The sequence below is a fragment of the Lissotriton helveticus genome, chromosome 1_1, assembly GCF_964261635.1.
Source record: "Lissotriton helveticus chromosome 1_1, aLisHel1.1, whole genome shotgun sequence".
Classification (NCBI taxonomy): Eukaryota; Metazoa; Chordata; class Amphibia; order Caudata; family Salamandridae; genus Lissotriton; species Lissotriton helveticus.
In genome coordinates, this window is record NC_136057.1 from 1,663,193,651 (window position 1) to 1,663,770,366 (window position 576,716).

Below are 576,716 nucleotides of genomic sequence, written 5' to 3' on the forward strand. Positions count from 1 at the left end.
GATATCCCATGTGATCCTAACAGAATATGCAATATTTCCTTTATCTAATGTTACCTAAAACAGATCTGTGGTGTCCAATCTTGTTCCAAGAAGGCTTAATCAAGGCCATAAGTTCATTGAACAACTAAGTAAATTCTTCCATTTCTTAAATGTAGTTAAATTACTAATGACGATATCCTAAATATTATTAGCATGAATTGAGAATTCATTTTGACCCTCATTTTCCTAGGCACATTATATCCTCAGACATCATTAGAGCAACATTTACATTACCTGTAGTGTTTTACCCTACAATGTTAGAATCAGGAAATGTAATTAATGCAAATAAATCAGTTTATTAAACTACTCTTCAACATTACAAGCTTTTGTAGTGTAATTTAGAAATCACACACTGTCACAGTGGCTCCCTGCGTGGACATTTTACGTTCAGTAGTGCTGGTCAGTTCTAACTTGGCCTCTGACCCTTAAACCTGTTGTCCCCTGTCTGAGCAAGGCTATTCCATGCAGCCTTTACAATTCAAAGTAACTCTGGAGAAGCACAGCTGAAAAGCAGTCCTCCTCCGTGCCTGTGTGCTGATAATTTAAAGGTAGGATGCACTTTTGCTGTCTTATTTTTGTTTTTATTCCTGTGAAATGTGCGTTCTAGCTCCTAAAGAACTTGCTCAAAATGTCAGTTTTCTGAATGCCATAGTGCACCCAGAATTCTTGTGCATAAAAGATTGCATAAAGGCGTGCAATGTAATTTACATGCTTGTACAGCTACTCTTTGCATAACTTGTAAGTGCATTTCAGACTGCAGCCAGTAGACCATACTAGGAATCATATTTTAAGTTTGTCCCTAAGATTCAGTAATATTGTCATTGCTGAAGAAACTAATATTCACCTTTTTAATTTGGTGCAACAACATATTTTAACTAGTTGGAGTATAGCTTGTGAGCCATGTGTTATTTACTCAGCTGTGTTTCACAACCAGCAGGCATCAACTTCTAACCTTTTTCAGGAGTAAACCCTTTGCTGTATTCAAAAGTCCTCAAAAAGTTTGTAAACCATTAATTACCTCCGTCTGTTCTGACAGACAGCTTCCTTCAGACAGACAGCTTTGAACAGTAGTTTAAAAGCTCTCTTTCTAGCGCCGGGAATGAGCACAGTTCAGTCTATTTAAAACCCAGGCATTCTAAGCCAGTCAAAATCTATCATTTTGCAATGTGATAAAAGAGGCGCTTTTATTTTAGCAGCAACTAATTAGTCAGATAATGTGAATGCCTTTTAATATTTAATATAATGTATCTAAGGATAATGCTGTAACATTTTGTATTGAGTCCTAGTTGTGTAAAGCACACAAGTTAGTTTTTTTTTCTCACTGTGAGGCCTATTTTTTTTCCCTATTGAGTGTTAATTCTAATGTTTCTTTGCCATTGTGGCAACATTCACACATCTATACTTTGTTACTGCTTTACTTTTAATGGTAGCGTGCAGCTACTTAGCATATGTTACATAATTCATTCTTTGAATTTTAAGGTGTAATTCTTCCAATGACATATGTAGAACACAACGATGACAACAAACCAAATTGAGCTCATTCCAGACAGTTTCAAGAAGGGGCCACACACTCACAACACATAACACTGCTTGCTAAGGCAAGCCATTCTTACACAAAAAAACACAGTTGCTACTCACTCAAACAAGTACTTCACAAGCTTCACCCCCGGTGTCAGTCCACAAACCACATAGACACTCAAAAAAAACAATCAACCCACAAATCAACACTTAGGACAAAAGCAAATCAAACCATTTGTAAATACCAATTGTAAATCATATTTACAAATGAAAGGACTCTCAAAAAATAGTACAGAGACTACACCAAGACAAGTAGACAGCCGAAAGACAGTGCCAAGTTCAAAAAGACAGGCTGTAGCCTCAGACCTTTTCCAAAATACACCAAATTACCAATTGAGCTGATGGAACACTCAAAACCGCTCCATATCACCATTTAAGAATTTTACTAAGTGCGTAGATCAGGATTCTCCTTATTGTATTTGTTCCACAGTGTACTATACATTATGGAAGAAATACCATATTTAATGTACATAAACCTATTAGGTATCCCCTCTAGGGGAGTCAGCTGAGTACTTTCTAAATCCATATTGGTACCATCAAGACAGCAACATTTTCTACGAAGTGTGCTAGGAGCAGGTATGCCAAAAATATTACATTGCGATGTAATATTATAATCAAAGTGCATTTATCCTTAGAATTATCCAAAAGTAGAGAAAAATCTCCCATTACCTGCCTTTATTTGCTGCAGGAAATAAACCAAAATCTTGGCCAAGCTATTCTGAAACAAGAGTCTCGCATCGCGACCTTACCAAACAAAAGTCTCCAGCTTCCAACTGCCAAGTTCTGAATCGACCTCATGGTCACTTTGAGACGAACGCCATAGGGATCTCAGTCAGGGACCGGTCACCACCTGGAGGGTGAAATCGGGAAAATCGGTAAAGCACTTTGGTCTGTAAGGACAAGGGTCTCATCGTGCAGCGTACATCCTCAGCGAGATTCCAATCCTCCGTCGAGAAAACTCTTTTGGGCGACTGCGTCTCCTGATGAACCCCACGACGGGCGCCAATTTGTGGGGGTGAGTCTTTTCAGGGGCACACTAGTGCAGGGGTTTGCCCTTCTTTGTGCACTGGTCCTTTATACTGACAAAATAGAGATTGGCACGGAACTGTAATATTAAAGAGAATACATTTATTAACCTCTCTTGAGGGAGACCACATCAAAACAGTACCCTCAGGCCACTCTATGAGGTAGTCCAAGGAGTACAGAAACCATGGGCCTTTTATGGCCAGTTTATAGCTAAGTAAGCATGAAGACTCAAAAAGAGGCGTACAAGTATACACATGAATAGCTATTTCACATATACGGACAACTGGAAACTACTTAGTCAACCGAGTATGAGGAGTAACAAAAACCCTTACATCAGTTGGAATAGCCTGACAGTTATACACTAAGACAGATGCATTCTGGCAGCTACAGGCCTTTCTGATCATACATTGCTCTGGCTCAGTTCTGAAGGAGTTAATTATAGTTGATGACTCAAGCGAAATACAAGGGCAAGCAACAGTGAAGAGGGAGAAGCACATGGCGAGCACATGACTAACTAAAATGGCTGCCACAAACAAAATGGCTTCTGCTTATGCTAACGGTAATTTCTGTGATTTCCACTGAGTCTCTACCCTGCATTCGCAGGTACCACAATGCAACTGACCAGTCTGCTGATCCTGAGCTCCTGCGGACTCCGAAGACTCCAGCAACACAGGAGGTGGGTTCTGAAAGTCCCTGAGGTTTATGTGCGTTCTCAGCAAGTTTGAGGCCAGTATCCCTCGTGGGGACTGCTTAACCCAAACCTATGTGCACTGTGTCTATTTTCAATTGCATATGCTTGTTGGCGATTCCCGAGCTTGTACATTAAACTCTGTGTAGTACTTACTCAGAGCAGTATTTCCACCAAAGAACCCCGGGGTCCTCACACCGAGTGCCCCGTGGGCTTGTACTTTGTGATCTTGCTTGAGATCCCCTCGCGACACCTGATCATTCAGCCTGTGGGTCGTCCTGAGGGTCATCTTGCATTCTGTTGGGCTTTCCTGGGTGCTCCAGACATGCCCTGACTCCCCAAATCTTGGTGAATCCTCTGGACCGTGCTGGTCCACACCGTAACCTGCTTGACCTTCCTGCGTATGTTGCTTTTGCCAAGGCTTGTTGGTGCTCCAGCCAGACACCGACCCCTCAGTACTCGACATCCTTTGTGGGACAGCTCGCGTCTGGCTCCTGGTTGTCGTCGACGTCTCCTGGTCCTCGTGGCTGCAGAATCAAGCATCCCTTCTTCGTACCTGAAGCACCCGACATCGGTGGGCATCCGTCTCCCGAGCCCCTGGTCACTCTGAACTGACCCATACTCCGTCCCCTCTGCTTTCAGGTTTTAAGCCTTGGATTCCACCAGACCCTTTTCACCTTCATGGCAGCATCACTTCTTCAAACCCTTTAACAGAGAACGACTGCGGTTTCCGATGCCACTTCAACCCTATGCACCCGGCTCCTCTGGGATAGTTGTTCGAGGCATTGGCTCAGGAATTTGCCACTGTAGCACCCATATGAAATTTCCAGAATACATGTGCCTTTTAGTATTGCTAACTTCATGTCTGTAGCTGGGCTCTGTAAATTAAAATATAGTTTCCTTAATTAATGTTAAAGGGAGGTCGATTTTATTTGTATTGTATTATGATGTATTTTGGATCTGATTTGACATTTTTGTCACAGTCCCAAATAATTATGGGGCTGATTACGATGGCGGTCGGACTTACGTCCGATCGCCATCATATTGAGGATGGGACCGCCCGACAAGCAGTCTGCAGTCCCGCACCCCGAATTACAATGCAATCGCCTTCAAGGCGGTCGCCAAGTGTATTTTTTGTATTGCGGCGTGCGCTGCTGGCTGCAGCACACACCGCAGTTCACAAACCGCACATTGTCCTTATTCCTGCACTATGTGGCAGGCACCATGGTGTGCCTTGCAAACATGAAAAAAATGTTCCAGTGCACACCAGTATTTTTTAGCTTCTCTTTACCATGTTCAAGCATCGTTCATTCTTTTAACTTGTTTGGCGTGCAGCCAGGCCGACGGGACCCACCCTGGCATCCCACATTGGTATGAACATCACAACAATGAGCGCAGTATCCACTCCGGTCCGGTGCACAGCCTGTAGAGTTATTCACCATGTATGGTGAGGGGTGGAGTCACTACGTTCCAATTTAAAGAGTGGGAAGCAGTAGCAATGTTTTTGAAACACTGCTCCCAGCTGTGAAGAGTGTGCTGGGAAATAGATCACATCGGTTGAAATGACTAAGGTACAAGGGGAGACTCTATGCACATTTCGCTGAAGCAGTGTATATTACGAGGGCAATGGCATAAAGGAAACTGAGGGTGTACATGCGTGGGTGGATATCTGTTGATGTGATAGCGGGGTGTGGGCAGGTTACGTATTATCAGAGAGGTTGGCGCAGACAGTTTTGTTGCTGGAACAGAATCATGCTAGAGGGAGAACGCTGAATAAGGGGTTTTCAGAAATACGACATGACATGGCATTTGTAGAAATTGTTGAAATGGTTCTTTCTCAAGATGGCATTTTAACACCACATTCACAGTGAACCCCTGAAGAAGGGCCAATTTCGGCCCGAAATGCATTCGGTACTATAGGATGTACGTTGTATTTATTGCGTACACAGAAACAGGCCAGAATGGGCATATCTGTAGCATAAGAAGCTGTTTAAATGCCACGTATCGTACGTGTGAGTGTTTATGAGCAATAAAATCTACTTATGAAATTCATTTGGAACTTTCTGGAATCATCATTTTGCCTAAATTGATTTTTTGACAAACATACATGGTGAATAACTCTACAGGTTGTGCACCTGACCGGAGTGGATACTGCACTCCTTGTTGTGATGTTCATACCATGTGGTGCCTGCCACATGGTGCAGGGATATTTAGGGGGGCACCATATGTGCCTTCCAAATTCCCCAACATTGAGGGCTATGGGGAAAAGGTGGGTCTGCTACGGGCCCCCAATGTACCTTTCCGCCAACCTTTTCATGGCGGGTAACCCGCCATGAAACAGCTTGCGGGGAGGGACATTATAATCCCTACGGCGGTGCCTGGTCGGCACCGCCACCATTGTAGGGATCAGAGTGCCATCCGACAGTCCGACGGACCAGTGGCAGTTGGTCTCTCCAACCACCACCCCTCCGCCCGCCATCCCAATGTGGCAGGCGGAAAACATGCTTAGGATAGTGGTGAGACCACCACCGACAGGTTGTCGGTGGTGGTCTCATCATCAACCTAATCAGGCCCTTCATTTGGTGACAGTGTTGATTTAAGCTCCTTCCAGCATGCAGTTGAAGTTGCACTTAGATTGACCATATACAGTTGATTTGGTTATGTTTCTGTTATACTGTAGATACTCTAATTGTTTGAAATCTTCCCCTTTCTTCAATTCTTTAAAATTGGTATAGGCCCATTATTGTTGGGTCAAGGATCACCGTATTATTAGCATACTGAAGGATGGGAATGTCCTAAACACCCAGCTTTGCGGAAAACATTCTAGCCCCTTGCAATCTTGCTTCCATATCAGCAGTAGATAATTAAAAAAGAGGTGGGGCCAGCACACGTCCCTGCTTCAAGCCTTGGTTAATCCAAATCTGAAGAAGCAAACATGAATTATCACCCATCCTGATGCACACCCGGTATTCCATTTAAGTAATCTGATAGCTCTAAGGATGGTGGGAGACATCTCACCTTCAGGTATTGTTATCCAAGACTGGCTCAATGTACCCTTGCAAAAAACATCAGTTGATGGACAGAATGCAGAACAATGTCATACATTCACCACAGTACAGAGATCTGTGCCTAAATCCATAGTGTTTTTGCACACCATGCCATTCCAGTTTGACCCTGCGCTCAGTGGGAACAGTCAAGCACGAACTGCCAGGCCAGGTCCTCCCTGTACTGGAAACAAGCATCCTAGGACCAGTTGTGGGGTTTCACCCCTCATCGGCAAGGTTAGCTTGACTCCAGTGACATGGAGAGCACGGGACCCACGTCTGGGCATACCTGTCCCATTCTGGATGACAAATGCAAACAGAACAGTTGATGGACAGAATGCAGAACAATGCCATACATTCACCTCAGTACAGAGATCTGGGTTTAATCCATCGTTCTTTTGCTCTCCAATCCACCCCAGTTTGGACCCAGCCATATGCAAATCAGTCTCGACCCGGTGCCTCATGGGAACCGTCCAGCCCGAACTGCCAAGCCAGGTCCTCTGTGGATCGGAAAAAAGCATTCCTGGGACCAGTTTCGGGCATCACCCCTCATCAGCCAGGCTAGCTTGAATCCATTTGTGCAGTTCCCATGAGGCACAAGGCCAAGACTGATTTGCATATGGCTGGGTCCAAACTGGAATGGCGTGGTGAGCAAAGGAACAATGGTTTAAACCCAGATCTTTTTGACTGGGGGTGAATGGTTGCATTGTTCAGCATTCCGTCCATCATTTGTTCCTTTTGCTTTTGTTGCCCTAAGTGGGTAGGGTATGCCCAGACGTGGGTCCCGTGCTCACTGCGCCACTGGATTCAAGGTTGCCTCGCTGATATGGGGTGATGCCCCGAAACCTGTCCCAGGATGCTTGTTTCCGGTCCAGAGAGGACCTAGCTTGGCAGTTCGGGCTAGACTATTCCCATGAGGCACAGGGTCAATACTGATTTGCATATGGCTGGATTTGGATCCACTGGTACAAAACCCTTACAAATCCACTGATGGTTCTCCAATGTGTAGATTTAGTTTGTGATGTTCCAGGTGAGCTCTTTTAACCTGTAGCTTTCAGGGAGTCCACTCTTTAGTTCTTTTCCAGCAAGATAATCCACAGGGTTGTAGTTTCAGATGGTGCAGTCTTCAGAGGTCAGGCCCTAGAAATCTTTGCACAGCAAAACTTCTCAACAGGACACTCTTGATTCTGTAAGTTTCAAGCAGCAGATCTGGAGGGCTCTGCCCCTCTCAGATACTTATTACAAGTTCTCTGGGTCATGCAGGAGGTCACTTGTGTCCAATGGGAGCAGGGTAACTTCTCAAAGTTATAAGCACATCCTGTAGAGTGTGGCATTATATTGTCCCCGAGTGCATCACATCTTCCAAATCCATAATGGCTGATTTTCCAGCAAGGATGTAAGAACTGGCTAAACACACCCCTAGGATGGCTAATTTACTTAGACTCTCCCCCTGCATCTGCTCATACCTTCCTTAATTCTACCATCTGCCTACGGTGGTAAGTTCATAGCTGTAAATGACAATGGTCTCAATTCTCCCCTCTGAAGAGCATAGTTTAGGACCCCTCCCCTAGCCTGGCATTCCTATGGAACATCACACTGCCCTGCCAGCAGAGCTGGTTAACCACAGGGGTTCTTTATCACCCTTCAAGCCAGCCTGGCTATTCCACTTAAGTCTGACCAATCAGGGCAGACCACTGGAAGGCTGCATTTGGACCTACAAAAAAGAAAGTCTTATAACTTCTTGTATGTACACTTTAGGAGAAAATCAACAATATAATATTGTTGGATTTATAAATACCACTCTGGGAAGTCTTGGAATGGCATTTCTATCCCTCTCCTATCAATAGTTATTAATCAATAACTTTCTACCATGTTAACCTATATAACAGGGGATTTGCAATGGGAAAAATGACTTGGGCCATTTTTGCAGCACCAAGACTTACAAAAACATATTTTAAAAGTACTTGCCTTATATCTACAGGAACCCCACCCCATGTGCAACTAGGGGAGCCTTTAGGGGTTCTGAATCTGTAGAAACATTACAGATTCTCCCTCTACAGTGCTCTTAGCATCGAAGTTGAATCTGAGCAGCACTTTACCACAATGTAGAGAGTGAAATGTGACATCTCACTTTACCCAGGCATATAAAAACTCATTTTATAAGGGTGTACCTTATAAATACCTGACCTTCCCCCCCTCCCCCCCCCCCCCCTCACCCCTGGGATACCTAGGGGAGACCCTGGGGGTCCCTAATATGCCAAAACATTGTAGGTTATCCATTTTTAAGTGCCCCAAACCCCAAAGTCGAGTTTGGGCACAATTTACTTTTTAAAAGCAGTCCTGGGACCCAGTGCTGCTTTTAAACTGACCTCAGCTTCAACAATGCACACATGCAAGTGCAGAGAAAGGCTGCTGGCCTCTAAACTGCCATGCCCCAGGATACCGGGGACTTCTGGGTAGTTTCACTCCCCCTGCCCTATTATATACTAGGGACCTATAGGGTAGGTGATGCCAATCACAGGGGTACCCCACCATACCATTGTGTACCCTGGTGTATGTAGGTGTTTTAACTGTATTTTAATGTGTCTCTTTCAGCATAGCACTGGCCATGGGCCTGGATAGGCTGCATGAGCCATCTGAGAGGTCTGTGGTCAATTTGAAAGTGAGTTCCAAACAAATATGGTCTCAACTTTTTCAGGGACCACACCACAGCAAAAGCCTCTCTCTTAATGGCACTCCACCTCTGCTGTCTGGGAAGAAGCCTCCTGCTAATAAAAACAATTGCCCGATCAAGGCCCCCTTCATTTAGCTGTGACAACACTGCCCCAATCCCTTGCTCTGAAGCGTCTGTCTGAACCAAAAATTCACTTGTGTAGTCAGGGGCCAGTAGCACTGGGGCTGAACACATAACAGTTTTCAGAGTGTCAAAAGCCTTCTGACACTCTGGGGTCCAAATCACCTTCTTGGGCCTCTTTTTAGAAGTTAGTTCTGTTAGGGGCTCCACAATGGTCCCATAATTTTGAACAAACCTTCTATAGTACCCTGTCAGTCCAAGGAATACCCTGACAGGAGCTGCCCAATCCAAAATAGTTTGGATTTTAGCTTGGAGAGGCTGCACATGGTCCCCACCTACCAGGTGGCCCAGGTACACCACAGAACTCTGCCCTACTTGCTTGCCTTAATAGTCAGGCCTGCCCGCTGCAGGGCCTGAAGCACTTCCCTTAGGTGGCTTAAGTGATCCCCCAGGTAGAACTGTATACAGCTATATCATCCATGTAAGCTGCACTGAACTGTTCCAACCCAGATAAGACCCTGTCCACCAACTTTTGGAAGTTGGCAGGTGCATTCTTTAAGCCAAAGGGCTTCACCTTGAACTGATAATGTCCCTCTGGGGTGGAGAATGCTGACCTCTCCTTGGCTCCATCAGTGAGGGCAATCTGCCAGTAACCTGAAGTCAAATCAAATATACTCAGGTACTTAGCATCCCCTAACCTATCAATTAGCTCATCAGCTCTAGGTATAGGGTGAGCGTCAGTCTTTGTGACTGCATTCAATCCTCTGTAGTCCACACAGAACCATAACTCCTTGGGTCTCCCCTCCCATGGGGATTAGGTTTAGGTACCAGCACCACTGGACTGGCCCAAGGACTCTCAGACTGTTCAATTACCCCGAATTCCAGCATCTTAGCAACCTCAGCTTTATTGCTGCCTCTGACATGGTCAGACAACCTGTACAGTTTATTTTTGACAGGTAAGCTGTCACCAGTGTCAATGTGGTGCACACACCGCTTAGTGATGCCTGGGGTCAAAGAGAACAGGCCAGCAAACTGCTCCAGCACTTGCTTACAGTCTCTGTGCTGCTGGTCTGTCAATGTGGGAGAAAGCACAACTCCCTCCACTGACCCATCTTGCACATTAGTGGAGAGGAGGTCGGGCGCAGGCTCAGTTTCCTCCTCCACACCCTCATCAGTGACCAGTAACATGGTCATGTCTGCCCTGTCATGGTGGGGTTTCAATCTATTCACATGCAGGACCCTATGAGGGTTCCTGAGGGTGCCAAGGTCAACCAAATAGGTAACCTCACCCTTCTTTTCTAAGATTGGATAGGCCCACTCAACTTGTCATGAAGGGCCCTGTGAGCCACAGGCTCCAACACCCACACCAATTGTCCTGGAGTACACTCAGGCATAGTAGCCTTTTGATCATACCAGTGCTTCATGAGCTCCTGCCTAACCTCCAGTTTCCTGTTTGCCTTGTACATGTACTCTGCCATTTTAGAGCTCGGGCCTAGCACATAATCAAGCACATTGTCCTTAGCTTCTTTAAGCGGCTTCTCCAAAGACTCTCTCAGCAGGCTCAATGCCCCCTCACAGGGTGTCCAAACACCAACTCAAAGGGACTGTAACCAACCCCTTTCTGTGGCACCTCCCTGTAGGCAAACAGTAAGCATGGGAGGAGAACATCCCATCTCCTCCTTAGTTTCTCTGACAACCCATTTATTATGCCCTTTGGGTTTTGTTGAATCTCTCAACAAGACTGTTTGCTTGTGGGTGATAGGGGTGGTGAACTTGTAGTTAACACCACACTCATCCCACATAGCAGTCAGATAGTTGGACAGGAGGTTTGTGCCCCTATCTGACACCACCTCTTTTGGAAACCCCACTCTGGTGAACACACCAAGCAGTGCTCTAGTCACCTCAGGAGCATCAATGGTTCTAAGAGGTATGGCTTCGGGGTACCTAGTGGCATTGTCCACTACCACTAACACATACCTATTACCTGATGTAGTAGGTGGGTCCAGGGGACCAACAATGTCCATCCCCACCCTTTCAAAAGGAACCCCAACCACTGGCAGTGGCATTAGGGGAGCCGTTGCCCCCTGCCTTGCCACTGGCCTGACAGATGACACAGGAGCTGCAAAACTCCTTTACCTTTTCAGAAATATGGGGCCAGTAGAAATGGTTCACCAACCGGTTCCATGTCTTTGTCCCAAATGTCCTGCCAAGGGTATATCATGACCCAAAGTCAGGATGAACCCTGTACTTCTGGGGCACCACCAACCTCCTGGTGGCCCCCTCATTGAGGTTTCTGGCCTCAGTATGAAGCAGTCCATCTTCACAGCAGAGTTTGTGAAACCCACTGTCACCCCCCTCCTCTTGCTTAGAAGCAATACACCTCAAGCTCTCAAGGGTGGGACAGTCACGCTGTCCCTGACTGAACTCCTCTCTGGAGGGTCCACCTGCACCTGTCAGTTCTGCCAAATCTGACAGCTCTGGTGGGAATGGCGTCCCTTCCTCAGAGGCCAGATCCTCCCCATCAGGGTTAGATTCTTCCTGCACCTCTGGACTTCCCTGTGCTGGCTCACCAGGCCCAGTACCCTTGTCATTGGATGCTTGGCCCTTTATCCCAGGGTCCAAGTGTCCAGCCCCTTCCTTCTGGCTAGTCTGTGGCATAGTCACAGCACATACCCACTCAGGGAGCTCCAATATTTTCATATGGAGTCCTCTTTCCACCTCTGACCACACAGAGGCTTCAAGATCATTGCCCAGTAAACACTGGACTGGGAGCACATTAGACACAGCTTCCTTCATAGGGCCTGTCACACCTCCCCATTCCAAATCCACCACAGCCATAGGATGGAGTTTGGTAGTGCTGTCAGCTTAAGTCACCTGGTGAAACTCACCAGGTAACAACTTCTCTGGAGGCACCAGTTCATCCAGGACCATAGTTACACTAGCCTCAGTGTCTCTGATAGACTCAACCTCAGTCTCATTCACTTTAGACCTCTGCCTGTGCTTGTCGATGTTTGGAGGTAAGGCAGCAAGGGTGGTGATATTCACCCCAAACAGGGATACTAATGTTGCTTTCACCACTTGACTATCCCGCTCTGGGGCACCCCTCTCTACCTCTGCACTGACACTGGAAATCCCTGTGGATGGCCCCTTAGGGAGGAGCTTCTTGGCGCAGACAGCATCTCCCTGCTTATGCCCTGACTGGTTACAGTCAAAGCACTTACCCACCTTTGAAGGATCAAAGGTGGGACCTACCAGGCTTTCCCTGAAACCGCCTCCCTTTGAATTTGGGTTGACTTGGGCCCCCCCTCCCTGTGCAAGTTTTTGTGTGTCTTTGGAGGACTCCTTAGGTTTTTGACATTCATTTCCCGGGGCTTTCCCTTGGGAAGGGACCTGTCCTCCTTTCTTCTGGTCACCCCCCGGTGCTGAATGGAAACCCGGGTTCTCACCCACTCATCAGCTGATTCCCTCAACTCTCTGGGGTCTGTCAGCTTAGAGTCCACTAGATACTGGTGTAACTTCTCCTCTGCACAATTAGTCAAAATATGTTATTTCAAAAACAAATTATAAAATCCCTCATATGTGTCAACTTTGTTACCAATAATCCAGCCTTCTAGTGCCTTCACTGAAACGTCCACAACGTCTACCCAAGACTTTGAACTCAATTTCTGGGTGCCTCTAAACTTCACTCTGTACTGTTCTGGAGTTAGACCAAATCTCTTGACTAGGCATGCCTTCATCTGCTGGTATGATTCTACATCCTTTCCCTTCAGGGTCAGGAGCCTATCCCTCCCAGCTACTGGGATAAACTCCCACAGGAGTACACCTCAATAACTAGAGTGGACCCTACTCATTTTAAGGGCCCTCTCAAAAGTTGCTAGCCACCTGTCAATGTCATCCCCCTCTGTGTACTTGGGCACTATGCCCTTGGGAAGTTTAGGTTCAAATCTACCATCGCTGGACATCTCAGCATCTTCTTCACTTTCGCTGCCACCAACATGTTCCCACTCCCTTGGGTTCTCCTCAGCTGCCCTGGCCCAGGCCTGTAGGGACTCGAGCAACCCTTCCTTCCTCATCTTCTTGGCAGCAGGCAGCCCCCTAAGCCTACACTGTGCCCTAAGATCAGCTATCTTAAACTGGGCCAGTTTAGCCTGGTCCAGCTCCATGGTTCCTTAGTTTTGGGTCACAAAAACTAGGCACAACAGACTTAGAACAATTTGGAAAAAATCTAAACAATGGATTAAAAACAGTTTAGTCCAAATTCTAAAAATCCAACTCAAAAGTTTTGTTCTAAGGAAATTTGGAGGATTTTTATAATCTTAAATCATTCACTGAAAGGTGTACTTTTTAAACACAATTCCTCATCCACACCGCTGAGCACCAAATGTTAGAAAGTGGGTTATTGGTAGGACCACTGGCAATAAGGCCACTAATCTCGAAGAAAGAGCAGGGGACCCAACAGCCAAAGGGGAAGGGTACCAGCAGAGACCAAAGTCACAAAAAGAATCCCCTTCGGGTAAATTCACACTCACAACACCACTTTGCCACGTGCAGCCTATATACACCAGTAGGATGAAAATGAACAAGGAGGAAATGTAATCAAACATTGGTTAAAAAGATGCAAATGTATTCAAAAAGTCGTAGGAACCATGTAAATCACAGTGTACAATATATTTCATGAAAATTTAACAGTCCCTACCTAGCCTGTGTAAAAATATTAAAAACATCAACAATAAAAAACAGACCAAAAGTCTAGTCACATTTATACACCAAAGTTTTTTTTTAAAAAGGCAACTAATTGACTACACAGAATTGGGAACACAAGAAGGAAAAATAATTCCTATTTGCAGAGAAAGACTACTAAATCAAGCATGCTATGTATGGTCTGCCTAAGGTTCACAAAAGTAACACTGATCCACCTATGAGAACGATAGTGAGCAGTATTGACTCTCTTTTGGAGCCCATTAGTAAATACGTTGACCATTTTTTGCGGCCTATTGTGTGCGGTCTTAAGTCATATGTGAGAGATTCTGCACACATTATCTCCCTCATTGAGGGGAAGCTGTTCGGTAGAGAGACTCATTGTCTGGTCACCCGGGACATTGAGTCTCTTTATATGAACATCCCGCAGGAAGATACGGTCAATGTGATACGTGATATCCTTGAAGATCAAGATCTAGGAAGCGCCAATAAGGATTTTATTGTTAGGTGTGTCAGACTGATTTTGAAAAACAACATTTTCCTATTCAAGGAGGAATACTTTAAGCAGATGAAGGGGACCAGAATGGGGGCTACTTGTGCCCCAAGTCTGGCCTGTTTGTATGTGGGGCAATGTGAGGCCAAACATATTTATAACAAAGTAGCCCCTTTTTATGAAAATGTAGCGTGCTGGTAACGCTACATTGATGACATCTTCTTCTTATGGGAAGGTGCTACCGAAGAACTTGAAGAGTTTTTATATTGGCTGAACCTGGGGGACCCCAATCTTAGATTTACGTCATACCACAGCAAAACGAAGATGGGTTTTCATGATATATCTATTAAAGAAACAAATGGAGCCTTGGAGTTGGAGCTTTTCACAACGCCCATGGCTAAGAATACCCTTCCTCAAATAAGAAGAGGGTCTCTTCGAACCAAAGAGAATAGAGCACCCAAATACTATGTAGTAAAAGAAAAAGGTTTCCCTTTGGTATTATTTAACTAAAAGGCCAATCACGCCACACCAGTGCTCTCATATCAAACACACTTTTTGAACCAACAACACAATATAAAGCACTTACAAGGAAAAGTTATAATCAAAATAGATCACACATTTTTATTTATCATTTAAAATTTTAAAACATTGCCCCTAAAGTGCAAGTACATTAAAATAAATCGCATGAGAGCTCTGTTCTCCTAGTTGAGCCTAGCCGTGCCGTGCCTAACCACGCCCCCGCAGACCAAGCACAGCGATCGTCGAGAGTTTGAGTAATTGACTGGAGACGTGAGAAGCAGAGCGGCGTCTCGGAGTTGGAACCTACGGAGGTTTTTTACTAATACAGGTTGCTGGCGGCAAACGCGCAATCCGCTAAGACCTTTCTCCCAGCCTCCGCCCCAGCCGCGGACATCAGCAGCGTCCTTGGAGAAGTAAGCCCTCGCCTTGTGGTAGAGGCAGGAGCAAGCAGAGTCAAACGCCAAGCCCTCCCCCCCCCCCCCCCCCGCCTCGGACAGCTGCGGAGCACACGGAGCAGCGAGAGCCGGGGGTGCGGGTGTGAACGCGGGTGCAGCGCGTGTGGAAGGCTTGTGGGACACAGGAAAATGCAGCTGTGGCAAAAAAATAGCCGCGTTTGAGAACGCAATTGCCCCAAAGCTTACTCAGTCACCGGTATTAAGAGGCGAAGGCAAGCAGGCTAAGCAGAGCCGATAAGACTGTTTAAGGCAAAACGCTGAGAACGGAAGCTGATTCCAGGGCAGCGCAACAGACACCACAGGCAGCACAAGGAGCATAAAGTCCAAACCCCACAGGGAAGTGGGTGAAAACAAAACAGATAGAGTTATAAGTGGGGCAAGGCAGCAGGCAGCAGGCAGAAGGCACCTAAGGCAGAACAGAGGTAAGTGAGATTCTTTTTAATATAAGTAAAAATTAAGTTACCACCGTCAGCATAGCAACAGTTTGGCGCCAAGAAATGGCACCTAAAAGAGGCCAAAAATTACCAGACGAGATAGGAAAGAGTAATTCACTGGAGGGCTCAAAATCTCCGGACGAAAGCCAGGAAAGCCAGGCCACATCCGTGGAAAATAGTAAAGGGAGACGTACGAAAGGAAAAGCCAAGAGAGTAACGAAGAACCACGTGAAGGCAAAAAGAGGATGCAATCAAATATCCAGTAAATTGAAGGAGAACACGGCAGCATCAAAGTCTGTAAAAGAATTTGTAGGTAAACACTACAAATCATTAAACCCAGCAATATCATCGGACCTAGATGAAGACATAGTGGAAATTGGCACAGATAGTGGCGAAATTGTAAGGCTATCCAACGAAAAGAAGAGTCGGGCTAATAAAGGTGAATGCCAGGAAGAAGCCAACCCCAATAACGAGGAGATAGGGACGTACCGCAATTCTTTGAACCAGACATTGCAGAGCCAAAACCACCAATTCTCGGCGCCACGTCTATCATCTTCACCTAAAATGTTCTCACTACTGTCACCTGGGATCGAGGATCTTAGGGGTAATGTAGATCAAAATCAGAGCGCAATCTGGGGGGGTGCACCAGATCAATTCCATCAGCATCCTCCTCTGCAAAAATCCCCAACTCAGCGAGATAGCCTAAAGGCAAGCTATCCAGCAATCCCAGTAAGAAATACGACACAGGATTCGGAGATCTCCGAAACTCCCACAACCTCACTGATGGAGCTAATTTTGTTAATGCAGAAAGCACTCCAGGGAATCCTGGAAGTATCCCTCGCAAATAACGGAGTGTTAAAAGCACAGAAACATCACTTAAAGAAAATTGAGGATGAACTTGGAGAAATAAAAAGCCATTTACCAAGTAGGGTGATGTTAACTGATACAGCCCAACCAACGGAGGAAAACAACAGGATAGTACTGGAAGAAGAAAGTGTGATATCTCTGGAAACCAAAACGAACTTCGTAGTACATACTGCAAAGGACTCAGCAATCACTATGGACAACGTGTATATTTCAAGAAGACCAATGCTGATAAAAAGTTGTAGAGGGTATACCACAATCGGGCCCAGGTACAGGGCAGGAAGAACCAGGCAAAAGAAAATAGCAGGATTAAGGAAAGTGAAAGAAACAAGGAAGGGGAGGAAGAAGCCAGTACTCAAAGCAACAGCCCCAACATTGATATCACATAGACCTGCCCAGACAAAGGCAAAATCTCCTATGCCACTTAAAACCCCGAGAGTGCCAAGGAAAAAGAAGACGCATCGGGAGGCAACAGAGATCCCTCCCCCCACCTGCATGACAAGCCAAAGAGCAAGGCCAAGGGAGGAGCGGTCTATTAATCAAAGGATGATAAGATCACAGATACATGGTGAACCCAATAGGAGAAACAAAGGGCGGAGAGGAGGAAGAAGAAGCATCAACCAAGGGAACGAAATGAATAAGAATCTATGTGTGAGTGAAGAGAACAAATGGTTATTCCTGGATCTGATAATAGCAGGGAGAAAAAGGAAGTCGTCAAGAGTCATAAACCCCCCGAATAGAGCACAGATTCTAGCCGCATTTGCGAATTGCGGCAGCCTGAGAGGAATCGGCACTAAAGACCTTCAGCAGGTTGGCTTTGAAGAAAATAAGCAGGGAAAGGAAATAACAAAAATCACCCTATATTCCGACTTGGTAAAAAGGGCAATCCTGAATGCCTCAAACGAAATAATGCAACAGGGAATAAGGATTATCCCCGAGTGTGAGACAAAATCTGCGAAAGAACATAACTTTTTAAAACATCATGCGGGGCTCCAGAAGAGACAAGTGACCGTTTATAAAGAATCAAAAGGCGACCGAAGCGCGCTGAATATTGTAATCAATAACTCAGGCAATGACTCTTCATGGGGTAACTGGTCGTTATATAATACCCCCGAGGGGGAATGCATTGAAAGAAATACCATGGATACAGAGGATGAAGGCGGTATGAGCGACGTCGAATAGGATGGAGGGGGTTCGCAAGAACTAGGTCTCTTATCTTGGAATGTAAATGGGCTAGGCAATGATCAAAAATGGGAATATATAAAGGAAACCATAAGTAAGGTAGACATTGCCTGCCTACAAGAGACCTGGTTATGCGACGATACCCCAACTTTGGTTGGTTATGCCCAGATTAATCATCCCGCCATAAAGAAAAACCGCGGGAGGCCGTCTGGGGGCCTGCTGACATTGGTATCAACAAAAGTATTGAGGGAAATAAAACTGTTGAAAACAAATTGCAAATGGGTCCAAGCAAGTAGGATCGAACTCATGACGGTGGATCAAAGTTACAAAATGGTGATTTTATTAAACGTATACATGCAGTGGGAAAATGGGGAGGAGTATGTAAGGGAAATGAGATTTTTTAAAAAAGATATAGATAGTATTCTAGAAAATCATCCAGCAGATACAGTAATGATTCTGGGGGACTTCAACCACAAACTGAACCCAAAAAAGGTTGACATTTGGAATAGGGAACAGCTAGAGGCATACGGTATAAACCCAGCAAGGTTCCCATCTGGGGAAATAGCGAGACAAGACCGTGACCTAATAAATATCCTAGGAGGCAGGGGCTTCCATTGTGTAAACGGAAGAACTGAGTCTGATACACCGGCGGGAAAAACATTTATTCCAGGGCAACAGAAGTGCCCAATTGACTATAATTTTCTACAGGCTTGGAACTTCCACCAGATTAGGCATTTCAAGGTAGAACAGAAAGACGTGAGCGACCACAAAACCCTACACATAGTAATAGCGGGGGGCAAGAAATTACAGCGAGAAACAGTGTCTACCCAGGAGGTTGAGTATCCTAAACGAGTGACGACACGTTTAACAGAGGAATTCGTAGAAAAATTGAAGGCCTTGCAAATAAAAATGGCCCCCGAAAACTATGAGAATAAAAAACTGGAATGGTTTATGGTAAAACTAGAAGAACTAGTTCAATGCCTGGAGATAAAATTAAAAGGGGATAAGCCGATAAGGGCAAAACAATCAAATCGTGGTAAAAGGTTCTCTGTGGAGTGCCAAAATAAAAAAAGGGAGATAAGAGCCGAACAAAGGAATCAAAAAAAGAAGTTTACACAAGAGAGATATGAGTACCTAACTAAGCTGAAAAAAGAATTCAAGCAAATGGCTCTTGAAGCAAAAAGGTCACACAAAGAAAAATGCTGGCAAGAACTCTTAATTGCCATAGAGAATAACAATCTAAGGCAATTCTGGCAGCTAGTAAAGGCAGCAGCTGGATCATCAGAGGGCGAATTAAGCTGTGTGGTGAGCGAGGCAGCATGGGACTCCTATATAAGAGAATTGTACGGGGTGAGGGGTCCTAGAGAGGAGATGAAGGCCAAAACCTGGCAAGGAATCTCAGAAGATCTTCTAGTTAACTTTAATGAAGAACAAGTCGAGTACATAATAAAAGATCTTAAGTTAACCCGGGCAGCAGGCCCAGACAATTTACCTGCAATAATCTTGAAGACCGAGGTCAAATGGTGGGCAAGATTCCTTGCAAAGATGTTCCAGGTAGTGCTAAAAGAAGGAGTAATACCCCCAACCTGGAAAGGGGCCATAATCAGGCCGATCCATAAAAAGGGGAGCAAAGATGCTCCAGGAAATTATCGGCTGATTAATCTCCTAGACATTGGAGAAAAAGTATTCGCTAAGATTGTCCTAAAACAACTGAATACGTGGGTTGAGGCGCACCAAATAATCCCCATAGAACAGGGCGGCTTTAGACCGGGCCACTCGACAATAGACCACGGGTTTGCCCTATGGGCGATGGCGAGGAAGTCGACGGAACAAAATGGCAAGTTATGCTGTTGTTTCGTCGACTTTAAAGCAGCCTTTGACTCTGTGGATCGAGTTAGCCTATGGGATACATTAAAGAGGCTAAATATCCCAAAAGACCTTCTCACTATAATAATAGAACTCCATAGGGAAAATTGGGGGCAAGTAATTAAAGACACTGGGGGCTCCCTAACTCCCAAAATACCCATCGTCAACGGGCTAAGACAGGGTTGTGTGCTGGCCCCCCAGTTATTTTCGATTTTCCTGTCAGACCTTCCGGCACACCTTGAGGTGGAGGGTAGTGCCAGCCCCAAAATGGACGGAAACAAGATACCCTGCCTATTGTACGCGGATGACCTGGTGATAGTAGACCAGACCGAGAGAGGCCTCCAAAGGAAGCTAAATGCTTTCAATACCTACTGTGCCAACAAATTCTTAACCATCAATCTGGACAAAACCAAAACCCTATGCTTTGGGAAAAAGCCAAGCAGATTTAGATGGTTCATAGGGAACCTTAAACTTGAGTCAGTAGATGAGTACCGATATTTGGGTATCTGGTTCGACAGGGCCTTAAACTGGTCTACCCACATGGAAACGCAAAAAGCAAAGGCACTCTCCTCCATATGCGGCCTAAAAAGGTTCAATGGGGACTATGGCGAGAAATCACACCGACCATTACTCAGAGCCTTTGACGCAATGATCCCCCCGCAAGCTTTATATGGCGCAGAGATCCTTTATTTGAGCGGTAAGGGATCTTGGGACACGATGGAGGGTAACTGCATAAAAAGGCTCCTATCTCTTCCTCAATCTGCAATGATACAAGCCATCAGAATTGATTTAGGTACAAAGTCTTGGGTGTCTTTAACCCAGATGGCTGTGATCAGATTTTGGAAGAGACTAGACGACCCCGAAAGTAAAAAAGTAGCATATTGGTGTCGTAAAGAAATTCAGAAAAGCGAGTTAAAATGGGCAAAGTCCAGTAGGGAAAAATTGAAGGGAATCTGCAACGCACTTGAGATCGATTTGGATTTGAGTTCATATCAAATACTTATCTCCAAAGGCGATCTGAAGCAAAGGGGGAAAGAGGTCTCGAAATCAACTGATATGGAAAAAATCTGTGGCACACATGCTAAATGCGTGGCCCCAGGATAACTGGTTCCCATATCTCGATAGATTACCCAATCGTGGCCTCAGGCAAGAGATACTGAGGCTTCGAATTGGTATCAACCCATGGGTAACAAACAGAGACCTCAATATAAGAATGCTAGATGAGGAAGGTCACTGTAGGTGTAACTTGGGAACCAAGGGGGACCTGATGCATTTCCTTCTAGACTGTGCGGTACTCTTAGAATATAGGAAAAGGTGGCTGCGCCCAGTATTTTTAAAATATGAGGTAAAAACAAGGTTTCAGGCGGCCAGACTCCTAACTGAAATCCCATACTTGGATATTGTAATAGCCCTCGGGAAGTTCTTAAAGGAGGCCCTGGGGGTGCTGAGGGCCAAAGAATAACCTGCATTACTGTATTTTTATCTTAGCAGAAGAGACTCTTGGAGGGATAAGAATGTGTATAGGTTTTAACATTTGTATATAAATTATGTAGTTTTATAATGGTGTGTATGATATTTTAATGGACACGTTTCTAAAAATAATAAGTGTACAATTTTATGTTGCATACTCAAATCAGCGTTTTACTCACTGTATTGTTTAAAGACTAAGGTCATAATAAACATATATTTTGACTTGGAATAGAGCACCCAAATACTATGTAGTAAAAGAAAAAGGTTTCCCTTTGGTATTATTTAACTAAAAGGCCAATCACGCCACACCAGTGCTCTCATATCAAACACACTTTTTGAACCAACAACACAATATAAAGCACTTACAAGGAAAAGTTATAATCAAAATAGATCACAAATTTTTATTTATCATTTAAAATTTTAAAACATTGCCCCTAAAGTGCAAGTACATTAAAATAAATCGCATGAGAAAATTTAATTTAAAAAACATAATGCATTTTCACAAAAGCTAGCAGGAGAAAACCAGACAATTGACTTTGTCTTGCTGATGTTAATTCAGATTAATTCGGTACAACAGAGGGCATGAATTTTTCATTCCCTGTCACCACAATACTGTTGACCCTTCCAAATTTAACTGGAAATAGAGCGTTGACGCGTTTCAGTGGTGTTAAAATCGATAAAACCACCTTCATCAGGACAGATTAAATATATTTCTCCTTATCACTGGTGTCACCTCAATCAATCAATCAATCAATCAGAGCATTTATAGAGCGCGCTACTCACCCGTGAGGGTCTCAAGTCGCTGAGAGGGGAGGGGGGGGGGCTGCTACTGTTCCAGAGCCAGGACTTGCTGCTGCTACTGCTCGAAGAGCCAGGTCTTGAGGTGTTTCCTGAGGGTGAGATGGTCCTGGGTCGTTCGTAGGTGTGTGGGGAGGGAGATCCATGTTTTGGCTGCTAGGTAGGAGAACGATCTTCCTCCGGTGGTGGTTCTGCGAGTCCGTGGGACGGTGGTGAGGGCGAGGCTGGAGGAGCGGAGTTGGCGTGTGGGAGTGTAGAACGAGAGGCGGTTGTTGAGGTATTCGGGTCCTATGTCGTGGAGTGCTTTGTGTGCGTGGGTGAGGAGCCTGAACGTGATCCTCTTGTTGACAGGGAGCCAGTGCAGTTTTCTCAGGTGGGCGGATATGTGGCTGTGGCGGGGGATGTCGAGGATGAGTCGTGTGGAGGCGTTTTGTATGCGTTGTAGTCGCTTCTGAAGTTTGGCGGTGGTTCCTGCGTATAGGGCGCTTCCGTAGTCCAGTCGGCTGGTAACGAGGGCCTGGGTGACGGTCTTTCTGGTCTCGGTGGGGATCCATCTGAAGATTTTTCAGAGCATGCGCAGGGTGTTGAAGCAGGAGGACGAGACGGCGTTGACTTTCTTGGTCATCGTGAGGGATGTGTCTAGGATGAATCCCAGGTTGCGTGCGTGGTCTGCTGATGCTGGGGTGGAGCCCAGTGCTGTGGGCCACCAGGAGTCGTCCCAGGCAGAGGGGGATTGTCCGAGGATGAGGACCTCCGTTTTGTCTGAGTTCAGTTTCAGGCGGCTGAGTCTCATCCATTCTGCGACGTCTTTCATTCCTTCCTGGAGGTTGGTTTTGCCGGTCGTTGGGTCTTTGGTGAGGGAGAGTATCAGCTGGGTGTCGTCGGCATAGGAGATGATGTTGATGTTGTGTTTGCATGCGATGGCGGCGAGGGGGCTCATGGAGATGTTGAAGAGGGTTGGGCTGAGCGAGGAGCCCTGGGGTACGCCGCAGATGATCCTGGTGGCTTCTGATCGGAAGGGAGGGAGGCGAACTCTCTGGGTTCTGTTGGACAGGAACGAGGTGATCCAGTCCAGGGCCTTTCCTTGGACCCCGGTGTTGGAGAGGCGGGTTATTAGGGTGCGGTGGCAGACGGTATTGAAGGCTACCGAGAGGTCCAGGAGGATGAGGGCGGTTGTTTCCCCATTGTCCATCATGGTCCTGATGTCGTGGGTGGCTGCGATGAGGGCAGTCTCGGTGCTGTGTTGGCTCGAAATCCGGACTGGGACGGGTCGAGCAGGTTGTTAGCCTCGAGGAAAGCAGTCAGCTGTTTGTTTACGGTCTTCTCGATGACTTTGGCCGGGAAGGGTAGTAGAGAGATGGGGCGGAAGTTCTTGAGGTCTTTGGGGTCCACCGTGGGTTTCTTCAGAAGGGCGTTGATGTCTGCGTGTTTCCAGCTCTTGGCGAAGGCGGCTGACGTGAACGAGCTGTTTATGACGTTCCGGAGATGGGGTGCGATGATGGTGTCGGCTTTGTTGAAGATATGATGGGGACACGGGTCGGAGGGGGAGCCGGAGTGGATGGAGTTCATGACGCTGGTGGTGTCTTCAGTGCTGGTGGGGGTCCAGTTGCTGAGGATGGAGGTGGGGGTCGTTGGTTTGGTGGCTGCAGGCGGCGTCTGGGGTCCAAAGCTGTCGTGTATATCTGCGATCTTGCGGTGGAAGAACGTGGCGAGGGAGTTGCAGAGTTCTTGTGATGGTGTGACGTCGTTGTTGCTGGCGCTGGGGTTGGAGAGCTCTTTGACGATGCTGAAGAGCTCTTTGCTGTTGCGGGTGTCGTCTAGTCGCTCTTTGAATGAAGACCTTTTGGTGGTTCGGATAAGCTGGTGGTGCTCGCGGGTGGTGTTCCTTACGGCTGTCATGTTCTCTGTGGTTCGTTCGTGGCGCCAGGTTTTTTCAAGGGTTCAACAGGATTTCTTGGATTCTTTAAGTGCGTCTGTGAACCATGGGGTTTTCCTGTAGCCGGTCAGGCCTGGGGGGTTCTTCAGTGGTGCGAGGTCATCGGCGCAGTTGGTGATCCACTGTGTGAGGTTGCGGGCTGCGTCGTTGGCGTCGGTGGTGTTGGCTGGCGGGTTCTGGCTTAGTGATGAGAGCAGTTGGTCTGTAGTGATTTTGCTCCAGCATCTGCGGGGGATCTGTCGTGTGCGGTGGTGGGATGTGTTCTTTTTGAAGGTGAAGTGGATACATCTGTGGTCGGTCCAGTGTAGTTCTGTGGAGTGGCTGAAGGAGACGTGGTTGCTGGCGGAGAAGATGGGGTCGAGCATGTGGCCGGCGAGGTGGGTGGGTGTGTCAACCAGTTTTTTCAGTCCGAGGTTGGCCAGGTTGTCGAGCAGGGTGGTGGTATTGTTGTCGCTGTTTTTCTCCAGGTGGAAGTTCAGGTCCCCTAGGAGAATGTATTCTGGTGAGGCTAGGGCGTGCGGGCTGATGAAGTCGGTGATGGTTTCACTGAATTGTGTGCGTGGTCCCGGGGGTCTATAGATGAGCGTTCCTCTGAGGGTGGTCTTGGGGTCGGTGTGAATCTGGAAGTGTAGGTGTTCGGCGGCGAGGAGCGTGTCTTCGGTGGCGGTTGTGATGTCAATGGTGTTCTTGTGGACGATGGCGATTCCTCCTCCGGTTGGGTTGACGCGGTCCTTCCGGGTGATCTTGTAGCCGTCCGGGATGGCTGTGGCAATGTCGGGGGCCAAGGATGCATTCATCCAGGTTTCCGTGAAGAAGGCGACGTCTGGTGCTGTTGTGTCGAGGAGGTCCCACAGTTCGATGGCGTGCTTGTGGACGGAGCGGGTGTTGAGGAGGATGCACTTGAGGTGGTTGTTGTTGCGGGATTTGGAGGGTGTGGGGCGGGTTCGGAGGCAGGTGAATTTGCTGGCTTGACAGGTGAAGGGTCCGTGGGTGCGCTTCGGGGTGGCTCGGTAGCAGGCGGGTGGTCGTTCGGTATTGAGTGCATGGAGGTCCACGGAGTCGTATCTCAGTCGCGTCCTCTGGATCTGGTGGGGGCCAGGGTTTCTGGTGCTGGGCGCGGTCCAAGCGCGGACGGGCGCAGACGGGCTTGCCTTTGGTGCGCCTTCGGCGCGCCCGCTGCGTGCGGCCGCCATTAAGTGGGAGGGGGAGGAGGGGTCAGCTGGGAGGCGGTAGGGCAGGACAGCCAATGGGCACAGGGGGCGGGACCGCACGGGAGTCAGCGGCTGGAAACGGGGGAGTAGTGGAGTAAGGGGTAAAGAGTAAAGGGAAACAGGGGCGACAGGCACACGGGGGTACAGAAATGAAAAGGGCAGCAAGCACTGGCACACGGGGGTACAGAAATGAAAAGGGCAGCAGGCACTGGCACACAGGGGTACAAAAATGAAAAGGGCAGCAGACACACCGGGAGGGTCTCCCAGGAGGGGACCCGGAGCGGAGCAAGTCGGGAAGTCAGCGCAGGTCAGCAGAGGAGCGAGGCAGCAGATCAGGCGGCTGGCAGGAGGAAGTCACAGGCACAGGTGGCGCTGCAGCGGTGGAGAAGCGACCTACCCGGAGGGTCAAGTATCGCCACTCGATAATGGAGCTCTCCATCATCGAGTGGCGATACACAGTATGCAGCAAGTCGACTAAGGGGAAACTAGGTCGTTGGATTCAAAAGCCACGGCCACAACATACCCAGAGTCTAAGAACTAATATCATATGTAGGTCCTGGTGACTTTATAAAGGTGAATCGATCGAGAACATTGGGAAAGTAATAGCCCATCTAGTGGTAAATAGATTATTACCATGTACCAATGAATATGGGTGGGCCCGAAGGTTATATCATTGACTGATCAAGGGAACCACTTTAAAGAACAAACACAGGGCTTATAAAAGGTTTTTTAACTGTGACATTTTAACAAAACCAAGGAGGATCCTCACACATGTGCGATCGCACAGATGACACCAGTGATAAGGAGAAATATATTTAATCTGTCCTGATGAAGGTGGTTTTATCAATTTAACACCACTGAAACGCGTCAACGCTCTATTTCCTGTTAAATTTGGAAGGGCAGCAGTATTGTGGTGACAGGGAATGAAAAACTCATGCCCTCTGTTGTACCGAGTTAATCTGAATTAACATCAGCAAGACAAAGTCAATTGTCTGGTTTTCTCCTGCTAGCTTTTGTGAACATGCATTATGTTTTTTTAATTACATTTTCTCATGCGATTTATTTTAATGTACATGCACTTTAGGGGCAATGTTTTTACATTTTAAATGATAAATAAAATTTTTTGATTATAACTTTTCCTTGTAAGTGCTTTATATTGTGTTGTTGGTTCAAAAAGTGTGTTTGATATGAGTGCACTGTTGTGGCGTGATTGGCCTTTAAGTTAAATAATACCAAAGGGAAAACTTTTTCTTTTACTACATAAGAATACCCTTATCCATTTTTCTAGCTTTCATCCCAAATCCCAAAGAGACAGCATTCCTTTCAGCCAGTTTCTCCGGTTGAGGAGAAACTGTTCTGATCTGAATGATTTTTATAAACATGCTGATGAGTTGAAACGGAAATTTAGCGATAGGGCGTACCCCAAAAACTCCTATCACACTGTCTAAAAAGAGCTAGGTTCTTTGATCGAGATGCATGATCAACAAACCTGAACGCAAAAAAGAACCACCAAGCAAGGTGGTGTTCGTGAGTAAATTCTCTAATCTTAGCAATCAGATAAAAAATTTAGTTAATAAGAACTGGCATATACATAACTATGATGAGGAAGTTAAATTAGAGAGATCGTTGTATGCATTTAAAAAGAATAAAAATTTGAGGGACATGTTAGTGCATATCTACCAGGAAGACAGTCAAGACACTCAGAGGACGATTTTAAACACCCCGGCGATTGGTAATGTTAGATGTGGCACATGTAACATATGTCCACAATGTGTACAAACGAAAGAGATCACACATAATGGCTGCCTTATTAAAGCAAGCACTCTTAACAACTGTAGGAGCAAAAATGTGATCTACCTCCTACTGTGCCCATGTGGCTTGGGCTACATGGGAGAGACTGGTAGAGAGGCACGGATCAGGTTTCAAGAACACAGGTCAGCTATTAAAACTAAGAAAATTACTGTGCCCCTTGTGGCCCTTTTTTTAGAACATGGCCATGGGGAGAATGACTTCCTTTGGTTTATTTTGGAAAAGGTCAGAATAGGAAGAAGAGGTGGAAATGTCCACTCGAAACGCAAAGCGCGCGAACAGTGGTATATGTCTCACCTCAACATTGTACGTAATGGTCTGAACTCTAAGGAGGAATGGGAGCGACTCATAGGGGCTATGTAGATGGTAGCCTATGTTGCTGCTTTCTATTTAGATCAAGAACCATGTACTAGGGGCCCTTTTATTAGTTAGTAAATCTGCAGGGCATTTTCTGAATATGTAGCTAGATCATAAATCGAACAGTTCGGGTCGCTGCAGTGACGGTGTATAAGATAGATAGTGTGTTCGGATGTTACTATAAGTCCTCAAATGAGGGAGGGGCATCTTGTTGCGTGTTCATAGAATGCAGCATCATTGGGATTAACACACGCTGGTAGGAGCCTCATCTAACTTTGTTGTTTGCACTTACCATTGCTATCTCGTTCGGTTAGGAACTGTCTTGTGTGACACTATTATCTTTGAAAGTGCACATATTTTTTGGGAACACCATGATATGGTTGCCGATATTCGTTGTCCATCTCAAACGAGGGTTTGTTTGATATCATATGACCGGAAAGGGATGTTAGTTTCTGGGTGTTTAGCCACGGAGCGGGCCTATCTAAAAGCCTTTCGCCGGCAGGCAGCGTGATAATCACGGATTACCGGAGGCGCAGGCCCCGCGGGATATTTTCACTTGGATACAGGTCTGTGGCACTGGATGTTTTTGGGGTGGAAATAATATCTCTCTCAGGCTCCTTCCCTTGTGGTTAAAGTATTTACTCACAAGGCACAATTAAGTCCTTGTGTCTGTGTTGTTTTACAGATCCTTCGTCAGGACTGTTTTCATCTAGGCGCGGGATTTTAACAGACTGCGTTGTTTGGTGACACGAAATCTAAAGGTAAATCCTGGAATCTGAGACTCTGGCATAAGATACTCTATGGGAGGCAAGGTATGGGTTGAATTACGGTAGGTGGTTGATTAAATCACCATGCCCACGTTTACAGATAGCATAGGAGGGTTTGGAATCTCCCGGATTTAGGCACATAAATATGGGTGTCGCATGCAAATAAATAGGGCTGCTGAGTCTTACGCTCATTATGGGTGCCGCATATTTATAAAAGAGCACCTTAGAATTTTAGGGTATATGTTGCTATGCCCTTTGTTTGGGTACTGAGATGCGGATAGTGTTTACAAGGATTATATTGTTTCAGATTTAATATCCCCTATGGTTCCGGGGAACATATTCGCATGATAAGTGCGGCTAAGCTTGCCACAGACAGCGCAGGAAAGTGTTGTCTCGTGCCATACTGGAGGTAATTATATGCAGGAGGAATTACCTTGAGTATAGGCAGCAGGATTAGTGTATATTCGCTTTGATTAATTAGGACGTCGTTTTTTTCCTATCTTGAATGTAGGTATTGGTAATTCCAGTACCAGTTGGCAGTTACTCCTGGAGGCTTTTTGTGCCCTGGATATTCAGGTACACTAGTATGGCCTGCTCTAGTGTATACTTCAACCTTAAGAAGAAAGTAGAAAGATTGGTTGTTGATAATATGAGATTGGTATGGAAGGCCTTTTGTACCCCCTTTCTCTTGTAAATAGGACTGTTGAGCCCGCTAAGTTCTATCAACAGTATGGAGTGCATGTGTGATCTTGGATATATGAGTGATGTATCAGTGTGATTTTTGATCTATGAGTGATGCATTAGTGTGGGTGTGGAGACTTTCAATGGAGGCTTTATGCCCCTTTGCCTCAAAGATGGCATCTTTCTAGCCCGCTATTTGTATCAGATGTGTGTGATGCATGGCTATGTGTTGATGAATGCATTGTTAGTATTGAGGTGGGTACTTCAATATATCACCAGTGTGTTGAAATTCTTTGGACAATGAGGTTATATGTCAAAGAATATTGGGATCTATACAATGTTTTCATACTCTTATGTGTTTGTTTTTTTTACTTGTTTTTTATGTTTATCTGTTACAGATTATAATATTGTTATTGGGAATTTATGCTGTTTTCCTGCAGAAGGTGATGGCCATATACTAGTGGCCACCGAAACGCGTCGATGCTCTTAGAAGAGAAAACTACGTAAAATCTGAGGGGACAATTGTATTGGATGAAATACCTGGAATAACAACAACAGTGATTACAATTGATTTGTGCTTGATTTGTAAATGTAAATGTAAATGTAGGTGTACTTATATAGCGCAAACCTGTCACCCAAAGGGCATCCTGGCGCTTGCTTAGGGAACCCGTCCTGGTATTCCCCTGTGAGAAACCCCGGCAGGGTGTCCACAAGGTGAAAGCCAGGCATCCCGCCGCGAGGGGCCGTAGTGGAGATTAAGCAAGCTATTGCCCAGAGTTGCAGAGTGTGACCCCGTGATTCGAGTAGGCACCGGAGCGAGAATTGTCGAGTCAGTGGAATTTTTGAGCCCGAGACCCGCCGAGGCGGGGAATCGAACCCTGGTCCACGGTCGATCTCAGCTTCCGGGTCTGCCGCCTCTAACCACTGAGCCACGCTTCTCCATTTAGTAGTGTTTCTCTGTAAATAGGAATTATTTTTCCTTCTTGTGTTCCCAATTCTGTGTAGTCAATTAGTTGCCTTTTTTTAAAAAACTTTGGTGTATAAATGTGACTAGACTTTTGGTCTGTTTTGTATTAGGTAGGGACTGTTAAATTTTCATGAAATATATTGTACACTGTGATTTACATGGTTCCTATGACTTTTTGAATAAATTTGCATCTTTTTAACCTATGTTTATATTTGTTTGATTACATTTCCTCTTTGTTCATTTTCATCTTACTGGTGTATATAGGCTGCACGTGGCAAAGTGGTGTGGTGAGTGTGAATTTACCCGAAGGGGATTCTTTTTGTGAAAAAGGCCACTAACACATGATAGCACTCAGCATAGGTCTTAGAAAATTATTCCTATGCTCAACCCCTGGTAAGGTGGCTGTGAGCAGACAGGCTTAACTTCAAAGACAGGTCTGTAAAGCATTTAAAGACACAGTTTCAGTAAATAATTAAGACACAACACATAATAAAAATCCAACACCAATTTATTAAAATAGGAAATATTTGTTATCTTTAAAATGACACCAAAACGACAGAAATCCAATGTAGGGAACCGGAGATATGAATTTTCAAAGATTTAATAAAATATAGCACTTAGAAGATTATAGCACCATATTGTGATGCCTGCTCATGATAGACCGGACCAAAGTCAAAGTTTCAGGCCGGGTGAGATGGAGCCCTGAGCGGCTACAGCTCGTGGCAGGTCCCGGTCTCAACTTCTACCTTCACACTTAGAAACTTTTCTGGAGCTTTTCTCCTCGAGGCCCCTCGAAGCTCCCAGCCAGTCCAGATTCGGTGAGGATTCGCCGGCTTGACTTGTAACAATGTCCCGGTCAACTTCCCGGGAGCGGACTTAGAAAATATTTCAAGATTGCTTCAGCGGGACAACCCAGGAATCCAGGCCGACATGCGATGGATGGCAGGCGACTTGGCTCTCGCGGTTGCTCCCGGTCACCTTTACTACGAGCGGACTTAGAAACTTTTCTGGAGCTTTTTCTTGCGGGATCTCTCGATGCTCCTCGTGTTGCCGGATCCGGTGAGGGTTCTCCGGCTTCAGATTTTCTCTAGTCCCGGTCGATCTCTGGAAGTTGGAGCGATGGAGCTTTTAACGGGACAAACCTGGTTGGCTTGGCCGGCTTGCGGTCGAAGGCAGGCGGTCTGGCTGGCCTGGTTGAGTCGGTCCCTCTATGGGGCTATTTTTCAAAGCTGGTCCAAACTTCTCCAAACTTCTTGAACTTCTTCCTGAAGTTCCTCAATGGGTCCCAAAGTGTCTCAAACTCACTCCAAGGGTCTGTAAGCTCCAAGATGGTCCTTGAAAGTTGAGAACTTCAGTTACCACAATCCACTTGTTCAAAACCCTTACAAATCCACTGATGGTTCTCCAAGGTGTAGATTTAGTTGGTGATGTTCCAGATGAGCTCTTTTAACCTGTAGCTTTCAGTGAGTCCACTCTTTAGGTCTTTTCCAGCAAGATAATCCACAGGGCTGTAGTTTTAGATGGTGCCGTCTTCAGAGGTCAGGCCTTAGGAATCTTTGCACAGCAAAACGTCTCAACAGGGCACTCTTGCTTCAGTAAGTTTCAAGCAGCAGATCTGGAGGGCTGTGCCCCTCTCTGATACTTATTCCAAGTTCTCTGGGTCATGCAGGAGGTCACTTCTGACCAATGGGAGCAAGGAGGTAAGAGTTGGCAAAACACACCCCTAGGCTGGCTAATTTACTTAGACTCTCCCCCTGCATCTGCTCATACCTTCCTTGATCATACCATCTTCCTAAGGTGGGAAGTTCATAGCTATAAATGACAATGGTCTCTGCTCTCCCCTTTGAAGATCATAGTTTACAACCCCTCCCCCTGGCCAGGCATTCCTATGGAACAGCAAACTGCCCTGTCAGCAGAGCTGGTTAACCCCAGGGGCTCTTTATCACCTCTTCAAGGCAGCCTGGCTAATCCACTTAACTCTGACCAATCAGGGCAGACCACTGGAAGGCTGAATTTGGACCTACAAACAAGAAAGTCTTATAACTTCTTGCATGTACACTTTAGGAGAAATTCAACAACATGATATTTCTGGATTTATTAATACCATTATGGGAAGTCTTGGAGTAGCATTTCTATGCCTCTCCTATCAATAGTTATTAATCAATACATTTCTACCATGTTAACCTATGTAACAGGGGATTTGTAATAGGAAAAATGACTTGGGCGATTTTTCCAGCACCAGGACTTACAAAAACATATTTTATAAGTAATTGCCTTACATCTACAGGAACTCTACCCCATGTGCAACTAGGGGAGACTTTAGGGTTTTTGAATCAGTAGAAATATTGCAGATTCTCCCTCTACAGTGCTCCTAGCATCAGAGTCGAATTTGAGCAGCACTTTACCACAATTTGGAGAGTGAAATGTGACACTTCACTTTACCCAGGCATATAAAAACTTATTTTATAAGGGTGTACCTTATAAATACCGGACCCCCCACCCCTGAGATACCTAGGGGAGACCCTGCAGTTCCTAATATGTCAAAACATTGTAGGTTATCCATTTTTAAGTGCCACAAACCCCAAAGTTGTGTTTGGGTACCATTTACCCTTTAAAAGCAGTCCTGGGACCCAGTGCTGCTTTTAAACTGGCCTCAGGCTTCAGCAGTGCACACATGCAAGTGCAGAAAAAGGCTGCTCGCCTCTAACTGCCATACCCCAGGGTACTGGGGATTTCTAGGTAGTTTCAATCCCCCTGCCCTATTATATACTAGGGGCCTATAGGGTAGGCCAATCACGGGGTACCACACCATACCATTGTGTACCCTAGTGTATGTAGGTGTTTTAACTGTGTTCTAATGTGTCTCTTTCAACATAGCACTGGCCCTGGGCCTGGTTAGGCAGAGCCCAGAGTCAGTCAAAATCTGTTACCACCAGTACCATTCAGCAAAAAGTTGTGGGGTACCCAGGGCACAGGATGACTTCGCAACATATGGATATGCGGCAGTCTTCTGACTCCTTCTCGACATCTCTTGTGGTTTCCCATACAATCTCCCTGAAACCAAGAAAAGAAACTGTCAGTAAGACGATAACAGCGTTTCATGCTGTATATAAGTATTTATGTTAATAATAGATTTATACTTATCTGTTGGGAACCAGGTCCCTTGAGATCCGTTTTTTCTGTTTGCCCCATTGTATTCCTGCAAGTAAAAGGAAAACAACATTATTGCCATCTAATTAATTAGAGGATTTAAGGTCTGTTCCAGAATAAGAAAACTTGTACATACATTGGGTAAACCAGATATTGAGGCACTAAGAAGATCCTATCTTAAAAGATCCTATCTTACAAGATTCCTATCTTAAAAGTCATTAGTGGTCTTAGGTGGGTGTTAAATGACTTCTCTATTGTGACTGCTATTCTCTAACAGCAAGGATACCTTGTTTTAATCCTTCCCTTTCTTTTGTTCTAGACCAAGACTTTTGCACTCTGCAAGACCACTTTATTATCATTTAGCGGAAGAAGGGAACAACTAGGCACTTAATAATTGTGCACTGTTTATATAATCATTAGCATTTCACTTTGAACATTTTCACTTAAACTTTCTATCTTTTTTCAGGTAGGGTTTTTTCCTGGTTGCCTGGTACTGTCCTTGAGTGTGGTACGACGTAGGAAATATTTTCTTTTCATCCCTACTTTCCCTTATTCCCCAGGTTTACTGTCGTTGCTTTGACTTGGTTGGGTATAGCAGTGACCTAAGGAAGTCGGGACCTCTCATCCTTGCATGAAATTCCTGCAGAAATGTGAGTAACTTGACAGGCTGGATTTCTTTCTTGAAAGTGGGAAAGGATTTGCCATATTGAGCGGTGGCGACCGCTGAACCAGCCCCGACCCGTGAGGCGAGGCTAACTCATCACGCATCGTCATTTGTTTTATATATATAAAATAGAGATCACAAATGTACTTTACACTTATTGATAAGTGAAAACTGTCAGGTTGTCAGCAGCGCAAGAAGAAGTAATTTCGCCACTAACCTCTACCTAGCAGCCAGCAGAGAAGCCTCCCTCCTCGTCTGAGCACTACTCCCCAAAGTATGTTCAAACACAGCTATGGAAGATAGCACCCCGGGGAAAAGAGAAGGGAAAAAAATAATAAAATCCTGCCGGGAATCCTTGCTTCCTAGGTCTGGTCTATGTGTTGTGCACAGATGTACTGCATGGAAAACAAAAGAAGACAAACATGAATTGTACAATGCAAATGGCACAGCACAAGTAGTCTCAGTCAATATGCTCTCTTTCTATCATTCATAAATTACCGGTGGTCAGAAACATAGCTTTCACAAAACAGACCAGGAAAGGTATTCCTCCAAAGTCACGGTTGGACTAACAATAGTTAACTATCCCAAAAGGACCAGAGTCAAGGCAGGAATCTGTCACTCCAATCGATGGTAATTCACAGCAGGTAAGAGGGAATGTACAAAAGGTTCTTTAGCTGTACTTGCCAGCAGAGTGTGAAGAAGTTGCAGCCCCAGCCGGTTCAGGAAGCCACCGGGGGTCTGCTCATTTAATGCGCAGTATGTGAGTAGTGCGCCCAACACATACAGGAAACCTAAAAATAATACGCAGTAAGTACTTGGGAGGAGTGCTTCCACACTTCCCTGCATTTCAGAACAGACACAGTACCTGCACGTCGCCCAGCAGTGAGACGTGAAACGCCGTCGGGCAGGGTACTCACCACACGCAAGGTTTTCTGGTTCTTTGATGTCCACGGTTATTTTCAAGTACAGCTCAGCGGGTGACGGTCGAAAGGCACGGCAGCATGCGAAGGCTACTGAATCCGTCCATATGGAAGGAAAGCGCCCGCTATTCTCGAAACACCGGACGAGATTGTCAAGCGCCTTCCCCTTGAACCAAAGTGCTTAAATAGTAGATGTGTCTCTGAGGACGGTTCCGTTTTACTCTGTGATGCCCAGCTGCTTTCTGGGTAATGTAGTGCAGCGGGCTACCATACCTTTCATACCCCTGCCCATGCATACATGGAAGGAGCCTTGGGTGTATGTATCTCTGCCTTGCCGCTTTTGCGTGTAGGATCACGACAGAACCCCCTCTCAAGGATTGCCGACTCTGCAGTCGTCCAGGCTTTCCTGGATTATTTGAATGAAAGCGTTCAATAGACCAGGGCAGTGGAGATTCTGTACTGGTTCCCATGTTCTGTCTTCCACCCCAAAACCTTTCCATTCCACTAGATACTGTACCCGCCCCCTCACTAGACGTGAATCTAGGAGCTCCTGCACTTCGTACTTGTCCTGTCCATCATCCTCCATCGGGAGAGGACGTTCTGGTAACCACATGCTTACAGGGCATGGCTGGAGTAGGGACATGTGAAAAACTGGGTGAATGCGCCATGACTGGGGCAAGGATAGCTTCATAGCCACGGGGTTAATGATTTCCTCGATACTGTAGAGACTTATGTATTTGGGTTTTAACTTATCCACTCAGGTTTTTTGTTGCTAGCCACACTTTGTCCCCCACTTCGTAGACAGGTTCCTCGGTTCTCTTTGCGGTCCGCAAAGCATTTATGTGCCGATTGCGCTATGGCAAGATGTTGTTTTGCATTCAGTAACACTGCCCTCAGATGCGCATGATATTCGTGAACACTTGGGAGCTTGGAGTCGACGGGCCACTCAAATGGGAGCATGTTGGGATAGTGCCCGTACAAACAGAAAAAGGAACACCCTAGTGTAGAGTGTTCCGCGTTGTTGTAGGCAAACTCAGCCATCCATAGCAGCGTGACCCAGTCCATGGTGTTTTGTAGTGTAAAACACCGTAGATATTGTTCCAGTGTTTGGTTCAGGTGTTCCGTCTTCCCATCCGTTTGGGGGTGACAGCTGGTGGATAGCCTGGCATCGATGTCCATCATTTTACATAACGCCTTCCAAAACCAAGAGGTGAACTGTGTTCCTTGGTCCGTAATGAAAATGCTGGTTATTCCGTGGGCTCTAACCACATGTTGAAGAAATATGAGGGCCAATTCAGAGGATGTAGGTAATCCTTCCAATGGTATAAATTGTCCCATCTTGGTTAAGTGATCCACGATCACCAACACTACTGTGTAACCCTCACAGGGCGGCATTTTGACAATGAAATCCATTGACACGGTGTGCCAGGGTCGAGGAGGGATAGGTAAGGATATTAGCAGACCTGTTGGTTTGGAATGATTGGCTTTTCCTTGTGCACACACAGAGCAATTCCTAAGGTATTCTTTTGTGTCTTTCCGTAACGTAGGCCACCAGAAGGCACGCTCAATATAGGCAATCATTTTGTACATACCCAGGTGTCCACCTAACGTAGTATTATGAGCCCATGACAGTACTTGCAGCTGCAGATCAGAGGTTGGTACATATAATGCATGATAATGGTATAGTAGTTCTTCGTTCTCCACTCAATGTTCGGGATCTTCTTGGATCCAGGTAATGACATCGACGTTGGTTAATGATATCCTGATGTCCTCTAGAAAATCCTTTGAGGTGAGTAATGTGATGGATGTGTTTTGGAAAACCCCCTCAGCGAGGATTGAAGGTGGATCCGGATCCGCTGATAGCATACTATACTCTGGGTCTTCAATGCGTGATAGGGCATCCGCCTTCCCGTTCTGTGGTCCTGGTCGGTACTTGTTGATGAAGTCGTAATCAGAAAAGAACAGTGTCCAATGCAGTTGTCGTGGTGTGAGGGCCTTTGCTGTCTTTAGGAACAGTAGGTTTCGGTGGTCCGTGTAAATCTCAATGGTATGGCGTGCACCCAAGAGGTAGTGTCGCCATTCCTCGCAAGCCCTTTTTATCGCCAGTAATTCCTTGTCGGAAATAGAATATTTCTCTTCACTAGGGGTGAGTTTTTTACAGAAATATGCTACAGGGTGTAGCTGTCCTGTCTTGGGGTGTCGCTGTGACAGCACTCCCCCTAGCATCCGTTTCAACAATAAAAGGGAGAAGAGGGTCTGGATGCCGCAAAATGGGGGCTTGGGTGAATCTGCTTTTCAGGACTTGAAAGGATTGTTCAGCCTCCTCCCTCCAAATGAAAGGGGTGTTTTTCCTCAGTAACCGTGAAATGGGGTGGATGATCCTTGAGAAGTCTTTTATAAACCGCCTGTAATAGTTGGCAAACCCCAGGAAGCTCTGAACAGATTTCACGTGATGTTGGGTTTTCCAATGAGTGATCGCCTCAACCTTGCCAGTGTCCATCTGGAACCTGTGAGCGTTGATTACGTAGCCCAGAAAGGCTACCTCTTGGATGTGGAATAAACATTTTTCCAGCTTGGCATACAGTGAATGTCGTTGCAGCCGGTCCAACACTGCCTTGACATGTGTGACATGTTCTTGTAGGCTGGGCGAATAGATGAGAATGTTGTCAATGTATACCACACAGAACATGTCCAGAAAGCCCCGCAGAACCTCATCCATAAAGTATTGGAAGGCCGCCGGGGCGTTGCAGAGCTCAAAGGGCATCACCCTGTATTCAAAGAGCCCAAATTTTGTCCGGAAAACGGTCTTCCATTTGTCTCTGCTTTTCACTCTTACCAGATGATATGCGCCCCTCTAATCCAGCTTGGTAAAATAACGAGCTCCCTTGAGTTGGTCCTGGAGTACAGGAATCAAGGGTAGAGGGTAGCGATTCTTTACGGTCACACGGTTGATCGCTCTATAGTCAATACAAGTCCGTAGCTCGTCACAGTCTTTCTTTGGAATGAAAAAAAGAGGGGATGAGGCTGGTGACGAGGAATGCGTGATGAATCCGGATGCCAGGTTCTCCTCAAGGTAGTTTTTCAGATAACGTGTTTCGGGCTCTATCAAGGCGTACACTCAACTGTAGGGAATGTCAGCTCCAGGTATCAACTCGATGTGGCAGTCATATACTCGGTGGGGAGGTAGTTGGGTTGCTTTCTGTTTGTCAAAGACTGATTGATATTCTCTGTAGTCTTCGGGTAATGAGGTTGGACTACTACACGGTTCTGCAGTACAGGCGTTTGCCAATAGACACGCCTGTGTCTCTGAGGTCTTTTCTGGTATGGTTGTCTTCCTGGTGCAGTGTTCCTTACAATAGTTAGAACTTAAGGAGACAGTACAAGCAGCCCAGCTAACCACAGGGTCATGCAAGGTCAGCCATGGCATGCCTAGGATGAGACCAAACTGGGGGGCATCAATAAGGTCAAACTGTATGTACTCGTAGTGATCTGTACCAAACAGCATTAAATGGGGTATGGTATGACACGTGACGGGTCCAGATGTCAACGTTGATCCGTCCACTGCCTTCACGATTTCGGGGTTCTTCTTCTTTTCCCAGGAAATACCAATGTTCACTGCGTATTTTTGATCCATGTAGTTTCCCGTCGCACCTGAGTCTAGTAAGGCCTCTACCTAAGGTACGGTGGTCTCCTCAACCCACAGAGAGACGCCTACATTCAAATGTGCCACAGCGGGCTGGATAGTGTTTGCAATGACGGAAGAGATCGATGCACGTCGTCCGCCCGAACCAGTGATCCCAGTCTGATCCGGGCTCTTCAGTTTTCCGAAGACCCTCTGGTTCCCAGTGTTGCTTGTGCCCTCGGAGAGGTAAGTCGTTCCGGGAGCTGCGCCCTGGCACGGCACCCGCAAATAAAATGTCCTCCTTTTCCGCAATACAAGCATAGTTTCATTTTCCTTCTCTTTTCTCGTTCTTCCGTGGTGAGGGGACCTCGGATACCCCCTATCTGCATTGGTTCGGATTCATCTGTATTTTTGGGGTGATCTTCAACTGGAGGTCTAGTTCTGGAATATAGAAGACGTGTTTCTCCTCTATTCCTATCCCTTCTTCTTTCCTGTAATTGGTGGTCTAATTGTACCGTGAGATCTATCATTTCTTTGCAAGTTGAGGGCAGCTGCACCACCTGAGACAGAACATCTTTTAGCTCTCCCGTAGCCCCTGGTAAAATAAAGTAGTTCTCTTCTCTTGAGGCCAATCGGTTTCCACGACTAGGTGATTAAACGTGGTGATGTAGGTCAACAGGTCCTGAGACCCCTGTCGCAGAGTGAGGAGTTCGTGATCCAGGGACATCATATGGGACTTTAGGTCGAACAACTTCCTCATCTCCAAGCAGAAGTCCGAAAACCTGTGTAACAAGGGGTCGTTTCTTTCCATCAATGGAATGGTCCATCTTGCTGCGTTTCCCCCCAAATAAAACATCATGAAAGCCGTTTTAGCAGCTTCATCCTGAAAAACTGCAGGCTTACACAAGAAATGCAGCCGACATTGGTTGAGGAATATCTCGAATTTTTTGGGGTCACCGTAGAAACGTTCCGGAGGTGTCAATGGGATACCAGTATTTTGGATCACATGGACGGTAGGAGAGGAATCGGAAGTCGGTGGGGGACCAGGAGAGGCTGCAAAGAACCCACCCCCGTGTGTGGTAACTGGTAAGGGAGTGTGCACTTTTTGAACTGGAGGAGGAAGAGTTGCCTCCTTAATGTAGGGACTGGACCCGTGACCCTTGCGTGATAGACCCGCTACTTCCCTGCGTAACATGCCCATTTCTTTTCTAAGGTCTTGGTTCTCAAACGTGAGGTTTGTACCTCCTGTTGCAGATCCGTTAAGCTCTCCAGCAGCAAGGTCAACACAACATCTTCCGGGCTGGGCGTCAACAATCTGTCAGGTTGTCAGCAGCGCAAGAAGGAGTAATTTCGCCACTAATCTCTGCCTAGCAGCCAGCGGGGACGATGTTGTGCAGAGAAGCCTCCCTCCTCGCCTGAGCACTACTCCCCACAGTATATTCAAATACAGCTATGGAAGATAGCACCCCGGGGAAAAGGGAAGGGGACAAAATAATAAAATCCTGCCGGGAATCCTTGCTTCCTAGGTCTGGTGTATGTGTTGTACACAGATGTACTGCATGGAAAACAAAAGACAAACATGAATTGTACAATGCAAATGGCACAGCACATGCAGTCTCAGTCAATATGCTCTCTTTCTATAATTCATAAATTACCGGTAGTCAGAAACATAGCTTTCACAAAACAGACCAGGAAAGGTATCCCTCCAAAGTCACGGTTGGACTAACAATAGTTAACTATCTCGAAAGGACCAGAGTCAAGGCAGGAACCTGTCACTCCAACCGCTGTTAATTCACAGCAGGTAAGAGGGAATGTACAAAAGGTTCTTTGGCTGTACTTGCCAGCAGAGCGTGAAGGAGTTGCAGCCCCAGCCGGTTCAGGAAGCCACCGGGGGTCTGCTCATTTAATGCGCAGTATGTGAGTAGTGCGGCCAACACATCAGGAAACCTAAAAATAATACGCCGCAAGTACTTGAGAGGAGTGCTCCGCCACTATTTCAGAACAGACACGGTATCTGCACGCCGCCCAGCAGGGAGACGTGAAACGCCGTTGGGCAGGGTAATCACCACACACGAGGGTTCCTGGTTCTTTGATGTCTGCGGTCGAAAGGCACGGCAGCACATGAAGGTATCACAACTCTTTTGAAGTCCTCGCCGTGCAATCCTCTGAGATATCGGCTGCTGAATCCGTCCAGCGGGAAGGAAAGCGTCCGCTCTTCTCGAAACACCAGACGAGATTCTATGGCAGGACCGGTGGCTTCTGATTATGCTTTCTCATTTCTTTACTGCACAAACAGCAGCCAATGAAAGTAAAACTACAATGATAAAAAACAACATTTCCCATGAGGCTTTGAACCACGCCTCCAGTAACAGTAACCAATCACAGCAGTCACAATCATATAAGGAATAGAGACACTAATCTGGCCTCCTCTTTCTTTGCTACTCCGCAGTACAGATAAGTGCTCCTTATTCTTATATGTTTATATGACTCATTGTACCTATTTCGCCTCTGGCGCGATGCTTTACATATTCTATCTGTGATTGCTGAGCATTACTTTGTATCTGATTTCGCTTGGTTTTGCATTTATGCATGATTACTTATAGCGCGCTGCAGCGCTCTGCTTGCCGAGTGCTCACGCCGCTGTCAGGCGCTCCTTTCCCCGAGTCTCCGGTGCGGTGCTGTTTGGCCCGCTCCTCTCGCCTGCCCCCCTCCCTCCCTTCCGATCGCGGAGAGCGGCGGTTTTCGGCCCGCTCCGTGTGCCTATAGATATCGATGGAGCGCGTGTTGCGTTCGTAGGCTTACCTGTTCCCCCCTTTGCTGCTCGCGGCGCCTGCCGCCGTTCGATCGCGGTCGCGATCTAGAGGGACTTGGCCCCCCCCTCGGGGAAGAGGACGCACGCGGGAGCCCGGCTGAGGCCCGGCGTGCGTCTGCAGGGGCTCGCGCACGCAGTGTGCGCGCGCAGCCTCGATTGTGCCATGCATGACGCTCTAGCCCCGGCTGAAAGGGGAATACACGCAGTTTGGCCAGGAGCCGAGGGCCGTTCTTTTGATCTAAAGGGCAGCGTTTTTCACCCCGTTTAACTACCGGAGGTCTGGTGCATTAACCCCTGGCTTCCCAGTGACAGAGGAAGCAGGGTAATTTTTGGCAACCCTTTTCACTTGTGAGTTGGGTAGTTTTCCCTCCATTAGTCCTAGATTTGGACTCTACTCTATTCTAACCTTGGTATTTCCGGCTCCTGCGCCAGGCACTTCCCCTGATTGACGCCCTTGCTTGGGCTGGCGATTTTGGCTTCCCTCTGGGGATTTGGAGTGGGATTTACAATCCTTGGTGAAGATGGCAGATACTGAGTACTGCGAAGAGGAGGGTGCTGCGTGCGACTACCAGGGCAATGATGAATATTACGAGGAGGAGTCTATGGAGGATATCATTGACAAAAAGCTGGACGCCAAGCTTGATAAAGCTCTCTCCTCAGCCCTGCTTCCACTAGCCAAAAAATTGGAGATGTTGGTCCCTGGTAAGCCTCTTCCCATTCCTGGACAGGATCACTCACGCCGCCCCCCCGCCCCCTCCTAAGAAAGTGGCTCTTGACCCATCCTGGCCCCACGCCCAGTCCTATGAGAAGATTTATAAATCCAAGGAGTCTTCCACTGGTGACAAATCCTTACCGTCCCGGCCCCCCCCCTCCTCCACCCCCTTGAAAGACACCACCACTGACACTGATACGGACACTGATTCCTCTGACGCGGCTCCTCGCAAGCGCTCTAAGAAACGCAAGCATGCCTCCCCGGCTGTCACCCCTTCGCCCTTTTCCTTTGACCCATCGGACATTGTGCACCCCAGATCCTCGGATTGGCTTCCCCCCCCGGCTGTGGCCGAGTACCTGGAAACTCACCTCCGTAAAGGCTTCGATAAAGAGGTGAGAGCTCGCCTTAAATCTGAGTGCCCACGTCCCGACCTGGCCCACAAGGTGGCTGTTACCCCCGACATTGACCCTTCTATGACCACGTTCCTCAAAAAATATAAAAAAGACCCCAAGAAAGGGATTGATCGCGCGCTCAGAGCGTGCCAAGATAAGGTCCTTGACCTTTCAGGGCCGTTGGCCAAGATCCTAGAACTTGCCCTTCAAGCTCAAGAGACTGGTGATGCCATCCATCCGGAAGTCCTTGCGGGCTGGGCACAACGCGCCATCTGCATGCTGGGGAACGCCAACTGCGCGTTGGCCTCTGAAAGGCGGAAGTCGGTCTTACTCCGGATTGACCCTCAATTAGTTGAATTGGCTTCTTCTGAACCGGGTCCTTTGGCGGAGGGACAGTTGTTTGGGGACAACTTTGTAAAAGACATTGCCAAGTTCGTTAATACTTTTGCGTCCCTTGATAAGTCGCAGGCCTCCTTGAAGAGAGTGTTGCACCAGGTCTCTAACAGGGCGTGGCGTGGCAGAGGACGCTCGATCGGCCGATATTCGAATACCAGTCCTCAGAGGGGATATGCCCCTAGACGGGGCAGAGGCTACACACAAGAACCGGACCAGGCCGGTTTCTACCCATCAAGATCACGCGGCTTTCGAGGCCGGTATAACCGAGGTGTCAGCAGAGGTTATAAAAACTTCGATAATCAATCCTCTGGTAAGTCATATGTGTCCTTTGGTCCCTCTGGGGGGAAGACTGCGTCATTTTGTAATGAATTGGTCGATTCTCACTGCGGATGCTTGGGTCCTACAGACCGTCCAGGGCTACGAGATAGAGTTAGTGGAATGCCCCCTGCAACCCTCCCCCCCCCAGCCTCTCCGTTTTTCCCATCTCGAACAGAGTTTTATCGACTCAGAGCTGGAAGAGCTTTTGACAAAAAGGGCTATTGCAGTAGGACCCTTCATACAAGAAGGCTTCTGCAGCAATGTTTTTCTAGTTCAAAAGAAGGGTGGCGGTCAACGCCTGGTATTAAATTTGAGAGACTTCAACCCCTTTGTAACATATCGCCATTTCAAGATGGAGGGCATCCATCTTTTGCGAGACCTTCTGTTGGAAAACGACTGGATGGTCCGTTTAGACCTGAAAGATGCATATCTTACAGTCCCCGTCTGCCCCTCTCATCAGAAGTACTTACAATTCCCTTGGAAAGGGCGTTGGTATCGCTACAAGGTACTTCCCTTCGGACTGTCCTCAGCCCCTTGGGTGTTCACCAAGCTTCTCAAACCGGTGATCTCCCGCCTTCGGGAGATGGGAGTGCGTCTCATTGTTTATCTAGACGACATGCTCCTTCTAGCCCAGGACCGGTCCCTTCTCCTCTCTCACTTGGAATGGACGACGTCCTTACTAGAGAATCTGGAATTCGTGATCAATACCAAGAAATCGGTGTTGATACCGAATCAGCAGATGCAATTCCTGGGTTTTCTGATCGATTCTGTTTCAGCTCAACTGCTTCTTCCCCTTCCCAAGATCAGGTCAATCAAGAGGGAAATAACATCCACTTTGACCAAGGAGAAAATATCCTTGCGTGTGCTGGCAAGGATCGTGGGCCTTCTGGCCTCGTCGATCCAGGCCATTTTTCCCGGCCCTTTGCACTACAGGGCCCTGCAGAGACTAAAAATATTTTACTTGCAGAGGAAGTTTCATTACGATCACCTGATCCCTCTTTCCCCCCAGGCTCGGGAGGAACTCCAGTGGTGGCTGGAGCACATGTCGGCCTGGAATGGCCGAGCCGTCTTCGGCGCAGCCCCGGATGTGGTCGTTGAATCAGACGCCAGCCAATGGGGCTGGGGCGCTCGCTGTGGGGAGTTTACTACAGCAGGACGATGGTCAGCAGACGAGCTATCTTTACACACAAATTGTCTAGAGTTGTTGGCAGGGTCTTTTGCCATCAGGTCTATCTCACCGCTGAAGAGCAATTGCTGTATTCTCCTTCGGATGGACAATGTCTCAGCGGTGAGATACATCAACAGATTGGGGGGGACGAAGTCTCGAATGCTAGTCCACATCGCGAAGGAATTCTGGCACTTCTGCCTGGATCGCAAGATCTCTGTGGTGGCGGAATACCTTCTGGGCAAGTTCAATCAGGTGGCAGACTGGAATTCCCGTTTTCTCCGAGAATTCAGCGATTGGAGACTTCACCCATCGCTGTTCTCTCAGATCATGACTATGCGAGGCCCCTGTCAGGTAGACCTTTTTGCCTCTAGCCTCAACACCCATCTTCCTCTGTTCTACAGCTGGAGACCGGACCCAATGGCGTTGGGGACGGACGCGTTCCTTCACCATTGGGGGCATCGGAGGAATTATGCGTTTCCACCGTTTGCAATGATTCCGAGAGTAGCGGCGTTGGTGCGCCGGCAGAGGACGTCAATAGTGTTGGTGACTCCGTTCTGGTCGACTCAGTCGTGGTTTCCCACACTGTTGGAGTTATCTGTGGATCTTCCCTTCCGGCTCCCAGTCTTCCCGACGCTTCTGCAGGACCCAGTGGGAGCGTGCCATCCCTTAATCCTGCAGAACCAGTTGACCTTAATGGTGTGGACGCTCTCAGGCGACATGAATGCCTTGCAGGCCTTTCACGATAGGCTTCCAGCTTTATGCAGCAAGCGTGGGCTCCTTCCACCCGAAAACGATACTCTGCATCTTGGAAGAAGTGGGTGGGTTGGTGCCTTTCAAAACAGGTGGATCCCGTGGGATCAAATGTAACTGAGGTTCTGAATTCTTTATCCGAGCGTGCGGCCTTAGGCCTGGCTTACAGGTCGGTTACTAACTTCAGGTCTGAAATTTCTGCTGGTCACGACCACATCGACGGTAAGCCTGTGGGGGTGCATCCCTTGGTTTGTAAGTTGCTTAAAGGTGTGTGTGTGGCCAATCCTCCTCGGCCCAGGTATTCCACAATGTGGGATGTTACTAAGGTGCTTAATTTGTTGGAAACCTGGCCCAATAATGGTGATTTGTCGTTGAAACAGCTCTCTGCCAAGCTCACTATGCTCTTGTGCCTCATTTCATGTCGCAGAGTTTCAGATGTTAGAGCATTAGATTTAGCTGGTAGGATGTTTTCTCCTCAGGGTGTCTCCTTTGTTATCACACGGCGGACTAAGACCATGTCACGATCAGTTGAGTACCCTGCCTTTCCTCATAACAACAAATTATGTGTGTTGCAGTGTCTCAAATGTTATGAAGAACGCACTATTGCATACAGGGTTGATCCATTAGGTCAGCTGTTGATCAGTGTTCAAAGTCCCTTCAAGCCAGTTGCTGCTGCTACTTTAGCCAGGTGGGTTCAATGGATCATGTCTGAGGCGGGCATTGATATATCTGCATATGGTGCTCATTCAGCTAGAGGTGCGATGGCTTCTAAAGCCTATTTATTGGGTTCTCGCTTGAAGGATATCCTAAAAGCAGCTGATTGGTCTTCGGATTCAATGTTTAAAGTGTTTTACTATAAACCTATTCCTCATGTTTCTGATGCTGTGATTGATGAGCTTAATTGATGAGCTTTGAACCAGCATAATCAGAAGCCTCCGGTCCTGCCATAGAATACAAACTTTTCTAGCTATCGCAACAAGAATGTTAGATTCTATTAAGGACATGGAGGCGAGGATTATCCCACCCGTTGGGACAGTTCAATGACTGTAAGTTGTTTGAGATGGTATTGTTTAACAACTTTGTACCCGCCCTCTGAGAAATGTGGTTCGTGGGTTTCTTTTCTCAAACCTTCTTTTCTGTTTCAGGAAATGACTCCAACAAGAGTTAATTGCCCTCTGTGGATGGTGCTGTTTTGCCTTCCTGGTGGAAGAAGATACCTCGTGGTTCTGGATCTTTTCTCCATTGAGAATCCCTAAGGAACTGTTCTCTCCATTGAGAGTTAAAGACTGTGTTTCAATTGACAAGACTGTTCGCACAAAGAAAGAGGAGGCCAGATTAGTGTCTCTATTCCTTATATGATTGTGACTGCTGTGATTGGTTACTGTTACTGGAGGCGTGGTTCAAAGCCTCATGGGAAATGTTGTTTTTTATCATTGTAGTTTTACTTTCATTGGCTGCTGTTTGTGCAGTAAAGAAATGCGAAAGCATAATCCTCGCCTCCGCGTCCTTAATAGAATCTAAAATTCTTGTCGCGATAGCTAGAAAATTTTGTATTGTCAAGCGCCTTCCCCTTGAACCGGAAGTGCTTAAATAGCATGCATGTCTCTGAGGAAAGTTCAGTTTTGCTCTGTGATGCCCAGCTGCTTTCTGGGTAATGTAGTACAGCAGGCTACTATACCTTTCATACCACTGACCATGCATACAGGGAAGGAGCCTAAGGTGTATGTATCCCTGCCTTGCCGTTTTTGCGTGTAGGATTGCGACAAAACATGGGAAATTAAGTGTTTACACTCTTTTTACTCTATTTATAATTGACAGCATTGTTTTGCACTAGCACCTTGATTACAAATAATGTACTTGTATGTTATGACCAGATTGTGCCCCAAAATTGTGTATAAGAATTATCAATGTACTTTACATTTAAATGAAAGGTGAAAATGGCAGAAAAACGAAGCTATCTAGTAGGAACAGTGGGTTAGCAGTCTAGAAACACGCACAAGGGTAGAAACAAAGAAGGGATCGTAATGAGCACCTAGCACTTTAAATAGCGATCTAGACAGCCGGACTCTATGGTCCAGTTGAAGTCAAAGCGCCGAAACGCGTAGACCGTCTATATCTCTGCTCAATTGGTGAAAGGAAATAAATATTGAAAAAGAATAACTGTCCAGACCTGACTTTCTTCATGGTGCCGTGGTAGCCTTGCTGTGGAAGGTGAAAGTGTTGGTGATTACGAAGATATATATATATATATATATATATATATATATATATATATATATATATATATATATAATATATATAATATATATATTTTATTTTTTCCAAAATGCATCACTGGAACATGATTTAATACAAAAATGGATATGAGGTCTTACCCCAAACTCTTCTGAAGAAGGGGTTTCTCAGGTTTGCTGAAATCACTGGTATCAACACCTATATTTTCAGAGGCTTTGTGATTTTAGTAAACGGATGCCACAGGCCAGCACCCTTCTTTGAAAGTGTTCAGCACCAAACTCCAGTGCAGTTCACCATCTTTCATTTTGTTGGGCAGGTCAATAGCTTGGCCACAGTCCAATAGCAAAGGGTATGGTCAAGAATATGACGTTTACATAATTGCGGTTATTAGATTAACCCCTTCCATTGGCCGACGCAAACACTACCTCCCTGGTGCTGCGCACGACCGTTGGCCGGCACAGCCCCTCCCGCCCTTTAGAACGATTCCGCCACGGTAAACGGGTTAAAAAAATCACACCCTCGTAACCTTTCAATTTCATTTTGTTGCGAAAGTTTGTTGTTCTAAAAATGGAGTTGTGTTTGAAAAATGTGGGATGCAGTGCATTAGGCGTTATAATACCGTTTGAGGTCAGAACTCAGTCTTAGAGGATTTTAGAGACTTCTGGTTTTCACTGTGTATTTTAGATTTATGTGGAGATTATTTTTCTTGTGAGTATTAAATAGTTTTCTTTTATAAAGTAGTGCACTGACTAGACATTGATCCTATTAGATGGTATTATGGTGTAAAGTGTATTCTGAATGTTTAACCCACCTCACCTCTCACCTCTTTGAGTCAGCCTTGGACTGCTCTGTCTCACTACCCTGAAAGAGTCAAGTGCTGTAGAGGAGGACTTGGTGATCCACTTGTACTGTGGCCCTAGGACACCAGCGCTAAACAACTCCAATTGGATCCCATTGACTCTTGACTGCCCTGGTACCCCAGGAAACCAGTCATCACACTAAGTAAAAAGGCAGAAAATGTCTTTCTTGAAAAAGCAAAACCATAGCAACCATGTGTTACCCAGAGGTCTCTCTACACCCAAGGAAGCCGGCTAGGTAATAGTGTACAGTCAACACAATCAACAAGAATACTGAAGAACCCCTGCCCAGGGAAATACATGCATCTAAGGATTCCTTATTTTCCCTCATCTTCCTGGTTGGCCTCAAACAAGAGAAGTGCCTTACACACTTGAATAATAAATCATCATCTTAGGCCCACAAATCACAGTACTCCTTAATTGGCATGTCTGTCTCATAGATTTCATGGCTGGGTGAGCGGTCTTGTAAGCTAAAACCCTGATCACAGATGTGTTACACAATAACCAAATTGTTGCTTGCAGTGATCTGAAAGGGGTACAACCTCGTGGGAGTTTTTCATGTGTCAGTAATATCACTTTCAAACATCGTTCCTGTGGGAGAAACTATCATGCTCAATTAAAGTCCAAGCTCAAGAGACCACAAATGAGTGCTAGTTTGTAATGGGAGCTGACATAGAGAAAGACTGCTGTTAGGTGCATAACACAAAGTATGTGTTACATTAAGAGATTCCTCTGCATTGGAATGTCTACCATGAGTTTCATTCAAACTCTGTCCCCTTTGTAACCTTCTAAAACATTGTGCAGAATGGCCCAGCATACTCAACAATGGCATATTTCTGTACTGGGAGAAAAAAGTAGAACTAGTCATTTTTTACGGCCCTCATGGTCTGAAACCAGTACTAATAAGTGTTAACTTAAATTACTCCATCAAACAAAGATAATTATTGTTAGAAATTGGGTTCCTGGTTGACTGGGGTATGAGTCCTGGTCAAGCAGTAACCACAATCCAAGTCAGGGTAAGGTATAAGTACACCCTAAATTAGCCTGTGCTCACCTTCTGGTAGCTTGGCACAGAGCAGTCAGGCCACACAAAAAGATTTCACACAAGATTACAAAATAGCTCCTAATTTAATAAACAAAACAAGACCAAATGGACAAAAATCCAATTAGTAGAATTTGAGATATTGAATGTTAACGTTTATGGGGAGAAATTGCACCTAGAAGTAAAAAGCGCTATTTGGGCTATCTGGTCGCGCCTGACAAGGACAAAGTCAAAACATTAGGCTGACTGCGATGGAGTGTGGGCCATCTACAGGGCTCAGTTAGGCCCGCTGAACAAAGTACCTTAATCCTGGTTGCTTAGCGCTTGCATGGATCTGCATTGAAGATGCGTCGCCCAGCCGAGGCGATGCTTTGGTACCGAACTACGGTGAGGCTGCGGTTGCGCGGTCCTGATGTATTGATGATCTTGTCAATGGTGCTTGTGCTACGGAGTCCGGGTTTTGGGATGTGATGCACTGCAGGGCGATGTGTCAGTTCCAATGAGTGGTGAAGCTGCAATGCGGAGATACGTCGTCGAGGCTGCTGCCGACAAGGGATGTAAGGAGCTTGCGCCGGGTAAAGGGTAGCACAGCGGAGGTTGCGAAGGTGATGCATTGGTCCAAGATGAAGGAGGCTGCGGCAATGCAATCCTTTTGCGAGTAATCCAATCAATCCTTTTGCGACTGATCCAATCCATGTAACAGGGGCGATACGTCAGTTCTATTCGAAGATGGACTGCGCAGCCGAGGAGATGTGTTGGTTCTGTTTATGGATGCGTTGCTCAGCAGATGCGTAGGTTCCCCTGGAGATACACCTTAGGCCTACTACCAAGGGTCAAGGACTAGGGTGACACCACTTGGCAGGGCAAACTCATGAAAGAGTCTAGGTGCAGAAGCACGTTGTTTGGAAGTCTTTTCTGTCTCTGAGACTTCAGATCAGGAGGCCAGCCAGCTAGCCCTTGGAGTTACTCTGGGTTCAAGTGATGCAGGCCCAGTCCCCTCATCCAGGCAAGAGGGGAGCAGGCCGTAGGTCAGCACAGCAAGGCAGGAGCACAGCAAAACAGCAGAATAGCTGTCGGGCTTGCCGCACTGCGTACAGCAGCGAGGTATAAAACAGCCTCGCTCCCCACACTGAACGCTTTGCGTTCTAGTTTACCAAGGGTCCGTCCGTGCTTGCTTCCTGTTGACGCGTTGTCCTCTTCCATTTCACATTGGCTGAGTCCTCCTGGTTTAATAGCATTGTATGGTTCTCTCGTCTCTCCTACATACTTACTTCTAGTTTGGATCCTGCGTAGCAGCGATGATTTCCTGGCGATCCTGGCAGCGGTGGTGACTTCCTGGCGATCCTGGCAGTGGCGGTGTCTTCCTGGCGATCCTGATGATAGCGGTACCTCTCTGGCATTTCTTCTTTGACCTTGGGTTGCGGCGGTGATTCGGACTTCCCGCATTGATTTCTGGTAGCAAGTGGTAACTTCCTTGTGCCCCTGCATTGTCTATGGGTTGCGGCGGTGATTCCTGGCATACCACATTGACTCCTAAAAGTGGCTACGTGTTCCAGACATAAAACAAACATCTAGTTTCCCAGCTTTATGGTAATTGTGTATGCTCGCCTTCTAAGCCTTGTCTTGGAACATATTAAGGTGTTATACTTCTCTAAGATTGTTGCCCTCCTCTGTGGAAATCTGCTTCTTTTGTCTTTTAACCTCAGTTCCTGCAAATGAAAGGGGCAGCATTACATTTTCTTTATTCCAAGACTTAAGGGAAGTCTATAAATAGTTTTAGTTCTAGTTCTCTATTTTCAATTAGTTTAAGCGGATGTTAGGAGGATGGTTTCTACACTGAGCTGAAGCTTTTTAAGAAAATATCCCCAGAAAGATATAGGTGGGTGTCCTTAATTTCATTATTACCTCTTTTTATTCTTTACAGCTTTGTTTTGTTTGGTCTCTAATATCACTGCACTATTTCTCCTGTTAAACAGACATACAAGTTTCATCTACCACCCAGTTGTGCGAGGAATAATTGGAAGAAGGGAAATTACGAGGTAGTTTGTAAGAGATCTCATACTTGCATGGTTATACATGCTTCTGTCTTTACACTCTGTTAGATATCTACACTCTTTATATTTCCTTTTAGGGTATCCTCTTACTACTGTGTCCGGGGCTTGAGCTGGGAATATTGGTAGACACTCGCCCTCTGTTTTCTTCCCTTCTTCCCCTGGTTTACTGCTGGCACTTTGACATTGTTGGTGCGGTGAGTGACTAGTGGGGCATAGGGATGTTTCATCCACATATTGCTCCTGCGGAACTGGAAGCAGCATTGACACCTGCAGAGAGGCAGTCCCTTCAGCAGCAGTCATTCTTCCTGGCAGAGTCCTTACAGGTCCAGAAGTGGTGGTGTCAGAGGGCAAGTACTTATACCCAGTTGTGCCTTTGAAATGGGGGAGACTTCAAAGACAAGCCTTTGAAGTGCAGAGAGGTCCTCTCGGCATCTCCTGGCTCCAGACTCATGCAGCCCTATGTGTGGGGACAGGACCCAGCCTATTTAGGTGTAGGTGAGAATGGGCCCTGCTCCCCCCATCCTGCCAGGATGGCCAATCAAGTCACACCTAAGCTCCCATTGTGTATGGCGGTCTAGGAGGAATACACAAAGTCCAACTGTCACCCACCCCAGACATGTGATCAGAGACGGGCAGGAAACACCGAATGGCTAAAGCAAGAAAATTCTAACTTTGTAAAAGTGTCATTTTCAGAATTGCAATTTTATAACCTGACCTCACCATAAGTTTGGATTTTAAATTGTGTTTTTTGAGACACCAAACTCGAAAAGTCTCTCTCTTCACAATTGCGAATTATGTGTAAAACAAATTAATAAGGTAATCCCACTGTTATCCTATGGGTTAGATAGGCCTTGCTGTAGTGAAAAACTAATGTACTTTTTTTTCACTACCAGGACATGCAAAACATAAACGTACATGTCCTACCTTTTAAATACATTGAACCGTGCTCTCTGGATTGGCCAGGGCCTACCTTTGGGGTGACTTGTATGTATAAAAAGGGAAGGTTTCAGCCTGGCAAAAAGTTTATTTGGCAAGTCAACACAGCAGTGTAAAACTACACCCACAGGCTGTACAGTGGCATGCCTGAGACATGATTTAAAGGGCTACTTAAGCGGGTGGCACAATCAGTGCTGCAGGCTGACTCGTAGCATTTAATTTACAGGCCCTTGGTACAGGGGGTACCTACCACTTACTAAGGACTTATAAGTAAATTAAATATGCCAATTGTTATGTTATGTTATGTTATGTCCACTTGTAGCGCGCACAGATACTGGGGATCCACAATTGGGGATGAACCAATGTTACAATGTTTAGGGGAGAGAGCACAAGCACTTTAGCACTGGTTAGCAGTGGTAAAGTGCACAGAGCCTTAATACTAGCAAAAACAAGGTTAGAAAAAGTGGAGGAGGAAGGCAAAAAGTTAACACGTTTCAAATTGATTAAGCGGAAATAAACATTTGTTGAGCATACCAACACTTACATGTATATCCAATGAGTGTGGGCATGGAGCACAAACCGCTGTCACAGATGTTTTGTGGAATTGCTTGCCATTTACCTCAGCTTTTTGAGAATTAAAGCCACCAAATTACAGTGCCCCAGTTCATGGTGGAATACCGTGCTGAAACTGATAACCCCACTAACTACAGGTCAACCCTGCAGAAAAAGGAAAAGCACCAAATAAAGACAAGGATATGTAGCAGACGTGGAATGCTCTAAAAGGACCTCAACCTTGAGAACATGATTTTAGCCATCACTGAGAACAAGTGCTTCCAGATAATAATGTCTATTTATCAGCATAATAGATGGAACTTGCTCTCAGCTAGTCGCTTTGCATAAGCTTATAAAATGAAAAGCTCTACTTTACGCGGCATAAATCAGTACTTTTCCGAGAGTGCAGGGTCTGTAGCAGAGATTTCAAATTGGGGAAGAAAGAAATAAGGGCCATATATACAAACCATTGTTGTGGTCAGAAAGGGCCGATCGGGTCATTTCCGACTGAAAAAATGCTTTTACATATGTACAAAACACAAATTGCAATTCTGTAACATGTTACCGAATCACAATTTGTGTTTGGGATTCGGTATTTTGAATGGGAGTGTTTAGGGTGTCCCTTCCAAATACCGAATCTGAATGGGATGTATGAATGTATTGCGACAGAATTACGGTCGCAAAACAATCCTATTTTACCAACTCCATGAAGGAGGCAGGAACCATTCGCAAATGGGAACGTGTCCCTGAGTGATCCTCCTCCTTTGAGAATGTAAAAAAGGAAAATTAAAAGTTTCTTTTTTTCCTTTTAAATGCATCCTGTATTCTTTTAAGGAAAATGGCCTGCTTTAAAAAAAAAGATTACTTTATTAAAAAGCAATCACAGACATGGTGGTCTGCTAACCCCAGCAGGCCACAATCCATGTCATGGCTTCTGTTCCCAATGGGATGAAAACTGCGACCTACCTCATTAATATTCATGAAGTAGGGCAATTTGCGACCCACTAAGAATCTCTAAATGAAACTATAAGAGTATCATACATTAGTGATAGCTATTTCGTAATTGCAATTTACAAAGAATCACAATTAAGAAATCGTTGAGCCCATGATCTAAATGATTATACTGTCTGTCGGCTGCATACATGATAGAAATCTTAAAAACTATGGATTGGCTCTGTCAGCTATTCTGTAAATTAATGAACATCTGAGACTACCTGTGGCTGACCCAAAACACATGCAGACATCAAGCCACAGAGGAAATTAAGCTAGAGGCACAATAGATGGCATCCGAGAACAGAAAAATTTCACACAAAAACACACAGGTCTAAATAAACTCAGAAAAGAGCCACAAAATGTCAGCAGAACAAAAACAACAGATGACAGCCAAGTGTGGGAGTCATGCCGCAAATGAGAGGTAACAATGCACAAATAAGTATCACACTACAATAGGAAGAGGTAGGTAAGTAGCAATGAAATGTACAGTATTCTGCTGGTTCTTTGCTGGGTTTGTGGTTAATTTGGTTTACTAAGTTTAAGAGTTTTTTGGTTTTCGGGTAGTGGGAGGGAAGTGTATTTTAACTATGTTTCATTATAGTAGAAGTGTGTGAGTGTATGTGTATGTGTGGTATATATATATTTTATTTATTTATTTTAAGGTTTTATAGAGCGCGTAGTAACCCTAGAGCATCCCAGCGCTAGAACCAGAACTCAGGAGAGGTCAGAATCGAAGGGGGGGGATTTAAGGAAAGAGAAAGGTTTTCAAGGCCTTCCTGAATTGGAGAAGATTAGGTTCAGTTCTCAGTCTCCGAGGAAGGTTGTTCCAGTGTTTGGCCGTGTGGACCGAGAAGCGGCGTCCTCCGGACCGGGCCTTTTTGACTCTGGGAACAGTGATGAAGTTCTCTCCGCCTGAGCGGAGGACCCTATTCGCATTGTAAGGGATGATGAAATCCTTGAGGATGGGTGGGCCTTTGTCATGGAGGGTCTTATGGGCCAAACAGAGGGCCTTGAAAGCCACCCTTTCTCTGACTGGGAGCCAATGCAGAGCTTCAAGGCTGGCTTTGCCGAGGATCTGGCGGGGGTGTCGGTAAGTAGGCGGGCCGCGGCGTTTTGGACTTTCTGCAGGGTATTGAGGGTGGCTTCGGGGGCACCCAGGTAGATTGCGTTGCAGTAGTCCAGCCTCGCCATAATGAGGCCCTGAATCAGAAGTTTCTTGGAGGTAGCGGGGAGCAGGGGGAAGACCTTTCTGCAGGCCCTTTCCTGCCATTTTTTTGGCCTGTGATCTGAAGCTCAGGTCCTTTTCGAGCCATACGCCCAGGCTCTTGACCTCCTCCTTCGGTGTAGGGGGGTCACCTAGACAGACGGGCCAGATGTCAGGCTGCAGGGAGGGCTCTTTATGTCCGAGCAGCAGGATCTGGGTCTTGGACCCGTTCAGTTTCAGTGCCGAGGAGTTCATCCAGTTATGAATTTCCGAGAGACAGCTGTGAAGGTCGGGTGGGGATTGGTGCGGGTGTGAGAGGGTTACCACCAGCTGGGTGTCGTCGGCGTAGTTGATAATCGAGACGCCGAACGGGTTGACCAGTTTCTCCAGCGGGGACATATACACGTTAAATAACGTAGGGCTAAGGGATGAGCCCTGCGGTACTCCACAACGGAGGGGGATTGCGGGGGAGTGGCTGTCATTCTCCCAGACTTGGAAGGAGCGTCCGTCTAGGAAAGATTTTAGCCACTTCAAGGCCGTGCCCCTTACTCCGATGTCTCCCAGTCGTTGGATTAGGGTGTGGTGGCTCACAGTGTCGAAGGCCGCACTGAGGTCCAGGAGGATCACTGCCACTGATCCTCCCGTGTCCAGAATGCTTCTGGCCTTCTCCACTGCTACCAGGAGGGCGGTGTCAGTGCCCTGTCCTGGACGAAACCCTGTCTGGGAGGTCCCGAGTAGGTTGTTGCTCGCAAGGAATAGTGATAGTTTTTTATTCACTAGCTTCTCCGTGATCTTGCTATTTCCTGGGAGGAGGGAGATAGGTCTGTAGTTGGCTAGGTCCAGGGGGTCTAGAGAGGGTTTCTTTAAAAGGCCTTTGACCACTGCCGCCTTCCAGCTATGAGGGACTAGACCCTGCGAGAGGGAGGAATTAATGAGGGACGTGAGGGGGGGAGGATGGTGCTGGACACTTTTTTCAGAAAACGGAGGGGGGCGGGATCGCGAGGAGAGCCACTTTTAATTGTAGCCAATGTCGCGGCTACCTCTTCCGTAGACACTGGGCCAAAGGAGTCCAGAAAGGGTAGGTTGCCATCAGGGGAGTGAGGGCAGTAAATGGGAGATTTAGAAGGATATATATATATATATATATATATATATATATATATATATATATATATATATATATATATATATATATATATATATATATATATATATATATATATACATATATATATATATATATATATATATATATATATATATATATATATATATATATATTACAACAACCCCCTCCACTCGAGAGAGGAATGAGTCGCCACTCCATCCGGTTAATCAAGTTTTTATTTGCAAATCAGCACGTTCTAAAAGTATTTTGTCCAATGCATTTCGGTCACCTCTGTGACCTTCATCAGAGACGAGGCAAAAACTCCGCAGGTTGAGGTAGCAAACAATTTCTCCACACAGCAAGAATGATTTATATCCGTTTTTTAATGCCCCCTACTGGGCGTCACGTTCTCAGTTCAGTTCAAGTTTTGTGGGATATGTAGTTCGCTATTTACCTCACAATTCTTTCCCTCCAGTGGGTACTGCGTCTGTGAGCTCACCACTCCAGTGCTCTGCCGGAAGCCTGTTACAATGTCTTTTTAAACATTGATGGGACCCGTTGCCACAGTCCAGTCCGTGGCGTCACCTTGCACCCTTCGTGTTGCCACTTCATTCACATGGTCCGTAGTTCGGGGGCTTTTAGGCGCTCTTTACTGGGCGGTGCATGTCTCTATGAAATATATGCATATATTTTATACGTAATATAACATTTGCATCTATAGAATTTAATTAAATTTTATTTCTTTTTAATGAATATATTTTTTCTTCTAAATGTTTTTCTTTTGTTTTATATTTAAATGTGCTAAAAAAGTAAAATACTATACGCAATAGTAAATCTGACCCCTCCCAAGTCTACCACTTTCCCTACTGTTGTTTAGATTGCACTGGGAATAGTAAATCTGTTCGGTCCAAGGTCCAACATTTTGCCTACTTTTACTTACTTTGAAGTGGGACTAGTAAATTTGACCCCTCCAAAGTTCAACACCTTCCCTACTGTTGCTCAAATTGGAGTGGGAATAGTAAATCTCACCCCTCCACTGTCCAACACTTTCTCTAATTTTGTTTAAGTTGGAGTGGGAATGGTAAATTTTAACCCTTCAAAGTCCTACACTTTTTCTACTGTTGCTCAGATTGGAGGGGGTATAGTAAATCTAACCCTTCAAAAGTCCTTGTCCAATACTTTCACTGATTTTGCTTATATTACATTGGATTGGGAACAGTAACACTGATTCCGACATTGTACAACTCTTTCCCTACTTTTGTATAGTTAGGATTATTCATATTTTTTTATTTTTTGTAACCCATTGTTAAATTATGTGTAAAAATAATTTGTATTTTTTTTATTATTATGTCATTTTGTTGGTTTATATGTATTTTATTTTTAATACAATCTGATATATGATTTTGTTATATATATATGTTTGTTATTTTTGTATTACAATTAATAATTGTAATGGATATTAATTATTTTTATATCATTTTAATGTTTAAGGTGTCTATATACATTTTCTATTAATTATTTAAATGTTTATTTTTTATTATAATATAATTTCTAATACATTTCTAATATATATATACATATATATACTTACATAAATACACCCATACAGTATTACAATATACTTACCTTTTTTTGATGATATTCTGATCCACAATATTTTTGCTGCAATATTTGTATAGCACAATATTTTGGTGCACGATATTTTGTCACCTTACCGGTACTGAAACTGCATATTGGCCGTAGAAGGGCCAGGACAAAAGAGAAGATTTCTCAAGCACAGGGGACAGGCCGACTGAGCTAAGCAGAAGACTCAGATTGTCTAGTAGGACCAAATTGGTTATAAATGACAATTATAAAAAAGTTAAATGAAGGCCATTGGAAATAAAATTTAAGAGACTATCATATTTTCACATAATGTTTGTTGCATGATTTAGATGCCAGCTATTTTTGTGGCTCGGCTCATACACTGGCCCTTAGAGTCCTGTAAGACAATTGGCTTGGCTGTGATCTCCCTGTTAATTTGTTGGTTTGCTCACCCCTATTTGGGAGCCAATAGTTGCGTGCAGGTTTGATTGGCGATCCTGTGTTTGAGTAACAGCACTATCATGCTGTAAAATAAATAATGCTGTGGTAACAAATGATGGACAGAATGCTGAATAAATCAAACATTCACCCCCAGTCACAGATCTGGGTTAAATCCATCATTATTTTGCTCACTATGCCACCCAGCCATATGCAGGGCCGGACTGAGAACCAAAACCGGCCCTGGCAAAGTGCTCGGCCGGCCCCCTGGGGGTGCGACAGAGCTCTTTGCCAGGGCCGGTTTTCTGTCGATTTGCTTACAGGGCCTATTTTGCAGCTATGCTGCAAAAACGGCCCTGTAACAAGAACGGCCCCCAGGGCCCAAAACCGGCCCCCACCCTTGCGGCGCACCGGGGGATTGCCCGGTGCCCGCAACAGGCAGTCCGGGCCTGGCCATATGCAAATTAGTCTTGACCCTGTTCCTAATGGGAACAGCCCAGCCTGAACTGCCAAGCAGGGTCCTCCCTGGACCAGAAACAAGCATCCTGGGACTGGTTTTGGGGTATCACCCCTCAGTCAGGCTAGCTTGAATCAAGTGGCACATCGAGCAAGGGTCCCACATCTGTGCCTACCCATCCCACTTAGGGTGAAAAGATGGACGAATGCTAAATAAATCAAATATTCACCCTCAGTCAAGAGATCTGGGTTAAATACATCATTCTTTTGCTCACTATGCCACCCCAGTTTGGACCCAGCCATATGCAAATCAGTCTTGACTCTGCTCCTCATGGGAACAGTCCAGCCCGAACTGTGAAGCCGGATCCTTCCTGAACCGGTAACAAGCATCCTGGGACTGGTTTCGGGGTATCACCCCATATCAGTCAGACTAGCTTGAATCAAGTGGCACAGCGAGCAAGAGACCCACGTCTGGTCATACCCATCCCACTTAGGGCAAAAAATGCTGTGGTGACAAATGATGGACGGAATACTGAATAAGTCAAACATTCACCCCCCAAGCAAAATATCTGGTATAAATCCATTGTTCTTTTGATCACTACCCCATTCCAGTTTGGACCCAGCCATATGCAAATCAGTCTTGACCCTGCTCCTCAAGGGAACAGTCCAGTCCGGATTTCACCCAGATCTCTTGATTGGGGTGAATGTTTGATTTATTCAGCGTTCGAGCCATAATTTGTTGCCACAGCATAAATTAAATAATAGCATGCTTAATTTATTGCTAAAAAAGATGGGCCCTCGCTATCTCTTTCTCTTGCTCGGCCTGTGGTTGTGTTTGTTGAAACTATGAAGCATGTTATAAATATTGTACAATGAAGATTATGCTTTTTAGACTTTTTAAATGGGAAATTGTGCTGGGAAGTGCACGCTGTTGTCATTTTCTCATTTCTTTTTTAAGGCAAACGATTGTGCAATGTTCCTAGTGAGGGTCAGGCTTAGCTCGTACACTATGAAAGTGATGAATTATTACATGAGTTCTTTTTCAGAGTTTAATAGTTTTTTTATCATAATGTATGTCAAAAATGTGCTTCAAAATGTACCATTTTAGGGACATTTTTCTTAGGGAAGAACCCACCCCAAAACCCTTGTGAAGCCAGTAGGGCTCGCTTGGTTTACTCCATCCAGTTTACGCCCCACCACTTTCAAAGATCCACTTGCCACTGCTATATATTTTAGGTTTTGTGAAAAAATGAAGCTGAAATGTGTTAATTTTTTGCCTTTATTTAACTATTTAATGTACACTCATGCCTGAACTCCTGACAGGTTTCAGCGATATATATACACACTTAGGTGGTAAAATATGCACTTGTAAGAAAATATATAAATGTTATTATCAAGGTTGTGGAAATCTACTGCTGTTTAAGGTACTTTGCTAAAATCCCTATATTTTCTTTAATTTCCCTTGGCTGTCAATCCGCACAGTACTTGCCTGGCAGTCATGATTGACAGCATTTAGAATCACTCAAAAACAACCCAATTTGTGTTTTTATCCACAGTTAAAAATAAATACAGACAGGAAAATAAATGTTTTTCAGTCTGTATTTATCTGAAAAAATCTGTGAAAAGAGAAAACAGGGAGACTTAATTATAATGAAACACAACAGTTTCCAACCTAACCCAAAGTACCACCAGCCCCCGGCAACAGACATCTGCGCAAACCCTCACACTAGCTGGCTGTTGTGCATGTTGCTATGTCTGCAGGGTGGTTGGTGGTGTTCGCAGCGCTGCAATACAGCACCTTAGTTGCATCGCACATAAATAAAATATTCACCTCAGGCAGCAATAAAAGACAGCTCGCTTACTTCAGCCTGCTAACTCCCCAGACTAGCCCCTCCCGACTGAGCCACTTCCTGCCTGGCTGTGCCTCGTCTCTCGTGACACCATTGTGTGTCAGCGCGAGCCTGACGCAACCCAACAATGACTTTCATCGAGTTCGTGGAAAACTGAAATAAAACCCATGTTTTCGTGCCAAGAGAAACGTCTGTGATATTCATGATCAGAATTACTGTTTGAATTAATACAGGGGTTGTTTTTTTCTACTGACCAACACAGAGAATAATTTAGCCTCCTTTTTTGATACAGCAAAAGACAAAAAAATGACCACTGCATAGTTAACCGTCTGACTTGGGTATATATGTCTCACCCTTTGGCCAGTGCTTGAAATGGAAAAATAAAAGTGCAGGTACTGTGTAGCAGAGTACCTGCTTGCTTCTGAGAAGTGCCTGTACTCTCCTTTGGTTAATCTAAGGTGTCTGTCTAAATGGGATTGCCTTACCATGTATGTAGAGTGCACACGGTAAAACCGGATGTATGACGTTACAACGCATACTTTTACAACGCCTATCTTTACATCGCAAGTTTTACAACGCATACCATTACAACGCATAATGCTTTTGGGTGCTGAATAGTGAATAGTTTAATTTACTATTCCAACTCCAGTCCCCGTGGATAGTAGGGAAGGTGTTGGATAGTACATTAAACCTATTCCCTATCCTAGAGCGCCCCCCAGCGCAATGGTTTGCGTTGTAAAAGTTGCGTTGTAATGGTAGTTCGTTGTAAAAGTTTCGTTGTAAAGGCTGTATACCGGTAAAACCTGCTGACTGCCATAGTACATTGCACCCCCTATTAAACCAATAGTAAGTTCCTCTTTGCTGAGGTAATGCGAAACTCTGGGAGAATAGGATGGCCATTTCGACTATACCCCAAGCCCCATCAGACAGGAAGTCATATTTTAAATATCTGAGGTCAGAGGCCAGCGTGTATTGTTCATTCTCTGCGGTCAGCCGATATGTAATTTGGTCAACATAACGAAGCCTCTGTCTGCTGGTAACTCGGAGGAGAAAGGGCCAATTCATTTTTGTACCCGGAGCTTGGCCTCGCACTCCATACAAACGCTGGCATTTATTCAGAAACCAATTATTGTATCTTTTGCAGAGGCGCAGTGACACGGGCAGAGAATCACACTACTGTGTCTAAAATTCCAACTGGGCTGGTGAAGAGTCAGTTATGAAGGTGCCGGTGATTTGAATGAGAAGGTACTGAGCACGGGCATATCCTTTATTTTTATTTATTTAAACATTTTACGGTAGAGGAGCCGCACTTTTTCAGCAAGAGTGTCGAACTTTTAGCGGACGAGTACTGTACGTCTTACGAGCAAACCAGTTACTCTTGGGTAGATTTCCATTTCAGGCAGGGCGAAGCGCGACATGGCTGGTTCGGTCACGCCAGCAGGCCCTCTGAAAGTACAGTGCGACGAGGGCAGAGACGGTCACGCGGCAGGCCAGTGCCGGCCAAGTATGTGCCTCTGAAGGGCCAGTGGGACCAGCAGAATCCGTTCTGTGTGTCGGCCTCATATTGAAACTGCCTGCTGGGCCGGGAGGAGTCAGGTTCACGGAGTGGTGTTTTTTTTTTAAAAAAGCCATTTGCATTAGGGCAGATTCCGTCACATCAGCTTTGACTGAGTCTCTGAAACGTCAGAGCAGTGCTCTTCAGACATTTTAATGCCGCGACCCTCCCCATACGTGACAAAAAAAACATCGCGCCCCCTTCAAAAATGTTCACAATTATTCTATTAAATTGGCTATTATCATAAAAAACGCATTCAAATGCACGATTGCCAAACATACTGTTCTGGCCAGGCCTAGCAGGCCTTATTAACGTGTAAAAGTATCCAGAGTCATGTGATTATTAGAAATGGGGATGGGGATTTGAAGTCCCTTCCCTTTTGACATCTTCCCCAACCCCGGATATAAATGATGTTAGTGATGGCCATTTACAGAGTGGCTTAGTGCCGTTCATCTTTTTCAGCTGAAAACAACACCCTGTTATCAGCAAAAATACTTGTTTTGGCCAGAGCCCAGGTCCCCCCTCCCCCTCCAGGTTCACGTGAGGCCCTTCTAGGGGGCCGCCCTCGGCGTCAGTCATCGGTGCAGAGTTGGTGACACACAAACCAGCGTTTCTAAACGTGGCGTGGGGCTTTGGCAGAATAATTTGTTCGCCAGGCTCTACTTAGGTCTGGAGCAGGGTCAGCTGCTTGGCAGAGTTTAGCCAGTGAACCTACCACCACAAGCCCTGCCTGCCGGGCTTTCCTGCTGAAGAACAACGCCTCGTCATGGGCAATTAGCGCTAAATAGAGTTTTTTTTTCAAAAGTCTAGTTCCTGTGTGCCTTATACGGCCGCGCCCAGGTGAGGTGTTGGGCCTGTGAACACTTTCTTGCGCAAGCTCATCAGGGTTACATCACTTTCTTATCTCACGCTGCCTGCGGCCAAAATACAACTCCTACAGTCGCGCGTCCGCCTGCGGGAGGGGTAAGGGGCGGAGGCCCAGCCCAACGGACAGGCCAATGCAGAGATCCAACTTCCTGTCTACTGGCAGCTCCCTGCTATTTCATTTTCCCTGAATCTCTATTGCTTCACCGGAGGCCCTGTACAAATGACGCGACCTTCCCACAGCTCAGAAGTCCGCCTGTCAGCTATTCATAATCACGTAGCCCCTCCCGGTTTTATCTTTACATTCTGGTAATTGTATCCACAGATAAGATCCATCCCTTGTCAGGAGTACAGAAGTTTAGCGCACTCCCGGTTTTCACTGTTCTCTTTGGGTGTTTTGAGCTGCGATTTGTAATGACAAAAGTAAAACGGAGGATTAAAAAAAAAACGAATCAGCGCAGGATAAGCTGCTCACGCCAGAGGAGGGATACATTGTACTCAGGGCACAAGTCCTAAAAAAAGAAGTGGGGGGACTCTCCAAGTTAGGCGTGGTCACAGGAAGTGACATCACAACAGGAAGTGACATCACAACAGGGAGTGACATCACGACAGGAAGTGACATCACGACAGGAAGTGACATCACGACAGGTGTGAGCAGGACAAATGCAAGGCAGGGAGATCTGTTGAATAGGATGGCTCCCAAGATACTGTAGCTGTAGTGTAAATAAAAGATTCCACATTAGGCAACTGTCAGCATTTTCATAGTTGAAGGAATGGTGGCATCCTGCTGTCACCGTCATTCATTCCTTAGAAACGATTCTGAGGCATTCCATAGATGTCCATCAATCTTGAGCACCCAAATGTTTATATTTGAAGAGGTTAAAGCGCTTTTGGATGTTGGCGACACAGCAGTTTGCCTTTAATGAATACATGGAGACCTTTCAAATTGATCATTTTTAACCCTAAACTTAGAAACATCCATGCTTCCTTGCCCTAACAACAATTCCACAAGGGAACTAAGAGGAAAGTCAATTGGAAAGGCCATGTATGATGTGCAGAGGAGCATTGGTCAAGAGAAAAGAAAAAGATACAGTTCCTCAAGCTTTGTTACGCGCTTGTAAAGGATGCTTATGTGTAAGGCTCCCAGTTTTTACAGATAAATACAGACAGAAAACAATGTGTTTACGGTCTACATTTATTTGTAAAAGTGGATAAATACAGAAAACTGTCGTACTTTTAAGTGACTCTCTGTGCTGTCTTTCATAAATTATAGGCCAACAGTTGGACAGCATGTAAATAAAAAAACAGGAGGACATTTCTTTAAATAAAGGCATATATCAACATACATTTATGGTATAATGCTAGTATTTACAGTGGATGTATTGTTATGTAATATTTGCCAGCTTAATAGCTAAAACTCGCCAAACAGCAAAGTATGAGTGCTCGCCTATCAGATAAATAAATATGGAAATGTACAGTTTGACAACCTCATTTATATGCAAAGCACAAAATAAAAATGGATAAATACAGATAAAATGGGCACAAGAAAATACAGCCATCGTTGATCTGAAAAATCATTGAGAAAGCAGTGTGCACCAACTCCAAAACCAGAATTATCTCTTCCAGGACGACCACACTGGTGCCACAATATTGCTAGTGAGAATCTCCTGATTACCAACAAGGACAAAGCCAACCCCCTGGCCCAAAGTAACCCCTCTACAGCCTTTGTCACGGTTAACAACTAAACAATAATCTGCCCAGTGGGGAGGCTCTTGCACTTCTCAATGGTTCACTTTCCAAGGCACCATCACCAACATTCCTGTGTTTCCTTGTCGCATAACTTAGCCCTGCCGCATAATTTGGTCACCATCGCATAATTTCAGTTGCTCTCTCACATTGCTTCTGTTGAAGTTTACTTCGATACTACTGTAGAAACCCCAACCCCCCCCACCCCCTGTAACAGCACTGCTCCCGCTGGACACTGCATAGCACTGGAGCAAACATACCAACAAGGGGCGCTATATCTGAGGCAAGAGCCCTGTATCTTCAAGGGGCCCACACAGATAGCTGTCGACCCCTTTAGAAATATCGCCTCTGTGAGCATCAAGGTGATGAGTGAATTATTTTAAAATTAACATGCGTTTTGAGATTTTCTTTGTTTACAGACTAAGCTGCATTTAAATGCTCACATTTTTACAAACAAGGGAATGGACCCTCTTATGCCCAAATGTACACACTATGGGGAGAAGCTGGTGTTACGCCCTGGTTCTGCCCACAATCACATACTTTGGTCAAACGGAATAGCTGGAATTATGGCTCTGGCCCCCTGCATTCTAAACCACGCCACCCCATCACCTATAAAATTAAATGGGATAGAGGACTTTCCCCCCAACACTACTTCTAGCTGAATAGAGGGCCGCATATGCGACGGCAGAAAATAACAATCCTGCTGCATTGTTACTCTAAAACACGTCTGATACTTTTCACAATATTTTTCTTTTTCTTTTTCTGAAAGCGGAGTTTATTTTCTGGGTGTTAAAGATGTAAAATTAAAAATGTAATTCTTGGAAATACTCGACCTTTGGTGGCGATGTCGAAATAGATGCAGTACTGCTCCTTTTATTGTCTGGCGAGGCACACATTAAATCAGTTAGCAGATGGCTGTGGCAAAAGAATAAGGAACATGGATGTGATCACGTTTTAGTTTCGGAAGGTCACCTGCGAGACTTGTCAACAGTGATCGCTAATTTTTCTGAAACTGCTTTCTCACTGAGAGCACATCCCCCTCCCCCCCTCCTCCCCCGTTTGACTTCCAGGTACCCGCTAATCTTTTCTCATTAGGGGATGATGGGCCATTTGGGGCATGGTGACCGGCGGCAGTCCGAGAAGATTCAGCCAGACACCCGGAAATGCATTCTTTGTGGACTTTGTGCGCGCTCCTATTTGGGAAGGGTAGACGGCGTTTTGATTGAGCAGGGTGGACGGCGTCCACCCTGGAAAACCCTGGAAAATAAGTGGGGGGATGCCGTCCACCCGCGTGGTACCCCGACTTGTGCCCTGATTGTACTCTGGTTTCTCTTTCGCATTCTTAAGAGCCCTTTCTTAAAATAAGAAATTATTGGCTGTGTAAAGCAACAACCTGTTTTTCCAAAATACATTAAGAACGTGATTTCTAAATGCACCAGATATTAATTGTTTGAAAAAGTTTGAAATTCCTAAATTCACCATCATCCCACTTTAATTATTTCATTTCAAATGTGTTAGGCCTATATTTAAAATAGGAAAGTTATGGCAAGGTCAGTATTGCAAAAAATTGTTTAACTTCTTTATTATTTTAAAATCTTTCAAAGGAAATAATATCAAACTAGAAGCATGAGATGTAAACATATATTAATTGTAAACAAAAGGTTTCTCACTTAGACCCATATTACGAGTTGGCCACTCTCAGATGAAAGATTAAAAGGTGTTTGATTTTTACTGAATACGATAACTATCGCCTGGCAAAAGTTTTGGGAATAACAAGCAGATTTTAGTAGTTATTGCACCAAAATGCGAATGTTGCAAACTGGTAAATACCGGGCATTTATCTCTATAAATACCAGGCATTTATCTCTATAAATACCGGCTGATATTTATCACAAAATTCAGAATTCCAGTACGTGCAGTGAGAATGTGAATTCATTTACCTATATGCATTAATTATTGCTTATATGCTTTGATCGCCACCGCCCGTATGGTGGTGGCGATCCGCCCGACATTATACCCCGCCCGCTACCCATTTCCCCCGCCATATTACTATGGCAGGGGGGACCCCGGCGGACGGAAAGACAGTCTGCCAGTTTTCCGCCGGTCGACCAGTCGACAGGGCGGAAAGGGGCTGGATATGGTGGTGGTGTCTGGAAGACACCGCCATCCATATTAACATACAGGCGGATTAGTGCCTTTCCATGACGGCGTTGCCGCCATGGAAAGGCATGCAGTGCATGACTGTGGGGGCCCGTTGCGGGCCCTCAGGGTGTTGGAGGGGTGGGGGGTGCACATGGGGGGTACCTATGGTACCCCCCTGCATATGCATGCACTAGGTGCATCCATGGCATTGTGGCGGGGGGTGAGCATCGCCCGCCACAATGTTGTGGGTGGGGCATGCCACCACCACCATGGCGGTGGCATCCTGATTGCTAGTGCGGGACCGCCGCACCACTGGCGGCCGGTCCCAGCACCAAAAGTTATAAAACAATTGTTTCATGACATGTTTTATCTTTTGGATCATGTATTCGGTTCTCCCACTTGGGACTACATTTCTCATGACTGTGTCGGAATCACGTGATCACGCGATAACGGCGTGGCCACAACATTTTTTGTAATCTGCATGCAGTTTGACCATGACATGATGCAGTCACACTGCAACCTAAAATACACACTGGTTCCAACTTAGCGTGAAGCGGGACCAGTACTTAAACAACACCCGATTGAGACGTTCTTCCCCTCTCGATGTGCCTATAGAGGCTTGGTCACCCATGAACAGGTAACAAGATCAAACCCCAACCCCCTCACAAACTTAATGGGTGAGCAATATGTATGCTCTTTAGCCCTTCCTTTCTTTATCTAACATGGGCGGGTGCAGTTATGGGCTTCTTCTAAATCCGGAGACTAGCCCTTATACAGATTTAACCATAATGGGGGCGGGTGGTGTAATTATGGACTTCTTGTAAATCCAAAGACTAGCCCATACACAGGATTAACCATAACCTTGACAGGTGGTGTAGTTATGGGCTTCTTGTAAATCCAGAGACTAGTCCATACACAGACTTAACCATAATACCAAACTTTTTTTTTACGCTGTAACCAATCAACATATTCATTCTGGTTCTCGGCAGCACCAGACTGTTTCATGTTAGGACAGCTGAAATAGCCGGTTTCCCCTACCCATGTGGACAGCATGTCTTGCCATGTCCACAACTATGTAAAATCGTTTATCTATTCCTAACCGCACAATTGATATATATGGTATACAGTATAATACATGGGCTACATAGGAGTTCTCTCCCCCTCTCAAACACTTGTCCTTATTTAAACACTCGATACACCGTCTGCCATTGGTACTATTTTACACACTTGACTGATATACCATGGTTTGAATCCATGTGTATCCCAGTGTTTTACTTGACAGTAATTGACATATAACACCAGGGACCTGCGCCTTCCTTTTTATAAAGTTCAGCAGGCTGGTTATCTCAGTTTGTCCTTCCTTCTCTATTTTATTAGATAAGGTTCCAGTATGCAGACTGCGTTGATAACTTCATGCAAGTGCATACACTGGATCTCCTTGTTTAGTTTCTCCTGTAAATATTGAATGCCTAGATGAGCATGTAAGGGACTACTAATTACCTCTCACCTCCAATGCATCTGTCAGGGCGGGGATTTTCCCTGAGCCACATGCCAGGTTGAGGTGAGGCTTCTTTTTCGAGGATCACTAATACAACATCGACTCTCATAACATCGAACTACAGAATTATCGAGTCAACAATATCGTAAACAAAAATATTGCCACACATTACACAAAATAGAAAAAACACATATCGATAAAAAATTATGATTTAAATAAATCTCAATGACAAAAATATAGAGCACAAAAAAATCGATAACAATCAAAATAAAATGAAACACATCAAAAATATCGATACAAAGAATATCGACAACACAAACATCTATAAAATGCATATAAACTATATCGAAAATAAAATGTAAACATAAAAAAATACTACTAACGATAATACAATAAAATAACATACCAAATTTTAAATAAACAATAAAATTCATTACGAATTAACCACATTAATTTAAACAAATAAATTAAATATACAAAAACAAATTAATAAACAAACAATATAACATGAAAAAATAAATAAAAAATAACGAGAATAAACAAACATAAATATATATAATATAAAAAAAATAAAACATTTATCTAGACATTACATTAAATAACAATAAACAATAAAAACAAACATTAAATAAATTACAAGGTAATAGCTAAAACATTAAAAAAGCTGTCTCAACCAATACATTTAAAACACACAAACACAAACCAATAGAAAACTCTAACTAATTAAACAAACACTATAAAAACAATCAAATAATTAACATAAAATTTACGGTATAAGGAACGACCACAGAGGAAGAGCGAACCTTTGAGAGAGAGAAGAAAAAACGAAAAACAACTACACCAAAAACTATTCCACACATCCCACAATGAAATTAAGCACAAAACTTTGTAACTAAATAAATTTTAAAAACTTGTAAAATATTATACCATAATTTCTTTTATATATAACAGATTCAACATCACTAAAATTGCATTTAGAAAATTCAACACAAAGATTTAAGTACACAACAGCAATAAAATATAACACTAAGGGGCCGATTCCCATCTCGCTCAGAAGGTCCCCAAACGCGATCTGGCCGTAAAAATGTACGAGCGTACGCGTGTTCCCCACAGCTGTATGAACGAGCAAGTACGATGCGAAAAACGCGAAATCGCAGACCAAATCGTTTCTGGGTCCAAACCGCTCCGTACACCTCGTCCGTAAGCAAACCGTGCTGTGCAATGGAGACGAATTCCAACCGAGCCAGTATGATGTATGCGTCGGACAGCCGGATCGAGCCGAAGTTTCCGGCTCGCAAAACGTCTGGGAAACTGCCATTGGGGGTCCACGTCGGACCCCCATCACCCGCAGCCTTACGACTCGGACAAAGGGGGAGACCCTGGGGGAGACCCAAGGGTCTCCCCAACACAGGCATGTACGGTGCAGATGGCACCGATACGTACCCACTGTAGGGGCGCCCTTGTGCGAGACGTCCCCATTCAGTCAATAGGAGCCTATGTACGAGTCGTACGACCGGCTCCCATTGACTTCCATGGGAGTCCGACCAAATCGAGTCCGGCAGCATGCTTCTGCATCGTACTCGCTCGGTCAGACTGCAGGAGTCCGGCTTTGTTGGAAAACACTCCGGATCCGGCTCAGATGGAGAGCTTTCCGACCCAGATCGGAATCATCCCCAAAGTAAGTATATGACTTCACCAACAACTAACATAAATTATTAAAAATAACTAAACTGAATAAAATAGCAAAACTTAGCTAACAAATGTTCTTTTATTTTTAACAGCTTATACAAAAATCAACAAAACCAGAACATCTACCAAGGACACTACATCAACTAAAAAGAGTAAGTATATTTATTTAATTACAAATAAATACAAATAAACACTTAATAATATAAATAATCAAATTAACTAAAATTACAACATAATATTTTATTTTTCACAGATTAGAATTCACAACTCCACCCAAAAACCCCAAAACAAACATTACATTTGAAAAAAAATGCAAAATCAAGATAATAGAAAATTATAGTACAAAGTATATAAAACAACCTACAATTAGACCTAACTATTAAAAAAACGATAAATTTAATAAAAAACAAATTATTACTAACAAATACATTTCTCTTAACAACTCCTACAAAATTCAACAAAAAACTTCAACAAACGAAACTTCACCAACTGCATATAGTAAGAATTTTTATTTCTTCAATAAAATAAATACACAAAAAACAAAAAAAACAAATAAACTAAAACTATAACCTTCTATTTTATATTTCACAGATTACACTACAATAAAAGTCCACCTTGAAACAACAAAGCAAGAATTAACTTTGAAAACAGAGACCAAAACAACATCATAGAAAAAGATAACATTATGTAAGTATATAAATTAACCAACAAATACACCAAACTAATAAAAAAGTTAAAATAAATAAAAAAGCAAATATAACTAACAAATATTTTTCTCTTGCCAGCTTCTACAAATTACAACCTACAACAAAATAATTGAAAAAAACATCAACGAAAAATATTAAGGGGCCCATTAGGATGTTGAGCGGATCGCCACCGCCATGCGGGCGGTGGCGATCTGCCCGCCACCCATTTCTCCCCCGCCATATTAGTATGGCGGGGGGGGACCGCGGTGGACGGAAAGACCGTCTGCCGCTTTTCCGCCCCGGTCGCCTTGCGGCCGGGGCGGAAAATGTTTAATATGGTGGCGGTGTCTATTAGACACCGCCAGCCATATTATGATGAGCTTTGGGGAATTCCTTTCCGGCATGCAGAGACTCCTTGTGGGGGCCGTTGCGGACCCCCTGGGACTCCGGGGGGGTGGGGGGTGCACATGGGGGGTACCTGTGGTACCCCCCGCATTTCAAAGTGCAACATGGCAGGCACCGCGCGGTGCCTGTCATGTTGTGCTTTGAAATGCACAACGTGCATTTTTACCATTGCGGCAGACGGCGCTTTCAGCACCGCCCGCCGCAATGGTAAAAATACAGGATGCGCCCGCCAGTGTGGCGGGCGCATCCTAATGGCCAAGGCGGGACCGCCGCTCTGATGGCGGGCGATCCCGTTTTGCACGGGGATGGCAGGCGAGCAAAGTCCGCCCGCCATCCTAATGGACTCTCAAGTTTTTTTATTTCTCAACAAAATAAAAATAGAAGCTAAATAAATAAAATAACACAATAAAATGTAACACTTTAATAACAATAATATTGTGCTTTTAAACCAACAGAAAAAAACAAGTGGATAAACATCAACAATCGAAATAAAATCCATCAAGAAAATCAAATCAAAATACATGTACGTTTTTTCAAACATATTAATTATACAAAATGTTTATTGTTCAAAATTGTATAATTAATAAATATATATATACATATTTCACAGATCAACCAACAAATGGCAGAGGGAGCAAAATTCATTACTTCACAAAAGGGGAAACTACTTCTCTGCTACATGGGATACACTTATACTCAATGGAGTGGAAACAAAACACATTGGAAATGCAGTAAATATTACTCTAACTCTTGTTATGGTAGCACCACTACAATAGTAACCAATGTAGTAAATGTCAAAGAACATAACGCCCCCCCCAATGTAACCAAAATTGAGGTTAGAGATGCCCTCGAGACAATACGAGAAGCGAGTACCAGCTCACAACAAACAAGTACCCAAATACTTAAGCATTGGCATAGCCAATAGGTCTCACTTTGGGGAACTTATAAGTGTTTAGTTATTCAGCACAATATGCTTGGTGCAACAACATCAACTGTTGCATGACTAAACCCTTATAAGGTCCCAAAGGCGAGACCTATTGGCTATGCCAATGTTTGTTTGTATACTGCCATGAGTCTTGTATTATTATACATGTTACGCACACTTTTGTATGGCACTACTTTGGAGTATTAATATATCTTATTAAGTAAGTTGATTTTTTTGTGTCAGTACTAAGGGGCGATCCGCCTGACATCCATGCCCGCCCGCCACCCATTTCCCTGCCCCCGCCATATTGTTATGTTATGTTATGTTATGTTATGTTTAGGGCTCTTTTATAGCGCACGGCTACCCCAAGGGGTGTCCCGGCGCTTTGGCAAAGAGACATGCGGAAAAATAAACACAACACAGCAGCTCACGGCGGTCCCACCAACAAATCATACTGAGAAGAGCCAAGTTTTCAGCTCCTTTCTAAAAGCAAGGAGACTGTTTAACTTTCTTAAAGAAACAGGAAGCTCATTCCAGCAGCGCGGGACCAGATATCGGAAGGAACGCCCTCCGATCCGGGCAAGTTTAATTGAGGGGACGACGGCTTTGGCCAGCAAGGCCGACCGAAGCGACCTCCTCGGGACATAAAAAGCCAGACGCTTCTCCAAATACTTTGGGCCAATAGAGTGGAGGGCCTTAAATGCCAGGGTCAGCACCTTAAAGGTGATTCTTTTGGCAATGGGCAGCCAGTGCAGTCTCCTTAAAAGTTCAGAGGCTTTGGCCCTGCGAGGGAGACCAAAAATGGCTCTTGCAGCCGAATTCTGCACAATCTGCAACCGGGCCAGCAGATATTTAGGCAGCCCGATATACAGGGCATTCGCATAGTCTAAACGCGAGCCAATCAGAGACTGCACAATGATTTTTTTATGCTGAAGAGACAGCAAGGGAAGAAATTTCCGGAGCATTTTCAAAATGCCGAAACATTTCCCCGATAGACCAATGATCTGGGGTCCAAACGAAAGGCTGTCGTCACATTGCACACCAAGATTTTTTGCCTTCACAGAGGTCACTTCAGGCGGAGACATGTCCTGGGGCCACCAGGTCCTCCAGTTGGAATCCGGCTGACATCCAAAAAAAGCAGCTCCGACTTGTCGGAGTTGCATTTAAGACTATGCCGACTGAACCAGTCGAAAACCGCTCCCAAGCACTCTCGGATCAGGCCGCCATCAAAAGTCTCTCCCTTTTTAAATGAAAAAAGGAGCTGGGTGTCATCAGCATAGGATATGATCCGGGCACCGAAGGACTCCGCAACCGCCGCCAGAGGGGCCATATAGATATTAAAAAGGGTGGGGCTCAGGATAGACCCCTGAGGGACCCCCACCTCGAGCGGCGGCATTTCCGCGGAGAACGGAGGTGCCCAGACCACTTGTCGACGGCCGGTCAGAAAGGATTTAAACCAGTTCCACACCGTCCCGCGAAAACCGATCTCCCAGAGTCTAGAAAGGAGACCGGCGTGCGGGACGGTGTCAAACGCCGCCGACAGGTCCAGCATAACCAGAATTGCCTCCCCCCCCAGATCAAGCGTCTCCCTGATGGCATCGGTGATCTCGAGCAAAGCTGTCTCCGTGCTATAATTAGCACGGAAGCCCGATTGGGAGTCATGTAAGATGTTATTGCTCTCTATGAAGTTGGAAATAGAGAGCTGTACATGTTTCTCGATCACCTTAGCCAGAGCAGGGAGAAGGGAGATTGGCCTGTAGTTAGCATGGACAAAAGGATCCAGAGTGGGCTTTTTGAGTAGTGGCAAGATCAGCGCATGCTTCCAGGCCGGCGGGACTTCGCCCGTAGTCAAGGAAAGATTAAGCAGCGGATTAAGCAGACTGTTCAGTGCAGGCGCAATCTTGCCTAGACATTTCGCTGGGCACGGATCCAGCGGCGAGCCAGATTGGAGCCGGGAAAGAAGGTTGAGGGAAGAAGTTACTGATAGGGAAGGAAAGTCCGCAAGGACAATACTCCTATCCTCAGGTAACGAGCAGAGACTGGCCGGATGGCTAGCAGAAGAACTGCATTCGGCATCAGGGAAGGAGTCTTGAATGGACTTAATCTTGTTAGTAAAAAAGTCCCCCAGCTGGCTGATCCAGGCATCAGAATGAGAATGGAGGGGAGAGCTTACAAGAGGGGAAGTAAACTCCTTTACAATCCTAAAGAGCTCTTTACTCCTATTTTCCGCCTCGTCAATTCTGCGCTCCAGGAAGACTTTTTTACCCTCAAGAATGAGCTTACGGTAGCTCTTAATTACCTCCCGATATTTGGATTTGTCATCCGGGTCGTACTTACGCCGCCACCTTCTTTCTGCTATCTTGCAATCCTGGCGCATTTTCCCCATAGAAGGAGTAAACCACGGGGCCGAGAGAAATCTGGCCACTGATTTATCTGGTTTCCTCGGGGCCAGCTCATCAAATCTAGCTACCAGCCACTTCTGGACAGAATCTAACTTGTTACTATGGCGGGGGGGACCGCGGCGGACGGAAAGACCGTCCGACGCTTTTCCGCCCCGGTCGCCTTGCGACCGGGGCGGAAAAGGTTTAATATGGTGGCGGTGTCTATCAGACACCGCCATCCATATTAGTATGGGCTTTGGGAGATGCCTTTCCGTGACGGTCCCGTGACGGTCCCGTAATCCGATAGGATGGCGGGCGGACTAAGTCCGCCCGTCATCCTAATGACCCCCTATGTATTTTCTTGTGTTTGTCAAGATATATATGTCACTGTATACATTGGTATTTCCTAGGTTACCAGGATATAAAAGATTTAAAAGACATTTCACACTTCCACACAGTACCAATTGTTGTTATATAATAGTAGCTCCCCAGGTTCCGTGGGTCATGTGTCACCCATCCATTTTGATGTTGTGAAATAAGCGCTGGTGCCAAGCACTGGCAAACACCCGCACAAATTAAGTACTGCTATCTACACTAGAATTCGTACTGCAAGCATATCCTTCTAAGGCAAACTCCTACTCAAGGACAAACTCAGAAGGATCCCACTCTCTAATTGTGTGCTTTGAACTTTAGCACACACTTTAGCCTGTTTCTTTTTAGAAATTCAAACATTTTGTTTTCTTAACACCTGCTTCAAAGAAGTGCTGTTTTTTATTTACACAAAACCTAGTGTGGATATATTAATAAATCAGTCTTTGCGGCTAAGATGGGTATTTGCACTGACTCCTCCGAGTTACACCTCCTTGATGTAAAGCAACACAAAGCTGAGCAAAGTGCTTTTTATGTGCATAAAAGGGTGCCTTTTCAGCACAAAACCCCTTTTGCGCTAGAAAATAAATACCTATGCGTCGCCTTTGCAGAAAGCCTTATTACATTTGGGGCCTAGGGTCACATTCCATACCCACAGTCCTCTTCCTCTGCCAAGACTGTCATTCAAGCACACATCCCCTAACGTCTTTTGAAAGCAGCACATCCCATTGACATTCCAATTTGTTTGAAGAAAAGGCCAAGGCTGCTTGACCGCCTGCCTAAAAGCAAAGGACTTTTATTTTGCAGTCCACACTAGCTCTTAATGTCAAAGTTTCTTTATTCTGTTAAAATTTAAAACCATCAAAGCACAAATCACATCACAACTACTTATTATAAATTATACATTGTAAATACTACAAACATTAACACATAGATCAGATTTAAAAGACCATTTGCCAACCATCTGTACGCCCCCAACCAAAAACACCCTTGGCTTTCACATAAATACATTACAAAGTTTGTCACATACAAAAGTACTTAAATTTAAAAATCAAATTTTTCATAAAAATTTAAAAAGGAAGAAGAGAAAACGGTACTATAATTGGAGTCTATTTCTTCGCCTAAGTGCCCAAGAGATGTAGCTAGCAACCCCAAAACACACGACCGTGGAGCCAAGCATTTGCAAATAAGCTAATGCTGGTCTGACTTGCACAAAGTTAGCCCCTCTTAACAATGGCAAAATAAAATTCCTGCGCAATGTTACATAAAAATCACAGAAAAAAATCATGTGGAGGGTATTCTGCTCTGAAAAGTTATCGCAGGGGCATTGACCCAGAGACCCCTCTTTCGAAAAGCCTTTTGGGAATGACAGCAACCAGGGGAGCATATTAGACTTGAACCTAGTTAACACAAACAGGTGATAAGGTTTGTTTATGTAAGTTAGGTATGGCTGTATTTTCCTACTCAAACTCAACATGACAAAACTCCTCACCGAGGGTTTTACTAGTTCCGCCTCCTCTCTTGCTGATATTGCCCTGTTTAGGAACTGGGTCTTCAGGTTTCTAATAGCTGATTTGCTAAGAGCTCTAGGTTTAGAAAATAACCCAGAACAGCCCATTAAATCCAGTTGTGTCTTAATATAGCGAATCCAAGGAATATCAGGTCCTCTATCTAAAGACACACAATCCTGGATAATCAGCTGATTCAGGTTTGGTGGTTGCTATGCCCAAATTCTTAACCAGCATAGTAATGGGGCAACCGCATTCTGATCTGAGACATATCCGGCACCTAGGTCCTCATGAAGGTTATGAACAGGAGTAGAGGCTGGGAGCAATGGCAGCCTACGAAAAAAATCTTTTTCTGCTTTCTGTATTTCACCTGTCTCCATATAACCCCATATATCACTCCCATATGTGACCATTGTGAGACACTTAGCATTTTTCATCAAAAAGTACACCTAGATATGGGAAAGTAGGGACTTTTGTAAGTTCGGTGCCCTTACAGTAAAACTTTGTTTTTTTAGCCCGTCCCTTTCCGATAGTCATAGAGTGTGACTTCTTGAGATTAGTGATTAGATCTAAGGAGTCCATAAAATCAATAAAACAATCTAAGAGGGATTTCAACCCCTGCGACGTCCTAGCCACCAAAACAGCATCGTCTGCATACAATAATGCCGGGATCATTTTGGAACCTGCCCTACGGATGTCCTTGCAGGAAGAGATCAATGCGTCACCCAATTTATTAATATAGAGTGTAAACAGCAGGGGTGCAAGTATGCACCACTGTCGTACTCCTCGTTTCACTAGCCATTCCTCAGTTAAACTTCCATTTTCATCATAGCGAACGGCCGCCGATGTGTTTTCATGGATGACTTCCAGAAAGGAAATCAACGCTGGTTCAAGTCCAATGCAGTGAATGAAAGCCCAAAGTTTGTGTCTATTTACAAGGTCAAAAGCGGTGGATAAATCCATAAAGGCTAAATGGATATCCCCCTGCTTAGCGACCATGTACTTCCCTATAACTAGATGTAAATTAAGGCATTGTCCCATCGTGCCCTTTCCCTGCCTAAACCCATACTGCAGGTCCGATAAAATGCTGTTTTTGTCCAACCAATCTGTTAAGCGGGTGAGTACGGCCTTCCCCATTATCTTAGCTGCAGAGTCCAGAAGAGAGATAACAGGCCGGATCGACTTTTGTACCCTTTTTAAAAATTGGAATTATAACAGCTTTAGCCTAGGACTTGGGGAAGCCGACCTTGGTCCCGGCATTAAAAACAAGTGTCAAAATTCTGGCCCAAACACTGGGGTCGGCCCTGTAAAGGTCTGCCGGTACGCCATCTGGGCCTGGCACTTTGCCCTTTCATATCGACATAATCGCCTCAGTCACTTCCTCCTCTGTAAAACGCACACTTAAAACCTGAATATTATCCCCTTGAACAGTTCTGACCTCCTGACTCACTTTAGTATATATACCACTAAAATGTTCAACCCACTTTTCTGGGGGAATAAGACAGTCCATAACTGAATTAGATGTTTCACTGAACATTGGGCTATTAACCACTTTGCAGAATCTGGAGCTGTTAGACAGGACACTTGCTTGACTAAATTCTTCCCAGGCCAATTGACTAAGTTCTTCCCAGGCCATTTAATGGAATGTTTGTATATATGTGTGGGTTTTATAGAATGCTAACTAACCTAGCTACAAAGCAAAAGAAGGTTGTACAAAAAAAACCCAGAAAACAACAAAAACAAGCATTGGCCGCGAAAGTGATCACGATCATATAGGCGGCTGCGCGCGTGCACGCAAGCTTGAGGCCACCAAAAGCCTCTGGTGGCACTTTCTACAGCCGCATACTAAATGTCTCGCAGAGCAGCGCATGCGCTGTCTCAGCGAGACCTAAAAATGTGTTAACCAGGGTACCTGAGCATGTTACAGGACAATTACTGTCTATCCCCACTCTGAAGAGATTAATTTCCTGAACTAAAAGAGTGACAGCTTAAACACCACCCACACCTCAAACCTTTGCTGAAATAAAAATATTACATGAATACACCATCACTCACAAAGATGAAAAACTCCTTCTCTATGATAACAAAAGTCATGAAAAACAAATTCTCATCTTTACAACAAATAAAAAATGACAAAAACTTAAAAACTGCGAAACGTGGATAATGGATGGCACATTCAAAGTTTGCCCAAAGTCTTTTCATCAATGATGCACAATCCATGGCGAATATGAATATACTAACATACCCTTCATTTACAAACTACTCCAAATTAAACAGAACACCATATACATAGAGCTCCTAACAATATTAAAACAATACATTGGCAACTACTGTCTGCAAAAAATCATCATTGATTTTGAACAATTATTCAATAAATTTTAAAATTATACCCTCACACTGCAATACATGGTTGCTACTACCACATTATATCAAAGTACCTGGAGGCACCTACAAAAATCTACTTTAAGTAGAGATTCCGCCACCAATAGCAACTTTGCCTACCAAATAAAAAAATGTATAGCCCTGTGCTATGTACCAACAACTGAAGTAGGAAACCATTACAACCTACTTCTTGAAAGTCCCTTCTATCAGGCAAATTAAACTAAACTAACACCCTTCCTAGACTACTTTGAAGATACTTAGGGGGGAGGTTACATAGTTCAGGACTCTGCAGGCAACCCAAATTCCCAATACCTGACTGGAATGTATACGACAGTACTCTAGCTCAAAAAGCAAAAACAAGCAATGCAGTGGAAGGATGGCACAATTCCTTCCTAGCCACAATTGGAAGAGGACAACCAACCCTTCCTAAACGTATAGAATAGAAGCTATTAAAAACAAGCATTGGAAATGCAATAGGTCTCGCAATAGAAAAGTTTGAGTTTTTGGTGTTGAAAATGTTTGTTTATTTTTTGCTAAAATAGAAAAGTTTGAGCTTTTGGTGTGGAAAATGTAAATATTTTTTAATTTTTGTTTATGTTTCTCAAAATATAAAAGTATTAATTTTGTTATTAGAAATGGCAATAGTTATAAAATTAGCAAATGTTACATCTATAGCATTAGTAAAGGTACATGTTTAGTTTTCCCCTGTAAGTAAGCGTTGCCTAATATGTTCCATTCTGTTCCTAAAGTCAATGTCCCTCGCATAGAATTGAGCCAAACGACTCTGTCTACTTTGCAAGTTCACTGCCGAGCCGGCTTATCATGTTGAAGGTACAAGAGAACAAATGTTTGGAGTCTAATTTACTAAGCGAGAGTGGCAGTTCCCAGTTCAGAATCTTAAATCATGCCGGCTACAATGCTGCAATTTTACATCAAAGCTCATACGTGAGCTGGCTATTTTCAGAAAGGGAATGCCAGGGAAGCATTGTGTATTGGAAACTCGCTTGAAGCCCCCATACAAATGACAGAATGCTACAATGTTTAAAAGCTCATACGCGAGCAGATTGTTCAAACAACCCATGGAAGCATTTATCTTTTCTAACTCGCTGAAATGTGCACACTCCTAGCTCTGTCTGAAAAAAAGTAAAAAAGAAAATCCTCGTTTTGTTTATTTGACAGATCCAAATAAGTGTCCGTGAAAATGTCACTGTTGTAATGTAATTATCTATTTACCATAGGTGTGCTCCCACCTGTAGTCCTGAAAAGCGGTTAATGCAGCATTGAACATTAACGCCCAAAATGAATACTCCCACGACATATCGGTGAAAATTTAGCGGGTTAGAGGTAAACGCAGTAGAACCGCTGTTTCCCCGAGAAAAAAAAACAGTAGACACATCCTCCAGTGTATATGTTAAAAGAGGCAGTTATTGTGTTAGAGTGAGGACTAGGTGGCCGCTCCTCACGCGCGAACTAACTACAAGTCGACACACGAAGGACACTTGTGCCGCTGGTTGCAGGTGCACTTGTAAGACGACGTGTTTGGTTGCTCATTGAAAAATTCCATTTTAAAACACAAAAATGATTTCTTTCGGCACAGGTTTACCACCAATGACCCAAAAAAACGTGGAGAAGATTTAGAACAGCGTAAACCACATCATGTACCTGTAATGCCTTGAAAGACTTCCAACTGCTCTTGAACCAGTGTGTGGATTATAGGCTGCATTTGCACAAGATCACGCGTGTGAGCTATGCGGTGCGGTGTTGTGCAAGTCAATCCCGCTACAGCACCCCGTTTTTCAGCATTGGCAAGTTGACAGTGCACCTGCATTTAGTGCAAAATACTGGAATGAATGAAAACACGTCTAAAGCGCACAGCTAGTACACGAGTGTCCATTCCCAGAACACAAGAAGCGCACGAGCACAACTTAAGTTCCATGCTACCTTATGCAACCAAAGAAAAGGGTAACACTTGCCCATCATGTGGGTACTAGAATGCAGCAAGGACGGTGCTGCAGCGGGAGTTGCTAACCACTCGGCGTCGGTGCCACTGCACCTGCTGCACTAGTGATAGCAACAACACTCGCTGCTGGCGGGACTCTGTCTCCTCATGTGTCCCCCTGGGGAGTTTCTGTGGCGTTCGTATTCCGGTGTGTGTCTGATTGTGGCCCACTGGTTCTTTTGGTATCGACTTTTTGGTATATCACTTGCCGGGTCATGTTGTTCTGTTTTGTCTCCTGGGGGTGCGTGATTTGGTGGGAGTCCCTCTTTTGTCCCCCCTTTTTTCCCCCTCCCCTTCCTCCTTTATGGGGGTCTCCTTTTTTCCGTTGGGGTGCGTATCGTATTGTATTTTGCAATGGGGGCCTTTTTGGTTCTGTCTCTACGATTTGGGTGGGGGCGGTGAAGGGTGAGCGCGGTTTGACTGATGCCATTGTAGCTTCTTTGTACGCCGATTATGTGTATATTCTTTGGTAGCTATGTTTGTATGGCTTTTTGTTTCATCCTGTGTTCATAAAATGGCGGCTTGCCGCGGCCCCTCCCCTGCTGTTCCTTCCACGGCCCGTTATTCTTCTGTTCCCCCGCCCCGTATTAGAAAATTAACCTTTTGTTTTCCTGTTTTTGCTGATTGCTCGATGGCCTTTGTTGTTTCTCCTGTGCTCCTGGTGTCATATCCTGTGAGGAACTTATTCTCCTTTGCCAAATTTTTTTACCGTGTGGTGGCCAGCCCGTGGGGTTGTAGGCCCGTATTTGTGAGCTTTCTTGTACAATAAAGGTTTTTATAAAAAAAAAAAAAAAAAAAAAAAAAAACACTCGCTGCTGCGCTTCAAAGGGAAGGATTGTGATTCGGGTACGAGAAACGAGCAGTAACTTCAAACACAGATGCTGGCCAAGAACCCTGGGAATCAGTACTTTCATACGCAAACTGAGAATTTGGCATTTTTAGCGCACTTGCAGTCTTATTAAGAAGCAATAATTGAGCTGGTGCCCCATCCTGTGATTGTGAGTAAAAAGGGGACCGGGACATAAAATGGGTGTGATCTTTTAAGGCCAAAGCAGGTGTGTTAAGGGTCTCTTGTACGTCAGCGAGATGATTGATTTTACATGCAGGCACAAGTGCGTGGGATGTTAGGACACAATGACAGAGCAGAGGAAACTGCGGTATGTTCACCTTATATCGTTTTTTTTTTATTCCAGTTCCTAAAAACGGTATACTTAAAAAGGGGATGGGGTAAAAGATCGTAAGAAAAAGGTAAACGGTGAGATGCTGAAAGATAGGAGGACCAGAAGAAAATGAGAACGGGAGACAATAATAATAGAAGAAAAAGTAAATCAGCGGATGGATAATAGAAACGGATGATAATCAAAAATATACATATTAAAAGGATAATGAGAGAGTAACATGGCTAACAGAAAACTCGGGGGAAATCGCTTAATGAATAAGGAGAACAGAAAGGGAAAGACTGGAAGAAATGTGTTGAAAACAAAAAAATAGGTAAAGTAGGGTATAAGAAACCACGGACATGTCAAAGACATACCAGCAAGAGCGGGGAGGATGGGAGGAGGGTGGGAGGAGTCCATGAAGAAGTAAAAAAAAAAACAAGACACGGCCTACCGGCCGTGAATAATTAGGGGAGGAGAAATCCTTTGAAGAGCTGCTGATGGCACCAAGCTGGGGAGACACGGCCTGGCGGCCGTGAAACGGAAAGTTGAGGAGAAATGGCTGAGTCAGAGCGCACGCTTTGATGCAGCAGGGGGCGGAGCGGAGCGGAGCGGGAAGAGCTGCTGGCGGCACCAAGCTGGGCAACAGATGGCTGGCGATGTAAGCAGGAACAACATGGTTACCATAACACTTTCCGACTGGGCCAGCAGTGCAAGAATCTGATGCTGATACATGTAAACATAAAATGCGGTGTGCCGCGCTGATATGCAGAACCAAACAAAAGTGTGCAGCTGCCATATTCATGCAAGGACAGGGTATATGTCGAACCAAACAAAAGTGGGCCACTGCCATATTCTTGCAAGGACGGGGTGGAGGTGGGGCAATAATGAGGCCAGCATTGTAGTATGTCTGTAGCCCTCTGCGTCCGCGTGGACTGCTTAAGGTAAAGCATGTGAAATGTAAGCAGGAACAACATGTTTACCATAACACTTTCCGACCGGGCCAGCAGTGCAAGAATCCGATGCCGATACATGTAAACATAAAATGCGGTGTGCCGCGCTGATATGCAGAACCAAACAAAATTGTGCAGCTGCCATATTCATGCAAGGACAGGGTTTATGCCGAACCAAACAAAAGTGGGCCACTGCCATATTCTTGCAAGGACGGGGAAGAGGTGGGGCAATAATGAGGCCAGCATTGTAGTGTGTCTGTAGCCCTCTGGGTCCGCATGGACTGCTTAAGGTAAAGCATGTGAAATGTAAGCAGGAACAACATGTTTACCATAACACTTTCCGACCGGGCCAGCAGTGCAAGAATCCGATGCCGATACATGTAAACATAAAATGCGGTGTGCCGCGCTGATATGCAGAACCAAACAAAATTGTGCAGCTGCCATATTCATGCAAGGACAGGGTATATGCCGAACCAAACAAAAGTGGGCCACTGCCATATTCTTGCAAGGACGGGGTGGAGGTGGGGCAATAATGAGGCCAGCATTGTAGTGTGTCTGTAGCCCTATGGGTCCGCGTGGACTGCTTAAGGTAAAGCATGTGAAATGTAAGCAGGAACAACATGTTTACCATAACACTTTCCGACCGGGCCAGAAGTGCAAGAATCCGATGCCGATACATGTAAACATAAAATGCGGTGTGCCGCGCTGATATGCAGAACCAAACAAAATTGTGCAGCTGCCATATTCATGCAAGGACAGGGTATATGCCGAACCAAACAAAAGTGGGCCACTGCCATATTCTTGCAAGGACGGGGTGGAGGTGGGGCAATAATGAGGCCAGCATTGTAGTGTGTCTGTAGCCCTATGGGTCCGCGTGGACTGCTTAAGGTAAAGCATGTGAAATGTAAGCAGGAACAACATGTTTACCATAACACTTTCCGACCGGGCCAGAAGTGCAAGAATCCGATGCCGATACATGTAAACATAAAATGCGGTGTGCCGCGCTGATATGCAGAACCAAACAAAAGTGTGCAGCTGCCATATTCATGCAAGGACAGGGTAAAGGATTGTAGCATGTCTGAAGCCCTCATTTCCAACCGGGCCAGCAGTGCAAGAATCCGATGCCAATACATGTAAACATAAAATGCGGTGTGCCGCGCTGATATGCAGAACCAAACAAAAGTGTGCAGCTGCCATATTCATGCAAGGACAGGGTAAGGGATTGGGCGATGATAAGCTAAGAATTGTAGCATGTCTGAAACCCTCAGTTGCCGCACGGACTGCTGTGTTAACAAGAGAAACAAGAGGAAGAGGACGAGAGAGTAAACAAGTAGGGGAAAAAAGTTTTAAAAAACAGGAGACACGGCCTGGCGGCCGTGAAACTGAAAGGGGAGGAGAAATGGCTGAGTCAGAGCGCACGCTTTGATGCAGCAGGGGGCGGAGCGGGAAGAGCTGCTGGCGGCACCAAGCTGGGGAACAGATGGCTGGCGATTTGATGCTGTGCACGCGCATTTTAACTCATTGCGCTTGCGCATTGACCTAAAAGTGCACGTGCACTGCATCAAATCGCCACTTTGGTTAAACTCTGGATAAGCCCCTATATCTCTCGCCAGCTCGAATGCGCAAGCGCATCGGCAGGCGAGACCTAAAGAACAAGGCTATCAAGAGCTCAGACTAGAGCAATCACTAACACAAATCAGCCCTAAACTGAGTATACAAACTAAAACGATGTATGTATATCAACAACATAAAACTAGACTATTTGCAAACACCACAGGTCTAGAATACTTAGACATGCTAGCTAAATCAATACTAAACACCATAAACATTTTAAACTTCAAAATATTTAAATAACATAATTCTACTCTTTTTTAAAATTAATAATTATAACTATGTTATTTAAATTTTAAAAATAACACAAATATATATGACATATAATAAATGAATAAAAAAAACAATAAATAAAAAACATTTCCCACCCATAATAATAAAAAATAAGTTACATTTATGTAGCAGTAGACGTTCCGGGAAATCCAATAAATCCATAGAAGATAAATCAAAAAACAAATCTATTTTAAAAGGGAACCCCAACAAAAAATGCAAAAATGCAACTGTAGAAAAAAGGATCCAACGACGCAATCCTTTCAATAACGAAACCCTCAAAAACCCGAAAATTCTTGTAAAAAAAACTGCAAAAACTAAACTGTAGAAAAAAGGCTCCAACAACGCAATCCTCTCAATAACAAAACCATCAAAAACCCGAAAAATAGCTTAAAAAAACGTTCCAACAAACCCGAAAAATAAAAGGAAATATAAAAAGTCTTCTTTTAAAAAAGCAAAATACATTTTCCTTTTTTGTATAAAAAAAGGGTTGAGACCACCACCCGTTCACTATCGGGAAAATCTGTAAAAAAAATAATAGAACACCCACCCACTATAACACGTACAAACCCACAAATACTAACATTAACGATAAACACAAAATAACACAATTAAACAACACATAACTAACACTGCATAACACTCAACTCTAATCCAGCACTACGGCAAACACATCAAACACCAAACTACCAAAACAACACCTAACTGCATCAAAAACGAACAAACACGGTTCTCACAAACCTAACTACACTACTACTATCTCGCCCCTACCCTAAAGCTACCTTAAAAGTTCATTAAAACAAACTTACCTTAAGCAACAAAACCACAAGTTTCCGTCTTCCAAAATGACTTAAAAACAAAGCCAGATAGAAACGTGAGGACACTAGAAAAGAAATGGCCGCATAATAAAAATGAAAAAGACTTACTCCCCATAAAAAGGAATGGAGAAATAATATTAAAATGCAAAAAAAAATATTATTTTTATATATGGTTTTGTTTTTACAAATGTTCCAAAAATATGAAAAATTTTAAAATATATAATAAATATTATATTATCAAAAAACAACAAATGTAATATCTAATATTTATTGAAATATATATTTATTACAGGTACTGTAAGTTAACCAAAAATATTAAAATGTATAATGAATATATATATATATATATATATATATTTGTAAATTATTTAATAATTCATTATTATTTGAATAAAGATAATATTCAATATACTATATAATACAATATACAAAAATATGTAAAATACATATTATATAATTGTATTAAAAATATAATTATATATATGTATTAAAAAGTGTTACAAAATATATACAAGTGTTTACTTTTTGTCATAAAAAAACAGTGAAAGTCAAATTGTTTAAAATAAATAAACTACTAATATATTTACTTTACTATTACATAGCTATACTTCGAAAAAATATAAAAATGTTCAATTATGTTTTAAAAAAGATATATGTTAAAAATATTGTTAATTTTCTAATACTACATTACAAATGTATGTTAAAAAACATTGTTAATTTTACAATTCTACATGAAAAATGTATGTTAAAAATATATTATTCTTCATAATAAATTTTGAACAACATCAAAATACCTGGATAATGTTTTTAATATTCTTAGAAAATGTATAACAAATGCAAATGAGAACAAATAAACTGTAAAATAAAAAAACATGTGTAAACAATAAAAAGGTTTACAAGAATAGCTAACATACATCTCCTTTCTTATTTAAATGTACATACAAAATAAAAAATAAAATAACTACTAAAGAATGACAATGTAATATACCTAACTCCAAAACCAACAAAAATCAGGGAATGTGCTGGATAGTAAAGCAAATTAAATTACTATTCCAACTCCAAAGCAAACTAAACTCAGGGAAAGGGCTGGATAATAAAACATAATGAATTACTATTCCACCTCCAAAACCAACAAAAGTCAGGGAAAGTGCTGGATAATACACCGAATTAAATTACTATTCCAACTCCAAAAGAAAATAAACCCAGGGAAAGTGCTGGATAATAAACCTAATTCAATTACTATTCCAACATAAAAACCAACAGAACTAAGGGAAAGTGCTGGATAATAAACCTAATTAAATTCCAATTCCAACTCCAAAACCAACTAAACTCGGGGAACGTGCCGGATAATTCATTTATTTATTTATAATAAACCTAATTAAATTACTATTCCAACTCCAAAAGGAAATAAATTCAGGGAAAGTGCTGGATAATAAAACATAAATTACTTACTATTCCAACTCCCAAACCAACAAAACTAAGGGAAAGTGCTGGATAATAAACCTAATTTGGGGGCCGATTAGGATTGCGGTTTTTCTGCATCCTCCGGGCAGGCGGAAGTGTCCGCCGGCCCGGAGGATGCGGAAAAACCGCTGCGGAGCCTTCAAAGACCCCCCGCCAGATTAGAATGGCTGGGGGGTCAGGAAGACCATCCGCAGCTTTTCCGCCGCGGTCGCCTTCCGACCGCGGCGGAAAAGCTCTAACATGGCTGGCGGTGTCTATCACACACCGCCAGGCATATTAGGATGTAGGCGGTCCTATGCCTTTCCACGGCGACATTTCCACCGTGGAAAGGCATATTGTCTTTTCTTTGGGGGCCGTTGCGGGCCCCCAGAGGTGAAGGGGGCGTGGGGGGTGCACATGGGGGGTACCTATGGTACCCCCCTTTGCGTGCACGAAGCAGCAGGCACCGCGCGGTGCCTGCCGCTTCGTGCATGCAAATGCACTGCTTACATTTTTAACATTGCGGCGGGTGCTGCTTCGAGCAGCACCCGCCGCAATGTTAAAAATACAGGATGTGACCTCCAGGGTTGCGGACGGTCCCTCCTACTCTGGGGTGGCGGACGGACGCAGGTCCGTCCGCCATCCTAATCGGCCCCTAAATTACTATTCCAACTCCAAAACCAACTTAACGCAGGGAAAGTGCTGGATAATAAACCTAATTAAATTACTATTCCAACTCCAAAAGAAAATAAGCTCAGGGAAAGTGCTGGATAATAACACATAATAAATTACTATTCCAACTCCAAAACCAACTAAACTCAGGGAAAGTGCTGGATGATAAACATAATTAAATTACTATTCCAACTCTTAAAGAAAATAAACCCAGGGAAAGTGCTGGATATTAAAGCATAATAAATTACTTACTATTCCAACTCCAACACCAACTAAACTCAGGGAAAGTGCTGGATAATAAACCTAATTAAATTACTTTTCCAACTCCAAAAGAGAATAAACTCAGGGAAAGTGCTGGATAATAAAACATGATAAATGACTATTTTAACCCCAAAACCAACTAAAGACAGGAACAATTTTGAATAACATCAAAATACCTGGGTAATGTTTTTAATATTCTCAGAAAATGTATAACAAATGCAAATCAGGGATAATAATACATAATAAATTACTATTCCAACTCCAAAACCAACTAAACTCAGGGAAGGGCTGGATAATAAGCCTAATTAAATTACTATCCCAACTCCAAAACAAACTAAGCTCAGGAAAAGTGCTGGATTATAAGCCTAATTAAATTAATATTCCAACTCCAAAACCAACAAAACTAAGTGAAAATGCTGTATAATAAACCTAATTAAATTACTACTCCAACTCCAAAACAAAATAAAGTCAGAGAGTGCTGGATAATAAAACATAATAAATTACTATTCCAACTCCAAAACTAAAAAAACCTCAAAGAAAGTGCTGGAGAATAAAATATAATAAATAACTATTACAACTTCAAATTTATAATCGATAAAATAATTTGTTAATCACATTTATCTTTATAATACATTTGTACATTATAAAATGTATTATATTTTTGAAAAAAATTAATTTTTTTGTAAGTAAATTACAAAAAAAGATAGAAAAATGTACTCAAAAATAAAAATAACCTAAATATTTTTTGTCAAATTTAAATTGACAAATTATTTTTGTGTGTACATTTTCAAATTCTACTTAAAAATATATATATATTTTAAACAACATGAAAAAACTACTCCCTAACCTTATCCCCTATAAAATCAACATTACACTACTAAATTCACTTAAATTTACAAATAATATTGTCAAATTACTCCCCACCCTAATTCACTACAAACACAACCCACTACAAAACTTTACATATTTTAAAAAATATTTCTATTTTAATTAAAAAAAAGTAAATACTCCACATACTTATCCCCTGTGAGTACAAAATCCCACAAATAAATATTTGAAATATTTAAAAAAAAATGAATGACTCCCCACCCTTATCCCCTATGAACCCCATATCCCACTCCTAGAACTTTACGAATTGTTGTAAAATATTAAAGTTTCATACCAAAGTTTTTAAATTACTCCCACCCTTATCCCCTATAAACCCGACATCCTGCTCCTAACATTTAACAACATTTTTGAAAATATTTAAATTTTAATCCTACATTTTTAAATTACTCCCCACACGTGTCTCCTATTAACCTATACATAAAAAAAGAAAACAAACTTTTTAACATATATTTTTTAATCTATTAAACATATAATAATTAATACTAAATTAATAATAAAATACTAACATTAAAGAAAAAAAATTGATATAATTTACAATATTTTTGACTTAGAAATTTACAAAATCAATAGTTTTACATTCAATAAAATGTGATATTTTTAACTACGAAAAAACGTACCTCGATATTTTACACCATCGATATTCTTTTTAAAAAAATAAATATTTTTATTGATTTTCTGTGTACATCGTATATTAAACCGTGAACAATCGAGGTATATCATAAAGTCAATCATTTGAGCTAGATACACAACAGCGCCATCAGATCCTTCTTGTGATTCAACCGTTATATAGCACATATTCCATGGGAAACCCGATCCCGCCTCCCTCCATGTGTTATTTGTGCCTCGGCCCCTCCGGTCCCACCATCGATATTCTTGACTCGATATTAATGCAATTCGATATTTCCACGTCAATAATCTGTCTCTGCACCCTTTCCAACCTTAACGGGTCAGCCCTATTCACTACAAACTCTCTAAGCATGAAGCTCTAATGCATTGATGGTTACGGAAACTTATGATCTATAACTTGGCATAATGAAAGTTCATCTGTTGCTTTGTTTTTATCAGTTGCTTTCATAATGAAGCCACTATCACCTGTCTGTGCTGTGAACTAGATCTGCACAACTGTGATTAAATATTTTCTTTATGTACACTTTTTTAGGGACAACCAGTGAATCCCCCAAACTAAGAAGAATCAAGGATCAGTGGATGGTTTTGTATAATTCACAATCCTTTTTGCATTTGATAATCTATTTGTTACATATTTTTGAGCAGCAGCTCTAGTTGGCCCTGAGGAAAGCCACTACACTTCTTCAAGAGGGTGACTAGGCTGATACATGTTAACCACATTTTGACACTAACTACGGGTATATGCTCCTGCCGCAAGTGCCCTGTTTTTAATCCTGGCCCAGGGACGCACAAATAAAGGGATATTACATACCTTGGAGATAGTTTTACTTTCATATATCTTTCTTTTGTGCTGCTGACCCCACTGACCTTGAGCTCATCATTGTGGTATTTAGTATATATTCCTCCACACAAAACACCCCTGAGCTCCTCCCTCTCAGTGAGGGAGTTGAAGCCCATGCTGTGACTCAGGAGAATCACAATGATGAAGCATGCCACCTTTGGTGGGAGATGAATTTCGTCCTTTTAAAGGAATACTTCTGTGCAGCTAGGTCACTCCTCGTGACAGTTCCTTTTTTTTCTCAAACCTGAGTGTTTCTTGTTTGTGATATATAACTCCTCTGTAGTGCCTATCTGTAGGTTTCAATTGCATAACACACTCTTGCTAAAAGTATGGATTTTAGCATTACATGCTCCAACTGATTGAGGGTGAAGCTGTAGTCTGTTGACTAAGAAGTTACATCAATTACTTTGAATGCCTGCTGGCTATTTGTGCATTAAATGCATTTAGACTTCTATGCATTATCCCACCTGTCACGTTTACAGAACCTGGTGTAATTTGTGCTGAGAAACTTCTCCAGTCAATGAGCCGGGCAGATGCTGGATCAGACTCCAGGAGATGAACTCAGGTGGTACAGGTAAGAGATAGATTTTTCCATTTGAACTACTGGGGTGGAGTGGAGTATGGGTAAGTGCTGGACCTTATGATTCGGCCAAATCTAGGTGAAGTCCAACTGTGGTTACCATATTTTCCTTGCTTGTTGAGCGTGTATTGTCTTGTAATGTATTAAAAGTGCACTAAAGTGTTGTCTAAATAGGTGACAGTATGAATTAGATGGGTTGGGTAGATAGGAATGGGGTTAGTCCAGAGGCAAGGATCGTGTGTGTATATCCATTTTAGGTCTTGGCTAGACAGAGACATGCTGTATATACTTTGTGGGCTTCAGCCGCCCATAGGCTTCCCATTTGCTGTTTCAATTGTAGCTCTCATATTCTTTCTCCCCATTTGTCCATGGTATGCATTTGTCATGCCTCTTCCTGTGTTTAGCCCTCCCCAAGAGCATGGACCAATGACACTATCCCTCCACTGCTTCCATTTTAGGATCTATTTCAGGAACTACTTTTTTCTTGGTTAAAGAGCACTTAACATGAGCGCTCATGTTTTCACTCTCTGCTCCAAGCTCCTCTGTAAACAAGCCTGTAAATCTTGCTCTTATCTCGTCACATTTGCTGTGCTTTTTACGAGGGCGTCTGTTTAGCTATTTTACACATGATTGGTGTGGGTCAATAATCATGTCTGGCATCGGTATGATATACTTTTATTCTGAGTGCCTGTGATTGACTTTCAAAACACATGGCTAAATCGCACTTCTATCACTTCAATTTAAAGCAGGGGCAGCTCTTCCATTAGGGCGGAGGAACGTCGTCCTACTGCTTTCTCACAGTATGAGAAGCAGAAACATAAAATGGTATTTTAAATACTATTTTATGTTTCTGCTTCTCACGCTGCGAGAAAGCAGAATGGTATGACTGGTTGGGGGCGGGCAGGTAGGCGGGTCGGGGAGGAGTGGCTTGCCCAATGCTGTGGGCCCTGACTGTTTGGTCGGCCCTCTGGGGCCGACCAAACCAGTCATGAGCACATAGCATTTTCTCTATGTAGGCTGAATGCAGCCTATATAGAGAAAATGGGCTCCTTACAGGCAGAGCTTAATTTTAGCTGGTGATTTCCGGGGCTCAGCGCTGGCCCTTAATTGGGGGCACTGGCACTTATGACAGTCTGCCACATGGTGGTGCTGTTTGTTTGATTTAGAGTGAGCGTAACAACAGTTGTTTACTAATTCAATATACTTTAAAAATGACTAATACCTGCAATCCATGCTAATCTTATAGCTTTGGGGACCTGGTATAGTCTGAACTGTCACACTAGTAGGAGTGTGACAGCTAGTAGCTGGTTTGGTACTGCCATTGGTAGAACTAGCAGGGGCAATGGGTGGTGTAGGCTGCTTTGGCTTACTGGTGAGGGCCCTGGCACTTACATTTTTACAAATTAAGCACTGCTTACAGGCGCCAGACCGTCTGCACCAATCTCAACGCTGCAATTGCAGCATTGTGATTGGATTTAGGGAGGGGAGGGAGGATGCCTCCCCTCACCATAGCCAATGCAGGAGGAAAGCAGCAGGAAAACGGAGGCGGCGCAGGACCCAGTCAGGTAATTGTTATTATTATTTTTTTATTCCACACCCCACGCGAATCCCAGCACAACCCCCCCACCCGCGAATCATGCGAGCTGTGACTGATTTAAAGAATTTATTTCGGTGCGAGTTTACAAACAAAATAAAAAGATGCAAAGCCTTTATTTCAGTGGATGTTGTAAAAGTAATTCACAAACATTCATAACTAAATGTAATGTTGTACCGGCAAATCAAAGTTAAATACTTTCCACATACTGCATTTTTTTCATTTTAATTTACTGGTGCAACATTACTTTTGATTCTGAGTGCATCTGATTTGATTGCAAAACATAGGCATAAGTGAAGGCTTTTAATCAAATGATTTTCTTAGTAAATACATACCTAAGTAAACTCTTTCCATTGCTATGATAGAAGTGTGATTTAAAAGTGTGTGTTTTGTGCGCAATTACAAAAATGTTTCACCAGCAAATCAGGGTACAAACAAACGCAATGATTTGCAAGTGCGTTACTTTTAATTCTGATTTACTTTCAAAATACTTGCTTGAAACGCTTTACATCTGTTTTACGTTTCAGGTTTCAGACATGCATTCACATAAAGCCTCTATGAAATACACAGAAGGCCAAGTTTATATTTACATTTACCCATGACGTATTATTTTATCATGCATGTGCGCTTGATTTTCAATTGTCACATCCATCAAAGTAAAGGCGGACCATCGTACGTAAACAACAGTGACTATGTAATATTTACCTTTTATTAATCTCTTTCAAGTGATGGAACAAGAAATATATAGTAGAAACAAACATACTCAGTAGGAACATATACGTTGTTCAATGCATGCAGGGAGACCACAATAATAAAAACAATTGCTTACATTATGCCAACTACTGTAAATAACATTATTATATTGTTATTACATGATGCCGTTTGTAAGCGGAGAACTGCTGTGAAGATGTTGTTTCTGAATGTTGACACGTCTGCTGCTCTGCTTTCAGTGCTCTGGCCCACGGAGGGCGAGGGCACATTACACGCTCTGCTAGTGATGCTGCAGGGAGGTCAGGCCTCACCTGGCACTGAGTGCACATGGCTGCACTGGTATGCCATTAGTATTGGCAACGCATTGACAACTCTTATAGGCATTAACATTGACAATGCCTATAGCTCTTGGATTGTGAGACCTATTGGCTTTGCCAATGCTTGCTCTAAGTGAATGTACTCTAGAAATAGGGTCGAAAATGTGAAGATGGGCAGAAGCACCACATCCCGAAGCACAGAACCACAAAGAATAGATGAGTGTGAAAAAGAATTCCTTTGGTCATTACACCCGATCTCTTCGCTGTCCCCTCATGGTGTACAACTGAAGGTCAGCCGAATGCAAGTGGATTTTTGGGTATGAGTGCAAAATACCTTTTCATCCTTCCTCAAAGGAATCCGTTTGAATTTTAACTGAAAGAGCCTTCACCCTGCTTTTCCCAATTCCTAACTTCCCCTCCACAAGATGAGCTGTAGACACTAGGGATGCAGACATCTGTACTAATTATATCATGTGTGTAAATAAAAGAGCAGTGACAGGGACTGAGATATCTAAAGATAGCGATCCCCCACCAAATGCAGAATATTTTATTTATTTATTTTTTTAATTTTTTTTTCAGTTTATAGAGCGCGACAGCTACCCAAGTAGGGTTTCCCGGCGCTAATGGAGACAGGAGCAACATACAGTGGGTAATAGGTTTTAACTGCTTTTCGAAAACGGCCGTAGCAGCTCTCCGCACGAATGGCAAGCGGGAGGGAATTCCAGAGCCTAGGACCCATGGCGGCAAAGGACCTCCCGCCCATCCTAGCAAGTCTGACCTTAGGTACACAGAAGAGTTCTTGGGTAGACGACCGCAGTGTGCGTGTTGGGGAGTACGTCGTCACCAGGGATTTCAAATATCTTGGAGCCGTGCCTGCTTTTATTTTGTATATGTAGTTTAGAGCTTTAAACTTCACACGGCTCTCCACTCGGCCCCAGTGAAGTTCCCTAAGATGTCCTGTAATGGGTTCATTCCTTTTGCAACCACTGCGCCCTCACCGGCCTGGTCGCCCCACGATCCTCGCTCCTGCTCCTGCGCCCTCCTGCTGCCTGTGCCGCTCGTTCTCCATCGTCGCCTGCTCCCGGCGCCCCAGCCGCCGCAGGGCCGCCAGAGAAGCCCGCACCCAGTTTTCCCGCCGCCGCTGCCTGCAGACCCGCCCCCCCGCCAGCCGATTGGCTAAGACGCTCCCGCCTCCCAGCTGACCCGCCCCCTCTGCTCCCTTCTTAAGGGGACCCTCTACTCCCGTCCAGGAGCAACCACTGCGCCCTCACCGGCCTGGTCGCCCCACGATCCTCGCTCCTGCTCCTGCGCCCTCCTGCTGCCTGTGCCGCCCGTTCTCCATCGTCGCCTGCTCCCGGCGCCCCAGCCGCCGCAGGGCCGCCAGAGAAGCCCGCACCCGGTTTTCCCGCCGCCGCTGCCTGCAGACCCGCCCCCCCGCCAGCCGATTGGCTAAGACGCTCCCGCCTCCCAGCTGACCCGCCCTCACTGCTCCCTTCTTAAGGGGACCCTCTACTCCCGTCCAGGAGCAACCACTGCTCCCGCACCGGCCTGGTCGCCCCACGATCCTCGCTCCTGCTCCTGCGCCCTCCTGCTGCCTGTGCCGCCCGTTCTCCATCGTCGCCTGCTCCCGGCGCCCCAGCCGCCGCAGGGCCGCCAGAGAAGCCCGCACCCCGTTTTCCCGCCGCCGCTGCCTGCAGACCCGCCCCCCCGCCAGCCGATTGGCTAAGACGCTCCCGCCTCCCAGCTGACCCGCCCTCACTGCTCCCTTCTTAAGGGGACCCTCTACTCCCGTCCAGGAGCAACCACTGTGCCCTCACCGGCCTGGTCGCCCCACGATCCTCGCTCCTGCTCCTGCGCCCTCCTGCTGCCTGTGCCGCCCGTTCTCCATCGTCGCCTGCTCCCGGCGCCCCAGCTGCCGCAGGGCCGCCAGAGAAGCCCGCACCCGGTTTTCCTGCCGCCGCTGCCTGCAGACCCGCCCCCCCCGCCAGCCGATTGGCTAAGACGCTCCCGCCTCCCAGCTGACCCGCCCTCACTGCTCCCTTCTTATGACGCCCCCTCAGCGACTGCGCAGCGGACGCGCGCAGCGGGAGCACCGAATGAGCGCCGAAGGTGCGCCAAAGGTAAGCCCGTCTGCGCCCGTCCGCGCCTGGACCGCGCCCAGCGCCAGAATCCCTGGCCCCCGCAGACACCAGCCCACCCGCCGGACCTACGACGCCGCCACCCTCAACGCGCTCAACACCGGCCGAGTCCCGGGATGCTACCGTGCCACCCCTAGACGCACCCACGGACCCTTCAGCTGCCACGCCTGCAAGTTCACCTGCATCCGGACCTGCCTCGCACCAGCACCCGTCAAGCCGAACACCAGCAGCGTCCACCTCAAGTGCATCCTGCTCAACACCCGCTCCGTCCACAGACATGCCATCGAACTCTGGAACCTCCTCGACACCACAGCTCCTGACGTTGTCTTCCTCACGGAAACCTGGATGAACGACTCCTCAGCGCCCGACATCGCCATCGCCATCCCAGAGGGATACAAGATCACCCGGAGAGATCGCGTCAACCAGACTGGAGGAGGCATCGCCATCATCCACAGGGACACCATCCACATCACGACCAACACCGACGACACCCTGACTACCGCCGAACACCTACACTTCCAGATCCGCACCGACCCGAAGACCACCCTCAGAGGCACCCTGATCTACCGACCCCCGGGACCACGCACACAATTCAGCGAGGACATCGCCGACTTCGTCAGCCCGCATGCCCTCCCCTCCGCTGACTACATCCTCCTGGGGGCCATCAACTTCCACCTGGAGAACAACAACGACCGCAACACCATCACCCTGCTCGACAACCTCGCCAACCTCGGACTCAAGCAGCTGGTGTCCACCCCCACCCACCTCGCCGGACACACGCTCGACGCCATCTTCTCATCCAGCGAAGACATCGCCTTCAGCCACGCCACTGGACTCCACTGGACAGACCACAGCTGCGTCCACTTCACCTTCAGAAGAACGACGATCCACCGCCACCAGCAACAGGTTGCTCGAAGAAGCTGGAACAAGATCACAGCCGACCAGCTCGCCGCTTCCCTGAGCCAGCACCCTCCCGCCAGCTCAGCGAACCCAAGCCAGGCCGCCGACAACCTCACGAAGTGGATCAGCAACTGCGCGGACGAACTCGCCCCACTGAGGACCCCGCCCAGCAGACCCGGCAGCAAGAAGGCCCCATGGTTCACCGACGAACTCAAGAGCTCCAAGAAGAACTGCCGAGCCCTCGAGAAAGCCTGGAGAAGGGAACCAACACCGGACAACATGACCACCCTCAAGCTTGCCACCCGGAAGCACCACCAACTAATCCGCGCCACCAAGAAAACTGCATTCAAGGACCGGCTGGACAACAACGCGCACAACTGCAAGGAACTCTTCAACATCGTGAAAGAGCTCTCCAACCCCAACGCCGGAAACAACGACATCACCCCATCGCAAGACCTCTGCAACTCCCTCGCCTCCTACTTCCACAACAAGATCGCGGACATACACAACAGCTTCAGCACTCAACCGACGCATGCCACGAACGAACCACCGCCCCCCACCACCACCCTCCGCGCCTGGACCCCGATCAGCACCGAAGACACCGTCCGCATGATGAACTCCATCCACTCCGGATCTCCGACCGACCCCTGCCCTCACCACGTCTTCAACAAGGCCGACGATGTCATCGCACCCCACCTACGGGACATCATCAACACCTCCTTCAACACCGCCACATTCCCGGAGAGCTGGAAGCACGCCAAACTCAGCGCCCTACTAAAGAAACCTACAGCGGACCCCATCGAACTCAAGAATTACCGCCCCATCTCGCTCCTCCCGTTTCCAGCCAAAGTCATCGAGAAGACCGTCAACAAACAGCTGGCCGCCTTCCTCGAGACGAATGGATCCCTCGACCCCTCACAGTCTGGCTTCCGAGCCAACCACAGCACCAAGACCGCCCTCATCGCTGCCACCGATGACATCCGAGCCCTGATGGACAACGGAGAAACAGCGGCCCTCATCCTCCTAGACCTCTCTGCGGCATTCAACACTGTCTGCCACCGCACCCTAGTGCAGAGCCTCAGCAACGTCAGAATCCAGGAGAAGGCACTGGAATGGATCATCTCCTTCCTAGACGGAAGAACACAGAGAGTCCGTCTACCACCGTACAAGTCAGAGGCCACCGAAGTCATCTGCGCCGTCCCTCAAGGATCCTCGCTGAGCCCCACCCTCTTCAACGTCTACATGAGCCCCCTTGCGGCCATCGCACGCCAACACAACCTCAACATCATCTCCTACGCTGACGACACCCAGCTGATCCTCTCCCTGACCAACGACCCCGCCGCCGCCAGAGCCAACCTTCACGAAGGGATGAAAGACGTAGCCGAGTGGATGACGACCAGCCGCCTGAAACTGAACTCAGACAAGACGGAAGTCCTCATCCTGGGCTCCTCGCCCTCCGCCTGGGACGACTCCTGGTGGCCCCCCGCCCTGGGCACCGCACCCAAACCGACAGACCACGCACGCAACCTGGGCTTCATACTGGACTCCTCCCTCTCCATGACCAGACAAGTCAACGCCGTCTCCTCGTCATGCTTCAACATCCTGCGCATGCTACGGAAGATCTTCCGGTGGATCCCCACCGAGACCAGGAAGATGGTCACCCAGGCCCTCGTCACCAGCCGACTGGACTACGGCAACGCCCTCTACGCCGGAACCACCGCCAAGCTCCAGAAGAGACTCCAGCGGATCCAGAACACCTCAACCAGACTCATCCTCGACATCCCACGACACAGCCACATCTCCGGACATCTGAGAGACCTGCATTGGCTCCCCGTCAACAAAAGAATCACCTTCCGTCTCCTCACCCACGCACACAAAGCCCTACACGATCAAGGCCCGAGCTACCTCTACAACCGCATCAACTTCTACGCTCCCAAACGCCATCTCCGATCAGCCAGACACGCCCTCGCCGCCGTCCCCCGCATCCAAAGAACGACAACAGGAGGAAGGTCCTTCTCCTACCTGGCCGCCAAGACCTGGAACTCCCTCCCGACCGACCTGCGCCTGACCCAAGACCACCTCTCCTTCAGGAAGAAGCTCAAGACCTGGCTGTTCGAGCAGTAGCAGCACCCCCCCCCCCCAAGCGCCTTGAGACCCTCCGGGTAAGTAGTGCGCTCTATAAATGTCTTTGATTGATTGATTTGCAGCCGCAAAGTAAGCGCGCTGCAGCATTTTGGACCATTTGGAGGCGACGGGTAACCGTCTTTGTAGCCCCCAAGTAGAGTACATTGCCGTAGTCCAACCGGGAGGTCACCAAGGCTTTGACCACAGACCTCTGGGTGTCGGTCGGCAACATCCACAGTATTTTCCTCAACCAGCGCAGGATGGCAAAACAGGTGGCCGTCACTTTCATCGCTTGCGACTGCATTGTAAGGCCCTGATCTATGGTCACCCCCAGGTTGCGGACGTGCGCAGATGCAGGTGTAATGGGGCCCATTTCCGCCGGCCAGTGTTTGGAGCACCACAGATCAGGCCTATTCCCAAGGATAAGGATCTCCGTTTTCCCCCATTGAGCTTCAGCAAATTTTGGTTCATCCAAGTGGCTATTTCGCTGAGCCCCGACTGAAGGAGGGAAGTGGGGGACTGATCCGATTGAGAGAGGGAGAAGACAATCTGCGAGTCGTCCGCATAAGTAAACAACGTGAGCCCAGCACGCTTCGCAATGAGAGCTAGCGGAGGAACATATAAATTGAAAAGAAGAGGGCTGAGGATTGAGCCCTGGGGAACTCCAAATGGGGAAGCATGGACCTTAGATGTCGAGGAGTGGGAGAAAACTTGGAAAGTCCTATTAGCCAGGAAAGATTCAAGCCATTTCAGGGCTTTGCCACCAATACCTAAAGAGCCCAGTGCTCTAAGTAGGATGGCGTGGGAGATAGTATCAAAGGCCGCACTGAGGTCTAATAGAATCAGTGCGGCGGTGTCCCCTCTGTCGAGCATACGACGAAGATTCTCGGTGACTCCCAAGAGTGTAGTCTCTGTCGAGAATCCTGGGCGAAACCCTGACTGGGAGTCATGCAACAAATTATTGGTCGAGACGAACAGGGCCAAATGCTGGTAGATGTGTCTTTCCAATACTTTGGAAAAGATAGGTAGTAATGAAATCGGCCTGAAGTTAGCAGGGATTTTAGGATCCGCCGTAGGTTTCTTCAGCAGAGGAGAAACCATGGCGTCCTTGCAACATGCAGGAACACTGGCCTGATGTAGTGAGGCATTGAGCGTAGAGCAAATCCTGGCGAGCTGAGGCTCATCCAGTAGTCTGAGGACAGAGACAGGGAGAGGATCGTTAGGTGAGCCTGATTTGATCTTAGCCAGATGTGCTGATATATCGAAGACAAGTTAAGGTCTGGCCATTCATCCAGGAGGGCATATGAAACAGGCTGGATGCTCGTGAGACTGGGGCTGTTGTCTATGATCGGGGACGTTTTACCCTCATTAGTACCACAGAGTATCTAGACAGTTATAAGGATGTTTTTGAGAGATACTCTGACATTGCCTGTCTAACGGATATGACTCAGGAAGCTATATGTGCTACTTTTATGCACAGATAGGTTACTAAATGTGAGAAGTCAGTTGATGACAAATATGCACTGGAATGCAGTCTAGGAAACAAGCAGAATTAGTGACTGTTAAAATCACTGTTTAGCTTCATAGGAGAGAAACAGAATGTTGAATCCAAATGAATGTCTTTGAAATTGCAGAACATGCAGCAGTGTGCAAATGGGAGAAGCGGGAAGTGGACAGGGCGGAGTATGGGCAGGGAGAGGTAATGGAAAGGAAAGAGTAGTAGCTCTGGGTAGGGGAGAATCATATTGTGCCAGGGCTCAACTGGGACAATCTAAAAGAGATGCCCTAATGCTTTTCCATATGTGCCAGATCTTGAAGACCCATCCGAACCAAAACACACAGAACTCTTATCCTGAATTTTAGGACAGCCTAAGAAATTCCAACTGCATCCTAAATACCCTCATTGTAGTAGATAAGAAGTTCACTATGTTGATTGCATGATAAATGGTAAATGCACTACCTGTCTTATATACATCAGTGCTAACCACTCTTCTTTGAAAACCAGGGTGCTTTCTTCACTACCTCTCCTTCACTTGGGATTGTCTATAGACTCTGTCAATAGTTCTAATCAGCATATTTTCCACCACTTTTCTGACCCTGTCTCTATCTCCTTTGGACTTATAACCGATAAGTATTTTTTCTTACTCAGTCCTAGTCTTTCCCCAGTTCCACTCTAATTGAATATGTTAATGATTTATTATTGGCACCTGTTACAGTGGATCACTGCAAGGTTGAATCTCTCCATATTCTCACCATATTGGCTAAGAAAGGCTTGAGGCTGGAAAAGAAAAACAACAGTTCTCCCTTAGGGGATCTCCATTATAGTCATAAGCTTAGAATAGTCCCAACCATGTTGTGGGATCCCAGAGCACTTTCCATATAATATCTTCTTAAGTGTAGATGTCCATCCTTCTTCAGGAAGGTCTGCAAGAGACTTAAGAAAGAACATAATTTACAGCCTATAACTGAAAATTAATTCTTCAGATTATACTTAGTGTAATAGGCTGGCTTAGCATATGGTGCGCACTCATTTAAATGATGCACTTTGCACTAATCCAGGCAACCCTTATGGTGATTTTAGTGGTCTGCTCTCAGAGTGGTAGCTGTGGACAATAGCCTTCAGGCTTATCTTGAAGGAGTGTTAAGCAACTTGTTTTACCGGTTTAATCATGTAGTGTTGGTTTAACGAAAAAGAACCACACGGTGTTACACAATACTCACTAACATATTGGTATTTCTACTTCCAGGAGATATCAGCACAATACACCAAAATACTTCAAATGCAATAAGGTATGTAGCACAAAATACAGTGGTCTCCAGGGCGAGACCAAGTCATATATCAAGAAAGTGGAATGTGAACTGCAAAGGAGGATGGGACTTGGACCAGAAGACCCAGTGGAGCCGGGTATACAAGGAACCATCCAAGGTAAGTACCCAGGAACCCCTTGGAGGCTGTGGGCAGACTGGGAACAGAGCCACGCAACCAATGGAAGTCAATGTAAAAGTTGCGGTTGCAGTTTTGCAGAAGAAAGACCCTTCCCAGAGGACCCTGAAGAATTCCCTTGGAGGACAGAAGGTTGGAGAGCCACCCCACCTGTGCATGCCCTGGGAACCAGGTTACCTACACATTTTCCTATTTGTTTTATGTATAAATCTGTTTTGTTGTTTCCAGATCTTTGTGTTCCACTGATGGCCCCTTGATTCCTCTCACCATAGTCGGATTATTATTTTATCATATGAGGACACCTGTGCTATGAATTCCGCCCTGAGAGCCTAGAGCTCCATCTCTTCCATCAGGATTGGAGATTCGCATTCCATATCTCATTATCTCTGAGGTAACTTGGCCTTATCGTTTTATCCTCAGTTCAGTTTCTGGTAACGCCCCATCAGCGTTTTTATTAATCTTTTATGCTCCTACTTATCTCCTTTCTAGAGTATCTTCTCCTCTGTTGGATTCTTTATACCGTATCAGTCTCTATTGCCAGCAGTTGTTGGGCGATCCATTATAACTGACTACAGGTACCAGGTATATAGCCTAGGTCTATTTTTTGACATCCTTCACTTTATTTGTATCACGTTACTAATTCACAGCCTTGCTCACCTTCACCCTTGTTTTCACCTCACAACTCTAGGGTGGTGTTTGGACACTCCCCTGCCATCGGGTGTGGGCACTTCATTTTAAGTTGTCAACTACCACGCAGCATGCGATTTTCAGTTGTGGGTTATAAGGTTAAACCATCTGGTAAAATGGCATGACTCGTGTTCTTTTTACTTAGTTTTGTGAGGATTTATTCCCCTCTTTTTTGAGTTCCAGTGTGCATGGCTTTTACTATGGGCATATTATTGAAACTAGTGTACTCAGGATGTGTCTGTATCATATTTTAGACTCTCCAGACTTGTGATGCCCCTCTCGCTACCAGTATAGTGCCCTCATGAAGTGTGACCTGTGTACTGGGGTCCCCGCACCAAATGGGGTATGAGTGTGGTCACTATTTGAAATTATGATTTTGTGGGGTTTTCATGAATATTAGTTTCATTTATGTGTTGGTCTGGGAGCTGTTCCTGTAGCAATACTAACTGTTTTGTACATCTATTTAATTGAATATTTATTATCTATGTATATCCCTTGCTAAGATTGTAGAATTATTTATTTGTACTATAAATCATTATTGTATTTCTTCAATAAAATGAAAAATCATTTATTACTTAGGAGGTTATTTTGGCCCTTTTGTCCACACACTGTGCTTGCTCGATAATGAGGAGGCTAGTTCTTTCCCCATTTTTCAAATCAAGAGGCAGGCAATGGGTTGGGCTGGTTGATTATTGACCTACACCAAGGAAGCCAGTTGCATAGGGGTGAAGAGATGTCGGAAACCTCTGTAGATGGCAATGGAACACTTGGAAGAAAATGCCTCTGGAGAAGAAGGGGAAGAAGTCTGATGGAATCCAAGGATGGATTCTGGAAGTGAAGAACCCGCAAGAAGCGGCGACAGAGTCTATGCCACTCAGGAGTGACCAGGAGGCACTGAAGAGCAATGTCCACCGATGTTGGAAGGTCAGAAGAATCAACTGTGATCTTGTCACTGCAGCTGTGATGACCAGGCGACTCTGTGGAAGGCCAATAGCCATGCATGAGCTGTCCCACATTGGATGTCGGTGACTAGGCGGTCAGTGTCCGGCGGGAGCACCAACAAGCTGTGGTAGCCACAACTGGTGTGGAGAAAGAAGAAGGAGCAACGTTAAGACCAGCAAGGTCCAGGGAACTCACCAATAGCAGGAAAGTCAGAGCAGGCGCCAAGCAATCAGGGAAGCCCATTGAAGCAGTAGAAGACCCTCAGGAGGACCCACAGGCCGAAGGCACAGGAGTCACAAGTGGACCTCGAGTAGCTCACCAAGAATGAAGGCCCACGGTGCAGAGGATGCAGTGAGGATGCAGAGTTTGGAGGGAAGCATTACTGGAGGCTAGAGCTTCTTGTAACCTTCCGAGCCAACAAGCCTTGGTAACGGCAGGTCGATATGGTGCACAGGGGTTTGGTCCCAGCGGTTCCGACGAGAGGCAGAGGGTGTTGCAAAACTACCACCTGCATTTTGTGAGCCTCTGGAAGTCCTAGCATGACAGGAGCAGCAGACCGGGCATCTCCGTTGCTTTGCATGCAGATGGAGGGGGATTCCTTTGGGCATACTTGATGTCCACAGGCCTGTCGAAGAAACAGGAAGAAGCTCAGAAACAGATGACGAAGAAGAATGCATAACAACGATACCAGGGGCAGCAGGAGTCTTCCATGATGCAGTCTCGGTTCCTGGCGAAGTCCAAGTGTCCAGACGGTCGAAGAGTGACGTGGTTTCAGGTTTGAATCTTGTTCCACGACAAATCTATGGAACCACCCACAGGTAAGCCCTTAATTGCCTTAGGGGAAGGGTTGGAACAACTCAGGGATCCCGCCAAGAGGAGGGGCTGCACAGAGGGAAGGATTCTCCCATGTCCTTTGTTCAGTTTCGCACCACAGCGGGAGCTAAGGACTCCCTGAACTGGATCAAACTGGAGTATGCAAGGAGGGCACCAAATGTGCCCTTCAGAGCAATCTGGTGGCACTGGGAAGTGCCCCTACCCCCAGCCCAATACACTATAAATCCTGTCTGGAAGGCGGTCACACCTCCCTGTGACAGGAAACCTTTTGTTCTACCGTCCCCTGCTAGAGCTTGGCTCTGCAGAGAGGGCAGAATCATGCCTGTGGTCAGCAGAGCACTAGCTACCCTGAAAGGCTGTTACCCAGAGTACTGGGGGTACCCCAAGGGAGCCCCCAGTACATGGAACATACGTACTACACTGGAATCGGTGTTGGGGTATGATTCCAACATGTTTGATACCAAACATGACCGGTTTTGGTGCAGCCACTATACACATCTTGTATTGACTAATATCCACTATATGTATTAAAATGGCTGACTGCACTTACTACGCCTGGGGAATTGACTCCAAGGTTTGTAGAGGTGTCCTGCTCATGCAGGGGAATCCTCACACGTATAACAATGCACCCTGCTCTCAGGAACAAAGCGCCATAGGGGTGAAAAGGTTTTAAGTGAAGTGACCTCAGATATAAGGAAACGTATATCTGTTGAGAGAGGTGCAAGCGCAAACACACACATGCTGCAATTGCAGGCCTGTAGTCACAGTTTAAGTGGACTCCCGTGGGTGGCACAATACATGCTGCAGCCCGTGGGAGAGCCCTGATGTACCTATGCCCTAGATGCCGTAGTACCATATAATAGGGACTTAAAAGGGTACACTAGTAGCCAATTGTGGATGTACAAAAGTACTTATCATGGTCAATTTAGGGAGAACACACAGTGACTGGGGTTCCTGGTTAGCAGTATCCCAGCCAGACTAGGTTAAAAAAAACATACTAACACCAAGCAAAAAGTTGGGGTGACCATGAAAGCAGATCCTACTTTCCTACTTAACCCCCACATCCCCCAAACGAAAAGGGATGAGACTAACCTTGCCCAGAGTCTTCATTTTCTAAGTGGAAATATCTGGAGGGTCCATCTGTGGTGACATGGTTACTCCCATGTCTATGTTTAACAGAAAAGTCTATCTCCTGTAGGGAAATGGACCACCTCAAAGGTTTGGGATTTCTTTTTTTTAAACTTCTGTTTATTTTCCTTTTTCAAGTTACAAGTTCAAACATCAGCATCACATATCATCGTTAAGCACAAATGGGGTGCACACCCACATTTTTATGCTTTTACAATTAGTTCACTGTATAGGTACATCTCTTCAATCCTTACAGATCACCTGTCTGGATATCTGGGCTATCCGCTTAATTCTCACTCTCTCTACTGCTCTATCCATACTACCGCATATAAATAACCAGTTATATACATGCAATCCTGTCACTCTTTGGTCAAGTCTACCTCCAATGTCGAAGCTATCCGTACATATTGTCCCTCTCGGGTCTACTCACTCTCTTCCATCGTGTATCACCCCTGTTTTTGCTTTGTTGTATATCTCACATTCCTGTTTCACCCTGGTTTGATTCCTCCGGGTGAGCAATCAAATAACACTGCAAGGGGCCCATATATCATTGGGCCTGCATGTCATGGGTAACAGTTCTGCATAAGTCGTAAGGCGCTCTTGACATGTTATCAAGTCAGCGATCCATTCTTTGAATTTAGGTGCCCTCCCCCTGACCCATCCTTTTGGCCATTAGCAGCGCCATAGCAACATATTTACGGTGTTCAGTGCGTAGAGGCTTAACATACCCCAGCAGGGGCATCAGTGGATTGGGTACCAAAGGAGTATCAATCATCAATTGCAAGGCGTGAAACACTTGGTCCCAATAATCCTTCACCCCAGGGCAGTCCCATGCTAGGTGTAGAAAGTCGGCCCCCTCAGCATTGCATCTATCACATCTGTCACTCTCCCTCAGCTTAAATTTGCACATCTTGACCGGTGTATAATATAGCCTGTGTAAGAACTTATAATGTATTATACGGAGTCTGCTGCTCGCGGATACTCGCTCGGTTTGCAGACAACAGTCCCTCCATTGTTCGTCAGTTAGTGTTAGTCGCAGCTCCTCATCCCATCTCATGCGGGACACAGTAGCAGATAGTTCCCTCTGCATGTGTACTGTTTTATATATCAGTGAAACCAGCCATTTTGCAGTTACTCTCCCAAGAACGATCTGTAGCGGGGCTAGTACTTGTGGTTCCGCAGGGAAATCAGGAGTGAGCGCTCATATTCCCTGTCACAGCCTAATATACAAAAAAACATCAAGAGGTGTCTTCTGAGCGGTTTGGAACATATGGTCAACCTAGCGGAATTGGCTATCATGATACAGATCTCTCCAGTTATGAACTTGGGTCCGCTGCTGAAAGTTGTGAAAATCTGCCTCTTGTAACAGCGGCATGCTAGGGTGGTATGTAAGGGGAAGCAGTGGCGAGTATAACATAGGAACGTCCAGCATGCGACCTATACGCTGCCATGCAGCTATCGTGCCTGCAAGGGCATTGTTCTTACTATCTCTGCTTTCCACTGGCATATATAGCGCGCTTTCTATGGGAATGGTATATGCCAGCCAGTGTTCGGCTGCAACCTGTGGCATATACCGTGGCTGTTTCACCCAGAACCATGCATAGTGAGCATGTGCAGCCGTAAAGTAAAGCTCAAAGTTTGGTATGCCAGATCCTCCCTGCGAGTAGGGTCTCGTCATCACCTCCCACTGCGACCTGGGTTGTTTACCCCCCCATACAAGGCGTATCAGCTCCAACCTAAGTGATTTAAAAAATTGTGTACCCGGGTAATACGGTATGTTTAGGAACAGGTATAACACCATCTTTATCAGAGACGCTCGACCCGCCATAGAAAGGGGCAATGCCACCCAATGTGTAAAGCTGTCTGTCAGCCGGGTTATGGCCGTCCCATAGTTCAGCCTCATGAGTTCTTCCCTGTCCCTGGTAACTCTGATCCCCAGATATTTCAGCTCGTCTTCACACCACTCCAAGGGATAATCCTGCAAAAATCGATGTGTCGCTGCCGTGAGCGGGAAAATATTCGTCTTCCCCCAATTTATCTGTATCCCAGAAAGGCCCCCAAACACTATGAATTCCCTAAGTATCGGGTTCAGATTGTGTTGCGGGTCTCGAATGTAGAGGTTGATGTCATCCGCGTATAGAGATATGAGTATTTGGCACTGGTTACATCGTAGAGCTTTGTCATTATGCTGTTGTCGCAGCTTCGCCGCAAGCGGTTCCGCTGCAATAGCAAACAGCAACGGGGAGAGAGGGCACCCCTGCCTGGTGCCATTTGTTATACTGAAAGGTTGTGACATATGGCCGTTGACCAGTACCTTTGCTACTGGCTTTCAATATAGTAGTTTAATCCATGATAGGAACAAAGGCGGGAACCCCATGCGTAGCATTACCACAAAAATGTAATCCCACTCTATGGAGTCGAAGACTTTGGTGGCGTCTAAGAAAATTGCGGCCAAAGGGAGTTCCGGCGATACATTGTTCAACACAGCAAACAGCGTCCTCAGATTGTGGGAGGTTGCTCTCCTGGGCACAAAGACCGACTGGTCGGGTAATATCAAGTTCTCCATCAACAAGCTTAGCATTGTCTCTATCAATTTGGCCAATATTTTGGCATCGCAATTAAGGAGTGAGAGCGGCCTATAAGAATCACACTGCTCAGGCGCCTTTCCCAGCTTCAACAGCGAAAATATGAGCGCTTCCCTCATGGTTGCAGGCAACTGCCCTACTTCCAACGAGTCCTCATACAGTTCCCTAAGGATAAGGGCCATCAAATCTATATATGTTTTGTAGAATTCCGTGGAAATCTCATCCGTCCCTGTGGCCTTACCGGATTGTAAACTCATTATCGGCCTCCCTCACTTCATCCAACTCAAATGGCGCACATAAAAAAGCCCTCTGCCCGTCACTGAGCCAGGCCAGCGTTACATCCCCCAGAAAGCCATCTAGGTCTAGTACATTCGCCCTAGTCGTGGTATAAAGTTTCTGGTAATGTCTCAAAAATGCATTAAGGATGTTGACTGTATCGCGGCATGTCTCTCCCTCCAGATCCTCCACTTCCATTACGTAGTTAGAGCAACGAGGTTGCCTCACCTTTTGCGCCAGGACCCTCCCAGGCCTATCCCCTTCTCCATAATTCCTTGCCACCCAGTACTTGCCCTTAAATCTCGCTTCCCTCTGTGCCTCTTCTATGTAGGCCGTAAGTTTCTCTCTGAATAGAGCTTGTGTCGTACTTCTCGGGCTCCCCGCAAGGTCAGTTTCGAGCGCCTTAAGGTCCAACTCTAATGTCCGCAGTGTACTCTGTATATCCCTAAGGACGCCAGCTCCTTTCGCTATGCAGTATTCTCGCATTGTTACTTTAAACGCCTCCGATATAATTTCTACACTACTCACTGAGTTTTTATTATGCCTAAAAAAAATCACTGATCTCCTCTCGCAGCTCCTCCTGAAACACGATTCGAGTAGGTTCGAGCCAGGTGCCTCACTACGGCTATCGCTGGAGCCATCCCTCTGGTTACCAAAAACAATCCAACCTAGCCCAGGACTCTGCGTGCGCTGTAAAATGTGTACCCTCCTGTTGGTGTGTGTGAGTATGTCTCCAAGCATCGGTCAATCCATAGGCTGAGATGATATCTCTGACCACTGCTTGCGCTTTAGTGTAGTGATGTGGCGCTGGCTGTGACCTGTCCATTCTCGGACAGTAGGTGACATTGAAGTCGCCTCCCCATATGACATGCGTAGAGTCCACCCCAAAGATCTTGGACCACAGCGATTCAAAATATTCTGGCACATCCGAGTTCGGCCCATAACAACAGGCCAACGTGACTGATGTGAAACCCACCCGTCCCCATGCTAGGCAGTACCTGCCCCAGAGTCCCACGAGGCTCCCACCAATTGAAATGGAACCTTTTTCCTTATCAGAATAGCAGTGCCCCGCGCATATGTGGAATATGATGAAAAAATTCTATGCTCTGCCCATTTACTGGCGAAGGTGTTCAGCTTTTGTAGTGCAAAGTGGGTCTCCTGTAACATAGCTATATGTACATTATGCCGTTCTAAATCTGATAGTATCTGCCTCCTCTTTCTGGGATCGCCTAGTCCCCTCACATTCCACGTGATGATATTCAATGTACCCAAAGACGCCTCAGCCATACTCTCCTAGCACAATCTTAGTACCAGATGTCGTCAGTGTAGTGTGCTCCCAACCCATACCCAAATCGCATACATTTGCTGTATCATATTCGTGATGCTGCTCAACTCCCCCCCCCGCCCCCCGTAACCCTCCCTCTTTCCAGGGAGCAAAACTCTACCTCCAATACACTGAACCAACAAACTACCCCGCCTCCGCCCATCCCTTCCCCCACCCACTGAAGCAACCGAATCTTGCCAGAATCTGTTACCCTCCCTCCCTCCCCAACCCCCAACAAAAACAAAAACTTCACCCACAGAGTATAGTCATAGGGGAATACCCTTTGGGGAACATATCTAGTCAGCTACACAGCCACTCCCCTCTCCTCAAGCACTCCGATATGACCTCCGGGCTCTTTCGGGGGGGGGGGGGGGGGGTGGGACCCGGATCTCGCTACAACTAGAGCAACTAGTTCAGCCGTTATTGTCTCACCAAGTGTCTGTCATTGGTCTCTCTCCCTCTCAATGATACCAATGCGGCCATCTCTTGAAGTCTGTCCGTATCCTCGGGTCGGTCTCATTGCGAGTCCTCTTCAGCTCTTGTGGAATTGGACTGCTGCGAGGACTCCTGGCCACCACCACTTCGATGCGCAAGCTTCACCGTGCGGAGGAAATCCTCCGCTTGCTGCGGATTTACTGAAAAAGCGCTGCTTACCCTGATGTGTGACCCCAAGTTTCGCGGGGTACAATAGTCTATTTGCGCCGCTCGGAGTTTTTTCTTTACGTCGATAAACGTGCGCCTCTCCTCCTGTACTATGGGGGTGAAGTCTGGGTAGATCGAGAACGTGTTTCCGTCGTAGGTCAGGGTCAGGGTCTGCTTGGTTTTTGCCGCACGTAGGGCCACGTCCCGGTCTCGATAATTTAGCAGTCTCGCTATGATAGGCCGCGGCGGGTTCCCAGGCGTCGGCCGCGGGCCAAGAGATCTGTGGGCCCTTTCTACAATGAATTGCGTGGGGAAGGCTTCTGGCCCAATAGCTGCCAGCAGCAATTTTTCGACATACTCCTCCATCCTAGCAGTGTTTGTTGATTCTGGTATCCCAATCACGCGGATGTTATTACGCCTACTACGGGCTTCCAAATCCTCATTTTTATTTGCAATTATTTTCAAAAATATGTCCATTCTCGCGAGTTGCGTTGTATGACTGGCAGTGATATCACCGTTCTCCGATATGCACCTCTCTGTTTCTTTAATACATTTGTCATGCACATCTAGTTTATGTGCTATGGCGTCCATTCTTGACGACATCCGATCCACTTTATCCACTACCGTCGCAAACCCCTGCCTCATCTCCTGCAATATCCGATGCATATCTGCTGCTTGCGAGCTAGCACCGTCGCTGGGCCCCTCTGTACCTTCCAAGTCGAGGTCTTCCAGTGCCGGCCTGGTCACCTTCTTCGCTGTTTCAAAATTGAGTTTGGGTTGTCTGGTGTCAGGTTTCCCCATATTTCCACTGATTCAGGGCCCTCAGGATATGAAGTTTCCCTTCACCGTAAGCCTCCCGCTGGACCCTCAAGTAATAGGGACCACCTGATCCGCAGTCAGCTGCCAACTAAGAGCACTGCGCTTAATCCTCTGGGCACAGAGTCTTGCACTCTTCTGTCAGGGAACTCTGCCGTTGTAGGTAGGGCAGTTGTTACACGCCACCAGCGGTGCCTCCACTATGCGCACCTCCAGGGTCGTCAAGGCCCGGGCCAGCCGATTGGGGATGCGTGTTAGGTCCTCTCACTCGCGCTACGTTGCTACAGCAGCTCCTGCTGTCTAATGGTTCTCCGCAGCGTAGTACTCCTCCCCCAGGGTGCCTACAGCAGTCCCCAGCATTAGCTCCGCTCCAAGGCTGGCGCTCAAAATGGAGGCCCACGCGCTCCCTCCGCAAAAAGGCGACCCGCCTTAAATACCAGAGTCTCCGTGGAGCTACCGATAAGGGCCCCTCTGTGTATTTCTCGGCCTGTCCGCTTAGTGCCCAATCAAGAGGGGAACTGCCACAATGTCTCTGTGGGTCACGTTGTGCCCCTTATATCGTACCAAGGCTCTGAAGGGGTGCAGATCCTGGCGAGTCCACGGTTTATTTATATTGCCCTCTGTCCTTTCACCACGCACCTTTATTGTGTAGTACCGCGTGTTTCAAAGCAGCCCTCTGCTCATGCCAGTCTCTCAGTAGCTCGAGCAGGTCGGGTCCGCCGTTCCGCCCTCTGCCGCCTCAGCGCTCATCTCAAGCCTTTAGTGCCCCAGTCTTCAATCCCCCGCCTTCTGCTATGAGGTCATCTGCAACTTCCCCGCCTGCCAATTCTGTCTGTCTCTCGGTACACCTCTGGGTTCCCCTGCTCACCCGGTATTTCGAAGCGCCGACGCACCCGCGTCTTCCTTCTCACAGCAGGTGCGGCCCAGGAGCCTGCGGTCTTTCCTTGTCCCTGACGCCGTGCCGCTCCACTTCACACCTCCAGCGTCACCTTCGGCCAAATCTTTATCGAGTCGGCGCCAAGGCAGGCAGCGTCCGATCGCTTCGATTTTTTCCTGAAGGGGGAGCTCAGTCAGTGTTTCAGTTTGGCCAACTCACAGCGACATTCCGATTCAGTTGTTCAGGATTAATGAAGGATATTTAATCTAGGCAGCAGGAGCCTCACATTAGTGCGGCCATTCTGCTTGTGCGCCCTCTAGCGCCCCCAAGGTTTGGGATTTTCACCCTTTATTTGTTTAAGCCGTAAGAGGGGCTTATGGTCTGTCTGAACAATGAAGTGAGTGTCAAACAGGTATGGTCTCAGCTTCTTCAAGGCCCAGACCACAGTAAAGGCCTCCATCTCAATAGCTGACCAAAGTGTCTCCCTTATTGTAGGTATATATGGAAACAATTGGTCCTTGACACAGTTTATGAAGACAGAGACAATTAATGTAAGTGTTAATTATTCACACTAGGCAGTCAGATTTAATCTGAACAACAAAAGGAGATGTATTATTAATTAGTACTGCTATTCAATGCAAAAAACCCAACACAACAGTACCATAACAAATTATACTGCAGTTTATTTACATAGTAATAAAATTGGCAATAAGAAATTAGGAAAGGATTGGTGCTCAAGTGATGAAAAGGAAAGTTTTGAGTACAGAATTCAAATTAATTCACCTCTCTGCTGGTTGACCTCACCGCTCTCAATAATTGGTCACCTCTCTGCTGGTTGACCTCACCAGGTACGAATCATATCGCCTGTCTGTCCACTGATATACTCACCATCATTTACCTTGAATTGAATTTATCTGGCATAGGTGTACCGCCCAACTGATCTGGCCTTGCGACACCGCCACGTTCCTTCCGTGGTGCTCCCCTTTCCCCAGTCCCCCACCTGTCCTGAAGAAGACCCGTAGCAGAGGTCGCGAATTTCCCGTATTGCGCCAGGGTCGAAACGTCGACGATTATGCCCCCTTTTTAATTTTAAGCCTATACCATCTTCCCAGTCCCCTTGTATAATAGTGTGTATATACTTTGTATGGGTAGGCTTAATATATGTGCAATGTAAATTGATTTTCTTCTTCTTTGCATTGAATTAATTCTGACTGCCTAGTGTGAATAATTAACACTTACATTAATTGTCTCTGTCTTCATAAACTGTGTCAAGGACCAATTGTTTCCATATATATATTATCACCCAGGTCCTGTTGACTTATTGGGTTTACCCCATTGTTTTTCAATGATCCCTTATTGTAGGGCCAAATGGGATACACTGTTATTTGAAATTGATTGATGTAATATTAAGTCACCTCACCTCTCAGTTGGATATAAAGGTCCACCGGAGGACGAATGGGTAAGAGGGTAGGGTGAAAACGCTGCATCAGAGTTGCTTCACTTACAACTAAATTCTTAGGATGACAAAGCAACTGTTTTGGGTTAGCCTCAGGATGTCTGCTGGCAGCCATCTTTCCTCTAGTTTAATTGACATGAGGCCCCAGGTATTACAGTTGTGTGCTTGTGACCTAACAAAAAAAATCTATTTATCTTTCTCCAATGACTACTTTTGAATTAATCTTCCTCTACATTTGTGGATATAACTGTAAAGGGTGAGAGTTCCACTTTAAACACTTATCAGTAAACTCAACTGTGGTGTGCGCAATGTAGTCTACAATATTATTTGCAGGTTTTCTCTGTGAAATTCACTTACTGTTCCTCTCTCTTTTTAGGTATGGCCTAGAGACTGTTTAACTTGTGGGGCTAGCCTATGGTGTTCCCAAAAATTCATAATAAAAAAATATATACTTGTATAGATAAATAGTGCAGCTTTTAACCATCCCTCTTCATCATTTGGGTGTCATTCACAGTTTGGTTTCGCCCACCACAGCATAGAGCATGGGGAAAAAGGTAGCCCGTTTCATCCAATGTCTCTCCTCACTGTGAGTGACTGCATTTTTCTGGCACTTGTGCACATCCACCAAAAAAGTAGTCCTCTTAAGTCCCAGAGCTGCTAGGCGAATCACTACTTTTATCACATGATTTCTATTTGTTTTTGCAGTGGCTCAATCTATTTTCTAACACGTGTACACCACTTTTAGATGGTGGTGTTTTTACTTTTTATTACTTTCACACAGACCTGTTGGCTTTGACAATGCTTGTTTAGTATGTTTGAGGTTGCATCTTTTTAAGTCTGTCTAAAGACAGTGTGTGAGGGGGTGCCGTGCAGGACATGCCTCTTACCGGGGTCAACAGGTCTAAATAACAGCGGAGGCTTACCCGTGGTAATCGCCTCGCAAAACCAACGAGGCAAAACAGCAGTCCTCGTGATTATAACTCCTCCCTCATGTCTTCTGCCCTTACACGGTCACGACGCTTGCCAATTCAGAGGCTGAAGAAGGAGGGACTTACACCGGACGTGGTTCCATACAGGAAGAGAAAAAGGCCGGAGAGACTGACAGCGGGCGCAAACAAGCCGGAGCGAGGAAGGAGTTGCGAGAGAGAGGAGACGTGAGAGACGAGGTCATGGAAAAGCGGAACAGAGAAGACGATTCCCGAGACGAGGACGAGACGTGGTGCGAGGATCGGTGGTCCCCACAGGAGGAGGCTGGGGAGCGGCCGCAACGAGCCAGTGAGTGGCCACGGACAGGGAAAAGAGGGAGCGGGTGGTGGGAGGTCTGAGGGAGTGAACCGGGGTTTTGTAATGTGTGTTTCCCCTTCCACACATCCCACCTGACCTGAGTGATTGTGTGAATGGGCATCGTAGGAGATTCAAGCGCTGCATCCCCCTTTATTTTTGCACAGTGCACAGTACTGCCCACAACGATTCCCTTCACTACCTTCCTTCCCTCACAAGAACCATCCGTCCTGTCCTGTGACGATTCCCTTAAACAAAGCACCAAACGGGTGTGGTGACAGAGAGGGTATTGCCAAAAGGCATGATATCAAGGAGTGACTGGCGTCTCCCTGTTTTCTTTCCTCCTATGAGCCTCCCTGGGAGAACCATCTAGCCCATAGAAGATCCAACAACACCCGTAGGCGACAAGGAACCACAGAGGAAGGAGGAGACCTGGAAGATCGGTCACGGACCCCCAAAGACAATATCTAAGGGTATATACCCCAAAGTTTTTAATGAAACAAGCTGACTGATCCACTACATACAACCTCTGCGTCTGTTTATTCGGACCGCCCTCCCACACAGTGTTATCCTTCTGATGCTCTTGTTGACATAAATATGATTAGAAAGCTAATTGTATCCGTAGTATTCCATTGCATGTTTCTCTATAGATGCATTCGCTCATAGTTGAATCGATAGTGTCTCCACCAGAAAAGTGTGATTTGTTTATTATCCATTCAGTGCTATTGCATACAGTATGTCCATTGTACGGAGGGTCAGTGTCAATTTAATCATTTTACATTTGTTTTGAATTACTTTTATATTATTTCTTGTTATGTAATTGATATCAAAGGCTGTGTGACATCGCTCCCTGTAATATCATTAAAGTTGCTAATTGGTACTAGTTTTTGTGAATTTTGGAAGCTTGAGGTCTCTGGGGTAACTTGATTCTTGTTCTGAGAGCAGATATGGAAATGAGCAGGGTGGTTGTCTAGTGGACCTTCTCTACAGTAGTACAACAAAATAAATGATCATCTGATGTTGCCCCATTTCATGCCCGCTGGCCCGATATTAAGGAGGATAGAGTCTCCACCATAGACAAATCCTTTTAAGGTCTAGCATTAGCCACAACCTTTTGATTTTAATAAAATAATATGTATATTTTACTTATTTACAGTACCTTTAAGCCAGTTCTCTTTATCCACTGGTATGCCAGTATGTCATTAACATTTTTTTCCACAGACAGCCAACAGCCTACATTTGTTCCAGCAAGCCGGGCCGACGGGGCTGAAATGCCAGAAACCGGTCCCCGGTAGCTTGTATCCTTTCTGGTGAAGAATTGGCTTGGTAGATTGGTCTGCCCTGTTCCCATGATGCACTGGGCCAGGGACAGACTAATTTGCATATAGCCAGGTTCTGAGCTGGGATGGGGCAGTGAGCTAAATAACGGTGATGGATCAAGCCCTGATCTTTGGACTGGGTAAGAGTGGTCTGCTTAATTCAGACACTCTGTTCATCACCACCCCCTTTTCTGAATCGTTTTTGGCCACTATAGGTGTGGCAGGGTATACTCAGACATGAGTCCCTTGCTCACTGCTCCATCAGGATTCAAGCAAGCCGGGCCGACGAGGCTGAAATGCCAGAAACCGGTCCCCGGTAGCTTGTATCCTTTCTGGTGAAGAATTGGCTTGGTAGTTTTGTCTGTCCTGTTCCCATGATGCACTGGGCCAGGGACAGACTAATTTGCATATAGCCAGGTTCTGAGCTGGGATGGGGCAGTGAGCTAAATAACGGTGATGGATCAAGCCCTGATCTTTGGACTGGGTAAGAGTGGTCTGCTTAATTCAGACACTCTGTTCATCACCACCCCCTTTTCTGAATCGTACATTTGTTCCAGGTCAGCCTACTTCAGCCACTGGATTAGTTCTTTTTGAGTGATACCATTCTGCTCTTGCACAGTACGCACTTAAACAAAACAAGTAGTCCACTAGTACAATTTTACAAAAAAACATTCCCAAGCAAAATCTAGTAGCCAACACCAGACCCGTTGGCTTTGCCACTGACGAGGTCTGTGTGTAACCCGCAGGTCATTATGAGCTGAAATAACGAAATCAAGGCCAAAAAAGTAATTCTTATTTAAATCAAGTACCATCAAATTGGATAATAGGAACACCAGTTATTTATACTGCTGAGAAGCCGCAAAACTCTGACATTAAAATAAAATGGTCACACAAACCGGTTTTGTTATTATTTAAAATTGCTTATTAGACTTCTAAGTCACCAAAGCATAATTAATGACATTTAGGATTCATTATTAACATTTAAAATCATGATCATGAGAAAACACAACAATTATATATGAATGCATGCTCAGTATCCTCCGTGAACCGTATCCCCGCCAAAGCAGATGTTGTTCGACTTTATTAGATGAAGCTAACTTCTAAAGCTGTTTGCTTGGTTAAGTCCCTGATGAAATTTTAAATAATTCAGATCTACCCGAGGGCTCAGTCATCCCCGGTAACAAAAGGTTGCAGGGATACCATGTTCTTTTCCTGGAGGTGAAAGATTTCCTCCGCCTCCTGTATACAATATATCCAATAGTTTCAAAATGGCTTTGTATTGAACGAATGGGAGTGAGTTCCATGTTATGTGAATTCTCTATTTACAGACACCACCCACACATGTACTACTTTTTCTTACGTCATTACTCTAGTTTTGAATTTTTTCTAGCATTCTGTCAATATCTTACTGCAGAGTTAATTCCCAATCGCCACTGCAGGTTAATCAGTCCCCTTTTTGGCATTACTCCAGTATAGTGATCCAAGTTATAGCCTGTTGCAGTGCAGGAAAGCCTACCATAAAATCAATCTAAGAGCTTCAGACCTTCCGACAGCCTATTTCTCTTTGACACTGACCTTGCTCCGTGAGTATCCAAGACAGATGCTGTAAAAAAATCAAGACTAAAAAAACTTCAAGTTTCTTCCACCCAGTAACCAAGACGATTTCACTTTTTTTTGTCACTAAAGACTATACTGTTTGTTTTTCATCATGTATTTCAAGTCTGTTATTTTGAAAATTCAGTTCAATTAACTGCCTTTGGAAGCCAATGGGTGTGTCTTCCAACATTTATGTCTGCTGATGGCTAGGCCATCGACAAACATTAATCCTGTGTTTAGTCTGCCAGCTAGTTTCGCTTTCCCTGGATTAGTTGGCAAGCCTGGCACAAATGTATGGTGGCATTTGTATACCGCTTACTACCCCTATGTACAGCAATGAAGCACATGCCCACATCGATAGCAAGCTACATCTTTTAGGGGGATGTGATTGGAAGTTGCCTGTGTTTTGAGCTTATGGGAGGATGTTGTCTTTGTTTCTAGCCTAAGTGATAGTATTTCTATGTTGTTCATGAATAGAATTAGAACTCAATGAGCTTACAGTGGTATTTGGTTCTTGTGTGTCCAAGGACAGCGCCATTATTTATTTGTCATAAGGAATGCCTAACTGCCTTACCCTTAGGACTGACGCTGCCCTATGTAGTAGCACAACTGTTTTTATTTTTGTTTTTTATTGTCTTTCGTTTAATCTAACTTTTCACTTCCTGACGTTCTTTCTTGACATGTTGCCCCTTCGCACACGCCTTATCTATAAGGCTCCCTTCCTTGCCTCTTCCTTCGGTTCTTTTTCCCTTCCTACCTTCAGCCTGCTTTCCTTCCTTCATTCTTTCCATCCTTCTTTGTATCTTTATCTTTCATTTCCTTCGATTTTTTTTTTTTTTTGCAGTTTAACATAGGGCAAACTCGACCCAAAGGTCTTTACTTGAGCACCAGTTGCTTTACAGACGGACATATTCATTTTTAGGCACCCAGAGATTAAGTGATTTGCCCAGAGTCACAGGATGTTAGCCTCCACCGAGACTCGAACCCTGTTCCCCAGCATCAAAGTAGGTCGCTCTAGCCCTTATTCCATTCTTTTCCTCAATTTATTTCTCTCTTTATATCTTTCCCTCCTTTCTCTATTTTACCACTCTATCTCATGTGTTAGTTCATATCAGTTCCTCCATTACTTTCATTCTTCCTTTTGTCTGCCCTTTCCTTTCTTCCGCTTTAGTTTCTCATTCTATCTTTCTGCCTTTCTCTCTTTCACTCTATTCCTTTATGTTGCTGTTTCTCTTCCATTATCCATTCACCTCTTTCCATTTATTGCTTCCTGCTCCTTGCGTTCTTTCTGTCTCTTACTTTTTCTTTCACTTTCCAGTTCTCTCTCCTTCCTCTCATTCCGGAGTGCCATTCCTTCTTCCTTCATTTCTTTTCTCTTGATATATTCGTTCATGTCTTTCTCTCTTTCCTCTCCCTTCCTTTTTCCCTGCTAGCCCTTTTGTGCAGTCAGTAGGCAGCCAGTTGTCACCCAACAGGATCATTTAAAAGTACTGCTGTATACCATTGACACCAATACTATCGCACATAAATTACACAACATAGTTTCTCCCTTTAGTCGTTTGACCTCAAACGTCTATAGTAGTTAAGTGCTACATCGCAACTTGTCTCTCTCTGCCCCCACTCCACATGCATGCATCATCTTTACCCCTTCGGTTGTTTCCCCATCCCGCCAAGAAAAGCCACTACACTTCTTGTCTTGTGGTGGTCATTTGTTGGCCGCAGTTTATTAGGGTTACAAGGAAACAGTTATATTTGTACTTTGCATGTTATAGAATTATACATTTCCTTGTGATCATCTCTTGGCCCCTTTGGGCCGGTTCTTTGGTAGGTTGGATTTTCTTTGCGCCTCCTTTGCGCGGGGAAGGGGGTAGCCTTTGTCCCCAGAGTTAGGCCGCCTCGCTACCTTGTCCAACTTTGTTGTGCCCTGCCATCCGGCGGGGGCTGGGCTGCGAGCGCCGTCTCTGCTTGCTACCCCTTCCTTTTTGTAGCAACGAATCCCAGCCGTGAGGCATCCCAAGGTCGCTTTCCTTAGTCCACCTCACCCAGCCGTGCGGCATCTGAAGGTGAGTGGACCTATTCTGGCGCACCGCCCTCCGGTGTGCCTCCGGACCAACCGTTCTCAGCGTAGCCCTTCGCCACGCCGTTTGCCCTTTACAGCCCTGCGACATCGCTGTTCCTTTGGTGTGGGTGGGTGGGACAAGCTCTTCGGTCCTCCGTCGCGCTGCTCCCCTGCTCCTGGATGCTAGGAGCTTACCTGGGGGAGCCGCGCTTTTAAGCCCCCCCACTGCACTTCGGAGTTCGCGCCACATTGCTGATTGGGGGGCGGGGGCTGAGAGGGGGACACCTTGCCCGGTGCCGGCCTTTTCGCGCCAATCCGTGTCCCCCTCACCTTCTCTTCCGGGGGCGCCGCCGGGTTATGGCGCCGGCTCCTGAGCCCCTTCGGGGGTTCGCCTCTGCGATAACATGAGTCCTAAAACCAGTGCTATCTTGTTTGTCTGCGCTCCGGTCAAACAGAGGACTGCAACCATTTTCAATTTCACTGCAACGTTTATTAACAAATTCTCAGTGAGTGGGAAAGAGGTGGCAGACAAAGGCAATACAATGTAGCTCCCATATGATGAAATATGTCTGGTCACCTCTTTCAGGTTACTTTGGCTTGTGTTTAACACTGGATAACCTGAAGGGCAGAAGCCCCTCCTGACGACTCTCAAGTGTGAAAGTAATACAAATCATGAAATCAATACTCTGCCACCAAGGCGGTAGAGTTTAGGATGCCAAGGCCAGGTGTCCGGTTCATTGAGCTACAAAGCATCCGTTAACTATGTCCAGACAGCACAAAGTTAAAACAATTCTAGGAACAAGTTAAGGACACAACTGGCCCCAAAGTTCTCAGAGGTGCAGACTTAGAAGTGGATGCACACCTACCAAACTTTAGTGAGAATGTCTGGTCGTGGGCAAGATTTACAGCTAATGAGGGAATTCACTGGCATCAAAGTCTTCGCCACCTGCACCTGTGACTCGCGCTTTGAGGTCAGGCAAGAGCACTAATCGGTTTTGGGGCTTGTTAAGCCGTAGCATCAATGCTAGTCCCCATAATTTCTTCACAGCCTTTGCATCTTATCGCTGTAATATCTCTCCACAGCCCCAACCAATGTTGTGTTCATGTCCTTTCTGCCACATGACCTCATTGGATTCCAGCCTTTGCATTCTGTAACCAAGGAATCCAGAGAGATCAGATTGAGGCAGATCGAGGCTGGAAGAGGAGGGTTCAGACTGTCCTGCTCAATTTACAACTGTGTTCTTGAAATGAACCCTGCAACTACAACTCTTGGATTGGGTGTTTTACTACACAACATTGGCGATGATCTTGAACCCAGCATGAGCGCACCCACGTCGAATTTCTTTACAGACATCATTTTACGGATTTCAGGTGATTTGCAGATTGCCCCAGTATTGGAACTTTCATAGATTCCCATGCTTTGTGTCATTCCCCCGTCGTCGGAATGGGAGCCTCGGTAAATAAAAAATACCATAGCAGTAAGTACAAAAGAGAAAACTAGGCCTAGGCCTCATCTCATTTTGTAGCTTATCCACCTCTTTTTGTAAAAGAGACCAAAATTCTGCAACAACCAATCAGAATAGCCTCACCCCATAGAACCCTCCTGAGAGAGCCTCAGAGCCTCAGATGTTCTACCGCACGTTGTGCTAGGGAGTCTCCACTGAGCTCTGCTCAGATTTCTCTTCAGATTGGATTCTTTTCCATTTCTTCAACTTTAATATGTCTGACAAGGAGAAGAAGGCGTTATTTAGAGCTTGTGCTACTTGTTCTAAGAAGAGGCTGTTTGTGGAGGACAAGCGTGAGGACTGTATCTACTGCTTGTACCCGGACCACAAGGCCACAGATTGTAAAATCTGCAGAACATTCTCTACAAAGACCTTGAGAGACAGGGAAGGCCACTTGTTGACTTGACTCCAGTAAATGAAGTCACATAAGGAGGTTTTGTCATCTGACAGTGAGGATTCTTCCTCAGCTGTGTGCTCCAGAAGATCCAAGAAGAGGGGTAGGTCATCCCCTTCAACATCTACTGAGCCCCCTGTGAAAGCCTTAGAAAAGACCTCTGATAGGTCTGAAAGGGCTAGTCCCATAAAATCTCCTCACCGAGGTGTAAAGGAGAGGCTGGGACAGACCGAGGAGACACAGACAGCTAAGAAGGTGAAGAAAAGTTTATCTGTTAGTTCTCCATCATCTGAAAAGGAGAAGGGAGGTAGAAAAACCTTCTGCTGTCCCTTAGGACGGAAGATCTGACAAGAAACCACTTCCGTCGATGACCAAAACAGCTGGTACGTCGACGACTACTTCCAGAAAGGACTTAAGTTCAGGTACAGCTTCATCGACGGGCCCGTCGACGGCGGCTTTGTCGACGGCGGCATTGATATCTTCGTCGACGTTTAAGGTACCTGTTTCCTGCTCGTCGGCGATGGTGTTTACATCTTCGACGTCGACGGTAATGACGACGAAGATAGTGTCGACGGCAGCGACGCCGACGAGGACAACGTCGACGACCGGCAGCTATGATGATTCTGACGACGAGCTCGTCGACGACTCCGTCGGCGATCAACCCGCCATCGACGAAATCCATCTCTCCGTCGATGGTCCTGTCGACGGTTCCATCGATGATGATTTCGCCGACGAGTCCGTCGACGACGTCGTCGATGATTCGAAGGGTCCGCATATCTATAAGAAGGCAACAAATTACCCCAGAGATGACATCTCCTCGGCGTGTAACACCTTTGCCTCCCACTTTGCTTCTGGATGAGGAGTCTGATGACGATGAGGATGGTCCTTATGGAGATGCTTATAGCCCATCTGAACTAAAAGTAAAATATCAGGATTCGGATTCTGATGAGTGCTATACTGAAGAGCGCCAGTTTGTTCAGCAAGAAAAGGCCTCCACAAAAATCACGTCAGGATATGGTGGCAATGCCGTTCTCTCTTATAACGGACTTACAATTGATGTTACAAGACTACAAAAAGAGGTTTCCGTTGCAAACTGCGGAACAGCAAGAGCGTCCTCCTTCTCCATCCATTCCTACTACTCCGGCAGTAGCAGTAACGCCTCTGGTTTCTCGAGTTCCGGAACCAGAACCCAGAGAGAGCTATCAGGAGGTTGTGACTGTTCAGGACGAGGATGTCTCATCTGATGGAGATCTTCAGGTTGATCCTCCTCATGACCCGGATAGAGGTTGGGACGATGATGTCTACCAGGATCCTGATTCACCAGTGCCGGATACTGTAACTTCTCCTCCAGCTGACATTGGAGGTTTCCATAATCTTATGGAGAGGGCGTCTATGAGATTTGGCCTTCCTATTACGACGGTGCAATCAGACTGTTTCCTTTACGACTTCAAGGAACCTTACAGAAAGTCCATTTGTTCAATACCAATAATTGAACATGTATGGTCGGAAGGTACTAAAGTGATGCAGAATCCTGCAACAGTCATCCCTGTTCTTCCCCGGCTGGAGAAGAAATATAAAGCACCAGAAGGCAGTCCCGCTTGCCTGACTGGTCAGCTGAAGCCGGACTCAGTCATTTCCCAGGTGGCGCAAAGCAAGTCCAAGAATCCTTCGACACCACTTACAACACCGCCAGACAAGGAAGGGAGACGTCTGGACAATGTGGGAAAAAGGTTTTCTACTATGGCCAGCCTCCTGGTTCGAGCTGCTAATGCTCTTGCTATCTTGGGCAGATATGATCACCAGATGTGGTGCGATGTATCCCCGTTTGTGGACCAACTTCCGGATGGAGCGAAGGATGAAGCCAGGAAGATACTGGTGGAAGGGGAGCGTTCCTCTTCAGAGGTGATAGATTGTGCTATGGCCATAGCAACAACAGCTTTCCGTGCATTGGCGGGTTCGGCAGTTTTAAGGCATCAGGGCTGGCTACAGGCAACCTGGTTTCGCCAGGAAGTTCAAAATAAGATCTTGGACTTACCTTACGACGGAGAGATGCCTTTTGGAAAGCATGTAGATGATGCCCTTCAAGGCATCAAGAAGGACACGGATACGGCAAGGTCCTTGGGGACATTGAATTACCGCAAAGTTCCTTTCAAAGGTGCGAGAGGGAGAGGTTTTTTGCTCGTTCAGAGGTGGCAATCAACAGCGCTACTCTTAGTACTCACAGTCCTCTCAATCTTACAAGCCACAATACTCACAGCGCCAAGGTCAGTCAGCGTCTTTCTCTCGTCAGGCATCAAGAGAGCGTCAAGGGCGTCAAGAGAGAGACAATTCTAAGCGACAATAGCGGCTTCATGGCTCTTTCTACTGTTCTTACCCCCCGATAACATCAGTGGGGGGCAGGATTTCTCATTGTCTACGCAGGTGGAAGGTCATTACATCAGACCAGTGGGTTCTGAATATCATTCAGTGACCACACTTTGGAGTTTCAACAGCTTCCTCCTACCAGAGCTCCAGGCGCCAACGAGTCGAAACATCTAGGACTTCTACGTCTCGAAGCCCACCAACTTTTCATCAAGGGGGCAATAGAACCTGTACCTCACTCCCAGAGGGGGAAGGGTTTTTATTCCAGGTTCTTCCTGGTTCACAAGACAAAGGAGAAGTGGCGTCCAATATTAGATCTAAGGGAGCTCAACACCTATATCATAAAGCTATCTTTCAGGATGGTCACCCTTCAGGATATTCTACGTCTACTGAATCCAGGGGACTACATGGCGACTCTGGATTTAGAGGATGCATACTTCCATGTGCCGATCCACCCAGCTCACAGGCAATACCTACGCTTCACAGTAGGCAAGAGCCACTTTCAGTTCAGAGTGCTTCCTTCTGGTCTCAGGTCCGCACCAAGGATATTTACAAAGGTACTGGCTCCGGTGGCGGCGTTTCTCAGAAAACAATCTATAGAGGTCTTTCCATACCTAGACGATTGGCTGATAAAAGCTCCATCTTTCCAGGCGGCTTCCAGGGCGGTCACAAGCTCCATTCAACTTTTCAACCAACTGGGCCTTCAACTCAACAAGGAGAAATCGATCCTTCTTCCATCCAGGTCAGCAAGGTTTCTAGGCTCTACCCTGGACACAAATCACTGCAAGGCTTTTCCATCGGAGGAACGTCAGAACAAACTTATTCTGTCAGCTCGTCTCTTGCAAAAGAGGAAGTCGCTGTCAGTCCGTCTCTACAAGTCCCTGCTTGGATCGATATCATCCTGCATACCATTGATTCCGCACTGCAGGCTTCGAATGCGTCCGCTCCAAGAGCAACTGGACAAGCAATGGTACCAGGCGGAAGGCTCGTTCGACGACAAGATCACGGTGACATCAGCAATGAAAAAAGCAAGCAGCTGGTGGTTGGTAAGAGACAACATCTCAAAAGGTTTAACCTTCACGCTTCCCCCATCCCCCATGGTTCTAACCACGGACGCCTCACTAGAAGGCTGGGGAGCGGTACTACAAGAGTTGAAGGTGAGCGGTCATTGGGATCCAGATCAATGCAAGTTCCACATCAATCTATTGGAACTCAGGGCTATTCGCTTGGCCCTACAGGCTTTTCTTCCAAGGATTCGGAATCGCACAGTGCTGGTTCGCACGGACAACACAACGGCCACGCACTATATAAACAAACAGGGCGGGACAAGATACCGGGCTCTTTCAAAGGAAGCTCAGGAAATTTGGAACAACATTGCTCTTACGGCAGAGCACCTCGCAGGTTCGCTCAATTCAACAGCGGATGTGTTGAGTCGCCAAATATCATTCAGTCACAAGTGGGAATTAGACCAGACCATTCTCGAGGAGGTCTTTTCAGTTTGGGGAACCCAAACCAAAGACCTGTTTGCAACCCCAGAAAACTCCAAATGCCGGTTCTACGCAAGCAGGGATCACCAATGGGGGTCCTTGGGGAATGCGCTTTTGATAGCTTGGTACGGCGCATTTGTCTACGCCTTTCCTGCAGTTCCATTAATTCCGAGGCTGATCAGGAACCTCAAAGTGGAACCTTGCAGAATGATTTTAATTGCACCAGCGTGGCCCCGACAATTCTGGTACACGGAACTCCTCCTGCTTTCTCAAGACCAACCGATTCCCCTGCAGCCTATTCCGTCTCTGTTGACAATATCTCAGGGTCAAGTACTCCATCCAGATCCGAGGTCACTCCAATTGACAGCGTGGCTCCTGAGTACAGAGAATTCCAGGATTTGAACCTCACAGAAGAGTGTAAGAATATCCTGTCTCAGGCCCGAGCTCCGAGTACGAATAAGACTTATCGGGCAAAATAGAAGAGATTCTGTCTCTGGTGTCAGAGGCAGAATATTTATCCATACACTTCAGCTCCGCATCAGCTTTTGCCATATATTCTTTCTCTGGCTAAGTCAGGTTTGGCTCATTCTTCTGTCAAGGTACATCTAGCAGCCATCTCTAGATTCAGGCGGACGTCTTCAGGTCCTTCACTTTGGTCCGCTATGATTATTAAACAATTCCTGAAGGGCCTGTTCAGAGTTTTTCCTCCAGTCCGGCCTCCTCCACCAGTCTGGCAGCTTAATTTGGTTTTGGCTCATCTGATGAGAGCTCCGTTTGAGCCCATTCACAGAGCAGATCTGAAATTTGTATCATGGAAACTGGCTCTCCTATTAGCCTTAACATCGGCCAGGAGGATTAGTGAGCTCCAAGCGCTCACGATTGTGGAACCTTTTCTTCAGTTCAAAAAGGAGGTTCTGATTCAAGGACAAATCCAAAATTCAACCCGAAGGTCCCATCCGAATTCCATTTGAATGAGCCTGTGATTTTGAAATCTTTTTTCCCACGACCTACTACACCAGCGGAGAGGTCTTTGCATTCTTTGGATGTTCAGAGGTGTCTGAAATGTTATCTGGAACGAACAAGACCATTCAGGAAGTCTACTCAACTTTTTGTCTCTTATAGTGCCCCGCGGAAGGGATTTCCGCTTTCAAAGCACAGTATTTCACGTTGGATCTCTAATACAATTCAGTATTGCCATCAGGAAGCGGGCAAACCGCTTGAAAGAGGAGTTTGTGCTCATTCAACGAGATCTGTTGCTTCATCAGTGGCTCTATTCTCAGGAGTCCCTATCAAGGACAACTGTAGAGCAGCTACGTGGAGCAGTATCCACACCTTCCCGAAGCACTACTGCTTGGATTCTTCCATGAAGGAGGATGCAGCGGTGGGTCAAGCAGTCCTGAGAATTTTTTTTCAATGAGAGGTGAGCTTTCCTTTCAATCCCTCCTTCCTGTATTGCACATTTTGTATCGATTTTTGTATTCTTCTCTTTGGTAAAATTTTTATGATTTGTTTCCTATGAGGATAACTATGTTGACATGTAAGGATATTCATGTAACAAAATGTGCTTTTATGACTTACTGCTAGCTACTCTGATACAAAGCATGGGAATCTATGAAAGTTCCAATACTGAGGCAAGAAAACAAGTTACTTACCTGTAACTTTGGTTCCCCAGTATTGGTAACTTTCATAGATTCCCATGCGCCCACCCTCCTCCCCTGGGAAAGCTCTGCCTTTTTTTACTGAGATAGTTGCTGTTACACAACGGCTACAAAAATCTGAGGCTCTGAGGCTCTCTCAGGAGGGTTCTATGGGGTGAGGCTATTCTGATTGGTTGTTGCAGAATTTTGGTCTCTTTTACAAAAAGAGGTGGATAAGCAACAAAATGTGATGAGGCCTAGGCCTAGTTTTCTCTTTTGTACTTACTGCTATTGTATTTTTTATTTACCGAGGCTCCCATTCCGACGACGGGGGAATGATACAAAGCATGGGAATCTATGAAAGTTACCAATACTGGGGAACCAAAGTCACAGGTAAGTAACTTGTTTTCTTCACTGCATCACTATACCAACTCAACGCCTAGCTACAGCTTCGAATCAACAACTGTAAGTTCTTGATTTGTTACAAGAACCTGGATTACCTTTTAATGGTCAGTTGTTTGATCGCGTATTGACTGGCAGTTGTAAGTGCGGTTGGATCAAGCTCGTTGTTTAAATACGCTGTTATCCTTCCTTCACCTGCTACGCGAAGTACTGTACGTGCTGATGCTGACATCACACATTCCAGAAGCTTACGCAACCACGTTTCTTAGCAGAGATGCGTCTATTGTATCCTGGCAACGATCCATTCAAGACAATACGTCCTCTAGCGTGTCAGATTGTGACGTCACACGCATTGCGGAGAACCTACGCTATTACATTTGATAACAAGGAAGCATCAACTGTACCCTGGCAACAAGGAAGCATCAACCGTGTCTTGGCAAAGATTTACCGGAGACAGCACACCGTGGTCTCTCATAAAATCGACTGACCTTCGCACGGATACGCCTCAACCTGCATCAGCTGTTTCTTCATTACAGGAAATCGTCTACCACGCTTCATTCTACGGTGATACACACACCGTGTATCACTTTATGGTGACAATTTTTTTTCTCTTCTCTTTCTCATTCTATTTCACCACACTTAGTAAAGTCTATAAATCTCATTATGGCCACAATGAACTTACCAGCTTGTCAAGCATTTATGGTAAAAGAAGGAGGAATGACAAGTTTACAATGAGAAGAATGGAAAGATCATTTTATTAATTATTTAGAAGCTTTTGACAGTGAAAAATTGTCGCCAGAAAAAAAAAATACTTATACATTGTTTAGGCTCAGGTGGTTTACGTAATTATAACCGTATGGAAAAGAAACCCAGGGGTGGTGATGAAGGTGATGTTTTTTCGCATGCTTTAGCAACCTTGACTCTTACTTTGCTCCTACAGTGTGCAAAGCAGTACATCGTTACAATTTCTATAATCGCAAACAAGGAGCCAATGAAAAAGTGGAAGATTACACTGCAGCAGTAAAAAATTGAGCCTTACCGTCTATATTTGGTGTAATGGAAGAGGAACTAATTCATGATCAACAGGGCCGGACTGGGAACCACAACCGGCCCTGGCAAAGTATTCGGCGCCCCCCCCCCTCACTCGGGGGGGGGGGGGGTTGGTGGTACTGCCGAGGTCTTTGCCGATTTTGTTACAGGACCGATTTTGCAAAAATGCCCCCCAGGGGCCCAAAACCGGCCCCCACCCGTGGGGCGCACCGGGGGATTGCCCGGTGCCCACTATGGCCAGTCCGGCCCTGTTGATCAATTAGTTATGCATTGTAATAATACACATTTCCAAGATAAATTATGGATGAATGATGACTCCAGCCTACGAGAAATCACATCTATAATTTCTAAGGCTGAATTCACGTCCAGATGTGCTAAGACTGTAATCTATTCCAATAATAGTTCTCAAAGTGATGAAGTCATTAAAATTGTTAGAACTCGTACTCGTCCTGAAGAGCAAACAAAAAAGAAAAATAATAGAGATGTTGTAAGGAAAGAAAAGAAAAATTTCAAAAGTTTTTAGAATGAAAGAATGGGTGATCTGAGAGGTAAATTCTATAGATGTGGAATTTAATTCCACCTTGCTCATGATAAAAAATGTCCTGCTCTAGGACAAAGGTGTACCAATTGCAAAGTGTTGGGACATTATTCCCGAGTTTGTAAAAAAAAAAACAAGTTCTGTGTCACGGGGCCACTGCCGAAGACGGACGGGGTGAGGACATTAACAGCTGTTCATTTCCACCCCGTCTACAGGACTCCTACGGTCCCTTTAATGCGGCTTGGGCTTCCCCTGAGGAGGAGTCCCCAGTCCTGACGTCACCGGCTGCGATCCAATCAGAGACGGAGGCGGATAAGGAAACCACAGCGGAACCTGGAGGCGTGAAAGCCGGAGTTGGAGATTTGAAGCTACAGCGAGAGGCGAGTCGTGAGGAGAACAGAGGAAGGAAGGACCGAGCAGGAGACGGAGTGGATGAGAAGACCGAAGAGCCAGGAGGCTGACGATACCACGATTCGTCCCGCCACTCTTCTGGGGAAGCGTGGCTGGAAAAGGTACGGAGTCGTATACGAAACTTTACGTTCTCACGGGGAGGGGCAGGGTAAAGTCTTACGGGGAGGTCACGGGCTGTTTGTGTGGATTTTGTTATTTTTTTCCCCACTCACCATCCTTGCCCCACTCACCATCCTTGACCTGTACCCTCGGGGTTGTTTTTCTTTGTATGGTGGCAGCCTTCGGTGACTCCTCACACCTGTCCCCCTCTTAGAGTCCTATGGTCCAGGAACCCTTTTCTTAAAACCATTTTGGTAGATGTGCTGAATGCAAACTTTACATTTCTAAATCCCTTGTGTTCTAGGATGGTGGGACCAGGGTGAGCTGGGGATATTATTAGATCCTAACAGCACTGATCCAGTGTTAAGTGTTGCAGAAACTATTAACAAACAGTACAACATGATTACTTTTAAATTTCCTAAAGTAATCTCAGGGAAAGTTGGAGAACTAAAGGGTTTTCACACAAGATTATCCTCAAAAAAGATGCCCGTCCATGCATTCATAAAGTTAGGAACATCCCTATGGGCATTAAGGAAGAAGTTATTAAGGAGTTAAATAAACTTGTTCAGAATGGTTTAATTGAACAAATAGAATCTTCTGATTGGGTCGCCCTCTAAGTGGTCGCACGCAAGGCCAATGGCCGTATCCGCCTCTGTGTGGATTTGAGAAAACTTAACAAGAAAATTTTTATAGACATTTTTCCACTACCCAGGATTTCCGAGTTACTCTCTGCCACCAGAAACAAACAATTGTTTTCCACCATCGACCTAACCTCCGCATACCATCAAGATCCTCTTCATTTGGAGAGCAGACAGCCTACACCCTTTATCACCCCTTTTGGTCTTTTTCAATTGAAGCGAGTACCTTTTGGTTTAGCATCAGCTGCTGCCATGTTTCAGTGATTAATGCATCGGATTTTTTTAATTTATTTTTTATTTAGGTTTATTAATTCATTAACCGCGAAATCACAGCACAGTAGTATATAAGTTCTCAAATGTACAGTATCGATCCCCAGTGTACAGTTGGATACAGATGTTACAGGCATAACATCATCAAAGCTTGTTCATTTTACATATTCCGGTCCTTTTTTGTCTTTTTTCGGCATTATTCTTTTCACCATTATTCGCCCTCTGAGACCTCCCCGTCCAGATCACCCGGTGGGTCACATATATCCCCTCTGAACTTGTTCCACGCCCCCCCAGACTTTACTCCATTTCCGGGGACACCCCCTATTGACGAACACCGTTCTTTCAACCACCATAGCCTCGTCCATATCTTTACACCATCGGGCCAGTGTCTTCGGATGAGCCCCATTTTTGTGCAATATTACGTTTGACGAACATAATCCCCAACGTGGCCCAATCCTGCGCCTGATGAGTTAGGTCGTTTGGCTCCCAAACATTCAGCAGACAACGTCTGGGTTCCAGTACTAGCGAGACATTCTCTGTTTGGGAAATAGTCCTCATCACTTTTACCCAGAACTCCATAATTTTAGGGCATTGCCATATGGTGTGAAAGAAAGTACCTTCGTCCCCACAGTGTCGCAAGCAGTACGGGTGTGATGTGTTTCCTAACTTATGTAAGGTATATCTGGTGTAGTATGATCGGTGTAGTATTTTTAGCTGCACCAGTCTGAGTCGTGACGATATACCAATCAAACGTGGGGAACTCAGCGCATCCTGCCAGTCAGTCTCGTCAAAGTCGCCCACGTCTCGGGCCCATTTTTCCTTAAGGGGTCCAGTGGAGTCCGGTAGATTATTGACCAATTTACGGTAAGTAAAGGATGTCGCTTTCTTAAACATACAGTCTGTCAACAATCTGTCCTCTGGGGAGATGCCTCCGGGACATCTGTGCCTGGCGGTAGCGCTTTTTTCAGTGCGTGTTTTATCTGTAGATATCTAAACTTTTCGGAGGAGGCCAATTTATAGGTCCGCTGAAGGCCCTCAAACGTGATTACATCCCCTTTACTCCACATGTCCCCTACTGTAGAGATGCCTATAACATCCCACCTATCAAAGCCCCTGCTATTTCTGAGTTTACCCAGTCTCCTTATGTCCCACAGAATGCATCGGATTTTTAATGACACTAAGAATATAGTATTTTTTCAGGATGACATACTTTTCATGGGTTCTGACAGAATTGAACATGGCAATACTCTGATTAAGGTTCTTGAAGTTTTAGAACTTAAGAAACTTACAGCTGAAGAATCTAAAGGTAAACTGTCTAGAAGTAGTGTTACTTATTTGGGGCATGAAATTAGCTCTAAAGGAATCTTTACGAAATCTGAACTTGTTGACGCTATTGAAGAATGCTCCAATACCCCAGAATAAGGACGAAGTTAGATCCTTTTTAGGATTAGCGGAATTTTATTCGAAATTCATACACAATTTCTCTGGAAAAATGTATAGTATCAGACAACTTCTAAAGAAAGGTTGTACATTTTCTTGGTCTCAAGAATGCCAATCCAGCTTTGAGTGTATTAAAAAAGATATATGTTCGGCTCCTGCACTCAAGGGTTTCTCTCCTAGCCTCAAAAGCATTATCACCACTGATGCTAGTGGTAAAGGTCTGGGTGCGGTATTATCACAAATTAAAAAATATGGCAATGAATGTGTTGTTGCATTCGTTTCCAGAGCTCTCACTAGCACTGAGGAAAAATACTCAGTGATTGAATGAGAAGTTCTGGGTTGCAAATGGGCACTTAGAAATTTCAGGCAATACATTTGGAGTACATGTGTAACTGTCAGGACAGACCACAAACCCTTAACCAAGGTACTTACATCAAAAGGTCTTAGCAATGTTTCACCTAGGATTTCACGTATGTCTATCCAATTACTTGATTATGTTTATAATGTATTTATGTTCCTGGTGTTCCAAATAGGATTGCTGACTTTCTCAGCAGATGTCCGCTTCGCAATACCAAGGAACAAAAAAATGAATGGGATGATTGGATGGTTGCTTCAGTTTATGGGAACGAACTGCAAAGCATTTCTCATGATGAATGGACACAAAGTTTAGCTAAAGATTTGACCTTGGTTTCCGTTATTGAGCATGTCCACAAGGGTTGGCCATCAAAGGCACTGTTACAAAAGAACCTCCTTTCTTTTTGGGAAGTTAGGAATGATTTATCAGTTGAAGATGACCTGTTGATTAGAAAATGAAGACTTGTTCCCCCTTTAAATTTTCGGAATAAAATCATTTGTTTATGCCAGGAGGGTCATTTAGGGATTGTAAAATGCAAGTCCAGAATCAAACAATCATATCGGTGGCCTGGCCTTGATAGAGATATTGAAAGAGAAATCAGAAATTGTGTCCGGTGTACCAATTCTGATAAGAGCTTAACTACTCACAAAGCTCCCTTACACCCCTTTGTTGTCCCTCACATGTCTTGGGAGAGAATTGGCATCGATATTTTTTGGCCCAGTTAGGAATGCCCATAATATTTCAAAATACATAATCGTTGCTTTTGATCACTTTTCAAAGTGGCCTGAATATAAAATAGTTGACAAACCTGATACTGAATCCATACTTATATTTTTAGCTGATGTATTTCGTCATGAAGGTCTTCCCAAAGACATTATTTCTGATAATGGTGGACAGTTTGTTAGCGAGTCATTTAAGAAATTCATTAAAGAAGCTGGTATTAACCATAGAACCACTTCTTTGTACCACCCAGATGGGAATGGTTGTGTGGAACGCTTTAATAGAGTAATCAAAGTTGTCATCTTACTGTCTCTTAGCAATCACTTAGATTGGGAAGATGAACTAAGAAAGACTGTCATGTCAATGCATACAGAATAACTCACTGTGAATCTTCTGGGTATGCTCTGCTTGAACTAATGAGGGGGAGGCTTCCCCATACCAAAGACAATATGGGTTGGTTAAAATGTACTAACTTTTTTTTTTAAAACAAATTTTATTGACTGAAGACACATATTTATGCACAGCTCTGTCATCCAGAGTCAACTGCCATCATCGTTTTCCCAATATCTACTTCAGTAATTTACATTAGAACAATAGAAGATGAAAAGAAGAAAACAACTGCCACCAACCCACTAAGCCCCCCCCCCCCCGAGCGCCACTACTTGCTCTACTTGCTACATGGAGATCGAATACAATACATGTTATGTACACAGGGTCACCGTTCATGGTATCGTAAAGTTCAAGCTTTCAAAAAGTCGGGAGGGCAATATCCTCTAGCGGCGGGTCCAGCTCCAAGCCCCGATAGTCAGCCCACCTTTTCCATATTTTAAAGTGCTTCCGGGGGCAGCCCCTAGCTACAAATATGGGTAATTCTAGCCTCATACAAAAGTCCAACCCATTCTTCCAGGCCGCAAGAGGCAGGGCCCGGGGCGCCTTCCATGCTTTCGCAATGTCCCGTTTCGCCAGTGTTAATCCTAGCAAGAGTAAGTGTCGCTTGTATCTATTACCCCCTCCCCCAGCCATAACGTGAAGCAAGACTAATTTAGGGTCCTCTGAATCTCCCAGGCCAAAACTTCTTCCAGACACCGGAAGACTCCATTCCAGAACCTCTGTAATGCCCCACATTCCCACACTGTATGTAGCAAGGTGCCCACCTCCATCCCGCAGCGCAAGCAGTCCGGGGACACCACCAAGCCCGCCCTCCATAGTCGCTGTCGGGTATAGTATGTGCGGTGCAAGTATCTCAACTGGATGAGTCGCAGGCGCGTGGAGATTGCCGCCCCCCTAGGACTCTCTAAGGCCTCCACCCAGTCTTCCTCATCTAATTCTCCCACATCCTGTTCCCATGAGGTCCTAAGTCGCTTCAAGTCCGAGGAGCAGTGTCGCACGAGCGTCTGATAAATGCGTGACAGCTTCTTGTCAGGCAATTCCCCCATAAATAGTTTGGCTTCAAGTGGGCTAAAATTAGGGAGTTACTTAAGACCCGCCAAATACGTGGCGGAACTGGAGATACCTGAAGAACTGGGTACGGGGCATCTCAAATTCCTTCTGCAATGTTTCAAATGTCTTGAGGACACAACCGGTCATAACATCCTCCAGGGTGGAAATGCCAATCGCATCCCATCCCCGGAAGCCTATCAGGGTGTCCATTTGAGGCAGCCTACCATTATGCCACAGCGGGGTTTCCTGGGTGAGCGTGTTCCACCAGCCCATTCGGCGCAGGGCCTGCCTCCATACCTGAAAGACCACTTGCGTGACTGGGGGAAGGGACCTTCCAAGAGGCGCCGAGTACAAGAGTATGTGTAGGGACGCAGTTCCCATTAGGGCCCTCTTGACCGCGTACGCCGGGTCACTTCTATCGGCATACCACCAATCGTTCAGTATCAACAGGTGTGATGCTTGATAATACAAGAGTACATCCGACGTGGCCAGCCCCCCTGTATACGTTGATAGGAAGCACGTTCTTAGGGCTACTCGCGCTACTCCTCCCTCCCACAGGAATCCACTCAGTGCCGAGTTAAGGTGCTGAAACCAGCGAGGCGGAATCACATGTGGATGGTTCTGCAGTTGGTAAAGCAGGCGCGGAAGCGCCACCATCTTAAAGATGGCTGACCGTCCCAGTATAGACAGTGGCATCCTAGACCACACCTTCAGGTCTTCACGCCTGCGCTCCCATACTGGAGTAAGGTTACGCTCACGGGAAAGAACTGAATCTTCAGACAAGAATATTCCTAGATATTTCACCCCCTCAGTGGCTAGCTGGAGGCCTGATGCCCAGTCCCCTACCGCCTGCGGACCTCCCAATACCCACAGTGTGGATTTACTCGGGTTCATATATAGGCCAGTCGTTTCGCCGAATATCTGCAGAAAATGTACTAACTTTGTAGTTTAGTCTGCTAAAAAAGTAAGGAAGTCTTTAGAAGATACCCAACAGAAACAAAAGGAGACTCATAACTTGAAAAAAGTACATCTCTGTATTGGTGATGTTGTGAAAGTGAAAAAAGGCAGATTGACACGCAAAGGAGAAAGTATATTTCCAGCTCCTTTAAAAGTTTATTGAGTGATTGAAAGGTGTGGCATGCTAGTAGAATTGCTAAATTCAGAGGTGAATTTGAACCTAGCTTAGCTCAAGATATTCATTCTAATCATCACCCAATTAAGTATGATTGGATTCAGGATTATCCTTGTAACTCTGAGTCCATTCCATGTGTCGCAGAAAAGGAAAGCTATGTTTCCATTCCCAACACCAATCTTTGTGACTTTGAGTTTTTTCCTTGTGTTGCGGAAGGGGAAGATAGTGATGTTTCCAACACCAATCTGTGTGATTTTCCTGACGCAAGTAATTTGTGTAATACTTCCAGCGTTGACAATGACCTCACTAGTTCTAATTTGGGTAATTCTGGTGTAGGTAACGCGAGTGTTGCCTCTAAGGAGTACATCATTCCTGAAAGAGATCCTGAAGTGACTAGAGCTGGTAGAGTTTGTGTTAAACCTCTTTATTTAAAGAATTACATCACACGTTTGTCCCTCTTAATTTATGCTAGCAACTTGTCATTAAAAAAAATATGAATTGGGGGGCGTGGCTTGGATGGCAAGGAGGCAGGAGACCTAAGTCCGGAGCTCCCGACCCCCAAGTTGAACGAGCGGCGCGCATCCAAGTCTAACGCGAGAGAAACGGAGCCAAAAGTAACAAGGGTGTGCAGGAACCGAACCGGCACCCCATGAGAAGCTCAACGGCTCAAAAGGGCAAAGAACAAAGGGACGGCGGGGGAGAAGGTGATCGAGCCAGGGGGAGAGAGGAGCGACCCCAAGATGGCGGCGTGACTAAAGAAGAACCCGGGAGGACAGCACGGCCGTGCAAGCGACAGGCAGAGCCAGATCAACCGCAGCATCCGAGCGCCCCGGCCCCCCGTACCAACTGTCTCAGGAAGGAGGAGAGGGAGGCAGTCACTACGAGCGACCGGAGTAATCAGCATAACCGCTGGGAGGCAGCAACCAAGTAAGCGAGCCCCGGCGATAGACAGCTTACCGAACAGCGCAAGCAGAAGCCAGGTCAGCGCGCAGCAAACGAGCTGGCCGTAATTACAAATCGCCATTTCGGTGAAGGCTGAGAACTAAGGGGCAGCCATCGCGGCACAGCACAGGCAGCTGCAGCAAAGAAGCCAGCCAACATCGCAGCGGCCATCTTTGTAGAGGGGGAAGAAGCACGGGGCGGCCATCTTGCTGAAGCACCTCGCCGCTGCGGCAGCGGAACGGCGGAGACACCAGCTTAAGCAATGCAGACGGAGGCGGCAATAAGGAGCAGAGCACAAGCTTTCAAGGCGGCATAGACAAGCAGTGAGCTCAGACAACAACGTCGTGGAGCAGCTGATAATAAGGCGGCCATCCTTGTAAAGAGGTGAGAAGTACGGGGGCCAACAACGCAGCGGCCATCTTTGTAAAGGGGTAAGAAGCACGGGGAGGCCATCTTGCGGCAGCATCTTGTCGCAGCAGTAAGCGGAAGGCGAAGAACCAGCTCAGGCGATAAAGACGAGAGTGGGGAGTCACCTAGATGCTGCAATAAGGCGTGGAGCACGAACCTGGAAGGCGGCATACACAAGCTGTGGGCTCGGTCAACAACGCCGAGGAACAGACGATAATACGGCGGCCATCTTAGGACAGAAGAGAAGCACTAGGCGGCCATCTTGATGATACAGCGAACGGCGAAGTGAGAAACAAACAAGCACACAAGCGACACGCACAAGCGGGGGAGCTCAGGCAGACAACGTCGTGTGGCGGAACGGAAACACATAAAAAAGAGACGCCAGAGACTAGAACGGAACGGAAACAGCGAAGGACGCGAAAGGCCAAGCACAACAAACATCCGACTAAGGAAATAAGAGGCGCAAGTAGCCACCTCGAGGCAGACAGGGCAGCAAGCACACACGAGCGCAAGGGGTGGAAGGGGAAGCCCAGAGAACCGTGTGGAGCTGTAAGCCATAGCCAGGCCCTACACCCCCCCCCCAGCGAAACGCGCAACAAACAAAGCGGCGGAAGGGGCAAAGCCACCAGAACAAGGGCAAAAAGACGAGAGATAACACCGCAAGAGGCTGGCGGAGTACAGAACAAAAACCAGAGTGGTCAAGTGGCCACCCAGGTTCAGAGACAACCCCCTAACGGCGATAAACACCCTGAGGAACAAGGAAGGGAAGGGGGAAAACAAAGCCGCAAAAAGACAGCCGTCAACTGAAGGGAAACCCAAGACCAACCAGGCCAAAGGGGGAACCGAAGCCATGGCAGGCAGGGACGGGAAACAAGGCACAAACGACTTGAAAAAAAGCAAGAATGAGACTCCACCCTCTCCGAGCAAGGAGCGCAACAGCCATGGGGACGGCACAATCACGCTAGACACGCTCCTGAAGAAAATAACAGAAGGGAACGAGCTGGCAAAAGCCACGAAAAAGACAGTAGACAGCATTCAGATGGAGCTAATAGCAATCAGAGCCGAGCAAAGCAGAGCCAATGGCAGAATAGACGAGGTAGAGAAAAGGATAGGCATGCTGGAAGACAACGCCAACATAACACATAAGGACCTGGGGCTTGTGATAAAGAGAACAACGGCACTACAAAAGGCCATGGCGGAGCAAGAGGACAGGAGCCGCAAGGGGAACATAAGACTCCTGGGAGTTCCCGAAGAGGAAGAAGATACACCGGGGGCATGCGCCCTGATGCTGGAGTCTTTAATACCCAAAATCACCGGACTCAGCTTCGACAAACCGCTTGAAATCACGAAAGCGTATCGCATACCGGCCAGGAAGCAAGTGAACAGCAACGCCCCCAGACCCATAATATGCAAACCTCTAAGAGAAAATCAAACAGATGCGATCTTTGCGGTAGCCAGGAAGGGCCGTCCGATGCTGATAAACGGAAGCAAAGTAACCATCACCCAAGACTTCTCCAAACTAACAGTCGAGGCGAGGAAAGGCTTCCTAGCCCAAAGGGAACATCTGCGGAAAAAGAACATTGCTTTCACATTTGCAGGCCCGTCGAAGTTGAAAGTGACAGATAGACACGGAAGCAGAATCTTCGATGACCCCAACGACCTACACCGATACCTACAAGGCCCAGAACCAGAAGAGATGGAGCTACCAAGCCCGGGGGCAAAGCGAAGGGCATCCTCTGACGAAACACACGAAGGAGGCGAATAAGAAGGAATGCTTGGTGTAACACGCATGCGCAACCATGCACCGAGACTCTGATCTTAACAACAACAACCTACCTCAGACAACCACACAACAAGAGCAACAGCAGCTACCAAGACTCTGATCACAACGAACAATATACCTCAGACAATCGCACAACAAGAACAACCGTAGCTACCTCAGCAGAGCCACCGCAGCCACGGGAAGAAGGGGCAAGACACCGACTGCCATATCCTTTTTAAGCAACCGCAAGGGCGGGGGGACGGCCAACACCAGAGACTTAGGAAGAACTTGGGGGGGGAGGGAGTGTGAGGACCCTTGCTGTCGCACACCCGGTTTACTACTGACGGGGGGGGGGGGAGGGGGGGAGGTGGTCGGGCGAAGGGGGGGAGTGAAGCTGGCGGATAAGACAGTACATGGAGCCACCATTTGTGTTATGAACAAAAAACCTCGACCCTTGCCTTTCTCCACAGGCACCCTATACTTTTTCTTTCTCTCTATTCCCATCCAACACCCCGGGGGGGGCTGCAGAACGCGAAGCACCAGCGACGCCAACAGACCACCATGATAGACCCAACAAGAGCTGGCCTGTCCACTGACCTGAAGATAGTGTCCATGAACGTTAAAGGACTTAACCACCCGGTCAAACAAAGGAAAATCCTGGAACACCTGGCCAAACTAAAAGGAGATGTATACATGCTCCAAGAGACCAAGCTCTCAAAAGAAGAAGCGAAACAACTCAAAGCTAGATGGATAGGGGAAGTACTCTGCTCGCCGGCAAAAGGGAAGAAAAGAGGAGTTATAACGATCCTGAGCAAGAAGGCCAACCTAACAACACAAGCAGCGGACGCAGACGAAGACGGCCGCATGCTCATAGCAAGCGTCCAGAGAGGAAGCGATAGAATCCACATGGTCAATATTTACGGTCCCAACTCGGAAGACAAACAATTCTGGCAGGGAGTGGACAGCAAACTATCCGCCCTCCCCCAAGAGGACCTCCTGATCACAGCTGGGGACATGAACAAGACAATGGACCAGGCGACAGACAGACACCCAAACAGACCAAGCCACAACTCCAATAACAACAACAACACCCTGAAAGACCTATGCGTTAAACAGCATCTGGCAGACCCATGGAGGCTCCAACACCCGACAGCACGCGAGTACACTTTCTACTCACACCCACACAACTCCTACAGCAGGATTGACTACATACTGATGTCCAACACACACACGCACCTCATAGAAGAAACGGAAATAGCTCCAATCACCGTCTCGGACCACGCCCACATAACACTCACTCTAAGTGGGAAGCACAACGAAAACCCAACGAGGAGATGGAGGCTTAACGATGACATCCTCCAGAAAAGAGAGAACGTTAAAGAAATTGAAGCCACAATCAAAGAATACCTCGAACACAACGACAATGGCGAAGTAGGGAAAGACATTGTATGGGACGCCCTCAAAGCGACACTAAGGGGGAAACTGATAAACATCAAAGCCAGGATGAACAGAGGCAGAAACAAGAAAATCCTTGAGCTCGAGGAGGAAATAACAGCACTGGAGAGAGGTCACTGCGCAAACATAACGGACAAGAACACGCTCACCCTGCTCACAAAAAAGAAATACGAACTGAACAAGATCTTAAGCGAGAGGGCGGGATCCTGGCTGACGAAGTTCAAGTCAGTCAACCTATGCGCAGCAAACAAAGCAGGGAAACAGCTGGCGTCCTACTTAAAGGCGAAACAGAGGCAGCACACGATAGCAGCAATAACAGATCGAGCGAACAAATCCCAAACAACTAACAAAGGAATACTAGAGGTCTTCAGACAATTCTACCAAGAGCTATACACTGAGGATCAAACCCTGAGCAAGGATGCAGGACTAGATCTGCTCAGTAACACTAACTTGCCGAAACTCAAGGAGGCGGAGAGGGAGTCGCTCGAAGCCGACATATCGGAAGAAGAGATTGGAACAGCCATATGCCAACTGAAACAGAACAAAGCGCCAGGACCGGACGGCTACTCCGCAGCATTCTACAAAACTTTCAGCGAACACATTAAAACGCTAATGGCACAAACGTACTCCACATGCATCCAGAACGGGAAGATGACGGAGTCCATGTGCGAGGCCAACATCACCATAATTCCCAAGGAGGGGAAAGACCCACAATATCCCCAGAACTACAGACCGATATCGCTAATAAATGTCGACTGCAAAATCTACGCAAAGGTCTTAGCCAATAGATTAAACAGGATTCTGCCAGACATCATCCATACCTCACAAGTGGGATACATTAAAACAGACTATCGCAGGACAACACAAGGCTACTGTGCCATCTAATCAACCACACAGCAAGTAGCAACGAACAGGCGGTCATGATAGCGCTGGATGCGGAGAAAGCCTTCGACAGAGTTTCGTGGCCCTTCTTGAGGAACTGCATGGGAGCTTTTGGCCTGGGGGGGAAGTACACGGCAATGGTCATGGCCCTCTACAACAAACCGAAAGCAAAAATAGTGGTAAACGGGAGTGCATCCAAAACGCTCACGCTGGGAAGAGGCACCAGACAAGGATGCCCCCTTTCCCCCGGACTCTTCCTGCTCGCTCTAGAACCCCTGCTAGCCAGGATCAGGGACAACACAGATATAACAGGCGTCAAGCTCAAGAAGAAGACCGTCAAACTAGCGGCGTACGCAGACGACATCCTAATCACAACAGCAGACCCCTCCACGTCAATAAAAGCGCTGATGGCCACAATAGGAGAATACGCAGAAGCCTCAGGCTACAAACTCAACAAGGAGAAATCGGAGTGCAAGCCAATGAACGTCCACACCACAAGAGAAGTCCTAGGCGAATCCGGCCTGGCATGGCAGACGAAACCACTAAAATATCTAGGTCTCCACTTTGGGAGAGACCTTACATCAACGTTACAACACAACGAAGACCTCACGCTGAAAAAGATAAAAGAGAGGCTGGAGCTATGGTCACCAAAGTACATAAGCTGGTGGAGGCGAATTGAAACCATCAAAATGATGATAACCCCAGCGATAAACTACACGCTAACAATGCTACCACTCCCAATGACAGAGACATTCCACAAGAAACTAGACCAACTCATAAACATCTTTCTATGGAAAAACAAAAAACCAAGGATAAGCCTACAAAAACTAAGATTGTCAAGGGACCTCGGAGGCCTTAACCTGGCGAACTTCAAGACATACCAAACGGCATGTCTGGCGAGACAGGGTATCGCCTGGATAGATGCCACACAAACGTACAAACCAGTATGGCTAGAGGTCGAACAAGACATCCTAGGAGGGCTCAAGCCAATAGCACTCCTAACAGCGAACTGGCACCCACTAAAAGCCAACGCCATACTAAAACACACGAGGGAGGCACTGCTGAAAGTGGACAGGCGCATGGCGCAGAAGCTGAAAAACACAGCATGGGAATCCATCTGGTTCAACACAAAAGTGACCTACCAGGGAGCGACACTGCATAATGACACATGGATCGAAAAAGGCATCAGCATCCCCAGCCAAACAGAAACCAAGCAAGGACCGCTGACGTTTCAGAACCTACAGCAGCTACATGACCTCCCAAACAAAGAGCTCTATAACTTCCTAAAGATCAAGACAGCAATAACAAAAGCCAACTTATGCAGAGGAGAGCCAGGCATCATCAAATACCTGCAGCTCCTCAACTCAGCAGGTCACCAAACTGCAAAGATCTATAAGCTCCTGAGCCCATCCAACCTGGCGCAGAACAAGAAAGCCACTAATACATGGGAGACGCTCCTGGGCAGGCAACTGAATGAAATAGAACGAGCAAAAATGTGGAGCTCAGCGACAACAAACAAAGTCACCCCACAGCTAGCGCAAACAAAATATTGGCTACTCCACAAGGCCTACTGGACGCCATCCAAACTCCACAAGGTCGGCATCGCAGAATCAGACAAATGCTGGAACTGCCAGAAAGAAGAAGGCACCCTCGAACACCTCATCTTCACCTGCGTGAAAGTCAAGAGGTTCTGGACACAAATCAACACCTTCTTGAACGATATGCTCAAAACCGACCTAACAATCAGCTTCGTAAGCCTGGCTACAGAACACCTAACAGCGAACCTAAAAAGTCGAGAAGAGAGAGAACTCCTAGACCTACTCCTCACAGCAGCCCTTAAAATAATCCTAACGAACTGGAAGAACACAGCCAAAGCAAACTTTAAAACATGGATTAATTGGGTCACCTTCCTGAGAGGAGCAGACAACATCACAGCAGGCAACTTCTCGAAAGAACATAAAGCCAAGCTACACATGTGGCGCCCACTCGATGACCACCTGAGGAAACCCCAATAACCCCCCCCCCCCACACCTCTCTCCCCCTCTCTCTCCTTTTTCTTTTTCTTGTCCTCTTCCTCCCTTTCTTGCTTTGGAGGGAGAACAAACGGAAAGCGCGCGCATCCACAAATGGACTGTTATAGAAAGGACCGCCATTGTACGCCCACCTGTATATATATATTTTTGTATGGTCTTCTTTTGTACGCCAATAAAGTTTTTAAATAAAAAAATATATATATATATGAATTGTTGTGTTACCTTTATTATTTCTTTCTAGTTTTACATTTCTTTTGTGGGAAAGGGGAAGTTTTGTGTTCATGTCCTTGCTGCCATATGACCTCATTGGATTCCAGCCTTTGCATTCTTTAACCAAGGAATCCAGTGAGATCAGATTGAGGCAGATCGAGGCTGGAAGGGGAGTGTTCAGACTGTCCTCCTCAACTTACAGCTGGGTTCTTGAAATAAATCCTACAACTGTAACTCTTGGTTTGGGTGTTTTACTACGCAACAACCAACACCTAGTCAATATTACATCTATCCACAGACTTAGCATCCACTCATTGCCTCTTCTTTCTACAGACACAGTATCTGTTCACTGTCACACTGGTCTACAGCTTGCATATTGTCAGGTTAGTGGACAGAGGCACAGGGAGGGTGTAATTTCACAGGGAGGGTGTAATTTGTCAGAGATCAAATAGTGTGTTAAAGTATGGAACACAGCACTACTTGCTCCAAAGGCACTGCTCTCCTCCTTTGGTAATATTAAGTCCAGTTGTATTTGTTAACCACACTCTTACCAGCAGCTTTTAGACTGGCTCTGAATAATCGCAGTCTTGCCAAAAAAGGAAACAGTGGAATACATTTAAAAAAATGATTGTCCAATAGCACACAGTTTGGCCAAATAGATGCCAGTATTAAAAACCATGTCACTAAGTTCCACAGTTTCCAAACAACAAGTGGCGTGACGAAACTTGGGGACCCCCCACAGTTTCCAAACAACAAGTGGCGTGACGAAACTTGGGGGCCCCCCTCCGAATTCAATAAGGAGCTCTCAGGCCACAGTACTGTGCTGAGGGGGGCCCTGCTGCTCACAGCCCCCCGCACGGCGAGGCCTGCCAGGGCCTATGTTGCGCCACTGCTGCAACCAACCCCACTAGACCACAAACGGAGTGATAGGCCGAGAGACTACCTTTCCCAGGGAATTGTCACTATTCTAGGCCAATGGGCACCCCTACTCCAGACACCGAAAGAGAGGCCCCTATTTCGTCACTGCGGCCCAGCCCGGATGGCACAATAGCATAGTGTAGTTTGCAATAAACGAAACGTGTCTGTGCCTGTCTCTTTCTCATTTTTAGTTCCCATGTCATTTAAAGAGCACTTATCTCCATTGTGGCATCCAAGTACTGTCAACATCGAATGTAAAACGATCCTTTATGTAGATGACGTCTCTGAGTTTTTACTTGAAATCACCAAAGCTAGAAGCTGTTTGTGAAGACTCTGGGATTACGTCACTTGACGTGGTAGTTAGGTCGGGAAGGCCGGGGGCCCTGAAGAACATGACTTTTCTAGGAACTCTGCAGTCAGACTCTTATCAGCATCAAAGAAAGTCGATCACATAACACCAGCACTCAGAGACGTCGGCTAGCGACCACTGGAGACTCGCCTGACCTTCAAAGGCTTACACTTGAACCCAAGTCTACCTTCTGCGTATCAGGGGGCCCCAGGGAGCTCAGAAGCGTAGGAGACACTTCCCATCTGGCAGGAGGATATTAAAGACCCGCCTGTCACTCTCTCAGCCTTTTCCCAGTGCTACTCCGGCTCTAAGGAAAAATAGAAGCTTTTTAGTCAGACAAATTCTCTGTCTTTTCATAAAAAAACAAAACCGTTCTTTTCCCGAAAGTATTTGACTGCACATGAACGTATGGAAGCGGCAAGCCAGGAATGATGTTCGGTTTTCCAGTGCTCCTAGTAAAATTAATATTTGTCTTCTGATGCATTCCCGATACACTTGGAAAAAAAGTAATTGCCAGTACTTTGGCATCTCCACTCCCAGGCTCAAAGGATGTTTCCTTGCCTGTTCTATGGAAGTACTCTCACTGATCTCAGCTAGGGGTCAGTGCTAATAGACACTGGGCAGTGTAGTGATAATGTTGTGATCACTCAAGTCTCCCTGGGGCCTCTGGCCAGACACAGGACTTCTTTTGCCACAGTACCATCCAGGGACCAGAAACTCATATTATATGTGTGTTGTTTAGTTTCAGCTTTCTTCTTTCACCTTTCACCAGGCCTTTGTTTTTCAGGATGGTGAGTTCTATTACATTTATGAAGCACATCTTTTAATGTAATTTTGTTGTATTTCCTGCTGATAGATTTCATTCTATCATTGCCTCTTTGATGTCGGCCATTGCTGTTTTATGGTTATTGAAGATTAATAGCTTGCATAATTTTCCCATCCCTAAAGCCATGTGCCATTTTCTCGTTTTATTGAGCGTCAGGCTCATGCTCTAGCAGATTCGGCCGGTAGCAGGTATGGTACACAGAATGTGTGGGTTGACGGCCCAGTTGGGGTGGGTCTAAGTCAGTGTGAAAACAGTATTACAGGAACTGTTGTTTACTTCAATATTACTTGTCACTTGCACCTTGCATGTTAATATTGGACCATTTTTATGGGATGTCAATGTTACCCATTTAAACAATATTTCTCAATTTTGTACGTATTTGGCATGCTTTAAATATGGTCCAAAACGTTTTTCACAACATATAAGTAGTTTTAAAATTCGTCAGGGAAGGTACTTTGTGGTATTGCCAGGTCCACAGCCCAGGTCTTTGTGTACAGCTTTGTTTCATATTGCTGTTGTTGGCATTGTGCTGCCATGTTAACTCTTAGAATCTACGCCTGCCCCCCTCTAGCTCAGCTGTTGGCAACAGGGTATTAGGTCCCCATACAGTGACCTTCCTAAATAAAGTGTACTAACATTTCTACAATAAAATCACCGTAAAAGCAAATAATACGAATGTTCATGTGTATATCGGACACATATTCAGATGCACAGTTTAATACGCTATTTATTTCCATTGTTGAGTGTGCAGAGGGCACATGCCCATGAAAGGCAAAACCTCGAATGAGTCATGTTTATTCCCCCTCACTCAACAATGGTAATGAATAGCATATTTTACTCTGCACATCTGCATCAATGTTTTATTCCATGCCATTTTTAGGTCAAGCCTACTAGACAGTGCAAGCTGCCTGGTTGTAAAAGACCTATAGAAAGCTTATCAAGAACTTAAGCGGGCTTACAGACCACCCATTGCTTACCATTGGTTGTATTTATTGTCACTCACATTTGCCTGCTTCTTATTCAATGGCTTTCTTTGCCCAGTTTGTTCATCTTGTATTTGTCCCTCCCTTGAAGCATAGCCTTGTGACCATCTCGTGGCTCGATCTGTCCTTCCACTGCTTACTTTTCTGGAACTACTTTCTTATTTTGGCTTAAGCACTCTTTGAGAGTGTGTGTATTTCCCAACTCTTTCTTTTGTGCTTCTACGCCCATGCTCCATGTGGCTGACTTCCTCATGTTGCAACCTGCCTCCCACTAAACTCCATGCCTCCCGTGCATTCGGTGTTCCTTCTGTTGCGTCCAATGTCCACTGTCTTTTTTTAATTGTACATTTTTTGTTAGTGTGAGAACCAGGTAGTGAACTGCTGTCAGTTTCTCAGATTTTTTTTAAAAAAAACCTCTTTTGTTATACCTCGTTTTCAGTTTTTTAAAAATATTTACTGATCCGTCTTTGGCAAAAAAAAAAAAGAAAATGATGCAGCTGTTTCATCAATTATATATATATATATATATATATATATATATATATATATATATATATATATATATATATATATATATATATATATATATATATATAATATATATATAATATATATATATATATATATATTTTTTTTTTTTTTTTTACATTTTACCATGATGCACAATAGCTTGTTGATGCTATACAGATTGCCAAAAAAGCACTGGCAAAGACAATATTTCTCAAAGACAAGACCTAATAGCTTTGTCAAAGCTTGCTTCATGTGTTATTATTTTAGCACAAGGTGTATAAACAAATGCAGAGTTCGAGGACTTACATTTGTGCAGCAAGATAAAATCACTCCAAAGAGATGTGACTATTAGGAGAGTTTCTTCCCTGTGTAAAGTAATGTGTTGGACCCGGTCCTTTGGGCAGGTCTACCCCGTGACTTTTTGCTTTTTTAGCCTGTTTTTGGAACCTGGATTGGTGATTGTAGGCCTCTGCGCACTTTTTCACTGTGGTACAGTATAAAGTGCGTGTGCTTTCTGTGTATGGATGGTGAGTGACCTGCCCTCCCATAGGAATGAATGGGGAATATGTATGCCCATGGTAGATTCCTGATGCATGGGGAGTGCAGGGTCGAGTTTGATATGTATGAACTCGTGAGAATGAATGCTGCAGAATGGTATATGCGGCATGGCTGTATCTAGTCCAGAAGCGCCACTTTTAGAAGTTGGCATAATTGTGTAGTGAGTCTGCTAGCACGTGATTGGCTGATGGGCCTGGCCCAGGCATGCCTGGGCCTGTTGGTAGATGGACTGTCTGGTTTGAGTAGAACAGGGTCCGCAGGGTCTGCAAGGCCCCGGAGGAGGGGGTAGATGACAGGCCCCTCTGCTGTCAGGGATGGGAGGAAAGAGCATCTGGTGGTGCCGGGCTGTGCCTGTCGCCCACCCTGCTGGCTCTCCATCCTGGCAGCCTACTGTCACCTCTGGCCCTGAAGCTGTCAGGGAGACGTAAACCAGAAACATTCCAGTACTCAGGGCCCCTTGCACGAAAGCTTCAAAGTACTTCAAAGGCATTTCTGTGTATAAGAAGGGACGGTGTCTCCTTCCAAAGGGTTCTTGTGCTAGCTCTTGTGGCTGACTTGGATCTACCAGGGGTGGGTGCTGCCCAGCCCCTGGGTGCCTGGATTCCTGGACTCCTGGGGGACCCTTCTGCCCTGCCTGGGCTGAAGGGGGGACTTTGCTTAGCCCCCTGGGACTCTCTGGGACCTTTGTGCAGCATGGTGGAGCTGCATTGCTGAAGGACTTGGCTGGACTTGTCCCGGTAGCGCTGAGGGAGCGCTTCATCTGCATCTAGCGCTGAGAGAGCGCTTTATTGCCTTCCAGCGCTGGGAGCGCTGGACTTGTCCTTCATAGCGCTGAGAGCGCTTTATTTCCTGCCCATGGCGCTTTGGTTGCACTTCTAGTGCTGGAGCGCTTTGTGTGCCTCTATAGCGCTTGGAAGCGCGTTGCTGCTGGAGGCCGGCGGCGGATCGGCGCGGGAGCCCACTCCGCTTATTTTTCCGACTTGGGTTTGCCCAGTTGTTTAGGTGATTTACGAGTGCCCACCTCGCGATTGCTGCCCGCCTGCCTGCCTAGCGAGGGCCGCCGCGCTGCCCGCGGCGACCCGGAAGTACCTGGCCGGCCGGCCAATCCCTGCGCGGCCAGCCGGAAGGCCCGCCCCGCAGCCTGTGAGGCGGGAGGAAGAGGAGGAAGGCGCGAGGGAGATGGCGGCCGATGCCGAGAGGGGAGAGCCTGGGGGCCCGAGGCGCATTGTCGGCGCCTGCCCCAGGAAGACGAAGGAGCCGCGATGGGATTGGCCCATCGCTCGTGACCTGCAGTGAGAGGAGGCGGAAGGCGCCGAGACGCATGGCGGCCGGTGAACAGGGCTCCCGTGTGCCGAGGGAGCCCTGCAACGGGAGAAGAGACTGCCCGGGAGCCTGGCTGGCTCCACTCTGCGTCCCGGTCCCGAGACGGGGGACCGGGCCAAGCGAGGAGAGTCTGCGAGGAGCAGGAGCTCCTCCGTTGCCGCCGAGCCCTGCCCCCGCCGCGCAGGAGACCCGGTGAGTCTGGGCGGAGGGCTGGGCAGAGTGGGGAAAGCTCCGTGCGGTGCCGGTCAAGGCGCCGAGTAAGGGCGGCCCCGTTGGCAGTGGGTCGCCCCAACGCATTGCAAAGCCTTCAAGGGCGGCCCCAGTTGGCAGTGGGTCGCCCCAACGTGCATGAGCCTAGAGAGGCTCAGAGGGGCCGCATTATGTTTACGAGCCCGTTTGGCTCCCGAGAGGGCCATATTCGAGAGGGGGGCTTCGGGGCATATTTTCGGTGCTCGTCCCCTCCTGCCCCTGAGTGTGAGGGCTAGAGTCCGGTGAGGCTCATGGGGGCATCGGTGTTTTAAGAGCCTGTGTGGCTCCAACGGTTGGCATCATTGCTTTAGAGCCTTTGAGAATCCAACGTCTGGGGCATGTGCTATGCCCAGAGCCTGTGTGGCTCCAGCAGTGGCGCAGTTGGCGCCGAAGGGCCAGTGAGGGCCCTGGCTCAGTTCTGTTGTTCTCCAGGTGCCCAGCACTTAGTGGGCACCTGCTACGTTTAGGCTTTTTGGTACTTTGAGACTGGCGCTGCATGGCAGCGCACCCTGACACTGAGACTCAGGGCGTCTGAGCCCCAACAAGGCCATTGGCCTAGGGACTGCCACAGGTGGTGGCTTATGTGAGTTTGTGCGCAATCATATGGTTATTGCACCTCTGAATGTGATTTCTTGCATCATGTGTTATTCCTGCACCTCTGAAGGTTTTTAGGCCTCATGTGATTTTTGCGCTATTGTATTACTTTGACACCCCTGAATGTTTCATGCATTATGTGTCTTTCTCTTCTTGCGCTACACCTCTGAATGTTTAGTCATCATGTGTCTTCTTGCGCTGCACCCCTGACTGTATTTTAATTGCATCATGTGCTCTGTCCTGAACACCGCTGAATGTGTAGGTCTATACATCATGTGTTTTCTTTCTTTACTACTCCTCTGAATGTATATTCATGCATCATGGGTAGTGTGTTTTGAGCTATACCCCTAAGTGGATTTCATCCTTAGGTGATTGTTCTTTCTAGTACAGGTGGTCCTAGTGAGGTCCTGGGTACCTGCGTGACATGCTCCTAAGGTGTTTAGGGTTGCGTAGTATGTACTTACCTGTTCCCGGTAGTTACTGGGTGTGATCTATAACTGTTACTTTGTGTTACAGTGAAGTTTATATACTTTTATTCTGATTTCTGACAAGTATTTCTATATCTGCAAAGTGTTGATTCAGACAGTGGCCCATGTGGCCCTGTCTTGTAAATAATCCCTTGTGAATACTGCCGTGCCAGTTGGCACAATGTACATGTGTGATTTCTATCTGATATGTTTTGACAATACAAAAGTTATTTTAATATAACCTTGTGTGGAGTCTCTTTTGTGGTGGGCCTAGTATGTTGTTGCTGTCATGCGCTGACGCAAATGCTTTACACATCGCCTCCGAGTTTAGCCTAGACTGCTCGCGCCATGCTACCTAGAGGGTGAGCAGGGGTTATCTTGGCGTGTGACTTCCTTGCCCTGACTGGAATGGTGGTTTCTGCCTGGCTTTGGCATAAGCCTTAGCCTACCAGAAATAGCCGGTTTCCAACATAATTGTTATGTACAATGTGACAGGCCATGAAAAGTGTTTTCTTCACATCACTTTTGATGTACTGTTGTAAAAAAATCTCTAATTCCCTTTTGAGCTGTAATAACAAATGTGTGAATGTCTGTCTAAATAAGGTGTTATTGGGCCCCATTTCGTCCCTGCCATGGTATAGACAGACAGACAGACCCCCTCCATTAATGTGTAATGTAAAGAGATGTATGCATGCACCTCTCTCTTGCCCTGCTGCGCAAAAATTACTTCGCAAGTCAGCCATTATGTATCTAATCCCGTCCCCTAACTGAAGCCCTCTCAAGTCCTTGCCTGTGTGTCCTTCCCTCCACTAATGCTTTTCTGCTTTGCAAGCGCTCTAACACAGTGCTGCTGGCCCCACCTGGTTGCACCGCTCAAATAAATAAATAAAAACACTCCAGCTGCGTCTGTTTCCCTCTCCACCTAGGGAGTGGCCTTACGGCATGAGCGTACAATTCTCAATGCAATCAGGCTCTGGCAACGGAGAGTAGCTCTCCCAGCCTGCTCACATTCCTGACGGCAGTATGTGTCCCGGTTTTACCGTGGGCAAGTTATCTGTGTTGTTATGTTGCTTCACTCTAGTTTCTAGGGAGTCGACCAGATTTGATGCCTGTGCGTTAAACAGTGAGCAGGGAGGACAGCAAAGGGCCACCTCGGATAATGTTATCAATTTTCTGAAAACTTAGACTGCTGTGCACGTTATTTTTTTTAATGCCAGTTTTGGTTCAGCGTGTGATTGTCCATGTTGGAGGTTAGAACACTCTGTTTTATCGAGTGGTGGGGAGAGGTGACAGTAAGCACGCGCTCTCGTTATGGTGGGTTTTTGAGCATTTTTTTGCTAGGAACTTTTATCAGATTGACTGCCTACAAATAGTTTTAACTTTAGTGTACAAATAGGGAAAAAATCACCGTTTTTTCTTTGTTAGTGCTATTTTAGAGGGGGCAGATTTAGGGGATATGTATTGTTAAGAGAGGGTAAGAGTTGCTTTAATGAGAAGATGGTTAGGTCTAGAACAGTTTTTAGTAGGGGCTAGGAGTAAAGTGTGATTAAAAGTTAGCTTATGTGTTGAGAAAATGGTTACATTATGGGTTATGGTTAGGGATGGGGATGTATCAGATTTAGGGTTAGCTTTAGTTTGGGTGAGGACGAGCCAAAAACATGTTTTCTGTCACAAAATTACTTTTAACAGATTAGTTATAGTTGCACAAGTAATACAAACTCAAAATTTCGTGACAGTGGTTTCACCAAAAGGTTCTCAATTTAGGTGTTTGTTTAGAATGGTTTTATTCATTACCTCGTAGATCCCACATTTCTGGCTTATGTCCATAAATGTGGGAAGCAGTGTGCCAGACAAGTGCCCAGATTTGGCACCACCTGGGTGTCTTGTTCGTACAGCTGTCGTAAATTGTGCAGATTCTCTGGTCTTGTGACATGTTCGCAGTTGGAAGAGCATCAAACAATTGAATTGTGACTTTAGATCAAAGAAAGAACACCAACCTTTGCTCAGTGGTAAACAATGCTCTCTTTGTAGATATAGTTTGTAAAACAAGGAGCATACCAGTTGTTCCAGTCATTGACTTTATACTAGTCTGAACACCGGCCAGGATCTTACCTTTATGTCGACAAACATCATGCCAATCAAAGTCCACAATACGAACTGTTCAATATTTAGTCTCAATGTTTCCTTTGACTGGGTAAAGCATATGTTAACTTAATGTAGCTGTACTTTTCCAAATGAGTATTCTCTCAAAAGGTACAAGCTGGTATGTTTTCAAGAACCAGCAGAAGAACCACAGAACACTTTTCAAATGTGCTACCAACCACTTTTTCAGTCTTTCACCCACGTTATTCTGATGTTCCTAGGTTTTGCCCACAGTGATGTTGAGAGTCTCCTTAACACCACTGGTGCTTTCTTCAATCATTGTTGAGTGTGAACTGAAAAGCTCTGGCACCCAAGTTAGCTTAGAGGTTGAGAAGAGGGGTCGCATTTGACGCTAGGGAGAATGCCTGCCCTGAGCAACTAGTTTTAAGTGGGAAGCCACCCCACTCTTTTTCAACAAGGGACACCGATGGAAACGACTCTGCTCTCTGTCGTTTGTGCATGGGACAGCTTAAAAGCCTTTCCGTTCTCTTTAGCCAAAGAGACAGCAGCAGAAGAGCCTCAATTTCGCCCACCTAGAGGCAGCTGTGGAAGCCACGCTCCTTTCAACATGGCCTCAACCCTTTCTCATTTAGGAGACAGCACTGGAAGTCTTTCTACTGACATCGAGGCGACAGCAGTGGAAGCCGCTGCACTCTCTGAGACACTATGGACATTAGAGAAGGAGAGCCAACAGCGTCCACCTGAACACAGCCGTGGAAGACACCCTAGTCTCAATACCTTGCACACAGTAGAAGCCACTCTACAACCCTTCCCCTTTCAGGAGGCAGCAGTAGAAGCCTTTCTACTCACTTGCACAGAGGGAACAGCATTAGAAGCCACCCACTGTCTAATACCCTAGGGACAGCAATTGATGAGACACCACCCACCTGTATACAGGTATAGAAGTAACCCTATTCTCACCGCCTTGAGAACAGTGGAAGCCACACTACTCCTCTTCCCCAGCAGGAAGGCAACAATGGAAGTCTTTCTACTCAGCTACATCCAGGAGACCTAAGTGGAAATCTTTCTGCTCTCATAAATCGAAGGGACAGTAGTTGAACACGTGCTACTCTCTCCTGTCCTCCTCAGTTATTTATCCAGATGAGGGTAGATGTGGCATCTCCCTTTCTGAGATGAACCTTGACTACTGAGTTCACACTAAGCCTTCAAAACCGTTACTTTAGATACTGTCTGCTAACAAAAAACATGAGGATTTTTCTATGACTTTCCTTCTTTAGGGGAATGTTGGATTCTTGTGAAATAAACTTCTCTTTTAACCAGAGGCCTTACTAGCAACCCCTGAAGGTGCAGCATCTGAAAATGCTACCACTTTATTAGTTCGTTCGGCGATTTAGATAGGGCAGGCAATTCATCTTTTATCCATTTCAGAGGCTATGAGATGCTGCAAACTTAGTAACATACACCAACCACAGTAGATTTCAGAGTTTAAGAGGGACATAATGTGAGTGTCCCTGTATTTGGTCAGGTTATACCAATCAATCAATCAATCAACGATTTTTAGAGCGCTGCTTATCACCCGTGAAGGTATCCAGACACTGGGGACGGAGGCTGCTGTTGGGAGTTTTTAGTCAAAATTCCAGTTTTTTAGGCCATCTCTGAATTTCTGTAGGGTGGATGCAGTCCGGAGGTGGAGTGGGAGGCCATTCCAGGTCTTGGAGGCCAGGTGGGAGTAGGTGTGGCCGCCGCTTCTGTTTTTGTGGAAGCGGGCATGTGGGTGAGGGAGAGGGAGGCGGAGCGTAATTGTCTGCTGGATTGGTGAAAGTTCAGTCTGTGGTTGAGGTAGGTTGGTCCTCTACTGTGGAGGGCCTTTCAGGCATGGGTTAGAAGTTTGAACTGGCATCTTTTTTGGACGGGGAGCCAGAGGAGCTGTCTGAGGTGGGGGGTGATGTGGGCTCTTTTCGGGAAGTCGAGGACGAGCCTGGCTGCAGCATTTTGGATGGTTTGCAGTCTGCTTAGAAGTTGTGAGGTGTTGCCCTTGTAGAGGGAGTTTCCGTAGACCAGGCGGCTGGTGATGAGGGCTTGGGTGATGGTGTGCCTGGTGTTAATGGGGAGCCATTCTAATATTTCCTGAAACATGAGAAGGGCGAGGAAGCAGGCTGAGGAAATAACATTTATCTGCATCTTCATGGTGAGCTTGTTGTCAAGTATGATGCTGAGGTTTCTGGGTGGTCTGTGGGAGTAGGCGAAGGGCCCAGCACCGCTGGCCACCAGGAGTCGTCCCATGGGGAGGTGTTGCTCCCGAAAATAAGTACCTTGTTTTGTCAGTGTGAGGCATTGGTTTTGCATCCAGCTGGCTACGCTGGTCATGCTTAGTGTGGTATTTACTGAGAACCCGGTTACCTCCATATAATGCGAGCTCCATTGGTTGTCCGAAAGGAGAATGTTCACCAAATACTGTAGATTTCCCAGCATTCTAACTGTCTTCCCCATTCACATTTCACTAGGTTTTTCATGGCATATTGTGAACTGGGATATTCACAGTGCTGCAGGAATTGGCACATATCTTCGGGATCCAAAAGAACACCACGTCTGTGCAGCAAACCTAGTCTCTCCATCCCCTTTGAGAGTCCTCCAGATGTCTTTGCTGTCAGGGACTCCGAACATAACATAACTTTTTTACCACACACTGACCTCAGTGTTAAATTAATTGGATGCAGTGCTTTAAATGGGCCGGTACTCACCGGTACTGAGTACCAGCACTTTTTCATTTTCTCGCAACGAGTACCGGCACTTTTTCTTGAATAAGGAGAGTACCGGTACTCACGAGTGCCTGGCTTTGATGCAGGTGGCGCACCGTTCATCAATCACCTCGTACCTCGGCAGCACCTTCCACTCTTAATCACAGTGGAAGCCTCGACTGGGCTCCTACAAGAGAACAGCTGCTCTTGTCACCAGTGCACAGCACAGTGATCTGCATGTATGCTCTGGAAGCTATCAGAGCAGAGGTGTGGCTGCAGGGAGGTTTCTTTTATCCTTTGTTTTTACACAGCAGGGGCAGAGACGCAGCTATTAAACTTAATGGGCGAGGGTGTGAGGCATTGTTCAGGGTTACACAGGACTGCAATGACGCTTCTGTAGCAGAAATCGCTATATGTAAACTGCTGCCATTAGATTTTTTAACACAAAATCACTAGTACAACTATGACAAGACAAGATGTTGAGCACTATGTAAAAGTCAAATACTTGATGTAGTGCATTTACAAAACACATACAAGCATTTTTTCAACTTACTGTTTCCTGTGGTGGGTATTTTCAATATGCCTGGACAGAACAAAAGGTTTGTGCTTACTTTCACTACCTCCAACCATCGTTTCACACCTAAATTGCCTATTTGCATGTGTAAACATAATGGGATCTCGGTACCAAACTTAATGATCCCTGTGAAAAATGTGATATGCTCTTTGAACAGAGATGTTTGCAGCCAGCGCTAAACCATCTGGGCGTCCATGCCACAAGGAAGTATACGGCTGTATTTCAATCAAAAGCCAATATATGTGCATGACTAGGTAAGTGCATGTAACACACTCATGGTTGCATTTTATTGCACACTGTGATCGGACGCCAAAACAGGAAAACTGAAAACTTCATCTATTTTGCCACTCCAGGTGGTCATTGGTACAAGTTTTTTGAGTGCAAGCACAGGAAACTTATTTTATTTGTAATAAGCCTCATCTCCTGACTGGGACTTCATGTCAATAGCCATATTTCAATTCAGCCAGACCATCTTGCCATTTGTAACGTGATGTGAATGTCTGTTGTTTTTTTAAATATTTATTTCATTGACAGTTAGAAATGCAAGAATATATTTGACATTTACCATATAAAGTATATTAGTCATATTATATTATTATCTAAATTAACATACGTGGGATTGCAATAAATACTGTAAAGTAATGTCAATAAAAGATTTTAAAGCAATTCAAATTTCCCAACAGAGACTTTTTTCAACATGCGTGCTGTGTTACATATATGGGTGTATATTTTAATTACACAGAGTGTATTCAGGGAACCCAGTTAGATAGCTTTATTCATCTAAAATCACATGTGCAACCTGTTTACTCTGTTCACCACTCCTTTTCAATCACATAAAATGGAATGTTGAAAGGTTGTGCCACCAGCAGCAACTTCATCAGTGTCTCTGTGTCAACATTTCTTTTCCAGTGGCAGCCAGAGAGAGAATATGCTGCTTACTGAAGTTACACAAAGGATGTCCCTTGGAAAGCAACTCTGGTTACCATTTTAGACAGAAACACCCATTAGTGCATAGCATGCAACATGTAGATCAGAGATTTGTTTTTTATGTAGATAGCTCAGTTGGATACTGTTTTTGTTGCATAGATCATTGTCTTCCCTGTAGGTCACAAGTTAACATCCTTGGCATGTATCTTAGTGAATTATGCCCCTGCAGCAAGGACCTGTATACAACAACAAGGCATATATATATAGAACCATACTGTTTTTTTCTAATTTTTTTCATTTTTTAAAGTTAATAAAAAAAAGAGTTACTTTGGGTTGTAATAAACACTCATTAGTAAGTGCTATATAAATGGTTATTAGTGTAAAATCTAATGGATAGATATATCCAATATTCTAACAATGCATGCAGATTTCTTGCATGAAAACCTTGAAAAGGTAAAAAAACTTAACCCCATCCCTTGTTCCGCCTTTAGCACCTCCCTTATGCCCGCCCAAAGCTCCACCCCCAGTCTTTCCCTCCTTTTGATGAGTACCTGCACTTATTTTTGTCCATTTAAAGCAATGATTGTATGAAACAGTCAAATAACAAATTCCTCACAACACTGGGGGCATTCTAACATCATATGCACGTGAGGAATAATCATGGTCTAATGATTACCAGATTATAGTGTTAGGAACTACAAAGATGGCCGATATGACATCATATGGTAGTTCTGAGCACGTCCTCTCGCGAGATCTCGCGAGATTTCGAGCGTAAAGTAGTACGCTTAGTTTTCTTATGAAAATAAAGACCAATAAGGCTTACTTCACAATAAATGTCTGATAATAGTGTCCTTGCCACTAATATATACCAATTGAAGGGACACATGATAAGATTGCCACTATCTAGTATACATCTTAAAGGTGGAGGGATACCTCACTAACAAACGCTCACTAGACTACTTATACTAGCATCTCCTACAGATCGGTGCCTCCCCCAAGTCTCAGATGGGAGCTTGAGGTACCGACGGAAAGGTGAGCAGCTACCACAGAATACTTTTAGCTATACTATGTTGTAAACTTTAGCAAATCACAGGTTTTGAAGATCAGAATGTTGTAAAATTCCTGAATAAGCATACAAAGGAGTTTTAATCTTCCTTAAAGTTTGGTGTCTTAGTCGAGTTTCTGGGTCATTTTGAGGCTTAGTACACTGAGTTTGGGGTGTTTATCTACCTCACATGTTTTGCCTCTAGATATAGGGCATTTGGTTATAGGAATGATTATAGGCAGGGTGTAAAGCGAAAACATTTCTTTACAGTACTTTGCCACATTCTTTTGTTTTCCCTATATCTTTGTAGTGCGGGGCCTCTTAGTACTTGAGCAGTGTCCAGGTGAGGTGAGGTCTATTGCCCTACCACAAAGGGTAAGCATAAAAATGTATTTCCTGACACACATTATTGGTTGGCTTGGTGACACACTATGCACATGAGACTGATGCATCGAATACAGTACTAATGATATAACGTTTTCCTTCACAGAATTCACAGTAACCATTGTGAATCGGAGGGTTAATGTCCATGGTTGTTACAGGTTGTACCGTTTCTAACCAGTTTTACTACAATTTGTTTAGGTGATGGTGGTGAATTCTATATTTCACTATTAGGAGTGCAACTATTATACGAGCAGAGGCCCTGATGAATGCCAAGGGATTAAATACCCGTTAGGCAGAAACATGTTGGCCCTTATGTAGACAGATAATTGTCACTGTCTTCTCTTGCACTGTTCTATTTTTTAATTAGGAGGCGTGTCCAGTCCGCAGAATAAAGTATTTAGAAGGAGGGCATTCCATCCTATTTTAAATCACTTTCTTGTTCGTTGCACTATTTCTTCTTACTTTACCATCAAAAGATCAGTCATCATGGACGGTTTGTCTATTTGGTGGACCAAATCCTGATACAACAATAAGGTGCGGAGCTGAGTGTCCCACTGATCAGGGGACCAGCCTCATTTGCACATGGGTTTGGCCAAATGATAGGACTGATCATTGAGTCTAACTTGATGGAAACCCTTTACAATCTGTGGTGGATTAATCAGCCATTTTACGAATAATCGATGATGTACCGGTCTCCTCTATGCATGTAGTGTTAGCCTTTTTTCCTTCTTTATCCTTATTAATACGTTATGTGTGTGCGATAAAGATATTTTGAGATCTTGTTGACTCAGTATCGACAGTGTAGCCTCTCAATTTGGCTGTTAGACCCCCTGTGTTTCGTGTGTTATACATTCAGTTGGTGCTGGGGATAAAATCAGGTGTGGGTCTTTAAAATATATATCCCTTGGACCCTATTTTAAATGGTTTTGTTTAATCTGTTTTGGAGCAGCTGTCTGGCTGCGGGTCCGACTATATAACCATACGATTAGATGGTTCTTTGACAGTTACCAGTTGTAGAACTGTTACATAGCATTGAGAGTCGGTCGACCCCCGACCTTAGTGGTGATTGAGACTCGATTTCTCAGTTGTTCGCTTTTGACAGCTTTTTCACAAACTAGTTTTACCAACACTAAAATGGCAGAAATTAGTGGTATTGCGTATGATGATGCCATATATCATTCTATATTGGATAGTATGCCCAGTGTCTTGAACATACCTTCAACAGCCATTCCTAGTACAGGAGATGATTGGGCCAAAGTTATGGTTTTAAAAAAGACACATGCCCGAACCTTGGTCCATGGAATAACCATGGCAGAATATCTGAGGGCTAGTTGCGCCCCGCCTGGTCTAGTGGTCTCCAATGCTCCTCGACTGTTCTTACAAGATAAGATCTTCCTGAAGGATTGGTCGCTTATAGCATGGAGATGTACTAGAGACTGGCTAATATTGATCATTAGCACAGCAAAAAGAATAGCCGATACCATCTTGGTTGAAATACAGGTTTTAGAAGCAGCAATAAGAACAACAGTAACACCGATTCTGTTTAAAAAACAGCAGGACGAATCGAACAAAAACTCAGGTGAATTCAAGGAGACTATTCTGCAAACAAAATTAGATAAATTCAAAAAAGATTTGAGTAAATGGAAGCATGAACGTGTGTACCCCTATACGAGCGATACGTACACACCACCTGTATACAGAAACAATGGAAAACGTTATGGGTCTAACTACTCTAGTTCAGGGTCTGAAAGTAGTGATCCAGACAACACCAACATGGGCGCTCCTAGCTTTCCACAACGTGGGAGAGGTAGGGGGAACAGACCCTACTCATATGGCAATCAACATATTGATCCATACCAGCAATGGTGGCCACCCACCCCTTGGGGTTTTCCACCGAACCAACAGCCTTACCCTGTACCTCCACCTCCGTTGAATTTCCAAGGGTTTCCAAATGCCTACAATTCTCAAAATTTTTTAGGGTTTGGCCCATGCCGACCAAGAGGCAAAAGGCGAGCAGCACAAAACACAGTTGTACAATGGGAAGACCAGACAGGCCCACATGCAGGTACACGGAGCCAAACTGCCAAGAACCAGAAAGCAGGCCCATCGAACAATCCCTCGTAGTCAACTTATCTAACAAGATACTAACTCCACTTGAAGAACAAGTACTGAATAAAGGCTTGGGTTTCGTCATGACGAATCATGGGGACCCATTCACTTTCCAATGTGAATTGAGTCAGTTTTTCAGAAAACTTAGATTACACTATCTCTTCAAGGATCAGATCAATGCTGATTGCGACACAAACACCGGTCTTAGACCAAAATCTAAATTCCAGCCACCTATTCACACGGTTCCTCCACAGGTCTTAGCCTTTGAGCAAGCTGTTGCGGGTGATATTGCTTCACTGTGGAGCACAACAGTCAGGTCATTTAACAACCTTACCAAATCAGAACAAATGACACTGAAATCACTTTCAGAGGATCATTTAATAACTATAAAGCCTGCAGATAAGGGCGGCTCTATAGTTATTTTAAACACCACGGATTACCAGACTGAGTGCTATAGACAACTAAACAATAGACAGGCATACTCTCCCTTGTCTACAGATCCTACAGAAGAGGTGACTAAACAGATACAGGATATGGTTGAAGAAGCTGTATCTGAGGGTTGGATCACTCAAAGTGAGGCGACTTATCTGGTTGCTAAACACCCAACCACTCCTTATTTCTACCTTTTACCAAAGGTACACAAACCTCAGAGGCCACCGCCTGGTAGGCCTATTATTTCAGGAATAGGGTCTCTCCTGGAGCCGTTGTCAACTTTTGTCGATTATTTTCTGCGGCCAATTGTACAGAAAATGCCTACATATTTGCAGGACACTAAAGATGTCTTGCGTGCCCTTCCAGAAATTGATTATGATATTGAAAGAGACCTCCTGGTCTCTTTCGATGTAGAATCACTGTATACTTCTATCCCTCAGGATGAGACTTTGGAAGTCGTAACATCCATCCTGAGGGATAGTATATGTGAAACTATCACCCCTGTACCATTTATAATGGCTTTGGCAACTATAGCCATGAAAATGAATTTCTTCAAGTATGAGGACAAGCTGTTTCTCCAGATCTCGGGCACGAGTATGGGCAGCGTTTTCGCGACGAGCCTGGCGAATTTATACGTGCACCAGTTCGAACAACAACACGTACTGACACCCACCAACCCCTTCCACACCTCTATTAGGTGGTGGAAGCGTTATATTGACGACGTGTTGGTGGTGTGGAGAGGCACGGTGGATTCCGTCAATGAATTCCACCAATGGATAAAAAGTAGAAACCAGTTTCTTAAATTCACCATGGAAACAAATAAGGAAAGAATTGCATTCCTAGATCTGTCGATCTATGTCACTACTGCAGGATTGCAGAGTGAACTGTATAAGAAACCTATGGCGCGGAACTCACTCCTCCTTTACGAGAGTTACCACCCGAAGTCCCTGCGCCAGAATCTACCATATGGCCAGTTCCTACGGGTTCGCAGGAACTGCTCCAATAGAGAGGACTTTGAGGTGCATGCTAGGAATCTCTGTGGACAATTACGGGACAGACACTATCCAAATTCACTCATAAAAAGATCAAAAAAGAGAGCGGTTAACAACAATAGGGAGGCCCTCCTGGAAGCTCCAATCCCTGAACCACCTCTGACTAGACTCACTTTCGTGAGCACCTTCAATACTAGAAGCAATGCCATCCAGAAGATTGTCAAAAGACACTGGTGCCTTCTGAACCATGGGAGAGAGAAAAAGGCGCAACCCTTGTTTGCGTTCAAAAGGGCAAGCAGCATTCGGGATCGACTTGTTTAGACACGCCCAAAAGAGCTCCCTAGGAAACTTGGTGAAACACTGTGGAACCTTCCACCAGCTGTCGGGCATCACCCTTGCGGCACTTGCTCAGTCTGCCCTCAGACCAAACACACGAAGGAGATAGATATAGGCACCACGAGACCTTGGTTGCAGAGTAACTATAGTAATTGCAATAGTACCAATCTGATTTATATGCTGACATGTCCTTGCTCCATACGATATTTGGGTATGACGACCCGCAAAGTCGCACCAGGATGTTAGAACATAAGAGTTCTTTTCGTTGTAAGAAAAACAACACTAAACTTACGAGACATTTCCTGGAGCGTGCACATCTAGAAATGGACTTCCAATGGACTGTCCTGGAGAAGCCATATATATCCAGTCACATAAGTGATGTGTCGGGTTACCTTTTTAGAAAAGAGCAAAAATGGATTTATAAACTTCGGACTGATACAGGAGGATTAAATGATGATATTCCCTGGACCTCCCTGTAGCCTTGGCACTAGTGAGCAATAACTGGGATATACTGACTGTAATAGGGTGTGTCTATATAAACATGTTGTACATATTGATTCATGCCTGAATTACTTTGCTCACACTCTTCTCATAATATCACAAATAGGTTTGATTATGGGAGTTTCCTGACATACACTGGAGGGTGACATATAGCTATGCACAATCATTAGGATGGTTCCCACATTGTAAGATTTTGGAGCATCTGCCTAGTTATGCCCATTGAATATACTCTGAGGCCACTCATGGCACACTACTCAGAGCACTTGCGTTCCCAAAAACAACATTGGAATATCACGGACCAATAGGTTGCAGTCATCGCACTACAAAGATGTCCGAAATGACATCATTGGGCAGCTGTGATTGCCCAATGACTGGTACTTTTATCAAAAACAACACATGGTCAATCGTGATTCTATGATATACAGGTTGGAGCCTTCAGAACTACAAAGATGGCCGATATGATGTCATCGGGTAGTTCTGAGCACATCTTCCCGCGTGATTTCGAGCGCTAAGTAGTGCGCTCTTGTTCCTAAGAAAACAAGCTCAACTAGGCTTACTTTGTAGAAAAATAGGTAGTGACTCACAACACTGGGGGCATTCTAACATCATATGCACGTGAGGAATAATCATGGTCTAATGATTACCAGATTATAGTGTTAGGAACTACAAAGATGGCCGATATGACATCATATGGTAGTTCTGAGCACGTCCTCTCGCGAGATCTCGCGAGATTTCGAGCGTAAAGTAGTACGCTTAGTTTTCTTATGAAAATAAAGACCAATAAGGCTTACTTCACAATAAATGTCTGATAATAGTGTCCTTGCCACTAATATATACCAATTGAAGGGACACATGATAAGATTGCCACTATCTAGTATACATCTTAAAGGTGGAGGGATACCTCACTAACAAACGCTCACTAGACTACTTATACTAGCATCTCCTACATATCGGTGCCTCCCCCAAGTCTCAGATGGGAGCTTGAGGTACCGACGGAAAAGTGAGCAGCTATCACAGAATACTTTTAGCTATACTATGTTGTAAACTTTAGCAAATCACAGGTTTTGAAGATCAGAATGTTGTAAAATCCTGAATAAGCATACAAAGGAGTTTTAATCTTCCTTAAAGTTTGGTGTCTTAGTCGAGTTTCTGGGTCATTTTGAGGCTTAGTACACTGAGTTTGGGGTGTTTATCTACCTCACATGTTTTGCCTCTAGATATAGGGCATTTGGTTATAGGAATGATTATAGGCAGGGTGTAAAGCGAAAAAATTTCTTTACAGTACTTTGCCACATTCTTTTGTGTTCCCTATATCTTTGTAGTGCGGGGCCTCTTAGTACCTGAGCAGTGTCCAGGTGAGGTGAGGTCTATTGCCCTACCACAAAGGGTAAGCATAAAAATTAATTTCCGGACACACATTATTGGTTGGCTTGGTGACACACTATGCACATGAGACTGATGCATCGAATACAGTACTAATGATATAACGTTTCCTTCACAGAATTCACAGTAACCATTGTGAATCGGAGGGTTAATGTCCATGGTTGTTACAGGTTGTACCGTTTCTAACCAGTTTTACTACCATTTGTTTTGGTGATGGTGGTGAATTCTATATTTCACTATTAGGAGTGCAACTATTATACGAGCAGAGGCCCTGACGAATGCCAAGGGATTAAATACCCGTTAGGCAGAAACATGTTGGCCCTTATGTAGACAGATAATTGTCACTGTCTTCTCTTGCACTGTTCTATTTTTTAATTAGGAGGCGTGTCCAGTCCGCAGAATAAAGTATTTAGAAGGAGGACATTCCATCCTATTTTAAATCACTTTCTTGTTCGTTGCACTATTTCTTCTTACTTTACCATCAAAAGATCAGTCATCATGGACGGTTTGTGTATTTGGTGGACCAAATCCTGATACAACAATAAGGTGCGGAGCTGAGTGTCCCACTGATCAGGGGACCAGCCTCATTTGCACATGGGTTTGGCCAAATGATAGGACTGATCATTGAGTCTAATTTGATGGAAACCCTTTACAATCTGTTGTGGATTAATCAGCCATTTTACGAATAATCGATGATGTACCGGTCTCCTCTATGCATGTAGTGTTAGCCTTTTTTCCTTCTTTATCCTTATTAATACGTTATGTGTGTGCGATAAAGATATTTTGAGATCTTGTTGACTCAGTATCGACAGTGTAGCCTCTCAATTTGGCTGTTAGACCCCCTGTGTTTCGTGTGTTATACATTCAGTTGGTGCTGGGGATAAAATCAGGTGTGGGTCTTTAAAATATATATCCCTTGGACCCTATTTTAAATGGTTTTGTTTAATCCAAATAACAAATTGCCCCAGATAATGTTTAGAATGCTGTTTTACTAAGACAGGTCTGCATTTAAAAACAAAATCTTAACCTGTTTCATGTACATCTCAAAAGTATTGTACGCATTGTAGATATACATCCTCTCTCAACATCTCCCTTCTGAGCAAGCACTGCTTTCTTTTTATTGGTATTAACCTTCCAGTCCTACTAGTGTTTTCTGTATCTTCTGTGCCCTGTCTTCTTTATGTCCAACCTACCAGTCCAGCATTCCACTGCCAGGACTTATACGTCGTCCTCCTCTTCCAGGACCGACCAGTCCAGCTTACCATTTCAGGACCAACATATCCTGCTCCTGGACCTACTGGTGCAACCTTCGTTTGCAAGGACATACAAGTTGTTAGTATCTGTCCAATCTCCCATTGCTTGGGCCTACACAGCCTTCTCCTTTTCCAGGCCGTATAGTTGATCCTGCTCCTTTTTTCCAGACCAGTTCCACATCTGATCCTTTGTACATGAAGGGTTTTGTTTCCTCTATTTTTCCCACCATTCTGGAACTACTAGTCTTTGCAGCTTCATCAATCCTATGGGTCCTCCAGAGTCTTGTAGCTCACCATACTAATTCCCCAGTTAGCCAGTCTGCTATGTGATCAAGGAAAGCCCCTTCCTTATGACATGGTAAGTCCCAACTCCTTACAGAACACCTCTCTGAGAACCCATACACTCTCCTACCCAAAGCACTAAATGCGGCAGAAAATCTCTGCTGGATGACTTACAACTGCAGGCTAATGTCTGCACGGAGTGCCAAGATGCCAAGGAACTGGCCGTAGAAATAACCAATAACCATTCCCATTCCAAAAAGCTTTATTTCGGTTGGATATAACCATAAAAGCACATACATGTTAAAAGGATACTTATTCCAGATAATCACTCATCACAATTTTTAAAATCAGAAGTACATTTCCTCAGAACCCATTTAGTTTAAGATACATCAACACAACGGGATATCAGAAATGGGAAAGGAGAATTTAAGATTTGTAAAATTTTAAATTAAGTCTAAATAACTTTAAAAGAGCATAAAAAATTACGTATTTATACAAATTACCAATAACACATCATTTATAACACTGTACCCATCACATAAAAAAGAATCAAAACTGGGAGAGTAACAACCTAACAGAAAAAATACCTTAAAATAATACTTACTACATATGTAGGCCGAAGTGAGGTACTTCATGCTGCCTGGTGAGGAGGAGAAAGCTGACCCCTATATCACCAACCAAAAAAAACTCCCAACAATGGCTGACACAGAAGAAGCCAGGGATGAACTTTCATGCCACCGGGTCAAAATATCCACCCAAGCCTATATCACCAACCAAAAAAACTTCCAACAATGACCGACACAGAGGAGAAGCCAGTGATGAACTTTCATGCCACCGGTCAAAATATCCACCCAAGCATCCTGAGGGGCACAGTGCGACTCCATGCCCTCAATAAAGATTGTCGTAAACATCTCAGAGCATAGGTGTGGGACACAAGAAACTCGTATCTGAGAGTGGCGCAGTTGTCGGGCCTAACTTGCGAATGTCTAGGCTTCTGCCAAGCAATAAACAAAGGTTTTTGTGTTGTGGGTGGCGCTCGCTTGTTGTATGCCATGTTCATCCCTTGTTCTGTGCGCTGTCATGGTGCCAGGTGCCATGTTCCTGGCTTTGACCTAGTTAGCATCTCTGTCCGGCCTCGATCGCCTCCCCAGACTCTCGGTACAGTTAGTTTCTCGTGCTCGGGTGCCCTCCTCGGTCCACTGGACTTATGAAAAGCAAACAAGGGTTTGCACTGCAGCGTAACTGAGGGCGTAAGCAGGATGTACGTCCTTAACACGACGATAGCTTGTGAATGAATGTAGCAGGGTATTCCAGGACACGAATCCAAAACAAGCATAAGTAAGGGGGCTGATTAGTAGCCACACAGCTTGAGTCACAGGAAGTGCGTCAGAGAACACCTCAGTCTGCTGGTAACGGGCATCTTTACATTTAACACGCTGATACAAACTTTGCACAGGAAACAATATAAATATAGGATTGCCTTAGAATAAATGAATGATTTGCAACGCACGAGCCTATTTTTCACGAATATTGTTAGCTTTTATAAATATGTATTAAACGTGTAAGATAACAAATAAAGATGCAAACCGTAAGCAATGTAGAAAAAGAATAAAGATGATATGCACTCTTAGGCTCTGTTCACGTATATTTCAAACTCATCTAGCTGATGACAGTGTTGACTATTGACATCGAAGACAATTATCTGTAACGCATTCAAAAGGCGGGGCATGCATTTGGTGGGTATGTTCTGTTGGCACCCTGAAGCGCGAGCGCTTTATGAAGACCACAAAAAGCAAACATAATGGCGCTCAGAAAGGTGAAAAAGCATTTTAGAGTTAATGTTTGCTTTCTATAAATTACATGATTGTTTTCCACATATAAGGGTACAGCAGGCTGGCCCCTTAGAAGTAACTCAAGCGCCAAGCTCAAACTAACAAACACTTTAACCAATGTTTGCTTAGCTACAGTTCAATACTTAGGAAATACAATGCCACGCAAGAAGTGATTTTGGGTGTGTTTTTGTGTTGTTCACTGAAAAGCAGGATTACAACAGTAAGTAGGTCACGAGAGCAAATACGCTGATAGAAAAAAAAGCAAGGGAGCATGATTGTATGTTAATGTGTTTGTTTCCAGCTGGTGTTTCCAGAAGCAATGCACAATCAGCTCTCGTAATCTATTTAAGAACTCCCTGTTCGCCCCCAACCCCGTCCAAAAGCCCAGAATATCATATTATTAATCCAGGACTACATTTACAAGAATGCAAAGGTAAAAAAAACCTAGCTTGAATGAGCTACTCGGGCAAAGATGTGGGAAAACTTGAGAGCTTGTGTGTGACAGCAAAAGATGGAATGCGGATAACTTTGGGGCGGGATACTAGGTGACTGACTGCACGACCGAGGTCGCACACAGGGGGCATCATCTGTTCTCTCTAAGTAACGACACGAACTTTAACATTAGGTGTAACGTGTATTATTTAACTGGGCAAGGAAGGCTTATTTCTTAGGTCTATATCGTCATCGATCAGTTATTAGATATGTAGGTAGGTGTGTTTTATGTTTCTTAAGATATTTATATTATGCGAATGTTTTGGGTCTGTGGGCTTAAGTTGGAAGTTCTACGACATGGTTATTTTTTTAGGCTGTATGCTGATTATGTTTGGCCGTTGTGCATAACACAGTGCAAACAACCCAAAAGCATAGTCCAGCCTTTAGATGACTACTTTAGATAGCATGTTCCCAGAACCTGAGCTGCTAGGAAGAATTAAGAGCTTCTCGAAAAGGGAAACTGAGGAAGTCTGTCCCTGGCTCTTGGACTTTGACGCACCCAACACCTGGCCGCGTTTCAGGAAAAACAGTTTAGTGAAACAGCCCACTGGACACTTTCTTTTCCAAAGGGAGATGGTGGGGGAGCTGTGCCAGCCAGGACAGAACCCCTGCCCCTTGCCAGGCAGCTAAAAGTGCGCACTGTAAGGCTGCACATAAAACAGTGACGCCAACGAGAGGCGAACAGTCGTCAGTGACAACCCCTCAGCCAGGCCCGGTCTTTGCACTATCATCATGGTGCATGCTGGGTCTTGGTGGCCCATCCATGGAACAGGACCAGAACCGGCCTTTGTTAAGATAGCGCCCTGGGCGGGGTTACAGTTGCACTCTTGCCGATACTGTTGAATAAAATGAGGCAGCGGGAGGCCCATTTTGTGTTCACTGAGCAGTAAACAGCCGTTGATTATAAACCTATCCGGACCCCCCCCCCCCCCCCCCCCCCCCCCACGCTCCTAAATCAAAGACAGATTTGTTGCCTCACGCCGACGAGGGTGTGGGTGTTTGTCAGCCGGAGTGAGAGTACAGGAAATACAAGGAAGCGGGTAAATGGACTGTTAAAAACACGGCATACGGTATGATAATGAAGGATTAAAACCACTTTAAACGATCACATCTGACAGAGAAACGAAACGAGCACGCAGAGACAAGGACAAGGCTGGGCTGGAGCAAGCTAATAGAAGCTGCTGTTTGCTAGACCTTAATGCGCCCAGCTTCGTGGACCCCTCTGAAGATTGGCGCCTCAGGCCTGGGTCCAGCTCCGACACGCCAAAAGTAGCAGACCCAGAAGGCAGAGTGATGTGGTCTGACCAACTAGATCATCTGTTCCATCTTCTGTGGGATGACTGTCTCGAGGCTTGCAGACAGCTATTGCAGGACACAAGATGTCGCAATTTTTGCCAGCCACAGGCAACAAACAGAGCAAGGAAATGCTCAGAAACAGGAGGATATCATATTTCTTGAGTGGGCAGTGGCGCTCCTCCACAGCCAGGCAGGGTCCCTTTTTATTAGGTCTCGCCTGAGCCAGCGCGTGCGCTGCCCTGCAAGACATTTAGTAGTGGGCTTTTAAAAGTGCTACCATACACTTTTGCTGACCTAGCGCTTAAAGTTACGCGCGCACACGCGCAGCCGCCAGCTTTCAGCGCCCGATCAGGCACCATCTGGCTTTCCTCCGTCATGGGTGATTAAGTGCATCGCTCGTGGGCACCCTTACAACCCGCGGCTGCGTCACTTTCACGGCCACGTGGCCAATGCACGACTTTTCACAAATGGTTACATTTATGTTTGCATTTCGTTTGCATTCGTGATTTGCACAAAGCAGGCCATTTGTAGCTACCATAAAAGAGAGAGTGTCAGCCTTTAAGAGAAGCCTTGAGGTGAAACACATCAGTCAACAACTTCAAGTGCTGATTTCTGCTGCAATGCCGATGCCAGCCACCTCCTCGCAAGTGATGCCCTCATCACACCATCTCCTCTCGCCAGCATATAGCACACGTGTGACGATGGGAAAACAAACTATAACAATAATATTCGTGAAGGGAGTCATTTTCATGTAAGATGGCCACCATCCCGACCGTAAGTATGCAGCCATCTTCTGGGATTTCCCTTGCAATATAGGTCATCATTCTAGCTTTGCTGCATGCCAAGGCCCCTGCACAGGAGCAGGCGAACAAGTGCATGGTGCATGCCAGAGCAATACATCTCTCCAGCTGCCTCATCCTGGTGGTGCTCTGCAACGTGGTACCCTCGTGCCAGATTCAGTTTGAGCCAGACCTAAGGAAAAAACTATTGGCGGTGATGATTGGAAAGAGAATCCTCTTCCTCTCATGATGCAATGGCCACCATAGATGAGGGAAGCCTCCTCTGGCTCTTCCACAGACACTCACAATGAGTGACAGTTATGAAGCGCAGATATTGATCACCATTCATGAGCAGAGCAACCATTTCAAAAATTTATTTTATGATCACTGCAGTGATCCCCACCGCAACATAGCGCACCGCAACATAGCGACAGTATAAATAAATATATATATATTTGTACATTTTTAAAATTGCCTCTGCATGTCGTCTCTAACCTTCCCGTGGTCTTGCAGACTTTTCCCAGCTCATACCTTGTTGGTTCCCCCCCATGCAAGTTGTTCACTGTGTCCCCCCTAAACCCCCCCGCCTGGCCATGCGCAGTAACTTCATTTTATTGCAAGGTTCTTTGCTTGAGTTTTCAGTCTGCAGCCATGGAGTCATGACTGCGAGCCTCTCTCTACAGCAACTGGATTGTATGTATGCAGCCGGGAATCCAGGAGTGCAATCGTGCATGTGACCCAGAGAGACACTGCAGTCACGTAGCTGGCCCTTCCTGTGCAGCAGTAGCAATGTATGTATGCAAGTCTGTTATGCTGTTGTGTGTGTGCTATCACATCGGTGCACAGTAATAGAATCGCTAGTATATAACAGTAAGTTTTCTGCAATACAATTACATCTTCTTGGCCCTCAGTTTGGGTGCACACATTTTTATGGTTTAGCACTCTATTCATCCTGTGCATGAATGTGTTTGCAACATATGCATTGTATATGCACGAGCCGCAGTGTTTTAGGAACAGTAACTCTCCTCTGTGCTCAGAACGGCAGTCATTGCTTGTGCACAAACCTGTGTTCTTGATCATCGGTGTGTAACGTACTCAAAATATATACTTGAACATCTTGTGTAATACGCAGACATCATGTGTTCATACATACCTATTTTTCATCACTGCAGTGGCATTTGACTCTCCTGTTTAACAGCGCACTCGTGCACAACTTGTTGGACACTACTCATTTGTTCACAAAAAGAGGACAAAGTTCCTATACCAGGGTGCAAAAGTCACCCACGTATCTGAGTGCAAATAGTCACCCATACATTAAAAACAGGGAAGAATGGGGAAAAGTAATCCTAGTTAAAAAATACCCTGATGGGAGAGGGAAAGACATACTACATCCTCTGCTGCCCTCACACACCCCGGAGGATGTCATGCTTCATCATCGGGCAATTTTGCTCCTCGTAGGGCCGGCGCTGCAATTCCCTACGGGTCCCCGAAGGGTCACTTTATCGGAGATCTTTTAGAGGATTAGCCGGATGTTGCATGTAGGTGTGTGGGGAAGGGTAAGGGAGGGTAAATCAATTACGTGCAAACATGATAGTGTGATAAAATCAAGGGTATGGAAGCAGCGACCAGATTGTCTAGGTAACCCTTGGCAGTTAAAAGTACTGCTTAAAAGTGACTGACCCCACAAGGCCCACTATGCCTGGGTGTCACTAGTCAAGGTCAACATGTTTCGCGCCTCTATCGCCCGTAGGTCATTGGCGCTTCGTCAGGACCAAAAACAAAGTGAAGTGCACGTGAGTAAAATACATAAAAGTTAAAATGAGAACCCTCTTATCTCATCCAGGGCGGATCAGGAGACCTGTGTCCCCACTATGTGGTTGTAGCTGTTGCATAGAAGCTGCTCCTGGATGATACCCTTAACAATGATCCCCCATACTCCAAAGCCAACGCGTTTCGATTCCCCTGCAAGTCCGGGATTCTCTTCAGGGCTGGGACTTGGTCTTGGGTTCTTATGCTTGATGAGTAACACCAGAAAATGGTGTCCAATGTGAATGCTTCTCGTTATTCCTATCGGTGGTGCTTGTTGTGATCGCACGTGTGAGTATTCAGTGTAGTAGGCTGCAGGGCATTCAGTATCTTATGCTCAGCGGTGAAGTGTCTAATCACAACTTCACTAGTCTCAATGTTGTCAAAACAGCCTTAAATTGTGGCTCCTGAAGTGCAGAAAAAATTGAGACATTAGATTCACTCCAATCGCATCCTTTTTCTGATCTGTGAACTGCCGGCTGTGTTAGTGTCCGTGCTGGTTCAATAAACCCAATTTACGATTTCTCCTGTTGGAGAAAGCCTGGGGACGATAGAATCCGTTTGTGCTCCTCTGAGTGCACCGATTGCGCCAAGTATCTAAACAGAGGACACTACTCATTACCTTACAGTCTCTCTGCAGTTACACTCATGGGTCTCGACGTTCAATTATCACCACATATTCGCCCGCCGTGAGAGGAGATTAAAACAAGCATTGCCAGTATGTTTTGCCTACGCAAAATCTATTGGCTTTGCAATGTATTCAGCATGTTGCACAGAAGTTGAGCTGCTGTGCAACATGGCTTAAAAAACAAGCATTGGCATAGCCAATAGGTCTCGCCTTTGGGGCCTTATAAATGTTTAGCCATGAAACGGTTGATGTTGTTGCACCAAGGATATTGTGGTCCATAACTAAATACTTATAAGGTCCCAAAAGCGAGGCCTATTGGCTTTGCCAATGCTTGTTCATCTTTCAGCCCTGCATGTAGGTTCTTGAATTAACCTGATTGACAAACTAGACAAGAAGCCTTTAGGCTGCTAAGAACGGAGTTTGACTCATTTCACAGTACGCGAAAAAGCAAATACAGCTTTATTACTTCATTAATCTTGCCAATCTAGTTTCCAATCCTGGGATGTGTTTAAAGTTTCATATTTTCTTGCCTTTTTAATTGTAAGGTAAGAGTTAAAACTTGACATCAAGCCCTCTTTGAAGTTCTCGCACCTTGGCAGGGTAGGGGCCGGAGCCATAGAGTTCGATTCCCTAAACTCAAACAATTTTGTAAAGTAAAAGATAATAAACTGTAAAGATGTACATGTACTGCTGGCTCCAAAGGGGTAGTGAGGGATTTTTAGGAATTAGGAATGGATGGAGCTTTTGGGTGGGGAGCAGTTTTAGGTTTCAGTGATGGTTGGAGCTTTTGGTTGGAGAGGGTTTTTTAGGGAGCAGGGATGGGTGAGGTCTAGGGGAGAGGAGGGTTTTTTAGGGTTCATGGATTAGGGTGCTGGGAAGTATTCTTGTAGGGAGGGAGCTGTTCAGCAGGTCATCCATGTCTATTTCACGAAGGGGGTGATGAGTTGTTGGGCTCAGGCCATGAGTCAGAGGTCGTGTTGGAAGCTTTGTTTTCAGTGCCTAATTGAGCACTTTCTTGATTTCGGGGGCTGGAACCTGGTGAAGTTGGATTGTACGCATAAAAGTTTTTAAGACTTCGGGGTCAGTGAGTTGCAGGTAGATGTTAAAGCTTTCCCTGGTTTTGTTGAGAGCCTTGTATAATTTTATGTGCCAAAACTCAACTCAAAACAAGACAGTAATGGTTGTTTCCACACCACCCAAACCTAAAATAATTAATTAGAAAAATCGGTGTCCACTCTCAGAATTATGCTGCCTAAAACCTCCTTTCCCACCACAATTTTAGAACTAACATTTGCACGAGGAGCACTCAAAAATAAGTTTAGTATCACAATCACTATACCAATGGAATTCCAATATTTAAACAAAAAATCAATAACGTTTACAGATATACCACATTCAGTCCATTCATTTATCCAAGAAGAGCAATTCATTTATAGTCCATTTTATTCTTTGTTCTTCACAAAATATTGTAAATACAGTGTCAGCCCAGTCAACGTGTTTCATCCCTTGCACGACTAGAGACCCTTATGGGTGATTGTTCGCGCTTTACAAATGTGGATTATTATTATCGGGGCTGAAAAAGACATTTATAAAAAATATACTAAAACATTAACAAAAACCACTATATAAAATTCCCATTCCACATTTCATATTAGACAAATATTCCTGATTGGATTGAATAATCTGCAATAATCAACGATCCCATAGTCCAATTTAATGGGCAATTCATAATGGTCAAGCATGACAAAAATGTACAATCAAAAAAGGAAAAGGAGAACATATCATATATGAAAATAATAAAATCACAAAAAGAGGAACCAAGGATAAGAACTGATTAAACCATAGGTGCAAATCGACCCAAAATAATTTATATGGAATATGTCAACATTATATAAATTCCACGTCAAAATATATCATGTACATTAACAATAATTATTGCCAGAATTATTATTTCCTACTTACATCTATTGAAATGAAATTCCTGGTAAAGTACAATCAATACAGTTCCTCTCTTCTCCAATATCCCATGTTCTATCTTCCAACCTATACTACCTTCCTATCAAGCAATCAGAGATTTGTAGAGCGTGCTGATCACCCCGAGGGGTGTCAGGCGCTTGCATGAGGTGAAGTTACTTGAACAGCCAGATCTTAAGTCTACTACTGAAGTCGGCAAGGGAGGTAGATGTTCGTAGGTGGATAGGGAGGTTGTTCCAGGCTTTTCCAGCGAGGTGGGAGAAGGAGCGTCCTACAGTTCAGGAAGGAAGGATGCAGGGGATGGTGGCGAGGGGCAGGGCGGCAGACCGCAGGTGTATGATGGGCTGGTGGAAGGTCAGGCGGTTGTCCAGGTATTCTGGTCCTGTGTTGTGGAGAGCTTTGTAGGCATGTGTGAGTAGCTTTAAGTGGCATCTCTTCTTGTTGAGGAATCAGTGAGGCTACATAGGTGGGAGGTCGTTTGGGCTCGTCTGGGCAGATCCAGGATGATTCTTGCTGCTGCGTTCTGGATTGTTTGGAGGAGCTTGCGGTGGAGGGTGGTGGTTCCAGTATACAGGACGTTTCTGTAGTCAAGTAGACTGGTGATGAGGGCTTGAGTGACAGTTCTTCTGGTGTCGTTTGGGATCCATCTGAAGTCTTTCTGGAGCATTCTGAGGGTGTTGAAGCAGGTGAGGCGACCGCGTTGATATGACATTTCGTGGAGATTTCGCTGTTGAGGATGATTCTGATATTGCGAGTGTGGGTGGTGGGGGTGGGAGCCGATCTAAGGGCCACCAGGAGCCGTCCCACGGTGAGGAGGGTCTTCTGAAGAGGAGAATTTTGTTTTTTTCGGTGTTGAGTTTAAGGCAGCTGGCTCTTATCCAGTCAGCGTAGTCGGTCATGTTGTTCTGGAAGTTCGCTCTGGTGGTGTCCGTGTCTTCGGTGAGGGAGAATATGAGCTGGGTGTCGCCAGCAAAGGAGGCGATGTTGAGACTATGGCTGCGAGCAATGGGTGCCAGCGAAGTCGTGTAGACGTTGAACAGTGTGGGGCTCAGTGAGGAGCCTTGGGGTACTACGCAGATGAGGCCGTAGGGGTCAGTAGTGTACTGTAGGAGGTGGATTCTGTAGTGCGTCCGGTGAGAAAAGAGGAAAGCAACTTGAGTGCGTTGCTGTATATGCCGATGTGGTGGAGTCTTTGGATGAGAAGGTGGTGGTAGACACTGTCAAAGGCAGCTGACAGGCCGAGGAGGAATCTGGCTGCTAACTCGCCATGATCAAGGATAGCTCTTACGTCGTCCATGGCTGTAAGGGCAGTTTCTGTGCTGTGGTTTGGGCGGGAGCCAGAATGGGAGGGGTCAAGCATATGGTTGGATTCCAGGTAGTCTGTGTGTTGGTGGTTGTTGGCTTTCTCCAGTACCTTGGCCGGGAAGGGGCCGAGCGAGATGGGACAGTAGTTCTTGAGGACAGATGTATTTATTTATAAAGTTTTATATAGCACGAACTTGATCCCGAAGGATATTAGAGCGCTTTACAATTTGAGGCAAAGGTAACAAATCAGAACATTAGTCTAACATGGGGAATCTAATGGGCATTGAATCAACTAGTACAAACATATGCCTTTACAAACAAGGATGTCTCCTGCTCGTCCAGTTCAAGGGACCAGTGAGGTCACAAAATTCATCATTCAACGCCACAGATGGGCCTGCTGTGGGCTTCTTCAGAAGGGGCTTGACTTCGGCATGGTTCCAGGATTCCAGGAAGGTGGCAGTGCTGAACACTACTTTGATTATGCTGGTGAGGGTGGTCTGATTCCTTTGTGTCCGAGGTTCGAGACAAGGTAGGGGCAGGGGTCGGTAGGAGCTCCGGAGTGATTGAAGGAAATTGTGGATGTTGTGGTTTCGATGCAGAGAGCTGTTCAGTTGGTAAGGAAGTGGGGCAGGAGGATGGTGGGAGGGGTGGGGAAGTCCGACTTCGGCGGCTGGGTTTCGACATTTTTGTAGATGTTGGCAATCTTGGTGTGAAAGAAGGGACTGGGAGGGCTGCATGTTTTTTTTTATGGCGTCTGGGAAGGAGAATTCTCTGATGATGTGAAATAGTTCCTTGGTGCCGTTGGTAGATTGGAGGCGGGTGGCGAGTGCTGCTTTCTTAGCTTCTCTGATGGCGTGGTGTAGGATTTTAGGGACGTTTTGAAGGCTGTGTGGTCACCTGGTTCTCTGCAGGTGCACCAGCATCTCGCCAGAGGTTTGCATTTGCATTTTTCTGCTTGGAGTTCTGAGGTGAACCAGTTGGCGTGCTTGTTGGTTCGTCTGGTGCTGGGAGTTTTGATGGATGCGATGGAGTCGGTGCTAGTGGGCGACTGCTTGCTTGACGTCGTCGAGTGTGTGGATTGTGGTGGTGTTGAGGGCAGTTGTCAATTGTGATTCGGTGATGGTGTTCCAGCTGAGTGGGCAGGGGGGGTTGGATGACTGTGGTCTGTTGGTTGACAGCGGTGGTGAAGTGGACAATGCTGTTGTCCGTCTAGGTGAGTTTGGTTGAGTGGTTGAAACTAATCTTGTCGCTGGACGTCAAGATGGGGTACAGGGTGTGTCCTGTGATGTGCATCGGGTTGGTGATGATCTGTTTGATGCCCAGGTTGTCCTTGGAGTTTAGCAGGGTGGCAGAGTTGGTGTCTGAGGGATCATTGATGTGGAAGTTGAGGTCGCTGAGGAAGACGTAGCATCTTGATTCCAAGTCGAGGGTGGCGATGATCTCGGAAATGGTGTTGTAAAAATGTGGTTGGGTCCTAGTGGTCTGTAGGCAAGGGTATCTCTGACGGTTGACTTTGCGTTAGCTTGGAGTTGAAAGTGGAGGTGTTCCATGTCAGGTGAATGGGGGTCGTCCGAGGTAGTGAGCATGATGGTGTCCTTGTGTATGATGGCAATTCCTCCTCTGGGTTTGCCCAGCCGGTCTGTGTTGGTCATTTTGTAGCCAGTTGGAGTGGCAGTGGCTATGTTGGGGTCTGAGGAGTCTTTAAACCAGGTTTCTGTGAGGAACACTACGTCGGGCTGGTGGTGGTGATGGTGTACCAGAGTTCGATAACGTGCTTGGTCAGGGAACAGGTGTTGAGTAGCATACATTGTAGTTTGGGCTGGTAGTCGGGGGCCTGTATCAGTCTCCCATCACATCTATGTTTATGTTCAATGCCCCACTCTACCAATAAGAGCAACATTTACGCTCCTGGGTGTAAAATTATGCACCACATGGACTAATCACTTTTACAATATATTATCTATATCCTGATTCAATAAATACCTATCTTACTAAATACAGAAGTGTCCTCATATCATAAAACCACATCCCCAACTCAGTCATAGTAACCACCAACTTCCCACAAGTGGGAAAATAGCTGGAAACTTGCAGATTCACATGCTTACTATCACCTCTTACGTGGGGCCTCAAATGGAGTAGTATGTCCAGAAATAGATGGCTTCCTGTTAGTCCTGTTTCTTAGGAAAGTGGAGTATTATGTGTTGTGGGGGTTAGAGCTCACCACATAATACTAATAAATCCATAGCTCAGTCCTGGTAGTGTGGCAAACATGGGCGAGAAGTAGTTGACACAACTTGAAAAAAATCCAAGACTTATTTATAAAACTAGAGTGTGGTTTTATCCTAATTTAGACAATAAAATGAACGGAATAGTATACATATAACCAGAGTTATCCATTTTTAAAGCAATAAAAAATCAGTGCAGAATAATACAGTGAAATTTTATTATTAGGAAAATACACTAGGGACAATCGGTCACTTGCAAGTCGAGTTGTGTGGTACCCTTGCAGGATAAGAGTGATGCGGGTCCCGCGACTAAGCCAACTCCGCTGAAACCCTACCTGTAACTTCATGAAAGGCAGGACTAGAGTTCCCACAGTGCACTAAACCATCTGGATTTGGGCGATCCCTCAAAGGGTCCCTCTGCCTGGGGGAACCAAGAGACAGCCTAGGACGAGTCTCGATCAGTCAGTTCCAGGAGCATTGCCGCAGGTAAAGGGTATCCTTCTTTTGTTGTGTGCAAGTCCTGTTGTTACTGACACAGGTCACTTCTTCTGTCATCTTTGATGCAGGTTGTTCAGCACTGAGGTTCTGGTGCCGGGGGGTCCCTTAAATCCTAGATTTAGGGTAGTTAGTGGTCTTGGAACATGTAGCAAATGGGATGCTAGTCCCTGCAGCTTGTCCGCCCCTGAGGTGACCACATCCAGGGTGTGGGTGTTGGTCTTGTTTTCTTCCCAGTATCTTCTATTCTGTCACTTCTAAAGATGGCAGAAATCTTATTTTAGTGTACAGACCAGGTGCATCTTTTGAAGCTCACCGCCTTGATATGCCACTTCACTAGCCTGCTTGGGAGGAGGGGGTGTGACCTCCTTTCTGCCGAAGCCTTAGTTCCTGATTCCTTGGAGTGATCACACTGCCTGACAGGAGGTCAAAATACTGTCTTGGTGGCAGCAAATTTGGGTAACGCAGGCTTTCCAGCGAGAGACGCTGCGGTGAACTCTAAGGTAGCACCTGTGTGTAGGCCACATCACACTTGACACAAGATTCATGTCATGGGTGAGAAGACACATTGCTTGATACCAAACACCACATATTTAGGGGGTACCATAATGGGGCTGCTAAGCTTGGGTTTGCCCAGTTGCCCGCCCATGTTATCCTATGGACCAACGATCACTTATAGTGTCCTTTAATGGAAAGGGCATTATAGGGTCATATAAGCATGCACTCACATGTCCACAACTTTTATATAATGCACTCTGCTTAGGCTTTAGGAGGCTTTCATTTATGGGTCACTAGCATATATCAGAAATAGTGCATTGACTTTGCAACACTTGGTGAAGGCAAAGTCGAGTTCCAGCTGTTTGCATTGCTCCTGCAGTCTGGAATGGCAGGCCTGCTATTAGTAGTATATTTGGGTCTCACAGGGTTGCACAAACAGTGCTGCAAGCCCTGGGACCCCTTTACCACTCATGCCTTAGGTACTACTGGTACCATATACTAGGGACTTATAAGTGGGGTACAGTTCTTGTCAACTGGGATTGCCATTTAACTTATAGCAGTTTTATGGTGAGAACATAGGCACTGGGGTCTGGACAGCAGACTCCAGTGCACTATAAGAGTCATAACTAACCATCAGCATTGGAGCAAAAGGGAGGGTGACCATCCAAAAAGGGTACTTTTGTACACCATGGAGCTGACATCCCACTCGCTACTTAGAGTAACATCAGTGCGGCTGTTCATCACACCTTATTTCATCCAGCAGCAATGTAGCCATTTTGAATCCCAATCCCTTTATACCAAATTTAAGCTCCTCTGTTATAGGCCAAACTGAGAACCCACTGAGTATCTGAGACCCGCCATATTGGTATGACTTATGAATGTGTGTCACTCAATCAGTATCCCACATCTCATTCAAACAAATTCACCACATGAATAGATTTGCGGCCTTGGGTATTGTTTCAGTCATCGCCTAACATATTCAATACCCAAAGAAAATTCTGTATCTTAATTCAATCAATTAGATCATAATCACTAAGCGTCCCAATAGCATGTGCGTACTCGCTCTCACATGAAACAATGCACCGAGAACTAATCACTGCTATTCTAAGATCTCAAATTCACATCATAATGGGAATGTTAATATCTCCATCTACTGTGTCATAAATCATACAAAACATCCCAGTACTTCCCATCCATCAATATAAATCCACACTACACGGTATTGTTGAACAAATTAAGCGGTCCCCTACTGCCATATTAGTATGTCTTAGCAAAGCTTGCTCTAGAATCAGTATCTAACAATGCCTATAAATGCCCCACCCTGGGACCTAACACTCACTTCCAAACTGAAAAAAACTGGTATCATAATCTAATCGATAACATTTATCTTAACAAGGAAATGTCCCTTCATTGTGTGCACACCTCTCTGTGATCTTGCTAGGGAATTAAATGCAAAATTAATAGTTTTTTTGGGTTTTAATCCAATGTCTTTTATTAAAAGAAACAAAAAAACATATATGGGCACACACTTCACTAAAATTTGGAGATTAACTATCAGACGTAGGAAATGGGTTTGAGAAAGGAGGGGTTGCCATCATGTTTAGATGTCCCCTCAATATCGACACCAAGTTGGGGTTGCCATCAATATAAGATGTCCCCACAAGATTGTAAATATGGCTGATGGTTTGTTGTATATATGTATAGTATTTATTGGCGATCTTTGCACATAATGTATCATTTATATTGTATAGGTATATATTGTATTTTAGAACACTTGTTCATAATAATACCTTTTAGTGATATAATGTGTGTGCTTAGCTACATTACCTTATGCTTACATGCTCTTTTCCGTATCAAGCTTTATGGAGGTCAGTACGTATACATTATGCAGGCTGCTAATATATATAATTGCCTATGAAGAGTATATATATGTCAGTATTTTACCATCTTCTCTATATTTTTTTCGAGCATTTATGCAGAAGCAATCTTGTATTTACACATTAATGAATTTATTCAGATATTAATTGGTGTTAGGGAGACTCACAATATGTATATTGACTGTTTTCCTTCCGGCCCCAAACCCATGCCACTGATACGAAGTAATAGTATTTTCTGCATGTCAATGGTTGTCACATGGTGTGCACTAGCACTTTAAAAGTTTAGGCATGAGGGGTTAAGATTTTACTGTGATCAAGGGCATCCGCCCGAAATGCGTCAGTTTTCGCTTCTGCTCAGCTTTGCTCAATAAAATCAACTGCCTCAGATTGGATTCGTAGAGTCGTCTGTTCAGCCCTGGAGACCCGGGGCTGCAGTCTGGCTTTCTTGTTCTGAAGATGAAGAAAGAGATAGATAGATATATATCCTACTGGCAGTCGCCAGTAGGTAGTTATAGTTAGGATTGTTTTCCATAGGAAATCCGCAACATTCTATTGGGAATAACTTTGGCGCCGGTGGACGAATCTTCGCGAATTTCTCAAAGAAGATGGCCTGCTCCGCTCTGCTCCTTCCCTGAAAGTTTGTGGGGGATTCGTGAAGCGTGGGCCGATATAAAATGGGGTCCCAAAACGTGTTTTCCCCATGTTAATTTCCATAGGGGTTGGACTCACTTTTAGCCCGAACGGCTGAATGGATTTCCACCAAACTTGGCAAAATTGTAGGGACTGGCAGCCCGATGTGCCTTTGCTATGTCTCAAGATATATGCTCCAGTGGATTTTGAGTAATTTAGGTTCAAAAAAATATATATATCTATAAGCGTGCCCCGGTACATGCCCCGGTACGCGCACCGGGGCGCGTACCAGCGCGCTACGCGAGTACGCGAGCGGAAAGCTGATTGGCTCTCGGGTGTCTGTCAACATTCCAAACAGTCCGGAGCGGCCGCCATCTTGTGTCTCGGTAGGATCGAGACACAAGAGGTGGCAAAAACAAAGGGGGAAATGACCAAAAGGGGGCAGGGTAGACCCACCCTGACCCCATAGGTTTGATGTGGGGGCTATAAAAGGGCTTCGCGGGGCAAAAACATTATTTTTTTTTTTCGATTTTCGCGGGGGGAGCGCCCGGTACGCGCACCGGGGAGCGTACCGGGGAGCGTACCATGGGGAAAAAAGAATGACAGAGTTTTTTAAAAATGTAGCATTTTTTTATAAATTGGAGGTAGTTCTAAAAAGTACTGTTTTTTTATTCTTTTTGTTGTTTTATATATATATATATATATTTGAACATTTTTTACTTTTTTTGGCTTTTATGAACAATTTTATATTTTTTTGTAATTTTTATGGGGAGAAACAAAAAACAGGGAATTGTAAACGGCTCAACTGAAGCAAAAAAAATCATGAAAAAAATTAAGTTTTTTTTCTGCAGATGTGGTTCTCTCCTGCATGGTTGATTAGGTTTATACTTTTCTCGCCATACGAAATTGTAGTCCCGCAATAGATACAAACAATTTTAAAATCTCCAAACTGGGTTTGGATGTTTGGGACCATCTTCCTTGCCTCTGGACCCGATGGAGTAGGTTGTTTGCTTGTTGAGGTTCTGGAAGAAGATTGGGAAAGGTTTCTGGACAGTTCTCTCACCTCTGCCGCAGAATAATTGTTGGGATGCCTGCGTTGCATGTGGCGAATCATGGTGTAATTACCAAAAGAATACTTTTTTGTAGGGCTCCCCCTGGAAAGTTCAGTGCCACAGATCAGACAAGTCACTTTTTCCGCATTGACTTTCTTTTGGCCTCTTGGAAATTTAAAAAACTCCCACACAATGTGCTCTCTCAGTTTATAAGGGGGATTGTCTTCAGGCAGGAACCTCCTCTCCTCCTCCTCCTCCTCCTCTTCTTCTTCACCACCAATGTGGTGTTGTGGTGGTCCTTGTGGTGGTGGTGGTGGTGGTGCAGATGCTCCTGCTGCTGCTGCTACTGTAGCCATTTCTCAATGAATGGAAACAGGTCTTCCTCACTCAAAGAACAAAGTGAGAATGAGGAAAAAAGGTGGGGGCTTTCATCATTTGGAAAACAAAACTGTTCTGAACCAATGAAAAGTGGTATTTTCAGGTCACATGACCCGGGCTTTCAACATTTGAAAACCAAAAGTGTTCTGAACCAATGAAAAGTGTTATTTTCAGGTCACATGACCCGACGCGCTTACGCTACGTGCCCTGGGGCGCTTACGTTGCGCGATCGTATGCCCTCGGGCGCCTCCGGGTGCGCTTACGCCATGCGTCATAAGACGCATCACGCGGCTACGCCATACGTCACGATGATATTTTCGTTCACGGCAATAGCGCTAACGGGACGCTCACCGGTACGCGCACCGGGGCGCGCCGCAGCTGCGCTTACCGGTGCGCTCACCTGTACGCGCACCGAGAGCGCACCAGGGCAAAAAAAAAAGGGAAAAATATACATTAAAAAAATAGTATTACATAAATATACAATATAAAATTCATTACAAAAAATATTATATTTCATAGCTATAGAGATTTGCTATTAAAAAACCTTTGAAATTCACTGAAAAAAACATAGGTTTGAGGCCCTATATATAGTTAGGAATTAGCATTTACAAAACCTATGAAATTCACTGAAAAAACCATAGGTTTCACACCAGTTATAGTTAGGAATTACCATTAAAAAAACCTATTAAATTCACTGAAAAAACCATAGGTTTCACACCAGTTATAGTTAGCTGGAAATTTTACTCGCATAAAACCATTGAAATTCCCACGTTATAGTTAGTTGGACTCACTATAACTTGCGCGTGCAATGCACTGCTGATGACGTCACATATTACATCACTCATGACATGGTCAGTGACATCACTCATGACATCTCTGATGACACCATCCTTGTGACAGAGTGACAGACCTCCTTTCACTGTAATGTAACCCTTGAAACACATATTCAAAAATAGAAACCACAATTTTCAAAAAAATGGAGATACCCATACCAGTTACAACAACCAATTCAATAATTCCACCATCTATATACACATGCACTCATTCACCAACAGTTCTATATAGTCACTCATACATATACTCACTCATCATATGTAGTGATACACCTATACATCCTGTTACACACCGACAATCATCCAAAAGTTACTCTCACACATACTCACACATGCAAGTAAACTATTGAGCATCCATGTATTTGCATATACAGCTATACACACACTATCACCTTACTTCTAATGAAACTTACACATACTTACTCTCTTAAACAATCACTTATAGAAACACATACTTATTTAAACAGGAACTCTTACAATCTCTTACTCTCACATATACTCACTTATATACATCAATATTCACATATACTAGATTAAAACATATGTAGTTACTGATAAAGACACTAGTGAGACAGTCATTCACTCACTAACACACACATATACACACTCATCCACCCATACAGTCCTGCACATATGCTGTCTTCAAAACACATACAAAGAGAGAGTCAGTCATTCATGCATCTATGTGCTAAGTAATAACCCCACCAAACCATACAAACACTCATACTGATACTAAGAAAAACATCTAATAACCCATATACATACACATGTGGCTACTCACCAACCCATGCAGCCACTTATACACAAAGTGAAACACTAATACATATATTTAAATATTTAAACATTACTCACTAATATATGTATTCACTAAGATACACTTAATAAGCCAGTTAACCAATCAAATTTTTTTTTAAAACATCCATGTAAACACTTATTTAAACATTTATTCTTCCATCAACTTTTACATATACATATATAACACACATTTATTTTTCAGAAAGACACACATTCACTGGATGTGTATATATATATATATGTGGAAAAACTACTGCTGTACCCCCGACAAACCGCGGAACAGCAACGAACAGTGGGCGAACCGGGAGCTACCAGATTCGGAGGAGTCGGGAGCTTTCCAAGTAAACCCAGGTAAGAAACTGCAGCGGAGTAAGGGGTGAGAGGTGTGCAACATACGAACGAATGAGGATACTGACCACCTCTGTTGTTTTGTAAAGTTTTTGATTGACATTTCACGAGTGCGATGGCGTCTGACACAGTGAGAGAGCGGGACCAGGCTGCATTAGCCGTGTTTAAGGATGAACCAACAGCGCAAAATAAACGGGGAAACATTGCAGCGAAAAACCCTGAAACGAATACAAATCTGAGAGATAAATTCAAACTGCTAGAGAAAATGAGCCGCAATTAACAGAGTAAATGGTGGGAAGCCCGGTCATTGAAAATATATTTAGATGTTGACAGAGTCCCTCGGGAACTCAGAATATTATTGGCGCCAAGCTACGAGGAACCTAATCTGCTTATGATGCGGGAATGGGCGGAATGTAACCTTGATTCGTCCAAGCGCCCAATGGGGATTTTAATAAAATATGCAGAGATTGACCACGCTACATTGTTAGAGGAAATAGCCAAAATAAATGAAGAAATTGAAACACTCAATCAACCAGAAGATGAAATAACAAGCATTTACAATGCAATGGTCTCAGCATTATTAAAGGTAGAGCTATTGGCATTGCGCATGACATTTTTTATTTTTTAAATCATAAATAAATGGCATTGTCATTTACATTGCCAATAGCTTAATCGTTAAATAAATGGCATTGTCATTTACAATGCCAATAGCTTAATCACTTGCAAATGCATGACCTATTGCATTTACACCCACAGAGCCAAACACACAAAACCACCCACACACACATACAGAGCCACCCACACAGAGCCACCCACAGAGTCATTCACATAGAGCATGGGTACTCATAGTACGGCCCGCGGGCCAGGGGCGGCCCGGCAAGCCGTCCCTGGCGGCCCGCGGACCTTGCAGATATCCTACCAATGTATTTTTTTTTTCCTTTTAAAGATTGTCTGCTGCAGCGCGACTCTGAGAGTCTCTGCTGGTCTGTGGGGGCCAGGGGCGGGCGATTCTCACTTAGCCAGAGTGGAGCTGCAGGGGCCTAAGAAGAGGTGGAATACAACAAAGCCTCATTAGCATTCAAATGGCCTTTAACGACCTGTGAAGTGCTTGGGTGTGGCTGTGTGTGTCAGGAAGCTGTCTCACCCGGGGCTGACACACAGGCAGGGTGAGATGACAGAGGGAGGTCGAGGGACAGAGACAGAGGGAGGGATGGAAAGAGAGGGAGACAGAGGGAGAGAGGGAAAGGGAGGGGGAGAGAGAGAGAGAGAGGAGAGGGAAAGGGAGGGAAAGGGAGACAGAGAAAGGGAGACAGAGGGAGAGCGGCGACAGAGGCGGATGATGGAGGGAGTGAGGGTGACGGAGGGAGTGAGGGTGACGGAGGGAGTAAGGGTGACGGAGGGAGTAAGGGCGACGGAGGGAGTGAGGGCGACGGAGTGAGTGAGGGCGACGGAGGGAGTGAGGGCGACGGAGGGAGTGAGGGCGACGGAGGGAATAAGGGCGACAGAGGGAGTGAGGGCGACGGAGGGAGTAAGGGCGACGGAGGGAGTGTGGGCGAGGGAGTGAGGGCAGGGGAGTGAGGGCAGGAGTGAGAGGGAGAGGGAGTGAGAGAGAGAGAGAGAGAGAGAGAGACAGAGAGACAGAGAGACAGAGGGACGGAGACAGAGGGAGGGAGAGGGAGGGAGGGAGGAAGGGAGAGAGGGAGACAGGAAGGGAGGGAGGGAGAGAGGGAGAGAGAGGGAGAGAGAGGGAGCGAGAGAGGGAGCGAGAGAGGGAGCGAGAGAGGGAGTGAGAGAGAGGGAGTGAGAGAGAGGGAGTGAGAGAGAGGGAGTGAGAGAGGGAGGGAGAGAGGGAGTGAGAGAGGGAGTGAGAGAGGGAGTGAGAGAGGGAGTGAGAGAGGGAGTGAGAGAGAGAGAGGGAGTGAGAGAGAGAGACAGACAAACAGGGAGGGAGCGAGGGAGAGAGAGAGGGATCAAGGGAGGGAGAGAGGCAGCGAGAGAGGGAGGGAGAGAGGGAGCGAGAGGGAGCGAGAGAGGGATGGAGGGAGACAGAGCGAGAGAGGGAGGGAGGAAGAGAGGGAGCAAGGGAGGGAGATAGATGTGTGTATGCCGGGTGTGGTGGCGCAGTCGAAGGCATCCGCTGCAGGGGCCTGTGATCAACCTCATGGTCATAGGTTTTTTTGTTGATCTAGCCCCGCCCCCTCCCCCACTAACCCCGCCCCCACCGGTGCGGCCCTCGGAAACAAACCACACTGTAAATTTGGCCCCTGAGAGAAAGTTTGTGAGTACCCATGACATAGAGCAACCCACACACACAGAGCCACCTACACAGAGTCACCCTCACACAGACAGAGCCACCCACACATAGAGCCACCTACAAAAAAAGCTATCCACACAGAGCCACACACACAGAGCTACACACACACACACAGAGCCACACACACAGAGCCACCCACACAGAGCCACCCACACACACACACAGAGCCACCCACACACACACACACACACACAGAGCCACCCACACACACACACACAGAGCCACCCACACACACACACACAGAGCCACCCACACACACACACACAGAGCCACCCACCCACACACACACAGAGCCACCCCTACAGAGTCTCACCTATAACTGAGTCTGCTTCTTGGAAAGCGGGGAAGAGGCGACCCTTTGATACCGACTCCAGCAGTTGGTGTCCGTAAGGGGCAGATTCCACATTCCTTTCCATGCACTCACACTTCTAACTGCTCCTAAATGTCTGTGGAGGGCATGCCTGGTGGAGGGATGTAGAGGGAAAATGTTGACTTCCTGGTGGCATTGGCCCCTTTCTGAAATGGATTCCTAGTGGTTCCCAGACACTTAACAGCTGCTGACCTATTCACATGTCCACAGTCTGCAAATATGCGCTCCCTCCTTGCTGAGACAGAAACTGCAACATTTGGGGACAGACACTGTTGCTGAGGGACTGGTGCCAGCGCAGGGAGACAGGCAGACTCTTACTGTTGTAAGGACGGACATGGTGTTGGGGCAGACCTCAGTGGTGAGGATGGGCACTGGTGCTGCGAGGCATACACAAGTGCAGGTGGCGACGGATATATGGGAGGGACATGTATGGGGATAGGCACTGGTATGAGGGACCGATACTGGGGGAGGGGTGGACACTAAGCGACAGACACTGGTGAAGTGGAATAGACACTGGCGACAGGAGCCAGACACAAGTGTAGGTGGCGACGGATGTATGGGGAGGGACATGTATGGGGATAGTACTGGTATGAGGGACAGATACTGGTGTTAGGGCAGATATTGGGGGAGCGGTAGACACTAAGCAGCAGACACTGGTGAAGGGGAACAGACACAGACACTTGTGTAGGTGACGACAGATATACAGGGAGGGATATGTATGGGGATAGAGACTGGTATGAGGGAAAGAGAACTGGTGTTAGGGCAGATATTGGGGAGGGGTGGACACTAAGCGACAGACACTGGTGAAGGGGAATAGACACTGGTGAAGGGGAACAGACACTGGTGAAGGGGAATAGACACTGGTGAAGGGGAACAGACACTGGTGAAGGGGAACTGACACTGGTGAAGGGGAACAGACACTGGTGAAGGGGAACAGACACTGGTGAAGGGGAAAAGACACTGGTGAAGGGGAACAGACACTGGTGAAGGGGAACAGACACTGGTGAAGGGGAACAGACACTGGTGAAGGGGAACAGACACTGGTGAAGGGGAACTGACACCGGTGAAGGGGAACTGACACCGGTGAAGGGGAACTGACACCGGTGAAAGGGAACTGACAGTGGTGAAAGGGAGCAGACAGTGGTTAAAGGGAGCAGACAATGGTTAAAGGGAGCAGACAGTGGTTAAAGGGAGCAGACAGTGGTTAAAGGGAGCAGACAGTGGTAAATGGGAAAAGACAGTGGTTAATGGGAAAAGACAGTGGTTAATGGGAAAAGACAGTGGTTAATGGGAAAAGACAGTGGTTAATGGGAAAAGACAGTGGTTAAAGGGAGCAGACAGTGGTTAAAGGGAGCAGACAGTGGTTAAAGGGAGCAGACAGTGGTTAAAGGGAGCAGACAGTGGTTAAAGGGAACAGACGCTGGTGAAGGGGAACAGACGCTGGTGAAGGGGAACAGACGCTGGTGAAGGGGAACAGACGCTGGTGAAGGGGAACAGACGCTGGTGAAGGGGAACAGACGCTGGTGAAGGGGAACAGACGCTGGTGAAGGGGAACAGACGCTGGTGAAGGGGAACAGTCAGTGCTGCTGAGGGACTGGTACTAGTGTATGGGAACAGGCAGACACCTGTGTGAGGACAGACACTGGTGTTGGGGCAGACATCAGCGGTGAGGGTGGACACTGGTGGCGGGAGACAGAAATGAGTGTAGGTGGCAACAGATGTCCGGGGAGGAACATGCATAGGGATAGACACTGGTATGAGGGACAGATATTGGGGGAGGGGTGGACACTAAGCAACAAACGCTGGTGAGGGGGAACAGACTGGTGCATGGGGTCCTGTACTGTTTAAGAAAGAGAGAAAGAGATGAGCTGTGGGACAGATGTGGGAGCGAGTGAGATAAGGTAGATGCGACAGGGCTCCCCGGCATACTGAGGGGGTGGGAGACCATGAGGAGGCGTCAGAGTGAGACATGAAGAGGGGAGGGTGCGCGGGAGAGAGAAGGGAAAGGAGATTGAAGAGAAAAGAGGGAAGGCCAGGAAAGAGTGGAAAGACCGAGGAGGGAGAAAGAGCGAGAGAGACAGACAGAAAAAGAAAGAAAGCGTCAGCCATACGGATTCAACATGACTTAAGGTTTTGTCAGCGTCTTGCCCACTGGAAAGCAGCCTCACTTCAGCCTTCTTTAAAACTGCAAAAAGCTAGAAGTGGTTTTCAGAGGCTGGAATGTCGGGGACTCTCTTTTTCAATGGAGTGACACGCACTAGTTGAAGTCTCACCCCGGGCCCGATCCAGCCCATGTGAGGGCCAGGGTACAACGTGCAGGCTTTCATGAAACATCTACTTTTACTACAAGTTGGCAGTTAAAGTTCGTATAAACTCAACAGGGATACTTGACACCTCGATCTATTCTCTCAAGGCACAGGATCCATTACAATGTGACCTCAAGCCCCCTAACCAGGAAGACAGGCCACCTGGAAGGCGACTGGTAAGATGGCTCAGTGGGATAATGCATGTACAGCGGATAGCTGTCTGTAACCTTAATGTCAGGTTTTCGAATTCTGGTGGGGCCACGCAGACTTTCATGCATAAAAGGTCGATTAAATGACTATGTCCAATACAGCCATCTTAACCAAGTGCCTACATACAATTCGGTTTATATAATGTGCTATGTATTGTAATTACCTTATAACTAGGCACAAGCACTTCACTCCATTATAGGATTTTGTTTGCAAGTGGCTTACAGTTTAGGACTACAAGTTCCAGAATTCAATGGAGGTGGACGAGGTACTGACACCTGAGACAGCAGACATCAACAATGCTATGTATAGGTACACAAATATATGGCTAGCGTGGTAGAGAAAATAATATGAGACTTTTTCCTGAATGAATGTGTTACTGTGGATACTTCCTACACTGAAGGCCTTGCTCCTCCCTGTATGGTTTACTTTCACTGACCCCACTCCGATCCCTTATCTCATGCACTATCGAGTCCGGTGCGATCCACGCAGCCCGTCCGGAGTGATGAGGCGAGCAGGGGACGGAAGGTGGGCTGCAGGCGGCTGGCGAAACAACAGGGGGAGGAGAGACGGGAGGGAGAAGAGGGAGGAGACGGTGGAAGGAGAGGCGCAGGGAGGTAGAGACAGAGGAACAGAGACGCGGACGCTGAAACAGGGATGTAACTAGGCACAAGTACTTCACTCCCTCCCAGGATCCAGAGGCTGCAGTCACAATATATGGGCGGCTTTCACAACAAAAACAAAATTAATATCCCAAAGACGCGAGGCTGTCTCCAACGAAAAACAAAAGCCGATACTCAGAGCCCAAAAACTGGGAATGCGAAACAAACAGACCTTGATCCAGCAGAAGAGAGAATAATAAAAAGGTTGCAAATGTTTTGAAAACACAAACCGGAGTATTTGAGCAGCACAGCGTGTGATCCTTCGAGTGACAAACAAGGTGTGTTTAACGGAGCTTTGTGCCAGAAGGCATAAAGCTGCTCCTAGCAGCAAAGGAAGCATGCTGTTTAAAGGCTGAGCCCGACGATCCCCGTGGGTGCAGGCTTAACGTGTCTTAAATACGCAGGACATGTAACTGGAGCTTCCTCGTGGCATAGGGGATTCACTGCAGGCTCTACTTTCCGATAGCAACGGCACTGGTCAAAAGAGGGGATGAGATTAAATAAATCTGCGGTTACCTTTCCTTCTCTTCCTCCTGGGACTTTTTGGCAGCTTTGGACTCAGTCTTGCTGTGAGGGCAGACGGCAGAAGACACGCACAAGCACTAAAGAAAAGTGAACATGGACCTCCCCCCCAAAAAAATGGCGGCCGCAAAGCGCCGAAGATTTTCAGATTCGGGGGCGTGTATTTGTTGTTTTGAGTGACGGATGACGTCACTGGCGAAAGAACAGCTAAATGTACGCCCCCGAATCCGAAAGAGACGGAGGTTCTTTCGAGGGACGCCTCTCTCCTCCAATGGCTGGCCTCCATTTAGGAAGCCAGCCAATGGAGGAGAGACGAGGAGAGAGGCGGGTTTAAGTACCCTACTGAAAGACATTAAATCTCCGACTTCCGTCTGGCAAGCCAGCCTTCGGTCCTCGACCTAAAAATGAGACAGGATATGATCGTAAGGCTCAAAAAAGAAGAAGATAAAATAAAAGAGCGCAAGACTTTTAAGTTCTTCAGGGATAAAACAGACTATGAGATGGGCCAATTATTTGCCTTCTCCAAGAAATATGAGGCACTAAGAAGCAAAAAAGACAATCAAAACATCAATCGGATAAATACAATACCCGGAAGAATGGATGCAGGATCATCGAGCACTTCTCAAACAGATCTAAGCTAGACGAAGAACTTGCTTTTTTATGCGAGGACCGGAGACAAACACTCCGGCCCCGCACACAGCGCACAAATTACAATCCATCTAAAACTGGAAGCGCAAACAACGACGCAAGGCCAAAATAAACAGGCACAAGTTACAAGAAAAGAGGAGGCTGGAGGAAGGGAAAGTGAATATATGACTGCCTCTTCCAATGAGAAAAAGGCAATTGTAAATCTATCAGAGGTACAATTAAATGAAAAGGAAAATGCGATACTTAACCTGGGCCTAACTTACTGTCCTGCCAAAGACTTCAACTATGTAAAAACAAGACTAGATTTATTCAAAGGAACAAGAAAACTGAAATTACAAAAATACCATCTTCTGAACAGAAACAATAATACAAACGACTCACAACATATAGTAGGTAATGTTGAAAACGTCCAAGGCAATACCCAAATGGAAGAAATGTTCCAACAAGAAATGCAAGAACTATGGGACGAACAATCAGCGGAGGCAGATTCTAACACACAAGAACCCCGAATTAATACATTGCCAGATGTCTCCAACTTAGGGCCCACTAAAACGGCTCATCCTCTAACTAAATTTAGACCTAAGTCAACCTTTAACCCCATAATGCTAAAGGACTCTATCGATCTATTTCATGACCAAGTAACTGCTCAGTTAAAGGACTTGAACATCAAAACCTACAGAGGCAAAAAAAGATACAACAAAGAAAAAACAGAATACTTTGCCATCATGTCCAAACTTAAAAAGAACAATAAAGTTATTATCAGACCCTCGGACAAAGGAGGCAATATTGTATTGATGACCAAGGAAATGTACACAAAAGAGGCGTACAATCAACTTAATGATAGAGATTGCTATATGAGATGCAATGGCAGTGATCTAAAACAAATGTATACCTTGTTTAACAAAAAACGTTCAAGTTGGAAATCTGAGGGTCTAATAACCGGTCAAGAATTCAAATTTTGAAAGAACAATTTTCCAGTGGTACCGACCATCTATTTTCTACCCAAACTACACAAGGACCCAAATAATCCACCTGGAAGGCCGATTACTTCGGCAAGAAAAGGATGCTTGGAACATACATCCCAGTACGTGAATTTTTTCCTACAAAATCACGTCAAGACCCTACCATCATATGTAAGTGACACCAGTGACTTTTTACGTATAATTAAGGACCTGAAGTGGGAATCTGGGTTGCTACTGATGGCACTTGACATCAGCTCTCTGTATACGAGCATCAATCACACTGATGGCCTAAGAGCTTTGGAGTATTTTTTGGAAAAATCTTTGGGTAATATGAGAAAACATAAGACAATGTTACTAGAGATGGTCGAATTCTGTCTAAATAATAATATCTTTATGTTTAACAATCTTCTCTACAAACAAATGAGGTGTTGCCATGGGGGCCAGCCTCTCCCCTAGCTATGCCTGTCTGCACATAGGCTGGTGGGAGGAGCTGGTCCTCATGGTGCAACATCAGGGAGCTATGACTACCCAAGTGAAAAATGGCTTAGGTTAATTGACGATTTATTTGTCATATGGGATGGTGACATGGATACTGCTAATGAATTTGTGAAGGCCATTAATAATAACACATTAAACCTACACTTCACTGCAAATATAATCACCACATCAGTAAGCTTCCTTGATACTGAAGTATCCGTAGAGAACGACAGAATAGAAACCAAACTCCACCGGAAAGCCACAGCGGGGAACTCTACACTCCATGCCAAAAGCTCACATGTTAAACATATGATCACCAGCATCCCCTATGGGGAAATGCTGAGGTTGAGACGAATTCATAGTAAAGAAAGTGACTTACTAAAGGTCCAACAGGACAGTAAATCAAGATTCTTAGAGCGAGGCTACAATGAAAAGATAATTGATACTGCTATTGACAAGTCAATGAAAATAAAGAGATTATATTTGCTAATAACAGGTACAAACAAAAAGGGCAATGGAGAAGAATGTACCACTGAGAGAGAGACAGAAAACAAGGCAGAAAAAGACAAAGACAAAACATTCAGGATTGTGGTCCAATATAGCCAGCAACACAGAAAAGTAGAATCCATAATTAAGAAAAACTGGCCGCTAGTGCTTAGTGACCCTATAATTGGTCCTAAGCTCCCCAAAAAACCATCGATTACCTATAGTAGAGGTCGCTCTATGCGAGATGAACTTATAAAGACAAGTCCAGAAGTCATCGAATCAGCCAATGGGCTGCAAACACATACTGGATTCTACAATTGTAAAGTCTGTAAGGCATGTCAACAAGGTACAAATAAAACATCATATATCTCACCCTTTGATCAGAAAGAACACAAAATCAACAAGCTACTGACCTGTAAAACAGAATTTGCTGTTTATGTTTTATCCTGTCCCTGTAATTTATTGTACGTGGGAGTACAAAACTCGAAGTACATAAAATAATTTTACAACATATAAGGGCAATAAACAACCAGGATAATACCTACCCAGTAGCAAGGCACTTTAAAACTAAACACAAATCCAATAGTCGTGACTTGAGATTTTTTGTAATTGACTCTGTTCCAGCAAGTAGGAGGGGCGGTAACAGAGAGGACAAATTACGACAATTAGAAACAAGATATATTCTAGAGTTAAATACAAAGCAGCCGCTAGGTTTGAATATGTCTGAGGATTTGTTTACGTGCCTTTAATTTTCTGATCGTGTCATCTTGTTATTGTTAACTTGGTCTTTTATAGCGCCAACTCACCAACAGGTCTCTAGGCGCTTAGAAACAAACCGACTACAACGATTCATGAGGAATGGAATAGACCGGGCTCGTAATAAGATCTATTTAGCTGGGTCGAGAGCCTCCCTAAACAGAAAAGTTTTTAATAACTTCCTAAAACGCAGGAGATTCGCTTCTTTCCGAAGTGATTCTGGTAGATTGTTCCAGATCTGTGGAACCAGAACCGAGAAAGACCTGCCTCCTTTAGTCTTTAGCTTATAGCGAGGGCAGACCAGGAGCTGAGATTCAGCGGACCGCAGAACTCGCTTGGGGGTATATAACTCCAGGCGTTCTTTGATATACACGGGAGCTTGCCCATAGATGGCCTTGTGGGCTGTACACAAGCTCTTAAGCTCTACCCTCTGTTCAATAGAGAGCCAATGTACCTTGAGAAGTAGAGCAGTAGCATGTGATCTTCTGGGTAACTTGAAGATCAGACGCGCCGCATCATTCAGGACCACCTGCAATTTATTGATCAAAGTTTTAGGTAGGCCTAGATAAAGGGCGTTCCCGTAATCTAGCCTCGAAACAATGGTGGCAGAAACTACCCTACGGAGTGCGGAACACGAAAGAAGAGGGGCCAGCTTTCGCAACTGTCGAATCAGGCCAGTACACATCCCTACCACTGAGGAGATCTGACTGGCCATGGACAACTCATTGTCGATCTTGATTCCAAGGCTTTTCACCTTGTCACTTGGTATCGGAGAAGGCCCTAGTTCCTGGGGCCAGTAGAGGTCATCTCATGACGTCTTTCAAATATGAGGTTTTAGCAGAATAAGTTTTAGATTGTATTTATTGGACATGTATATATTTATTCAGCAATTTGTATATTTCTATGTACATTTTATACAAACCGTTGTTATGCAATTTTACATAAGCTAAATTTTATCTATTTTAGATGTAATTTTTAAGCTTATAATTTGCACTAATTTGGTTGTATGATATTTTGTGTACATTGATTGCTTCTAAAGACAAACCACTTTTGTCTTTATGAAACTATATATATATACACATGTGTCTAGAAAATGAAATATAAACCTGAGAAAACATCTTTCTCACTCTGCTAAACCTCCATAAAACTGTGACACATGTTACCTGGGTATTTAAACAGATATTTTCCTTCCATATCTTGGATTCCCACACACAAACTCTGTTCTAGCACATAGACTTTATTTGTGACTAACAACATCGAAAGTCAGGTAGATTACTGGGGCTCCAGTAACAATGCAGGAACTGAATGTCCCTCAACAATGACTCAAATGTATTCATACAGTTATATCTAATGAGTCGCATAATATAAATGGAAAAGAAAGGAGGGTTACTTGTACATATATATAGATATAACAATATATATGTTGATTTTCGCATTCGCAATGATACTCCCATGTCGAGACACCAGCTTAATGTGAGCTAGTTAAAAATAATTTGCACACAACAATTTGCGAAATACACATACTTTTTATTTGCACTTTGCACATAGCACTTTTCTGCACTCAAACACTTTATATTTGCACATTGGCTCTTTTATATTTAGGACGTGATTCTGTGTCATTTTATAATATACGGCTTTTTAAAGTGATTTTATGTGCCTGTATTTATTATAAATTTTGACAAAATAGGATGGAGCAATTGTATCTAATTTTGTCTTATTCAATTAAGCACAGAGATTCCGAGCGTTGATCTTTTATTTTTTATATACAAAGTAACAACCTGTAATGCATAAAAAAACTCTTTTATGTCTATGAATGTAATGCTTGGAAACTCAACGTCATGAACATACCAAATGTATTTAAGCCAATGCATACCTTTGCACTGTGTCATGTGAACAAGGCCCGAGGGAGGGGCCGAAACGCGTCATGGCGTCCACGAGCACTGAATAAACACTAAGAAGCACTGAAGTGTGGTCCGTGTCCGTTCTTGGAGTGTGTTACCCTGCATTCAAGCGAACGGAATCCTTTGATTGATATATATATAACAGGAGTCAGAGATTAACAGACTTATTTTCTTCTGCAGGGCCTTGGAAGTTGCTGTCCACCGGTACCCTCAACAGAAAGGAGCCGTCAGGTAAGTCACTGTTAGAGTGTCTCTTTTCTTTAATTGTGAAGGGTAGATTAGGGATCCCTTTTATATGCCTTGTCTACAAAGAAAGTGAGGTAAACGGGAATGTGTTTCAATAGGATAGGACAGGTGATAGAGTTGAGTGAAAAGCCCCAAAAAAACCTCAGGAAATATTTTTAAAGACAAGGTAGTATTGTCTTTAGTACCAGCCGTTCTTTTCACAGAGACTTGTAATACACCCCCCATATCTCTCCTATTCCCACCCACCTCCCTCTTGTAGCTTTCCCTTCTGCTTTCAAGTTCTACTTAGGAGCCTCTCACGCACCTGACTGAGCCACATTCTTCCTGGAAAGTGGCTAGGAGTGGAATTTGACCGGCAGGCAGAATCTGCCCTCTCTTCCCCAGGTGTTAGCGAATTATTTTTTTATTACTGAGCAGAGCATCAGGATCATGACAATAATAATAAATAACAGGGAAACATCATTAGATTAACACAAATGGATAAAAACCTATACAATGAAAGCACAAAATAAGTGCAGGAAGCATATTGCATCAGTAATTTTAGGGCATACCCATTATTTATTCATTTTTAAATAGTAACATTAGTATACCAATTAATTCTTACTAAAGTGAAGGAGTGTTAAAGTGCTAAAGTGCAAAAGTGCTAAGGTGCTAACTCTACCAGAAAACCTCAGACCCTGTAGCACATTTCCCTCAATTCCCCCAGCCTTAAAATGTAGATGATCCTGCATATTTTATCAAATAAGACTACGAGTCTGTCTGGGTTTCAAAATTAACTAAATATTTCCAGATTGCAGTAAACTTTTTAGTAGTACCCACCAGCCTTGCATAAACTTCTTCAAAAATCCTGTTTCGTTTTATTTTATTTAACCACCTCTCATATGTAGGTGCTTCCACCGACCTCCAATTCTGAAGAATTAGGGAGCGCACAACGAGGGAGGCAATGGCTAAAAAGGTCTCCTCCGCTTTTGTCAAATTTGCCCTAAATTTACTAATTCCGAAAAGGGCAACCTCAGCCTCTAAATCTAGCCTCTTCTGAATAACCCGATTTAAGGCTGAGAAAATCTCATCCCAAAAGGGCCCTAACCTAGGGCACGTTATGAAGATTTGTAGCCAGGCCCCTTCCCCTTCCGCCTGGCAGCGGAAACATCTATTCTCAACTTCTGGATATTTTTTATTGAGGGCTTTGGGTGTAAAGTATGCCAACCACCAGGACACAAAGGCCATTCTTTTAAAATTGGCTGCTCTCAAGGCCTTACTCCCTAACTGGCATATGACCTGCCACTTCTCACTAGAGAAGGTACATTGAGTTTCCCAGGTTATCCTTTCTAAGTGCGTCTCGACCAATAAAGATTCACTTTGAGTGCTCCAAAGACGGTGCCAGTTCCCTACCCCTCTTAGCTTTGCTCCAAAAAAAGAGCAGTTACCAGCTTAGATGGGGCACCATTAAACGAGAAGTTATGTCTATTTAGAATATGTAAAATCTGTAAATATAAAAAAACAGGCTTGCTCCAATCCCTACTTCTATTCTGTACCTCTTGCCAGGTAATTACTCTGTCCTGGATTGAAAAGCGCCCTAGCTCTTCTAGCACCCAGTCCTTCCAATTTCTAAGGTGACTAGATTGAATTGGAGGCCCAAAATGTTTACATTCATCTAGATTTAGATAGTAAAACCCAGACAACCCAGCTTGCCTAAAAATGGATTGTAATCTAAAGAAATGATCCCTCAGTGTCTTGTATCTAGTCCTCTTGAGAAGTTTAGAAGTTTTTAGAAATATCGGGATCTGCAAGCCGGCTTCCTGCACCATTTTATCAAAAAAAGTTGTCTAATAAACCATTTGAAACCAACAAACGGGCTGTTAAATCTAAAAAGGCTGCTTCGTAATATGTACGAACATGTGGTAATGCTAACCCACCCTGATCAACAACTAGTTGTACCGCCGGGAGTTTAACCCTTGGTGTCTTCTTACCCCAGACAAACTGTCTAAACATTGTTTTCAGCTCCTTAAAATAATTGATATAGAGAGGTATATTTATAAAAAGAAAAACAAGTAGAGGGAGTATGGACATTTTGATACGGCTACACGGACCTATCAAAGTTAAAGGTAGTAACAACCAATTGTCCAACAGTTTCTTGATTTTACCCCGTATGGCTACGTAGTTGAGATTATATAGCTGTTGATATTGATCAGAGACATAAATCCCCAAATAACGTATTGGATCCGACTTAGCGGCTTGGTGTTTAAGATTTACGGGAAGGAAATTCCTGTCAGAGTTTAAAATTAGAATTTCTGTTTTATTTTGGTTTATTTTATAGCTCTCAATCAATTCAAATTGGCTAAATCTGTTACGACCAATTCCAAATTCTGGCTCTCAGGACTGAGATATAAAATAATGTCATCCACGAATAACTTTAATTTAGACATACCCATAATTGAAGCATTGATTGCTACATTGTCACGAATTCGGATAGCTAGCGGTTCAATAAAAAACTTGAATAATAGAGGGGAGAGCAGACACCCTCGTCTTGTCCCCTGGTTTATGTTTATTGTACCTACTTGGTTTGCATATATCACCACCTGTGCCTGAGCTCCCTGATAGATGTTCCAGAGCATTTTAATAACCTGAGGAGGAATTCCAAACCTGCCAAGGCCATAGAAAAGGGTATTCCAATTTACCAGGTCAAACACCTTTTCGGCATCGACCATCATAATACAAGCTGGGGTGCTGTTAACATAGAAGTAATCAAGAGCCTATATTAAAAATTCTGTATTTGAGGACATCGACCTCCCAGCAATTCATCCAGACTGGTTCCTGTGAATTACTTCCTGTGCTAAGGGTATAAAGCGCTGCGCCCAAGTCTCCATTAAGATTTTGTAAAACAGCATTGAGAAGGCTGATAAGTCTATAGGAATTAACATCCTTGGGGTTCTTGCCCTTTTTCACAAAGCTGACAACAATAGCCTCTTTGAAAGCGGATGGAACAGCACCACCATTCTTAATATAGTTGAATCAATCAATCAATCAGGGGATTATAAAGCGCACCACTCACCCGTGAGAGACTCAAGGCGCCTGGGGGGGGGGGGGGGGGGGCAGCTCCGGATCAGTCGAAGAGCCAGGTCTGGAGGTCCTTCCTGAACGTGTGCAGGGTTGAATAGCTTTATCAGGAACGGGGTCAACTCCTTTGCAAATACTTTATAAAATTCTAAGGGCAGCCCATCATTTCCACAGGCTTTCGCTCCAGCAGTTGAATTCAGGGCTGCCAGAATATTAACACTTGTTATATCTAGTTGTATCTGTTCTACGAGGGAATTAGACAGTCTGGGGAAATTTACGCCATCAAAATAATTCTGTATAGAATCTTGCCCAACTGCATATTCAGTTGTAGAAAGCTGTTGGTAATGCTCCATGAAAGCTTGAGCAATCTCATCCCTACTTGTCACTACAAATCCGGTCTTAGGGTCTACCACCTTTGTGATTAAGGCCACTTCCTATCTAGTTTTAGTGGATCCAGCTAACAATTTTCCCACCATTTAGCTTTCTTCACACACCCGTTGTTGAAAGGTTCAGGAACTACTAATTTATTCTAATAGTAGGAGGTAGTCTCGTATGCTGACTACACACAGATCTTGGTGTCTCTCTCACACCTGGATAACTCTTCACCGTTCAACTTTAGGAACTGCATGGAAGCAGTGTCCAAGTGGATGATTTACAATTCACTAAAGTTGAACGGTGAGAAGACTGAGATCTTGGTGTTTGGCTCTAACAATAACATCTGGTCGCCTGAATGGTGGCCGCCCTCGTTGGGGAACTGTCCTACTCCTACGGAGTCGGCACAGAACCTGGGAGTATTGATTGATCCCGCCCTCTCCATGACGCTGCAGGTCAACAGAACTGTTGCTACCTGCTGGGGTATTATTAAAATACTCCGTAAAATAAAACATTACCTGTCTCTTCAGGCGCGGAAGCAAGTGGTGGTAGCACTTGTCGCTTCGCGACTTGATTACTGTAACGCCCTATACACCGGCATGAATAAGAACTTGATACAGCGTCTGCAGACTGCCCAAAATTCGGCAGCGAAATTTGTTCTGGACGCCCCCAGACTAGCGTCAGCAACGGCAGCTAGGAAGGCCTTACACTGGCTTCTTATTGAATCGAGGATTATTTTTAAAACGCTCTGCCTGACCTATAGTGCACTCTCTGGTAGGGGGGCAGGAGGTGATAAGAAACTGCTGCTACCCTATATATCGGGCAGAGACTTACGCTCCTCTTCTAAGAACCTGCTGGTTGTACCTCGCTTCCGTAGGAATAAATGGGGCGGCAGGGCCTTTTCTTCAGTTGCCCCTAACCTATGGAGTACTCTTCCTTGTGAAATTAAATCTCAGTCTTCTGTTTTGCTTTTTCGGAAAGCATTGAAAACATGGTTGTTTGCAAGGGCGTACCCGTAGTTACTGTCTCTCTTTTTGGTTTGCTGTTAGGCGCCTTGATGCCTTCGGGCTTAGTTGCGCGTTATAAGATTCTTTTCATTTCATTAAGATTCTTTTCAATAAGAAAAATTCCCTTAGCGCCTTTTTAGCTTTTTCAAGCTGACTTTGTTGAGACGCATTTCTCAGATTTTGAACACTTTCAACTGCCTGCTGGAGTTCTGCTATTTTTATATGTCGTATTTTAGACTGAGCGGCCGATAAGGTGATCATTTGCTCGCGCACAGCTGCCTTGAACCCCCCCATACTGAGAATGGTTCTGCCGTCCCCTCATTGATCCTAAAATACTCAAGAATCCATTCTCTTAAACCTTCTACCCATTGTTGATCTTGAAGAAGAAGGCGATCCATCTGTCACCTGGATCTCTCCCTCCTCCCCTCTTCGATTTCTAGATCAAGCTTAATAAAGGAGTGGTCTGAAAATGAATTAGCTCCAATTTCTGCCTCTATGATATTCAATGACCTAGATGTTAAAATAAAATCGATACGAGATGCCATCTGGAATTGGCGAGAATGGCATGTGTAATTACTTATGGCCGGATTAGCTTTACGCCATGGAGCCATCAACTAATAGTCATGTATTATGGCATTGAATACTTTTTTGGTCTTTGGCTTCAGTTGTTTTTTATTTTTATTAGAAGTATCTTTTTTTAAGTCTAGGATATAATTAATATCCCCACCAATAATGATCTGACCAGGGGGTTGACAAACTTTAAAATATTCCCATTTACTTTCACCATAACCCATAGCCATCCTCCCTGGAGATCTCTCCGAACTTGGACAAATTCTGAAGCCATACTTCTAGAAAAGTAGACAGCTGCTCCTCTGATTGTGCACCTGGCTGACGCAAAAAAGGCGTCTGAGAATGCTCTAGGCAAGTGGTTCCCAAACTGTTGACTCCTGAAGACCCCCATTGAGTCACCACTGGAAGCCGGGGACCCCCAAGCAATTTGTATGATTCAAATATTAAAACAGTAATTCGAAAAAAACACGTATGCACACTAAACAAATACTCAAATTAGTAAGGATTTTAGGGCCAGATGTACGACCATTTCATTTAGCGCCTGGCAATTGGCAACACATTGCGAGTGGCAAATTGCGAGTCGCTAAATGAAATGTACAACAGTGTGTTTAACACTGTTTGGGATTCCCAATGGGGTCACAAATTGCGAGGCTCATTAATATTAATGAGCCTCTAACAAATACTCAAATTACTAAGGATTTTAGGGCCAGATGTACGACCATTTCATTTAGCGCCTCGCAATTGGCAACACATTGCGAGTGGCAAATTGCGAGTCGCTAAATGAAATGCACAACAGTGTGTTTAACACTGTTTGGGATTCCCAATGGGGTCACAAATTGCGAGGCTCATTAATATTAATGAGCCTCTAGCAAATACTCAAATTACTAAGGATTTTAGGGCCAGATGTACGACCATTTCATTTAGCGCCTCGCAATTGGCAACACATTGCGAGTGGCAAATTGCGAGTCGCTAAATGAAATGTACAACAGTGTGTTTAACACTGTTTGGGATTCCCAATGGGGTCACAAATTGCGAGGCTCATTAATATTAATGAGGCTCTAGCAAATACTCAAATTACTAAGGATTTTAGGGCCAGATGTACGACCATTTCATTTAGCGCCTCGCAATTCGCAACACATTGCGAGTGGCAAATTGCGAATTGCTAAATGAAATGTACAACAGTGTGTTTAACACTGTTTGGGATTCCCAATGGGGTCACAAATTGCGAGGCTCATTAACATTAATGAGCCTCTTGCAATTTGCGAGCCCATTGGGAATGCCAGCCCTCCCATGGATGGTGCCCTGCTGGGCTCAGCAGACCACCATGTCTGGGACTGCTTTTAAATAAAGCTTTTTTTTTAAAAAAAATGCAGCCCGTTTACATGCATTTATGAAAAAAGAAAACGAAACTTTTTAGTTTAATTTTTTAAGGGCAGGCAGTGGTTCTGGGACCACTGCATGCCCTTAACAAATAATTTTCCATGCATTCGGAAAGGGGAAAGGGTCCCCTGGGGACTTGAATTTACCATCTTTGGCGACCGCAATTGCGGTTGCAAAACATTTGTACATGGTTTTGAGACTTGCTATTTGGAAGGGATTGCCCCTTCCAAATAGCAAGTCGCAAAACCTATTTAGCGAGTCACAAAAAAATAGGCTATGTACATGGCCCAATAGGTTTTTGCATGCGCAAACGGGTTCGCGAACCAGTTTGTGCATAAAAAAACGGGTCGCACATCTAGCCCGTAGTATTTTATATTGAAGGAATTTGCAAAAAAGGAAAACATTTAATGGGAAGGTTGGTGCCGCATCTCCGTGACTAACTTTTAAATTGTTGGTTTTATTTCGCAGTACGAGGCTTTTTCGCAGCATCAGGTTAATGAATGACTGGGAAAAAACATAAGTAACTAATTGGTACCAATCAGTTTGCAAGCAGCTCTTTGATGACAGTTTATAGGTATCTCTGCTAGATTACGACTGTCGCTTATGAAGTGCAAAGTAACAAAAAAATCTCTGTGACAAAAGCAGTAACCACGGACCTATGCACATAAAATACTGCTTTTTAAAATGCATGTTACAGATTCTTTGCAGTAGGCATATTAACCCTCTGTGCTACATTAGTTAAGTCAAAGCTGCTACTGAGCAAAACTCTCATCTCTCTCCAGCAGGTACATTAATCACTGGAATTATCTTGACACTTTTATTGTTGCTCGAAAGCTGCTAATTATACAGGAAACTTTACTGTGCTTTTAAAACTGCTGCCTACGGACCCCCTGGGAATGTGTCAAGGACCCCTGGGGGTCCGCGGACCCCAGTTTGGGAAACACTGCTCTAGGCATAAAGAGCGTAGGTAAATTTGTTTTAAGGTGTGTTTCTTGGAGAAAAAGAACTTGGGGCATGAAGAAGGCCAGCTATCTTATAAGCCCTTTGTATTTTTTGTTTGTTTAGCATACCATTCACATTTACCGACATAATACGACATTTACTAGCCATATCTATGATTTAAATAGCCATAATAATCGATCAAATTCAAAACTCTGTTTTTCCTCCCATTGTTCCCTTTGGCACTGATCTTTTTACTGCTATTAACCCCCCTCCCCCCAAGACCCCCTCCCAGAAATGTGGAAAACCCTCACAAACCACATCTCAACCTCCCCTATTATGCAATGAGGTGCCTTGGAACCGCACTCTAGGTGACTCTCTCTCCTCCCCCGACACTGGAGATCCTTAGCTTCCAATTAAATACAGTATCATTTTACAGATGAAATCTCTTTCAGCAAACCCTGGGCTTCTTCTATCATGGAGAACATATGGAATGTCCCCCTTATAAGGACTCGAAGCTTTGATTGCTGGGCTATTGAAGCCTGCTCCCCTTGGGCTTTAAAAAGATGCAGTAGTTTCACAAACTCCTTCCGCCTACGTGAGGCTACCACCGACATATCCGAAAAGATCTGACATTTTGAGACCTTATATACAAGGAATTGTTTCTGCTGTATAGCCTTGGTCAGAATCCTCTCTTTGATCCGATAATCAGCAAAATTCATTAAAATTGTGCGTGGGATCGTTGAATTGGGTAGGAAATGTGACGGAACTCGAAGCACCCTTGTAATCGTGAGGTCGCCAGTAAACTCTGGCAAAACCTTCTGCTTGATAAATGACTAAACCCATTGGAGAGTTTGAAAACCCTCACTCCCCTCAGGTACTCTGACGATGCGTAAGTTCGAACGTCAAGAATGATTTTCATGTTCCTCGAGTTTGTTCTCCAGAGCGATTTTATCTTTTGCTGCCTCATTTACTTTCAGGACCATTGAGTTAATTTGATCCTCCAATAAGGCGATCCTTGACTCGGCTTCTTAAATTCTGTCTGTAAAACAAGACACGGCTTCTTCAATTTTTCCCAGACGCAGATGAAGGGAGGCCGTCTCATTTTCTTGGGACTTCTTCATTTCTCTTATTTCTTCCAAAATAAGATTCAGCTTAGTCTTTATGTTAATCTGTTGGGTATTAGCTCCTTCGGTCGATAACTGAAACTCATTCTGTTGTAACCTCCCATCTTGCTTCTGGGTCCCAGCTAGCTGGTCTGGGAAATCCGAAACGGCCTTACAGAAAGTCTGTGACTGCGTCTGGGGACGTGCTTGCACTTCGCGCGGCTGCACTATTACGTCTTCCGAAGGTGACTGGGCCGATGCCGAGGCCTGAGTCGGTGATTTTAATGAAACAGACTGATTGTTCAGCGATTGACCAGGCTTTTGTGGTGATGAGATGACTACAGAGGGAGCCAGCACCGGTGTCTGGGCCTGAGGTGCCAAAAGTAGATACCGCAGGGGGCTTGTTGTTGCGCCCCATGCAGATACCCCTCCGTCCGTTGCATCGGGTCTGCTGTGGAGTTGGCCAAGCCTGAGGCCGACTGCAACGCTTTTTTGGAAAATAGCAGAAACTCTTTGGGATTTCAACGAGCTGTCACGACCAGCCTGTGCTACTACCGTTATCCCAGCCTCTCAGCTATTATGTGACTCCTTGGCTAAGGCCTTTGAGGATAAGATCACGACCATCTTGAGCAACCTAAATCCTATGACACCTGAGGCTGCTCCTACTCCTTCATTGGAGTTGGAGGCTGGGAAAGCCAGGCTGGAAAGCTTCCCGCTCCCATCCTTTGCAGAGTTTGGTGCCTTAGCGGATAGTGTTTCCTCTGGGTCCCCTCTGGATGTAATCCCACACAAAATCTGGAAAGCTTTTCGAGAAGAGCTATACTCTCCTCTCCACGCAATTTGTTGCCAATCTCTGAGCTCGGCCCAGGTCCCGGAAAGCTGGAAACTAGCAGTGGTTTCCCCTTTATTGAAGAAAGATTCACTGGATCCCCTCTGTCCCGCCAATTACAGACCTATATCGTTACTTCCCTTTCCGATCAAGATCTTGGAAAAACTGGTCACAAGACACCTGTCCAGTTTTTTGGAAGGTAACCAGTGTCTGGACGCGGCGCAGTTTGGTTTCAGACCAGCGCATGGAACCGAAACAGCATTGGTGACTGTCTTGAGCGACCTTCGTTCGCGTGCCGACCATGGACGAGCAGCCTTTTTAGTGCTGCTCGACATGTCGGCAGCGTTCGATACGGTCAGCCACGCCATCCTGATCAGGAGATTGGAGGAGGTGGGGGTGACGGGCACCGCCCGGGATTGGCTGGTTTCATACCTGGCCAATAGACACCAGGTGGTTGCCCTCCCCCCCTATAAATCCATCGTTAAGATGATTGGTCAGGGAGTACCCCAGGGCTCGGCCATCAGCCCCATCCTCTTTAATCTATACCTCCGCCCCCTGATCAAGTTAATAAAAACATTTGGCATCTCAGTCACCAACTACGCTGATGACACCCAGCTCATTTTCTCCTTTGAAGGGGAGAATGCGGTGTCTTTGGAGACCTTCCACCATTGCATGGTCACCACGGCAACATGGCTGAGCAACAACTCGCTGCAATTTAACAGCACTAAGACAGAGGTGTTACACTGCTCAGTGGACCGGGTCCCTCGATCTTTGCCACAGGACTTTTGGCCTTCCTCCTTTCAGGGCACGGCGGCAGTAGCAACCTCGGTTCGGAATCTAGGTGTGACAATGGAACCAAGTCTTCAACTGGACGGTTTCATTGATAAAACAGTATCCACCTGCATGGGCCTTTTGCGCTCTCTCAGGAAGATTCTTCCTTTGCTCCCTGTTAATGCCAGACCAGAAGTAGTTCGCAGCATTATCCTTAGCAGACTGGATTACTGCAATGCACTACTTCTGGGGGCACCTGTCACGGCGATAGGTAAGTTGCAAAGAGTACAGAACTTTGCAGCTAAGTTAGCACTCTCCCGACGCCGTTTTGATTCCTCCTCCGCAGCTCTCAGAGATTTACACTGGCTTCCTATCCTTCAACGGATTGAATTTAAGGCGCTCTGTTTGGTTTTCCGGGCCCTACATGATTCTGGACCGTTGCCCCTGCGGGAGATGTTCACATGGTACATCCCCGCTAGAGCTCTCCGGTCTGCCTCCGCCTACTTGGCGGTTGTTCCTAAATTCCAGAGAAAGCGAATGGGTGGCCGCTCTTTTGGGTTCACGGCATCCAAATTGTGGAACGACTTGCCACTATCGCTTAGATGTGTGGGAGACCTCCTTTCTTTTAAAAAACTTTTAAAAACTCATTTATTCCCCAGGTTAGGATAATTCCTTTCTGATCCTTCTCTTGATTGTGCTTCAGGACCTGTTAGATCTCAGCGCCAGGATGCCCGTTGGGTGACAGCAAGCGCTTTACAAGTGTGTTATACATACATACATACATTTCTCATCGCATCTTTGTTTACACTCACTTTAGGCTCAACAGTTAGTTCCCTTTCCATACTAGTTGAGCCCTCTATTAGCCACTGTGCAACGGTACCCAATCCCTCTTGAAGGGATTCGTGTAGCTCTTCTTTGGAGCTCTCACGACTTGAATTGAGACCAGGTTGGTTCAGAGTATTCTCGGCTCTTGCCTCAGAAGATTCTGCTTTTGCCTGGGCTAGACGAGTTTTGGCCTTCAGCCCTGCTGTGGAATGAACTTTTGCAATGGCATTCGCCTGTTTTAAATGTTTACCCATCTTTCCCTCTTGAATGTAAAACCCTGTTCGCCAGGTAGTTAAAGCCTCGATTAGTAGACAGCAGTCTTGTTTTGTGCCTAAACTTTGAGGGAAAGGAGTGGCCGCCTCTGACACCATCAGACTCCTGAGATAAGAATTACCGAAGCTCTGTACGCTACGACAATCCTCTTGCCTTCACTCCCTGGCTCAAACGTCCAGATCGTCTCCTAGATCCCCTCCAGCTCCAATTATTGCAAAGATCTAAAAGGGCTCAGCTCATTAGTCCGAAAGCTTGGGACCGGCGAGCTCACACCAGCCGGACTCGGGACGGTTTTATGTCTTGGCAAGACTCCAGCAGCTAGCAGCCAACAACAAGCAACCTGCAGCAACCAACAACCAATAGCCCAACAGCCCACAGCCAACCTTCATCTGAGCTGCTGCGCTAGTTTGTACACCTACTTCTGTCGTCATAAGCCTTCTCTCGGAGAGCCTTCTCTCAGTGGAACAGTCTAAATGCCTTGCAGCCATAACAGCCGCAGCCGTGAGCAGTCGTAGCCATGAGCAGGAACACGATTTCTGCGTGTCCGCTAATCCCCCACTAAGCCGAAGCACCAGAACGCCAAAAGAGACCGGCCAAGGTACAAAGGTCTGCACCCTCTATTACAGTGGGAGGAGCAGCGGTCACCTGTGTGTCTACGGAAAAGTGGGGCTCTCTGTAGCCATCTTCCCGGACTTCAGCTCCTCCTGTCTTGGCTCCTCCGATTCCTCGGGGGCCGGGTACGAAACCCATAACTGGTAGTCTCCTGCTGCGACTCTCATTGGATGCGTACCATCCGGCTTTCTGTTCTTCCCTTTCACCTAGTTCGCCTTGACTCCTCTTCTAAACGTGCCCACGTCCCACCAGATTTCCAGTCTTTACAGGGTTGCCTGACTTCTGGTCTTGTTGTATCTGCTCTGTACCAAAAGAAGGGCCCAGACGGCTCCAGGGAAGTAAATCGCCTAATTTTCAGCCCCAGGCTTGTGACACTCTCCAATTGGGGCACTGAATCGATAACTAGACCCATCTATTCATTATCTCAAGCTTACGCCATTTTGAAAGTGTCCATACCTGTAGTTTGAATTAGTGAAATTAAGTGAGGTAAAAACGTGGTCAGACCTTACCTGCAGTCTCATTTCCACATTGGCAGTTTCTAGGTTGTATGTGAAAATCAGGTCTCATGTGTGAACGGTGGAGTGTGTTTGGCAGTTGATTGAGTCTGAGGTCTTGCAAGTTCTCTAAGAGGTCTGAAGCACATTTAGGATCTGGATTGTCAACCCATTAATTAAAATCTCCCACAATAACAATTTTGATACCCTTAGTGTGAAGGAAGAAGGTGAATTTGAAGAACTTGTCCTGGGATCCTGGGTAACATCCTAGAGGCTGCATACAACTGCCAAAATACAGACTGGAGTAGGATCCTGGCTGGGGACAACCCGTTTCACACATGCTATAATGCAACCAGCTTTCATTTTTTACCAGAACCAGTGCCTCAATATGGCAAGCTCAATACTTCAGCAGCACACATCATGGGGCAAGCGGGCTAGCGAATCCACTCATGTCCCCCCTGCAGCAGCCTCCAAACCATCCTAGTCCGACCTTTCAGAGTCACCAGAGGCCAGTGTGGCAGGATTCATCATCACCTCCCCAACTGGTAAAACATTAGGTCGGAAAGGTGGGTTTTGCAGATGGTCCGAAGGGGCTACTCCTCCCCTTCAAGACTACCCTCCACCAATGCCACCAGCACTCCATCGCTTGTCGGAGGATCACTTGGCCCTTCCCTGCCAGAAAGTTGCAGCTCTCTTGGCCAAGGGAGCTATCGAAAGGGCCCCTGTGCCAGAAGTAGGTCATGGTTGTTACTTCCACTACTTTCTGGAACCCAGGAAGGACAAAGGCCTGCATCCTGTCTTAGACCTCAGGGTGCTCAAACGCTTCGTCGGGAATGAGAAGTTCAAAATGCTCACGTTGGCTCAGGTCCTGCCTGCCCTTGATCCTGGAGACTGGATGGTAGCGTTGGACTTGCAGGATGCCTATTTCCACATCCCCATCCTGCCAGCCCACAGGCCTTACCTACGGTTCATGGTAGGCCACAAGCATTTTCAGTTTACAGTGCTCCCTTTTGGCCTTACCAGTGACCCTCGGGTGTTCACAAAAGTGATGGCGGTGGTCGCAGCTCATCTGCGCAGATCAGGGGTTCCAGTTTGCCCCTATCTTGACGACTGGCTGTTGAAGGCTAGCTCGCCCCAGGCTGTCGTCTCCCACCTCCAGACTATGGTGGACCTCCTGCACTCACTGGGATTCACTATCAACGTGCCAAAATCACGCTTGATTCCCTCTCAGAAGCTCCTTTTCATTGGAGCAGTTCTGGATACGGCGCAGTCTTGGGCTTATCTGCCCGAGCAGCGAGTCTGGGATATTCGGGCTATGATACCGATGTTTCAGCCTCTATCCCGATTTTGACCCTGAGGCTGCCTCTTCGGGAGTATCTTCTGTCGCAGCAGCAGGGGATGGTCCTCCACCCGAACCTGTCCAGCCTCCATCTCCTTGCATTGAGATTGAGCGGCGACAATTGATAGCTTTCAACCTTCCTCCCGAAGTCTGTAATGTCATCTTGGCAGCCAGGCGTCCCTCCCCTAAAATGGTATACGCCTGCAGATGGAACAAATATGTGGCATGGTGCACAGCAAAGGCTGTGGATTCCCTTTCTGCCCCTCCCTCAGAGGTTCTCCTCTTCATTCTCTTTTTGGTCAGCAGGACTCTGTTCTGGGCAATCTTAAAGGCTACTTTTCGGCTATCTCTGCCTTTCTGTGCCTTCCTGATCAGCCTTCGCTTTTCAAGTCTCCAATTGTAAATGGATTTCTAAAGGGCATTACTCATCTCTTTCCTGCGCTCCCTTCGTAATGCCCCAGTGGGCCTTGAACCTTGTTCTTCATTTTGTTTTGTATGCTTCCTTCGAGCCACTACATAATTGTCCTCTTCGTCTTCTTACCTTGAAGACCGCTTTCCTGCTTGCCATCACATCTGCTCACAGGGTGAGTGAACTTCAGGCTCTTTTCTCCAAGTCTCCTTTTCTTGCAGTTTATCCGGACAAAGTGGTCCTTCGCACTAGGCCCTCTTTTCTGCCCAAAGTGGTTATCTCTTTCCACTTAGGTCAGACCATCATATTGCCAATCTTCTTCCGGCCTCCGCACCATTCCAAAGAGAGGGAGAGACTCCACAGTCTGGAACCAAAACGTGCGCTGTCCTTCTACCTTGACCGCACTAAAGATTTCCGGGTGGACAATCAACTTTTCGTGGTTTATGTGGGCGCCAAGAAAGGTCGGGCCATGCACAAATGTACCATCTCTGGATGGGTTGTCTGCTATTCTTTGGCGAAAAAGGAACCTCCAGTAGGACTGCGCGCCCACTCTACCAGGGTGACAACAGCCTCTACTGCTTTGGGATGTGGAGTTCCGTTGCTTGACATCTGCCAGGCAGCTACGTGGACATCCCTACACACGTTCACAAAACATTACTGCCTGGATACAGCCAAGTCCGGAGAGACAGCTTTTTTGGGTGTTCTGTTGTCCAGGACTTTCTGGTGTGAACTTAGTTCGCAGACTCACCTGCCATCGCTGTGGTATCTATTCTAAGGTAAGGAATCTATAACTAATGGTCTCTTTCAGATGAACAAGTTAGTTACCTTTGGTAACAATGTATCTGTAAGAGACATACATTAGTTATAGATTCCTTAGCGCCCCACCCGTTCTCCCCATTCTGCGAACTGACTTCTAGGGATAGGGACTCCCTTCCAGGACCCTAGTTTTGTGCACCATTGGTCGGTCTCTTGCATGGTTCTTCACTTCTGAAATGTAAAGTCGTCTCGTAACTGACGTTAGCACGGAGGGGCGGCGTCTAAGTAGACACCGTGACCTCATCCCGGCGACCACAACACCGACGACGGACGCGGTGTAGACTGGCGCCACCCACCGACACGCAGATGTACTGCTACAGAAAAAATTCGCCGAATCGAGTCTGACGCGGGGGGTGTAATTCTAAGGTAATAAATCTATAACTAATGTATGTTTCTTACAGATACATCATTACCAAAGGTAAGTAACTTGCTCGTCTAGCGGGCTAAAAGTGGTGCGTGTTCCGATATTCCTGGCGCCAAATGTCAGACGTCTTTAAAGGAAGGGAACTGATTAGGCCAAGCTAGGATATAATCAATTTGTAATTGGCTGTTATGTGCACCTGAATGAAACGTGATGTGTGACATGTCTGGATTGTGTGTTCTCCAGACGTCTACTAAGCCCATTGCCACCAGGTATTCCAATAGGGTGGAGCAGCTGCTAGGTTTGTTTCTCAGGGGTTTGTGATTTTTTTGTGCCGCATAACACCTTGTTTATACCCCCCCTAGTATCAACTTCCATTCTGGCAGATCTAGGATTAGTTTGCTGAATTCCTGGAGAATAGACTTGTATAATGTTGGTGGGTTATACACTAACTGGAGATTGAGTGGTTTACCCTCCCATATACCGGTGATAGCAGCCATTCTACCCAGCAGATCTAGGTAGGATCTTCCCATATAAAAGGAAAATTCTTGCGTATGAGAATTCCTGTCCCTCTGGATCCATCTGTGAAGCCTGCATGGTCAACTAGAGTTTATCCCCATCTGTTTAACACTTTGCATTTATTAGCTATAAGATGGGACTTTTGTAGTAATACTACTTCAGGTGTATGTTGTTTAATGAATTATAGGACTATTCCTCTCTTCAACTTATCACCCGGACCGTTTATATTCAGGAAAGCAGTCTGAGGAAGGGAAGCATGATATCAGATGTTAATGGGTTTCGGTTTGCAAGCATTATTTTTCCTGTGAGGGACGAGCGGCAACAGTGGTAGGGGCAAGTTATGGGCTTTGTCTTGACTTTATTTGGTTGACATTGTAAGTTGTTTGAGTGTGACTGTATGAAGCGTTTCCTTACAAATAAACTTGAAATAATGCAAAACTTTTCCCAACTATAATAAATATTACTGGATTAATTTCTGGTACTGTCAATAAACATTGCCCAGCCCCATCCCTGCCACCCTGCTTGATGGTTTAATAACTGCCCGCCACCCCAACATTGCAGAGTGCTTTTCGTCACCCCAAACAAGTAACTGAGGGGAACTAGAACTCCGGAGACAATACACCCCCCAACCCCCTCCATACTTCACATTGCTGCTTATGCTGTAGTAGTCCACTTTCCAGTGTGCGACATCCCCTAGGAATGTATTTGTCCATGTTAGTTTGGCATCCCATCTGTGTTTAGTTGAGAGCGCTAATGCTTGTAGGGTCGCATTATTCACTCTTGTCAGGTTCCTTGGTTATGCGTGGATTACCGACTGAGTTCTTTTCCGAGCTTTTTTGTGATTTCGCCAGGTGTCTTGTTCGATTACTAGAGGGGCTTGTGTGTCCTACTGTACACCATCCACCTTGCCACTCCCAGGTTTCTTCAGGGTTGGAGAAGAACCAGGTCTTTTCTTCAGCTTCCACCCTCCACCTTGCAGGAAACAGCATTGAGTATTTGATTTCTTTCTCTCTGAGTGTTCTTTTGACTCCAAGGAAATTGTGTCTTTCTTTGCACAATTAAGGTGAAGTCGGGAAAGAATGAGATTGTGCCATTGTCAAGGCAGACTGGAGGAGCACTTTGTGCCGTTTGCAATATAACATCTCGGTATTGAAAATTGAAGATTTGGGCCAGGATTTGTCACGGAGGGACCCCTGGTTTACGTCTTCCACCTGGAACTTGGTGCACTCTCTCAATTGAGAAGTAGTTTGACAAGCCTGTATGACAAGGATGTAGGTGTTTCAATATTAGATCTTCAACAAAGAGATCCTTGGCTGGTCCTTCAGCATACTCGAGAACACCAATTATGCATATATTATTTCTTCTGGATCTACCTTCGTATTCATCCAGCTTTACTTCAAGTGTTTTTATCGAGTTTGTCAGAACTTTCACTTGATGAAGGGTCGTGGTATCTGCCTTCAGGTTTTTGGCTATCTTCCACCTACTGAACTTGGTCACCCAACTTGCGTAGATCTGCCATTACAAGAGATACTTTGGTAGAAATATGGTCTATGCGAAATTCTAGGCAATTGTAAACTTTATTGTTGGCGGCCATGATGTCTTTCAAGGTTGGATCATTCTTCTCCCCTTCTGGCTCAGACGTGTCACTACCTTCTTCTTGCCCTTTTTGTAGGGTTTATTTATCTAGTTTGGTTTGGTGTGTGCCCTACCTTCTTTTGCTGCCCTACATGGCGTGCTTGGCTGCTTTACTGACTTATTGGATGTTTGGACTGGGGCCGATCACCCGAGTACTCACTCCCGCCTGCTCAGGGAGTTACCTTGCTGCTTGTCGGTTTTCTCCAGGTGCGGAGTTCACAGTCACTTGATTAATGTCTGAGACTGATGGCAGTGCGTGGTTAGCATGTTTTGTGGCGGGCTCTATATGTGGAGAAGAGTTTGTATGCTTCTGTGTAGTTGTGATGGGTCCCTACAGTTATGGTCCCACATAGACAAGTATCCTCCTGCTGTGGTTGACCTCCCTTCTGAGGAATGTCTCCTCCCACCACCGTTTATTTATGGCTGATCTGCAGCCCCTCCCCCAGTCGGCACATTCTCCTTCAGTGGCAGCGCTACACTTGGTGATGGCTCGGCCGCTACACCACTCACATAGTTCTTGTGCATCTCCGCTCCTGCCCAAAGATCCGTCCATAAGCAGAGCGAAGCTGCATCACCACCACCGGGTCTGTGAGATCCAGTCACGCCCATCGGGCGAGAACAGCATTTACGGATCGCGTCCTTCCCGGAGATGCCTGTAAGACCTTTAGGCTGCTATGTAGATGCTGATCAGGGAGCGTGTGCTGGAGCGTCTGTTTTGTTTGATGTATGCTCCGCCCACCGTGCCCGCCCTCCGGCTGGGTCCTCACTGTGGGTCTGGACTCTTACAGTGCTGCAGGTCGACCGAGGGCAAGACTCTCAGCTGCCGGCGGGTTAATCGATTTTTCACGGAGGGTGAGGTCACTGTTGCTGAACACTAGTAGGTTTATTTCAGCACCTTCTAGTCGGACTTTAGGCCGATATTCGGAAATGGGGATCTGTCCCCGGGAGCTCGGCTAGTGTGCGCCCATTTTCTTTAGTTTCTGGCTACACCCACCGTTGTCTGGTCTTTTTGCATGGTGTATGTTGGAAGGTGGATATCGGACTATGGTTACCCCCAACTTTTTGCATAGTGTTTTGCTGGTTTTTTACTTAGTTGGCCTGGGATCCTGCTATTCAGGACCCTAGGCTTCCTGCTCTCTCTGTTAAAATGGACTCCATGTACCTTAGGTACATATCTAATTGGATACTGGGTCACCTTATCAGTCCCTGTACAGTGTACCTTAGGTACCCAGGGCATAGGTGTAACCAGGGCCTACCAGGGACTGCAGCATGTATTATGCCACCCCTGGCTGGCCATCCAAACTGACACAACTGGCTGCTAAGACAGCTGGGTCAAGGTGGTGTAATCACCCTTTGCTGTAAATATAGTATACCTATATCTAACCCCAAAATGGACACATATACTCCTATAAGTCACTCCTATGGCAGGCCTTATCAATCCTGAAGGCAGAGTGCTTGGAATTATGTGAGATGGTGCTCTAGCATGAGCTGAGCTTGTCTACAGCTTTCAGAAGCAAGTCTTTTAGCTGTTTCCATGATAACGCTATACCATATACTCTTAAGTGCATTATAATCCTCGCGGTTATTGCTAACTTTGGTATAGCATTATCAAAACATGTCGAGTAAGGTGTCATACGAATTGGAATACTACCCCCTCGCCAGTTCTGGCGACGGGGGTAGCATTCCACCCTTTTAGAGGGACACGACATGTATGTAACTGTGAACCCCGGTTAAAGTTAAGCAGAGCCTCAGCATCACAAAATGGATGCTGCCACCACAGACACAAGTCTGACCTCCTGCTGCTGGGAGTCCTTCCAGCGAGGGAGGCCTGGACAAAGGGTTTCCTGCCTTGGGAGGTGCTAGCACCACCCCAGACAGGATTTTGTGTATTAGGTAGGACAGGCCTGAAAGGAATGAGACATGCCTGGGGCACACAAGGTGTCCCTGTGCATACCCCGGTTCAAACCAGTTGCTGGGGCACTCCAGCCCCAGCTCTGGCGTGAAACCGGACAAAGGCTAGGGGGTGTAACCAACCCCCTTCCTGGTCCCACCCATGGGAGGGACCTAGTCACAGTACAGCCCCCTTTAGCAGGATAAAGGTAGGAGCTGGTCCCATTCCAAATTAGATTATCCTGAACAACTTTACAAGAAGAAACTCTGGACTTCGACGTTCTGCTCCACAGAAGACTGAAGAATCTCCCTTGTGGGCAAGGAGTGTCCACCCTGCAACTGCAGGCACCATCATGCGTCCTAGTGGTCCACTTTGTCGTCCTTCCTGCCGGATCCAGACTTCAGAGCCCGACGAGACCCGGACTCCCAGACCTCTCCGACCTCTACCCACATCTGCAGTACAGCTGAGACCCGTGGGTGCGACGAGACACGTGGGACCGGCCATCTTGAAGAGACTGCACTTCACTTCCAGCACGACTTCTGAGGTATCCTCGAGAAAGTGCTTTGGGGATTGAGAAGCCCCGAGCAGCTCCTGCACCGAAGACCAGCCCTCCAGCATCCACGAGATCTGCGTGGGGCTCTTTTGCTTGGTTGCTGCTCGACACGTTGTCTGGTCACTTGCCGGCTGGCTAGTGGCCTCCTAGACGACGATCCAAGAAATCTACACTGCTGGTCTGGTTGCTCCAGACTGGCCCTTGCTCCCTTCCAAAAGAGGAGCACCCCGGACCCTCCTGGTCTACTCCAGACGCCGTTTCCACTCACTGCTTGGGTTGCCTTTGCCAAGGCCTGTTGACTCCAAATCCGTGTCCGACACCGCCGACAGCGAGAGCCTGCGTGGGACAGCTCGTGCCTCCATCCTGGTCGTCGAAGACACCTCCTGGTCCACGTGGCTGCAGAGAAAAGCGTCCACTCTTCACCTGATCGCGACGACGACATCTAGTTCCCTCCTGGTTCCACACCGGTCACTGGCTAGTGACTTTGAACATTGTCCCCTCTGCTTTCAGGTCTTCATCTTATTCGATCCACCCATGGATCGCACCGGACATCTTCCTCCTGGTCGCCTGCAGCATCTTTCTTCAAGGCTCCATAGACTTCGACGCGGAAACCCGACACACTTTGACACCTATGCACCCGCAGCCCGTGGGTGAGGTAACAAGAGCATTTCGGTGCTCAAGGGTAGGTTGACTCTCCTAGTGTCCAGGTATCCTGTCGTTTTAGTCGTAATTAGTAGGAACTGTCTTTTACTTACCTTTTCGTAATTTGTTCTGCCATTGACTTTGTTCCGCATCCCGCGTGTGAGTTCACACTCTGCACACGCGTCCCGTGGGCCTCCCTTTACTTACCTAAGGTTAGGATAGGGTAGTCCCAGCGAACCTACAGCCACTGGGCATCTTCATTTCCTAAATTGTTCTATTTATACCATTTACTTAGTATATGGTTTGTCGTGCCCCTAGGGCACCATTGTAATATTGTGCAACTTATCGTATTTTTCCTAAGAGATTGTCATGTGCTTAGCCCTCTGACCTCATAAAGAGTTCAGAGGTGTTTGTCATAAATAAATATACTGTTTATTTTCATAACAACCTGTGTGGTGTCCTTTCATCTGGTATTCAGGGGGTTATATGTGGTAAAACAGCTGGCTTCACATGCCAAAAGAGTTTAGCCTAAGACTGCTTCGTCCATGCTACCATTAGGATAGCTGGTCTATAAGGTTGACTTACAACCAATCACCATAAGGGCTGTTTGGACTGATACAAGGTGATCACTAGAACTAGTGAGCATCATATATCAGGCCAACCTCTCACAGTGTACTCCTACATTGGTACACTACAATAAAAGTGAGCTTCCCACAACAGCTGTATGCTATAAAGTGTTATCAGTAAAATATTATGCCTGTGCAAAGTTAGTGGCCATTTCAATTGAAATGTGTCGTCTGTAAAGATAATGTGCTTTCACACAATGCTTTAGTTCTATCCAAAAATCACCAATTCATGCCCATTAGAGGTAGGTGGGTCGTGAGATAAAAAATGTATTGTGGTTCTACAAAATTTGGGAACCACTGGCCTAGGGCATTGGGTTAGGACAAGCTAGGGGCCACTTGGAATTTACCAAAACAGTGAGGCTGCGGAAACCACCACTAGAATATTGTCTTATTTTTCCTGTTGGCCTATGCTTATTATATACAATATGGTGACTAAAACTAATCCAACACTTTAGGGACGACATAGGATTTCATCTACATCCATTGTGGCACTAGGTTTAAGTGGGGATACGCTTCAATCCCTTTCGGGCAAATCAAAATATCAAAAGCCCCAACCATTACCTTCTTTGCCTGTTTGATAATGTCCTATCTTATTTTACCCCGGATGGTTTAGTTTACACCTCTCCCAACACCTTTCATGGTGGCTGGCTATAGACATGTGGGTAGAGTGTACCAAGAAGTAGAACTTTATGGTTAACGAAACTGGCACCAATACCAGCCCATCCATGGTCACCAGACCTTAAATTATCGAAGGCTGAGGATATTGATGAAGCAAGCCCGAAATAATATGCAGGCTGTTACCGTGAAACATGGCATCTTTTAGCAGCTTACTTAGCCACTGGGGTCATAGCTCGGTGGAGTTTGAATAATGTGAAGAAGGTGGAACATGTTTTTTTCAAAACTCCATTGTTGAAGGGAGCTGCCAGGCCCTTCTCAATCAAAATAACACATTGGCTAAAGCAAAAATATTTTTCTTGCTCTCAAAAGGCATGTCTTGCCACGGCCTCTGGCATTGAAGGGAACTACTTTATGTGCAAATTTGCCTGTGGTGAAAGAGCAGAATGGCGTCACTTCCAGTAAAGTTACCAACAGATTAAATGGACTGACCCATTGCCCCAAGCTGTATGCTGAAGTGAGCAGAAGAAAAATGTGAATGACACAATAGCAGACCAATGGGTGAAGAGGGCTGACAATAACAGACCAACGGTTAAAGCGGGCTGGCAGAAAGCCCTATAAGTATATTATGCACATAATTATCGTAAACCTAAAAGGTCTTGGCAAACGGCAGATTTAGCGAGTTGTGTTCATCTTTCCGACCGCACGGTTTGAAGCCTTCGGATCAGTATCTGTGCCTCACCTGAACACAACACTGCTGGTGAGGAACCCTACCCGCTCACAGGGAGATTCTGCTCTGAACTGGGGCACAGGTAGCAGTTTCTCTCCCTACACTTAACCGCTGCCTTGCTTTGTGCTCGGGGAAACAAAATCTGCCTGGAAGTTTCGTAGCAGAGGAACCTGTCTAGCCGGTGAGTGAATGCGTGCACTCCCTCGGGACGGGCAGGATAAGAATGAGACACTGGGGCCTCGTGTTACACAGCTCTGGGAGCCCTTGTCGGCAGGGCCTGACCCCAGAGAGAGCAGCTCTTTCTCAGGCTACCGGGAATTGTTTGTTGTTTGCTGTGCTGAAGAGGAGGTTTCACAATGAGTCTGGGAAACACCACGGCTCCACTTAAGGCCACTCCAACCCCTGCTGTTCTTCTCAGACGGTGCAGCCTGGGTGTCAGGGCGGGAGCAGGAAACAGCCAGGCCCCAGCCACAGCAGGGAATGCAGCCTGGCAGGTTATGCTAGCGCAAGAAGAAGTGAGTATGCACAGACAAGTACGGGCACTGCTGGCTAGGGAAGTAGCGAGAGTTAGAGCCCTTCCTTTGCCGTCACTTCCGGTGCCCGGAGTCAAAAATACAAGCTTCGGAATGCAGACCGCAATAATCTAAACAGTGTGGACCAGGTGAAGGTGCCACTCGATGTGGGGCAATAAATACACGACAGAAGGGAGTGCTCGAGGCGCCTGAGAGAATGTTCGAAAAGGGACTGCTAGAGAGACTGCCATGACTACATACACCTGGCCTAAGGCACAGAAGACGTGTAAAGGACTCAACTGAAAGGTATAAGCAGATATCCTGCCCGGAGTGACAGACATGGTTGGTAGGTAGGTAGGTAGGTAGGTAGAACATAGAGACAGTCGCTGCCACACTATTCCTGGTTGAGAGAGAATAGTATCAAGAGACATTCCTGAAACAGACACTGATATCACAGAGACAAACAGGCACATTCATCAAGCATGCCATTTGCGATTCCTTATAAACGAAAAATAAGGATTCGCTAATAAGGAAGCGCAAATGCCTATGCATGTAGGAATCGTTGAGAAAATAGCGATTCCTACAAATTCCTTAATTGCGACTCACAAATTGCGAGTCCCAAGTGAGGAATGGCTCCTCATTCATTCCTATGGGCCTACAGGGCCTGAATGGGAGATTCATGCGCAATTTGCGAGTACCAATAGGTACTCGCAAATCGCGCATGCAATTTCAAGGGTGCAAGAGTGTCAAAATGACACCCTGTAGCACCCCTGAAAAAGTGATGTGCACCCATGTTGCGCACACACATGCCCCAAGGGCATGTGTGTGCGCAACATGAAACTTTAATGAAAAACGCACTAAAGTGCATTTCTCACAGTTTTTGCAAATTATCATCAAGTTCAACTTCATGGTAATGTGCGCCCCCTATTAGCGAAATCGCTATTCTAAAGTGGTTCTTGCATTGCATTTAAGGAATTGCTAATTCTATGTCATGACCGGAGGCTTCAGATTATGCTTTTCTCTCTTCGCTGTTTATTTAACAAAACCACATAGCAGCCAGAAAAGCAACTTATTTTTTGAAAAATATGTCAGGTACCCAACACAGGGTTAAAACAAATCAAACATCAGACAAAAACACGTGGGATAAACCACAACTCCCATGAGTCCATGAACCATAGCCCTTTCATAGTGTCCATAACATTAAGGTAGGGCGTCCATCTTATGCTCCCTACCTCTTTCTTCGCTGCTTCGCAGCCAGTTAAGTGCCTTTTTCCCTTTCTCCCCTCATAATTGTGTAGTTTGGGATCGTTTTGGGTACTGGCACTGCGTGGTTATTTCTTCGGTCGCGGGGCTCTTTATTGCGGGTTTCACATGTGTGTTTTCCTTTCACAGAGCCCCGTGTTGGTTGTTATTGTCGCGGGGACGTTTTCGCCCCTCACGCGACTGTCCCCGGAGTTGCGGCTCGTATGCATTGCCGCTAGAGGGCGCCGTCGCGTCTCGTTCTCCTCGGCGCGGGTTTCCCTCTGACAGGAGCTGCGCTGAGGAGAGCGACAACGTCGGAGCCTGGTTTGCCGCCTCACCGTGACGCCCGATCTCGGGTTGTATTGCCCCATTGCTTTTCTGACGCCCCGTGTGGGGTCTGTATTAGCGGATTACCGCTTGTGACGCCTACGGGCCGTACCCTCAGCACTTGCCGTTTTCCACGGCGTACTCCTGCAGTTTTTCTAGTAGGCGCGCTAGGGAGGTGGCATTGGGCCCGGTCTTGTAAAAGAGGGCCAGCGCGCTATCAGAGGGGTGCTGCCTCTTCCTTTCTGGGGTCCCAGATTTGAAAAACTTTGCTAGCCTTGGGTTGGCCTATACCTTCTGGTGCCTGCAACCAGTTCTGAAATCCTTCACCTACCCTTGTACCCTTAGATAACATGGCGGAGAGATTCTACGTGGAGGAGGAGGAGACCCACCAGTACCTGGGGGATGATGAATTTTATGAGGCTGTAGACCAATCTATTTACAGGTGTGTTCAAGAGATTGTGGGCTCTATGGAGGATAGACTCTCAGCCCGTATAGTTGAGGAGTGTGCGAAATTGGCCCCTTTACCCATAGTTGCCCATGAGGTCTCCCCACCTTCTACTGAGGGTAACCCCCCGCCCCTAAGAAGGCATGTAAGGACGGTAGCTCGGGGGCCGCGCAGGGCGTGGATAAGGACGCCGTCGAACGCCTCAGAGATGCGTTTTTAGCTAAGGCAACCGGACCTGAGCCCTCCGCATCGCTCCCGACCCCGAGTCCTTCAGCGTCGACTGCGACAGCCCCTTCCTCTCCGGGAGGGCTCTCCCCAGTGGACTCAGACGATGATGGTGATTCAGTGCGCTCGTGGCGTCCGTCCGGATCAGCGGTTGAGTTGCCCCACGACACTTCAGGAATGCTGGATCCGGATGATATAATTAATCCGAGGTCGGCGGCCTGGGCGCCGGGCGACAAAGTCGCGAAGTTCGTGGCGGGGCGTCTACGCAAGCCGCTGGAAAAGGAGGCACGTAGTTGCCTCAGGGGAGAGTGTCCACGGCCTACGCTGGAGGGCAAAGTGGCCTTGACCCTGGAGTTGGACGGGAAAATGGCCACCTTTATGGCGAAATTTGCCAAGATCCCCGCAAGGGCATTGATCGCTCATGGCGATCATGCCAGGATAAGTTACTGGACACCATAGGCCCTCTAACAAAAATCCTCGATATGGCGGAAGAAGCCAAAGTCTCAGGTTCCGCCATTTCCCCAGAGATTCTGTCCAATTAGGCGCAGAGAGCAGTGATATTTTTGGGGAACGCTAATTGTGCCCTTTCAACAGAGCGTCGCCGCTCCTTGCTGATCAAGTTAGATCCCAAATTAGGGGGTTTGGCCTCCTCAGAGGCAGGGGCAGTGGCACAGGGCGGTCTATTTGGAGACCCTTTCATCAAAGAGCTGGGGAAGTTCGTCTCCACTTTTTCATCCCTAGATAAGGCCCAGTCCACCATCAAGAGGGTGTTCAGCCAGCGTTTTTCTAGGGGGGCCGGTCGTGGTAGGGGCCTCACGACCGGCCGTGGCGGTCAGGACCAACCAAACAAAGGTCAAGGCTCCGGCAGTGCCAATACAATTCCTCGGCCAATTACAATAACTTCTACCCTTCCAGAGGGCAACGTTTCAGAGGTAGCCGCGGCAACTACAGGAGTGATGCAGGAAGCAGCAATTCCCACGGTAAGTGTAATCCCAGCGGAACACGTCCGCATAGGGGGGAGGCTGGCCTGTTTTCCGGAAGCTTGGTCGGCGCTCACGAACGATGCGTGGGTTCTTCAAACCGTGCGGGGTTTCCACATAGACTTTTACGACCACCCTTGTCAATTAAGGGATCCACGGCCCATTCTTTTTTCCCAGGAGGATGCCCGGTTGATCGACGAGGAGGTCTCGTCGCTATACTGAAAAGGGGCCATCTGTCGGTCGACAAGGCATCCCGCAGGTTTCCTCAGCAATATTTTCCTAGTGGAAAAAACGGATGGGGGCAGGAGACCGGTGATAAATCTCCGGGAATTCAATGGTTGGTTGGTCTACAACCACTTCAAGATGGAAGGCATCCATCTTTTGAGGGACGTCCTTCTGTCCAACGATTGGATGGTCCGTCTGGACCTCAAAGATGCTTACTTGGTGGTCCCCATCCACCCGCCGCACCGGCGATTCCTTCAGTTCCTCTGGCGAGACCAGATCTACGAGTTCACAGCCCTTCCTTTCGGGCTCTCCTCGGCACCGTGGTGTTTCACCAAGCTGTTGCGCCCGGTGGTGGAGGTCCTTCGGAGTCAGGGCATTCGGATGATTGTCTACCTGGACGACATCCTCCTCATGGCACAATGTCCCAACAAATTGACCCTTCAGCTCAACCTGACGATAACCTTGTTGCAAGGCCTAGGGTTCATTGTCAATCAGGACAAGTCTGTCTTGACGCCTTCTCAGACGATGGTGTTTTTGGGGTTTCAGGTGGACTCGGTGCGGGCCACTTTGAGTCTCCCGACGCGGAAGTTGGCCAAGATAAAGCAACGTGCTCCGGCAGACAATCACCAAGTCCCACACATCCCTACGTCAGGTCGCCAGGATAGTAGGCCTTCTTTCGTCCTCCATCCAGGCGATCTTTCCGGGTCCGCTTCATTATCGGGCCCTTCAGCGTCTCAAAGCATACCACCTAAGACGAGGCCTGTCCTACACCCAGTTGGTTCCACTATCCGACGAGGTGAAGGAGGAGATGTCCTGGTGGCTCACCCATATGGAGGCCTGGAACGGTCGAGCAATTTTCGGGTCAGTACCAGACCTAATCATAGAATCGGACGCCAGCAGATCGGGCTGGGGCGCCCGTTGTGGCGATTTCTCCACAGGCGGAGGCTGGTCATCCGAGGAGCAACAACTCCATATCAATTGCCTGGAGCTCCTCGCAGGCTCCTTTGCGGTTCGTTGTTGGACCAAGGACACAGCGACGTCATGCGTCCTTCTGAGAATGGACAACATTTGGGCGGGCCGCTATGTCAACCATCTGGGCGGCCCTCGGTCCAGAGCCCTCGCGAACCTGGCAAAAGACTTCTGGGATTACTGTCTCGCCCACCAAGTCTCAGTGACGGCGGAATACCTGCCCGGTCGGGCCAACCAAGTGGCGGATTGGCACTCGAGATACCTGAGGGACTCGAGCCTGTGGAAACTGGATGTGCAGGTGTTCCATTGGTTGGAGACCTTATGGGGCCCGTTCTCAGTGGACCTATTTGCATCTCGCCTCGACTTCCAGCTCCCGAGGTTCTTCAGTTGGAGACCAGACCCCCTGGCGGAAGCGACGGATGCGTTCCTCCAGGACTGGAGCCAGGGGCGGCCCTATGCTTTTCCTCCTTTTTCCATGATAATGAGATCGGCGGCCCTTCTTCGCCTCCAGCAGGCGGAAGTGGTGATGGTGACGCCATGGTGGAGGTCACAAGTGTGGTTTCCAGTTCTTCTGGAACTTTCTTGGGATTCTCCAATCCTACTCCCCCAGCTCCCTCACCTTCTTCTCAATCGGGACGGGAGCTCGCATCACCTGATAACGCAGGGCTCTCTCCGCCTCATGGCGTGGAGACTTTCCGGAGACGCTGGTCGCTCCCGGGGCTTTCGGGCTCAGCTGAATCCTTCCTTTGGAAGGCATGGGCTAGTAGTACCACGAAGAGATACCGATCAGCATGGTCCAGGTGGGTTCGTTGGTGTGTTCGACGGCACCTGGATCCCCTGGTCGGAGGCGTTGTTCATATTTTGAATTTCCTGGCGGAGTTGGCGGCGAGTGGCCTGGCATACCGGACCATCAATGCTATATGCTCAGCGATATCGGCGGCGCACGAGCCGTTAGATGGAAGCCCGGTAGGAGAACATCCTTTGGTTTGTAGACTCCTTCGAGGAGTACGCCTTAGTCTACCCCCGGAACCAAGATATTCCGTCCTTTGGGATGTTAACGTGGTTTTCAATCTTTTTCTGTCGTGGCGACAGAACAGATACCTTTCTTTGAAAGAACTATCAGCAAAACTGGCCTTGCTCTTGTGCCTGGTGTCATGTCGCAGGGTGTCTGATGTGCGAGCTTTAGATGTAACAGCGAGAGTGTTTTCCCCGGATGGGGTTACCTTTACGGTGGGTCGTCGTATGAAGTCTGCTACGAGATCTATATCTTATCCGGCTTTTGTGGACATCCCCAAACTTTGTGTTGTTCAGTGCCTGAAAGCGTACGAAGATGTGACGTTAGAACTTCGCCCTCCGGGCGAACAGCAACTCCTGTTTGCTCTGCGTAAACCGCATAAAGCGGTGTCTTCTCCCACCATAGCCCGCTGGGTGTGGTGAGTGCTGCAGGAGGCCGGTATTGATACCAAGCAGTTTGGAGCACATTCGGCCAGAGGGGCCATGGCATCAAAGGCTTTCTCCTTGGGAGCGCGTTTGGAGGACCTTATGCGTGCTGCGGATTGGTCCTCAGACTCCACTTTCAAACGGTTTTACTTTAAACCAGTGGTGGATATTGCGAGTCTGGTGGTCAGTCAGCTTTGAACAAGCATAATCTGAAGCCTCCGGTCCTGACATAGAATCGAAATTTGCCTAGCATAGTAACGGTAAGTTTCAATTCTATTAAGGACACGGAGGCAAGGATTATCCCACCCCTTTTTCCTACGGAATTCCCTCTCCGTATTGGTGTAAGTAAACAACTTTGTTCGGTGGGATTTACAACGCTGACGCTGTGGTTGTTTTTCCTACCAGGTAACGAGGCTAAACAGGACCGTGGTTGATTTGGCGTGACTCGCGCGAAGAAAGAGGAAGGGAGCATAAGATGGACGCCCTACCTTAATGTTATGGACACTATGAAAGGACTATGGTTCATGGACTCATGGGAGTTGTGGTTTATCCCACGTGTTTTTGTCTGATGTTTGATTTGTTTTAACCCTGTGTTAGGTACCTGACATTAAAAAAAAAAAATAAGTTGCTTTTCTGGCTGCTATGTGGTTTTGTTAAATAAACAGCGAAGAGAGAAAAGCATAATCCTCGCCTCCGTGTCCTTAATAGAATTGAAACTTACCGTTACTATGCTAGGCAAATTTCGATTGCGATTCCTTAAATGCAATCGCAATTTGAGAAATTGTAAATAATTGCGAATTCTCAAATTGCGAGTGCCTTGAACCTTGATGCATCACAAATGCCCTTTCATCGGGCGCAAGCGGCTGATTTTTGCGTATCGCATTGTTGGCGGTCGCAAAAATGGTTGATTCATGTGCCTGTAAGAGCGCAGCGGATATGTCTGATAAGGAGACAGACTGTGCCAGGGACTCCTTGTACAGACAGAGCTCACCGGGGCCTTTTGTGGCCACAAACCTGACCTTGCCACCAGACTCATTCCTAATCTCTCTGCTTCACCCTTGATAGTAGCTCAGTCTTCACCTGAACATCAGGATTGTAGCTGCTGGTGCCCTGCATCAGGCGGGATTGTTTAAAATCAGACCTTAAAATAGGGTCCCTGCCTCTGGTTCTTTCTTTCATCCAGTGTGAGCATGCCCTATCAATAGGGTATCATCAAACTCATATTGGCTCCTTTCATAGTAGCAGTATGTGATGTTGCACGTTTGACTTCTGCAACACGCCAGTTAACCATATCTCAACAAATCCCTATAAATAAATAACTTGTTTATTTTGTTTTTTTGAAAGCACTACATACCACACCTTTTTCATTTCCAAGCACCTTAAACAACAAACGTCACTTTTACCCATTTTAATGGCACGTAAGATACTGCCCATGGAAGGCAGAATCGACCTTGTTTCCTTCAGGTCACCTCAGAGGTCAGTGGCAGATGTTGACTAGACTTTTAAACTTCCCTCGCAACCCAGGAACAATTTACTCTGGCGACCAGAGCTTATGTGATGGGTTGAATCTCTACTTCTTGCTCCCACAAGCTCAGAAAACAGAGGACTATGCCACAGCAAGGTTCAGTTTGTGCACTGCCAGTCTGGGACTTCTTGCCTCCAGAACCTTGCCAATCTTTGAATATTACTCACTTCAAGAAAGAGATGAAGAGCATGTTACTGCAATGCTATGTAAATTGATTTCACTGAACACTCATAACTCTTGCTGTCACAAATAAATTCTATTCCAACTTCCGCCATTCGATTGAACTGATTTCAAGTGATGCGTACTTTTATTACAAGTGCTAGGAGGCGTCTGCACCCATTACTCCACCCTTACAACATTGTAATTTTGTGAACAAGTGAGGGCAGCTCTTATATATCTGCAAATGTTGTCTTCACCTTTGATATGCTTTGGGATTGCACGTTTTTTAACAAGAGCCTAATGGTGAAGGAAAAAATGTGATCATGCATTGAACTGACCCTAGAATTGCCATATTTCAGTGGGTATTATTTTTAATTATTTGTCAGTACTGTATAGAATGCAGTTTAACCAGGTCTATGAAAGCGCAGAAGTTTTGACCTGGGTTTTTACATTTTATTAAAGACAATATATATAAGGGCTTAGATACCCATACATGGTAACTGTATATGCATTATTGGATCATTGTATACGTTTTTATCTTTTAACTCATGGAGTGTGTAAATGCGCTTTTATGGTCAATATTGGCAGAATAAAGTTTTATTTGACTGACGACTCACTCTGTCATTACCCAGCTTCGACCTTTTGCAAAACATAAGCAGATTGTGCTCCTTTCTGACCCTACCGTTTCACTCCTTCCAAGGTTAATGCTTACATAAATATAGTTAGTGCTTAATTTGCCCCAGTGCTTAGAGGTGGACCAATAGTGAGCCAAGCTTTGTTGTGGTTTTTGGTTCCACTGCATCTCTCATGCTCACAGATTATCCTTCAGGCCCTTTTGGCACAACGGAGGAGAGTCTGGACAGCGCTGCAGGTTTTTTGCCTTATTTTTTATTAGAACATTGGAATGTTAGGAGCTCCATTGAAGACAATGGAGGGCTCCCTGCTTCTACGGGCGGGTAAAGGCCCGCAGAGCAACATTCCAATGTGTTACAAAGGCCTCTTGGAGCTCGAGGGGATATAAATCCCCTCGAGCTTCGGGAAGCCTTTGTTTAATTTGTAAGAACATTCTGCCTTCTAGTGGCAGAATGTTCTAATAGCCTTATAGCCCTCCGTAGCAGGGCTGTACCGGCTACTAAAGTCCCGTCTTTTGTTAAAGTCCCTAGCAGGCCTTTAATAGCCAGTATAGCCCGCTATGGCGGCCTCTAAGGCTATATTACAACATTGGAATGATGGAAGCTCCTTTGAAAGCAATGGAGTAGCTCCTGGCTCATAATGGCTGGTAAAGCCCGGAGCTCCAACATTCCAATGTTTCTTTGTTCACAGCTGTGGCTGTGAACAAAGGCTTCAGGGAGCCTGAGGGAATTTGTTCACTCGCGCTCCCTGAAGCCTTTGTTTTATTTGTTAGAACATTCTGCCCTCTAGTGGAAAGATCTTCTAATAACACACAAAGAATAAGTGGTAGGAGGAGAAAGAGTCCCACTTCGACCTCCAGTAACGACGTACCACACACCCAAAAAAGAGGGGCTACGTGTTCAAAAATCACCGAGATTCGGGGTCAGGGAAACCACCAAAGAGTTTTAACCTCTACCGCGCTAGCGGGTTTTCCCAATGTGCGCTGAAATTTGAAAATCGCGCGTAACGTGACAAAGCCAGCTCGTCATACGCGTAGCGCAGGTAACGCCCATGACGAGCTGGCTTTGTCATCAGCGCTGAAGGGATTAAAACTGCCCTCACACACACAGTACACAGTGTCATGCTTCATCAGAGGGCTGCTAACACACCTCCGTGCAAGCCAACGCATGATATACCGGCACGGATTAGAAAATTTAGCGACACAAATATGGAAATTTAGCGGCACAAATATTGAAATTTAGCGGCATTTTTGCGGCACCATATTTTACTCATAATAATTCATTTTCAGCTTTACAACAATGGAAACTGTTTTAGCAGAGTGTTCCACCTTGAAATAAGCCCTGATGTGATGTCCCTTCCCCTACTCCTAGCATTTTAGTGAAATAACGCCCATGCTCTAGTTGGCCATGTTACCCCCTCACCTTCCATGTCCAATGTGCCTGTATTTAAAATATATCTTGATGCGTTGAGACAACCCATACTTTCATATATTAAAGCAACCTCTGAATGTGAAAGTAAACAACTAAAACATTGCACACTGTAAAGAAAGAGAAACATACATCGAAGCCTTACCAGTTGGATGGAAAGACACACAGCTTAGGAGGAGGAGCTACATGCATGTGAGCTGCAGGAGCTGCCGAAGCTACTGAAAACGCCAACCTCACGCCGCCCTGCCCATCCATTGCCGTTTACCGCTCACCCCTCCCAGGCTCCATTGAGTCGTGAGACGACAGGCAGCAGGTGTCTAGACGACGATGGAGCCCGCCATATCAGGCATATTCTGCCATCGCCCTCACTCCTGCGGACAGTGGTTCCAGTAAGGCTGGGTGTATGGCGGCGGTTTACCGAGGCTGCAGCTTTGGGCGCAGCAGACTTAGGCCCCACAGCATTTGAGAAAGTCCCTGGTAGCAGATGCGGCCCAACTATATTCAATAGCTATGCCAAGTCCAAATTTGCAATCATAGTTTCTTTCAGCAACACTGAAAGTGCATGGGAAGGAAGAGAGTTAGCACGGAAAAATTGAAAAAGAAAAAAGTGCTTGAATCATGAATGGCCTAGTGAAGTGCTTCCCACACCCTTTAGAACAACGAACCATTTTTTAAAAAGACAAACTTTCGCAACTCATCTAGCTTTAATGGACATGAGGTGGGGCGATTTTTTAATGTCATTATTTTTGTAATACTTGTTTTACATTTATTATTGAATATCAATATTAAAAATCTGATTACTTATACGTACCTGGCCTTTAATGACCCACTTATGGGTCATGATCCACAGTTTGAGAACACTAGCCTAGTGAGTCTTTGTGTACTTTGAGTTTCAACCGGCCACGCTGAGCCCTCAATGTTTCACTAGAGATTAGTGTAAATATAAAAGACGGGCTGGATACAGTGTGCAGAAAACAAACATAATTACAAAGGTTTATTCCCCGGTTTAGTGCATAAGGGCTATGTAAGACCACATTTTTATAGGGGACCAAACTTGCTTTGGCATGCAGTGGAATAACTCCGGACTCCTGCTCCTGAGAATAGGTGTCACCATTTCTGTTCATCTTGGGGTATTTCTGAGTGTGGATAATCTCTGCCGTAGCTGGCAGACTGTGTCCCATAATTCATAATCCCCCGCCTGTGAAATCCAATATTCTGCAGCACACTTTCTGCACGGCGAAAAAGGAACAAACCAAATAAAGCAGGAATAAAAGAGGCCAGCCCATATTTGCAGCAAAATGTAATTAAATTCACCTCCCCGTATGCTTGCCTTTCCCGTACTAATGCGCCTGAATTTCTAAGAAAGTACTGATGTCTATCAGTTCTGCCTTGTATTGATTTTCATATTCCTGCTGCCGATGACGACTAGGACTTCGAGATCTGTGAAGTCTGCTACAGCCAGCGCACAATACTATCACTGCACTGTTGATAATTTTGAAGGTCATGGGAGAGAACAAGAACTGATAGGCATAATGGCAGCATCCGTGTCGAATCAACCACGTCTCCCTTTCCGACACTAAGATTCAGAGACATGTGCCCTTATCCTAATAAATTAACTATATACTATCTGGATTTCGCGGCACTTTTGTTAAAATGCCGCGATTTTTACAAAATTGCCGATATCTCACGGGCACTTTTGTAAAAATCGCGGCATTTTTACAAAAGTGCTGATTTCGCGGAAAATCGCGAAATCCTGGAGGGTCTGAATAGGGAGGGGAAGACAGTAAAACACAAAAACATAAACCCAACAAGGTACCTCCACGGCGCCAGGAAGGACAACAGGTCCTGCGACAGCTTACTTTGATGAAAGTGTGACAATAGGGAGCTGTCCTCACTCCCCTGCCATTTCAAGTCTTACATTATAAGAAACAGCGATTTTTGAACAGGTAGCCCCTCTTCTTTGTGTGTGTAGTAGAATGTTCTAATAGCCTTATAGCCCTTGGTAGCTGGGCTATACCGGCTATTAAAGTTCCTCTCCCTTGTTAAAGACCTCGCCTTTGGTTCAGGCCTTTACCGCTGGAGCGGGCCTTTAATAGCCGGTATAGCCCGCTACAGCGGGCTATAAGGCTAAATGTATGGGGATAATCAAAATACAAAAATCCTACATCACTAGTCGACCCTCCTTTGTTGCACGTGGAAGAGCCCCACTAGCTTTTTGCAACATTTGGGGGGGTCATGTATTCGTACATATAGTGTTTACTACCCCCAACAAGGCATTGAAGCACTTTACTGCGAGTAGTACACTACTCCAGAACACAAGGTTAGTGGTTAATCCATTGATTACTGCAATTAGTCATGTGTTCTCAAGAAAAATTGCATGCATTTCATTAATACCAGTGAGGCGTGATCATTAGTGGGGCTATGTGGTTTCAAATGAATGATTGGTGAGATAGTTAGGCTGGTGGAGATTAGGTGATGTTAGGTTACAGGGATAGGGTTTTTAAAGAGGAGAGGTTGGGATCTCTGATATGAGGCAACAGTCAATTGCAGAATTAATGTAAGAGAGATTAAGGCAGACAGCTATGAGACTGCGAGGAGGCTATTCTCACAAATAGAAAGTATGCAAAGAATGAAAGGTAAGAAGAGGATCACTGAAAAAAGAAAGGAGAGGAATCAGAATCAAGAGCACATTTTCATGCAGGGTTTTAGATGTAAAGACTGAGAAGGCTTTCTGAGATAGCAAGCAGAGGATGTAAGCTGTAGAAAGAAACATCATTCATAGTGCTCCATATCCAGGGCAGACAGCTTAAACGTGTGATTCAGAGAGTACACCTTAAACATTAAAAGCCTTAGCCCGTTGTTGCCAAAACTAGGAAAGTGCTTTTAAGAGTCTGGAGCAGCCCAGCCTTGGTACAGGGTGTATACGCTGCACAAGGGGAGTTGGTACTGGAAAGGTCTCTTGTAAAGATCTTCCCTCTCTGTTTTGTGAGCAAAGGGTTATTTTTTCCACTCACTCACAGAAATGCGTTATTTGGCACAGGCTGAGACCATCTTGACAGTACGCAGTCAGATATACACAGTTTTCTCACCTAATTCCATCCAAGTGTATGTTGTGCATGGGTTTGTATGTGGCGACTGTAGCATATGCATTGAACATATACGTGAAACAGAGTAATGGAAGTCTGTGGGTTCCATCTTGAAAGCCACTGTCCTGTTCCTTTGCACAGGATGGGGTTGAGTTGGTTTTACCAGACAGAGATGCAGGTTTAGGAGACAGATAAAGTGAGGACAAAGGAGCTAAGGCTCCTATACAAATTCCATTAGGACGTGTTGATGAGAGGGCTGCTGACTAGTCTGTGAATGGTGGGGGTTGAGGGGGTGGCAGTCTCTGTTGTTCAGAGTGGAGAGAGTCTTTTAGGTAAAACCACCCTTTTGTCCCCGTCCTGGTCACTGTCTTTGTGGCTGTTCATAGCCAGGTGCAGATAGTTTACACCTCTTTGTGCCCCTATTGTGGGTGCTCCAGGCTGGAGATTACCATCACACCACACAAAGGGTGTGTCTGTAGTGCTGGGTGGATAGGCAATTGAAAATGGAAGCCACCCAAACCAGTTCTCCTACTCACAGATCTTTGAAAAAAAGAACCCTTCACGGTGTAACATTTATTTCTAAAAAAAAACACATTTTAAATATTTGAAAAATGTACTAGCCGCACTGCTTTTCAGGTGTTATCAGTGTATGGGTGTATGAATGATACTGCATGCTTGGAACAAACTCATCATATGTCCTCATTTTTAAAGTGACAGGCACATTCTCGGTTTCCTCACCCATAAATCAGTAACTTTGTAAACATCTGCCAGAATCAGCAGTCAAGAGAAAAACAGCACGTGGTCGCCACACAAGCATGGTTGGCGCATAAAGAGACACAGCCGGTAATCTGAGTAACTCGTGCATGCTCAAAGGACAAAGAGGAAAATAAGTAACGCCCTAAAGTCCACGTAAGAATGCAATATTTAAAAAAGTGAGAAAACACAAGAGCGTGTACAACAGCACGCGTGAAGCCAAACACAGTAGAAAGGGAAAACACACAATGCTGGGTGCAGGTCTTTAATAAAATCATCCCTAGACCTAGGTATGCTAAGGATATAGCTGTTAAGGTAAGTTTGAGGGCATAGCATGAATGACGTGCTCGATGCTGTGTATTGGGAGGGCAGGGGCCAATAGCCTGGTGCAACGGCGGCAGTAGGCAGAACTCTAACAAAATTGTATCTGGGGGTTAAATCACCGTGCATATGCGCTCAGTGCTACATTACCGTCACTGCACGTGGATCAGAATGTCACTCAAAAATTCCTACCACCTAGTATTGTATTGTAATTACATTTATATAGCGCTTACTATCCCTGATGAGGCGTCAAAGCGCTTTTTTCTGTCGAGTAGCACGCTACTCCGGAACCTATAAGGATTAGTGTTGAGTTGGTATAGTGAAATATGAAAGTATTTTAAGTGGTGGAAAGGTAAGTCAGTTATTTGGATTCAGAAGGATGGAGGGATAGAAGAGGGAAAAAGGTTTGGATTTATATAGCACTTGTTACCCCTGATGGGGTGTTAAAGTGCTTTTTTCGATGAGTAGCACGCTACTCCGGAACCCATAAGGATTAGTGTTGCGTTAGTATAGTGAAATATGAAAGTAATTTGAGTGGTGGGTAGCTTAGTCAGTTATTTGGATTGAGAAGGATAGCGGAGGGATAGAAGAGGGAAAAGGTTTGCATTTATATAGCGCTTGTTACCCCAATGTGGTGTTGAAGCGCTTTTTAGGTCTCGTAGAACCAACACGCATGCGTTGTTTTGCGAGAGTATAGTAGGGCTTCCAAAAATGCTCCCAAAGTCTGCAGATCGGACACACTGCATGTGCTTGGGCGCGCGCACCATTTGTCCTTCTGCAGCTTTGGGAGCAATTTCGCGGCCGCTTTGATGTTCTCAGTGAGCCACGCGGCCTCTGAGAACATCAAAGCGGCCGCAAAATGCTCACCATTTGTCACCCCCTCCCTTCCTGCTGGCATTCCCCCCTCCCTTCTCGCCCAGTCTTTGTTTTATTCGAATCATACCCCACGCACTCCCCTTCTACTATTTATTCTGTAACATCCCATTGCTCTCTCTACGTCTTATCTTTTCTTGTGTTCTCTCTTGCAGGCTTTCCCATACGCTTGCTCTTCCTCCTGTCATGCCTGTGCTCATGTCTAATTTACGCTCTTTTTTTCTGCACACTCGTGTCTTTGTTTGTTCTCTCTAGCATCACCCTCATCACACTCTCCTAACCAGCCTTCCTTCTCCCGCATGTGACCCTACTTGCACCCTCTCGGATCCATCTTCATTCTTTTCTGCTTTTCCCTGTTTCCGCCACACACTCCACTCTTTTGTGTCTCCTTCCTGGCCTCTTTCCTACTTAACTTTTCATCCTTTCTCCTTTAATCTCATTTCCACCTTCTCACAACCCCTTCGAGCACTGTTATCTTAACATTTGTGTTTCTCTCTGTCTTATGATATCTGCCCTGCCACCATTTTCTTCAGACCCTCATACACCCTCACCCTCACACCTCCTCACCCTCACACACACATCACACCCTCTCAGCCTCACACACCCTCACTCACCCTCACACCCTCACACACCCTCACACCCTCTCACCCGCACACACCCTCACTCACCATCACCCACCCTCACATCCCCTCCCCCTCTCATCCTCACCCCCACACACCCTCACACCCGCTCACCCCCTCACCCTCACAACCCTCTCACCATCACTCACCCTCACTCTCACACAACCTCACACACCCTCACACACCCTCACACCCTTACCCTCACATCCCCTCACCCTAACTCACCCTCTCACCCACCCTCACCCCACCCTCTCATCCCCACACACACCCTCACAACCCCTCACCCCACATCCCCTCACCCTCCCTCACACCCTCACACCCCCTCACACCCCTCACCCTCACACCCCCTCACCCTCACACACCCCCTCTCACACACACCCTCACCCTCACTCACCCTCTCACCCACCCTCCCTCTCACCCCCTCTCACCATCACACACCCTCTCACCCACCCTCACCCCTCTCACCCTCACCTCACACACCCTCTCACCCACCCCACCCACCCTCACACCCCTCACCCTCACACACCCTCACACCCTCACCCACCCCCTCACCCTCACACCCCCTCACCCTCACACCCCCTCACACCCCCACACCCACTCACACCCCCACATACCCTCACCCTCACACCCCCTCACCCTCACACCCTCACACCCCCCTCACCCTCACACCCCCTCACTCTCACACCCCCTCACTCACACCCCCTCACCCTCACACCCCCTCACCCCACACCCCCTCACCCTCACACACCCTCACCCTCACTCACCCTCTCACCCTCACACATCCTCTCACCCCCTCTCACCCACCCTCTCACCTCACACCCCCTCACCCTCACCCCCCCTCACCCCCACACCCCTCACCCTCACATACCCTCACCCCTCACCCTCACAAACACCCTCACCCTCACACACCCTCACACCCCCTCACCTTCACACCCTCATACCCCCTCACCCTCACCACCTCACCCTCACCCCCTCACCTTCACACCCTCACCCTCACACACCCTCACACCCTCACCCTCAACATACCCCCTCAATCTCACACCCCCTCACCCTCACACCCCCTCACCCTCACCCTCTCACACCACACACCCCCTCACACCCCCTCACCCTCACACCCTCGCACCCTCACACTCACGCCCCTCACCCTCACACCCCTCACCCTCACACCACCTCACCCTCACACACCCTCTCACCCTCACACACCCTCTACCCCTCACACACCCTCACCCTCACACACCCTCACCCTCACACACCCTCACACCCTCACACACCCCTCCCACCCCCTCCCACCCTCACACAACCTCACCCTCACCCTCACACCCCCTCACCCTCACACCCCCTCACCCTCACCCTCACACACCCTCACCCACGTCCCCTCACCCCTGTCCCCCTCACCCTCACACCCCCTCAACCTCACACCCTCACCCTCACACCCCCACATCCTCACAACCCCACACCCTCACACACCCTCACACACCCTCACCCTCACACCCTTACACCCCCCTCACCCTCACTTCCCCTCACCCTCACCCCCTCACACCCCCTCACCCTCACACCCCCTCACCCTCACACCCCCTCACCCTTCCCCCCCCCCTCATCCCCCTCACCCTCACACCCCCTCACTTCACACCCCCCTCACCCTCACACCCCCTCACCCTGACACCCCCTTACCCTCACCCTCACAGCCCCTCACCCTCACACCCCCTCACCCTCACCCTCACACCCCTTACCCCCACACCCCCTCACCCTCACACACCCTCACCCTCACACACCCTCACCCCCCATCCCCCTTTCCCTCACACCCCCTCACCCCCCTCACCCTCACACCCCCCCTCACCCTCACACCCCCTCACACCCGCTCACCCTCACACCCACACCCTCACCCTCACACACCCTCATACACCCTCACTCACCCTCACACCCTCACCCTCACACCCCCTCACCATCAAAACCCTCTACCCTCACACACCCTCATTCACCCTCACACACCCTCACCCTCACACCCCCTCACCCTCACACCCCCTCACCCTCACACCCCCTCACCCTCACCCTCACACACCCTCACACACCCTCACACACCCTCTCCTCCCCTCTCACCCACCCTCTCACCCTCACACCCCCTCACCCCCCTCACCCTCACACCCCCTCACCCTCACCCCCTCACAAACACCCTCACCCTCACACCCCCTCACACCCCCTCACCTTCACACCCTCATATCCCCTCACCCTCACCCCCTCACCCTCACACCCCCTCACCCTCACACCCTCACCCTCACACACCCTCACACCCTCACCCTCACACACACCCTCAACCTCACACCCCCTCACCCTCACCCTCTCACACCCCACACCCCCTAAAACCCTCACACCCTCACCCTCACACCCTCACCCTCACACCCTCTCACCCCGTCACCCTCACACCCCCTCACCCTCACACACCCTGTCACCCTCACACACTCTCTACCCCTCACACACCCCTCCCACCCCTCCCACCCTCACACAACCTCACCCTCACCCTCACACCCCCTCACCCTCACACACCCTCACCTTCACACCCCCTCACCCTCACCCCGTCACCCTCACCCCTGTCCCCCTCACCCTCACCCCTGTCCCCCTCACACCCTCACCCTCACACCCCCACATCCTCACAACCCCACACCCTCACACACCCTCATCCTCACACACCCTCACCCTCGCACACTCTTACCCTCACACCCTTACACCCCCTCACCCTCACACACACCCTCACTCCCCCTCACCCTCACTCCCCCTCAGACCCCCTCGCCCTCACACCCCCTCACACTCACCCTCACACACCCCTCACCCCCCTTACCCTCACACCCCCTCACCCTCACACACCCTCACCCTCACATACCCTCACCCTCACACCCCCTCACCCTCACACACCCTCACACACCCTCACTCACCCTCACACCCTCACCCCCCCCTCACCCACAAAACCCTCTCACCCTCACACACCGTCATTCACCCTCACCCTCACACCCCCTCACCCCCCCTCACCACCCTCACAGCCCCTCACCCTCACACACCCTCACACCCTCTCACCCTCACACACCCTCACACCATCACCCTTACACACCCTCACACACCCTCACACCCCCTCACCCACCCCTCACCCCTTCTCACCCACCCCTCACCCCTTCTCACCCACCCTCACCCACCCTCACACCCTCCCCCTCACAACCCTCACACCCTCACACACCCTCACCCTCCCTCACACCCTCACCCTCACACACCCTCACACACCCTCGCACACCCTCACTCACCCTCACCAGAATAGCATAACATAGCATAGCATAACAAAACACAGCATAGCATAACAAAAAAAGCATAGGATAGCAAAACATAGCATAATAAACAAGGCATAGGATAGCAAAATAAAACATAGCATAACAAAACAAAAAATAGCAAAACACAACAAAGCATAGCATAGCATAACAAAACACAACAAAACATAGCAAAACATAGCATAACAAAACAAAGCATTTCATAACAAAGCATAGCAAAACAAAACATACCATAGTATAACAAAACAGCATAGCATAACAAAACATAGCATAGCATAGCAAAACACAACAAAACATAGCAAAACATAGCATAACAAAACAAAGCATTTCATAACAAAGCATAGCAAAACAAAACATAGCATAGTATAGCAAAACACTACAAAACATAGCATAGCATAACAAACGCAACAAAACGGCATAGCATAACAAAACAAAGCATAGGATAGCAAAACTAAACAGTGCATAGCATAACAAAACAAAGCATAGGATAGCATAACAGCATAGCAAAACAAAACATAACATAACATAACAAAACATAGCATAACAAAACACAACACATAGCATAACAAAACATAGCAAAATACATCAAAACATAGCATAGCTTAACAAAACACAATAAAACATAGCATTGCAAAACAAAACATGTAATAGCATAGCAAAACATAGCATAGCATACCAAACACAACAAAACATAGCATAGCATAACAAATCATAGCATAGCAAAACAAAGCATAGCATAATAAAACACAACAAAGCATAGCATAGCATAACAAAACATAGCATAGCATAGCAAAGCATAGCATAGCATAGCAAAGCATAACAAAACACAACAAAATATAGCAAAACATAGCATAACAAAACAAAGCATTTCATAACAAAGCATAGCAAAACAAAATATAGCATAGTATAACAAAACATAGCATAGCATAACAAAGCATAGCATAGCAAAACACAACAAAACATAGTATAACAAAACAAAGCATTTCATAACAAAGCATAGCAAAACAAAACATAGCATAGTATAACAAAACATGTAATAGCATAGCAAAACATAGCATAGCATACCAAACACAACAAAACATAGCATAGCATAACAAATCATAGCATAGCAAAACAAAGCATATCATAATAAAACACAACAAAGTATAGCATAGCAAAACATACCATAGCATAACAAAGCATAGCATAGCAAAACATAGCATAGCATAACAAAACATAGAATAGCATAACAAAACACAGCATAGCATAGCATACCAAATCAAAACATAAGATAGCAAAAGATAGCATAGTGGAGTGGTGTGGCTCACTGGTTAGAGGTGGCAGACCCGGAAGCAGAGGACGGCCCGGGACCAGGGTTCTATCCCCGACGCGGTCGTGGACCAGGGTCAGCGGACTCGATAATTCTCGCCTCGGTGCCTACTCTAACCAGGGCTCATACTCGGCAACTCTGGGCATTAGCTTGCCTCATCTCCACAACGGCCCCCCACATACGCCGGGGATGCCTGGTTTCACCTTGGAGATACCCAGTAGGGACCATCTCACAAGGAAAGCCAGGACGGGTTCCCCAGCGGTCTACAGCGCAGAGATACTCCTTCGGGAGTCGATTCTAGCGCTTTAGAAACCCACAATTAATTTTAAAATTATAGCATAACAAAACAAAACATAGGATAGCAAAACAAAACATAGCATAGCATACAGCATCACTCAGCACCACCACAGCATCACTCAGGGGCACCACAACATGACTATGCACTACCACAGCATCACTGAATGCCACAGCATCACTCGTTCGCCATCACAACATCATTCAGCGCCACCACAGCATCAATCTGTGCAACCATTCAACAACAACTGGTTCAAATATGTTCTCTCAATGTTTCAAGCTTTATTACAAATCTAACAAAAAGATGTTAATATTTCACTTCTGTTCTTGGATTTTCGTCACAATAAAATACACTGATCATAATCTTCACAAAAGTTATTTACAAAAGTTTAAGATATTACCATTATAAATTACAATAACTTTTATTTAAGTATTAATTATTAAAAAAAATTAATAGCCATTGTTATTTGTAATATCAATACATGTAAGTCACGTAAATACAACACATATTGCATTACAAATGCAATAGGTGCCACATTTGCGAAATTTATAACTATTGGCATTATTAATTTCGCTATTTTCAAAAACAAAACATAAATAAAAAATTTGATATTTACAATACCAATAGCTCAAACTTTCCTAATGCGAGACCTATTGCATTGCAAATGCTTGTTTTTTTGGGCGAGTAGCACGCTACTCCGGAACCCATTAAAGGAATAGTGTTGAATTAGTATAGTGAAATATGAAAGTAATTTGAGTGGTGGATGTTAGTCAGTTATTTGGATTGAGAAGGATAGCAGAGGGAAAAGGTTTGCATTTATATAGCGCATGCTACCCCTAATGAGGTGGTGAAGTGTTTTTTTCGGCAAGTAGCACGCTACTCTGAAACCCATAAAGGATTAGTGGTGAATTAGTATAGTGAAATATGAAATTTGAGAAGTGGACATGTTAGTCTGTTATTTCGATAGAAAAGGATAGTGGAGGGATAGAAGAGTGAAGGATTTAGACTTTTTATTTTTTGGAGGTCGTAGCAGTAGTGGGACGCTTAGGATGAGTAAAAAGGGATGTGGAGGGGAGGAGTCAGAATGAAGAGTTTAGAAAGGCTTGTTTGGGGGGATCAGTATAGTAAAAGAGGTGTCAGACGGTGCAAGAAGGGGTAGAGTAGGGGGTGTCTAGAAAGTGCTATTTTGGGGGTCATAGTAGTGGTATGGGGTTTGGGATGAATGAGAGAGTGGAGGGAGTGTATATATTGATAGAGCTATAGGGTGAGAAATAGGGTAGTGCATTGGAAAGAGTAGTAGAAAGAGGTTTGAGATGAGTCAGAGAGTTGAGGTAGAAGATATATTGAGAGAGGTATAGGGTGAGAAATAGGGTAGTGCATTGGATATGCTGAATTAGAAGAAAGTAATAAATATATAGATCTATAAGTACATGGAAAGTTTATAGATGCATAAAGTAAGTAAGTATATGTAGATTAAAGATATTGATAGAGGTATAGGGTGAGTAATAGGGTAGTGCAATATATATATATATATATATATATATATATATATATATATATATATATATATATATATATATATATATATATATATATATTAGTGAGCTTCTCCGAAGAAGAGGCCACAAGCGGGGAGGCAGAGGAGGTACCTTTAATGCCAAACTAACAATCAAGGCGGATGCATTTCGGCATGATGTTGAGCCTCGTCAGCGCCAGATGGTTACAGCAGGATACGGGCAAATGTTCACCGGTATAAATACCGCTTCCTCTCCTGCTGGGTGAAAAAAAAAAATATATATATATATATAAAATCTAAAAAGGGTGTGCCACTTGCTTGGAACGCACACAATGACAAGCCGGACTCCTTCGAGTTCCTGCTCGTGTGTTTTCTCCCTCTGATGGGGTCTGCCTGCTTTTTTGCATCCATTTCTTTAGTTTTGCTTCTCACCCTCCAGTGGGTATTGGGAAAAAGAAGGACCCAGTTCAGCTGTTCTGTCTTGTCATTCTGCCGGTTTGAGGTTCTAGTATCTCAAGGCAGCTCACATTCTTCCTGTGACGGTGCAATTCCATGACCATAGACTGGCCGTAAAACTTCAAAAAAGGGTGTGCCACTTGCTTGGAACGCACCCAATGACAAGCCAGACTCCTGTGTGTTTGAAAGCGTCCTTTATTCCAGCAGGTCAGTATTTCGGAATTCTCATTAAAAACGCCCGACGTGTTTCGAAGCCGACATGCTTCTTGTTCACGGGCTGGTATGCAAATGAGGCAGTGATTACGAGCTGGAGCCGTCAGTCATTTTTTTTTTGTTTAAATATCCTTTATTGAAATCACAGGAGGAATAAAACATGATTGCTACAACATACTTAGTACTACATCTCAGAGATGTCTGTCATGTTTGCGGGGCATATCACACAATGCAATAGTTCTCCGCCTCATACATTATGGCAATGTTTCATCACAAATATTCCAACCGTGTTAGCGCAACAGAGGATATAACTTTCCGAGATAAACAGTAAGGGAAAGAGGGAAGGAAAGAGAACAAAGGACATAAAGGGGGAAATGGGAAGGGTGGGTTTGGTCATCTGATTCAAAAGTGTGGCGGCGTGCGTCAAGTGGAGGGTGCATCGATGCGGGGGGGGTGCGCGGGCGCCATTGAATATTGACCATTGGAATGAGCATGGCTTTGGGGGAACAATGGGCAGTTGTGGTAGGTGTTCGATATGAGGGGAGTGCTGGGGGGAGTATCATCATGTCTGTCCGCATGGAGTATTAGCAGGGGGTGTGCCGTTGGCAGCATCCGGGTGATTGACATCTGCAGGGTTCCGTGCTAGGTGGCATTCCCTATGAAAGGAGTTCAGCATTACATCCCATAATGCCGCAATTGGGAACTGACGTAGACCTGCTGTTTCCTCGTTATGGAGGGTGTGCTTTCCGCTTTCGCCCAGGTGTCTAGGGATGTGTGCCAGTGTTCCGTTAGTGGTGGGGTAGCTCGCTTCCAGTGTTTTGTGATCAATCTTTTTGCCGTGAGGAGGCCAAGGTCCCAGAAACGAGAGGGGACTTTATTCAATTTGGTTCGTTTACATAGGCCTAGTATGCATGCCTCCCACGTGTGCGGTATCACCATGTCTGTGCATTTGTCTAGTATCATTAGCGCCGCCCTCCAGTACTCCTGAATCTGTGGGCACTGCCACAACATGTGTAGCAAGTCTGCCCCTTCCAGTGCACATCTCGGGCAGCTAGCTGTAGTACCCGGGAAGTATTGGTTAATTTTACTGGGTGAGAGGTACGCTCTATGCAATATATAGAACTGTATCAGTTTGAAGCGTGCATTGCGGGGGATGTGCCTGGGGCCTAGTAGTATCATTTTCCACTCCTTATCTGTCCAGTTCCTCCCCCTGTCCGTTGCCCATTTGTCACGTAGCGGTTGTAACGAGTGTTGCGTGTGTGACAATAGTGCCTGATGTAGCCAGTGCACCACGTGCATGCCGTTTCCCATGACATGTAAGCTCTGTATCAATTGATGTGTTGGCAGTTCCTCAGTGATGCTACCCCACCGCTGTGTGTATGCCAAAAGCAAGGAGGCGTGCTGTAAAAACTGCCCCGGTGGGAGACCCGTGTCAGCAGCCAGTGTCTCAAAGGGTATTAGGGCACCATCGGCGTACAGGTCTGCCATGGTGTCGACTCCAGAGCGCGTCCAGTGTTCCAGTGCTGTTTCCGTGACTATAGAGGTGGACTTGGGGGTGCCTAGGAGCGGGAGTGCTGGGGCATATGGCTTAGTCAGTCTCGTGAGCCGTAGACTTCTGACATAATATCTCACCGCCACATCCACATGTAATTGAGCCGTTCTCCTCGGGTGTGTCAGGGGGTGGAATAAGGTATGTATCTGTGTGGAGGATAGCACATCCGTAATCGTGGCTGTGTCCTCCAGGTGGTTTCCCGCGAGCCAGGCAGTTTCCCACTGTAGTTGGGCTGCCAGATAGTAAAGTTCGAGGTTCGGTACTGCGAGGCCACCCTCATTAATTGGCGCATATATTTTTGTAGGGCCACTCTGGGTCGTCCAGTGTTCCATATCAGGTCCCTGATCATGGATGCCAGTTCCTTGAAGGTGTGTGCCCGCACGTATACCGGTATGTTGGCGAAGTAATATAAGAGTCTGGGGAGAACGATCATTTTCGTCAGCGTCACTCTGCTCGGGACATTGAGCGGTAGGGATTTCCAAAAGGCAATTTGGGACCTTATGGACGTTATGGCGCGTGTCAGGTTGCCGTCTAGTATGTCCTGGGGCGTCCTGTAGATGTATACTCCTAGGTACTTGAACGTGGTGTGGTGCCATGGCAATCGCTCACCATTGATCATAATTTCAGGGTCTGGGATGTCTGGGTTGAACGAGTATGCCCCTAACTTGGCCCAGTTTACCTTGAGGCCTGACACGGTCTCGAAGGATTTGAAGATCTCCGAGAGGTCTGGTGGTATTTGAGTAAGGTCCCTGACGTACAAAAGGAGGTCGTCCGCATATAGCGAGACCGTGTGTATGCCATCCGCAAGTGGGATGCCCCAGTGCGCGCCCTTATTGCGCAACGTTTCAGCAAGGGGTTCAATCACCAGTAAAAAGAGTAATGGGGATAATGGGCAGACCTGCCTGGTGCCGCGTTGCACCCTAATGGCGTCAGATAGTAACCCGCCCGTGCGGACTCGCACCACAGGGTGTCTGTATAGCAATCCCACTAGTTCAATATAGTCTTCCCCAAGCTCGAATCTGCGCAACACAGCCAGCAGATAGGGCCACTTGACCGAATCGAACGCCTTCTCAAGGTCAAGGACTAGGCAGCCCGACCTAGGCCAATCTTGCATTGCGTATGTTTGCACTCGGAATAGTCGTCGTATGTTGTGAGAGGTGCATCTAGTGGGCACAAAGCCGTTCTGGTCACTGTGTATCAAGTTTGGCACCAGTCCTGCTAGTCGTCGGGCAAGAGTCGAAGCCAGTATCTTATAATCTGTGTTTAGCAGTGCTAGGGGTCTATACGAGCCGAGGAGTGTACTATCCCTACCTGGCTTTAAAAGGGACACTAGTGTCGCCTCATTCATCGACTGGGGTAAGGTCGAGTCCTCCAGTGCCGCCGCATAAACCCTTAGGAGCTCCGGAATCAGGATGTCGGAGCATGCTTTATAATATTCCGCCGGCAGCCCATCAGGGCCTGGGGCTTTGCCATTCGAGAGGGCAAAGATGGCCTCACGGAGCTCCTCTGCCATCAATGGCGACCCCAGGTCGTCCCGCTGGTCATCCGTCAGGGCAGGCAGCGCGACATCCTCTAGATACGCAGTTATGGCGGGTTGTGTGGTCAGGAGACGGGACTTATATAGCGCGCTGTAATGTGTCACAAAGGCCTCGTGTATCTGCACCTGCGTATACACCGTCGGGCCAGCTACTGATTGAACCGCCGTTACTGGCGCTACGCGGTTTTCGCCCTGTATCAGCCATACCAGCAGCTTGCCAGGTTTGTCTCCAGTGTGATGGGTGCGGGCCGAGTGGGCCTTGTAGTTGATGTTTTTCAACCTGTCAATTAGTTTGTCATGTTCTGCCCGTGCCTGTAACAAGTCAGTGTTTGTTTCTGTGGCTGCCCCCTGCTCCAGTCGCAACAAGTCTGATTCTAGGCGTCGGAGATCTGCCTCTAATTGACGTCGGGAATGGGCCTGGGTGCCCAGACATTGCCCCCTGAGGACCACTTTAAAGGCGGCCCACTCAATCTGTGGTGTTGATGCTGAGCCTGCGTTGTCCTCGAAATACTGCGCTGTCTGTGTGCATATGGAACCCCTAAATGTGCCGTCCAGTAATAGGTCAGGTTGTAACCGCCATGTGGGTATCGGTGGCCGGGGTCGGTCCCACATCAGGTCCAGGAGGTGTGGGTTGTGGTCTGAGTGTGTACGGCCCATGTAACAGGTATTCGTGACATTTGGGAGGATCTCACTGGTAACCATGTACCGATCAAGGCGTACATGCAGGGCGTGTGCTCCCGAGTAATATGAGTAGACTTTGGAGTGTGGATTGCGAGCGCGGCACGCATCTTGCAGACCCCATTGTGTGGACCACGCCTGCAGTGCTTTCGTAGTGTTTCGCGCCTGTGAATTGGGCGGTGAAGGGTGAGAGCGGTTCATTGCCAAATCCAACGAGCTATTGTAGTCTCCGCCAAGTACCCAGGGGATTCCATGCCAAGGGGCCTATGTGTGCGACAGTTGAGTAAGGAAGTCTGCCAACCCCGTGTTAGGTGCATATACTGAGGCCAGTACAAGTGGGTTGCCATCTAACCTGCCGTGGACTGCCACGTATCTGCCCTCGGGATCTATGTGTACGTCTTGTGTGGTCCATGGCGTGCCCGGTCTGACCCATACCAGTGTCCCCCTAGCATACGACGAGAACCCTGTAGCATAGAGCTGTCCGCGCCACCTGCGTCGTAGCGTGGGAGTTTCCGTGGTGCTAAGGTGTGTTTCTTGTAGTAGAGAAATTTGTATGTGATGGCGTTTGAGGTACGAGTAGATTTGGTAACGCCGGGATGGCGTATGTATACCCCTCACATTCCACGTACATATCTTAATGGCCGACATCACAATAGTTCAACAAAACCTCCCACCCATCCCCCCCCCACTCCATGCATTTTGTGCCCGCCGTCATGTAAACGGTCCCTGCAATCAAGTAAACACCCAAAGTAGCACACCATTTCACTGTGACCATAGGAGGGGAAAGAAACATGGCTAACGGAACAGTAAGCCATTGAACATTATGAACCTTCAAAATACCAAAAGGTCGGACGCGAAACGTGCTCCCGTCCATACTCTCTAAGAGAGCAACAAAATTCAAATCTAAGGGGGTGTTTGTGCTATATGCACGAAATCAGTGGTGCTGTGTCAATATAGTTGTTGGTTGAAGGCCTATTGCCTTCCCGAGAGGAATGTATCAGTCTGAGCCGCCCTTGCAGACAGTGAACCCATCATGCACATGCACGAAACTCTATACATTACGTGTCCCAATCGAACCGCCACCCGGCGAAGCAGAGCGTCCCTGTAGCTGCACTCCGATCGAGCACAGGGCACCACCGCCGATTCTTAGACTCATGTTCATTAAGGGGCTATTCGGCGTGTGTAAGCCGCATGTGGAGCATGTAGGGCTGGGGGTGCAGTCCGCTGCCACGATCAGTTCTCGCTGTAGCTGCGTCACCTTAGGTTTGTTGCGGCGGTCAGCTGCGAATGGTCCTGTAGAGTGCCGTGCTCGCCGTGTAGTTAGCTGATGTAGTCCGCCGTTTGGGGAGTGACATCAGGTCGGTCCTCCGAGGTCGGGGAGTCCGGTACACCATAGATGGCTTCATTGTCACTTTGGAGTTCCTGCGCGCTGCCGCCCGCCACCTCGCTCTGTGCAGGGGATCCGCTGAGTTCCATCACTAGGCGGAGGGCGTCCTGTTTCTCCTGCCGCCTGGCATCCGCTGGAGGGGGAGTTCCGGTCGCTGCTCGTGATCCCGTCTGTGAACTCTGGCGGGGTCGACGTCGTCGCCTGTGACTTCCGGATTGCCGCCGGGGTGCAGGACCTGCTGTCGTTTTGGGTTCTGTATCTACTCCGCTGTCCAGCCAGGCTTCCACTTCCGTGGGGTCCGTGAAGAAATGAGTCCGTTCTCCAGCCACTACCCTCAACTTCGCGGGAAACAGCAATGAGTACTGGAGGCCTATCTGTCTCAGTCGCTTTTTCACCGCCATAAAGTCATGCCTTTGCCGCTGGACCTGTACAGTGTAGTCTGGAAAGAACATTACCGACGTGTTCTCGATCCGGACCTCTTGGAGCTTGCGTGTTTCTCGCAATATGGAGTCTCTGTCCCGATAGTTCATTATGCGGAGTAGCATGGGTCTCGGGTTAGAGCCTGTCGCTAGAGGTTTGGTGGGGACCCTGTGAGCCCGTTCTATAACGAAGTGCGGGGAGAGCGATCCTTCCGGCAGTATGCCCTTCAGCCACTGTTCCATGTGCTCTTCTGGGGTTCTCCCTTCCCATTTCTCCGGAACCCCGACCAAGCGTACGTTGTTTCTACGGGTCCTACCTTCCGCGTCTTCAGCCCTGTCCTCCAAGAACTCCACCCTGTTCAATAAGTCCTGTATATGCTTATGCGAGATGGTCGGTTTGAGGCTGAAGTGTCTGTAGTGCACCTTCTAGGGCTGTGGTGCGCTCCGCCAGTTTTTTATGATCCGCCCTCAGGTGCGTGAGGTCGATGACCACGCTGTCTATTTTGGTGGCCAAGGAGGTGCGGGTTAGGTGTATGGACTCCTCGAGCCTCTCCATCGCTGCCAGCTTGGTGTCCAGTTTTGCCGCCGTTTGGTCTGGGTCAGCGTTCTTCCTGGTCTTGTCCATCTTGCCCTTCGGGTTCGTGTTGCCGGTTCCGGTTCTCGTTCTGGGCCCGTTAGACATCTGCACCAGCTCGTCGGTCCCGGTCCAGCAGCGTGTCCCACCCTCAGAGGACCAGCTCGAGTGCGTGATCGTCCGGCTGTAGGGCAGGTGACCACTTCACAGCGCCCGCGGCCCCCAGGTGGGCGTGTGCCTGTGTCTGCGCCCACGTGTCAACGGCCTGTGGCGCCTTGCGTCTGTTGGAATGTAGTTTGGTCTGCCCTGTTCCCATGATGCACTGGGCCAGGGACAGACTAATTTGCATATAGCCAGGTTCTGAGCTGGGATGGGGCAGTGAGATAAATAACGGTGATGGATCAAGCCCTGATCTTTGGACTGGGTAAAAGTGGTCTGCTTAATTCAGACACTCTGTTCATCACCACCCCCTTTTCTGTATCGTTTTTGGCCACTATAGGTGTGGCAGGGTATACTCAGACATGAGTCCCTTTCTCACTGCTCCATCAGGATTCAAGCAAGCCGGGCCGAAGAGGCTGAAATGCCAGAAACCGGTCCCCGGTAGCTTGTCTCCTTTCTGGTGAAGAATTGGCTTGGTAGTTTGGTCTGCCCTGTTCCCATGATGCACTGGGCCAGGGACAGACTAATTTGCATATAGCCAGGTTCTGAGCTGGGATGGGGCAGTGAGATAAATAACGGTGATGGATCAAGCCCTGATCTTTGGACTGGGTAAAAGTGGTCTGCTTAATTCAGACACTCTGTTCATCACCACCCCCTTTTCTGTATCGTTTTTGGCCACTATAGGTGTGGCAGGGTATACTCAGACATGAGTCCCTTTCTCACTGCTCCATCAGGATTCAAGCAAGCCGGGCCGAAGAGGCTGAAATGCCAGAAACCGGTCCCCGGTAGCTTGTCTCCTTTCTGGTGAAGAATGGGCTTGGTAGTTTGGTCTGCCCTGTTCCCATGATGCACTGGGCCAGGGACAGACTAATTTGCATATAGCCAGGTTCTGAGCTGGGATGGGGCAGTGAGATAAATAACGGTGATGGATCAAGCCCTGATCTTTGGACTGGGTAAAAGTGGTCTGCTTAATTCAGACACTCTGTTCATCACCACCCCCTTTTCTGTATCGTTTTTGGCCACTATAGGTGTGGCAGGGTATACTCAGACATGAGTCCCTTTCTCACTGCTCCATCAGGATTCAAGCAAGCCGGGCCGAAGAGGCTGAAATGCCAGAAACCGGTCCCCGGTAGCTTGTCTCCTTTCTGGTGAAGAATTGGCTTGGTAGTTTGGTCTGCCCTGTTCCCATGATGCACTGGGCCAGGGACAGACTAATTTGCATATAGCCAGGTTCTGAGCTGGGATGGGGCAGTGAGCTAAATAACGGTGATGGATCAAGCCCTGATCTTTGGACTGGGTAAAAGTGGTCTGCTTAATTCAGACACTCTGTTCATCACCACCCCCTTTTCTGTATCGTTTTTGGCCACTATAGGTGTGGCAGGGTATACTCAGACATGAGTCCCTTTCTCACTGCTCCATCAGGATTCAAGCAAGCCGGGCCGAAGAGGCTGAAATGCCAGAAACCGGTCCCCGGTAGCTTGTCTCCTTTCTGGTGAAGAATTGGCTTGGTAGTTTGGTCTGCCCTGTTCCCATGATGCACTGGGCCAGGGACAGACTAATTTGCATATAGCCAGGTTCTGAGCTGGGATGGGGCAGTGAGATAAATAACGGTGATGGATCAAGCCCTGATCTTTGGACTGGGTAAAAGTGGTCTGCTTAATTCAGACACTCTGTTCATCACCACCCCCTTTTCTGTATCGTTTTTGGCCACTATAGGTGTGGCAGGGTATACTCAGACATGAGTCCCTTTCTCACTGCTCCATCAGGATTCAAGCAAGCCGGGCCGAAGAGGCTGAAATGCCAGAAACCGGTCCCCGGTAGCTTGTCTCCTTTCTGGTGAAGAATTGGCTTGGTAGTTTGGTCTGCCCTGTTCCCATGATGCACTGGGCCAGGGACAGACTAATTTGCATATAGCCAGGTTCTGAGCTGGGATGGGGCAGTGAGATAAATAACGGTGATGGATCAAGCCCTGATCTTTGGACTGGGTAAAAGTGGTCTGCTTAATTCAGACACTCTGTTCATCACCACCCCCTTTTCTGTATCGTTTTTGGCCACTATAGGTGTGGCAGGGTATACTCAGACATGAGTCCCTTTCTCACTGCTCCATCAGGATTCAAGCAAGCCGGGCCGAAGAGGCTGAAATGCCAGAAACCGGTCCCCGGTAGCTTGTCTCCTTTCTGGTGAAGAATTGGCTTGGTAGTTTGGTCTGCCCTGTTCCCATGATGCACTGGGCCAGGGACAGACTAATTTGCATATAGCCAGGTTCTGAGCTGGGATGGGGCAGTGAGATAAATAACGGTGATGGATCAAGCCCTGATCTTTGGACTGGGTAAAAGTGGTCTGCTTAATTCAGACACTCTGTTCATCACCACCCCCTTTTCTGTATCGTTTTTGGCCACTATAGGTGTGGCAGGGTATACTCAGACATGAGTCCCTTTCTCACTGCTCCATCAGGATTCAAGCAAGCCGGGCCGAAGAGGCTGAAATGCCAGAAACCGGTCCCCGGTAGCTTGTCTCCTTTCTGGTGAAGAATTGGCTTGGTAGTTTGGTCTGCCCTGTTCCCATGATGCACTGGGCCAGGGACAGACTAATTTGCATATAGCCAGGTTCTGAGCTGGGATGGGGCAGTGAGATAAATAACGGTGATGGATCAAGCCCTGATCTTTGGACTGGGTAAAAGTGGTCTGCTTAATTCAGACACTCTGTTCATCACCACCCCCTTTTCTGTATCGTTTTTGGCCACTATAGGTGTGGCAGGGTATACTCAGACATGAGTCCCTTTCTCACTGCTCCATCAGGATTCAAGCAAGCCGGGCCGAAGAGGCTGAAATGCCAGAAACCGGTCCCCGGTAGCTTGTCTCCTTTCTGGTGAAGAATTGGCTTGGTAGTTTGGTCTGCCCTGTTCCCATGATGCACTGGGCCAGGGACAGACTAATTTGCATATAGCCAGGTTCTGAGCTGGGATGGGGCAGTGAGATAAATAACGGTGATGGATCAAGCCCTGATCTTTGGACTGGGTAAAAGTGGTCTGCTTAATTCAGACACTCTGTTCATCACCACCCCCTTTTCTGTATCGTGGTTGGGTTGGTGCTTGGCGTAGGGTTGGCGTGCGTCTCACTGTGGTGGGTCAAGCACGGTGGCGGGCCATGTGGAGTGCAGCGGTACTCACGCGGCGCATGCGGTGCTGCGGGTGCTTTGTTTCCTGGGCCGAGGGTGCCCGTGTGGTCTCACCGTCTCAGGCCAACACGTGGGCGCGTTGTATCAGATGCGTCGTTGGTTAGGCCGGGGCCGCCATCCAGCTGTGTATCGCGGGCCGCTCGTGGCCGTTCAGCTCCGCCACTGTCAACTTCCTAGCAAATGGGCAGGGCACCTGGGTGGAGGTATGTCGCCGTGGCCGGTGGATCAGCTCCGCTCCCCGCCCCTCCCGGCCATGCCCGTTAGAGCGGTGCCAGCTGGCCACGCGTAGCTGTGCTGCTGGTCTGGTGTCTAGGTAGGCAGCACTCAGCTAGCAGATCGTCCGATCGGGCCAGGCCGGGTGTCGTGGTCCGTCTCCGCTCCTCACCCCAGCGCCGCGCGGTCTCAGTGCATGTAGGCCTCAGTCCCGGGCCAGCGTCTCCAGCCGAAGCCTCGGTCTTTCCTGGACGCCTCCCGAGACCGGAAGCGATGCCTGCGGTCGCTGTTCCGCGGAATCTTCGGTGCTCCTCGGGTGTTCCGATTGTCCCCAAAGTCGGCAGGGTGATCGGCAATGGTGTGCGGCGGCAGCGCCAGTGGTTCTCTGCCGTCTGCAGGCTGTGTTTTACCAGATAAATGCGCCGGGAAGGTGAGCTCGGCGCGGAGCTCTACTCCAAGGCGGCCATTCCCGTTGCGTGCTTAGCCACGCCCCCCCCTGGAGCCGTCAGTCATTATGATGACTTTTTCCCGCCCCCTGGTGGGCTTGCTCAGGTGCATACTGGAAAAGCATTTTGGAACTTCGAGTTCCTGCTCGTGTATTTTCTCCCTCTGATGGGGTCTGCCTGCTTTTTTGCATCCATTTCTTTAGTTTTGCTTCTCACCCTCCAGTGGGTATTGGGAAAAAGAAGGACCCAGTTCAGCTGTTCTGTCTTGTCATTCTGCCGGTTTGAGGTTCTAGTATCTCAAGGCAGCTCACATTCTTCCTGTGATGGTGCAATTCCATGACCATAGACTGGCCGTAAAACTTCAAAAAAGGGTGTGCCACTTGCTTGGAACGCACACAATGACAAGCCAGACTCCTGTGTGTTTGAAAGCGTCCTTTATTCCAGCAGTTCAGTATTTCTGAATTCCCATTAAAAACGCCCGACGTGTTTCGAAGCTGACATGCTTCTTGTTCACGGGCTGGTATGCAAATGAGGCAGTGATTACGAGCTGGAGCCGTCAGTCATTATGATTACTTTTTTCCGCCCCCTGATGAGCTTGCTCAGGTGCATACTGGAAAAGCATTCTGGAACTTCGAGTTCCTGCTCGTGTGTTTTCTGCCTCTGGTGGAGTCTGCCTGCTTTTTTGCATCCATTTCTTTAGTTTTGCTTCTCACCCTTCAGTGGGTATTGGGAGAAAGACGGACCCAGTTCAGCTGTTCTGTCTTGTCATTCTGCCGGTTTGAGGTTCTAGTATCTCAAGGCAGCTCACATTCTTCCTGTGACGGTGCAATTCCACGACCATGGACTGGCCGTAAAACTTCAAAAAAGGGTGTGCCACTTGCTTGGAACGCACACAATGACAAGCCGGACTCTTGTGTGTTTGAAAGCGTCCTTTATTCCAGCAGGTCAGTATTTCTGAATTCCCATTAAAAACGCCTGACGCGTATATATATATATATATATATATATATATATATATATATATATATATATATATATATATAATATATATATATATATATATATATATATACAATAAAGTAATAAGTATATATCCAAGTACATGGAAGGTATATAGATGCATAAAGTAAGTATGTATAAATAGATTAAAGATGCATTCAATAAACTCCTGTTTTCAAGTGTTCTACTTAAAAATCTATTTATATATTTATTTAAGAAAACATAATTATTCTACATGTTAATATGTTAATACAAAGCAATACATATATATAGGTACATATCTAGAAGTAAATGCTTATATACAGAGGGATATGCTGTATATTTCTGTTTGCGTTCTGTTTGCGTAGGGTGCTTATGTGGAGAAGAGCCAATTCTTGAGTAATTTTTTGAAGATAAGGTGGATCTTATGTTAGGGGGTAAAGAGTTCCATATTTTGGTTACTTGAACAGAGAAGGATGTGCCACCCATGTTTTTTTTTTAATCCTGGGATTTTGAGGCAAGTGCCACTCTCCCAAACTCAGTGCGCCTACCCGGCCAGACACAAGAAGGCGGCAACACCACCAGCAGAGGAAGCCTGGCAGGAGGATGCTCTGACCGTCTGGGATTCACCCTTTCCATTGAGTTTGGAAAGTTCAAAACTAGGGCATGCCTGACTCCACACTTTCGAAATACAAAAGTGATCCAGCTTCATGAAAAACCCCTTTTAACAACCAGGCAAAATATTGTTGTGTGTTCAGTGCTCATAGGACCATTGAGGCACAGCTGACCAATAGTGCTGTCTGCCCATCTCCTGAGTCAGTCAGTCATATATACTTTCGTAGTGTATACTGACAGGTAACTAAACAACAGTTAAGTCCTAAAAATTTGAATTCAGACAAACCTGTGTCAGATAAAATGAGGTCTGACAGTGTTTCCAAGTTCATTCACATTGCTTGAATTTGCACATTTTCTTTGATATGCCATTTCACTGATGGTAACAGTGATGATAATAGGAAAGCATATGAATTATTTATGCACTGTCCTGGAGCTGCTGCTGCAGTGCCACATCGTCATTGTGCGCCAAGAGACAGTGTGGTCGTATAGCTGTGACTACCCATCGCTAGTCGGTCTATCCGGTAGGAGGGGTGTAATCCACAACTTCAAACATCTCCTAGTCGTGGTACATGTTAAACAAAAGGCCTCTTCTAACCCTTAATTCTCCATGCTCACTGGCAAGTTCTTCCCTTCAGGCCTCAATATCAACAGTCTTACAAACAAATCACCTTTCTCTAACTAACAAGAAGCATGATAATGCACCTGCAAAAAGAAAACAATATATACTGGCAAGGTTAAATGCATTCCAATTGAGGCCTGTTGTCAGGCTATGTTAGCTCAGCAGTTAATATGAACTTCGAATACATATGCATAAACAAGCAATGCTTTAAGAATAAGTACAAAATATTATTAAAAGAAGGCATGATTACATGTTTCAACTGTACGTTAGTGTACTTGTGTATAAACCTCTTATCCCTACGATAATTACATTTCATTAATACATCTAAATGCTTCACACATGTTAATCAAGTTAAGGAATATAATGTCAGTTATAAGTATATAATTCCTTAATTGTGACAAATAAAAGGGGGAGCCTAAATTCTGCTGCTGCATTTCCCCCTCTGATTGCGATGTTAGCCATCACAACAACACATGAACCACATCTCATTAGACCACCTCAAAACCTGGATGTTTTCAACATTTTACGTCTGGAATTTTCCAAATGTTTCATCTCATAAAATCTACACTGACTCTCTTCTAGTTCCATATTGTTGGAAAATGAGGCAGTATCTGTGAGGCATGCACAAATAACATGTCTACATTTGTCCTTCACTGGGAACCAAACACCCCATTGTAGCGCTTGACTTTCAGAGAGCAGCATTGCAGAGTAGGCTTACTCAAGGGAGGTGGTGTGGGCTAGTAATCGCCATTTACCTTTACGCAGAAATAACACTCAATAATTGATTGTGTAGTCTATACTTTTCTTTATAAAAATGAAGAGTATATTTATTACACACACACACTACTCAATACTATGCAGCAATTTACAAATGTACATAAGCTGTTGGAATTACTTCGTGACATTGCATATCTGAAAGAAACAGTTAGTTATAGATTTTTACCTTAGAAATACCCCCAGATCCAGAAAGTTTTTCGTCAGCAGTCCCCAGGCGTCTCAAAAGGTAGCATCGGTCGGCTGAACGTTCATCATGGTCGCCGTGATGATTTCGTGGCAGCTACATAAACACCATCCTCATGCGCTGACATCAGTACTTTCTTTTTCTGAGCCACCAAGTGCAGATCCGGAGAGAGCGGTATCTCCAGTCACTTTTTGACTGTCTTTTTCCTCGACTTATGTCGACTTCGTTTTTTGAGTCCATCAACTCCTGGTGCATGAGGGATGCCCGGCTTTAAGGCCTGCGGTTCCTGTAACTGACTGATGTCGGTGACGGATCCACACTGTGTGTGCCTCTACTGCCTGGAGCGTGGCCATGACCCCAAATCGTGCTCTGACTGCCGAACCATGGCCCGAAGTCTTTGCAGGAGCGGTCCTGAAAGCTCCTCGAGGCCCGGCATTTGGTTCCGCGTCTCTCGAGATCCCGGTTGCGGGGGAGGTCGAGGGATCGATCGCGGAGCCATCATCCCTCCTCGTCTAAGTCTTCGCACTCAGGTCAGGTAAGTCGAAGCATAAGAAGTCGAAGAAGCATCGTCGCTCTTTGACTTCCCCTTGTGGTCGGCCGACGAGGCGAAGGGTGCGGGTGGTGCTCCTCCCGTGACTCCGTGTGCGGAGCCTACAGGTTCGACTCCGGCCTTCCCTCCCTTCCCGGGACTGACCCCTGCCGAGCTTCGTTAGTTCTACGAAGCAATGCATGCCATCTTTAGGCAGCCCGACTCCGCGCCTTCAGGCCCCGCGGACTCGGCTGGCGGCCCTAGGCCTTCGATGCCGGTGGCTTTGGTACCGCAAGTTCAAGTTCAAGTTTAACATTTGTATAGCGCAGTACTCACCCAGAGGGTCTCAAGGCGCTTGAGGGAGGGGGGTACTTTACTTATCGAATATCCAAGTTTTAGTTGTTTTCTGAAGGAGAGGTGGTTCTGTGTAAGGCGGAGGTGGGTGGGGAGAGAATTCCAGGTTTTGGCAGCTAAGTAGGAGAAGGATCTTCCCCCCATGGTGGATCTATGGATGCGTGGAATTGCGGCGAGGGCTTGATTGGACGATCGTAGTTGGCGGGTGGGGGTGTAAAAGGACAGGCGCGTGTTGAGGCATTCGGGTCCTAGGTCGTAGAGGGCTTTGTGTGCGTGGGTGAGGAGACGGAACGTTATTCTCTTGTTGACGGGGAGCCAGTGGAGGTCTTTCAGGTGACCGGAAATGTGAGCTTGGCGGGGGATGTCTAGTATGAGTCTGGCTGAGGCGTTTTGGATGCGTTGGAGTTTTTTCTGTAGTTTGGCTGTGGTTCCGGCGTAAAGGGTGTTTCCGTAGTCCAGTCGGCTTGTGACCAGTGCGTGGGTGACCGTCTTTCTTGTTTCGGTGGGGATCCAACGGAAGATTTTTTTGAGCATACGTAGGATGTTGAAGCATGATGATGAGACGGCGTTGACTTGTCTGGTCATCGAGAGGGAGGAGTCCAGGATGAAGCCCAGGTTACGTGCGTGGTCCGTAGGTATGGGTGCGTTTCCCAGGGCCGGTGGCCACCATGAGTCGTCCCAGGCGGAGGGGGATGAACCTAAGATGCGGACTTCCGTTTTGTCCGAGTTCAGTTTTAAACGGCTGTTCTTCATCCACTCGGCTACTTCTTTCATCCCTACGTGTAGGTTGGTTTTGGCGGTGTTTGGGTCTTTGGTGAGGGAGAGGATCAGCTGGGTGTCGTTGGCGTAGGAGATGATGTTGAGGTTGTGTTGGCGCGCGATGGATGCGAGGGGACTCCTGTATACGTTGAAGAGGGTGGGACTGAGTGATGATCCTTGTGGTACGCCGCAGATGACTTCGGTGGCCTCTGATTTAAAAGGGGGGATGCAGACTCTCTGGGTTCTTCCGGTGAGGAACGAGATGATCCAGTCCAATGCTTTTCCTTGTATTCCGACGTTGCTGAGGCGTTGTATAAGGGTGCTATGACAGACTGTGTCGAAGGCTGCGGAGAGGTCAAGTAGGATGAGGGCAGCTGTTTCTCCGTTGTCCAGTAGAGTTCGAATGTCGTCTGTTGCTGCGATGAGGGCGGTTTCGGTGCTGTGTTTGGCTCAGAAGCCGGACTGTGAAGGGTCGAGGGATTTGTTGGATTCGAGGAAGGCGGCGAGCTGACTGTGGACGGCTTTCTCAATGACTTTGGCAGGGAATGGGAGGAGCGAGATGGGGCGGTAGTTCTTAAGTTCAGTGGGGTCTGCTGTGGGTTTCTTCAGAAGGGCGCTGAGTTCGGCATGTTTCCAGCTTTCCGGGAAGGTAGCGGTGTTGAGGGAGCAGTTGATGACGTCTCGGAGATGGGGTGCGATAATGGAGTCTGCTTTGTTGAAAATGTGGTGGGGACATGGGACGGTTGGCGATCCTGAGTGGATGGAGTTCATCAGGCGGATGGTGTCTTCAGTGGTGATTGGGTTCCAGGCGTAAAGGTTGTTGGAGGGGGGTTTTAGTTCGGAGGTGTGTGGGATGGACTGGTCTTCGGACTTGTTTTCAAAGCTGTTATGTATGTCAGCGATTTTGTTGTGGAAGAATGAGGCTAGGGAGTCACAGAGGTCTTGGGAGGGGGTGATGTCGTTGGTGCCGGCGGTGGGGTTGGTAAATTCTTTGACGATGTTGAATAGTTCCTTGTTGTTGTGGGCGTTGTTGTCGAGTCGATCCTTGAATGCTGATTTCTTTTTTTTTTTTTTTTTTTTTTTTTTTTTGAAAACCTTTATTGTACAGAAAGAGCTCACAAATACGGGCCTACAACCCACCGGGCTGGCCACCACAGAGCCGAATGTCAGGAGCAATGCACAGAGTATCACAGTATACAAAGGCAAAGAAACAGGAGAAATAACAAGCATCTCAGAGCAATCACAGGAGATAAGAATTAGAAAGGTAGTTTTCTTATTCTTTAAAGGACGGGTCAGGGAGTACAGGAGTATGGCGGGCCGAGAGACAAACCAAAGGGGCGGGGCCGCGGCGGGCAGCAATACAATGATCATAAAAAACACAGGAGAAACAAATACGAAATAGGCATACCAATAAGCACCGGTCAAAACAACAGACATGAGGAAAGGCCACCGCACACATCGTCCAATGCCCGCCCACCGCAGCTACCACCTGTCCCACCGAACAGCACAGAAAAGGACCCAAATACAAGAACAATACGAAACGGACCCCCAATAAAAGAAAAGAACCCCGCATAAGGGGGGGGGGGGGGGAAAGGAAGGGGGAAGAAAGAAAGGAAGGGACTCTTATCCAAACACCCGCCCCCGGGCGACGAAACAGGAAAACAATAACCCGGTACAAATAGACATTAAAAATACAGAAAACACACCCAGCAAATCAGAATCATCGTGATACCGGAAAAATACCCCAGAAAGACACCAGGGGGACAGACGACGAGACAGAGCCCCGAAAGAAGGGATACACAAGGGCCATAGAACCAAAAAGGGAGAAGAAAGGAGGAAAAAGATCCCCCAAAAACAGCAACAGACCCCCCCACCCACCCCACAAGCCCACCCTACACCCCTGCAGAAGGCTACGGCCAACCCCCCAGCAGCGTGCCTGTCGCCCTAAATAGAACCCGAAATATAGGAGAAAGAAACAAGGTAGAAACAAAGGCAAAAAAGAAGGGCCAGGGAAAGGAAGGAACATTACACACGGGAGAGGGCAAAAAACAGTATTATCTGCAACCATCCCACCACCTGTGAAAAGGGGAGAGGCAGAGCCCACGGGAAGTTAAACGACATCAGGATAAGTTTCAGGAGTCCCACGAAGTTACGCAACATCACAACAGCACATGTCGGTCATAGATCAAAAACAAGACTACCGCATATAATAAGTCATTTCAGCCCTGTCCGCTTTTGTCCAAGGTTGTAATCATCCAAACAAACAAAGTCCAAACGACGATGGACACAGGGTTCAGGAGGAAATCCAGCGGCAGTCCTGAGGAGAAACGTGAAAGAAAATACGGAGGATACAAAAAAGTTACGGTACAACCTTCGCACCGCAGGCACAGCTCTACGGACAAGTCCAACGAGGCAAGCCCAGCTGGGTCGGCACAGGCGCCCCGGCCGGGGAGCCGACGCGATGAGAAACAGAAAGGATCATCGAGGCCTGGACAGGATGCAAACGGACCGCAGACCAGCGGCCGAGGCAACAAAGCAGGACGACGAAGGGCGTCGGAGAGTCTCCAATCCAAGGATGCGGTCTCCGCCGGAGGCACAGAGACCAGGAGCACACCAGCCGTACCCTGCAACAAGGAAGCAAAATCCAACGATGGGGGCCCGCATAAATCGAAAAGTGGGTCCGCCTCCACAGGTGAAACAGGCGCAGCCACGGAAGTCCGCCAGGAGGATAGTGCATCCAGGACAACTTGAAGTGCAGGAAACCCTTCACAAGATCCGACATCCGGGCCGTGTGGCGGGCCCCCAGTGCTCGCCCAGGCCCGGCAGAGACTCCCAGGGTCGGCCGCCATCTTAGGAGCCCAGCAAGCCCTCGGTCGTCGGGGGCCCCGGCCGGAGCAACACCAAAGCAAAAGGAGGTCAGCCGAACTGCGGCGGGGCGCCCCAAGGCAGGAAGGAGACCCACCAGAAGAAGGATGTTCGGCGGCCCCCTCGTGCCGCCGGCCCCGTTCTCCGAGCCCGGGCGGAAAATCCAAAATGGCCGGGCCGGGGAACAAAGGGGGGACCAAGCCGGATAAATGAGGAGGCTCTCCCGGAGGAGGCAGTGTCCGCACCCCGAGGCCCAGGCCAGTCGGGTCCGCCAACGGGCACAGCCGGCCTATTCGCACATCAGCCTCCGCAACCAGATCCACAGCGCCAGCAAGGGCCGACCATCGCGCTCCGTCACGTCCCGTCGCTGCCAGGAGGTCCAGGCCAGTCCGCCCCGAAGGCTCCGAGCGGGACCACCGCACAGGATCGACAGCACCCAGGATCACCGGAGCAACGGGTAAGTGTCCGCAAAGTGCCCGCAGTACTGAAACACCGCAAGGAGGGCTTCCCGGGGCAGGAGAAATACAGGATAATCGAAGAAAACAGGTGGTTGAACGGAGCCGAGCTAAAACGCGGCCATCTCGGTCGCGAGCTAGGCTCCTCCCCCCGAATGCTGATTTCTTGGTGGATCGGATCAGTTGGTGGTGTTTGCGGGTGGCGTTCTTGAAGGTGGCCATGTTGTCAGTGGTTGGGTTTTTTCTCCAGGCTTTCTCGAGGGTGCGACAGAACTTTTTGGATTTCTTAAGGTCATCGTTGAACCAGGGGGCTTTTTTGCTACTTTGCTTGATTTGATGTTTTTTCAAGGGTGCTAATTCGTCAGCGCTGTGGGTGATCCAATGTGTGAGGTTGGTGGCTGCAAGGTTTGGGTCCGATGATTTTGCAGGAGGGTTTTGGTGAAGCGATGTGAAGAGTTGGTCGGTGGTAATTTTGTTCCAGTTTCTGCGGGGGATTGGTTGTGGGTGGTTGTGGGTCGTAGTATTTTTGTAGTTGAAGTGAACGCAGCTGTGGTCTGTCCAATGGAGTGCTGTGGTGTGATTCAAGGAGATGTGCTTGCTGGAGGTGAAGATTGGGTCGAGCGTGTGCCCGGCATAGTGTGTGGGGGTGTCAACAAGTTGTTTGAGTCCGAGATTGGCGAGGTTGTCCAGAAGGGTGGTGGTGTTGCTGTCGTTGTTCTTTTCCAGGTGGAAGTTGAGGTCTCCCAGTAGAATGTAGTCCTCGGAGGGAAGGGCGTGTGGGCTGATGAAGTCAGTGATGTCTTCACTGAATTGTGTGCGGGGTCCTGGTGGCCTGTAGATGAGGGTGCCTCTGAGTGTGGTCTTGGGGTCGATGTGAATCTGGAAGTGAAGGTGTTCGGTAGCTGCGAGTGTGTCGTTAGAACTGGTCGTGATGCGGATGGTGTTCTTATGAACAATGGTGATGCCTCCTCCTGTTTGGTTGATGCGGTCCTTTCGGATGATCTTGTAGCCGTCCGGGATGGCTATGGCGATGTCGGGCGTTGATGAGGCGTTCATCCAGGTTTCTGTAAGAAAGGCGGCGTCCGGCGAGGTGGTGTCGAGTAGGTTCCAGAGTTCAATGGCGTGTCTGTGGACCGAGCGGGTGTTGAGTAGGATGCATCTCAGGTGGTTAGTGTCGGAGCTCTGTTTGGAGTTTGTGGATTTGGTGTGGGTCTTGATGCAGTCGAACTTGCAGGAGAGGCAGGTGACGGGTCCATGGGTGTGTCCTGGGACGGCTTGGTAGCAGTTTGGTGGTCGGCCGGGGTTAAGGGCTGAGAGGGTTGCGGCGTCGTACGTTATGCGGGTGGAGTGGATGTTGCGGGGGCCAGGGGGTTAGGCGCTGGGCGCGGTCAAGGCGCGGATGGGCGTAGACGGGCTTACCTTTGGCGTGCCTTCGGCGCGCATAGGGCGCGTCCGCTGCGCATGAACGCTGCACGTAGGCTGTACTGACATAAGTGGATAGTGGGGGGGGGGCCGAGCGAGGGAGGAGCAGCTGGGAGGCGGGAGCGGGGTGGAGAGGCTGGCTACGAGGCACAACAACAAAAATGGCAGCGAAGGCAGAACCGAAACAGGACGAGATTGGGGCACAAAGTAGAGTGTCGCTATGTGCACCGGCACAATCAGGCAGTAATTATTAAATTAAATAGAGCAATGCGAGCGCTCCGATAATAAACAGATTAAAATGTGAGCAAGGTATAAACATGCACAGATTCAAAAGCGAGCAATAGGCAAACTTGCAGATTAAAATGCGAGCAATGGGCAAAATAATGCTTGGCAGCAGTGAGCTAAAGTAGGCACCAATTCTATTCAAGCAATGCGGGCAAAGCACTACGATACCCAGGCCAGGGAGCGTGGGGAGCGACCGCTTCTCAAGGAGTAAGGACGGTCACAGCGCTTCTGCCTGCGGGACGAGCCTTATCAATCCGTGGGAGGGAGGAGCAGCTGGGAGGCGGGAGCGGGGTGGAGAGGCTGGCTACATGGCACAACAACAAAAATGGCAGCGAAGGCAAAACCGAAACAGGACGAGATTGGGGCACAAAGTAGAGTGTTGCTATGGGCAGTGGCACCGGCACAATCAGGCAGTAATTAATAAATTAAATAGAGCAATGCGAGCGCTCCGATAATAAACAGATTAAAATGCGAGCAAGGTATAAACATGCACAGATTCAAAAGCGAGCAATGGGCAAACTTGCAGAATAAAATGCGAGCAATGGGCAAAATAATGCTTGGCAGCAGTGAGCTAAAGCAGGCACCAATTCTATTCAAGCAATGCGGGCAAAACACTACGATACCCAGGCCAGGGAGCGTGGGGAGCCACCGCTTCTCAAGGAGTAAGGACGGTCACAGCGCTTCTGCCTGTGGGACGAGCCTTATCAATCCGTGGGAGGGAGGAGCAGCTGGGAGGCGGGAGCGAGGTGGAGAGGCTGGCTACGAGGCACAACAACAAAAATGGCAGCGAAGGCAAAACCGAAACAGGACGAGATTGGGGCACAAAGTAGAGTGTCGCTATGGGCAGTGGCACCGGCACAATCAGGCAGTAATTATTAAATTAAATAGAGCAATGCGAGCGCTCCGATAATAAACAGATTAAAATGCGAGCAAGGTATAAACATGCACAGATTCAAAAGCGAGCAATGGGCAAACTTGCAGATTAAAATGCGAGCAATGGGCAAAATAATGCTTGGCAGCAGTGAGCTAAAGCAGGCACCAATTCTATTAAAGCAATGCGGGCAAAGCACTACGATACCCAGGCCAGGGAGCGTGGGAAGCGACCGCTTCTCAAGGAGTAAGGACGGTCACCGCAGGGCCCCCTTGGATCAGAGCTGGATCTGGATCAGCGCCGGTCGACCTTGTAACACCTCCACAAGAGCCAATTCCACCAGCACCACGTCTGCAGCCGGTGTCAGCTGGACCCCCAGCCGACGTCGACCCTGGCTTATGCCCCGATGTGGACACGGAGCCGGACGCCGGATTCGGCACCGATGGGTACTTTCGTTCCTGTATTCCACCCTGGCTCTTTTCAGCCAGATTGACAGCCAGAGGATGGTGAGGAGGACTGGGAGGCGTCTGGAGACCCTTTGACCAACAAGTTGGATTATGATCCGGGCTAGAGAGAGGAACCGGGGGATGCCAGTGGTCTGGATACCTCCCCAGACCTGGCATGTTGTTTCCTTCTACCGTGGCTACGGAGGAGGGAGCGTTATACGCAGTGGTGTTGCTTTGGGCGGCCAAGGCTCTCTACCACGAGCTACCTATGGTGGCAGTCAGGACTAACCTCCTGACAGAGGTGCTTCAGCCGGCAGCGAGCTCTTCGGAGCCCCTGCTGCTATTCAATGAAGTCCTACCCGACATCCTTTTGGGCACCTGGTCCAGGCCCAACACAGGGGCTCCTGTGGATAGGATGATAGCCTGATGCCACCGCCCGGCCCGAGCGACCCCACTTTTCTCTCCCAACACCCCACCCCTGAGAGCTTGGTGGTCCAAGCCTCAACGTCTAAAGGCGCATTCCCTAACACTCCACCTGATAGGGAATCCAAAAAGCTGGACCAACTTGGGAAGAAGATGTTTTCTTCCTCCAGCTTGGCAAACACAGCATGTCTGTTGGCCCGTTATTCCCACTCTGTGTGGGATACGGTGGCTCTAGTGCTGCCCCAGTGTCCGGTGGAGGCCAGGACCGTGCTCTCCCGTGCAGTTCCCTATGGGAGAGACGCAGTGAAGTTTACCATCTGCTGTGGACTGGACACTGCCGACTCGCTGGGTAGGACGATTTCAACGTCGGTAGCCCTCTGGTTTTTCTGGAGATGTCCAGAACACACTGATGGACATGCCTTTTGATGGCCGGCGCCTGTTTGGTGAGAAAGCAGACAGTGCGCTAGAGCGCTTCAAGGACTCTCGGGCTACGGCCAAGTCCTTGGGCCTCTCCACCATATCCCCTGCACTGTCTGCTTTTAGCCCCTTTCATGGCTATGGAAGGGGTGCCCCACCACCTTCCTTCCAGGGCCACAGGCCGGCACAAGCTGTTCAGCCCCAGCGCGGCCAGGGACGAGAGAACCACCACCATGGTTCTGGGAGCCAGTGGGTGGGCCAGTCCACCCCAGCCTCCTCTTCAGCTGCCTCCAAGTCCTCCTAGTCTGACCTTTCAGACCCATCACACACCAGTGGGTGGCAGAATTCGCCATCATCTCCCCCACTGGTGTACCATCACGTCGAACAGGTGGGTTTTTCAGATAGTCCGAAGGGGCCACTCCCTCCCCTTTGAGGTTATCCCCCTCAGCCATGCCCCCTCAGTACCATCGTATGTCAGGTGATCATCCGGCCCTTCTTTAACAGGAAGTTTCGGCTCTCTTAGCCAAGGGAGCTATGGAACGAGTTCCTGCCGCAGGTCGTGGTTGCTGTTCTCACTACTTTCTGGTGCCCAAGAAGGACAAGGGCCTGCATCCTATCTTGGATCTCAGGAACGTCAACCGCTTCCTCCCGAAGGAGAAGTTAAAAATGTTGACCCTGTCTCAGGTCCTGTATGCCCTTGTTGGGACGGAAAGTCTCCTGCATGTCTCTGGAGAGAGTGCTTCCCCTGCCTTATGCCAATCTCCAGGCAAGTCACTCAAAAGCTACTGTATAGTTTCGAGATCCCTACCTCAGTGAGCATGACAATCATACATGTCCACTGAGGGTCTCCCTGTTTACATGGATTGAGACCCTAGAGCTTGGCTCTGAGGTCGAGGGGGCATGCCTAGTGCACCCCTATTTTTCAGAGAGTGGCTACTGCCCTCTCTATTAAGGCTGTGGTAGACTGACAGTGGTGGCAGCAATAAATCTATAGTCAGGAGGGGTGAGTCCCTAGGCACCCTCCTGACCAAGTCTGTGCAGTTTGCCATGCCTGTGGGCCTGTTGCCTTTGTCTGACTGATGTGTGCTTGAGAGCCCATGGGTGTACAGGGGAAGAATGGTGATTTGAGCCAGTGTGAGGAATGCGAGCTGTTCTGCTGGACATCCCAGCTCCCCCCGTGCCCCTCCCTGTTTCCTTAGAAAGGCCTGGTGGGCTGGGGTAGACACTCTGCTCTTATCTGGGTTTAGCTGTACTAACTTTGTGGAGAGAATCCTCCCCCACTGGTCAGGGCCTCCTGGGCTGGAGTTAATTAAAATTCCTCTCTAGGGGGTTGCACAGACTGATACCAGAACAGGACCTGCTACATGCTTTACCCATGCATTGAACACGCGGTGAATGGTCTGTGATTGGAGGTGTATTCAGAATGCAAAAGTAGCAAACCCTCTGATTGGATGAGCCTATCAATCAGAGGTGATAAAAGTCTGGCCTGAGTGGTCAGCTGTTGTTCAAAGACTGGTCTATGACAGAGAAGATAGCCAGGCACGGACCCCGCATCGTGAAGACAGGAGATAAGACTGTTCACTGCGGTCTGGAAGGAAGGCATCAGCAACATTAAGGACCAGCTGTTTTTGTGAGGCTTGGAGGAGCGTTCGCTTTGGACCAAGGAAATTACAGACAGCTGCCCAAGGTGTGGAAAGGAAGCTTGCGGCACATCACCCAAGGTGTGGAAAGGAAGCTTACAGCACATCACAGAGGCTGGTGGAAAGAAGCTTGCAGCACATGACAATAGCCAGAGAGGAGGATGCTTGATTCTAGTCTTTGAAGGTGAGATCAAATCCCCTCTAGGCTCCTCCCTTGCGCTGTGGGAGCCTGTACAAGCAGTAACTGGGAATAGAGGCCAGTGAAGCAGGCCCCCACCTTTCTTTTTGTGAACTCTGAGGGTATCAGGGTGAACTGGCACTCTGCCCAGCCACTGCCCTCCTACAGATAGCCAGTGACTAGTGGGACTCCAGTAAACTGTGCCAAGACATCCGGCACCTCTGATCAGATCCCTGACACCACTAGAGCGGTGTCCTCACTCACAATGGGAGGGCACTTCTGTTGCTTTGGGGGGGGGGTTATGGGGTTGATCATGAACATTTGACTTCACATCATATGCTGAAACTATATCCTTTCAATACAAAGTTTGGTATCAAGGCTCTAGTGAATGAGAACAGCCCTATGTAACATGATCTGTAATATGCAATGCTTACTGAGTGTCTTCATGTTAACTTTGTTTTTATAGTGATTGGCGTCTAGGTGCTATAATACTGTTTGGGGTCAGAACTCTGTCCCAGAGGGTTGTAGAGACTTCTGGTTTTCACTGTTTATCCTAGTTTTATGTGTAGAATAATTATCTTATGTGTATTAAAGTACTTTTCTTTTATAAAAAGTAAAGCACTGACTGGACATTGAGTCTATCAGCTGGTGGTACGGTTTACACTGTATTCTGAATGTCTAACCCCACCTCACCTCCTTGAGTAAGCCTTGGACTGCTCTGTCTCGCTACCCTGAGAGAGTCAAGTGCTGGAGAGGAGTACTTGGTTATCCAGTTTTGGGTCCCTTAGTACTGAGGCCCCAGGACACCAGTGAGGGAACACTCCAGTTGATGCAATTGGAGCGCAGTTACCCCTGAATGCCCTGGGCCCAGGAAGCCAGGTCTAACATTGGTGGAAGCGGTGAGGGATCACTAGACTTCAGGCTCAGTGGACACTGAGGCCAGTTGATAATTCCAGCAGATAGCCATAAGCGGTATGTAAAATGGCAGATAACATTGGAGAGGAATTGGAATTGCAGAACTTGACTGTGGAGCAATTAAAGCAAATGTGTGCTGAAAGGGGGTGGAAGGTCCCAAGGTCTAAGGACAGGGAGCACTTGATTAGCCACATGACAAAATGCTATGAGCAAGAGGTCACTGTTGTGCAAGAGTTGGAGAGCACTGTTACCACAAGCCTGCCAAGTCAGTCAGTGCAGGCTTCTCCTGTACCAGCCCCAAGGCATTCCCCAAGGCTTTCCCCTATGCTTTCCCCTAGGTATTCCCCTAGACCTGCCCCTAGACTTTCACCTCCCCCTATCTCCAGGGCTACCTTTTCCCCTGTCCCAGGATTCGCCTCCTTAGGAGGGACTGAGCTAACAGAGACCCTTAAACTTCAGCTGAAACTCCAGGAAGCTAAGGATTTAGCAGAGGAGAAAGCAAGGGAGTTTGAAAGGGAGAAGCTAAGGATGGCCCGCCAGGCAGAAGAGGAGCAGCGAAGGGTCAGACAGGAAGAGTGGGCTTGGAAGGAGAAGGAGAGGGAAAGGGAGATGCTGGAGAAAGAAAGGGAGAGACAGGAGATAGAGAAGGATAGGGAATTGGAGAAAGAGCGGATAGCCCTAGAGAAAGGGAAGCTCAAGTTAGCAGCTGATAGAGGGCTTAGCTCTGTGGATGATGCATCCACTTCAAAGTCCCAGGGAAAGGAAAATACCACCAAGGTACCAAAAGAATTGATACACATGTATGTCCCTGGCACTGATATTCTCAGTTGGATGCGTGCCTTTCATCTAGCATGTAAGGCTCAAGGTCTTAATGGTCAGTCCAAAGCAGCGACTTTACTGAGTCGCCTCCCTCGGGAAGGGACTGAAGTGATTGAAAGGATGCCTGAGAAAGACAGTCTGACATATGAGTGCATGAAGGATGCTTTGAATAGGCGGTTTGGGTTGAAACCAGCCCAGTACTTGCAGAGGTTCCGTGAGAACAAGAAGGCAGAGGGGGTTCCTTTTGAGAATTGGGTCCATGACATAGTGAGAGACTGGAATGAGTGGGTGAGAGGGATGGAAGCAAATGATTACCAGTCCCTAAATCAGGTGATGATTGCAGAGCGTCTCCGGGAGGAGTGCTCTGTCCCACTCAGACAGTATTTGTCTGACCTTCCTAAGAGGGATCCTGAGAAACTTGCAGTGATGGCAGATAAGTGGCTTGCCAACAGAGTGAACAGGGGGCAGGGGCAACCCTTTTCCAAGCCCAAGGGGGAGAAGAACTCCCAGCAGGCTGGCCCTAAACCACAGGGGAAGGGCCAGAACGGTTCCCAAGGCTCTCAGTCAGGACAAGAGTCTAAGGGGAACGGGGCCTCTAGTCAGTACCAGGAGGGGAAAGGAGGTAAGGGTCCTTTCACTCCAACGGTGATTACATGCTATAAGTGCCACCGAGAGGGACACTTAAAGCCAGACTGCCCAGTGAAGGACGTGGTGCCAGTGGCACCCGTGATAGCAAGTGTGCTTTCAGTGGGGGCAGACATGAAGGGAGGCCCAAGTGAGTTTAACTTAGTCACCAGGGACATCTGGGAACTTGACCCAGAAGCCCTTTAGCATATTCACCCTAACTCAACGGGGTATATGAGTGTGGCAAGTATCAATGGAAGGAAGGTTCCTGCCATGAGGGATACTGGTGCCCACAGGACTATGGTTGAACGCAAATATCTCAAACCCGAAGGGAAAATTCCTGGTTCCAAGGGGTATGGACTTGTAGCTAGTGGTGATGACATGGAGTACCCCCTTGCTAGAGTGCAGGTAGGGGTGAATGGCAAGAAGGCCATGGTCAATGTCGGGGTGCGAGAGAAGCAGGGTGCTGGGTGCTTTCTGGGGAATGATCTTGTTGAACCCGGGTTAGTACCAGGCCCTGAGGCCTATATGGCCTGGATTTCATCAGCTGTGCTCACTAGGGCACAGACTGAAAAACTGCTTCCTAGTGAATTGGGGACCGCTCTAGTGGAAGAGACACTAGAGGGGAACAGGCCAGAACAAGAACTAAGGGCAGATTCTGAGAAGGCACCTGTCCTGGTGTCTGCACCTCCTGCTCCTGTTGGAGAGGAGGGTGTGCATCCAGAGGCGGATAAGGTGTTGGAGTCTGGGTCCCTGCCAGAGCTGCAGGAGCTGCTTGTGGCAGGAGGACCGTCCCGTGTGGAGTTTTGTAAGGCACAGGCTGAGTGTCCTACACTTGTTGGCCTGCGGACGACTGCTCAGGAGCAGGTCTCCACTGGAGTAGTCGGAAAGCACAAGGTGGCTTGGGAAGATGAACTCCTTTACAGTGAGCCTCCTGACCCAGAGCCAGGAACCAGCAAAAGGTTGGTGGTTCCTCAGGTGCACAGGAATTTCCTGCTGCATCTAGCCCATGAAGTACCCCTAGCTGGTCACGTGGGCATCAAAAAGACAAAGGACAGGTTAGCACCTCTGTTTTACTGGCCAGGAGTAGGTCAGGATGTGGAGAAGTTTAGCCATACCTGTCTGGTCTGTGAGGCCAGCAGCATGTCTGGTGGCCCGCTGAAGGCACCCTTGGTTCCCCTACCAGTCGTGGAGGTACCCTTAGAGAGGGTGGTGTGTCTTCCCAGGAATGACACAGTTTCTTTACTTGCAATGGCTGAAGAGTCAGAAGAGGAGAGTGAGACCCTCCCTGACTTATTGCAAGGGGATGAGAGGGATGGTTCAGTTGAGGGAGTTAAGCTTGCCTCTGAACTGACACCTGAACAGCAGGTGGAGTGTAAAGAGCTGCTGGGGAGATTGTCCCGTCTCTTTTCACTTACCCCTGGGCTGACGCCTGTGTGTGCGCTTGACACAGACATGGGGGACACCCTGCCTGCTAAGAAGCAGCCCAGGAAGGTGATCTGGACTAAAGAGTGTCAGAAGGCATTTGATAGATTGAAGGCTGAACTATGCAATGCACCTGTGTTGAAGGCCCTTGATTACAGTCAGACCTTCATTGTGCAGACAGATGATTCAGACAAGGGAGTTGGGGCAGTTCTTTGCCAGCTCAATGAAAAAGGAAGGGAGCATCTGGTGGCCTTTATCAGCCGCCGACTACTCCCCAGGGAGCAGAACTGGTCTGCAGTTGAAAAAGAATGCTTTGCCATAGTGTGGGCCCTTCGAAGATTCAGGCCTTACTTGTTTGGTGCAAAGTTTGTGGTTCAGACAGATCCCAAGCCCCTCAAGTGGCTTATGGCAATGAAAGGGGAGAACCCAAAGTTGCTCAGGTGGTCCATATCTCTGCAGGGACTAGATTTTACAGTGGAACATAAAGCAGGCTTACAGCACGGTAATGCAGATGGACTTTTCCGCCGGTTTATCCAATCAGATGATCGGTCTTCTCCCACTGGGAAGTAAGTACCGGCCATTCTGATCTGGGGAGGGCATATGTTGGGACGGGAAATCTCCTGCATGTCTCTGGAGAGAGTGCTTCCCCTGCCTTATGCTAATCTCCAGGCAAGTCACTCAAAAGCTACTGTATAGTTTCTAGGTCCCTACCTCAGTGAGCATGACAATCATACATGTGCACTGAGGGTCTCCCTGTTTACATGGATTGAGACCCTAGAGCTTGGCTCTGAGGTCGAGGGGGCATGCCTAGTGCACCCCTATTTTTCAGAGAGTGGCTACTGACCTCTCTATTAAGGCTGTGGTAGACTGACAGTGGTGGCAGCAATAAATCTATAGTCAGGAGGGGTGAGTCCCTAGGCACCCTCCTGACCAAGTCTGTGCAGTTTGCCATGCCTGTGGGCCTGTTGCCTTTGTCTGACTGATGTGTGTTTGAGAGCCCGTGGGTGTACAGGGGAAGAATGGTGATTTGAGCCAGTGTGAGGAATGCGAGCTGTTCTGCTGGACATCCCAGCTCCCCCCTGTGCCCCTGCCTATTTCCTTAGAAAGGCCTGGTGGGCTGGGGTAGACACTCTGCTCTTATTTGGGTTTAGCTGTACTAACTTTGTGGAGAGAATCCTCCCCCACTGGTCAGGGCCTCCTGGGCTGGAGTTAATTAAAATTCCTCTCTAGGGGGTTGCACAGACTGATACCAGAACAGGACCTGCTACATGCTTTACCCATGCATTGAACACGCGGTGAATGGTCTGTGATTGGAGGTGTATTCAGAATGCAAAAGTCGCAGACCCTCTGATTGGATGAGCCTATCAATCAGAGGTGATAAAAGTCTGGCCTGAGTGGTCAGCTGTTGTTCAAAAACTGGTCTATGACAGAGAAGATAGCCAGGCGCGGACCCCGCAGCGTGAAGACAGGAGATAAGACTTTTCACTGCGGTCTGGAAGGAAGGCATCAGCAACATTAAGGACCAGCTGTTTTTGTGAGGCTTGGAGGAGCGTTCGCTTTGGACCAAGGAAATTACAGACAGCTGCCCAAGGTGTGGAAAGGAAGCTTGGAGCACATCACCCAAGGTGTGGAAAGGAAGCTTACAGCACATCACAGAGGCTGGTGGAAAGAAGCTTGCAGCACATGACGAGAGCCAGAGAGGAGGATGCTTGATTCTAATCTTTGAAGGTGAGATCAAATCCCCTCTAGGCTCCTCCCTTGCGCTGTGGGAGCCTGTACAAGCAGTAACTGGGAATAGAGGCCAGTGAAGCAGGCGTCCACCTTTCTTTTTGTGAACTGAGGGTAGCAGGGTGAACTGGCACTCTGCCCAGCCACTACCCTCCTACAGCTAGCCAGTGACTAGTGGGACTCCAGTAATCTGTGCCAAGACATCCGGCACCTCTGATCAGATCCCTGACACCACTAGAGCGGTGTCCTCACTCACAATGGGAGGGCACTTCTGTTGCTTTGGGTGGGGGTTATGGGGCTGATCATGGACATTTGACTTCACATCATATGCTGAAACTATATCCTTTCAATACAAAGTTTGGTATCAAGGCTCTAGTGAATGAGAACAGCCCTGTGTAACATGATCTGTAATATGCAATGCTTACTGTGTATTTTCATGTTAACTGTGTTTTTATAGTGCTTGACGTCTAGGCGCTATAATACTGTTTGGGGTCAGAACTCTGTCCCAGAGGGTTGTAGAGACTTCTGGTTTTCACTGTTTATCCTAGTTTTATGTGTAGAATAATTATCTTATCTGTATTAAAGTACTTTTCTTTTATAAAAAGTAAAGCACTGACTGGACATTGAGTCTATCAGCTGGTGATACGGTTTACACTGTATTCTGAATGTCTAACCCCACCTCTCCTCCTTGAGTAAGCCTTGGACTGCTCTGTCTCGCTACCCTGAGAGAGTCAAGTGCTGGAGAGGAGTACTTGGTTATCCAGTTTTGGGTCCCTTAGTACTGAGGCCCCAGGACACCAGTGAGGGAACACTCCAGTTGATGCGATTGGAGCGCAGTTACCCCTGAGTGCCCTGGTGCCCAGGAAGCCGGGTCTAACAGCCCTCGACCCTGGAGACTGGATTGTAGCGGTGGACTTGCAGGATGCTTATTTTCACATCCCTGTCCTGCCGGCCCACTGACCTTAGCTGCGGTTCATGTTAGGCCACGAGCATTTTTAGTTTATCGTGCTCCCCTTTGGCCTTACCAGCGCCCCTCGGGTGTTCAAGAAAGTGATGTCGGTGGTCGCAGCTCATCTGTGCAGATCAGGGGTTCCTGTCTTCCCCTATCTTGACGACTGGTTGTTGAAGGCGGGCTCGCCCCAACAGTCGTCTCCCACCTCCAGACTACGGCTGACCTCCTGCATTCGCAGGGGTTCTCCATCAACATGCCGAAATCACCCCTGTCTCCCTCTCAGACGCTGCTTTTCATGGGAGCGTTTTTGCATTCGATGCAGTTTCGGGTCTACCCTCCCGAACAGCGAGTCCGGGATATTCGGGCTATGATTCCGATCTTTCAGCCTCTATCCAGGGTTTCGGTCAGGATGACCCTCCGTCTACTGGGCCTGATGGCCTCCTGCATCCTGCTCGTGGATGGTGGATAATGCCAGATGGCATATGCGGCCTCTGCAGTGGGACCTGAAGTTCCAATGGGCACAGCATCAGGGGAACCTGTCCGATTGCGTCCAGATCTCGGAGGGCACTGCACGCCAACTTCAGTGGTGGCTCACGAACCAGGATTGGGTCGACGGCAGATCCCTCGTCCTTCCTCAACCAGAGTTCATAGTGGTGACCGATGCATCACTTCAGGGTTCGGGCGGCCAAATGGGGAGGCGTAGATCAGAGGTCTCTGGTCTCCAGGGGACTCGGGGCTCCACATTAACCTTCTGAAGCTTTGGGTGATGCGTCTTGCACTAAAAGCATTCCTTCCCTCTGTCCGGGGGAGCGTAGTGCAGGTGTTCACGGACAACACCACCTCCAGGTGATACTATAACAAACAAGGCCGGTGGGGTTGTTGACCTTATGTCAAGATGCCGTCCGCTTCTGGACATGGCTGGAACATCATGGCATATCCCTGGTGGTTGAACACCTGGCAGGTTCCCTGAACGCCAGGGCGGACGAACTCAGCCGCAGGTGCATGATGGATCACGAATGGCAGGTGATGCAAGGGCTCTTTCAACAGTGGGGAGAGCCTTGGTTACATCTATTCGCCACCGAAGAGTATGTGCAATGTCAGCCATTCTGCGCGTTGGATTTTCCAAGGCAGCACTCGCTAGGCGACACTTTTCGCCGCAAGTGGAGTTGCGGTCTTCTATATGCCTTTCCGCCTATACCACTGTTGCCCAGTGTGCTGAAGAAGATCAAGGGCGACCGGGCTCAAGTCATTCTTGTGGCTCCGGATTGGGCACGAAGAGTCTGGTATCCTGAGCTGCTCAACATGGCCATCGATCCTCCAATCCAACTGCCTCTTCGGGAGGATCTTCTGTCACAACTGCACGGACGGCCTCCACCCGAACCTGTCCAGCCTCCACCTCCTTGCGTGAAAGTTGTACTTAGAACTAGACCTTCCTTTCTTCCCAAGGTGGTTACTTCTTTCCACATTGGCCAAACTATCACTTTGCCCACCTGCTTTCTGCCTCTGCATCCTCCGAAGGAGGAAGAGAGGCTCCACCGTCTGGATCCAAAACGTGCGCTCTCCTTCTACTTAGATTGCTCCAAACAATTCAGCGTGGATGACCAGCTCTTTGTTGGTTACGTAGGCGCTAAGATAGGTCGGGCCATGCACAAATGGACCATCTCCAGGTGGGTCATTCTGTGCATCAAAGACTACTATTCTTTGGCAAAGAAGGAGCCTCCAGTGGGGCTGCGCGCCCATTCCACCAGAGAGACGGCAGCTACTACTGCTTTGGGACGAGGAGTCCCCCTAAATGACATCTGTCAGGCAGCTACGTGGGCATCGTTGCACACGTTCACTAAACACTACTGCCTGGACAGCCAAGTTCAGAGAGACGGCATCTTTGGCCGTTCAGTTCTCCAGGACTTTCTGTTGTGAACATAGTTTGCAGACCCACCTCCGGGGTTGATATTGCTGGGATACCTATTCTAAGGTAATGAATCTATAGCTAACTTTTTCTTTCAGATGAACAAGCTACTTACCGTCGGTTACGATATATCTGTAAGAAACCTAGGTTAGTTATAGATTCCTTACCGCCCCACCCATCCTCCCCGTTCTGCGAACTGATTTCTAGGGTTAAAGACTTCCTTTTAGGGCCCTAGTTTTGTGCACCAGTGGTCAGTGTCTTGCATGGCTTGGAAAGTCATGTACAGGACTGACGTCAGCGCACTATGCGGCGTCCATGTAGCTGCCGCCGACTAACGCCACCTTTCAATGTGCAGGGGTACTGCTGACGAAAAACTTTCCGGATCCAGTCTGACGCCTGGGGGTAATTCTAAGGTAAGGAATCTATAACTAACCTATGGTTCTTACAGATATATCGTTACCGAAGGTAAGTAGCTTGTTCAACATACCCACCCCTCCCACAGGGGGGGTGAGGTCTAGTACCACCACTGACATGTATGCACATCATCTTGCCCCCAAATGCAGTAGGTTGACCATAACCGGGAGTGTGGGCCTGGCCCACTGTCACCATCCCAGTTGCGACCCAACCCATTATCGCAACAAGCATTTAAAATGGGCACACCTGCCATGGTGACACATAACCCAGTATCTCATACTGACCATACAGCATACACCTCTACATCTTAGTGGCTAACAGTCTGGGTAGTTCTTCACCTAATGCAGCAGCAAGAATACATGTTTAGGCATCACTTAAAATGACAGTACTTATCATAGCTGATAACAGTTATAATGCATTGCAATTAAAGCCCCTAAAAGGCATCACCATTACAATCAGAGAATTAAGCATTTACAGCCAGACACCCTAGCAGGAATGTCTAGCAACAAAACCCCACTTTGCTTATAACTTCACCTTATACCGTGAATTACAGTCCCTCAAAAGAAATAACATTGGGTAAATGCACCTCTCGTGCAATTGCACCTCTTCACCTCCAGGGGGTGCCCTTCTCCAGACGTCCCCAGTTCAGCCTTTCACAACTTAGTGCAGTCCCAAATACACACACCCAGGGGAAGAAAAAAAGTTCCAGCCACAGGTTGCTTTGGAAGTATAGCTGAATGCTGGAGGGGTTGTTTCCTGCAAGTGCCCCAGAGACTTAGAGAGGGACTTCACATCTTCATGCCGGGGGAGACTGTGTTGCTCCTGCAGCTCCCCTTGCACCTTTGCACACCAACAGCGGTGGCCCTATACTCCTGGGGCCATCACATGCCGTAAACGCAGGTTTTCCTGCAGGCTTCCACCTGCCCGATAGGCATTATGGGGCGCTTTTCCTTAGTCACGTGAATTTTAGAGCAGCGGCTCCTCCGCTGCTCTAGGGAGAGCCGCGCTGCCTTGGCCTCACGTCTCATCTGTTCCTCAAGGGCCCGGACCCCTTCCTGACAGGTGAGCTTCTAGCAGCTTGGGGAGCCCACCCTCGGCCGCTCCTGCTGCTTATCTTGGGGCCCCGTTCCACTCGGGCACCCAGCATTCCAGGCTTGTTGGAGAGCCACTTCGGGAACCCACCCCGCCGGCTCCCGCCGGCTCCCCGACTGCCCAGCACCCTCGACTGCTGCCACGGGAGCCGGCACTTCAATTTAGGTCTGCCCGCTCCTGCGGGCAGACACAGAGGCTGCTGTTGGTCCAGCGGGACCTCGGGGGAGTGCGATGGCCCTCCCCCACCTTCCTCCTGTGGCGGCACTCCCCCCTCTGGTGTCCTGGGCTCCAGTGCAATCTTTGCGGGGGGCTCTACGGCACACCCTGGCTTGTCTTCTGGGCTTCGGACCCCGAGTTGGGATCCCAGGCCCCAGAGATATCTTCTCGGGTGGCGCAAGGGCGCTCCCTGGCTTCTTCTTGGATTCGAGGCCCTGAGTTGAGATCCCGGGCCCCAGAGATGTATTTGCGGGGTGCGCGACTGTGCTCCCCGCCCTCCATTGTCGTCGGGGGCCAGGGTGGGCTCCTGGCACGCCCGGAGGACTTTTTCTTCTTCTGGGGGCAGCCCCCGGGACCTGACCTACCCAGGGGCCCCACGCGCTTCGTCGTCTGTCCCATTGGAGGTCAAAGTTTGCCTACCTTCTGGGGGGCCGTATCTCGGCATCCAGGCGGCCGATTTTGACCATTTTGGCCTCTTCTTGCCTTAGCCATCAGGAACACTTTACTTTGCCCTCCTGGCCTCATAGAGGGTGAACTCAGCAGGGAGTTATCTTCAGCCTTTCACTTGGCTCTCCTCCTAGGCCTCTCCTCTCCTTGCGCAGAGGCCCAGGCTTATCCTCACTGGTCCTGGACTTCCCCACAGGCGCGATCCAGGGTCCTGGGACAGTCAGGGGGTTCCTCCTTTCAACTGCCCATGGTGCCAGGTTCCAGCACCAGTCTTCCTCAGCAGACCACACCCCGAGAGAGCGCCTCTTCCTGTGCAAGACCTTTTAAAAGAATTTGGAGGGGGCTGGCAGGAAGGCTCTTCTGCCCTATCCTGCAGCGACACATCACCTCTCTGCCTCTGCTCCCTCCTTCCTGCACAGGCCTCTGGGATGGTTCAAAATGGCATTGTCCAGGGGTCTCATGCCACATGGTCTCTGAAAAGCCCCCTTTCTCCCTTGCTGGCTTCATGGTCCCAAGCAGACCTGGTACCTGGCACCGGGTGACAGCTGCTGATGGATAACCAGCAGCTCCACCCTTATATCTCCCTGTTGGAGAGGAGACCTTCGCCCTTGGAATACTTGCAGTGAAGGGCCAGGCCTCTGATGCTACAGTTTGGGGAGTAAGATAATTAATCCAGCCTGGCAGGCTCACACCCAGCCAGGCTCTGGTTATGAGCTGAGTCAGAGGATTATGACATTTCTGGATGACCCATAAGCAGTACAGATATGTCTTTGGACTCAGCAGAATACTTATTTTTACACAACTTACAGTGTACTTTGGTGCATGAATGGAATTGGTAGGCTCTAGGGAAGTGAAACTAACCCATGCGGTCCCCATCTTCATAGGAGAGTAATGGAGTGTTCCTTCAGTGCAAACAGTAAAGCACACTGACTTTCCCTTTCATGTGTCTTCCCACATTATAAAGCCTATTCCATGTCACCACCCAACTCTGCATCATTCCTGCCACACCATTCTATCTGTACCTCCTCCTGGGCTGCGCACAACAGGAATCTCCCGGCGCAGCCCCTACACGTGTGCACATGCATGTACACATGTGTCTACATGTAACCAGTCCAGTGCCCCTTACCCCGGCTGCTGCGCAGTGGCCTTCTCTCACAAGGGGGACACTGGTGCAATCCACATGCAGTCTGTTTCCTCATGAGTTCACTGTTGGTGAGTGCCAAATTATGTCGCTCTACCACAGTAAAAGCACAAAAATTAGGTGTTCAAAAAGCAAAACATCCCGGCGGCTCAGATGGTGAGAACCACCTTCTAACACACATCCTTTCTCTTTCTTCTTATTCTCTTTTATTCTGCTCTTTAGTGTTTTGTTTTACCACACTTGTACCCCTTAAAGATTATGAACAAACAAATGGCAATGATTAAAAGGGGTCTCAATATCCCACTTCCCAAGTTTCCAAACCATTTGACTGCTGCCGCAAACCCATTTCCAATCGCCTCCCAAGCACCTGTCGCTTCCAACTCCACAAAGTCCCTTTTAAGTACCTAATGTTCTTAATGTATTTTGTCACCTCCTCATTTTTATCAGTAATATAAGTACAGCATTGCTGTACCTTCAACTTCCTATAGACTCTGCCCTCTTTTGCGAGAGGGATGACCAACACAAGGCAGTTCTGCATCAACATAGACTTTATAGCTATCATTTCAGTATCCTATGCAAAAAAATGAATTTTCTGTACTAGTAGCTAATGTATCAACTGCAATGGATAGCTTTCTAATTTTGAGATCATTCAAAACCACTCCAACAAAAGGGATCATTACACCAAATATATCTCCAACTATTTCAGGAACACTTCTGCTCCATTTTGTTCTGACTTGTGATCCCCGCACTGGATCATACAGGTGTTCTACATGACACATCTTTGGGAAGACTTTAGCCAAATAATATGTGCCAATCCACCCTTGCGCTCCCCACAAACATATAAGACTCAAGGAATAACAGGTTCCTGGCCTCCTATGAGTAAAGGCCAATTTCCTCCATATTCAAAAATGTGATCACAATCACTCCTTCCCATGAATTTAGTGTGAACTACAGATTTACTTCTGACTCTTGATGTTCTAATTCTTCATTAATTGTTCTGTTTCTTCCCTGTTCTCCATGGTGCATCCATCGTGCTACACCTGTCCCCCACTGAATCTGGAAATGTATTTTCAACCTCAATTAAGGAACAAGTCAAATTATACCTATTAGCATAAACAGTATCTAATGTTGCTGTTGGATTAAAGAAACAATCAGCTGTATCCGTCTCTTTAGCACTGGGGTGGGAATTCAAATGTTTAAACTTGGGGACTAAAAAAGATTAAATCATACTTCAAGAATTAATACTGGAAATGACCTTGTCCATATAAAAGACTCAATAAAAGGATACACGTAATACCATATGTAATAGGAATTTGGTGATAGGTAAGCCCTTATGCATCTGAGGCAGGTAACTGCATACACACATAGCAGTCATTAACGTCCATGGTATCACCATATTCATAAAGAAAATTAAAATAGGTGTTTGAGGAGAAATCTCCTCTTGATGAATCTACATGTAGTCCCCTTAGGCTAAGTGTATGTGGGAATCCAAGTTTTAGGAGTAGTCTTAGATTTAGGTTAAACTGATTTTTGAAGTCTAGGTGACTATAATCCTAAAACTAAAACAATTTGTCCTACAGTGATAACTACTAATATACCTGCTTATATAAACCTACGTCTATTATGAAGTCTAGTTTCCATGACATGATTAGAATCAGAAAATAGTAACAATTACATTTTTTCTGCACGTTTCTACTTGTGCAAGCGGCAAAACCAAGCCCATGGATTGTATTATAGTGTTATTTTCAAAGTCCTTGTGAATCTTCCCTTACCTACTCCATCCTCTTCTCAATGACACCCTCCTTCTCCATGTTCCACCTTACTTCTGCAGCCTCTGGCCTAGGGAATCTTCTTAACCCCTTCGACGCTCATGACGAGCCCAGCTCGTCATGGAGTTTCCATTGACTTCAATGGAAATTACATGCAAAGCCATAAAACACCTTAGCATCCAAGTGGTTAATTATTTTTAAACAACGTTTATTTAATTGTCTCTAATGAAAATAAAGATCAAAGCTCAGTTCAAAGACCATGCCAATTGCAGCTCGCGTTAGTTCATTTAATGGTAGAAGCAAATTCAAAGCAACGTTCAGTGACAAACTCAGATGTACAGAGGTTCAACTGGTATCTCAGTACTATCGTCCACACCACAAGATCTGCTATTGCTGTCATTTGCCGCAAAGTATGTCCACCCCAGGGTGGAGTACCTCTGACAAGGTACTCTGTCTCTTTTTGATCTCCTGAGCATTGATTGTTCATCTTCACTGCACTCAGACTAGAATCCTCAGTATCCTCTGGGATAGTACACGGCAGGCAGCCAAGTGTCTACAAGCTTCCTAGGTATCTGATGCTACTAACAGGTTGTCAGTGTACTGAACCAAGGCAGAGTTACAGGGCATTACCAGGGACTCAAGGTTCTTCTTAAGTATTTGAATAAAGATTGAAGGACTCTCTGTATACCCTTGTGGAACTCTACACCATACCAAAACATGGTTCTGGAACCAAAAGGCGAAAAGGTATTTACTGCCCCATGCAGTGGTATAGATAAGAAAGCTTGTCACAAATCGATCACAGTAAACCACTCAGCCTAACGTGGAATCTGAAATAAAATGACACCTAGATTTGGCGCCACAGGACAACAGGGAACAATGTTATTAATCTTTCTTAGGTCCTACATGATGCAGTACTTTCCACTAGGTTTCTGCAGGCCCATGATGGGTGAGTTACATGGACTCCCCATTATCTCCTTCAAAATGCCTTGCTGTATCATGGACTCAATCACTGGGTAACCCCAGCTATCATTTCGGTAGTCATATTGCACAGAGGAGTTCTTAGATATTCAGCATTAGGTTTAACATTTATACGGACAGGCTGAACTCCCTTTATGAGACCTATGTCCTTTCTTGAGAAGTCCTAGATTTCAGGTTTCACTGTATCGCTGAGATCCAGTGGCACATCATCAGTCGTCATCCAAGGGTACAGTCCAATGTCTGCCCCTTTACTCACCAATTTGAAATCAACACCCTCGTCATGGGTCTGGAACTCTACACCTTTTGATGTGCAATAAATAATGCAATTTAGAGTGCACAGTAAATCGCATCCCAAAAGATTCACAGGACTAGAATCACACATCACAAACTGATGGCTTTCTTCAAAGGCCCCTATTCTAACAGGCACTTCTTGTGGTACAGGGTTTGCCATTTGTTTATTTGCATGTCCTACAACTTAGATTCTTTTCCCCAAGAGGAGTAGGTTTGGAACTTATGCTTTTCTAACAGATCTGCCTTCACACTTATCCAATTTACTTTATTTCCAGATGCTACTAATGAATTAACTCCCTGATTTGCATTTTGATCCCTGAAGTTCTCTTACTAGTTACATCACTTTCATCAAAACATACACAATAAGAATTTAATCATACTTAAGTCTACATCATACACACTGTCGGGCAACGCGCGATCTGCACCAGTGTGCTGCACGGTTCATAGGCACTCTGCCAATCGAAGGAGAGGCTCTATGCCCCATTATCCCCTAGGCCACCCCACCACTCTTTTCTCTTGTATTACGAGCCGTACCTCACTACCGCTGCTGCTGCCATGACTGCTCCCCCAGTAACTGGGATTGCGCTCTAGACATCACAAGACAACGTATGCATGCATGATTTGGCCGCGGCCCCTTTAAGAGCTGCGTCCTGCATAGAAGCTTGTACAAGAGTGTCTGTGCTCCTCATAATTTGGTAATTTGTCTCCTTGTTCCGAGCGTTTCTGCTGGGTCATGTCTGGCAGTTCGAACTTCCCAATCCCTATTTACCTTGCTATCAATCTCCCACTTCTGTATTCCCCCCACCTCCATTACTAGCCTGGAAATATTGCTCCCTGCATTTGCTTTTACCTACCTGCACTTCGGATGACTCCAGCCATCGCCATTTGAACCCCATTGGATCTCAGCAGTTCTTCCCCCGGATTCTCACGTTAGTTGCAAGAGAAAGAAACAGGCATTATTCATCAGGTCAGTGCATTGAGCCTGTGGCTCATACCTTTTGCTTAAAGAAAAGAAAGAAATTATTGCAAGACACTGAGTGCTATGAAGGAAATAGCACTTCCCAGAAAAAGGATCTAAAACTGTGCGCAGACCATGAGCTATCCCCCAGGATGGGGAACCATTGAATACAACCTTTTCCCTCTTCATCTTTTGGCCTTTCACTCGCTGTGTATAACTTGTCAGGATACCTGCCCTGAAAACCTTAAGTAAATTGTTCAGAGGGGGAAAAGGGGGTAGCATGTTGGTTGCGATTGTCTCCATGTCCTTCTAATAGTGTACCTGTTTTTTCCTTTTAAGGTGCCTGTTCCGGGGAGAATAGGGACGACCACTTGAAGAGCGTATATTCTGTGATTCGTGCTTGGAAGTGCATTTTCTCTTCCCTTTTCATCCCTTCCATATTCTTACCCCTATTCCGCTTGGGCACAACTATTGGCAATAGTTGTGTTTCGTGCTGAGGATTATTCCTTGGAGGGATTAGGAGGACTGTATTTTCTCCTACTGTTTCCGAGTCTTCAGGTGAGTGGAGTCTTCATACACTTGAGCTAAATCAGGCAACTTTTTATGAGCTTGTCCTGCATGCCTAGTGACATCATTTTCTTGATAGGTATATAAGCAAGAAAGATCAAGATTTCCTAATATCATCTCATCCCAATTCAATTTTTAATATGACCACATCCACTGCAGTTTCCCCCTGTAGACTGGAGTTCCCTGTTCAATTCTGAACCCTCACATTCTCATGTGGACCTATTGAAAAACCTACTTAAATCATCCAACTCACGTGAATTAACACAATTTTGGACTCCAGAGTTACTGGATTTTATCCCATCCCGGGGACTATTGCTTGAGATACAGGGGCAGATGTATCATCCGTTTTTTTTGTCGCAAAAGCTGCGATTCGCAAAAAAGCAGCGTTTGCGTCAAAAAAAGCGGCAAATGCGATGTATGAAGAAAATCGCATTGCAAAATTAAGGAATCGCAAAATTTGCGATTCCTTAATTTTGCGCAAGCATTTAAGGAATCGCAAAAAGCAATTCCTTAAATGCTATGTAAGAAGCAATCAAGTTTTGCGATTTCACACTAAGAAATCGCAAATTACCGCTAATTTATAGTTGGTGGTAATTTGCGATTTCTTTTACAAATGCACTTTTTGGCATTTGTAAAGGTGCCATGTGGCGCTCATACATGCCCTTAGGGCATGTATGTGCGCCATATGCACACACATGTAAATTTCAGGGGTGCAGCAGGGTGTCCTTAAGACACCCTTGAAATTATTCTCAATTTGCGATTGGCAAATTGCGAATCGCAAATTGAGAATAACTTCCCATTCTTTCCTATGGGCCTCCTGGCCCATAGAAATGAATGGGAAAATCGCAATTAAGGAATATTAATATATCGCTAAAAAATTGCGATTTTCTACATACATCCCATTTTGCAATTCTCAAATAGAGATTCTCAAAAAATCGCTATTTGAGAATCGCAAACATCGATGTTGCTACATCTGCCCCACACTGAGGTAAAATCCAAAAAGACAAGTGGTAACTTTTTGACCTCCGAGCGGGTTCTGCTACAGGGGTGAATCCTGTCTTATTCATGGGTACAGGAGTGACATATGGTCGAGTTACCTTATGGGGGACCAAAGGAGTTCTTCCTGTTCTCCCCCATCCAGGGACAACAGGAACAGTAGTTGAAGTGTTTACTCCATTAGGAACTGTTAAAGCAGGTCCAGGATGACTCAGGTTTATATACGGGAATTGCAGGACCAATAGTAACAAGAACAGTTATTACGTCTGGGTCATTAGATACAGAGGAGTTAACAGGCACAAATTCCTGAATTTTCTCCCATACAGTTCTGAGTTGTATTCACTGGGGTGGTGGCGGTGGCGGTCACTGAGTCCCCACCGGTGAAAGCAACACTCCAGATTGGGTCATGTTATAAGGTGGTGGGCGGGCTGACAGTAACACATCCAGAAAGTCATCACTATCTTTGCCTGAGCCGTCTGTTCTCTCTATTTTATCATCTGTCTTCTTCTTCCGAGGTTCATTGTCAATGTAGGGTACAACCTAGTTCCCTCAATTATTTCATTTTACCATTTTTGTTGTTCCGCATCCCACTTCCCCATAGCTGTGCACTGCTTTCCTGGCTTACCCTGATGTCTCTCTTTTTGCTTAACATGAGCTGCATGCTCCCAGGCATAAAGTGCCTCAGACTGTGCAGGTATACAGGGTGACTTCATCTTGTACAATAACCTTCTAAAATTTTCAATAATTCTCAAATTAAATGTGCCATAGTGAAAAAACCTTAAAGCACCTTCATTTTCAGTGATCTTATGTCACTGACTCAGCCAAATGCATGTGTGGAGCCGCACATTTATGGCCATTTAATGACCTGCCACACTTTCTGGAGGCGCTGCTTCTCCTTCTCGGACAGGAACTCTCACAACTCCCCTAATTAAATTTCAGTTAGCCCTAAAACATTTAATTTTACAAGAATAATATCAACAATCATAGATAAAATGTTGTTTCAAAACTGGAAATACATTTCTTTAACCACAGTTCTTGTTTGGCATCGACAACCAATCTCAGTGTAAGACCTCTTGTTCTGTTCTATCACAGCACAACTCACTATGATGTAACCAACCAATCGCTCTAACGCTAATCGTCCACTCCCGGATGTATGACGGTACAACGCGTACCTTTACGACGCAGGTTCAACAACGCAAGTCGTTACAACGACTTGCGTTGGGGGGCGCTGGATAGTGAATAGTTTAATTTTCTATTCCAACTCCAGTCCCCGTGGATAGTAGGGAAGGTGTTGGATAGTAAATTAAACTACCCCCATATCCTAGAGCGCCCTCCAGCGAAAGTCGTTGTAACGACTTTCGTTGTAAATCCTGCGTTGTGACGGTACCGCGTTGTAATGGTTCCGTTGTAAAGGATGTTTCCCCCACTCCCAGCACGGCCCACTATAACGTACTTCTCAGTCCTCTCAGCGGTTCACCCTCCTTTATAACTTTTACGAGTGCACCTTTTTGTCAATTCTAAGCAAGCATAATAATCGAACACTAAACGATTTCAACAAATAACTTTTTGTCTGCTCCTCTAAAGATTTCAAAGTATTCAATCAAACAAGAAATGGTGCGGAGTGACACTTTCCGACCTGCCTATACACACACACAAGTGAAACCTCGACCTGTGAGGAATCACGCCGATTAATGTAGTTTCTCCCTTGCGCAACAGGATCGTTTGCACCAGTCACAATTCACTCTCACAAAAAGCTATATGTTCGTATTTGAATTGTGCAGCTGATGGTCCCTGACAACAGACACCACAGAAAATAGCACACAAATTATAACACAAGTTTTCTCACTTATCCTGGATCGTAGCCCAATAACAACTTCAGCTGCTCAACACTCAGCACTAAGCACATTCACATCTACACAACAACTAAAACATCCTCAAATCACATCACACAATCTTAACAAAATAACGCAAGCTTGATATACACAATTGCAATGCTATTAATACTGACTCCTCTGCCGTTATAACCATTTTCTGAACCGCTGCAACTCCGCTGATCCTCCCAACAGAGACATGGGCTTTAAGGTCTAGGACTGGGTTTGGGCAAGCCTAGAATTCCTACAGGGCTATTCTAATGCCCTTTGCTTCAGTAACCAACCATCCAACATGCTGCCATCTGACAGGGCACTCATACTTACACCACAGTCTTTTAGTAAAGTCGTTAAAGATTTTTCCCCATTAGTCCTATGGACCTGTGTTGGTTGATTTGAAGTGCTGTAAGGGAGAAGCCATCAACAATATATTTCTGGCTTGAGATGCCAATGTGACTCGAAAGTGAGAACCCAGGATCGACAAATATAAATAAATTGATTTATTTTAGGATACTAACTAATCCAGTATACCAGTAGAACAAAAATAAGTTAAAGAGATACAACAATACAGCAGGTAAGCTGAAAGGTTTCATTTGATTGAGACGTAATAACATGAGATACAGAATATAACGACAACAATGAAAAACAAATTAAAGTAAACAGATGTTCCATTAAAGAAACTTCCCTTCTCTCTTCTAAACATAGATCGACTACAGGACCATCTACCAAGTATTTCTATATAAGGAGCATAGAAGCTGTCAGCATGATATAGACCTCTGTAGAGTCTTAGAAAGAAAATAAGTGTTAACCTAAAGCTTCACGCTTGGAAGAAAAAGGAAAGCAGAGAGGTCTGTTCCTCTCCAAGTCTAAATGGAATTTCTGCCTTTTAACTGTGAGAACACCAATTAAAATAACAGGAGATCCTTATCTCCTGTCACACCACCAGAAACTAACCAAAATGTTACTCAAGAGGAGCATTTGCAACTTTCCTTAAGTTTCCCATCAAAACTTAGAGTGAAACCTGCTACCTTGAACACCTCTCCTTCCTGGTACAATATGAATAGAAGGCATCTTCTGACCATTAATACTCCACATTCTCTGCCAAGTTCTTCCCTTCAGGCCTAACTATCAACAGACTCTAATACAAACAAAAAGCCTTTCTCTAGCGAGAAGCATGATAATGCACATGCAAAAAGAAGAAAAAATACACTGGCATGACTAAATGCATTTCAATTGAGGCCTGTAGTCAGGGTAAGTTAGCTCAGCAGTTAATATGAACTTTGACTACATGTTATGCATACACAAGTATAGCTTACGAATAAGTACAAAACATTAATAAAAGAAGGCATTATTACATGTTTCAACTGATCATTAGTATACTCGTGAATAAACCTCCTATCCCTACAATAATTACATTTCATTAATACATTTAAATGCTTCACAAATGTTAAGGATTTTAAGGCTCACAGGGAATATAATGTCATTTATGAGTCCATAATTGCATAATCGTGACAAATAATGGGTGGAGCCTACATTCCGCTGCTCCAATCGTCACCGATGTGGAGGAGCAGGCAGCTCATTATGACAGGTAATGCATAGGATGTCATTCCTCGCTTACTCCTGGGGTGATTTGAAATCTATGAATGAAGGGGTGCATATGTACTGCTCAGTTCCCTTTCTAAGACTGTCTTCTGCTCAGATGTGAACTACAAAAGGGGGTAGTGATGGACGGAGCACCTGAATCAATCAAACTCTCACACCCAGTCAAAAGATCTGGGTTTAATCCATCACCGTTCTTTAGCCCACTCTGCCACCCCAGTTCAGAAACGGCTATATGCAAATCAGTCTGGCCCTGTGCCTCATGGGAACAGTAAAGCCCGAACTGCCAAGCCATGTCTTCCCTGGACGGGAAACAAGCTTCCGAGGACCGGTTTCTGGCATTCCAGCCGTCTTCAGCCCGGCTTGCTTGAATCCAGTGGCAAAGTGAGCAAGGGACTCACGTCTGAGCATACCCCGCCACACTTATGGCGGCCAAAAGCGGCACAAAAGGGGGTGGTGATGGACGGAGCATCTGAATCAATCAAACACTCACACCCAGTCAAAAGATCTGGGTTTAATCCATCACCGTTCTTTAGCCCACTCTGCCACCCCAGTTCAGACACGGCTCTATGCAAATCAGTCTGGCCCTGTGCCTCATGGGAACAGTCCAGCCCGAACTGCCAAGCCATGTCTTCCCTGGACCGGAAACAAGCTTCCGAGGACCGGTTTCTGGCATTCCAGCCGTCTTCAGCCCGGCTTGCTTGAATCCAGTGGCAAAGTGAGCAAGGGACTCACGTCTGAGCATACCCCGCCACACTTATGGCGGCCAAAAGCGGCACAAAAGGGGGTGGTGATGGACGGAGCATCTGAATCAATCAAACACTCACACCCAGTCAAAAGATCTGGGTTTAATCCATCACCGTTCTTTAGCCCACTCTGCCACCCCAGTTCAGACACGGCTCTATGCAAATCAGTCTGTCCCTGTGCCTCATGGGAACAGTCCAGCCCGAACTGCCAAGCCATGTCTTCCCTGGACCGGAAACAAGCTTCCGAGGACCGGTTTCTGGCATTCCAGCCGTCTTCAGCCCGGCTTGCTTGAATCCAGTGGCAAAGTGAGCAAGGGACTCACGTCTGAGCATACCCCGCCACACTTATGGCGGCCAAAAGCGGCACAAAAGGGGGTGGTGATGGAAGGAGCATCTGAATCAATCAAACACTCACACCCAGTCAAAAGATCTGGGTTTAATCCATCACCGTTCTTTAGCCCACTCTGCCACCCCAGTTCAGACACGGCTATATGCAAATCAGTCTGGCCCTGTGCCTCATGGGAACAGTAAATAAAATGTAAATGTCGGAATTTGTAAAGCGCACAGCTACCTCCACCGGAGGTGTCCCGGCGCTGTCCGTATGCCGCTTAGGAACCCTTCCTGGCTTTCCTGGGAAATGTCCACTCCTGGGCACCCCCCAGGTGCAGCCAGGCATCCCAGCGCTTTTGGGGCTGTTGTGGAGACTAAGCAAGCTATTGCCCAGCGTTGCAGCGTGGGACCCATGATCATAACAGGCTCTGAGGTGAGAATATCCGGTCAGGGGAATTAATGATCCGGAGACCCGCCGCGGCGGGAATCGAACCCTGGTCCCTGGCCAGAGCTCTGCATCGAGGTCTGCCTGCTCTAACCATTGAGCCACACTTTTCCACAGTCCAGCCCGAACTGCCAAGCCATGTCTTCCCTGGACCGGAAACAAGCTTCAGAGGACCGGTTTCTGGTATTCCAGCCGTCTTCAGCCCGGCTTGCTTGAATCCAGTGGCAAAGTGAGCAAGGGACTCACGTCTGAGCATACCCCGCCACATTTATGGCGGCCAAAAGCGGCAGAAAAGGGGGTGGTGATGGATGGAGCATCTGAATCAATCAAACACTCCACCCAGTCAAAAGATCTGGGTTTAATCCATCACCGTTCTTTAGCCCACTCTGCCACCCCAGTTCAGACACGGCTATATGCAAATCAGTCTGGCCCTGTGCCTCATGGGAACAGTCCAGCCCGAACTGCCAAGCCATGTCTTCCCTGGACCGGAAACAAGCTTCCGAGGACCGGTTTCTGGCATTCCAGCCGTCTTCAGCCCGGCTTGCTTGAATCCAGTGGCAAAGTGAGCAAGGGACTCACGTCTGAGCATACCCCGCCACACTTATGGCGGCCAAAAGAGGCACAAAAGGGGGTGGTGATGGACGGAGCATCTGAATCAATCAAACACTCACACCCAGTCAAAAGATCTGGGTTTAATCCATCACCGTTCTTTAGCCCACTCTGCCACCTCAGTTCAGACACGGCCATATGCAAATCAGTCTGGCCCTGTGCCTCATGGAAACAGTCCAGCCCGAACTGCCAAGCCATGTCTTCCCTGGACCGGAAACAAGCTTCCGAGGACCGGTTTCTGGCATTCCAGCCGTCTTCAGCCCGGCTTGCTTGAATCCAGTGGCAAAGTGAGCAAGGGACTCACGTCTGAGCATACCCCTCCACACTTATGGCGGCCAAAAGCGGCACAAAAGGGGGTGGTGATGGACGGAGCATCTGAATAAATCAAACACTCACACCCAGTCAAAAGATCTGGGTTTAATCCATCACCGTTCTTTAGCCCACTCTGCCACCCCAGTTCAGACACGGCTATATGCAAATCAGTCTGGCCCTGTGCCTCATGGGAACAGTCCAGCCCGAACTGCCAAGCCATGTCTTCCCTGGAACGGAAACAAGCTTCCGAGGACCGGTTTCTGACATTCCAGCCGTCTTCAGCCCGGCTTGCTTGAATCCAGTGGCAAAGTGAGCAAGGGACTCACGTCTGAGCATACCCCGCCACACTTATGGCGGCCAAAAGCGGCACAAAAGGGGGTGGTGATGGACGGAGCATCTGAATCAATCAAACACTCACACCCAGTCAAAAGATCTGGGTTTAATCCATCACCGTTCTTTAGCCCACTCTGCCACCCCAGTTCAGACCCGGCTATATGCAAATCAGTCTGGCCCTGTGCCTCATGGGAACAGTCCAGCCCGAACTGCCAAGCCATGTCTTCCCTGGACCGGAAACAAGCTTCCAAGGACCAGTTTCTGGCATTCCAGCCGTCTTCAGCCCGGCTTGCTTGAATCCAGTGGCAAAGTGAGCAAGGGACTCACGTCTGAGCATACCCCGCCACACTAATGGCGGCCAAAAGCGGCACAAAAGGGGGTGGTGATGGACGGAGCATCTGAATCAATCAAACACTCACACCCAGTCAAAAGATCTGGGTTTAATCCATCACCGTTCTTTAGCCCACTCTGCCACCCCAGTTCAGACACGGCTATATGCAAATCAGTCTGGCCCTGTGCCTCATGGGAACAGTCCAGCCCGAACTGCCAAGCCATGTCTTCCCTGGACCGGAAACAAGCTTCCGAGGACCGGTTTCTGGCATTCCAGCCGTCTGCAGCCTGGCTTGCTTGAATCCAGTGGCAAAGTGAGCAAGGGACTCACGTCTGAGCATACCCCGCCACACTTATGGCGGCCAAAAGCGGCACAAAAAGGGGTGGTGATGGACGGAGCATCTGAATCAATCAAACACTCACACCCAGTCAAAAGATCTGGGTTTAATCCATCACCGTTCTTTAGCCCACTCTGCCACCCCAGTTCAGACACGGCTATATGCAAATCAGTCTGGCCCTGTGACTCATGGGAACAGTCCAGCCCGAACTGCCAAGCCATGTCTTCCCTAGACCGGAAACAAGATTCCGAGGACTGGTTTCTGGCATTCCAGCCGTCTTCAGCCCGGCTTGCTTGAATCCAGTGGCAAAGTGAGCAAGGGACTCTCGTCTGTGCATACCCCGCCACACTTATGGCGGCCAAAAGCGGCACAAAAGGGGGTGGTGATGGACGGAGCATCTGAATCAATCAAACACTCACACCCAGTCAAAAGATCTGGGTTTAATCCATCACCTTTCTTTATCCCACTCTGCCACCCCAGTTCAGACACGGCTATATGCAAATCAGTCTGGCCCTGTGCCTCATGGGAACAGTCCAGCCCGAACTGCCAAGCCATGTCTTCCCTAGACCGGAAACAAGCTCCCGAGGACCAGTCTCTGGCATTCCAGCCGTCTTCAGCCCGGCTTGCTTGAATCCAGTGGCAAAGTGAGCAAGGGACTCACATCTGAGCATACCACGCCACACTTATGGCGGCCAAAAGCGGCACAAAAGGGGGTGGTGATGGACGGAGCATCTGAATCAATCAAACACTCATACCCAGTCAAAAGATCTGGGTTTAATCCATCACCGTTCTTTAGCCCACTCTGCCACCCCAGTTCAGACACGGCTATATGCAAATCAGTCTGGCCCTGTGCCTCATGGGAACAGTCCAGCCCGAACTGCCAAGCCATGTCTTCCCTGGACCGGAAACAAGCTTCCGAGGACCGGTTTCTGGCATTCCAGCCGTCTTCAGCCCGGCTTGATTGAATCCAGTGGCAAAGTGAGCAAGGGACTCACGTCTGAGCATACCCCACCACACTTATGGCGGCCAAAAGCGGCACAAAAGGGGGTGGTGATGGACGGAGCATCTGAATCAATCAAACACTCACACCCAGTCAAAAGATCTGGGTTTAATCCATCACCGTTCTTTAGCCCACTCTGCCACCCCAGTTCAGACACGGCTATATGCAAATCATTCTGGCCCTGTGCCTCATGGGAACAGCCCAGCCCGAACTGCCAAGCCATGTCTTCTCTGGACCGGAAACAAGCTTCCGAGGACCGGTTTCTGGCATTCCAGCCGTCTTCAGCCCAGCTTGCTTGAATCCAGTGGCAAAGTGAGCAAGGGACTCACGTCTGAGCATACCCCGCCACACTTATGGCGGCCAAAAGTGGCACAAAAGGGGGTGGTGATGGACGGAGCATCTGAATCAATCAAACACTCACACCCAGTCAAAAGATCTGGGTTTAATCCATCACCGTTCTTTAGCCCACTCTGCCACCCCAGTTCAGACACTTATGGCAGCCATGTCTGAACTGGGGTGGCAGAGTGGGCTAAAGAACGGTGATGGATCAAACCCAGATCTTTTGACTGGGTGTGAGTGTTTGATTGGTTCAGATGCTCCGTCCATCACCACCCCCTTTTGTACCGCTTTGGCCGCCATAAGTGTGGCAGGATATGCTCAGACGTGATTCCCTTGCTCACTTTGCCACTGGATTCAAGCAAGCCGGGCTGAAGACGGCTGGAATGCCAGAAACCGGTCCTCGGAAGCTTGTTTCCGGTCCAGGGAAGGCATAGCTTGGCAGTTCGGGCTGGACTGTTCCCATGAGGCACAGGGTCAGACTGATTTGCATATAGCCATGTCTGAACTGGGGTGGCAGAGTGGGCTAAAGAACGGTGATGGATCAAACCCAGATCTTTTGACTGGGTGTGAGTGTTTGATTGGTTCAGATGCTCCGTCCATCACCACCCCCTTTTGTACCGCTTTGGCTGCCATAAGTGTGGCAGGGTATGCTCAGACGTGAGTCCCTTGCTCACTTTGCCACTGGATTCAAGCAAGCCGGGCTGAAGAAGGCTGGAATGCCAGAAGCCAGTCCTCAAAAGCTTGTTTCCGGTCCAGGGAAGGCATGGCTTGGCAGTTCAGGCTGGACTGTTCCCATGAGGCACAGGGTCAAACTGGTTTGCATATAGCCATGTCTGAACTGGGGTGGCAGAGTGGGCTAAAGAACGGTGATGGATCAAACCCAGATCTTTTGACTGGGTGTGAGTGTTTGATTGGTTCAGATGCTCCGTCCATCACCACCCCCTTTTGTACCGCTTTGGCCGCCATAAGTGTGGCAGGGTATGCTCAGACGTGAGTCCCTTGCTCACTTTGCCACTGGATTCAAGCAAGCCGGGCTGAAGGCGGCTGGAATGCCAGAAACTGGTCCTCGGAAGCTTGTTTCCGGTCCAGGGAAGGCATGGCTTGGCAGTTCGGGCTGGACTGTTCCCATGAGGCACAGGGTCAGACTGATTTGCATATAGTCATGTCTGAACTTGGGGGAAAGAGTGGGCTAAAGAAAGGTGATGGATCAAACCCAGATCTTTTGACTGGGTGTGAGTGCTTGATTGTTTCAGATCCTCCGTTCATCACCACCCCCTTTTGTACCGCTTTGGCCGCCATAAGTGTGGCAGGGTATGCTCAGATGTGAGTCCCTTGCTCACTTTGCCACTGGATTCAAGCAAGCCGGGCTGAAGACGGCTGGAATGCCAGAAACCGGTCCTCGGAAGCTTGTTTCCGGTCCAGGGAAGGCATGGCTTGGCAGTTCGGGCTGGACTGTTCCCATGAGGCACAGGGTCAGACTGATTTGCATATAGCTATGTCTGAACTGGGGTGGCAGAGTGGGCTAAAGAACGGTGATGTATCAAACCCAGATCTTTTGACTGGGTGTGAGTGTTTGATTGGTTCAGATGCTCCGGCCATCACCACCCCCTTTTGTACCGCTTTGGCCGCCATATGTGTGGCAGGGTATGCTCAGACGTGAGTCCCTTGCGCACTTTGCCATTGGATTCAAGCAAGCTGGGCTGAAGACGGCTGGAATGCCAGAAACCGGTCCTCGGAAGTTTGTTTCCGGTCCAGGGAAGGCATGGCTTGGCAGTTCGGGCTGGACTGTTACCATGAGGCACAGGGTCAGACTGATTTGCATATAGCCATGTCTGAACTGCGGTGGCAGAGTGGGCTAAAGAACGGTGATGGATCAAACCCAGATCTTTTGACTGGGTGTGAGTGTTTGATTGGTTCAGATGCTCCGTCCATCAACACCCCCTTTTGTACCGCTTTGACCGCCATAAGTGTGGCAGGGTATGCTCAGACATGAGTGCCTTGCTCACTTTGCCACTGGATTCTAGCAAGCCGGGCTGAAGACGGCTGGAATGCCAGAAACCGGTCCTCGGAAGCTTGTTTCCGGTCCAGGGAAGACATGGCTTGGCAGTTCGGGCTGGACTGTTCCCATGAGGCACAGGGCCAGACTGATTTGCATATAGCCTTGTCTGAACTGAGGTGGCAGAGTGGGCTAAAGAACGGTGATGGATTAAACCCAGATCTTTTGACTGGGTGTGAGTGTTTGATTGATTCAGATGCTCCGTCCATCACCACCCCCTTTTGTGCCTCTTTTGGCCGCCATAAGTGTGGCGGGGTATGCTCAGACGTGAGTCCCTTGCTCACTTTGCCACTGGATTCAAGCAAGCCGGGCTGAAGACGGCTGGAATGCCAGAAACCGGTCCTCGGAAGCTTGTTTCCGGTCCAGGGAAGACATGGCTTGGCAGTTCGGGCTGGACAGTTCCCATGAGGCACAGGGCCAGACTGATTTGCATATAGCCGTGTCTGAACTGGGGTGGCAGAGTGGGCTAAAGAACGGTGATGGATTAAACCCAGATCTTTTGACTGGGTGTGAGTGTTTGATTGATTCAGATGCTCCGTCCATCACCACCCCCTTTTGTGCCGCTCTGGGCCGCCATAAGTGTGGCGGGGTATGGTCAGACGTGAGTCCCTTGCTCACTTTGCCACTGGATTCAAGCAAGCCGGGCTGAAGACGGCTGGAATGCCAGAAACCGGTCCTTGGAAGCTTGTTTCCGGTCCAGGGAAGGCATGGCTTGGCAGTTCGGGCTGGACTGTTCCCATGAGGCACAGGGTCAGACTGATTTGCATATAGCCATGTCTGAACTGGGGTGGCAGCGTGGGCTAAAGAACGGTGATGGATTAAACCCAGATCTTTTGACTGGGTGTGAGTGTTTGATTGGTTCAGATGCTCCGGCCATCACCACCCCCTTTTGTACCGCTTTGGCCGCCATAAGTGTGGCAGGGTATGCTCAGACGTGAGTCCCTTGCTCACTTTGCCACTGGATTCAAGCAAGCCGGGCTGAAGACGGCTGGAATGCCAGAAACCGGTCCTCGGAAGCTTGTTTCCGGTCCAGGGAAGGCATGGCTTGGCAGTTCGGGCTGGACTGTTCCCATGAGGCACAGGGTCAGACTGATTTGCATATAGCCATGTCTGAACTGGGGTGGCAGAGTGGGCTAAAGAACGGTGATGGTTCAAACCCAGATCTTTTGACTGGGTGTGAGTGTTTGATTGGTGCAGATGCTCCGGCCATCACCACCCCCTTTTGTACCGCTTTGGCCGCCATATGTGTGGCAGAGTATGCTCAGACGTGAGTCCCTTGCGCACTTTGCCATTGGATTCAAGCAAGCCGGGCTGAAGACGGCTGGAATGCCAGAAACTGGTCCTCGGAAGTTTGTTTCCGGTCCAGGGAAGGCATGGCTTGGCAGTTCGGGCTGGACTGTTCCCATGAGGCACAGGGTCAGACTGATTTGCATACAGCCATGTCTGAACTGGGGTGGCAGAGTGGGCTAAAGAACGGTGATGGATCAAACCCAGATCTTTTGACTGGGTGTGAGTGTTTGATTGGTTCAGATGCTCCGTCCATCACCACCCCCTTTTGTACCGCTTTGGCCACCATAAGTGTGGCAGGGTATGCTCAGACATGAGTCCCTTGCTCACTTTGCCACTGGATTCAAGCAAGCCGGGCTGAAGACGGCTGGAATGCCAGAAACCGGTCCTCGGAAGCTTGTTTCCGGTCCAGGGAAGGCATGGCTTGGCAGTTCGGGCTGGACTGTTCCCATGAGGCACAGGGTCAGACTGATTTGCATATAGCCATGTCTGAACTGGGGTGGCAGAGTGGGCTAAAGAACGGTGATGGATCAAACCCAGATCTTTTGACTGGGTGTGAGTGTTTGATTGGTTCAGATGCTCCGTCCATCACCACCCCCTTTTGTACCGCTTTGGCCGCCATAAGTGTGGCAGGGTATGCTCAGACGTGAATCCCTTGCTCACTTTGCCACTGGATTCAAGCAAGCCGGGCTGAAGACGGCTGGAATGCCAGAAACCGGTCCTCGGAAGTTTGTTTCCGGTCCAGGGAAGGCATGGCTTGGCAGTTCGGGCTGGACTGTTCCTATGAGGCACAGGGTCAGACTGATTTGCATACAGCCATGTCTGAACTGGGGTGGCAGAGTGGGCTAAAGAACGGTGATGGATCAAACCCAGATCTTTTGACTGGGTGTGAGTGTTTGATTGGTTCAGATGCTCCGTCCATCACCACCCCCTTTTGTACCGCTTTGGCCACCATAAGTGTGGCAGGGTATGCTCAGACATGAGTCCCTTGCTCACTTTGCCACTGGATTCAAGCAAGCCGGGCTGAAGACGGCTGGAATGCCAGAAACCGGTCCTCGGAAGCTTGTTTCCGGTCCAGGGAAGGCATGGCTTGGCAGTTCGGGCTGGACTGTTCCCATGAGGCACAGGGTCAGACTGATTTGCATATAGCCATGTCTGAACTGGGGTGGCAGAGTGGGCTAAAGAACGGTGATGGATCAAACCCAGATCTTTTGACTGGGTGTGAGTGTTTGATTGGTTCAGATGCTCCGTCCATCACCACCCCCTTTTGTACCGCTTTGGCCGCCATAAGTGTGGCAGGGTATGCTCAGACGTGAATCCCTTGCTCACTTTGCCACTGGATTCAAGCAAGCCGGGCTGAAGACAGCTGGAATGCCAGAAACCGGTCCTCGGAAGCTTGTTTCCGGTCCAGGGAAGGCATGGCTTGGCAGTTCGGGCTGGACTGTTACCATGAGGCACAGTGTCAGACTGATTTGCATATAGACATGTCTGAACTGCGGTGGCAGAGTGGGCTAAAGAACGGTGATGGATCAAACCCAGATCTTTTGACTGGGTGTGAGTGTTTGATTGGTTCAGATGCTCCGTCTATCAACACCCCCTTTTGTACCGCTTTGGCCGCCATAAGTGTGGCAGGGTATGCTCAGACATGAGTGCCTTGCTCACTTTGCCACTGGATTCTAGCAAGCCGGGCTGAAGACGGCTGGAATGCCAGAAACCGGTCCTCTGAAGCTTGTTTCCGGTCCAGGGAAGGCATGGCTTGGCAGTTTGGGCTGGACTGTTCCCATGAGGCACAGGGTCAGATTGATTTGCATATAGCCATGTCTGAACTGGGGTTGCAGAGTGGGCTAAAGAACAGTGATGGATCAAACCCAGATCTTTTGACTGGGTGTGAGTGTTTGATTGGTTCAGATGCTCTGTCCATCACCACCCCCTTTTGTACCGCTTTGGCCGCCATAAGTGTGGCAGGGTATGCTCAGACGTGAATCCCTTGCTCACTTTGCCACTGGATTCAAGCAAGCTGGGCTGAAGACAGCTGGAATGCCAGAAACCGGTCCTCGGAAGCTTATTTCCGGTCCAGGGAAGGCATGGCTTGGCAGTTCGGGCTGGACTGTTCCCATGAGGCACAGGGTTAGACTGATTTGCATATAGCCATGTCTGAACTGCGGTGGCAGAGTGGGCTAAAGAACGGTGATGGATCAAACCCAGATCTTTTGACTGGGTGTGAGTGTTTGATTGGTTCAGATGCCACCCCACCCCACCCCCTTTTGTACCGCTTTGGCCGCCATAAGTGTGGCTGGGTATGCTCAGACGTGAGTCCCTTGCTCACTTTGCCACTGAATTCAAGCAAGCCGGGCTGAAGACGGCTGGAATGCCAGAAACCTGTCCTCGGAAGCTTGTTTCCGGTCCAGGGAAGACATGGCTTGGCAGTTCGGGCTGGACTGTTCCCATGAGGCACAGGGTCAGACTGATTTGCATACAGCCATGTCTGAACTGGGGTGGCAGAGTGGGCTAAAGAACGGTGATGGATCAAACCCAGATATTTTGACTGGGTGTGAGTGTTTGATTGGTCCAGATGCTCCGTCCATCACCACCCCCTTTTGTACCGCTTTGGCCGCCATAAATGTGGCAGGGTATGCTCGGACATGAGTCCCTTGCTCACTTTGCCACTGGATTCAAGCAAGCCGGGCTGAAGACGGCTGGAATGCCAGAAACCGGTCCTCGGAAGCTTGTTTCCGGTCCAGGGAAGGCATGGCTTGGCAGTTCGGGCTGGACTGTTCCCATGAGGCACAGGGTCAGACTGATTTGCATATAGCCATGTCTGAACTGGGGTGGCAGAGTGGGCTAAAGAACGGTGATGGATCAAACACAGATCTTTTGACTGGGTGTGAGTGTTTGATTGGTTCAGATGCTCCGTCCATCACCACCCCCTTTTGTACCGCTTTGGCCGCCATAAGTGTGGCAGGGTATGCTCAGACGTGAGTCCCTTGCTCACTTTGCCACTGAATTCAAGCAAGCCGGGCTGAAGACGGCTGGAATGCCAGAAACCGGTCCTCGGAAGCTTGTTTCCGGTCCAGGGAAGGCATGGCTTGGCAGTTCGGGCTGGACTGTTCCCATGAGGCACAGGGTCAGACTGATTTGCATATAGCCATGTCTGAACTGGGGTGGCAGAGTGGGCTAAAGAACGGTGATGGATCAAACCCAGATTTTTTGACTGGGTGTGAGTGTTTGATTGGTTCAGATGCTCTGTCCATCACCACCCCCTTTTGTACCGCTTTGGCCGCCATAAGTGTGGCAGGGTATGCTCAGATATGAGTCCCTTGCTCACTTTGCCTCTGGATTCAAGCAAGCCGGGCTGAAGACGGCTGGAATGCCAGAAACCGGTCCTCGGAAGCTTGTTTCCGGTCCAGGAAAGGCATGGCTTGGCAGTTTGGACTGGACTGTTCCCATGAGGCACAGGGTCAGACTGATTTGCATATAGCCATGTCTGAACTGAGGTGGCAGAGTGGGCTAAAGAACGGTGATGGATCAAACACAGATCTTTTGACTGGGTGTGAGTGTTTGATTGGTTCAGATGCTCCGTCCATCACCACCCCCTTTTGTACCGCTTTGGCCGCCATAAGTGTGGCTGGGTATGCTCAGACGTGAGTCCCTTGCTCACTTTGCCACTGAATTCAAGCAAGCCGGGCTGAAGACGGCTGGAATGCCAGAAACCTGTCCTCGGAAGCTTGTTTCCGGGACAGGGAAGGTATGCCTTGGCAGTTCGGGCTGGACTGTTCCCATGAGGCACAGGGTCAGACTGATTTGCATACAGCCATGTCTGAAATGGGGTGGCAGAGTGGGCTAAAGAATGGTGATGGATCAAACCCAGATATTTTGACTGGGTGTGAGTGTTTGATTGGTTCAGATGCTCCGTCCATCACCACCCCCTTTTGTACCGCTTTGGCCGCCATAAATTTGGCAGGGTATGCTCAGACGTGAGTCTCTTGCTCACTTTGCCACTGGATTCAAGCAAGCCGGGCTGAAGACGGCTAAAATGCCAGAAATCGGTCCTCGGAAGCTTGTTTCCGGTCCAGGGAAGGCATGGCTTGGCAGTTCGGGCTGGACTGTTTCGATGAGGCACAGGGTGAGACTGATTTGCATATAGCCATGTCTGAACTGGGGTGGCAGAGTGGGCTAAAGAACGGTGATGGATCAAATACAGATCTTTTGACTGGGTGTGAGTGTTTGATTGGTTCAGATGCTCCGTCCATCACCACCCCCTTTTGTACCGCTTTGGCCGCCATAAGTGTGGCAGGCTATGCTCAGACGTGAGTCCCTTGCTCACTTTGCCACTGAATTCAAGCAAGCCGGGCTGAAGACGGCTGGAATGCCAGAAACCGGTCCTCGGAAGCTTGTTTCCGGTCCAGGGAAGGCATGGCTTGGCAGTTCGGGCTGGACTGTTCCCATGAGGCACAGGGTCAGACTGATTTGCATATAGCCATGTCTGAACTGGGGTGGTAGAGTGGGCTAAAGAACGGTGATGGATCAAACCCAGATCTTTTGACTGGGTGTGAGTGTTTGATTGGTTCAGATGCTCCGTCCATCACCACCCCCTTTTGTACCGCTTTGGCCGCCATAAGTGTGGCAGGGTATGCTCAGACGTGAGTCCCTTGCTCACTTTGCCACTGGATTCAAGCAAGCCGGGCTGAAGACGGCTGGAATGCCAGAAACCGGTTCTCGGAAGCTTGTTTCCGGTCCAGGGAAGGCATGGCTTGGCAGTTTGGGCTGGACTGTTCCCATGAGGCACAGGGTCAGACTGATTTTCATATAGCCATGTCCGAACTGAGGTGGCAGAGTGGGCTAAAGAACGGTGATGGATCAAACACAGATCTTTTGACTGGGTGTGAGTGTTTGATTGGTTCAGATGCTCCGTCCATCACAACCCCCTTTTGTACCACTTTGGCCGCCATAAGTGTGGCTGGGTATGCTCAGACGTGAGTCCCTTGCTCACTTTGCCACTGAATTCAAGCAAGCGGGGCTGAAGACGGCTGGAATGCCAGAAACCTGTCCTCGGAAGCTAGTTTCCGGGCCAGGGAAGGTATGGCTTGGCAGTTCGGGCTGGACTGTTCCCATGAGGCACAGGGTCAGACTGATTTGCATACAGCCATGTCTGAACTGGGGTGGCAGAGTGGGCTAAAGAACGGTAATGGATCAAACCCAGATATTTTGACTGGGTGTGAGTGTTTGATTGGTTCAGATGCTCCGTCCATCACCACCCCCTTTTGTACCGCTTTGGCCGCCATAAATGTGGCAGGGTATGCTCAGACGTGATTCCCTTGCTCACTTTGCCACTGGATTCAAGCAAGCCGGGCTGAAGACGGCTGGAATGCCAGAAACCGGTCCTCGGAAGCTTGTTTCCGGTCCAGGGAAGGCATGGCTTGGCAGTTCGGCTGGACTGTTCCCATGAGGCACAGGGTCAGACTGATTTGCATATAGCCAAGTCTGAACTGGGGTGGCAGAGTGGGCTAAAGAACGGTGATGGATCAAACCCAGATCTTTTGACTGGGTGTGAGTGTTTGATTGGTTTAGATGCTCCGTCCATCACCACCCCCTTTTGTACCGCTTTGGCCGCCATAAGTGTGGCAGGGTATGCTCAGACGTGAGTCCCTTGCTCACTTTGCCACTGGATTCAAGCAAGCGGGGCTGAAGACGGCTGGAATGCCAGAAACCGGTCCTCGGAAGCTTGTTTCCGGTCCAGGGAAGGCATGGCTTGGCAGTACGGCTGGACTGTTCCCATGAGGCACAGGGTCAGACTGATTTGCCTATAGCCATGTCTGAACTGGGGTGGCAGAGTGGGCTAAAGAACGGTGATGGATCAAACCCAGATCTTTTGACTGGGTGTGAGTGTTTGATTGGTTCAGATGCTCCGTCCATCACCACCCCCTTTTGTACCGCTTTGGCCGCCATAAGTGTGGCAGGGTATGCTCAGACGTGAGTCCCTTGCTCACTTTGCCACTGGATTCAAGCAAGCCGGGCTGAAGACGGCTGGAATGCCAGAAACCGGTCCTCGGAAGCTTGTTTCCGGTCCAGGGAAGGCATGGCTTGGCAGTTCGGGCTGGACTGTTCCCATGAGGCACAGGGTCAGACTGATTTGCATATAGCCATGTCTGAACTGGGGTGGCAGAGTGGGCTAAAGAACGGTGATGGATCAAACCCAGATCTTTTGACTGGGTGTGAGTGTTTGATTGGTTCAGATGCTCCGTCCATCACCCCCCCCTTTTGTACCGCTTTGGCCGCCATAAGTGTGGCAGGGTATGCTCAGACGTGAGTCCCTTGCTCACTTTGCCACTGGATTCAAGCAAGCCGGGCTGAAGACGGCTGGAATGCCAGAAACCGGTCCTCGGAAGCTTGTTTCCGGTCCAGGGAAGGCATGGCTTGGCAGTTTGGGCTGGACTGTTCCCATGAGTCACAGGGTCAGACTGATTTGCATATAGCCATGTCTGAACTGGGGTGGCAGAGTGGGCTAAAGAACGGTGATGGATCAAACCCAGATCTTTTGACTGGGTGTGAGTGTTTGATGGGTTTAGATGCTCCGTCCATCACCACCCCCTTTTGTACCGCTTTGGCCGCCATAAGTGTGGCAGGGTATGCTCAGACGCGAGTACCTTGCTCACTTTGCCACTGAATTCAAGCAAGCCGGGCTGAAGACGGCTGGAATGCCAGAAACCGGTCCTCGGAAGCTTGTTTCCGGTCCAGGGAAGGCATGGCTTGGCAGTTCGGGCTGGACTGTTCCCATGAGGCACAGGGTCAGACTGATTTGCATATAGCCATGTCTGAACTGGGGTGGCAGAGTGGGCTAAAGAACGGTGATGGATCAAACACAGATCTTTTGACTGGGTGTGAGTGTTTGATTGGTTCTGATGCTCCGTCCATCACCACCCCCTTTTGTACCGCTTTGGCCGCCATAAGTGTGGCAGGGTATGCTCAGACGTGAGTCCCTTGCTCACTTTGCCACTGAATTCAAGCAAGCCGGGCTGAACATGGCTGGAATGCCAGAAACCGGTCCTCGGAAGCTTGTTACCGGGCCAGGGAAGGCATGGCTTGGCAGTTCGGGCTGGAGTGTTCCCATGAGGCACAGGGTCAAACTGATTTGCATACAGCCATGTCTGAACTGGGGTGGCAGAGTGGGCTAAAGAACGGTGATGGATCAAACCCAGATCTTTTGACTGGGTGTGAGTGTTTGATTGGTTCAGATGCTCCGTCCATCACCACCCCCTTTTGTACCACTTTGGCTGCCATAAGTGTGGCAGGGTATGCTCAGACGTGAGCCCCTTGCTCACTTTGCCACTGGATTCAAGCAAGCCGGGCTGAAGACGGCTGGAATGCCTGAAACCGGTCCTCGGAAGCTTGTTTTCGGTCCAGGGAAGGCATGGCTTGGCAGTTCGGGCTGGACTGTTCCCATGAGGCACAGGGTCAGACTGATTTGCATATAGCCATGTCTGAACTGGGGTGGCAGAGTGGGCTAAAGAACGGTGATGGATCAAACCCAGATCTTTTGACTGGGTGTGAGTGTTTGATTGGTTCAGATGCTCCGTCCATCACCACCCCCTTTTGTACCGCTTTGGCCGCCATAAGTGTGGCAGGGTATGCTCAGACGTGAGTCCCTTGCTCACTTTGCCACTGGATTCAAGCAAGCCGGGCTGAAGACGGCTGGAATGCCAGAAACCGGTTCTCGGAAGCTTGTTTCCGGTCCAGGGAAGGCATGGCTTGGCAGTTTGGGCTGGACTGTTCCCATGAGGCACAGGGTCAGACTGATTTTCATATAGCCATGTCCGAACTGAGGTGGCAGAGTGGGCTAAAGAACGGTGATGGATCAAACCCAGATCTTTTGACTGGGTGTGAGTGTTTGATTGGTTCAGATGCTCCGTCCATCACCACCCCCTTTTGTACCGCTTTGGCTGCCATAAGTGTGGCTGGGTATGCTCAGACGTGAGTCCCTTGCTCACTTTGCCACTGAATTCAAGCAAGCGGGGCTGAAGACGGCTTGAATGCCAGAAACCTGTCCTCGGAAGCTTGTTTCCGGGCCAGGGAAGGTATGGCTTGGCAGTTCGGGCTGGACTGTTCCCATGAGGCACAGGGTCAGACTGATTTGCATACAGCCATGTCTAAACTGGGGTGGCAGAGTGGGCTAAAGAACGGTGATGGATCAAACCCAGATATTTTGACTGGGTGTGAGTGTTTGATTGGTTCAGATGCTCCGTCCATCACCACCCCCTTTTGTACCGCTTTGGCCGCCATAAATGTGGCAGGGTATGCTCAGACGTGATTCCCTTGCTCACTTTGCCACTGGATTCAAGCAAGCCGGGCTGATGACGGCTGGAATGCCAGAAACCGGTCCTCGGAAGCTTGTTTCCGGTCCAGGGAAGGCATGGCTTGGCAGTTCGGCTGGACTGTTCCCATGAGGCACAGGGTCAGACTGATTTGCATATAGCCAAGTCTGAACTGGGGTGGCAGAGTGGGCTAAAGAACGGTGATGGATCAAACCCAGATCTTTTGACTGGGTGTGAGTGTTTGATTGGTTTAGATGCTCCGTCCATCACCACCCCCTTTTGTACCACTTTGGCCGCCATAAGTGTGGCAGGGTATGCTCAGACCTGAGTCCCTTGCTCACTTTGCCACTGGATTCAAGCAAGCCGGGCTGAAGACGGCTGGAATGCCAGAAACCGGTCCTCGGAAGCTTGTTTCCGGTCCAGGGAAGGCATGGCTTGGCAGTACGGCTAGACTGTTCCCATGAGGCACAGGGTCAGACTGATTTGCCTATAGCCATGTCTGAACTGGGGTGGCAGAGTGGGCTAAAGAACGGTGATGGATCAAACCCAGATCTTTTGACTGGGTGTGAGTGTTTGATTGGTTCAGATGCTCCGTCCATCACCACCCCCTTTTGTACCGCTTTGGCCGCCATAAGTGTGGCAGGGTATGCTCAGACGTGAGTCCCTTGCTCACTTTGCCACTGGATTCAAGCAAGCCGGGTTGAAGACGGCTGGAATGCCAGAAACCGGTCCTCGGAAGCTTGTTTCCGGTCCAGGGAAGGCATGGCTTGGCAGTTTGGGCTGGACTGTTCCCATGAGTCACAGGGTCAGACTGATTTGCATATAGCCATGTCTGAACTGGGGTGGCAGAGTGGGCTAAAGAACGGTGATGGATCAAACCCAGATCTTTTGACTGGGTGTGAGTGTTTGATTGGTTTAGATGCTCCGTCCATCACCACCCCCTTTTGTACCGCTTTGGCCGCCATAAGTGTGGCAGGGTATGCTCAGACGCGAGTACCTTGCTCACTTTGCCACTGAATTCAAGCAAGCCGGGCTGAAGACGGCTGGAATGCCAGAAACCGGTCCTCGGAAGCTTGTTTCCGGTCCAGGGAAGGCATGGCTTGGCAGTTCGGGCTGGAGTGTTCCCATGAGGCACAGGGTCAAACTGATTTGCATACAGCCATGTCTGAACTGGGGTGGCAGAGTGGGCTAAAGAACGGTGATGGATCAAACCCAGATCTTTTGACTGGGTGTGAGTGTTTGATTGGTTCAGATGCTCCGTCCATCACCACCCCCTTTTGTACCACTTTGGCTGCCATAAGTGTGGCAGGGTATGCTCAGACGTGAGCCCCTTGCTCACTTTGCCACTGGATTCAAGCAAGCCTGGCTGAAGACGGCTGGAATGCCTGAAACCGGTCCTCGGAAGCTTGTTTTCGGTCCAGGGAAGGCATGGCTTGGCAGTTCGGGCTGGACTGTTCCCATGAGGCACAGGGTCAGACTGATTTGCATATAGCCATGTCTGAACTGGGGTGGCAGAGTGGGCTAAAGAACGGTGATGGATCAAACCCAGATCTTTTGACTGGGTGTGAGTGTTTGATTGGTTCAGATGCTCCGTCCATCACCACCCCCTTTTGTACCGCTTTGGCCGCCATAAGTGTGGCAGGGTATGCTCAGACGTGAGTCCCTTGCTCACTTTGCCACTGGATTCAAGCAAGCCGGGCTGAAGACGGCTGGAATGCCAGAAACCGGTTCTCGGAAGCTTGTTTCCGGTCCAGGGAAGGCATGGCTTGGCAGTTTGGGCTGGACTGTTCCCATGAGGCACAGGGTCAGACTGATTTTCATATAGCCATGTCCGAAGTGAGGTGGCAGAGTGGGCTAAAGAACGGTGATGGATCAAACCCAGATCTTTTGACTGGGTGTGAGTGTTTGATTGGTTCAGATGCTCCGTCCATCACCACCCCCTTTTGTACCGCTTTGGCTGCCATAAGTGTGGCTGGGTATGCTCAGACGTGAGTCCCTTGCTCACTTTGCCACTGAATTCAAGCAAGCGGGGCTGAAGACGGCTTGAATGCCAGAAACCTGTCCTCGGAAGCTTGTTTCCGGGCCAGGGAAGGTATGGCTTGGCAGTTCGGGCTGGACTGTTCCCATGAGGCACAGGGTCAGACTGATTTGCATACAGCCATGTCTAAACTGGGGTGGCAGAGTGGGCTAAAGAACGGTGATGGATCAAACCCAGATATTTTGACTGGGTGTGAGTGTTTGATTGGTTCAGATGCTCCGTCCATCACCACCCCCTTTTGTACCGCTTTGGCCGCCATAAATGTGGCAGGGTATGCTCAGACGTGATTCCCTTGCTCACTTTGCCACTGGATTCAAGCAAGCCGGGCTGAAGACGGCTGGAATGCCAGAAACCGGTCCTCGGAAGCTTGTTTCCGGTCCAGGGAAGGCATGGCTTGGCAGTTCGGCTGGACTGTTCCCATGAGGCACAGGGTCAGACTGATTTGCATATAGCCAAGTCTGAACTGGGGTGGCAGAGTGGGCTAAAGAACGGTGATGGATCAAACCCAGATCTTTTGACTGGGTGTGAGTGTTTGATTGGTTCAGATGCTCCGTCCATCACCACCCCCTTTTGTACCGCTTTGGCCGCCATAAGTGTGGCAGGGTATGCTCAGACGTGAGTCCCTTGCTCACTTTGCCACTGGATTCAAGCAAGCCGGGCTGAAGACGGCTGGAATGGCAGAAACCGGTCCTCGGAAGCTTGTTTCCGGTCCAGGGAAGGCATGGCTTGGCAGTTTGGGCTGGACTGTTCCCATGAGGCACAGGGTCAGACTGATTTGCATATAGCCATGTCTGAACTGGGGTGGCAGAGTGGGCTAAAGAACGGTGATGGATCAAACCCAGATCTTTTGACTGGGTGTGAGTGTTTGATTGGTTCAGATGCTCCGTCCATCACCACCCCCTTTTGTACCGCTTTGGCCGCCATAAGTGTGGCAGGGTATGCTCAGACGTGAGTCCCTTGCTCACTTTGCCACTGGATTCAAGCAAGCCGGGCTGAAGACGGCTGGAATGCCAGAAACCGGTCCTCGGAAGCTTGTTTCCGGTCCAGGGAAGGCATGGCTTGGCAGTTTGGGCTGGACTGTTCCCATGAGGCACAGGGTCAGACTGATTTGCATATAGCCATGTCTGAACTGAGGTGGCAGAGTGGGCTAAAGAACGGTGATGGATCAAACCCATATCTTTTGACTGGGTGTGAGTGTTTGATTGGTTCAGATGCTCCGTCCATCACCCCCCCCTTTTATACCGCTTTGGCCGCCATAAGTGTGGCAGGGTATGCTCAGACGTGAGTCCCTTGCTCACTTTGCCACTGGATTCAAGCAAGCCGGGATGAAGACGGCTGGAATGCCAGAAACCGGTCCTCGGAAGCTTGTTTCCGGTCCAGGGAAGGCATGGCTTGGCAGTTTGGGCTGGACTGTTCCCATGAGTCACAGGGTCAGACTGATTTGCATATAGCCATGTCTGAACTGGGGTGGCAGAGTGGGCTAAAGAACGGTGATGGATCAAACCCAGATCTTTTGACTGGGTGTGAGTGTTTGATTGGCTTAGATGCTCCGTCCATCACCACCCCCTTTTGTACCGCTTTGGCCGCCATAAGTGTGGCAGGGTATGCTCAGACGCGAGTACCTTGCTCACTTTGCCACTGAATTCATGCAAGCCGGGCTGAAGACGGCTGGAATGCCAGAAACCGGTCCTCGGAAGCTTGTTTCCGGTCCAGGGAAGGCATGGCTTGGCAGTTCGGGCTGGACTGTTCCCATGAGGCACAGGGTCAGACTGATTTGCATATAGCCATGTCTGAACTGGGGTGGCAGAGTGGGCTAAAGAACGGTGATGGATCAAACACAGATCTTTTGACTGGGTGTGAGTGTTTGATTGGTTCTGATGCTCCGTCCATCACCACCCCCTTTTGTACCGCTTTGGCCGCCATAAGTGTGGCAGGGTATGCTCAGACGTGAGTCCCTTGCTCACTTTGCCACTGAATTCAAGCAAGCCCGGCTGAACATGGCTGGAATGCCAGAAACCGGTCCTCAGAAGCTTGTTACCGGGCCAGGGAAGGCATGGCTTGGCAGTTCGGGCTGGAGTGTTCCCATGAGGCACAGGGTCAAACTGATTTGCATACAGCCATGTCTGAACTGGGGTGGCAGAGTGGGCTAAAGAACGGTGATGGATCAAACCCAGATCTTTTGACTGGGTGTGAGTGTTTGATTGGTTCAGATGCTCCGTCCATCACCACCCCCTTTTGTACCACTTTGGCTGCCATAAGTGTGGCAGGGTATGCTCAGACGTGAGCCCCTTGCTCACTTTGCCACTGGATTCAAGCAAGCCGGGCTGAAGACGGCTGGAATGCCTGAAACCGGTCCTCTGAAGCTTGTTTTCGGTCCAGGGAAGGCATGGCTTGGCAGTTCGGGCTGGACTGTTCCCATGAGGCACAGGGTCAGACTGATTTGCATATAGCCATGTCTGAACTGGGGTGGCAGAGTGGGCTAAAGAACGGTGATGGATCAAACCCAGATCTTTTGACTGGGTGTGAGTGTTTGATTGGTTCAGATGCTCCGTCCATCACCACCCCCTTTTGTACCGCTTTGGCCGCCATAAGTGTGGCAGGGTATGCTCAGACGTGAGTCCCTTGCTCACTTTGCCACTGGATTCAAGCAAGCCGGGCTGAAGACGGCTGGAATGCCAGAAACCGGTTCTCGGAAGCTTGTTTCCGGTCCAGGGAAGGCATGGCTTGGCAGTTTGGGCTGGACTGTTCCCATGAGGCACAGGGTCAGACTGATTTTCATATAGCCATGTCCGAACTGAGGTGGCAGAGTGGGCTAAAGAACGGTGATGGATCAAACCCAGATCTTTTGACTGGGTGTGAGTGTTTGATTGGTTCAGATGCTCCGTCCATCACCACCCCCTTTTGTACCGCTTTGGCTGCCATAAGTGTGGCTGGGTATGCTCAGACGTGAGTCCCTTGCTCACTTTGCCACTGAATTCAAGCAAGCGGGGCTGAAGACGGCTTGAATGCCAGAAACCTGTCCTCGGAAGCTTGTTTCCGGGCCAGGGAAGGTATGGCTTGGCAGTTCGGGCTGGACTGTTCCCATGAGGCACAGGGTCAGACTGATTTGCATACAGCCATGTCTAAACTGGGGTGGCAGAGTGGGCTAAAGAACGGTGATGGATCAAACCCAGATATTTTGACTGGGTGTGAGTGTTTGATTGGTTCAGATGCTCCGTCCATCACCACCCCCTTTTGTACCGCTTTGGCCGCCATAAATGTGGCAGGGTATGCTCAGACGTGATTCCCTTGCTCACTTTGCCACTGGATTCAAGCAAGCCGGGCTGAAGACGGCTGGAATGCCAGAAACCGGTCCTCGGAAGCTTGTTTCCGGTCCAGGGAAGGCATGGCTTGGCAGTTCGGCTGGACTGTTCCCATGAGGCACAGGGTCAGACTGATTTGCATATAGCCAAGTCTGAACTGGGGTGGCAGAGTGGGCTAAAGAACGGTGATGGATCAAACCCAGATCTTTTGACTGGGTGTGAGTGTTTGATTGGTTTAGATGCTCCGTCCATCACCACCCCCTTTTGTACCACTTTGGCCACCATAAGTGTGGCAGGGTATGCTCAGACGTGAGTCCCTTGCTCACTTTGCCACTGGATTCAAGCAAGCCGGGCTGAAGACGGCTGGAATGCCAGAAACCGGTCCTCGGAAGCTTGTTTCCGGTCCAGGGAAGGCATGGCTTGGCAGTACGGCTAGACTGTTCCCATGAGGCACAGGGTCAGACTGATTTGCCTATAGCCATGTCTGAACTGGGGTGGCAGAGTGGGCTAAAGAACGGTGATGGATCAAACCCAGATCTTTTGACTGGGTGTGAGTGTTTGATTGGTTCAGATGCTCCGTCCATCACCACCCCCTTTTGTACCGCTTTGGCCGCCATAAGTGTGGCAGGGTATGCTCAAACGTGAGTCCCTTGCTCACTTTGCCACTGGATTCAAGCAAGCCGGGCTGAAGACGGCTGGAATGCCAGAAACCGGTCCTCGGAAGCTTGTTTCCGGTCCAGGGAAGGCATGGCTTGGCAGTTTGGGCTGGACTGTTCCCATGAGTCACAGGGTCAGACTGATTTGCATATAGCCATGTCTGAACTGGGGTGGCAGAGTGGGCTAAAGAACGGTGATGGATCAAACCCAGATCTTTTGACTGGGTGTGAGTGTTTGATTGGTTTAGATGCTCCGTCCATCACCACCCCCTTTTGTACCGCTTTGGCCGCCATAAGTGTGGCAGGGTATGCTCAGACGCGAGTACCTTGCTCACTTTGCCACTGAATTCAAGCAAGCCGGGCTGAAGACGGCTGGAATGCCAGAAACCGGTCCTCGGAAGCTTGTTTCCGGTCCAGGGAAGGCATGGCTTGGCAGTTCGGGCTGGACTGTTCCCATGAGGCACAGGGTCAGACTGATTTGCATATAGCCATGTCTGAACTGGGGTGGCAGAGTGGGCTAAAGAACGGTGATGGATCAAACACAGATCTTTTGACTGGGTGTGAGTGTTTGATTGGTTCTGATGCTCCGTCCATCACCACCCCCTTTTGTACTGCTTTGGCCGCCATAAGTGTGGCAGGGTATGCTCAGACGTGAGTCCCTTGCTCACTTTGCCACTGAATTCAAGCAAGCCGGGCTGAACATGGCTGGAATGCCAGAAACCGGTCCTCGGAAGCTTGTTACCGGGCCAGGGAAGGCATGGCTTGGCAGTTCGGGCTGGAGTGTTCCCATGAGGCACAGGGTCAAACTGATTTGCATACAGCCATGTCTGAACTGGGGTGGCAGAGTGGGCTAAAGAACGGTGATGGATCAAACCCAGATCTTTTGACTGGGTGTGAGTGTTTGATTGGTTCAGATGCTCCGTCCATCACCACCCCCTTTTGTACCACTTTGGCTGCCATAAGTGTGGCAGGGTATGCTCAGACGTGAGCCCCTTGCTCACTTTGCCACTGGATTCAAGCAAGCCGGGCTGAAGACGGCTGGAATGCCTGAAACCGGTCCTCGGAAGCTTGTTTTCGGTCCAGGGAAGGCATGGCTTGGCAGTTCGGGCTGGACTGTTCCCATGAGGCACAGGGTCAGACTGATTTGCATATAGCCATGTCTGAACTGGGGTGGCAGAGTGGGCTAAAGAACGGTGATGGATCAAACCCAGATCTTTTGACTGGGTGTGAGTGTTTGATTGGTTCAGATGCTCCGTCCATCACCACCCCCTTTTGTACCACTTTGGCTGCCATAAGTGTGGCAGGGTATGCTCAGACGTGAGCCCCTTGCTCACTTTGCCACTGGATTCAAGCAAGCCGGGCTGAAGACGGCTGGAATGCCTGAAACCGGTCCTCGGAAGCTTGTTTTCGGTCCAGGGAAGGCATGGCTTGGCAGTTCGGGCTGGACTGTTCCCATGAGGCACAGGGTCAGACTGATTTGCATATAGCCATGTCTGAACTGGGGTGGCAGAGTGGGCTAAAGAACGGTGATGGATCAAACCCAGATCTTTTGACTGGGTGTGAGTGTTTGATTGGTTCAGATGCTCCGTCCATCACCACCCCCTTTTGTACCGCTTTGGCCGCCATAAGTGTGGCAGGGTATGCTCAGACGTGAGTCCCTTGCTCACTTTGCCACTGGATTCAAGCAAGCCGGGCTGAAGACGGCTGGAATGCCAGAAACCGGTTCTCGGAAGCTTGTTTCCGGTCCAGGGAAGACATGGCTTGGCAGTTCGGGCTGGACTGTTCCCATGAGGCACAGGGTCAGACTGATTTTCATATAGCCATGTCCGAACTGAGGTGGCAGAGTGGGCTAAAGAACGGTGATGGATCAAACCCAGATCTTTTTGACATTTTCCCCTGAGGTACTGTGTGGACTGCTTCTGCATAACCTCCATTTGTTGAGCAGTGCCCATTTTGTGTCTCCAAGCGTATGGCATCCATTTAATGCTCCCAATACAGCTAATAGAAACAGAAGAGGTGTGCTCTCTTCCCCTGATACTTACACTGTTGGAAATGAAAATGAGAAGAGGACTGCTCTATCCTCCACATATGGTGGCCATCTTGGACTGGTTAATTTACTTTAACCCTACATACTTGAATACTGAGGGTTCCCTTATGTCTTGCTTGTAATCCCTCTTTAATAACAGGTCAATATTCCTTATTGCAAGTGCCTAAAGTCTGCTGCTTTGTCCTAGTCTCCTATCTTATTGGCCCATGATAGATGGTCTTGCATTGGATTAGTCTGCATTACTGAATATGATCACTCTGAGGTGGTTATTTGAGACAGTTTGCTCTCTCACCTTGCCTCTCCCTCTTCTCTATCTGGAGTTTCCCCCCCACAGCCCACTCGGACCCATTTGCTAGCTTTATTGTTCACTATCTGACCTTTAAGACACATTTGTCCGTTAAGATCTGTTCAATTCACCAATCTCTTACGCGATGGTACAGCCCTGGGAGATGCCCCAACTACTTCCCTGCTCCTTGATCTGGTCGAGGACGGCACGTCCAGAGTGTAGCTGTGCCTCAAACCCATACTCACCACCTTGGCCACACCCTTCTGAAGTGCTCCTCTAGCTGGTATATTGTATTCATAAGACTCCTCTCCTATCACTATCTGGCTCCTTAACTTGAGTTATTCACTCTTCCTGTGCCATTAGCTGAGTTTAGCTTTGACATGGACCCAAAGCCCTCAAGCTCCATCTTTCCTAATCTGGAGCTTTCCGGCCAGAACACTATCATAATTAAATATCCCCCTAACTTATCAAAAAACGCAGCAAAAAGGAGGAGGAGCTTCGCGCGCAACCGGGATGGTCGCGTGAGCACAGGGCTCCCGGACCTTCGCCACCTCCGGCACTTATCCTGACTATAATCCTGGTTCTGATGACGGATCATTGAAGACGCAACCCGGCTGATCTGCCAGCTGCTTTAAAAAATTGATTTGGTCTAAGGGAACCGATTTTATGACAATCTGAACTTTCCTGGCCTGCTCCACGGATCTGCCCCGGGCTCGAGTTGATATCTGCCTGGGCGGTAATTGAACAACAGCGGTTGCCCCTGATCCGATTCTCGACCCTGGACATGGCTTTCGGTTTCGTTTTTGGTCCGGATCCTTTTACGCCGCAGATTTGTCCCCGCTGCCTGGGGTCTGCTTTACTTCGTGATCCTACTCCAGGGCCGGGACCGTACATCATCGCTTGGTGTGTGACGTGAGACACATTGTCCTTTGGACGAGCATCTGTGAGTGATTTTGACGTAGCCATTTTCACCAGATCTCAGGGTCCCCTCGGGGACATAGCTTCCAAGATGGCCGGCAAGCCCGAGGTTGAAAAGCGAAAGACCAAGACTGTTCACTGTGGGGGCTCCATACAATCTAATTTCATGGATCGATACACCCATCCTAAGGGATCCCTCGGTGGAACGGGCAAGCATCCGGTGGACAGGGGAGATGATTCTACGGCGGACGACGACCTGACTCTGCACGATGTTATGGGCGCCATTGCGAGTATGAAGACCTCAATTGGTATGCAGTATGAAACCCTGGCTCAAAAACTGGACACAGTGGCGATTGATGTCAACTTGATCAGGGTGGATTTAGCTAAAACGAATGAAAAAGTTAAATCCCTGGACTTGAAGACTTCTAGCCTCACGACGGATGTCTCCGACCTACAGACTGAGGTCCGTAATTTACGGTCCTCTAATGATTTCTTCTCCCGCCGTTTGGAGGATTTTGAAAGTCGTGCTAGGCGGAACAACGTCCGTATTGTGGGTGTCCCCGAGAATTTCGACAACTTAAATGTTGACCTCATCGTGGAGGACCTCATCGTCAACCATCTAGCACCCAAAGGCCTGAGTAAATTCTTTGCGGTGGAGCGGGCGCACAGAGTGCCGGGTGGTAAACCTAAGCTGGGTGCTACCCTGCGGCCTATAATTGCCAGGATATTCAATTTCCGTGATCGGGACGCTATCCTGCAGGCATCGCGATTGGGTGGCCCCACGAACTTTGAGAATACGACGGTGAGTTTCTACCCAGACTTCACTCAGTTGGTGCAGAAACAGAGGATGGGGTTTCAGGGAGTGAAGAGACGATTGAGGGACAGGGACATGAAATATGCAATGCTATTTCCAGCCCGGCTACGTGTGGTACATGGAGATCGGACGTTCTTCTTTGATCACCCTGAGGCTGCAAGTGACTGGATCGATACGCTGCCCAGGGGGCAGGAACATCCTGAACACTCGGGTGGAGCCGGGGGTGGCCCGATGGAGCAGGAATAGTAATGGGACTTGGTTCGCTGGACTTCATATAGACCTTTCAGCCGTGGTTTGCGGATCCTTTAATTCGCTTTAATTCGCTTTAATTGAACTGGTTTTCCAGGGGTGGCGGAGGACGTGGGTCTCTCCCTCTTTGGGGGTTTCTTTTCGTAGATTAGTTATTTGCTAGGGCGACAGGCACACTGCAAGTAGGGGGGGCCTTTGAGTCTAACGCAGGGGTGTAGGGTGGGGGGTATTGTTTCTGGGGTAGACTGGGGGAGGAGGGGGGGAAGTTGTTTTTGTTTGGTTCATTTCAAGGCACTATATTGATGGACTTTTGGACTTGGCTGTTGCGACTAATGTGGGGTGGATGCTGCGACCATGTTCGGGATAAGGGGTAGGGGGCTAAAATTGCTATGTTGAAATGCTAACGGGTTGGGGACAGGATAAAACGTGGTGTGGTGTTCCAACTTTTGAGACGTCTCTCCCATGATATCGTGCTGTTGCAAGAGACACACTTGATAGGCAATACATGTCATGCTATGAATCGAAGGGGCTACCGTCTCCTTGCGCACTCCGGCTTCACCACTGGCTCTAGGGGGGCGGGTATCCTGGTCAGGGCCTCCCTCCCCCTCGAGATCGACGCCGTCATTCTTGACGACAGGGGGCGTTACGCTGCCATTACTGGATGGTGGGAGGGGAAAGTCATCTCTCTGCTCTCCGTTTATGTCCCACCTGGCCTTCAGGCTACGACCGTTGCTGATCTGGGGAGGGTGATATTGGGGCTCCCAGAATGCATTCTTGTGGTGGGCGGCGATTTTAACTCAGTGGTCTCCGGACATAGCGATTGCTACCTGCCTAGGGATCTTGGGAGGTCCCAGTCTTGGCTGGGTGGCTTTCTTGACACTTTGGGATTGATAGACTGCTGGAGGCTGCTCCACCCTGGACAATTGCAATACACCTTTCACTCTGGTGCACACGGTAGCCTCTCGAGACTAGACTATATACTGATGCCCGTTGGTTAAACAAATCAGACACTTGGCTAGGGGTATTTCAGATCACTCCCCCTTATGGCTTGTAATGGAAACTGGGCCGGGAACTGAGGGCCGGGTAGCCCCGATAAACCCTTGGTATCTCCGTGACCCTAAGATCCGAACTGAACTGATCAAATCACTCGACCATTATTTTGTGGATAATGTGGGGTCTGTGTCATCGTCTGTCTCGCTATGGGAAGCCTATAAGACCGTCATCCGCGGTCACGCCTTGTCGTTAATTAATGACGCTAAGAAGCGCAAGTGCGAGGCAGTGGTCCGACTTAAAACTGAGATATCAGACATAGAAAGAGACCTGGAATCTGATGTTACTCAGGACAGGTTGCACCTTCTCAGCCTCAAACAAACTGACTATAGAGCACTGGTCACTGATGCCGCTAAGGTGATGAGTAGGGAGCAGAAAGGCCGTTTGTATGACGTGGGTGATAAGGCCGGAAAGTTGATTGCTTGGTTGGACAAGAGGGAGAGGGCTAGTCGTGTGGTTCCTTTGATTGAGAAGGCGGATGGGGTGAGAGTGACTGACCCAGGTGAGATTGTGGAGTGTTTTTCTGAGTATTTCCAAACCGTTTACTCCTCAGTATCGGATAGACCGGAACAGGACTCGCATCTGCTTCTTAGGGATATTGCTTTGCCCTGCTTGTCGGATCTGGATAGGTAGCTGATGGACGCGACACTCTCTGTCGAGGAGATCGCGGCCGCGGTTCGCTCTGTGAGATCCGGGAAGGCCACGGGTCCGAATGGACTTCCCATCGAACTTTATAAGCTACGTCCAGATAAAATAGCACCGCATCTTCGCTCTATGTTTTTAGAATCGCTAGAAGCTGGTACCCTCCCTTATGATCAACGACATGCATCTATCGTTGTGATCCACAAGAAGGGGAAGTCACGGGATTGCTGTGCGTCGTACAGGCCCATCTCGCTCTTGAACGCCAAGCCTAAGATCCTCGCAAAAGTGCTTGCGAATCGCTTGATAACTGTTGTCTGTGACCTGATCCATCCGGATCAGTCCGGGTTCATTCCGCACCGTAATACGGCACTTAACCTTCGGTGTCTGCATGGCACCCTTGTGAGAGCGTCCTCGCTGCGTGAATCGGCCATTTTGGCCTCTTTGGATGCCACAATGGCGTTTGATACGCTGGAATGGCCATATCTTTGGGCCGCCCTCGCCAAGTTTGGTTTTGGCCCTGTTTTCATCAGTTGGGTGAAGTTACTATATCATGACCCCTTGGCTCAGGTGGTCGTTAATGGTCGTGTTTCTGGCTCGTTTTCTCTCGGGAGGGGTACTCGCCAGGGGTGCCCGTTGTCCCCGCTTCTTTTTGCCCTTGCTTTGGAACCCTTGGCGGCTTGGCTGAGGTGGGAACCGTCAATGAAGGGTATACGTTGGACCCCCGACTTCGAGGACAGAGTGTCGCTCTACGCTGACGACATCCTGCTATACCTCACGTCTCGTCGGAAGTCGCTAATAGTGCTATTCGATGTATTGACTTCCTTTGGCAAAAACTCTGGCCTTGTGATCAATTGGTCCAAGTCCTGCGTGTACGTTCTTTCTGGAGATTCTCCTCTCTTGCCGCGCGGGTGTCCAATACAGGTGGTACACGCGGGTTTCAAATACTTGGGGGTGTTTATCACCTTGGATCCTGTTGTTCGCTTTGAACGTAACCTGCTACCCCCGCTTTGGCGCCTGCGGTCCGATGTTGAGGCATGGCGTAGACTTCCGTTGTCCCCACTTGGACGGGCGGCTTTATTCAAGATGATGTCACTGCCCCGATTTCTCTATGCCCTCCAGAATACTTTTGATGCCATCCCGGCCAGTTACTTTCGAGAGGTCGAAAGCTTGCAGAGACAACTGATATGGGGAGGGCGGTCCTGCATAGCCCTTGTCAAGTTAACACTTCCTTGGTATGACGGTGGAATCGCTCTCCCGGATATTAAGCGCTACTACTGGGCCTCCCAGCTGGGGGCGATTAACCACGGCATGTACGGCCCCGCGTCGAATCCCGCGTTCGAAATGGACAGATGGTTGCTGCTTGGTGGAGACTACAATAGGGTGCTTTATACGAAATCCGCTGGGAGGACGCTTACTGGCCCTACCAAAATAGCTGTGCAGGTCTGGCATCGTGCCAACGATGCAATGGGATGGAAGGATAGACTCACACGCACAACCCCTCTTTTCGCTTCCGAGAGGCTAGGCTCCCTGTGGAAGACGAATGGTTTTGATAGATGGGACGTTATTGGTATAAGCAGGGTGAACGATGTATGGACTAGGGATCGGGTTAAAACCTTTGAGGAATTGAGACTGGAGTATGACTTGAGTGACAAGGAGTTTTTTAGATATGCTCAGATCCGACACGCGTTGGTGGCAGTTTTTCCTCCGGGTACTACTGTTCCGGAGTCTTCGCCGCTTGAGGTTCGGGTGCTTGACGGACACGTTCCCGACAGTACGATTTCGCTTTTTTACAAGAAGTTGATAAATAATAGGACCGACCTTCTACAGCGCCTCAGGGAAGCTTGGACCGGTGATTGCTTGGAGTTCGACGACGAGGACTGGCAGTCGGCCATATCCTCGCCGAAAGAGGTTGCATTTCCGGCCCGCCTCCGGTTTGTACAGCTTAAGATTCTTCATAGGATCTATGTTACCGGTCCACGGTTGGTCAGTATGGGTTATGCTTCGGATGGGCTGTGCAGGCGTGGTTGCGGCCTCTTGGGCACTTTTCTCCATATACTCTGGGCGTGCCCGGTGGTTGTTCGTTTCTGGAATCGAGTGCATGCAGTGATGGAAGAGGTCACGTGTGTTGCGTTGTTGCCTGAAGCTAGACAATGTTTGCTGAATGTTTGGGAACCCAATGACTATGATTTGGCCCAGACTCAGTGGGTGACCCTTGGCAATATGATCGCAAAGAGGGATATCGCCCAGTTGTGGGGCTCTCAGAGGCCGCCCACAGTCTTGGCCTGGAAGGAAAATATGGACTGGTGCATGTTCAGAGAAAAGACGGTGTATGTTGCACGTGGCAGGCCCCGCAAGTGGGGCAAGATTTGGGGTCGATGGAACTCCTATCGGGGAGACATCTGTACACCTTCCTTCACACACTTAGTGGCGGATCCTCCTTCCCCTTGACCCGATATTCCTCCTAATGTGTTGCTTGGATTGTCTCCGGACTTGCTATATCCCTCTTTACTCCCATCCTGTAATGTCAATGTTTGTTTTATGATCTTATGCCTTTTCCCCCCCGCAGGACGCTTCGCCATTCGATTGATTGTATTGCCTTGTTATTTTTTCTTGTTTATGTTGTTAAAAGTTTCAATAAAAAGAAATATAAAAAAAAAACGCAGCAAAAATCTTTAAACATAAACTACTTAAATCCCACCCTGAAACCCTTATCCCTTTTCTCCATTAAAAAAGGTGCTATTATAAGTGATCTCATCTTTTATACAAAATGACATGCTCAATGGAGGAAGGCCCTACACACACTGCTCCAGATCTCAACTTCCATGAACACTCCACATGGTCTTAAAGTGACGGTGGCTCCCTCTCCAGTATTGAGAGCAGATGCCACCATCTCCCTTTACAAAAATGGGACTATCCTTATCCAAGCCTCAGACCTCAAACTTGCTATGTGTGACAATATTTTCCCTATCATTATGAACACAATGTCTAGCATAAAATCCTTCCCCTCCTTAGGAGCCGCTAGTTCCTCTGATGTCCCCGAGACTCCTCACAGTTAATCATCTCTCATCCTCAACTCCTCTTTTGACCCTACCTCGGCCCAAGTGGCTCCCACTAAGAGACCACCACACATTATAGCAACTCTCCTTCTATTCCAGTTGGGAATGAGCCCCTCCAGTGCATCCACCATTCTAGGATGCTTGACCACCTCTCCTATAGAACAGCTAGCTCTGACTTGACATGCTTCATAAACCACACCGTCTCCCCAGATATTCCCTTGACCTCCGAGCCCAGTACGGTAGATATTGTGAGTGTACCCAAGACACTCCATATATCAAAATCGGCAACACCCCCGGTGTTTGATCATCTGAACCGGGCTAACAACATGTCTCCTATGACCCCTGTACTGCCTCTGGGCCAAGAGTTGCACCTCTCATCCTCCAACTTATTCCACAATCCTACCCTGCTTCCGAAGGGGCCTGTGGGTCAATATCCACCTTACTCCTCTTCCCCCAACTCACCCTCCCATCCTTGCCCCCAGTCCCAAGGCCCTGAACCCCGCCCTTCCTTGCATCCTTGCAGCCACAGGCTCTTCCAGGCCTTTCTATCCCATTCTCCATAGTTCTCCTCCTCCACCGGGTCCCCTGCTCCAAGTCTCGAAAACCCACTCCCACACCTCATTGGAAGCTAGACTAGATGAGATATTACACTTTGCCTCCAACAACTTAAGGCAGAGGTTCGAAGTCTATTACATATCCCATCAGAGTTGTCCGCTAATCTGAAGCTAAGCGAGCCATCAAAGAATAACCGCCTCAACCTTGTGACCCCATCTAACTCGGACACCATGCTTTCTGTCCCCCCCACCAACTAGGTCGTCACCAAACATGGCCCCCTGTCCCATTGTTGGAAAACCGCTCCCCACCCTAACGACGCTCGCGTCCCTCTAGATTTAAAGACCCACTGTCGGACAAGGATATGCATTCCTTCCTACTCTCATATGATCCTTCACACTCCGCCACCACTACTAACTTGCACCAAATAGAAGCAATCCTTTCGGACCCTGTCAGGAAACCTAGGGTAAACTCCAGAACCTCAAATGAGATCAACCTTACTAGGGTCTCCACCACTCTTTCTACCACACTGAACACCAATGCAAAACTTGAATGCCTGCTTCTCAACTGCAGATCGGCAGTAAGACACACTGCTGACATTGAGGCCCTTATCCTTGCACATGACCTTGACCTTGTAATGTTGACTGAAACCTGGCTAAACAACTCATCTGCACCCATCCTGAACATACTACTGTTATGTTATGTTATGTTAATATATATTTGTTAAGCGCTCGTACGCCCGGGGGCTTCATGGCGCTATAGGAAGGGAACACAACACAACAATTAAAAGTGAAATACAACTCAGCAATAGGCCTGCATGAACAGCCAGGTTTTAAGAGAATGTCTGAAGCTAAGAAGGTCTCCACTCAATTTCAGTTGTAAGGGAAGCGAATTCCAGAAGGTGGCTGCAAGATGGTCAAAGCAGCTGCCACCAAGACGCTTCCTTTTGAAAGATGGAACGATCAGTAAAGATTTTTGAGCAGAGCGAAGATTTAAAGATGGATTGTATCTAGAGACCAAATCTTTTATAAACTTCGGGGCTGAGTTTTGTAAGGTTTTAAAAATAATACACCCGGTTTTAAATGCAATTCGCTGCGCAACAGGTAACCAGTGTAGTTGTTTCAAACCAGGTCTAATGGATTGCCACTTTGTAAGTCCAAGAATAAGCCTGGCAGCCTGATTCTGGGCCAACTGAAGTCGTTTTAACTCTCCCGCTGGGAGCCCCAAGTAGAGACTGTTAGAAAAATCCAGTCGGGATAGGACAAGGGCAATTATGACCTGGGTGAGAGCGGCCTGCGTAAGAAAGTGAGCTATTTTCCTTATTTTTTTGAGTTGAAAGAAACTGGACGACACTACTATACCCACTTGTCTCTTCAAAGAAAGGTCCTCACTAATTGTTACTCCCAAGCTTTTGACTGAGGACGATCTCGTAGGTGGAGCCCCCATGCTAGAAGGCCAAAAGCATGGGTTCCAACTTAATTCGCTTTGCCCAGGCAAGACCAATTCAGTCTTGCCTGGGTTAAGTTTCAGATGATTAAGACTCATCCATCCCTGAATGTGTGTCATGGTGTTATAAAATTCTGCCACAGAGTCCTTGGTGTTCAAAGGGAAGATGAGTTGTAGGTCGTCGGCGTAGTTGTAGATGGTAACTTTAGCATTTCTTAGGGAGTACAGTAGTGGGCGCAGGTACAAATTAAAAAGCAGAGGTGACAAAGATGAGCCCTGGGGTACTCCACATGTGGTGGAAATAGTGGGAGCTGTAAAAGGGCCCAATCTTACTGATTGAGTGCGGCCTGTGATAAAGGAACGAATCCAACTCAAAGCGGGCCCCCTGAGGCCAGCTTGTTCGACACGGTTGACCAGAATGGAATAGTCAACCGTGTCGAATGCTGCCGAAAGATCGAGTAGTACCAGGGCCTGGTGGATTCCTTTATCCGCATTCCGCCTCAAGGTGTTTTGTACCGCCAATATTACAGCTTCCGTTGAGTGACACAAACGGAAGCCTGCCTGATTGGATTCAAGATATTCCGTTTGTTCTATGAAATTAGACACGTTTGCACAGACGTGGGTTTCCAGTAATTTAGAAGTATAAGGCAGCAGTGATATAGGCCTGTAGTTTAACGGATCAAGTGGATCTGCTCCAACTTTCTTGATCAGAGGGATAAGCGAGGCCTTCTTAAGGCTATTGGGAACTTTGCCCTGTAAAAGTGATCCATTTAGCAAAGGAAGCACGCCCTCAGGAATGGCTGTCCCCACCTCTCTCAGGATGTACAGAGGGCAGGTATCGTCAGGCGAGCCAGATTTAACCCTTGCAAAAAGGTTGGTTACTTCCTCCTAACTACAACATCATTAAGTTAGATAGATCTAGTGAACAAGGTGGCAGCATCGCATGTATATATCATAGCAGTCAAACAATCACAGTCAGCTCTAGTACTGTCTTGCAAATACTTGAGGTGGCTTGTAGCAATAATCATCCATGCAAAGTGCACACGTTCTACAACCCTCCACATGACAATCTTCCCTTCATAGAACAGATCATGGATATCATCTCATCTAACGCAGATCTGCATGGCACTCAGATCTTCTTGGGAGATTTCAACCTCCACTGGAACGACATGAATGATGTGGCTGTCAAAAGCCTTAAATCCTTCCTGGTATACCTTAACCTAATCCAAATCTGTGACAGCCCTACTCGCATTAAAGGAGCTACCTTAGATCTAGTCATCGGTAAGCTCAACTTCAATCAACTTGAATCTATCGTCCAGTGTGACTGGACTGACCACCACTGCATCACTTTCCTCATCTCAGATTCTGTGAGAGCTAACAGACTCCAGCCTAAGTACCCCAGGCACTGGAAATTATGTCTTCGAAACATCAACTTGCGTGATCTGACTGCTCTCTGTGATAACACCCTGCCCCCTCTTGTGGACATGTCTGATGTGCACGAACTTATGGCCCACTATAACCGCTCCATGACAAGTGTTCTTGACTCGATGGCGCAAAAACAGCTAAAAAGATTGTCCTCCAAAGTCTCCAAAACATGGTATAATGATAGTCTTAATACTGAAAGACGGAATTTAAGACTAGCGGAAAGACTGTAGCAATCCTCTCCCTCCATTGAACATCTCAAGCATCTGAGATCTCTGAAAAGCATCTATAACAAATACATCAGATGCTCGAAAGCCACCTACTTCAGAAACCAATTAGAGCATGCCAGAAACTGTCCAAAAAAGCTGTTTGAGCTTATCAAACTTCAATCATACAGTCAACAGAAGCTTTCCTTACTGGGGCTAGGGCCGCAGCCTAACTGCAAAGAATTAGCTGACTTCTTCTCTGATAGGACTACTAAGATTGAAGTTGAACTACTTTCGGCCTTGGAGCACCTTTCGATTGCACCTCCAAACACTCTCTTTCCTACTGGGTCGGATGGCGTCCCGCTCGGTCGGCTCTGCCCCCCCAAAACGAAGCCTCTTGGAGCATTTTCATATCTTTGGATGGAAGTACTATACGCAAAACACTAGCTACTCTGAAATCATCTAACCATTCCAATGACCCCTTGTCATCAAACTTCTTCTCTGAGATCAGAGCCTCCTTACTCCCACTCTGGATGAAGATTGTCAATGCTTCACTTATGCAAGGTGCTATTCCGGACTACCTAACATCTGGGCAGGTTACCCCTATTCTAAAGAAACCATCTGCAGATCCCTCTGACCTACACAACTTCCGCCCAGTTTCTAACATTCCCACATTGGCATAGCTCCTGGAGAAATGTGTGCATGTCCAGCTTTGTGACCACTTTGAACAATTCCGACTCCTGGACCAATTTCAATCCGATTTCTGCCAGGGGCAAAGCACAGAAACTGCTCTCACTCACATTGTAGAGAATGCACTAATATTGCTTGATCAAAACAAATCTTACATACTGATCCTCCTCGACCTCTCATCACCCCCTGAAGTCAGGTTGAATCCCTCTACTGCCCTTTTCAAATAGAAAGTTAAATTGATACTGATGAAGAAACTTTTACCATTGTAATGGAGCTTCAAAATCGCTGGATGACATCCTTGCCAGTCGGAGTATAGGAAGACTTTCTTGCCGATCTGTCAGACCTCTGCTTCATTCCGCTTGCAACTGATATATGGTAATGTGCTATGATACCCCCTGTGACCATGTTCGCAACTTAGACTTTATCCCGATACTTTCTTTCTCAAGGAAGTAAAAGGAAGTAAAAACGTTATGGATGAAGACATTTTTTGCCTGGACTCATTGCTTCCATTGCTCCATAGCACGGCCGGACTGGGAACCAAAACTAGCCCTGGCAAAGTGCTCGGCCGGCCCCCCATCCCCACTCGGGGAGTTTGGAGGTGCCGCCGAACGCTTTGATAGGGTCGGTTTTCAGCCGATTTTGTTGCAGGGCTGATTTTGCAGCTATGCTGCAAAAACGGCCCTGTAACAAAATCGGCCCCCAGGGGCTCAAAACCGGCCCCCACCCTTGTGGCGCACCGGGGGATTGCCGGTGCCCGCCATGGCCAGTCCGGGCCTGCTCCCTAGGGCGCCTTGCTTTATGAGACTGTTAAGACTGGTTTTTAGGTTTCGCTGGAGGGCGGAGCTCTTAGCTCCGCCTCCAGAGAAATCTCTTGATTTCCAGTAAGGAGAATGGAATACGCCCCCCTGTCCCATTGGCTAGCTCCATAAATGGAGGCTAGCCATTGGAACAGAGATCTGTCCGTCAAGGCCGGACCAGATTCGGGGGCGTTCCCGAGATTTTTTCCCAGGGCGGAGTTACGTTTTTTCCCGTTCCCTCCCCTTTCACTGATGCGATGTCCATTTCCGCCCCCCCCTCGCTGTCCTGTGCACGTTTCCCGCCGTCCGTGTCCGCTCCCGCCCCCTCCCGCCGTCCGTGTCCCCTCCCGCCCCCTCCCGCCGTCCGTGTCCCCTCCCGCCCCCTCCCGCCGTCCGTGTCCCCTCCCGCCCCCTCCCGCCGTCCGTGTCCACTCCCGATTGATTGTTATCTAGAGCCGGTGCCCACCCGGCATTTGCCCGTAAAAATCAGCCCCCGCCTGCCTACCTAAGGAGAAGGGCCGCTGCGCTGCCCGCAGCGACCCGGAAGTGGTTGGCCGGCCGGCCAATCCCAGCGCGGCCGGCCGGAAGTGCCCGCCCCCGCAGCCCGGGGGGAAGAAAGAAGAAGCATGGCGGCCGGTTTGCAGGGCTCCCGTGATGCGAGGGAGCCCTGCTGCATCTAGGAGAAGAGCCCAGGAGGAGAGGAACCCCGCCCGCGGCCCCAAAGCGACCGCCGGAGGAGTGCTGCAGGGAGCAAGGCTCCCGTGTGAGGAGGAGAGCCCCGCCAGAAGACAGTCGGTGAGTGCGCGAGCTTGATCCGAAGGTATCAGAGCGCTTCACATGAGCACTAGTTGCATTACAGACGGACAAATGCATTGGGGGGGAGGGTCCTAAGTAAATTGCCCACAATCTTTTTATGTTTTCCTTATTACCGGTTTCACTATAAACTGCACCCTTTCAGAGTTTCTTGCCTGTTCTCACTATAGTCAGGTGAAGTCGCGGTTTCGTTAACTAACTTTATTCTTGCAAAGTAGCCTTATTGTATAGTACGGCCATTAGTACCCCAACGCACTCACTAGAACCTTAGCATATACATGACATCAAAAATGCTGTTACTTTTAACCCCCCCCCCCCCATTTCCTTCCAGATACAGATTTCGGGTAGTTGCACAGGTTTAAGTTGCCTTATGTAGTAACTGTTTCTTAACCACAGGCAATATCTTTTCAGTAGGCCAATATGTTCACTGTTATGCTGCTGGTTTATGAACCTTGTGAGGAGCTCACGCCACTTCAAAGTAGGTTGCCTGTAGCCTAAGTAGTTGAGAAGAAGTAACAAATTAATGGTGGCCTCCTAAGAGTCCGTCTGAAGGCCGGTGTTAGTTACCTGTGCACGTTTTAAACGCTTCCTGTCTACTGCCGGTTCTTTCCGAACGTTGAAAATGGAAAATCACTTCTATTCCGACCAGTGGAGTAGATGCTTGTTTGATGTTCCTTGATTGAGGCTCCCTGCGTAAAACACAATAGTCGGAACTTTTGAAAGTTTTTTTTTCTTCTCTACTTTCTTGAACCCTGTATGGTTTGATCTGGTACTTAGCCAACACAGAAATGGCATTGTAGACGAGGTCGTTGCAGGGTGAATAGTGACTTGCGTATGTTTAGTGATACGGGGTCCCAGTCTTTAACATAAAGCACTGTGACTAAGTTCTTAAAATTGCAAACAGTCTAATAGGGCGCTACAAAATGCGGAAAAAGTTTTTGATAAAACCTGCTTCCAAAATGTAGATTTTAGCAATGTAAGTAAACAGTGCTATTGTTTTTAAAACAGTCATTTTAGAAACTCAACAGCTCAAAGAATACATGTTGTTAGGAAGCTTCAAGCCATTCCATCAACTAATCCCAATAACGGCTTCCAAGCACCCTTTTTCGAGGTTGCTCACACTTTTTTCAGTTTTTTTTCACGCATGCGGGCACAATGGCAAGAAGACATGTTTAGTCACTTCAACTCCTGGTCCCTTGCAGCATGTCTGACTCGTCCCTGTGGCTAAAGTGGAGATTGCAGAGGAGGATTGGCTCTGTCAGTTATTTTTTAACATCAATGGGGGATATCCCACCTTATGAAGACCATAGTAGGTCACATCTCGCTTTAAGGATTGGAGTGTTTTGTGTACCACAAGTGCTTTTGATATCTGCTGCTCTATCCTGCAGATAATTGCACGAGCGTCTGGATGTCAAGGGAAATGGTTATTTTGTCACATAACTGTAGTAAGAACACCACTTGACTAGTGAGCAATGAGATTCTGAATGTCAGCCAGTTTATCCACAGACATGGATAGATTTTAGAGTTAAGTGTAGACTAGAGTATTAAATAGCAAACACAAGGAGATGAATTGCTGAAACTTTTCAGACACTTGCCCCAAGTCACAGATCGGGGTTGAATCAATCATCGTTCTTTAGTTCACTTTGCCACCTCAGTTCAGACCCAGCTATATGCAAATCAGTCTTGACCCCGTGCCTCATGGGAACAGTCCAGCCCAAATTGCCATTCCAGGTCTTCCCTGAACCGGACACAAGCATCCTGGGGCCGCTTTCGGGTAACTTCCCTAATCAGCAAGGCTAGTTTGAATCCAGTGGCAAAGTGAGCAAGGGACCCACTTCGGGTATACCCTGCCAACAAGTGTGTGGAGTATTAAGATATCCAGGTTTATCGACCTGGAAGCCCCTTGGTTGCATGAATGCTGAGTAGTGTACTTTGTGCCCCTGTTTCGTTGGCAACATCGTTAAGAGGATGTTATTTCCACACATGCTTAACTAAATAAGCTAGTTCCCCATGTTGGCTCTTACTTAAGTGAGTAGTTTCCCTTAATCTCCATTTATCTGGATACGTTAAAACATCTGCAGTAATAATGCACACTATGTTGGTGAATGCGGGCCCTGTAGCCAGAGAGATTAAGCTAGTGGCATTGTAAATGACAATGCCATTTATTTATCTGCTTTCAAAACCAACACATAAATACAAAATTTGTCATTTACAATGCCAATAGCTCAAACTTTTACAAAGGCGAAACCGTTGCATTGTAAATGCTTGTTTGTTTGGTTGCTCTGTTTTTTACCACTTGTATCCCTCCATGACTTATATACTGTAAAGCGCTCTGATACCCCCGGTGGTCTTGTTCGCGCTATAGAAAACTTTTCAAATAAAATAAATAAATACATCTTGTACTGATATCACCTTTCTGCCACACTTCTTCCCCCACACCATATCCACTCATCTTTCTCCTACACTCATGTAATGTTGTCATGAGAAATTTTGAAGAGATTTCGATGTGGCTGGCTTGCATATCTTTGATAGAAGCTTTAACATCCAGGCTATAGTGGCTGTTTTTGCTTTTGGGGAATGGGCTTATAGGTTAGTCTGGCAGTGGTTTACTAGCCAATTGATAACCTGAGTAGGCACAATACAGTCCAACAAGAAATTGACTATTTACAATTTGCTAGAACCAGGCGAATTGACCGTAGGTGATACGAAATTAGGTAGATTTGCATGAGGTCTTTGTTTTATAAAGACAGAAAACGAATACCTCTCCTGACAACAGTAGAGTGTAATTAACGCTCTGCAGGAGAAAATGAATAGCTAAAGAAACCTGAGAGAGTAATGATCTAGTTAATATGGAATTCTGATACTACTTTCGGGACAAAGGAACAATGAGTTCTCATAACAACCCTATTTGCACAAAACACCGTAAAAAATTCGACGACTGAAAGGGATTACATTTCACTAACCGTACGAGCCGAAGTGACTAGGCAGACAGTCTTTCAAGAAATATGCTATAATGAAGCCATTTGAGTCGGTACAAAGTATGGAACCTTTAATTTTGGTAACACAAAACTGTGCACCCAAGCAGGAGGACACCAAACTATGCACCCTAGGAGGTGGGGGTATCCTCGTGAGAGCCAAAACCTTTTCAGGCCTTCAATGAAGCTTTTCCTGACTGAAAGTTTGAAACAGGATGTCTTATTTTACCTTTTCTGTAACCTCCAATAGCAGAAAGGTAGACTTTGATGGAAGAAAAATGCAATTTCAATTGGGCCAGCTATCATAGGTGTAGAAAAATCACCTCCTCTTGGCAGGCAACAGGGTTGTCTGTTTTTAGTTGATACCGTAATCAAAACCTGAAGGAACATCAATCCCTAGTTGAAGGGTATTTAGCTTCATTTAGGATATCCATGCATGACTGAGGGAGATATGGAGGTCTATATTGCCTGAACCAAGTAGCAGTGGTGGCTTGCATGTCCCGAGGGTGGTTGGGCGGGTGGGCATATAACAAATAAAAAGGCACTTACCTTTTCCCAGAGCACGACGTCCGCCTCGATCTTTCCCTTCTCAAGGTAGGCAGCAGGCAGGCTCCCGACTCCCAGCCAATCGTGGTACTGCTCTCATGCAGCATAAGAGCAGTGCTAGGATTGGTGGGAGCAGCCTCTATCAGCGCTTACAAGAGCACTGGTGGCCTTTGCTTTCTTTAAGTCAGCTGGTATAGAGAAGTTTAAATGTACATGCCTGGCCTGCCAAAGAGACATGTGCATTTTAAACTCAGGAGCACAAAGCTCCTTGCTGCCACTCAGCAGCAATGGCCCTGCTTCGTCCTGGTGCTCAGTTCAGGACGGGTCTGTTACTGAAAAATAAGATGGTAACAAATAAACTTTATTACCATTTGATTTTTCAGCTCTGGCCTAGGGGTTTTGTTTGTGGGGCAACGATCCTCCCCTCAAAAGGAGGAGCTGCCCCTGTCAAGTGGTCAGGGGGATCAATATAACATGTTACAATAGTCCAGCTCCAAAGACACAAATGCATTAATGAGTTGCACCTTGAGGGAAAATGAATGAAACAGAAAACCTGTTTCAATGAGTGCAGTTGGAAAAGGACATTTTAATTACAGCCTTTAATTGGGCAATTAGAATTAATTATGAATCCAAATTTATGGGTAGATTTTTACACCACTTGTACTTTGACAGGTTTTGGGCTCACAAGTGGGGGCTGAAAATTGAGTTTGCAGAATGGTGATTGTAGGAAGGTGGGATCCTTCTAGCTTGGTTACCCCCACTGTTTGCTGGTGTCTTAATGTTTTTTGACTAGTCTGACTGGGATCCTGCTATTCAGGTCCCCAGTCACTGTGCTTCCTCCCTAAATGTGACTATGGTACGTACTTCCGTAGCTCCACAATTGGCTACTAGTGTACCTCTATAAGTCCCTAGTATATGGTACTGAGATACCCAGGGCATAGGTACACCAGGGCCTCCTAAGGGCAGCAGCATGCATTGTGCCACCCATGAGAGACCACTCAAACTGTGACTGCAGGCCTGCCATAGCAGCCTGTGTAAGCTGGTGCTAGCACCACTTACAACAGATATACGTTTTCTTATATCTGAGGTCCCTACACTTAAAACCTAATAGTCACCCTTAAGGCAGGCCTTTCAATCCTGAAGGCAGGGTGCTGGGTTATAAGCGTGTGGGTGCTCCTGCATGAGCAGTACACCCCTGCAAACCCTGGAGTCGGTGCTCCAAGCTTTGTAAGTGCGGCCAGGCATTTTGATAGATAAAGTGTCCATCCGTCATTATGCAATGGCTAACTATGTAGTAGCTTTGCCGAACCTGGGCTTGTTTGATATCAAACATCTTGGGATCATACCCCAACATCGTTACCGGTATTGGAGGAATGATTCCATGCACTGGGGTGCTCCTCTGGAAAGATCCCTGTACTTCCGGTAACAGCCTTCCAGGGTCTGCCAGCAAGCTAGTGCCGCTGCCAACCCCAGACACGGTTCTGCCCTCTTTCTGCTGAGCTGAATAGTGGAAGGTAGAACAATAAGTCTCCTGTCACAGGGAGTTGTGACCACCTCCCAGACAGGACATACAGTATTGGGCTGGGGTGGGGTCTCTTGCCAGCACCACCAGACTGTTTTGAAGGGCATATTGGGTGCCCTCCTTAGATACTCCGGTTTGAGCCAGTTCAAGGAGGCCCTGGCTCCCACTCTGGCACGAAACTGGGCTCAGGACATGGGAATATCCTCCCCTCTGTCCAGCCCCTCCTCTGGGAGGGACCTCTGAGTCGTTCCAACCCTTTCCGTAGGGTACTTTAGGGGTAACTTGTGGGTGGCTGTTCAGATTCGTCGTGACACAATACTCAAGCCTGAAACCACGTCACTCTTCGACCGTCCGGACACTTGGACTTCGCTGGACTTCGCCTGGAACCAAGTCTGCATCAAGGAAGACTCCTACTGCTCCTGGTCTCACTGCAAGTCTTCTTCATCTGTGTCTGTGCTTCTTCCAGGATCTTCAACTGGCCTGTGGGCATCAAGAACACCCAAAGTAATCTCTCTTGGAGTGAAGGAGCCACTCTCCTGCATCTCCAGGCACCACAACGAAGCTGGCCGGTCTGCTGTACTTGAAATCTCACAGACTTCCAAATGCTCAGCAACGTAGTTGGTGGTTCTGCAACACCCTCGAGACCCGACCTGTCCTCTCTGCGATCTTGAGCCAGTATCCCTTGTCGGAACCACTGGGACTAAACCCCTATGCACTGCATTGAATTGCTGTTGCCAAGGCTTGTTGGCTATGCACTCCAGAGATCTTTGGGCTACAAGAAGCTCCAGCATCTCTTCCTGCCAAGTACAGCATCTTCCCTGCATCCTCTACAATGTAGGCCTTCCTTCTTGGTGAGCTGCTCGAGGTCCTCCTGCGACTCCTCCTGAGCCTTCAGCCTCTGGGTCCTCCTGAGAATCTTTTCCTGCTTCAGTGGGCTCCCCTGCTTGGGGCATGCTCTGACTCTCCTGCTTGTAGTGAGTTGCTAGGACCCTGCTGGTCCAAACATTGCTCCTTCTTTGCATTCCACGCCTGTTACTGCTGCCAAGGCTTGTTGGTGCTTCCGGCAGATATCGACCCCCTGGTTTTCGACTTCCAACGTGGGACAGCTGTCATCACTCCTGCATCTTCCAACATCTGTGGGCATTGCTCTTCCGTGCCCCCTGGTCACCTCCGAGTGGCATAGACTCTGTCCCTGCTGCTTGGACGTACTTCACTCCAAGGATCCACCGTTGGATTCCACCGGACTCTTACACAGTCGTTGACAGAGGTATCTTTTCTGAAGTCCTCCCTTGTGGTCCACGTCGGTTTCCGACCTCACTTCGTACCTATGCACCCAGCTTCTCTGGTGTAGGTATCCTGGTTCCTGGGGTATCCACGGGTGGTATGACTCTCCAACCTTCTATCTTCCACGAGGTTTTTTCAGGGTACTTCTTCAAAACTGCAGCCACAACTTTCCTGTTGATATCTATTGAGTATGCAGCTTTGTTTCCACTCTGCACACAGCCTCCATGGGGTGCCTGGGTACTTATCATGTGTGCTTCCTTGTGTCCCCAGCTCTTCTGAGTATCCTGGTCCAAGTCCCGACTTAGGTCACAGTTCACATTTCACTTTGTTAGTATATGGTTTGGTCTCCCCCTGGAGACCCCTGTGTATTGTGCTTACTTACCTATTTGCATTTGAAGTATTGTTGTGTATTTGTGTTGATATCTCTGAGTAGGAGATATACCAATGTATTAGTGAGTGTTGTGCAATAACTGGACCTATATAGAGGGGACTGCTCTAGACTGGATCGCGTCCTACCTTTGATACAGAAGGAGTAGTTTCTGTCCTGTAACTCCAGTTCTGTAGTAGGGGTATCTCTGTTATAGTCATAATCTAGTGAATAGTCCCGCCCATGTGCGTGGACCCCGGAGCAATCAAAAATTATCTCTTACAGTGTCAAAAAATGCAGAAAAGCATAGACACTTAAGAGAGAATTTAAAGACAGATAATGCAGCCTAAAAGGCTACACTGTCCAGTACTTCAACTAGAAATTCCACCATAAAATCCACAAAACAGCAAAAGCCTGTACAGATTTCCCTTGCTTTACCAGCAAAATCCCTCATGAATGATAGAGAGAAGAACCTGGACAGACAAGCCCCATAGGCTGCCATTATGTGGCTCAAAACAGGATACTGTGCCTTTAAGAGAATCTTCCAGAACCTTCTCCCAGTATCCCAGAATGCATAGCAGGTCCAACTTAGTTTCAGTTCTTTTTGAAGGCGTAACACGCCAGACCTGTAGCATTCCATAAAGGAATATGTCTCTCTCCACCGGGGAGGAGGGAGGGCGCTTATGACTATAACAGAGATACCCCTACTACAGAACTGGAGTTACAGGACAGAAACTACTCCTTCTGTAGTAGGGGATCTCTGTGTATAGTCATAATCTAGTGAATAGAATGGCAAGCCCATCCCCACACCAAAGCGGCGGTGGAGAAAAGAGAATCAACACCACTATTGTGCGGACAGATTTCGCAGCGAAGCCTGTCCAACCTGAGCATCTGCCCTAGCATCAGTGTCCAGGCAGTAATGCTTAGCAAAGGTATTCCAAGTGGCCGCCTTGCAGATCTCTGCAATCGGAACATTACGGAGCAATGCTGGTGTGGCAGCCTTGCCCCTGGTGGAATGAGCCTTAGGCTTACCTCCTAAGGTCTTATTAGCTTTTAGGTAACACAGCTGTATGCAGGACACAATCCACCTAGAGATAGACTGCTTAGAGGTCGCAAGACCCGTCCTGACTGATCCATAATTGATGAACAATTGATCTGACCTACGAATGTCTCTGGTTTTATCCAGATAGAATTTCAGCACCCTCCTAACATCCAGGGAATGCAAAGACCTTTCCGCTGGAGATGAAGGATTCTGAAAGAACGTAGGCAAAGTGATAGTCTGGTTGATATGAAAATCAGAAACAACCTTGGGAAGAAACTTAGGGTGAGTACGCATAACAACCTTAGCAGCATGAAATACAGTATAAGGTTCTTGGCAACACAACGCCTGAATTTCACTCACCCTGCGGGCCGATGTAATGGCTACGAGGAACGCCGCCTTCCAGGACAGGTGCTGCAACGAAGCCTTATGAATAGGTTCAAAAGGCTCCTTCATCAACCTGGACAGCACCACATTCAAGTCCCATGAAGGCGAAGGAAGCCTGACAGGAGGGAATACTTTCTTCAAGCCTTCCAGAAAATCTTTGATCACAGGGATCTGGAAGAAGGAAGTCTGTGAAGGGCATTTCCTGTAGGCAGTCAAAGCAGCCAGATGAACCTTAATGGAATGGACATTAAGGCCAGACTGCGCCAGATGTAGCAGATATGGAAGGATGACATCTTCCTTGCATGTCGTAGGGTCATAGTTCTTAGACTTGCACCAGATGCAAAACCTCTTCCACTTGTAAGCATAAGAAGTCCTAGTGGAAGGCCGCTTAGCCTCCTTCAGTATGTCCATACAATCCTCTGGGAGATTCAAATGGCCATATTGCACTATTTCAGGAGCCATGCCGCCAAACTCAAAGACGAGAGGTTGGGGTGCACCATCCGCCCCCCGAACTTCGTGAGAAGGTCCGGCCTGCACGGCAGCTTCATGTGAGGAAGGAGAGACCGGTGAAGCAGGTCCGTGAACCACCACTGTCTGGGCCATTCCGGGGCAATCAGAATCATCTTCGCCCTGGATTGGGAGAGCTTGATGAGAACCGTTGGAATCAGGGGAATGGGTGGAAAAGCGTACAGAAAGCTGTTCGACCAGTTGATCCATAACGCGTTCCCCAGCGTCCCCGGCTGGTAGTATCTGGAGGCGAAGTCTCGGCATTTGCTGTTTTCGGCGGTGGCGAACAGATCTACGTCTGGAGTTCCCCACCTTGCGAAGACTTCTCCTAGTACTTCGTCGTTTATGACCCATTCGTGGTTTTCCTGAATCAGTCTGCTCAGCTCGTCTGCCTGAACATTCTGCACACCTGGCAGATGAGTGGCCGTTATCGAGAGTCCCGGAGCCAGAAGCCAGTGCCAGATCACCTGCGCCTCCTGAGACAGAGTGCGCGATCTCGAGCCCCCCTGCTTGTTGAGGTAATACATCGTGGTCGTATTGTCCGTTTGCACAAGCAGAGAGTCGGTCCGGAAGGACGGTTGAAACGCCTTCAGCGCCAAGTGAACAGCCCTGAGTTCCAGGAAATTGATGTGGTACGTGGACTCCGAAGGGGACCACGTCCCTTGAATCTGCAGGTCTCCGGAGTGCGCTCCCCATCCCAGGAGAGAAGCATCCATCACGATCGTCTGTGTGGGAATGTCCTTGTGGAAGGGAACCCCTCTGAGGAGATTCTCCGCCGAACACCACCACTTCAGAGACTGAAGAGCATGTAGAGACAGGCGTATCCTGTCGTCCCAAGATCCTCTCCTCTGGTCCCACTGATCTTCCAAGCACTCCTGCAGCGGTCTCATGTGCAGCCGCGCATGTGGCGTCAGGAAGATGCAAGAAGCCATCGATCCCAGCAGAGAAGACACCGTCCTCACTGTCGTGGATGGAGAGGACAGGAGAGCCTGAGCCTTCCGAAGGAGTGATAAACGTCGCTCTTCCGAAGGAGACACGCTTGCCGACAGCGTATTGATGGGGGCTCCCAAGTACTGGATGCACTGGACCGGAGTTGGAACAGACTTGGACATGTTGATGTGCAACCCCAGCTTGTCCAAGAGAACGCACGTCTTCTGGAAGTGTGCTTGAGCTTCCGAGAAGGAGGAGGCCTTGATCAACCAATCGTCCAGGTATGGGTAGACAATCACCTTGTTCTTCCTCAGGTGTGCCGCTACCACTGCCATGCACTTCGAGAATGTCCTGGGCGCAGACTTCAGCCCGAACGGAAGTACCGTGTACTGATAGTGATTGGCGCCGACTTGAAATCGCAGGAACTTCCTGTGTTTGTGTGCAATGGGCACATGGAAGTACGCATCCTGTAGGTCTATGGCACAAAGCCAGTCTCCCCGTTGCAGCTGAGGATAAATCTGATGCAACGACAGCATGCAAAACTTTTCTCTGCGAATCCATTTGTTTGCCTGTCGCAAGTCCAGAATGGGCCTGAACTCGTTCTTGTCCTTCTTGCGGACCAGAAAGAACCGAGAGTACAGACCTCTTCCTCTTTGAGACAGAGATACAACCTCTATCGCCCTTTTCCTCAACAGGATGTCGGCCTCCGCCTGAAGCTCGCGCAGTTGATACTGCGAGCTGATCGGAGGAATCGATGGAGGAGGGCTGGTGAAACGAAGACTGTATCCATTGCAAACAATATTCAGCACCCACTTGTCCTAAGTAATTTTTCTCCACTCTGCCAGAAAAAATTGAATGCTTCCCCCCACCGGAGCGGGTAACGGACGAAGGGGAAGTAACTGCTCAGGGTCGAGACCCAGCCGGGCCCTTGGTCGCGGTAGAGGACTGCTGTGCACCTCTACCCCTCTGACGTTTCTGGAAGGGTCTTCTGTACTGCTGCTGTTGTTGCTGCTGCTGATGTTGCCCAGAAGACTGTCCCCTTCCTCGACCCTGCGACCCAAAACGCCGTTGGAATTGGCGGAAGGGTTTCTTATCCTTGGGCTTCTCCAAGCCCACCGCCGTCAGGGTTTCCACCTCGGCCTTCATCCTGGCCATCTCGTCATCCGCGTGTTTCCCGAAAAGGGTGTCCCCGGAAAACGGCAGATTAGCCACACGTTGTTGCGCCTCAGGTTTAAGCGACGTCAACCGAAGCCAAGCATGGCGCCTCTGATTGATACCGTGGCAGTATCCATGCGCGGACAGCAGGGAGATATCCGCCGCGGCGCTAATGGCCTGGTTAGAAACCAGCATCCCTTCCTGGACGATCTCCATGAAATCCTCTCTCCGGTCGCGCGGAACGAGGTTCGCAAACCGCTCCATGGAGTCCCACAGCGCACGGTCGTATCGTCCCAACAACGCCGAGTCACTGGAGGCCTTCATCGTTGCAGAGGACGTCCCACACGCTTTCCGTCCAGCAGAGTCAATCCAGCGGCTCTCCTTATCGGGAGGCACGGTGGAGGCAGGAGAGGTGGCATGGAGCTTCCGAGCCGCCGTCACAATCACCGAATCCGGTGTCGGGTCCTTCCTCAAGAAAGCCGGGTCCGACTCGGGAGCCCTGTATTTCTTCAAGAGCCTGGAAGGCACAGCTTTCACCACCGCCGGCGTAAGGAAGAGTTGTTCCGCCGGCTCAAGTAGACCTGGCACCAGAGGCAGTAGGGGGCGAGACAGGTGTTTCTTATGCAATGTCTCAAAGATCACGGAAGTTGAGGGCGTAGGAGCCGTAACCTCGATCCCCAACTTCGCCGCCCCGCGCAGGAGAACCTCCTGGAACGTGCCAATGTCATCAATCGGGGACACCCTCGTCTCTGGTGAATCTGACAACGTAGGTGAGTAGGAACGGGTCCCCGAGGTAGAACGAGACCGGGACCTATGCCTCCTATGGCGATGCCTGGATCTCGAGGAGGATCCGCGTCCACTCCTCGACCTGTCCCTTCTACCTGAGCGTGACCTCGATCTCTTGGGTCTGGGACGCTCCGCCGGCCTCCCCGGGTCGGACGTCTTGGGTTTAGGAGGAACCTTCGACTTAGGAGTCTTCTTCGGAGGTGTCGGGAGGTTGGGCATCGACACCGATCGTGGTGGAACCGGGGGAGGAGGAACAGTTGGAACCGGGGCCTGAGGCGCCGGTAAAGGAGGCAACGTAGGAGGGGGTGAAACCCTCGGAGGCGGGCCCTTAGGCAAAGGAGGCAACGAAGGCAGTGCAGTAGGCTTCCTCGGGGTATACACCTCGGAGTATGCCGTTCCCGGGGAGCCACCATCCTGTCCTGACTGTGGGGAGCCCCCCACAGTCCTGGGCCTGTCCTTACGACCTCCTGACGCCGACGATCGGTGCTCAGACGTCGATCGTGGGTCCTTCGACGGCGAGCGGCCCTTCGGCGTCGACCGTTTCACACTCCTCGGCGTCGACCGGCTTCTCCGCCTCGACGTCGACCCCGACCAGATGGACGAACCTCTAAATCTCGACGACGGGCGATGACGCCTCGGCGGCGACCTCGACCGCCTCGACGTCGACCTCTTCGCTCGTCTCGACGTCGATCTCTTCGAACGTCTCGACGTCGACTTCTTCGACGCCGGAGACCTCCTCCGTCTCGACGGCGACCTCGACGACGAGGATCCCCTCGACGACGACGAGGATCCCCTCGATGACGACGATGTCCTCATCTTCGACGGCGAACGGCGGTGTCGCCTCGACGGCGAGCGCCGACGCCGGGCCCTCCGATGCCGTCCACTCGACGCCGACGGCGACGACGAGGAGATCGACACCGGGTTCGACGGCGGCCTGTAAACGTCCCTCGACATCGACGGGCGACGTTTTCTCGACCCAGAGCCCTGGGGAGACCGGGAACTGGCCGTGGACCTTCCTCTCGACGTCGTGGTCATAGCAACTGAACCAGACAGAGACCTTGGACGTTTGCTGGACTTCCTGCCCCTGGGGAGCCCCCCAGAGGCCTCAGCATGGGCAGCAGAAGCCCCTCCAGACCCACCTTGAGCCTTCAGTCTTCTTTCTTCAAGTCCCTGAAGTCTGATCTTTCTCCTGTCCTTCAGGGTCCTGCCAGAGAAGCCTCAACAGATCACACACTCCTCTGGGATGTGGGAAGAGGGAAGGCAGAGGATACACACCTCATGGGGTTCTGACTTGGCCTTCTTCCTGGAGCACTCTGGGCATTTATCAAATAATGCAGGCATTATGGACAGCCAAAGAGAGCAGAAACCCAAGAAGAAAGTCACTAAAGTACTTTAAAAGTACACAAAATCGAAATTAGTGAAAAAACACCAACAAAACCCTTGAAAAGGGAGGGCTCAATGCTCCAGGGTCCTGCTTGCAGGAGCCGGAAAAAAGAACTGAAACTAAGTTGGACCTGCTATGCATTCTGGGATACTGGGAGAAGGTTCTGGAAGATTCTCTTAAAGGCACAGTATCCTGTTTTGAGCCACATAATGGCAGCCTATGGGGCTTGTCTGTCCAGGTTCTTCTCTCTATCATTCATGAGGGATTTTGCTGGTAAAGCAAGGGAAATCTGTACAGGCTTTTGCTGTTTTGTGGATTTTATGGTGGAATTTCTAGTTGAAGTACTGGACAGTGTAGCCTTTTAGGCTGCATTATCTGTCTTTAAATTCTCTCTTAAGTGTCTATGCTTTTCTGCATTTTTTGACACTGTAAGAGATTATTTTTGATTGCTCCGGGGTCCACGCACATGGGCGGGACTATTCACTAGATTATGACTATACACAGAGATCCCCTACTACAGAACTAATGTCTTCCATACCCCACCTTTCTTGTCGAACCCATACTCTACAAAAGCAGGGGTCCCTCAAGGCTCTATCATCTTGCCATACTTTTCAACATCTACATTAATTCATTACCGGTACTGATCAATCAATTTCACCTCACGTGCTATAACTTTGCGGATGACATACAAATACTCCTTCAACTGGAATTCCCCAAAGACATTGGAAATTCACCAATTTTCAGTTGTCTCAGAGCCGTGGATCAATGGGTGACTTGGAGCCATCTCAAATTGAATGCTTCCAAAACGGAAATACTCACGTTTGGCGATTGGAAACATTATGACCCACTTCCCGCCTGGCCGGATGAACTGGGATCACCTCCTAAAGTATTGAAGGAAGTAAGAAACCTTGTAATGACCATGGACTCCAAGCTATCGAGGAATGCCCAAGTGGACAAACTAGCAAGATTAAGTTTTGTTACTATAAAAACTCTGCCATGAATCTTCCCCCATTTGGGATATCCACACAAGGTCCAAGCTACTATCTCCCTTGTTCTGTCCAAACTTGATTACAACAATAGATAGCCTCTACCATGGATCTCCTTTAGCCACCATAAAAAGACTACAACGGATTCAGAACTCGGCTGCCAGACTATTCTTGCATATCAAACCACAAGACCACATCTCACCTGCCTTGAAAGCCCTGTATTGGTTACCGGTTGCCAGAAGTTCCACATTCAAGATGCTTTGAATCACCCACAAAACGATACATGGAATGAGACCACTCTTCATCAGGAATAAAATCTCTAAACGCATTCAACAAAGGACCTCCGCTCTAGAGTGGCAACTTGCCGCAATGGGTGGCACATACTCCTCTGTTCAAGAAGCCAAATTATCAATCAATCAATCAGAGTACTTATAGAGCGCGCTACTTACCAGTGAGGGTCTCAAGGCGCTGAGGGGAGGGGTGCTACTACTGCTCGAAGAGCCAGGTCTTGAGGAGTCTTCTGAAGGCGAGTGGGTCTTGGGTCTGCCGTATGTGGGTAGGGAGGGTGTTCCAGGTCTTGGCGGCGGGGTAGGAGAAGGATCTGCCGCCGGAGGTCGTTTGTTGGATGCGGGGGACAGCGGCGAGGGCGAGGCTGGCGGAGCGGAGCTGGCGGGTGGGGGTGTGGAAGCTGAGTCTGCTGTTAAGGTAGGCTGGTCCGGCATTGTGGAGTGCTTTGTGTGCATGGGTGAGGAGCTTGAAGGTGATCCTCTTGTCGACGGGGAGCCAGTGTAGGTCTCTCAGGTGGGGGGTGTTGTGGCTGCGGCGGGGGACGTTGACGATCAGTCGGGCGGAGGCGTTTTGGATGCGTTGTAGTTGTCGTAGGTGTTTGGCTGGGATTCCTGCATATAGTGCATTGCCGTAGTCCAGTCTGCTGCTGACGAGGGCCTGTGTCACCGTTCTTCTTGTTTCGGTGGGGATCCACTTGTAGATCCTGCGGAGCATGCGGAGGGTGTTGTAGCAGGAGGAGGTGACGGCGCTGACCTGCTTAGCCATGGAGAGGGAGGAGTTGAGGATGAATCCTTGGTTGCGTGCATGGTCGGTGGGTGTTGGTGCTGTTCCCAGTGTGGTCGGCCACCAGGAGTCGTCCCAGGCTGAGGGGATGGGTCCGAGGATGAGTACCTCCGTCTTGTCCGAGTTCAGCTTCAGACGGCTGCTCCTCATCCAGTCAGCGACGGCCTTCATTCCCTCGTGGAGGTTGATTTTGGCGGTGTGAGGATCCTTGGTAGGGGGGGATGAACTGGGTGTCGTCAGCATAGGAGATGATGTTGAGGTCGTGCTGGTGGGCCACTTGTGCGAGGGGGGCCATGTAGATGTTGAACAGCGTCGGGCTGAGGGATGAGCCCTGGGGGACGCCGCAGATGATGTCGGTGGCTTCGGATCGGAAGGGTGGGAGGCGGACGCTCTGGGTTCTGCCGGAGAGGAAGGACGTGGTCCAGTCAAGGGCCTTCTCTTGGATTCCGGCTTCTAGGAGGCGTGTCTTTAGAATGCGATGACAGACCGTGTCAAAGGCGGCCAACAGGTCCAGGAGGATGATGGCTGATGTTTCGCCGTTATCTAGTTGGCACCTGATGTCATCTGTGGCGGCGATGAGGGCTGTCTCAGTGTTGTGGTTTCGTCTGAATCCGAACTGGGACGGGTCCAAGATGTTGTTGTCTTGCAGGTGGCGGACCAGTTGCCTGTTGATGATTTTCTCGATTACCTTTGCCGGGAACGGGAGCAGGGAGATGGGCCTGAAGTTCTTGAGGTCCTTGGGGTCCGCCTTGGGCTTCTTGAGGCGGGCGTTGATCTCGGCGTGCTTCCAGCTTTCTGGGAATGTCGCTGTTTTGAAGGAGATGTTGATGACCTTCCGTAGTTGGGGTGCGATGGCTGCGTCTGCTTTGTTGAATATGTGGGGTGGGCACGGATCTGACGGAGATCCTGAGTGTATGGAGTTTATGACCTTGCGTGTCTCGTCATCCTTGACGTTGGACCAGGAGGTCAGGCGGATGGCGCTGGTGGTGTTCTCAGGAGAGGTGGAGTCTGGCGTAGTCGGGCGGTTGTGGTGTTGAAGCTGACGTGGATGTCAGCGATCTTGCGTTGGAAGAAGATGGCTAGTGAGTCGCACAGTTCTTGTGAGGGCGGGATGTCGTTGGCGTTGACGCTGGGGTTGGAGAGTTCCTTTACGATGCTGAAGAGCTCTTTGCTGTCGTGTGCATTGTTGTCCAAGCGGTCTTTGAAGGAGGATCTCTTGGCTAATCTGATGAGGTGGTGATGTCTGCGGGTGGCATCCTTGTGGGCTTCGTGGTTGTCCGGTGTGCGTTCGTGAAGCCATATTTTCTCCAGTTTCCGGCATGCTTGTTTTGAGGTCTGGAGCTCGTCTGTGAACCAGGTGGCTCTCTTGCTGGCGTGGTTGTTGGAGGGTTTCTTGAGCGGGTCGAGGGTGTTGGCGCAGTCGTTGATCCACTGTCTGAGGTTGTGGGCTGCGGCGTCTGGGTTGGTGAGGTCGGTGGGTGGGTTCTGGGCGAGGGTGGTGATCAGCCGGTCTTCGGTGACTTTGCTTCAGCAGCGGTGAGGCAGCTGTTGGGTGCGGTGGTGCGTGGTTGGTTTCTTGAAGGTGAAACTAATGCAGCGGTAGTCAGTCCAGTGGTGTTCGGTGGTGTGGTCGAAGGTGATGTGGGTGCCTGTGGAGAAGACGGGGTCCAGCGTGTGGCCGGCGGGGTGGGTGGGTACGGTGATGAGTTGTTTGAGGCCGAGGTTGGCGAGGTTGCCGATTAGGGTGGCGGAGTTGGCGTCGTTGTTGTTCTCGAGGTGGAAGTTCAGGTCCCCGAGAAGGATGTAGTCCGTGGAAGCGAGTGCGTGGGTGCTGGCGAGGTTGCCGATGGAGTCGCTGAACTGAGCCCAGGGTCCGGGGGGGTCTGTAGATGAGTGTTCCTCTGAGGGTGGTGTTGGGGTCGGTGTGGATCCGGAAGTGCAGGTGTTCGGCGGTGTGGAGGGTGTCGCCTGCGTGGGTGGTGACCTTGAGGGTGGACTTGTGGATGACGGCTATTCCTCCTCCGGTTCCGTTGGCGCGATCCCAGTGGGTGATCTTGTATCCGTCCGGGGTGGCTATGACGATGTCGGGCGGCGAGGAGTTGTTCTACCAGGTTTCGGTCAGGAGGGCCACGTCTGGGGCAGAGGTGTTGAGCAGATCCCAGAGCTCGACGGCGTGTTTGCGTGCAGAGCGGGTGTTGAGTAGTATGCAGCGGAGGTGGTTGGGTTCAGTCCTTGGAGGTTTGGTGGTTCTGTCGCAGGTGAAGCTGCAAGTGCGGCAGGAGAAGGGTCCATGGGTCTGTTTCGGGGTGGCCTGGAAGCAGGTGTGGTTTCGGCCGGCGTGGAGTGCGTGGAGGCTGCTGGCGTCGTAGTCAAGTTTGGTGTTGTGGCGTTCGCGGGGCCTAGGGGTTCTGGCACTGGGCGCGGTACAGGCGCGGACGGGCACAGACGGGCTTGCCTTAGGCGCACTTTCAGCGCGGCCGCGTAGCTGCCGCCATTTGAAGGGGAGCTGGGAAGGAGGAGCAACTGGGAGGCGGGAGGCTGTAGGCAGGGGATGGCGAATGGGCGCGGGGGGGCGGGGCCACAGGGGCAGCAGCGGCAGGAAATTGAGCAGTGGGCAGAGGGGGCAAGGGAAAACAGCACCCAGGAATGGGCAGAGCAGAAGGATGCTGACACAAGCGCTGGTGGAGCTGCAGCGGGGGAGGGGAGCGACCTACCTGGTAAGGTCAAGGGTAGAACTCTTTACCTCCCAACAAAAGAACCACGGACAACCACCTTATCTTCAGAAAACTACTCAAAAATTGGCTCTTCAGCCACATAAGCACAATACTCAAACAGAAATATACAGCATATCCCTTTGTATATAAGCATTTATCTGTACTATAGATATACCTTCCATCTACTTGGATCTATATGTGCATTACTTTTCTTCTAAAAAAGCATATTAAATGCACTACCCTATTTCTAATCGTAAACCTCTATCAATATCTTTAATCTACCTATACTCACGTCCTTTATGCATCTATATACTTTCCATGTACTTATGTATCTATATATTTATTACTTTCTTCTAATTCAGCATATCCAATGCACTACCCTATTTATCACCCTATACGTCTCTCAATATATCTTCTACCTCCACTCTCTGACTCATCACCATCAATTAACTTTATTCGATCTTAAGAAATAAGATCATAACAGTAGAGTACATCATAAGATACATATTCAATAATGTATTTCAATTACAATAAATTGAATACAGATAAATACAGATAAAAACCATGTAAAAAATAAAGTGAAAGACCCTCTGTTAAAACATACTAAATCCATCCAGTGCATAATATAATGTGCAAAGATAATACCAAAGTCCAATTAAAATACTGTTTATAAGGCAATCAATCTCCTAGTTATTAAAACCACACATAAGTATGATGCAAGAGAAAAGCTTACATAGGGATCAGGGAGAATTTGGAGAAAAGCGAGATTTGGGCGGCACTCTACAACAATATATTTCAGTAATAAAGGAAGGATATACTTTTTACTTTCATTCGTATAAAATGTACAGAATAATATAAAATGAAGGTTAGATTGAGGGGAAGTACCATCACATGGACAAACTGGCAATTCATTAATCGAGTAGACTCCCGCAGGAACGCCCAGCTTGCACGGGATGAGATTTAACCTAAATCACACCAATACATTTCGATGACGGATATTTGTGACAAAAACCAGATATGATTTTGCTTCATCAGGAATAGTGGGAAACCTCATATATATTACTACCATAGTTTTTTCACAATTATATGCATATCTTTCATTTCCCCTGTGCATATTGGTGCGAGATTTAATTTCAATTTTAGAGATTGAGTGGATCATTATAAAGAAATTCAAGACCCAATATTAACAGTGTTTCTTTTACGTATTTGAGCCATGGAACCTTATGCGCCTGCTCAAGAGTTAAACAGTCCCTAATGATATTTTGAGTTAGTTCCACCGTATCCCTCCGCCGAATTGAGTACCAGAGTAAAACCGGAGCAATAAATATTACATCTGAAATATATGGGGCATTCAACTCTTGAAGCATATAAAAATTTTAACAGCTTTTGGAAAGGGATAATATTTTTTTTCATAAAAACCATCTTCTTTCGTTGTAATACATCAGCATTCGTTATTCCAGTAATCCCTGCCCCATATGTGGCTGATGCAATAGCTTTGACAGAATATATCTTTTTAATTGGTTTCAATGGCTTAGTACCCAGTTTTTTCATGAGGACAATATGGCCATGATAATCTTTGTTAATGCGTTACATCTATTCTTTATCATATTTGACCATGTTCCAGAGCTATTAAATAAGACTCCCAAATATAAAAAGGTCTTTGTGATTTCAACCTTATGACAAGCAATATAAAAAGAGGGAGGTCTTCTCAGTTGTTTCCCCGCAATTAAAATATAGGTTTTCAATTTGTTAACCTAGAGATCCAATGAAGCCATATAGAACACATAATTATTAATTCGTTTTTTCAATGTTACACCAGTCCTGGCTATCAATACGGCATCATCTGCGTATAACAATATGGGAATGTGTTTTTTATTTACCATGGTGACATCAATTGTAGAATGATCCACAGCAGATCCCTTTGCCATTAGTATAAAGTGAAAACCGGAAGGGGGCCAGGATGCATCCCTGCCTGACACCCCTAAGAATAGGGAATGATCTAGTACATTCCCCCTGGCTGCCATATCTAATGCACACAGTAGACTGATGGGTGTATAATTGACGTATAAAAGATATTATAATTTCATCCATACCCATGTCTTTCATGATACTCCATAATTTGCGATGTGAGACACAATCGAACCCCGCCGAGAGATCCCTAAATGCCATAAAAATATTTCCTTCTTTAGCTTGGGTATACTTAGCTGTGATTAAGTTTCAAGTTTAAACACTGGTCCAAAGTCCCCATCCATTTTTTAAAACTATATTGTACCGGTATTAATATATTTTTTATCGATAGCCTAGTCCTCTAGTCCATTTAGTTTGACTGTTACATCCAAAAGTGAAATTTACCTATAGTTGTTAGGCAGTGATTTGTCCCCTTTCTTATGTATGGTGCAATAATAGTTTTTTCCGTGAGACAGGAGGACCCACTACCATAATTGCTTTAAAAACATTCGTCAAAAATGGAATCCAGAGGTCTGAGTTTTCGAAATAAAATTCAGTCAGGGCCCATCTGGGCCTGGGGCTTTAGTGCTGCTGCACTGCAACAAACCACTTTTACCTCTGCCATAGTAAAGACAATAGGGGTGCACTGGATGTTAATTAAAGCATCGGGAATTAAATGTTCCCTTTCTGAAACTGACCCAAATATATTTGTATAATGAACAACCCAGGCATCCTCTCCCACATGGACATCTAGAAATGGTCCTGTCTCTTGATTTAGGAATAGAGTATTAATTATAGCCCAAAATTCTTTAGAGTTTTTTGAGAATGCAGTGAGTTGTAGTTTGTCCCAAGCATCCTTCTTTAAGGGTATCAATCTACCCCGCCTACTTTCCTTATATTGTGACCAGAGATAAGTGACCAATGCTTTGTGTCTTGGTATTTCCTTTAATGCCATATGTAAATTACTGAGTGCCTTGATGCAAGCAGCATCAAACCAGCCATACTTTGCTACTTTCCCTTCGGAGACCGTAAATTACTTTCCACGGCATTCAGCAATTAAACAAATGCTTGCACTATATTCGATGGTTCGCTATACAAATCTCGGCCGGGCAATATTTCCTGCTGGGTACACCCAATTATATTTGTTATTAAAAACAGCTTTATTTATCTTTGCCCATCTAAGGACTATACCGTTCCTTCTTGCAATGGTTGGCGGTGGGACTCTCCTGTTAGACAAATTAAAACAACCTTTCCAGTAATTTGAGTGATCGCAGCGTGATCACTAATATCTGTAACAAGGGTTTCTATCTGATAAAAAAATATTTTTAAGAGGGACGCAACCAGCAGATAATCTATCTTAGTACCGTGGGTAATATCCCCAAATGTTTTTACCAAAGTGCCTGTAATTTCATCAATTGGGTTGAGTATTACCAAGTTTTGTGTAGTCAAAAGCCTATTAAATTAATTTCCGTAATGGATGTGTGAAAAATGTGGGGGTACTACACCTTCATCATCAATCAGTCCACATAGTGGTGTTGCTAACCTGGAACAACTATGAGCATTAAAATCGCCCATGCAAACTGAATTCAGAGGATTATGATGGTTCAATTGCACACTTTAATGAGTCAAGTACCTGGGAAATATTGTCTTCAAAGTTATTATTATAAAAATTAATTAGCAACATGTCCTCTACTCCAGGCCCCCTACACACTATCAGAGGGTAATAAGAGGACTCCACATCGGGCTTAAAGATTTTTACACATAGTGTGTTTCTGATCAAGATTAATAATTCTCCTCTCTGTCTACCTGATCTTGAGGGGATTGCTGGGGTTTGAATTGCACGAAAACCGTTAATATGGACAAGATCAACCTCCCAAGTTTCTTGCAGTCCGAGTAGGTCATGTTGTTGAATGATCATATCCAATCCTCATTATCTCGCTTAGATCTAAGCCCATCGATATTCCAATTTATTGATTTTATCGAATCTCTTCTCCGAGCCATGGGATGGTTAACTATTATAGGATTCGCCACATGCTGAACCTGACTGGGCTGTGCATGCTGAGCCTCCCTACGAGCCTCCTGTCAGTCACATGCATCAAGCCCCTTTAGGGCAGCACATTTATTGGCTAATGGTATGGCAGCTATATGATTCAATCTTTCAGGGGCGGCTAGGAGCAGGGCAGTGAGATTAATAGCAAGCCTTGTTCAAAAAAACTTAGGCCCCTGGCTTCTATAAAAAAAAAAAAAACAATGGTAGGGCATAAATCTGTATTGACGCTATGGGGCAATTAGGAAGTATATCCAAAAGATGTTTTATAAGGCGTTGATTATTAAAGTTGATTACTATGCAATCCCCCTGATTGTTTTTACTGATTGGCCCACCCAATGAACTCTTCTAGCCATGATGACATGGTTTGCGATGTTGGAATATTCATAGGCATCCACGTACTGAGACAGCCAGTGTAACGATTTATTCATCAGTTGGTGTGAGGATTCTGAATGCGCATGTTGCAATAGCGGAGTGTTTGCTAGAATAATCACAAATGGACATGCGGCCAGGGGGAGGTTTAAGCTAAACTTATTATACTGTAGTGAGTAACCTTTTCGCCCGTCCCCAAACATATCCTGCCTTACTCTAGTTATGACTGGGGCGTTAGGTATGTGCGAGTCCTGTCGATTCTGTGGGTTGAAATAATTGCGGTAGATCTGGTTATTTGTGGTATCATTTCCATGACCAATGCCCAAATAGTCTGAACTATGTGTTGGCAAATTACTTGTATTACTCCAACTCATCGGTTCTACCCATGAAAGCATATGGCTACTACTAAGACCCACCCCTGCATATGCCTCCCTAGTGCCCTGTGTTTGAAGGTCCACCAATGAGGTCTCAGGCCTAACTGGAACTTGTGGAATGACAATAGGGGGACCTTAACATTTGCATTTATCAAAAAACAAAACCTCTGATGTCTCAGATGGCCTTTCGGGTGAACTACTCCCGTATGTTAAGCAAGGCTAGACTAGCTTCGATTCGCTTCAAGCTGTCCATTAAGGGCTGCAGTAGGCAGGAAAAAGTTTGTCCCAATGCTATGGGGGCACTCACAGACTCAGGAGTAGTAATTAAAGGGGAATTCTTCCCAACCCCAATGTTCGATTTAGCGAGTCTATGGGGCATACCACCCCTCTTTTTTTCACTGGTGGCTCCTCAGGTGACTCTTGGTTGTCCGCACCCCTGGGTAAAGGTTGTAGATCCAATAACATGACAACAATTAGGGCGGACGGGTTAACAACTGCTCCGGTCGACAAGTTATTATTTAAGGGAAGTAGTTGAAGAGACCGTAAGCTCACCTCTCCACCGGACAGACATCCTTCTGCCCTCTCAATCTCTTTTGATAACACATCTGCACCTCTTGAAAGAAAAGAATACAAAGTGTTAATGGCCTCCGTTCCTTAGTCAAATTTTTTAGCCTTTCACTTCACCATGGTAACAACTGAACCTCTAAATACTAAGAAGTAGGGGAGCCCACGTTAGAGCTCAGCCTCCTCCCTGCTCCGACTGGGGGCAGTCGGGCATGCCCTTGGCCCGGGCTTTGCTCGGACACGGCACGGGCGCGTATCCACGTGGGTCTTGTGCCTGGCAGGTAGGTGCAGCAGAATCGATGGCGGTTACACCGACCACGGGTCAGCCTGTGCGTTTTATGCGCGTGCTGGTGATCCTTGGAGACTGAGTCCCCTTAGCAAAGCAGTGATAGGCTCTCTCCCCTGGCAGGTAGGTGCAGCAGAAACGATGGCTGTTACACCGATCGTGGGACTGCCGGCACATTATTTGCACGTGCTGGTGATCCTGGGAGACTGAGTCCCCTTAGCAAAGCAGTGATAGCAGGGTTGGATTAGTATGGCGGGCACTCGGTCAATGGCCGAGGGGCCAGTATCCGAGTTCCAGCTGTGGGCTGCTTTTTTGGGCAGCCTGAGGAGACGGTTTTGGGCGGTGTATGTGTCTTTCGGATGCCGCCAGTGGCCCAGTGCATGCCTGAGTGGCCTTGCTTGAGGCAGATTGGCGTCCATTACCTCACTTTTATCAACGGGCAAAGGTTTCACTCCCTTTCTCTCGCTGGGCCGGCCCATTAATTTATGCAGTGATTTGCGGAAAGGCAATTTGCAAATGTGGGCCACTTTTTTTTGGCGTGCCCGGGACGACTTTTAATCCCAATCCAACTCTGAGTGATAGGCTCACTCCCCTGGCAGGTAGGTGCAGCAGAAACGATGGCAGTCTCCGAATCATCTCAAACCTTTTTCTACTACTCTTTCCATTACACTACCCTATATCTCACCCTATACTTTTATCAATATATCCTCTACATCCACTTTCTCCTTCATCCCAAACCCATACTACTACAATGATCCACAAAATAACCCTTTCTAGACTCTCCCCTACTCTACCCCTTCTTGTATCATCTGACACCTCTTTTACTATACCAATCCCCCAAAACAAGCCTTTATAAATGCTTCCCTCTGACTCTTCCCTTCCACATCCCTTTTTACTCATCCCAAGCTTCCTCCTACTGCTATGACTTCGAAAACAAACAAAAAAGTCGGGGCGTGGCCACGGAGGCGACCAAGCGCCATGGAGGCGACCAAGATGGCCGCCTCTGCTTGAAGCTCCGCCGAACGGGCGACCGTCTTTAGCGTTTTCTATGTAGAGACCCGTCGCTGAGGGGACCAAGACACACCATCCTGCTGCCCATCCTGTCCCGCACCAGCGAGCGAAGCTTCGGCTTCCGCGGCCGCTGAGAGCTGAAGATCAGGCGGAGGGGAGCGCGGGCCCGGTGCTCGCGCGGAAGATCTCCCTGACTGCGCCCGGCTGGTGAGTGGCGTCGCTCTGGCTGAGCGCTTGTGTCCCCCTTCCCTCGCCGCTGCGGCGTTTGGAGCGCTCTGACCTGTGCCCCCGGCTGGGCCCCCGCCCTCTCTTTTCCCGGTGCCGCGGCGTGCTCGGCCCGGGTCCCTGGGACGTGAACACGGCCCTCGGGCCTGGATCGGCGCAGTGGGTCGGGGCCTGGGACCGCTGGAGCTCAGGCACGGTGCTGGGCGGGTTGTGAGCTGCGGGGGTGGGCGGGAGGGAGACAGGGCTGCTGCGGCTGCCGGCGCTCCACTGCCTGCGGGCGGCCCCGCCTCGGTACCGGCTGGGCCCTGCTGCTGCCAATGGTCCACGTAGCCTATGTCCGGAGGTCAGCGCGGTTTACTGCGCTCCACATCTCAACGCTAGAGACCCACCTGGCTCGACCTCTGACTCTGCGCTGACCGCCTGCTCGGCTGCATTTTGGTGACGTTTTTGCGGATCTGGGCCTTCCCCCTCGCATCACGCGTCTGCTGCGTGTTGGCTGCTCCCTCCTGCCACTGGGTGCTTCAACCTGGAACTCCTGCTCATAACCCCTGGGAGAGCACCCTGTGACCATTTCATTAATACCTCACGGGACCTGGGTCCTTACACTACTGCCCGCTGCTGACCCCCACCTGAAGCCTCGGTCCTGTTTTTCTTCAAATAGCACTTCTACAATTCACTAGTGCTCCTGACTCACCTGGCCGCCGCAGTTCTCTACTCGCCATCCAGAGCCAATATGGGGAAACGGAACCCTAACCAACGAAAACTGAGCTTCGATAGGCATCCCTTCTCTCTGCAGACCCCCCCCTGGGATCCTCCTCGGGCGCGACGGAAATTACTGACCACGGTGACACATCCTCCCTGGTCGCGGCCATGATGGCAGAAATGAGGGCGAGCTTCAAAGCGTTGGATCGCCGGTTCGACAGTGTAGAAAAGAAAATGGTGCACATTGGCTCCAAGATACAAGCCCACGACCGTCGGTTGGACGTGGCGGAATCCAGGATCTCGGACACTGAGGATAGCGCATCAAAGGCGCTGAAGAGGCTTGAGCGAGTGGAAAATATCCTTAAAGAGGTGGCGGTGAAGAACGAGGACCTCGAGGCATGTGAGGGAAGAAACAACATATGTATTTTTTGGGTAGCGGAGATGGCATCTACGGGACGAATGGACCTCTTCGTTGAAAAGCTGCTAATCGACCTGTTTGGCAGGGAAGTGTTCACGCAGGGGTTCGTGGTGGAGCGTGCTCACAGATCCCTGGGGCCGCGTCCCCGTCCTGGCCAACCCCATCGCCCCATCATCGCCCGCCTCATGAACTTCCGTGACCGTGATTCTGCTCTCAGGGCGGCTCGAGAGAAAGAGACAGTGACATGGCAGGGCGACACCATGTCATTTTTCCCAGATTTCACTTTACTAGTCCAGGAGGCACGTAAGAAATACAACGGAGTCAAGGCTACCCTTCGAAACTTGAGTTTAAAATATGGTATGCTTTACCCAGCGCGCCTTAAAGTGGACGTTAATGGCAGGTTGCGCATCTTTGACTCTCCTGCGGAGGCTCAAGAGTTCTGTCAGCAGTACAAACATCAGGGGGCCGGTGTGGCTGCGGGTGCTGCTTCTGGCTCCCGCTCTCCTGCTCCCACGGACTCACAAGACAGTGTTGAGCTATTTACGGACACGGGACATGGCTGAATCTTTGTCAATGTGTGTCCTCTGGTTTTTTTCTCTGATGGCTTCTGGTTTATACATTTTCTTTGAACTACATGTCTACTAATTGACGGTTTGCCCGTTTGGCGCGGCGTTGCCCCTCCCCAAGGCGATTGCCGCTATAGTTCTGCTCAGTGGGGTTTCTGTACTTATGCAATTTCTGTGTAAAATGGTTCTACAACTGATTCTTTTCATCTATACATGGATACAAACATCTGGGATGTGCCTCTACGGGGTTTCTTCGAGGCTGGGTGGAGGGAGGGGGGTAGGGTTTTTTGTGTTGTTTAATGTTTCCATTCATGTTCACAGTATACATTACGCTTTTGGGCGTCACACTACTAGCCTGCTTCTTGCCAGGAGACAGACAGGGTACCACAGATGGCCAAGCTAGGTCTCCAGCCAGGCCCCTCAGGGTTGTCCCTGATGTCCTGGAACGTCAGGGGACTTAACGACACCCGGAAACGCAGACAGGTTTTCAACTATATCTCCAGGCATGGTGTGAATGTTGCATTCCTGCAGGAAACGCATTTAGCCCCCGATCAGTCTCTTGCCAGGAACTGGGGCCCACATCGGTATTTCTCAAACTACAGCAGGTACTCCAGGGGTGTTGCCATTGTTATTCACAGGATAGTCCAATTTGCACTGTCATCCTTTAAGGTGGACGGCGACGGCCGATTCCTGATTGTCTCGGGCTCCCTTTTGGGCCATAGGGTCACCTTGGTGGGGATTTACGGTCCCAATGTCGACACCCCCTCCTTTTTTCTAGACCTCCAGTTGCAACTCCTAACGATGGATCCCGGCCTACTAATTCTGGGAGGTGACTTTAATCTTTTACTAAACCCCACTAGGGACAGCACCTCTTCTTCCCCTGACATGAAGCCCCGATCACGACCCATTCTCCTAGACCTTTGCAAACACTTCTCCCTTATTGACATAGAGGCCCGGCTACACGCCCATACCCCGCAGTACACACACCACTCCGGATTCCACAACACATGGACGCGAATCGACTACTGACTCATCTCACCTGGGATTGCGAGGTGGGTCAAGAACCTGATCACTCTTCCACGCACGCTCTCAGATCATTCCCCTGTGACACTTCAGTTAGAGATTCCCCGATTAGGAGGTTATGAGAGACAGTGGCGGTTCCCGGGGAGGGCCTTGGCTGACCCGGTGTTCGCGGAAACAATCCGGCAGGCCATAGATGACTACTTCGAGCTCAACACGGGATCTGTGGACACCTGGCCGTCTCTATGGGAGGGGTTCAAAGCGACGATTCGCGGGGTTTGTATCGCGACACATGTGGGCGCATTACGAGCCATCAGATCCACTCTAACCCGCATCGAAAACGACATTGCGGCTTTAGATGACTTACTGCTGCATAACCCTTCTGCATGTAACGAGGCAAGGAGGCTAGCGCTGATAAATGACTTCCGTGAGGAAGCTGACAGAGAACTGAAGTTTCTTTCCAAACAACATACGGCGAGGCAGTATGGTGAGGGCGACAGACCCGGTAAATTGTTGGCGCAACTGCTCAGGCCCCCACACCATACATCACTGAAATCACGAACCAGGATGGGGTCTCACTCCACTCCACACCGGAGATCTGCAACACGTTTCTGTCTTACTAGAAGTCCCTGTACAAATCCACCTTATCTGGAGACTTGGAGGAACAGGGCGCGTACTTAAATGAGATTGCAATGGTTTATCTCTAAAAACATATGCAAGAATTCTTGGCGATGCCGATCACTCCCGACAGCATTAACGAGGCCATTGACGCATTAAAGGGCTCCTAGGCCCTGGGCTGGATGGCTTCTCGGCCGATTTTTATAAGGCTTATAAAGAGGAACTTACCACACGGCTGACGGAGGTGTATGCAGAGGCACTGGAGCAGGGACGACTGCCCCCCACACTCAGAGAAGCAGTTATAATTCTGTTCCCCAAGTCGGGAAAAGACCTCACCTCATGTAGCTCATATAGACCCTTATCGCTCCTAAACCTTGACTACAAGATCTTGGCTAAGGTCCTTGCCACCCGACTATCTCTCCTCATGGAGTCAATCATATCACCGGCTCAGTCCGGGTTTGTCCCTCTTCGCTCCACATCCCTGAATTTGAGGACACTGTTCTCGGTTCTTCACCGAGTCGATCCTGCCACCCCGGCAGCTGCCATACTGCTAGACGCAGAGAAGGCATTTGATTCATTGGAGTGGCCCTTTTTCATCTCCATCATGAGGCGAATGGGCATGCCGGAATGCTTTGTGACAACAGTAGCCCTCTTGTATACCCTCCCCACAGCTAGAATCCGACTGAACAGCACAATTATAGAACAATTCACCTTATCACGCGGCACACAACAGGGATGCCCATTGTCCCCGTTGCTTTTTATACTAGCAATGAACCCTCTGGTCCGACACCTCCAAGAGAGACACTTGTTTCGCGGCCTACAATTTCGTACAGGCCCACTACTGATGTCATTGTATGCTGACGACACTATTCTTTATGTTAGACAGCCCCACGTCAATTTAGAACCACTCCTCTTGGAGATTACCAGATTTGGTGTTTTTTCCGGACTCAGAATAAATTGGCACAAGTCCCTCATTTTTCCTCTCACCCCCAGTACTACCAGCTGGGACTGCCCGTTTCCGTTGGAATGGTGCACTGACTAGGTCAAATACCTGGGGATATAACAACGGACGACTCCCTGCACTGGCATCACTGCAAGGATTTGGAGGCTGGGACTCCATAGGGATCTCGTCGCTTGGTCATGTACTTGCCGGGACTACCCTTAAATCATTCGAAGCACTCAGCACTGAGTTTGACATGCCCAAGACCCAGTTTTTTTAAATATCTACAGCTTCGTCATGCTCTGGCGCCGAGTCTGGTGGAGCTGGACCAGCTTCCAGACTTTAGCCCCGTGGAAGCTAAGCTCTTCATGGGAGACCTGGGGGATAAAAAAGTCTCAAAAATCTACCAAACACTGGTCACTCACTGCTCCTCTTCCCTGGTGTCGTTGAAGGCCTCGTGGGAGGTGGATGTTGGTCCGTTGGATGAGGATGACTGGCGGGAGGCGCTGGAATCCCCCCGGGGCGCGGCTATAGCAGTGCGATTGCGATTCATACAATATAAATACTTGCATCGGGCCTATTACACCAGAGAGAGACTGTGGAGGGCGGGCCTTATTGCTTCCCCAGACTGCCTGCGCTGCGGGGCCGAGAGAGGCACGTTGGTACATACTGTGTGGTCGTGTGTGGGCCTGGTCCGGTTCTGGGGTGGGGTGTGGGACTGCCTATCGGAGGTGCTGGGATGGGATCTTCCTCGTACACCTAGGTTGGGTCTTCTTCATGTCCTCGATCAAGTGGGTGGTAACATTTATAAGCGCCATCTCCTTCTGTTAGGCCTTGTTGTGGCCAAGAGGGATCTAGCGAGGGCCTGGAAGAGTGACCGCGCCCCCCACTTAGCGCCTGGAAGGCGGGTTTAGACTTCCTCATGGGGCTGGAATTGCCAGTATTTGAAGCCAGGGGTTGCCCTCGGAAACACTACAAGATCTGGAAGCGGTGGGCGGACTATAGAGACCTGACATTGGTACCTCCCGTTGAAGCAGAAGATGGTCTATCCATTGATTGAGACCTCGGGGCCTGGATGGCTCCAAGACACTTAGCTGAGCTTCCTTATGTATACTGCAGCTGATTGTGTTCACGTGCATCGGGTTAGGGCGGGATAAGGGGTGGGTAGTGGGAAATGTTACAGTTGTGGGGAGGATAATGGGGCGGGTAGGGGCTAGTCAAAAGTTTAAGCTATAAATGTATTCTATTGTATATTGCCTGCTGATGTGTTCTCCTGCTTTTGGAGGACTGTTTACTTGATTTGCTTGAACTTCTAATAAATACGGTTATGAAAAAAAAATACCTGGGGATACATGTGCACCTTGACACTGTAGCCATAGTTAGGCTAAACTACGGTAAAGCGTTGGACTACCTAGAGGATCAGATCGATCATTGGATCCGCCTTCCACTATCCATGGCCGGTAGGATAGCCATTATTAAAATGATTGAGTTCCCCCGGTTCTTGTACCTTTTTATCAACATCCCGATCCCCCTCACTAAGGTATTTTTCTCTCAACTCCGTTCCCTGCTTTTGCGGTTAGTTTGGGGTGACAAGAACCCACGAGTTTCCTGGAAGGTGCTTACGCTTCCATACGAGAAGGGTGGCCTCGGCGCGCCCGATTTCTATTTGTACTTCCTGGTGACACAGAGTTCCTTTGCATACTCCTGGTTCCACCCTGACGCCCGTATACCGTACTTAAAACCTGAAGCAGACCTGGCGCTGCCAACTCCACTACCCGCGGTACTACCTAAGGGGATCCCCCGAGACCCCCAAGACATACAAACAGTTTCCTCCACTTGTTGGGCCTGGAATAAGATGCGGAGGCTATTAGGACTAGCAGTATTGTATTCCCCTTCTCTGAATCTCCCTAACGCACACTGGCTCCCTATAACTGGGGAGACGGTAGTTAAGCACACTTTATCCAAATTCAACATCGATACTATCGGGGACCTTTTCCCTGATGGACATGCTTTTCCATGACGGAAGACCTCCGCTTCACGGATCGCACCTTCATGGACTCCTTTGTACTGACCAGATTGTTATCCATGATGCGCGCTGCGTTTCCTACATTCCCGCTTGCCCCTGACGAGGCCCCCCCTCTATCCCTTATCATACAACACCCACAGGGCACACATTTGGTGGCTAGATTATGTAAACTATGCAACACTACACTTCCTGCACTGGATGCCAGGGTGCGTGCGGCGTGGGAGGCGGACCTGGGTGGCCCCATTACAGACGACCAGTGGACCTACTGCTGCAGTGCTATACGAGAAGTGTCGATAAACAGCAGACACAAACTCATTCACTTTAAGTTCCTACGCAGGTTGTATCACACTCCAGCACTGGCCCACAAGATTGACCCCGCCCGATCACACTGCTGCCCTAAATGCAATGCTCCCCATGCTGACTTTGCCCACCTAGCCTGGACCTGCCCTTTACTTGGCGAGTACTGGTCCCAGGTTCATCTCACACTCAGTCAAATACTCGGGGTTCACCTGATTCCTACACCCGAAATCGCGCTTTTGGGTTACGTTTTGCAGTTTCCACGTCCTGTCCGCAAACTCGCTGCACTGGGCTTTCTGTTGGCAAAGAGAGAGATCGCCCTGCGGTGGTGCGCCAGGCGACCTCCCAGCTTGAATTCCTGGCTTCAAAGTATGTCCTGCTGCAATGTCAATAGTGTGGAGTATTCGACTATGATCCCTGCCCCTTCACGCCCTTTGGACATTTGGGGGCCCTACCTCACTTACAGCGACAAGATTACTGCTGAGCGCCAGTCCCAGCTGGTGAGTCAGGTGGTCCCCACGGGTGTGGGCTGAGAGATACCACCTTCCTCCCCAGATATGGGCGGAATGCCATTGTACTATGGGCCCTGGTGACACTCACCCTGATACTGTGTGAATGCATGGCCGGGATGTGTACTGGCCCACCTCCATGCCTCCAACTTGGTGCGTCCTCAGGTTCAGCTTCTGCTCCTCTCTGATGCGGGTCTCCCCCCTTGGTTCAAATAGACCCTGCACTGTCATGCTTACTGGCGATCCCTGAGACCATGATGTCCTCTAATGGCTATGTTATATGTGACCCTCTCCTTATATACTGTACTAGATATATATCTTACTGTGTAACTAGAAACCCATCTGTAATTGCATACATGTTTTTGTGTAATATTATTTGAAAAATGAGAAATAAAGGATTAAAAAAAGAAAATCCTTCACTCTTCTATCCCTCCACTATCCTTTTCAATCAAAATAACAGCCTAACATGTCCACTTCTCAAATTTCATATTTCTTCATACTAATTCACCACTAATCCTTTATGGGTTGCAGAGTAGTGTGTTACTCATCGAAAAAGCGCTTCAACACTTCATCAGGGGTAGCAAGCACTATATAAATGAAAACCTTTCTCCCTCTTCTATCCCTCCGCCACCCTTCTCTATCCAAACAACTGAATAACATATCCACCACTCAAATTACCTCCATATTTCACTATACTAATTCAAAACTAATCCTTTATGGGTTCTGGAGTAGCTTGCTACTCCCCAAAAAAGTGCTTCAACAACCCATCAGGGTTAACATGCGCTATATAAATGCAAACCTTTTTCCCTCTTCTATCCCTCCACTATCCTTCTTAATCCAAATAACTGACTAATATCCACCACTCAAATTACTTCCTTATTTAACTGTACTAATTCACCACTAATCCTTTATGGGTTCCGGAGTAGCGTGCTACTCGCCAAAAAAACGATTCAACACCCCATCAGGGGTCACAAGTGCTATATAAATACAAACCTTTTTTCCCTCTTCTATCCTTCTGCTATCCTTCTGAATCCCAATAACTGACTAACCTATCCACCACTCAGATTACTTTCATATTTCACTATACTAATTCAACACTAATACTTTATGGGTTCCGGAATAGTGAGCTACTAGCCGAAAAAATGATGCCTCGTCAGGGGTAGTAAGTGCTATAGAAATGCAATTACAATACAATACAATATGTTTATATATACACTGTGTGGTTCTTCTTTGTTTAACCTACACTACATGATTATATCTGGTAAAACAAGCGATTTATCACTCTTTCTGGATTAACCTGAAGGCTGCTTTCCACAGCTACCCCTTAGAGAGCTTTCTATGGTTATCTAAGACCAATAAAATCGCCATAAGAGTTGTCTGGATTAGTACAAGGTGCTTCACTTAAATAAGTGTGCACCATATACTAAGCTGTCCTCCTACAGTGATTGATTCACCGGACAGATTATTTCTGTTTTACCGCCATTACGTTTTAGATGATTATAGCGCATCCAATGACCAACTTCAGAGAGGCACTTAAATAATTGTTTTTCCATGAGATGAACTTCCTCAGTGATCTTGATAACTATTTGACTGTCACCAGGGCCGAAAAAGAGCTGAAACCCACAAGATCAAATTAAGTGGACTAACAAGACCATATGTAGACTGAAAAGCAGTGACGACAAATTAGAACCTTGCAGGACCCCAAATAGATATGGTCTAATAGATAATGTAAAAATTCTGTCGGCCGGCTATTTGGCAATCCGTGACATTGCCACATCTTTAACCCTAAAACCAGAGATTCTGTGCAGCAATATTAGATAGCACACGGTGTTGAACCCCACAGAGAGAGCCAATAATATCAAGGCAGAAGAGATATTGGCATTGGCACAGCGATACAGGTCATCTAGCGCGGACAATACAATCAGCTCCACGTTGTGGCCCGGGCAGAAACCAATCTTGGTTGGATGCTGCATGTTGTTGGCCTCAAGAAACATGAACAACTCATGGTACACTTCCTTCTCCAACAATTTTGCCAAGTACGGTAATTGAGAGATTGGGCAAGTAGTGGAGCATGTTATTTGAGACATGTAATGGCTTCTTTATCAAGGGTGTCACACATGCCAGTTTTAGATGGCCAAGGACCCGGCCAGATGAGAGGTAAGTGTTGATAATGGTTCTAGGCCAACAGGGATTCAGAAGGGAAAAGTTCTCGTGGAGGTTCGATGGTAAAGCATCCAATGTGGATGCAGAGGATCTACTGGGTGAGGTTAGATTCCTAAACTCCTCTATGCTCACACGTTTGAATGTAGTTACTAAATCAGGAGGGTGGGAAATGAGGATCTCAGCAGATGAGGTTAGCATAACAGGGTGCTCTAAAAGTGATATTGGATAGATACAAATGTCGCGTGAAAAATGTCAGCCATAAGGTTACATTTATCAGCTGAAATGGCTGGGTCATAGTGATTGGGTAAATTCCGCAAGTCTCTAATGACTGAAATAATGGTGGCCATAGGATTAGAGTCACTGATTTTTTTTTAACCACAGCCTTCTTCGCTTTTCTGACCATTTGTTTCTAAATATTATTCGCTTTTTTCCATTCTTGTTCAATAAGAAGATCATACTTTCGACGCCAGGGGCACTGCATTCAATAAAGAAAGTCTAAGCTCCAAGAGGTCCTCTGTGAACAAGCTGGATAATTGAGAGCTTTTCTGCCTGGTTTAATGATCAAAGGGACAGTTTAATTTTAAGCATTAACCAGTAGAAGTATCATAATCATCTAGAAGCCCAAGGGAGCTGGTGTTAGTCGAGGTTTGAATATTGACCACATATTTTTGCCATCACTGGGTCCTGAAGCCTGTTGAGTTGTACTAATCTGGCGGCAGACGTTGCCTTGAGGCCTCCCTTGAAGGAAGGAGCTAACCCACTGCTTAGGAGGAGCATTGGAGGTGTCCTTTCACAAGGAAGAGTGTTTAAAAGAGAGGGACAATGAAGGAGCAGAACAAAGACTAACTGAAGCTGCTCGACCAGAGCTGCTGACTCGGGAGCTGAGGATCTGGGTTCGAGTTCCAGCGTTGACTCAACATCCTGTGAATCTGGGCAAATCACTTAATCTCCCTGTTCCCATAGATAGCGCCTCAATACCCTCACGGGGGATAAGCCTCGCTTTCTACATCTACAAATGTATTTCTGTAACACGGGGAGGCCTTCAGCGATCAGCCACGGAGTGAGCTCTGGATAACTTGTGTTTCCATCAAGCTGAAGCACTGGTGAATCAACTGTGTGCTTTGTGGACTTTCCCACTAAAGAACCAAAATACCTAGATGGGTGAGGCACTAAAAGCATCATACCTGCATTTGGTGGTCTAAACTGATGAACCAGAGTGCAAGAGGAAGTGCTATGTCAGTGAAAGAGGCTTTCCTCTTTGTTGAAGAAGATGTTGGTTACACCTCACCATCACCGAGGTGTGTGGCCTGCACTAGGATTCTTGCGTTGCTCGATGATCGACTTGTGGCTGAACCTGAGGAAGATCCAACAGAAAAGAGATCTACCAGTCTTCGAGCAGCGTGACCCGAGTGCAGCCTCCCCACAGCCAATACTTGTGCTACCGATGCGCACCTGACGAGCAGGCGCACATGCACTGGATGCAGACCGTGACGCTGATGGCCTAGGCAGAAGTGCTACACCACCCACAAGCTATCCAAGAAGGGCTAATGCTTGCTTTGCACAGAACTACCACTTGATACCTGTCCTAGAGGAGAAGCCTATGCTTTGCAAAAGTCATGGTAATTATAATCAGCTATTGGTGTACCAACTGCCATGTCCTCTAATGATTATGTCCTGCATTGTGTTGTGCATTAGAAGTTCATTTATAACTAAAAAAAAACACTGGCTGGGCATTTATTTTTTTGATGGACATTGGAAGTTCCTTTGAATTCTGAGTCTCTCACCCCACCCCGCCTCTCTTGGTAAGTCTTGGCCTGCTCAACTTCGCTACCGTGAATGTCAGATGCTAAATATACTTGCTAATCAGTTTTGGGCTCAATAGTAAGGTTAATCCCCTGGATACCATTGGTAAAAGGTTCTGCTTGTTAAAGTCTGAGCCCAAAAGTCCCCACAAATGGCTTCCCAGTATTGCAGTTCCAAAGTTTGTAGCCATTAAACAGGAATGTTATTTTTTTTCCACATGGCTCCGTGTTGTCAGTGATTTCATTAGAGGAGGAGAAGGAAATAAAGGGGGAGGGAGAGAAAGAGACCAGGAAATACAAAGGGAGGCTGACCTAGGAAGGAAGACTCAGAGAATGTGGAGTTGAAGACAAGAAAGATAGAGAAAGATTAAAAATTACACAGAGAGCGAGTGCATGTCTGAATAATAGTAAATGTGTGGTGGTATGATTAAAAAAGCAGAGTGGGGGGGCTTCCTAATCGCTACAACTTTTTTTAAAATGTAACCTTGAGTAAATTTGCAACTTGTATGTATGTAACTCTAAGCACTAGTTAGTATTGGTAGCATACGTATCTACTTACTAGCATTCCTATGTGAATTTAGAGTTTATCTATTTGTATCTTTTATGTAATTTATGCACTCCGAAGTCCTTATGTGATGTATCTGGTTTTATTATTAGGCTCTCTGACACCTCCGGGTAAAGATAACGCTATATGAAAACACACAAATAAATAAATAGACACCCCTACATATACCTCAACTTTTCACATGTGTGCTGCCTGGCCTAGACTGTGATTAGCCTTGCTCTGTGTAACTGAACCCCTTTGAATCCATCCACGCTGTTCATCGCTATGACCCACACGAGGGTCAGGTCCATTCTCTAGAAAACTATCAAATAAATAAAACCTATGAGGTTCTGAAAGTAGTCTCCTTTTCACTCCTCTATCAATAAGGCGAGTGAGAGGTTTCATAAATTGTTTACATTCCTTTTATTGTTCTGCTGTTTTATCGTTTAGCGCATATAGGCCTTCGCCTATCTAGTCGTAGCTTTATAAAATAAAATAGTAAAAAAAAATGAAACGGTGGCTAAACCAGCTGTGGTAAAATTAAAAATTTGCAAACATTCGAGACAAGAATTTTCAATTCTATTAAGGACACGGAGGCGAGGATTATGCTTTCTCGATTTCTTTACTACAAACAGCAGCCAATAGGAACATAGTAAAGAAAAACAGGAACTACAACTCCCATGAGCCCTTAGGCAACCATAGAGACTATAAGGTATATAAGGCACCATAGAGGACAACACTTCCTCTTTCTTTGTCCAGGAAATTCAAACAGTCAAAAGTCATTGAAGGAAAATACCGCCGACCATCCGGAAGGAAAAGTCTGAAAGTAAACCGCACAAGAGGCCAACAGGAACAGGCAACCATCCACAGCGAAGAAGATGCAGCTGGAGAAATAACAAATCCAGTGTCCAAGGAACGGAAACATCGCAGAAGACCAAGATGAAGGATTACTTCTGGTCCGAACCTGAAAGAAAAACAGAGCCGTAACACATATCCCCAAACCTGAAAAGGTAACAGCACATAGGGAGGGGAAGAAAGCAATGCAAGAAACAATGCAGATCATATGAGAGCAGAGAAGCAATATAACAATGCAGTAAAAGACAAATGGGTGGGATAATCCTCGCCTCCGTGTCCTTAATAGAATTGAAAATTCTTGTCACGAATGTTTGCAAATTTTTAATTCTATAGCAGGACAGGAGGCTCAGATTATGCTTGTTCAAAGCTGGTCCACCACAACAGAGGCAAGAGTCATTACAGGTTTGAAATAAAATGTTTTAAACACAGTTTCAGAAGACCAATCAGCCGTCTTCACAATGTCCTGAAAACTCACACCAACATGAAAAGCCTTAGAGGCCATGGCACCTCTCGCGGAATGAGCTCCAAAAATGGAGACATCAATTCCAGCCTCAGACATAAGCCAGCGCACCCAACGAGCCAAAGTAGCTGGCGCAACAGGCTTGAAAGGCTTTTGCAAAGCAATTAATAACTGTCCAGATAAATCTTGACGAAAAGGAGCAGTACTCACCTCATAAGCTTTTATGCAGCGGACCACACACAATTGCGGATTGTGAGGAAATGCCGGGTAAGTGACAGTGGACAGATTAGTCTTGGTACGTCTGGAAACCGTAAAGGTAACTCCTTCGGGGGAAAAAGAACGACCCGCGAGATCCAAAGCGCGGACATCCGAAACACGCTTACAAGAGACTAAACATAACAGCATGGTCAATTTCGCAGACAATTGCTTACGAGACAGAGAAGCGTTGGGAGGCCAAGCTTCCAGAAAACGTAACACTACTGAGACGTCCCATAAAGCGACATATTTCGGACATGGCGGTTTAGCCAACCGAACCCCACGCAGTAATGTAGAGATGAGAGGATGTTCTCCAATAGGCTTACCATCGACTAAAGTATGGCCCGCAGAGAGAGCGGAGCGAAAAGAATTAACGGTCCTGTAAGCAGAACCAGAAGAAGCGATGGAAGCAAGAAAATTAACAACTAGAGAGACATCTGCTGAAGCGGGATCCAGATCTCGTTCAGAACACCAATCACACCACCGACGCCAAGCTGACGCATAACGCTTGCGCGTGTTGGGGGCCCAAGCTTCACTGAGAAACTTCTCAGCGTCTCCAGATAAGCCCGGGACTTTCCAGCGTTCCCCGAAAGACGCCACGCCACTAGACGGAGCTGGCCCGACAGAATGAGAGGATGCGGATGGAGCAGAGGATCCAACAGCAAGTTCCATTTCGCAGGAAGCAGGAATGGAGTCGAGCAACTCATTTCCAGAAGATCCGGAAACCACGCTTGAGCTCTCCAAAGAGGAGTGATCAGAATGATCTCCGATAGAAACTGTTTCGTTCTGGCCAAGACTCGCGGAATCATCGCGAACGGCGGAAAAGCATAGCAAAGCTGAGGAGGCCAAGTCTGGAGAAAGGCATCCGTGGCAAGAGCCTCCGGATCCGGACGCCAGCTGTAAAACTTGGGCAGTTGAGCATTGAGGCGAGAGGCGAAGAGATCGAGCCACGGGCGACCCCAAAGGCGAGACAGGGTGCGAAAGACCCGAGGATGAAGGCGCCAGTCGCTGAAGTCCAGCAGATGGCGAGAGTTCCAGTCGGCCACTTGATTCTGGCGACCTGGGAGATACTCTGCAATAAGCGTGATCTTCCTCTGAAGGCAGAAATGCCAGAAGTCCTTCGCAATCTCTGCTAGCAATTTCGACCGTGTCCCCCCCAGTTTGTTCACATACCTCACCGCTGAAATGTTGTCCATACGGAGCAAAATGCAACAGCTGGTGGCCTGAGGGGCCAGGCTGCGGATCGCAAAGGACCCTGCCAGGAGCTCGAGGCAATTGATGTGCAGTGTCAACTCGTCGGGAGACCAACGGCCGCCCGTCGTCAAGTCCCCGCAACGGGCTCCCCAGCCCCATAGACTCGCATCCGACTCCAAAATCAAGTCCGGAGTTGAGCCGAACAGGGCTTTCCCGTTCCAGGCCTCCATGTGATGGAGCCACCACATCATTTCCGACTTCGCATCCTGGGACAGAGGGACAAGGTCGGAATAACGAAGACCTTTCTGCAAGTGCCTGATCTTGAGACGCTGCAGGGCCCGATAATGTAGGGGACCCGGAAATATCGCCTGAATGGAAGAGGCTAAAAGTCCGACAACTCGAGCGATCGACCGCAACGACACGTTCTGTGCGGACAACAGTGACTTCAACTCCCGCTTGATAGCCCTGACCTTCTGGGCAGGCAAAAGAAGTTGGCAAGAAACCGAATCTATCAGGAAACCCAGAAACTCTATCGACTGAGTGGGTTGCAAATGAGACTTCTGAGGATTCACTAGAAACCCGAGAGACTGAAGCAGATCGATCGTCCAAGATAAATGGGAACGGAGTTGCAGCGGGCACTGAGCCATCAAAAGAATGTCGTCCAGATACACGATCAGCCGCACCCCTCGCGCGCGCAGCGATTCCATAACCGGCCGCAGGAGCTTCGTGAAGCACCACGGGGCGGACGAGAGACCGAACGGGAGAACCGTGTACTCGAACCATTCCCCCGACCATTGGAACTGCAAAAAGCGGCGATGAGGCGGAAAGATGGGGACGGACAGGTAAGCGTCCTTCAAATCGAGGCGAACCATCCAGTCGCCCTTGCGAAGAAGATCTCGTAGCAGATGGATGCCCTCCATCTTGAAGTGGCGATAAACCACTCCGTTGTTGAACTCCTTGAGATTGAGCACAAGGCGAGACCCTCCCCCTTTCTTCTCCACCAGAAACACATTGCTGACGAACCCCTGTGGATGCAGAGTCGTGCGCACAATGGCCCCTTTGAGAAGAAGTGAATCTATTTCCGCGGAGATCACTTCCCGATCGCGTTGGGAAAAAACAAGGGGAGAAGGGACGGGACCTTGAAGGGGAGGGTGATAAAATTCGATGTGGAACCCTTGAACTGTCTGCAATATCCATGCATCGTTGGAGATCGTGCGCCAATTCTCTAGAAAAAATTGCACCCTGCCCCCCAGAACAACACTGTCGTAAGGAATCAAGCTCACCTGTAGAGGAGAAATCTTGTCGACCTCCTTGGTTTCCACCGTAGCCACCCTTGTTGCCTTGACCACGACCTTTACGGGAGGGGTAGAAGGTCGTCTTGGAACCGGAATAGGAAGATTGTTGTTGTTGCTGACGTTGTCCGCCTCCTCCCTGGTGGGACTGTTGGCCACGTTGCTGACCAGAACCGCGGCCGAACGAACGTCCCCCAGATCGTCCGGCCCTGGCAAAAACCGGGCGGAATGCCCTGCGCAATGAAGACTGTGCCTTGTCAAGGCCACTAAAGGTCGCCACGAACTGCGTCAACTCCTTTAAAAATGGGTGACCAAACAGGAGACCTTGAGCCAGGGGACCTGACTCAGACGTTGCAAGTTCAGATAACCTTGGATCCATCTTCAACAAGATGGAACGTCTACGCTCGGTGGATAGGGCACAGTTTGCGTTCCCCAGGAGACAAACAGCCCGTTGGGCCCAACCAATAAGCTCATCAGGGTCAATGCCAGACGCCGACCCCTGGGCCTGATAACCTAAATCCAGGATCTTCGTCAGGGGACCAAGAAGATCCAGCAGCTTGTCCTGACACAGGCGCCAAGAGCGATCGATGCCCTTTTTTGGATCCTTAGAAAACTTTTTAAGGTAGGTCAAAATTGTTGGATCGACCTCCGGAGTGTCAGCCAACTTATCCGCCAACTCCGGGCGAGGGCACTCGGAGCGTAACCGAGAACGCACCTCCTGATCGAATGAAGCACGTATATGTGCCTGGATGTAATCAGCAACCTCTGGAGCAGGGCACCAAGTTTTGGAATTGGGGTGTATGATATCATTGGGCTCAAAGGTCAGGACCGGTGGATGGGAGGAGGCGTCAACAAAATGTTCTTTTCGGGATTTTTTAGCCGGAGGGGGACCAGAGGGACCTGAAGATGACGAAGAAGAGGTATCCTCAGTGTCAGGAGGCGGAAGATGAGAGTGACAAACTGTAGCAGGAGCAGACAAAGACTTGGCCAATCGTACAAAGTCCGACCTGTGAGGGTTACTGGGTGACTTAGAGGAATGTTTGGAAGCAGAGGATGGAATCCAACCCTGTTGCTGGGCATAGTCAGTCAAATGACGTTTCAGTGGCCCAATTGCTCGGACCAACGCAGTATTGACGGAATGGTGAACGCCCTGGTCAAGGGCATCGACTAAATCATATTCAAATGATTCCTCCTGCTCCTCGTCATAATAATACTCCTCAGCGTCGACGTAGTCTGCCATGGTGTCGAAAACAATGCACACCACTGAGGAAAAACAGGTAAAAATATACAAATATACAGAAGTATATCTATATGCCCACAGAAAACCAAAAAGGCAAAGGTCAGGTCACAATCAAGCGACCCTGTCAGGGGGGGTGACAGCCCCACGCAAGCTAATGTGGTAGAGCAAGAACTCGACCAATCAACTAGAATTGAATGTGGAGGGACCAGCTCGCGTCAAAATACACCCTAGGCACCGCCTCTATAGATTATACAGCCCAAAACCTTCCGTGAGGTAGAGGGCGTCAGAAGGAGCTCTCCGGCAGACAAGTGGGCAGAGGCAAGATGACGCCGCCCCGTAGCGTTTCCGGGCTCCTGTCACACGGAGCTTCAAAGTCACCAACGCACATGCGCGGTGGCGTGTCTGCTACCCGGAAGAGGAGCGACGCGCGACACTCGCGCGCGCGTCCCCGAGCTCCGGTCCCACTCCACGAAACACCGACACGGGCACAAGGCGCCCGCAAGTCCAGAGAGGCGAACACGCGCTCTCCAATAACCACAACACAATGTCCTGAAAAACAATGAAAACGCCAGCGGTAGCACAACGCGCCCACACAAAGCGGCAGCAATGAAGGCACAAAGCGAAAGCGGCGTACAGCAATTACAACAGGACAGCAAGGTAATAGGCAATTAACCATGCAAGCAATACAAGAAACGTAGAAAAGCACTTAACTGGCTGCGAAGCAGCAAAGAAAGAGGAAGTGTTGTCCTCTATGGTGCCTTATATACCTTATAGTCTCTATGGTTGCCTAAGGGCTCATGGGAGTTGTAGTTCCTGTTTTTCTTTACTATGTTCCTATTGGCTGCTGTTTGTAGTAAAGAAATCGAGAAAGCATAATCTGAGCCTCCTGTCCTGCTATAGAATTGATAAAAACGCGGCAACTCCCGCGCAAAGGTGCCACCTGGTGGTAAACTGGCGGAGGGACAAGCAATAAAACTGTGTAACACCGGAAACGTCATGTTGCAAGAGTGTGGCAGCCTCCCCCTGGGGCTGAGTGGCTCTGATTAACTCCTGAGTGTTAACAGAAAGAGAAATTAACAGAGGGACAGGCATGTGAACGAAAGAACGGAAATAATAACTGGCAGAGAGATGAACAAACAGAATTATAGATAGATCTACGTGAACGAACTAGGTGAATTATTGATGTTAAAACAAAGTGGAACAAGCATTTACAATGCAACGGTTTCGCCTTTGGAGAAGTTAGAGCTATTGGCATTGTAAATGACAAAATTTGTATTTATGTGTTGGTTTTGAAAACAGATAAATAAATGGCATTGTCATTTACATTGCCAATAGTTTAATCTCTCGCAAATGTGAGAACTATTGTCTCCTACGGACGAGCTCAGCAGACAGCAATTACTACCACACACACACACACACACACCCAGCCCCAGCCCCACACACCCAGAGCCAGCCACACCCAGAGCCCCCCCCCACACACACACACTGGAGCAGTCACACACACACAATGGAGCAGTCACACACACACACACACACTGGAGCAGTCACACACACTGGAGCAGTCACACACACACACACACAACAGCAGTCACACACACACACACACACACACACACACACACACACTGGAGCAGTCACACACACACACACTGGAGCAGTCACACACACACACACACACTGGAGCAGTCACACACACACACACACTCTGGAGCAGTCACATATATATACACACACACACACACACACACTCTGGAGCAGTCACATACACACACACACACACACTCTGGAGCAGTCACACACACCCACACCCAGGAGCAGTCACACACACACATACCCAGGAGCAGTCACACACACACACACCCAGGAGCAGTCACACACACACACACACACACACACACAGGCAAAACCTAAGAACCTCCCGCCCATGCTCATTACTTGATAAACAGTACCCTCAACTCAACCATACCCGACATGGGTGACCAACGCCTATAACCACCAGCTATTCACAAGGTTTAGGTTACATTTTTAATACAATGAATCAGCTTCCCCAAGGGCTAGTCTGCTCATGGTTCACTAAGCCGCAGTGAGAGCAAAAAAGACAGCCCAGTGTCCACAATTTACCTGGCCAAGAAAGATTTGTAATAATTCTTAAAATATTTAAAATGTAACCAACTGAGGCCGAATAGGCTACACCTCCTGATGCTAAAGGGTGTTTGTGCTTGCCTATGTAAAGGAAGCTTTCTAAGCAGTTCAATTAAGCTCCCGGAAACCCCTCGAAGTGATAAGCGCGCTATAAAAATGCTGAATGATTGAAGCTCTGGGAGGCGTGGAATGTACTAACGTCGAACAACGTAAAATACAGTCTGCAGAAGCGCTTATAAAAGTAAATGTCCCTCTTCTACGCAGACCTATGGCGCACCTCATAAAACAAACTGTTAGATGTTTACTGAAGCGTCGGAAGACACATCTGTTGTTAGAAGACATACTTATATGCTGTGCAATTACACAAGCCACCAAAGTAAACATTTCTTGATTCAGCCAATACTGCTTGCACGAAACGTTGCCTCTGAGTCATGCCCCTACGAACAATAAATGAAAGTGCAACACCGGCTCGTAGAGAAACGGCAAGCAAGTGTGCTATGTGTGTGGGGGATTTTCACGCACAACCCTTGTTGCCGCCCCGACTGGGCTGAATGCTCATTGGCTAGCTACTGAATTAAATTCTCTCCCGTGGCTATGAAAAGCAGCATTTTTCAAAGAAATGTGTGCGTGTGTTTTGAAAATTCGTCGAATCCATAGAGTGCTTCGCGCAGCAGATCAGCTGGTTTCCACACAGCAGAAGGCTTCCAGGCATCACTAACACCAGCAAAGTGCCTTTTCAGTATTCAAATTTCGGGTAAAAACGAAGCTCAGAGTACTTAGAAACACAATAGGTTAGCCTCTGAAAATGGGAATCAAATGTGCTCAAAGCACGGGAAACTTGAGATCACGGAAATCAAAGCACCCATCGGGAATTTGGCAGTCCCCGATTATTCATCCCCATTTGGTGTATTCCTAATAGACGTGCCTTCATCCCTCGCCCTCCATAACCCATCTACAACCCCCCCTGTACCCTAGGAACACAAATGGAACACCTAAAACACTGTCAGAGATGAGGGGCCGTGAAGGAATGAATCGAGGCTGCAGAAGGGATGGGGCGGAAGGGAGAGACGGATGTGGCAGACGCACAAATAAACAAGCATTTACAAGTGGGACACGGACAGCGGGAGGGGGGCGGGAACGGGGAGAAGCACACGGACGGGGGGGCGGGAACGGACAGGGGGGGTGGTCGGGAAGGCTTCCTCCGTTGGAGGGGGGTGCGGGAACACACGGAAAGCACTCACCTGGACTTCCTCCGGCGGCGGAATGACGAAAAGCAACCTGGACAAAAACAAAAATAAACCCCGCCCACGGCCGCGATGACGACCTCGCAGAGGCGGAGAGCGAAAAAATCTCGGGAACGCCCACGAATCTGGTCTGGCCATGACGGACAGATCTCTGTTCCAATGGCTAGCCTCCATTTATGGAGCTAGCCAATGGAACAGAGGGCGGGACTAAGCCCTACACTGTAGGGACAAAAGATTTCTCCTGGGCGGAGCTAGGAGCTCCGACGCCAGGCGAAACCTAAAAACAAGTTCAATTTAAAAAAACACATTTAAATAAATAAAATCAGAAATATATACAATTTGAAAAGCGCATTGTTAATAATTAAACAAAAATTACTATCATGATCACAACAAAAAAAGATTGAAAGGAGGAGGTGTCGTTTTGAAATGAATGACAATAAAAGAAATAGCAAGTCAAAATATGCAAATATTGAGTAGCCTTTTTACAGTACGGCAGACCTGACTGCCTCCGATGCACCTCACACTTAACCATCTCCCGCCAAACAACCTTGAAACGAAGCAAGTAGCATCATCTAGTGATTCTAGTGCCAAAGAATCTCCCAAATCCCCACACACTTTACACAAGTTTCTGCGTGGCCATTTTAATGCCGGTGACCACATATGCCCTGCATACCTCGCGCACCTTTAGATCCCCCACTTTAAATTAGCAGTCTTTTATTATAAGTGAAGGAAACGGTTTTCCACGTATTCCCGCTACAAACGTACCCTTCACACTTAAATAAATATATTAAACACATAAAAAAACACAATGAAGCAAATTACTTAATGACAATCCTCTTCGGCCCCCTCCATTCAAAATGCCAATACCAACTAACTACCTTTCCAGAAAAACACAGATTCAAACCAGCAAAACCTAATAAATAGGCTAGTAAAACAACCTGACAAACATTTTTACATGTATATTTGAATAATTTGTAAAAAAAAACACGCAGCATCACTCTACACAGCAAAGAGGCGTGTCTACTGAACAAACTGGTAGCGACCACATAAAAAATTGTTTTTCAACTTCTAGGGTCCATTTCACCGGTGCAAGTTTGGCTCGAATTTGGGCTGACAAATGAAACGATAGGGAGAATGTACTCCACAATAAAGGTCTGGTATAGACTTAAACAAAACTTAGTGTGTTCTGATCTAAATAAAGCACTGTAGACCGAACTCGAAAAAGATGTAAGTAATTTTTTATTTGCATAGTTAATTAAAACCATTGCAGTATAAACATCAACATTTAAAACTAGATCTACATGCATTGGTAAAACATAAATCACAATTTTTAGTTTCTTTTTAAAATCATAAAAATGCATACTTTATGGACGACCTTAAGTGGGAATAGATACAGTTTTTGTATTAGAAAAAGATGAAAAATCAGTGTTCAACCAATATCTACATAAAGTTTTTAACAGTTTCGAGTACAGAGGAGCTGTGGAATAAGAACCTGTCTTTCATAACATTCAAACAAGCCATAAATCAAGCTGCCAAACGTCACTCTCTGTTATTAGACACAAATATTTTTGCTCACAGATCTCACGCCTGGATGGTGATCAACCATTACAAAGCTCCTACACCAGCAGCTTACATAAGCCTTACATTTGCTGCACACCCAAAAAAACAGTTGATGGCACTGCGCTTTGGAAAGTTCCCGTCAATAGCGGACCAACCAAGCCGGATATAGAAAGGCCCAATGGCATGCTGTCTCTGTCGCAGTAAAAAACTAATATCTCATACGTGTGTTTCAGGATTGTGTTGCGTACTATCAATACTGTAATCATTGAGTGCACAAACTTTATTGCTCCTTTGCAAAGTCTAATTGTTTGTATAACCTCTGTGTGTGTAAAGCGCTCTGATATCCGCAAGGATCTTGTTCGCGCTCTATAAAATGTTCAAAATAAAAAATAAATAAAATAAATAAATTAATATACATCTGCCCAAAACTACAGTCAGCACGAGCCATGCTGTTAAGAACAGCTTTAATTGACAGAGGAATAAGGTCCTGTAAGGCTGCCATAATGAAGGGTTTAGGACCAACAGATCCCCAAATGAACTGTAAGCTGCTCAAATTTCTCAGACTCCACGACCGAGCTTTGATACCTGCAGTCTAGTCGGTGTTAGTAGGCACTCTACGCTCAACAAGGAACTCTGACTTTGACTTGCACAACCGAACACCAAAAACTACATTTCTGCTTTTCATAACTATGGAAGCATTATTTTATTGTCTTTTTCACCCAATGTTTTACTTGGAATTTCGTTATGGTTTTAATTAAATAAACAATAAAAAAATTACTTAATTACATACCATATATAAGAATATTTCTCACAAATACATTTCAACATTTTCATATATTGTTTCGAATTAATACATTCCAAACAAAATAATTCAAATGTATCATCTAATCCCCTACTGGTGGATTGCAACAGAAAGGGAAGGGATAGACAGCCAGATGGACTGACAGACCCTGATGGATGGATGTGAAGGTAGATTGAAAGGCTAGTAAATGGACGGACAGACAGAAGCAAAGACCGGCAAAATCATGGATTTGCCTGAGTTCAGACTGGTCCGAAGTTAGAGTCAAAGAGAAATTGAGGGTTCTGTTTCCTCCATGATGCATCTGTTAGCAGTGGTACAAGGATGGAATCCACCTTAACAGGTTTGCATGCACATTGAGAACACATAGATGTCTAAACATGCCTCAGAATTTGATTTGATATGGGCAACCCTCCACCCAAGGTGATGGACAGCTGCCCAAGCAGGATCGATCCCACATTCATCCCCATAAACAAAGACCCTATTCCAACTGTGAATTTGCCTACATATCTGAAGAGACTCTTTGTTAAATCAGGACCTTAATAAGATCCACATAGGCAAATACTTGTGAAGGCAACAACAGGGTTTTGTTAACTAGTCCAATCACAGTGGCTTCTATCATAGCCAGCGCTGAAATTGGGAAAACTGTATTCCGGGAAACAATTAATTGGTGTTCAAGGTGTGGCAAAGGAAAGTGGGTGCAGTCACAAGGGCAGCACTTGAGAAGCTTTGTCTTTCGGTCAACTTACAAATTTATTTGAATTGCAGCTAAGAAATTGGCAACAAGGAAATCGCTTTTCGCCCTAAGTGTGGCAGGGTATGCTCAGACGTGAGTCCCTTGCTCACTTGGCAACTGGATTCAAGATAGCCTGGCTGATGAGGATTATGAATCCCAAACCGGTCCCAGGATGCTTGTTTCTGGTCCAGGGAAGACATGGCTTGGCAGTTCGGGCTGGACTGTTCCCATGAGGCACAGGGTAAGACTGATTTGCATATAGCCATGTCTGAACTGGGGTGGCCGAGTGAGCTAAAGAATGGTGATGGATTAAACCCAGATCAGTTGACTGGGGGTGAGTGTTTGATTTGCTCAAACGCTCCATCCATCATCCCCTTTTGTATAACAAGGAAACATGTGACAGTAAATCTGTTCTAAATCTCTAATTTGGCCACAATGATGGTGGATTATATTTTACTGGGTTAAGACACGTGCTGCCAGGCCGGACTGGGAACAGCAATCAGCCCTGGCAGAATGCTGCTCGACCGGCCCTGGGAGCGGTGGGGGGGGGGTGGGGCTAGCAAAAACCACTGCTCCCGCTTTTGTTACAGGGGGACGATATTGCAGCACTTCTGCAAAACAGGCCCCGACGGGCATAAAACGTGCCCCATCCCTCCGGTGCACCGGAGAAATGACCGGTGGCAGCAACGGCCAGTCCGACCCTGCCTGCTGCAAAGATTTTTGTGTGCTCTTCAATTTTGAGAGGATTATATTAGTGGTTAACACTGTTCTGTGAGAGTTCTGTATTTTGTCCAATCGCAGTTTTGACTCATAAGGTAGCATAGAGGGTTAATGTACCTGCTGCAAATCACAATATGTAAAATACAGGTAACAGCTTCGTATTTTATGTATATAGATAAGTGGGCTACTGGTTTTGACACTGGGGTAATTTTATTACTTCAAGCTCATAAGTTGCAAACCTTCTAATATAGCAGTAATCTATATACCAGCATCAACGAGCTGCATGCAAACTGTAAGTGATGGGTTTTACATCTTTATTGTTTTTTCTCAGTCTGTTGTTACTCTAAGATTGCAAGCAAGGGTATTAAAGTCCTGTTAGTGCTGACAACCACAACCACCTTGCTACTTTTTATATCCTGACTTCGTGTTTCTCCCGACCATTCACTCTTAACATATAATGTCTACAAGTATGAACCATATGAGATTCCTACCCTTTATATCCCTGATTGCCTTATGCAGCATTTTCTGTACATAGATTGACACACCTGTGTGATTTATTGTGCCTCTGCGTGTGATGTGAAGCACTCGGACACCGTACCCTGGGCTAAGTATCGCTGTGAAAGAATGAGATTAAAAAAAACTGTAGGTGCCACTTAGATAATCATTTTTGTAATCACTCATACACTCAGATACATATTACATTCTTACACGGCATGCACATCTCTTAGATGGGGGTTTAACAAAACCAAAAACCTGCCTTCAATGTAGTTTCTTTAAAGTACTTGTGAAGTGATAAGCTGTTTTTCTTTCTTTCCTTAATTGGATTGGCATGTAGGTCATAGGATTAGGATATCTCCCAGGTAGGATGATACTTGAACAAAAGAAGGGCAGATGACATTTAAATCAGGCCTTTGTTTTGGGCATGGCTGCAAGTGAAAATAAGAAAGCCTCCTTGCCACCTGCAGGAAGCTGCTCTGAATGAAATGCAGACAATGTGGGGGTGCTGCTGAATTATGTCCCAGTATCGGAAATTGAGAACAGGACACATTCAGCATGTTTCTGTGGGTCATAACTTCTGGTAAGAGGATATGGCAAGATCCAATTGCTTTCCAGCACTGGTCATAGCCTATTAGAGAAGATTATGTAGTGACGGAGAGGACTGTATATAGAAATCCCTTCTAATGAAAATTACATTGAGGAAGATGGCTATAATTAATTAAACATTGAAGTATTGGCAAATCCCGCTTACTTGCTGCAGGCGACAACACATCAGCGCATAATAGCAAAACTTTACGCATGCTTGCATCAGGTGCGACAGCTGAGAGTCATTAAGGCCTGACTGGACTGGCAGTGGCATGAGGACTTGTAACTGCGTATCAGTTATAAACAATGGACTTATTGCTGCTCGGTCGGCCGGACTGTTTCTCAAAGCAGTCGACACCGGTTGGTCTACTTAAAATACCTTAACCGGGTGTATTACACACCAGCTTGACTGTTTTGTTACAGGACGCTTATTGCTGCCTCCATTGTGGGGTAGATGGCGCGGGGTTTGCTCGTGGCCTGTTTCTGTCCTTTCGGGCTGCAGTTTTTGGGGAGTTCAGTTCAGTAAATCTTTATTTAATCTTAAAAAATATCATGAAAGCACAAGAAAAAATAATACAATAAAATATATACATTAATTCATTATCACAATATGTTGATCTCTGTACGATAAAATAAATAAGAATATTAAAACCATAATAATTCATCAAATATGGATAATATAAAACATGGTTAAGCAGATAAAATGCCCCGTTACGTCCCCTTCATTGTTTTCCTACTGCGGTGGCCATCTTAAAAAAAGGCAAATTTCTGGACTATCCATCCTTTGAAGATATGTTTGTGCAACCCTACATTTCCGAAAAACTTTTAATCAGTATCGGTTTAAGGCATGACTGAAAAAAAGCAGATATTAAGTGTAGAAAAGACTGTTCCGCCTTGCTGGTACTAGGGTATGGGGGCAGTTTCTTACTCCATGCACCTTTCAAATCATAGAAGCATACTAGACGCCAATCCGAACCTGACCCAAATCTAAACAGGAGTGATCTCTCCCATTGGGTTAGATCTAACATAAGATACAAAGCGATGTCACCTGTAGCAAACATAGTATAACAATGCCAGACAGTATGCTGACCAACAATCTCCTGTGACCCTAGAGAGGAAATGTGTTATGCAAAGCTCTGCTTAAGCGCTTTTTGGTGGCTTTAATAATCAAGCCGGGGTCAGTGAACAATTCTGGAATGGCAACTGATGATTTCCGCAGGTAACTCAACCAAGGTCTAGAAAGTCCCCCATCCGTATTCAAGCAGTCAGCAGCAACTGACCTGTTAAAACAAGCCTCCCTATTACTCCAAAGGATGTACGTTGTTACAACGCATTCTTTTACTACGCATGCCTTTACAACGCAGGTTTTTCAACGCAAGTCGTTACAACGACTTGCGTTGGGGGGTGCTGGATAGTGAACAGTTTAATTTACTATTCCAACTCCAGTCCCCGTGGATAGTAGGGAAGGTGTTGTGAGGTAACGGGTTTTTAGGAACCCGTTTGGTGCCAGGGGATAACACCCGAAGACCTCTGAGTTCTCCCTGTTCCGGACCACAGAAACACGGAGTCTTCTAGTCGCAGTCAGAGATCAAGTTTTATTGATAGCTACCAAGTAACAGGTGTCCTAGAAGCACGACAAACACGGGTCATTTGTTCTCAGGAGACTGTTCGTTTTTACAGAACCAGCCTTCTCCTTATATACAAAAATATTAGCTGCAAGCAAGAATTCTTGAGTTTATGATATGGCTATACACATATTTCTACAATAATACAAAAGAGCGAAGTCATGTAGGCAAGCCCGTATTTTAGATGTCCAATTCGTGATAGATTACCTAGCCAGGCCCGGAACTCCCATCAGATATCGGTGAAACCCCAATAAAAGAAGGCACCTCCTAGTCATAAAACTGGCCATAAACAGGGAGCGTGGACATGTGTGTATGTGTGTAGAAAACATGATCTGTACGCGATGAATGGTTTGTGGTATGTTGTGCATTGATGCTATCGTGTTTGGCCACTGGGCGAGGAGCTGCCCAAACAGGTTTGGCTGGAGGCAAAGGAGTCAGTTGGGACAGGTCAGGGGGGAGTCAGGGAAGGTGGACGTGTCCTTTTAGATCAAGCTCGACCTTTAATTGACTTATCATGAGGGCAAGACACAAGATGGATACCGTTTACAAAATGGAGTCTGAGGGGTCGGGACGGAAACTACGATTCAGGGGTGTTAGCATGTCTCGATCATGACGCAAATGCATAGGAATGATGTCCTAATCATTATCGGTTCGTCGACACCAAATTCGTCATGGTACGTTGATGTTTCGGGACACGGGTATTGGACCTCGATACCGGGACAACAGTAGGGTCCAGAATTTCAGAACCACAGACCCTCCTTTTGCCCTCATATAAGGCAATAATTTATGTTAATCCGAGTCTAAGTCTGTATGAAGGAATTCGTGGAGATGCTGCTGTAGCATCATTCTGTTGCTCAGTTCGTCCCTTGACACAGGCTTCCGTACACATGAGGTAGCACAGAGGCCACATAGTGCAGGAGCGCACTGTACACACAGGCAGAACATAAACAGAAGTGCTAAGATCATCCCAATGAAGATCAGTGTTTTCCATCCCCAGGTAGCGATCAGTTCCCAGAACCACCCTAGTAAGGACCAGTCCCCTTTTTCTACGTGAAGGGAACCAGATATCTCGTGTAGCTTAGAGATGGCCTGGTACACTGTCGGTGCGTTATCAGGGATGAAAATGCAACAACTGGATTGGATCACTCTACACACACCACCACGATCGGCGAGTATGATATCTAGGGCAACTCGGTTCTGAAGGGTCATAAGTCGATCCGACTGAAGTTCGGTCGTCAAATTGCCAAGGGCTCCGGCCGTTGTAATCACGGCGGATTCAACTATCCTCGATAACTGGCGAATATTCCTGCTGTTCACCATAGGCCCCCAAAATGGCAGAAAACCCTTTGCGAAGTCAGCGAATTCCTGACCCGCGGTGTCGTCTTTACTCACGACACCTCTAGCTGTCCTTGTCCGATGGTAATCTGCTCTGGCCGTGTAGGTGGGAGGCAGCAGAAATGAGATAAAACATGTACCTGAGAAGTCAGGGGGCAACCAGGTGAAATACGTGCCTTTGGCTGCTAAGAGTATAGGGGAAGTTCGGGAAGCGAACACATAGGTTTCCGTGCATATACTCTTTCCTAATTGTGCTTTGGGATCCCTGCCGATACCTTGTAAACATAAGTGACCTCGGTTGGGTACTATCCAAACTGGGCGGGATTTCTTTGCTGTCTGGCTCTTACTCAGGTAAACCCCATATTTAGTTACGTTCCAACGAGTGTACGGAGTGAGTTCATCTTTGGGAATCGTAAGATAGGTGTCGAACTCTCTACTCATATTTCTTATCCCTGCTACTAGTGCCTTGTTACTGGAATCACTCTCAGTAGAACGGGTCGGGTATGGTTCTAGGGCGAATAGGAACATGGTCTGGAAAGCCCACAGAGAACCATAATAACTGAATGGCAGGATGAAGTATGGGATACCCTTATCCGTTGTGTGAGGCATGAGTCCACATATCCAACAGTTCGATGTGTTCATTATGGACTGGTGTTGGTGTAGAAGTTGAATGAATGAGTTATTCACAAATTCGAGTCTTCTGGCAGACTCGTGTTCAGGTAGAGGGTGAAAGTAGTGTGGAGAGATAGTAGGAGGAGGCGGTGGCCGGGTGTCATTTGAAAAAGTAACTTGGAATACGCATAGAGTATAACCAGTCAAAAACATCGTTATGCTACACAACATTAAAATTCACGTTATCAAAAACCTTCTTTTGGCCAGTACAGTGCATAATTGTCTTTCAAAGTTCGTGAGTCTGGTAGGTCTCTTTACCCTAGGAAACTCCATCCTCTAGTTGCTGCCCGCGGTGGTAGGTTGGTTCTGCCAGGGAGTGCGCTCTGTTCAGTCCGGGGTAACTCCCTTGGACCAACCAGAACCGTTGACCTAGACGTCCCCAGTTGCACTCCCCAGACTTCAACCGCGACCCTAGCAGCAGAACCGGATGGCGGTTCGAAAATCAAAAATGAGCAAGTTTCCTGAGAGTGAGAGAGCTGAAAAAATCAAAAATAGTTCTTGGGGGAAGGGAAATCACATTAGTTTGCTTTTTATTAGTCTCTTTGTCTTGACCTTAGATTATATTGTTGTTTCCCAGGTATGGTGTGGTCTTCAAACAATGTCTCAGGTTCGGTAGTGTCCAACTGCATAGACGGTGGCACAAGTCCTTGTAAAATAAGATCAATCTCCTTTTCGGTACCAGTTTCTTATAAACGTGCATCGCTGAAAGGGATGAAGCGAGGTATGGATTCTGTCTCGGAGTCGGCAATTCCTTCGTTGACCCACCGGTCGTATGGAAGGGGCAGAGGGACCCGTTTACAATGGGTCCCGTGCACCCAGTTCTTTTTGCCTTCCACCCGAACAGCTGATCTCGTGGAAAGAAGTACCAGGTACGGTCCGGTCCACCTCGGCTGTCCGTTGTTTGTGCGCTGGAAATTTCGCACCAAGACCCACGTGCCGGGTTCGATGGAGTGACCTGGATCGTCAGAGGCTGGCGGAGAGGAACTGTGAACCTGTTGGTGTAAAACACGCAATTTAGTTGTTAATTCGCACAAATAGTCAAGCAGTACGGGGTGCTCTATTTCGCTGAGTTTCTTTGGCCTTAGCACGCCCCAGACGTTGGCTGGGCGGCCAAACACTATCTCATGGGGGCTAAGTCCTAACCTGGAATGGACGGTCATTCTGGTTGACAAAAGTGCTAGGGGCAAGGCGCCAGGCCATTTAAGACCTGTACAGGCTTGGATCTTGGCTAATTTGAGCTTTAAAGTGCCATTGTAGCACTCTACTAATCCAGCTGATTGGGGGTGATTCGCCGAGTGAAACTGTTGTTGTATGCCTAAACACTCACACACTCTCTTCATCACGCGTCCTACGAATTCACTTCCATTATCACTCCTGACGATTCTAGGCATACCGAATCTCGGGAAGAACTCTTTGACAAGGGCTTTGGCAGTCGACAAGGCAGTATTGTCCTTAAGGGGGTATGCTTCCACCCACCTGGAGAAAGCGCAAACAACAACAAGCACATACTTCAGATTGTTGCATCTCTCCATGTGAATGAAATCGAGCTGCAAAACCTCGAACGGATACGTTGGAGGCGCAAAATGACCAGCTGGAGTTGGGGTTCCCCTACCGGGATTGTACTTCAAACACACCATACAGTTTCTGACCACATTCTCTGCATATTTCGGGATATTGCTATTTTGCCATACTGGGGCCAATACTTTACAGATTCCTTTCGAACTGATGTGCGCAAATCCATGAGCCATTGTTACTACTGCATGTACATAGGCGTTAGGTAGTAGCCATCGCTGGTGTTCTGACAATTCGACCCAACAACCATTCGCATCTAACCTACCCTTACTTTCTCTCCATTCATTCACCTCTTTCTCAGTTGCCTCGGCTTGTATAGATTTCACGCTTTCGATGGTATCCTCACACATTCCCACATCAGTAATCCATCTAGCGGGACCTACAACATACATCCGACTCATTGTGTTCCTTGCAGTCTCTTTCGCAACCTCGTCTGCAAATGCATTCCTGCGGCCAACATCATCCTGAATCTTTTTGTGTGCACTGCATTTTACAATGGCAACTTGTAGTGGCAAGGTCAGTGACTCGAGGAGCTCATTAACTAACTGACCATGTTGTATCTTTGCACCATGTGACGTAAGAAACCCACGTTCACGCCACAATCTCCCAAAACTGTGAGCCACACCAAAGGCGTATTGGCTGTCAGTGTACACATTCACTCGCTTTCCTTTCGCTAACACACATGCTCTGGTAAGCGCAATTAGCTCTGCAGCTTGTGCAGAATTATGGGAAATGCGCGCGGTCTCTATAATGGTGTGTAATGTCGTTACGGCATATGCTGCAGTCGTATCACCATTCGGCAGCTTGAAACATGAACCATCAACCCATAAAGTATCGTTGCATTCAGGAAGGGGAGTGTCCTGTAAGTCTACTCTCCCTTTTGTCTCTTCTTCTGTCCTAAAACAGCAGTCATGGTTATCAATCTTGTCTGTTTCTGTCGGAATGGGTAATAACGTTGCGGGATTCAGTGCATCGCACCTCTTTATGTGGATGTGACTTGCTAGCAGTGTAAGTTCGTAACTGGATAGTAGAGCGCTAGTAAGGTGTTGTGTCTTCGTCCTGTTTAGTAAAATGTCTACTGCATGCGGAACCATAACGATCAGAGTATTGTTCATGACTAATCCAGCGGATTGTCGGATGCAGACAGCTGCTGCGGCGGTAGCCCTCAGACAACTTGGTAGGGCTTTAGCCTTCTCATGGACATATAATGTAAAAGGCTTACTGTAGTTGGGGTTTCCCAACACAGGAGCCGAACATAATGCATCACGCAACTTGTGGAAACTCGTCTGGCAATCTTCAGACCAAGGCATAGGATTTGGCGTGTCTTTGCAGAGTAGTGCCAGCAAGGGTTTGGCTAGTAGTGAGAAATTCGGTATCCATTGTCTACAGTACGATGTAATGCCCAAGAAGGCTCGAACCTCTCTCTGTGTCCTTGGGGCACTCAGTTCTGCAATTGCCTGTATTCTTTCTGGTGTCAGTCTCCTTCCCTCCTTCGACAAGATGTGACCTAAGTAGGTTACTTCTTGTCGGCAAAATTGTAGTTTGGAAAGAGAGACTTTGTGCTTCATGTCACCTAAGTTACGTAATAATGATAACGTAGCTTTCTTGCAAATCTCTTCAGTGTCTGCAGCGATCAGCAGATCGTCTACGTACTGAATCAGAGTTGAACCATTCGGTAGAATAATTGTGTCTAGTTGTGTTTTCAGGGCCTGACTGAATATTGATGGGCTTTCGCAGTAGCCTTGAGGAGCGCACTTGAAGCGGAAGATTCGTCCTCCTAAATTGAATCCAAAAATATCTCTACTCTCCTCGGCAATCGGGATGCTGAAGAAAGCGTTCTTCAGGTCAATCACCGAGAACCAATTTGCTGAAGCTGGAACCATCGTCAATAAAGCAGTAATGTCGGGGACAACTGGAAACTGTGGGATAACGATCTTGTTCACTTCTCTGAGGTCGATCACGAACCTATACACAGGCGGTTGTAAAGGATCTGTACGCTTTAAGACGGGTAGAACTGGACTGTTACAAACATTTCCTGTTGTTTCTTCGATGACGTCTTTCTCAATTAGGTCATAAACAATCGGCAATAATGCATTTTCGCATTCGCTAGATATTTTGTATTGGGGAATACGTGGCAACCTAACGTTGGCTTTCAATGTTATGACATACGGTGCTATCTCCAAACGACCTACATCATTGGAGCCATTAGCCCAAAGTATATCAGGAAGTGATGACAATTCAGTCGGAATATTGTCCTTTGACAAATACATTGGAGAAATGACTTTCTTACCTAAAGTAAGTTGTACTCCCAAGGGGGAACAGTACAAAGTCGCATATAACCTTTTTAGCAAATCCAAACCTAACAAATTTTCACCGCAACCTGTTGTAAGAATGAGGGGTGCTTCTAATTCGCACAGGCCAATAGAAAGAGATATAGGACTGGAGATCGGGTTTCTAACAGGGGCGCCAGAGAAACCTACTGAAACATTCATTTCGCCAGACAAAGGTGCGCCAGGAAGTTTCGAGTGCATGATAGAACTTTTTGTAGCACCAGTGTCCAGCAGAAATGGCTCTGACACTCCTGACGTAATTACCTTGACATAAGGTCCATTCTGATCTACTGGAACTGAAATAACTCCCTCTCTTTGTCCATGGCTGTCCTAGCAATCGTTACCCTCATTTTCGTGTTCGGTGTAATAGTCGTCAGCATAGTACTGAGCTGACCTGGACGACGCATTATTCTGTTGGTCAAAGCTGTTCATCGAATTCTGAGGCGGAAAAGAAGTTGTATTCTGGGTGAAATTTCCACGGCCCCTACCTCTAGGGGCATGTTGAACACCTCTTCCCCTTACACCTGAAGCACCGCTCAAACGTCACGCAAGAGCCGGACAATTACCTTTAAAGTGACCCTCTTCCTTGCAATACGCACATTGATTCGGGCCATAAGCAATACGCTGATGGGAAAACTCGTTTCCTTGCGCGTTTCTCGAATACTGCTGTTGTTGTTGATAATTGGGCTGACTAGTCGTACGAGGCGGATAGGCTTGCTGGAGAAGAACTTTAGTTTTTAAATCTTTTGTCTTTTTGTCGACTTTATCTAGCTCGTCTTTGCGCCTATTTTCGTAGTACTGGGCTGTAGCTAAAATTTGCGCTGACGTAGAGACAGCCCAAGCACTTTCTGAATCTTTCAGTTTATTACACAGTTCAGGGATTAAATTATGTACGAATTTGTCTACAAACAATCTTTGACCACCCTCGGTAGCCATATCCTGACCACTATGATCGGTTAAAGTCTCCTCAAATCTTGTGAAAAAGTCAGACACATTCTCATCTTTCTTCTGCTTGCACGCAGATAGCTTGTCCCAGTTTACGCGTACTTCAGGCATTATCGTTTTCATGTACGCGATAATTCTACCGGGAAGTTCAGCTATTAACGGCTCAGGTTTAGAACCACCAATTTGTCTAGCATCTATAGCGGCAATGTTCGCCCATGAGTCACCTAGTTCTTGGTCATGGTTCGTATGACGTATTTTGCTCCATAGAGGATGTGGAACAACGTTCCCAAACAACATGTCGATATCCGCTAAATTCATTATACATGAGCTTGCAGTTTGTGATAACTCCTTATAATACCCAGTCGGGTTTTTACGAGGATCAGGCAGTGTCTGCTTGAGTGCTAAGACATCGGATCTTTTCCAGGGGACATGTACCCATACACGCTGGAAATGAGGCAGAATTGGTGGATTCGCATTCGCATCACCTTCCCTCCAAACCGGAGGAACCTCTCTCATGGGGTACTGTCTCGCTCTTTTCCCGCCTGGTGCATCGTCTTCGTGACATGATCTAGAGACGTTTCCCTTACTCCTATAAGAGAGCAATAACTCTATCGCTTTCTCAACATCTGCACCTATAATCATACCTTCATAGAACTTAAAGCGTGTACGCCATAGTTCGTTCATTGTGTATTTGGGATCATTTGTCTTCACGTCTTCGCCCAGATATACACACATTTCTTCGGATACGTATCTCTGAGTGGGTGCATTCCATTGACGGAAAACTTCCATAACAGACTGAACATCATATCTAACAGTATCCGTAATCCATTTACGGGCTAGTTCATTCAGCACTTTTCTTTCCTCGTAATCAGGCAGTTGACTACGGGACTGTCTATCTTCTGTTTTAGGGGTCGTTTTAGGCGACCCGAAGAAAGGTGAAAGCAGACCAGTGACGGTACCTGTCACTCTTTGTCTAATAGAAGGAAAACCTTGCGGAGGAGCAAGTGCATCGGAAAAAACAGGCTGAGGCAAAGAAGAAGTAGAGGCAAAAGCAGAGGAAGTTGAAGTAGTAGCAGACGTAGTATCATAGACAATAGCTGGAGCTGTAGGCAAAGTCGTAGAAGTAGATGGAGTAGGTAGCAAAGATGGCGGTCCTTGAGAAGGCTGCGCCGGAGAAGTAGAAACCAGCTGAAGAGGAGCTGGCGTTCGTGCAAGAGCTGGGTTACGTGCGCCGGGGCGCGGTATAGTAAAATGCTTTGGCGGTGTAGTAGTGTCTAACGCTTACGGTGGAGGTGAGCTTAATAAGTGGGACATTAATGGATCTTTCTCGGATCTCTCCTCTTGACCTTGTCCCTTATTTGGTAACATCGGGTAGCATTTATCTACTGCTAGTTTCTTGCTCCTAAGTATTTGTTCGCTTTCTTGCTCTTCCTCGTTATCCCTGTATGCAACGGCAGCTTGCACCATTGACATACCTCTTTTATTCTTTTTTCCTAATTTTATTTCTTTCTGTTTGGCTTCTTTGCGCCATAAGCGGAAAGAGTCAAACATCGCCGGCCGGGCTTTTCTCTTGAATAATTTGACCTCTAGGTTATCTAATATTTCTGAGTCGAAACTACCATATTGGGGCCATTTTAAAACACCATCCTTGCGGGTGTATTTTATCCACACTTCATTATATGTGATAGGACCTACGCCGTGCTTTACATAGAGCTCATATGTTGGAGTTCCAATCGGAGGAACCGGACAGGAATCCTCTAATCGGGAGTCCTTACTATAACCAAGACAAAACAAGTTTCCAAGTCTGCTAAAACCAGGCATCTTTGCTCACTAGTCTAGCTTCAAACTTCAAAGGATTATCTGTTACGATATTTCTCGTGAATACACAAGTCCTTCGGCTTTGGGGCTTGCAAGTACCAAATCAAAGCGTATCTCAAGGATACCAAAAACTAAGGACAAACTAAGGACTGGGAGACGCTCCACTTATACTTAACTGAAGTATTTGAAGATCGGTGACGTCGCTAGAAGACTCGTCTATCGTTTCGCTCTACCAAGGATCACTGGGTCCAAAACAAGGCGATAGTCAGGGCAGCAGTCCTTCGTAGCCGTCAGGACGCGGGGAACCTCGCAGCAAAGACCTTCGGAACCACGTCGACATACAGGGGTCGCTGAAGTGGCTGGCCGTCCTCTGGAATTTTCGCACGAAGCTCCTCATGAACATCTGGCTTGGACCGTCGCCGCTTGATACCGCCCCGAGTTGGGCGCCAACTGAGGTAACGGGTTTTTAGGAACCCGTTTGGTGCCAGGGGATAACACCCGAAGACCTCTGAGTTCTCCCTGTTCCGGACCACAGAAACACGGAGTCTTCTAGTCGCAGTCAGAGATCAAGTTTTATTGATAGCTACCAAGTAACAGGTATCCTAGAAGCACGACAAACACGGGTCATGTGTTCTCAGGAGACTGTTCGTTTTTACAGAACCAGCCTTCTCCTTATATACAAAAATAATAGCTGCAAGCAAGAATTCTTGAGTTTATGATATGGCTATACACATATTTCTACAATAATACAAAAGAGCGAAGTCATGTAGGCAAGCCCGTATTTTAGATGTCCAATTCGTGATAGATTACCTAGCCAGGCCCGGAACTCCCATCAGATATCGGTGAAACCCCAATAAAAGAAGGCACCTCCTAGTCATAAAACTGGCCATAAACAGGGAGCGTGGACAGGTGTGTATGTGTGTAGAAAACATGATCTGTACGCGATGAATGGTTTGTGGTATGTTGTGCATTGATGCTATCGTGTTTGGCCACTGGGCGAGGAGCTGCCCAAACAGGTTTGGCTGGAGGCAAAGGAGTCAGTTGGGACAGGTCAGGGGGGAGTCAGGGAAGGTGGACGTGTCCTTTTAGATCAAGCTCGACCTTTAATTGACTTATCATGAGGGCAAGACACAAGATGGATACCGTTTACAAAATGAAGTCTGAGGGGTCGGGACGGAAACTACGATTCAGGGGTGTTAGCATGTCTCGATCATGACGCAAATGCATAGGAATGATGTCCTAATCATTATCGGTTCGTCGACACCAAATTCGTCATGGTACGTTGATGTTTCGGGACACGGGTATTGGACCTCGATACCGGGACAACAGTAGGGTCCAGAATTTCAGAACCACAGTTGGATAGTAAATTAAACTATTACCTATCCTAGAGCGCCCCCAGCGCAATTCGTTGTAATGACTTGTGTTGAAAAACCTGCGTTGTAAAGGCACTGCGTGGTAAAAGTTGAGTCGTAATGGATGTTTCCCTACTTCAAATATTTACCCAAAGTTTCGGGGGGGGGGGTGCAATCTAATGTTATCCTGTATATATTCTAGATTCGATTTGTGGTGCAAATCAATTTTTTACTAGAGGAAGGAAGGTTCAACACACTCGTCCATATTCTCTGTTTTCTTCCACCTGACCTGGGGTGGCTTTGTAAAATCCCTAAACCCCAGCTCAATGGGTAGCAGTGGGAACACATTGCATCTGGTACATTTTAAGGAATGGAGAGATTGTAGTCCTGACATACATTATTGCCAATTTAAAAAGTGAGCCCGCCTCCCTCCCAAGTTTTCACCACACGCTGTTTACTTGTGACTGTCATGAATTATTAGCATCGAACACCAGGCCTAAATAACAGAAGCTTGTAATTGCTGTTAGCTTCGTTCCGCCCTAGTTTAGTGCACACAGGGTTTCTTAACTGGGCCATAATCCATGATATGAGATTTCCCATAATTAGTTTTCATATCTAACGTATTCATGAAAGACACAAATGATTCATCCAAACTGCGAAGGGCACGCTGTGTTCTGGCCAGTTATGGGAGATCACTGGCGAATGCATTGTGCCATACCCTTTGCTAACGCTGCTGGGCTATGACAGGGATGTCCTAAAGACCTGTAGGTGCTTAGTAGCCCTAGGGTTACTGCTTGCAAAGAGCAGGATATCGATGTGCTGGGTGGAGCGCATCGATATCCTGCCATTCCTCCAGTGTCTTCCAACACTGGAGGAATGGCATGGAGACATGGCATATTGCAATACTCAGTCTGATGCTTATCACCACCTGATGATGGTCTGCAGCCGCCCAAAGGATATTTGGGGTCCTCCCCAAGCATTTCACATGCATACGGGAGACGTTGGGGCTGCAGATGCAGCGAAGGGCGTTGTAGAGACATTGGCAGTGGACTAGTACTTTTCAGGTACAAAATGATGCATGGATCTGTGAGTACTATGCTGCATAGTGCAGCAAAGAGGAATGTCAGTGGGACTTGGTTGTGCCTAAGTACAATGTTGATCGTGGAGGGATTGCCTGATTGGCCTCTGGGGTTATTGGCATTGTGGGGACTGTGCCGGGTATGTTGTCGCTTTTCATTGGGAATTGTGTCATGTATTCTTAATAGCTACCCTGACTGTTTGCTCTGTCAACAGGTTGCCTGTGCTGATAACACCTGAAATATATGTACCTCGCCAGCAATTAACATGCCATTATACACTGTATGATGGTTGAAAAGTAAAATAAAGTTATTAAAACAAAAGTATTGGCAAATCCAATAGTTCTGGTGTTGGCTTCCATCCTTTTGCCTTTGTCAGTGCTTGTTTTGTAATGGTCTTGTAAAACTTCATGTTTGGGTAAGCTGCTGGGGCTTACCAATTCAAAACATAAATTTGCTAAAGTTCTTTTGCCTCCATAATAAAAATTGCTACTGTAGTCTTTTGCAATTAAAAGGATTACTTTTGTGTGGATCTGCCCATTGTGAAAGTGAAAAATGCCATCACTCCAAGCAGTTAGTCATTGTCTGAAGTGGGCTGACCCACTACCCCATGCTGTGTGCACTAGTGGGTGGAAGAAAAATGTGAACAACACAAAACAGACCAATGGATGAAAGGGGCTGGTTGAAAGCCCCTATAAGGAGATTGTGCATATTTAATTTTAATAAAAATCAAAATGTTGTGGCTAATGCCACACCTAAAAATAAATGACACAAACAATTTTTATTTAGATTTTAATAGGGGTTAGGCTATTCAAAATGTTATTATAAGGGATTGTTAGGATTAAGATAAAGGTTAGGGTTGGCAATAATAATTAGACAGGGCTCAGTTTAGGGTTTGTGTGAAGGGGTGGTAGGCCAAGAGTCAGGATTAGGATTGATTTTGGATTGCTTCTTGATAATGGAGTTCATTATACCGGTTTCACTATAACAATATGTGTAAAGTTAGGAAAAATATGCATGATAGAGAGCTTTACACAGAGCGTTCTCCATCTCCATAAAGACATTGAGTGAAATTCCAAAGCTCCCATTACACAGTGTCGAACCACAATGCTGGAAACAGTTCAGCATAAGTAGAATACACCCACTTACTGGTATCTACTGAGGTGCCCATGGCAGATTTTGTCTCCTTGTAAAACCACTTTCATAGTGAAGATCATTTATCAGGCACTATCCTATCATGCCCAACTTCACGATGCCCTTCCACATTCGAGGAGATGAAATTTGATTTGATTTAGAATTTGTAGAGCCCAACAATTACCCTAAAGAATCAAGGCCCTGTAAACGACCATCGGAGAAACCCTGCTATGCCAATAGATTAAGGGAAATGATCCAGAGGAAGTATAGCCAGGTCTTGAGTGCCTTCCTGAAAGGCATCACCTGAGGAATGGCCCTAAGGCTTTGTGGAAGGGAGTTCCACAGTCTGCTTTCCGCCATTGAAAAAGCTTTATCACACAATTTCTTTCTTTTAGTTCTCGGCACCATGAGCTGTAATTGATGAGCTGAACACAGGTTTCTACCTGGGATGTTCCAACTAAACATAGCTTTTATTCTTAGTGGACAGGGGAGATAAAGAGCCTTGTGCACAATGTATAGAGATTTAATCATAATGCGCTTTCTAATTGGTAGCAAATGTAAGGCCTAAGCTAAAGTGTTATCCCACTTACAGGTGAGATTCAGATCTAATACTAGTACTATTGATCAGATTGTGAGGTTCGTGTCTAATACGAGGAAGATAGTAGATATTGATAGGGGTTGCCTTATGTCACCTTTGTGGATCTGTGTGCTGCGTTTGATATTGTCCCGAGGGCAAAATATTGAGTGGTTTTGCACTATTGTCCCTAATATAGGCTTTATATACGGAAAATGTTGCGAGGGTTAAGTGGGGCCCTACAGGGTAATCTGTAGAGGAGTAAGACAAGGATGTGTCTTGGCACCTACACTTTTTCCCTTGTACATAACGGGCTGAATCCACTACTTTTTAAATTGAGAAAATGACTCCCCAAAGGTGAAGGATTATAAAAAACTGTCTCTCCTTTTTGCAGATGAAACTCTTTTATTATCAAAAACTCGCCGTGGGCTATTGATTTCCTTAGACACATTTAATATTTTTTGTTCAGAGCATGGCCTGGAGGTTAAAAGCTGCAAAACGAAGTACATATGTTTGGTGCCTGGAAGAAAACATCCAAGAGTTAGGTATTCCTAGGGGGGGGAGCCTTTGGATAGGGTACATGAGTTTGACTATTTGGTTGAAAGATTGGAAGATTCCCAAAAATGGGTAGCACAGGTACAGAAAAGTGTCATGACTCTAAAACAAAGAGCTGGGTCTCTAATAAGATTTGCTAATAGACCACCCACTTTTGCTATCTCCCCCTCCCCCTTGGAGAGATATAAGATTCAAGCTTGTGGGGGAGCCATATATGGGGCAGACTTATGGGGGCACTGGCACTGTAACCTTGACACCTTTGGAAAACTTGAAAATGCCTTTATAAAGACTCTCTTGACACTCCCCACCAGTGTGCCGATGTTGCTATTTATTTTTGTAAACAGGGAGATAGGTCCTGGGGAGTAAGGACAGCTGGACCCTATGTAAATTCTTAGAGAAAAATAGTGCTGACCATACAAAAATTATAATAACTCCGTATTTAGAGTAACAAATCCACCTTAATTAAAGATTTGTTTGGTATTATTTATTTATACCCTTTTAATTCATTTGTTTTTTAGTTAGAAAAATAGTTCAGACAAAAAAACATACCTTGTACATGCAATTATTCAAAAAAAGAGAACAAACTTCAAATGACTGTACGTAATCACAATAACATTTACATAAAACATAGATCCACAACTATGTACATTTGCACAATTATTTGTGTACCAACACAAATACTCATTAACAGTTGATTTCTAATCCAAAGAATTAAGGAAAATCAAGAAAAAATCAGATGGAGAAAAGATAAATCAATATCATGCACAGTATAAACAAGGCTGAAATGCTTAATCAAACTTTCAGTCATTAAGAAAGACCTCATCAATAGGTAGGGGTGCACATTAGGTTGGCATCAGACAACCCGCTCTCTTTTGGAACACTGTATTGATGAGGTCTTTCCTCTTCTAGACACCACGGCGAGAACGTCACAAAATAATTGAACCCCAGCCAATTGCGACTACCCCAGTAAGGTAATCCCCTTGCTCTCACTGTATATATTGGAGCGATAAAATGAGGCTATTCACTATTTGAGAGGAAGTGACACAAAAATTTTTTTGTTTTTCATTTATTTTTTGCACAAAACTATGCAGGAAAATTCAATATGCCCTGATGAGAACACGCAAATTACCTTAGCGAGTTCGAAACGCGTAGGCCAAATGGAGACAAGCACCGTTTAAAGATCTGGGATTAAATTGCTCCCTTAATGACTGAAAGTTTGATTAAGCATTTCAGCCTTGTTTATACTGTGCATGATATTGATTTATCTTTTCTCCATCTGATTTTTTCTTGATTTTCCTTAATTCTTTGGATTAGAAATAAACTGTTAATGAGTATTTGTGTTGGTACACAAATAATTGTGCAAATGTACATAGTTGTGGATCTATGTTTTATGTAAATGTTATTGTGATTACGTACAGTCATTTGAAGTTTGTTCTCTTTTTTTGAATAATTGCATGTACAAGGTATGTTTTTTTGTCTGAACTATTTTTCTAACTAAAAAACAAATGAATTAAAAGGGTATAAATAAATAATACCAAACAAATCTTTAATTAAGGTGGATTTGTTACTCTAAATACGGAGTTATTATAATTTTTGTATGGTCAGCACTATTTTTCTCTAAGATGTTGCTATTTAGACACGACCTAAACCTAAGATCAATTTCTCACATTGCTATGTTGAGACCTATCCAATATTGGTTAAGGCTCTGGATCAACGAGGATCTAGGACCCTATAGGGATTACATTAGAGTCATATAAGATAATCAACATTTTGGGAAGTTTTCCTGGCTCGTCCATATTAAACACTGACTATTCAAGTTGGGTCTGGAAGGTTTTTTCTGCAGCCTTCTGCATTACCCTTGGGACAAGCTGAAAATGTCCTTTTGGAATTTTGTCCTAGGAACCAAACTTTCTGCTGTATCTCCTGGTACCCTGGTAGATTCCTTCTTGATGTATAAGTGCATACCTTAGTGTGAGCAGTACTTGAATATGGTTACCAACCCTACTGCATGTGCACTTTATATAAAATTTAGATTGGGTATTTTACTGTTGGCCACGTTAGTTTGTTTCTGGATGAAAAAGGGAGGCATATCTATATCTGTGCTTGATGGGTTGTCAAGCACCTTAGAATATTGAACACGTGTTATTTTTTTGCAAGGCCTATGTTAAACAGCGATCACGCTAGATTATTTTTCTTTGTAAACTCCTTAGTTTAAGGAATTGCCACACAGCTCTTAGAGTATGCTAACCAACACCAGAGACTGTGTGGTGTATTCAATCGTGAGATATCTGTCAACAATATGATATACAGGTCGAAGGCTTTGTTAAAACAGTAAGCATATCCCATTCCCTCCATGCCACTGGAGTCAAGCTAGCCTGGCTGTTGAGGGATGATGCCCTGAAACCGGTCCCAGGATGCTCGTTTCTAGTCCAGGGAGGACCTGGCCTGGCAGTTCGGGCTGGACTGTTCCCATGGGGAACAGGGTCAAGACTGATTTGCATATGGCTGGGTCTGAACTGGAATGGCATGGGGAGCACAAAAACGATGGATTTAGGCCCAGATCTCTGAACTGTGGTGAATGTTTGACATTGTGTAGCATTCTGTCCATCAATTGTTCTTTTAGCAAACCTTTTGTGTAATATCCTTTCTCAAATGTATTTATGATAGGCTTTGAGATCCCTTTTTTTGTCTTAGCCAAATTTCTTTGCAGGATTTTACCTGACCTATTTGCAAATCTTTTTAGCTTTGGGGTGCTTCTTTTTAATAACTTTTATACATTTTTAGTCTAAAATTATGGATCTTAAAACATGATGAAACCTTTATTGTTGCACTGTAATTTCTTAAAAGAGTTTGAATTCCTTAGATGTGATTTTTTAACGAATTTGAATGTTTTTATTGCTCCTTTATTTTAAATGTTTTATAATGTACCTTTTATGGTTTTATTGAACCGAAATAAAGGAAATATGATGATGACCATTTTGTGCGGACCACAGAGGGAAGCCAGTGGTCCTTATTTTATTAGAATTGCTGGCCATCGTTGTCCATCAGCCGTTGTTCAAAATGTTTGATTGTAAGTGGCATCTTGGTAATGGTGCCGGATCGCCTCATTTGCTTATTGATCAGTCAAACTCTACATTCATCTCCTGATTGGTTGACCTACCATATTGTGTAAATTGATGCACTTTCTCTCCAGTTTTCATGACTGTCCATATGCCACCAAAAGATCAAGCTAAATGTAGGTATCTTCTGGCATTTCGGATGCATGGTGATGATGGTACCCAGCTAATGATACAACTGGAGGAGAAAGGGTGGCCCTGTGTTTGGAGAGTAGTCATTTGTGATGTCAGCGATCCGGCTTGTGCTGATTAGGTCTTAGAATGTGAAATACTCAAACACCCCCAATACCTCCAGTGCAACTCTGCCCTCCAGTTTTACTAGGTAATCCCACAATCGCTCCTAAAATTCCCATATACAATGTTTGTAAACTTAACCTACCATAGACATATAATGGAGGAAGTTAAGACCACTAACTTTAGAGACAACCTAACTAAAATCATCATGGTTTATCTTTCCAAATACATCATGCTCTCTAGCTTTCAAGCAACAGTCTCTCTGAGCACAGCTACCGGAACTGTGCATCTGTGGAACTTACAGCTAATAAATTCAGAGGGTCAAAACCAGGTGGGTTAAATATCTAGGTGGACAAGAAAACACTTAGTCAAAGTTCAGTGACTCCAGGGTACACTGAGAATGGAGTTCTGTTTTCACTTGTACCAATCATGGCCTGTTGGGAGAAAAGGCTTACTTATCTAGCAAATTCTTTCCAGAGATACGAGGCTAACCCCTCTATTTTTTTCCAGAGTATTATATAGCGCAAACTTGACCCGAAGTGTCAAGTTCGCCCCTGTGATTTGCCCAGAATCACAGGATGTTGAACGTCATTGTCGAGACTCAAACGCGGTTCCCAAGATTTGAGATCGACCGCCCTAGTCCATTAGGCAACATCCTCTCCCCAATGAAATCCTCTCCTCTCTATGGAGATTAACGCACACCCCATGATTTAAGGATAAATGTGGGGTCACACACCAGGTGATACTAAAACCACAGCTTGATACTTTTTGCACCTTAGGAATGTTTAGACCAAATTCTATAGGCATTGCTTTCCAGGCAAGCTTCTGATCCCCTCTACTTACATTGCTTCTTTCTTTGGCGTCTAGCAGCCTTGTCCCTAATAAAAACATTTAGTCCGGTATACATTAGCAACATAACACAATATGGATGGACAACTTTATTGGAAGACTTGTAAATTTACATAGAGAAGGACCAGAAGATTGGTAGACTTTCAGAAAGACAGCTAATAAGACTAGTGAATGAAGTGTTGGATGGATAAACAAACAGGAAAACTAGTAGATGTGTAGAGAGGTGGAGCTGTAGCCATAAAGACAGGAAAACCAAAGAAAGAGGAGACTGATAGGCCAACAGACATAGCTAGATGAAAAGACTGACAGAAAGATAGACTTACGAGCACCCAAACCCTACTTCAGTTCTGGTCTACTCCTGCCATTGGACTGTTACAAGTGTCCGCCTCTCAGCATTGTGCATTGCAGATGTGGATAAGTGTGGGATTTACCCTTTAAATTAGGACCTCTGTCGTAGCTTCTCCATGTTGGGCAGTTGTCTTGCTGTAACGCAAAACCTGAAAATGAAACTGCTGTACAGTGGGAAACGGCGTCTTAACCGGGAAAGAGTCAGACTTAAAAATCACATTGATGATATCATGTGCATTCAAATTGAACCTTTCCCAGTCTAGGACAAAATGATAACAACAGAGGACGTTTTTCAATTCAGATGTATTCATCTCCATACCATCATTGGCGAGAATCGTTAATCCTGGAAAAGAAATAAAAACAAAGTAATTTCTGGGTGACAACTAAAAGCAGATATCCTACAGCGCAATCCTTCTATGCACCACCCGTGAACATATACACAAAACACCTTAAGTGAATATCCATGATATACAAAATGTTCCCAATATACGTTTTACTGTTTACGAACGTGTACTAATTAGGTGTTGATGCTCCGTAAATTTATTCTTGTTTTTGACCAATGAACTGGTATATGATCTAAGCCAGGGTAGAGAAATTCAACATTTTCATTTCAAATATCTCTCCTGTATTTAATATCAATGCTCGGTAGTGCTGAACGGACTTCACCCGGATCCGGTCTCCAGCCCACGCATCCCCCACCGAGGGCCATTTACTTTATATAAAACAAGACTTTAAGTACCACGATCCAATCCTATGCAATGAATCTTACACCCTCCAACACTAGAGCTTTGTAAGTTAGGTGTCTACTTTCTAGATTTGTTGGCACATGTATGGACTTATTCTTAACCTGCATTTCAAGGAGTGGAGGGCTTTGCTTCTTACGAAAGACACATCTAATTCAATTAGCCGAGGAACATCTGGAAACTCGTCACGCTGAGCCCACAGTTTAGAGATGGGCTTCTTTTTGGCAATGTAGAAACTTGGATGAGACGTGTCAGTGTTCCAAACAGCTTCCATTGGACCTTGAACTGTTTTCCTAAGAGAGCAAAAAAGCAGTAGAGTGTTACCAAAATGTCTGTTGAATTACTAGGAGTATTTGAAATAACGTTTCTATTTCATCAGTGCCTGTCTTCTATCCAGCCTTATATATCTTGATGTTTCTAGAACTCTTAATTATAAAATGATTGAGTTCTCTAGAAAAGACACAGTAACCAGTCCTCTACCAAATGTAAACTGAGACAGCCGTTCAATTGATACACAGGAAGAAAGGTTACTCACTTGCAACGTTAGTTCGCCAGCATCATTAGCTTTCATAAAATCACATAATTTGAGTACACTCTGAAATCAAGATGGGACTCATTGGCACATAAATAATAAAACAAATAGTAATACATTTGCCTAGTCCCACCATTTTTGCTGGTTTTAAACATTTTAAATAATAAGACTTTTCACTATATAATAATATTTGTAAAGATCGAAATGTTAGTGGATCATACCGAGATTTAAGCTCATGATCTGCTGGGTTTGTAAGCATGGGTGAACATGGTTGTTTTGAATATCACAAGAAAATATCACCCCAAACTAGCCCATTCACATCTTAGGGGCTCTTCTCACGGTCAGCCAATTAGAGGATGGACCTTCAGCTCCACTTCCGCACTGGGGACGAGGATAAGCCTCCTGCAATCTATGACAGATAATGCTGGAGAATTGTAGTTACAGACAAGTAACATTTTCATCTCCAACCTTTGTTCTTTCATAGATTCACACACTATGCAAAGAATAAAGTAGTGATTGCCTGAGATGGTGAATGATGAAGACTCGAAGAAAGAGCACCTTTAAAATAACTTCCCACACGGTTGTCTATATTAAAACAGCAGTGCTTGTGGAAGGCATGCAGGGTTGTACTGGCTGTCATGACTTCGTGATCCAGATCTCCTGCGGTGGATTATTTGGGTGGAAAGAGACTCCACCGACCATCCTTGTAGTAGAATGAGTTATGATTCATCCGGTAGTGTTCTGCTTCCTCGCTGGAGCAGACTATAATGCAGAAGACAAATCAAATTGCGGTGCAGACAAATTACCCATTGGATGAAGGCCTATATGTCACAAATATCTGTTATGTCTCCTGAACGTTTTTCTGGTAATACAGAAATATAAATCTCTCTCTCTCTGTGTAGGCTTTGTCCACCGGAGTACTACCCGAATGTGGATAAGCGACTGTTAGAGATGCTGTCTCATGTTTCTTAGTACCACTGTTAGTCTGGAGAACATCAAGAAGTATGCCTTGCTCATTGAAGCCTTCATTTCACTAACCCTTGTTCCACGGTGCAAAGTTTGTGCCTTGACACCTTCGGGAACTCCAAATAACTGACCAAAACAGGAGCAAACGTACCCTATTGAAGTTACAACAGCTTTAAAGGTATTAGATGCCAGAAAAAAATATTGCCAATGTATTTAAATGCTCACATCTTCAGCCAATTTCAAATGAAAATGCTCGTTTTGATCAACAGCCAAACCATAAATGCAAAGTTGTAGCTGCAAACAGGAATGAAAATGTGTAGCGGGATTTCTAATGAAAACACCAAGACTGACATAGCCAGTATCTAACAGCGAGATTTTCAGAATTCCACTGAAGCAAAACTGCTCAGAACAGTGAACAAACAGGATTAGTAAGAAAATACCATAATTTAGAGCTATATCTGACTCCTACTACCAACAAAGTCTCGAATCCCTTACCAGCAATCCCCCAGACACTTTCTTGAAAACCCTTTACAGCAACTCAAAAAAATATCTCTAAGGATGCTCCAGAAAACCCCTAAAAGGAACAACATCATGAATTTTTCAATAAAAGGACCCCCAAACACCAGAACATTCATGATGGCAGTTGTTTTCACAGAGTGCTGGGATATATGACTCTACATATAGCAGCTCATAATCTCCAGATCATCCATGTGAACCTATGTCTTCCAATATAGTCCATAGGTGCATATAGCTTGCACGACTCCTTAGGATGATGTCTGAGTTCTATCCCCAATGCACGCAGACCCAGGTCTGCTTGGAGATGCCATCACTTCCAATGGCCTTCGAGTGGCACCACTTAGGGATGCACTGCTAAAGCCTAATCCTGTAGGTTAAAAATGCCATCCTCAATGAAACAAAAGAAGACTGGACCCGGAGAGCAAAGGACCATCAGCAATCCATGTAACAGCAGCATATTTAATTTTTTTGAAAGGTTTATTTAAACTGGAATTGGGGCTAGATGTAGGTAAATAGGATTTACCGATTCTAAAATACCGAATCATACCGATTCAGTATTTTAGAATCGGTAAATGCTATGTAGATAATCATTCGGTAAAAAATACCGAATCGTTAATTACCAATTCGGTAATTGACATTCATTCCTATGGGCCTGGTGGCCCATAGGAATGAATGTCAATTACCGAATCGGTAAATACCGATTCGGTAAAAGGGGGAATACATTGAAGGGTGGCAGGGTGTCACTTTGACACCCTGTTGCACCCCTCAATTGTGTCTGGGTGCACATGTGTATGGGTGCACATGTTGCAGACATACATGCCCTAAGGGCATGTATGTCTGCAACATGGCACTGAAGCAATTTGCATAAAATTGCTTTTTGGGAGGTTTTCTTTATTTACCACCAACTTGTAGTTGGTGGTAAATAACGAATCCCAGAAAGGGGAAAGCACTCATTTGAGTGCTCCCTACATTGCTAATTCGGTAATTTACCGATTCGGTATTTTAAGGAATCGGTAATTTACCAATTTCTTAAAATACCGAATCGGTAAATTACCAAGGGCCAGATGTAGGTAATTCTATTTTAACGACTCATAAATACCGATTTTTACCAATTCGGTATTTATGAATCGGTAAAATAGAAGGTGGGAGATGTAGGTAAAATCGGTATTTGAAATACCGATTCTGTAAAAATCGGTATTTACCGATTCTGTAATTACAGAATCGGTATTTCCCATTGATTCCTATGGGCTTTGAAGCCCATAGGAATCAATGGGAAATACCGATTCTGTAATTACAGAATCAGTAAATACCGAATCCTGCAAGGGTGCAGGGGGTGTCACTTTGACACCCTCTAGCACCCCAAATACAGGCATGTGTGCCATGTGGCACACAGACATGCCCTAAGGGCACGTCTGTCTGTCACATGGCATAGGTGTGCATGCACACATGTGCATGCACACCTGGATTCGGTATTTTACCACCCAATTGGATTGGGTGGTAAAATACCGAATCTGTAAGGCCTTTGGGACTCAGAAGAGTCCCATCTACATCTGGCAGTTACAGAATCGGTAAAAATACCGATTCTGTATTTTACCAATTCGGTAAATTTACCGATTCGGTAAATTTACCGAATCGGTAAAATTGGCCCCCTACATCACAAATAACCATTTACCGGTCGGTAAATGGCCTCCTACATCTGGCCCCAAATTAGCAATTTGGGCACCTACATCTGAGTAGCCTAATTCCGGTCGGTAACGGCCGAAATTCGGTAATTTCGGCCGTTACCGACCGGAATTAGGCTTCCTACATTGGCCCTTTGTCTCAAGTTAGTGTGTGGTAATTTAAAGTTGGATGGTTCACCAGGCCTTTAAATTACTTTGATACTGGAAGAAAAGTAGCTGATGAGGTAAAATTTCCATGTGGTGCAATGCAGTCTTAAGTTCTTGTTCGTTCATGGTCAATAAACTTGGGTATAACCACAATTTGACAGACTGTTGTTGGACTGACGTGTGATGAAGTTCTGTTTATCAGATATGTCTCGGCCAGGCTGATGGCCTCAACATTTTATCACAATTGAACGTTCAGTTACTTGGCATCAGGAAAGGTACAGGAGGAAAGGGAATCATTTATGGATACCTGAATGCCTGGGAATCAGAAATGCTTCCTCTATTAACCAATCTTTGTTTACCAGGTGGCATTGCTCACTGATAATGTTGAACAAACGGTCAATAGCTGTATTGCCCCATAACTGGAAAATATAGTCCCACCCCCACTGGTGATATCATTGAAGGACTCAACTCAATTAATTTGTGGGTTTTTTCCACTTTCGATAGATGTTGAGATACAATCTTAACTTTGCTCTGATGGGCAACTACCAGTCAGAGTCAAGGGTACTTGAGTATTTCGATGTATAGAAAATGTTGGGTGAGATAACCTGCCTGCCATTAGTATCAAGGACCTTTGTAAGCAAGCTTTTGCTTATTTGCTGTTTAATGGCATATCATAGTTACATCCTGAAGATGTGCTTCCTAGTAAGCAAGGTATGTGTTCATGATCACTAAGCATACCATTTTTTTTGTTTAAATATTTTTATTGGTATTTTTTGATTTTATCATAACTGGCATCATAGTTTTATGAAGTACTTTCAATTGCCCACTGCAAAATTATAAAATCCATGTAACGTTCAACAGTACAAGTGTCAACAATAAGAAAAATAAAACGAACACTGTATTCCTGCTGACATTTACATACATTATGTCGGACACATATGGAGAAATCTCAGTGTGCTATTGCTCACAGGTGCTGCTACTTCATTGTCTTTGAATCAGAAACAAGGCCACACACAGCATAATCAGTACATATCTTATCCGGGCCAGTACCATAATATCTGATATACATGCTATCCTAACACATAAAAATAACCTGTCATTCGGACTTGAACAACAATATGAAGGAAATAATATAATTTGGCAATGTGTAGTAGGAAGTCACTCGCGGATACCAATAAGACCTGTTTCTCCAATAAACACATAATCAAAACTAAAACCTACAATACTACCAACTGCCATCTAAACTATGTAAGTCGGGTCGCTGTTACATATCGGAGCGTGATGATTTATTGTCTATACACTATTATCCTATGGTTCGCCTATTCAGGGGCTAACAAAGGCATGTACCTACGTACAACCATAAAGACAAGGGCTAGCACCTCCCCTCCCGAAAGTGTATGGGGTCTCGATAGTTACTAGTGAGGTACCAGGGATCTTATGAGTGCGTGATTGTCTGCATGTCAGGTGGCAACAGCGTCTTGCAGTCATGCCACTGGGTACTATCATGCCTGTTGCAGATCAACCGATTGCGCACCTTCATAATTCACTGCGGCAGTACCTCGAAGGGCAGCTAGTATAGTGTCCCAGCCCTGCGCTATACGGTATTTGCAAAGCCCTGCCGTCTCCTCCCTGTGTAGCGCCGTGCTCTCCGCCTGTGCCCTTGTTACAAGTGAACGTTTCCAGCCAACCACCTCTGGCGGATCTGCCTGTTTCCATCTTCTGGTATTAGTCTTTTTGCCTTGATTAAACCCAGATCCGGGAATCTTGAGGTGATTTTATTGTTTTTTGATCTGGCATAGAGTCCTAAAAGGCAAATCTCCCAAGACAGCGGTAAGGGCGTACCTGTGCATAAGGCTAGTGTTGTAACTACCTCCTGCCAATATTGTTGCAGGGATGTGCAGGCCAAATCCGGGTCTTGTTGGCAGCGCTGGCAATGTGGAAATATCTATTTATCTTATCAGGCGAGAGATACGCCCTCTGGATGATAAACGTCTGTATAAGTTTGAATCTGGAGTTTCTTGGTATGTGTCTGGAACTTGCTAGCACAGCATCCCATTTCTTATCAGTCCATGGCCCCCTCTATCTGTTTCCCAACTAACACGAAGGCACGACATCGGCTTGAGTGTGTGCGTGAGGAGCTCTTCCACTAACCAATGCACCACGTGGGAGCCCGCCCCCATTACATGTATGTATTGAAGCAGCAAATGTGTCGGTGGTTCCACCGTTAAGTCTCCCCAGGCGGCTGATAGTGTTTTCAGAAGGGAGGCGTGCAATAGGAATTGACCTGCCGGCAACTCGGCGTCTTCAGCTAGTGTCGCAAACGGCAGTAGCCCACCGTCTCTGTAAAGATCCCCCAGCGTGGTCAAACCTGCAGCGTGCTAGGTCATCAAAGCTGTTTCTGATGTATCCAACCTGCCTTGTGGCGTACCGAGCAGTGGAAATATAGGGGCATATGGGAGGCTCGCACGGGTAAGATATAAGTTACTCTTATAACATTGTATTGCCAAACCAATATGTAGTTGTTTTGGTCTTGGAAGTTTCGCAACGAGGTGAAACAGATGGCAGACCTGAGAGTGGATCCAGGGCCATGCCACAGTTGCCGTGTCCTCCAGACTCTGACCGGCAAGCCACTTCATCACCCATTGAAGTTGGCAGCCAAGTAATACAGTTCCATATCCAAGCAAGCCACTTCGTCACCCCGATCAATGGGAGTGTACAATTTCCATGGAGCCACTCGCGGCCTCCCGTTATTCCATATGAACTCCCGGAAGAGCTGTTCTAACTCTCGGAATAGCTTGGGTGTAACATAGAGTGGGAGATTTGAAAAATAATACAGCAGCTTAGGCAACACAATCATTTTCAACACCGCGATACGGCTCATAACATTTAGGGGAAGTGTCTTCCAGAAACGCATCTGAGCTCAGAGTGCCGAGACTGCTCTCGTAAAATTGCCATCGAACAGGCCGTCTGGTATCGATATATAAAGATCCCAAGATATCTAAATGTGGTGGGGTACCATGTGAGAGGTGAGCCATTTAGGATCACAGCTTCCTCTGCTATGGCAGCGTTGAAGAGATAAATCCCCGACTTGGTCCAGTTAACCTGGAGTCCAGATATTTCCTCAAAGGTTCTGAGTATATCTGCAATGGACGTCGGGATCGCGGTGACATCCCGAAGATATAATAATAGATCATCCGCGTACAGGGAGATAGCGTGTAGCCCATCCCCTGATGGTATGCCCCATGCCTCCTTGTCTCCCCGGAGCATCATCGCCTGGGGCTCCATTGCTAGAGAGAATAGCAACAGTGACAAGGGGCAACCATGGTGTGTCCCACGTCTCACCCTGATTGGGTCCGAGATCAACCTGCTGGTACGGACTCGAACAGTGGGACGCTGATATAATAGGCAAACCATATTTAAAAAGTGATCTTCCAGTTCAAATCTGCCTAAGACTGCCGCCAGATAAGGCCATTCCAGAGAGTCAAAGGCTTTCTACAGGTCAAGAACCAACTATGTGTTGCATATTACTTTATTCTAAAAAATCTACGAATATTAAGAGAAGTGCACCGGGCTCGAACAAAACCGTTTTTGTCAGGGTGTACCAACGTTTTCACTACGGGAGATGGACGCATTGCCAATAGTGATACAAAAACTTTGTAGTCTGTGTTGAGGAGTGCTAATGAACGATAGGAGCCCAGGAGGTCCGTGTTCTTATCAGGTTTGAGGAGGGAGACCAGGAGGGCCTCGTTTTGTGTATTTGTAAGGTTGAATCATCTAGCGCAGTTTCGTACACTTTCAATAACTGCGGTACCAAAATGAAAGCGTATGCTTTGTAAAACTCAGTAGGGAGACCATCAGGTCCTGGCGATTTCCCATTTGACAATGAAAAAAATGCTATCGCGGAGTTCCTCTGATTGGAGAGGAGCGTTCAGGTCATCGCATTGGGTGCCTGTCGGCTTCAGCAGAACTAGGTCTCCTAGGTGAACTTGTAGTTCTAGGGGGGGCGACCCGTACGCGTGATTTATACAGGTCCTGATAATGCATGATGAATGCATCATGGATGGCATGTTGCGTATCAGCAACTCCCCCGCATACCGTCCTCACCAATACTATCGGCGCAGATGAGTCATTCTGACGAATGAGCCACGTAAGTAGCCTGCCTGCTTTATCACCCAGTTGATGTGTCCGTGCCGAATGAGTAGCATAGTTCAGACATTTTAACCGCTCCAATAAACGCGCGTGCTCCACTCTGTATGCATCTAGCTGCCCTCGAACTCTGTCCACAGCAGCTTGCTCATTAGTGGCCAGGTGCCGCTCTAACGCGGTGAGCTCCTTCTCCTATTGCACGTGCATGCCTGCTTGCGTACCCAAACAGTGCCCCCTGACGACCACCTTAAAGTCATCCCATTCCACCAGCGGCGAAGTGGCCATGCCCGCATTTTCATCAAAGTATTGTGCCACCGTGGTGGCCAGTAAATCACCGAAAGACGCGTCTAAGAGGACATCTGGCTGCAGGCGCCACACAGGGATCGGTAGTGACCCCGCCTCCAATCGTAACTCAATCACATGTGGGTTGTGGTCGTAGTGTGTACGCCCCAGGTATGAGGAGTCAGAAATACAAGGGAGGAAATCATTCGACACCATGAAACGGTCTTAGCGCACATGGAGCTTGTGGGCTCTGGAATAGTAGGAGTAGACCCTGTCCAGCGGATTCGTGAACCGCCACACATCAGTGAAGTGCCATTGATCTGCCCAGCGCGCCAAGGCTTTCTCAGCTGCATGAGTGACTGTGCCGGGCAAGGGAGGGAAGGAGCGATCCAAGGAGACATCCAGTGCACAGTTGTAGTCCCCACCTAGAATCTTGGGTGTGTCATGCCATGCAGATAGCTTTTGTGATATCTGGTCTGGGTAGGCTGCCTGTTCAGTGTTGGGTGCATATAGTGAAGACAATACTACTGGTCTGCCATCCAGCTCACCCCGAACCATAGCATTTTTGCCCTCCCCATCCACTAATGTGTCTCTCACTTGAAATGGAGTACCCGGTCTCACCCATATGAGAGCCGCCCGTGCATAAGCTGAATAGCCAGTCGCATACAAATGCCCTGTCCATCGAGTGACTTCTACTTGGGATAGATGTGTCTCCTGAAGGAGCGCTATCTGTATGCAATGCCGCTTTAAATAGGAGTATATGAGGTAGCGACGCTCCGGACTATGGATCCCCCTCACGTTCCATGTTCCTATCCTGACAGGTGTCATAGTCTGTGTGTGTCAGAGGTACTAGCAGCCCCCTCTAGCTCAAGGACGGGGGAGCCAGTAGTGAATATAAGAAGCCCATGTTGATACACATTATTGTATGAAAATTAACTTTACAGCAATCGTATTCCCGCTCAATAGTGATGGCATAAAAAACATAAAAACAACTTGCAAAAAAGAATAAATGAGAGCAATTCTACATCAGGCAGTTGCCCACACTAACAATACAATAGCACACAACTACCGTCTGGGGAAGGCTATAGCTCACAGCAAAATGGAGGCTTACAGTAACTAATCACCAATGAGTAAAAAGACCGTCCCTAACAGTTAGTCCCAACTCTGGCTGGCCACAGATATAAGCAGGGCAGCTATTTGTTTGATATACATAATATTCCCATGTAAGGGAGGATCCATAAAGGGAGCTCACCGACAGGTCTAGCCTTGCCACATAGCAGCTACATCCCCATGACCTTTCCCTACTAATAATATAACTCATAAGAAGGAAACATAGTCTCATTCTTGCGTGTCCAACCGGGCCTGATATCTAGCAGCCAATGAAGGACTGGAAACACAGGTTTGTAAATGATACATTCCTAAGCAATATCATCAGAAGTCTGTGGAGTAACATGCGGCAGTGCATAGGAATCCTGGGAAACAGGAATATTGTCTGACAGTTCATCCTCACTGGGCGGCCCTTGCATGTCAGAGTCCGAATTGGTGTCTTCAGCCAGTGAGCCACTGATGTTTGCCACAGCTTGCACCGCTTCCAGTTGCCCACTTTGAACCACCTCGGGTGACGGGCCAGTTGCCTGCAAGGACGGTGATTGCGATTTCCGTCCCCGTCATCGACGTCTTCGTAGAGAGGCTTCCGCCATTGTCTCCTCCCCCCAGTTGTGACGAGCCACAAGCGTCCAACCATTCCTCCACACTCTCCGGGGTGGTAAAAAAATGAACTTTTCCATTCACGATGACTCTCAATTTCGCAGGGAATAACAGCGAGGACTTTAGATCATTCTGTCGCAGGCACAATTTCACTGAAAAGTAAGAATGTCGTTGTTTCTGCACTTGGAAGGTGTAGTGCGGAAAGATCATCACTTTGTGGTTATCCACATGCATTACTTGCAATTTCTGGCTTTCCTGGAGGACGGCATCTCTATCCCTGTAATTTATTAATCGAATTAAGAGTGGCCTCGGATTCGAACCCGGGGCCGGGGGGTTGGCAGGCACTCTGTGAGCTCTCTTAACAACGAAATGCGGGGACAGGGCCTCTCCTGGCAACAGCTTCCGGATCCAGTCTTCTGCATAAAGCACCGCGTTCCTCCCCTTCGTTCCCTCCGGAAGACCCACGATGCGTAGATTATTGCGACGGGCTCTGCCTTCCGCATCCTCTGCTCTGTCTTCCAAGCATTCCACTCTGTTGAGTAGATCACAACTATGCAACTCGGCCGTAGACATCCGTGGCGAACCCCCCGCAATGTCTCCTTCTGCTGCTGTAGTGCGGTCAGCAAGCTTTCAGTGATCAGCATGCAGCAGCGTGAGATCTAGCGCCACTTTATCAATTTTACCTTCCAGGGAGGTGCAAATTTGATTCATCGTCTCTCCTAGCTTCTCCACTGCCGCCAATACTGCATGAAGTTTGTGCAACATTGGATTGGTCACCTCAGAGCTCGCCATCTTATCCACCTGTGCTCTTGTCTGCGGGTGAGGGGATGCTGCACCTCCGGTACCAATCTTTGTAAGGCCCCCGCGACATGGGGTAACAAGTGAGAAAGGCTATGCTTGACGTTATACCCTGTTAAAGCTGCTGGAGCGACTGCTGGGATCTGCCTCTGCCACCAGCGCCAATCCAGGCCCGGTACAAACCAGCCCGGGCGGACGTGGCACCAGCCCGGGCGGACGTGGCACACACGCTCTGTTAGCTTCAAATTAACAGTCTTCCAGGTGCAGGGTCAGCCAGTTCCGTCCCGCAAGCTACCAGCACAGCAGCCCAGTCGCAGAGGGGCAGGCGTGGCCTGCGTATACCATACCAGTGTGTGGCTGCCTCGGGCCGTATCTTGCTGGTCAACAGGCACCAGGACAAGTAGCACGGAATGTGGGGGTGTGATCAATTCAGGGCGCACAGGTACGGAATATCGCCAACAGCCTGTTTTATGGGACTACTGGGCAAAGTCATGATGCTCCCCACATTAAGTATGATGCTGCAAACCTCAAAAGGAGGCCCGGACCCCACCGTGCAGCCAGTGCCCGATAGCACATCAACATCTGGGTAGTACAGGCCTCACTGATCACAGCCTGAGGATCAAAAACTTCTGCCACACCGCTTTTGGGACGGGAGGTTGCAGATTGGGCCTTTGTGCACGGGAGGCGGGTTCCGTGCGTCGTTAGTCAGGCCTTATAATGTACATCTCTCCCCTCTAACTGCGGTCTTGTGCCCCTGCCAGATCGGATCCTCGGATTTCAGGGATCCCCAAGCCTCCGCGGAAAACGACAGTCCAATTCCACGCCCAGACTCCCATCCCGACCTGGAGGGCATGGCAGATACCCGATCCTGTCTGCCTCTCCGCGGGCGATGTCACAGCTTCGCAGCTGACCGCTGCACTCCCGACTCAAATTACTCTGCGCCTACAGTAGCGCCCTCTCCCTTCCTCCTCACCTGTCCGGTCAGCTCTAAGTTGGGCTCCCCTCGATGGCCGGCGACACACACAATGGTACAGTTCTCCAGTGTATAATATGGCCCGAGGGGCGGGGCCAATCCCCGGCCTCGCGCTCAGTGGTGTTCCAGCGTCCCGGAGCCTTTGTCAGCCAGTTCACACTCAGCCGCGCCCGCCACCGGTATGCAGGATTTATGGTACTCAGGGGCGGATTGGCAATGCGGGCATTCGGGCATGGGCCGAAGGGCCGGTGTCTCCGTGCCCTCTGTGGGACGTTTTTTTTCTCCCCTTTCCCAGCCGCACAGTGAAGCTGCATTCATTTCTCTGTCTCTGTGCTCTCTGTGGACTAGGTAAGGGGAGGAAAAAAAACGGCCCACAGAGGGCACGGAGACAGAGACAGAGAAATGAATGCAGCTTCACTGTGCAGCCACAGCGATTATCCGCTGTGGCCTCTCCTTCATCCCCTGCCCTGCAAAGCAATCACGCTGCAGGTGGCTGGGGAGGGGGTGATTGTTTGCAAAAATCGGCCTCCCTGGGGGCCAGGTGTTGCTCAGGCCTTTGAGCCATTTTCACCTCGGCCCCCCTGGGGCCCACGCAGCACAAATACAGTGTTAGTTTTAACACCTCGCCCACAGCCCTTCACATTCAGGGCACAGTGGGCGAGGAAGAATGGGTCTCGCTGTGGGGGCCAGTTGATCTTTGCAAGTTGCACCATCTTCACCTCAGCCTCCCCAGGCGTTTTGTGCTCCCCTGCCAGGACATTGCCCTGAGGCCTGGAGGGCTGGGGAGGGCTGATTAATTTACTAATTGCAGGGGCCTTACTGCTATTCATGTGCTCCTGAGCTGAAAGTCTGGGAGGGCTGAGTAGGTTAGTAATAGCAGGGGCTTCACTGCTTATTAGGTGCTCCTTCCCTGGAGGGCTCGAATAATTTTGTGACAGAAAGGGGCCTTGCTGTTTTTTTTGTTGCTCAGCATGTAGGCCATTGTCACCTTGGCCCTATGTCCTGTGCAAGAACACTATCCTCTCACTTTCGTTCCTTGTCTGTGCCAAACATCTTAAGGATTTTGGGGGCCCTGGGCCAAACATATTTTTGGGCCCCTGATCGGAACAGATTTGAATTTATAATCCAATTTCTGCTCTTTGATGCCCTCTTTCAGCTGGTCACTGCACAGAGCACTGCCATACTTGTCCAAATTCTTAATGTATTTACATCTAATATTCAAGGACATTGACTTGTGTTTTCAATACTACAACACAGTAGCAGCTCACTAAAATTACTGAAAATAATCTCAGTGACATCCTCCCATTTCTCATATGTGATGGCCTGTTTGATCTCAAAGACATTTTTTATGGATGTTGCATGAAACATAAACACATTTTTCTGCAAAATCTCTGTGATAGGTTCTTACTCATCGCGCATATTAAAAATACATTTGAAAAAATGGTATTTGAAAACAATCTGTTTAAGGAGTATGCATGGTCATTAGGGCAAGATTCTCTGCAGAACAGAGCTGGCTCTATCAGGGGGCTCCCTGAAAGGCTAGGGCCCTGGGCCAGAGCCCATATTGCCCTTGCCTTAAAACGTCTCTGGTCTGTGCATAGGCATATGTGGCCTGATGCCAGAGTTGCAGAGATCGGGATTCAAGTTTGAGTCCCAGCGTCTGCTCAACAACCTGTGATTCTGGGCAGATCACTTCATCGCCCAGGCCCTTAAATAAAAGATCGGATCATGTGTACTGTAATTGGTACTCATGAATAGATACTGATTTATGTGATGATTAGAGTCTAGGACATAGCTGGTTGGAAAAGAGTATCTAACGGCATTGTGCAGAGCGTTAAGACTGCAAGTAAGTATTTAGTTTTCAGAACTGCAGTGCTCCTAGTCTTTACCAATGTTACTTGCTCTGTAAGCTTTAAAAGGCTTAATTTACTAAATATTTCTCTACAAATTAGACCTCAAAGAGTAACCAAATGGTGTTTCATGAAAGGGCACGCTCCTTGAATTTGGGCCACGCCCCTTAATCGTCATCGCCCGGGCCAAATTATGATACCAATCCGACCCTGATGGTACTCCACCACCTCTCCAGGGTCCCCTCCTGGGCAGTATCAGGAAGCCGCTGCCACTGCAACACAGCTCTGCATGGATATACGCAGCCAGAGATGGAAGCCAAGGACGGTGTTTTACAGCAACACGTCTGGCTCCATTTCTGGCTAAGCCACACCCCCATCACTGAGCATACCATAGAGAAGACTGCTTGAATAAAGTTAATTAAAATGTTGAATCAGTGCAGTTCTCTAGAATATCACGATGCTTCCCACCATTGTTTCTCAAGGCCTTTTTGTATTGGAGGCACTCTCAACCAGCAGATTGAAATCCAGTGTATGTCCCTGACTGTCACACCTGGCCTAGAAATCTGGGGTAGCCTAAGAAGTCTCCTCCATCAAATCATATAAGAAGCATACATCTTATTGCATTTGATGACAGTAAATGTTTTGCGGCTTTAAAAAACTTTTTGCAGCTTTAGATACTTCATCTTGAGGATAGCTGTTGGAGGCCTTGGTTTGGTTGGTCCCATTCTTCCTCCTGCACATTATGGCTTAATAACAGTCTTTATCTAGATACAGATTTTCTTTGTCTATGACCAGCATGAACATCCTCAAAGGTTTAATTGGGTTATCGTCTGGTTGCTAAGCTGGTGTTTAGGTCTGTGATTATGTGAGACAGACTTTGGCAATGCGATGTATAGCTCTGTCACAGATTTCCTAGGGAGAGAGAGCAAAGACTGATATAGGAGATGTGTCTGTTATAGTACAATGATGGATTTAAAGCTGCGCAACAAATGATGGCCAAAGAAACCCCACTTTTCCTCTTCTCCATTGTCTTTCCTTTGTCTTGTGTCCCCTGTCTCACGGAGATCATCAGGGATAGCCACAAGTTCTGTTTTCTCTGACAGCTTTCAGTGCTGTAGATGTTGAGGTCATTGTTGGTATTCTTGCAGGTGATGTTGTTCGTTTAATGTGCTCTTGATGACAAGGCCATTATACTAGACATTGAGGTTACCAAAGTTGATGCCATCATAGAAGCAGAGATCGCATTTAACGAGTAGAAAATGTTATTGAAGGCAAAGGCCTCAGTCCTAAGATCCAGACCCCTATCAGTTTAGGCGTCCGGATTGTGAGCTAGCAAGGAATTAGGTTACCATATTACTATGGCATTCTCTGACTCAGTCCAACATAGTTTTGACTCTTATGTTGTCCAAACACACAGTCTTACTGAGAAAGTATGTACGACATGGCGCCACCAACATTGCAGTTTGGGTACTTATTTAATGCGTCTCCAGAGTAGTTTACTTAAAGCGTACCCAAAGAACCTACTCATCAATTAACCAGAGACGTCCATGGTGTTAGGGAAAAATCCTCAGCTAAATAGGGAACCCCTATTTCTGCCTGTAGGTTGTTCAAGCTTGAACCTTTTCTAAGGATCACCCCATTATAGTTACCTTCTCAGAAATCCATAAATTAAAATGGCTAATGTAACACGTGTGAACATACCAGTAAATTGCATACATGTAGTAACACAAATTCTATAACATGGGCTCGTCTTTATAGGTTGGGAAGTTACCTTCATGGTAGAGGCACTTGAAGTCTACGAAACAGAGGCATTCTATTCATGCATAACATTCCAGTAGTAAATGGCTACCCGTAGGTGTCCCAGCGCTAGCGGAGGTACCAGCCAGATCGCAGCAGCTTAGTAGGTGGAGTTGTGAAAGAACCAAGTTTACAGAAGCTTACGGAAGGACAGGAGGTTGGGTTCTGAACGTAGATGGAGGGGGAGAGCATTCCACAGCTTGGCAGCAGTATAATGGAAGGACCGACTACCACTTCTCACCCTTTTAATTTTAAGGACAGAGGCTAAATAGAGGTTGGTTGATCGGAGGCATCTGTTAGGACGATAGGGGGAGATGATCGAACGGATGATGGAAGGGCCTTTCTTCCAGAAGGACTTATGAGCAATACATAAGGACTTGAATGTTATTCTTTCCATAATCGGGAGCCAGTGCACGGTCTTCAGAGCAGGTCTTGCAGAGTGGCTTTTGGGAATCTTAAGGAGCATATGTCCTGCACAGTTCTGAATACCTTGCAATTTGTTTGTGGTTGCCCCAGGGCTCCTGGATACAGAGCGTTCCCGTAATCGGGGCGGGAGAGGATCAAGGTCTGGACCATGAGTCTCCTTGCTGAAAAGGGGAGGAGCGGGATGACTTTGTGGAGCATTCATAGGATGCCGTAGCAGGAAGCGGCCAGTTCCGTCGCCTGATGATCAAATGTGAGTGAACGATCAACCACATACCCAAACTTTCGATATGGTTTTTGGGCGGGGAGCCGAAACAGCGAGGCCATGCTGATCTAATGTCAAAAATGGGTGAATTACCCAGCAGCATAAGCTCCGTCTTGTCTCCGTTCAGTTTGAGATAGGAGAATTACATCCATTTAGCAACTCCCTCCAAGCAGGGACCTAGCCAGGGTGAGGTGTCTTCTGGGTGATTTAAGGCCACCACTAATTGGTTGTCATCGACGTAGGTGACAATTTCAATCCCGAAAGGGAGGACCATCTGTACCTGGGGGCTCATATAAACATTAAACAGCAACAGGCTCAGAGACGAGCCCTGAGGGACACCACAGCTGAGTGAGATACGTTTTGAAATGTTGTCTACTTCAAAAACCTGGAAGGTCCTATCCTCCAGGAAGGACTGCAGCCAGGTGATAACATCGCCCGATAATCCAACATTCCTCAGCCTGTGGATCAAGATGTCATAGTTGACAGTGTCGAAGGCCCAAAAGAATGATAGCTGTCGATCCGCCTTGGTCGATAATCTTTTTGGACTTCACTACCACTGCCAATAAAGCAGTTTTGGTCCCATGTTGGGGGCGGAATCCAGTTTGCGAGGGGTGCAGTACATTGTGAGATTCGAGGAAGGTAGAAATAACTGAGTTAACATGCTTTTCTAGGATTTTACTGATCCCAGGGAGAAGGGAGATGGGGCGGTAGTTTCCAAGAGTGTCGGGATTAAGGCTGGGTTTCTTCAATAGTGCCTTCACCATGCCGTGTTTCCACAGTGGCGGTACTAGTCCGGTCGAGATAGAGGAATTAATCAACTTTAGTAACACCGGGAAGATTACTTCCTCAGCCTTGCTTAGAAATTGAGGGGATGCCGGGTCATTAGGAGAGCGGATTTTACTGAGACAGAGATGTTTACTAGAGTGTCCATATCCATCAATGGGATTTTCTTTAGGGAGTGCTCACCGGACACGGAGTCCTCCATAAACTGCAGATAATTAGGAGAGGCGGAGGAAGAATCATAGATATCCTGAATTTTATTAGAAAAGAACTCTGCCTGTTTATCGCACCATGCAGGAGACCCCTCGTGGGGGGGCATCCATGACGGGCAGTTTTATGAGATTATTCGCAATCTTGAAGATTTCGCGGGGAGTTTGTGTGGAGGGAGACTATGCATAAGGTGAAAGTGGCTTTACTGTGCTTCCAGGAGCAACATAACCGAGGTCAGCAGTCTAGCTGTGAGCCTACACTATATATTCTCATGCCTGGCATGACGTGCTGCGGACGCGTGTGCCAAAGGCGAGCCTAAGGCAATCCCGTCTGCACCCGGCCGGGGCCAGGGGCAACCCCTCCTGCCCATTTTAACACAAGTCAACACACTTACTCACCATGGCAACTCTGGGAATTGAGGGGCTCTCCTAGTGAGACATGTCTACACTCCATCTGTCCAGCTACGGATGATCCTAGCTGTCCACACTGTTTTTATAAACTACTCCCCAACTCCAAACTCACCCCAGATATAGCAAACCTTACAGCACTAGAGCTACGCACACAGGTATAGTTAGGTTTTACAGATGTTTGACATAATACGTTATCTTAACAATGACAATAAACCCAGCAAGGAATGCTCAAGCTGCACAACCGCCTTTACCAATGCTGGCAACTAATCCAGTGACTATTAATTCAATAATAGGAAAGGTTCTCATCAGACAGGAGGAAATCCCGTTCTGGACTTAAAAAAAAACAAATCAGCTTAAAGCAGTGCTGCCCCATACGAGACCTCAAAATAAACATGGAATTCTCACAATGTACCTACCGTTAGGGATGGTTCCCCAATAGACAACTACGCCAATTGGGGCACAGTATTTGCTGTGGTGTAAGCCAATACACATACTACACCGTCCATTGGTGTTTTGCTAGAGGGGCTAAAACAGAATAGGGCAGCCCCAGCCCTGGACTTGGGGATGAAGATTATTGGCAATTATGCCACGGTCTCCTCAATTATTTTAAGTGACATTAAAGGGGAAGCAGAAGCCTTGGCAGGCAGTAGGCCAGCATTTCACACAAGTTCCACCAAGGGTTGAAGAGTGAGACCTACCAAAAATCATTGCTGACACCTATACGTCTATAGGTCGAGATAATTTGGGAGCCAGACCAAGCAAACTACAACTTAAGGGAAATACTGAAAGGGATAATTCGAAAAATGCACCTGAGTCTTCAAAAAATTGGGGTGTAGGAAAGTGCCCCTTTTTGCATGGTTACCCCTCCACTTTTTTCCTGACACATGATGCACTTGACTTGGTGTGCCCTTGGTCCCTGCCAATCAGGTTCCCACGAAACACAAGGAGATGCTGGACGGAGTGCTGAAACTTTTCACTCACCCCTACTCACAGATCTGGGTGGAATCCATCATCATTCTTTAGCTTACTTCGCCACCCCAGTTCAGACCCAGCCATATGCAAATCAGTCTTGACCCTGTTCCTGATGGGAACAGTCCAGCCCGAACTGCCAAGCCAGGTCTTCCCTCGACAGGAAACATGCCCCCTGGAACCAGTTTCGGGGTAACACCCCTCACCTGCCAGGCTAGCTTGAATCCAGTGGCAAAGTGATCAAGGGACCCATGTCTGGGCATACCCTGCCAACTTAGAGCGAGCACAGCAAACACAAGGAGATGATGGAAGGAGCACTGAACCTTTTCAGACACTCACCGCAGCCACAGATCTGGGTTGAATCCATCATCAATCTTTAGCTCACTTCACCACCCATCAGGTTCCCAGGGCTTGTGTTCTTTTCCAAAGCTGTACTTCTGTATCCTGAATTGGCAAACCTGTTGGCACAGGTAAGCCTCTTGTAAAAGGTACCATGGGTACTAATGGTACTATGCCCAGGGAAGGCCTCGAAAGGCTGCAGCCCCTATTGTGCCACCCTTAGAGGCCATGTACCTTAACACCTACACAATGCCATTGCAGGCTGCATGTTCTGGTGCGGAGAAAAGTGAAGAGTCAACATGGCACACATGTCTGCAACCCACTGCTCGGGCCTAGGTAGGTCACCACTCTAGCAGGGTGCACTGACCCCAAGTGAGGGTACAGTGGCATGAGCCCTGTACCCCTACAGTGTCTAAGTCCATTCTTAGACATTGTAAGTGTTTTAATGCCATAAAGAGAATATGGTCTGGGAGTTGGTCATTATGAACTCCACCACTCCATAATGGCTTTACTAAAGCCTGGGAAGTTTCGTAGCAACCTTCTCAGCACATTAAACCCACACGGATGCCAGTGTGGGATTGAATGTAAAATGCACATAGAGGGCATCTTAGAGATGCCCACTGAAAATCGACCAGCCCTGGTGTAGTCCCTGAATGGCTGGCCACCATTTGACACCACCAGACAGGTTTCTGGACCCCTGGGTAGACAGCCTCTGCACTCTGCACTCTGGGTCCAGAAATAAAGCTGCCTCACCCCCCAGGATCTGTTGGGTCCACAAAAGGGGATGCTTCAAAGGCCTGCCGCCTTTGTACGCTGTCCCTTCCTTTTGCTGCCCCTAGCAACTGGCTCCCACCGGTTTGGCAGGAAAACCGAACTAGGAGGAGAGGTGTGCCTACCTTTGCCAACCCCACCCCTCAGGTGGGGGAGGCGGGATGAAGCACACAACTCAGTCCCCTCCATTTTGGAGATGAGTGGACCCAACCAATTAGGAAGAGGGTCATGCCCTCCTCCCACTTGAGGGTGGCATAATAGGGGTGGTACTCACGCCAAGGAAGGGACCCATTTGTCCTGACCTGCACACTCCCAGAAATGCCCCATAATTTAGTATAGTAGGAAGAAAGAAGAAGGACCGAACACCTGTACTGACCGAGGAAGAAGACGACAGCTACTGCTTTGGCCCCAGCCCTACCAGCCTGTCCCGACTCCGACCTGCCTACAGCAAAGAAACCGGCATGTCCAGCAGCCCCCAGAGCCCGGAGGACCTGCCCTGCACTCAACTCCAGTGAGCACCAGATTTGCTCAACAAAGACTCCAAGACCAGAACCCGGACCCAGGCATCTCCATGGTCCTGCACCACTCAGCACCCAACACCCACGGCCCGAGTTCGAGTGGTCCAACACCACAAGGTCCTGACCTGGAATCTTGTGTTTATCGACCTCCCTCAAGCTTCAAGACGATGCCTGCAGCCTCGACCTGAAGGGTCCCCGCGACCTCGACCGGAGCTGGTAAAAAGACCCGACGCCAAAAGACCCCCTTCACCGAGCGCCCCATGGCCTTGGATGGCCCAACCGATGGTGTCCAGGCATCCCCCAAGAACCCAACTTACCTCTCGAGCTGGTGGTCGCCTTCAGGAAGTCTCCCTGCCTGAGCCTGTAGCCTCTTTGCCGAACCAGAGGTCTCCATTGGAATCCACAGGGTCCCCGACGTCTTCTTGGCACACTGCACCCAGCCGCCCCTGTGCCACTGGTGGTGCAGCTCCTGTGCTAATTGTTGGATCCTGCAGGGCTGACCTTAACCCCAGAAGCTTTGCCCCCACACCCGAGAGGCCTGCTCGTAAGCAGTCCCTGACCGAAGGCCCCCTTAGCCCTATTAGCTAACATTGGACCCCTGCACTCCACACCCCACCACCCCAGTGCCGCTGGTGGTGCAATTTGAGTGCCTATCTAGACTTTGGGGAACCTTGGTATTAACCCTCAAACTCCCACTTGTAAGCCCTTTACTTACCTGAGAAAACGGTAACACTTTTGCCCCATAGGAACCAATGTTGTGATGTTTTGTTCCTGAAAATTGTCTGTGTTGAGCTGGACTTTGTATGAAGAAAAAGTAACTAAACTGCAAACCAAAAAAAGTCTTACTTACCTTTTATTGTGAGATTCCCGGTGTGGTATCTAGGCATACCACCCAGAGTAGTTGATTTAATCCAAAAGTAATCTTAAAGTATTCCAAAAGAAATTACTGTGTAATTTAAACTGTTTTGAAAGCCAATACAAACATGTAACAATTGAAAATTCAGCCACAACTGCACTTCCTTGTAAAGTCTTGCATTTGAGACTATATTTTACTTACCTGTGCCAAGTCCTGCATGGTTTATTTATTTATTTATTTATGGCTCTTATAAAGCGCGCAGCTACCTCCGTCGGAGGTGTCCCGGCGCTAAAAGACTGTCCACAGAGATAAGGAGAGATCAAGATGAGGAGAATAGCCAAGTTTTCAGGCGGTTACGAAATTGTGCTTCAGATGAGGCAAATCTAAGGTCCAGGGGGAGGCCGTTCCAGTGTTTCGCAGCAAGGACAGCAAAAGCTCTGCCGCCCATTCGAGCGCGGCGGAAGCGTGGCACCACCAGAAGGCGTAGGCTGTTGGATCGTAAATCTCTCACAGAATGAGATAATGTAAGTCTCTTTCTCAGGTAATCTGGGCCGGTACCGTTGAGAGCCCGGAAAACAAGAGTAAGTATCTTAAACTTAATCCGAGAGGCTATGGGAAGCCAATGGAGCTTTTTGCGAAACACAGAAATCGAATGTCGAAAAGGGATGTTGCCAATCAGTCTAGCTGCCGCATTTTGCACTGCTTGAAGGCGTTCAATTAGGTACAGAGGGGCCCCCGCATACAGACTGTTGGCGTAGTCCAAATGGGACGTAATTAACGCCTGAGTGACTGTTCTACGCGCATCCATTGGCAAGAATGGAAAACATTTTTTCATCATTTTTATCTTACCAAAGCAGGCAGCCGTGACTTTATTAATTTGCGGGCCGCAGGAGAGCGTGTCGTCAAACTGGAATCCCAAGTTACGGGCAGTGTGCACCGGAATAGGAGGAGGGTTAAGAACCGAAGGCCACCACAGAGAGGGGGGAATAGTCATTTTTTGATTAAAAAACAAAACCTCCGTCTTATCCGCATTCAGACGGAGGTGGTTCGTGGCCATCCAAGAACAGATTTCTCCCAAACAATGGCGGAAACTGGAGAGGCTGGAGTCAGAGTGATCTCTAAAAGAGAATATCAGCTGAGTATCATCAGCATATGAGATCACTCTGACTCCACATGCCTCTACAACTCTGGCCAGCGGGGCTAGGTAGACATTAAAAAACAGGGGACTCAATGCTGAGCCCTGAGGAACTCCACATGTAAGTGGTTTGGGCCCAGATTTAAAAGGTCTAAGAAAAACCCTCTGAGATCGGCCCTGGAGAAAAGAGGTGATCCAGGATAGTGCAGCACCACCCAGTCCAATCTGCTCCAATCGGGCTAGAAGTATTTGATGAGACACCGTATCGAAAGCGGCGGACAGGTCGAGGAGGACCAGCATGGCCTCCTCGCCCTTGTCCACACACTCTCGAACAGTCTCAGAAACCTCCAGTAATGCAGTTTCCGTGCTAAAGCCAGCACGGAAACCGGACTGGGAGTCATGGAGCAGAGAATTAGTTTGAATATATTCTGCCAGTTGAAGTTGGACGGCCTTCTCCAAAACCTTCGCTGGTTTAGGGAGGAGGGAGATAGGCCGATAGTTACAGGATTGAGTAGGATCAGCATCAGATTTCTTTAAGATAGGCACAAGCAAGGCTTCTTTCCAAGCCGAGGGGAATTGGCCTAGCTGTAAGGAGGCATTCCAAAGGGAAGTCAGTGGCTTTAATAGTAGGGTGGCTAGGTCAGTCATGATCTTAGGGGGAACCGGGTCCAAGGGGGAGCCGGATTTACATTGTAAGATGAGTTTTAGAGCAAGATCAGAGGAGAGATCCTCGAATGCCAATAGAGTAGGGGCGGTGTCAAGTTTAATTGATGTATGACGATGAGGGTACTCAGACGCCATCACAGGGCGAAAGGAAGAAGATATCTTCTCAATTTTGTCCTCGAAGAAATCAGATAGTCCATCACAGAGGGACTGGCTGGCTACATTGTTAGGGGTAGTTGCGGGGGGATTTGTAAAATCTTTGACAATTTTAAACAAAATTTTTGCCGAATTGTCAGCATCTTTAATTTGCAAAGTGAAGAATTCTTTCATAGCCGTTTTTTTGAGCTTAGAGAATTGCTTCAAGGCTGTTTTATATATAGTTTTCGCTTCTGAGTCATATGACCGTCTCCAGTTTCGTTCTAGTTTTTTGCAGCGACTTTTTTCTTCCCGTAAGGTCTCCGAAAACCAAGGAGCGGAGGGACGAGATCTAGCCGAAGAAACCGGTAGTAATGGGGCAATATTGTCAATCGCAGATAGGAGGGCGGCATTAAGTTTAAAAACATCAGCATCTAAGTTATCTATGTGAGGCTCCAGAGGGCAACTGAATACTGGCTCCAGGGCCGAGCAAGTAATTTTATGCCACTTTCTCCTAAAATCAGTGCTCAGAATCGCTGAGATAGGGGACTGTGGAAGAAGGATATCAAACGAGAGAAGGTAATGGTCAGTCCAAGTGAGGGGCAGGGGGGGGTAGGCGACAGTCCCTGGAAGATTGGAAAAAATTAAGTCCAATGTATGGCCCGCCTCATGTGTCGGACCTTGGATCAATTGTGTCAGATTCAGATTTTGAAGAGATTCAAGGAACCGAGTGGCTGGGGTACAGGTGGGATCCTCAACATGTAGATTAAAATCACCTAATACTATAAAGTGCGGATGTTTGAGAGACAAATCGGTTAAAATGTGGACCAGTTGCATTAATGAGGAAGGGGATGCTTTCGGAGGGTTATATACTAGCACACCAGTAAGGTAGACAGATGCAGAATTAGCAATCGAGAAGTACAAAGCTTCAATCAGGCCAATATTGGTAAGTTTTTTTATAGAAATGTTGAAGTGGGATTTAAACATGATGGCAAGTCCTCCCCCAGTTTTACCTTCTCGGTTGATGCCCAGGAAGCGATAGTCCGGGGGGGTTGCCAAGTAAATGTCAGGTTTAGAGGTGTCCTTGGTCCAGGACTCCGTTAGAAATAGAATATCCCAATTGTGAGTAGTAACGTTTGACCAAATTTCGTTGGCGTGACGGGGGAGGGATCTGCAATTGATCAACGCTGCTTTTAAAGGATGAGCCGTCGAAGCAGGGGGAGGGGGCGGAGTAAGATCGCACCATGGGGGGAGAACGAAATTGCACTGAGAACATAAAAAAGAATGGCCATCTAAATTTTCAGGGATGCAGCGTACATCATTAACACAGGAGCTTAATCCGATATGTACGAGTTGCTCTCTAGACCAGCAGACACGGTTGTTGGTAGTGGCCTGAGCAGGGGGACTGGCCCTCGGCCCGTGCCCGGCGCGGACGGGCGCAGACCGGCTTGCCTTAGGCGCGCCTTCGGCGCGCCCGCTGCGCCCGCCCGCTGCGCGGACGGGATGGGTGGTTGTTTATAAGCATGACAGGAGGGTGGGAATTAGTCCAGAAGCTGGACCGCTACCCTTCCTGCCTTCCCCAAGATGGCGGCGGCGGTAATATCCGCGACTACCGGCGTCAGCGCTTCAGTCGGGCTGCGCCGGTAGAAACAGGCAATGAGTATGGTCCTGTGGGTCTAGTTATGGCAAAATATATTTTTAAAAATGCGCCCAGTAAAATATATACACAGCTTAAAAATAAGTGCAAAGTAGTATAAATCACTCCGTGCAGATCAATATGAGAGGGTAAAGAAAGAGCGCCCCCGGCTTCCGCCTCAGGGGAAAGGTGCTGACAGTATTTGCATGAGTCTAAAATGAGCAAACCTTAAATAAGGCGGGAAGGCGGGGATTAGTCCAGAAGCTGGACCGCTACCCTTCCTGCCTTCCCCAAGATGGCGGCGGCGGTAATATCCGCGACTACCGGCGTCAGCGCTTCAGTCGGGCTGCGCCGGTAGAAACAGGCAATGAGTATGGTCCTGTGGGTCTAGTTATGGCAAAATATATTTTTAAAAATGCGCCCAGTAAAATATATACACAGCTTAAAAATAAGTGCAAAGTAGTATAAATCACTCCGTGCAGATCAATATGAGAGGGTAAAGAAAGAGCGCCCCCGGCTTCCGCCTCAGGGGAAAGGTGCTGACAGTATTTGCATGAGTCTAAAATGAGCAAACCTTAAATAAGGCGGGAAGGCGGGGATTAGTCCAGAAGCTGGACCGCTACCCTTCCTGCCTTCCCCAAGATGGCGGCGGCGGTAATATCCGCGACTACCGGCGTCAGCGCTTCAGTCGGGCTGCGCCGGTAGAAACAGGCAATGAGTATGGTCCTGTGGGTCTAGTTATGGCAAAATATATTTTTAAAAATGCGCCCAGTAAAATATATACACAGCTTAAAAATAAGTGCAAAGTAGTATAAATCACTCCGTGCAGATCAATATGAGAGGGTAAAGAAAGAGCGCCCCCGGCTTCCGCCTCAGGGGAAAGGTGCTGACAGTATTTGCATGAGTCTAAAATGAGCAAACCTTAAATAAGGCGGGAAGGCGGGGATTAGTCCAGAAGCTGGACCGCTACCCTTCCTGCCTTCCCCAAGATGGCGGCGGCGGTAATATCCGCGACTACCGGCGTCAGCGCTTCAGTCGGGCTGCGCCGGTAGAAACAGGCAATGAGTATGGTCCTGTGGGTCTAGTTATGGCAAAATATATTTTTAAAAATGCGCCCAGTAAAATATATACACAGCTTAAAAATAAGTGCAAAGTAGTATAAATCACTCCGTGCAGATCCATATGAGAGGGTAAAGAAAGAGCGCCCCCGGCTTCCGCCTCAGGGGAAAGGTGCTGACAGTATTTGCATGAGTCTAAAATGAGCAAACCTTAAATAAGGCGGGAAGGCGGGGATTAGTCCAGAAGCTGGACCGCTACCCTTCCTGCCTTCCCCAAGATGGCGGCGGCGGTAATATCCGCGACTACCGGCGTCAGCGCTTCAGTCGGGCTGCGCCGGTAGAAACAGGCAATGAGTATGGTCCTGTGGGTCTAGTTATGGCAAAATATATTTTTTAAAATGCGCCCAGTAAAATATATACACAGCTTAAAAATAAGTGCAAAGTAGTATAAATCACTCCGTGCAGATCAATATGAGAGGGTAAAGAAAGAGCGCCCCCGGCTTCCGCCTCAGGGGAAAGGTGCTGACAGTATTTCTAGAAATAAAACATGAGTATTCCTTTTTTATACGTACCTAATTTGTCTGCATTCAGTCTCTGAACGTGTGCTATCAGTCTTGAGTGAGTGAATACAATAAATGCTTAACATACCCTCTGGATAAGCCTAACTGCTGGCCCACACTACCATAAAGAGAGCTCTTAGTACTTACTCAATTTAGCCTCTGCTCTACCTCTGGAGACTCCATGGACTCTCTGCATACTATACCTTACTTTGGTATAGTATACACAGAGCCAGCTTCCTACATGGGAATAGTAGAAAAAATAAAGAAAATACTAAACCACTGGGTGGATCTCCTGTACAAGAGTCCCATGAAAAGCGCTATAATTTGCACAACTGTGATATAATTAAACAGCCTAAGTATCAGTATACTGATGCACATCCTTCTCGTTCCTTTCAGGAGTCATCCGAAAAACACTTGAGGAGAAGAAGAGGATCAGAGCACAGAATGGAGGAGTATATGAAACGAAAGAAGAACTCACAACGCTCTTCTTACTTCATAATAAAAAAGGAAGAAAAACTTCCACATCAAAAAACTCAATTTAAAAAGAAGAAGGTGGTTTGGATAAAAGTTAAACATGCCACACATATTGAGGGCTCTGCTTCTGACCGGGGAGTGAGCTTTGACTCTGCTACATAGTGTAGCAGAAGTCACTGTAGTTCGCCAGAATCGTCAAAAATGTCTGGCTGCAGTAGCAACTAGGGACTACGTCTTGGTGATAACACCAAACCAGAGACTATGGGGCCCATTAGGATCTGAGGCGGATCGCCACCGCCCGCATGGCGGTGGCAATCCGCCCGAGATCCGTCCCCGCCCTCCACCCATTTCCCCCGCCATATTACTATGGCGGGGGGACCGCGGCAGACGGAAAGACCGTCCACCGCTTTTCCGCATGGTCAACAAGTCGATTCGGCGGAAAAGAGTTTAATATGGTGGCGGTGTCTGTTAGACACCGCCAGCCATATTACTATGGTGGCGGAAACATGCCTTTCCATGGCGGCATTGTCGCCACGGAAAGGCATGTGGGAATTGCTTGCAGGGGCCCGTTGCGGGCCCCCAGGGATTCTGGGGGGTGGGGGGTGCACATGGGTGGTACCTATGGTACCCCCTGCAGTTCCATGCACAACATGGCAGGCACCGCGCTGTGCCTGCCATGTTGTGCATGGAAGTGCACGACATGCCTTCCTGGCATTGTGGCGGGCGGTGTTGAGTGTCAGGAATGGCTCCAACGGAAGCCCCGCCCTTATGGCGGGCAGTCCCATTTCATGATAGGATGGTGGGCGGACATCCTATTGACCCCCTAAGGGCCTGATTATTATCTTGGTGAATGGGATACTCCGTCACAAACATGACGGATATCCAGTCCACCGTTTTACAGTTCCATTATATCCTATGGAACTTGTAATATGGAGGATGGGCTATCTGTCAAGTTTGTGATGGAGTATCCCATCCACTAAGATCGATCGTAATCAGGCCCTTAATGTTGCAAGTCAGTTGTATGAGTTACAACTGCAAATGGATGGTGATATACCTCATACTATTAACGTTCTCTTTTGTGATAGGTTATCATTTGGTTATGATACTCTCTTTGCTGAGAGAGATTTGCCACCCGAGTTTGTTTGACAAGTCCCAAGAGGGAAAAATGTAATATTACCATCTTTCTCCGACCTCGTTCCAGAATCAGTTAAACATACATGCACCAAGGAGTGGGCCCTTGCACAAGCTCTGACATTATATCGCAATCACATGGGCAGGAATGAAGAATTCCCTTAATTTATTTTATCCATAAGGTCAAGCCCACAAGTGCAACCGTAACATGAGGCTAACATGAGGCTAAACAACAGGTTAGAGAAATCCTAACACAACTTCAATATCAGGGTGTAACTGAAACATGCATCTCCCCACAACAAACAATTCTTTGTTTCCAGTAATGAAACCAGATCATTAATTTGCTTAGTATTAGACTATAGACAATTAAACATTGCTACTTGAACATTTGCAGTACAAATTGTGCATGGTTTGGCACTAATGAACAATATATTGTGCAAGAAATATAAAACCACATCAGACATTTCAAAGGATTTTTCTGCAAAAACATAGAGCCTAATAGCAGGTGTGTCTCCATTTACCACCTCTCAAAAACAATTCTGTCGACTGTCACAAGGGTAAAAAAACAGCCCTGGGTTGTTCTCAGTGTGTGTAACAGAACTGCTACAATGCCTTGAAAAGTAAGCATTGTCCTATGTCAATGACATATATCTCACAGATGATGATTTAGAAACACACCTGCCTACAGTGGATTGCATAATTTTAGGATTTGCCCACATTAGCTACGAATTCAGTTTCAAAAAGTCAAAAATTGCCTATCTCAGTAGCATGTTCTAGGGATATGAGTTGTCAGATGAAGCCAAAAGCTTAGCTCATTATTGGGTTTCCTAAATTTTGGTAGAACATACATATCAGATGCAGGTAAAATCGTTTGATGACCTGATCCATCCAGACTTTTCAAGCCCACATTAAACACCAGATGACACAAAATAATTTGGAGTGCAGTACAAACTGGCATGTTAGCTGCAAAACATTTACACACACATGTAAACGCAACAAAGTTGGTAATCCACAAAATTGCGGGGACCACTGGATATACATATGTCACATTCAACAAAGTTGGCACTGTACCAATTGCATATTAATCACATTTATATTTGAATGCAGAAATGCGTTTTTACCAACAGAAAAAAATCAGATTACAGTTCAGAATGCTGTAGTGATAGAAAGATCATTGCCTCAGAGGAAACACATAATTGTCGTGACTCCAGTTCCAGCCTTAGAGGCTGTCACAAAAGCTAGCATTCCCGACGCAAAACCTTTACATTCTAGATGGATACAGTGGGCCAATTCATTAACAGCAACAGATGTAGACTTCATATTTAACTCTACACTACAAGCACAAGCTTACCTTCAATATGAACATGAATACCCTTTGCCCGATGAAATAATGGCATTAGGTCAGTATGACTTTATAGTTTATATTGATGGTTCTGCACAGCCTGCAGTCAGAACAAAACATCAATATTCTGCCGCGTGTGCAGCAGTAAAGGGTAAAATGAGGGATGGAGAATTTCAACCTCTAAAAATTTTCCCTCAGTCACTAGGGGATTGTACGGCCCAGCTGGCTGAACTGAAAGCTATAATTCTGGCCCTTGAGAATATGGATCCGCAATGCCCCACGTATATAGTGCGTGATTCATATTATTGTGTCCGGTCAGAATGGATCTCAAACATGAATTGCTAAAGGGACAGGTGGCAAATCTTAAAGCAAGTTTGGCACAGGCTCATGTTATCCAGACACTTAGAGACCAACGTGTAGGAATACACATTGCAGGGAATTCATTGTCTAATGAAGCAGCAAAGGCAGCAGTGTAGACTGCTGTAGTATCTTCAGTGCCTCGTTCGAGCACAAGGAAGCATGGAAACATCATGATGACTCTCACAGCTTCGTGCTGTGGCACCCCCAGACCAAAATCATTTCCAGCAAAATACTCCTACCTACTGAGTGCACAAAACATTCTGTTTGTTCGTCTCGCTCGAGTGGGAGATAGAGTATTACCATATTCGTACCGCAGGCCAGGAATTAATCATAGAGGCACGTGAGGGTCTCACCTCTGCTCACGCAGGTGTGGCGGCTACAATTTCATTATTGCAGCAAGACTAATGATGTCCAGATCTATACAGACTAAGGACCATGGGGCTCATTACGATGGCGGACCGACTTCCGTCCATCCGCCATCGTGCCGGGGCTTGGTACTGGCCACCTGTAATGCGGCGGTCCCACGCATGAGATTACGATGTGACCGCCACCGTGGCAGTCGCACCATGTATCTCTGACAGTGCGGCGGGTGCTGCTGGCTGCAGCACTCGCTGCAATGTCCGAAATGCAGGGTTTGCATTTCCCTGCACTATGTGGCAGTCACCACACGGTGCCTGCCACCTGGTGCAGGGAAATGTAGGAGGATACCATAGGTACCCTCACAGTGCACCACTTCCCCGCCAGCCTGTGAATAGCGGTTGAATCGCCATACACCGGCAGACGGGGATGCAGCATCGTAATATGGCGGACAGTGCCTGCTAAGCACCGCCACCATTTTGTAGCTGTGGAGTGGGTCCGCCAGGCAATCGTAACGATTGCCTTAGGTGGACGGACTTTGCATCCGCCAGCCCACCGCCTGCCATCATAATTTGGCAAGTGGAGAAGTGCTTCACGATGGCGGTGAAACCGCCACTGTAGGCTGCTGGTGGCGGTTTCACCGCCGTCGTAATGAGCCCCTATGTACTTAAATGTGACATATGCCAACAGGTAATAGTTTCCACCACAGCATGACCACCACAGACACCTCTCTTCATATCAAACAAGCCTATGGCATCCATTTATCTGGACCACTGCGGGCCATTACATAGTGAAAGCTCATTTAAATATATTCTGTTAGCAGTGGATTCCTGTTCTCAAACCCTATGGGTGTAGCCACAGCAATCAGCTGACGCTCAAACTGTTATAAAGGACTTGGAAGTCTTCATTGGGACACATGCAGTAGCCTCATTCCATTCTGACCAGGTCCTAGCATTTGCCTCTAGGGCTTACCGGGATACCATGAGTATCTTGGGTGTGGCTGTGCACTATTCCTCCCCATATCATCCTGAGGGAAACGCGATGGTGGAGAGGAAAAACTGTGACTGAAAGCAGTCTTTAACAGCTAGAGTATTAAGTTCAGGTTGTAGTTGGATCCACCCCCTGTATAGGGTACAGAGAGCTTTAAACAATCTGCCAAGAAGATCCTTGGGTAGTCGGACTCCCTATGAGGTCTTGTTCGGGGTAAAGATGCAAGTTCCAGACCTTGACAATCCAAGTACAGTGGTGGCGGAAATGTCTTTTAATGTAAGTGAACGTTTGGCTGTTTTACAAGAACTGAAAGACTTTGGGGTTGAGCTAACCAACGAGCTACTCAAATGTTCTGTCACTAACAGGGTGAAGGCTCAACCAGCTACCCCTGGCTAGATTCCAAAGATCGGGAATCTGGTTCAAGAAAAGATTGTGTACAAAAAGGATTTTGGCCCTTCTTACAGAGCACCGGTGTCGGTCCTAGCAGTTGAAATGACCAGAACTCTACTTTTACCACCCCTTGCTGGTTGTAAACACAACAGGTTTGTATCTATAGATCTCATCAAACCACATGATGGGACCAGTACTACATAGTCGGCCAAGAGGGCTCCTGGATAGTTACCTGCCTCTCCTCACTACCTTACAGGAAAACCCTCTACAAGCTTTAACCAACATTGAGGTTTCTACTCCCCAGATGGGGACATCTGACACAGAAGTCTTGCATCTTCCAATCACATCTACCAACATCACACAAACACTGTTTGCAGATTCACAAGGTTCAACACCATGTGCCAACAGCGAAGTTCTTTATTACGATCCACCATTGGAATTAACCACCAGCTCAACACAACCCCTCAAAGTCCCTGCTTTTGCATACATTGCCTCTGGCTACTTTGTTATCATTGATGACTTTTCTTTGGATTTGTTGGACCCACCATCACATAGAACATATGCATTTACAATTTGTCTCGAATAGACATAATTTGTTCCTCCTTGGATTTACATTTAGATTGCCATTTTGTTGCTTTTCCTTTTCCTTTAGATTGGTTTTATGACCGTATTCTTTTGGCTTCTGAATTGATACTGTCTCCCAGAAAGCTCTGCTGTTGAACTGGTAACTGAAGTATTGACGCCTTATTCTTCATCACACAAAGTCCGAAGAGACCTGTCCCTTGTGAACATTGCAGCAGCTCCTGTCATTAATGTAATTGTTTGGTACCATTTGATATATTCAGACCTGCAGAGACTATACAACTTCTATATATGTATTTAAAATCTCACTAAGTGATATCATTACTCCTTGCAGCATCTCTGGTGATTGGGATTTCTATACTGTCAAATCTATGCTTGATGAGCTAGAACATTCTACTGTGTTTGACCGTGAAGATATGTATAGTGGAATGTCTCATTGTGATGAAATGTTCTGCTTTTACCACTAAATACTCAACAAAATTCTCAAGAATGGTACATACAATTCTTCACATTCCAGTCAGAGGGATGGCTAGTGTGGCTATTAGATACTTATGGTAGTCATACATGTTTTTAAGAAACACGAAGGGGTTTAGAATAAACAGACCAGACCCACATTACATGCAGACACAACCCTCAGGAGTAGTGCCAACATATAGCGTGGGAAAATTATACGTTAGGTGGCTTAGACATTTCACATTGGATGAGGTTAAAACACTTGTCTCTCCTTTCTGATGATGTGGATTTACAGAATTTATTTTTAGGTCATAGAAAGCCACGACAAAAATGCTTTTTGTACGTGATATACAATGAATCGTGGTAGGTTTCACAGCAGAAAGCTGCTGAGCTGATATGTGAAATTGACTGAGTTAATGTAGAGAAGGCTCTACCAGTAGTCGACAGTGGAGGACTACTTTATCCACCCACATTTATTCTCTGAGTAGCATTGTGTCATATGTTTATGTGTTTTAATTTGCTTTTTAATTAATAATATTTTGTTAATTATGGAAGTACATTTTATTTTTAATTTAGAAGTGGGTTGTGATTTGTGTGGTGGTATAGGGTAGGCTGTAAATAAAATCAATTCATGTAATAATGTTTTTGTTTATAAATAATTTCTAACCAAAAACATTTGTTTGAAAAATATTTGTATATTTTATTTGATATAGTATTTGTGATATGTGTTCAACATTATCTGTTTTTTAAAATTTATAACATTGAACACATTTGTATTTTAATTTTTTACATATTTATATATATTTTTAATTTATTTTGTTTTCAAATATTTTTTTGTTGATTTTTTGTTTGTTTTTAATTTTGAATTGACTGTAGTGGGAATAGTTATTTTTATCCCTTCGCAATCCAACACTTTCCCTACTGGTAGACTCACTGGAGTAGGAATAGTAATTTTTAGCCCTCCGCTATCCAACACTTTCCCTACTGTTGCACTCATTGGCGAGGGAATAGTAATTTTTACCCCTCCGCTATCCAACACTTTCCCTACTGTTACACCCACTGGAGTGGGATTAGTAATGTTTACTTCTCTGCTATCCATCACTTTCCCTACTGTTGCACTGACTAGAGTGGGAATAGTATTTTTTACCTCTCCGCTATCCAGCACTTTCCCTACTGTTGCACTGACTGGAGTGGGAATAGTAATTTTTACCCCTTCGCTATCCAACACTTTTCGCACTGTTGCACTTGTTGGAGTGGGAATAGTAATTTTTACCTCTCAGCTTTCGAACACTTTCCCTACGTTTGCACTCATTGGAGTGGGAAGTCATTTTTACCCCTCCGCTATCCAACACTTTCCCTACTGTTGCACTGACTGGAATGGGGAATAGTAATTTGTAGGTATCAATGAGGACTAGCTAAGTTTAAGGGGAGGGGGGGAAATATTAAGTGACTCAGGTACGTCAGACAATAAAAAGGAAAAAAGCAATGTTTTCCTTTGAAAGCCCTCACCCACCGACCTAGTCGGTGGCATGCTTCATCATCGGGCCCACCACAGTGGCACCGAATGTGCCCCGGGTGTGCTGCAACGCCAGGTGACTGCGGAGCTGGTATATTGCTGCGTGTGCAGTGAAGGAGTGAGAAGTGAAAGTTTAAAAAGCTATACAAGGGGTCCCAGCACCCGAGGGTTAACAAGTATTTAATAAACTGGGCCTCTGTTAGCTGTTTAAAAAGGCAAAAGGACAAAGTGGAGTAAATGATGGTCTCCCATGTCCAGTGTGGTCTACATGTTTCTGCCAGTGCCTTTTCTATTATAGGCTGGCTTTCCTCAGGACCGAAAAGTAAAGTGATAAGGTGCAATTAAATAATAAACTAATAAACTATATTAAGTGTTTGTGTTATTTCATTGGCTATGTGTCGCGCTCGCTAAGGCGCTGTAGCTGTTAGAGGGGGATTCCCTCAAGCTTTTCTACATAAAACACATAGGACAAAGACAAGACGTACAGGGGAGAGTCATGTTAGGGTGGCATTTTTTAGAACTCATGGTGGCCGGCTTTTAGGGTGGTGTACGGCTTAAATCTGGCTAGAGTGAGCTCATAACACTTGTATGAGACTAGTGAGAGTATAGAAACAACCGTTAGTGGGTGGTGGTGGGCTAAAAAACGAAATCACAAGGTGAGGTACAGGAAAGTACTGGTACTGGGTCCTCACTCTGTTATTTCTTGGTAAAAAGCCTCATGGGTCGCCTGGCAGAGAAAGAGACCCTGTGGAGATAAACGAGGTTCACATGGCTATCTAACCTGTAAGGAGAGAAGAGTTTTGGCTTACCCCAAGTCGCTGGACAAGCGGTTTTACTCACGAGTAGTTCGGTCTGGTTCCTCCTTGGACCTATTCGTCCTTCTGCGGCGCCCGGTCTGAGGTGAGTGGGCCGCCTGGCTTTGTATTTATATTGTTTGTTAAACTCGATGCACCTGTTCAGGTTAGAAAGAGGGAGGGGTGCGCGATAAACGCTGTCTCATGGTGGGTCTCGCTGCGCATGTGCAGAGGAGTAGTGCGCGTTTCTAGCGCATGCGCGTTGGGCTGCTGTAGCGTTCTGTATTGGGCGCATGCGCAGGAGGATACGCGCGTGTGAACCGGTTCTCAGGTTGCCGGTAATCTGTAGTTTGACAAGGTCTGTTACATGAACGGTGGGTTGAGAACATAGATCACGTGACGTTGTCAGCATATGTGCGTTTCTGCCGCATTGGGCGGAATTGAAAGGAGAAGAATGGACAGTGAAGGGGGCGCTCATGCAGGAGCATGATGGCACTGCTACCCGAAGGGTTTAGCAAGGGTGTCTATGTGGCCAGACTGTTCCATGGGATGGAATCGTTAAGGCCTTGGGTATGGGTGGAAAGACGGTAAATCCAGCGTTGTTCTTTTTGCAGTAGGAGTTTCTCATCTCTGAGGTTGTCAAATTTCTCAATGACAGTCCACGTGAAGTCATTGGGTGTGTGGTTATGGGTCAGAAAATGGTCTGTGAGCTTACTGATGTTTTTCCCACATCTTATGGTACTTCTGTGTTCTGTCATTCTTGTGCGTACTCTTCTGGTTGTCATGCCAACGTACCTGAGGCCACATCTGCAGGTAATCAAGTATACTAGATTGGAGGAGTTACAGTTTGTGAACTGTCGTTGTGTCCAGGTCTTACCTGGTTCCAAACTAAGTGTTTTTGACGGGGATGTTAGGTGGCATACACTGCAGTTATTGCAGGGTTGGTGGCCAGTGATTTTTGGCAAACCCCATGCATTGATGATGGTGTTGTCTTTGTCTTGATTTTTTGGGCGGGGTCTGGTGTTCACCAGTTGGTCTCTTAAATTGGTGGCTCTTCTGTAGGCGAAGCGAGGCTTTTCCCACTGCCTGGTGCCAGAGTTTATGATTTTCCAATTGCGGTGGATGATGTTAGACACTTGGTTAGATGCTGTGTTGTACGTTGTTACGCAAGTTAGCACAGGGTCTTCTTCCGGTTTTTGGACTGTTTCTAGGAGTGCCTCCCTGTTTTGATTCCTGGCTCTTTTGCAGGTTTTGTTGATTATCCTGGAGGGATAACCACGGTCCCTTAGTTTGTGCACCAACTCACTGGATTGTTGTTTGTAGTCTTTTATGCTGCTGCAATTACGCCTAATGCGCAGGAATTGCCCGTAGGGCAGGTTTTCCCTCAGGTGTCGGGGGTGAAAACTATCAAACCTGAGCAGGGAGTTTCTTGCTGTGGGTTTGTAGAAGGTAGTGGTGGAGAGTCCTCCATTTTCTGGTCTGATGTTCAGGTCTAGGAAGGGTAGCTCCGTGGGACTGCTAGTGCATGTGAAGCGCAGGTACGGGTCTAGTTGGTTGACCCATAGCATGAATCTGTCAAGTGATTCCTGGTTGCCATTCCATATTATGAGAATGTCGTCGATGTAGCGACGCCATATTCTTATATTGATGGAAAAAGGGTTGGTTGAGTGTTGTATGTATGTCTCCTCGAAGTGGGCCACATACAATCCAGCCACACTGGGAGCAAAAACACTGCCCATAGATGTACCGTTCGTCTGGAGGTAATAGGTGCCCTCATATTCGAAATAGTTCTCTTTGAGAGCTAGAGCTGCGCAGTCTAAGATAAAGCTGCGGGGGGTGTTGTAAGTCCAGGTGTTGGTCATGAGGACATCGTGCAATACCTTAAGCGTGGCGTCTTGTGGGAGGCTAGTGTATAGGGATTCTATATCTAGTCCCACAAGTAGTTCAGTGCTCGGATCAAAGTTGATTTCCTGGATTACATTTAGTAGATGTTTAGTGTCCTTGTGGTAGGTGGGAGTCTGTTGGACTAGGTGATTGAGGAAGAAATCACAGAATTGGGATAACGGTTCTAACAATGACTTGATTCCAGACACAATGGGTCTCCCTGGGGGTGGAAAGGTGCCTTTGTGCACTTTGGGGACCGTGTAGAAATAAGGGGTCTTTATTTCTTTGGGACATAAGTAGTCCGCCTCTTGCTGTGATATATGATCATTGTCTTTGGCATATTTCACCAGTTGATTGATGGTGGTCTGTAGTTGCTCAGTAGGATCTCTTTGGAGGCGCTTGTAGTTCCTAGTGTCACTAAGGAGCCTCTTACATTCCTGGTCATAGTCTGTCTTGTTCATCAGGACTATGCCACCACCTTTATCCGCCGGTTTTATTACAAGTTTGGGGTCATGCTGGAGGCGTTGGATGGTGCTTCTGTCTTTGTTGGACAGGTTGTTAAAGGTGTCTCTCTGTTGGAGTTGTTCTACTTCCGTGTAGACTGCCTGTTCGAAGGTCAGGATTTCTACTGGGATGCTGCCTGGTGGGGGGGTGAAGGTTGATTTGGTTCTCATTCCCGTCTCATTGGGCGTGCCTCCCGCTTCCGTGGCGGTGTTGTCCTTTTTCTCAAAGAAAGCCTTTAGTCTGAGCTTTCTAAAGAATTCAGCCAGTTCTACATGTAGTTTAAACATGTCCAGTCTTGGCGTTGGGACAAATGAGAGGCCTTTGTTCAGTACTCCCATTTCCTCCGGTGTGAGTTGTGTGTCAGACAGGTTGAACACGAGGGGGGAGGGTGGTGTCACTTGCTGGTTCCCGCTTGTTCCTTGGTTTTGTTTCTCGTGTTGGAGCTCACTGGCTCTGCTTCGGGTGCCCATTGCACTTGGCCTGGGTTCCGTCTCTTGCCCCGGCCTCTCCTGCCCTGGGATAAAAAAGGATATCGCTGGTGTTGATTTCCTTGAAAGAAGGGCATGTTGCCCTGAGGGTACATCTGTGGGTATCCGAAGTATGGGGGTGGTAGATGGCCGAAGAGAGGCGGTGGTGGGCCGAAATCGTGGTTTTGGGGCCCTTGCCATGGTTGTTGCCAGGGTTGTCCACGTCTACCTCTCCCTCTCGGGGTGTTGGGTCCTGAGCTTGAGTTGCTTGAGGCGCTTGAGATGGAGCTGTTGTCTGAATTATCAGATGATTTCTTGGCGGGGGTGTAGTTGTCTTCTGAGTACGGGTAGGTTTTGGAGTAACTGAATCTCTTCAGATCCTTTTCAAATTTTTTTATTTTGGTCTGGGTTAGGTAATCTTTGTATTCCGCTATTTCGCGGTTTTGGTCTTCGAGTTTCTTTTTGATCCCTGTCACCGTAGTTTTAAAGTGTGACTCCGTTGCCTGGATTTCTATCATGATTGCGTCCGATAGACGTTTCCCCTGTACGTCTTGTCTTTGTCCTATGTGTTTTATGTAGAAAAGCTTGAGGGAATCCCCCTCTAACAGCTAACAGCTACAGCGCCTTAGCGAGCGCGACACATAGCCAATGAAATAACACAAACACTTAATATAGTTTATTAGTTTATTATTTAATTGCACCTTATCACTTTACTTTTCGGTCCTGAGGAAAGCCAGCTTATAATAGAAAAGGCACTGGCAGAAACATGTAGACCACACTGGACATGGGAGACCATCATTTACTCCACTTTGTCCTTTTGCCTTTTTAAACAGCTAACAGAGGCCCAGTTTATTAAATACTTGTTAACCCTCGGGTGCTGGGACCCCTTGTATAGCTTTTTAAACTTTCACTTCTCACTCCTTCACTGCACACGCAGCAATATACCAGCTCCGCAGTCACCTGGCGTTGCAGCACACCCGGGGCACATTCGGTGCCACTGTGGTGGGCCCGATGATGAAGCATGCCACCGACTAGGTCGGTGGGTGAGGGCTTTCAATGGAAAACATTGCTTTTTTCCTTTTTATTGTCTGACGTACCTGAGTCACTTAATATTTCCCCCCCTCCCCTTAAACTTAGCTAGTCCTCATTGATACCTACATATAACACAGGGGATACGGGCTAGCGTACCTAGTCCTCTCTCTCTCTTTGATCTGTATAATACTAAGCAGCGCGCAGCTGTGAGAGCACTCACTACCCCCAACATGGCCGAAAATATGGGCCTAACCTACACTGCTGAGGACATCAGCGAAATCCTAGCTGATCCCTCACTCCTGGCAGACTTCAACATTTCAGCAACTGTAGCCCAATCAACTGACTGGGATTCACTCACGGAGAAGAAGAGGAACAGGATTCGGACAGTTCTGCATGGGGTCATCCTGGCACAATACCTACGAACCAATACAGCTCCCACTGGCCTCCTGGTCACCAACGCCCCCAGGATTTTCTTAGATGACGCAGCATTCCGAAAAGACTGGGCCCAGATCGCCTGGCACTGCACCAGGGACTGGCTAGTCCTTATCATCAAAACTGCAAAACGTCTATCGGACGCAATCATGATAGAAATCCAGGCAACGGAGTCACACTTTAAAACTACGGTGACAGGGATCAAAAAGAAACTCGAAGACCAAAACCGCGAAATAGCGGAATACAAAGATTACCTAACCCAGACCAAAATTAAAAAATTTGAAAAGGATCTGAAGAGATTCAGTTACTCCAAAACCTACCCGTACTCAGAAGACAACTACACCCCCGCCAAGAAATCATCTGATAATTCAGACAACAGCTCCATCTCAAGCGCCTCAAGCAACTCAAGCTCAGGACCCAACACCCCGAGACGGAGAGGTAGACGTGGACAACCCTGGCAACAACCATGGCAAGGGCCCCAAAACCACGATTTCGGCCCACCACCGCCTCTCTTCGGCCATCTACCACCCCCATACTTCGGATACCCACAGATGTACCCTCAGGGCAACATGCCCTTCTTTCAAGGAAATCAACACCAGCGATATCCTTTTTTATCCCAGGGCAGGAGAGGCCGGGGCAAGAGACGGAACCCAGGCCAAGTGCAATGGGCACCCGAAGCAGAGCCAGTGAGCTCCAACACGAGAAACAAAACCAAGGAACAAGCGGGAACCAGCAAGTGACACCACCCTCCCCCCTCGTGTTCAACCTGTCTGACACACAACTCACACCGGAGGAAATGGGAGTACTGAACAAAGGCCTCTCATTTGTCCCAACGCCAAGACTGGACATGTTTAAACTACATGTAGAACTGGCTGAATTCTTTAGAAAGCTCAGACTAAAGGCTTTCTTTGAGAAAAAGGACAACACCGCCACGGAAGAGGGAGGCACGCCCAATGAGACGGGAATGAGAACCAAATCAACCTTCACCCCCCCACCAGGCAGCATCCCAGTAGCAATCCTGACCTTCGAACAGGCAGTCTACACGGAAGTAGAACAACTCCAACAGAGAGACACCTTTAACAACCTGTCCAACAAAGACAGAAGCACCATCCAACGCCTCCAGCATGACCCCAAACTTGTAATAAAACCGGCGGATAAAGGTGGTGGCATAGTCCTGATGAACAAGACAGACTATGACCAGGAATGTAAGAGGCTCCTTAGTGACACTAGGAACTACAAGCGCCTCCAAAGAGATCCTACTGAGCAACTACAGACCACCATCAATCAACTGGTGAAATATGCCAAAGACAATGATCATATATCACAGCAAGAGGCGGACTACTTATGTCCCAAAGAAATAAAGACCCCTTATTTCTACACGGTCCCCAAAGTGCACAAAGGCACCTTTCCACCCCCAGGGAGACCCATTGTGTCTGGAATCAAGTCATTGTTAGAACCGTTATCACGATTCTGTGATTTCTTCCTCAATCCCCTAGTCCAACAGACTCCCACCTACCTCAAGGACACTAAACATCTACTAAATGTAATCCAGGAAATCAACTTTGATCCGAGCACTGAACTACTTGTGGGACTAGATATAGAATCCCTATACACTAGCCTCCCACAAGACGCCACGCTTAAGGTATTGCACGATGTCCTCATGACCAACACCTGGACTTACAACACCCCCCGCAGCTTTATCTTAGACTGCGCAGCTCTAGCTCTCAAAGAGAACTATTTCGAATATGAGGGCACCTATTACCTCCAGACGAACGGTACATCTATGGGCAGTGTTTTTGCTCCCAGTGTGGCTGGATTGTATGTGGCCCACTTCGAGGAGACATACATACAACACTCAACCAACCCTTTTTCCTTCAATATAAGAATATGGTGTCGCTACATCGACGACATTCTCATAATATGGAATGGCAACCAGGAATCACTTGACAGATTCATGCTATGGGTCAACCAACTAGACCCGTACCTGCGCTTCACATGCACTAGCAGTCCCACGGAGCTACCCTTCCTAGACCTGAACATCAGACCAGAAAATGGAGGACTCTCCACCACTACCTTCTACAAACCCACAGCAAGAAACTCCCTGCTCAGGTTTGATAGTTTTCACCCCCGACACCTGAGGGAAAACCTGCCCTACGGGCAATTCCTGCGCATTAGGCGTAATTGCAGCAGCATAAAAGACTACAAACAACAATCCAGTGAGTTGGTGCACAAACTAAGGGACCGTGGTTATCCCTCCAGGATAATCAACAAAACCTGCAAAAGAGCCAGGAATCAAAACAGGGAGGTACTCCTAGAAACAGTCCAAAAACCGGAAGAAGACCCTGTGCTAACTTGCGTAACAACGTACAACACAGCATCTAACCAAGTGTCTAACATCATCCACCGCAATTGGAAAATCATAAACTCTGGCACCAGGCAGTGGGAAAAGCCTCGCTTCGCCTACAGAAGAGCCACCAATTTAAGAGACCAACTGGTGAACACCAGACCCCGCCCAAAAAATCAAGACAAAGACAACACCATCATCAATGCATGGGGTTTGCCAAAAATCACTGGCCACCAACCCTGCAATAACTGCAGTGTATGCCACCTAACATCCCCGTCAAAAACACTTAGTTTGGAACCAGGTAAGACCTGGACACAACGACAGTTCACAAACTGTAACTCCTCCAATCTAGTATACTTGATTACCTGCAGATGTGGCCTCAGGTACGTTGGCATGACAACCAGAAGAGTACGCACAAGAATGACAGAACACAGAAGTACCATAAGATGTGGGAAAAACATCAGTAAGCTCACAGACCATTTTCTGACCCATAACCACACACCCAATGACTTCGCGTGGACTGTCATTGAGAAATTTGACAACCTCAGAGATGAGAAACTCCTACTGCAAAAAGAACAACGCTGGATTTACCGTCTTTCCACCCATACCCAAGGCCTTAACGATTCCATCCCATGGAACAGTCTGGCCACATAGACACCCTTGCTAAACCCTTCGGGTAGCAGTGCCATCATGCTCCTGCATGAGCGCCCCCTTCACTGTCCATTCTTCTCCTTTCAATTCCGCCCAATGCGGCAGAAACGCACATATGCTGACAACGTCACGTGATCTATGTTCTCAACCCACCGTTCATGTAACAGACCTTGTCAAACTACAGATTACCGGCAACCTGAGAACCGGTTCACACGCGCGTATCCTCCTGCGCATGCGCCCAATACAGAACGCTACAGCAGCCCAACGCGCATGCGCTAGAAACGCGCACTACTCCTCTGCACATGCGCAGCGAGACCCACCATGAGACAGCGTTTATCGCGCACCCCTCCCTCTTTCTAACCTGAACAGGTGCATCGAGTTTAACAAACAATATAAATACAAAGCCAGGCGGCCCACTCACCTCAGACCGGGCGCCGCAGAAGGACGAATAGGTCCAAGGAGGAACCAGACCGAACTACTCGTGAGTAAAACCGCTTGTCCAGCGACATGGGGTAAGCCAAAACTCTTCTCTCCTTACAGGTTAGATAGCCATGTGAACCTCGTTTATCTCCACAGGGTCTCTTTCTCTGCCAGGCGACCCATGAGGCTTTTTACCAAGAAATAACAGAGTGAGGACCCAGTACCAGTACTTTCCTGTACCTCACCTTGTGATTTAGTTTTTTAGCCCACCACCACCCACTAACGGTTGTTTCTATACTCTCACTAGTCTCATACAAGTGTTATGAGCTCACTCTAGCCGGATTTAAGCCGTACACCACCCTAAAAGCCGGCCACCATGAGTTCTAAAAAATGCCACCCTAACATGACTCTCCCCTGTACGTCTTGTCTTTGTCCTATGTGTTTTATGTAGAAAAGCTTGAGGGAATCCCCCTCTAACAGCTACAGCGCCTTAGCGAGCGCGACACATAGCCAATGAAATAACACAAACACTTAATATAGTTTATTAGTTTATTATTTAATTGCACCTTATCACTTTACTTTTCGGTCCTGAGGAAAGCCAGCTTATAATAGAAAAGGCACTGGCAGAAACATGTAGACCACACTGGACATGGGAGACCATCATTTACTCCACTTTGTCCTTTTGCCTTTTTAAACAGCTAACAGAGGCCCAGTTTATGAAATACTTGTTAACCCTCGGGTGCTGGGACCCCTTGTATAGCTTTTTAAACTTTCACTTCTCACTCCTTCACTGCACACGCAGCAATATACCAGCTCCGCAGTCACCTGGCGTTGCAGCACACCCGGGGCACATTCGGTGCCACTGTGGTGGGCCCGATGATGAAGCATGCCACCGACTAGGTCGGTGGGTGAGGGCTTTCAAAGGAAAACATTGCTTTTTTCCTTTTTATTGTCTGACGTACCTGAGTCACTTAATATTTCCCCCCCTCCCCTTAAACTTAGCTAGTCCTCATTGATACCTACATATAACACAGGGGATACGGGCTAGCGTACCTAGTCCTCTCTCTCTCTTTGATCTGTAGAATAGTAATTTGTACCACTCCGCTATCCAACACTTTCCCTACTGTTGCATGCATTGGAGTGGGAATAGTAATGTTTACCCCTCCGCACCCCAACACTTTCCCTACTGTTGCACTGACTGCAGTGGCAATAGTACATTTTATCCCTCTGCTATCCTACACTTTCCCTAGTGTTGCACTCACTGGAGTGGGAATAGTAATTTTTACCCCTCTGCCATCCAACACTTTCCTTATTGTTGCATTGACTGGAGTGGGATATTTAAGTTTAATTTTTTAAAAATAGTTTAATGTATTAATTAATAATAGAATGTTTTTTAACATACATTTTATGTTATTGGTATTTGTATATATATATATATATATATATATATATAGATATATCACAACAAGTTGCCTGCTGTAGGAAGGACCACCATCAGAATAAAATTATGCCAAAATTATTTATTTAAGGTAGCGGTGCAAGGAGACAGTCAAACCCGCTGTTCATGAACCAACTGTCCCAACGCGTTTCATGATTGCTCACTTCTTCAGGCGTTGTGGTTTGGCAAAGAATGAGCGGCAATGTTCGCAGAACCACAGGTGTTTTACTCCGCTGCTGTGGGCGTGGCCACCCCAGTGGCCTGTGGTCTTCGTAGTGCCTTGATATTACTCCAGTGAGCTGCCGTTCAAATTCTGCTCGTGAATAAATTAAATTCCATGTGGATTGCGGCGTTCAGCTGTCCTTACTTGCACCCACTGCTCAACACCTTGAGTATCGGCTTTCGACGTCCTTTATGAACACGCCGGTGGCACGCCCACAGGACTGCTGAAACAGCAGCCGGTCCTTTTCCCGCGGCTCAGGCAAGCCGCTAAACACCATCACAACAAGTTGCATGCTGTAGGAAGGACCACCATCAGAATAAAATGATGCCAAAATTATTTATTCAAGGGGGGCGTGGCTTAGCGGGCGAGGATGGCGGTCGCAGCTTTGTAGAGCTCCCGCCGGCCCGGACATAACTTGCTCATTTATCCTGGCCCCCGAGCCCGCAGTTCATACCACGGGAGTGGCATCGGTTCCGGGGGGTGCTCTGACCCCTCCGGTGCGCTGGTCCTGCGGCTCCGTTTATCCTGGGGTCTGGCGGCATCGGCGGCGGAGTGCGGCCTGGTCACTGGCAGTGGATCCGGGACCTGGATTTTCGAGACGCCGAGCGGCGGTCGGTGACAGGCCGCCGGAGGTCGCTTCAACTGGGCGGGTCCCGACCCGATTTTGCAGCTCCAGTGGCCTACGAGGTGTGGGGGCGCCCTGTATACGAGAGCTGTGCCTGGGAGCCCCTTTCACGGACAATACGGCGTTGTGGAGGCCTACACCGCCTTTGTGAGACCGGGGCCTCAAGTTTCGCGCCCTTGGGACTGGCCTGGCCTGGAAGCCATAATTCTCACTCTGCGCCCCCGGGACGCCTGTGGTGGCGCTCGGCCGGGACCCGGGGCTCCCTGTGCCCACGTCAGCGGGTCTGCTCCTGGAGACTGGCTGTTGGTTGATACGGGAGGTGTCCGCCCTGATCTTGAGTGGACGGTCCGGCTGGGCGGAGGTCTCCGGCGCCGAGGCCGCAGACGGCAACCTGGTGAGAGACAACGTTGGGATTACCGGTAACAATGACCAGGGGCGGTGGAGGAGGCCCGCCTAAACAAGGTCCAATCGACAAATTCACGGGGCCCAGTGGGGGATCAGGGGCGTCCAGCAGTGGCAGCGGGACGGGGCCGGACAATGCGGCGATCTTGGCGGCCATCACCCAGTCCCGGGACATGCTTGATGCCAAGATCGGGGCCGTGGGTGCAGACGTTACGCTGCTGCGCCAGGATCTCCGCAATGCTGTGGAGCGGATTACTGAGACCGAATCTCGCATCACGGTGACGGAGACGGACATTGGCGCGCTGAAGCAGAGACTGGCGGAGGTGGAGCGCAACCAGAAGACACTCGCTACCCGGGTGGAGGATGCCGAAGGACGCGCAAGGAGAAACAACCTACGATTTATAGGTTTTCCGGAGAGGTGTGAGAAAGATGACATGGTGCAGTTTTTGACCCAATGGCTGGGGGATTGGCTACCGGAGGGGGCACTGTCCAATTGTTTCGTGATTGAAAGGGCACACAGGGCCCTGACACAACGGCCGCCGGAAGGTGAGCGCCCTTGGCCTGTAATTGCAAGACTTTTGAACTACCATGACCGAGATGTCATTTTGCGAGAGGCAAGGAAAAAGGGTTCGCTCACCTATGAAAATCACACTATTATGATCTTTCCGGATTATACGAAGCTGGTGCAGCAGCAGAGACAGTCATTTGTGGCCGCTAAAGCTAAATTGCGGGGTCTGAAACTCCAGTATTCTCTCCTATACCCGGCCCGCCTGCGGGTGGTGCACCAGTCCCGGACACATTTTTTCGATTCACCCGAGGAGGTCTTTCGGTGGACGGATGAGGCGGTAAGAGTCAGGCCGCATCCCCAGCCGGGGCTGAACCCGGGCGGATCGAGGGGCTCATCGCCGGAGCGGACGAACCGCCTGAACCGGAAGGGGCGACATCGGAGGTCCAGGTCACGTAAACGGTCGGCCTCCGTCAGTGCGACACAGACCATAGGCACTATGGACTCTGAACACTCGGATGCTGGCAGCTGAACTCTGGGGGGGCCTGGACATTGATCCTGTCTGGTAATGTGTTGCCCTACTCTGTACTTGATCAGCTACTGGGAACCCGATGGTGCCAGACTTTCTACGCATGTCACGATATGGGGCTCTCTGTGGGAATGCTGTGGGGCTCGGGAGGCGACTTCTAAGGGCCTCAGACCCTCACGAGCTGTGGGTGTGGGAGGGGGGTGAGTGAGTGGTGACCGGGGTGTTGGGATCCATTGGTATGGTGGGCCCTTGGTCCTCGGTTCTGGACCCGGGTCTCTCCATGCCGCGACAGATACTTCAGTGTTCTATGAGGTATTGGGGTGGGGGGAGCGGGGAGGGGGGAAGGGTTGGTTTGTTGCTGTTTGGGGCTGGGGGGGTGGGACTGCACGTGTATATTGATGGTGGATCTTACGAATGGGGGGGTGTGTTGGGGTGGCGCGGAGGGCCTACCGGGGGTGACTGTCTTGATGATGGCTGATCCAACTGCTGTGCTTCCTAATAAGGTCATCCGAGTTGTAACATGGAACGTGCGAGGGATGCTCGATAAAATCAAACGTGGAGCAGTGTTGCGCTGGGGGAAGAGGGAAGCGATGGATGTGCTGCTGCTCCAAGAAACTCATATGCTAGGCTCTAAGGTCCTGAGCCTCCAGAGATTTGGGTTTCAGCAGGTTTATCATGCCGGCTTTGCGAGGGGATCGAGGGGGGTGGCTATCTTAGTTCATCGCAGGGTGGCGTACGTTCATGAGAGGCAGTGGATAGACCCCCAGGGCCGCTTTGTTTTCATCAAGGGACGGATGGGTGCCGAACCTGTGATTTTTGGCAGTGTCTATGCCCCTCCTCCTATGCAGTGGGCCTTGTCGGAGAGACTCTTTGCTGTGTGGGATGACATGCCGGAGGTGTTGACTGTGGTTGGGGGCGATTGGAATGATGTTATGGATGTGAGCTTGGACCGTCGGCGAAGTGCGCCTGTGGCAATGAATTCCTCCTCCTCTCCCCCGCATACTAAACTGCGCGCAACGGCGGACAGCCTGGACTGGGTTGATGTGTGGCGCCATTTTCACCCTGCTGCGAGTGAGTTCACGTATGTATCGGCAGTGCATGGTTCCTTCTCGAGACTGGACTACATCTTTATGCCTGGTGCCTGCTTGAGTCGTGTGAGAGACGCTGATATCCTGCCCAGGGGTCTGTCAGATCACTCCCCAGTAGTGGCCACCATAGACCTTCTCACGCACCGACAACCGTTTCGTTGGCGGATGTCTTCGTGGCATCTACAGCACCCGGAATACGTACATCACTTGCGCGAAGCAATCGATAATTATTGGCGCGAAAATCCGGAGGGGGACGTTGGCGCAGTAACGGTGTGGGAGGCACTGAAGCCCACTATACGGGGTGTTGATATCGCCTGGTGTGCAGCCGCCCGACGAAAGCGCCGGGAGGCCATTACGGCAGCTGCGGCCCGAGTAGAGATCTTGGAGCGGCGTGGCCGGGAGGGTGGGGATGAGACTGCGGTACGGCAGCTCTTGCAGGCGCAGCAGTCCTATGCCTCGGTCTTGCGTGATGAGGCCAGACAGGCGTGGCTCGCCACGCGTAGCAGGGTTTATCAATGGGGGGACAAGTCCTGCACAATGCTCCACCGGCTGGGTCAGGCTACCTTCCAGCCTCTCACGCTGCCTGGCCTCACGGCGGAAGATGGCTCGGTGGTGACGGATCCGGCTTGTCTCGCAGCTAGCTTCGCCCATTACTTCGAGTCACAATACGCCCCCCAGGACTCCCTGGCATTGGAGGAGCTTTCTGCGTATCTTGATGACCTGCTGCCACAGGCCGTCTCCGACGACACTAGAACTGAGCTTGAGGTCCCGCTTACGGCCGAGGAACTCGGGGACGCGCTGGGACAACTCAATACGGGGAAGGCGCCGGGCCCGAGTGGTTACCCGTGCGAATTCTACAAAAAGTTCCACCTTCAACTGGGGCCCCAATACAGACGCGCGCTTGAGGCAGCACGGGCAGTGGGGGAGCTGCCGCCGGATTGGCGCCATGCCGAGATCGTGGTGTTTCTGAAACCTGGCAGGGCCCCTGACAGGCACGACTCATATCGTCCTATTTCGCTGCTGAATGTAGAGGCCAAGGTCTTGGCTAAGGCCTTGGCGAACCGCCTGCTGCCTCATATTACCGCCTTGGTCCACCCTGATCAGGCCGGGTTCATGCCTCACAGGGCAACCCGCCACAATATCCGGCGGGCGCAGGCGGCGATAGATGCCATGGGGGCTCGGGGTGAGCGGGCAGCGCTTCTACTAGCGGATGTGGACAGGGCCTTTGACTCAGTGAGTTGGGCCTACCTGTTTACGCTCTTGCCCCGCCTAAACCTCGGTCCGGTGTTCCTATCGTATTTGAAACTACTGTACACCAACGTCACGGCCTCAGTCCGGGTGGCCGGAGCCACGTCCGGGCGCTTTCAAATTGGACGCGGTACCCGACAGGGTTGCCCGCTGTCCCCGTACCTGTTTGCCCTGGCAATGGAGCCCCTAGCATCCCTGGTGCGAGCGGATGCCCAGATACGCGGGTTTGAGTGGGGTGGAGACCTGGTGGATAGAATCGCATTATATGCAGATGATATTCTCCTTTTCATTACCGACCTGCAGCGTTCGGGTCCCCGGGTACTGGAGGTCATGCGCATCTTTGGTGAGGTCTCCGGCCTTCGGCTCAATCTTCGCAAGTCCACTTTGTGGGTGCTGGGTGGCGGAGTCGTGGTGGACCCCTGGGCTGCAGGACTGCAAGTTGCGACGGACGGGCTGAAATACCTTGGCGTCTATCTCTCGGATATCTGACGTCCTACCGGTTTGGGAACGGGTCCAAGCCGATGTCAAGACTTGGTCCAGAATGCCCCTCAATATCTTTGGGAGGTCGGCCATCTTCAAAATGGTGGCGCTTCCTCGACTGCTATACCAGCTACAAAACTTCCCCTACCCTATCGGTCTGCAATGGTTTCGCCAAGTCAACTCGACGCTGGGTCGATTTCTGTGGGCCGGTGGAGCGGCCAGGGTGGCATTGAAAACGTGCTTCCTGTCCACCTATTGCGGGGGCCTGGCCGCCTCTGATCTCCTCTCGTACTACCAGGCCTCCCAACTGCTAGTTCTTAATGAGTGGTGGTACGGTGACAGGGGGGACCCGGCGTATGCATTGGAGCGGGCGCTCATGGGTGATCACACGCTGCACACCATTTTATACTCAGTTCGCCTGCGTCGTGCATTGCCGTCGGTTACCAGAGTGGTCTTTGCGGTGTGGAGACAGACCCTCCGCCGCATGGGCTGGTGGGGCAAGCTGACGGCCGAGACGCCGCTCTGGCATAATGGCCTACTCCCGGAGCTCGCGGCCCTGGCAGGCTTTGAGGGTTGGGAGGCGATAGGTATCTCGCTACTGGGCCAAGTCATGTCCGGTACTACCCTCAAATCGTTCGAGGAACTACGTACGGAGTTCCAAATGCCTCAGTCCCAGTTTTTCCGATATTTGCAACTACGTCATGCCCTCACCCCGAGCATCGCTAACCTGGACTCCTTGCCTGAATTCAGTCCTGTCGAGGTGAAGGTCTTTATGGGGGACCTGGGAGATAGGAAGGTATCCCGGATATACCAGACACTAGTTATCCATTGCTCCTCTACCCTACACTCTCTTCGGGCTGCTTGGGAGGTGGACGTGGGGCCCCTAGATGACGACGATTGGAGAGAAGCACTAGAATCCCCACGTGGGGCCGCCATTGCAGTACGGCTCCGGCTCATCCAATTTAAATACTTGCACCGGGCCTACTACACCCGCGAACGACTGTGGAGAACTGGGCTGATTGCGTCCCCAGAATGTCTGCGCTGCGGAATGGTGCCTGGGTCCCTGTTGCATACTGTGTGGTCGTGTGGCAGGCTGTCTGGCTTTTGGAGAGGCTTGTGGGGCTGTCTATCTGAAGTCCTGGGCTGGGACCTTCCCCGCACCCACCGGTTGGGGTTGCTGCATATTATGGAGGGTATTAGTGGGAATGTCTATAAGCGTCATTTGTTGCTTCTGGGGCTGGTTGCAGCCAAGCGAGACCTAGCACAGGCGTGGAAGAGTGTGAGGGCCCCTCCCCTGTCAGCGTGGAAGGCAGGCCTGGACTATTTCATGGGCCTTGAGAGGCCGATCTTTGAGGCGAGGGGCTGCCCTCGCAAACACTACAAAATTTGGAAGCGGTGGGCCGAGTACCGGGGTCTGTCCCTGGATCCCCCCGTGGAGCGAGAAGAGGACACCTGATTGAATGGACGTTGTAGGCCTGACTCTGTGACACTCCTGTAACGCTACGCCTATGCCCTTAATCCGCTGCTGTATGTACACGTGCATGGGGGGGTGGGGTGGGGGGGAGTTGCTGGGAGTTGGGGGGGGACAGGGGTCGTGGGGCCGGGTGGGTTCGGGGTTTGTTAATATAGAGCTTATTTTCACTGCATATTTGAATACTTGCTGATTATCTGATATACTGTGCCTGTAATGTTGGTGGTGATCTCCGATTGGTGGGATGCCACTCTCTCATTGCCTACTTGCTCAATAAAATTGGTTTTGAAAAAAAAAAAATTATTTATTCAAGGTAGCGGTGCAAGGAGACAGTCAAACCCGCTGTTCATGAACCAACTGTCCCGACGCATTTCATGATTGCTCACTTCTTCAGGGGTTGTGGTTTGAGCAAGGAATGAGCGGCAATGTTCGCAGAACCACAGGTGTTTTACTCCGCCGCTGTGGGCGTGGCCACCCTAGCGGCCTGTGGTCTTCGTAGTGCCTTGATATTACCCAGTGAGCTGCCGTTCTAATTCTGCTTGTGAATAAATTAAATTCCATGTGGATTGCGGCGTTCAGCTGTCCTTACTTGCACCCACTGCTCAACACCTTGAGTATCGGCTTCCGACGTCCTTTATGAACACGCCAGTGGCACGCCCACAGGACTGCTGAAACAGCAGCCGGTCCTTTCCCGCGGCTCAGGCAAGCCGCTAAACACCATCACAACAAGTTGCCTGCTGTAGGAAGGACCACCATCAGAATAAAATTATGCCAAAATTATTTATTCAATGTAGCGGTGCAAGGAGACAGTCAAATCCGCTGTTCTTGAACCAACTGTCCCGACGCGTTTCATGATTGCTCACTACTTCAGGGGTTGTGGTTTGAGCAAGGGATGAGCGGCAATGTTCACAGAACCACAGGTGTTTTACTCCGCCGCTGTGGGCGTGGCCACCCCACCGGCCTGTGGTCTTTTTAGTGCCTTGATATTACTCCAGTGAGCTGCCGTTCAAATTCTGCTCGTGAATAAATTAAATTCCATGTGGATTGCGGCGTTCAGCTGTCCTTACTTGCACCCACTGCTCAACACCTTGAGTATCGGCTTCAGACGTCCTTTATGAACACGCCGGTGGCGCGCCCACAGGACTGCTGAAACAGCAGCCGGTCCTTTTCCCGCGGCTCAGGCAAGCCGCTAAACACCATCACAACAAGTTGCCTGCTGTAGGAAGGACCACCATCAGAATAAAATTTTGCCAAAATTATTTATTCAAGGTAGCGGTGCAAGGAGACAGTCAAATCCGCTGTTCATGAACCAACTGTCCTGACGCGTTTCATGATTGCTCACTACTTCAGGGGTTGTGGTTTGAGCAAGGGATGAGCGGCAATGTTCACAGAACCACAGGTGTTTTACTCCGCCGCTGTGGGCGTGGCCACCCCAGTGGCCTGTGGTCTTCGTAGTGCCTTGATATTACTCCAGTGAGCTGCCGTTCAAATTCTGCTCGTGAATAAATTAAATTCCATGTGGATTGCGGCGTTCAGCTGTCCTTACTTGCACCCACTGCTCAACACCTTGAGTGTCGGCTTCCGACGTCCTTTATGAACACGCCGGTGGCGCGCCCACAGGACTGCTGAAACAGAAGCCGGTCCTTTTCCCGCGGCTCAGGCAAGCCACTAAACACCATCACAACAAATTGCCTGCTGTAGGAAGGACCACCATCAGAATAAAATGATGCCAAAATTATTTATTCAGTGTAGCGGTGCAAGGAGACAGTCAAACCTGCTGTTCATGAACCAACTGTCCCGACACGTTCCATGATTGCTCACTTCTTCAGGGGTTGTGGTTTGAGCAAGGAATGAGCGGCAATGTTCGCAGAACCACAGGTGTGTTACTCCGCCGCTGTGGGCGTGGCCACCCCAGTGGCCTGTGGCCTTCGCAGTGCCTTGATATTACTCCAGTGAGCTGCCGTTCAAATTCTGCTCGTGAGTAAATTAAATTCCATGTGCATACCCCACTGTGGTCTCACCTCTTCATTAACAGTGTGCTCCAAGGCAGACCACTGACTGAAGGAGGACAGGGCATTACACTACAGGTACCATGAAGCCCTGCGACCGGCAACGCCCACCTGGGCGGGTACTTGTGCCGTGGTTTTGCCTAAATAATGCCTGCCTTGAAGCTCGAGTCAGTGCCTCTGAAGTAGTAGCAATACGAAACGCGTCAGGCTGACTTTTCATTGAATTTGCTGTTTTTGCATCCATTTCGCAAGCTGCGCTCCCTGACAAAGAATTAAATGCTGAACCTTTACCTTGCTCGTGGGCCCCTCTTTCTTCCAGGCAAACTAGTTTTGGATATTTCAGCGGCGTGCCTAAGCCGCGGAGGTCAGCCCTAGGGCTGTTTCAGCCCCCCACGGAGACGCCTAACAACGCCACCGATTTGGGAGCAAGGAGCGTTTGTTGGGGATAATGGACAGCTGCGGAGTTGTGATGTGACTCTGCATACCCCACTGGGGTCTCACCTCTTCATTAACAGTGTGCTCCAAGGCAGACCACTGACTGAAGGAGGACAGGACATTACACTACAGGTACCATGAAGCCCTGCGACCGGCAACGCCCACCTGGGCGGGTACTTGTGCCGTGGTTTTGCCTAAATAATGCCTGCCTTGAAGCTCGAGTCAGTGCCTCTGAAGTAGTAGCAATACGAAACGCGTCAGGCTGACTTTTCATTGAATTTGCTGTTTTTGCATCCATTTCGCAAGCTGCTCTCCTGACAAAGATATATGCTGAAACCTTTACCTTGCTCGTGGGCCCCTCTTTCTTACATGCAAACTAGTTTTGGATATTTCAGCGGCGTGCCTGAGCCGCGGAGGTCAGCCCTGGGGCTGTTTCAGCCCCCCACGAAGACGCCTAACAACGCCACCGATTTGGGAGCAAGGAGCGTTTGTTGGGGATAATGGACAGCTGCGGAGTTGTGATGTGACTGCATACCCCACTGGGGTCTCACCTCTTCATTAACAGTGTGCTCCAAGGCAGACCACTGACTGAAGGAGGACAGGACATTACACTACAGGTACCATGAAACCCTGCGACTGGCAACGCCCAACTGGGCGGGTACTTGTGCCGTGGTTTTGCCTAAATAATGCCTGCCTTGAAGCTCGAGTCAGTGCCTCTGAAGTAGTAGCAATACGAAACGCGTCAGGCTGACTTTTCATTGAATTTGCTGTTTTTGCATCCATTTCGCAAGCTGCGCTCCTAACAAAGAATTAAATGCTGAAACCTTTACCTTGCTCGTGGGCCCCTCTTTCTTCCAGGCAAACTAGTTTTGGATATATATATATATATACATATTTATTTGTTACATTTTTATATATTTTTTAAAATTATAAAATACATTTAAAGTAACAGTTTAATAATTGTTTTACAGTAAATATATATATATAATAATTACTATATATGTGTGTTGAACTTTTTAAAGTTAAGTGTATTTGTTATTTTTGTTAAAATGTATATTAAATCAAATTTTTAAAATTAAGTATTATTATTTTCCGATATTGTTGTACTTTATTTATTTATAAATATAGGATGTCAATAATTTGGACATATTTATGACTCTATATTGTGGTGTGGGGATGTTTCGGGTGTCGATGTCTTGTCAGTGAACCTCCCAATTGCGGGCAATCCCGAAAACATATGCTTGATGTCTGCAGGGACCAAGAGGAGCACCTTCAAGCTCCTCACCCACGCACACAAAGCACTCCACAACTCCAGACCAGCCTACCTGAACAACAGACTCAACTTCTACACCCCCGTCCGCCAGCTCCGCTCCGCCAGCCTCGCCCTCGCCGCCGTCCAACGAATCCAGCGTACCACCTCCGAAGTCAGATCCTTCTTCTTCCTCGCTGCCAAGACCTGGAACACACCCTCCTCACCCTCCTGCGGCAGACTCAGGACCTGCTCACCTTCAGGAAGCTCCTCAAGACCTGGCTCTTCGAGCAGTAGCAGCAGCCACCTCCCCCCGCCCCCCCCTCAGCACCTTGAGACCCTCACGGGTGAATAGTGCGCTTTACAAGTTCTGTGATTGATTGAATGATTGACAGCATTACATCTGTGATGCTCAATGCTTAATCTGTAAATATCTATCTGAGCCTACTAGATGTGGTGTAAGTTCTGTGCAAGATCTTGAACTATATGTACTTAAATCTTGCACTAAGGGGCACTTTATGTGGATAAGTCCATAAACCTTGTCCATTCTATGTCATGCAGTTCTCTGCCAATATCTGCTTCCCAGACATGTATAAACTTACTCTGATCAGTTACTGTGTAGGATTGGAGGATTTTTCTAAGCCATGAAATTAATCAGCTTTTCTTGCCCATGATGTGTAGGCTTGGACACAGGCATATGTCAGAGGTTCGGCATATACGATATACAATCATACGGGCAAAGGAGGGTAGTCGAGAGGGGCTTGGGCAAGCAGACGGACAACGGAGGGTGGGCGGGAGGTACTGAGGTAGGAGCATGGAGGGTAGAGAAGTACACAAGTGAGACAGCTGAAAAACACACACTGCTTTACTTTACTTAAACAAAAATAAACATGTAGAGCCTGAAATAAATGTTCTTTGGAAGGACACAAGTAATGTGTCCATGCTCCAGGGTAGGGACAAACACAGTAACAGGAAGGAAGCCTGTGGAAGCTGGTCATTCAGAAGCAAGCAAATGAGAGTGACAATGAAACCAACCAATGAAATGCAATTGGCTAAGCCCCCTTTAAGATAACAAAATTCTCGCAAGATGTAGGGCTTGCAGAGGCGTAGCTACCATAGGTATAGCAAGTGCAGTGGCACCGGGGCCCATTGAACCACGACAATGCTTTATTAAATTGCCACAACACCAGTCAAAGTGTCCCTTTTCCTTGCCTGCACCAGTGCCCATGGTATACTTGCCACGCTACTGAGCGCATGTGCTGTCTTGGACACGACCTAATAAGGGTGAGAGCTGCCTGTTTTCTGTGTGACAAAACACTACATCTACTATAGGAATGGGATATGGAAGAGAGGAAAAGTTTGTTTGCTATTCTCTATCCTTTCAAAAATCTAATAAATCAAAATTGCTAGAAAAAGGGGGAGCGACAGAACTTGGCGATGAGTTAGGTGTATCTTTGAAGAGGTTGGCTTTCAGAACTTTTTCAAACGATGTCAAGGTGGCTACCGATTACGTTAGGATCCATTATGTTCTACAGGTTTTCTTCCTGAGATTTGATGATATTTCCAGCCACATTTGTTTTTCCCTATATTGAGGGAAGGGGGCACATCAGATGTGTTTAGCTGGATCTTAGCTCCTAGCCTTGATAACAGTGGGGACTATTGGCCTTGATTTAAAGACCATACCATGCTCTTGGTACACTTTGAGTCAGTAAAGATATTGTAGAAGTGGTGTGATTTGGTCTTGTTTCCTAAGTTGAGACTAAGGGGTTGATTCCGATCTCGTTCGGAAGGGCTCCGAATCGGATTCGGAATTTGCTAAACCGATGCAGAGCCCTTGTTCCCAACCGAATCGTTCACAGTTCCGAACGACCAAGTACAATGCCTGGAAAACCTCAGCGCTGACCGAATCGGTTCCGGAAGGCATTCGAAGAGATAGAGCCTTCCGGAGCTGATTCGTACAGCTCTATGGACTAGGATTACCGAGCAAGTACGATGAACAATTAGTCAATGGGAGTCCGACCGAATCGTGTCCGGATGCATTCAAATGCATCATACCCGTTCAGTCGGACTCCCCTGATCCGAGTCATACGGAAAGGATTCCGGACCGAGACGTTCGGTATGCTTTCTGAACGAGATCGAAATCGGGCTCTTAAGTCTTGCCATTTCGTTTTGTATTCTTTGGGATTTTCAAATGCTCTTTGTTGTGGGCAGCAATGTAGATTATATTGCAGTATTCTAGCTGAGGCAAAATCAGGGCCCTTTTCAGTTTAATTATATGCTTTATATGTAATTGAGATAGAACTCTTCTCAGCGTCATTAGATTTGCATGGATTACTAAATAATATATTCGCATGTGCACCAATATCAATAACATGTTTGAACAGTGTCCCTCTGTTCTTTATATGGGTGAGGAATATGAATTTGTTTGTAGGTGTTTTAAGTTGGGGAATAGGGAGAAAACATATGCTGCAGTAATCAGTTCGGTTTTCTCAGATCCTTCTGGAGCATTGTACCAAGTTCTAGGCCACATTTAGAGTACAGCGGTCAGTAGGGGAAGTCATATAGTGTTGAGAACATTTCTGAAGGTATTATCTGGAAAAATGTGCCAAGCTAATAGGCCTCATCTGGAGTGTTACACGCTGTTCTGGAGGCAACAGGCCATGTGTACCCGAGGCTGCAAGTTCTCAGTCATGGCAAATCAGATTGCAAACTGTCAGCTGGCATATGCTTGTTTGTGTATTTATAAAAGCATGTCGAGTGAGCAAATCCACAAACCCAGGGCCAGGTTTGTGAACTGCAAATAGAGCTTTGCAATGCGCATGTTACAACAAATTTTTTTTGCATTTTCTATGAAGAAATTATAAAATTAATATCTCTTAAATTAGGTGCTTAAAATAGCAGAACATATCAAGACTCATGCATTAAAACCTTTACAACGGCAGTCCTGCAAGCAAGGGTGCAGCATATATGTCAGTTGGAAGCATAGAATGTCATTGCTCTAAGGAGCAAAATGAACAGAGAGCATATTTACAGGGTAAGGGTTCGCTTTTTCAGGAGCGTGAGAAAGACATATAGTAGAGGTAGGTGAAGTATTCCGCTCTGCTGGAAGAGTACGCAGAGTTTTTGCTGCTCCGTGCAGAGTTCCGCAAAACTCAGCAAAGTGATGTAAAGCGGAGTTTTTTGTCTTGTGCGGCTCACCAATGTTAATGTGGCAACCGCTTTTGAGAAAAAATTGCGCACTGGACCTCCCGGTGAGATGTCTCAACGCTGGGGGTCGAGGCGGGTTGTGACCGCTCATGTTGAGAAATCTGCCACTCGCGTTGAGGAAGCTACCACTCAAGTAAAATGTCTGCTCGAGTAGCAGAAAGCAACAGCACCCACGGCGCAAAGAAGTGCCGGTCACGCTGATTTTACTGCTCGGGGCACACTCCTGGTGCTTAAAATCAGTGCGGGCGGTGCTACTCATTAGACTCTACTGTAGGTGAAACTCTGCCGAGTGCAGCAGAGTTTTTGAAGCACTTCATAGAGTTCCGCAGAGTAGAACTCTGCGAACCCCGCCCAAGTCTTATACATATTGGTTCTAGTAGTGAAGCAGGCAGGTAATATATGTGTCAGGGACTGTCCGGGACTATGTGGGGAACACAGTCAGGGACTTGGACAAGGACTGGGAACTGGGTAGAAGACGTACACAGAAAGGAGGAGTACAGGGCTGCCCAGGATCATACAGGGAGTCAGAGGAGAAAAATGGATCCAAAGGGGAAGCCTGTACAAGTGAACAAGATGGGTAAGACTCAGAAAAGGAAGGGCACTCAAGGCAATTTAGCATTCAGACTAACTACACCCAGGACGGACGTGCAAGACATATATATAATACAACATTAACAATAAAGGGGGGTGTGGGGTAAAGCACTCAGGAGCTCCACATGGTAAGACTGAAGCTCAGTAAGTTTCTTACCCGCAATTGCTGTTACAGATACTGACTGCAAATACCCACATGTAGGATATGCATGCAAAGGCAGGGTCTGTGGAGCTTATACCTATAGTGATGTTATAAATGTAACTCAAAGACAAAACTCACAGTGAACAAGAAACACCACCTAGGTAGTCAGCTGAGCCCACGGATCCTGGCGATCAAACAGGAACGCGCAAGGCAGTAACAGCAAAGGGGTAGAACTAAACACAAGCACAATAGACAAGGAGCTAGCAAGGAGGAGTGCTTAACAGGAAAGGAAGGAAATGACAGGGCACACTTGGCAGAAAGCAGGTAACAAACATACAAGGTAACAGAAGTAAGACAGCAGAATAGAAAGGCAGCAAACTAGAACTGGAACCAAAGTCAAAGTCAAAGTCAAAATATATGTTTATTGTGACCATAGTCTTTAAACAGTACAGTGAGCATAACGCCGAATGGAGTATGCGTCATAAAATCATACACTTATTATTTTTAAAAACGTATCCGTTAAAAATTCGTACACACCATTATCAAAAATACAAAAATCAGTACAATTACAATTATCTTAAAAACTTATTTTATATATTAAAACCTATTCACATTCTTATCACTCCAGGATTTCGTTCCGCTAAAAATCATACAGTACTACATGTTATTCTTTGGCTCTCAGCGCACTCAGGGCCTCCTTTATAAATTTCCCGAGGGCTATTACAATATCGATGTAGGGGATTTCTGTTAAGAGGCTGGCCGCCTGTGACCTTGTTTTTACCTCATATTTTATGAAGACTGGGCGCAGCCAAATTTTCCTATATTCTAGGAGTACCGCACAGTCTAACAGGATATGCATCAGATCACCCTTAGTTCCCAAGTTACACCTACAACAACCTTCCTGATCTAACATTCTTATTTTAAGGTCTCTGTTTATTACCCATGGATTGATCCCAATTCGGAGCCTCAAGATCTCTTGCCTGTAACCACGATTGGGTAATCTATCTAGGTATGGGAACCAGTTTTCATGGGACCACGCATTTAACATATGCGCCACAGATTTTTTCATTGTTAGGTAACCTATATCAAGTGATTTTGAGACCTCTTTCCCCCTTTGCTTCAGATCACCTTTGGTGATAGGGATTTGATATGATCTCAGGTCCAAGTCGATCTCAAGTGATTTACAAATTCCTTTCAATTTTTCCCTACTGGTCTTTGCCCATTTTAACTCGCTTTTCTGAATTTCTTTGCGACACCAGTATGCTACTTTTTTACTTTCGGGATCTTCTAATCTCTTCCAGAATCTGATCACAGCCATCTGGGTTAATATCACCCAGGACTTTGTACCTATTTCAGTTCTGATGGCTTGTATCATTGCAGATTGAGGAAGTGATAGGAGCCTTTTTATGCAATTCCCCTCTATCATGTCCCAAGATCCCTTACCGCTCAAATAAAGGATCTCTGCACCATATAAAACTTGGGGGGGGGGGATCATTGCATCAAAGGCTCTAAGCATTGGTCGGTGTGACTTCTCACCATAGTCCCCATTGAACCTTTTTAGGCCACATATGGAGGAGAGTGCCTTTGCTTTTTGCGTTTCCAAGTGGGTATTCCAATTTAAGTTCCTGTCGAACCAGATACCCAAATATCGGTACTCATTTACTGACTCTAGTTTGAGGTCACCTATGTACCAACTGAATCTGCTTGGCTTTTTCCCAAAGCATAGGGTTTTAGTTTTATCCAGATTAATAGTTAAGAATTTGTTGGCACAGTAAGTATTAAAGGCATTAAGCTTCCTTTGGAGGCCTCTCTCTGTCTGATCTACTATCACCAGGTCATCCGCGTACAATAGGCAGGGTATCTTGTTTCCATCCATTTTGGGGCTGGCACTACCCTCCACCTCAAGGTATGCCGGGAGATCTGACAGAAAGATCGAAAAGAGCTGGGGGGCCAGCACACAGCCCTGTCTTAGCCCATTAGCGATGGGTATTTTGGGAGTTAGGGAGCCCCCCGTATCTTTAATTACTTGCCCCCAGTTTTCCCTATGGAGTTCTGTTATTATGGTAAGGAGGTCTTTTGGGATATTTAACCTCTTTAGTGTCTCCCATAGGCAGGCCCGATCCACAGAGTCAAAGGCTGCTTTGAAGTCGACGAAACAACAGCATAGCTTGCCGTTTTGTTCCGTCGACTTCCTCGCCATCGCCCATAAAGCAAACCCGTGGTCTATTGTTGAGTGGCCTGCTCTAAAGCCACCCTGTTCTATGGGAATTATTTGGCACGCCTCAACCCATATATTCAATTGTTTTAGTACAATTTTAGAGAATACTTTCACTCCAATATCTAGGAGATTAATCAGCCGATAATTTTTTGGTGCATCTTTGCTCCCCTTCTTGTGGATCGGCCTGATTATGGCCCCCTTCCAGGTTGGAGGTATTACTCCTTCTTTTAGCACTACCTGGAACATCTTTGCAAGGAATCTTGCCCACCATTTAACCTCGGTCTTCAAAATTATTGCAGGCAAATTGTCTGGGCCTGCTGCCCGAGTTAGCTTAAGTTCTTTTATTGTGAGCTCAACTTGTTCTTCATTAAATTTAACTAGAAGGTCTTCTGAGATATCTTGCCCTGTTTTGGTCTCCATCTCCTCTCCAGGACTCCTTGCCCCGTACAATTCTCTTATATACGAATCCCATGCTGCCTCACTCACCACACAGTTTAATTCACCCTCTATTGTTCCAGCTGCCGCCTTTACTAGTTGCCAGAATTGCCTTAGATTTTTATTCTCTATGGCAATTAATAGTTCTAACCAGCATTTTTCTTTGTGTAACCTTTTTGCATCGAGTACCATTTGCTTGAATTCTTTTTTCAGCTTAGCTAAGTGATCATGTCTCTCTTGTGTAAAATTCTTTTTTTGTTTCCTTTGTGCTGCTCTTATCTCCCTTTTCTTATTTTGTCACGCCACAGAGAACCCTTTGCCACGGTTTGTTTGTTTTACCCTCATGGGCTTATCCCCTTTTAATTTTATCTGTAGGCATTGAACTACTTCTTCTAGTTTTACAATAAACCATTCCAGTTTTTTATTCTCATAGTTTTCGGGGGCCATTTTTGTTTGCGTAGCCTTCAGTTTTTCCATGTATTCCTCTGTTAAACGTGTCGTCACTCGTTTAGGGTACTCAACCTCCTGGTTAATCACTGTTTCTCGCTGTAATTTCCTACCCCCCGATATTACTATGTGTAGGAGTTTGTGATCGCTCACCTCTTTCTGAACTACCTTGAAGTACCTAATCTGGTGAAAATTTCAGGCCTGTAGAAATATATAGTCAATTGGGCACTTCTGTTGCCCTAGGGTAAACGTTTTTCCTGCCGGTATGACTGACTCTGTTCTTCCGTTTACACAGTGGAAGCCCCTGCCTCCTAAAGTATTTATTAAATCACGGTCTTGTTTCGCAGTTTCCCCAGCTGGGAATCTTGCCGGGTTTATACCGTATACCTCTAACTGTTCCCTGTTCCAAATGTCAGCCTTTTTTGGGTTCAGTTTGTGATTGAAGTCCCCCAAAATCATTATTATGTCTGCGGGATAATTTTCTAGAGTACTGTCTACATCCTCTTTAAAAAACCTCATTTCCCTTTCATACTCCTCCCCATTTTCCCACTGCATGTATACATTTAATAAAATCAACATTTTATACTTTAGATCCACCGTCATGAGTTCAATCCTACTTGATTGGACCCATTTACATTTTGTCTTCAACAGTTTTATTTCCCTCATTACTTTTGTTGATACCAATGTCAACAGGCCCCCAGAGGGCCTCCCACGATTTTTCTTTATGGCAGGTTGATGAATATGGGCATAACCGTCCAGAGTTGGGGTATCGTCGCATAACCAGGTCTCTTGCAGGTAGGCAATGTCTACTTTATTTAAGGTTTCCTTTATATATTCCCATTTTTGTTCATTGCCTAGCCCATTTACGTTCCAAGATAAGAGACCTAGTTCTTGCGAACCCCCTCCATCCTATTCGACGTCACTCAAACCACCTTCATCATCTGTATCCACTGTATTTCTTTCAATGCTTTCCCCCGCGGGAGTGTTATGTAACGACCAGTTACCCCATGAAGAGTCATTGCCTGTGTTGTCGATTACAATGTTCAGCGAGCTTCGATCGCCATTTGTTTCTTTGTAGAGAAACACTTGTCTCTTCTGGAGCCCGGCATGCTGTTTTAGAAAGTTGTTATCTTTCGCGGTTTTTATATCACTCTCAGGGATAATCCTTATTCCCTGTTGCATTATTTCATTTGTGGCTTTCAGGATTGCCCTTTTTACCAGATCTGAATATAGGGTGATTTTTGTTATTTCCTTTCCCTGCCTGTTTTCTTCAAAACCAACCTGCTGGAGGTCTTTAGTACCGATCCCCCTCAGGCTGCCGCACTTTGCAAATGCGGATAAAATCTGTGCTCTATTCGGGGGGTTTGTATTTCTTATCAGCTTCCCTTTCCTCCCTGCTGGTATCAGGTCCAGGAATAACCATTTGTTATCTGCTCTCTCCCATAGGTTCTTATTTATTTCATTCACTTGTTGACTGGTGATTGTTCTCCCTCCTTTCCGACCTTTATTTCTCCTTGTGGGTTCATCGTGTATCTGTGGTCTTATAGTCCTTTGTTCAGTAGACCGTTCTTCCCTTAACCTTGCTCTTTGGCTCGTCGTACGGATGGAGGGGGGATTCTCAATTGCCTCCCTGTGAGTCTGCATTTTCTTTGATGCTCTCGGGGTTTTGGGGGGCATGGGAGGTTTTGCCTCTGCCTGTGCAGGTCTATGTGTTGTAAATGTTAGGGCTGAGGCATTTAATCCTGACTGCTTCCTCCCCTTCATTGTTTCTTTCTCTTTTCTTAATCCTGCGATTTTCTTTTGCCTGGTTCTTCCTATCCTATTCCTGGCCCCAAGTGTGAAATACCCTCTACATCTTTTTATCAGCATAGGTCTTCTTGAGATATACACATTGTCCATAGATTTTGCTGAATCCTTTGCTGTTTGTTCTGCGGGTTTCACTTGGCTTTCCAGGGATACCACGCTTTCTTCTTCCAGTACTATCCTGTCACTTTCCTCATTTGGTTGGGCTATATCTGTTGGCATTACCCTACTTGGCAATTGGCTCTTTATTTCTCTGAGTTCATCTTCAATTTTCTTTAGATGATGTTTCTGAGCTTTCAACACTCCGTTGTTTGAGAGAGTTACTTCCAGGATTCCTTGGAGTGCTTTCTGCATTAACAAGATTAACTCCATCAGTGAGGATGTAGGAGTTTCAGAGAGCTCCGAGTCCTGTGTCATATTTCTGGCTGGGATTGCTGGGTAGCTTGCCTTTAAGCTTTCTCGATGTATTGGGGATTTTTGCAGTGGTGGGTGTTGTTGGAATTGGTCTGGTGCACCTCCCCAGATTGCGCTCTGATTCTGGTCTACGTTTCCCCTGTGGTCCTCAATCCCTAATGACAGTAGTGAGAACATCTTTGGTGAAGATGATAGACGTGGCGCCGAGATTTGATGGTTTTGGCTCTGCAGTGTCTGATTTAAAGAATTACGGTTCGTCCCAACTTCCTCGTTTTCAGGGTTGACTTCTTCCTGGGATTCACCTTTATTTGCCCGTCTCTGCTTTTCGTCTGGTAAGCCTAAATTTTCGCCACTTTCTACGCCAATTTCCACTATTTCTTCATCTAAAGCCGATGTTATTGCTGGGTTTAATAATTTATAGTGTTTGCCTACAAACTCTTTTACGGACTTTGACGCTACCGTGTTCTCTTTCTGTTTATTAGGTATTTGGTTGCATCCTCTTTTTGCCTTCAGGGAGTTCTTCGTTGCTCTTTTAACTTTTCTTTTCTTTCGTCTTCCTTTACTATTTTCCATAGAAGATGCATGGCTTTCCTGGCTTTCATCCGGAGATTTTGAGCCCTCCAATGATTTACTCTTTCCTAATTCATTCGGTAATTTTTGGCCTCTTTTGGGTGCCATTTCTAGGCAAAACTGTTGTTATACTGAAGGTGGTAACACTTAAATATTACTTATAATAAAAGATGCTCACTTACCTCTGTTCTGCCTTAAATGCCTTCCGCCTGCTGCCTTGCCCCACTTATATCTCTGACGAATTTAAGTTCTCCGACTTCTGTATAGGTTTTTGGACTTTGTGCGGGCTGAAGCGTCAATTACGCTTCCTTTATTGCCAGCTTCCGGCTCCAAAGTTTTACAATGTACAATCTTGCAGACTCTACTGAGCCAGCTTATAGTCCGAGTCTGCAGTCTGCAGTCAGGGGGCTGCTTGGGGCTGTGATTGTGCTTAGGGTCCGTAGCGTTCTCAGCAACAGCTGTTTTTTCTGAGATACGCAAGCCCACCTACAAGCACTGCTCCCGCTCTCACTCCCGCGCCCCTCGTCTCTCGCTGCAGCTCTCCGTATGCTCCGCTGCTATCCGCGGCAGGGGGGTGAGGACTATGGCGGTTGTCTTGCTTGCACGCCTGCCTCATAAAGCCGTCAGACAAGAGATTGCTCCTCCGTAGGCTCCGCTGATATCCGCGGCTGGGGAGGAGGCTGGGGGGGAGGTCTTTTGCGATGATCGCGTTTTGTGCGTCTGCCGTCTGCCGCTAGAATCCGCAGGCAATGGATAGCTCCGTGGTTACCAGCGTCCCCGCGCTGCTTGCACTTGCGCCACTCCACTCCGCTCGGTCTTTCGGCGATCTCTGTGCTTGGTCTGGAGGGGCGTGGATAGGCACGGCACGGCGCGGCTAGGCTCAACAAGGCGAACAGAGCACAGAGCAGTTGTACCGGCGATCACACAGGTTGTGGAACTGGAACCAAGGAAATGGGAAGCAAGGCAGGGACTGGAAATAGATATGCAGAAGGGGAGGCTACAAGAGTATACTAGAATAGTGCAGGTTAAGGAATCAAGAAAACAAAGTAGCATAGAAGGCAGTGCTTGGGCAGGAACAAGAAGTGAGCTAAGGCTCAGGAGTCAAGGCAGCACTGCAGGCAGTGCTAGTTCAGGAACAGGGCAATTACTAGAGCTCAGGAGTCAATATAGCACTGCAGGCAGTACTGGTTCAAGGAAACAGGACATAGTTACAGCTCAGGAAACAAGGAGTCAAGAGAGCACTGCAAGCAGTGCAAATCAGGAACAAGAAACAGCTAAGCCCAGGAACAAAGAATAACTATAGCTCAGGAACTCAGGAAACAAGGTAGCACTGCAGGCAGTGCTAATTCAGGTACAGGGAATAGCTATAGCTCAGGAACTCAGGAAACAAGGTAGCACTGCAAGCAGTGCTAATTCAGGAGAAGGGAAACTGCTGCAGTTCAGGAACAAGGAATACTAAGGCTATGGGGTCAGGGTAGCACTGCAGGCAGTGCTAATTCAGGAACAGGGTAAACAGCAGCAGGTCAGGAACAAGGCATAATTAAAGCTCAGGAAACACTTGAAACAAGAATAGCAAAAGCTCAGGGAACTCTGGAACCAAGGATTGGCCTCACCGGTAAACAGCTACAATGACCAACCTTTGCCTGAAGGGAGCTGGGGCTTAAAAGAGCTCACAGTAATCACATGCAGCTGGTGTGAGCAGGCTTGCAGCAGCCAGCCACAGGTGAGCTGAATTCCTCCACCCATCCTTGGCCTGCAGGGGTGGAGACAAAGCAGTGAGCAGGGAATTCTGGGTAATGGAGTTTCAGGCATGAGTAGGCTGGCTTTAAGTCTAAGCAGGCTGGCTTTCACAAAACCCGGCATGGATTGGGAATGGATGTCAATTCCCAAATAGTGTCCAAATGGCTGGAAGTCAAGATATGCATGCAGGGGAGTGTCACGAAGCATATTAGAACACTGGAGAGTCCCACAGTTCAGCCCCCTGGTGGTGGACACGAGAACACAGGTTATGTTAAAATCTAAATCCCCCATTTTTAATAACATTTTCTGTTTCCTGTTGTGTTGTGTTCGCCACCTTGTCGATGCGCCGGGACGCTCCTTCGCTGGAGCAGCCGTGCGCAATACAAATAGCACTAACATAACATAACATAACATAACATAACATAACAGGGAGCGAATCGTGACAATATGCCTAAGAACTGGATAATCTGCTTTCTTGTATAGTGATGCCTCATGCTTCTTCCATTGATTTCTTAATGTTCACTTGATGCTTGTCAGAACACACATATGCTTTCTACACACACCAGCTAAATTGCATTGAAGGGAGATTGCTATCTCATAACCAACTGCCCAAAAGTTATAGCGGCTATAGCCAAGGCTCACTGTTTGTTCTGAACACCTGCAGCAGCACATAATTAGAGGAGTGGAAAGGGACAGGACTCCTTCAATTACCTTATTGCCATCAATGATGCTAACGTGTAGCCTAGGAAATTTACTGTAGCAAATGATTGGCTACATACTCTGACACCTACACAGCACCCAACTGCTTTGTCAGCCGTGCACAGAGTTTGTCTTGGTGTTCTCCATTGGACACATCACTTCCATTACTTGGTATTCCTGCCACGGGTATATGTGCATTTTCAGCTAATTTCTCATTTGCACTTGTCACCAGCACCAAGCCTGCCTAGGTCAGTATGGAGCACTTCCTATGAGCCAGTAGGCTGATGGTATGTCTGCTGAGCATGGCCGCATCTGCCAGCAATTCACCCACTATGTGGCTGGACCTATGGCTCATATGCACAACTCCTTCTGTGTAAGACCCCTACCCTCACACCTCTCTACCACCCCTATTTCCTGGTGTATTTAGTTTGGGCTTGTCATGTTGTGGTGTTGGCCGCCCCGGCATCCTCCTCCACACACATACGAAAACCGCAATACTCACTTCCGGGCGGAAGTCGAGTTGCGGTCTAGTCTCTTTTGAGACCGACTCCTCTACTGTAGCGCTTCCGTGGGAATCCGCATAACCACTGTGGTTCTCGCCGGATCGGCGCTTCGAATTCTTGTGGATTCCCGTCGGAGCTGCCTGCCAAGCCGTCCGTCTAGCAGGTTTTCTGGAGGACGTCTGCTTGCAGCGGCCTCAATTCTCGTTACCGATAGAGACCAAGAACGCACCGGTTCTCACAGCGCAGGTGCGCTTTTCTTTGCATTCCTGCCCATGCTTACTCGCTAATCATTTCCTCGCGCTGGAGTGCTATCCCGCGAGTAATTGGGGATCTGGCATTCTTTGGTTAAGACACCCTGTGCTGTACTCATCCTGGGGGTTTCTTTCCTGTGTTCATTATTTCCTTGGTTTTCACGTATTAGCGCAGGAGCGCTTTCCTTTTGTTTGTGCTTATCAGCGCATGAGCGATTCATATATTGTGGTAGTACACCGCGCTGGAGCGCATTCTTGGGGGTTGTAGTACACCGTACTGGAGCGCACTCTTGGGGGTTCAAGACACCGCGCTGGAGTGCATACATTGGGGTTCTTGACGCCGCGCTGGAGCGCATGCTTTGGGGTTCTTAGCACATCACTGGAGCGCATTCCTTGGGTTTCCTGGCAGCGCGCCTTGTTCTGTGTTTATGTTCCAGTTTGGCGTTGGCATGGGTGTTGCGGACTGCATGGGACCTCCTATCCTATTCCTAAGCTCATGATGACATCCAGAGTCTTGATGCACTAAACACCAGGTAGCTATCCATTGGTATGAGTGTAGAGGCGTAAGTTGGACTGAGGGGTGTGGGGTTGCTCCTAACTGGGTATCCCTTTGTCTCTCTACCAGCTGACTTCCATGGTCCTACCCCAGCCTAGAGAAGTGCCTTACAAACAATGCAGACTCCATCCCAACATCCTTGGCTCCCTTCCCTGGTACCATCTCATCCCTGCTGGGTACTTCTGAATTCCACGGGGTCAGGTGGGTACAGGGGCGGTAGCTCTTGTCGTCTCTGCGAGAATACTTCACAAGCCAAGGTAAGCCTTGTGGGGTACCCGACAGAATTCGAAGCCCACGTACTTTTTTCTCGCCCAGACGACATGAGCGATCCGGAGGTATCCCTGCAGGACATAGCAGCCATGCTGACTAGTATGCAGGCAGAGAACCTCAGCCTACATCATAACTTGACGGCCATACAGAGCCAGTTGGCGTCTGGGGTAACCGGTCCTTGGGGTCCCTCCCCGAGCTCCCGAGTCAGACAAGAAGGGTTGTTATGGCCGCCCGTGTTCTCCTTTGGGGGGTCCTCCTCGTCGACCAATCCGGACACAGCAATACAAGTCATCACACCCCACCGGGTGCAGTTAGCACCACCGGAACGCTTCTATGGCGATAGCGCCAAGTACAGCGTCTTCTTTCACCAGTGCCATCTGCACTTCATGGCCAGAGCAACCGCTTTCCCAGACGACGCATCAAAAATCGCTTTCATACTTTCCTACATGGATGGGGATGCCGCCCAGTGGTCCATATCACTGGTGGAAAACGACGACCCTATGCTATACAATCTCCTAGTGTTCAAGGAAACAATGCGGCGGATGTTCGCTCGTCACATCTATGTTCAGGCCGCAGACAATGAGCTACTAAACCTCAAACAGGGCAATAATGACTTACTCCATTACATAACTACGTTTAGTAAACTCGTCATTGAGGCACAATGGCCCGAATCCAAGAAGGTGTCCGTTTTCTATAGTGGGTTACGTGATGAACTGAAGGACTTGATATCGCAGATGCCTGACCCACCTGAGGAGATAGGGCCATTCATTGATTTAGTAGTGAAAGTAAACTACAGGATACAGGAAAGGAAAACCGAAAAAGGAAAAGGAGGCGACAATCGCTTACTGTCCTTTGGGGATAAAAGTACTGAGAAAAGCCGAGAGGAAGCCACTGTAGGAGAGTAGGGTCTGCTTCCTATGGTCACCCCCACTTTTTGCTTTTGCTTTACTGGTTTTCGACTTAGATGTGGCTGTGGGCCTGCTAATCAGACCCACAGCCCAGATGCACTCTCTCTAAATTTACACCATGTACTCTAGGTATATACACAATTGGGAATTGGTTCACCTTGTCAGCCCCTGTAGAAGTGTACCCTAGGTACTCAGGGCATAGGTGTAACCAAGGCCTACCAGGGGCTGCAGCATGTATTATGCCACCCCTGGCTGGCCACTCAAATAGACACAACTGGCTGATCACTCAGCTGGGGCAAGGTCGTGTAATCACCCCTTGCTTAGGTGTAGTATTCCTATACCTACTTATATGTAGACACATAGTAACCTATAAGTCACTCCTATGGCAGGCCTTAACAATCCTGGAGGCAGAGTGCTTGGTTATGTGTGAGATGGTGCTCTAGCATGAGCTGAGCCTGTCTGCAGCTTTCGGAACCATGTCCTTATAGCTCCGGAGAGGCATCAGGGCCTGTGACGGTTACTTGGCGGCCTTCTCATCCACCCCAAACACTGCTCTGCTGACGAGGGAAACTGTCCCAAACCCCGGGCCATGTCTCGGGTCCAGAGAACTTGGGGATAACGAGTAACTACTCGCACCAACTGTGGTGAACTACTTTTTACTCGTCCATCTACATGCACTACATGTACCAGAGTGCTAAGGGGCGACCCGGAGGAGAGGCTAGTGGTGTGCGATCCATCTTGGTTGTACATGTCCTTATAGCTGTTCTATGATATTGCCATACCATAAACTCTTAAGTGCATTATGAACCTCGCGGGTAAATGCTAACTTTGGTTTGGCTTTATCCAAACATGTTGTGTAAGGTGTCATACCCTTTGGAATACTACCCCCTCGCCAATTCGGGCGACGGGGGTAGCATTCCACCCTTCTAGAGGGAGAAGAAATGTTGTTGCTGACTATCCCGGTTAAAGTTAATCAGAGCCCCAGCGTCACAAAATGGACGCTGCTGCCACCGACACAAGTCTGACCTCCTGCTGCTGGGAGTCCTTCCAGTCACGGAGGTTTGGACAATAGGTTTCCTGCCTGGAGAGGTGCGAGCACCACCCCAGACAGGACCTTGTGTATTGGGACAGGGAGGGCTGAATAGAATGAGACACTGCCGGGGGCACACTAGGTGCTCCATGCATACCCCAGTTCAAACCGGTTGCTGGGGCACTCCAGCCCCAGCTCTGGTGCAAAACTAGACAAAGGAAAGGGGGTGTGACCACCCCCCTTCCTGGTCCCACCCATAGGAGGGACCTAGAAAGTAATCCAGCCCCTTTTAGTTGTATAAAGGTAGGAGCTGAGTCCTGAGACTTTAGATTAATCCTGAACCGAAACTTGACACGAAACTCTGGACCTTCGACATTCTGCTGAAACTGAAGACTGTAGAATCTCCCTTGTGGCCAAGGGGTGACCACCCTGGTTAACCAGGCACCATCCAGCAAATCAACGGCTTGCTTTGTCAATGTTCCAGATGGAACCCGAGCACAGAGCCTGACAAGACCCAGACTTCCAGACCTCTCTGACCCTCTCTTCACGACTGCAGCACAGCTGAGATCCGTGGAGGCGACAAGACACGTGGGACTGGACATCTTGGAAAGCCTGCAACTTGCTAACTGTGCAGCTCCTGAGGCATCCTCGTAGCTGTGCACTGGGGACTGAGAAACCCCGAACCCGAGCTCCACCTGCACCGAAGATCAGCCCTCCACCCTCCACGAGTTCTGCGTGGGGCCCTTCTGCTTGTGTTCTGCTCGACGTGTTGTCCGGTTGCTGGCCCGTTGGCTAGTAGCCTCTGTGACGACAATCCTTTTGAACCACCTCACTGGTCTGGTTGCTCCAGACTGGCCCTTGCTTCCCTGCAAAGGTGAAGCACCTCAGACCTTGCTGGTCTGCACCAGAAGCCTTTGTTGTATCCTGCGTGGGTTGCCTTTGCTAAGGCTTGTTGACTCCAATCCTGAATTCGACTCCTCCATCTGCGAGAACCTTCGTGGGACAGCTCGTCTCCAGCACCTGGTCGGAGTCGACGCCTCCTGGTCCACGTGGCTGCCACGACAAGCTTCAAGACAGCACCTGATTGCTCCTCGACGTTGTCTGGTTCCTTCCTGGTTCCACCCGGTCACTGGCTAGTGACCCAGACTCTGTCCCCTCTGCTTTCAGGTCCTCTTCATCTTTGATCCACCCTTGGATCCACCCGGACATCTTCCTCCTGGTCGCCTGCAGCATCTTTCTTCAAAGGCTCCATAGGACTCAACGGTGAAACCCGACACATCTTCACACCTATGCGCCCGCCGTCCGTGGGTGAGGTAACGTGAGTACTTCGGTGCTTCCAAGGGTATTGACTATCCAAGTGTCTAGGTTTTTATTTGTTTCCTCCTAGTTAAACCGGAAGTGTCCTAAATCCTTCTAAATCTAAATTCTAAGTTCCCATTGACTTTGCATTGACTCACACGTGTGTGTAAAGACACTGCACGCGCCGCCTGTGGGCCTCCTACTTCTAAACTAAGGTTCAGATAGCGTAGCCCCAGCGATCCCCTAGGCCCTATGCCTTTCCTTTTCTCGTGACGTGGTACTTATACCACTTTCTTAGTATATGGTTTGCTTCGCCCCTAGGGCCTAACCGTAAATTGTGCAACTTAACCTATTCTGACTAAGTATCTTGTTATGTGCTTTGGCCTCTGATCTCATAAAGAGTTCAGAGGAGTGTGTTAGTAAATAAATACATATATGTTTTATATATATCCTGTGTGGTGTCCTTTCATTTGATATTCAAGGGGTTACATATGGTAAAACAGCTGGCTTTACACGCCCTCAAGAGTCTTTTAGCCTAAGACTGTTCTGTCCACGCTACCACTAGGATAGCTGGTCTATAAGGTTGACTTACAACCATCACCATAAGGGTTGTTTGGACTGGTGCAAGGTGTTCACTAGAATAGTGAACATCATATACCAGGCCAACTTCTCACAGCCACCTCCTCTAGTGATGCCCCGGAACCCATGCAGATCGGAGGCATAAGGGGATCCCTCACCAGCACGGAAAGAGAGAAGAGGAGGAAACAGAACCAGTGCTTGTACTGCGGCAAGAGCGGACATTTTGTCAGGGAATGCCCGGTAAAACCTACACGCACACGAGGTAGGAGACCTTTTGCGTTACCCGTTTCCAAGGGAGACAAGACGGGAAACGAAGTAACCCAGTAGTACAGGGGGTCAATCTACTGGGTTCGTCATCCTGCAAGACAGCGATCCCAGCGGTATATGATGGCAGTCATCATGTGGGTATGGAGGTGACGTTGCGTAACCAGTCAGGCAAGGTATGGCTGGTGACCGCCCTATTGGATTCCGGAGCCACCAGAAACTTAATCAATACACATTACTCACAGGTCCTGGGAATGACCACGATACCGAAGGCAAAACCAGAAATAGTGAAGGCCGTGGACGGAACGGACCTCACTTCCGGCCTCATCAGGTATAAGACAGAAGAAATGGTCATGTCCTTAGTAAACCACCATACAAAATCCATCAGCTTCGATGTGATCGATGCCCCCCAGTTCAAGGTTATATTGGGACTTCCATGGTTAGTAAACCACAATCCTCGAATCGATTGGGTGTCCAGAGTTATAACCCTGGATTCAGACCACTCCAGCGTTTCCTGTTATTCAGAGGATGATCCTTTAGGTGTACGAACCATACAAGCACACTCGTTACCCTTGCAGGGTATGGGGGTTGTTAACCAAGCAGAAGTACCAGAGGCTTACCTAGACCTGGCAGTTGTATTCAACAAGAAAGGGGCCAATACCTTGCCACCTCACCGTTCATTTGACTGCAGGATTGACCTGATGCCTGGTTCCACGCTCCATTGCAGTCGGATCTATTCCCTCACGCAGAAGGAGAACAAACATCTACGCTCCTATCTGGACGAATATCTGAACAACGAATTCATACGCCATTCCAGGTCTCCAGTGTCTTCCCCTCTTTTCTTTGTGGCTAAGAAGGAAGGGGATCTGAGGACCTGCATCGTCTTTAGGGCCACGAATACCATCACCGTGAAGAACCGGTATCCTTTACCGTTGATATCTAGCCTCCTGGACCAAGTAAAAAACGCCTCCATCTACACCAAGCTGGACCTGCGGGGGGCTTATCATCTCCTCAGGGTTCGGAAGGGTGACGAATGGAAGACCGCCTTCCGGACCAGATTCAGCCTTTTCGAGTACCAGGTCATGCCTTTCGGTCTCTGCAACGCCCCCGCAGCATTCCAGTACTTCATAGATGAGGTGTTGAGGGACTACATAGACATCTTCTGTATCGTCTATATCGACGACATACTGATCTATTCACAGAACACCACGGACCATGTCCAGCACGTCCGTGCCGTCCTACAGCAGTTGATAAGACACCGTCTTTATGTGAAGCTGGAGAAGAGCGTTTTCCACACTACCTCTGTTGAGTTTCTGGGCCACATCATCACGCCGGCTGGTATACAGATGGATAACAAGAAAGTGGAGGCCATATTGATTTGGCCTACACCAGCATCCGTGAAGGATATCCAGAGGTTCCTGGGGTTTTCCAACTACTACCGCCGCTTCATCACAGGCTTCTCTGGATTGGTAGCTCCTATCACCTGGCTCCTACGCAAAGGTGTTTCCTTTTGTTGGGTTACAAAAGCAGAACATGCATTCCAAGAATTGAAAAGACGGTTCACCACCGCTCCTGTATTAGTATACCCGGACACCGAGCTGCCTTTTGTGGTGGAGGCAGATGCCTCGCAGGACGCATTGGGGGGCGTATTGTCACAAAGAGATCCTAGTACAGGGCTCCTGCATCCCGTGGCCTTCTATTCCAAAAAACTCGAACCCGCTGAACGTCATTACACGGTTTCTGATCGAGAGCTGTTGGCCATAAAGATGGCATTCGAGGAGTGGCGCCACTACCTGAAAGACGCCAAACACCCTGTAACCATTTACACAGATCACAGGAACCTCCAGTTCCTACGCTCAGCACGCGCCCTTACATCCAGACAACTGTGTTGGACCCTGTTCTTCAACGAATATAACTTCACGATCACGTATAGACCGGGGAAGGAGAAGCCAAGGCAGACGCACTTTCCAGACTAGAAGAACCCAACGACGCAGTGCCCATACCGGAGCCTGTTCCTACCTTCCCGAATGCCACTTCCAAGGGGTAGTATTGTCCTCAGAGTTCCTGGCTCAGCTACAAAAGGACGTAAGCCTTACCAATCCAAAAGACTTGACTAGAGAACACGAGGGTGTGACCCATGAGAGAGGGTTCCTGTTCAGGGAAGACAGGTACTATCTACCGCTGGTGGCTCGTCAACAACAAGCACTGCACATATGTCATGATCACGTCCTCTCTAGTCATCCAGGATACCACAAAACCTTAGATCTGGTACAGAGACACTTCTGGTGGCCTACCATGGAAGTTGACACCAAGACCCATATAGCTCGTTGTGCTGTTTGTGTTCAGGGGAAAAATAGATCAGACCCTCCTACAGGACAATTGCATCCCATTCCTGTTCCTCCGTATCTATGGCACACCATTTCTATGGATTTCGTAGTAGAACTCCCTATCACCAACTCCGGCTATACCACTATACTCACCATTGTGGATCACCTCTCCAAGATGGCTCATTTCGTACCGTTGAAGAAGTTACCCACGACAATTGAGCTGGCTGTGGTTTTCTTGCAGGAAGTGGTTCGCCTCCATGGCATCCCACCGGTGGTGATAACCGACCGAGGTTCACAATTTGTGTCCTGTTTCTGGAATGAGGTATGCAGAGTTATGGAGATGGACGTGCACCTTTCTTCTGCTTACCACCCTCAGACGGATGGTCAGGCAGAGAGGACCAACCACACCATGGAGCAGTACCTCCGCTGTTTACTGCTAATGGTGGAAAAAGAATGGGCTGATGTACTATGGATGGCGGAGTACAGCAAACATTCAGCTATCGGCATGTCTCCCTTCTACTGTCTCCAAGGAAAGCATCCTCGTACCACGGCTTGGGAGGAGCCGAAGAACAGCCCCTTACCCACGGTTCAAGCATATCATGGAACACTGTGCAACCTCTGGGAACAAGCTCGGTTTGAGTTGGCAAAAGCCAAGGAATCCTACAAAAAGCATGCCGATATACACAGGCTGAAGGAACCTGAATATCGAAAAGGAGACATGGTGTGGCTTTCCATTCGACACTTCAATGTACACGGACCAAAGAAATTGTTACCTCACTTTGTGGGCCCGTACGTCATCGAGAAAGTGATCAACCCTGTTTCCATGAGACTCTCCTTGCCACCACCCATGAGAATACACCCTGTATTTCACGTTTCTCTTCTGCATGCGTCCTGATTGAGAGATTTCTTCTCCTCCCTCTCCAGTGCCTGTTGAGGACCATCTAGAATACAAAGTTAGGGCCATCTTGGGTTCCCGTCGTACCCAGGGGAAGCTCTATTACCTGGTGGACTGGAAGGGGTACGGTTCGGAGGAACGATCCTGGGAACCATTGTCTCATGTGCGCCATGCTCCTGAGTTGGTCCGGGCCTTTCATGTCAGTCATCCGCTTTCCCCTCACCCTGCCACCCCTGTCTGATCCCGGTGTTGGGTGGGGGTCTTGTTTTTGGGGGGAGGGTACTGTCATGTTGCGGTGTTGGCCGCCCCGGCGTCCTCCTCTACACACATACGAGAACCGCAATACTCACTTCCGGGCGGAAGTCGAGTTGCGGTCTAGTCTCTTTTGAGACCGCCTCCTCCACTGTAGCGCTTCCGGGGGAATCCACATAACCACTGCGGTTCCCGCCGGATCGGCGCTTCGAATTCCTGTGGATTCCCGTCGGAGCTGCCTGCCAAGCCGTCCGTCTAGCAGGTATTCTGGAGGACTTCTGCTTGCAGCGTCCACAATTCTCGTTACGGATAGAGACCGAGAATGCACCGGTTCTCACAGCGCAGGTGCGCTTTTCTTTGCATTCTTGTCCATGCTTACTCGCTAATCATTTCCTCGCGCTGGAGCGCTATCCCACGAGTAATTGGGCATCTGGAATTCTTTGGTTAAGACACCCTGCAGCCTGCATGGAGAACCTGCCCAGGCCCACATTCCCTGGTTGAGTGTCAAACCAGGACGTTTAAAACAAAGCACAACACTGCATTGCAGTGTTGTGATTGGTCAGGGGAGTCTGGGTGCCTATCAATGACAACGCTGCATTGCAGCGTTGTGATTGGTCAGTGGGGCCTGGCTGTGCATCCTGATTCCTGAGGCATGGGGCAGAGACTTGGGACCTGGTGGGAAGGTAAGTTAATTTAAATAAAATGTTTTGTTTGTTCTGCGCATTCTCGCGTGACCTCACGCAACCCGCCCGCAACCCCCCTGCGCACCCGTCGCCGCCCCACTGCCTGTGAGCCATGCTGGCTGCCACTGCTCACAGATGTGCCCAGTGAGGGCAAACTGAACTAGGCTTATGACTGCATTGTCCTGCTGGACTTGTTCTAGTGTCTCAGCAGGCACTTGTTTTACCAGCCACTCCCGAGGCCTGGCGTCACTTCACCCCACACCAATTCAACACAGGCGTCACGAGTGATGTGAGCCTGCTAATAAAAGGGCCCGAGAGCACGTGCTCAAGGGCAGTGTAGAGTCATCAATCCTCTCCCCTAAAATGTATCCCTTTCACCCCTTAAAATATATCCTTTTCACCCCTTGTGGCCAGGCTCAGCCCGAGGGGATAAGTAATGGGGCGGTGGTTGCACGTGACCACAGTTGGCTGTACCAAAGCACTGAGTGTGTGCCTCGTTCTTCAACTGAGTCCGACCAGGCCCATTAGCCTACCTAGTGCCGCACTCCACACTGGCAACAAGTAGATAACGACCCCCTCGCTTAGACCACCAACCGCCTCACCGCACTGCTGCTTGGCCATTCGGCAGCCGGAGGCTCCGGTCATTCCGACCCGAAGGCCCCACCCCGCCTGCTCTTCCCAGTACCTCCAGTGCCTCTCAGGGCCTCTGCAGTGCATGCGCCCAATGTCAGAGACTTGGCACTTCAGACCACAGCTGCGGCCAGATTCCCCGGCTGTTCTCCATGCTATGCCCATGTCAGGAAGGGCTTTGCACTCGAAGAGATAGCCGTGGCACTTCAGAGGAAACTGCACCATCGCCTCCCAGCTGACAATACTGAAGCAAGTAGGAGACTGCAGGCGAGAGAAGGATTTGGTGAAAGAGTGTCTCCTGACGGACAGTACAACCACGTGTGCACCACGGAACAGAAGGGGATTAAGAAGGTTGCTGCCAGTCTGTAGGAAGCGCAGAAAGGAGGCCCCCCCAGCAGCATATTAACGCCCTGTCAAGGCACAGAGACTGCCATCTGTTTGCAGGGCGAGTGCCCTCAGCAAAGCCAAGCATCTGTGCCAAGAGCACATCCTCACTATCTGCTGTCACACGTGGGCCCACAGCCCGCAGCACAAGGCCAATGGGAGACCCACTACCTCCTCAGCAAGCACAGCCTGCCCAGGTGCAACCAGTGCCATACTGGAATGCCTCTGTCACTCCGCTGCCATGTTTCAGCCAGCTCGCCGATCCCGCAACAGCCGCGCCTCGGTGGAGCCTATGGATAGGACACCTCAACCATTACTTTCGCGGCACAAGAGAGACTGATGAAGCTGTGAAGCGCTCGCTGTTGATGCACTTTGGGGGTGATGAGCTTTACGAACTCTTCAAGACCCTGCCGAACACAGGAGAAGATGACGATTAGAATGTGTCGATTGCTGCCCTCAACAGGCATTTTGATCCCCAGATTAATCCAGACTACAAGCATTTCAAATGTATCAAGCCAAACAGGCAGACCCGGTGTCGGTAGACATGTTCTAGGCTAGACTGCATGAACATTGATCAACAAGAGGCGGTCCGTGCACAAATCATACAGGGATGCAAGTCTGTCTCGCTTCGATGGCAAATACTTCGCCAACCGGGAATGTCCCTAGATGAAATCTTAACCCTCACATGCTCGACTGAGCTCTCCCATTGCCGGGCGGACAAAATGGAAGCTGCCAGGGTCAGGAACACCCAGCCCCAAAAACCCTGAAGACAATCCCCATCAAAGAGGAGACGGTGGACACAATACGACGACGCCCTGGGACGGCCCGCCGCAGAATGCCCCTGGGAAGCACCACAAAAAGTGTGGATACTGCGGTTTCGACCGCAATCCATCTGAACAGTGCCTGGCAAGAGGGCAAATGTGCACCAAATGTGACAAGATCAATCACTACCAAGTGTCTGCTGTGACCGAAGAGGGCGATCAGAGGTGGTACATCAAGAGGATGTGCTACAACCCTACGTCAACTGACACTGGAAGATCCTGCCAACGCAGAGGTACAGCCAACGCAGGGGGCCGCTGTGCACTTCGAAGACAATGATGATGACAACTTTGTAATTTGCTTCGCCGGATGCTCTGGTCGCAAGGGCCATCCCCCACCCATGTGCACCGTGCACGTCATCTATACCCCGATCCAGGCCATAATCTACACCGGGGCATCAGTGAATGTGAAGGACTTGAGCCAATATGAGAAGCTAACTCCCTGTCTGCCGCTCACCCCCAGCTCAGCAAGAATCTACACATACAGGGGCACGGAGCCCCTACCACTCATGGGCACGATCAAAGTTGACATCACCAGCACTGACCACACCATCAGGACCAAATTCCACATCACTCAAGGCCAGAAGGGTACGCTGCTTGGATGCCATACCGCAGAAGACTTGGGCCTGGTGTTCTTTGTGAAACAAATCCACAACACACACGCGCAAGACATGCTGAGCGACTTCCAACAGCTGTTCCAAGGGCTTGGGAAGTTCAAAGGTCACTCTGCACATAGACAAGGCCATCAATCCCACAGCGCTTAGACACAAGCGCATCCCTTCTAATCTCTGCTCATTGGTAGAGAAAGGGCTACAAGACCTCAAAAGCCAAGGAGTCATCGAAAAGGTATCAGTTCCCACCCCATGGGTGTCTCCATTGGTTATTGCACCAAAGCCCAAGTAACCCGTAGCCAATCGACTCTGTGTGGGCATGAGACTTCCCAACCAAGCCGTCCGAAGAGAAAGACACGTGACCCCTACCATGGACAACATTGTAGCGTACCTAAATGGTCCTCATGAAGCTTGAAACTACACCTGAACTCAGGATACCACCAGTTGGAGTTAGCACCACCAGTTGGAGTTAGCACCAGAAAGTCGCTACATCACAACATTTTCCATGCACTTGGGCCTCCGGCGGAACACCCGGCTCAACTTCAGCATCTCAGCAGCAGAGGTGTTCCAGACAGCCATCAAAGACACCCTCTCAAGGCTGTTAGGCTGTTAAACTTGAGTGATGTTATCCTCATATACTCTCAGAGATAGGAAGAACACCACGTGCGACTGTGTGCCACCCTACAACGCCTGTCAGTCTGTGGCCTCACCCTCCATCGGAAAAAATGCTAATTTTACAAGAACTCTTTTGACTTCTTCGGATACTTGTTCTTCTGCGACAGCCTCCAAGTTGACCCCAGAAAAGCAGAGGCAATCTGCAGCGTTCCAGTTCCACAGAACCCAACGGAGGAGCGCAGTTTACTCGGCATGGTGACATACTGCAGGAGGTTAATACCGAACCTTGCCATGCTGTCGGAACCCCTGCGCCAACTAATGAAAACCAACGTGCCATGATTTAAGGGGCCCCAAGGAAGACATCGGGTTCAGCAACATAAGAAAGCGCTGCTGTACCAGACCACCATGGCCTTCTTCCATCCCCGGAAAAGAACCGAACTAGTCATTGAAGCCAGCCTGGTGGGTCTGGGAGCCGTCCTCCTACAGGAAGATGCTCAATGTGTCCCTGTGGCTTACGCAAGCCAGGCGCTGTCACAGACGGATCCCAATATGAATAAATAGAATGCAAGGCTCTGGCCATCAGGTGGGCATGCCAGCACTTCCATGTTTATCTTTGGGGTCACCAGTTCAGGGTGGTGACAGATCACAAATCACTCCTGCCGCTATTCAATGGATCGTCCCGCCTGGCCCCCCACAGCTAGAGAGATGGGGCATACAGCTCCAAGCATATTCCTTCCAGTTGGTTCACAGAACTTGGGTCAACAACCCTGATGACTTTCTGTCACGCCACCCCTCACCAAGTGCCCCGATGGTAGTGGACGAGCAGAACACGCATTGTCAACTCTGGAGAGTGCGACACGAGCTGAGCATGAGTGGCTCGGGCCTGGTATTGCGAGGGCCAAGAATCATTATCCCCAAAAGCCTCTAGGGACTGATGGTCACACTCGCACACTAAGGACATCAAGGGGCAGCCAAGACCAATGTGAGTCTCAGAGTGAAAGTCTGGTTTCTAGGCATGGACGAACATTTGGATGAAGAACTCAGACGATGTCATCCCTGCACCATCACCGGCAAAGACCCTGCCCCAGCACCCGTGACAACGGAAACGCCATTCCTCACTCTATGGGCAAAGGTCAGCGTTGACTTTGGGAGTTTTCCTGACAGGCGGAACACTCTAGTGATCATGGATTTGTTCGCCAAGTTCCCCGTGGATGAACTGGTTCCTTCCACTGCATTTATCCATGTGCAGCCCACACTGGAGAAGACCTTCATGATGTTTGGCTTACCTGAGGAAGTGAAGTCAGACAATGGGCCCCATACCAAGGATAAGAATTCCAGGACTTCTGGCACAGAAAGCGGTCAGACACCAAAGGATCACTCCCTAATGGCCACAAGCTAACGGAGAGGTTTATGAGGACACTAAATCTAGCCCTCAGGATGAGGGTTGACCAACATCAAGATGCCGAAGTATGTCTGTACCCGCAAACCCCTCATTCCACCACGGGGTGCACCCCTGAAAACCTACTGTTCCGGTGCCTGCCTAGGGATGTCATCCCTGAGGACTCTGAGTGTGAGTCACCAAGCCTGGATAAGGCAAAGGCGCTGCAAAAGAGGCAGACAACCAATGAAAAGGCCTCCAAAGACCGACATGCGAGGACCCCGACACTGCGAGTAGGGTCCCGGGTAGTGATTAAGGATCGCCACTCGGGCTGGAAGTTCTGCACCCCGTATGAACCGGAGATATGGACTGTTGTGCAGATCGACTGAACCATGATAACAGCCAGACATGGCCGGCACGCTATGGTGAGGAACATGACATGGTTCAAGGAAATACAGCCAGACACTGACCCCGCAATTGCCCAAAGCAGCAGAGGGAGCAGTCCGGAAGACGAAGGATGCCCATTTGACAAGGTGGACAGCGTATGTGAGCCTCGTTGTCGCCCATCTGGCAACAGTGAAGACACCGGGAAGGGGAGTACCTGGCGACCAGTCGTGAGAATCTCCATCCACAATATCCAGAGATGCATCCAGCAGAGGCTCTGGCAGGGATCAGGAACCAGTTGCGGAGCCAAGAAGTCAGCGATACCAACTGCGCTTGAATCCATTGCCCAACCAGAAACTGAGACACTTCATGTGCTAAGGATGTTGAGTATTTTGTCTGTTTATTTTGTCGTGATTAAAAGTTGGGAGGGATGTAGAGAGCCATCCGGCCTCTCCCCTTAAACATATCTCATTCATTCCTCGTGCTCGGGCTCAGACCGAGGGAATAAGTAAAGGGGCCTTGGTTGCACATGACCACAGTTGGCCGAACCAAACCACTGAGTGTGTGCCTCGTTCTTCAGCCAAGTGTGACCAGGCCCATTAGCCTACCTAGTGCCACAATCCACAGACAGTTAACTAAGTATATTCCTGTGTCAGCATCCATTATTTTAGTACCATGTGGGCCTAGGGCCCACAACACTACATAGGACCTCTGCCGTGTTGCAGCTGATTCGTGTGCCTATGTAAGTGTCCAAGAAGTACAACTTTATCTTCACAGTTTTCTGTTTGTGTTGGATATGTATGTTGTAGGTTCCTGTCAGCCAGAGTGGTTCAATGGATTTGTAGGTTGTGTAGATGCAAGGGATCAGGTTTGTTAGTCTGAAAATAGGTGTCAGTTGCAGGAACTGATCTTTTCAAATGACGTGAGGGCTGTAACTTTCAATCCCTACACAAAAAATAAAATATTAATAGTTCTTCGTAATCATTGTATTCAGTTTAGACCAGGAGCGTCAGCGCTCAGTAGGTCTCCTTGGTTGTCACTGTTTGCTCTCTCCTGGATGGGGATAGACAGTGTTGTTGCACATATGTTGTGGCATGTCTTCACAAAACAAGTAACCTTTCCACATGGACAGCATTCCGCCCCTTCAGAGAGCATGTGTTAGGACAGCGGGTTCCTTTTCCACCGAATCCATATTCCGTCTTTGGTGCAGGTTTAACTCCTTTCCAGGGTCCATTCATGGCACAACCATGTGGCTTCTGTAGGTCAATGCGATAAATGTAGGGGTCTTTTCAGGTTCTTTCTTAATGGACATTTTCATTAGCATTGTTTCCACTGTTATGGCACATACATGAGACAGTTTGTGTGACCTCCGAAGGGTTAGGATGGTTGAAAGACTAACTCTTGGTTCTCGTGATACTAGTCTTTGGGGAACGGCTGATGTACATTCTTGAATAATTCAAAACTTCTCTTCCCTATTAGGGCCATCATGGAGGATACATTCAGGAGTTCTCTTAAACTGTCCATGAATCATGTGTGAACTGTGCTTGTCCAGTGTCCTATTCTCCTCTTGGTGCACCTGATGCATCAGGAAGCTAACATACTCAGGTTTGTTTTCTGGATGAAAGTGTACATTTAGGGTAGCCACTGTTTGATAACATTTTTGGGGAAGAGTGATGAGCTGCTGAGAGAAGAAGGGGAGAAGGACTGGATGTCAACTATTTTATATATTTAGGTCCTTATTTATGTCACATTTTTGTGACGCTGCTGCAGCTTAAACAATGCACTTCACTGCTCCTTATTTACAAAGTGACGCATCTATGCAGATGAATCACTTTGTAAAGGCTTGCGCTACATTATACTTGTGTCAGGTATAATCAGTGGCATAGCAAGGGGGGGGGGGTGTTCCGCCTCAAGTGGCACAAGTTTTGGGGGCGGCAGACCCCTGCTCTTACCTGTGGCCATGCTCAGGTACTGCCACGGTCGGCAGAACTGCTAGCTACGCCAATGAGTATATTGTATGCAGTGTGGGCATTCCTCGTAAAAAAGCCTTGCAGAAGTGGCACTGTGACATTTATGGGATTTCACTACACCACTTTTAAGACTTGACTGTGTCAAAATCCTTTCGCCTGCTTCAAGCAGGCATAAGGAGTGACACAGGGCTTTTCACATAGGACTCGTCATGCGTAATAATACATTGCTTTAGTGGCACCTGTTATTCGACACACTCCAGCAACGCATCATTTTTGCGCCACCAGATACGTCAGGATTCCTGACGTATCTGTAAATCCTTGTGCAGTGAAGCGGTGTAGTGTTAATAAGATGCATCCATGGTGTTGTAAGGACGGTGCTATGAAAAGTGGTACATCACTTATTTTTACCCAGCAATGCGCCACTTTTCATAAAGGAGGCCCTTTGTTGAGCAGTATTACAGAAAACAAATGATGGACGGAATGCTGACAATGCAAGCATTCTCCCCAGTCAAAAGATCTGGGTTAAATCCATTGTTCTTTTGCTCACCATGCCACCCCAGTTTAGAACCAGCCATATGCCAATCAGTCTTGACCCTGTGCCTCAGAGGAACAGTCCAGACCGAACTGCCAAGCCAGGTCCTCCCTGGACGGAAAACAAGCATCCTGGGGCCGGTTTCAGGGTATGTCACCCTTCTTCAGCCAGGCTAGCTTGAATCCTGTGGCACAGTGAGCAGGGGGCCCACGTCTGGGCATACCCATCCCACTTAGGGCAAAAAGTTTTACAGCAAACAAATGATGGACAGAATGCTGACAATGCAAACATTCTCTCTGAGTCAAAAGATCTGGGTTAAATCGATTGTTCTTTTGCTCCCCATGCCACCCCAGTGTAGACCCAACCATATGCAAATCAGTCTTGACCCTGTGCCTCATGGGAACAGTCCAGACCGAACTGCCGAGCCAGGCCCTCCATGGACTGGAAACAAGCATCCTGGGACCAGTGTCAGGGTATGTCAACCTTCTCCAGCCAGGCTAGCTTGAATCCAGTGGTACAGTGAGCAGGGACCCATTTCTGGGCATACCCATACCACTTAGGGCGAAAAGTGTTACAGCAAACAAATCATGGACGGAATGCAGACAATGCAAACCTTCTCTCCGAGTCAAAAGATCTGGGTTAAATCCATCGTTCTTTTGCTGATCATGCCACCCCAGTTTAGACCCAGCCATATGCAAATCAGTTTAGACCCTGTGCCTCATGGGAACAGTCCAGACCGAACTGCCAAGCCAGGTCCTCCCTGGACCGGAAACAAGCATCCTGGGACCGGTTTCAGGGTATGTCACCCTTCTTCAACCAGGCAATCTTGAATCCAATGGCACAGTGAGCAAGGGACCCACGTCTGGGCATACCCATCCCACTTAGGGCGAAAAGTGTTACAGCAAACAAATGATGGGCAGAATGCTGACAATGCAAACATTCTCCCCCAGTCAAAAGATCTTGGTTTAAATCCATTGTTCTTTTGCTCAGCATGGCACCTCAGTTTAGACCCAGCCATATGCAAATCAGTCTAGACCCTGTGCCTCATGGGAACAGTCTAGAACGAACCGCCAAGTCAGGTCCTGGACCGGAAACAAGCATCCTGATTTGCATATGGCTGGGTCCAAACTGGAATGGCATGGTGAGCAAAAAAAACGATGGATTTAGGCCCAGATCGCTGTACTAGGGTGAATGTATGACATTGTTCTGCATTCTCTACATCAATTGTTCTTTTTTTCTTTGTTGAGCTGAGGCACGATTTCCCTGGAAGTAGACCGGCTCCCTTACTCTCATAACCCTAGAACTTGACTATTGGAGAAGCTGCGGGTGGTAGGGGGAGGGGTCCTACAGCTGGAAAGTAAATAAATTGCCAAAACAGAGCAAATGATGCTTTAGATTGCATAAACACTCACTAACCTGTAAAATGCATGTCCACCTCAAAACAAAAAAACATCAAATTCACATACCTCTCCTTTTAAATATCTCTGTTTTACGCTGCCTACTTGACTTGGTCGCCCCATTCCTAAGTCCCAGTCCTACCATTCTTGCTGATCATGTGTCTTAGGGTTTCCCAAGCATTTACCTGATTCTCCCTATGTATTCTGGGCCCGGAGGTCTTCGAATGACTGGTAGCATTGGACCCACAAGTTGCTTTTGCGACAGCTTACATGGACTACCCCTTCGCTGGATCTGAAGTTGCATCGACTGCTTTTGGTCCTCCACGTTGGACACCACTGGGGAGGGGTAGAAGAGGTGGATATCCCGCTTTGTCCGCAGCTAGAACAAGACAACAGAAGACCCTTTTACTTGAGCTGGGCTATATTAATCCTGCATAGTGCAATGATCCTTCCCAAGGGAGCAGTATCCAATATTGTGAAGGGCAACTTAGATGTACAAAGTTCTAACTACTACATCGGGAGCAAGTGAACCACTGACAACTTGTTTACCAACTCAGTCTAATTTTTGCGGAGAGGTCAGAGAGCGGTGCGTCTACGGAACTGCAATCAGAAACCTCTCGATTGGAGCATGCTTCACTCAGTCATACAGGTAATACAGGGGATGCAACATTGTCATCTGGGGAGTTTTAAATGGTTATGAAGTCAAAGTAAGTTGGCCACGCACTGGTTTGGTTAAAGCGGGTGGGCAGAGGATGCTGTGCTGATGAGTGGGTAGAGGCCTGAGTGGGCAGCTATGACAAGGGAAAAGTGAGATCAATGTGAGTAGGGACAGTCTGAAGTAAAGCGACTTGAGCACTCATATAAAGCACTTAGGGAAGTTATGGCTTCCAAATGCCTGTGAAGAAGGGTGAAGTGTTTGGAAGCAGGGTAGAGTGAGATGGGATGGAGAAACAAGAGGGGTGAGTTGAGGGTGGTGGCTGAAAAGGTGCACTGAGCGTCTCTATCACTTCAAACCCAACTACATTCTGGGGTCCTTCCACTAGTGCACAAACGCTTACACTTGGGTTACCTTTCACCTTGGGGCTTATATAGCACAAGGGCTGCCGGCCATGGATCGGAATATTCCACTGACATTGTCCAAGCAGCAGAGGAGGGGCATGAATCAAAATGGCTGCAAAGAGAGGAAGCAGTGGACTCGTCAGTGGGTCACGAGGCCAGGGGTTTGAGCCAGGAACTGACATGGCTCTGATTGGAAAAAAATGAGGGTGTTTTGGAGGTAGGAAACTACTTCCCAGGGCTAGTACTTTGGAGAGGAAGGAGCATGGTACCTTGTCGAACAATCCGACCATGGTGTGCAGGGTGCTGTTCCTCCACTTCTCGGTGGCCGCCTGCTTCTCTGTCCAACGCTGGAAGATGCGTCGCTGGTACCCGTCCACTCTCTCCAGGATTCGGTACAGCTCCTTTGCCCCAGAGCCGTCCCGCTCAGCCTTGGCCTTGGACAGTCGAGAAGCTACGTTTTCCCTTTCAAGCGAAAGACGGGAATCATTATTAAACAATTCAGAACGAAAGCAAGCTAAATGGACATCACGAGACAGTTTTGGACCCAGAGTTCTGTCTGGTTAATGCCTACATTGAAGTTATGAGGCAGAACTCGTACTGCTCGGCGAGTCGGAGTATAAACAGCGTTTGAAAGAGCCAATAATCGAAAAGTACTCACATCTGACCTTGAATTGCTTTAAAGTTTGAGTACTAAAGGAACCACTCCAAGGAGAGGCTACTTTAGAAGAAATTACTAATTCAGAATCGGTTGTATGTCAAAATATGGACTTCAGAAACACTGTGCTAACAAAACATCTTGGCCTTAATACAGAGGGCAAAATTATCAACAAGGTAAGTATAGGTTCACTTTAGTTAACTCCACACATATGTGAACTTAAGTAAAGAAACCCTATACTTTCCTATATACATCTCCCTAGAAAAACACAATTCAAGTGGCATTAGGGTTACTAAACAGAACTTAAACACTTCTGAAATCGAACAGATAGGGCTAGCTGCACAGACCAGAACTCACACCCTGCCATATGCTGCTCTGGACCCATTCATGACGTCCCTCATGGTATCTCAAATGACATCACTGAATCGATTACACCTCAAATGACGTTGTCAGTTACATCACTGCTTGAAGAAGGATAATGTTGGATGCACATTTTGGTCGCAATAATAGAGCAAAATAAATGTCCATAGAAAATATCTTAAAGGAACTCAAAATAAGCAAACTCTCTCTCGGTTCAATAGTGTGTAGAAATGTGAAACCGCACCGGGTAGGTGAAGGATATATTTCTTGATACTTTGGGGTCTATTATTATGGCAGGTGGTGATCCACCCGCCATTATCCACCGCCCGCATGCAGTTTATCCCCTGCCTGATTATGTTGGCGGGGGGTAGTGCAGCGGATGGGAAGACCGTCTGCCGCTTTTCCGCCCGGTCGATGAGTCGACCGGGCGGAAAAGGTTTGAATATGGTGGCGGTGTCTGTTAGACACCGCCATCCATATTACTATGCATGTGGGAATCAGCCCGCCGCCACGGAAAGGTATGCGGATTTCGCTGTTGTGGGTCCCCAGGATGTTGTGGGTGTGGGGGGTATCCCCCTGCATTTGCATGCACAACGTGGCAGGCACCGCGCAGTGCCTGCCACGTTGTGCATGCAAATGCACAGTATGCAGCCACAGCATTGTGGCGGGCAGTGCTGTGCGCACCGCCCACCACAATGATGTTGATGGGGGATGCCACCATGGCGGTGTCATCCTAATTGCCGGTGCGGGACCGCCGCACCACTGGCGGGCGGTCCCAGCACCGCAAGGGTGGCGGGCGGATGTAAGTCCACCCGCAATCCTAATAGGCCCCTTACCATGGAATGGTGCACCAGGAAGATATTTGTATATTCCTTTCCAACAAGATCCAAGACGATGCATCTTTGTAAAAAAACAGTTCAATCCTTTATTATCTCTCTTGCAACATATATTCACATATGAGAAAACGTCCAGCCAATGCGTTTGGTTCAGGAAAAATCATTTTTCTGAACTTCCCTAGGACTTATTAATATCTTGGTATCAGTAAAAGAGTTGTACTCCAGTAAAATTCCAAATGTATGTGTAATCCAAGGGGACTATGCTCCTATCAAGTCCGCCTGTACGAGTATCACTCCTGAGCTGCCACAGATACACCGTTGGCGAACATTCGCCAATGGTCTATCTGTAGCAGCGCAGATATTAATAAGCCCTGAGGAAGTTCAGAGAAATTCCTGTTCCAAGCGAGATAGTAAAGGGTTGAACAGTTTTTTACAAAGATACATAGTTTCTATCTGCAACGTAGTGCTTGAGCGGCATTCACCCGTTGTGGCTGTAGCTTTCGCTGAGGTCGCTACATCCCTTTACTCACAAATTTAAATAAACACGCTCTTGTCCTCATCTTGCGGTGTCCGTGCCGTTTGTAATCGATACTACACTGGCAACGAGGGTCAACCAGGGAAAGCGACCTCAACACGCTTATGAAGCAAAGGGAAAAAGATTGCCGTGACTTTACAGAGAGCGAAGCGTAAAGGAAGGTGACCTTTATGAAGTATTGGCAGCAGAGAGAATTGTGATCTAAAGGTGGAGAACAAAGCAGCGTGTCATTGAGCAGCAGGAGGTTGCGGAGTGAGAAGGAGTCCAGCCGTGACTCGCAACGCAGTAAAGAGGTGGTGTAAACTTTGTGTAAGAATTAGCGGAGTGAAGAGTAGTGTACGCAGGAAACCGGCAAGTGGAGAAGTTGGCGGTGCGTCGCTGGGCAGCAGAAGGTCACAGAGGAAGAAGAAGACCAGCGGTGAGTCGCAGCCTAATTATTAGGCTGTGTGACTGTTCGAAGCTGGGCTGCATCAATGTGAGGAAGGATGGACTCTCGCTGAATTCGAACGTAGTGGAAGGAGGAATGTTGTCATGGAAGTGAACGGCGTGGGAGCGGCGCGTGAGAGAGGATACTTTAAGGATATTTTAGGCACGACGGCATTAAGGGCAAAAAGAAGCGGAAACTGAACGCGTCTTGAGGAATAATCTCACCTTCTTCCCCTTTGAGGTTGTTTGCCCTTTGATCGCCGGTGAAAGGGACTTCCGTGACACACCTCAGCTGCTTTGAGGAGAGAGGGGATTGAATCGTATTGGCCGTTTGAGAGACTGTGTGGTGTTCCTTGATAAGGGAAAACAACAGCATATCTTTCAAGTACATTTTCCCCTCATGAAGAGCTGACTTTGGCGCCACAGTGCCACCTAGTGGACCAAAAGTTTAATGTCCATACCCACCAGTAAATGAGAAACTGTTAGCTTTTTGAATAAGGGCATTTTGTTGTGAATATTACATGTAAACCATCCTGCGCTTTCTAGTGAGCTATAAGCTGGTACTCACTTCTACCCCTTTGTACATCAAGGGATATACGTTCCACTGATTCAAGGTGGACACTTGGGGATAGCATCACTATGCAGAGTGTGACACCTCCACCTTTCTTTCTGACTAACCCTGGGGAGCCTGCAATACAATGGAAAAGATGGAAAAAAGTGTTTTTGAATTATGCCACGGTGTGTGGCTCCAATCTAGGGTTAGAAAGGAAAGTAGCCCTATTGTCATACTACCTAGGGGCAGAGGGGGAAGAGGTGTTGGATCACCTCCCAGATCTAGGGGCGCAGGAAGCGAGAGGTCTGAATGAGTTGGAAATCAGTCTAAAGAAATTAGATTTACACTTCCTTCCGAAGACTAGCACCATAATGGAGAGGTACCATTTCGGAAAGAGGGTACAGAAGGAAGGGGAATCTGTAGAAGATTTTGTGTCTGATCTACGCAAACTAGCCGCGACATGTAAGTTTGGGGGCGCAAGTGAAGAGAGGATCAGGGACTAGTTTGTGTTAGCGTGTAGGACGGAACGTGTACGTGAGGAGTTGTGGTTGAAAGATGACCCGCCACTGAGGGAAGTCCTAATAGTTGCAAAACAGGTAGAACACATGCTGCAGTGCGTCAGTGAAATCAAACAGGACAGTGGTGGGAAAGGAAGCAAAGACAAACTCAAAGTAAGCAAAGTCGTGACTGAATGTGAAGGTGTGTCTGTAGTCAAAGGTCAGAAGATGGTATATAAAGAGCAGAAAGAGAGCAAAACAGGATGGTCATTCAAGGGTACCTGCTATAGATGCGGAAAGCAAGGACACATGGCCAATGACAAGGAGTGCCCTGCCCTCAAATTCACATGCAACAAGTGCGGCAAGAAAGGCCATTTCAGGCAGTACTGCAGGAGTGGACAGGGGTTTAGCAAACAGAGTAAGGACAGGACAAACACAGTGTGTGACGAAATAGTCTTGCAAGTAGGTGGAGGTCAGGTCTGCAGTTCCAAAGACACCATAAAAGTAAAAGGCACTGAAGTAGAGGCATTGTTTGATTCTTGTTCAAGGATAACGATCATCAGCGCAAAATAATTTTCACGGGTGTCCAAGGGGAGGATTAGACTGATTAGGATGGACGTAAGGCCTGGGGGTATGCTGGTCACCCCATCTCCATGAAGGGTTATTTCTGGGACACAGTAGAATACAAGAACAGAACAGCAGTGTCCAAAGTCTATGTGTCTACGGTTGGTGACAACATCCTGGGCTGGCAGGCACAGAAAGAGTTAGGAGTCTATCTAAATCCCAACAAGAATCCTCAAATCCTTATACAAGAAGTGCAAGAATCGAGGGAGGACTTGGTGACAGAGTTCAAAGAGGTATTTAGAGAAGAGCTTGGATGTTTGAAGAATTATTGCCACAAGATCAAACTGAAAGAAAACGCGAAGCCTGTAGTGGCCAAAGTGAGGAAGCTACCCATTGCTATCCAGGAAGCGGTGAAGATTGAACTGGAGAAACTGTGCAAAGCAGGAGTCATCGAACCTGTGGAGGCAACAGAATGGTTGGCGCCAATTGTAGCAGCCCAGAAAAAGGATGGGCCGGTTCGTTTGTGCATTGACCTTAGGGCTTTGAACAAAGAGGTCGTGGTCGACAGGTTCCCACTGCCCAACATCACTCAAATGATGAGCATGCTAGAGGGCGCAAAAGTGTTTTCAACACTTGATCTCACCTCAGCTTATTTCCAGATCAAGCTACTTGAAGAGTCGCAAGAACTCACGGCGTTTGTGACGCCCATGGGTGCATTCAAGTTTAAGAGGATGCCCTTCGGCTTAGTATCGGCTGCAGCCGTGTTCCAAAGACTCATGGGCAACATCTTGAGAGAGATCCCTGGCGTCCTGTGTTACCAGGATGATGTGCTAGTATTCGCAAAAGACAACGAAGAACACGACATGAGGTTGAGACAAGTGCTAGCCAGGTTTAGGTCACAAGGACTAACGGTGAGAAGAGAAAAGTGCATGTTTGGCTACAAGGAACTGGATTTTTTGGGACATAAGGTGACAGCAGGGGGAATCCGTCCAAAAGCAGAGCTTCAAAATACCATTACGAACTTAATGCCCCCGAAGAGCAAAGACGAAATCAAGTCCTTCATGGGAATGCTGGAATTTTACAGTAAATTCGTACAGAACTTTGCAGGAAGGACGTTTGCAATACGACAGTTGCTGAAAAAGGATGCTGCGTTCAGCTGGAGTGAGGAGTGCCAAAGAGAGTTTGAAAATGTGAAGAAAGCACTCGCAGAAGCACCCAGCCTCAAGTCTTTCATACCCAATCGTGTGACCGTAGTCACCACCGACGCAAGTGCCAAAGGGCTAAGAGCGGTCCTCACTCGATTAGGAGCTAGCGGGGAGGAAACAATAGCTTTCTCGTCGAGATCACTGCAGAAGTCAGAGAGCAACTACTCTGTGATCGAAAAGGAGGCCTTGGCGGTATTCTGGGCCATGAGCAAATTCAGGGACTTCCTATGGGGAACAAAGTTCATTCTTCGGACGGACCACAAGTCATTGGTAGAGGTGTTCGGCAAGAAGGGTCTTGATGGGAGGAGCCTAGCGACGAACGAAGATGGCCGCATAAGCTCTCGGCTCCGCTGACCTCCGCCTGTAGCTTGAAGATCCTGAAATATATCCTGCTTTCGCGCCTCATCCCCGTGCGGGGTAATCTTTGCTGACACTGGCGGTGTGGTCCCGAGACCTTTTCCACCCGGATCGGCGGAGTTGTGTCGTGTGAAAGATCCTGGCCTGGAATCGCCTGTAAGCCGAGACCTCGCTCCATGACCCGGCCGGGTTGCTGTGCAGCGGCGGCGCTAGTTACCCCAGACGCGGTCCGGACGATTGACCTGGAGGGTTTCCCAGCCTATATTGGTGAGGTGCCTGAGGTCCTCTACTCACGGCGGGGGTGTACCTATCCTGAAGGTGGCTGAGAGGTCGGGGATTCCCTTCCCGGAGGTTGGCCGCCTCGCCGGGTTGGTGCTGCTGACCGAGAGACCCCGTCCCTGCTCTGAGGTGAGCCTTCGATCCCCGCCTGCCCGACCCGCACTTCGGTTCCCGGGAGAATCGGGTGCTCTGCACTCCTATGTCTGGAGCTGCCTGTGTGGAGGCGGTGCGGGGTACTACAGAGCCGTCTTTGAGGACCTTGATGGCCGCCATTAAGAAGCTACGATCCTTCATGGCCTCTACCCTCCAGAAGACGATCGCGGATGTCATCGAACCTGCCCGTTCGCGCAGGAACCCTGCCCTACCTGGTGCCCCTAAGCTGGCTGTTTTGACTACACTATTCCCGGTACCTACGAATCGAGACTCCCTTCATGTCGCAACATCGCAATTGTCGTCTGGAACACGACGTGCTAGTGAACCTATTGTCCCGGAGAGATGCCCGCCATTCTCGGCGCATCCGTCCACAAACATGTTTCTGGTTTTCTCTTCTCCTGAGCCTATGGCTAATACGACCCGGCAGATGCTGCGAACGTTACTCGATTGCTTTGACTTTGCCCAGAGTTTGAGATCGATATGGTCGTATTTTGGCTGGTAGACTGCAGGTGTCATGGCGGCTGTGGATCGTGACGGTCTGTGGTGCTTGATCGGACTCCTTCTGCAGGTTCACAGACTGGCTGGGACTTTTCCGGGATACGTGCTGCTGCAGTTGGCGGTACTCACTGTGAACATTCGAAGGGGTCAAGGGTGAGACTGCTGTAGATCTCGACTTTAGGGGTACATGAAGATTGGGGGATCCGCCATTTTGCGGTGGTGGGGCGGTGTCGGACGCCTTCCCTGGGTTTTAATTTAAATAACATGCTTATTGAATCGCTAGGCTTAGGACTGGGGCTTTGCGTTGCAGGGGAGGGTAAGGGGACCGAGGGCAATTGTGATTTTTCTCCTCCTCCGTCTTTTTCTTTTTCTTCCTTTTTCCTTTTTCTATCTTTATATATTTCCCTTTTCTTACTATATTTCGGGTTTTTGGAACTGGGCGACAGGCACGCTGCTAGGGGGGTAGGCCATGGCCATCTGCAGAGGTGCAGGGTGGGGGGAGGATGGGGTATTATTGTTTTTTCGTTTCTTGTTTCTATGGTCTCTTTTTCTTCATTAGTTTAATTGGATAGTCGGTCTCTTTTCTTTCCTTTTGGGTGCTGGGATCGGTACAGTAAATTGCCTGATTTTGACTTCTTGACGGTAGACCGTGGGCTTCGCTTATAAGTGATCCTCGTTATTCCCCTCCGTGTACGGGCAATGGCCGGGTGTGCTTAGGGTTTGATTGCATGTGTATACTGACTGCCCGCCTCAAAGTTGCTGATCGATATGTTGTGTTTGCTTCCTCCCACGCCCGATTGTTTTCTATGATCTAGATTCTGTGACTGATCCCTCCTTTCTTTCTTTCTTTCTCGTTTTCTGCTCTTTTTGTTATTACATTGGAATTCATTCCTTCTAACGGTCAATATCCTGTTTTAAAACTTTTAAAATTAAACCTCATTCATCCTGTGCGCAGATTCATGAGTACTGAAACAGTCCTGATCTCTAATCCTGCTGCCGTGCCTCCGGGATGTTCGGCTGAATAGCTGTGTGCGCCCGATTTATAAATAAAGGTTTAAAAAAAAAAAAAAAAAAGAAGGGTCTTGATGCGATCTCTAGCAGAATCAGACGTTGGGTTGTAAGCCTCCAAGAGCACACGTTCAGTGTTGAATATGTCCCTGGAACACGAAATTTTGCTGCAGACTGCCTGTCATGACTAGTGATGGAAAATGATGGAAACGGAGCGGAAGATAAAGTGGAAGAGGAGATGGGAGACTACCAAACAGAAAATGTATGCGCAATAACCCAGGGAGCAATAGGGGAAGAAAGATGGAAAGAAGCACTGAAGTCAGACGAGCTCAATAATACAGTGTGCGGAAGAGTACAAAGCAAATGGAAACTTGAAGATAAGCGGGACGATGCTCTACGGCCGTTCTGGATCGTCAAAGATGAACTGTCAGTGGTCGACGAATGCTTGTTCAGAAGGACGAGATTGATACCACCTACAGCGGTGAGGGAAAATCTGGTGGATATGGCTCATGACGGCCACCTGGGCATCACTAAGACCAAGCAAAGATTGAGAGAAGACTACTGGTGTCCGCGCATAGACCTTGCCATTGAAAGGAGAGTAAGAGACTGTATCCCGTGCAGTGTCAGCGACAAAGTTTTGAGACAACAAACACCGCCCATGGTGTGTAGGCCACCCCCGTCTGGACCATGGGAGGAGTTGGCGTTAGACATCGTTGGCCCTCTGACGGGAGAAGTGCGCACACCGTACATTCTGGTGCTCGTGGATCTATACTCCAGATTGCCTGAAGTGAAGATAGTAAGCGAAATCACAACGAAGACCGTCATTGAGTTCCTTCAAGAATTGTTCATCAGAGAGGGGCTACCCAGCAGTCTACTCACGGACAATGGGATGCAACTGTGTTCGAAAGAGATGAAAGACTTCCTTGAAGAGCGGGGAATCACACACAAACGTTGTGCCCTGTACCACCCTGAGACCAATGGGATGGTCGAGCGCTTCAACAAGACTCTCAAGGAGAGCATTCAGTTGGCGAAGACCAGCGGCCTGAACTGGAAGGAAGAAGTATGGAAACGGTTAGAAGCGTACAGGTTTACGCCGCACCAGACAACGGGCGTCACCCCTTTTGAGTTGCTCCGAGCAAGAATACCCAACACTAAACTATCGCCAGGCTGGATGGGGTGGCACAAGGGATGGTCAGACCACTCCAAAGAATCGAAGGGGCTAGTGAGACAGAGCGAAGCCATGGTTGAGAGGAAAGAAAGGTTTGATAGACTTCACTCTGCGCAAGAGGCTGGGTTCAAAGTAGGGGATGACATTAAGATCAGAACACCCACTGGCAGGGCAAGTTGGTCAGAATACAGCAGGCCCACTAAGATTGTAAAATTGTTTAGGAATGCTGTGAAGACCCAGGAAGGGAAGATCTGGAACCTGGGAAGAGTTGTGAGGTATCGCCCCCCTAGGCAGAATACCAGTAGGGAAGGAGGGCGTGAAAACAATTCAGTGGGGAGCAAGGAACGCCCTCCCAGGGAACAAGGGATGGCCCCACACCCGGTTAGCAGAACAAGCCGGAGAGTGACCAGACCGCCCAGACATTTGGAGCAATATGTGACGATGTAACTTCCTGTTGTATACTTTGTTTTCTGATGTTTTTATTCTGATGTCTCATTCCGTAGGGAAGGGGGATGTGTGTTATCTCCCACTCATCTGGCCCCCCCTCCTTGGCAGCACCGCGTGTAATGGAACTGCTCGTGGTGACATCACTCCGAATGTCACCACGACCAAGATTCTAAGGCGAGCGCCGCAGTGCTTGAGCGGCAGTCACCCGTTGTGGCTGTAGCTTTGGCTGAGGTCGCTACATCCCTTTACTCACGAATTTAAATAAACACGCTCTTGTCCTCATCTTGCGGTGTCCGTGCCGTTTGTAATCGATACTACAGCATGGCCAAGGGGGCTCCGGCCCAGGGCCCCACCCTCTCCAGGAGCCCCTTTAGAGCCAGCTCTAATCTAAAGAGAGTTTTGCCTTGATAACCTTTAATAATTCATAAACCTGTTTTTAAAAAAATACTATTTACATTTAGTTTATTTTTAATGTGGTTGATGTGTGAGAGTGTATTAAAGACATTTTGTAGAGAAATGCTGTGTTTATGTTTTATGCAACATCCATAAAAAAAGTTTCATTTAGATCGAAACATAACTTCACATTTGAAAAATGAGAGTGTCACAGAGAATATTTGCTGGAATATTACTCAACTGTTGCTGTGTTAAAAAAATTAAATCTTGTCATGATCCCTGAATATTAGATGTGAAAACATTTAGGGCTAGATGTAGGTAACTCTAATTTACCGACTCATAAATACCTTATTTTACAGATTCGGTATTTATGAATCTGTAAATTAGAAGGAGGGAGATGTAGGTAATTTTTTATTTTGAATTACCGAATCTGTAACATTCGGTACTTACAGATTCGGTAAATACCAAATCGATATTGCCCATTGATTCCTATGGGCCCCCTGCAAGGGTGCAGGGGGTGTCACTTTGACACGCTCTAGCACCCCAAGTACAGGCTTGTGTGACATGTGACACACATACATGCCCTAAGGGCATGTCTGTGTGTCACATTGCATAGGTGTGCATGCACAGATGTGCATGCACACCTGAATTCGGTATTTTACCACCCAATAGGATTGGGTGGTAAAATACCGACTCTTAAGGGCCTGTGGCACTCTTAGGAGTGTCAGCTACATATGGATTTACCGAATCGGTAAATATACCGATTCGGTATTTTACCGATTCTGTAAATTTACCGATTCTGTAAATTTACAGAATCGGTAAAATATAGGCCCCCTACATCAGAAAACCCTAATACCGGTCGGTAATGGCCGAATTCGGCCGTTACCGACCGGTATTAGGGCTCCTACATCTGGCCCTTAGAATTTGGACGAGTGTGCCTGTGCACAGTCAGTGATCTGGCCAAAGAGGGCAGGAAAGAGCTGAAATTCAAAGCTGTTCCGAACCGGGGCCCCCAAAATATGTTTGGCACAGAGCCCCCCCAAAATCTTTAGGATGCCCCTGGGCTGCACATCGCCAACATCCCGACCCGTGCAGACATCCATCATGGAATTGATAAAATAAGGCTCCTGAAAAGGACAATTTTTTTTTTTTTTTTAAGACCAACGGTCCCAAACTTTATTTAGTTTCACAGATAAGCCAGTAGTCATTCATACAGCGTCATAACAATGCATTATTGTCTCAAACGGCACTTAGCAAATAGTACATTGTGACATTGCGGTTATACATGAGTGAAAATAAACATTAGCTGATGGAAGTGCATTAGTCCATAAGTGACGGTACCAGGAAATGTCTCATGATGCATCGCTCGCAGGTCATAGCGCTGCAGAAGGACCAGCATGGTCACGAGAGCCAACAGTCATTGTTCGGAGTCGAGTTCCCTGACCAGTGCGGTAGCGGGTAGAGGCGGTGTCATACCCTCTGCTGTCGTATGGGTCGCTGGGTGTCTGTTCCCTGACCACGGACGCATCCAGCCTGCTTCATGCGAGACGTGAACAGGGAGGGGGGACCCAGCAGTATCATGAGTACAGTATGAACAGCCTCTGTGTCAACCAAAAGATATAACGGGGGAGCATAATACAAGGGGAGGGGAGAAACATTTCAATAACTGTTGGACTTGCATTTGCGTGGGTGGTAGTGTATCTAAAACTCTAGCTGTGTGTGGTGCATCCTGTGTGGGTCGCGCGGGGACAAATGGAGAGGCGGTGTCGCTGCGGCTGTAGGGCGAGGGGGAGGGGGGGGCGAAAGGCAGGGGGGGAGGGAGGTGGGGGAGCGGCAGGGGACATCTCTGTCGTGCGAGGTCTCAGGAGCCGGGGGGGGGGGGGTGGCGGCGAAGCCCGTGCCAGGTGTGGGTAGCTAGTGATTGGGCCCCTTCTATTCCGTGTCGGGACGGCACTCAATGCCGGCCTGGGCGCACGCTCGGTGATAAGCGATTAGGGTAGCATCCCAGTCTTGGGCTATCGGGTATTTCCGTAGGCCAGCGGTTTCCTCCCTGTGTAGAGACACACTCTCCGCGCAAGCCCAGTTGCCGAGAGAGCGGCGCCAGTCCGCAGGGCGCGGCGGGGCAGCGCCTTTCCATCGTCTGGTGATAAGGCGTTTGGCCGTAATGAGGCCCAAGTCCCAAAAACGCTCCCTTAGTTTAGTCTGCTTGGTTCTCTTGTAGAGTCCCAATAGGCATGCTTCCCACGTCTTGGGGAGGGTGACACCCGTCGCTGCCGTCAGCATGTCCGTGACCGCCGACCAGTACGGGGTGAGATGAGCGCAGCTCCAGAGTGCATGTAGGAAGTCGGAGTCCAGGAGGCCACATCTGGGACACGCCGATGTAGTGAGTCCAAAGTAGCGATTCAGCTTATCCGGAGATAGATATGCGCGGTGGATGATGTAATATTGGATAATTTTAAATCGCGCGTTGCGGGGGACAACTCTGGCGCCTGCTAATATAGCGGCCCACTGTTTGTCCGTCCAGTCTGTGCCTCGGTCGTTCGCCCATTTGTCCCTCAGTCTCCGAGAGGAAAATTGAGTATGACTGTGTAGGGCTTGTGCAAGCCAATGCACAATGTGGGACCCGTCGCCCATCACATGTAAGTACTGGACGAGCAAGTGAGTGGGTGGCTCATGGCTAAGATCACCCTATGCCTTCGTCAACTCATGCAGGAGTCTGGCGTGTGCCAGGAATTGACCCACTGGCAGCTCCGTGTCCGCGGCCAAGGCCTCGAAGGGCAGTAGCTCTCCGTCGCTATACAGGCCGCTCAGGTCGTCCAAGCCTGCCGCAGTCCAGCTGCGCAGCTCGGTTGAGGACAACGTGTCAGCGCCCAAGGGCGTCCCCAGCAGAGGTAGGTTCGGAGCATAGGGCACCGTATGTTTGGTGAGCTTGAGGCTCCGTGCGAAGCACCGTTTTGGTACCGCCACATGCACCTGCGTGGGGGGTCGGCCCTGTGTTAGGGGGTGGAAGAGCGTTATTACCTGTACGGGAGATAAGATGGCGTCGGCGGTGGCCGTGTCCATCAGATTCTTACCGCTCAGCCAGTAGGCAACCCATTGCAGCTGTGCTGCTAAGTAATAGAGCTCCTGATCGGGAACCGCTAAGCCTCCGGCATCTGTGGCTGCGTATAGGGTCTTCAGTGCCACCCGGGGTCTCCCCTTATTCCAAATGAGGCGTCTGGTGAGGGTTTCCAATCCCTTAAATATGCTCGCCGGCACATACACTGGCAGGTTAGTATAATAATAGAGGAGCCGGGGAAGTATTATCATCTTGGTTAGAGCCACTCTTGCCGGCACATTCAGTGGGAGGGAGTTCCAAAACGTGACCTGGGCCGTAAGCGAGGATATCGCTCTCACTAGGTTTCCCTCCAGGAGATCCACTGGGTCCCGATAAATTAAGATCCCTAGGTACCGGAATACCGTCGGGTGCCATCGGAGCGTCTCACCCATCATGCGCAGAACACACTGTGGCATCTCGCCATCGAATGCATAGGCTCCCGACTTGGCCCAGTTAACGTGGAGCCCTGACATGTCTCCAAATGTCCGAAAGATGTCCGTGATCGCCGTTGGGATGCGCGTGAGGTCCCTAACATATAGCAATAAATCGTCGGCATACAGAGACACCGAGTGGGTGCCATCCGCCAGTGGGATGCCCCAGGCGATTCCGGAGACACGGAGCATTTCCGCCAGTGGTTCCATCGCCAAGGCGAATAATATAGGGGAGAGAGGGCAGCCCTGTCTGGTACCTCTCCCGATGCGGATCCTGTCGGAGAACAACCGTCCAGTCCGGACCCGGACCTCGGGTGCTCGATAGAGGAGTTCCACCATCTGGACGTAGGCGTCGCCCAGCTCGTACTTCTCGAGAACTCGGAGGAGATATGGCCACTCCACCGAGTCGAACGCTTTTTCCAGATCAAGCACGATGCATCCCGAGCGTGGCCAGGTCGGGATTGCATATCGCTGGACTCTGAAAAAGCGGCGTAGATTGTAGGACGTGCTCCGGGTGGGTACGAAGCCATTCTGATCAGAATGCACCAGAGCGGGGATCAGTGGTGCAAGCCTCCGGGCCAGCGCCGCTGCAAGTATTTTATAATCGGTGTTGAGGAGCGCTAACGGCCTGTATGAGCCGAGTTCGTTCGCTTCTCTACCCGGTTTCAGCAGGGAGACCACGTTAGCTGCATTTAGGGACGCCGGGAGTTCAGCATCCTCCGACGCCGCCTTATACATTTTCAGCAGTTCCGGTATCAACACCAGCGAGTAGGCTTTATAGAATTCCGCCGGGAGTCCGTCAGGGCCCGGCGCCTTGCAATTGGAGAGGGAGAAAATCACCTCCCGCAGCTCCTCGCCGGTGAGTGCGGCACCCAGCTCTGCTTGTTGGGCAGCGGTGGCAGTCGGGAGCTGCAGTGTCGCTAGGTAGTCTGTGATCTCCACCACTGTGGCCCGCAGCCGTGTGCTGTACAAGGATTTGTAATGCGATGTAAACGCTTCATGGATCTGCGTCTGGGTGTAAACCTCAACGCCCTGGGCAGTACGGATTGATAGGACCGACGCGGATTGTGTGTCTTGCCGCACCAACCACGACAGTAATCTGCCGGGCTTGTCACCTGCGCTGTGGGTGCGCGCGGAGTGTGCTGCGAAGTTAATGTTCTTTAGGCGCTCCATCAATACAGCGTGGTCTGCCCTAGCCGAGACCAGGCGGGAATCATCTCCTCCCGTTGCCTCCCGTTCCCTATCTAACAGTTCCTCCTCCGCCCGCGTCAATTCTCTCTCCACTTGTCTACGTAGGCCCGCCTGTACGCCGAGGCAGCTACCCCGGGCCACCGCCTTGAAGGCGTCCCACTCAGTCCTCGGGGAGGAGGTCGAGTCAGTATTGTCCTCGAAATATTGTAAGATCTTCCCGGATATCTCCTCTCGGAATGTGGTGTCAAGCAGGAGATCCGGTTGCAAGCGCCAGGTAGGTACGGGTGGACGCGGGCGCTTCCATCCATAGACCAGCGAGTGTGGGTTATGGTCCGAGTGCGTCCGTCCCAGGTAGTCAGTGTCTGTCACGGAGGGAATCAGGTCACGGGACATCATGTACCTGTCCAACCTGACATGTAAGGAGTGGGCTCCCGAGTAGTAGGAATACACCCGGGCGGTGGGGTTTCTGACGCGCCAGGCATCTCGTAAGTTCCACTGTGCTGCCCAGTCAAGTAGGGCCCTGGAGGTTGTCTGCACTGGGGCGAGTGCCGCTGGGGGGGACGAGCGGTCAAGGGAGGCATCTAACACGCAGTTGTAATCCCCGCCTATCATCAGGGGTACGTCTGGCCAGGTCGCAATTACTGCCGATAACCGCGTGAAAAATTTCCCCTGGTCTACATTAGGGGCTCCTGAAAAGGACAATAATCCTGAAATGCCTAGGGGTCACCTTTTCATCAGTTTCTTTATGCAATAAGATGAACTGCACTTACGAACAAATGGTTGGAGCGTACATTGATTACTTTTTGATCCGGTTTGTGGGGGAAATGGTGTAAAAACCTGTTTGGAAGGTTGAAGGTCTTATGCACGTTCTGCAATGGGAACACAGATCATTCAAGACCAGTGCCTGAGTAACACCTATGTGCCTCTGAGTAACTGTGATATAGTGTGCTGGTCAGCATAGCCTAACCCTTTCCATCGTTTACTGTGGAAAAAGGTGTGAGCTTCACAGTGTGCTTGGAGAATATGCTGTTTGTATAACTTGTATCGTTGTATCGTTCACAATATCTTTTCTGTGCATTAAATGCAGTCAAATGGTGAACTTGTTTACAATGAGCTTGAAATTCACTGGTATAATTTACCAGACACTCGTGCAGTTGAAACTCATTTCAGGTTGAGGATGTGCTCGAAGGAATGTACACAGTGGCTCAGATACAAATGTTCCAATTGTTTAGGGTACGTTCACTTAAATACTAAATGAGGGCTTAGGCTAGGTTGTGATGGTGAAGAAGTGTGCTAGTTAACTAAAAGATTGTGCCTGGACTTATGATTTAAGGTATGACCATTCTCTAAATGGAGGAAAAACAGACAAAATATTTGGCAAAGAATATATATAATGAGTGCATTATCCGTTGGAAGGTAAAAACGTGTACAGCTGGTGTGTCTTAAGGGTGGCTTACACTCTGGTGATCAAAGTTACGTAATCAGTGTAACTGTCAGAGGTTATACCAAAGGAAAATCATCTACTTGTAAGAGCAGCTGTGAAGGAAGCCAACAGAATGCAGTTGTCATTGAGTGAACGTGAACAACCTACCTATGCTTCTATGCCATGGGTACTCACTAACATTTTCCCGGGGGCCATTAGGTATGATTTGTGGTGGTACTGTGTTGCAGGGATTCTGCGTAAACTCAGAACTATGCGTAGGATTATGGGACCTTAGTATATAGGGACTGAGTCTTCCTATCACCTTAGTACCCATGAGCCCGTGACCAACTAGCTATAGTGTCTCACTTGCTCTCCTACTCACTAACAGAGGAACAAGTGATTAGACACCCCAGAACACAACACTGCCGACTCTCTCAGGAATCGCGGTTACAAAACACACTCTTTCGCTCACACTCTTGTACTTGTCCACAATAAGATCTAACAAAGACACAAACAAGTTAAACATATTTAGTTTAACTAACATGCTCTAATATGCAGTATATGTGCCACAATAAGCAGAAAAATGCATAACACAAATACGGTCAACATAACAAGTAGTCAATAAATCATAAAAGCCTATCCTCCCTCCCCTTGTATAGAAGCAGAATGAATATATTTTAGAAGATCTCTGGGTGTTATCTGCAGACCCCATACCTCAGTCTATAGAAGGTAGTTCTACACCATAGGTGCTTGGGACGCAATAATTTAGCTGTCAGACCATTTACCCAAGTACAGAATAAACCCCCTCCAGACAAAGAGTGGCTTCCAGTCTTTCTGAAAAAACCTGGAATAAAAATATGCAGCAGCAGAAGCCTAGGTCTCGTGCAGGCTTGCCTCCACCTGACGCTTCTGAGCATAAATATGATTTACATGACCGCTCTAAAATGAAATCACCGTAGAGGTTCCAGGTTCCTGATCGCCGTTCTCCTCATTCCTTTCAGGAATCGTCAGATCAACAATTTGGCAGAGGGGGGTGACAGGATCACAGACAGGGCGAGTCCGCGCAACAAAGGTGAGACCCGCAGCACCTGTTTGACATGAAATTCAAAAGGGAGGAACCACTTCAATATCGAGCCCCTTTTCAGAAGAAGAAGGTTGCCACTTTAATTGCAAAGTATGCCCCAGATGGTGAGAACCTCCTCCTAGACAGGAGTTAGTTGGTAACTCTCCTCAACAGCGCAGCAGAGGTTACCATAGTTCAGCAGACACTCCACCAGTGTCTGGAGGCGAAGGCAACTGACACTTTTATAACTGTTGAAACCACGGACACCCGCCTGGCCCCGTCCTATATATTTTATGAAGAGAACCTCCAAATTGAAGGTTGCATTAAATGTCCGATCAAGGCAGTGTTTTGGGACAATTTAACATCTTATGACATTTTGCTTGCGTAGGTTGGTTGGCCTCCACCCCTTGTCCTCGCTTCCACTAGGGGTGAGGAAGTGATCCTACCATCTTTTTCACAATATGGCCCAGATGAGACTAAGCATGCATCTGCTTCGGAGTGGGCTCTAGCCTTGGCACTTGCTTTATATCGCAATCAAGCGGGTTGGGATAAGGATTCTCCATTACATGTTATTTCCTTATGATCTACACCACAGCCCCTACAACAATATCCCATTAAACGCGATGCTAAAGCGCCCCTTAGTGACATTCTCACTCAATTGGGATATCAGTGTAATTGAACCCTGTGTCTCAGCTATGAATAATCCTCTTTTTCCGATATTGAAACCAGATGGTTCATATCACATAGTTTTAGACTACAGACATTTCAACAGTGATGTTCGTACCTTTGCAGTACGGGATACATATAGCTCTGCATTAGTAAATAACATTATCCGCAAGATATTCAAAACTACGTTGGATATTTCCGATGGTCTTTCTCAGTCACCCTTTGGCTCCAGAAAGCCGTGACTTAATCATATTCAACCCTCTCGGCAATCAGAGACACTATGCGAGATTGCCTATGGGCTATAGGAATAGCCCTGGGGTTTTTGCAGCACGCACTGTGTCTATCTTACATGAGCTCGACCCAGATTATTTTTCATGTGTTGATGATATATACTTGAGGGATGATGAACTAAATCCGCATCTCAAACTTGTTGGTCGCATTATCACGCATTTTGTGACTTTAGGGTACAAATTCAATTTTGATAAATCACATATTGCTTATTTAGCAGTGCTATGTCTTGGTTACAAATTGACAAATGAGGGCAGGTGGTTAGCACCCCAATTTTTGGAGAAATGCGCTCAATTGCAACCTCCAACTACCCTCAAAACATTACAGTTCTTACTGAGTTTCTTTAATTTTGGTAGTACCCACATTCCAGATTATGCCCAGCGTATCAAACCGTTATATGCATTGATACAACCTTCTTTTTTCGACTTCCCGTTGGCTTCCGTAACATACTGCAGTTGTGCGGTCTTTGCAGCATGATTTGCTTGCATCTCAATTCTAGAGATAATACAACACATTTACTCATACGGATTGTACCGGGAACATTGAGATTCACCTACATGACTTTTAATGAAGGGGAAACAGTTCCCATAGCTTATAAATGGCAATTATATACTCCTGCTGAACTGCGTTTTTCATCTTCTGAAATGTTTTTAACGGCAGTGCAGATGGCAATTCTGAAGGAATGCTCTCTGGCTCAGGGCAAACACATTTTCATGGTTTTGCCTGTGCCTGCTTTGGAAACGTCACAAAGGCAAGTGTACCAAATTCTAAGGCTCCGCATCCTCGTTGGATTCAATGGGCTAGTTTGTTGACGTCGGCTGATCTCTATGTCGTCTTTAATCCTTTACAGACACAGGAGTTTTTGCACAATGAACAAGTTCATCCTCTTCCTTTGTCTCTACTCCCTATGGCTCAGTACAAATGCATTATTTACACGGATGGGTATGCTCAGCCAGCTATTGGTTCTAAACATTCTTTTGCTGTAGTGGCGGGCACAACAGTGGACAGTGATTTTAAATCCTCTTTGGTTCACACACAATCCCTTGGGAATTGTATGGCTCAATTGGCTGAGTTACACTCTTTGCTATTAGCCCTTGAGTTTGCTGATCCAGAAGTACCTACTTTGGTAGTGTGCAATTCCTTTTACTGTGTACAATCCTTTAATGAGAGCATATTTTTGGGAAACATAAGGATTTTAGGATTCTAAGGGTAACGCAATAAAGCATAAAATGATTTGGGTCAGAGTGGCCACTCTTAAAGACCGTTTGCCACTCACGCATGTTATTTATACATTTAAAGAAAACATTTTTTACACAGATTTATTGGATTCAAGTTCTCTTTTCTCTACACTAATAGCCTGTGAAATATCGGTCAAGATAAGTCTGCATTCATTTACTTAAATGTGTATGGGCTGGATAAAAATGGTGAAGGAGCGGGGGGTAGGGCGGCCTGCACATGTGCAAGGCTCCCCATCACCCGGAACCAATAGGTCCTGTAGCCTGCATGGTTGGGTGAGCAAGGGGGTCTCCGCTGGCAGAAGAGGCACTAGGGTGTGTCAAGGGGGGTGGGGGGGAGGGAGATGCCTGCTGTTGGGGCACTTGAGGGGAAAAAAAGGGGGAAAGCCAATAAATTAGATTAAGAAACAAGAAAAAAAGATGTGGTGTTTTGGGAGAGAGGGTGTTGTTATGGAAACTTTAGAGTAGGTCAATGATGAATATACTGTTGATTTGTACATTTAATGTACGGGGTCTCAATGATAGGGCCAAGAGACACATTTCCCCTGGACTAAGCACCGGTTGTTAACAGATTTAGGTTAGGTTATAAGCTATTGGTTTGTACATCACAAGGGACAACAATAAGAGGGGTAGCCATCTTAGCTAAAAAGTAATATTTTAGTGGTAGGGAAGAGCCTTGCAGATAAATGTGGTCGCTGGGGTATTGTTGAATGTATGGCAGCTCACAGAAAGTTTACACTATGCTCCATGTATGGATCCAACCACGATGAAGCTCAGATATTAGAATACCTTAATACAGAGCTAGCTTCCTGGGTATCCCCTCTGATATTGTGTGGGGATTTTAATATCCAACTGGAAGAAGACGCACAGGGCCTTGCTGAAGATAAATATTACGGTCAGGAACGCAAGGTTTATAAGGCTCTACAGCAGCTCATTGCTGATCACAGCCTGGCTGGTGCTGGGACGAGACTAAAGCAGCTAGTTCCTGGATATACACATTATTTATGTCCTTATCAAACGATAAGACTTGATTATTTTTTTGTTACTACAACGCTCCTTGTTGATGCGCGGATACAGATTTATCCGAGAATTACCTCGGATCATAATCCTGTGTTATTAAAATTGAAAGTTCAAGGAATTTTACGACCCCGGGGATCTTTTTCTTTTGATCGGAAGCTACTGCTTAATGATCACTTTAAAAGCCACATACGACAGTGGTTAGTTCAATTTTTATATAAATCGCAACTCCACTAAATGGGGCATTGTGTGGGATGCTTTAAAAGGTTAGGGGGGAAATCTTGAGCTTTGGACTGGATGTTCAAAAGCAACACAGGCAATTAATACAGAGGTTGTAAGATAACCTTCAAAAGGCTGAATATGCTTTAATTTATGCTCTTTATTGGAATCTTGCTAGTTCCTTGGCACAAACTGAGGTAGCGCGATGTAAGGCTATGATCAATCTTGAATGGGCCAAGGATAATGCCAGAAAATATCAACTTTTTAGAAGGGAGTGTTATGAGTATGGGGAAGCAACAGGAAAATGTTTGGCTAAGAAAATCCGATTCAAGGAAGTTAAAGCTGCTATTACAGCAATTGAAGATAAAGATGGAAAAGCTATAGAAATGCTCACTGGAATTTTGGAGGTCTTCAGAGTATTTTACGAGGGGTTATATACACAGTAATGTCAGGACAGTACAAAAACATTTTTTATAGATCCATATAGGAAGATATTAAGCCCTGAAGATTGTAGATATTTGGAAGAACCAATTACTTTGGAAGAATTGGCGGAGGCATCGCTGGCCACTGGGAAAGCAGCTGGTCCTGACAAAATTCCACTTGAATTTTTTTAAAACTTTCTACCCGAGTTACAAACTCATATGCTCATGGTTTTTAGGGAGGCACAGAAAGGGGATGCCCCAGCACCATGGGATGAAGCAAGTATTATTATTTTTTTTAAAAAGGAAAAGCCATTGATTCTTCCCAGGTCATATAGACCCATTTCACTCCTAAATTGCGATGGGAAAATCTACACAAAAATTCTTGCAACACGACTCTCTCGAGTGATAGCTCCCTTAGTTTCTGTTCATCAACATGGTTTTATCCCTGGAAGAGGCACGGTCAATCATATTAGCAGGGTAACTGCTATGCTGGATGCTGCTAATATGAAGAAAGCGTCTTGTGGAATGATACTACTGGATGCAGAGAAGGCTTTTTACGTGTCTCTTGGGAGTTTTTATGGGCAGCTACTCGATTGCAAGGCTTTGGGATAGGATTCATACAACCTCTTCAAACCATGTATAGATCTCCTAAGGCTAGAATATGATGCAATTTTAATATCAAAAGGTACCATGCAAGGGCGTCCTTGCTCCCCCTTTATTATTTGGCCTATATATTAATCCTCTATTGAATCTATTAGATAATCGGTTGAACAAGTCAAGGGCTAATAATGGAGCTGTGGTTAATATTCTAACATACGCAGGCGATACTGCGGTTATTTCACCAGACCCAGCCAACTCCCTGATAGAGATTGAACAAATTGCAGCCTTATTCGGGGAAATATCAGCCTATAAATTAAATTAAGCAAAAATGCAAGTTGTGTGTACAGAGCAAGCACAGATAAATGATTCTAGGGTGACAGATGAGGCCACATATTTGGGGATACGCATCAACTTGAGTTTGAATAAGATGGTTTTATCGAATTGGAACCCCTTGGTGCGAAAAATAAAAAGGGACTTTGACCAAATTGAAGGCCTACATTTGTCAATGGTGGGTAGATGTAATGTTTAAAAAATGGATATCCTACCCAAAGTAATGTATTATTTTCGATCTATCCTCTTGGAACTTACAGGGAAGCAAATTCAGAAACTGCAATTTATTTGTAGTAGCTTTCTATGGGTGCACGGCAAGCTCCGGCGAGCCATGAAGTATATGACCTTTCCACGACTTCGTGGTGGCAGTGCCGTTCTTAATTTCTTATTGTTTTTTTTTTGCGGCAGATGGGAATATTACTGGTAGGGGAAGGAGAGTGGAAGATAGAAGAGTTTCCGAATATTTTTCAAATGTTGTTGGGTTCAAAAGCAGAGAGGAGTTTCTTTCAAAATTTAGAAACAAGTTATTATTTAAAAAAAACGGTTTTAGGTGGTTGAGGCAGATGATAAGGTTTGGTGCCAGGTACGCAAATATTTACAGCTTGGTACATTTAATTATTATAGGTCTACTTCTTCTTTAGCGTTACATTCACTGATCTCTGATTTTACTATGATTAAATCGAGACGTAAGAGCATTATGACCTTGGGTGACTTGGTGGATAATTGTGGTATTAAGGCCTATTCCTCGTTGGTTGCTGAATTTGGTCTTCGTCACACAGATTTTTTCAAATACCTACAAATTCGAGATTTTTTGCTGAAAAAAGTGGATGTCGCAACCTTGGCTAGGAAAAGTAACTTGCTAGAGGGAATAAGGATGCGTGGTAGCATTGGTAAGTTGTATCAAAGTCTCATTGAAACACAACTGGATGATTTGGAAAAACAGACTCTAAAATTGAATAGTTTATTATCACAAGAGGGGGATATCCTACAAGAATCAATTGTTTTGGCTGATAAGCTTTTGATTTCCTCTAGCCTTAAAGCACAAGATTATAAAACCATCTTTAATTTTTATTATATACCTGCTAAAATGGCACGCTGGGAGGGGCCAAATGAGGGTAAATGCACATGCTGTGGAATGGATCAGGCTGATAGTTTGCACATGTTTTTTGCTTGTCCAGAGCTGAGACCGCTGCTAAACAGAATGGAGGTCTTTTTGACAGAGATAACAGGGGTAAAGATTGTTATTACAGCTTTGAGTATGCTTTTGGGTGTGTTTGAGGAGCCACTGGCAGCACAAGGGATGTATGCATTTAGGTATTTATTATTTATAGCCGTGGCAGTGGCAAGATTGTGTATTATGTTACTCTGGAGACAAAAAGAGTCCCCAACATTTGAAATGTGGAGAGGTAGGCTATATGCTATGTGTAATATAGAGCGCAGTTTGTATACTCTTAAAGGCCAACAGAAACGTATGTTGGGTATCAAAATTTGGGTGGTGGTAGATGATCATTTAAAACTGACCACGACCTAATGTGTTGAAGTGTTTAATTTATTTGTATGCTCAGGTCTTTTTATGCTGTGTTTTTACCTCTAATGTTTTTATACTGATTATTTAATGGTTCTAAGAGCTATGCATTCCCTATGGGAACAATAAAATAATTGTGATTAGTGATGGTATCATTTTGATAACCCGTTTGTGGCTCCTAATATGTGTCTACCAATGCTTTGGCCTACTGTCTGCTCCTGATATATTACTGAGTTTTTTCCCACCATCCTCTTTTTTCTCTCCGTGTATGGCATAGCAGTTTACTGTAAATGTGTATGTATATTATTGGCTTAATAAAAAAATTTAAAAAAATTAAAAAAAAGAAAGACTTTGCTCCCACATACCGTGCTCAGATTCCAATCCTTGGTCAAAAGGGCACCCGCACGGTGATCTTACCTCCGTTATTTGGTTGCAAAGACAATCAATTAATTTCAATTGAGCATGTCAAGTTACACCATATGGCAGATACTCAATAGTATGCCTATAAGCATTCCACGTCGGTATGTTTCACTTCATTAAATGAATTATGCTACTCCGAATTCTCCCCAGCAACAAAAGGTGGAGGTGAAGTCTCCAATTGATTTATTGCCTGTTTTGCCTTCTACATCGACATCATGGTAAACAAGTATACTTCCCCTGCAATTGAACTTTCATTCGATATCCCAGAGACTATAATACATTCGGCTTGTAATGTAGACCACCGCCGATGTTTCAACTTAGCTCCAGCGGTTACTATATTGACCAAGATAACTTTTCTCCGGATATATCTTTGTTGTCTTCATCTATTGTTGTGCCTCATAATTGAATGTGTTTCTTCATCTCGTGGTTGAAGAGCACATACCTAGTTCCACCATGGACTTATATCTGGATTGTGTTGTCGATGGTGTTCCTCTTCATGTGGACTGGATTTGTGGTTGCCTTTTTCCCTTTGATTAATAGCCACTACTTACCGGAACGCTCTGCTGTGGAACTGGTTGATGGAGTACTGGCCCCCATACTTCTTCACACATAAAATGAAAAGAGACCGAACATTAGTTTATATGTTGGCAGTCGCGAGTGCTGATGGCATTGTTTGGGACAAAGTGCCCTTGAATGTATATGGTCCTACGGAGACCCTACAAATTCCATGACTTCTGTATTTATTCATGAGATGTCGTTTTACCTGGAATGCATTCAGATGATTGAGATGTCAGTGCTGTTCATTCTTTGTTTTCTGATTTATAATACATTACTGTATTTAATATGGAAGATCTATATCTTAATTCAGCAAATTATGCAGATTTATTTTGTTACCAACATTATGGCCATCCCTTTCTTCACAAAACCAGTATTTAAAGACCCACTTTCAATTATACACAATGGGAACATTGTTCCTCACCTTCTAAAATAAGTTCTGTTACACAGAAAGAGAAATTTACATATTTTACAGGTTACAATCTATCTGACCCAGTGTCATATCATTTTAAATTGTATATCCCCACATTGAACAAATATATGCTTACACAGACTAAATTAATGTATTCTTCATCTTTTATTGACAATTGTCACTAAAAGGTTACGATTTTTGTAAAGACACTGTTGACTTAAAACTAGTTGGGGCACTAAAGAGTGGGAAGTACAAAGGAGTGAATACTTGCAACGTGCATGTTTAATACAGTCTCATATATTATTCTTAAATCAGACGGTTCAACAAACTACATGCTTCGGATTGGCCACTGCAAAAAAATGTAAATGCTCCTTCTATTCCATCTTTGGCTCATTATGAGTAGTGGAGCTTACACACCAATTATACTAATATGTGACGTTACAATGCGATCATGTAGATCACGGTACGTTACATTGCAGTTATTACAATGCAAGTCGTTACAATGACTTGCGCTAGGGGCACTGGGCTTAGGAATAGTGGAGAAGCGTGGCTCAGTGGTTAGAGGCGGCAGACCCGGAGGCTGAGATCGGCTGTGGATCAGGGTTCGATTCCCCCCCTCGGCGGGTCTCGGGCTCAAAAATTCCACGGACTCGACAATTCTCGCTCCGGTGCCTACTCGACTCACGGGGTCACACTCTGCGACTCTGGGCAACAGCTTGCTTAATCTCCACTTCGGCCCCTCGCGGTGGGATGCCTGGCTTTCACCTTGTGGATACCCTGCCGGGGTATCTCACAGGGGAATACCAGGACGGGTTCCCTAAGCAAGCGCCTTGATGCCTTCGGGTGATACGTGCGCTATATAAGTCGCAATACATTTACATTTATGATTTACTATTCCAACTACAGTGTGTGCAACAGGAGAGAAGGTGTTGGAATAGTAAATCATATTATTCCTTAGTGTAGAGCGCCATCCAGCGCAAGTCGTTGTAACGACTTGCAATGTATATGTATTGCGGTGTAACAACCGTGTAGTAAAGGTCGTTCGCCCAATTATACTATTGATGATGCGACTCGTACGATAAAGTTTGGCTATTTTAACTCATCTATGATAGATCCGGAGGGCTGGGTGTTATGGTCTACAAAGACCAATGCTTTTACGTTTTTTGAATGCGACCTAGGGTTTTACCCAAAATAGACCGAATCCTCATTACCCTCACGCACATACAGTTACCACTTATTTGGTTGGTAAATTATGTCAACAGTGGTTGGCACATTCCACACTAGGGTCTGTGAAACACCATCTTTCCCTTTTGTCAGGTGACATTGATCTTTCCGACTTTCTTTTAGGTCCAAAATCTCCTTGCTCTAAACATTTTTTTATGCAGCCTACAATGAATTTTGGAAACTTTCACAAATGGAGGCGGCTCTGCGCTTATGCCAGCTTGATCAAGATAATTTGGACAAAGTTCTTACTGTGGTTGATAATAGCATAAACACACTGTCATTTCACAATATTGTGTCAGCTGTTATTGTTTTTGTTCAGAATAAAGTTTCTACCTTGTATCATGGCCTAAATCAGTTACATTCTGTTAGGCAATTTGGTTGGACTTTACAGACACTAAAAATGGTAGAGTACCATGGGATTACCTTAATCCTTCTGCGCTATTTTTACTGTTAAATTTGACACATTAACAGAAAATGATGTCTATGAAAGATGCAACTTACACTATGTTACACATTGAGCAACTAGAAGAGTTACCATTTACTGTGGCAGAAATAGATTCAGCAGTGTGGTTAATACATGGGGATATTTAATTGCCCATCTCACTTTTCCAGTTTACAGCTTGCATGAAACATTATCCTGTAGGTAGATACGAACCTCTCAGGAGTAGTTTCATACATAATTTGTGGTCCTTGCCATTCACTTTTCGTTGTCAGCTTGCAGAGAAGGAAGTTTTTCTTACAGGGGAGGATTGTGACTCTACAGTCGGACACTCCCTTGTCTGTACACAAGTAAAACTCCACGGTGCTTGCAATGTTTCGGCACCTAGTTTAGCTTGCTTTTTAAAAGGAACACTGGTTCCCGCTACTATTCCAACTCTCACTTTGCTTTCTAACAGCAGTTATCTCATTCTCAACAATCAGAACTGCTGTGGTTTACGGGCAGGCATCCCATACTTAGTAACAGTTTCACAACGTGTAACTTATTGCAGCAATGTCCTGTTCCCACACAACACACACAGGAGTGTGGTCTCAACAATCTGAACTGTTGTGGTTTATGGGCAGGCATCCCATACATAGTAACAGTTTCACAATGTGTAATTTGTTGCAGCAATGTCCTGTTCCCCACACCCCACACACAGGAGTGTGGATAGTTCGCTGTGGACTTCCATTCTGACTTTGAAAACAGATTTCAAAAAGCTAAGGAGACTCGTCGCTCTCACGTCAGCTCGTGAGACCTTTGAATTGCAGGTGGCATGAACATCTAGTGAAATACAATCTTTACTAAACATGAACCTCCCCCTATACTTCGGGGATTTAATTCACCAAATTTCTTATGCATCTGATATGGCAGTCCTCGCACACTTTTTTAAAGTTGTGTGATCTGACCTTGTAACATCGTTTCAGACTATATTTGGAGTAATACCTGCTTTTGTTCATTATATTTGTTCCCCTGCTGCTTCGCCTGGTTTGTGGTGGGCTGGTCCTTCTATTGCTGTTCTGCAATGGATGCTCGATCTGTGGTACTACCCAGTCAGGCACAGTTGCAGCGGTACCGTGATAGGATGCGGCAGCTTTTAGGTTTTATGCCATTGGGAGCTCTTGACACCAGCTATTGCCTGACCTTCCATTATGCCTACTTCACCTATGTGCAACCTGTGTTCTATTGCATCCAATGCCTTTTTCAATGCCCTTTTCAATGGACCCTGGATGTCTGCCTGTCCACTACATCTCCCGCTGCCATAGATTATGAACTGTTGATGGGTCCATTGATGTCCCATAGGCAGGATTGTTCCGTTGGTATGCAGCTTGTGTACGATTCTTTACTGGGGCTGGCGGCTGAAGCGAGTACCTGTGCCTGTGCACAGCGCCTCTTGGATCTGAGTTTCATCGAGATCGACAAAGGTTGCCCTGGAATACTCCTTGCGGCTTCAGGATATGAGGAGCACGTCTGTTCCTTTGAATTACTTAATTGGATGGCATAACTTTTTAATATGGATGGTTCTGACGCCTTACTGGAGCTCATGGCATTCCACTTGTCACTCAAAGGTTTTTGGCCCAGAGGATAGGCTGTAATTGGATATATTATTGTGTGCTAAATTTCCTTCTTCCATTTGACTTTATATCAAGGTCCTGCTTTTGGCTTCTTGAATCCTACGTGTCCCGTGTTGGAGATGCTTTGGTCTGCTTACCACTGATTTCTGTGTTAGACCAGGGCTAACGTCCTGACCAAGGGGAGGGTGTCACGTGGATCATGGGGACATTGTCGTCTTCACTAAGTTAGCATGAGCATGCTGCAGACTGTCCGCTGCTTTGCACACATTGCTACATGAGTTTTGTTGCAATTGCCTCTTTTGATATTTTCACATGAGAACTTGCTGCTGTGTTCGTGCTTTACAGTTTTCTGGGGTTTAGTCTGGACATTGTGAACAAAGGTCGAACAACAATGCCCCATGTTATTCTATTCTGGTCAGGCCCTGGCACCTAGACAAAGTAGAGGGGAGAGCACCAAGTCTCATAGTCCACTCACTAAATAGAGCGTAGCTAGAAAGTTATGAATCTTCAAATATGGATTCCTGCATTCTGGTGTTGATATTACTGCTTCACCAAATTGTGTGATGCTGGTCAAATCATACCCGTCCTATACCTTTGTCCCTTTAAATGCCATTATGTGATAGAGATGGGTGAACCGCTGTAGGCTCAAGCCAGATGCCGGTGCTCTTGCTCAGCTCAAAGTTCTCTTGGATCTTCAAGCCGAACCTTGAGCTGAGCCTTCATTTGGCTCTGTCTAACACCCATGCTCTAACCTCACGCACCAAGAATTAAACACAAAGTATTAACTTTGGTGTAAAACAAGAGAGCGGGAAAGACACCAATCTCAAATGCTCATTGTGAAACCAGAAAACCTGGGATCAATGTTGACTTCCCAACTTGACCAAACTGTGTGTTCCTAGGAAACTGTTTCATTTTCATTAAATTTTGCTTCATTTTTCTTCATTATTTATAATACGTGAGAGCACCTTGAAATCCAGGAGTTTAGGAGGTGTATTATACAAAACATTCTCTTGTATTTGATAAACTATGATGTTATTCTTTGAGTATCAACAATCTAGGCCACCCAGAGAGTGCACTTGACAACTGACTTGTCTCTTGGGTGACAAATGGCATTGTCATCAGGGCAGGGGGAGGCAAGAGTGTTTTAAAACTATGATTTTTAATAAACGCCTCTCTATGCAGTGATATAATCTGATGCACTAAAGTGAAATGCTTCTACATATTAATGAAATATACTTTTTGAATTGTAAAGAGGGTTTATCATATTTTTACATGTTTGTTGAATGTCTTTGAAAATGCAGGTGTTCCTATAGGTAAGTCGTGCAGTCAGGGCCGGCTTTAGCACTGGTGGCGCCCTGTGCAACAGTCCTTTTTGTCGCCCCCCAGTGACCACCTCCACCATAGATTCCCTCACCACCACCCTTTAACAGTGCCAGTCTCTCTAACCCGTCTCCCTCAGTTGCATTTAATTAGTTATAGAGATCCACTCATACCAGTGTAGGGTGTCAGAGCACTTTGCATTAAACACACATTACACAAAGACAATCAATCCTACATTTTTAAATCAGTGTATAGGAAATGTTACATAATACAAAGGCTTACACGGTGTAGGAGTGACATATCATCCATACTGGTAAGCAGTATAGTTTAAGAGTGCTTGATCTAGAGAACCACAAACTTAGGGGTCTATTAGGATGGCGGGCGGATAGCCGCCGGTGGTGGCTGCGGCCATCCGCCCGCGATCAAAACCCTGAACACCGCCAGTCTGATTAGCATCGCGGTCGCGACCGCGGCAGTGTGATTTTCCACCTGCCACTTTTCTGCTGGTTGCAGTACGCCCACTTGCCTGGCGGGCGGAGCTGGACCGCTACAATTGTTGCGGATCAGGGCCAAACACAACCGGCACGATTATGATGCCGGCGGTAGCCAGCCTTTCCGGGGTGGAGGAACTGCCATGGAAAGGCATGCAGAGACATGTTTGGGGGTCCATTGCGAGCCCCCAATGTGTTGGGAGGGTGTGGGTGCAATGGGCTGGATAGATGAGCAAACCCGACGGTTTTTGACTGTTCAATATCCTAAAAGACCTCACATCTACATGGTGCCCAAAATGCACAAGAGCCCTACGGATCCCCCATTTAGGCCAATTGTGGCCGGATGTGGGTCCCTACACGAACCACTAGGCACGTTTTTAGACCATTACTTGCAACCACTGGTCCAACAATGGAGTACATACATACAGGACACTACAGAGTGTCTAAAAAGAATTAGGGATGTGAAGATCACACCGACAGACAATGTACTGTTATGCACGGTCGATATAGCAGCCCTATACACCTCCATTCCTCACCAGGAGGGCATAGAGGCAGTAGAATGGATGCTATTACGACATGACTATGAGGAAGGCACAAATGTGTTTCTTTTAGAGTTACTGCACTTTTGTCTGTATCACGGATATTTCAGATGGCAGGACAACTTTTATCTTCAGAGGACAGGCACGAGCATGGGTTTTACCGGAGCACCAACTTTTGCAAATATATTTATGGCAAAATATGAGGATGACAACATTTTGCAGCATCCTCAGTGGTCAGAACACCTTAAACTCTATGTCAGGTATATAGATGATATTTTAATGGTGTGGGATGGAACACATGAAGAACTAGTGAACCAGCTAACTGTATTAAACTGTTGTCATGATCAAATCAAGATCACATACTCTATTGACAATACATCCATTAACTATTTGGACATACTCATAGAGAATAAGGGAGATGGTTTACACACAAGTGTGTACAAAAAGACCACTGACCGCAACAGCGCATTGCACTACAGCAGCTTTCACACTTTTTCCTTGAAAAACCACTTACCCTATTCACAGTTTTTACGTGTTAGGAGAATCTGTTCACAGGAGGAACAAGGTATACATGAGATGGATGTCATGGTTCAGGCATATAAAGAGAGAGGATATCCAGACACATTGCTGCAGCAGGCCAAAGATAAAGCCAGTCAAAAAGACAGACAACAACTGCTTGAGAAAACAGTTAGACAACCACTGAAGAGGGAGGTATTCGTAATCAAACACTCCACATCCAGTAGGCACATCAAGAATAGTATCTTGACAAGATGGGAAGTCATTGAACAAGAGAATGATTTCAAAGACGTGTTCTTTGATAAACCTATGTTTGCACACACAAGGTCCAAGAACATAAAGGAGATATTAAAACAATCTCAGACAAAAAGGACTGATGTCCGACACAGAGGCATGGTAAAGTGCCACAATTGTGGACATTGTGGAAATGTAATGGTAGGGGATACCTTCACACACCCCCAGACAGGCAAGCACATACAATTGAGGCACACGTCGGATTGCAACACGAGTATGGTAGTCTATGCCATCAAATGCCCTTGCGGGTTGGTATATGTTGGGAAGACCACGAGAAAGGTCAAGGTTCGCGTAACAGAGCATAAGAGCCTTATAAGAACCTGTAACCCTAAATCTAACTTAGCCATGCATTGGAAAGAAAGACACCACACAATTCCACAATTACGGTTCACTGTGCTAGAAAGCATAAATCAGGAGGTACATGCTGACACCAACCGCCAATTATCACAAAGGGAGACATACTGGATTCGCCATTTGAATACGCTAGAACCTGACGGGCTTAATGACAAAATTGAATTAATTTGTTTCTTGTAAATAAGCACTTGTATTGAGAGTAACATATGTTATTGCTGTGGTTGTTTTTATTATGGTAACACTGTTAGCAACTTTGTCATAACCAGCACTCACTTAGTTTAGGATTAAAAAATCGCCACTTTTTTCTTTTTAGTCTCTCACGTTTCATTCAGCTTTTTTTACATCGTACTATGAGTAGCTGTCATATTCGATTCATTTACCTAATGACCAGTTAGAAATGGCGCCCGCAGGAGGACGTAGTTCATTAGTCCTTTCACAGTGTCTACACGCAAACGCTGGCTTTCCTTTAAGGAAGGCGGAAGGGTAACGGCTGGAGGACGCAAGACGACGGGCTGAAGAGAGGTGTTTTCACGAGCAGGTACATGGAAGGGAAGGGGTTAGGCACAAGGCAGGGAGGCGTTAGGATTTAATAGCGGAGAACTTATGGAGATACTTGTGTTTCCCGCAGATAGCGAGAAAGTGTACCAGGTTCTAACTACATTACACGAGAGGACACGTAGTGATACAGGTAGGCGGCGGTGGGTTTCTGTATCGCCATGTGGTGTGGTAGAATACTTTTACAGCAGTTTGAACAGGGAGTCACTTTTTGTACTTTATTTATTTAGGAATATCACCTATCTGAGAGGAAAGGTCGATCAGTGTGCAGATTCAGGTACATGTGTACATGAAATTACACTGTGCATGAACACATGATGATTGTGGTGTTGGCACTTTTTTCTTTCACATGTAGGTGAGGGTTGAGCTAAGCTGGTACTAGTTTTGACAAACTTGCACTATAGTCGAAATGTACACGAGGTGGAGTTTGGGGCTCCCCAAAATTCAAGTCTGATTATTGTCATTGTATTCATTTTAATTATAGCATTCCCCTGATGAAGGTATAATCATACCGAAATGCATTGGGATTAACTGAAAAAGAGGATGGGATGTACATGAAGTAATGTATCATCTAACAAGAGGATAAAGAAAAAGAAAGAAGAAAAATTTCAATTAAATATACAATGTTCTTCATTTGATTTGTCTGTACCTTTTTGCTGCAGAAAAATGCATATCATCTTTGTTGAATGAATTCCAACAAGGGATGTTTTTGAGATATATCTTTTAACTTTTGAGTAAATTGTATTACCTTGGCATATAGAGCACCCCGCGGGGGCATGTGAATAGTGCGTCGCCTTCAAACAGTATCTGTTTGTGTTTATATTTTGTTACTGACGAGAGCCAGTCAGGTTGGGCGATAGCACCCACACAAATACAGTACTTACAATTGATGGTCAAGTCAAATAGATTCTTGAAAGGAGTGCAGAGTGTCAATTTCATATACATATTTTGCACTGGAGGGATACCCATACCCCTACATTTCCCAGCGCCAGGTGGCAGGTACTGTGCAGTGCCTGCCACACAGTGCAGGGTTATGCAGGACATGCTCCTGTTAACATTGCAGCGGTGCTGCTGGCAGCAGCTACCTCCGCAATGTTAATGGCCAGAATCCGACCGCTGCAGTCGGATTTCGACTGCGGAGCATCCTAATTGGACCTGCGGTTATGCCGCGGTCCTGGCGGGTGGTGTTTTCCCGCTACCATAGCGGTCGGAGTGATTTTCCGACCTCCATCCTAATAGACCCCCTTAGAGTTTTAAAAGGAAATAATAATAATAATCGATTTCTACCCAAATGAAATCTTTTTGCAACATTAATCTATGCTCTAATCTATATTTTGCATTGTACATGCAGTTTTATGATGAAAATTAATAGTTCACTGTTCTATATTAGGATTTTAACTTAGAAATTACAAGTAACAAAAGGAAGGCTCTTTTAAAAGCAGTAACCCACTGACCTATTTACTTTATATGCACTTTGTAATCTGTATGGTACACACTCTTTGCAACAGGCATACTTACCCTCTGTGCTACTTTATAGTGAGTCAAAATCTCAACTAGAAAAAACTCTGATCTTTCTCTAGGAAGAACAATAATCGCAGGAGTTATCTTGACATTGCTTTTGTTGCCTGGAAATTGCTGGAGGAAAGGAACGCCGTAGTAGGTGTTTAAAAACATGACGCCCCCCAGAAGTCCGCACCCGGTACGGTGGCACTGGTCGCACCTCCCTAGAGCCGGCCCTGGGTGCAGGACACCTTTGTTTCTTTTCCTATGAGTTAACATGTAAATAAACGCTTGCTAGTTTAACAGCTTTCTGAATGTTAGTGCTCAGTCAAGTAAACAGCAGCCCAGTGCTGCTGTTCACTCTTCGGGCCGCAAGAGGCCATGGGGCTGTACTTTGAGTAACCCTCAGGCGCGGTGCGTCCATTGGGGCGTAGGGGCGAAGCCCCACTAAGCCCCATGGACCCACCACGTCGTCACTAGAAGCCAAACACAATTATTTAAAAAAATCGCGCTATCTGCCGGCCGGGAAACCGGGAGACACCCGACCTTTTCTGAGTGCGCAAGGGGGGGGGGGGGGGATGGATCGGGCTGCTGCAGCTGCGCAAGTGTATTTTTGGGCACAAACATGCCCGCGCATGCGCAGATCGTTTTCTTGTGAATTCCCCCTTAGAGAGAGGACCAGGGGGTGGGCCGCAGCCCCCGGGGTTACACAGAGCGACTGGGCGAGGAGTCATGGTGCCCCCCAGCCAATCCTGGCGCAGGATTGGCTGGTCACTACATAGCCCGGTTACATAACCCCTGACAGATAGCACGGCCGACTTTGGTGCTGGGAAACCAGGTTCGAGCCTCTTATCGAACCATAAAAATGTATACATGACTTACTTTGGTGTTAAATAAATAGATATTTCAAAAAACAAATAAAAATGATGTTCCCACTAAGGTGTGAAATTGGTGTCGAATAAATACATGTTTTTAAAAACAATTAATATTAATCATGTATCATTGGTGCTGGAGTACAAGGTTCGAGACTGGTATTAAACACTGACAAGCTGTGTGCAAGTTATATGGTCATAAAAATACATGAATGATGGATGCAGGATGGGTGGATGCATGAATGGATGCAGGATGAATGATGGGTGGATGGGTGGATGCATGAATGAATGATGGATGCAGGATGGATGCAGGATGGGTGGATGCATGAATGAATGATGGATGCAGGATGGATGCAGGATGGGTGGATGGGTAGATGAATGAATGATGGATGCAGGATGGATGCAGGGTGGATGGATGGGTGCATGAATGAATGATGGATGCAGGATGGGTGGATGGATGGATGAATGATGGGTGGATGAATGGATGGATGGGTGCATGAAGGAATGATGGATGCAGGATGGATGGGTCTATGGATGGGTGCATGAATGAATGATGGATGCAGGATGAATGGGTGGATGGATGGATGGATGGGTGCATGAATGAATGATGGATGCAGGATGGGTGGATGAATGAATGATGGATGCAGGGTGGATGGATGGGTGCATGAATGATGGATGCAGGATGGATGGATGGATGGGTGGATGCATGAATGGATGCAGGAATGGATGCATGAATGGATGATGGATGGGTGGATGGATGGGTGGGTGGATGGATGGATGCATGAATGAATGATGGATGGATGCTGGATGGGTGGATGGATGGATGGATGGATGGGTGGATGGATGGGTGGATGGATGAATTGATGCAGGAATGGATGCAGGAATGGATGATGGATGGGTGGATGGATGGGTGGGTGGATGGATGGATGCATGAATGAATGATGGATGGATGCTGGATGGGTGGATGGGTGGGTGGATGAATGAATGATGGATGCAGGATGGATGGTTAGATGGATGGATGGATGGGTGCATGAATGAATGATGGATGCAGGATGGGTGGATGGATGGGTGGACACATGAATGGATGCAGGATGGATGATGGATGGGTGGATGGGTGGATGGATGGGTGGATGGATGGGTGGATGGATGGGTGGATGGATGGGTGGATGGATGGATGCATGAATGAATGAATGATGGATGGATGGATGGGTGGATGGATGGGTGGATGGATGGATGGGTGGGTGGATGCATGAATGAATGATGGATGCAGGATGGATGGATGGGTGGATGCATGAATGAATGATGGATGCTGGATGGATGGGTGGATGCATGAATGAATGATGGATGCAGGATGGATGCAGAATTGGTGGATGGATGGGTGGGTGGGTGGATGGATGGGTGGATGCATGAATGATGTATGGATGGATGCAAGGTGGCTCGGGCTCGCTCGCTGCGGTGCAATATGCAAATTAGTTTACGCCCCACCACTTTCAAATGTCACCAGCCGCCCCTGGTAACCCTGTTCTACGCAATAGCAAGTAGTGGCGTAGGAAGATAATAACTGTGAAGGTACGCCTTCTAAGAGTCTTTTGTGATGTTTATGTTAATGCTAGTGTACCTCAAATGTAGAGACCCTATAAGGGTTTCCTCAGTTATGTCATTGATGTTGTCTCTGTGTGTGATCTCATCAGTGATGTCCCCAATTGTGTAATTTGAGATGTCTTCAGTGAATTAATCTGTGATGTCATTTGATAGGTCATCTGTGAAGTCATATGAGCAGCATATGTTGGAAGCAAGAGTTATGGGTTGTACAACTATCTGCAGAGAGGCCATGGACCTCATTTGCATAAAGTCTGAAGACCTTTATGACAGACTGACAGACACTGCGAGAAATTCACACAACCTCCAGACTCATCTCCAGAGCTTTCAATTGTGCCCATCATGAACACTCCACTACAATAAGAAATGACCAAGCCACCTACAGGTAACGCGGTTCACATAAGAGTCTTATGTTGCATAAAAAATTACACAAGTATGGAAAAAAATCTAATGCTTTTAGGGATTGCAAGATGAAATTAAAATGTAATGCAAGATGAAATGTAAATGGAGACTGCATCTCTGTAATAGATTACCCTTAAGGCTTTCTACAGTCTTTGTTGGGAATTTGAGCATTGGCTTTGCCCGTAAAGGACATTAGATTAGGACCCAATAGGGACCAATTTCCAAGCCAGTTTTTAATGACTGCCACTTCTGAGACCTGGCAGGACCCAACCCACTTAAAGCCCTGTAGGTGCACACTGATGTGGAGTGAGCGATGAATAGCCACCCAACCAGATCTGTGCCCTCGCTACTGCTTGTGCATCACACACATCTTCATAGAGCACTCTGCCATCCCAAGAGCAGTCTTAGAGGTAGACGAGCCACTGAAAACTCGAATCAGATACCTGGGTCTTGCTCATCACAAGTCTTCTTGGTCCCTCAAGGTCCTCTTACAGCCATAGGCCCAAACAAAACTGAGCTTTCATATGGCTTCTGCCTCCCCCAATAATCTAACCTCATGTGCCAATAATTAATGACAAAGCAGAGGCATTTGATGCTTAGTTGCACAATATAAATCCAGAAAATCTTGGATTAACCCCCGCTTCCCTGCTTTACCAAATTGTGTGATCTTAGGCAAATATTTTATTTCTCAGAACCTCTTTTTTCTTTATTATCACATTAGAGAGTACCTTCAAATGCGTGAGTTCAGGAATTGCATCACACAAGAACCTCCTCTATTTGATTTTACAGACTATATTGTTACTTCATCTACAATTAGGGCCACTGGAATTATGCGGCAAGGGGGCACAAAGTTATGCGTCAGCTTTCTCTAAATTATGTGGCAAAAAGCCAAATGAGGCAGCATAACGCAGAACACTTTTGAGACTATCACCTCATTATTTTGTAATTTTTGCACATAATAATATCTTCAGTTTATGCAGCAGATGAGGGATTTTTGGCAAATGCGGAATACCCATAATTATGCAAGAAAATGCTGCAGTGTCACAATCGCATATTTCCAGTGGCCCTGTCTATAATACGATTCTAGGCCACATATCTGGTGCATGTGACAACTGACATGCCTCTGATTTGAAAAGTTCAAACAAAAAACAAAGGCAACCCTACTAAATAAGAACCTGGGGATTTAAACAATATCAGAAAGAAGGTGTACAACCTTTACAACGCAACTTTTACCACGCAGTGCCTTTACGACGCAACTTTTACAACGCAAACCATTACAACGCATTGCGCTGGGGGGCGCTCTAGGATAGGGAATATATTTAATTTACTATCCAACACCTTCCCTACTATCCACAGGGACTGGAGTTGGAATAGTAAATTAAATAAATCACTATCCAGCGCCTAAAAGCACTATGCGTTGTAATGGTATTCGTTGTAAATACCGCGTTGTAAAGGCATGCGATGTAAAAGTATGCGCTGTAACGTCATACATCCGCATTCAAGAGGGGCAAGAATATCAAGGACCACCTGGTTCACTAGACAACCAGATGCACTACTCCCAAGACCAATAGAACCTTAGAAACTGCTTGGGGCCTTGTTAATGTGCAAAAACGCTCGAGATTGAGATGTTCGGTAAATGGTTCAGCTTTCCTCCGGTTGGACTTGTAATTTTATCTATCTGATACACTGCCTAAATAGGCCACATGAATCGACAGCATTTTGTGAAACCTTCACATTTACGGATGTACCCGTTCTGTTTACCTTTCAGCACTCGGTCGCATGGTTTAAAGGACTCGCAGCTCGTCCATCCTGCTGGAATTATCTTCGAGCAGGTACATATTCTGGAATCCGTTGTTAGCAAATAGCTGTAATATATATTTTCTGACACTCCGGATTTCTTCTTTTTTATAACATCATGTGTATTCTCGTTTTTCTAGCTTAAGGGTTAGACCCTTTTTTTATCAAAAGAAATTGGCAAGAGAGGACATCTCCATTCTAATGTAGGCTGGTATATAAAGGTAATACCTTTTTGCCCTTATTATCCCCTCTGTCAGTATCACTTAGACACAGATTAGAAAGTAATAGAAAGTTAATTAACTTATTCTTTTTGTTTGTGCATCTTTTTAAGCCCACAGAAGACATCTCTGTTCACACCTAGATATGACGTTTCAAGACTCAACTTGATCCCTGTTAGCGACAAAACAGTCTGTGATTCTGAACATCTATTTTCGGTCTATATGTTTATTGTTTCTCCCATCTGGTATCAACGTAACAGATATACTAGTACATTCTCTGTTACTAATCTGACTGAACTCTACATTTACTCTGGCCATTATATATCTCTTTCAGCAGAGTGTAACTTTGAAAAGCTTTTATCTCTTATCTTAACCTATGTACCTTGTTTAAATATTCTGGTAAGGGGCACCGTGCGTTAAGTGTTTTTATGTGATACTGTTGAAATATAGCCTATTATGTATTTATGTCTGTTTATACACATGGCTAAGTTTCTCATTATGTGGCCGATTCCGATTTGGTAAAATCCCCTACGAATAGTTGTAAGGAGCTTATTGTACACCTTCAACGTCCCAGTACGTACGGTCAAGTACGATCCAACCCCAAAGCACATCTCCGTACGAACCGTACCAAACACCATACGACAAAAAAATACATACGATTCGTATCCGGGTCACGCAGTACGCGACATCCGTACATAAACAAGCAGCATTTCCCAGCCCAGCAAGTACAATTTGTGTCGACGACACTCCATACGACCCTTTTGCTACGGGAGCTGAAAACGTCCGTAAAAGCAGAGTCCGGCCCAAACCGCACACCGGTACGTGAAATACACGCCATGAACCCCATTGTCCGTGTCATCCCAGTCCTGTACGCCTACGACCTGGTGCACAGAAACCGACGACGGCGGACAACGGAAGTGTACCTATACGGTGCATCACACGCTCGCGTATTTCACCATTGCAATAGTGCTACGAGCGGCACACACGCCATGAATGTTGGGGTACGGTGCGTCACACGCTCGCGTATATCACCATTGCAATAGTGCTACGAGCCGCACACACACCATGAATGTTGGGGTACAGTGCGTGACATCTGAGGGGTGGGTGGAAATGACTCGCAGCAGTGTCCGGACATATGAGTGGTGGGTGCAGAGGACTCCCAGCAGTGCCCAGACATATGAGGGGTGGGTGCACAGGACTCCCAGCAGTGGCCAGCAGTATGGGGGTGGGTGGATATGACTCACAGCAGTGGCCAGACATATGAGGGGTGGGTGGATATTTCTCCCAGCAGTGGCCAACAGTATGAGAGTGGGTGCAGAGGACTCCCAGCAGTGGCCAGACATATGAGGGGTGGGTGGATATGACTCCCAGCAGTGGCCAAAAGTATGGGGGCGGGTGCAGAGGACTCCCAGAAGTAGCCAGACGTATGAGGGGTGGGTGGATATGACTCCAGCAGTGGCCAACAGTATGGGGGTGGGTGCAGAGGACTCCCACAAATGGCCAGACATATGAGGGGTGGGTGCAGAGGACTCCCAGCATAGGCCAGACATATGAGGGGTGGGTGCAGAGGACTCCCAGCATAGGCCAACTGTATGGGGGTGGGTAGAGAGGACTCCCAGCAGTGGCCAGACATATGAGGGGTGGGTGCAGAGGCCAACAGTATGGGGGTGGGTGCAGAGGACTACCAGCAGTGTCCAGACATATGAGGGGTGGGTGCACAGGACTCCCAGCAGTGCCCAGACATGTGAGGGATGGATGCAGAGGACTCCCAGTAGTGTCCAGACATATGAGGGGTGGATGCACAGGACTCCCAGCAGTGTCCTGACATATGAGAGGTGGGTGCAGAGGACTCCCAGCAGTGGCCAGACATATGAGGGGTGGGTGGATATGACTCCCAGCAGTGGGCAACAGTATGGGGTGGGTGCAGAGGACTCCCAGCAGTGTCCAGACATATGAGAGGTGGGCGCAGAGGTCGCCCAGCAGTGGCCAGACATATGAGGGGTGGGTGCACAGGACTCCCAGCAGTGGCCAACAGTATGGGGGTGGGTGGATATGACTCCCAGCAGTGGCCAGACATATGAGGGGTGGGTGGATATGACTCCCAGCAGAGGCCAACAGTATGGGGGTGGGTGGATATGACTCCCAGTAGTGGCCAGACATATGAGGGGTGGGTGGATATAACTCCCAGCAGTGGCCAACAGTATGGGGGTGGGTGCAGAGGACTCCCAGAAGTGGCCAGACATATGAGGGGTGGGTGGATATGACTCCCAGCAGTGGCCAACAGTATGGGGGTGGGTGCAGAGGACTCCCACAAATGGCCGGACATATGAGGGGTGGTGCAGAGGACTCCCAGCATAGGCCAGACATATGAGGGTTGGGTGCAGAGGACTCCCAGAAGAGGCCAGACATATGGGGGGTGGGTGGATATGACTCCCAGCAGTGTCCAGACATATGAGGGGTGGGTGCACAGGACTCCCAGCAGTGTCCAGACATATGAGGGGTGGGTGCAAAGGACTCCCAGCATAGGCCAACAGTATGGGGGTGGGTGCAGAGGACTCCCAGCAGTGGCCAGACATATGAGGGTTGGGTGCAGAGGACTCCCAGAAGAGGCCAGACATATGAGGGGTGGGTGGATATGACTCCCAGCAGTGTCCAGACATATGAGGGGTGGGTGCACAGGACTCACAGCAGTGCCCAGACATATGAGGGGTGGGTGCAGAGGACTCCCAGCAGTGTCCAGACATATGAGGGGTGGGTGCACAGTACTCCCAGCATAGGCCAACAGTATGGGGGTGGGTGCAGAGGACTCCCAGCAGTGGCCAGGCATATTAGGGGTGGGTGCAGAGGACTCCCAGAAGAGGCCAGACATATGAGGGGTGGGTGGATATGACTCCCAGCAGTGTCCAGACATATGAGGGGTGGGTGCACAGGACTCACAGCAGTGCCCAGACATATGAGGGGTGGGTGCAGAGGACTCCCAGCAGTGTCCAGACATATGAGAGGTGGGTGCAGAGGACTCCCAGCATAGGCCAACAGTATGGGGGTGGGTGCAGAGGACTCCCAGCAGTGGCCAGGCATATGAGGGGTGGGTGCACAGGACTTCCAGCAGTGCCCAGGCATATGAGGGGTGAATGCAGAGGACTCCCAGCAGTGTCTAGACATAGGAGGGGTGGGTGCGCAGGACTCCCAGCAGTGTCCAGACATATGAGAGGTGGGTGCAGAGGACTCCCAGCAGTGCCCAGACATATGAGGGGTGGGTGCACAGGACTCCCAGCAGTGGCCAACAGTATGGGGGTGGGTGGATATGACCCCCAGCAGTGGCCAGCAGTATGGGGGTGGGTGGAGAGCAGAGTACTCCCAGCAGTGCCCATACATATGAGGGGTGGGTGCAAAGGACTCCCAGCAGTGTCCAGACATATATGGGTGGGTGCAGAAGACTGCCAGCAGTGTCCAGACATATGAGAGGTGGGTGCAGCGGACTCCCAGCATAGGCCAACAGTATGGGGGTAGGTGCAGAGGACTCCCAGCTTAGGCCAGACATATGAGGGGTGGGTGTATATGACTCCCAGCAGTGGGCAACAGTATGGGGGTGGGTGGATATGACTCCCAGCAGTGCCCAGACATATGAGGGGTGGGTGCAGAGGACTCACAGCAGAGGCCAATAGTATGTGGGTGGGTGCAGAGGACTCCCAGCGGTGTCCAGACATATGAGAGGTGGGTGTAGAGGACTCCCAGCATAGGCCAACAGTATGGGGGTGGGTGCAGAGGACTCCCAGCAGTGTCCAGACATATGAGAGGTGGGTGCAGAGGACTCCCAGCATAGGCCAACAGCATGGGGGTGGTTGCAGAGGACTCCCAGCAGTGTCAAGACATATGAGAGGTGGGTGCAGAGGACTCTCAGCATAGGCCAACAGCATGGGGGTGGGTGCAGAGGACTCCCAGCAGTGGCCAGACATATGAGAGGTGAGTGCTGAGGACTCCCAGCATAGGCCAACAGTATGGGGGTGGGTGCAGAGGACTCCCAGAAGTGCCCAAACATATGAGGTATGGGTGCAGAGGACTCCCAGCAGTGGCCAGACAAATGAGGGGTGGGTGCAGAGGACTCCCAGCAGTGCTCAGATATAGGGGGGGTACATCATCAGCATACCACAACTACATGGGGGTATGTGCACATCCCTAACTTGTGACTTTTATAATAATACCATAGCAACACATCACTTACAGCAGTGTCCCACTCCATGGAGTATGGATTTCTGTCACACACTGCGCGACACACCACATGTGGGTGTGATGTTAAATTCCACATGCATACCCACGCATGGAGGTTGCTGGCTAAATACACACCCTACCATCATGACACAATAGTGTATAGTGATGTACCAGCCCACCAACAAAGAGAGCGACAGGGAACACACACTGTCACGTACATCCCTGGGCTGATATGAATGTCCAGGTGGTAGTCAGACCACCAAGATGTAGTCTGTCATGGAAGGAATAGGGTTGAATACCCTTAGATACAATGCACAAAATTGTGAGTCATGTGCCCAAATACCGTGCAGAACAATGCCCAACATAGAGGTAGGCTGTGATAACACACATGCATAGTGGCAAAAAGGGTTTCTGTGCCCATGAAGGCATTTGCACATACTCAAAACACAAGTACAGTGAGTAGCATGGATGGCACTGACAAATAAACAGTAGACATCTGTGAGCAGGCATGGCCATTGCTGAAGGGAACCGTCACCAAAAAAGGTAATGTGCACACATGTCAGCACAACAATTGTGCAACTGTCTGCAGTGAAGATCTCAGGTGTCACAAAGGAAGGAACACTCCTTGGGACAATGTCTCTAGCCAAACGGAACACACACAACCAATGATTAATTGCAGTGGTATTGTGAAGCCACACAGATACCATGGTCCACCTCATGACCATCAATAAAAAGACATCTTTCAGAACCCCAAAACATTACCATGATACCAACTCCAGGGCCCTCACCCTCACCATCAAGTACCTGAAATGCAATAGTGTAGAATGCAAAATAAAAGGCTTTATTCAGCTTCAATTTAAAATAAGTCCAAAAATGAGTCCAAGATCTAATAAGGCCGATTGCCAGTCCATAGTCCATAACAAAGTCCTTTGGGGGATGTTGGGGAGGTCATCGTCCCCAAATTGCCTGCACAGGAAGGACCTAATGGGCTGATGACCCTTGGGGGGCATCATCGGGTTCTGGACCAGGCACCGCAGGGACAGTAGTGGGAAGGGTAGGTGTGGTGGGTGCAGGGTGGGACGTATCATTCTCAGTGACTTTTGCAGCGCCAAAGGTGGAAAGGTACTCGGCGCTGCACACTGCTGCCAGTTCTTCAAGACCACCCCCTGCCCCCGGTGGCACTATGGGAGTGGAGGTAGCGTACTGTGCGGGTTGCGGACTGTGACTTTGGCTGCGTGTCTGTGGTCTGACCCCAGTCCCTGTGGGTGTGCCTGCCGCCCTCTGAGATTGCGTGCCAGGAGGTGTGCGCATTGACTTTCGTTGGGGTGTGCTGCATGTGTCCGTTAGTGTGCGTGATCGTGCCTTCCTGCATGTGCTTTGGAGAGGTATGGGAGAGGGGAGTTTGGATGGGTCCGAAGGATGGGGGTGACGGACCGCTGCAGGAGGGCAACTGCTGCCGTCAGTGAGGAGTCCATGGACGTGAGAATCCGATGTTGGTCAGACATCGTAGCTGACATGCCCTCCATGAACAAAACAACTGGGTCAGTATTTGAGTCTGGCCATAGAGGACTGTCAGCATTGATGTCTGACCAACCTGAATCTGCTGGAGTAGGTCCATAGACTCCGCACTGAGGGCAGCAGGGGAGACAGAGGCAGGGGGTGCGGTGCCTGGGCCGAAGGAGACATGGTGGGCTGCACGGACAGAAGAGACCGGAGCAACTGGGAGGGTGGAGATGGGTCTGGAGGAGGCGGGTACAGACACAGTGCTGCTGTCAGGTGTTGCAGCATATTCCCCCTCCTCCAGGGAGTGAGAAGCAGACCCATCAGCGTGGTAGGAAGTGTCGCCTTCCAAAAGGTCCACAGGCCGACTCCCCTCACCCTCCGTGCCACTGGCTCCCTCTGACTCATCAGTAATGGTGGCACCGTGGCTGGGTCCCTCCTCTTGGTCTGTGCGTGTGTCTCCTTCTGTCTCTGATGAAACAGACAATCATCAGTCACCTGTACACATCTGACACATGAGCACAAAATCAGTAGGTCACACTGCACATAATGGCATGCATCATGAGTAACAGCCAGATAGTCCTGCACATATTTGAGACTTGTACTGCCCAGTTGGTATGGACACAATGCTACTTGGACACAAGGATCCAGAGAACACACCAGGCCCCAACTTTAATGAGAATTACACAGAGAGGCTACTGTTTGTTTACAGGAGAGCAGATCAATACAATGAAGTGATGCCACCTCAAATACACAAAAAAATTAACAGTAGTGGTGCCCCTCAGGGAAAATAACCCACCTCACTCCCCAACGTGAGACAACACTCAGAGCCAGGTAAGTGCATTGTTGAAAAAATCAATTAAAATAAATGTTAGCATCTTGGGACTTACCACACTTTACACAATTGACATGTATTGAATGTGGTAATTCGCCATCTTGTAAAGGCAACACGTATGTGCCTGCATGACAGATGTCTCACATCGAAATGCACACAAAAAATATTTACACATGCTTTGAAACAGCTGGCAACCTTTAAGATAAAACACTGTTAGAAACAAATGGCATTGCAGATTTGCCATATACATGGTCCAACGGAGTTCTGGATGTCTTGACCCTCATTAGTTTGTACAATTGACAACAAAGGAGTTTCAAGACCTCAAGACCACTGTGGGGACATGTATATGGAGATCAAGGAACACCATTAATCGCTAACACTGGACTCTTTGAAAAGCTGCCTGCTTCTTTCAAGGAATTGGAAATGGCGTTTTGTGTGCACTACCATGTGAGACAACTATCATGCAGGCACATAAGTGTCCTTTTCACCATTCATCATATTAACACATTCTAAACATGAACAACTTTTAACTAGTCTTGTGAGTGCCAAGGTAGAATCATTTATGTGACACAACTTGAAATATGACATTCCTCACATGGGCATCCATTCCCTGATGACACAGTTGCTTGCACATAAGACCTACTGGTTGTCATGTGAAGTGGCACACATGTCCCAACTCAGGACAATGCTTCAGCTAATGGGCCTGCAATTGTGATGAACAAAATCATTGCTGCATTGTGGACACCCCGTTATCCCCAGGCATAATGTCAACACAGAAGTGTGCACACTAAGACAAAACAGCGTTGCATCTGAACTACATACATGTGACCAAAATGTATGAGGCACAATCATGTCTGGAACCAAATGACATCGGCTGCCAAGCCACAAATGAAATCACAGTCCAACATCACAGGGGCAGTGCATGGTGAAACATTGATCAGCCAATTCACAGCCACAGGTCAGACCTGGCAAGGCTAAATCAGGCAGGCCCATGTAGACCTCTCCTGCACAACACCCCCATACCTCACTCAATGTGACTGATACAACTCAAGAAGTGAGACCTCAGAATCAGGGTAACAAAAACTGTGAAGCAACAATTCCAAAAGTAACCCCAGCTCACCTCGTGGGGCTGCCAATACATATTTGTGACAAACAACCAACAACAGATTCATGTGAATAGGCACACAGGCACTGCCAAGTGTGAGTATGCACAAGCCAAATCTTGTATCCATGTACAGTGCACACATGTGGCAGACACAGGAAAAATACAAACTATGCCAGGGACCAATGCCACAGAGGCAGACCCATGCTGAACCCACATAGAATGGGCACAGTGTTGGATGACACACATGATTAGGAGGCCATGGTGTCTCAGGGGACTGTAGTGGGCACACTGATCCGTGGGTCTGGAAGGAGATGACTGTACCATGAGTAACCGTCATGGCACTATGCATATCTCCCACTGATGTCCATCATGTCTGAGAACACAACATGGGTCATGCATGCTGCAAGGGTGTGCAGTTGAAACCTCACACTCCTATGTTGAGACTCATCATCAGTGCAAACAAATATGAAGCCCAAACACAGTGCACAGGTCATGGCACAGGCAAGGTCCCAACCCATGTCACAGAACACCCTCCCACATGATGCAGAAATCAATGTGAAGTCTTATTTTCTTGCACCCTAGATGAGCATTTGCAAATGTGATTACACATAGACCAGGGGACACATGTTAAGGAGGGAAAGGGATGAAAATGAGCATCAGGTGACTATGGGGAATCTAAAAGACACTGCACATATAACCTGTCTGACCAGACACCCCAACTGTGGGAGTGTAGCCAGGCTTCAGAGCACTTCAAAAAGCAGGTGACACACAACACAACAAACAGCCATGTACCTACCCCCTCCTTGCTGCTGTCTCTCCTTTAACTGCCTATCGAGTTCTGGAAACACGACTGCCAGGACCCGGAGCATGTGGGGGGTGAGGTGACGGCTTCCACCGGCGTGGTGGCTCCATCTTCAGCTGGACCCTGGCGATATGCCGGGTCCAGCACTGGATATCCTGCCACCTTTTCTGAATGTTGTGCAGCCACCGGCGAGGGCCCCCCGCAGACCTGATGGGCTTGACAATCTCCAACCATATTTCCCCCTTCTCGTAGGCAGTTACCAGTCAGGAAGACAAAGTGAAACAACATCACTAGACCTGCTCCATGTCCCAGACACACACACTTCAACACCATTGATAATGTGAACAGGGCATAGGATGGTGACAGGACTTGCATCATTGTCCATGTGAATTAGGCCTGTGGGCAAGCCCCAATGCTCTACATGGCATTGAAAGGCAATTGATGGCGTAACGGGTGCAACAGACTCACAGATCATGGCACACACTGGGCAACACATGCAACTGCAGTGTTTAGGACAGCACGTGCAAAGCAGTCACATATCCCACTCCACTTAAGAACCCTCTGCAGACCAGGCAGACACACCCTGGCACAGATCACTTGCCTGTCACTGACAACAGCGGATACAACCCTCACTTAGCACATGTGCCACTTGACAATGGGGTGTCACAGCTGTCGTGCTAGCTTTGCTAGTCAGGCACACAGTACTGCTTACTTGTCACATCAGATGGCTAGAGCTTCTGCATACGCCATGCAGCAGGGGTGCAACACATCACACACACACTCACCCAGATGACAAGGAACATTCACACACTTCAATGTCCATGAGGTTAAACACATCATTTGGACCCCTCAAGTCATAAACATCTGTGAATACAGTCACCTGTCACTCCTGGGGGAACACTGTTCCACCTCAGGACAATTTATAATAAAGCCACCAAGGTCTGGCATGGCTGAATGTGTCTTACACTATACAGTGAATGTCACAGTAAGCACAATGCAAGTTCTGTTGTATCCTCTTGTTTTCTTTCCCTTCGTCTTATCCGCAAGATCTCCCGGTTTTTTTCTGTTGATGCACTCAAAGTTATTATCACTGCCCTCATTACATCCCGCCTGGATTATGGCAATGGCCTGTTTGTAGGCATTCCTGCCTACGAGACTCGTCGTCTCCAGGCCATCCAGAACCAGGCGGCCCGTCTTGTCCTTCGTCTCCCCAAGTTCTCCCATATCACTCCCGCCCTTAAAACCCTTCACTGGCTCCCTGTTCAGTACAGGTCCCAGTTTAAACTTGCTTGTCTGGCCTTTCGGGCGCAAGCCCGCTCCGCTCCTTTTTTCATTAACTCCCTCATTTCCTCTCATGCCCCTTCCCGTTCCCTCCGTTCCTCTTCCCTCTCTCTCCTTCACGTTCCCCGCTTCCGAAAGTCTCGCACAGGGGGCACCCGCTTCTCTGTGCGCGCGCCGCAGATCTGGAACTCCCTCCCCCTCTCCATCCGTTCCATCCCCATCTTTTCTCACTTTCGGAAAGCCCTCAAAACTTTTTTCTTCCTACAGGCTTTCCCGGACTAATTCCTCCCCCTATCTGTTAGGCAGATGTTGATGTGTTCCCCAGCGCCAGGAAGCCGCTTGGCCACAGAGCGCTTTATAAATCCCTTTTTCATTTCATTTCATTTCATTTCAAGTGAGGAGTGAACACACATGAACTACATCATGCTCTGCATGAGAGACACCACCATATACACCCCCGGGACTCACTCACAACCACATTGCATGTCTGTCCCACCATTACACAATGCCTGTTGTGACACTCACATAACAGGTACACACTCAAAGCTAGTGCAGTCAGCACTCTCCTGCTCCTCTGGTCTACCATACAGCTTGCTGCACTGTGGTAGAAGGGCATCCAGCAGGGCCTGGTTTTCCTCCTCACTGAAGGCTGGAGCCCTATCCACAGTACGAGCCATCATGATATGCCAGAGGATGCAGAGACAGCAGCAGTGTGGTCCACTCCAATGTTGTGCAGGCAAGTGGTCTCTCAGGGCTTCATGCAGCCTTAAATCAGTGCTGCTGAGGGTCTTTCAATTTGAGGAGGACAGAGTGATAGGTCAGATTTGTTTGCATCGTACGTTTCCTCCAATCCCTTTAAACATAGGGCTCAGACAGCATTTGCTTTTTTCACATTTTGAGCTTCAGCTCCACAATCAATTTGCAACATTGTATATTTTTGTCCAACTGGTTTTTGCAGGGCACCTGTAGCACACACTCAAATCTCAGTGTCCATGACAACCAGGATGCATTCAGGGCCTACTACTCGTCCCCTAGGTGTCCCCTTAGTTTTTAGAGATCCACACACGTGTACGGTGTGTTTCACGCGCTCGCGTATGCCACCATTACAATAGTGAGACGATGCGCACACACGCACGGAAAGTAGGGGTACGGTGCATTTCACGCTCTCGCGTATGCCACCATTACAATAATGAGACGATGTGGACACACGCACGGAAAGTAGGGGTACGGTGCGTTTCACGCGCTCGCGTATGGCACAATTAAAATAGTACGTCGAACCACACACACGCACGGAAAGTAGGGGTACGGTGCGTTTTATGCGCTCGCGTATGCCACCATTACAATAGTGAGTCGAAGCGCACACACGCACGGAAAGTAGGGGTACTGTGCGTTTCACACGTTCGCGTACGGCACCATTACAATAGTGAGTCGAAGTGCACACACGCACGGAAAGTAATGGTATGGTGTGTTTCACGTGCCCGCGTATAGCACCATTACAATAGTGAGTCGAAGTGCACACACGCACGGAATGTAGGGCTATGGTGCGTTTCACGCGCTCGCGTATGGTACCATTACAATAGTGAGTCCAACCTCACACACGCACAGAAAGTAGGGGTACGGTGTCCCCTTAGTTTTTAGAGCTCCACACACGCGTACGGTGTGTTTCACGCGCTCGCGCATGCCACCATTACAATAGTGAGTCGAACCGCACAAACGCATGGAAAGTAGGGGTACGGTGCGTTTCACGCACTCGCGTATGGCACCAATACAATAGTGAGTCGAAGAGCACACATGCCCAGAAAGTAGGGATACGGTGCGTTTCACACGCAGATGCCAATGTAGGGGTACGGTGCGTTCCACACGCTGATGCGAGTGAAGGGGTACGGTGCGTTTCACACGCAGATGCCACTGCAGGGGTACAGTGCGTTTCACACGCTGATGCGAATGCAGGGATACGGTGCGTTTCACACGCAGATGCGAAGGCGGGGGTACGGTGCTTTTCACACGCAGATGCCAATGCAGGGGTACGGTGCGTTTCACATGGTGAGTTTCACATGCTGTAGTGAATGCAGGGGTAGGGTGCGTTTCACACGCTGTAGTGAATGCAGGGGTATGGTGCATTTCACATGCTGTCGTGAATGCAGGGGTACGGTGCATTTCACACGCTGATGCCAATGCAGGGGTACGGTGTGTTTCACACAGTGCGTTTCACACGCTGTAGTGAATGCAGGGGTACGGTGTGTTTCACACGCTGATGCCAATGCAGGGGTATGGTGCGTTTCACACGGTGCATTTCACACACTGTAGTGAATGCAGGGGGATGGTACATTTCACACGCTGATGCCAATGCAGGGGTACAGTACGTTTCACATGGTGCATTTCACACGCTGTTGTGAATGCAGGGGGACAGTACGTTTCACACGCTGATGCCAATGCAGGGGTACGGTGCGTTTCACACGGTGCATTTCACACGCTGTAGTGAATGCAGAGGGACGGTACGTTTCACACACTGATGCCAATGCAGGGATACGGTGCATTTCACACTGTGCGTTTCACACGCTGATGCCAATGCAGGGGGATGGTACGTATCATACGCTCACGTATGGCACCATTACAATAGTGATACGAGGTGCACACATGGCAGGGATGTAGGGGTACGGTTCAAACAAGGATGTTTATCAAGTTCTTGTCATTGCATACTTACATGAGCAGACCCTAGGTGTGGCAGGCAGTGATATAGCACAGGGCATCTGATCTTGTTGCACAATCGATGTGTGATGATCTGTTGACACATGTCATGTGTGATGGAGCACTATGTGGTACACATCACCTTCACACTTGTCCCATATGCATCATTATACACATGTAGTCATGCACATCAACACTGGGATGGCACAGTCATCACTACGGGCACCTGTCTCATGATGCCAGGGACTGGGGCACTTTGTCACTTGATAATTTGACGCTCAGCATGACCCTATGTAACTATGTCCAGTGTGTGTCATGTTAAAGATTGAGCTTGCTGTTTGTGTTCCGTAAACTACATCTGCTGTTGGTGCATCTAACATGGGTCTGTGTTGAGATAGCAATGGTTTCACATGTATGCACACCATGCCACATGTCCATTTCCACAGCTTTTGGGTCTGATGGCATCATACATCATTTATCCCCAGGCATACATGTCTGCATCGTGACAATGGCTGTGGTGTTTTGTTGTCACATGCATACCTTAATCGCAATGTGTTTGATATGTATATTTGACAATCCATGTGACCTGTGCGTGTGCCTTGCAGTCAGCTGTCTGGATGGGATGATAAGCTTCCAATGCAGGTCCGGTGACATGTGTCACTCCAGTGATATCTTGGGCTGCTCACTCACACCAGCCCAGCAGCTCATTTGAGGGCATGTAATGTGTATTTGTCAATCAACAGGTGTATCTGGGTTTTCGTAGGAGTGCCAGCAAGCTGGCATATGTGTCCTGGATGTATTGCACATGCCAGACTCCATAGTGACCTGATGTGTAGTAGCAGTGTTGCATGTGCTATGTACATTGATATCGATGATGGCTGACAGTTGTTCTCCATTCTTCCCAAATATGTTCTGCAGGGCACCGCTTCTACCAAGGCCATTTCCAGACTTGGATACCATGAGGGAACTGCCTGCATCCGACATTACAGATTCACTCGACAGTTGATTCCAGACTTGACGAACAGGCTGGAACAACATCTCCAACCGCGACACAGGTATCCTACTGCGCTGAACCCCAAGGTAAAGGTGATGGCAGCCCTACATTTTTTGGCTACAGGTACGTTTCAATTAACCATAGCTGATGTCGGGGGTATGTCTCAAACAATGTTCTGCCGTGTTCTGCGTGATGTTTTAGCAGCCATGTTGGAGCACATTGATGAATTCATCAAATTTCCAACTCCTGAAGAGTTGACAGATGTCAAGGGTGAATTCTATGCCCTGGGAGGGATGTCACATGTCATTGGGTCTATTGATGGGACACATGTGGCTTTGGTGCCACCACAGGCTCAGGAGCAGGCTTACCACAACAGGAAACATTACCACTCAATAAATGCCCTGGTGGTGTGTCTTGCTAACATGCTGATTTCCCATGTTTGTGCATGTTTTCCAGGATCGTGCCATGATGCATTCATCATTGTGTCTTATTATCTTTTGCTCTGACGGCATCTCATGACCCACTTATTTCCATGATGTATATTTGTAGGTGACTCTGGATATCCCAACATGCCATGGCTAATGACACCTTTCCGCAACACAAGAACAGCTGCAGATCAGCGGTACAATAATGCACACAGGCAGACCAGGTGAGTGATTGAGCGGACGTTTGGCCTCCTGAAGAGCCGATTCCGGTGCCTCGATAAGACCGGCGGATCCCTCCCATATGCCACGGCCAAGGTCTGTAACATCTTCATCGTGTGCTGCATACTGCACAACATGGCAGTTGAGAAGGCCGTGCCACTCATCCTGGATCCTGAGGAGCAGGAATATCCACCAGTTGAAGTTGAAGGGCTTGGCCACGATGCAAGTGATGAGGAGGAGGTGGATGATATCCGGAGTCAGCTCATACGCAACTTCTTCTCATAATGGTGCGTCACTGGGAATGAGTGTGCAAGCTTGTAGCATAGAGTGGCATGTGTTGCAATGTGTGTGTCCAGCTGACTGTATGCAAAGTAACTTTGATGTGTGTTGTGATGTGTCACGCAAGTGCTGATGTCATGCCACACAGAAATGCGCAATGACTGAGCTTGAAATGTACATGTGTACTACATTGTTTGTGTTTTTTACATGCCCATGTCTTTAATAAAGAATTTTGAAGGTGACCCCTTGTGTGCCTGTCATTCCCGGGTTGCTGTGCCTGTTGTCTGTTCGTGTCATCTTAGTCCTCCTACTATTCCTCATGATGATTGCAACGTGGGCCTAATCAGCGTTCCATGTGCGGACTTGTGTAAATGTCAGTTCGGGTAAGCAATCCAAACAGGCTGTTTGGGGTTGGTATGGTTTGGGAATGTGTGGGAACTGTTTCTGTGCATGTTGTAGAACCATCCATACATGTCTCATCACTATGGATCAAATATCATGTTACACCACTCCCATGACAGGACAGTCACCCTTCTTGACAGTCATCTGTTGTGGAGTTTTGACTCTGGTGAATGCATCAATATGTGTAAACCTTGACCCTGACACATTGCGGATACCACCCATTGACATTGTGTGGGGTATCACAACCACAGGCTCTGTGGGGAATTGCAGCCTCACTGTGTGCAGCAGGATGAGTTTGGTTCATCCCCTTAATCTTGTGTGCCAGTACAGTTTGATTTCCAAACAACCATGTTATGAAGGTGTGGGCCAGTGTGTGTCCCACATGTTCTGTCAACTGTCCTGTGAGTCTGTTCGTATGGATGCATTGCCCCTTGTGCCAGTATGTCATGTCACTGTCACGTTGCTACCTCAGTGCCGGTGGAGAACACTGCTTTGTAAGCCTTCTCTGTAAGTTGATGTTAACTTTCTATTCCCATGATGCCAGGAATGTTGTGCTGATGACATCACAATGTTGTGCAGTAGCAAATGTAAACGCTTCTGTGGCACCAGTCGGGTGACGTTAATCCCAGGATTCTCTTGTGCCGTGCTGCAAATCCTGGTCACGGTAGGGGTGATTTTGTGCCTTTGTTCCTCATTACTCTCTGTTGAGTTCGGGCCCAGCTGCTTGGTATGTTAGGCATTGTAAAGCACAGTTGGAAGAGCCAATGACTGGCTCTTGCGGGGCTTCCTTATGTTGACATAATTCCCTCCCTCGTTGGATGAGCTTCTTACAGCTCTTGCGGGTGATGTGTAATTTCCCTTCTTGACCCTCATTGATTCCCAGGGCTAACTATGGATTGTTGCCTTTGTGTGAGTAGCACTGCTGCACATTCGATTTTCTGTATATTGGAGCCTTATTTATACACTGTGATTTACTTGATGACCGCATGGCTCTAATTGTATTGAAGCAGCCTGGAGAGCTTTATACTTCCATCATTTAGATAACAAACTCTGCTATCTTTTATGTGTCCGTGTTCAATCCTCAGATCTAGTATCATTTCCATTTCTGTGATCCCAACTAGGATACAGTGGCTATTGTTTTCCTCTACAGGTGTAACTGTTATAGTATAGGTCCTGAGGTATTTGGTGATTCAGTGACAAGAAGTGTTGAATCCTTATGCTTGTTTACCTTTGTTTCAGATCTCCCTCCCTACTGTTCCCATCCTCTCCTTCCCTCACCTGATCACCCTTTTAAGTCAGTCATTTATACTCAGATCAAGGGGCTATCGGGAGATGGACCTCTTTCAGCATAATACGTCTCTGAGGAATCAAGGTACCGACAGTCCCAGGCAGTCGTGTGGAGATTGTTTCACCAGCAATACAGGTAACCTCTTTGCATGACTGTTATTTTCTTCAGAGCAATGGCACTGGCATGGACATTGGCTAAAGCAGCATGGCCTCAACACAAACTTGATCCATTTGTGTAGAAAATGTGTTCCCCACAGTACATTGTGCCTCATTACTGTCACCGCAGATCTCTTGCCAGTCTGCATGCGTCATCTATGGCATCATTTACAATGATTGTGCATATGGGAGTATGTGTACTGTGGCAACATGCATGCAGTTTATAATGGCTAATGATCCATATTGTGCATGACGTACATGGTTGTGCATGTACTGTTTTAGCTTGCTACCCACAACGGGCAGGCAACACCTGCTGACGCTGTGTCTCCTGTGCACAGCTTGGTCTTTTGGTGCCTGATCCTGTGCCCGTCATATTTGATGATTGTTTATCCATTTTCTTTCAGTGACCCTTGAGTGACCAGACACTCCTTCCTTTCCATACACATGTTACATACTGCCTTTCAAACCTCCTTGTCTTTGTGTGCTAGTTTTGCATGGTGTCTCACCCCTTCTGCCGTCATGTGTTCACTCATTCCTGCTGTTGCCACCGCACCACCGAGTGCCATGATTCTGCAACACATACGCCTCCAAAATGCTCCTCCCTCCCTCCGTCCATTCTTAAGGCAGGCAGCAGCTTGTCAGTGCCACTGTTGCACCACCTCCGTGCCAAAGGCAGGACCGTCAGCGCCTGCAACGTGCACAGTGCAAGACCCTCTGGTCCTTCCATGACGCAGGTAACACAACAGACTCATGCTCCAGCCACCCACCAAACAGTGAACACCAAGCAATCATCCACCTGCTATCCAGCAACCCCTAAGCGCCCCATGACAGCTTCGCAGGCTGTGCGTGCAACTCATACTGCTAACACCGCGCTGCCCCACATAACAGTGCATGTCCGTACAACCAGGTCATGTGCCTCCTACTGCACACCCGCTACATCCACCAGCACGCCATTGGACTCTGTTACCTCATCAACACAACAGTTGTGGGCACATCGGGTCGACGGGACCCCTGAGGGATGGCAGTGGTGGTGTTGTCTGCCACCTCCTGGGTGCCCGGAGAACCTTGTCTCTCATTGTCAGACTGGCTCAGTTGTGGGGTGTGGGCAGGGCTCAGCGCTGTCTGCTGGAAAGTGGCAGGAATGGGTGTGGTGGTTGGTGCAGATGTCCCTGATCCAGCTGCTGCACAGGTTTGGGCTCCAGAGGTGCCAGGTTGGTCGGGGTCATCCATGGAGTGGTGAGAGGCGTCGCTGTTGGTGGGATCAGGTTCTTGCGGAGCCTGGGACTGTGATCCATCTCCCCCCTCGTTGGGGGTAGATTCCGCACGTTGCCCTGTGGGTGTGAGAGACAGACAATGTTAATGCCATTTAATGCAACATCAAATTGTCATATACATTGTCTTTGGCACTGTTCCACCTGATAGTTGTCTATGCTTTGGATTGTTCTCAATGTTCACTTGTGGATGGGTATGTTGTGGGGTCAGATTGATCTGTGCTCATGAATCATTGACATGTGTGGGACTATTTACAATGACTGGCACAGCCATGCATATCAGCAGGGATTTGCCAGTCATTGTGCACCACAGCTATGCCAGCATGGATGCAACACATTTACACTGCGGATCACCATGGTGGTAAAACAGAACAGCTGCGTCACGCATCTGTGCCATAGAAGTGACACATTGCTGGAGTTGTGTCGCTGGCGCAACGCAGATTCAGCAATGCTCTGTGTGGCCTTATCTGCACAATGCTGCGTCAATCCTTATGCCTGCTTCAAGCATGCACAGGGTTTTTAGGCAGCATGTGCATAAAAGTGACTGAGTGAAATCTTTAAGATTTTACTCAGCCACTTTTGGGAGGTGTTGCTGCGCCATGACGGCCACCCACTGCCCATCTCCCCCGGACCAGAACACCTACTTCTGGCGCAGGGCTTTAGAACGTGGCACATCTCCCAGATGCATCACCTTGTCAATACCCAGCACCATGGCGCAACTTTTGTGCATCCGCTGCGCCACAAAGGTGAAGCAACGGCGTCGTGAAAAAAGAGCAAGGGACTTGTGAATCAGCACCGTGCATTTTTTGCTTAGATGCTTCATCGGATCTGTATTTGTTTTGTTGTGTTACATGACGATTGTAACAGTGGGGCACTCCATTGCCTGTCCCAGGAGGCTATGTTTATGTAAGGGGTGTGTGTGACAGACCATGCTGGTAGTTGGAGTCTGGTTTAGAACTGGGCGTCCCTCGTGGTGTGGCTGTCGCCCCATGGATCATGCTGCTATGACAGTGGTTGTGAGTTCCTGTCCAAGATATCTGACCTTGTTGTCCTGGTGTTAGTGTTTGCACTGGCCACAGTAGGGCCTTGTGCTGCCTACACCAGGGCCCACTGTCAGCTATCTTGTCAGTACTTTCACACTCCCTGTGCATTGAGCATGGTGCATGGGTGTGTACCTGGGCCATATGGGATGAGTGCAATTGGGCATGGGCGTACACAGAATTGTTGATAGGGGTGGCCAATTTTTTGCTTCATCACCATCCCCTTGCACCCTCCTACCCTCCCCCTTGCACCCTTCTCACCCTCCCCCTTGCACCCTTCTGGCTCTCCCCCTTGCACCCTTCTCACCCTCCCCCTTGCACCCTCCTCCCCTCTGCCTTGCTCCCTTCTGGTCCTCCCCTTGCACCCTTCTGGCCCTCCCCCTTGCAGCCTAATGGCCCTCCCCCTTACACCCTTCTGGCCCTCCCCCTTGCACCCTTCTGGCCCTCCCCTTGCACCCTTCTGGCCCTCCCCCTTGCACCCTTCTCACCCTCCCCCTTGCACCCTTCTGGCCTCCTGCCTTGCACCCTTCTGGCCCTCCCCCTTGCACCCTTCTCACCCTCCCCCTTACAGCCTTCTGGCCCTCCCCCTTGCACAATTCTGGCCCTCCCCCTTACATCCTTCTTGCCCTCCCCCTTGCACCCTCTTCCCTTCTGCCTTGCACCCTTCTGGCCCTCCCCCTTGCACCCTTCTGGCCCTCCCCCTTGCAGCCTTATTGCCCTCCCCCTTGCACCCTTCTGGCCCCCTGCCTTGCACCCTTCTGGCCCTCCCCCTTGCACCCATCTCGCCCTCCCCCATGCAGCCTTCTGGCCCTCCCCCTTGCACACTTCTGGCCCACCCCCTTGCACCCTTCTGGCCCTTGCACCCTTCTGGCCCTCTGCCTTGCACCCTTCTGGCCCTCCCCCTGCAAGCCTTCTGGCTCTCTGCCTTGCACCCTCCTCCCCTCTGCCTTGCGCAATTCTCGGCAAGCCCCTTGCACCCTTCTCACCCAATGGAGGGTGCTGCCACCAGGAACAATAGCACCATTTCAAAATCATGATGGACTAGGGCCAGCCCTGACTGGGCCCACACCAGACACACTGGTGATCCAGGGGGGGGGGGGCAAGAGCCACCCTTGCCCCCTCCTGCGGACGCCCAGGCAATTGGGTCTGATTTTGAGTCCCACGATGCATTTAGTGACACCCACCCTCCCAGCATACCAGACGTCCATTCTTGGGTCTGTGCTTCCTGTAGCATGGGACATGGCATGGCCTTGGTTTGTCAATGGGGCATACACATGTTAGTGGCATTAGCTTTGTTTTTGCCTGTAGTTGTGGGCGACGGGCGCTTGGGGGTTGTTACAGGCATTTTTTGTACTTGGGGTGTGGATGCCATTCCCCCCATGTTACATGAGTTGTTTGTATACTCACCAGGCTCCACGACTCCTTCAATTCCATGTACTCCCACCGGTGGTAGCAGGGCCATGACCTTCTCCGCCCAGGGATGGTACTGTACTGGTCTGCGGGGACCACAACCTCCAGTGTACTGGCTCTGGGCATAGTCCTCGTCATCTTCTGCTTCACCATCCTCCGCAGATCGTACCACCTGGACTGGCAATCCTTCCTGGTGCGCCTGATGGGTGCAACAGCACTGGCCCTATTGACCATCCTCTCCCACAGCCGTGTTTTGTCTGCTATGCTGGTCTGTCCAATACGCCAAACAGCTGTGCCTCGACTCTGATGACTTCACCTACAAGGATCTCCATCTCCTGGTTTGTGAACTTTGGATTCTTCTGTGCGGACATGGTGTGGGGTGAATGTGATTGGGGGGGTGACTGTGTATATGGATGGGGGTGTGTGGGTCTGAATGTGAAGGAGGGTGTGGGTCTGAATGTGATTGGGGTATGTGTGAAGGTGGATGTGTGCAGTTGTTGGTGTGTTGTCAGTCTCTGTAGGTAAATGGGTATGTTGCAAAGGATGATGGTTTGTAAGTGTGGGCCCTTTTTATTGGTCCATTTGTGGGTGGGGCTTACTTTGAATTTTTGGTGGGTGTGTTATAAGGGGTGGGTCTGAGTTAGGCCCTCTGTTTGCCTGTTTGGATCTGGCCAGGACATTTATTTCCAATGGTTTGTACACAGGAGACATGTTTTGTGGTGTTGTGCGACTCGTTTGCACCCTCCTTGTGCTGTTTTAGGGGTTCGCGTGCGCTTCGTTCAGGGGGGGTTCGTTTCGTATTTGATTGTGTAGCTCACTCATACGCGACGTTTTTACGGGGTACGCGTGCGCTTCGTTCAGGGGTGGTTCGTTTCATATTTGATTGTGTAGCTCGCTCATACGTGATGTTTTTACGGGGTACTTCGTTCAGGGGGTTCGTTTCGTATTTGATTGTGTAGCTCGCTCATACGCCACGTTTTTACGGGGTACGCGTGTGCTTCGTTCGGGGTGTTTGTTTCGTATTTGATTGTGTGGCTCGCTCATACGTAATGTTTTCCGTACAAATCACAGTTCATACGCTACGACGTTTTCCCGTACGAATCGCGTTCTCGGTCCCCGGTGTGGATCGTACTTGTCGGGTCGTGCAGCATGTTTATGAATCATACGGTTCACTTTCCGATTCTGTATCATACGGATCTTCGTTGTTTTTCGTACGGTTGGCAAACATTCAGACATATTTTTTGACAACGGATCGTACTACGCGATTCGGACGGATTTGTACGATTCGTACGGAAACGGCTACGAATACGAATTGTCGGACGGTTTTCTTTCCCGAATCGGAATTGACACCTATGTGTCAATACTTGCACCTTCTTATATTATTATTTTGTTACAGTTTGTATCCATATGTTAGGCTCTTTTTTGATCATTAATAGGATGTGAACTTATATCCCAAATTTGTAACAATGGTAAACTCAATATCATGATAAGTTTACACTGTTCATAATAGTGACACTAATGTACGTATTTTTATGTGTGATATATATATTGTCATCACAAGGCACAACATTCAGTGATAATTTGGAACTCCTTATGAAGGCAGTGGTCTGTCGAAACCACCTTAAAAATCATGTGTTGATTAATCTATTTTGCTACATTAATTGCGAATTAAACTGTGTTTTGCCAAAAAGATTATATATCAATATTAACCCTGGGGATAGTTCGCGTAGTAGCGCTACGCAAAGCTATGCGAAGTGCACTTCGAACTACGCGAACTTCACGTAGCACTACGCGAACTTCACGTAGTAGCATGTTCGCACTGTGCAAGATGCATTTTCAATGATTGCACAGTGCGAACAAGCATCCGGCACTGTGCAATCATTGAAAACGGCATCTTGCACAGTGCGAGCTGTAGTTTTCTGCTGCTCGAGTAGATTTTTACTCGAGCGGCAGCTTTCACAACGCAAACTGGTAGTTTCTCATCACGAGCGGTCGCGAGCAAGCACGACCACTCGCAATGAGAAACCTGACCTCCCTGCATTGAGAGTCTCGCCAGGATGTCATTTTGCTTGTTTTGCTTGCTCGCGGTCGCGAACATGACGTTGAGGACTGCGAACAAGCAAAAAATGACTGCTGCACTACGCTGCGCTGCGCTACGCGTGTTCGCATTGTGCTACGTGTAGCTCGCGTAGTGCGAAGTTGCGCAAACTTCGCGAACTACGCGAGCGTAGCGTAGTGCTTCGCCCAGGGTTAATCAATATGACCAATTGTATGTAGTATGCATGTGTAATGAATGAATGCGTTCAGAATGTTGTCTAATTGTTAGTCTCTGTAGGACTTTCTTCTAAATGTGTGTTTTATATTTATCAAAATGGCTTTGAAGTGTAAATAAATTATTTTTGTACTTTTCTAATCATTAGTGTCACTATTGTTTATTTGAAATGTATTGAGATTTTTATTCTTTGAAGTAGCCCTAGATTATTTACATTACCAACAACAGAAGTAACCAACCAATATAATATACCTATTGAAAGTCCTTTCTACCAAGCCAACGAAGCAAAACTAACACCCTTGCTTGACTACATTGAAGACACCTGGGTAGGAAGACTACATAGGTCAGGGCACCGAAGACAAGCCAAATTCCAAATCCCCTGCTGGAATGTCCATGAAAGTACCCTAGCACAAAAAGATAAACCTAATAACACAGTGGAGGGTGGCATAATGCCTTCCAAGCCACAATAGGAAAAGGACAACCAACTTTACACAAACTAATGAAATCATTAAAAAACAAAGTTATCAAGAATTAAGACTAGAACAATCCCTCATTAACCGCATGCACGCTGCGGCGATTTTCGCGCTACGCTGGTTTTTTCAAAAAGCCGCGTTACATGACGAGCTCAGCTCGTCATCAGCGTGCGAGCGGCGCAACTGATGACGAGCTGAGCTTGTCATCAGCGCCGAAGGGGTGGGCAGGCGGGCAAAGTCCGCCCACCATCCTAATGGGCGCCCTAGTTAGCAAACAAAAACAATGTACGTACACCTATAAAACAAAACTAGACTCTACCCAAACACCAAAGGACTAGAATACCTAGACACAATAGCCATATCTATACTTTAAAAATAAGAGAATAGCAAAACCATGCAGCATTTAAAAATTACAAAACAATTAAACAACATATTTCTTTCAAATTCTCAACCTGGAACGTGCGTGGGTTGGGCACTTGAACCAAACGACACAGGGTCCTCTCCTTTCTTAAGCGCCGCGGGGTCTCCGTTGCCTGTCTCCAGGAGACCCATTTGAATGAGGAGGGTGCCCAGAAGTTGTCCAGGAAATGGCGGGGCCAGGTGTTCCATTCCTCCTTCTCCACGTATGCCAGAGGGTCCTTATTTGGGTTGCACCGGGGGTGCCCTGTGCCGTGCAGTATGTGGAGGCGGACATTGAGGGCAGGTACCTGCTACTACGGATTAAGTTAGATGGTAGGGACTTCCTGCTATTGAATTCCTATGCACCGAATACCGATGACCCTGCTTTCTTTTCCCATCTTCAGGACCTCATTGTCTCGGATCTCGACACCCCCTTCCTCTGGTTTGGGGATTTTAACTGCGTGTTAGATCCGGAGTTAGATAGACACCCTCCTCGCACTGGCACGAAACCGCGCATGACAGCCCGCCTCAAGGAGGTGATGCATAACCTGGGCGCTGTAGACGTGTGGTGTACGGGCCACCCCACTCAAAGACTCTACACCTGCTATACTCCGACACACAATACACATAGTAGACTGGACCGCATACTTGCGGCTAATGTTGCCGCGTCTCTCTTATTGACGGTTACCCACCAGGCACGGTTTCTGTCGGACCATGCTCCGGTGACGTGCGTAGCGCACTGGGCTGACCAGACTGCGCATCCCCGTACTTGGCGGATGCCAGTAGACCTCTTGCAGGATCAGGTGGGGAAGGACCATGTAGAGACTGTCCTGACCGATTATGTAGATTTGAACTGGGGAGACGAGGACCTGGCCTACTCCACCAAATGGGAGGCTCTGAAGGCGGTGGTACGGGGGGCCTGTATGGGCCTCACCTATGGGGTCCGGAAACAATTGCTCTGTGATTTGCGAGACGCGGAGGACCGACTCCGGCGCTGTCAATCTCTGCCGGAGCCCGCAGCCTCGGATCATGCGGTGGAAGAGGAGGCTCAGGTGTCCATACATGACATTCTTATCCGGCTGGACAAATACACCTTAGGCCAATTTAGGCAGCGTCTCCACCGGGAGGGCGATAAATCTGGTCGCCTGCTGGCCTGGATCCTTCGGCGAGAGTTCGCCCCTGAAGGGATTGTTGCCTAGCGGGCTCCCACGGGGGACGTGGTACACTCGGAGTCGGCTATTCTCGAGGTGCTCCGATCTCACCTCCAGCAGGTGTATACGGCGGACCCCACAATCACGGAAGACTCCTATCGGCCTAACCTCCAAGGATTGGACCTTCAGGTCCTTTCCGAAGAGGCGGTGAAGGAACTGGATGCGCCGTTGACGCTCCAGGAGGTTAGAGTGGCTACGGCTGCCCTGCCGCGAGCTAAGGCGCCGGGTGGTGACGGTTTTCCACCGGAGTTTTACCACTCGTTTGCTGATATCCTGGGCCCCCTCCTTTTGCAGGTCTATGGTGAAGCCCTGGAGACCGGTGTTCTCCCACCTACTATGAACCTGGGGGAGGTCTGCATGATTTTAAAGCCGGGAGGGGACAAATGCGACCCGGCGGCGTTCCGGCCTATCACTCTAATCAACACGGATGTGAAGATCCTTACCCGGCTGTTGGCCACTCGCCTGGCCCCGCACATGGCACATTTGGTCCATCGGGATCAGTGTGGGTTTATCCCCGGTCATAACACCGCGATGAACCTGTGGCGTCTAAATCATGTCCTTCACGAGGTGCGAGGTAGCGAGGATCCTCAGGTCTTGGTGTCCATAGACCTCGCTAAGGCCTTTGACACTGTCAGCTGGGGGTACCTCTTGGAGGTGCTCCGGAGAGCAGGGCTGGGGCCGATTTTCTGTAATTGGATCCGGGTGCTCTATGGGGCTCCCCGGGCGAAGGTTCGGCTCGGATCGGCCCGTTCCGAGGAGTGGCCCCTGGAGCGGGGCACGCCGCTCCTTTTTGCCCTCGCGATTGAGCCCTTGGCGGTCTCTGTTCAGACTGACCTGGAGCAGTGGGGCATTAAGGTCGGAGATACCGTGAACGTGGTCTCCCTTTATGCGGACGGTGCTCTGTTCTACCTGTCATCCCCACAGGTCCCCGCTTTATTGTGGTTGCTAGACCGCTTTGGTGCGGCCTCCGGCTGCGTATTAATCCTGCGAAGTCTTTAATTTTTCCTCTGGCGGGATACGCCGTCGCTCCGGACGTGGACCTCCCGTGCCTAGGGCTGCGCTGGGAACTAGAAGCCTTTCGGTATTTGGGTATTCAGGTGGCTCCATCTGACGACCAGTTGTTAACCCGCAACGCTGAACGAGTGATACGCTCTCTGCACCAATCTGTGTCCTTTTGGAATACGTTCCTCTTTCCCTCATGGGACGGTTGGCGGTCGCCAAAATGGTGATGCTGCCTTGCGTATTGTATGTACTGCAGAATACACTATGCCGGCTCCCCCCGCGAAATTTCGCACGCTCAATTCCCTGCTTACATCTCTACTCTGGGCAGACGGACGTAGCAGGGTGGCTCTACATACCGTGATCCGGAGCTGGTAAGAGGGAGGGCTAGAGGCCCCGAGATTTGACCTCTACTACTACGCAGCGCAGCTCCTGCCGGCTGCGAGATGGTTCGCGGCTGCTGACAACTGGGAACTACAGCTCCTGGTGGGCAGTGCAGACGAGAAGGCTCTACAAGTGGCTTTGATGCAAGGACGGGGCGCGGATGAAGCCCTACCCTATGTGGTACACCACACGGCAGGAGTCTGGCAGCGGTTTGTGGAAAAGATCTTGAAGCGGGTCCCCTTTCATAGGGAGCTGCCGGTGTGGATCCTGGCCCGAGTGTTGTTGATGGGGGAAGAGTGTGTCCTTCCGGGAATGGCGGGACGGAGGCTGTGAGACTTTGGCAGACCTTTATCCGGATGACTCCTTTGTGTCTTGTGAGAGAGCCACGGAGGCCTTTGGCCTGAGCAGGGGACGATATTTACACTATAGGGGACTCCAGGAGGTAGCGAGGACAACCTGGCCCCAGTTCCCGGAGGCGCCACCGCTGATGCACACCCTTAACATCCTCCTTTCCTGCGGTGGGGGAAAGCGGTTGATATCCCTACTGAATTCAGCCATGCAGCGGGATTCGGCCCCGCCGACCGCGCCGTCCTGGGCGGCTTGGGAGGCGGATCTGGGGATGGCTTTGGAGCCGGGACAGCGCAAACGCATCGGGCTTCTGACCCGGAAAGTCTTGTGTAATGCACGGTTCAAGTTGATCCACTTTAATTTTATGCATCGCACCTACATGACCCCGGTATCCTTGCAGCGTATCTCCGCAGACAGGTGAGATGACTGCCCTAGATGTGGGACGCTGAGGGCTGGGTTCTTTCATCTGGCCTGGGAATGCCCGCAGGTCGGCTACTTCTGGAAGGAGGTGGTGGAGCACGCCGGCCGTGTCACGGGCCTCCGGATTAATCTGGAGCCGCTTCATTGTCTCCTGGCGTTGCTCAAGCCCAAGAAGAGGAACTTGTCCTATAAGTTCCTGTAGTTGCTGTTAGTGTTGGCTCGGCAGCGCGTGGCTATCACTTGGATGGGGCAGAGGGCCCCTGTACTGTCACTATGGCTTAAAGATGTTCGGGAGTTTTCCCTGGCTGAAGAAACACACATGCAGCGCACGCGACGCGATGAGAGACTGCAGGAGGACCTCCTGGCTTGGAGGGTGATGTGTGCTGAGGGGTTGCCGGATAATGACTCGGATGCTGCCACTAGTGCCGAATTGTTCACCCCTGAGGGTTCCGATTCCGAAGAGGATGTGGTGAGAGGTGCGACAGAGGGACCTGTGTTGGGGTAGTGCCCCGATGGGCGCGCACTGATGTTCCCTATCTTGCAACCCTATAAGTTGTCTTGTGTCCCAAAGAAATGACTGTAAGTGTGAGGTCTGCACCCTTTCGGGCCGTGAGAAAGTAACCTGACTCTTGCATGTACTCTATTGACGATGCCGCGTTTAGGGGGGGGACTGTTTAGTTGTTGGGTGTTTGATGGGGTTCATATTGCAAAACCACCTGTGCGGATGGGTGGTAGGTAGGCTACATGGAAGACATGGAAAAGGGAATGAATGACACAAATAAAGGGGGGAAAATGAAAAAAAAAAAAAAACGAAACTGCGGTTGTTAGAAATCCTGGCATGTTTATATAATTGGTTATGTTTTTTCTCTGTGGCATTCCTCAATGTTACACCGCCCGGCCTCCGGGATGTGGGCCAGAAGGCTGTGTCTTATCCTGAATGTGGACTTTGGTCAAATTTGAATCAAAATGCCTGTGTTTTGGATGGGCCTGGAATATGTCTTTTATGTTCAGGTTTTCCGCAATAAACATATTTAAAAAAAAAAACCAACATATTTCTACTCTTTTTTAAATTAATAATAATTATGTCATTTAAAAATTAAAAATGTCCTTAAACATATATGACATAATATAATTATTAAAAATAAAAAGAAAGAAGCAAACAAAATGTTAACAAAAAACAGTTCCCACCCACAATAATTAACCATAACTTACAGTTTTGTTGCAGTAGATGGTCCTCAAAAACAAACAAATCCATAGGGGCACAATAGAATGGCGGGCGGACTTTGTCCGCCCGCCATCCTGATGCAAAAAGAGACCGCCCACCATAAGGGCGGGGGTCCCGTGGGGGACATTAGGATGCGCCCGCCACAGTGGCGATTGCATCCATCATTCCCGACATTGTGGCGGGCGGTGCAGTCAGCACCGCCCGCCACAATGCCAGGAATGCATGTTGTGCACTTCCATGCACAACATGGCAGGCACCGCACAGTACCTGCCATGTTGTGCATGGAACTGCTGGGGGGTACCATAGGTATCCCCATGTGCACACCACACCCCCCAGAATCCCTGGGGGCCCGCTACGAGCCCCCAATGTTAAAACCGCCTGCCGTTCCGTGGCGGCGTTGACGCCACAGAAAGGCACATCCCAGCCTGCATACAAATATGGATGGCGGTGTCTACCAGACACCGCCACCATATGAACTACTTTTCTGCCCGGTAGGCAATCAGGATCCCCCCGCCTTGGTAATGTGGCTGGACGGAAATTAGAGGCGGGCGGATCACCCCCGCCATACGGGCAGTAGCGATTCACCCCTTCTCATAATGGGCCCCTAAGGGGAAAGTGCTTGGTAATATAAAATGTATTAAATATAGAAAAATTAACAATTTTCAAAACTATGAGAAAAAACTATTTTAAAAAATCCAAATATTCATAAAATTTTGAAATTTAACTTAAAACATTTTCAAAATATTTTTAGTAACATAAAAAAGAAAATGTATTTAAAAACTATATATTATAAATTAAAATCTTTCAACAATTAAAAATATTGTTTTTTCTTTTCTTGCCAAAATTAAACAAAATAAAAATATTAAATCTACATTTCCTTAGTTTTTGTTAAATTGAAATGTAAAAAAATAATTTAGATTAAAAAAATAACTTTATTAACATTTTTTATAATAAATTAATTGTTTTCGCATTTGTAAAACAAACACAACAGAAATATTGTTATGTACATAAAAATAAATGTGTAATTTTATTTATATATTTTTTAATCATTTTTTCTTTTTTAATTAATTTAAATATTTTTATATTTTTTACATAAAAATATATACAACTCTAAAAAAAAGTCAAAATGTTTACATTTTAAATTATACATTCATAATTTAGGAAATTATTTACATTTTTCATTACTATATTTAAAATCAAAATTCAAAAATTAAAACATTTTTTAAATTACTCCCGACCCTTTAACCCCTATAAACCCAATATCCTACTCCTAAAATTGTACATAAAATGTAAAAAAAATAATAATCCTTTAAACAAATATTTTTAAATTACTCCCCACCCTTATCCCCTATAAACCCAACATCCCGCTCCTAAAAATAAGGGGAAATGCACTAAAAACATACATCTTAACATAAAAAATTAATTTATACACATGAAATGAATACTACTAAAATATTTTTAAAACAACGTCAACATTAAACAAAAAAAGAAATAGTCGATATTATTTACAATATTTTTTACATCGATATTTTCAAAAACGATATTTCTAACACACAAAAAACGATAATTTTAACAACAATAAAACCTACCTCGAAATACTTGACTCGATATTCATGCCACTCGATATTTCTCCATCGATATTCTCTCTGTTCACCGCAATTCCATAAATCAAAGACTTAAAAATAATGAGGAATGGTGTGCCTTTCTTGCTAAACTGAACAATTGAACTACTGTGACCTGCCTTTTAATTTCCCTTACTTTACTCCTGTGGGTGGTTACTCCAATGAACTTGCATTTGATTGCATTCAGTCAACTTTACTATGCTTACCTTGCATTGTCTTATTGTGCAGGTGCTTTAAGAACTGGAAGGAAACTACTAATTTCTCCCAGCCATATTCTTCGCTGCCCTGCCCATTTTTTAATAATGTACATTCTTGCTCATTTACCTCAGAGCACCATTTTTTCTTATGTTTGTGCAATGTGATTGGCCGGATATTCTTTTATTTACATTCCGGCACCTTTTTAAACATGGTCCGCACCTCTGGGCATCATTGACCATGTAAGCGATGGGAAACACGTTCTCCCGTAGTGTTCATGAATAATTACTCTTGCCATGATTTAATTTAATTGTGCCCAAGTAAGAACGGTAATACATTATTCCCCTGTAGTATTCATTGATAGATCTCCTTTTTATTGTGATACCACTTCTTGCCCAACAGAAGCCTCATTTACCCTACCCCCATCCTCCAAGCACCTGTTTACTCCTTTTGGCAACTCTCCGTTGTAGTGACAGCATGTGGCTCCATTGGGCAGCCCAGGCTGTGTCATAGTTCGGTCCCATTGCAATCCCTTGGCCATGCCCCCGTCTCCTGCAGGCACCTGTACACTTGGAGCGCTCATGCTCCATGCCTCGTTACAGCTACTTGTCCCTATCCTTATGTAGCGCAGACACCACACGCTCGGCAGCTGACTCCTGAGCAGCGGCGAGGCTGAATTCTTGCAGCCCGCCTAAAATAATACACAGAGACCTCCAAGTAGCGCGGTCCTCGCGCATCACAACAGTGCCCGCTGCAGTGAGGCAGGATTCTTGCAGCCCACCTTACTTATTTTTATGAATTTCCCCAGGCAGCTCAGTCCCAGCGCAGCACATTGGTGCAGCCGCTACACTCCCACCAGGGTAGCCGGCAATAATTACCTTCCAATCAGACACAAGTCTGTGTCTCCCTGGGGGTAAGTTTTATTTAGGCAACACTCGCAGTGCCTTGTTTTGAGGCTTTACATCTCAGGGCCCGATTTCGATCCCATCCGGAAAGACCTCCATACGGCTCAGATCCAGAGGGCTTTCAGACAAAACGTGCTCTGGGAGTCCAAGAGAGTGAGTACGATGCGTCCGTAAGCATACGGACTCGATTCGCTCTGACTTCCTTTTAACTCTATGGGAGCCTGCGTACAGACGTGTACACAGCCTCCCATAGCAAAAAAGAGGTGGGTAGAGAAAAGTGTACACCCTGTGGTGGACACACCATGGTGACTGCCACACTGTGCATGCTTGGATCGGGTGGACCCATGGGGACCCCCTGTGACAGATTCGGAGGGCCCCGGGTGAAGGGGGGCCGGCCACAGCCCCCCGAAGTTTGCTTCCAACAACTTTTCCGTCTCGCTGAGACAGGGAAGAAGCGGCTGTCCGGATTGTGCATCTTACCCGCTCAGCTCCATTGCGCGGCAAGTTTCGTCTACGTGCAATTCGAACTGACAAGTTCGGGTCCCGGAAACGATTCAGTCGGCGCGTACGTGAACTTCGCATCGTACTTGGTCAGTCGGACCTATGTACGATTTGGTCGTAAACAAGGGCTACGAACCGGATCCGGTAAAGCCATGTCCGATTCGGAAGCCTTCCGAATAGCATCAGAATCGGGCACTTAGTGCTAGTTTCAGTTTTGCATATTCTTCCCTTTAAATATTTCCTCTTTTATATAATTTTACCTTATCTTGACCTTCATCCAGTTTCCACCCAAGTGAGTACCCCTTCCCCTTACTTAGTACGTCGGTGGTATGCACGTTCTATGTTTTTCTCCATGCTTCCATCAAGTATGTTAACAATCAACCACCAACATGGCTTACAGTTGTTGTTACTCCTAACAATAAGGGGCCGATTCCGTGCAGTTCATCCCTGCACCCTGTGGCCAGGACCCCAAGGTGCCTGCCACCGGGTGCAGGGATCAACAGAGGGGCACCATTTGGCGGCCTCGCACCCATGGGGGCCCTGCTGGGGGCCCCCAGAGTCAGTTTCCGACTGCCTTTTCGTGGCAGACACACCGGCATGGAAAGGCAGTGAAAAACTGCCATCGTACTCCCTCGGTCATAAAGAGGCGACTGGGGGAGTACTGAAGGATTTCCGGATGACAGACAGGCTCTCCGGGCCCATCGTAGGCCATCGGAAATTCGAGGGTCGGATTCCATTCCGACCCAGCCCATCAGAATGGCTCAGTCGGAAAGGAATCCGGCCTGCACTAACCGATGCAGTCGGAAGGGCTCCAAACATGGTTCGGAGCCCTTCCAATCAAAATTGACCCCTTTGTAATCACTTCATTTGTTTTGTACATGTATCCCCCATATCAATTGATATTGCTGAGACCCCACCTTGCAGAGGGGGTCGAAAGGTCATCAACAGTTTACAAACCAAACCAATTATCCGACCCCTTTGATTACTAAAAGGGCCCGCTTACAATAAATACATTTTCCATTGGTCGTTTGTTACAGTTTGGAAACTGTCTTTCTTTTTTGTATTGTTTGTATAATTGTATTGTTCTTCCTAGTTTGTTTTTGGATTCCTTTTCACGTGGGACACTATGCACGTTATGCATTTGCATTGAAATATACAATTTATTCTTTTTGTCACAACCAGTGTTTGACCACTTTGTGTCGCTTTTTTTATCCACATCCTTCAACAGTCTCATTGTGCTAATTATTGCATCTTGTATACATTTATAATTCCAATAAGAACATAAGCTCTTTCTGCTTTCTTACTTCAATAGTGTAATTGTCATCAGGGCGGGGAAGACATGAATATTACTAAGTTGATGTTTTAAAACTATCACATTTAATAAATGCTTCTCAATGCAGTGAAAGCTTCTGAAGATCTAAGATAAAAAGCTTCCAAATGTAAAAGAAATACTTTTTTCAAAACTGTAAGCAACTTTATCATATTTTTATTTGTTGTTCGTTGCATGATTTACATGCCAGATCTTTTCTTGCATACGCTGTTGAAGACAAAGCGGACCGATGGCTCCTTGTCCTTCTCTACCCAGTCTGCAGCAACAGTGAATTAATATCACTTTTGCAGCAGTCAAGGAATCCCACTGTCATTGCCAGACCAAGACCCGACTTAGGGGCCAATTCCGATGTCAGTCGGCCTCCGGTTTTGAACTGGAACCAAACAGCCTCCTGTTGTTGGTTCCAGCCCAGGAAGTAGGATTCGGTCGCAATCCTATACTTTACAGTCGGAGCATCCTTTCCGAACTGAATGCATGCTCTCATTGTAAAGAGCGGGGGGCCGTTCATCCCTCCACCCAGTGGCAGGCACCTCAAAGTGCCTGCCACCGGGTGCAAGGATCAACAGGGGGGCACCATTGGTGCCCCATATGCCGCCATTTGGTGGCCTTGCACCCATGAGGCCCCCAAAGACAGATTCTCAACGCCCTTCTGTGTCAGAAAGGCCAGCACAGAAAGACTTTGGGAATCTGACATTCTTATCCCTCGGCCGGAAAGAGCCGGCAGAGGGATTACTGATGGCTTTCTGAATGGCTGACAGGCTCTGAGCCCGTCGGAGGCCATTCGGAAATCCGATTCAGATTCCCTCCTGACCGACCCCATCAAAATGGGTCGGTCGGAAAGGAATCCGAACAGCCAATTCCTATGCTGTTGGAATGGCCACATCGGAATCGGCCCTAAAGAATGTATTAAAAGGGTATTCCACCCTATTCACGCCCCCTGAAGCTACGTCCCTTTATAGAGGTAATGCACCCCTGAAGATCTTTGGGTGCTCATATTATGTTTTTGAGTTGATGGACTCCTCTGCATGGATGTCATGGGATGCTTACATATTCTGTTAGCAAGATTGTAGGCTGTGTCCTTCAGAAGCCCAGAGACCAAGAAGTAATCACACATGCCTTTGAAAAATCTTGTAGGGAGTAGGCATAATTTAAGTAAAGCCACTAAAAGCTGAGCCCCAGCTCATGACAGGTAGCTGGTTGGTAGTAACATCCTAAGGACCATGTAACATCCCAAATCAGTACGAGCCAGGAATTCTTGACATTAAGGCAATGAATTGCAGAGATGTTTGCCATTGAGACCAGATGTATATAAAGTGTGACCTAAGATCACACAGTCATTGGTCAGAACCTCCCTAAGTATATCATGCTTTTGTTTGGTAGTTTGTGAAACCCATTATACCCCCAAAAATCTAAATCACTTCCATACCTGACACTTTGGATGAGGGACATGGAGTTGTATTTACGGAACAAGTGACCTAGCCGGGTCTGGTTTGTATTGAGGAGCTCAACTATGAGATTTCTGGCTTGGGCATGCAGCTGAGGTGACAAGCCGTACATCTTTTCTGCTTGATTTAGGAGCTCCAAATTCAATCTCTGAGATTTCACATTCACCCAGTAGCGTTCCTCTGATTCCTTAATCCTCTGAGACATTGGTGTGCCTTTCAACTTCATCATTTGCTTCTGGGGAGTAGGCCCAGTTGTTTCTTCACTTTCTACTAGGCCCAGTGGATATGACTCAACATTACTCTCTACTGGTGATATGCGTGTGAGCTTGACAGAGTGGTCTGGCATAGACTTAGCAGGCACCCAATCCTTAAACTGTTCAGCTTCTATGCTCAGATCCACACTATCGAAATGCTGCACAATTGTTTTCTCTTTAGCTGGAATAGGAGCTTTCCTAATGCAGTGCTTTCCTGATTCCTCAAATAGACTTTGCAGGTCTTGCAAGGTTTCTGCAGTTTTCTTGGAGATAATTGTTTCTGTAACTTGAGGCACACCCTTTAAAAGGGGTTGCTGCTTCACATGGTGCGATTGCAACTGTTCAATTTCTTGTATCTGTGCTTTGCCACCATCATCTGGCAGTGGTGACTTTTGCATTCTCAGTGAAGAGGGCAACGTTGCTTGTGGTGTAATTGTGAAGTCTTGGAGTAGTGTTGTTTCTGCTGGTCTGTGAAGAAATTGGTCCTCTGTTAATGCCCCAGTGGTCCTTTGGATCCCTTGCACTGTCATTGGCCTTCCTGCCAGTTGTGATTTCTCTCTCTCTATTTCCCAGCGAAGGTTCTCCTTTATCTTCAACAAACAATATTCAATTTTTTTCTCTGTAATGGCATACATTCTACGTGCCACTGGGTCCTTTGGTAGGACCCTTAACTTCAGACTCTTTGGATCTGACACTTTCTCTGAAAAATCTACTTTCCATTCTAGAAAACTATGAATTGCCAGTTGAAATTCTTCTAGAGGGGATATTGAGGACAAAGTATCACTTTCACTTACACCTTCAGTGCTCCTGGATCCTGTCACCAAATCTGATGGCTCAACTGAGGAATATGTGTGTTTTTCTGGGACCCTCTCTAAATCTCGGGGGCCAGCCTTGCTATCTGAGTGGATTTTTGAGACACCTTTCTTTATTTGTGAACCCCTTCTATCACCCAGCAAAGATTTTGAATCCTGTTTTCCAACTGGCACTCCACGTGTGACCTTCAATAAAGATGAAGTCTTTTGAGATCCTTTTCTGGCATCCAATGCAGGTTTTGAGAAGCGTTTCCTAACTAAGGATACTTCTGTCACCTCCGGAGAAGACTTGGCTGTTTCTCGAGGTACAGGTTTTGCACCAATTCCTTCCACCTGGGATCCAGTTGTATGCTCCGTCAAAGATATTAGAATATCTTGAGGGTCTATACTTTTAACCAGTACTGCTTTTGAGTCACGTTTGGTCTCCTGGTTCCTAGGGCTAACCACGTCTGGGGTTGGCGAAATCATTTGAGTCTCCTCACCATCAGCCAGGATTTTTAAATCACGTTCGTCAACTGGTGGTCTGGTAGTAATCTTACCTGAAACTGGTGACACTATTTTAGGCTTCCCAACCGCATCCACAGTTTTGAAGTGGCTTTCCTCCACTGGTTGTCCGCTTGGAACCTTCATTGAAGCTGGTAAAGCGATATTAAGTCCCCCAGCTATATCCACAGTTTTGATATCATGTTCACCCACTGTGGGTCTGCTGGGGGTACCCTTTGTAAGCTGGGCAACCATTTTTACTGCTTCAGCATCCACGGTTTTCAAGTCGCTTTCCTCCACTGGTTGTCTGCCTGGAGCCTTCATCGGAGCTGGTACAGTGATGTGAGGTCCCCCGACTGCATCCACAGTTTTTAAATCATGTTCGCCCACTGTAGGTCTGCTAGGGGTACCCTTTGTAAGTTGGTGAACCACTTTGACTACTTCACCATCTGTGGTTTTCAAGTGGCTTTCCTCCACTGGTTGTCTGTCTTGAGCCTTCGTCGAAGCTGGTAAAGCAATGTGAGGTCCTCCAACTGCATCCCCAGTTTTTAAATAATGTTTTTCTGCTGTGGTTCTACTGGGGGTACCCTTTGTAAGTTGTGAAACCACTTTAACTACTTCAGCACCCATGGTTTTCAAGTGGCTGTCCTCCACTGGTTCTCTGCCTGGAGCCTTCACCGAAGTTGGTAAATCGATGTGAGGCCCCTCAACTGCTTCCACGGTTTTTAAATCATGTTCGCCCACTATGGGTCTGCTGGGGGTACCCTTTGTAAGTTGAGGAACCACAGTTGCTACGTCAGCATCCACGGTTTTCAAGTGACTTTCCTCCACTGGTTGTCTGCCTGGAGACTTCATCAAATCTGGTGAAGTGATGTGAGGTCCCCCGACTGTATCCACAGTTTCTAAATCATGTTCGCCCACTGTGGGTCTGCTGGGGGTACCCTTTGTGAGTTGCGAAAACACTTTTACTACTTCAGCATCCATGGTTTTCAAGTGGCTTTCCTCCACTGGTTGTCTGCCAGGAGCCTTCATCGAAGCTGGTGAAGTGATGTGAGGTCGCCCAACTGTATCCTCAGTTTCTACATCATGTTCGCCCACTGTGGTTCTGCTGGGGGGACCCTTTGTAAGTTTTGAAACCACTTCTACTACTTCAGCATCCACGGTTTTCAAGTGGCTTTCCTCCACTGGTTGTCTGCCAGGAGCCTTCATCGAAGCTGGTAAAGCAACATGAGGTCCCCCGCCTGCATCCACAGTTTTTAAATCATGTTCATCTACTGTGGGTCTGCTTGGGGTACCCTTTGTAAGTTGTGAAACCCCTGCTACTACTTCAGCATCTGTGGTTTTCAAGTGGCTTTCCTCCACTGGTTGTCTGCCTGGAGCCTTCATCGAAGCCGGTAGAGGAACGTGCGGTCCGCCGACTGCATCGGCACTTCTTAAATCATTTTCCCCCACCTGCAGCCTGCTGGCTGCTTCATGAGGAAGTGGTAAAGCCATCTTAAGTCCTGTAGCAGCATCCTCAGGCTTATAGTCACTTTCTTCACCGGGTGGGCTGTCTGGTCCCTTTGATGACACCGGTAAAGCTGTGCGTTGCTCTGCACCAGCATCTTCAGGTATAATGTCCCTTTTTCTCACTGGTGGGCTGCCTGGGCCCTTCACTGGAACTGGAAAAGCTATGTGAGGTCCCTCAACTTCACCTACAGTTTTTAAATCATAGCCCTCCGGGGCTCTCCTGACTGCCTCCTGTGAATGTTGTAAAGCCATGTTAAGCCCTGTAGTTGCATCTACGGGTTGAAATTCACTTTCTCTCCCTTGGGGGCTGCCTGGTCCCTTTGCTGAAACTGGTAAAACTGTGTGAAGCTCTATACCTGCATCTAAAGTTTTAAAGTCACTTTCTCCCATTGGTGTACTGCCTTGTGCCTTCTCTGAAACTGGTACAACTGCCTGAGGTGACATAGCAGCATCCCTCGTTTTTAAATCGTCTTCCTCCACCAAGGGTCTGCTAGCTGTCACCTTTGAAGATTCTCTATGGGTCTGAGGCCCGCTGTCAGCATCATGAGCTTTTGGGGTAGTTGCCGTCTCTGAGGGGCTGCTGATGATTTTTGGTGAAGGTGGCAAATCTATTGGACTTTCACTGCTAATATCCACAGCTGAGTGACTTTTGATTACCACAGGTTTTTCTGAGGCCTTCCGGGGAGATTTGCTCTCCTGAGGTCTCTTATCACCACCCTTCACAACAGTTTTTTCAGTGGCCTTCTTAGGAGGTGGGATTCCATGAACTTCCTCGTCATCTTCGGGCACTGTTTTTGCTTGTTCCTCCAGAACTACACTTAGAGATTTATGGACAGTTTGCTGTTTATTTACTGCCTCTTGCGGGCTTCTCTTGCCATTCCTTGGGCTTACTGGTGATTCAATTTCCTTTTCATCTGCCTGTGGCCCTGGAATTGTTTTTTCCTTGGGTCCAGTTGGAACAATTGGAGTTGTTTCCTGTTTATCAGAAATGCTTGTTTTGCTTATGGCAGCCACCGCTTTCTGCGGCACAGATGGGAACTTAGTTGGCGCTTGTTGAGTGCCCAATCCATAACCCACAGGTGGGGCTTTAGGTTCTTTTTCAGGTGCATCTGTCCTTAGTTTCTTAAGCTCTGTTTGCATTTGTTCACCTTGGGAGAGTGACATCCTGTATTCCTTTGAGACATCCTTAACTTGGCCTTCAAGCTCGGTCTTTTTCTCCTGAAGAGCTTGTACTTTAATTGAGAGATCTGTGTTTTTCTCCTTCTGTTGGTGGTCCCTCGCCTCAAGTTGTTTGATTTCGGACTGCAGCTCTTGATATTGCTTGTATCGCTGGTTCAGGGCTTTGCTGAGGTTGCCAATCATCTTGATGATATACCAGAGTAGGCCGCACTGGAGTTTGTTGCAGACAGGTGTGGATGCCAATTCCTGCAGGATGCCAAGTAATTCTTCGGTCTTACGGGTGGCAGCCACTTCATCATGCAGCATTTCCTGAGGGCTCATAGGATTCAGATCCTTCAGCTTTGCAGCTATCTGAGCACTTAGGCCGTCTTCTCGCCAAAATTTCCAGAATCCTTCCCTGAGGTCACCTGATAAAGACAAAAAACTGGTTTAGCATGCAAGATGATAAATTGTAAAGTGCATTTATTGCTAGCTACATAAATAAACTGGGCAACATATACGTCCAGTTATCAATATTAGTACGTAATATTAGGGTTACGTTTTATTAAATCTCTCCCAATTTTGACAGATAAGCAAACTGATATATAGAGAGATGAAGCGATTTTCTTGTGTTCCCTCAACATGACGGATCATGGATTTGAACTCTAATCCTTTGAGTCTGCAGCTGGCCATTACTCCAGAACACCACACCTCCGTAGAGTACGACATAGGTTCAAAGCATGGGGCAGTGATTGGCCAACTGAACTTTCTGGCAAATTCACTAACACAAAAACGAGTTTACCTGAAGACTATTGTACAACAAAACTGTTCAGAAATTGACAAAGAACAGTCTTATATGCTTGGTGCTACAAAACACAAGAAGGGTGTATGAATAATACTTGTCCCTGGGGAAGGATAGCAGCTTGGCATTTTACCTGACAGTGATGACATGTGATACTCAGTTATACAACATATGTGATATATTTGATCATGTGTATAGTCCATGTTTGCACACAAGAGTCAGGCGTCACTGGGTGAGGAAAGGAGATGGAGGAGTGCATGTAGAAATTTATAAGGTCCTGGAGAATATTATGAGAAATTCCAGTTATGATAAGGCCTGTCACAGCTATGCCAATGTTTTATGGCCGCTCTTTCAAAGTTTGCACAAGATTACCTGAGGTTCTTTTGGGAGATATGCAAGGGATTGTATCCAACACTGGGTGAGGGCCTGGTTGGAGCAACACAAGGATTTCTTGATGGAAAATGGGGCTGTTATGGACCCTGCAAAGTTCTTGTTGGGAGCTTTGTTGGGTTCTGTTGATGGCCTCATTAGATTGTGATATATTCTGTTAGTGGTTATCCAGGGATCTGTTGGGCTGTATGTAGAATTATCTTGGGGGATGTGTGAGGATCTTTGGAGTTGTGTGAAGCTCTGTCGACTACTGTTATGGCTTACAGTGCTCCTTGAATCGGGGGCCAGTCGATGCCATGCTGTGAACCTGTGGTGCTTAAAGTCAGGAGATTTTATTGCTGACAAGGACTCCAAACACTCATAACATGCTGCATGCTTCATCATGGAGTGTTGCCAGCATGTGTAGTTGTACGGGGTAACCAGGGTACTCAAGTATATTATTTAAGGCTGATTATAGGGTTCGACTAATAGAGATTCCCTCATTTGCACACACTATAGTTACTATAACTGATCTTCACACAATGTTTTGTACATTGATAACACACAAAGTGAATCTGTACTGTGAAGCCACTGCTTTGAGAAGATTAAGCGGCAGCTTCAAACCAGGTTTTCACACCAGTGGCCAAGCAAGTGGCGACATACTAGGAACACCCTGGTACATGTACACTGAGGTGCATGTTGGCTACTGTCTCAGCAGCTAACATCAGCAACCCTGCCTGAAAATTCAGTCTATACTGGTGAGTCTGCGGCAGACACAAGATATCAGACGTGTGAAGCTATTCCGATGGTGACCAAAGGAAACACATGATAGATCTAAAGCAGAATGAGCTCTCAGTAAGAGGAACTCTTATATGGTTTCCCTTTTCTGTAGCTCTAGTAGATTCTCCTGAACTCTCCAGGGGGTACAGCAAGATACTATCTGAGCTGAGTGCACAATGTTGTTGTAGCTTTGGCTCCTGTCTAGTTTAACCACAAACTGGACAAGGGATTGTGGCCATTTTTTGAAGATTTTACTCATTACAAAAACTCACCGAGGCCAGTAACAAATTATATGATTTAGCTGCATTTGCTTGGATTCTTGTTTAACCGTGGTCTACAGTTGTGTGATTTGAATAGAGTTACCTATTAAATATGTCTGTTTGTTTATATATTGACCGGTATTCCTGCAGATATGTCATATCAAAGGAAAGTGACACACTGGACACATCCCTTAAGTGCTACTTTAACCATTCAGTAGGGTCTCTAGGTCCCACAGACAACATCCCCCAGACAACATGTCCTGACAAATGTGTTTTACTCATCAAGTACTTTATTATACATATAAGCACATTCTCATAAAGGCATGGGTTCCCAAAGAAACCATATTGATTTTAATATAGTTGAATAGTTTTTTCCAATTGACGTTCTTGCATCCTACCCTCACACAATTTGAATTAATCTTCTAAGAGGCAAATTCAGAATAGTTTTCACCTCAATCGTTAGTCATTAATGTTGATGACAATATCAGCTTGGGGAAGCGGTCCTAACAATATAACTCATTATAAATGCTCAATCACATGTCAAAAGCAACCCAAAACAGAGCATACCCAGCTTTCTCAGCCAGATCTCTGGGACTAGAAAGTGATGCATCTACCAGATGCTAGTGTAACTTGTCTGAGGTACAGTTTGCTAAAATGTGCTCCTTCATTATCAAATTATAGAGCCCTTCATAGTCTTGCAACTGATTTCCCTTCAACCAGCCTCATAGAGTCTGGACTGAGAAATCATCAAAATCTGCCCTGTTCTGAATCAAGGTTTTGTGAGTCTCTCTGACCTTTATCCTGTACTCCTCAGTGGTGAGTCCAAAACCCTCACTCAGGGTAAACTTCATGAGGTCATAAGACTCAGCATCTGCCTCATTCAGTGTTAGAAGTCTATCCCTGCACTTTCCTGAGAACAGCTCCCAAAGTAGAAATCCCCAGTATTTCTGGTGTAACCTCCTCATATTACATGCCCTCTCAAAGGCAGTACACCATTTGGTAAACTCGGAAGCGGCATGGAAGAAAAACACCTCATGACTGGAGCATTCATATTCGTTACAACAGGGCAAAGACCAAGTGCCCGCTCAGCACCTTGTACAAACCCAAATGGGGACCCCGTAGATGCCGGAGGGCCCTTGCTGTCGGGCGTATTTAAACCACCATCAATGCATCAGGACGCGTGCCGCGTCATCACGCCAGGCGCAACCGCACGGTGCATACGCGTAATCGCATCTGCATAACAGCACGACGTTTCCTGATTGGTCGGATCGGACTCAGGGGGAATAGAATGCTAACCCACTAAAAGTAGTGTCTGTTTGTAAAGCTTTATTGTTCCTATTTAGGCAGTCGAGGGAGACCTTGCTGTGGTAATGATGTGGACACTCAAATTGTGTCTAAATTAGTGTTGATAAAATACAGTAAGGCTGGACAACTAAGGTTTAATAAAAAACTGTAAATATGGCTGACTATTTGATTTACTATTTATAATATAAGTGTACACCTTACTAGGGGACCTAATGCAAACAGGGAGAACGATACATGACTAAATCGATAGCGCCCTGATCCTCCTTAGTAGGTTAGTTATGTAGTCAAAATCCCAACTGAAAGAACTGGTCATATACAGTGTCAGCGGGCTTAGTGTGTGTTAACTAGGGGAAGCAATGATAGTTTCCGTCAGAACCTAGTCCCTGTAGGTGGACACAATGTCTGAACAGTTGACAGAAACGTTGTGTTATGAGGGACTGTGAGAACAGTCATGAAGTACAGATTACTTCTGCATAACAGAATTCCAGGGGATATTGTTGTTTAACCCCAGTTTGTGCATAGAAAGTCTGTAAATCCAATGCTGTTCTTTTTCAAACAGGAGTTTATTGGTGTAAGTGCTGGATTTTACCTGTTCAATAATAGTCCATTTGAGGTCATTGGTTGTGTGGTTTTGTTGCAGGAAGTGTTCCGTCATGTGTGTCATGTTTTTTTTACAGCTGATGCTGCTTCTGTGCTCACAGGTGCGGTCGCACCTGATGTGATGACGCAGCACACCTCCTGATGCATCGATGGTGAGTTAAATACTCCCGACAGGGACCCTCCGGCATCCACGGGTTCCCTGTTTGGTTTTGCACCAGGGGCCGAGCGGGCACTTGGTCTTGGCTTGGTGAGTACAAATATGAATGCTCCAGTCATGAGGTATTTTCCTTCCATGCCGCTTCCGCTTTTTAACTTAAATACATTTCCTTGCCCCCTCTCCTAGCGTGTAACAATAGATCACCCCCCCCCCCTTGGATCCATGGGGTAGGAATCAATTGCAGGCCATGGAAGCCTTGATTACTTTTCTCCCCTCTTTTAGAGTGCCTACAAGTTTTACCATACGGATTCTGTCATGATTCTTTGTCTTCCCTCCTCATCTAAATGCGACTGCTTAAACCGGCAGCATGTAATTTACGAGCTGCTGATGTACTCTAAAGACCGCTCAGTGCACTGAACCATTGCCGAATTTCAAGCAATGTTTTGAATATACATAGTCTCTTAATCACAGATACGGATAGTGCAGATACGGATAGTGCAAATACCGATGCACTTCACAATAATCACGATAGGCACAATTTCCTGTTACATACACGTTTGAACATCACGTATGGCAGCATGATGGTCATTGCACTCACTGTGTCACAGCATCACAGTGGACAACCGATGAGATGCGATAATTAACATGGTATGTGTTTTCTCTTTCAGAACTTATTTCCTCTCAGACAAAACAGAAGGTCTAAAACTGTAAGGTAACAGTACTAATTGCCACAGGTAAGTGTGCACCTTAGCGTGTGCATACCCCCGTGGCATATCTGGTCCTGCAGAAAGCCTCACAAATTGCCTAAGGAGGCTGAAACACGTAGACCGGCTTTCACTTTCTCACTAAGGATGTTTCTGGCCAATTTAACCAGTAAATACATACCCCAGCCATAGCAGGGCTCATGGGCAGAGCCAAAGGGGGTCTAGGAACATATATCTCAAATAGGCTGGAACTGAAAAAGATAGTATTTCAGGCTGAGGAACACTACTATCAAGTAATTTTACTTCATGTTGATAACACTCATTGTATACTGCTTATGAACCTCTATAATAACATTCCACTTCCTCTGGTGAAAGATGTCTTAACACAACTATGTAATAATTTGCAATCCGTACATGGAAAAAATTATAGAGACATGATGATGATTTTGGTAGGGGATTTTAACTGTGTGTTCTGCTCAAATGAAGGAGACAATATTTGCGGTGTTGCATTAGAGGAGGGTATGTGCAACACGCATTTTTGTCACTCCCCGCTGGGCAGTATGTATAATAATTTGATTTTCAGCATGAATATGGGCTTTGCAAATGATTTAACTAACAAACCTATACCTATGCCTACCACCTTCAACGGGAGGGGAGCACACTCTACTATAGATTTCATCTTAATATCAATCAGCCAAGCCCACAGAGTGAATACGTTTTATGTGGATGACAACTCTTTGAGTGACCATTTCCCGTTGTGCCTCTCAATCCTATCTCCATCGAACAAATCTAGCAGGCATGTTCAATCAGATCAGATCCTCTCGGAAATCTCGCTTCATAAGACTAATGGTTATAGTCTACGATGGTCAAAAGTGGACCCTGTAACCATCACTAGCAATGTGATAGGCAAGTGCAGACCAGCTATTAACTTCTGCCTGGATGAGTCCGCCTCCCCAGCTGGTATTATTTCCTTCTTTGTGTCAATTTCTGAGGCTGTTAGAGACTTGCTATCTGTCTCGCTGAAGAAGAAAAAGAATTGTCGGGGATGGTTTGATAAAAAGTGCTCCGAAGCTTACTCCAAGGCTTACTCCAAATTGAAAAGGGAACTACATAAGATTCCTAAAAACGCTGACAATATAAGGATTGTTAGAAGGGAATATCGAACCGCCCTTAGAGAACGTAAAGCTACGGTTAGAAATGAGTCCTGGGAATTGCTCCATGAAGCATCTCTGAGGGGTGATAGCTTGGTGTTCTGGAAGGTGGTAAAAGCACCCTTCCTGAGTGCGGGGGAGGGTCCATCAGTAGAGATTGCCATTTCTGAAAATGAATGGATTGAGAACTTCCCGAGGATGTATAATACAGATGAAACCCCTGCCAGAAACCCTGCAGGTGCTCAGAGGGAAACTATCAGTAACCCTGAGGCCATGTATGCTGACCTTCGGTTCACACTGGAGGAGGTGAATCGCGCACTTTCCGCAAGCTCGAGGGGGAAGGCACCGGGCCCTGATGGTGTCCCCATATGTAGGAGAGTAGGGTCTGCTTTCCTATGGTCACCCCACTTTTTGCTTTTTGCTTCACTGGTTTTCGACTTTAATGTGGCTGTGGGCCTGCTAATCAGACCCACAGCCCAGCTGTTCTCTTTCTAAATTCATACCATGTACTTTAGGTACATCACCAATTGGGAAATGGGTCACTCTTGTGAGTCCCTGTACAGTGTACCATAGGTACCCAGGGCATAGGTGTACCCAAGGCCTACCAGGGGCTGCAGCATATCTTATGCCACCCCTGGCTGGCCATCCAAACTGACACAACTGGCTGATCACTCAGCTGGGGCAAGGTGGTGTAATCACCCCTTGCTTAGGTATAGTATCCCTATACCTACCCTTATATATAGACACATATATACCTATAAGTCACTCCTATGGCAGGCCTTAACAATCCTGAAGGCAGAGTGCTTGGTTTTATGTAAGATGAGGCTCTAGCATGAGCTGAGCCTGTCTGCAGCTTTCGGTACCATGTTCTTATAGCTCTTCTATGATATAGCGATACCATATACTCTTAAGTGCATTATAATCTATTGCTAACTTTGGTTTGGCTTTATCAAAACATGTTGTGTAAGGTGTCATATGCTTTGGAATACTACCCCCTCGCTAGTTCTGGCGACGGGGGTATGAGATGTGGATCTGGGAGCCAAAAATGCAGGGACATGTTCCTGGAGGGTCAGAAAAAATAGAACATACCCCTAGCTTTGCATACCTGGGAATACTGTTTGACCGCTGGTCTCGTGCAATTGTGGCAAAAAAACTTAGATTCGCAAGATCAACAATGGCACTTGCCAGTTTTGCAAAGAAATTGGGAAGGAGACCACCACAGGAGTTACTGCAGATCTACAAAGCGAAGTGTCTTTCTGCAGCCAAGTACGGAGCAGCTGTATGGGGATTTGAGGATACACAGTCACTCCAGACAGTGGAAAATATTTTCCTGAGATATATTTTAGCCATCCCTAGCAGCACATCGGCATATGTCTGCCACGCAGAGCTGGGCCTCCCATTTATTTCAGATCTGATAAAAATGGAGCCTATCCTGCTGTGGCACAGAATATGGTCTAAACCAGAGACTAAGCTAAACCAGGATATTCTAAATGACAGCATGAAACTTGAAGGTGCGCGGCTGATCCCGTGGCTGAGATATATAAAAAATTTTATGTTTGATCTTGGCCACCCGGAGTACTATAAGTCTCCGGGTACGATGCAATCGATCTCAAGAAAGGAACTAAAAAAACAGGGACTGATCTTTTTAGACACTATAAGATTGGTTACAGAGAGTACAAAACCCTCTGTTCAGTATAACCAATTGATTTTAACTTCTTTTAATATTCAGTTGTATTTACTGTTTGTACCTGGTGGCTATGACAGACTACTACTAACTCGTTTTAGATGTAACATCTATCACAGGCTCGTGAGTTTTCCTTGTATGAATGATTGGACACGAACCTTAGGCCCTTGTCCGTGTGATAACTGTTCAGAGCAATCGACCATACACGTCTTTTTATTATGCAGATTTTATAGTAGCTTGAGGAAAGTCTGGCTTGTCCCGATTATGAGGGAGTTGGGTTTGACGGAAATGCTGTCCAGCCTTTCTCCCGTGCAGTTACTGGACGATATCCACAGGGCCTAGAGGATATGTATGTTTTTTAAAGAAAGTACTTATTCACTGGAAAACAATTGTACTCTAATCATGGACTGTAATATGCTCTTTCTGTACGACAACTCTTAATTGTGCATTCATCTTTACCATTTTTTATGTTCTTTTTTACTGATAATATGTACTTTTATGATTGTCTTACAAAGCAATCGAATAAAGTAAATTCTTCTTCATCCACCTTTATCACCTTTTAATCTTACCTTACTTCTCCACGATTGAAACTTTTCATGATAAGTAAAGATAATTTTAATCATCGCAGTGTTACTTTGTCACTTGTTGCACATCCCAAAAAAAAAACGCTCCGCTGTAATTAGGCGTTCGGCCCCTCGGGTGGGAACCCTATGATGAAGCATGTCACCGACTAGGTTGGTGAGTGAAGGTTCTTCTTAAAACACTCTGTGACTCCTCAGGTATTGCTCATCTATTCTGATTAATGGCACAATTATTGGCACGGATTTCATGGATCCTAACCCAAAATCCCTGGCCTAGCTAATTTAATTCCAGCTAGTTATAATCGCAGGCTGCAATGGAGGCTGCCATATCCCGTAAACATTTTTAACAGGTTGGTGGGTGAGAATTTACTGCTAGTCATAGATTACTTATCTGAGCACACTAATGGCGAATTAATAGTCCTCTCTTTTCTGACTATTTGCAGTAAAATTAAATCTTATCCTACTTGTTAACACCTGCTATATCAGATATCCGGAACCATCGCTGGTTTGATTGCAAGTGTTCACTTGCGAACCGCCAGCTAAGAAGGGCTTTAAATGCTGAACCCCGGGACCGTGCTTTAGTGTGCATTTTGCATAAGGAATGTAAAGCGGTTACACACAAATGAAGGGCTGAAATTATCACAAAACAGTGGTCCACACTGACTGTCGCTGCCAGTACACGGGACAGTAAAACCTTTTGGAACGCATTGTCTACTATGCGCTCTCTTGACTGCAGAGAAACGACGATTGGATGTCATATATTTGGGGAGGAGTGGGTACCTCATTTTAAAGACATTTGTAGAGATGAGTATCCGACTCCCTCAAGGCCTTGGCATGAGGCAGAACCACCTCACTTAGTTTTCTGAGTACATTAAGCAGAGATCGCTATTAGAGAACGCGCAGGTGGGATGGCCCAGGACCAGGTGGCGTCTCTAGTGATACCATCAAATATAATATACATTTATGGGCCCCATACTGACAAATGTGTACAATCATTTGTACTACTCCTCAATCCCTTCTTCTTGGACCTCCTCAACCATTGTGCCAATTTTTAAAACCGGTAATAGGGTGGAACCTAGATGCTACCGACCCATTTCTTTGATTGACATTCTGGCAAAAATATTGGGGAGAGTATTGTATAATAGAATATTGGAATGGGTTAAGGAGAATAATGTTTTAAATGATTGTCAGTACGGTTTCAGGAGTGGCATATGAACTGTAGAGCAATGTCGAAATCTAGGCCTGATTATTGGGAAGTATACAGTGGCTAAACAATCAAATCTGCATCTTGCATTTATGGATCTAATAATGGCATTCATTTGCGTAAACTGGGCAAAACTATAGCAGATACTTATTAATTTTAAAATGGACCCTTCATTAGTGCTTGTTGATATCTTTACACACAGGCACCACAGCCCGTGTAAGGTTTGGATGTAAGGGCGAAGTGTCCGACAAATTCATCAATAACCGGGGGGTCCATCAGGGATGTGTATTAGCACCATTATTGTTTATTCTGTATAAAAATTAGTTGAGTGCAGAACTTATTAAGAGCACCCCTGGCATATCCCTAGTATGTAGTATCCCTCTTCCTGCCTTACTATATCTAGATGATGTTGTTTTAATTGCCCGAAACCCTTAAAGCTTTGCAACTTTTAACTCACTCTTTTGTGAATGTTATGGCAAATGTTAACCTGTCGACAAAGTTTAATAAATCATTTTTAATGTCCTGTGGTCCAAAGCGCATACAACTATATTCTGTTACAAAAACGTTTATCTAGCACAAGCACTTTTACTTATTTAGGAATTAATTTCAGTACTTCAGGCTCATGGGCTCAGCATATAGCACAGTACAGAGTAAAATTCTCAAGATCCATCAGGTCACTGCTTAGTTTGCCAATATCAAAGGGTGGAAGGCCCCTGAAACCCTTACTGCAAATATATCTATCACAGTACATTCCGATTGCAACCTATGGTGGGGGCTATAGGGACTGGGTGCTCATACAAATCTCCAAAGGGGTAAGAATCGCTTGCTAAGAAGGTTAGTATCAGCTCCAGCATCTTTCCCCCATTCCATTTGCCACAAGGAGCAGGGCATAGGTTATCTGAGTGACTCTATTCAGAGTTGCCCGGCCACCGAGTGGCTATCAATTTGGAGTGCAGAAGGTGCCACGTTCTCAAAAATCATAGTCAACGATTGTCTGGCCTGTGATAAGGGCCTCTCTATCCCTTGGTTGGCCTATGCTAAAAAATAATTGGAAAGTGTAGGCCAAATAGATACGTTTTGGTAAGAGAGCCACAGACTGCTGCTTGTAGGAAGCAAGTGAAGCTTTTATCCATACTAATATTATAAAGAGAGAGCCCAAACCTTTGAGGTGGGTAATCTCAGTAACCACAGCACCAATCACAACACCCAATACAGCGTTGGAAAGGGCAGTTGCAGCAGAAGGACATAGGCTATGCAGACGGCCACCATTTTTTTTTGTAGAGTTTTATATAGCGCGAACTTGACCCAAACTGAATCAGGTATCAGAGCGCTTTACATAGCACAAGTTACGTTACATGAGGACACACATTCATTTTTGTTAGGCACGGGGAGATTAAGTGATTTGCCCAGAATCACAGGATGTTTGGCGTCGTTACCAAGACTCGAACCCAGATCCCCAGGTCCGAGGTCGAGTGCCTTAGCCGTTAGGCCAACTCCTCTATACATTTAAAAGGTAAAAGAACTGTGCCAGCAAAGTAGTCCCTTGTGGGTGTGTCTGCGTTGTGCTGTGGGCGTGGGCTGGAGGCGTGACTAATGCTGGGGGCGTGTGGTAAGGCCATCACATCGTGGGCTGTGTGCTGGGGGCGTGACAAACGCTGGGGGCGTGACAAATGCTGGGGGCCGCCCTTCATGCCATGTGAGTCGTACATACAAGCGCCAATTACGTTGCTGCGCAGCATCAAGGGGCACGCTGGGGCGTGAAAAACATGGGAGCGTGTGTCCGGCCTTCATGCCATGTGAACGCAATTACGCCGCATCAAGGGGCACGCTGGGGGCGTGTGCTACGTTCCGCCTTTCATGCCATGTGGGTCATACATTAATTAGAAGATCGTCTGCTGTGGCCGTGTGCTGGGGGCGTGACAAACGCGTTCATTTGGAGGCCTGGTAAGTAACGTTACTGCAGCCTCTCCTGCGCACTGTTACTGAACTCTCTCATTCAACGAAATTACACGCGCCTGCTACCATCAACCAAGGCTCTAGCCGGGCTCAGGCGGCGGATCAGTACACTAATTACACGCGCCTGATAACATCAACCAGGGCTGCAGCTGGGCCTCAAGAGGGGGAACACGCGCCTGCTAACATCAAACAGGCCTGCATCTGGGCCTCAAGCGGGGGAACACGCAAATGAGCGTGTCTGCAGGGACAATTACTGCAGCCTCTCCTACTCGCTGTCACTCAACTCTCTCATTAAACGGATTTACCCGCGACTGATAACTCTCTCATTCAACGACATTACACGTGCCTGCTAACATCAACCAGCGCTGTTGCCAGGCTCAGGCGGCGGATCACTACACCAATTACACGCGCCTGCTAACATCAACCAGGGCTGCAGCTGGGCCTTCTCCGTCCCTATTCTAATGAAACAAAAAATGTTGTCTACCGCGAGATTTTAAAATAAATTGCCCTTGCCAAATACACACATTCTATTTCATACCCAGACAACGTCGGGACGGGCTGCTAGTTACTGGATAAAGCTGAAGTAGACAGATTACGGACAGAGAGTTAGAAAAGTAGTGTTTTAGATTATAGCATTTTAATTTAGGGGAGTCCAGCCAAGATTACTTATGGAACATGAAAAGCAGCTGGACACGGTCTTTATTGTTCGACTTTAGAGCTGGAACGATAGAATATATTTTATGCTTCCCAAAGTGGGTATCAGCAGGGGCTTGAAATGAGGACATGCCCATGCAACAACTACTCGAAACAAAATATGCTGAACTTTCTTTTTTTCTGTGATTTTTATATGTTATATACTCGAAAATGTATTATACCATTTATGAGAATCAGAAAGATACGATCTTGTATGCTGGCATATTGCTTCTTACGTACTCTGTCTGATGATGAAATGTGGGGCTGCATAACTTTGTTCCTTCAAGCTGCTATATCCTAGGAAACCGATGCTAAAGTGTTGACTTCTTTTTCTCGCATTCCGATGTTTTAAACATCTAGGGCCCGATGTAGGTGGCCATTACCGGTCGGTAACGGCCGAATTCGGCCGTTACCGACCGGTAAATGGCTCATTGAGATGTAGGGGGCTATATTTTACAGAATCGGTAAATTTACCGAATCGGTTAATTTACCGATTCTGTAAAATACCGAATCGGTAATTTTTCCGATTTGGAACATTCCTGATGTAGGTAGCACTGTTTCCAGTGCTACAGGCCTTTTAGATTCTGTATTTTACCACCCAATCCAATTGGGTGGTGAAATACCGAATCCAGGTGTGCATGCACATCTGTGCATGCACACCTGTGCCATGTGACACACAGACATGCCCTTAGGGCATGTCTGTGTGCCACATGGCACACATGCCAGTAATTGGGGTGCCAGAGGGTGTCAAAGTGACACCCCCTGCACCCTGGCAAAATTCGGTATTTACCGATTCGGTAAATACCGAATCGGTAATGCCCATTGATTCCTATGGGCTTCAATGCCCATAGGAATCAATGGGCATTACCGATTCGGTATTTACCGAATCGGTAAATACCGATTCCTTCCGATTCGGTAATTTTATAAATAAAATTACCTACATCTGCCCTCCTCTTTTTTACCACTTCTTAAATACCGATTCGGTATGAATCGGTATTTAAGAAGTGGTAAAAAAGATTTACCTACATCGGGCCCTTAATGACTTATGAAATATTATGTTTTTTATGTATATTTAATGTGTTTTTTTATCATGCGTTTTTGGCTGTTTTATAGCTGAATAAACAAAGAAATTGAATTGATAACAATTACTTGTGGTATAGGGAAGAGTGTCTTAGTAATTAACTCTGGTTAGTAAGCCTCCAGGCCTAATGATGTTTGAGTGCATGTGTATAATCATAAATAGATGAATGTGGTAAAGTATTTGTATACCAAATATCTGGGCAATTTGCATCTGCCACAATAACAATATTTGTGATTCCGTAGCTGCTTTTGATGGTGTGTTCGTGTACGGATTTTCTCCAAAATATTGTTAATATGCCACTCTGCAAAATAACAGGTCACTATTAACTATTGTGTGTGTACTTACTTGAGGTGCCTGAAATAAGGGAGGTCTCTCCTATTCCATGCTAGATCTTTGGCAGGTCTGCTGTTCACCAAACACTGTTTATCAAGTGTGTGTATCACACGGGGATGAGTGTGAGGTACCTGCCCATTTTCCCTTCATTGTCAGAGACACATCCATAACTTTGTCTCTTGAGGACAGAAACATCGAACTCGGTGAGCCCCCAAAAAAGGTTTATGAAACAGGGCTATGCAAAATAAACATGAATTAGTGCTTACTTTTCCGGGAATGTTAAAAGTGGATAAGTTAATCAACTTTTTATGAAAATGTAAACCTTTTCCTTTACTCATTTGCATTTATGAGCTGTTACGTGCTGTAAGTGACCACCTACAACAGTCAACTCCTGGACTGGGTCATTCTGGGCCAAAGGATCTGCTGTTCAGACAGCATTTCTGCATGTGTGATCCATTGGCAGCTGTAAGGCGACCGCCTGCCAAAGATTCAGCTTCTTGTTGGGGTTTTAAACATTTTGGACAAAGGTCAATCGTACGGACAAAAATTCTGGACAAGAGATAACTTTAAAGGGCACACACAACGAGATCAATAAATGTCAGGTATGAATAAATGGAGAGGGGATTGTGTGTGGTGTATTGCAAAGCATCCAACAGATTCCACATGGGCTAGCAACCAGATGGCTTTCTCCGTTTACTCTCAGGTTGTTCACATACTGATGGGTATAGATACATATGTGCTTTGATTTCAGATGACTGTTGCTACACCTGCACTTTCTTGAGCCACATACTATACAATTGAATTGTGAAGTTTCCCTGTGTTAGTCACAGAACACCTTCCCCCATGGAGACATTCGGATTCCAACACAAACTGCAGACTCTGCGAAGACCCAAAGGAGGTCGTTTTGCACTTGGTATGCAGCTGCAAACCCCTAGAGAGTGAACGAAGGCGACAACTAACACAGCTTTGGAACCAAAGACGTCTGCGACCCCGCCGATAGGCATTGTTGGCAAGCTTTATGGGGGGGAGACATTCAATTAGCCTGTAGACTGGTACGTTTTATGGAATTAGTGAACACCGCGCTAAACCCAGTTGCTAGTCCATGAACTGGGAAAAATCCGATCCGCGAAAAAATTCTTACCTGTAAAGAACTCCCTCCTGCCAAGTTTGACAGAGATTTTTCATGATATTACAACCACAAAAACCACAAACTGACGAGTGTCTCACAGGAAACTCTGGGTTTTTAACTTTTTTTAATCTAAGGAGTGTTTTAAGATGTATAAGAATCTTTTTGTACATATTTACACATCCACATTTATTAATATTGCAAATTCTGAAATGCTTTTACATTAATGTTATTGTAATGAAATGAATTGTTTTCTGTTTTTATTTATCTTTTCTACGTGCTTTGCAAAAGTGCTCAACTATGTATTTTAGACCAATTGCAAAGATTTTTATTAATCATGCAATAAATAATGTACTTACTTACTGTGTTAGTCTAGTGTAGCAATCATTACCTTCTAATTTACTATCAGTACATTGAAACAGAGCTGGCAGAATCAAATGCAACGCAGATATTCCTGCACATTCACCTGAATTAGCCCAGACCTATTGTATTTGCCAATGCTTGTTTTATTGTGTTACCTTAGCTGGATTGTTAAGCTACATTACATGTAAACTCTCTTTGAGGTAAAGCTCCTAGTTTCAATCTCCTTGTATTCAAATAGCTCAGTGCTCGGGACAGTGGCATGTACCCTACATCATCAGGGGCTTAGCTTCCATTGGTGCGGTGGCACTGGGGCACAGAGGCCTGAGGGACACACTGAACCCTGATGGTTGCTGTATTGTATAATTAAAAGGGCAGCCAGGAGACAAGTTTCCTTCATGGCACTAGGGTCCATGACACACTGATTACGTTACTGCTCATCGCGCCCCTTGGAAAACCTACCAGGTACTGACGTTTTCTTGTCTCCCTGGGGCGATTTGGCTCCTGTCAGAATACTGCACAGGTCCAGCAGCTTGTAAATGCTCTGTCGCGTGGAGTTGAGGCAGCGCCGGATTTCCGCTTCCTGGTCTTGCAGCCACTGGCCCAAATTCTCATAATTGACGCCAACATCTTCTGGCTCCAGGTCTGAAGATACGTCCCCTGAGGAGAGAAGAAGAGGAACTGAAAACCTGAGGAAACTGGGAATAAGACCATCCCTTAACACAGGCTTTGTGCCTGCAATATCACTATAATAGTAACATTAGCAGACTAAACACTTCAAACCCAATTGTCTTATCGTTCAGATTTTAATAATAGGTATTGTGGGTATTATCCAAATAACTGATACATATTTTAACAGCCTCAGAAAAATAAAAGGCTGTGTCAGCCCAATTATAGATTCGCAGGTGCATTAGCCCACTATTTTATGGAAAGACAGCACCAGGATGTTGTGGGACCTATTGTTCATATGTAATGCATCATAAACTGAGTTTGCACATTGGCACTTTATTTTAAGTCATTTATTTGGGTATTTTGAACACTGCAAATATGTCTCTAATAAATAATGGCCATTCCCCAACTCAACGGTTCTAATAGTATTGACCTCTGAGGGACAAATCAAAGCGTCCGTTTTTAGGTCAAAGCCTACCAGACAGATCGGTTGTCTGGTTTGCAAAGACTTCTTGGGGACATTCGGAAAGCTTCTCTGGGAATGCATTCCGCCCATTGCTTACCATTGGCTTTGTGTTTTGTAACTTGCAGTTCCTTGTTTGTGCACTGTATGGTTTTATCAGTAAAACTGTATGTTTGTGCAAATGTAATGGTCATTGCAATTGAAAATACATTGTAAGTAATGGCAGTGTGCTACTGCACCCGCTACTCCATGCCACTCTACCATTGATGTGGTTCTACAGAGATATGTAACAGATAAATCTGCACAGCGACAGTTCCTAGGAGCTGCAAGGGCTGAAAATCGGGCTAGCGCTGTGCTGGTTCTGATGAGAGTATATGCGGTCAGTGTCAAGGATGCATTGGACAGCTGTGGACTAATGAACTGTGCAGGCTGTGATGCGGACATGCGTCGAGGCTACATTGCTCTTTGTCGGTTCTGATGAGACCACAGCTGGGCCAGCAGAGCACATTTAGCCCCACTCCACGGGGTCAGGACAGGATGGGCACCACTTGGGGCGTTAGGACTCACAGCAAGCAGTCTGTGTGCAGGGTTCAAGATGGTTGGAGCCTTTTACTTTTATGTCCCTGAGGCTCTGATCAGAATGGCAGCCAACTAGCCTTTGGAGTCACTCTAGTGGTCCTGGGTTCAAGGTGCAGGTCCAGGCACTTCTCCCTCAGGGAGCAGGGCAGCAGAGTAGCAGGGCAGTCTGTCATGTAGCAGAGCAGCACAGCAGTCCTTTTTCTGAATCTTCCACAGGTCCAGAGAGTACTGAAGAGTTGGGTCTGAGGGTCCACTAGTTATATCTGGTGCCCACGTTGGAGTGGGAGAAGCTTATGGATTCCTCCCCCTACAGAGGTGTCCAGAAATGTGTTCCTCCCTGCCCTGGTCGGAGCTTGTCTGGGGACACAATAGACTGGTGTGAAACCCCTTTGTGAGTGTGCTGAGGCAGAGTCTTTGTGATGTGCAAGTGTGGTAGGTTGCAGCTCCTCCCCCTCAGCCTTACAGAGAAGACCCATCCTGCCAACACCAATTCCTTTTTTGTCTCACTTTCTGGGAGTAATACACAGATACCAAATGGTGGGTTCACCAAGTCATGTGGCCCAGGATACAGGCTGCAAGCACCAAATGGCTGGGACAAGAAAATGGCAAATTTTTTAAAGTGTCATTTTCAGAATTATGGCTTGAAATCCAACTTCACCATTAAAGAGGGTTTTAAATTACAATTCTTTAAAGGCCAAATTCAACTTTCCTACCTGCTCACAATTGAAAGATAACACTTATTAAATGTAATAAGGTAACCCAATGTTATCCTATGGGAGAGGCAGGCCTTGCAGAAGTGAAAAACAAGTTTTTAGAGTTTTTCACTAAGGACATGTAAACGTTAAAAGTGCATGTCCAACTTTTAAATACACTACACCCTAGCCTATAAGCTGTTTAGAGCCCACCCTAGGGATGACTTATATGTATTATAAAGGATGGTTTAGGCCTGGTAAAAGGTTTATTTTGCCAGGTCGAGATTACAGTTTACCACTGCCCACACTGGCTGCAATGGCAGGCCTGAGACAGGTTTAAAGGGCTACTTAAGTGGGTGACACAATCACTGCTGCAGGTCCACTAGGAGCATTTTATTTACAGGCCGTAGTTACATGTAGGGCACTTTTCTAGGGAATTACAAGTAAATCAGATGTGTAAATGAAGTGTAAGACAATTTCACTGTGTTTGAAGGTGGGAGCACAATCACGTTAGAACTGGTTAGCAGTGGTAAAGTGCATTGAGCCTTAAAAGCCAAAACAGGGTTAAGAAAATAGGAAGGTGAAGCCAAAACCTTTGGGGGAGACCAACAGTAACTAGTCAGAGAACAACAAAACCAAGACCGGATTCAGCCTTGGTTTTCCTGATCATCGAGATGCAGCACAGGTCCTATGGCATGTGAGCTACAGGACCCACATCTGGGAATAGCCACCTCACTTAAGACATCACTGAGAAAAACAACAGTGTTGGGTGAAAAAGTTGAATTTGTATTATTTGAAAAAAAACTGTGGTTTAGATCAAAATATGTATTAAAAAGTTTGGGAGCTATCGGAGAGACATTCTTTAATTGGGACATTAGTCTCTAAGGTGATTTTTGAATAGGTTACTGATGTGGTATCAGGTATAAGAGTTGAGTCAAAAACTGTAATGATCATTGATTAAACAGTAATACAGCAAATATAACCCATTTCAAATGCTTGTGTTACTCTCAGCCAATGGCATTTACTCTAGCCCATATTCATGCCATCCTTCTGTTGCCTGCCATGCCAATCTAAACTGGCATCAGCCAACTACAAATCATCCTTCACTATAGCTGGCGATTTTCTGCAGACGTAGAGAGAGATGGACTGGAAGCGGCCACACATAATTACTACCAGGGGCTAAGATTAGTCCAAGCATTCCACCCATCACCTTCTTGTTTTATCAAGTTGCAAAGCATCCCTAGATTATTTACTCTGTTGAACTGTGCTTTGTCAATGTGCACAATTATTCATTCTTGTTAGAAGGGGGCGGCCTCCGGCAGTAGAAGTATGGACTCCTAACTACCCAGGGGCCTCCCTCTCCCAGGAACGTTTCCGAGCATTTGGAGTCTGACTCTCAGGTGGAAGAGTCAGGCATTGATAGTTGCACACAGTGAGCTCCCACCACACCACAAAAGGACAATACACCAAGTAAGTAGGGGGTTAAACGCAAGATTCTTTATATACGATCAGTTATCAGGTTCTGTCAAGTCCATGGGTACACTAGATCAGGAGGAGGGGGATCAGGAGACAGTCTGCTCGGGGAATATGTGTGGGGGATTTTTCAGTTATTCACAGGCGGGTTGGGGTCATGAGTCCTCGGGCCCCCGTGGGGCGTGCTGCGGGGAGTATCCGACGCACGGCTCTCAATTCTCGAGCCGCGGGATACGAGGGTGCCCCAATACGGTGCGCTGGTGTCTGGCTCGTGGGTCACGAGTCCGGAGTGGCAATTCCGCTGGCCGGGGGGAGCCGTGTCACAAGTCCACCTTGTCCTCGCATCCTGAATGGAAAAGCCTGTTGCATACCAGCAGTGCGGGTCCGGAGTACACCTCGTACTCACAGGCGTAGGCTCACAGAGTTCGGGTCGCACCAGCAGTGCGGGTCCGGAGTACGCCTCCTACTCCCAGGTGTAGACTCGCAGAGTTCGTGTCGCACCAGCAGTGCGGGTCCGGGGTACGCCTCGTACTCACAGGCGTAGGCTCGCAGAGTTTGTGTCACACCAGCAGTGCGGGTCCGGAGTACGCCTCGTACTCACAGGCGGAGGCTCGCAGAGTTTGTGTCGCACCAGCACTGCGGGTCCGGGGTATGCCTCGTACTCACAGGGTGATCTGGAGTCCGCAAGGCCAGGCGCACCGTCCGTGGGGTGCGCGTCGAAGGGGGGATAAAACGATGGAGCCGCGACGAAGTCAGCAGGGCTCGGGCGGGTCTGGTTACGGGGTGTACTCCTAGTACAGTGCGAAGGAGCCACGACAGAGTCCGCAGGGCTCGGGGAGATCTGGTTACGGAGGGTACTCCTAGTACCATTCGAAGGAGCCGCGACAGCGTCAGCAGGGCTCTCTGGATTCCGAAAAGCTTCTCCCCCTGTTGGGCGAGGGGCCTCCAGTTATAGGGCTTTACCCCTTTGAAGTCCTTTGATCGGGCTGCCGGTTCCTTGATGTCCTTGCTCTGATGGGCCGGCTTCCTGCCAGATGGCTCCTGGCTCTCGTCACGTTGGGGCAGGCTGCCCAGACAGCCAGCAGGGAGCGGTGCCGGCCTCGGGGGAGACAGGACGTTTCACTGAAACTCCTCCACCCCCCTCACTTAGCATTGGTATGCTATCGCTGGGCAGGATGTTACAGGCTCTCACGGGGCTCCTGGCCTGGAGTACGGGGGGGGGGTAGGGAGTCAGGGACCTTTCAGGACAGTACTTTCCTACACTAGGGGACCCTACAGGTCTTTACTACGGATAGGTTTCATAAGCCCGGGGGATGGGGCGTGGGCCTGGAGGGAGCATGCATGAGTTTTGGCTGGAGAAAGGGGACAGGCACGGGGTGGTCTAGGGGCGGAATGTAAGGAGACCCGCGCCAAGGCGGCCATGGCTAATAATTCTCAACTCATAACATACAGACTAATAATAAGACTCAGTGTAGCCAATTCACAAAACAGTTGTAAACTTACTCTTATGAGTTTCCTTTTATGTTTGGAATATAATTGTAACTTTTCGGGCATTGACAAACGTTCCCAGGGGTAATCCTGGAATACACTTGTCAATTTCCATTAATGACTATTCAGAAGCATTTTCATATAGGTATATGTACATAGTGTATGTTTAACAGGCACACATGTATCATTCTTTCTTCCACTGGGAAAATATTTTTAGATAAAGAGAAACCTTTTCCTTTACACCCAAGCTTCTTTTGGGAGTAGTCACATCCCACTGTCTCCGAGACACATTTAGTCTTTCCGCACATTTCAGACTGTCTTCAAGGTGGGAGGGGAATGTAGAAAACTTTTTTCATACATGAAAATAAATACATTAGAGAATGTTAACTACGTCTTCCATGGCTCTACCACCGAAGAACGCTTCTTCCTTGGAGAAACTTTACTCATAGGTACAAGTATAGGCGACAAGAACATTTCCAAATGTAAATGAAGGTTTTGGAGATTTATACTTGTAAAAAGAACATTTGGCATTTAAAATGAACGTTTAGATGGAAATGACTTTGTGGTTCAAGCTAAATAAGTTTAGTGTTTGAACCATAATCTGGGCGTAGCCCCAGATTTCTGGTTGCAACTCCGCCAGATATGGATCAGCCTTCCACGTCTGAGGTAAATAAAATGAGGAAAATGAATTTGGTGCGAGTATCATCTGTTACTGTGGAGTCACATGCAAGTTCTACATAAACAAGCTATTTATCGATTATAAATGAATTTACCCCAGTCTGAAAGCCATTCCAGGACTTTCTCCAACTCCTTCTGAATTTCCACAGATTTTTCCACAAAGAGGGATATCTGTTCCAGCATTGCATGCCTCCTCTTGTTCTCGGCCTTCCTGCCTGTGTCAGTTAACAAATCTATTCCGTCTTCATCTGTATCCTCCTTATCTTCAGACCTTTGGATGGCATGTTTCACTTTGTTGAGAATAATGCTTAGGCGCTGAGCAATCTCCTATCAATTGGAAAGAAAATATTAGATGTAAGCAGAGAAAGTCTTCTTTAGGACATCTTTACCATACATAAACCCTACACAGCTGTCCATGGGAGCAACATGTTGTTTTCAGAACACAATGCCTGGCTGACAAAGAGGGTGTAAATGTTTGAATTATTATTCCTGATTAAATGACTTCGAAAAGGTGTACCTATAGGTGTTTGTACGTTCGGGAGTCACTGCAGGCGTGTGTGCGTCTGGTTATCTTCCTTCAGAATCTGGATCTTATGTTTATCATTCATTGAAAGTCTCTGAAAAATTCCAATAGGACAGGGTTGGTTTTAGGTCTGGGCAGCAGAGGAGTAAGTTAATCCCTGATTGGGCAATGTATAGATCCACCAGGTAAACCATCCATCCTGGATTTGATTTGTGGTCCGTCTTTATCTGCTTCAGTGTCCAGCCCCTTGTCACAGACTTGAAGTTCTCCATCATTTGCCTTTTTCTGTCCCAAGGCCTGCTGACACAGGTTTCAG

General features: G+C 47.2%; 1 protein-coding gene and 1 long non-coding RNA gene across 2 annotated transcripts; one reads left to right on the forward strand and one right to left on the reverse strand.

Annotated features, from left to right (window-relative positions):
* Window positions 1–33,384: 33,384 nt before the first annotated feature.
* On the forward strand, window positions 33,385–280,532 carry LOC144830462 (uncharacterized). Its single transcript, XR_013610957.1, has 3 exons — window positions 33,385–33,476; window positions 195,151–195,201; window positions 280,420–280,532. It is a non-coding gene; the product is annotated as an uncharacterized LOC144830462 (long non-coding RNA).
* A 110,972-nt stretch (window positions 280,533–391,504) lies between these two features.
* FAM186A (family with sequence similarity 186 member A) lies at window positions 391,505–482,031 on the reverse strand. Its single transcript, XM_078650304.1, has 5 exons — window positions 481,991–482,031; window positions 478,550–478,742; window positions 477,407–477,600; window positions 392,575–392,763; window positions 391,505–392,070 (listed from the first exon to the last, which is right to left on the reverse strand). The coding sequence occupies exons 1-5, from the start codon at window positions 482,029–482,031 to the stop codon at window positions 392,049–392,051; spliced, it is 639 nt and encodes a 212-aa protein (XP_078506430.1). The 3' UTR covers window positions 391,505–392,048.
* Window positions 482,032–576,716: the final 94,685 nt, after the last annotated feature.

Bases quoted from the DNA above. Each gene is read 5' to 3' on its own strand.
- FAM186A (XM_078650304.1), bottom strand. From the start codon at position 482,031: ATGGTACCTCTCCATTATGGTGCTAGTCTTCGGAAGGAAGT. The intron at 392,764-477,406 runs GTAAATGCTTGG...TTGCTCTCTTAG, and splicing joins GAATACATAGGGAGAATCAG to GAAAACAGTTCAAGGTCCAA. The intron at 392,071-392,574 runs GTTAAGAATAAG...TTTCTTTTCCAG, and splicing joins CTCCACTCCTTGAAATGCAG to GATTAACGATTCTCGCCAAT.